The sequence below is a fragment of the Mustelus asterias genome (genome assembly GCF_964213995.1).
Source record: "Mustelus asterias chromosome 26 unlocalized genomic scaffold, sMusAst1.hap1.1 SUPER_26_unloc_2, whole genome shotgun sequence".
Taxonomy (NCBI): domain Eukaryota; kingdom Metazoa; phylum Chordata; class Chondrichthyes; order Carcharhiniformes; family Triakidae; genus Mustelus; species Mustelus asterias.
The window spans coordinates 580,918-1,157,633 of record NW_027590087.1 but is presented as its reverse complement, the minus strand read 5'-3'; the positions used below and the strand labels follow the sequence as shown (position 1 = coordinate 1,157,633).

Sequence of the window (576,716 nt, the reverse complement as noted above, 5' to 3'; positions counted from 1 at the left end):
CAAATTCCCTCCAACTCGATTTACAAGTTTCCTGATAACACAACCGAATGGGGTCAGATGTCAGACAATGATGAGACGGACTGCAGGAAGGCGACATAGAATCTGGTGAACTGGTGGAACGACAATAATCGCTTCCTCAATGTCAGTAAAACAAAGAAGATTGGCATCGATGTCTGGAAGCTCATTGGAGGAAATGCCCTGCCTACATCAAAGGGGATGAAGTGGAAATGGTCGAGAGCTTCATGTTTCTAGGTCAGCAGTTCACCAGCAACTTGACCTCACCCCTCCACGGCGACGCTATAGTTAAAAAAGTCCACCAACGCCTCTACTTTCTCTGGAGTGGAAGGAAATTTGGCATGTCCCCAACGACTCTCAGCAACTTTTACGGATGCATCATAAAAAGCATTATTTCTGGCTGTATCAGAGCTTGGTATGGCTGCTGCTCAGTCCAACAATGCAAAAAACTACAAGTGTCGTGAACGAAGCCCGGTCCATCCTGCAAATCAACTTCCAGTCCATTGACTCTGTCTACACTTCGCGCTGCCTCGAAACAGCAGCTGGCATAATCAAGGACCACACGCACCCCGGGCAGACTCTCTTACACTTCCTTCCGTCGGGTAAAAATGCAAAAGTGTGAGGTCAAGTCCCAACCGAGTCAAAAACAGCTTCTTCCCTGCTACCATCAGTCTTCTGAAAGGACCTAACTCATATTCAGTTGATCTTTCTCTACACCCTAGCTATGATTGTAAGACTACATTCCCTCTCGATGTTCGCAATGCTTTGACTGTATTATGCACAAGAAGCAATTCTTTTCAGTGTATGCCAATGCTTGTGTCAATAATAAGTCAAATCAAATCAATTCTTAATTGTCACTGCATGCCGATGTTTGATTAGTTCATGTATAACACGAAATCAGTCGGATATTTCCCATTGTTTTCTAATTATTTTATGTTATTCAGCAATAACGTATATTAATATTGCTAGCTAGCAACACAAAATGAAAATTCCAATCGTTTTGCAGATTTGACGTCAAAGAAAATCTGACATCAACTTCGATAAAGTCAGGTAACCAAAAGATGTTTAAAAGTATTTGTGTTATTTTTATGAACAGTCGAACGAATGTTGTGTTGACAACTATTAGCTTTTTTTCATAAGGCCAGAAGTGGTAGAAATTGAAGTGTGCTGCGAGCTGTTAGACCATAGGATTTTGCAAAAGCATTTGTGTGGACATAAGGTAATTCACTGCCGCCTCTTGAGATGCGGTCGAGAGACCTCCTCAAAGGTGGTCAATAGGCAGATGAAATTTGACTAACATTAACTTTTCAAGGTATAGATTTGGAGAGACGGACTACCAGTGAATTTGAATCACCAACAGTAACAAAAGGTAACAAAAGAAAATAAAGAGCTTTAGTGACGGTATGAACAGGTGCAGGGAAAGACACCTCGATGTCGTTCGAGCATGACAAATGACATGACAAAAGGAAAATACTGCGGATCCTGGCATCTGAAACAAGAAAAGAAGATTCTGGAAAATCTCAGCAGTTCTGACAGCACCTTTGGAGACAGAATAGAGCTAACACTTCGGGTCTCTCAGCCAGACGAATGATCATCCGGACTCGAAACATAGCTCTATTCACTCCCATAGATGCTGAGAGACATGCTGAGACTTTGCAGCATTTTCTGTTGTTGTTTCAGATTCCAGCATTTGCAGTCCACTGCGTTTGGTTGGAAATGTACACGCTCTTTCCGCAGGATGCCACTAAAAGACAACAGGTAAATACAAATCAGTTTTTGATCAGGATATCATGCTTGGAGGACACCACAAGATCCTATTGTCGAGGAAAGTGAAGATTATTGCTGATAATTCTATCATATTGATTGAATAGATTAGAGTGGAACCAAGAGCTTGCATTCCCAACCAACCTCAGTCAGTGGACAGACGTTTTGCGACAAAAGATCCATGACCAACTATATTGTAAACTGAAGAATGATACAGAAGGAGAAGGAGCAATAGTTTGTCTTTGGCACGTTCACTAAGGATTGTTTCCGTGGTTTAGTAGTGCGGTAAATATGATTCTAGTGTTTCAAATATATTGCAAGGACCTCTCAAAGGAAAGGGGAACAGACATGGAGGAAGAATCGGCACAGTATTAACTAACCGAGAAATAGGGATAAAAATCGTGTGTGATTTCAGTGGAAGTGGAATCCAGTGGGCAAGAGATTGAAGCCAACAAGCTAGCTCGAATGGGGCATGATCAAATATTGGAGAGATACTCGATATGTCAATTTCATGTTATGGTGCAGGCGAAACTGTTATTAGATTGAACACACTGACGGTGTCAAGGTAGGGGATGCCGAGGAGAATAAACTCTGAATAGTAAATCCAATGGTGTGATTTAATTTTTCTTGGATGCCAGGATAAAAGAGGCAGTTTTGGGTGATTCAGAAAGATTTTCCGTGATTGTGATGATGATTGATGCGTGTTATTTGTGTTTTTTTAGGATGCTCCTTTCATGATGGACATTGTTAGAGAAGCAGAGCATCCCCTGATGTTTTGTTTTATATGACCCACTCAGCAACCTTGTGTAAAGTTGCATTGACCCGCTATATAACCTCGGCTTCAAAATATAGCTCGAATTAAATGTACATATCTCCTGCATTGTTTTTCTAAATGTGCAGCATGTTTGGAGATAATGCGAATATTATTACAAACGTGTGATATCTCCTATCTCAATCTGTTACTAATGTTATTCCCAGCATCGGACACTCCCTTTGATAATGTGCTAAGTTGAATATCTTTCGAAATGCTATTTGCCTTTCTGAGTAGAATCCATTTCGATTTATCAAACTGAATACGCTAGTAGTACTAAGAAAGAGATTATGGGCGATGTGTAAGCCCTGCCATGACCTTTCTTAGCAAAGTTAAATGTCTGATGAATTTAGCTACTGATTAGCTAAGATGTGGCTATTGGATGGTACAAAAGACGTATAAAAACCAAATACCTCACCGAATCTTGGTCAGAAAAAACAGGACCCTATGTACGATAAACAATTTCAGATCAAAAAGTTAAGGAAACACGATAAAACCTAACCAGTCTTACTGCAGCTTGTGACCAGGGAATTTGAAAGAATTAACGTTCAGATACAGAATTGGAAAATAAAAAAATCGTTCACCCTGAAGCTAAGGACAATGCTGCTGTGTACGAACTGACAGCAAGTTAAACAAGACGGCACTTCACCGGATCCAAAGATTAATATGATTAACATTCTATGTTGTAAAAGATTGCCGCAAAGTATTACAGTCATGGAGTCATACAGTGCAAAAAAAAACCTTTGGCCCATTGAGTCTGCACCGACATTAATCAGCACTAAAGACGCGTTTATCTTATTTGCCTGTACTTGTCCCATGTTCTTGAATTTTATGACATTTCAAGTGCTCATCTAATATTTTTTGGAAAGATTGTACGTTTTCCGGCCTCTACTACATTCCGCTGCAGTGTATTACAGATTCACAACACATTTTTTTTCACTGAGATCCCATCTGAATCTCCTGCTCATATTCAAAAACTATGCCCCTTCGTGAATGACCGCTCTACCAAGGGGATCAGCTGCTCCATAATCACTCTGTCCATGCCCCTCAAAATATTATATACCTCAAATATGCCCCCACCCCTCAGTCTTCACTTATCTAAACAAAACAATCCAAGCCTATCCAGTCTCTCATTGTAGCTCAAATTCTCCATCCCAGGCAGCATGCTTTTGAACATCCTCTTTACCTGCTTTAGTGTTATCACATCCTTCCTATAATGGGTTGAACATAACTGCACACAGTACTCCATTTGGGGTTTAATCAACGTTCTGTACAGTTCCAATATTAGCGATGATCCGTCTGTTCCTACGAGCTTCCCTGCCATTCATTAAATGCGTCCTGGTGTTGTTTCTTCTGCACCTTGCACTTATCAGGGGTAAATGCCTGCTGTCACTGTTCTGTCCATCTGACCAACCCATCTGCATATTTCGATAAATTACGGTCATCTTCCTCAGTATTAACCACCCTCCCATTTGACGTCTCGTCTGCAAACTTGTTTAAAACTCCCCTCATATTCTGTCTATATCAGTTATGTATATAATACACAATAAGGACCCAGTGGTGATCTGCATGGCACACCACTAGCCCCTGGCCTCCAGTCACTCAACGGTCTTCTAAACTACCATCTGTGCGCTATTACGAGGCAGTTCCTGAGCTATCGCGCCAAGTTTTCCTGAATTCCACGTGCTTAAACCTTCACAACCTGTTTTTCAAATAGGACCATGTCAAAAGCTTTGCTAAAACCCATATCAACTACATCAATTGAACTTTCCTCATCCCCAAACTTGATTGCATTCCCAAAAGTCGGAACAAGTATGTTAGGCATGACCAGCCTTTGACACAGCCATGCTGATTATCCATAATTAACCTATGCCTATCCGAATGGATACTAATTCTCATCTCAATAATTTTCTCCAATATTTCTCTACCACTGATGTGGGACTCAGAAATATGTAATTTATTTGTTCATCTCTATCACCCTTCTTGCAAATTGGAAACATATTAGTCATCCTCTAGTCCACTGGCCCTTCCCCAGAGAGTAATTCAGAAATTCTGCAGTATCCTGCCTCGCCTCCCACAGCAGCCTGATATGCAATTCATCCGGGCAGGGGGATTCCTCCATTTTGAAGCTCGTCAGGGAAACTGCAAGTTCATCACCAGTTTCCTGAATGCTGTACCTACGTTATCCGATTGCTAAGCGAACGTTGCAATGAATTAATTTCAATTATTTCCTGATGAAATGTTTAACCCAATGTCTACTGTGTCTAAAACCTTAAATATATCATTCTGTGGTTTACTTTATGATATTTGCACGGTGCTTTATGACACTATTCCACTAAATTGGCTTCAAAATTACTATTTAATATTTGTAAAAAAATATGATCTGAAGCTGCATGGTTCATATCTGAAATTAGCACCGACTATACCAGCGCAACACCCATTGTTATATTGCTATTGTGCCAGAAATGCGTATTGCTGATAAAATCTTAACTCGGAGACATTCTTGATGTCCTGGGCCATTTTTTTCTGTATTCAGAAAACGAGCAAATTAACCCACTGGACTGAACAGCGCGAAATTTCCTCATAATTTTATAATTTCCTGTTTAGTTTTATATATTATAATTGTATCATTTTAGTTTCCTGAAGGTAGAAAGCGTTATTGACCTGAAAGGGTTATTAACCGAAAGAAAATTGAATTCTTCCACGCAAGACTACAGTTTCAGATTGAAAATCAGTCCTTCAAAACAATCACCCCCCAAAAGAAAATACTAACCACTTCGTCATACACACATGTAAGCAACCCAACTCGCAAATTGGTGCTTATTTATAATAATACAGCAATATTGCACAATACATAGCTGCTCTGAATTCAATAAAGTAGACAACACACACTCGGGACATTCGGTCTATCTAATTTAGAAGTTCAGTATTTCGGCTTATACCAACCTCACAACGTTTCAGGCTTATTTCTATGTCTGATTCATTCTGCACCATCACCCAGAGCAGAACAATTCAATTTCCAGGCTTTCTTCTTCTTCACACACATAAACACACACACACACACACACACACAGAGCCAACCCCTAACCTTTCGATAGCTAAGAGTATAGTTCAAAATTCCGAAATATGTTTAGATTGTCATCAGTATTTGACTGAAGTAAAATATACCAAAACAAAAAAAATCATATTTTCCTATTCAAACATCTGCTCAGCTTAAATAAAAGTCAGTAACCTACCTCTGCCTGCAGATGATAGCACTGTCAGCTGTAACAATCCATCACTTCACTGACATTTAAAACGTAACAACTGAAATCAACAGATCCCATGTATCTCGTAATGCAAGTTTCTAATCCTCGGCTATTTATTAAAACGCACTGGACCAGAATACTTCCTGGACAGATGTTTATCTCCTGTGCCTTTATTCGTATTTAGGAACTGTTGCAGAAAACAATTGTGTCAGTCACGCTTGCACAAACAAAGGTATTCACAGAATAACACAATTTCGACAAAAAATATCAGTTCCAACAATGCAAAACATAATGAAACTTCAATAGCGATAACTTCGCTCCAACTTTTCTATGCTTCAAATCGAACAAAACAAACCATAACTGTATTTTAACGGAAACGGCCTTTCTGTCCCACAAACTCATCTTCACAAGTCTGAGCAGTTTGACCAATATCAAGGCTCACATTTGCCTCGTTCATAAGCCATTTAAGTGCTATTTTTCGCTTTGTAGCCAGGATTACATAGATTTAACTCTCCTTCTGGCCTATATTCCATTATTCACTCTTTAAAACTTTTTCTCACATAACCCGTTGTTAACCCATTCCTGAGAAATCTACCTCAACGTCGCTGCTCTGCTTGCTCCACACAGGAAGTCCGCTCAACAAACGTCTTCAATTTTAAATTAGGATCATAGTGTTCAAGCATATCCATTTTGTACCTCACACCCACAATCATGTCACATCTCCTCAGCGTTTCCAGATCTAACCATCTCAGGTTCACTGGACCTCTGATGTCTTTTAAAAAGAAAGAAAAAGTAACAATACAGCACAGGAAAAAAGGCCCTACTAAAACTGCGCCAATACATGTTTTCTATGCCTCTGATCGCCTCCCGTTCATCTGTATACACCTTTAATGTTGCTAATTTGCCTGCTTCCACCAACTCCACTGGCAGTGTTTTCTTTTCATTTGATTTGATTTGATTTATTATAGTGATGTGTATTACACACAATGAAAAATATTGTTTCTTGCGTGCTAAACAGACAAAGCATACAGTTCAAAAGGAAGGAAACGAGAGCGTGCAGAATGTAGTGTTACATTTATGGCTAGGGTGTAGAGAAAGATCAACTTAATGCAAGGTAGGCTCATTCAAAAGTCTCATGGCAGCAGGAAAGAAGCTGTTCTTGAGTCGGTTGGTATGTGACCTCAGATTTTTGTATATTTTCCTGACGGAATAAAGTGGAAGAGAGAATGCCCGGGGTGCGCCGGGTCCTGAATTAAGCTGGCTGCTTTGCCGAGGCAGCGGGACGTGTAGACAGAGCCAATGATTGGGAGGCACCCGCCACCCTTTTTGTGCTAAACCTTCCCCGCAGGACTCCCCTAAACTTACCACCTATCAAGTTAAACCTGTGCCCTCTTGTCGTCGATCTTTCCACGCTGAGAAGAAAGCCTCTGACTATCCACGATATCTATGCCTCTTATGACGTTCTTGACTTCAATCAGGTCGCCCTGAACCTGCGTCCTGCCAGTGAAAACAATCCTGGTTCATCCAACCTTGCCTCATACCTGAAATCCTCCAGGCAAGATGTATAGAAGAGCCTTTTTTGCACACTCTCAAAAGCATCCACGTCCTTCTGGTAGTGTGATCACCATAACAGCACACATAGTTCAAATGCCGCCGAACTAAAGATTTGAACGGCTGCTCAAAGTGCTTCGAGTACTGAGTCCTAACAGAAGCTACAACGTTGTTCTGAACCCCTCGTGTATTCTGAAATGATTTCCTCCCTCACATCACCGTCTTTCATTGCGGTGTGAAACTCATAGAGCTACAAATTTAATGTTTATTCTGGCCATGTCTTTTTAGGCACTATTTCGTGTTGTGTTCTCTATTTTGTTCCTGTGTTGACCGTTGTGAGTTTTGCCTTGATTTAATCCAGCATAAAATCTGTTCACCGTGCACTTCCAGCTAGGTCACCCATCTCTACCTTCATTACCTTAACAACATGTGTTGGTGACACGATTGAAGGGAAAATAACATTACTAAATGCCTCAGCAGTTAGAATGTGTTCTTTATGTTTCTCAAGCAACGACAGTTTTATTCACCTGAGCACAGAACGCCAACGCCGAATCTGTCATCGAGAGAGGAATCCAGTAGAAATGATCTGCAGCTCCGGAGGTGTGATTCGTTTCCTTCACAATGGACATCATTCACCCACACGGGCGCATCACCCTCTCCGTACTTTGAAGAGTTATAAGTGGCTATTGCATCTCCGCATTCCAATTGTCTACAGACTACGTTGGCATCATTCAGATCCCAGAAGCTGTCCTGCACTCTGCCCCAGGAGCTGTTGTGGTAAATCTCCACTCGCCCATCGCAACTGCTTCCTCCATCCGTCAATCTCAGTGACCAGCTTTCATCTGAAAAATAGGAACAAATTATAAAGCAGAAGTTGAACTAAATAAGAAAGAAGGTTATTACAACTGGCACTTTAAGTTACTGCCATTGTTTGCTCTTTTTTGCAATAGCTGACAGAAATTTAATAAGAGCATTCAGCCATATATTTTTCACCAGTGAATACGTTTTGAAGAAATAATCCATTTGATGCAGATACCAAGCAGAGTACAATGTAGGGGAAATTAAAGGAACACATATCTGTCATACATTCGAAATTTACTTAAAACAGAATATTACGTGTCGCATTTAAGATGTCTGATGAATTATTCTCAAAGCAACAAAACTCACCTGCAATATTTCCCAGGATCACGCAGGCAAATAACCTGAAATTTATTATTTTAGAAGGTCCTCATGTTAGATAGAGGGCTCTAGAATTTTGAAGCAGACCAATGCGCCATGGCTTGTGTAAGTAGCAGGATGGATGGAACATTAACTGCTGCCATTCAATTAGATTGCTTGCCTCGGGATCATTTAAGTCCTTGAGATTTGCTTCCAAATCGATTGCAGCGAGTTTAATCCTAATTTTGACATCCACCTCATCAGTAATAAAGAGGAGTTGGGTTGTCATAGCAATCGTTGCGCAGATTTCATCAACTGACCTGTTCTGTCACCTGTGGCATTTAAGTGCGTGGTCAATGTTGATTCCCTAACCATTACTGAAAGAGATGTTACAGCAAATAACTGAAACAATAGCCAATTAATGTCAACTGAGGGGACTAGAAGTATAAGAGTACGAAAATTGAGAACAGTGCTGGTGTGGTGATTTGGGAAGGTTTTCTGGCAGAAGCTAATGTTGACAGAGCTGGAAACTTAACGCCATTGCTCGGGGAAGGAAGGCAACAGGGTATGTGCAACATGAGATCACGGTCAATGAACTCAAATGAAATTGAACGTAAAAGACAGCAAATACATATTTTGATTAACAAAGTGCGCAAGTGGAAATTGTTCCCTCTGCACTTAACCATGAGATAAACCTACGATGTATATATATTTTTAGATGTCAATGATTCAATTTTATCTGAGTGCCCACTTGGCAACTTATGTAACCGTATGGTTAATGAAGCGAACGAACAGTTAATGAAGCACTTCTGGATGAAGAGTCGTCCCATGATTGTTCTTGAGGTTTTGCACTGTTAGTGATAGGGCACAGTACTACTCATTTGACAATGAATGGTACATCAAATATGCAGAAAGGAGACCCAACTTCGAAGTAAAAAAAAACATGTATCAAATTACCCAGCAACAAATGTAATTTTCATAACTTCCTCATTGAAAAGTGATTGCGGATTATTGGTAACGTTCGATGAGGCCAGTGTCAAAACGATTTGAACTGTTAGACTGGTTTGGATATGCTTTTGTTAGTGGGAATGGCAATAATGTCATCTCCTTTGGTTTTATTCATTACAGGGATTGTTTGGTTTTTTTTCTTTGTACTCACTGGAGCAAATCACATTGACATCGTTTCTGTGTGTGCACTCGTGTTGAGTTACTGGAGAAAGAGGACAATGGAACAGACTTGTCTCATTCCCTTTACATTCCAAGCGATTCCTCCGTATGAGCCCAGTGCCCTGTCGAAAATGGACGCGTCTTGGTAGATTCACAGCGACTCCACATTGCAGCTGAGCACAGACCACATCTGCGGCATTCCAATCCCAGTGAAGATCACACACTGTTTCCCAGTGTTCAGCGTGCTGGATTTCCAATCTACCCGAGCATCGGGACTCCCCATCTGCTAGTGTAACATTTCGGCGACCTGAATAATATCAATTCACGATAGTGCAATTCACTTATCAATGACCACTTATCACATCGCTCATCAACATGATTTGTCACATTTCGTTCTGAGTTTGATTGGATTTCCGTCCAATAGCAATTGTTCAGCACCAAGACCGCCTCCCAACGCCCAATGTACCTCCACCATCACACCCGGCCAAAGCTTCTGTTTGAAATATCACTGTACGTTTGTTGGTAATATATTTTTATTCTGACGAATCCAATGCGATCAGTGTGATGTAAAAAATAAACACTATCCCCACTGAAAGCTCTGCAAGCATCTATGAAGAGAAAAATTGAGAAATCCAAGACAAATAATCTCTTTCAGAGCACGGTAGCACAGTGGTTAGCACTGCTGCTTCAGAGCTCCAGGGACCTGGGTTTGATTCCCGACTTGGGTCACTGTCTGTGTGGAGTTTGCACATTCTCCTCGTGTCTGCGTGGGTTTCCTCCGGGTGCTCCGGTGTCCTCCCACAGTCCAAAGATGTGCGGGTTAGGTTGATTGGCCATGCTAAAATTGCCCCTTAATGTTATGAGATCCGTAGGTTAGAGGGGTTAGTGGGTAAATATGTAGGGATATGGGGGTAGGGCCTGGGTGGGATTGTATTCGGTGCAGATGCGATGGGCCGAATGGCCTCCTTCTGTACTGTAGGGTTTCTATTTCAATTTCTATTTCTAAACCAATGTATTTTTTGCTCCCTTTTTATTTCTTTAATGTTTTCATTCAGAACCCAGAGAACAACATTAGGCTTCACATTTCACTTTCACTTTTACCCTGTGTTGAACGAGAGAAACTTGAGTATCTGGAATAACCATAGTCCCTATAGTCATCCTAGCCTGTAACACTGTCCACACTTGATTATATTTCAATCGAACACTTGAATCCAAAATGACGCTGAAGTGTTATTTCTGCAGCTGACATTAAGTTGCAACGATTGGTGAAACAAAAGGAAACTAGGGACAGAGTAAGTCCGTGAAACTCTACATGTTAGTGTAGTCAGAACAAGAAATGCAGTGGACAGGTACGTATAGCATTTTCGTTCAGTACGACATTCATGTCTGGTCAGCTGGACTGTAATGGGAGAACAGTTTGGCACAATAATATAAAACAGACTTAGATACCATCTGAGTCATGAGCGCAAATCAGGCCTCCAAACTGTCTTCTGAACAGAAATTGAGTTTAGCCACGCCAGGTCAATACCTCTGCCCTCACTTTGTATTCCCCCCTCTCATCCACACCCACACCCACGTTTCAAGAATTCAGTATTCGTAAATTGAAAGATAGTGGAAAGGGCAAATACCTCAGACACATTAAATGGACTGCAGTTGCTGAAGAAGACAGCATGACACCACTTTTTCTAGGGCAGTTAGGGATGGACAGGAGTGCGATAAGAACCAGAGAACCCTGAGTGAGATATTGCTTTGGAGGGTCGGTGCAGAATCGATGGGCCGAATGACCTCCTTCTGCACTGTATGAATTCTGTGATTGCCGAAATATAGAGGAAGCTCGTTATTCGGGAATGTATATGAATCACTCTGCAATTAGAGCAGAGCAGTATTCGGTTTTCTTTTCAGAAATCTCAGCGCTGTCGAAGCCAATGGCTTCTCTTCCTCAGTTATTATAAATTGTGCTGTGCCCGGCAGTGATCCAGCCATTCCCTTTTGCCTGTAGGAGGAACCTGAGCAGTGAGTCCAGAGGCGCATTAAGTCAACCTTCCTGTCGCCCAATTAAATATTGCAACAAATTTATTATTGCAAAAGTAATGTAATCAGTAATTGATTATTATAGTCATTCAAGGAATATTGTATTTGTTTTCGTCCAGAAATTGTTGCAATGTTGCAGCAAAATGGGCAGGAATGCGTCCCTGTTATTAAGTCGCGACATTATTAATAAGAGTGTACGGGAATACCAAATAGGAGCAGTGATCTGTTATTCACTTCCTCGACACTGCACCGCTATTCTATAAGACAATGTCTGGCTTATTCGTATTTAGATATATGCATTACGACCTCCACTCAATAACGTTTGATCCCTTTGTCCAATAATCATCTATCGAACTGTCTTAAAAAGAAAGCTCCGCATTTGTCCGCTGCCTTCTGAGGCAGACCGCGTATTATTTGTGGATAAGACATTAATTTCCCGAATTATCAGGGTTTGTACCTGAACAGATTACTGCAAAACCTTGCTGGTGTCCACAACCTTCTCGACCAATCACAGGCCCTGACCCTGGACCAAAGTAAGAGATAAGCGGCATCGCTGTGACAGAACCACAATCCAACAGCTGGCAAACAGCTTCCGCCTCAGGTGACGACCATGCCTCATCTTTGCAAACTGTTCCCAGTTTCCATTCCAATAAATCTCCAGCCTCCCAGCACAGGGATCGCTTCCATTCAGCAGCCTGGGCAGTGTACTTCCTGAGAAATATGTTTGGATAAACATAATTCTGAAACTATTTTCGCTGAAAAATTCGAGAAAATGTCGGCAAAACTCAACATTAATCCCACATCGCTATTGATCAACGTCACATGGCACATTTAATCGCATGAACTCTATTGTCCCCCTGTGTGGGAAAGTGCTGGAGATATCAGTTTTAACGTAGTTGCTATTATATTCATTATTTTTTACATATCACTCTATGTTGCCTTGCTTTCTTTTCAAGAATGAAAATGTCACTGAAATGCTGCAGTCTAACCATTTCTACGAAATAAAATGCGTATTGAATTACATCACAAATAATATTTGGCCAATTAATATTAATTATTTTTAATTATGCCAACGGAAGCTTGGCCTTTTATCATTCCGACTCATGCTTAATAAACTGTCCGAATTCAACATTTCAACTGTACATTCCTGTCACCTGGCTGTGTTTGTGGAACCTGATGAGATTTCAAATTAGGAAGTTATTGCAAACAAGGGAATCCCATCAAAATCAGTTTAAGAATTGGCCATCTCTATTCTGTGGGACAATTGGTCATTCTGTTCACACCGCGAGAATATGCAGTCGAGAGAAATTGGAAGGATTTGGATGGGACATTCGGAATCTGCCAAATCAACGCGAAATCGGATAGGTACCTGAAGACATTCAGTTGGGACAATGGAAGCTGGCTGTGCAAAAGATTTATGGATTGTCAGCTTCGGTTAATTTGGCTATGTGCTTAAAGAGAGACTTACGAATGTTCGTAAACATTTCACTGGAAATATATTCGTAAAATGCACAAGCAGTTGATCAGCAAACGTCATTTCCGTTTACGTAGGAACAACCCACTTGTTATACATTTTGTAAATCGCCAATGAATCAACTGTGAGTGAGACCGGGAGAGCAATGTGGGTCAGGGACACTGATGAATTATGATTTCTTTCTCAACCTGTCACAGGGACGTGTCTGTGTTTCTTATGACCAATCTGTGTTTCCATCTCTGAGAGCACGGCATAAATATTCAAATGCGAATCAATATATCATGAAATATGCATCTTACTATGTCTCTTCATTCTCAGCTACCGATACCAACTGCTGACCCATTGGAGCTCAGAAACTTCCTTGGCCTACTTCACCTTCATGTACCCGACCAGACGCACCACAAACGGCCAATGCAACCAAGAGCCTTTTGGTTGATCAATGCCTGGTAGCGGCTGCTGGCTTTGCGAATGGGAATTTAAACTGTGATTGTGACATTCCCCGCAATCTAGATCAGTGGCTGTGGCTTTCGGAAAAACTTCACTGGACGATGTGATGAGCGGTAAAGGGCAAATATTCATGTACTGCTTATAGAGGGGTCTGTACATTGTAATATGAATGCAACATGAGTATGCACTGACAAATTGGACAAGGACTTTCATTCCATTTCTGGTGACGGGCAGTTTCAGGTTAGTTCCCTCGTCGTCGGGACAAAAAAGATAGAGATAGCAGAAAAATAAATACCTGAGCAGATGACAGAGGCATCATCGGAATGTGACCAGGGATATCGCGACCATCTACCTGACTTACATTCCCGCAGGGCGTTTTCGTTCCCTCTGCACTGAATATTATAGGTCACAATGTATCCGGATCCTTTGCCAAAGTAAGCCCCACGGGGTGCAGAGAGTGCAGTCATACAGCCCAGCTCTCGACACACAACAGCAGCATCTTCCAGGTCCCAGTAAGAATCATGCACTGTCCCCCATTGCCTGTTATGGCGAATCTCCACTCTCCCAGCGCACTCATTGTTCCCGTCTACCAGTCACAGGTTTTCTGTACAGTAGAGAAATTATAACAACTTGCAAAATCAATTGAACCCCCAGTCTCCCAGCACAGGCACGAAACATTCACGATTACAATGAAGAATGAATCTGCCAGTTGCACTCCCTCATGCACCCATTAAACAAGCCGATTAATTGGAAATATGAAACAAGACAAAGATAAACATATGGAAACCCATGTGAGCGAGCAGGGACCAGGAGTCACACGGAAGATTCCGCCAAGGCAACTGTTCAAAAATGATCTTGGTCGCTGCGGGCCCGGAATTTAATCCACATTCCAGGAAAGGTGTAAGGGGGAATGGATGGGCAGGCGAGGAGACAGCGCCTTTATCCACCTTGATTAGCAGTAATTGATGGTGCACCGTTATCTGAGTCCCGGGAATGCTTGGTGTATGCTGAAATACAATTGAGTCCGACAGTCAATAAGAAAAACTCATGCGTTCCTCTCGTCTCTATGCCAATGTTGTTGAGATGCAAAACACAGCCATTTTGTCAGAGACAGCCGTATGATTGAAGAGGATCCTTCAACCTCTGCACTGAAGGGAACGACATTAATTGTCATTATGCATTAACACAACAGCAGTCTCTCAACTGTAATGACACACCTTTAGGTAATGCCTGGTGAGCCACTCTACTTGTGATTGCTAAACGGCAGAGGGGCTATTCACTGATAAGAAATGCACTGAGATTCTCAGCCAGTCTCCGCATGTAATGATATACATTGGAGCAGATAAAATCAGATAGTGTGTAAATAAAGGGCAATTACCTCGGCGCTGACTGTGTCCGGGTCCGTCTGTAATGAAATGCTGAGAGTTAGAGTTTGCCCAGAATTGACATGAGCGAAGATCTCATACAAATATACCAGCCGATGGTGGAAAACAAATCCCCTCACTTTGCATAAGTAATGATATTGACATCTGTGATTTCATTAGATCCGCATTCCTTATCAAACAATACATGTAATTCTGCAGAAATCCAACATTGGTAATACGCTATAATAACACGAATTGTTTTCACAGATACACACTGACACCTGGCTATCGTCTATCCTTGCAGTTTCTGTCGTTGGGTCCCTTCTTTCCACAATGCAAATAAGATTGCGTTTGGACTGTTTCGTTGGGATGACTCGAATGAAACACCACAGTGACATTCAGTGAATCGTGCTTATTCCAGCTGCTTAAATTAGTTAATAGGTCTAAGTACGCCTATTAACCTTCTCCAATGTACTTAAAATGTCTTTTGGTGTATGAGCTTAAAAACTCCAGAGATTGTGAAATCTTGATAAGGCATACAGACAAGATATTGGAAATTATGTCAGGTGATTCAGAAAAAAACAGTACGGCCAAAATGATATGGGTCATTAACAAAGAGTCTGTGAAGACTATTAATTATTGCAAAGAACTGTACATAAAAACATATGAAATAAAACATGCCATTGAATGTTATAGTTTAGAATGTTGGAGGCCATCACTAACCAGGCATAATGTTGATGCAAGAAATGTAAGTGTAATCAGTGGTATTATTTTGAATCTTCTCGCTGCTATGATTAGTCTTAATTTTTAATAGCAATAAAGCTACTTTCTTGCATCCTCCCCTTAATACATGTCTGCAACACTTTTTTTTCCTGAATATTCTAAATTCAGTGCAAGGGATTTTAAATTAATTATTTTAATTCCTTACACCACACCAAAATTCTAGTTTGAAATTCCAGTGACATAATGTTCGCTGTGGGAAGAGTCGGCGCAGCTGCAGTTTTTCGCTCTGCATTCTGATTCAGAGCTCGCAATATTCTGTCACTGAGCATTCTCTCTTCTGATCTGTTTGTAAATCGCAAGAGGATAAATTCACCTCCAGGCTGACGGCAACAAATGTTGGAAATAAAACTGCCTATTTCAAACTGTACAGCTGGAAGTCAAATAACACTAGTTACCTATTAACTTGTGAATTTTCCTCGAAACAAACTGTTCCGATATTCGCTAAAGATGATCGTTCATCTGAATTGAATGTGCACTTTTCCTGTTCATTGATTTTGGTCAGCTGTCGCCTGGTAAAAACGATTCACGGTGCAACATGCATTTCAGTCACACGAAGGAGAAAACTGCCAAGTCCATTCTCCGTGGACACAACTCCGTGTCCATTCACCCCGCCGCTTGCTGAGTAGAATCAGTATTTTAAATGGGCATATTTCATAAAAATGAATTAGTTATTTCCTTCCGCCATGAAGTGAAAAGTGAAATTGTTTACTTGAACGGCAAAACTCATGCGTAAAACACATCTCAAAACATTCTATTCGAAATTTCAACTGCAACAAGAAATAGAATTTACCTAATTTTGTCGTAGGAAATATTTTTACATTTTAGAATTAATTGGAACTGATTAAGCAACATTCTAATTTTGCAAACGTGAATATTAGATTTTAACAAGTTAAATTCCACAGCCCATTTTTGCAGCCACTGAGACTCTTATGATTACATAGCAGACAGGAACTGCAAATCCGAGCAAATCGTGCAGAAAGCAAAGCTGTTAAAACCACAAGACTGGGAGAAAATTAAGTCTCTTAGTGCAGAACATCACCCAAACCAGGGCATGCTGCCGACTGAACTCGCACGGTTATTTTTCCCATCTATATCTCAATAAAACTGGATTCCGAACCCGTGCAAAATAATCTATGGAATTCCCTTTCCCACATGAAGCATAGTTTTTTGATCCAGTTAGATAATATTCCAGGATGTACAATTCGTGAAAAGCATAAATGCTGTGACAGGGATATCGCGTCAGTTAAAGAGTATATTTAAAAATTATTGGTCGATTAATACATAGAACATAGATTAACATAGAAACCCTACAGTGCAGAAGGAGGCCATTCGGCCCATCGAGTCTGCACCGACCACAATCCCACCCAGGCCCTCCCCCCACATATTTTACCCGCTAATTCCTCTAACCTACGCATCCCAGGACTCTAAGGGACAATTTTTAACCTGGCCAATCAACCTAACCCGCACATCTTTGGACTGTGGGAGGAAACCGGAGCACCCGGAGGAAACCCACGCAGACACGAGGAGAATGTGCAAACTCCACACAGACAGTGACCCGAGCATCGAACCCGGGACCCTGGAGCTGTGAAGCAGCAGTGCTAACCACTGTGCTACCGTGCCGCCCCAAATAAATGCTATCAAACACGGTTTGGCAATAGTGAGTAAGGAAACTGAGAATTCTGCATTGCAACTCAAACAAACAGACTCGCCCTCGGAAGGAAGCCTAAAACACTGTTCAAAAACAGCATATTCATAAAATCGTTTTTGCAAATGTGCAATTCAAAATACATGCAATAATGAATACATGTACTGAACGTATCAGTTGGGTATCTCACAATTGGATCGTCACACACATTTCTGTCACTGAGCAATAAATTTTAGTTCTATGAATTTTGACAGTTGTGGCGTCTGCTCAGAAATCTCTGTGACAGAAATGTGTGCATGTGGGCCAAGTGCCCTCGCTAGCTGCTTTATCTTTTACTCCACGACATTACATTCTGCGTAATAGAATGGCGCTCCAATTCTATAACATTTGGTTCACAGTAAGTGGGTAGGATCAGTATTTTACTCTGTTGTGACTGGAAAAGAACTGCAGTGCACAAAGTCACACAATCAATGGCACTTATTGCGTTGGACTGAGTGTCAAATCTAAGACTGACTCAACTCTCATAGGGAACATAACATATATTTGTATCCAATGGAAAGCTGCCAGGAAAAGGGAAACGGCGAAAGTTGGCTCATTTTTCGCACTCTCAATTTAATGTCATTGTATCAGTCCGTTTTTAAAGTCTTGTTCAACAGACATGAGCATAATTTCTCGACAGATATCTCAGTTCAGATCGGAGAGTGTGCTGCATTGCCTGAGGTCATCACTTTCGGACAAGACCTTAATGCAAATGTCCCATTGTTCGTTCATAAGGAGAACTCGAACAAGGCAGGGGAATAACTCGGCTGGACTGTCTAATATCTGCTGCTCTAATAGCATGGCAAACCGGATTAAGGTGACCGTGCTCAAACTGTTGCACGGAGCAGCACACGGAGTTTAAACTGACTCCAAATTTTCCTACAGTACAATAGTTGATACAGGGATTTTAAATGTATCTCATGGCAGTTAACCTGGTGGAATTCCGCAAGGAAATAAATGGCGTGAAATTTAACGGGGTTTGTTTTTCTCTATCCGGCGCAGTTGATTACCTTTTAAAATGTGATAGAACTACGAAAAATACACTCCAAAATAAGTTTTTGTTTAAACAAATGAATTAAAACACTTCAGTTTCCAATTTAATCAATCATACAAAAAGCCAAATTTGACTGAGATCGAACATTTTTTTTCCTGTAAATTGAACCCAAGCACCACAACAGCCTGTTCAAAAGCGTTCAACTGTATCTCTCACTAGACTCAGCTTAAATAATTAGATTGCCAATTTCAGCCATTGAGCTGTGCTGGGGAGGCGGGTGTCCCGCACCCCGCAGATACATTCTCACACAGCAGAATATATTCTAATGTAACAGCAGTGAGCTCTTATCCTTGCAGATTGTGTTTAACTGAAACGGTTATCATCCGAATTTGAGGCCTGTCTGCCTGGAAAACTAGCGCAGGGGCCTATCACACGGAATCAGCCGTGCTAATTGTATTTGATTCGGCTTCCAATCTGATTTTGACAAACACTGAGTAATAAGAAAAAAAAAGCTTTATTTTAATCAGAGTCAAAATATTGTTAACTCACACTGCCATGAGGATATTTCAACTGAGAACTCTGCCTTCTGTTAAGCACTCTTAACTTTGTGTCAGTCTATCTTATTTTTAAATCTCATTGTAGAGACTTGAGTACAGAGTCTCAGCTGACATCCCAATTCAGTGCTGAGGATATTGTCCGAGATTTCCCCTTACTATTTAGACATTAATACGTTTTCCTGAACGTCTGCTCAGGTGGATAATTCAGACAAGGTAACGGTGTACCCCCTTGCTTTTATGGCAAAAACATATCACTGAAACCACTTACAAAACATCTTTAATTGGCAATTGCCACAGAATTGTCCGTAGCAATAGTCTGGATTTAATTAGAAAGCAGCGTTTCCTACAGTGGACTACGTGGTGTGGACATTTTAAACATATCTCATTGGCATTTTGGCATTTCACTTTCCCTGAAGACGTGAATGGAATGATCTGAAAGGGGATTTTTTTGCATGAAATAAGGCTGAATTCTTATTGAAGCGTGATAGAAATTAAAAATGAAACAAGCATTCCAAAATATACAACACTATATAAATTTTAGACCATAAGACATTGAAAAATCTGAATTAATGAGCACATAATTCTGTATATTGAAACTTGGCCCCAGAACACGCTGTTCAACAGGAATCAGATTCTATTTCTGGTAGATGCAGGGTAAATAATCAAACTGGAATGTTAACTTCATTGTCTGTGCTGTGCTGAAACTGTGGATTGATTGTGATAGACAAATATGTCATGACAGCGAATATAACTTTCCACAATTTCTTTAAAATGTAAGAAAACATCTTTCACTTTCCAAAATAAAGTAATACGTTCCATAGCAAAAACTGATTAAACATAATAATGATACTCAAATCTGAGAAAAGAACAGCGTAACAGTAGATAAACGAATATGTCCAGTAATTTACGACTCACAGTTCAAAAGCTGCAGTAGAAACAAGGCAAGGAAAGATCGCAACATTTGTTCGACTGCCAGTTACAGTGATGAGGCCTAACAAATCAGTGGATTCTTCTCGAAGATAATGAGTGGACACTGCAAACCTTCTGACAGTCCCACTGAAGGAGAGAATAGTTTGACACAGGTTTACAGAAAAGATAGTCACCCAAATCAGCAATAGACTCTGGGAAGTATTCAGCGTCAATTTCGTCTGGTGAAATGCACCAATGAGCAGCAATATGACCAGTTAAAGGTAAAATGAAGTTATGACCCAATCACCAGCCTATCCAAAGACGCAAATTGCGGTTAACAATCTGAAATGTAACTGAATCCGCAATTGAAATCTGGACCTTCGAATCACAGAATGCCATTCAATTCGGGTTGCTTTGAAGGAGATGTGGACTTTCGTCTCACAATAATATTTAGATAATAAGCTTAAAATTAAACCTCACCAATTCATGTTCAATTAACTTAGCATAGTGCCGCTGAACTCTGCATCAGGTTGTGTCTTCAACATACTGACAACCTCTGTGTGAACCTGCTCCTGGGCCTGGCGAAACGCGCCATTTACCGGTCCAGGCTGCGGGCGATCGAGGGGGCCGTCCATCCCGACTGTCTGCCCCTCTACCGCGGCTACGTTCGCGGCCAGGTGTCCCTGGAGAGGGAGCATGCGGTGCCCACGGGCACGGTTGACGCTTTCCGCGCCCGCTGGGCACCGCAGGGGTTGGGTGCATTATTGACCCTAATAATCAAATTTTAATTTGATGTTTTTAACTTTCCTTTGTACTTTGATTTCTGTTCGGGCTGTTCCCCCTCCTTTTTGGGGAGCTGCCCCTTTTACTTTGTCCTGATTTAATCTGAGTTTGTTTACTTGGTTTGGTTTGACCTAAAAAGAGGACGACCTCTGTGTGAACTGACCCTCCTTGTCAACCCGCTAGTTATGTTAATCCTATCAACTTTTATTTTACCCAATTGCGAGAAAGCAAGTTCCCTCATCTTCCTTCATCAACGACTTGTATGAAATAAACAAACTGTTGAATCTACCGACAACTTCCCTGTTCCAAAGAACATATAAAATTCATCCAATCTCTCCTGGCCTATGAGATCTTTCCTCATCTCTTTCACGGAAATCTCCTCTGCACTCTCTCCAGGATATTGACATAACAATGACTTAGTACTTCCAAGAATTATAAAAAATACACCACAAAACAAGTATTTGACATAATTTCCTGATGTTTGAATTTAGATATTTCAATATGAAATATCCCATCTGAAGTTCTATCTTGCCCTGTAATCTTCATGGAAGAAAGCATATTTAGCCCTACTTACCATTGTACATGAATCAAATCCCATAGAACAATTTATGTTTTTTTAACGCGCTTGATGCTTTATTTCACTCCACGTTATTATACCAAAGTGCATAACTTCTCACATAAGCACATGAACTTGAATCTGCGATGTGTGCACATTTCACCAATGTCTATGTCTTCCTAAATTCTGCGTCTAATATTTTCAGAATTTCCAACATGTTAAATGCTGTACGATCCACAAGAAAAGTGAAAATGTTTTCTGTGCTCAAGTCAGTCACTTGCCCATTGGTGTGGAGTAATATCTTCTCGGATAAATGTCTCTAACGGCTCTTCCAACTAACACTAATAATAAATTAGCCTTTCGTTCCAGCAATTATATTCTCCTTTTGACCGATAGAGAAGTAATATTGGAACTGATTCAGTTCTCTGTCACCAGTGCAATGTCAAAGAAGAATGTCGTCAGCGTTTCCTTGGTATATATGTTTCCCCTTTTTATGTGGAATTTTGCATGCAACTGAAAGAAACGCAAATGCCAACAAAACAGCCACATAATTTTGGGGAGACGAGATTGTGGGTCAGAGTACATTTCTGCAGTTTGTCTTCTCGATGTCAGTCTTCGGCACATGCTGCTAGTCAAATGGAAGCCACTATCATCACGGTGCCATGTTTCATTAATTAGCTAACCGGCAATACCAATATTTATATCAGCCCTTTTTCATTTATTTGCACATTTTGCAGCGACAGACATTCTCAGCTCTGCCTTGCAGAGGATGTGGTGCGTGCATTTTCATCGGGCAATTTGCCAAATACTTGAGGAATTGTGAGCAGTCTGAATATCGGAGAGAAAACAAACGCACAAACACATTTACTAGCCATCGGTAATTAAATGTTGAATCACTCGTGCAACATAACTGGAGCGAAGTAATGTCTTCCCCGTTGAAGCCCACTTATATTTTTTGAACTTTCCATAACTTTCTTGACTTGTAAAGTATGACAAAATAACTCACAGTTTGCCAAGCCTCAGACCTCTTTTTAGGTCAAACCAAGTAAACAAACTCAAAGTAAATCAGGACAAAGTAAAAGGGGCAGCTCCCCAAAAAGGAGGGGGAACAGCCCGAACAGAAATCAAAATGCAAAGGAAACTTAAAAACATCAAATTAAAATGTGATTATTAGGGTCAATAATGCACCCCAACCCCTGCCGTGCCCAGCGGGCGCGGAAAGCGTGCCAAGCCTCAGACTGTGTGGTTTGCTATTCTGTTGAACGAACAGGAAACACCTGGAACAGTGGGGGTATTTCTGCTCTTGTTTTGATGGTCATTCTGTTTCAATAGTATGATACAGCAGTTGGACAATTACCCTTGCAATTAGCATTCCAACAACATAAAATACAAAACAGTATGATATATTCAGAGAGTATATCTGTCCGATGTTACTACTTCCCGTAAATGCAGCAAAACTTATTTGACGCAAACAAACTTATCCTCATGAGAATTCTCATCTGCAACGCAGAACTAACTTAATCTATGTACGATTGATGTCAAGAAAACGCAAGTAGTCAGATAATGGAATCTGAGACCAACTCTATCATTCATGTCGGGTAGACGAAAAGCAAAAATATCTTCGGTGGTATTATAAAGGTCTATGAACAACCACGCAATGCAAATATTGTGTCACTGCATGTGTACATGCAGCCAAATGAATAAAACAATATTGTGACAAATGATGAAGAGAATGGCCATTTATGAGTGTGTTTGTATGTAACTTGTTAATGGCATGATGCGACGTACAGACCAGATTTGAAGATAGTCCCTTCTTTCCTTTCACTGTACATTGCACCTGAATGGAAAACAAAGCTCGCCTTATTTCACTCAGTATAAACGTTGACCTGGAGAATGAGATGAACGCAGCTGTTTAATACAGATAAATAAATGCTGAGCTTATAAATTAAGCACAAGTCCATCATTTCAATTGATCCATGCCTCAAATGCTACATATTACACATGAAGTCCGTCTCCAGAAATGAAAATGGCAGTAAAGCATTCCATAAAACGCATTGCCCACAGAGAGGAAAGTGTATCGAAACAGTTTCCTGGCCTTCGTAGTTCTCCCATCTACCGACTGATCCTACATTTTATCCAGACACTCTCAGTCTGCGGGAGGTGTCCTACTTTGCAGATCTCAGGTAGAAATGCAATTTGCTGAGGAACACATATGGATTTTGACAGCAAACAACAACAATTGGAGTTTAAAGCACTCACACAGAATGAAAGCCTTTAAGTTTTTGGTGGGTTAGCCCTTCGTACTTCCCAGGTATCAGTGAACCGACTCTATTTCATGGAATAAGTGGGACAGGGATTGAACCTACAGTTGGGAGCGAGGAGCAATTCGGTCGAGAAGGAAAACCAGGTCTGTCCAGAAGGCAGACAACGTTAATACTGAGTGAAATTAGGCGAGCTTTTTCCCAGAGTGGAATAGGCAATTACGAGGTGGCATAGGTTTAAGGTGCGAGCATCAAGGTTTAAAGGAGATGTAGGAGGCGTGACCTTTTACACATAGGGTGGTGGGTGTCTGGAACTCGCTGCCGGTGGAGGTAGTAGAAGCAGATACGATAGTGACACTTAAGGGGCACAATACATGAATAGGATGGGAATAGGGGATATGGTCCCTGGAAGGGTAGGGGCTTTTAGTTCACATCGGCAGCATTGTCGGTGCAGTCTTGGAGGGCTGAAGGGCGTGGTCTATGCTGTAATAACAAAGAACAAAGAACAGTACAGCACAGGAAACAGGCCCTTCGGCCCTCCAAGCCTGTGCCGCTCCTTGGTCCAACTAGACCAATCGTTTGCATCCCTCCATTCCCAGGCTGCTCATGTGACTATCCTGGTAAGTCTTAAACGATGTCAGCGTGCCTGCCTCCACCACCCTACTTGGCAGCGCATTCCAGGCCCCCACCACCTCTGTGTAAAAAACATCCCTGTAATATCTGAGTTATACTTCGCCCCTCTCACCTTGAGCCCGTGACCCCTCGTGAACGTCACTTCTGATCTGGGAAAAAGCTTCCCACCGTTCACCCTATCTACCCCCTTCATAATCTTGTACACCTCTATTAGATCTCCCCTCATTCTCCGTCTTTCCAGGGAGAACAACGCCAGTTTACCCACTCTCTCCTCATAGCTAAGACCCTCCATACCAGGCAACATCCTGGTAAACCTTCTCTGCACACTCTCTAACACCTCCACGTCCTTCTGGTAGTGCGGCGACCAAAACTGGACGCAGTACTCCAAATGTGGCCTAAGCAGCGTTCTATACAGCTGCATCATCAGACTCCAGCTTTTATACTCTATACCCCGTCCTATAAAGGCAAGCATACCATATGCCTTCTTCACCACCTTCTCCACCTGTGTTGCCACCTTCAAGGATTTGTGGACTTGCACACCTAGGTCCCTCTGTGTTTCTATACTCCTGATGACTCTGCCATTTATTGTATAACTCCTCCCTACATTAGTTCTTCCAAAATGCATCACTTCGCATTCATCCGGATTAAACGCCATCTGCCACCTCTCCACCCAATTTTCCAGCCTATGTATATCCTGCTGTATTGCCCGACAATGCTCTTCGCTATCCGCAAGTCCAGCCATCTTCGTGTCATCCGCAAACTTGCTGATTACACCAGTTACACCTTCTTCCAAATCATTTATATATATCACAAATAGCAGAGGCCCCAGTACAGAGCCCTGCGGAACACCATTGATCACAGACCTCCAGCTGGAAAAAGACCCTTCGACCACTACCCTCTGTCTCCTATGGCCAAGCCAGTTCTCCACCCATCTAGCCACTTCTCCTTGTATCCCATGAGCCTTAACCTTCTTAACCAACCTGCCATGTGGGACTTTGTCCTGTGAGTCTTGATTAAGATGCAAATATGTATGCAAAGCACAGAGAGATGTGAGAGCAATAGGATGATGAGAATAGCGCATTTAAAACTTCACCAATATTGACTGACATTGCCTTAATGTGACGTCATTAGACATGGTGGCATTTTTAAAGTGCATCCAGCAGAGATTGTTGTACCAGTGCGTAGATAGTCCGACTCGGGATGGGATAGTGCAAGACCTAATTCTCGGGAATGAAGCCGGGGACGTGTCGAAGTGTCTGTGTGAGCATTTTGGGAACAGTGACCACAGGTCTGTGAGTTTCAATGTAAAGGGATATGAATCCAGAAATCAAGTGTTTGAATTCGGTGAAGGCCGATTTCGATAATATTAGAATGGATCTGGCAAAGGTACACGGGAAGCAGCTACTTGCAGGTAAATCTACATGTGGAAAGTTGATAGTGACAGCACACTAAAAGGTTCCAGGCCCTTCAGCAGTATAAAGAATATCGGGGATGTTGAAGAAATAAATTCGGAGGACAAGGATGGGCCACGAAATTTCATTGGCAGATAACTTAATCCTGACATGCGTGAGGTGATGCATTTTGGGAAGTCTAATAAGGTAGGATACGTGTAATTAACGGTTGGGGCCTATGGCGTATTGAGGATCTAAGGGATCTTGGTGCACAAGTCCATACATCCCTGAAGGTGGCAGAACAGGTAGTTAGCGTGGTGAACAAGGCATATGGAAAACTTGACTTAATTAGCTGTGACGTAGAATATTTGATTTGATTTGATTTGATTTGATTTATTATTGTCACATGTATTAACATACAGTGAAAAGTATTGTTTCTTGCATGCTATAGAGACAAAACATACCGTTCATAGACAAGGAAACGAGAGAGTGCAGAATGTTATGTTACAGTCATGGCTAGGATGTAGAGAAAGATCAACTTAATGCAAGGTAAGTTCATTCAAAACTCTGACAGCAGCAGGGAAGAAGCCGTTCTTGAGTCGGTTGGGACGTGACCTCAGACTTTTGGATCTTTTTCCCGAAGGAAGAAGGTGGAAGACAGAATGTCCGGGGTGTGTGGGGTCCGTAATTATGCTGGCTGCCTTGCCGAGGCAACGGGAAGTGTAGACAGAGTCAATGAATGGGTCGCTGTTTTGCGTGATGGATTGGGCTACGTTCACGACCTTTTGTAGTTCCTGGGAGTCTTGGGCAGAGCAGGAGCCATACCAAGTTGTGATACAACCAGAAAGAAGCTTTCTAAGCTGCATCTGTAACAGTTGGGAAGAGTCGTAGCTGACATGCCATATTTCCTTAGTCTTCTGAGAAAGTGGAGACGTTGGTGGGCTTTCATAACTATAGTGTCCGCATGGGGGGACCAGGACATGTTGTTGGTGATCTGGACATTTAAAAACCTGAAGCTCTCGACACTTTCTACTTCGTCCCTATTCATGTAGACAGGGGTATGTTCTCCTTTACGCTCGCTGAAGTCGATGACAATCTCCTTCGTTTCCTGACATTTAGGGAGAGATTATTGTTGCCGCACCAGTTCACCAGATTCTCTATCTTATTCCTGTACTCTGTCTCGACATTGTTTGAGATCCGACGGTGGTGTCGTCAGCAAACTTGAATATCGAATTGGAGGGCAATTTCGCCACACAGTCATTGGTGTATAAGGAGTATAGTAGGGGGCCGAGAACACAGCCTTGTGGAGCACCTGTGTTGAGGATGATCGTGGAGGATGTGTTGTTGCCTATGCTTACTGATTGTGGTATGTGAGTTCGGAAGTTCAGGATCCAGTCCCAGAGGGAGGTGCCAAGGCCCAGGCTACGGAGATGAGTTTCGTGGGAATAATAGTGTTGAAGGCTGAGCTGCAGTCACTATATAGGAGTCTGACATAGGTGTCCTTGTTATGCAGGTGTTCCAGGGTTGATTGCAGGGCCAGATAAATTGCTTCTGCTGTGGACCCGTTGCAGCGGTAGGCAACAGTGGATCCAGGTAGTCCGAGAGGCTGGAATTGAATCATGCTATGGCTAACCTTTCGAAGCACTTCATAATGATGAATGTCAGAGCCACCGGCCGATAGTCATTAAGGCACGCTGCTTGGTTTTTCTTAGGTACCGGGATGATGGTTGTCTTCTTGAAGTATAAAGGGACCTCAGATTGTAGTAAAGAGAGGTTGAAGATGTCTGTGAATACATCCGCCAGCTGATCTGTGCAGAATCGGAGTGCACGTCCGGGTACCCGATCCAGACCAGTTGCTTCCCATGGGTTGCTTTCCATGGGTTGCGTTCCATGTGTTGACTTTCAAGAAAGCTGCTCTGACATTTATAATGGTGGCGCCCGATAGAGGTTCATCCAGGATTTCCAGTGTGGATGGCCTGCTCTCGCTGACCTCTTGCTCAAAACGGGCATAGAATGCATTGAACTCATCAGGGAGGGGTGGGTTGGAGCTGACGATTTTATATGCATTCGTCTTGTAGCCTGTTATGTCTTGCAGACCTTTCCATAGTCGGCGGGGGTCGGTGTGGCTAGCCTCCGATTCTAGCTTGGTCCGGTATTGCCTTTTGGAATCTTTGATGGATCTCCTTAGATCGTATCTGGCTCGTTGTCACCTGACTTGAACGCCTCAGACGTGAAACAGGGAGGACTTAGTGCAGCTTAAATAAATATTGGTTAGGCCACAGATGAGTTATTGAGTGCAGTTCTGATCGCCACACTATCATGAGGACGTGATTGCACTGGAAAGGGTGTATGGGAGTTTCAGCAGGATTTTGCCTGGAATAGAAGATTTCAGCTGTGAGGGGAGACTGAATAGGCTCGTTTTGTTTTCGAAGGAACACAGCAGGCTGAGGTGGATCTGATAGACGTACACATAATTATGAGATGCAATGATAGGTAGATCGTTAGTATACTTTCCCCATGGCGGGAGTGTCTAAGACTAGAGAACATAAGTTTAAGGAGAGAAGCAAGTTGTTTAGGGGGTTTATGAGAAACAAAAACATGCTGTGAAACATGCAGCCTGAGAGGGTGATCGGGGAAAGTACTCTCGCAGCATTTAGGAATTATTTGCACAATAACTTGAATCCCCACGGCAAAGTCGGCTATTGACCAAGTGCTACTAAATGCAATTACCATAGATTGGCATTTGATGGTCATGGTGTCTCTATGTTGTGTGACTCTATGGCTCTAAGACTTTATGTGAATGTACACTGAACTCCACCAGCCAATGACCTGACCAATCTACCAAATTTTCAAAGGCCAAATATATTGGGATTTTCAGAAAGATTTTGATAACACAAGAGGTTAGTGAATAGAATTAAAGTGAGTGGGAATCGGTAAAAATTACTGGCATAGATTGAGAACAGTTTAACGAACGACACCGAGCTTACGACAAATGGGTGATTGACAAGTTAGCGGACTGTGACTGGTTCTTTAATTTAAGCCTCCTCGTTGTTTATCATGAGGATCAGGACCCGGGATCCCAGCTACTCACATTCAGTATCAATGATGTGAAACTTTAAATGTAATATTTACGAGTTTTCAGGTGATATGGAAGTAAATGAAATTGTGGTTGTGAGGAAGAGGTAAAGACACCTCTATGTGATTTGGAATTAATGGCTGAATTAATGGCGAGAGGACACCTGAAGTGTTAGGTGCAGTTATGGTTTGCTTACCTAAGGAATGCTGTGCTTGTCAGACAGGAAGTTCAAATTGGGTACACCAGATTAACACCTGGGATGGAGGGATTGTCTTCGAGGGAGGATTAAACAAACCGCGTCTTTGTTCGATGTAATTTAGAAGAACGAGAGGTGATCCCCTGCTCTAGACTTTACAGCCAGTCTGTCCATCTTTGTCGGAATGTTATGTTTCACTTAGCTCCCCTCTCATTCTTCTAAATTTCAATGAAGACAGATACAACCGACTCTATCTTTGCGCATATGACAAGCCTGCCATCCCATGAATCAGTCTGGAGAACGTCTGGTTGCATTCCCTCTATGGTACCTATATCATTTCTTAAATATTAGGACCAAACAGCACTCATTTCTCCAGGTGTGGCCTCACCAATGCACTATACAGTAGCAGTAGGGCGTCATTGTTCCTGAACTAAGTTCCTCCTGCAATGAAGGCAAAAATGCCATTTGTCTTCCTGACTACAAGCTGTGATTGCTGGGAAAGGACCTAATAGAGAAATGGTCAGCAGTAAAATATTACATTGCGACGAAGGTAATATTCACAATGGCAATCACCAATGCAGTAATAATTCAGACAGAGTGTCAAGCAGCATTTACAGTTAATCAAACTGTGGTGCAATAAATTGAGCCAGGGCTTTGAATCGTATTATTAAAATATGGTCCATATTAATTGAAATTGAGAGGGACTAGTGTGAGGATTACTCATACATAATTGTAATAAACGAGATCGTCCAGTGATGTGTTTACACTGGAACACTCAAGAAATGGAAGCAGGAGAGGTCACCAGACACTTCAAGCCGGGCGCTCCATTCAGTAAGATAATGATTGATCTATGTTGACTTCAACTCCTTTCCGTTGTCATTTCCCCATCACTCTCTATTCCCCAATCTATCAAATATATTTCCACTTCCACTTTCATTATTTCTAATGACCCAGCCTCCACTACCCCATGGAGCAGAGAAATCCAGAGATACACCATCCTCTGCGTGAAGAAATTTCTACACAGCCCATTTTAATTGACCTGCTCTTTATCTTGTAGCTATGCCCCTTGTTCGAGACTCTCTCATTGGTGAAAACATCTTACCAGCTACCCTATCAAAACGCCTCAAATTCCGAGGAATACACAATTTAGTCTCTCTTGGCAGGACAACTCTCTGATCCAAGGAATTATCTGGGGAATCTCTGCTGGACTACAAAACCTCCCAATGTGTTAACGCTTTTGCAACAAAATGTTTTTTCCCTCATTAACAGCGTGTTAGACCTGCCTGCTAGCTTTTTGTGATTCCTGCACTAGAACACCTAGGGCCCGGTCCATTTAGTCTCTCTCTCCATTTAGATAATAATCTGCCCTTTTATTCCTCTTAATGAAGAGCATCTCCTCACACTTGCCCACATTAAACTCCATTTGCCAGGTTTTCGCCCAGACACCTACTCTATCTATCGCCCTTTTCAGAATCACAATATCCTCATCAGAACATAGCCTTGCACCTTGCACCTTTCTTCGGCAAATTTGTATAGGTTACATTCTGTTTCAGCCGATTTCAATCCATGCTCACAGACTTCCTCCAATTCCATTGTCGTTTACTTGATGCACCATCCTCCTAAGCAACACCATTGCAAATGTTCATACAATGCCCAGACTGTCATAACTGAGAGAGATCTAGTGCTGTGTTTACTCATAGATGCATTAGATTGCAATTTTGAACAGTGTTTTCTCACACAAGACCTAGATTGTAATCATTGAGAAGATCTAGTGACTATCAAATACATTCAATGACTTGGCCTTCACAGCTTTCAGTGATACATGTTTCCAGTTTCACCATCCTGAGTGAAGATATTTCCACTGATCTCAGACCTAAATGGCCTTCCCCGTATTCTGAGACTGGGACCCCTTTGTTCCAGGCTCCATGCAGCCAGTAATTCCTGCAGTAGTCTGTCCAGCCGTATCGGAATTTTACACCTTTAAATTAGATCCGCTCTCATTCTGAAAAAATCCAGTGAATACAGGGCCAGTCGAACAAATCTGTCCTCATACGACAATTTTGCCATCCCATGAATCAGACTGGTGAACCGTCTCAGCAGTCCCGCTCTGGCAGGTATGTGCTAATACTCTGTTTCTCTCCCCACAGATGCTGGCAGACCTGCTTCGTATATTCACATTTTCTATTCCCGTATCTGAGGAGCCGTGAATGGTATTGAATGTGGTGCAATCATGAGTGAACAACCCACTTCTGACCTTATGATGAAGGGAAGGTCATTGATGAAGAATCTGAAGTTGGCTGGGCCGAGGACAATAACTCTGAGGAACTCCTGCGGCAATGTCCGGGACTGAGAGAATTGCGTTTGAGATAATCAGCACATTGGCGGATCGGTTGAAAAGGGGAGGATGCTGAGTTAAGGTACATAACGACAAAACGAACATGAGGATTTTTATTTTAACATTGTGAGTGGCTAGAATCTAGAATGCACATCCCGAGATTGTGGTAGAAGCACGTTCAATCAGGAACTTCAAGAGAAATTTGAATGGGAATCTGAAGGGAAAATATTTACAGGGTTAAGGGAAGAGAAGCACATCAGACCAACCATGGCATTATCGAGGGTAGCAGCAGAATTGAAGGGCAGAATAGCCTAATACGTTTCCTATAATTTTTTGCTACCACTCTACAAGACATTGGGAAGGCCACAATTGGCGTACTGCGTAAAATTCTGGTCTCCCTGCTGTAGAAAAGATGGTAGTAAACTTGAAGATGTAGACAAGATTTACAAGAATGTTACCGGGCCTGGAAGGATTTGATTCTAAGGAGAGGCTGGATAGGCTGGGAACTTTTACACTGGAGCGTATAATGATAAAGGATGACATTATAGAGCTTTATAAAGTCATGAGGGGCATGGATAAGCTGAGCAGCCAATGCATTTTCCCCCAAGGGTGGGGCAAACCAGAACCAAAAGGCGTAGAATTAAATTAAGAGGAAGTATTTAAAAGGGGCCTGAGGGGAAACGTTTTCAGACAGAGGTGCGTGTATCGAATGAGTTAAAAGGGAAGGTGGTAGAGGTGGGTACAATCACAACATTTAAAATAAATTTGTATAGGTAGATGAATGGGAGAAATTTAGAGGTATATCAGCTACATGCAGGCAAATGGGAGTTGTTCCATTTAGCAAACTTGGTCAGCATGGACGACTTGGGCCGCAGGACCTGTTTCCTTGCTCCATATCTCTATGACTCTATTCCTTATGCTCTGCATGGTACCTTCAAGGCCATTGCCCTCAGATTTGCAGCAACAGTACCCAGCACTCGCCATCGCAATCGCTTCCTCTCTCTCTCTCTCTTCAACTCTCAAATCATTGCTATCCTCCCCCTCTCTCTTATTCTCCCTCCATTTCAAGCCTGTCTCTCTTCCTCTCTGATATTCTCTCCAGGTGGTTGGAGGAGAACAGGCAATGGGATTCGTTTGGGGATTGATACAGGTCTATGTGGAGAACGTGGGGCAGTGGGATCAGTTTTGGGATTGATAGAGGATTATTGGGAAAGGGGAGGATAGTGGGATCTGTTTCGAGCGCTCTCCACACTCATTCTCCCCATTAATTCTCTCTCCCCCTCACTCACTCTCCCCATCTTTCTTTCTCCCCTTCAATTTTTCTGCCCATCACTATCACTGGTGCAAGGGACTGAGGGGCCGACTCCCCCCTAATTCAGATGTTTGTGTGCAGGGAGGGACCTCTTCTAAGGAAAATGAAAAGAGCTGATGAAGTGCAACTTTCTTTCTGCTGTATGGGGTGTGCGGGTCTTTGGGACATTGGCTCTCAATGTTTAGTATTTTAGGCTTTTATGGGTGGAATTCAGGAACGTTTTGCCACACCAGGTGTGGTTTTGTTTTGGAAAAAGCTTCTGCAAAATGGAAATTGATGCTCAGTCAATAATTAATGCTTAAACCCGAGGCTGAGAAATTTAATTTTCACAGAGGAAAGACAGTTTAAACTAAACGGGACAATGTTAAAATCGATGCAGGAACAGAGAGGCCTGGGATTTCATGTCATTTCTTCATTTTAGAGATACATTTTGCTGCCTAGGATCTGCCAGTTGAAACTGTTTTTCACGTCCTGAAAAAAGTGTTCACAATTGATTTGGTAAATGTGCAAAGCTGAAACACTTGGATCGTGGAATTGGAGGCTATTCTCAAACAGATTTAGGCATCTTTGAATGGGAGATTCAGGGATTGGTTATTGTGGAAGCTGTGAATTTTTCACAGAGAATGAAATCAAATACCAATTTCTCGCATTTCCAAGTCTCCATACGCATGAAGTGAGGCAAAGATAGTGTAATATACAGAGCGTCAGATGCCAAAGACCAACAACATCGAAGTTGTGAGTCACTCTCCTTTTTCAGAAAGTGAATGTGTATGTTTGAAACTTTAATCCTGGGGTAATAATTGAACATGTCCAATCCAACACTTTGCTGTTGTGAATTTGAGTACTGAATTTTCTAAAATGTATTCTGTCACCATTTGAATAACACTTTAGTGTTCTGTTTCATCCGTCCAGAATGGATAAATTCACATTTATCTACATTATACTATTTTTATCTATATTACATTGCCTTTCCATTGTGTATTTGGCCACGCACACAACTTGTTTAAATCACCTTGAAGCCACACACACACACGCACACACACACACGCGCAAACACGCACACAAACGCACACACACATACACACACATTCACACATTTGTGAGGGTTGTTCAGGGGGATTTGGACAACTGTCAATAGTCAAGGATACGGCAGATGGAATATAATGTGGGTAATTGTGAAGTTTTCCACTTCGGTAAATGCAGGAAAGCAAAGTAATTATTCAGTGGTGTAAGATTGGAAAGTGTTGATGTCCAGAGAGTGTAGGGTGTCCTTGTTCATGGGACTCTAAAAGCTAGCAAGGAGGGACAGCAAGAATTTATCAAGGGTAATGGTCCGTTGGCCTTCACACAAGGGGATTTGTGTACAGCAGTAAAGATGTCTTGCTGCAATTTACAGAACCTTGGCCAGACCACACCTGGAGCAATTTGTACAGTTTTGGTCTCCTCATTTCAGTAAGGATATGCTTACATTAGAAATCTGGATTAAATTTTATTTTCTCATTGTGACATATAAAGTTTCCACTTTCAAAAGACAGAAGCTTCAGAAACATCGCAATGGGAGGGTCACTGGGATTTGAACTGGAATCCTCAGATGTGAATTCCTTCAGTTAGAACGTTCGAAATCATTAATTCACATTCAATTCAAATTATGATTTAATTTCATGAAATTATATTGTCCCCAACTGTTGTCTGTTAACTCCCCTTTCAACTCATCAATCTTTCCTTCTCCCCATCTGTTCGTCCCTTACACAGTTTCTCACTCCCTCAACCCTTTGCTCCTTCCCCCTCACACTCTCTCCCTTCACACCCTAACCACCTTCTCTCGCTCCTCATTCTCCCCCTCACTCTCTCCCCCTTTTTCTCTCTCCCCGCACACTCTGCCCCAGCTCTCTCCCGGTCAGACTCTTTCCCCCTCACCCCACTTCCCCTCGATGGATTCCCCCTAGCTCTATCCCGCCACACTCTCTCCGTCTCACTCTCTCTCCGCTCACTCTTTCCCTCTTCACTCTATTCCCGCACTATCCGTCGCCTCACAGTCGCCCCTCACTGTCCGCCCTTACTCTGTCTCCCATCACACCCACGTGTGCAGACACATGCACACACAAACGCACTGAGACAGACAAACGCACATACACACATACACACACACACATGCGCACACACACACACACACACAAACACACTGGGCACACACAGGTGTACACACAGAAACACACATTGACACAGACAGACACATACATAGACCGAAATACACATAGGTCCCCACACACACACACACACAAACACATACAAGCAAACATAAACACACACAAACACTGTCTCCGCTCACTCTTTCCCTCTTCACTCTATTCCCGCACTATCCGTCGCCTCACAGTCGCCCCTCACTGTGTCTCCTCACTCTGCCTCTCGTCACACCCACGTGTGCAGACACATGCACACACAAACGCACTGAGACAGACAAATACACATTATCAAACACACACACACACACACACACTGCGAGCACACACACACACAAACACCTATATATACACACACACACACACACATGGAACACACGCACACACACACAAATACACACACGGGGCGCACACAGGTGTACACACATAAACACACACTGACATATAGACACTGGAGCGAGCACACACACGAACACGACCATACACACAAACACACATTTCGACAATCACACACACACGCACACACACAAAGATACATGCACACAGGCAATCACACACACTGCGACACATGGACACACACACTGAGGCACACACATGGATACTGGGAAACACACACAGGCACATGCAGGTGGGCATACGCATACAGGGACACACACACATACACACACACACACACACACACATGCAGGCAGAAATACACACACCGACACTGAGACAAGCACACATGAACATATACACACTCCCACATATACACCTCAACACACAGAGCATACTGAAACACACACACTGATATTGAGCCAAACACACAGAAACAAGCTGCACGCACAAACACAGATACACAAGCACACGCAGGCATGCACAAACATATGCAGACACACACACACACAGGCACTGATACACACACACAGATACGCGCAAGCACAGACAGAGACACATACACAAACGCACATGCAAACACACTCGTTCACATACACACACACCCAGACACATTCACACAGACACAGACCGACACATACACAAAAACACACACAAGTACACATCAACACACACAGCCACATCGACAGACATGCACGCATGTACAATTGGGCACACAGAGGCACACGCATGCACGCCCACTCGCACTCACACAAACACATGTGTACCACAGAAAAACGCACACACACACTGGGTCACACACAGGCACATGCACGCACACGCACACACACTGGGGCACACATATAGACAGATAGACACACACAAATTGGGACACACACACTCACACACACATAGACAATCGCGTTAATACAGGCACATGCAAACACAAACACGCACATACGGTGACAGCCACATGCACATGCACACATGAACACATACGCAGGCACATACATCCAAACTCACGTGAACACATGTGAATAGTCAAACACACGTAGAGATACAAACATAGACACGCACGCTGGGTGACACACACGGCCACACACACTGACACACACATACATGAACACGCAGGTACGCATATACAGATACACATTCTGACACTGAGAGAGACACACAAACATGCGTACACACACACATACACACACACACACCCCTACCTCTGTGTCTGTGGGCATTTTCCCAAGTCTGGATAAGTCCCTTCAGTCCCTGAAAGGGTAAACGTCCCTCATGAAAAGCGTGATGACTTTTTAAATCAACATGCCTGCTGCACAGCAAGATCCCACAATTTACAGTCGGCAGTGTGGACTGGTTTTTAAATCTGGTCAATGTTTGTACAGAGGCAAAAAGCGAGGTGGAGAGAGGCTGAGACAGCGATATCCACAGCCCGGGGTCCTCTGAATTTAATGGAGACTCCGTTCCCCATTGAGACCCCAAATACATGACTCACAGCTTCTTTGTTTCTCTCTCTGACTCGAACCCACAATCTGCAGCCGTTTCTATCTCTGTCCCTCTAACTCACTTTTCCTGTATCCTTCAATCTGTTTCTGCAACATTACTATCATGTTGGAATCCGCACAATTGTCGTCGACACACAGTAAGATCCCAAAAGCAACAGCATGCTGAGAGCTAAAAAAAATCCCCTCGCCCTCTCTCTCAGGTTCCACCGAGAACCTGAATTTCTGCTCTGGTCAAGTATAGGAACCGTTTAAATCAATACATTCAGGAGACTTTCTTTCTGATCTCTTTATGCTGGGTTATGTCACGTTCACGTTTTGTCCTTCGCTGCCTTCTCCTCGCCCTTTTTGACCTACTCTGACCAGTATAGCACTAGTTCTCCCGCTTTTTGCCTGAGCCGTTCACGTCTTCCTGAGGCAGTTCAGTCCTGCAAACAATTTCTTTTCACTTCCTCCCGTGGTCACATCTTGCTCCTCATTACCTGGATATTTGTCATGTTGCTTTTCACTGGGCCACCTTATCCTTGTTCCTTATGCACTGGAAAGTTGGGTTACTTTAAACTGTTGTTTTAATCAATGTACTGAGCAATCGATACAAACGGATATATCAACATTTTCTTTAACTCTGCTCTGAAGTTGGGCTGAGTCGCCATATAAATAAAGGTATTTGTGCAACAGCTTAAATTCCGAAGCATATAGGCGACTGCCTCAAAGATATCATAGTTGTTAGCATGGAAAATGTGTTCTGGCACATCAAGCGTATACAAAAGATAGAATGACCGCAAAATGAAGAAGTTGCTGTCTCTGGCGAAGAGTAAAATAATAGGCATCTTTCTACTCTCCATCTCTGGGTCACAGTGTTTGTCTCCAATACTATGACCCTTCAACAACTTGCGAGCTCGGCTGGCCATTAAAATGGGTCGGAAAATCAGAACGTTAAGGATCAGAATTACAGCGATTGGAATCTTTGGCGTTAATGTTGTTGAAAACTTTGTGAACCCCTGCAATCTAGGGTGAGTATAGTAGATTATCTTAATGGAAAAGAGCCACGATACATTGTTGACTATTTTACTCGGTTCATATCTAAAGTCCCTGGGGATCTTTTTCGACAGAGCAGAATGGTTGTTGTTGCAATCATAACAGCCACAGTTTTATTGGTACAATATTTAGCTTTCAGCTTCTGGGAATCAATGGCGACAAAGCGATCAAAACTGAACATGATGGTGAACCAGACAGAACAGTCTATGGCTGCACAGAGAAGGCAATCGACAGCACTGCACACAGAGGTCAAGTCCAGGAAATACCCTGGGTAATAAGAGAAATTGAAGCGCCTCTGTATGATCTCAGTGATAATGACAATCACTGATCCCCGGCTGCCATGGCATCAGGTAGCGAGTGATGTAGCTGGAGAGACACACTTTCCCCGTAAATTAACTGCAGAAACGGAAGGGAACAGAGGATGGAAATGGCACAGCAACTATTGTTAACATATTATGGCGTAGGCGGGCCCTTGATAAGACCAGCGCGTATTGTGAAATTTCAGTTGCCCGTGAGAAGGTGATTCGCCTTCTTGAACTGAGAGTGAGGTGGGTGAGGGTGGGACGGGGGGAGGGGGGATTAACATATAAGACTTCAAACGGAGGATGCAGGGGTCCTGTAAGTGGATTATTTGTTTAGTATTGGTTACTTGAGAATTACAGTCTCCGCTACTATAAGTGAATGTTAACACTTCATTTGATGATACATATGACCTATATCGCCAAGCATAAATCATCCCCCACCATGAGCCCCATTCTTCCTCTTACTACTTGTAATTCAATCTGTGAAATTCTCTCATAGCAAGAAGCCAACATGTTATCCTCCTCCCTCGTTGCTTCTCTTATTTGATTTGTTTATAAGTTCTCTTGTCTTTGTATAGTGAGTCTGCTCCTTAGTCGTGTTAACTTCCTGGATCCTTTCTTTTTCTTATTAAATTTAATCGCTGTCATTTTCGATATTCAATGAGCTCTCTAATTGTTCTCTCTGCCTTTGCTTGGAATGTACATTGACTGTGGCCAAATTATCTCTGAGATGATGATGGCCCATTCCTGAGGTGCTGCTTCCATTGTCTACAGTCCAACTCGAAAGAATGCAGAAAAGATTTACTTGGATGTTACCGGGACTTGATGGTTTGAGTTATAAGAAGAGGCTGGATAGGCTGAGACTTCTTTCTCTGGAGCGCAGGAGGCTCAGGGGTGAACTTGTACAAGTCTATAAAATAATGAGGGGCATATATCTGCGAGATAGTCAATATATATTCCCAAAGGTAGGGGAGTCTAAAACTAGAGGGCATAGATTTAAGGTGAACGGGGAAAGATCCAAGAGGATCCAGAGGGGCATTTTCTTTCACACAACGGATGGCGAGTGTCTGAAACAAGCTGCTAGAGGTAGTAATAGAGGCAGGTCCAAGTTTACCTTTCAAGAAGCGTTTAGACAGTTCTCTGGGTAAGATGGGTACAGAGGGATATGGGCCAAACGTGGGCAATCGGGACTAGCTTAGCGGTTAAAAAAAGAGGCGGCATAGACAAGTTGAGCCGAAGGGCCTGTTTCCTGCTGTAAACCTATTTGATTGTATGACTCTATGTGCTCATCTTCGGCAGGAGTGAAAAGGCAGACCTGCGAGGGATACTCGAGGGCAAATGAGGGGTCGAAAGGCATCGAACCGTACTGTATCGAGGCAAATCAGAGTGGATAAATCCCCAGGACCGGACAGGGTAATCCCACGGACCTTGAGGGAAGCTAGTGTTGAACTTGCAGGTGCCCTGGCAGACATATTTAAAATGTCAGTATTCACGGGGGAGGTGCCGGATGATTGGAGGGTGGCTCATGTTGTTCCGTTGTTTAAAAAAGGTTCCAAAAGAAATCCGGGAAATTATTGGCCAGTAAGTTTGACGTCGGTGGTGGGCAATTTATTGGAAGGTGTGATAAGGGATAGGATCTACAAATATTTGGATAGACAGGGACTTATTAGGGAGAGTCAACATGGCGTTGTGCGTGGTAGGTCATGTTTGACCAATCTATTAGAGTTTTTCGAGGAGGTAACCAGGAAAGTGGATGAAGGGAAGGCGATGGATGTTGTCTACCTGGATTTCAGCAAGGCCTTTGACAAGGTCCCTCACGGGAGTTTAGTTAGGAAGGTTCAGTCGCTGGGTATACATGGGGAGGTAGTAAATTGGATAAGACACTGGCTCAATGGAAGAAGCCAGAGAGTGGTTGTGGAGGATTGCTTCTCTGAGTGGAGGCCTGTGACTAGTGGTGTGCCGCAGGGATCGGTGTTGGGTCCATTGTTGTTTGTCATCTATATCAATGATCTGGATGATAATGTGGTAAATTGGATCAGCAAGTTTGCTGATGATACAAAACTTGGAGGTGTAGTGGACAGTGAGGAAGGTTTTCAAAGCTTGCAGAGGGATTTGGACCAACTAGAAAAATGGGCTGAAAAATGGCAAATGGAATTTAACGCAGACAAGTGTGAGATATTGCACTTTGGAAGGACAAACCAAAGAAGAACGTACAGGGTAAATGGTAGGACTCTGAAGAGTGCAGTTGAACAGAGGGATCTGGGAATACAGGTTCAGAGTTCCCTAAAAGTGACGTCACAGGTGGATAGGGTCGTAAAGAGTGCCTTTGGTACATTGGCCTTTATAAATCGGAGTATCGAGTATAAAAGTTGGAGTGTTATGGTAAGGTTATATAAGGCATTGCTGAGGCCGAGTTTGGAGTATTGTGTACAGTTTTGGTCACCTAGTTACAGGAAGGATGTAAATAAGATTGAAAGAGTGCAGAGAAGGTTCACAAGGATGCTGCCGGGACTTGAGAAGCTGAGTTACAGAGAGAGATTGAATAGGTTGGGACTTTATTCCCTGGAGCGTAGAAGATTGAGGGGAGATTTGATAGAGGTGTATAAGATTTTGATGGGTATAGATAGACTGAATGCAAGCAGGCTTTTTCCGCTGAGGCGAGGGGAGAAAAAAACCAGAGGGCATGGGTTAAGGGTGAAAGGAGAAAAGTTTAAAGGGAATATTAGGGGGGGCTTCTTCACGCAGAGAGTGGTGGGAGTGTGGAATGAGCTGCCGGAAAACTTGGACGGGTTCATGAATGAGAGGGGTGTGGAGGGATATGGTCCCAGTGCAGGTCAGTGGGACTAGGCATAAAATGGTTCGGCACTGAAAAGAAGGGCCAAAAGGCCTGTTTCTGAGCTGTAATTTTCTATGGTTCTATGGTTCTATGGTCACAGCCAGCAGGTAAGTGGTTGACTGTGAACGGTAAGAAATTTTTCTTTTTTTTGACATTGTAGTGTTGCTGTTTTACACTAAAATAGTGTCTCCCTGTAATTTTGTTAGTTTCTTAAGATTATTTTCAGTCGTAACAAGTATCAATAAGGAAGAGTCCGAGAGAATTGGATATAATCTGAAACACAACATCATTCAAATTTTTAATTTAAATGGTGAGACATGGCAGGAGTGCTCCCAGCTGTGGTTTGCTCCTCTTGCTCCCTGTGGCAGGCTGGGGGCAGTTCCAGTCCGCTTGGTCAGCACGTGTGCAGGACGTGACTCCAGCTACAATTCCTGGAAGCTCGAGTTTCAGAGCTGGAGCGGCGGCTGGAGACACTGTGGAGCATCCGCAATGCAGAGAGTATCGTGGATCGCACAAATAGAGAGGTGGTCACACTGCAGGTTCAGACTCCGCAGGCAGGAAGGAATGGGTGTCCAACAGTACAAGAGAGATAGGCAGGTATTGCACGAATCTCCTGCGGCCACTCCCCTGCAGACAGTTATACCGTTTTGGATAGTGTTGAGGGGAATGACCTCTCAGAGGAAAGCAGCAGCAGCCAAACTCGTTGGACCACGATTGGTTCTTCTGCAGATGGTAGGGGTAAAAAGCCTGTCAGTGCAAAAATTATAGGGCACTCAATTGTAAGGGCGTTCCAGTGGCCGCAAACGAGACTCCAGGATGGTGTGTTGCCTGCCTGGTGCCAGGGTCAAGGATGTCTCGAAGCAGGTGCAGGATATTCTGGGGGGTGGGGGTGGGTGGGGGGATGAACAGCCAGTGGTCGTGGTACATATCGTACAAACGGCATTGGCTAAAAAAGGTATGAGGTCCTAAAGGCAGAATACAGGGAGATAGGAAGAAAGTTAAGAAATTGGACCTCAACAGTAGTGATCTCAGGATTACTACCGGTGCCACATGCTAGTCAGAATCGTAATGACAGGATATATCGGATGAATACATGGCTGAAAATATGCTGTCAAGTGGAGGTTTTCAGATTCCTGGGGCATTGGGACCGGTTCTGGGAGAGGTGGGACCTGTACAAATTGGATGGGTTACACCTGGGCATAATTGGGACTGATGTCCTCGGGGAACTGTTTTCGAGAATGGTTGAGGAGGGTTTACACTTAAATGCCTGGGCGGTGGGAATCTATAGAAGCAGTCAGAGGAGGGGGCAAGAACAAAAACAAAAGGTAGAAAAGGGAATACGAAAAGTGATAGCCAGATAAACAAAGGGCAAAATTGAAACTGGGATATTGAGAAAAATATTGGAGCCGAGACTAACGGTGTTAAAAAATACAAACTTAAAGGCTCTGTGCCTTAATACGGGGAACATTTACAATACGGTGGATCAACTAAATATGCAGAAAGATGAAAAACAGCACGATATGATTGGAATTACAGAGACGTGGCTGCAGGGTGACCAGTGGTGGGAACTGAATGTCCCACTGTATTCAATATTTAGGAAGGACAGGCAGAAAGGAAACGGTGGTGGAGTGGCACTGCTCGAAAGAGGAAGTTAACACAATAGTGAGGGAGGATATTAGCTGACAATGTGGAGCCTGTATTGTTAGAAGTGAGAAATACCAAAGGGCAAAAAGCATTATTGGGTGTCATATATAGACCCCAAACTGCAGTGGCGATGTTGGGAATGGCATTAAGCAGGAAATTAGAGATGAATGATGAGGGAATATCGGTGATCATGGGTGATTTTAATCTACATTTGGATTGGGCAAATCAAATTAGCTACAATTCCGAAGAGGACGCATTCCTGGAGTACACAAATGGTTTTCTTGACCAATATGTTGAGGAACCAACTTGAGAGCAGGCCATCTTAGACAGGATACTGTGTAATGAGAAGGGAATCTTGCTGTGCGAGACCCCTTGGGGATGTGCGACCATAGCATTATAGAATTTATTGTCAAGGTGGAGACTGAAGTAGTTGATTCGCTGACGAGAGTGCCGAACCTTCACAAAGGAAACTATGAAGATATGAGGCGTGAGTTGGCCTTGATAGATTGGGGAGAGTTGCTTAAACGGATGAAAGTGGATAGGCAATGGCAAACATTCAAGGAACACATGGGGGAACTGCAGCAGCTGTTTATTACAGTCTGGCAGAAAAGCAAAATGGATAAGAGGGCCAATCCATGGTTTACAAAGGGAACTAGAGATAGTATCTGGTCCAACGAAGAAGCATACATATTGGCGAAGAAAAATAATAGGATTGAGAACAGGTTAGAATTCAGCAAAGAAAGATCAAGGGATTGATTAAGAAGGGGAAAATAAAGCACGGAAGTAAGCTTGCAGGGAACATAAAGACTGACACTAACAGTTCATATAGATACGTGAAAAGAATGAGGTTGGTGAAGGCAAAGGTACAGAGGGAAACGGGGGAATGTATATCACGGGGCAAAGAAACGGCTGAGCAATTCAATACATATTTTGGTTTTGCCTCCGCAAAAGAGGACTCAAATCTGACACCAGAAATGTTGGAGAATGCAAGATTCAGTGAGACGGAAGAACTGAGGGTGACCAATATCAGTAAAGAAATGGTGCTGGGAAAATTGGTGGGATTGAAGGCGGATAAATCCCAGGGCCTGATATTATACATCCAAGGGTGCTTCAGGAAGTGGCTCCAGAAAGAGTAGGTGCATTGGTGATCAACTTCCAGCATTCTATAGTTTCTGGAACAGTCCCTGCAGATTGGAGGGTAGCTAATGTTACTCCAATATATAAAAAGGGAGGTAGAGAGAAAACAGTGAATGAGTGACCAGTAAGCTTAACATCGATCGTGGGGCAAATCATAGAATCCATTATCAAGGACTTTATAGCGGAGCACGTAGAACACAGTGGCAGGATCAGACAGAGTCAGCATGGAACTATGATCTGTTGGAATTCTTTGAAGATGTAACTAGTGGAGATAACAAGGGGAGCCAGTTGATATGGCATATTTGGACTTTCAGAAAGCGTTTAACAAAGTCCCACATAAGAGATTATTGTGGAAGGTTAAAGCATATGGAATTGCGGGAAGTGTATTGAGATGGATAAAAAACCTGTTGGCAGAGAAGAAACAAAGAGTAGGAATTCATGAGTATTTTCAAATTTGCAAGCAGTAACCAGTGGGGTACCACAGGGTTCGGTGCTGGGACCACAGTTATTCAAAATATATGCTAATGATTTGGATGAGGAAACAAAATGTAAAATTTGAAAGTTTGCAGACGATACTAAGTTCGGTGGGATGGGGAACTGTGACGAGGATGCATAGCTCCTTCTACATGATCTGGACACGTTGGGTGAGTGGGCAAACCAATGGCAGATGCACTATGATTTGGATAAATGTGAAGTTTTTCATTTCGGAAACAAAAACAAGAAGGGAGACCACTACCTGATTGGCTGAAAATTGGGATCGTGGAGTGTGCAGCGGGACCTGGGCGTCCTTGTGCACCAGTCACTGAAGGTAAGCATGCAGGTGCAGCAGGTGGTAAAGAAGGCAAATGGTATGTTGATCTTCATTGCAAGAGATTTTGAGTACAGGAGAGGGATGTGTTGTTGCAATTATACAGGGCCTTGGTGAGGCCACACCGAGAGTATTGGTTGCAGTTTTAGTCTACTTTTCTGAGGAAGGACGTTCTTGCCCTCGAGGGAGTGCAGCGAACGTTCACCAGGCTGATTTCGGGGATGGTGGGACTGATGCATGATGAGAGATTGACTAGGTTAGAATTGTTTTCGCTGAAGTTCAGTCGAATGAGGGGGGATGTCATAGAGATTTATAAATTCTAACAGGACTAGACAGGGTTGATGCAGGGAGGAATTTCCGATGGTGGGGGAATCCAGAACCAGGAGTCACAGACTGAGGATTCGGGATGGATCATTTTGGACGGAGATGAGGAGACATTTCTTCACCAAAAACCAATGGCCAGCACGATTAAGGAAAAGTCACGAAATTAGCATTGGCCAGCACGATTAAGGAAAATCCCAAGGATTTTTATACATATATAAAGAGCAAGAGCGTAGTCAGGGAGAGGGTTGGCCCACCCAAGGACAAGAGAGGGAATCTGTGCGTGGAGCCAGAGGAAATAAGTGAGGTATTAAATGAGTATTTTGCGTCAGTATTCACTAAAGAGAAGGACTTGGTGGATGATGAGTCTGGGAAAGCCTGTGAGTCTGTGTATATAGTCTGAGTCATGTTGCGATCAAAAAGGAGGAGGTGTTGTGGTTGTTGAGAAACATTAAGGTCGACATGTCCCCAGGGCCTGATGGGATATACTCAAGAATACTGACAGAGGCAAGGGAGGAAATTGCTGGGGCCTTGAAATAAATCTTTGCAACCCCATTGGCTGCAGGGGAGGTCCCAGAAGATTGGCGAATAACCAATGCTGTTCCTTTGTTAAGAAGGGTAGCAACAAAAATTCAGGTAATTACAGGGCGGTGAGCCTTACGTCAGTGTAGGGAAATTATTGGAGCGGATTCCTCGAGACAGGATTTAATCCCACTTGGAAATAAGTGGACGTATTGGCGAGAGGCAACATGGTTTTGTGAAGGGGAGGTCGTGTCTCACTAACTTTATCGAGTTTTTGGAGGAAGTGACGAAGATGATTGATAAGAGTAGGGCAGCAGATAGTGTGTACATTGACGTCAGGAAGGCCATTGACATGGTCGCTCATGGCAAACTGGTGCAGAAGGTGAAGTCGCATGGGATAACAAGTGAGCTGGCAAGGTGGATACAGAACTGGCTCTGTCATAGAAGACAGAGGGTAGAAGTGGAAGGGTGCGTTTCTGAATGGAGGACTGTGACAAGTGGCGTTCCTCAGGGATCAGTGCTGGGATTTTGCTGTTTGTAAGATATATAAATGATTTGGAGGGAAATGTAACTTGTTTGAATAGTAAATTGTAACTGGAGTGATTAGGAAGTTTGCAGAGAACACAAAGTTTGGTGGATTTGCGGATAGCGATGAGCACCATCGGAGGTTACAGCAGGATGTAGATCGGTTGGAGACTTGGGCGGAGAGATGACGGATGGAGATTAATCCGGACAAATGTGAGGAAATGCATTTTGGAAGGTCTAATACAGAGAGAAATATACTGTAAATGGCAGAAACCATTAGAGTATTGATCGGCAGAGGTATCTGGGTGTACAGGTACACAAGTCATTGAAAGTGGCAACGTAGATGAAGAAGGTAGTCAAGAAGGCATACGGTATGCTTGCCTTCATTGGCTGGGGCATTGAGTTTAGAAATTGGCAAGTCATGTTGCAGCTTTATAGAACCTTAGTTAGGGCTCACTTGGAATATAGTGTTCAATTCTGGTCACCACACTACCAAAAGGATGTGGAGGCTTTGGAGAGGATACAGAAAATATTTACCAGGATGCTGCATGGTATGGAAGGCATTAGCTATGAGGAGTGACATTGGTGAAAATGATGTAGGTAGGAAGAGCAGGGGGGTCATATGAGAGAAATTCAGGGAGTTAGGTGCTAGGCTGAAAAGTAAGGCCTCCAGGGTAGCAATCTCTGGACTGCTCCCGGTGTCGAGTGCAAGTGAGGCTCGGAACAGGGAGATTCTACAGTTGAACGCGTGGCTAAAGGACTGGTGCAAGAGGGAGGGTTTTAAATTCATAGATAACTGGGAAATCTTCAAGTCAGGATGGCAACTGTACAGAAAGGATGGGTTACACCTTAACTGGAAGGGAGAAAAAATCCTGGCTGGGAGTTTTGCTAGAGTGTTTCGGCAGGATTTATACTAGTGTGGCAGGGGGTGGGGAACAAAACAGTAGGTCAGTAAATACTGAGGCTGGGGTTGAGCTGGGGGCCAGGGCAAGGCTAGCTAAGAAGAGGAGCACTCTGGAGGAGGATGACCTGAGTGGGCCTGGAGGTCTTGAGTGCATCTGCTCCAATGCGATGAGCGTAACGGGTAAAACAGACGAACTTAGGGCCTTAATGCTTACGCGGAATTTGGATGTGGTTGCGGTGACGGAAACTTGGTTGAAAGAAGGACAGGACTGGCAGCTGAATATTCCGGGGTATACGTGTTTTAGGTGAGACAGAGGAGGGGCTAAAAAAGGTGGGGGAGTAGCGATATTAGTTAAGGAGCATATCACCGCGGTGCAGAGGGTAGACAACTTAGAGGGGTCATGTACTGAGTCGCTGTGGGTGGAACTCAGAAACAGGAAGAGCGTAGTCACTATGCTGGGGGTGTACTACAGACCACCCAACCGCCCACGGGAAGTGGAGGAAAGGATATGTCCGGAGATTCTAGATAGGTGCAGAAAAAATAGGGTTGTTGTAGTGGGGGACTTTAATTTCCCTGGCACAGACTGGAAAGTGCTTAGAGCTGGGGGTCCGGACGGGGAGGAATTTGTAAAATGCGTACTGGAAGGTTCTTTGGAACAGTATGTAGATAGCCCGACTAGAGAGGGGGCTACACTGAACCTCGTTCTGGGAATGAGCCCGGTCAGGTCGTCAAAGTCTCGGTATGGGAACATGTGGCAAATAGTGACCACAACTCTGTTAACTTTAGGATAGTAATGGACAAGGATGAGTGCTGTCCTACGGGCAGGGTGCTAAATTGGGGGAAGGCTAACTATAGCCGGATTAGGCAGGAATTGGTGGATGTTGATTGGGAGAGGATGTTCGAGGGTAAGTCCGCATCTGGCATGTGGGAGTCTTTTAAGGAACTATTGATAAGGCTGCAGGATAAGCATGTGCCTGTAAAAAGGAAAGATAGGAAAGGTAGGATTCGAGAGCCGTGGATAACCAGGGAAATTAAGGATCTGATTAAAATGAAAAGGGAGGCGTACGTTAAGTCCAGGCAACAGAAAACAGATGGAGCTCTGGAGGAATACAGAGAGAGTAGGAAAGAACTCAAACGGGGAGTTAGAAGGGCAAAAAGAGGTCACGAGATGTTCTTGGCAGGCAGGATTAAGGAGAATCCTAAAGCATTCTATGCACAGGTTAGGAACAAAAGAGTTGTCAGGGAGAAAATCGGACCTCTCAGGGACAAAGGAGGGGAATTATGCTTAGAACACAAGGGAATAGGGGAGATCCTAAATGAATACTTTGCATCGGTATTCACAAAGGAGAGGGGCGTGTTAAGCGGGAAGGTCTCGGCCGGAGGTGTTGACCCGTTAGAGAAAATCTCCATTACGAGAGAGGAAGTGTTAAATTTTTTAGGGAACATTAAAACTGACAAAGCCCCAGGGCCTGGTGGCATCTATCTTCGATTGCTCAGGGAGACGAGAGATGAAATTGCTGGGCCTCTGACGGAAATCTTTGTCGCTTCTTTGGACACGGGTGAGGTCCCTGAGGATTGGAGGATAGCGAATGTGGTCCCGTTGTTTAAGAAGGGTAGCAGGGATAACCCAGGAAATTAGAGGCATCCGTGGTAGGGAAGTTGTTGGAGAGGATTCTTAGAGACAGGATGTATGTGCATTTAGAAAGGAACAATCTCATTAGTGACAAACAGCATGGTTTTGTAAGAGGAAGGTCGTGCCTTACAAATTTGGTCGAGTTTTTTGAGGAAGTGACAAAAACGGTTGATGAAGGAAGGGCCGTGGATGTCGTCTATATGGATTTCAGTAAGGCATTTGACAAAGTCCCACATGGCAGGTTGGTTAAGAAGGTTAAGGCTCATGGGATACAAGGAGATGTGGCTAGATGGGTGGAGAACTGGCTTGGCCATAGGAGACAGAGGGTAGTGATCGAAGGTCTTTTTCCGACTGGAGGTCTGTGACCAGTGGTGTTCCGCAGGGCTCTGTACTGGGACCTCTGCTATTTGTGATATATATAAATGATTTGGAAGAAGGTGTAACTGGTGTAATCAGTAAGTTTGCGGATGACACGAAGATGGCTGGACTTGCGGATAGCGAAGAGCATTGTCGGGCAATACAGCAGGATATACATAGGCTGGAAAATTGGGCGGAGAGGTGGCAGATGGAGTTTAATCTGGATCAATGCGAAGTGATGCATTTTGGAAGAAATAATGTAGGGAGGAGTTATACAATAAATGGCAAAGTCATCAGGAGTATAGAAACACAGAGGGACCCAGGTGTGCAAGTCCACAAATCCTTGAAGGTGGCAACACAGGTGGAGAAGGTGGTGAAGAAGGCATATGGTATGCTTGCCTTTATAGGACGGGGTATAGAGTATAAAAGCTGGAGTCTGATGATGCAGCTGTATAGAACGCTGCTTAGGCCACATTTGGAGTACATGCGTCCAGTTCTGGTCGCCACACTACCAGAAGGACGTGGAGGCGTTAGAGAGAGTGCAGAGAAGGTTTACCAAGATGTTGCCTGGTATGGAGGGTCTTAGCTATGAGGATGGATTGGGTAAACTGGGGTTGTTCTCCCTGGAAAGACGGAGAATGAGGGGAGATCTAATAGAGGTGTACAAGATTATGAAGGGGATAGATAGGGTGAACGGTGGGAAGCTTTTTCCCAGATCAGAAGTGACGTTCACGATGGGTCACGGGCTCAAGGTGAGAGGGCGAAGTATAACTCAGATATTGGAGGGATGTTTTTTACACAGAGGGTGGTGGGGGCCTGGAATGCGCTGCCAAGTAGGGTGGTGGAGGCAGGCACGCTGACATCGTTTAAGACTTACCTGGATAGTCACATGAGCAGCCTGGGAATGGAGGGATACAAACGATTGGTCTAGTTGGACCAAGGAGCGGCACAGGCTTGGAGGGCCGAAGGGCCTGTTTCCTGTGCTGTACTGTTCTTTGTTCTTTGTTCTTTGAGATGTTGAAGAAATTTGATTTGTTCTCACTGGAACGACGAAGGTTGAGGGGAGACCTTATAGAAGTTTATAAGATTATGAGGGGCATGGAAAGACTGGATAATCAGTAGCTTTTTCCCAGGGTGGGAGAGTCAGTTACTCGGGCGAATAGGTTTAAGATGTGAGGAGCAAGGTTTAAAGGAGATGTACGAGGCAGGTGTTGTACACAGAGGCTGGTGGGTGCCTGGAACTTGCTGCCGTGGAAACAGATACGATAGTGACTTTTAAGAGGCGTCTTTACAAGTACATGAATAGGATGGGAATAGAGGGATCTGGTCCCCGGAAGGGGCGGGGGTTTTTGTCGAGTCAGGCAGCATGGTCGGTGCAGGCTTGGAGGGCTGAAGGGCCTGTTCCTTTGCTGCATTTTTCTTTCTTTTTTGTTCTTTGTTCAAAGACTGCTGAGCATGTGGGATTCATTGCCACAGAAAGTAGTTGATGCCCAATGATTGAATGTATTCAAGAGGCAGCTAGATATAGCACTCGGGGCAAAAGGGATCAAAGTGTATGGGGAGAAAGCAGGATGAGGCTACTGAGGTGGACAATCAGCCAAGATCTTGACGAATGGTGGAAAAGTCTGGAAGGGCCAAATGGCCCCTCCTGCTCTTATCTTATATGTTTCCATGACAACGATTAGGTAACAATGAATGTCATCTGAGAGGACAGGTCCCACCCAGTGAAATGGTAATCGGAGGTATTCCAGCATGATTGTGCAGTCAATTGTGTTAAGGACGCAGAAAGGAAGAACAGGCCGGGATATACTAGCTCGAATTAACAGCAAAATGGTAAAATAACTTCGAAGGATAAGACTTTCGTCATTGGTTCAGAGGTATGTATGACCTTTCGTTTGCTCCAATAAAACAACAACTTCTGTCACGTGATTTATTTACTGATGACTATGTTAAACCAAACATTCAGAAAACTTCTTTACAAAGGATAAATCTGTTTAAGATCCGTGAAAATCTGCAACAAATGAGACAATGTCATATCTTCCAAATATTGCATTGAATTTATAAGCAGAGAAAGTGAGAATTGCCGAGCTTTAAAAACTGTGAAGAAATGAATCAAGACATATGGCCATGGAACTTTTTTTGCTATTTGTTAATGAACAGCAGTACAGAGAGCGTTTGGAGAAGTTAATTTGTCTCCCTCCTGTAAAATATAATCCGAGATTTGAACGTGAGCTGCCAGATCATTGGGCTTGTGAGTTTTATGTTTTTTCCATGTTGCCAATCGTTTTTTACGTTCAAAAATCTTTCTTTCCAAAATCTTAAGGACAATAATCAAATTTCCCGAGTGCAGCATCTATCTGAGAATAAATGCGAGTGAAATACTGAAAGAGTTGGTAGCATTGTCTTACTGCAACGGGCCTTTCAATGGGGCAGATTTCCCAGCCTGGAATCAAATATTTGTGTTTTGCAAATCCTGTTACTGTGACAAAAGTGGCGCCACGGTGGCACAATAGTTAGCGCTGCTGCCTCACAGGATAGGCGACCCGGGTTCAATTCCAGCCTCGGGTCGCTGTCTGTGTGGAATCTGTACGTTCTCCCGATACCTGCGTGGGTTTCCTCTGAGTGCTCCGGTTTCCTCCCACAACCCAAAGATGTGCAGATTAGATGCATTGACCATGCTCAATTGACTCGAGCGTCAGGGGGATTAGCAGGGTAAATTATGGTTGTGGAAATAAGGCGGGGGTGGGATTGTGGTCGGTGCAGACTCGATGGGCCGAATGGCCTCCTTCTGCAATGTTCGGATTCTAAGATGACAGGCTTCAGTGAAACGTGTGGACATTTCTGAGTAATAAATGCGATCCTTCCTCCCAACTGCAGTGTGCAGGCTATAGAATTGTACAAGCAATATAACTGTTGCAGCTGGTTACACTATCATAAGGAACGTCTGTCAATCTGCCGCTCCAGCCAGCTCAATCATTCAACAGGTCATGACAGATCACATTAGCTCCACTTCCCAGGCTGTTTCCCAAAACCTTTAATTCTCTTGTCAATCAGGTCCCAGCCAGCCAATAAAACTCTGAATTATTTTCCTCAAATTCTTTCAACATTCCCTTCAGAAATCCTTCCATTTTCTACCACTATGTGATACCCCCACCATTTGTTCCTGACGCACTGAAACATCTTGAAGATCACATTTATTTCGGTCACAATCCCACCATCCTGCCCTCTCCAAAATATTAATCTCCTCCCGAACCAATTCCTTCTCTCCCCCCACCCATCGCATCACCTCTTCGAACTCTTCTACTTTCATTTCTGCATCTCCCATTTCACACAGTCTTCGCTCACTCTGTCCAGCTCTATGTGACCAGCCTATCGCTTGCAAACATCTCCAACAACTCTGCTCCTGGCTGCTTAACACCAAAGACTCAAATTGCCACCTCTTCACCCGCCCCCCGCCCACTTCCAGACCAGTACCACTGACCCCCCTCCCCCAACTCCACTTCAGGACTTCCTAAATCACCCTGATACCCCTGTCTGAACCTGCACCCTGCTTCTCCAATGCATTTTCACTCGCTTCACTAGCAGTTCTGTTCTTCCATCTCCAATAACCCATCCTGTCAGCAGCCATTATTCACATCTCCATACGGCCATAAACACCCAGACATTCCCCAATGCAATCTCTTAATTTGCAGCAAGCAACCATACCAAAGCCCTCCCAATTCTGGACCCCTTCTGTCACACCGTTTCCCTCCGACAAGCTGCATTTCGATCTCCCCCCATCAAGCTGTATACCAACCCACTCCCACTTACATCTTCATGCAGTGTATGTAATATTCCCTGTGATCGTCATGCCACAACTAAATCTCTTCAATCAATTTCAGTTCATATCCTTAACTGCAACCTTCCCGTCCACCTGATAGTTCATCACCTGCCCCACCTCGTGGGCCACGTCGTTTTGTGTACCGCCACAGCCGATGATATGTTTAATCCCTTCCCGCTAACAAATCCTCGAATCCTATACATTCCTCCATCGTGGAGATCCCAATTCAATGGCTTCATTACATTATTTCTTCACCTGTGCAACCAGCTCCATGGCCACCTCCACACCGCCACTGTCATTCCTCCACTCATCAGCCAACATCCTTCCGAGTTTCATCTCTCTGAGATATCCTTCCTCAATGTCTACTAAAAACAGCTCTTCTTACTCTCCAACATTTGCTAATCATGTATCTCTCCGGAAATCTCCACTCCTTCTGATAAACTTCCACCAGTGCACCTCAACAGCTTGTGCCTACATGTTTATTACTTTCGCTCATTACAAATGACAATCTTCACTGCTTGCCATGTCGGAGTTCAGCACTGTTTCTGATTTCCACATGCTTCACCCTTTCATCCTCCAGCCATGATCTATTTATTTTGCTATCTTCTACGGCAACGTTTCTAGCCAAATAGACCTCACTCTTTTCTGTCTCTTGTGGCATTTCTACTCATATCTAAAATAGAGTCAAGTGAACTGGAGAATGTCAGTTTAATCTGCTCCTTTGAAATTTCTACTTCTGCAATTCAACTCTGATATTTGAGTGACGTCTTGGTTCCATAATTAATCAATTGTTTTGAACACTCTTGGAAAACAAAATCTGTTGAAAGTGGAAGCATGCTCTCATTGGTATTGACTTAATAAATATCAGGATGAACGTGGATTTGGCATTTTTAACTTATCATCGGCAGATTGTAGCAGGAATGTGTTAATGAATAGGATTAATAAACACGCTGCTGTAAACTGGGTAAAATTATTCGACAGGTTTCGTGGATATACATATACTATTTCTAACTGAATGCCAACTTGGACGCTTGTATTTGGGTCAGTGTTTGAAGCTCTTTTGAAAAATGTAAGTTTGAATTACTATAGTTCATCATTCTTTAGCATGCACTTTCACCTATTGGATTGCAGATGTTGGAAAATTTATGCCGGATTAACAATTTAACATCAAATATATTTAAAATGTGAATTTGTAATATTTAGATCCCCTGATTTGGTAACATTAAGTGATGCTTTTGAAATGCTTGAATTATGTAGACATGAATGGGAGTTCAGAATTCACTGAAGTTTCCCCCCAGATTTCATGAATCTCCCAATCAAAGTAAAGGGATAATTGATCGTTTTGAGCAGCAGGTTTCTGAATTTTCCCTGAGTTATTGTGTAAATGGCTGTGTTGGTGCAGGAACTCAGAAGTTGCAGCATAATGCCAGCCTCTTCGAAAATGGGGGTGCTGCTCAATGTAACTCTGCGTTTGAACGACGTTGTAATACTGTAATATAAGAAATACATTAATGTTGTCATCCAGAACAGGATAAAACTACTGGATATTGCAAATAGTAACATAATGGATCTTCTGCGGCTCATCAGCTCAGGGTCCTTTTCACTCCTGTTAGTGTTGCTCTGCCTCAGGGTCCTTCTGGCCCGATTCGCTCTTAAAATTCGCTTGATGGTGACAATGTTAAAGAATAAAATCAGGAAGAATGGAATCACTGGGGTTAACAGCTGCTCAATCCAAGAAAATGCTATCCAATAGGGCAAAATATAAAAAAAGATTGATAATCTGCAACCCAACTCTATATTGTTGTAATAAGAGGAATACAGGAATGGCCAGGGAATGTTCTTTAAACAGAATAGCGAGCTCACAATGCTGATAACCACAGCAGCAGTTTTCTCAGTGCAGTACTTTGTTTTCAGCTTCTGACAACAAATGGCCACAAGGCGATCAAAAGTAAAAGCGACCGTTAACCAAACAGAAATGTCAATGGCAGCCGGAGACATGTAGAGAATGAATCTGCACACGGAAGTATGGAACAGGAAAGTGCCATACCAATACAGTGTAACGATGCGATGTAATATTACATTACAGACAATAACCATAAAATCTGCTGCCGCCATTGCCACCAGGTAACGGGTGGTGCACTTAGAGACGCCACAATTTTTGAAAGACAGGATTGCAATTGTTACGATGTTCACTGTGAGAAATGAAATAGAAAACAGTAACAAAACCAAACGATGATTATGCTGATAGAACAATGTAATAACTAATCAATCTTAAAGTAGAGGATCTGCTGGACACACGATAATTTGATGTCAAATATATTGAAAATCTCACTGTCCAGCGCTCTGCATTACTCTCCTGAATATCCAGTGTACGGTGCTGGTTTATGATGTGGTGTCCCATCTTGCAGCTGCAATGCTGTGTTTTTGCCTTTAGATAGCGATATTTAGCTACTTTAAAAGGTAAAATTAAAACTGAAGAGAAGTGCAGGCAAGAGAGGAGAGAATGTCCATTGTGAACGGGCTGAGGGAGCAGACAATACCAATGATAAACGGAAGACCAGATAACGAGACAAAAATGGCATAAACAGCAGGAAAGAAGACGATAACCGGTCTAAACAGTTCTGGAACAGCGATTAGAAACTGGTGTCAAGGGAGCAGAACACCACATTACATTTAAAAAGCAGCATATCGTTAAAATGAAGCAGGTGCCTGGGAAGAAAATGTCAAGTGAAGAGGAAATTATGTTTAAGAAAATCTAAAACAATAAATATTCAGACGAAAATGTTAATATCAAAATGCAAAACATGTAAGGAACAGAGACAACTCAGTCAGGGAGAAAACAGCAGAACGACAAATGTCGCAATAAAAAATAATCTACAAGGCCAAGTCATTCTAGACCAGGTGGTTATGCCTATATTCAATTCAACATCGTTAAAGAACAACGCCACAGTTCACTCAGATTTGGAGGCCAATGTAATTTGGCTGGTACAGAAAATAAAACAGAAATAATTTCAAAAGTTGAAGACATCAAAGCACCTTACCAGGTACTCCGATTGCTGCGAGAATCGGATAGTACACAACTGCTGTCTGGGTGATTAAAGTCCAACGCATTCTCTGTGTTTTAATGAAACCTGCTGCTGCTGGAGAAGATCTGTCCCGCTGAACACTGAGACAGTAACGAGAATTGAGGGTTTATTTATATTAAAGTAGATGCTTAGTGATGCTGAATACACACATCTGCAATGATAGTACTTAAAGGTTCGTTAACAAACACGCTGCTGACACCAGCTGTTCTCTCACTCCAGACCTCATTAGGGATTGTAGCAAAACATATAAGCCTTTTGGGATCAGGATAAATGCTCACTCTGTATTAACTCCACAATGATGTCCATTTCAAAAACCAGCCTATCAACATTGACACTGCTTTTCGTGTTCCTCGATCATCTGCTCTCTTACAATCTCGCTTGCGAAGTCCATATTCTTAGTAAAGTTCTCTAATCTCGATTTCTTTCGCTTTCTTCAATTACTGATCTCCTTTCATTCTCCACCTTTGCTTTCCGAATTGTTTTCCCTCTTTTTCGGTCTCCTTTTCACGATTAAGAAATTTACAGCTGACGCGAAGATTGGCCGAGAAGTGGATGGTGCAGAGGATAGCTTTAACCTGAAACAAAATAGATGGGTTGGTGAAGTGGGCAATAAATTGGCAGGTGAATGTTAACACACAAGTGTGAGATTATGCATTTAGGGAGGTTTCAAACAGTTACAGAATGTAAAAAATATAAAGGATATAAAGGGGTAATTTATATTCTATAATTTAAGAGGGGTAGATATAGAACATAGAACAGTACAGCACAGAACAGGCCCTTCGGCCCACGATGTTGTGCCGAGCTTTATCTGAAACCAAGATCAAGCTATCCCACTCCCTATCATCCTGGTGTGCTCCATGTGCCTATCCAATAACCGCTTAAATGTTCCGAAAGTGTCTGACTCCACTATCACTGCAGGCAGTCCATTCCACACCCCAACCACTCTCTGCGTAAAGAACCTACCTCTGATATCCTTCCTAATTCTCCCACCATGAACCCTATAGTTATGCCCCCTTGTAATAGCTCCATCCACCCGAGGTAATGGTCTTTGAACGTTCACTCTCTCTATCCCCTTCATCGTTTGAAGTGAGAGATATTGGTGTACAAGCATACAGGTCCCTCAAGCAGCAGTTCAAGTGGACAAGGCATTTGGAATGCACTGCTTCATTGGAAAAGGAATAGCATTCAAGAATAAGGAAATAACGTTGGAATTGTGTTAAACACTGCTGAGGCCACAAGTGGAACATTGTGTACAGCTCCAGTCAACGCAATATAGGAAGGATGTTTTTGTTCTGTAGAGAATACGTACGTTGCCAGGGATAGAAAAGGCTAGCTCCGAGGAAAGCTTGGGCAGGTTGTGGTTATTTTCCTTCGAACTAAGAAAGCTGAGGGTTGACTTGATGGACGTGTACAAAATTATACGGGGAAGAGATAAAGTTGACAGCATAAAATAGTTTCCCTTGGTGGAGAGTTCTCTTCCCAGGGAACAGAGGTTTAAGATAAGCGGCAGTAGATTTTGAAGGAATATGAGGAATAATTTGTGTTACAGAGAGAGTCGTGGGTGCCTGGAATTCACTGCCCGAGTTGGTGGTGGAAGCAGAGATCCGAAACTATTTTAAAAAGTAACTGCATCTTCATCTTAATTGCTGGAAACTTCGGGGCTATGGGCCGAGTACAGAAATGTGGGACTAGAAATGGCCGTTGTTGATGTGGGGCTGACAAGAAAAGGTGGGCCGAACTGCTACATTTTGTTATCTCACTTTTTATCCTAATTTTCCACAAGAAACGATCTTCATCTTCCCGTCTCTTAAAACTATTTCCATTCTTTATGTGTTTATGATTCGTCTGAGGGTCTGATTTTCCATATCCCTTCTCTGCACTTCTGCAAACTGCAAAATATTTGGGAAGTGAAGTGGTGAAGATGGAGCAAAGAGTTTACAACGGGATATGGACAGGATAAGTGAGTGGGTCAAAAGTTGCAGTTGGAATATAATGGAGGAAAATCTGATGTTATGCACTTTGGTGAGAAGAATAGAGAAGTTGGATATTATTAAAATGGAGAAGCTGCAGGAACCTGCAGCACAGAAAGATTCAGGGTACTCATGCTCGAATCGCATAAAGCTAGCATGCAAGTTCAGCAAGTAAAAGAGAAGACAGATGTTGATCTTTATTTCTCAATGATTTGATTATAAAAAGGACGTCTGCCTAAAGATATAGACATCACGATGTAGAGCACACCAGGAATACTGGTCTAGCTGATGGCACTGGATGAAGTGAAGTGCTAGGTCGAGCAAGACCGTAAAGAGACCAAAATACACATGTTGGAATGTTACTGTGGTGATTCAGCCGCACGCCAGTTTCCTGCCATTAACATCCTTTATTGTGCACCAAAGGAAAAGGCCGCTCCTGTGGTTAAAATCAGGTAATCTTCATCCCGGGCCTACAATCCAGTCCAAGTAAATTTATACGTTTAACAACGCTCGCTGACTGCTTCCCGTTGGGCGAACTTCCATGAAGCCTACGGATAGATCTATTGATGTTCTTCGTGGCTTTTGTAGTTGTTATAACAGCCCCCTCCCCTTAGGTCCGTGTCGGTCCCAGCACCCCCACTTGCGAGGTGGGACTTTCACTTGCTTGGAGCTCGGCTGGAGGTCCGTTGAAGGCGGGGCTGGGTGTAAACCAAAGAGGGTAACATTTTGTTTTGGCGGGAGCGGCGCCGATTTACCAGAGGAGGTTCTTCCTCAGGTTCCAATTGAGTCTCAGAGTCTGTACCCTCTATATATCGGGAATCACCACTGCAGATCAGCTTCAAGCTGAGGCCTGGCACTGGCAGCGGCTATCTCCATGTCCGGTGGGTGGGGCGGCTCGGGCAGTGGCTCCCTGGTCCATTACGTCTCTTGGGTTTTACCCTGACTCTGGCCTTGTAAGATATCGGTCCTGTTTTCGGGTCCCACCTGCGACCATCCCCGAAGTTCCTTACATGAATCACATCGTCCATGCAGCAGTTATTTCTACCCTTGCAGAATCAACGTATAGATTTGCATTTCCTGTCGGGATTCCACCCTCTCCAAGAAGTCTCGGTATAGCGAGCTCTGTCAAGGACAAAGGTATCGTCCCATTCATAGTTCCGCTGGGTCTTGTGGTCTGCAATGTGCAGACTTGTGGTCTGCAATGTGGCCCTGTAATCAAACAGAAATCGTGCCAATTCAGTCTCCATGGATGCTGCTGGTTGTTTCTTATTATCATTGTTGAAGGATTGAACAGCCCATTCTGCCAGTCCATTTGAGATGGGTGATATGGTGCAATGTGGATGTGTGAGATACCATTCGAGAGCACAAAGTTCAGAGAAATTACCGCGAGAGAAGGCTATGCCATTATCAGAAACCAGACAACCAGTATTCCGTGCGATGAAAGTATAGAATCCATAAAGAGACTTGTGAAATCAACCTGGACCCGCATCCATGGCCTTCCAGGCAACTCTTATTGGTATAGGAAGGCTGAAAGCGGAAGTTTTTAATTTCCATGGCACAGGTCACATCTCGTCCCCAAGCCTGTGATAACACAGTAAAGACTGAGTCACCAAACCGAACATCTGACCATTTGATCATTAACACACTGGATTGGTCATTATGTTGTTGTGTTCATAGCAGATGTTGGATGGATGTTGAATGGATTATCAATTGACAAGGCTATCTGAACGCTTATTTGAAGTCAAAATTGGATTTGGCCAATCGTATCTTGTGGGTTGGTTGAATCATTTATGCCACATGCCAATCTGTCTCGCAACGTTTCATTAAGAACTGCTCCAAATCTGCAATGTTCAGCTGGTTTCTATAACACGTCAAGAGTTCAGTGATAGCTTTGCCGGGAGATGCCCCGAAACATGATGAAGTGATATCTCTGGAGAATTATTGGGGTTTCGGACCATTGTATTTTAAACAGAAATACATCATGAGTGAATGAAATTGAGAGGGATGACAGAATTTGGGGCTACAGATCTATCCAGATGTTCTCATGCATAAATCAGTTAGAGATAATTTTCAGATGTAACAACTGATTAGAAAAACACACGTAATGCGGTCTTGTATTACAAGGGGAATGGCCTATAAATGTCGGAAGAATCCACAGCAATTCAAACAGAAGAACATCTATCTCTGCCAGACCCCTTAGATCATACACTATTTTAAAAAAAAATGCTTTCAAGGGCACTACAGGCCCTTTGTCGTAATAATTTATTGTATTTTCTAAAACCTATAGAATGGTATTTTGGGAGATGTGCATTCCCGGATAGATTCAGATTATGGAGGGTGTGCCTGGGAAAAGATCATTGTACTTAATTGCAAATGCTATTTTCTGCTGTTAATTGTAAATATGTTACTTCATTGTTCATTGGAAATGGTGTTCTTTACTGTTAAATGTAAGTGTTCATCTTTATTGTTAATAATAAACGTTATTTACTGTTAATTGTAAATGTTGTTCTTATCATGGTATAATCAGACAAAGTCACCATGCACATACAATGGGAAAATCTTGCTCGACGATTGTATTGGGATTATTTGAGGGCGTAACTAGTAGAGTTGATCAAAGAAAACTGGGGGATATGGTTTATTTAGACGTTCAGAAGGCTTTCGACAAGGTCTCACATTGCTGGCTACGATGCAAATTGAAGGCACATGGGATTACGGACCATGTCCTGAGATTGATTGAAAGCTGTTTGGCAGATATGAAGCAAAACGTTGGCATGAATAGGACTTTTTACCGATTGGAGGGTGGAAAAGCAAAGTAAACGTATTATCTCAAAATTTGTTGATGACACAAATTTGGCTGGAAGAGTGAGCGGTGAGGAGGATGCAGAGATGTTTCAGATGCTCCAATTGTACAGGGCTTCGAAAAGGCGGCACGGTGGCACAGTGGTTAGCACTGCTGTATCACAGAGCCAGGGACCCGGGTTCGATTCCCGGCTCATGTCACCATCCGTGTAGAGCTTGCACATTCTCCCCGTGTCTGCGTGGTTTCCTCTGGGTGCTCCGGTTTCTTCCCACAATCCAAATATGTGCAGGATAGGTGAATTGGCCATGCTTAATGTTCGCATGGCGTCAGCAGGATGAGGCGGGTAAATATTTGGAGTTATGGGGATAAGGCCTGGGTGGGACTGTGGTCGATGCAGACTCGATGGGCCGAATGGTCTCCTTCTGCACTGTAGGGATTCTATGAGTATTGTATGTGGTTTTCGTGCCCTTCTCTGAGGAGGGAAGTCAGCGCTATTGAGGGAGTACAGCAACGGTTTACTAGGTTTTTTCTTTACCAAGTTGACATTTGTTCCAATTAACCTTAATTCCAAGTTTCTCCTATGTAGTTTGGGATGTCTTCGCATTAAACATCAGCCGGCTCACCACAGTACCGTTAAACTAATGGGCAAAATGTGAATCAAATATAGGAACCATATCAATACAATAGTTTTGAGAGCAGGTAGGAGACCCAGAGTCCTGCTGCGAGGCACACCTCCAGATCCCCAACTCTGTCTACAAACTACCAGGCACAATTCAGGAGTGTTATTGAATACTCTCCAGTTGTCTGGATGGGTGCAGGCACAGCAACACTCAAGAAGTTTGACACCATCCAGAACAAAGCAGCCCGTGTCATTGGTATTGCTTAATAAACATTCACTCTCCCCAATACCGAAGAACAGTGAAAGCCATAATAAATACGGAAGAGTCAGACTGCCGGAACACAGCAAGTCTCCAGGGGCAGCGCCTTCCAAATTCATGCCCACTGCAAACCAGACCGCGAAAGCAGCAGCTCCTTGGGAACACCAACAGCCGGGCATTCCACTTCTCCCTTCCCATCAATCATCATTCTGACTAGAAAATATATCACCTTTAATGTCGATGGGTCAAAATCCGGGAATTCCCTCCCTAACAGCGCTTTCGATGGACCGACACCACATGGATTGCAGCGGTTCAAGAGGCCAGCTTATCTCCACGGACACACGGGGATTGAGCGTTGGGGATTTAATGCTGCATGAGCCAGCCCGATCTTGTAAATTAATAAAAATAAAAAAGCATAATACTGGGAATGCTAAAAAATCAAAAGACAGTTTGGAAAAATAAGCAGATATTTTCCATACTCCGATTTCTTTTGAATTTCTCAACAGAACCTACCCTCACCACACCCTTGGGCCGTGAGATCCAGATTCATATCATCTGCCTGTCTAAATTACCTTTTTTTTTACATGGACTCCATTTCCATTTTTACTCCTTTCACTAATTGTCTTAAATTTATGCTCCCATGCTCGCAATTCCAGCCTTGGGTGACGGTATGGAGTCTGCACGTTCTTCCCGTGCCTGTGTAGGTTTCCTCCCACAGTCCAAAGATGCCCAGGATACGTGTATTGGCCCTTAGTGTCTCACGATGTGTACGTCAGGGGGATTAGCGGGTTAAAGATGTGGGGTTATGGGCTAGGCACTGAGTAAGATTATCTGCCAGAGAGTATGTGCAGACTCGGTGGGCCGAGTGGCCTCATCCTGTACTATACGGATTGAGTTATTCTATGACCCTTCTGCAAATATAAACAATTATGGTTTCTCCCTTTCTGCTATTTACAGATGATGATGATTTTACACATTCCTCTAGACCTGTCTTCTACACCTCTTTTTTTTCCCCTCAAGAGAACGATTCACGCTCTACCAGGCTACATTTCCTACCAAAATTGCTCATCACTGTATCCATCCTTGTGAATATGTGTGGTTTAGATCCTAATAACACCAATTTTCCGAGGTCTGGAGGATAGCACAGTGAATAATATTCGATTTTAACCCAAAATAGTGTGGCATAATGTTATACACCAGGAATTACAGTGTCGTTTCTTTAATAATCCATGCCCTTCTTTATCGAGCCCAGGAAACCATGTGCCATATCAAACCGTGAGGCTACCTTGCAAAATTGTTTTCACTGATAAACCTCAAGTTAATGTCCCGCGTACATCCCCAGTTTATTTTGCTGCTGCACCTTCTGCAGTCTTTTAACCTGTATCGTGTATTGTCTCTCTATGTTCTTCACACCATAATGAATCACTTCCCACTTTTCTGCAGTAAATTCCTTGTCAGTTGTCCACCGATTCCCAACGACTTTCTATGTCCATTTGAATTCTCCAAAATATTTCTGATAGTTTGCAATACTTCTATGTTTCATGACGATGTAAATATTGAAGTTGTGTCCTGTACACTCGGAACTAATTCTTCATCGGGTCTCCAAGATGTTATTTTCCCCTTTATTCCACAGGCTATTATGTTGTAGCTGCTTTGATATGATCGACAACACACAGAGTAAGGCGAGAAGCCATTATAAATCACGTCATGATATGCAAACCCGCAGGAGATTCAAGCTAAATTTCCTTGGCAATTTTCAGAGGGCGGCACGGTGGCACAGTGGTTCGCACTACTGCCTCACGGCGTCAGCGACTGGGTTCGATTCCCGGCTTTTATCACTGTCTATACGTTGCACGTTGTCCCCATCTCTGCATGGGCTCCTTCCAGTTGTTCCATTTCCTCCCACAGTCCAAAAGGTGCATTGGCCATGCTAAATCCTCCCTCTATGTATCCAAAAAGGTGCCCTGTTAATGTAAGCCAACTTATGACAAATAAACTTTAATTTTTGTGAATTTCGACATGCGAAGCAATGCACAATGAATCAAAGTGTGTTGATTGCCAAGTTAGGTTTTGCAAACAATTAACCGGCAAATAACGCCGGTTATGAAATTGGAGACGGCAACAGAAATGCAGGGAATAATGTTACTCTTTCACAGGAAGGATAGTGACAGTTTAAAGAATGTTCAAAAGGCTGATTCCTGGGATAAAGCTCCATCAGTCTGAATCTATACCAAGTGGATTCTGGAAGCATTGGAAGTAATTTCCTTGAAATATAGAAACTCCTTCAGCGATTTGACATCGTCGATGCTGGGATCTTTCCCATTGAAGCGGACTCTGTGCTGAAAACAGAAATAACCGCAAATTATATGAGAAGACGCTTGTATTCATTCATAAGTGCGTGTTCGTCACACCAATAAGGCGTGAGAGAATTGGTTAGTTACATGGAGTACAATGTGGAAAATTGTGAGGTTATGCATCTTGGAATGATGAATGGAGTGCACACTATTTTCCAAATAGGTAAATGCTTCGGAAAACAGAAACACAAAGGGTTTGGGAGTCATTGTTCAAGATTATCTTCAGGTTAACGTGCAGGTTCAGTCGGCAGTTAGGAAGGCAAATGCAATGTTAGCATTCATGTCGATAGGGCTAGAATACAAGAGCAGGGATGTACTTCTGAGGGTGTAAAGGGCTCTGGTCATACGCCATTTGGAGTATTGTGAGCAGTTTTGGACCCCATATCCAAGGAACGATGTGCTGGCCTTGTAAAGGGTCCAGAGAAGGTTCATAAGAATGATCCCTGGAATGAACAGTTTGTCGGATGAGGAATGGTTGAGGACTCTGAGTCTGCACTCGTTGGAGTTTAGAAGGGTGAGGGGGGATCTCATTGAAACTTACAGAATACTGCGAGGCCTGGATAGAGTGGACATGGAGAGGATGCTTCCGCTGATAGGAAAAACTAGAACCAGAGGACACAAACTCAGGTTAAAGGGACAATCTTTTAAAACAGAGGTGAGGAGGAATTTCTTCAGCCAGAGAGTGGTGAATCTGTGGAACTCTTTGGCGCAGAAGGCTGTGGAGGCCGGGTCATTGAGCGTCTTTAAGACAGAGCAAGATAGGTTCTTGATGAATAAGGATGTCTGGGGTTATGGGAAAAAGGCAGGAGAATGGGGATGAGAGAAACATCAGCCATGATTGAATGGCGGAGCAGACTCGATGGGTCGAGTGGCCTAATTCTGCTCCCATGTCTGATGGTCTTATGGTCTTATAGTAATCACCTAATATTCAACCTGTGTCTCAAAAATCTTCACAAATTTAGCAGTCAGCACCTGGGCTTCACAGGAAGATACCGGGACCATAGAGTGATCAGCAGCAAAATTGGTTGCAATAACTAGGTTAAAATTGGATTAATTCTTGGCCCACAGGAATTGAATGTTGCAGCTGCGATGTCCGGCTCCTCACCGTTCAGTCAGCCGGAAATGGTTCTTTGTGTTGTTTGTACTCAGCCGCAAGCAAACAGATATCAGTGCTTTGGGCTTTAAGTGATTATTACCAAATATCTTCCGCCGGCACCAAAAATATCACCTAGTTGTAACCGATTAGATTAATTAAACTAAGGATCTGTTGCATTTTCTGGAATGATCAATCACGAGTTTCAAAATTGTGCTGATTCTTTCCATTCGGCCTCGCGACCCGCACTGAGTAGAATTTTACAATTCTACAGGAGCAGATATCCTCAGTGAAACCCGGCCAGTTGTGTCACGCGTTGCACTCCCAAATGTAATCCACAGCCCGTCCGATTCCACAATAACAGATACACCAACGGATACATTTCCTTGGAGACTCGGCCATTTTGTAATCTGATTCGAAAGAGGACAACATTTCAATCAACTGTTTATTTATAATTATTAACTAAATACTGCAGAAAATCTTCGAGTATATTACTGAACTGCAATTGATAAACTATAAAGGGTTATACATTTGCAGCGACTTGTATTCGGTTTGATATCCAGCACACAGGAAAATAATACAAAAGATTGTTGTTACCGTCAGCATTACAACTGCTGCAGTCATCAAATACTAGGATTAATTGTTTAATTTGCTTTGATAATAACTGCACACTGAAATTAAGTTGTTGTTAATTACAGATGGGCATTTTAAACAAACAAGCTTACATAAATGCAGCTAAATATTAAATTGTGCGTGATCAATGTAGTTATTAGTTAACTAAAAATGCTGATGGCAATTTAAACACGATGCTTTCTTCAATTGGAAATGACATTTCAACAGGAGGCTAAACTTAACTGAGAGCAAAAATAGTACATAACCCAATGCACACTTCTAATATAGTGATGATTAATTATTCAGTTGTGTATAGGAATGCAATTGATCTTAAAATTAGTTAACATGTCAAAACGACAAAAAACAGCAAGTGACGGACAGAGCTAAGCGATCCCATAACCAACGGACCAGATCGAGGCTCCGCAGTCCTTTGACATCAATAAGTATTGATATATCCACAGCATAATGATTGGGGACAAGGAGGAAGGCAGAATCCCTGTACACATCACAAGCACAGGCAGCTGCTAAACCATCTCACGAAATGAAGAAGGAGGATTAACCTTCGCTGAAACTGGAGACACCTTTACCAAACATGGCCACACAGTTTGTGTGATGTAACCATTTCTCGGATTTAGCTCACAGCTTCATATATTATTCGAAGTCGTTGCGGAACAAGTGGCGACTGAGACTACAGAACTCGCAGATATTTGTGATCTAATTAGCAATTTCATGTCACATCTGTTTACATAGCCATCAGAGAACTTGTGTTTTGTAGTGTATTGCAGTCTCTCTTGCTTCTGTTTTTTTAATTTAATAAATATTCTTTATTAATTATTCACACAACGGCTGAACAATCGCCTCCTGGGTTCACATATTTTTCTCACAGTATACCAATTTGAGATTTTAAACCATTAAGGAACGATGTTCCCAGTTAGCCATATGAATTCGTGATACTTTTGCCTTTGTGGGGGTTTTAACGCCAGGTTTAATTTAATTTTGTAGGCCCCGAGATATCTGGCCCCTGTTGCACTGCCACCTGAGTCACTTGAATAAAACTGGCTGCATTCCTCACGTCCCATTCCTCTCTCAGGTCGCTATGTCGCCATATTGAAAATGACCTGGCAATACGGGGCAAAATAATTAAAATGAATGTTTGTTGCTCCACAATAGTCAATGGTCAGAACACTGCGTAGCACAACAGATACCTGCTTGTCAAGTTTCAGAATAATGAGCCTTTGCCTCCAGTATTTTTACATTTTCATATAGCGATTCAGCTGCTCAAAATGGTTCACTGGCATCGCTCCAAATCTTCTGTCTCTATCTCTGCCACCTCCCCCAAACACCTTATCACTCTGCGTTGCAGACCTTCGATAAAATCTTCGACTCCCAAAACCTCGATTAATTCATCTTCTCATGAGAAATGGCCTGAATTCCAGATTTCTGGTCCCTGGCCCGAATATCAGATGGCAGATTAAATTTTACCATCGAATGGACGAGCAATTTCTGATATACATAAACTAATTTTCAGCAGCTTCTATAGTGGGATCTGAAATTATTTACTCAGAGCTCAACCAAGTTTTCAGCACCATGGCGGGGGCGGGGGGGGGGGGGGCGGGGGGGGGGGGGGGTGATCAGCACCACAACATTATCTGCCTGAATCAGCTTGTTGAATAAAGTAGTGTTAAAGCTGTTCTTCAGAATTGTAGTTCGAACTTCCTGCCATAATTGGGTTCTGCGGATGAGCATGGAATCAGGCATTTTGTGCTGAGTTCAGAAAAAAACTTGAGCAAAATGGAGGATAGACAACTCAGCCAAATCAACAGACAGCGCGAAATCAATTTTGAACAATTGAAAGGAGAATGTCCATCAGTAGCTAAAATCAGATTAATATATATTTGGTGAAAATGAACTCATAATAACATTGCACAGACAAGTCCTCGGCTGTGGTACTGCTAATTGCGAAGAGAAAAAAAAGGTTTAAAATCATAATTTTGGTAGATAGTCAAACATTAGTTTCTTTCAGTGTAAATTTGAACAAGATGCTGTCAACAAAGGGATGAAGGGATAATTTTAGCAACATTTTATTGGAAAAATTCTGTTAGTTTCGTCATGTAATAAATGGATGAAAACTGGTTACCCAAGCGGCGGCCGTCATCAACAGAGAATTATATTCAAGGATGATTTGGAAAAACATAGCGAGATGATTCGGCAACCAAAAGGTATAAAACCGGCATTAATGAACACATTATGTAAGGACCAGGCACACTGGCGATTTGGAAAACTGAGCTCCCAAACTGAAGCTTCAAGAAACAGACACAGTCCTGTGAATCAACTTGTGAGAGACAGAATTGTCTAACCCAACAACGATAAACTCACAGCAAATCTCTGCAATCTGGTCACATTTTGTGGCAGTGTCAAAAAAAATGTAAACAGAGGAGGGCGTGCCAAAAATATCTTGAGTTTGAATGAGGAAAAGTGTTTGAAGCCATTGAAAATACAGAAGGCAACATATGCAACATCCTCAGCCAGAAGTATCGAATTTATGATCCATCCTGACGTCCCCTGATTCATTGATCGCAATGTTAAGGCCACTCGATTCCCTCCAACTGCAAGTTCTGGATATAACATTTCAGCAGTTGTGCGGGTGACCCATGCCGCGTGAAAAGACAAACAATGAAGCACATTTTGTTCTCATTCATGAATGCAAACTGCTCACAACATGCTAAAAGTTTAGTTTATTTCATAACTCCTCAAAGCCTTTGTCGTCTTTAGATAATGATTTACACGAGTTGAAAGGATTAATCGTTTGATTATCAACTTTTATTTCTGAACCACATCCTGAGTTGGACAGTTTGGCGACTCGTGCCAGGGCAGTTCCGCTTCAGGTGTAAATATTTAACAAACAGCATTAAATTTAACCATCTGGGCTTTGGGAGAAGGTGAGGTGATACAGACACGGAGAGATAGCATGAAAGAAAACGGGAAAGGAGAGCGAGGAAATATTGAAAACCTGAGGAGTTGTATGCAAAAAGCTTGGCTCTGATAAGATGGGGAAACTGGGCCTTACACGGCGAATGTCCAGAATACGGAATGAACTGCCTGAGAGTCTGTTGTGGGCTGGTTCAATCCTGCTTTTCCAAAAGAGACATTGCAATTTATTTGAAGAAAGTGAAGAAGCCGGGTGGCGGTGAAAATGCAGCTGCAAAACTCGCTGAGTTATTACGGCATGGAGACGGTACAGATATGAGGAGAACATTTACCTCAGGTTCCAATGCAATCGTTATTTTTCCAGTATAAAAGGAAAAACAAACTTGAGAAGAGGCAGAGAGGGAAAGAGAGAGAGAGACAGAGACAGTGACAGAGAGACAGAGAGAGAGGGAGAGAAAGAGAGGGAGAGAGTGACAGAGAGAGAGAGAGACAGAGAGAGAGACAGAGAGACAGAGAGAGGGAGAGAAAGAGAGTGAGAGAGAGACAGACAGAGAGAGACAGAGAGAGAGACAGAGAGAGAGAGACAGAGAGACAGAGACAGAGACAGAGAGGGAGAGAAAGAGAGAGACAGAGACAGAGAGACAGAGACAGAGAGAGAGGGGGAGAGAGAGAGAGAGCACCTCTGAGAGATGTCACGAGAGATTATTAACAGGGGCACAAACTGAGTGATCCATATGTGTGTGTGTGTTGGCGGGGGCGGGGGGGGGGGGGGGGTTCGTCGAGGAGAACCCATGATTGATCGAGGTTTTGAAAATAGGAGAAATAAAGCAGCCAAGCAGAGAATTCTAGTCAGCGAAACAAAAATAAATGGAGTAGAAAGAGTGAGAAAGAGGCAGAGCGAGAGTGAGGTAGGGAAGTTAAATATGTGATGTAGAGAGACTTAAATGGATAAGTGGATAAGTGTAACCAAAAAGTAAATGCTGTAAAATCTCAACAGATCTGGGAGCATCTGTAAGGAGAGAAAAGAGCTGATGTTTCGAGTCCAGATTTCAGATTCCAGCATCCGCAGTAATTTACTGTGAGACAGATGAATGCCCCCTTACAGAGATAGAAATATAGATGCAGGAAGAAAGCTGATTGTGGCTAAGATAAAAAAACAAAGTTTGAGCAAAGGTAAAGGAAATGGCCCGCTAATAAAATAAACATAGAAATGTTTCTCAAACACTTCGCGCAGCCTCAGATGGTTGAAATCAATCTCAGTGACATAATGTTGAAGCGCTGGAATTCTACAACGTTGGGCACATGGAAAGCACATTTCTTATAGCAGTTCGAACCGGTCACAATAGGACAACTTGTTATCGTAGTACTGTCGAATGATTTAAATATTGGCCAGGGGCATCAGAATTTTAAAATTTTCTTTCATAGAACATAGAACAGCACAGTACAGGCCCTTCAGCCCTCGATGTTGTGCTGAGCTTTGTCCGAAACCAAGATCAAGCTATCCTACTCCCCACTATTCTGGTGTGCTCCATGTGCCTATATAATAACTGCTTGAAAGTTCCTAAAGTGTCAGACTCCACTATCACTGCAGGCAGTCCATTCCACACCCCAACCACTCTCTGAGTAAAGAACCTACCTCGGACATCCCTCCTATATCTTCCACCATGAACGTTATGTCTCCTAGTAACAGCTACATCCACCCGAGGAAATAGTCTCTGAACGTCCACTCTTTCTATCCCCCTCATCATCTTCTAAACCTCTATTAAGTTGTCTCTCATCCTCCTCCGCTCGAGAGAAAGAGAAAAGCCCTAGCTCCCTCAACCTTTCCTCATAAGACCTACACTCCAAACCAGGCAGCATCCTGGTAAATCTCCTCTGCACTCTCTCCGATGCTTCCACATCCTTCTTATAGTGAGGTGACTAGAACTGCACACAATATTCCAAATGTGGTCTCACCAAGGTCCTGTACAGTTGCAGCATAACTCCACGGCTCTTAAACTCAAACCCCCTGTTAATAAACGCTAACACACTGTAGGCCTTCTTCACGGCTCTATCCACTTGAGTGGCAACCTTCAGAGATCTGTGGATATGTACCCCAAGATCTCTCTGTTCCCCCACATTCCTCAGAACCCTGCTGTTGACCCTGTAATCCGCATTCAAATTTGTCCTCCCAAAATGAATCAACTCGCACTTATCAGGGTTAAACTCCATCTGCCATTTTTCGGCCCAGCTCTGCATCCTACCAATGTCTCTTTGCAGCCTACAACAGCCCTCCACCTCATCCACTACTCCACCAGTCTTGGTGTCATCAGCAAATTTAGTGACCCACCCTTCAGCCCCCTCCTCCAAGTCATTGATAAAAATCACAAATAGCAGAGGACCAAGCACTGATCCCTGTGGTACACCGCTGGTAATTGGTCTACAGTCTGAAAATTTTCCATCCACCACTACCCTCTGTCTTATATGAGATAGCCAGTTACTTATCCAATCGGCCAAATTTCCCTCTATCCCACACCTCCTTACCTTCTTCATGAGCCGACCGTGGGGAACCTTATCAAATGCCTTACCAAAATCCATGTATATGACATCAACTGCTCTACCTTCATCGACACACTTAGTTACCTCCTCAAAGAATTCAATCAAATTTGGGAGGCAAGACTTCCCCTTCACGAATCCGTGTTAACTATCCCAGATTATTTCCAAATGGTCGTAAATCCTATCCCTCAGTACCTTTTTCATTAACTTACCGACCACCGAAGTCAGACTAACCGGCCTATAATTACCAGGGTCATTCCTACTTCCTTTCTTGAACAGAGGAACAACATTCGCCACTCTCCAGTCATAGAAATCATAGAAATCATAGAAACCCTACAGTGCAGAAGGAGACCATTCGGCCCATCGAGTCTGCACCGACCACAATCCCACCCAGGCCCTATCCCCACATATTTACCCGCTAATCCCTCTAACCTACGCATCCCAGGAATCTTAGGGGCAATTTTAACCTGGCCAATCAACCTAACCCGCACACCTTTGGACTGTGGGAGGAAACCGGAGCACCCGGAGGAAACCCACGCAGACACGAGGAGAATGTACAAACTCCACACAGACAGTGACCCGAGCCGGGAATCGAACCCGGGACCCTGGAGCTGAAAGGTCCTCTGGCACCATCCCCGTGGACAGTGAGGACCCAAAGATCAAAGCCAAATGCTCTGCAATCTCATCACTGGCCTCCCAAAGAATCCTAGGATATATCCTATCTGGCCCAGGGGACTTATCGACCGTCAGGTTTTTCAAAATTGCGAATACATCTTCCCTCAGAACATCTACCTCCTCCAGCCTATCAGCCTGTATCACATGCTCATCCTCAATAACATGGCCCCTCTCCTTGGTGAACACTGAAGAAAAGAAGAAAATCAAGTCTTAAAGGTACAGGCAATGTGAGTGGAGAGAGGGTGAAGCACAGGTTAAAGAGGTGTGGGATTGTGTACAGAGAGTGTGAGTGGAGAGAGGGTGAAGCACAGGTTAAAGAGGTGTGGGATTGTGTACAGTGTGAGTGGAGAGTGGGTGAAGCACAGGTTAAAGAGGTGTGGGGTTGTCTCCAGACAATGTGAGTGGAGAGAGGGTGAAGCACAGGTTAAAGAGGTGTGGGATTGTCTCCAGACAATGTGAGTGGAGAGAGGGTGAAGCACAGGGTAAAGAGTTGTGGGATTGTGTACAGACAATGTGAGTGGAGAGAGGGTGAAGCACAGGTTAAAGAGGTGTGGGATTGTGTAGAGAGAATGTGAGTGGAGAGAGGGTGAAGCACAGGTTAAAGAGGTGTGGGATTGTGTACAGTGTGAGTGGAGAGAGGGTGAAGCACAGGTTAAAGAGGTGTGGGATTGTGTACAGTGTGAGTGGAGAGAGGGTGAAGCACAGGTTAAAGAGGTGTGGGATTGTGTACAGTGTGAGCGGAGAGAGGGTGAAGCACAGGGTAAAGAGGTGTGGGATTGTGTACAGACAATGTGAGTGGAGAGAGGGTGAAGCACAGGTTAAAGAGGTGTGGGATTGTGTACAGAGAGTGTGAGTGGAGAGAGGGTGAAGCACAGGTTAAAGAGGTGTGGGATTGTGTACAGTGTGAGTGGAGAGTGGGTGAAGCACAGGTTAAAGAGGTGTGGGGTTGTCTCCAGACAATGTGAGTGGAGAGAGGGTGAAGCACAGGTTAAAGAGGTGTGGGATTGTCTCCAGACAATGTGAGTGGAGAGAGGGTGAAGCACAGGTAAAGAGTTGTGGGATTGTGTACAGACAATGTGAGTGGAGAGAGGGTGAAGCACAGGTTAAAGAGGTGTGGGATTGTGTAGAGAGAATGTGAGTGGAGAGAGGGTGAAGCACAGGTTAAAGAGGTGTGGGATTGTGTACAGTGTGAGTGGAGAGAGGGTGAAGCACAGGTTAAAGAGGTGTGGGATTGTGTACAGTGTGAGTGGAGAGAGGGTGAAGCACAGGTTAAAGAGGTGTGGGATTGTGTACAGTGTGAGCGGAGAGAGGGTGAAGCACAGGGTAAAGAGGTGTGGGATTGTGTACAGACAATGTGAGTGGAGAGAGGGTGAAGCACAGGTTAAAGAGGTGTGGGATTGTGTACAGAGAGTGTGAGTGGAGAGAGGGTGAAGCACAGGTTAAAGAGGTGTGGGATTGTGCACAGTGTGAGTGGAGAGTGGGTGAAGCACAGGTTAAAGAGGTGTGGGGTTGTCTCCAGACAATGTGAGTGGAGAGAGGGTGAAGCACAGGTTAAAGAGGTGTGGGATTGTCTCCAGACAATGTGAGTGGAGAGAGGGTGAAGCACAGGGTAAAGAGTTGTGGGATTGTGTACAGACAATGTGAGTGGAGAGAGGGTGAAGCACAGGTTAAAGAGGTGTGGGATTGTGTAGAGAGAATGTGAGTGGAGAGAGGGTGAAGCACAGGTTAAAGAGGTGTGGGATTGTGTACAGTGTGAGTGGAGAGAGGGTGAAGCACAGGTTAAAGAGGTGTGGGATTGTGTACAGTGTGAGTGGAGAGAGGGTGAAGCACAGGTTAAAGAGGTGTGGGATTGTGTACAGTGTGAGCGGAGAGAGGGTGAAGCACAGGGTAAAGAGGTGTGGGATTGTGTACAGACAATGTGAGTGGAGAGAGGGTGAAGCACAGGTTAAAGTGGTGTGGGATTGTCTCCAGAAAATGTGAGTGGAGAGAGGGTGGTGCACAGGTTAAAGAGGTGTGGGATTGTGTACAGACAGTGTGAGTGGAGAGAGGGTGAAGCACAGGTTAAAGAGGTGTGGGATTGTGTACAGTGTGAGTGGAGAGAGGGTGAAGCACAGGGTAAAGAGGTGTGGGATTGTGTACAGTGTGAGTGGAGAGAGGGTGAAGCACAGGTTAAAGTGGTGTGGGATTGTGTACAGTGTGAGTGGAGGGAGGGTGAAGCACAGGTTAAAGAGGTGTGGGATTGTGTACAGACAGTGTGAGTGGAGAGAGGGTGAAGCACAGGTTAAAGAGGTGTGGGATTGTGTACAGACAGTGTGAGTGGAGAGAGGGTGAAGCACAGGTTAAAGAGGTGTGGGATTGTGTACAGACAGTGTGAGTGGAGAGAGGGTGAAGCACAGGTTAAAGAGGTGTGGGATTGTGGAGAGACAGTGTGAGTGGAGAGAGGGTGAAGCACAGGTTAAAGAGGTGTGGGATTGTGTCCAGTGTGAGTGGAGAGAGGGTGAAGCACAGGTTAAAGAGGTGTGGGATTGTGTACAGACAGTGTGAGTGGATGGAGGGTGAAGCACAGCTTAAAGAGGTGTGGGATTGTGTACAGACAGTGTGAATGGAGGGAGGGTGAAGCACAGGGTAAAGAGGTGTGGGATTGTGTACAGTGTGAGTGGAGAGAGGGTGAAGCACAGGTTGAAGAGGTGTGGGATTGTGTACAGACAGTGTGAGTGGAGCGAGGGTGAAGCACAGGTTAAAGAGATGTGGGATTGTCTCCAGCCGGGACAGTGACTCATCACAATCTGCCCGACTCCACCCACACCAACTGCCAATCATTCTGCTGGAGCGGCTTCCTATTGGTTGTCTTCATCTGAGGGACAGCAGAATGCACCAATGGAGAATGAGGGTGCAGTGAGGTCCCGCCCACTCAGTGAAAGCGGCTCGCGGTCACGTGGGAACGGCCGTTAACGGTGTCTGCGCGAGGTTGGAGAGGGGGGTCTGAAGTCACTGCCCGCTCACAGCACGTGACCGGGAGCTGACCAATCCGCGCGAACTTCACTCCGGGAGGGTGCGGCCCGTTCCTACTGTGCGCAGGCGCACTGCCGTTTGTGGCTGCGTATCCGGGTATTTCCGGGTCCGGGTTTGTGAATCACGGTGAGGAATTAACGGCCCAGAAAAAGCTTCAACTTCAACAACATTCAGCTTGAGGATTAAAATGGCGGTTTCCTGTGTAAATACAGCCTGTCTTTGTATCATATTAACAGAGCGGGGACGGTCAGTTACATTGTGGGCGGCGCGTTAGCTCAGCGGTTGGTGCTGCGGTCTCACAGCGCCAGGGAGCCGGCTTCAATTCCCGGCCTTGGCTCACTGTCTGTGTGGAGTCTGCACATTCTCCCCGTGTCTGCGGCCCATTCCTCACACTCTCCAAACATCAGCAGCAGAGGGGCACTGGCCATGCTAAGTTGCTGCTCAGTGTCAGGGGATTAGCAGGGTCAACACGGGGATAGGGTCTGGGTTGGATTGTGGGCGGTACAGACTGGATGGACTGAATGGCCTCCTCCTGCACTGCAGCAATTGGATGATTCTATGTTTCATAGAAATATCTGTTATTACACGGCATGGGCGGCACGGTAGCACAGTGGTTAGCACTGCTGCTTTACAGCTCCAGGGACCTGGGTTCGATTCCCGGCTTGGGTCACTGTCTGTGTGGAGTTTGCACATTCTCCTCGTGTCTGCGTGGGTTTCCTCCGGGTGCTCTGGTTTCCTCCCACAGTCCAAAGATGTGCGGGTTAGGTTGATTAGCCATGCTAAAATTGCCCCTTCGTGTCCTGAGATGAGTAGATGAGAGGGATTAGTGGGTAAAATATGGAGGGATATAGGTGTAGGGCCTGGGTGGGATTGTGGTTGGTGCAGACTCAATGGGCCGAGTGGCCTCTTTCTGCACTGTAGGGTTCGTTCTATCTATCTATATCTATCTATCCAATCTAGGCCTTGTCTGTGTAAACACCATCTAAATTGTACGAGCAAACACAGCACCGGATCTCTCTGTTATTTCAGTCTCGGCCCTGTATGAGCATTTGCAGAACATGAAACTAAATTGCTTTTACGGCCGCACATTGAGCAAATGCAAGGAAACTGACTGAGAGCTTGATTGAATACGAGGATATGTGCACATTCTCAGTGCAACACATGTATTGCCACAGCAGTCCCAAATCTCTATCTGTAGAGAGAGAGAGAGAAGAACTGGTACCCGCAATGTTTGTGCCTCATGGAAATCCCCTCCCCACCCTTTTGCCTGTCTGGGCTTCAGCTGTGCAACTTTCACCTCCTTGCCATTGTCCACAGTCCGGACACACCCTGGCATACCTTGTTACCGTCTGGCGGCTCTGGTCCCCAGTGGATGGCCTTTCATGCGTGAGTCCTTCCCCTTATCATCACGACCTAGGGTGGAGGGTTTTGCATGCAGCAACGCCATACAGTCACAGGTTGAGTTGGTTCATAGACCAAAAATACGTCTGTAAACTTTTGCAACCTTTTGGAGTGCATAGACCACATATATGCAAGTTGCCAAAGGCTGCACTTCATTTTCAGTTTCCTGAGAAATGTGTAACTTTCTTTTTTGGTGGGACTTCCGCCCCAAGCACCGATCTTTGGGCACCCGTTATGGAGGGGGACGGGAATGGGGGAGAAGCTCCTCGTGTGCCTGCTCCTGGGCTTGGCCAAGCTGGCCATTAATAGGTCCAAGCTGAGTGGGTCGTCTGTCCCAACTGTTTTCCCATCTACCGCAGCTTTGTTCACTGCCAGGTGAAAGGGAGCATGCGATCTCTGCTGGCAACATAGAGGTTTTCCTTACGTGGTGGGCATTGCGGGAACTGGAGTATGTTTTTAACCCCTTTCATCATATTTTTCTTTGTAGTTTAAGTTTCCTTTGAGATTCTGTTCATTTTTATGATGCGGCATTTTAATTGATTCCCTCAATTTGTTGATTTGGTTTATTTTGATAAGATGCTGACTGCAAGATGTAGAATTTCACTGGCATCTCAATCTCTGGACTTTTCCTCGGATGCCAACAGTCCACAGTCAGTCACCTTGCAGAAATGTCCCCCCTCATTTTAGCAAAGAGTAGAGGGCTTTCCTGTGTCAGCAGCTGCTGCATCCCTGGTAGGGATAAGGGATGGAGGGAGAAAGCACGGCGTTGGGGGTGGGGGAAGAACAAGGGGGCGGTCGAGATGGAGTGAGAGGTGGAGGGGGAACCAATTGTAGGTTGCAGTGGTTAGAAAAAACATTTGTACAAATTTATGATTTCTGAAATTTGTAATTTTGAGCAAACTGAGCAGTGGATGTTTGGTGAATTGTCAATCTGGTAGATTGTGTTCAGTAACAGATGAACAATAATCTAATTGAATGAAAGTGCAAACACTCGGGAGTGTTCACTTACTCCTGTCCTTGTAAGTTTGTAAATACTTGCTGTTTTTCCTTGATGGGATGAGGTTCCTCAATTAACTCCTGCTGATGTTGGAACAGAGTCTGATCAATGAAAAATACTCTTGTCCCACGCATTGGTCAGAGCAGTGGAGAATAGGAAAACTGAATGGGGAAGATTGAAGAAATAGGGAGGGAGTCTGTCACAAGGTGTTTGGAAGGAAGGGAAGAACTCTCTCTCTCTCTCTCCCTGAACCATGCCCTCTGTTTCTTTTGCTCTGTGTTTTTCTCCAGTATTTCCTGGATTTAATTCAGTGTCCATCAATGAGCATTATTCGAACTGGGCCTCATTGAATAAAGGAGGATAATTGACATCTAGATCCACCAATGAGGAGATGGAAAGCATCGAAGCGCCAGCCTTAGTGACGCAGAACGTCTGTGCACAGAACGTCACAGTCGGCAATGTGCATGCGCCAGTCTGCTGACTACGCGTGAGAGAGAACCGTTGGCGAACAACGGTGTTAGAAAAGAAACAGCATCAACAGTGAGTATATCTGTGTGATTCTACACTGAATTGAAACAGCATTATAACACTGAGTATATCTGGGTGATTCTAGGCTGAATGCAGACCATCAACACTGAATATATCGTTGAATCATAGATTTTCTGCATTGCAGAAGGAGGCCATTCGGCCCATTGAGTCTGCACCGAGCACAATTCCATCCAGGCCCTATTACCTGTAACCCCACATATTTGCCTTGCTAATCTCCCTTACACTAGGGTCAATTTAGCATGGCCAATCAACCTAACCCTCACATCTTTGGACTGTGTGAGGATATCGGAGCACCCGGAGGAAACTCACGCAGAGACGGGGAGAATGTACAAACTCGAAACAGACAGTGACCCAAGGCTGGTAATTGAACCCGGGTCCCTGGCACTGTGCCACCGTGCCGTCCATAAATCTGGATGATCAAGCCTGAATACAGAGACAACATTATAACACTGAGTGTATCTGAGTGATTCTAGGCTGAATAGAGAGAATTACCAGAGGGTTAACCTTCTCTCCACTCACATTGTCTGTCTGTACCTTTAAGACTTGATTACCTGAAAAGACTCGCATTCCAACCATTACTTTGTAAATTGAGTTTGTGTCTTTATATGCCCTGTTAGTGAACAGAATTCCCACTCACCTGAAGAAGGGGCTTGGGGCTCCGGAAGCTTGTGTGGCTTTTGCTACCAAATAAATCTGTTGGACTTGTTACTGTGAACACTACCAGCTACAGGTCACCATTCTGAAAACAATACCCTTTCCCTGCTGCTCTCTGGAGCGAAGTTTCCCGTTCCACCCACCATGGGAATCGGAAAGCCGAGGGGTGGACCATGGAAAGGCCCGTTGACCTCGGGTTGGATTTTACGGTTTTGGGACGAGCGCAGCCGTAACATCCTGCCCTCTGTCTTCTATCACCAAGCCAGTTCTGTTTCCATCGAGCCAGCCCACCCGATTCCTTGTGATTTCAGTTGTTGTACCAGTCTGCCATGTGGGATCTTGTCAAACGCCTGACTACAGTCCATATAAACTACATCCACAGCCCTTCCCTCATCAATTATCTTTGTCACTTCTTCAAAAACCTCAATCAAGTTGGTGAGACATGACTTCCCCCGACAAAACCATGCTGCCTGACACAAGCTAGTCAATTTCTTCCAAATGTGCACAAATCCTCACCAAAAGTTTCTCCACCACAGACGTTAGGCTCACCAACCCCTGATTTCCTGGATTATGCCTGCTTTCTTTCTGAAACAAGGGATCAACAATGGCTATTCTCCAGTCCTCTGGAACCTCGCCTGTGGTGAAAGAGGATGTGAAGATATCTTTTTACTCCCCTGTTTCTTTCCTCCCACACTAAATTGGGGTCGATCCCATCTGGCCCCAGGGACTTGTCTACCTTAATGTAATTTAGGATACCTACCACTTCCTTCTTCGATATATTGACATTCCCTCGAGTGTTCACACACATATTCTTGGCCTTAACATCCTTCACGCCCATCTCCTTGATGAATATGGATACAAAGTTCTCATTAAGGATCTCACCGCCTTCCTGTGGCTCCATGCATAACTTCCCTCTATTGCCCATGAGTGGGCCTATTCTTTCTTGGGCTAGCCTCTTGCTCCGAATACATGCCTAAAAGACCTGGGATTCTCCTTCTCCCTGTTTGCTAAAAATGTTTTATGGCCTCTTTTAGCCCTCCTAATTCCTTCCTATTTTCTCTCTACTCCTCAGGGGCTTTGTCAGTTTTTTAGTTGCCTCGACCTATTGTATCTTTTCTTTTTGACTATGCTTACAATTTTCCTTGTCATCCATGGTTCCCGAATTCTGGCATTTCCATCCTTCATTTTTCCGGGTCAGGCATTTCCTGCATTTCAATCAATTGGCCTTTAAAAGCTTCCCACATGCCAGACGTGGATTTGCCCTCAAAGAGCCGCTCCCAGTCCGCATTCCCCTGTTCCTGTCTAATTTGGATATATTTGGCCCTCGTCCAATAGAACCGAGGGTCACTCCTGTCCTTATCCATTACTACCCGAAGTCTTATGGAATTAGATGGACTTTGCTCCCGTATCTGCTCTGAGCTTTCCAGGTGATGTGTAGCTGACTGATGCTTTTTCAAATTTGAATTCCCTTGCTCTGCCATCGACTTGCTCTGCCTTCGACTTGCTCTTAGCATCTTTGCAGTTCTTCGTTAAACGCCCCTTTTTTGTTGCAGTGGTGACAAACAGCATCAAAACATTTGCAATGATTCACATAGTGTGTCCCTCGACACCTGACACATTGCATTGCTTTCACCTTTCTTCTTGCTGCCTCTTTCTTTACTTGATGCAGTGCACCCTCCTGCGCACCACCATTGGTCTTCTGAATATCTTTTGCATTGCAGCCATTTCCATGCACTGAGAAATTTCTGGGGTCCTCTTGAAAGTCAATGTGGCTTCACCCAATAACTGATGCTTGCTCGGTGTGGGTGAGGCCGGGTCATTGGAGTTGATGAGGAATAAATCCGGATCTGTTCAGATGACCAGGTGTGTATTACAGAGCCTCGCTAGAATGATATTGTAAATTTACTGTTAAATTGAGGAGACCCATCAGGGAGAATGAATTTGTGCTTTGGGATATTGTTTTCACAAAATCAGACACAATGGAAATCTGAGTTGTTGCATGAGATTAAGAGTGAAACGGGTAACTGCATTTTACATTGCTGGTTTTAAACCTTGGTTGTAAATTATTGCTGTTGAATAACTTCCAATTCTAATTTGAAGAAATTAAATGTCTGAATCACTTTTCCATTTCCATATTGGAGAAAGGAGAGGACAATAGCTGAGTTTGATTATTTGTCAAGGTATAGGGACACAGACACTGACACATCCACACGAGTGGAGAATATGGAGCCACATGCATTTGTATAGCAGCTTTAATGTGGCAACACATCCCAAAACACTCAACAAGAGAAAAATTCAGTGGGAAAACAAATACATAAAACATTCGAAGGGGTCGCTGGGCAGGTGACTAATTTTTGTCAGATTGTTAATCTTTTTGAGGTGAATCTGAGAAGAGGGAAACGTAAAGCAGCCGAGAGGCTTCGGGAGGGAATTCTGGAGTTCAGGACTTGGCCTGGATTGTGGACAAATTATCCTCAAGATACACAACTTGTCAGATTGGGCACGGTAGAGATGTCGCTGGCTTCTCGGGCTGCTGTAGGCTGCATGAATAGGAAGAGAGGGGCCATGGAGAGATTGAAAAGCTAGTTTGAGCATTTTAAAATTGTGTTGTCAGGCTGTGAGATAGTGAGAGTTGGTGAACATAGGTGAATGAACTGAGACGTGGTGTGAGTTAGTCAGGATTCAGGAAGCAGAGTTTCAGAGCAGTGAGAATGTAGAGCTGGATATCAGCAGTTTGCATGTTGAACCTGCTGCCAGGTTACCGAGGGGCAGCATGTTGATGAGGAATAGAAGAGGGCCAATGATAGTGATAATGATGTGGGAGTGGCAAGAGAAAGCAATGTCACTGATTCCCTGGATGGAAAGGAATAGATAAGAATTGAACCAGGGGCCTTTGATGCATTTCCACTCAGCTGCACGACAAGAGGCAGGAGTTGGAGAAGGATAACATGGTCAAGCACGTTAAAGGTTGCAGACGGGTGAATGAAGATATTTCATTGACTTTTGTCAGAGTCGGCCAGGATAGTATTTGTGATTTTAACAGCAGAGGCAGGGTGCAAACTTAACTGTATGGAGCTCCTGCAAAAATGGTGCCGGATTTGGGAGGTAACAACATGTTCAATGACTTTGGAGAGGGAAGTGGGAACTGGAATTGGGGCAGAGGATTGCATGGATAAAGGATGGATTTTTCAAGGGACCCGATGAGGGTGACTGGTATTTTGTGAAATAGCTGCCACTAATATCGTGGTAACATGTGCAATTGTAATATTCTGAAATATATTTTACATATCAGTGAAGATCTCAACGCTCTGCTTCTGATTTTAATATTTACATCTGATCCTGACATTGATATTATCCTCATTACAGAGTCTCAGAATCAGGGAACGTCTGTCAATATCATGGCTGAAGGTTCAAACAGGGGAGAATGTTCAACATCTTCAAAAAGAATGAGCATGGACACAGGTAGGATCACAAAATAATACAAATATAATTCCTGTCTTGTCTGCTGCTCACACAGGAAGAGGGAACAGGACAGGGACTGAGTAGAAAGTGGGAGTGAGGCACCATCTCGAGCGGGTTTATCCAAAGTTCAGCCCAGGGGCCGGGTGTGACTTGTGAAGCTCCTCTGCGCGGCCCTGGAGGCAGTTTTCAAATTGTTGCCAAACAGCTGAGTTTGAATTCAATATTCTGCTTGGAGTTGCTCCTCTAATCAGAGGTTGTTTCTCTCTCTCGTTGCTGCTGATTGGCTGACTAGCGAGTGTGAATAGGAGAAACAATCCATGATTGGTGACGCAGTGAACAGCGTGCTGAAGGCTGGTGTGAAAAAGGAGCAAAGGTATCTCTGGGTGGGGCAAAGTGCAGTGAGGCTGCAGCCCGGTGGGAGGGAACAGGCGTGGCAGGGCTGGGGTGGATGAAGTCTCGTCGGGTAAAATCGAATCGGGGCTTAAGACAGAATGTTTGTCATTTTCGTGAGAACAGTGACTAAAGGGATGTGTGAATGAATGAGGGTGCGTGGGAGAAAGAGTGACCATGTATCTGTGTGGGGTGGTGAGAGTGAGAGAGAAAATTGAGACTGAGCGTATGTACTCACACTCGTCCCCACTGTCTCAGACAAAAAAATCAGGACCTTTCTCCCGTTATCTCTCCAAGATTTGGCCTCTTGAGTGATTAAAAATGTATATATGTCCTCAAGTTGTAAAGGTGAACAAGCCTGATCGAGAGTGAGATCACATTTACAGGTGGAGGGAGCCCTGACGTACCCAGACTGTCCAATCGACAACTGGAAGTGGGCATTGTAAGGTTGACTCAAGCAAAGTGTTCCTGAGCAACAGTGTGACGTGGGCCACAGAAATAAGAGTGATAGTGGCTGGAGATTCTGTTGTCAGGGGAATAGACAGATTCTTCTACAGCCCTGGCACATCACAAATGGTAAATTAGCTCCCTCGTACCAGAGGAAAGAACATCCTGGAACTGATGGGATCGTCTTTGAGAAGGAGGAAAGACCAGAAAAGATCCATGTTTTGAAGTAGTGACACAGATGGAAAGATGTTCATAGAGGAGCTGTTAAAACTGACGCACTGGAGTGAAAAACAAAGCATGAGTGAGTGATATCTGGATTGTTCTGTGCTGGGTCAGGTCAGGAGGGAAATAAGAGGCTGGTCAATGTGAAACTGCAAGGCTGGAACAGGAGTGGGGTTTCTCATCCTCGGCTTCAGAAGACTGGGCCCTAACGTCTGTACCATGAACCTATCAAGGACAATAGAAAGGTAAGTGGAAAAGTGAAAACAAATAATTGATACGAACATATGGAATAGGAGCAGAAGTCGGCCATTCGGCCCCTTCAGCGCTTCTGCCATTCAATCGGATTAACACTGATCTATTTGTGTTTCGAAATCAACAGCCCTCTGAAAGAAGAAAAACATCTCATCATCTCTGACCTCAGAAGACAACTTTGTTTTAAAATAGTGTCCCCTAGTTCTGGACTTACCCACAAGGGGAAACATCCTTTCCATGTCCTCGGTGTCAATAGCGGATTTTATAGGCTTCAATCAAGTCGCTGCTCACTTTTCTAGACTCTGGGGAAAACAAGCCCAGTCTGTCTAGTGTTTCCTCATAAGACAACCCGCTTCTTCGGGGTATCAGTCCAGTTAACTTCCTCTCAATAGCATCTAATGCACTAATATCTTTGTTACATAATGAGCTCATTAACTGGGCACAATATTCATAGAGTCATAGCGGTTTACAGTATGGAAAGTGGCCCTTCTGCCCAACTTGTCCATGCCACCATTTTTTGTTAACCAGTAAGCTGGCCCCAATTGCCTGCGTTTGGCCCATATCCCTCCATACACATCTTACCCATGTAACTTCTAAATGCTTTTTAAAAGACACAATTGTATCTGACTCCACTCCCATCTCTGGCATCTTGTTCGAGACACTTACTACTCTCTGTGGAAAAAATTGTATCTCTCCCCTCTCACCCTAAACCTATGCCCTCTAGTTTTAGAACCCCCCCCCCCACCCCACTACATTTGGGAAAAGTTGTTTCTCATTAATTTCTCATTAAAGTTGCCCCTCATGAATTTACAGACTCTATAAGATGTCCCCTAAGCCTCCTACGCTCCTGGGAAAAAAGTCCCAGTATATCCAGCCTCGCCTTATAACTCAAACCATCAAGTCCCAGTAGCATCCTAGTAGATAATATTTTTTGCACTCTTTCTTGTTTAATAATATCCTTTCTATAATAGGGTGACCAGAACTGTACACAGTATTCCAAGTGTCGCCTCACCAATGTCTTGTACAACTTCAACAAGACGTCCCAACTCCTGTATTCAATGTTCTGACCAATGAAACCAAACATGCCGAATGCCTTCTTCACCACTCTGTCCACCTGTGACTCCACTTTCAAAAAGCTATGAACCTGTTCCCCAAGATCTCTTTGTTCTGTCACTCTCACCAACGCCCTACCATTAACTGAGTAAGTCCTGCCCTGGTTCGATCTACCAAAATGCATCACCTCGTATTTATCTAAATTAAACTCCATCCGCTGTTCATCAGCCATTTGAGATGTGGTCTTCCTAATTCCCTGTAAAACTGATGCATAATATCCTTTTATCTTCAAGTCCCCTCAAAATCAACGACGATATTCCATTAGCCTTTTAATGACTTGCTATACCTGCAAATTATTTTTTTCTGACTCATGCACGAGAACACCCAAATCCAAATGCATCCGAATCCTGCAGCCATTCTCCTGTTTAGTAATACTGTTTCTTTTATCCTCCCTGCCAAAGCAAACAGATTCACATTCTCCCACATAATACTCCATCTGTCAGTTTTACTTACTCACCCATGCTCAACCTCCTTATATCCTCTTCACAAGACCCTTTTCTACCGATGTTTGTATCATTTGTAAATTTAACCTTGATGCCTTCGCTTCTCTCGTCTATTTCATTCATAAAAATTGTAACAAGTTGATGCCGCAGCATAGACGCTTGCAGCTTTCCACTGGTCCCAGCCTGCCAATCGGATAAAGCACCCATTCATCAATACTCTGTTTTCTACCAGCCAGCCAATCTTCTATCAATACTATTATGTTACTCCCTGCACTGTCATCTTTTATTTTCCACAAAACTTTGATGTGGCACCTCCTCAAATGGCCTCTGGAATCCAAGTGCAGCATGTCTACAGGCTCCTCTTTATCCACGGTGTCACTGATCCTTCAAAGAACTCCAGTAAATTAATTCAGCACGATTTCCCTTTTCATGCTGACTCTTCCAGATTTTCTTGAGTTTCTCTGAGTGTCCAGGTATAACCTCCTTAATGATAGATTTGAATGCTTTACCTGTAACAGAAGTCAAAGTAACTGGCCTATAGTATCTTTTTTAACCTCCATCCCTTATTGAATACACGGGTTAAATTTATCTGGTTTTCAGCCTGATGGAACCGTTTCACAAACGAGGGAACTTTAGAAAATTAACACCAATGTGTCCAGTACCTCATGAGCCACATCTTTGTGATCCAAGGATGAATGCCATCTCGATCTGGAGATCTGTCAGCCTCAGCTCTAGCAGTTTGCTCAGCACCAATCCTTCTCGTGATTGCAACTTCATCAAGTTCCTCTCCTAATAGCTGTCCTACAGCTTTTACTGAATGCTTCTGTAGCCGCTAGAGATGTTCCCTTCATCCGCCAGTTCATTATTATCTGCTAGTCTCTCCACATTGTCACTCTCCACAGGACCAGCACCAACTGTATCGGCTCTCTTCTTGTTTGAATACTTGTAAAAACTCCTACTATCAACGTTTGCCATTTTTACCTGCTACCTGTTTATTTAAGTGAAGAACACACGTCTTAGACCCATTCTTCTGTCTCAACCTTTTTTTCACTCTTGCTCTTTACTGCAGTGAACAGTGTCAATCCCCCTCACTGTATTCTTTTGGAACAAAGTGTCCAGCTATTTCTCTCTCTGCCTGATGTTGCACACTGTCTTTTGTTCAGCTTCCAGATCAGTATTCCTAATCTGGATTTCCTCGAGCTGCTTACACTTTCTGCAGACGTGTTTGTCAGGAATCGCCTTGGTGTCCAAAAGCTCCCACATTTCCACAGCTGCAACATAGCACCAATGCTGCCATTGGTCCTTATGTTATTTAGTTAGTTAAATTGGTCATTTAATTAACTTAAAATCATTCCTATGTGTACAACACCTCTTTCCCCCAAGCACTGAAATCCCACTTGAAGCAAATTTGCTGCTCTCAGTCTCTGTCTTACTCCGGCGTAGTTACCTGTTCCTCACACCCCTTTTACACAATACAAAATTAGTATTGATACTGCTACCTTGAAAGAACAGCAAAGAGTGAAAACACATATTTTCGGAGCATCGAAGGAAACTTGCAAGTGATATTAAATCAAAACATTTTTTTCAGTTACATTTGGGTGGTTAGTAATAACGTACACCCTGTGAAAATTGATAATAGTGATATTGTCAGTGAAAATATGGAAATAGGGATATGTCAAATACTTACTTTGCATCAGAATTTACAGTAAATTAGAGAACAACATGCCAGATATCTCCAGGAAACTAATGCTGAATCAGGGATAGGGTTCATTGCAGCATTTTAAGGTGCTGGTGAGGCCACACCTGGAGTACTGTGTACAGTTTTGGTCTCCTTACTTGAGAAAGGAAAAACTGGCACTGGCGAGGATGCAGAGGAGATTCACTCGTTTGATTCTGGAGTTGAGAGGGTTGGCTTATGAGGAGAGACTGCGTAGACTGTGCCTATATTAATTAGAATTCAAAGGAATGAGGGGAGATCTTATAGAAACATATAAGATGATGAAGGGAATAGATAAGATAGAAGCAGGGGAGTTGTTTCCGCTGGCAGGTGAAACTAGAACTATGGGGCATGGCCTCAAAATAAGGGCTAAGTTCGTTACAGGGTTAAGGTCAAATATGCTTTCACTGAATGTTTCTGTGTTAAACACAGTAAGAAGTCTCACAACACCAGGTGTTGGCATCATGTTTCTGTGTTCCCAGACGGTTTGTTGGCAGGGGCCTCGGTTGCTTCTTGTAATGTGAAGTGTAACAACATGGATAGAAACTCATTGACATGTTTATTTTTCTCCATTTGTGTTCACAGATCCAAACTCCACAATCCCTCAGTTCCTGACAAATTGTGATGATTACCAGTTGTTCCAATGGACACAATTCAACCGGGACAGTCTAGTGCGGGCGATGGAAGGAGGAGTGGATGGAGTCAGCTTATCGTTAACATACGAGAAGATTTTCACTGGACAAGAACATGGAGTAAGTGGGAGGAATACAGAATTAGTTTGCATTATTTCAATCAGTACACACCTTTCAGGATATATTGACAAATGATGGTAAAAGAGCAGGTTCTGTCCAGATAATCTTCTAGCAGACAAGGAATCACACCCTGCACTGATAATGGAGTTATGGACCAATAATATTCCTGTCTTTAAGTCTATACCTGACCCAGGTATGAGGAGAGGGAAACCTCAGAGTTTGGAAATTTTGGGATCTGGCGATCCTTTTGGATACTTCACAGCTCGACTGTACTCACCACGCACGGGGACAGCAGCCTGGCTGCACTCACCACGCAGCTTATTGGGATATTTCTGAGTCCACTCAGGTGCTTGTGTAAACCAGTGTTAAAGGCGCCCTTGTAAGATCGGAGCATTGAAACACCATGAAACATGCTTTGATCTCACTGTGGCAGTTTGTATATTTCGTCAAAACCAATTTGTTTCACTAAGGACCTTTATAGAGTCATAGAGATTTACAGCATGCCAACAGGCCCTTCGGCCCAACTTGTCCATGCAGCCCCATTTTTTAACCCCTAAGCTCGTTCCAATTGCGCCTTTTTGTCCCATATCCCTCTTTACCCATCTCATGTAACTCTCTAAATGCTTTTTAAAAGACAAACTTGTACCCGCCTCTACTACTACGTCTGGCAGCTTGTCCCGGAAACTTAACACCCTCTGTGTGAAAAAACTGCTCCTCTGGACCCTTTTGTATCTCTCCCCTCTCACCTTAAACCTATGCCCTCTAGTTTAGTCTCCTCTACCTTTGGGAAAATATATTGACGATCTAGCTGATCTGTGCACCTCTATTTTATAGACCTCTATAAGATCACCCCTCAGCCTTCTACGCTCCAGAGAAAAAAGTCCCAGTCTATCCAGCCTCTCCTTACAACTCAAACCATCAAGTCCCGGTGGCATCCTAGTAAATCTTTTCTACATTCTTTCTAGTTTAATATACTTTCTATAATAGGGTGACTAGAACTGTACACAGCATTCCAAATGTGGCCGTACCAATGTCTTGTACAACTTGAAGACATCCCAACTCCTGTATTCAATGTTCTGACTAATGAAACCAAGCATGCCGAATGCCTTCTTCACCACCCTGTCCACTTTTTCAAGGAGCTATGAACTTGTGCCCCTAGATCTCTTTGTTCTGTAACTCTCACCAACGCCCTACCATTAACTGAGTAAGTCTTGCCCTGGTTCGATCTACGAAAATGCATCACCTTGCATTTATTTAAATTAAACTCCATCTGCCATTCGTCAGTCCACTGGCCCAATTGATCAAGATCCCGTTGCAATGCTAGATAACTGTCTTCACTATCCTCTATGCCACCAATCTTGGTGTCATCTGCAAACTTACTAACCATGCCTACGAAATTCTTATTCAAATCATTAATATGAATGACAAATAACAGTAGACCAAGAACGGATCCCTGAGGCACACCACTAGTCACAGGCTTCCAGTTTGAAAAACAACCCTATACAACCACCCTCTGTCTTCTGTCATCATGCCAATTGTGTCTCCATTTAGCTACCTCACCCTGGATCCCATGAGATTTAACCGTATGCAACAACATACCACGTGGTACCTTGTCAAAGACCTTGCTAAAGTCCATATCGACAACATCAACTGCACTCCCCTCATCTACCTTCTTGGTTACCCCTTCAAAAAACGCAATCAAATTTGAGAGACCTGATTTTCCACTCTCAAAACCACGCTGACAGTCCCCTGTCAGTCATTGCATCTCTAAATGCCTGTAGATCCTATCTCTCAAAATACCTTCTAACAATTTACCCACCACAGATGTGAGGCTCACCGGTCTGTAGTTCCCAGGCTTTTCCCTGCAACTCTTCTTAAACAAACGCACAACATTTGCCACCCTTCAATCTTCAGGCATCTTACCTGTGACTTTAGCTGAGGAAACCTGCTGTCCTGACTCAAGCTGGCCTGTATGTGGATCCAGACACACAGAAATGTGGTTGACTACTCACTGTCCTCTGAAATGGTCCAGAAAAAGAGGCAAACGTTCCCAATCAAGAATGTATTGGCAGCACGATTACTGACTGAACTTTCCAGGCTGAACTTGTGGCAGATTCACTTTTTCATGACAGTGTTGGTAAGACTCAGCGCACAGTCTGTGTTGGAGATGAAGTACCTTCTTTAAACTGAGGAGTGGGTGTGGTGTTGTGCGATGCTCTGCCCTTGTGAAATGTGATAGATTTATCAGGTGCAGCATTGCTTATCACCTCAATCTATTCAATAATAGCATGACGCATCCATCACTCCACCATTATAATCAAACCAGAGGCCTAGCCCTGGTTCAATGAGTTGTGTAGACGAGTGTTATGACAGCCATAAAGGACATGGGAGATGGTCATTAAATCTCCTGTCAGTTTATTGAAGTTCAAAGTTCCTGCTTGAGCAGAGGCTTTAGTCGGACTGCTGGTCCTGGGATACAGACTTGCTTGCTGTAAGTCGTGATTGCGGCTCTTCCTTTTGATTTTCAGTAAACGGTTTCTGGTGATGGGAAAGTGGATTTGGAGGCTGACTGCATTGGCGATGAGGAGTGAATAAAAAAACATTTTTTTCCCCTCTGTGAACAACCGCCATTTGTCAAGTAGCTTCTTCAGTAATGAAAAGCAAATATGTTTCTTCTTGGGCAACCTGAGCCCTATAATAACAGTGTACAGAGTGCATGCATCACTACTTGTCAGGCAGGGAGGAGGCAGACGTGTGAGGGAACCGTGGTTTACTAAGGAGGTTGAATCTCTTGTGAAGAGGAAGAAGGAGACTTATGTTAATATGAGACGTGAAGGCTCAGTTAGGGCGCTTGAGAGTTACAAGTTAGCCAGGAAGGACCTAAAGAAAGAGTTAAGAAGAGCCAGGAGGGGACATGAGAAGTCTTTGGCAGGTAGGATCAAGGAAAACCCTAAAGCTTTCTATAGGTATGTCAGGAGTGAAAGAATGACCAGGGTAAGATTAGGGCCAGTCAAGGACAGTAGTGGGAAGTTGTGCGTGGAATCTGAAGAGATAGGAGAGCCACTAAATGAATATTTTTCGTCGGTATTCACACTGGAGAGGGATAGTGTTGTTGAGGGGAGTACTGAGATGCAGGCTGTTGGACTGAATGGGATTGATGTTCATAAGGAGGAGGTATTAGCAATTTCTGGAAAGGGTAAAAATAAATAAGTCCCCTGGACCAGATGAGATTTATCCTCGGATTCTCTGGGAGGCTAGAGAGGAGATTGCAGAGCCTTTGGCTTTGATCTTTGTGTTGTCATTGTCTACAGGAACAATGCCAGAAGACTGGAGGATAGCAAATGTTGTCCCCTTGTTCAAGAAGGGGAGTAGGGACTACCCTGGTAATTATAGACCGGTAAGCCTTACTTCTGTTGTGGGCAAAGTATTGGAAAGGATTATAAGAGATAGGATGTATAATCACCTCGAAAGGAATAATTTGATTAGGGATAGTCAGCACTGTTTTGTGAAGGGTAGGTTGTGCCTCACAAACCTTATTGAATTCTTTGAGAAGGTGACTAAAGAGGTGGATGAGGGGAAAGCGGTTCATGTGGTGTATATGGATTTCAGCAAAGCGTTTGATAAGGTTCCCCATGGTAAGCTTTTGCAGAAAATACGTACACATGTGATTGAGGGTGATTTAGTGGTTTAGATCAGGAATTGGCTTGCTGTAAGAAAACAGAGGGTGGTGGTTGATGGGAAATATTCATCCTGGAGTTCAGTTCCTAGTGGTGTACCGCAGGGATTTGTTTTGGGGCCACTGCTGTTTGTCATTTTTAGTAATGACCTGGATGAGGGCGTGGAAGGATGGATTAGTAAATGTGCGGATGACACTAAAGTCGGTGGAGTTGTAGACAGTGTGGAGGGAAGTGGCAGGTTACAGAGGGATATAGATAGGCTGCAGAGCTGGTCTGAGAGGTGGCAAATGGAGTTTAATGCGGAAATGTGTGAGGGGTGATTCACTTTGGAAGGAGTAACAGGAATACAGAGTACTGGGCTAATGGTAAGATACTTGGTAGTGTGGATGAACAGAGGGATCTGGGTGTCCATGTGCATAGATCCCTGAAAGTTGGCACCCAGGTAGATAGGGTTGTTAAGAAGGCGTATGGTGTGTTAGCTTTTATTGGTAGAGGGATTGAGTTTCGGAGCCAGGAGGTCATGCTGCAACTGTACAAAACTCTGGTGCGGCCACATTTGGAGTATTGCGTACACTTCTGGTCGCCATATTATAGGAAAGATTTGGAAGTGTTGGAAAGGGTGCAGAGGGGATTTACCAGGATGTTGCCTGGTATGGTGGGAAAATCGTATGAGGAAAGGCTGAGGGGCTTGAGGTTGTTTTTGTTAGAGAGAAGAAGGTTAACAGGTGACTTAATAGAAGCATACAAGATGATCAGAGGATTAGATAGGGTGGATAGTGAGAGCCTTTTTCCTCGGATGGTGTTGGCTAGCACGAGGGGACATAGCTTTAAATTGAGGGGTGAGAGATATAGGACAGATGTTAGAGGTAGGTTCTTTACTCAGAGAGTAGTAAGGGCGTGGAATGCCCTGCTTGCAGCAGTAGTGGACTCGTCAACATTAAGAGCGTTCAAATGGTTACTGGATAAACATATGGATGATATTGGAATAGTGTTGATTAGAGGAACTTTAGATTGGTTCCACTGGTCGGCGCAACATCGAGGGCCGAAGGGCCTGTACTGCACTGTAATGTTCTATGTTCCACTTTCATGTTCGCAACATTGAAGGAGATGAAAAACAAATGTAATATTGTTGACAGCATGCGAGGCCCTGACATTCAATGTGATTTTAAAAGTTTGACTTTGCTGCATGTCCCTGACTTAAACTTTTGATGAAGTACTAGACGTGGGGAAAAACCACCGTGACCCGAATCCTTCTGTTATACTCCAGATATACCACTTCAATGTGGCCAAGAAACCTGTAGGGAACCTGTCACCCAATTCTTGTCCGGATTATGAAAATTAGCAGAACATTTGTGAAGTCATGCTGCCTCTGGATGAATTGTGGTGATATAGATTGGTATGCAGCATCAATAACCTAACGACCCAAAATAAGCTGTTGGCATGACTCAGTCTGGATTTACAACAAATAATTCCAAGAACCTCATGTCAGAAGAATGCAGACGAGGTGCTCAGGAGCTACAAGGGTCGTCAGGCAGCAAAGTTATCCAACTGGGGAGAGTGTCATTGTGTAAACAGTCTTCAATAGAGAGTGCTTGTGTAAACCAGGTGTTAAAGGACCCCTTGCGAGATCGGAACTTTAAAACACCATGAAACATTCAACGAAAGGCAATAATGACCCGAAGAGTGTGAGGGAACATAGGCCAGAGAGTTGCGGATGCCAGACAATAAATTATTACAAGTACTGCCAAAGGATACAGCCAAGGTGAAATTTTAGGAATAGGCAAAATGTGTGCTGCCCAGTGAAGAAACCATGGCCAATACCTGACCGTACCATGCAGCTATTCCTTCTTCCAGAGTCAGAGATATACAACGGAATCACATCACCACAACAAAGGCTGCCCTCATAATTGCAGAATTACTGGTAAATGGCTAACCCCAAAGAACAAAGAAACAGGAACAGGCCCTTCGGCCCTCCAAGCCTGCACTGACCATGCTGCCCGACTTAACTAAAACCCCCTACCCTTCCAGGGACGATATCCCTCCATTCCCATCCTATTCATGTATTTGTCAAGATGCTTAAAGTCACTATCGTATCTACTTCCACTACGTCCCCCGGCAGCGAGTTCCAGGCACCCACCACCCTCGCTGTAAAAAATCTGCCTCGTACATCTCCTTTAAACCTTGCCCCTCGCACCTTAAACCTGTGCCCCCTCGTAATTGACTCTTCCACCCTGGAGGAAAAACTTCTGACTATCCACTCTGTCCATGCCCCTCATAATCTTGTCGACTTCTATCAGGTCGCCCCTCAACCTCTGTCGTTCCAGTGAGAACAAGCCAAGTTTCTCCAACCTCTCCTCATAGCTAATGCCCTCCATACCAGGCAACATCCTGGTAAATCTTTTCTGTAACCTCCACAAAGCCTCCACATCCTTCTGGTAGTGTGGCGACCAGAATTGAACACTATATTCCAAGTACGGCCTAACTAAGGTTCGATAAAGCTGCAACATGGCTTGCCAATTTTTAAACTCAGTGCTCCGGCCGATGAAGGCAAGTATGCCGTATGGCTTCTTGACTACCTTCTCCACCTGCATTGCCACGTTCAGTGACCTGTGTACCTGTGCACACAGATCCCTTTGTCTATCAATACTCTTAAGGGTTCTGCCATTTACTGTATATTTCCTTTCTGTATTAGACCTCCAAAATGCATTACCTCACATTTGTCCCGATTTAAACTCTGCCACCTCTCCACCCAAGTCTCCAACCGATCTATATCCTGCTGTATCCTCTGATGGTCCTCATCGCTATCTGCAAATCCACCAACCTTTGTATCGTCCGCAAACTTACCAATCAAACCAGTTACATTTTCCTCCAAATCATTGTAATATATATATATATATATATATATATATATATAAAACAGCAATGGTCCCAGCACTGATCTTTGAGGAACGCCACTTGTCACAGCTCTCCATTCAGTAACGCACCCTTCCACTGCTACTCTCTGTCTTCTTTGACTGAGCCATTTTTGAATCCACCTTGCCAGCTCAGCTCTGATCCCATGCGACTTCACCTTCTGCACCAGTCTGCCATGCGGGACCTTGTCAAAGGCCTTACTGAAGTCCATGTAGACAACATCCACTGCCCTACCCTCACCAATCATCTTCGTCACTTCCTCGAAAAACTTGACCAAGTTCGTGAGACACGACCTCCGCTTCATAAAACCATGTTGCCTCTCTCTAATTTCCAAGTGGGAATAAATCCTGTCTCGAAGAATCCTCTCCAATAATTTCCCTACACTAATGGACGTCATAATGGATACCCATAATGGGCATTTGGTACATCCTTAGCTGGTCTCTGTTCTAGGAGAACAGACACACAAACACCTCCAACCTGGCATCCAACTCCTAAGTTTGGAAGACACAAAGGCCAGGCTCGCCACCCGCACATGGGAATCTTTATAAGTAAAAATCACCACCGTGGTCTCAGTGACTTCAAGGCAGCAAACAACTCGCCTCACACAAAAGGATCAAGTTTCATGGGACGAGATTGGCTCCTGAAGACCCGGCTGATGCGGTTGGAGATCTTTCGGCTCGGCGTTGGGTGACTGTACAAAGTCCAGTCGATGCCCTGGAAGTTTCCAAGAAAGTCTTGAAAAAAATAAAAGGGGCCAATGCCAAGATCTACATCGACCCCGATGCTAAACCTAGGGCAAGACCAGTTCCTTACTCCATGCTGGAGAAGTTGGAAACTGAACTGGGGTGTCTTGAAAGTGGAGATAGAATAAGGCCTGTGCAATTTGCAGAATGGGCGGTGCCTGTAGTGGCTGTTTTTTAAGTCCAGCAAATCAGTTTGTCATCGGGATTATAAACAGCCAGCTGGTTTTTCAAACTCGATAGGCACTCCTGTTCAGAATCAAAGATCTCTATGCTAACGCAACAGGTGGCAGATGTTCACCAATTTGGACATGTGCCACGTCTATCTTCGGCTTGTATTGGATGAGTCCTCCTAGAAATATGTGATAAATGCGAACAAGGGACAGTATAAGTAAACTCGCTTGCCCTTCGATCTCATCAGCGTGCCATTTTCCAATGAGTCACGGAGAACATTCTTCAAGGGCAACCCAAGTAGCTTCGTAACAGGGACACCTAGCATACTTTAAAAAAGGTCTTGCAGAGTTTTTCAAAAACGGGCGAGTGCTTGATGAGGGAGAAATGCATCTTCCAAGCAGCTGAAGTAACCTACTTAGGCTACCAGATAGATGGCAACGGGTTAGACCCAGTGGAGGATAAGCTAAAAACAATCAAGGAGGCATCAACTCCAAAGAACTCCACAGGGGTTGAAATATTTTCTGGGATTGGTTACTTATTATGGAAAAATTATCCTGAATTTGCCTTCCATGCTGGTCCCCTTGCACGCCTTACTATGAAAATACAGAGATGGTCCTGGGAAGCTCCACAGGCAGAGACTTTTGCCAAAGTCAAATGTTAGCTATTGTAATCTAACTTATTGGCCCATTTTGATGCCGACAAATAACTTGTGCTGACACGCAACATTTCCCTGTACAGGGATAGGCCGGTGCTTTTACAGCACTCGAAAGATGGGACGGAGAAGCCCACCGTGCGTGCATCCAGGACCTTTCTGGATGTAGAGTGAAGGTATTCTCAGATTGAGGAAGAAGGGTTGGCGATGTATTTGGGGTGGAAAAATTCCATCAGTATGTCTATGGTAGACGTTTCACAATCATTACCAATCACAAATTCTTATTGGGACATTTCAACCAGGACAGGGCATCCCGTTATTGTCTCCATCCAGATACAGCATTGGGCCATTTTACTGGCTGCCTACAAATATCGTGCAGAGCACCAGTCTGGAATCCAGATTGCCAATACACTGAGTCGCCTCGCATTGCCCACAAGCCTATCTCCTTTACCAGCATTGCATCAGGTCGTGATGACACTAAATCATTTGGAGAGTTTGCCAGTCTCCGCAAGGCAGATTAGAGCCTGGACATAGAAAGATCAATCTACAGCATTTGATCCTACATGGAGGTTTCCAATGATGACCCTGCGAAGAAATGCAACCTTAACTAGCTAAGAAAGACTAGCAGTGTTGAGGATGGGATCATTGAGGGTCTCGAGTGTCGTTCTACCCCCAGGATGACATCCAATATTCATGGAACTACTTAATGGCCATCTTGGAGTATCAGAGATGAAAATGCTGGCCAGGAGTTACGTCTGCTGTCCCGGCCTCGACTCAGTCACTACGGACTTGGATAAGCAGTGTGACATGTGCTACGAAAATCAAAAGCTTCCTCCCTCAGTCTCTCTGCACCCATAGGAATAATGTGGCAGGCCATGGGTACAAGTACATGTGGACTTTGCAGGGCTCTTTATGGGTTCCATGTTTTTAATCATGGTACATACACACTTCAAATGGTTGAAGATGTACTGCATGAGTTCCATGACTTATCACAGTGTCAGAGAGGAGGTTTGATGAGGACTTATCTGTTGAGGTAGTATGGGCGGAGATTAGAAATAGGAGAGGAGAGGTCACCCTGTTGGGAGTCTTTTATAGACCTCCTAAAAGTTCTAGAGAGGTTGAGGAAAGGATTGCGGAGTCAATCCTGCTTAGGAGTGAAAGTAATAGGGCAATTGTTATGGGGGATTTTAACTTGACTAATATTGACTGGAATTGTTATAGCTCTAGCTCGTTAGAGGGGTCAGTTTTTGTTCAAAGCGTGCAGGAAGGTTTTTTGACTCAGTATGTAGACAGGCCAACTAGAGGTGAGGCTATATTGGATCTGGTGCTGGGAAATGAGCCAGACCAGGTGCTAGACTTGGAAGTTGGTGTGCATTTTGGTGATAGTGACCACAATTCGGTTACGTTCACCTTAGTGATGGAAAGGGATAGGCATGAACCTCGGGCCAGTGGTTTTAGCTGGGGGAAGGGTAATTATGAGGCTATTAGGAGAGAATTAGGAAACATAGGTTGGACTAGGAGATTACAGGGACTGGGAACGTCCGACATGTGGAGTTTTTTCAAGGAGCAGCTACTGCGAGTCTGTGATAGGTATGTCCCTGTCAGGCAAGGAGGAATTGGTAGGGCTAGGGAACCGTGGTGCACCAAAAAAGTTTCTTTGTTGGTTAAAAAGAAAAAGGAGGCTTATGTTCGGATGAGACGTGAGCACTCGGGTAGTGCACTAGAAAGCTTTAGATTGGCTAAGAGGGAGTTGAAGAGCGAGCTTAGAAGGGCTAAAAGGGGACATGAGAAGACTTTGGCGGATAGGGTTAAAGAGAATCCTAAGGCGTTCTATAGGTATGTCAAGAACAGAAGGTTGGTTAGGGCAAGTTTAGGGCCAGTTATAGATGGCAGAGGGAAGTTATGTGTGGAACCGGAGGAGATTGGTGAAGCATTGAACCAATATTTCTCTTCGGTGTTCACGCAAGGGGACATGAATATAGCTGAGGAGGACACTGGGTTGCAAGGGAGTAGAATAGACAGTATTACAGTTGATAAGGAGGATGTGCAGGATATTCTGGAGGGTCTGAAAATAGATAAATCCCCTGGTCCGGATGGGATTTATCCAAGGATTCTCTGGGAGGCAAGAGAAGTGATTGCAGAGCCTCTGGCTCTGATCTTCAGGTCGTCGTTGGCCTCTGGTATAGTACCAGAAGATTGGAGGTTAGCGAATGTTGTCCCATTGTTTAAGAAGGGGAACAGAGACTTCCCCGGGAATTATAGACCGGTGAGTCTCACTTCTGTTGTCGGCAAGATGTTGGAAAAAATTATAAGGGATAGGATTTATAGTTATTTGGAGAGTAATGAATTGATAGGTGATAGTCAGCATGGTTTTGTGGCAGGTAGGTCGTGCCTTACTAACCTTATTGAGTTTTTTGAGAAAGTGACCAAGGAGGTGGATGGGGGCAAGGCAGTGGACGTGGTATATATGGATTTTAGTAAGGCGTTTGATATGGTTCACCATGGTAGGCTTCTGGGATTGGGGGTGATCTAGGAAATTGGATCAGGAATTGGCTAGCGGATAGGAAACAGAGGGTGGTGGTTGATAGTAAATATTCATCATGGAGTGCGGTTACAAGTGGTGTACCTCAGGGATCTGTTTTGGGGCCACTGCTGTTTGTAATATTTATTAATGATCTGGATGAGGGTATAGTTGGGTGGATTAGCAAATTTGCTGATGACACCAAAGTCGGTGGTGTGGTAGACAGTGAGGAAGGGTGTCGTAGTTTGCAGGAAGACTTAGACAGGTTGCAAAGTTGGGCCGAGAGGTGGCGGATGGAGTTTAATGCGGAGAAGTGTGAGGTAATTCACTTTGGTAGGAATAACAGATGTGTTGAGTATAGGGCTAACGGGAGGACTTTGAATAGTGTGGAGGAGCAGAGGGATCTAGGTGTATGTGTGCATAGATCCCTGAAAGTTGGGAATCAAGTAGATAGGGTTGTTAAGAAGGCATATGGTGTCTTGGCGTTTATTGGTAGGGGGATTGAATTTAGGAGTCGTAGCGTTATGTTGCAACTGTACACAACTCTGGTGCGGCCGCACTTGGAGTACTGTGTGCAGTTCTGGTCCCCACATTACAGGAAGGATGTGGAGGCTTTGGAGAGGGTGCAGAGGAGGTTTACCAGGATGTTGCCTGGTATGGAGGGGAGATCCTATGAGGAGAGGCTGAGGGATTTGGGATTGTTTTCGCTGGAAAGGCGGCGGCTAAGAGGGGATCTTATTGAAACATATAAGATGATTAGAGGTTTAGATAGGGTGGATAGTGATAGCCTTTTTCCTCTGATGGAGAAATCCAGCACGAGGGGGCATGGCTTTAAATTGAGGGGGGGGTAGTTATAGAACCGATGTCAGGGGTAGGTTCTTTACCCAGAGGGTGGTGAGGGATTGGAATGCCCTGCCAGCATCAGTAGTAAATGCGCCTAGTTTGGGGGCGTTTAAGAGATCCGTAGATAGGTTCATGGACGAAAAGAAATTGGTTTAGGTTGGAGGGTCACAGTTTTTTTTTAACTGGTCGGTGCAACATCGTGGGCCGAAGGGCCTGTTCTGCGCTGTAATGTTCTATGTTCTATGTTCTATCCCAGGCTGCGATCAATAAATTGCGATAAAGCTGTTGTACGCATGGGACAGCAGAAGCCCTGGTTTCCAATAGTGTTATGGCCATTACCTGCAGTGATTTTCAGAATGTCGGCTCTGTGTCCAAATCACCCGACCCAGCACCTACCAGCCCGTCGTCAAACAGATTGGCGGAACAGGCGGTGCAAACCTTCAGAAATGGCATGAGCAAAACAACTGATGGCAACCATGGAGAGCAAACTGGCATGATATTTGTTTGACTATCGGACCACACCATATATAACAAACGGAGTTGCCTCTGTGGAACTGTTACTGGGATGGCAGCTTCATACAAGACAGAGACTACTGTTTCCAAACCTGGCAGGGAGGGTGGGGACCCAACGAGAAAATCAGAAGAAAAATCAAGATTCTACAAGGACAGAAAGAACATTTGAAACCGGTCACCTGATTCACACAATCAACTTCAGCGATGGTCCCAGCTGGGACCCTGTGCTTGTTATGGAGAAAACGGGGCCTGTATCTGAAGCTTAAATCTTTAAAGAAACAGCTGGAGCATCTCAGACGCAGGTTGTCCACTTCTGAACAGGTCTCACTACCCATGGAGACAGCTGCTTCCAATGTTGGCCCTCAACGCAAAGCTGAGTCCGCATTAGCCTCTCCAGATAAAGAAGGCATGGACTCGGAGATGAAAGCTGAGGAAGCGGGTGTCCAGGCTACAAAAAAAACCCACGGAGGAGACCGCATCAGTGAACCTACGATGCTCCCTCGAAACAGAGATCCCTATTCACTTCACTGCCTGACCCAGGCCGGCCTTCAATGCACAGCAGACCAAACGCTAAGTGACAGAAAGTATCTCCTCATGGTGGGTGTTTTGGGGGAGAAACGGACTCGAGGTGGGGGGAGGGGTGGGGCGTGTGTTATGAAGGACACGGGGGATCGTTGATAGATCTGCCCAGGGGTTTTGTGGAGTACAAAGTCACTTATTAAGCAAAGGGAGCCTTGCCCAATGGTAAGATAGCGATTGGAGTTTAAAACCTGTTGCTTTAAGCCACACTGTTATTGCAGGTCCCAGGTTTACAGACTTGTTTACTCCAACGGACGCAACTCATCTTGTTAGTCCCATTAAAGGGTTTCTAGAGAGAGGAAACTGGCTTTTTCTGAATTACTACAGAGGGCACTGCAGGAACAGCAGCAGGGATACATAAAAATGATATGCCAACCTGCTGAATCTACAACCCCTCACCATGCTATAGGTAGACAGGCAAGTTGAGCCACAACTGACACAGCATAAAGCTTTTCTATCCTGCCACGCCAGGCATATGATGTTGGATAATTAAACAGCAAACGTGTGGAGGGGATTTCGCAAAGTTCCACGTCAAAAACATCAGAATCCAGCTCACGAGTGCAAAAGACACGGCTGAAGCATTCGCAATAATATTCAGCCAGACATGATACTGAGTTATTCATTTCAGCCTCTTCATGGGATCCCCATCATCACACAAAAACCAATTCAATTCCCTCCACATGATCTAAAGGAATAACTTAGTGCTTGGTGTGCAGGGACACTGACAACATCCTGGCTGTGATACTGAAGCTTTGTGCTCCAGCACAGGCTGCACTGTGAGCCAAGCTGTTGAGTGCAGCTACAACACTGGCATCTACCCGACAATATGCACAAATTGCCAGCAACAGCCTGTCCATGATAAACAGGACAAACCCACTCCAGGAATTACCATTCTATTAGTCTGTTCACAGTCATCAAAATGATGGAAGGGATCATCAACAGTTCTTGCAGTGGGACTTGCTCAGCATTAACCTGCTCACAGATACTTAGTTTGCGTTCTGCCAGGACCACTCTGCTGCAGAGCTCCTTTGGTTCAGACATGGCTAAAAGAATTACATGGGAGAGGTGAAAGGGTCTGTCATTCACACCAAGACAGCATTTTCACTCAATTAGCATCAAAACCTTCCGACAAAACTGGAGTCAATGGAAATCCGTAATCATATTGCCTCTGAAACTTGTTTTCAGTGAAGACAGATCCACTTTCCACAATGGGTCCTCGTCCAACCACACAATCATCTCAACCATTCCAGTTGTTTTCAGAAGCTGCAATAATTTTGTTGCACTGAGGGAACCACAACTGGATACAATATTCTAAATGTAGTCTCATCAATGATTTTCAGAATGAGCTGGATTATCTCACTTTGACTCAATATTGCTCTCATAATACACCACAACGCTTAGTTTACTGCAACTGACACTGACTCGTATCAATTTTCGATCCTTATCGTCTCAGAATCTTACAGAACAGAAGCTGGAATCGTGTTAAAAAGAATGCTGCCCCTATTTTTTTCATTGTGGAAAGTCAGTCTTCACGGGGGAATATAACATAATTGAATTCATTCACTTTGTGATTTTCTGCCCCTGTGCTCTGGGAAAGTAATTTACTCCCTCTCTTAAACATTGAAAAAAATAACTCCATTGTCTGCTACCCCCGACACAAACTCCATCTTCTCACCACCTGATTGTATTCCATTCCCAGCCGCTGACTGAGACCTGGCCAGACTATCTATGACTTCAGTGTTCAGAATCAAGCTGAACTCCATTTCCTGCATAATTGTCAGTGCAGAAATATCCTTATTCTCTGAATGTAACACTGCAAATTTCTACTCCCACCTCAGCACAGCTCCTGCTGAATCCAAATCTATATTTTTGTTCCCCCCAGATTCGTCTGTTCCAATGTTCTCCTGTTGGGCCTCCCACATTGCCCTTTATCTTCAGCTACTCAGATTCTGCTGCCTTTACTGTGTTCCCCGTCAGACTCCAGATATCACTTTGTGCTCACAATGGCCCCCCAGTCCTCAGATGTGTTCAATTTAAAATTCCCATTCTTCTAGTTTAGGAGTCAATGAGTTTGAACCATTCCTGTAAACTCCAGTCTGAAGTTCTCCATTAGCATGTCTCTGACATCTTGCGCAGCCCCTCCTTCACACCCCACTTGTAACTGTGTTACTATCTCTCGAATCCGATCTAACTCCCCTCTCTTCTTTACCCAGATTTCATACCAGTAAGTTGAAAACGAAAAATGTTTTGTTTCTGGAATTTGAGTTACTGAGCGGTAAAGTTTACATTAGATTTTTCACCATTGTCAATGGCTCATTCTCCTGACCTAAATTCGCAGTCGGTATTTGGATTAGTCAATGGCAATTTGTCAGTCAAATTTAATTTTAACATTGCTTCCATTTAAATAACTGGAGAGCAGGAATCCCTACAGTTCATAAGGAGGCCCATCATTCTGCACCAACTCTTTGAAAGAGCAACTTACCCAGGCCCATCTTCAGACAATGCAGGAAACCGACACAGACATGGGAAGAATGTGCCAACTCCACACAGACAGTCACCCAACACCGGGATCAAACCTGTGCGACTGCAATGGTAACCACTGTGCGGCTAGGAGTAGGCCGTTCAGCCCCTCGAGTCTGCCCCGCTCTTGAATAACATCATGTCTGATTTGATTGTAGTCTCCAATCTGCCGACTGCCTATCCACGATACCCATAACTCCTTGCTTACCAAGAGGCCATCCACCTCTCCGTTCCTACCACCGTTTCAGGGAGAGCGTTTCAAAGACGCACTACCCTTTCGGAGAAAAAGAAATCATAGCTACATCTCATCAGGATTTCCTGGTAAATCACAGCGTGAGGAAAAAGTGCATCATGTTGTCAATCAGTAATCGAATGTCATAGAATCATAGAAACCCTACAGTGCAGAAAGAGGCCATCTGGCCCATCGAGTCTGCACCGACCACAATCCCACCCAGACCCTACCCCCTTATCCCTAAACATTTACCTGCTAATCCCTTTAACCTATGCATCTCAGGACACTAAGGGGCAATTTTAGCATGACCAATCCACCTAACCCGCACATCTTTAGACTGTGGGAGGAAACCGGAGCACCCGGAAGAATCCCACGCAGACACGAGGAGAATGTGCCAACTCCACACAGGCAGTGACCCAAGCCGGGAATCGAACCCAGGTCCCTGGAGCTGTGAAGCAGCAGTGCTAACCACTGTGCTACCGTGCCGCCCGGGAATCGAACCCAGGTCCCTGGAGCTGTGAAGCAGCAGTGCTAACCACTGTGCAATCGTGCCGCCCCATCATATTGGACACTGAAGGACGACAACTAATCACATAAAAATATTGCAGATTCTCAGTGATTCCTCACACGAGTTGAAATGTGTTTTTGATTTCTAGTTCAGTTGATTCACATTTGTTTATTGTTAGTGATTGGAACGAGATTTCAAGAGAATTTTCAGTCCGTGTTTATTATGGATCAGGACCCGGCCCAGTGACTGATTTCTGAGCTGAAAACAACTGGGAAATCCCATCACTGAGCAGATCCTTTCCATCTCATTCTCAGTGTTTATCTTTCACTCTGCGTCTCATTATTCTTCATCACTATTCTTCATAGAAAGTCACTGAGCTCGTGGATAAGGGAAACCGGGCGGACAGTTCCAAACTTCTCCTCAATCTGGTGATGGAAAAAGGATCTCGGGCTCGAAGGGTGATGTGCGAATCCTTTGTGAGAATGCGTCACGGAGTCCCAAAGCTGGATAAAATACTGAAAGAAACAAAGGAGCTTGGTACGGCAAAATCACAGTGAATTCAATTTCCCATTTAAACATTGTCGATATCAATGTAATATTACACTGAGCTGATTTCATGGAAGTTCATTTATTTAAACAGGTGCTGATTCGTTTGATTATATCAACATCGCACATGGTTTATCTGAATTACCCACTAACCTGAAAGGTAAGAGAGGAAATGGAGATTATGAACTATTTCACTTCTGAGAATCTGAATGATTGGTTGGAGCCTTTGTTTTAGAGATTGTGAAGATCTGGGGTACTGAAAATTCAAGACTGTGGAAATTGGTTAGAGCATGATTCGGTTTTGTCATGAATGCTCGACCATACATAGCTTCAAATTACAATTCATATGATCTGTCTCTTTTTTCCAAAAATGTGTGACCATTGCATCTTTTCACTTAACATAGCTGTTAATTGCTATTACTTCTGAAGTCTTATACACACCTGTCTGAAACCCGGTACCGTGTGAATTCAGTGCAGAACTCCTGCGTGCCTAGGTGTTGTAACAGAAAGCAAAGAGAAGGGTAAATGGTTGTTTTGGTTGGCGATCAGTGACTAGTGGTGTGCCTCAGGGATCAGTGTTGGGACCGCAATTGTTTTTGATTTACACAGATGAGTTGGAGACCAAGTGTAGTGTGTCAAAATTAGCAGATGACACTAAGATGAGTGGCAGAGCAAAGTGTGCAGAGGACGCTGAAAGCCTACAAAGGGATGTAGATAGTCTGTGAGTGGGCGAGGGTCTGGCAGATGGAGTACAATGTTGGTAAATGTGAGGTCAAGCATTTTGGTACGAGTAACAGCAAAATGGACTATTACTTAAATGGCAAAAAATTGCAGCATGCTGCTGTGCAGAGAAACCTGGGTGTCCTTGTGCAAGAATCACAAGGTGTTTGTAGGTGGAGCAGGGAATTAAGAAGGTAAATTGAATTTTGTCCTTCATTGATAGACGGATGGAGTTTAAAAACAGCGAGGTTATGTTGCAGCTGTAACGGGTGCTGGTCAGGCCACACCTGGAGTACTGTGTACAGTTTTGGTTTCCTTACTTGAGAAAGGATATACTGGCATTGGAGGGGGTGCAGAGGAGATTTGCTCGGTTGATTCCGGAGTTGAGAGGGTTGACTTTTGAGGAGAGACTGAATGGACTGTGAAGATACTTATTGGAATTCAGAAGAATGAGGGGAGATCTTATAGAGACATGTAAGATTATGAAGGGAATAGATAAGATAGAAGCAGGGAAGTTGTTTCCACTGACAGGTGAAATTAGAACTTGGGGGCATGGCCTCAAAATAAGAGGGAGCATATTTAGGACCGGGTTGAGGAGGAACTTCTTCAACCAAAGCGTTGTGAATCTGTGGAATTCCCTGCCGAGTGAAGCAGTTGAGGCTACCTCATTGAATGTTTTTAAAGCAAGGATAGATACATTTTTGAACAGTAAAGGAATTAAGTGTTATGGTGAGCAGGTGGGTAAGTGGAGCTGAGTCCACAAAAAAATCAGCCATGATCTTATTGAATGGTAGAGCAGGCTTGTGGGGCCACTACGCATGCGCCGATCTCTGCACTGACAGATCACCGCACGCACAGTGGCCGCTCAGCGCGATGCTGCCGGCCCCTCCAGCTGGAATAGGCCCCACCCACTGATTTTCAACCTGATTCACACTCGTGCAATCTGCTCTGCAGAGATTTTGGAGATTCATTTTGAAACTCCCGTTGAAAAGTCCAGCATGATCTACTCCAGTTTTTACACAAATTCGACACCGAGATTCCTTTTCGGGGGAATCGCCCCCAACATGTGATAGAAATATTGGAATTAAGTGACGACCTGAAACTTTAAGTGGAAATTAATCATTGTCAATTGAGGTTTTCAATAACTCAATTTTATATCCTACTCAAACCTTGACTGACACTGTAAAATAAATCTCTCAAATCAGCAAAGACCGTGTCTTAATGCAACTAACATTTTCTCTCTGTTCTAATTGAAGATCTCCAACGGAAACACAAGGAGACACTCCGGGTACAAACTGAAACACTGAGAGTGAACACTATCATCATAAAGGAGAAGGTTAAGATTTTCCAGCTGGCTGATCGATACGCTGAGCTCACGGTTATTTCTACTGTTCGAGATCGGACACTTGTCGAACATGAACTGCTCGCAAGAGGCCGAGACCATGAAGAATGGAGAGAGAAACATCTCCGGAGAGAACTGGAAAAAATCCGAACTGATCAATTGTTTCACAGCAGCTTTTCCCAGAGAAAATTCAAATCTGGGAATTCAGCAGCAGTGAGCGGAGTGCCGGGAATTGGAAAAACAACAATGGTACAAAAGATTGTTTATGACTGGGCCACTGGGAAAATATACCCACACTTTCAATTTGTTTTCAGTTTTAAATTCCGGGATTTGAACACTATTAACTGTAGAATAAACCTGAGGAATCTGATATTGGATCAGTATCCCTACTTTGGGAATATTCTGGGAGAGCTCTGGGGGAACCCAGAGGGATTGCTGTTTATATTCGATGGTTTGGATGAATTCAAGGACAGGATTGATTTTGCCGACAATCGGAGAAATACAGAACCTCAGTCCATGTGCACAGATCCTGAATGCTGGTGTGAAGTGTCTGACATTGTGTACAGTTTAATACAGCACAAGCTGCTCCCAGGATGTTCAGTGCTAGTGACCAGTCGCCCCACTGCATCACATTTATTGGAAAAGGCTGACGTCAGTGTCTGGGCTGAAATCCTGGGATTTGTTGGCGATGAACGGAAGGAATATTTCAACAAGTTTTTTGAAGATCAGACGGTGGCAGCAGCTGTTTTCAAACACGTGGAGGAGAACGAGATCCTGTACACCATGTGTTACAACCCTTCCGACTGCTGGATTCTCGGTCTGTCACTGGGTCCCTTCTTTCCACAAAGAAACAGGAAACAGCAGCAAGTTCCCAAGACCATCACCCAACTATATTCCTACTATATTTACAACATTCTGAAAAACCATGGCCGAGAGATTGAAAACCCCCGTGATGTGTTACTGAAGCTTGGCGAGATGGCCTACACGGGAGTCTCCAAGAAGAAGATTGTGTTTAGAAATGGAGATTTGATTGAGTACAATCTACAACCTTCCCAGTTCCTGCCTGGGTTCCTGATGGAGCTTTTAGAGAGAGATGAATCTGCTCAGAGTGTGGTTTACACATTCCCACACCTCACCATCCAAGAGTTTGCAGCTGCACTCACACAATTCCTGACTCCCGATCCCAGGGAGATCGGGAAACTCCTCAGTGAAGCCCACAGCAAGGAAGATGGGCGATTTGAGATATTTCTCAGTTTTGTTGCTGGTCTGTCCTCATCACAGTCAGCTCGACCCCTGGTGGAGTTTCTGGGTCAATTTCTTCATCAAACAACCTGCCGAGTGATTGACTGGGTGAAGGAGAAGGTTGAAGGGCAGATTGGAGAGACACAGACTGAAACTGGGAAGAGGAAGCTCCTGAATACATTCCACTACCTGTTTGAGTCTCAGAATAAAGCACTGGCTCGGAACACAGTGGGATCTATGGAAATACTTTCATTTCACGGATTGCGACTGACCCCGATTGACTGTGCGGTCCTGTCTCATGTCATTGGACTCTGTGATACAATAAAACACCTCGATCTATGGCGATGCGACATTCTGTGTGAAGGGCTCCAGCGGCTGGGACCCATTCTGCACAAATGTCAGGAGTTGAGGTAACTGTTTTGTCTCATAGCGGATATTTTCATTGAGAAGCCATTTCCTTTGTTCTAATAAAACAGAGGCATGTTCATTCGAGGACGTCAAGAGAGAAACAATGTCCAATGGTCACAAAGTGTGGGAGAATGGCACAAAGTAATAATGCTCATTTGAGAGCAGATGCAGATATGATGGGCCGATTGGCCTCCTTCTGAACCTGTAATAAGTCTATGATTCTTTGATAAAACTATATCGTTTCAAGAAGGCAGATTCTCGTGGAATAGGCGTGGGCAATAAATGTTGGCATAACCAGCGATGCCCACATTCCATGAATGAATAAAAACATTATTGGGATGAATTTTAAATAATTATTGCTGTAAAGGCCTCCCTCCAAAATCTGAAAAAGGATCATTCCGTCTCCCAACATAAACCATCTGATTCTGTACGATGCTATACAGAAATTAGTTTCTCTTGTTCGGTACAGCTTACAGTTTGTGGTTAATTATTATCAGGATTATTTTACTGCGCTCTACCTCTGTTATGTATTACAGTCGGTGTGTGTTATATTGGGACAATGTCCCTTTATAAGTCACGTGATCACTGGTGACATCATCAGTTCGGGTTGCTTTCTGAATGCCTGCGTTGCGCTGCCTCTACTGGCAGCCTCTGTGAACTACGTCTTGCTTCTTGGATTAACTGGTTGTAACTGAAACTCAGTGATTCTATCATTCATTGTGGGCCTCTGAATAGAAGCAACCATTTTTTTAAACCTTCATAACTCTTACAACGTCGTAAACCTTAAATTAAAATGCAGGGACAGTTGAAACTGAAACCAAAAACCCGCAGGCAGGCAGCTTTGTTTAACATGAAGTGAAATTAAAGTTTTGGCCCTTTCTGAGCTCACAAGCACAGAAACACAAATTAAACTTAAACTCATGAATTACTGTGTAATGCCCACAAACACAAATTATTACATAACAGTGAAGCCCAAGATGCTGTATTCTTTATTAATTGCGACCTACACTTGCCCTGCCAATGGCAATGATCGGTCCCTCTGCTCCTGCAATCCGTTAACAATTCTACCGATTATTTTATATTGCTTTCTCATGCGCATGTTTCCTGAAAGTATCACCTCACCCGCCTCTGCATTGAACTTAATCTGCCTCCTGTCTGTACACTCCCCCATGGTCTGTCTTTCAGTCCCAAGCTCTTCTCACAGTTTACAATGCCTCAAACCTTGAAATTTTTCTCGAGACAGCAAACCATAGAAACCCGACAGTGCAGGAAGAGGCCATTCGGCCCATCGAGTCTGCACCGACCACAATCCTCACCCCAGGCCCTACCCTCATATCCCTACATATTTTACCCTCTAATCCCTCAAACCTACACATCTCAGGACACTAAGGAGCAATTTTAGGATGGCCAATCAACCTTATCCGCACGTCTTAGGACTGTGGGAGGAAACCGGAGGAAAGCCACGCAGACATGAGGAGAATGTGCAAACTCCACACAGACAGTGACCCGAGCCGGGAATCGAACCCAGGTCCCTGGAGCTGTGAAGCAGCAGTTCTAACCACTGTGCTACCGTGCTGCCCATTTCTCATTTCCATTGACTTCAGTTTTTCTCTGGCTCCTTTTTGCCACATGTAGCCATATGCTGCCTTGATGTCAAGGACAGACACTCTCCCCTCTCATCCTGAGTTCAGCTCTGTTGTCCATGTTTGCATCAAGGCTGTAATGAGGTAGGGGGCTGAGTGACCCTGAGTAAGCACAAGTTTCACGTCAGATAGCAGGTCATTGCTAATTAAGTGTCACCTGTTAGTCTCGTTAGCCTTCCATTACTCTGCTGATGATCGAGAGTAGACTGATGGGGTGGTAAATGGACAGATTGGATTTGTTCTCTCCTTTTTGTTTACGGTCATATCTGGACAATTTCCCACTATTTTGGGTAAACATCAGTGTTGTAGCTCTACTGGAACAGCTTGGCGAGGAACAGAGCAACTTCTGATGCAGTAATCTTCAGTACAGTTACTGGAATATTGTCAAGATCTGAGGTCTTTGCAGTATCCATTATCTTTAACTATTTCTTGACATCATGTGGGGTGAATGGAATGAGCTGATATTTGTGATGTTGGGGCCCTCTGGATGGTTCAGCCACTGAAGTTAGTTACTAATATTTGAGCCATATCTTTTGTACTGATGTGCGAGTCTCCTCCGTCATGAGGATGGGATATTTGTGGAGCCTCCTCCTTCTGTTGTTACATCGTCCACTATCATTCACAGCTAAATGTGGCAGGACTGCAAAACTTGCATCTGAGCCGAGGAAACCAGAATATCCTGAATGAGGAAACCTGCTGCTGGAAAATCTCCAGTCAAACTGTCAGTGATATGAAACAGGGTTTTCGGATAATCCTTTTCCTATGTGAGGATCTACCGGGAAGAGGGAACTCCCGGTATTTCCCGGAGATAGAACACGAGCCATACCTGCAGAAAATGTAGAGCCTGTTTACTGTGGAATGTAGCGGGAGACACCCCTCCCCTATAAACTAATCAAACAGAAATATTTCAACTTTCTAATGGGATAATAATCTTTCCTGGTTGTATCAAATCTAGGGGATGGATCTTAAAGCAACAGTTTGCACAGTTTCACACTTTAACTCACCCTGAGATATTACACAGATGTTACAATGTCAATAGTTAAGAAGTACAGGGAATTCCGAGGGATCCACTCTCACAGCTTTATCATTTAACCCTCAGTAAAATGTACAATTCTCATAAAATGCTGGATTTATGTAACAGCAGAAATTATTTGAATTTTTGGAAACTTAGCAGGGTCAGTGAGATTCAGGAGGGTAATTCTGATGATCAGGACATGAGACCAGAATGTGGGATATGTTTAAAAATGACTTGCTTGTTCACAGGATGTGGGCATCACCTCCTCTGGGGGCCATTAGCAGTGGGAACTAAATGCTGGTCTAGCCAGCGACACCCATATCCCATGGACAATTAAACAAAATATACATTTTGGGAGGTGTAAAAGTGGTTTCCCCCAGTAGGCAAACCAGTGGGAGTTAATTGTTCAATTGTTTCAATGCTGACTATTGCCTTTTCCATTCAACAGAAAGGATTTGATATTATTTGATTTATTGTTGTCACATTTATTTCTGCCAAAGCATAACATACATAGGGAAGGAAAGGAAAGAGTCCAGAATGTAGTGTTACAGTCACAGCTGGGGTGTAGAGAAAGATCAACTTGGATGAGATATAATATCGTAACTTGAATCAGTTCACTACTCGTGCTAAGTTTCTGACACAAAAATAGATCCAGCTATTTTTCCTGCTGAACATTAATCTGAATTTAACGTGTTTCTCACTTTCTCCATTTAGTCTGGATCGCAATGAAGTGGGAGATTCAGGAGTGAAACTGTTGTCTGTGGCTCTGAGGAATCCAGAATGTAAAATACAGAAACTGGAGTAAGTATCAAACTGTGTGAGATTGTGTTAATAATCAGTGGATGTCTGACACTGTAAATTATTATCGGTGTCAGTAATCGTGTCATTAATAACCATTCCATGTCATTCCCGTCAGTATTCGTGTTAAACACCACAGATTCACTCTGATTCCTGAAATCTTTCTCTCTCTGATCTCCAGTTTGGAGAGTAACAGCCTCGGATATTCTAACCTCTGCTCTGAGTACAAACCAGTCAGTGATGTATCTGAACCTGCGTTACAATAAACTGCGAGATTCAGGAGTGAAAGAATTAACTAATCATTTATAATTATGCTCAAAACCATTCATGAGAATAACAATGATGGACAAAACAATTAAATGTTTATAGAATTACCAGATATGGCTGGTCACATGTTGAATTTAGTTTAATTTGTCATTCAGATTATAGATGTTTATGTCTGTCGGCTTCTCAGTTTGATTAAACATAGAAAACTGCTGTATATCGGTAAGGCAGATTACAAACTACATTGAATTCTGATGAGTTTTATCCCGAGGGATCCACTCTCAAATTTACGTTAAATGGAGCTTAAGGAGCATCTGAAAAGAGAATGCAGAGAAGGAGGTGGGGAGGGTTATGAAGAGAATTCCAGAGCTTACAGCCCAGCAGTTCAAGGCACAGCTCAGCTGGCAATGGCAGTAATCACAGTGCAGAATAGTCTGAATGATGTCCCTGTTAATAATGGACATTGCTTTTAAGAACACAAATAATGATACTAAATATACCATTGCTGTCAGTATTTGTGTTATTAAAAACACTGTCCGCTATTAGAAGACACATAATAAGCTTGGGAGCAAAGTTGGAGACCATGAAATAAAAGAGGCAAAGGCAGCCTGGATATGAAGTTATCTGAGTGACAGGAAACAGGCAGGAGAGGTGAACTGTACCTTTTCATTTATAGGAAGCTGACAGTGGCTTTCCCCAGCAACCAGTACTGTGTTACTACGACTAATTATCGTTACATATCCTACCAAATGAGACTTGAGTTTATCTAAAGATGAGATGTGAAGCTCCAGCACACGGCCACCAGACCACAGAGCGGACGCAGCATATGATAGACCGAGCTCAATCACACCAAAACCAATGGATCAGATCAGAGATCTGCTGTCTTGCCATATCCAGTCATAAATAGTGTTAGACATGCCACAAAATATTGGACATGCCGGTTACATTAGGCGACAAGGTGGCACAGTGGTTAGCACTGCTGCCTCACAGCGCCAGGGATCAGGGTTCAATTCCGGCCTTGGGTGACTTTATGTGTAGAGTTTGCACATTCTCCCCGTGTCTGTGTGGGTTTCCGCTGGGTGCTCCAATTTTCTCCCACAGTCCAAAGATGAGCAGGTTCGGTTAATTGGCTATACTAAGTTGTCCCTTGGTGTCTCAGGGTGTGTAGGTTACGGGGATTAGTGGGCCATATATGTGGAGTTACAGAGATAGGGCCTGGATATGATATTCTTTCAAAGAATTGGTGAAGACTCGATGGGCCAAAGGGCCTCCTTCTACACTGTGGGAATTCTATGATTCTATAAACATGCCACAAGAATTCCATCATTACTGATGAGGGAGGCCAGAGCATCAGTGCCATCTTCAGCCAGAAGTGCTGAGTAGAATGATTAATCTCAGCCTCCTCCTGAGGTCCCCAACATTCCAGATGACAATTTGATTCACTGCGTGTGAGGTAAAGAAATGACTGAAGGCACTGCATACTGCAAACTCTGTCAGCCTAGCAGTACCCCAGCAATGGTACTGAAGAATTGTGCTCCGTAACTAACCATTCCCCTGGTCAAGCTGTTCCAGTACAGCTACAACACTGGATCTACCGGACAATGTGGAAAACAACAGGGCAAATCCAATCTGATGAATTGCTGCTCCATCAGTCTGCTCTTGATCATCAGAAAAGTGTCATCCTTCAAGTGCCTCATGAATATCACTGCAGGAGTTCCTCAGGATGATGTCCAAATCCCAACCACCTTCAACTGCTTCATCAATGTCCTTCCTTCCATTATAATGTCAGAAGTGAGGATGCTCACTAATGATTGCACAATGCTCAGTACTGATCACAATTCCTCAGAGACTGAAGCAGTCCATGTCCATAAACAGCAAGACCTGAACAAAACAGAAAATGGTGGAAAGGCTCAGCATGTCTGACAGCTTCTGCAAACGTTGCGAATCTGGATGACTCTTCAACAGAGCTAGCGTCTTATGGTCTGAGGAACATTTGCTCCGGTCGATGAAGACAAGCATGTTGTCTGCCTTCTTGACCACCTCATCCACCTGTGTTGCCACTTTCAGGGATCTGTAGACTTGTACACACAGATCCCTCTGTAGGTCAATGCTCCTGTGGCTTCTTCCATTTAATGTGTAAATCGCTCAGATTGTCAAAAGTTGAATAGAAGATTCGTTCACAGAATCTATTCAAGCAATTTCTTGGAGAAGCGCGTTCCAGTTCCAAACACAAAACAAGCTGTTTTAGACATGGTGATGTGCAAATGTGTGGCGTTTCCAACAAAAATAGATTCCTTTCATTTGAAAAACAGCAGCAGAAGTGGTCCAGCCGTTGCTAATTCAAGGAGTGTATTAGAATAAGCGAAGATGTGGCACCGGGGTTGGCACTGCTGCCGCACAGCGTCAGATTCCCGGATTCATTCCAGCTTTGGACGACTGTCTGTGGAGTTTTCACATTCTCCCCGTTTCTGTGTGGGTTTCCTTCGGCTGCGCCTGTTTCCTCCCATAGTCCAAAAAGATTGTGCAGGTTGGGTGGATTGGCCATGCTAAATTGCCCGTTCGTGTCCAAGATGTGTAGGTTAGGAGGATTAGCGGCGTAAATATGTGGGGTTACGGGAAACCAGGCAACTGCAGATCTATTAGTCTGACATTGATGCTATGGAAATCCTATAATAATCTATAATAAAGGAAGAGATAACAGAACACTTCGAAATTAATGGCAGGATTAGACGGGGCCAACAAGGATTTATGAAAGGCTGGCACGGTGACACAGTGGTTAACATTGTTGCATCACAGCCAAGGGCCCAGGTTCAATTCCAGCCTTGGGTGACTGTGTGGAGTTTCCACATTCTCCCCGTGTCTGCGTGTGTTCCCTCTGGGGGCTCCGGTTTCCTCCCACACTCCAAAGATATGCATGGTCGATAGATTGGCCATGGTAAAATTGCCCTTCATGTCCCAAGATATGTAGGTTAGGTGGATTAGCCCCAGTAAATTTGTGAGGTTATGGGGAGCGGACCTTGGTAAGTTACTCTGTCAGTGTGTCTCGATGGGCCGAATGACGATTCCTACACTAGGGATTCTATTGTTGCATGATTCACACTCAAGAGGTTATTAAATAAAATTGGAGCACGTGGGATTGGGAGGAATATACCAGCATGGATTGAGAACTGATCAATGGACAGAAACAAGGAGTTGGAATAAATGGGTTACTTTTGGGTTGACAGCCTCTAACTAGTGGAGTACGGCAGGGATCAGTGCTTGGGTCTCAGTTATTCAGAATCTATATCAATGATATAGATGTGGGGATTAAATATAATATTTCCAAATTTGCGAATAATGGAAAACAAGGTGAAAATCTGAATTGTGAGGAGGATGCAAAGATGTTTCAAGGGGCTGTGGAGAGGCTCAGGGAGTGGTGAAAGGATTGCCTGCTGGACGACAAGGTGGAAAAATGTGAGGTTATCTACTTTTGTAGAAAAAACAGACATTAAGATAGTTCCAAAGATATTTTGATGTCCTTGTTCATGAGGCACTGAAAGCTAAGATGAGAGCAGTTAAGATAACAAATGGTATGTTAGCCATTATTCTAAGAGGATTTGATTTGAGGAAAAAGATGTCTTTCGGCAATTATATGCAGCCTTGCTGAGACCAACCTGGAGTATTGTGTACAGTTTTGGTCTCCTGCCCGAAGCAAAGATGTACTTGGGATGTAAAGAAGGTTCACTAAAATAGGTCCAGGGACAGATGGGTTGTCCTATGAGGAACAAAAATACTTTATTCTCAGGCCTTTAGAAGAATGATAGCTGAACTTATTCAAACCTACACTATTTTACGGAGTTCAATAGGCCAGATGTAGAAAGGATGTTTCCCTCTGCTGGAGGGACTGAAACCTGGGACACAGTCTGAGAATAGCGGCAGTTATTTAGGCTGAGATGAGGGGTATTTGTTTCCCATTAGAATGCTGGTGAATCAAGGAATGCAGGGATAATGCTGGAAATGGTGTTGAAGCAGAGGATCAGCCATGGTCACATTGAATGATGGAGTGGATTTGAAGGACAGAATGGATGACTCCTGCTCCTGTTTCTTAACGTTCTTATTGCAATAGGAATGGAAGGTAAGAGTAAGAAGGTTTTGCTGCAGCTTTAGACGACCTTCATTAGATCACAACTTGAGTAATGTGTACAGTGTTGAGCTCTTTACTTAAAAAAGGATAGAATTGTATTAGTACCAGTTCAGAGAAAGTTCACGCGGCTGATTCCTGGGATGGAGAGGTTTATTTTATGAGGAAAATGTGAGCAGATTGGAGCAATATCTATGAAAGTTCAGAAGATTTAAAGGTGATCGCATTGAGGGGATGAGACAGGGTGGTTGCTGAGAGGCTGTTTCTTCTTGTAAGAGAGACCAGAGCAAGGGGAAAGATTTTAAAATGTAATTGTCAGTCCCTTAAGACTGAGATGAGGAGAAATTTATTTTTTAGATGGTGACTGGTCAGTGGAATTCTCTTCCCTGGAGACTAGTGGCGGCAGAGTCATTGAATATATTCAAGGCTGGGTTCAGAATGATTTTGGATTGAGAAGCGAATCAAGGGTTACGGGGAAAAGAGTTGAGACTATAATTAGATCAGCTGTGATGGAGTATGCTCGAGGGGCTGAATGGCCTTCTGCGGTTCCTAGTTATTTTGTTCCTATTCCAATACTTCCTTCAGACTGCTCTCTCTGACCAGTGATGGATAAACAAGCTCTGTGTTATGTCTTCACCAGACGCTCTCCTGTGCCCATTCATTAGGCCACCCACTCAACCCATCTCACCAGCAGTAATTACCCATTCTGCCCCCAGGCCTTCCTGATCCAGCACATCATCTTACATTGGTGTAAGGTTGGCAAGACCTGGATGTCTCCACTCTTCTTCACTCATTCTCTGATGATGTTTCCTCTCTTTCCAAACACATAAACTATTACTCAAACATCAAACACATGCAGTAGCCCAGGGTTGTCCAACGTGTGGACCAAGGGGGGAATGTGACCCTGGAAGCCCCTCAATGCGTCCCCCGGAGCGAGTTTCCAGAATCTCAGTCACACAGTTCAGTTTGAATGGAAGAATCTGCATGGAGCTGCTCCTCCAATCACATCCCGTTTCTTTCCCATGTTTGCTGCTGATAGGTTTTTGAGCCAATCTGCAGCAAATGTGGGAGAGAAACAATTTGTGATTGATGAGGATTAAACTCTAATAATCATCTTCATTCGTTACTCATTATTGTGCTCAGCAAGTTGTTTCTTTTCATATCTCAGTTTAGTTTTTAATTGAAATTTCTGCTGTGCCAAACTTTATCATTCTGAAATTTACTCATCGGCCGCTTGAGTGAGAAAAGCATTGACGTCTGTTTGCCCAGTGAATATGTTGGTCAACCCTGCTCGAGCCTATGCTGGTGCCAGCCGAACGGACATGACTCTGACAGTCAATGCTGCTACCTTTGCATTGCCAGTGTCTGGGTGGAGATGTTATTTCCACAATTTCCCTCTCATCCTTATTCACATATCAGGCTGTGCTGCACTCACCGTGCCGGAACACATCAGGACATTGATCCTTTTCCACTCTGTAACCACGTGTCTCAAACCTGCTCACCTCCCAGCAATCTCCATCCAGACTGGCTTGTACCGATGAGATCATCTTCTCCCATCCTGAGGGAACAGGACCACCCTCTGAGCCTGAGCAGCCGGGAGGAGCCCCTCCAGGGAGAGAGAGGGGGGGGGTGCTGCGGGGGCGCAACCCTTGCTCTGCTTTCTGACATTTCAGTCCTTCATTCAATAAGCAGAGCTCCCTCGCTGCTCCCTCCAGAGCTGCTGTTTGAAAGTCCTGCTGCCTTTGGAGATGGTGCCAGCATTGCCTGAACTGGGACTGCCCCCTGCCCAGGCTGCCTCAGTGGGTAGCTCCCCCTGCCTCCCAGCCGTTAATTGTCCGCCTCTGACAATATCACCTTCATAAGTCTGCCTATCCTGCCCACACGGACACACCACCCATTTCCAATCCCCATGCTGGGACTTCAGAGCTTCAGGTAAAATCACAGCCATTATCTTCAACCTCACCACAAACTGCATTCCCAAACCACTGACCATCCCATGTCCCACCCGAGCCACTCCGAGTAAGGACATGGGGATCCTGTGATTATGGTCCTGTCCCATCATCACTTTTATCATTTAATCACTCCTGTATTTCCAGTTTGTCCTTTCTTTGTTTCTTCCCCAGCCACCCACCTCTGTCACTTCAAACCTGTCAATTCACTGCCCGTTCCCAGTTCCAATGGAAGCTCAAACTTTACCCCTGTTTCTCTATTCACAAATATTTAGCTAACCTGCTGAGCATTTCCCGTTAATTATATTTATATTTCATTTTCAGCGTTAAGAATATTTCCTCATTCTACTGGAATGCAAGTTGTGTTTTTGGAATGTCTGATACAATACATTATTATTGTTATTAACAGTATTATTTAAAACACTGGGGATTGAGCCTGATTCCAGTTATTCCTCTCTCTGGTCTCCAGTCTGGAAGAAAACGCTCTCACAGATTCTTGTGCTGAGGATCTCGCCTCCGCTCTCTGTACAAACCATTCTCTGAGGATTCTGGACCTGGAATCAAACTCCTTCACAGAACAATCTGTCCCTGCTCTCTGCCGCCTCATACTGACCTGCAGGAGTCTGGAGTGGATGCGGTGAGAGTTTATGTTAATTTTTAGTGTAATCATGAAAATGTAAATGGATTTAAAATATAAATGGGCCTGAATTTTCCAAGCAGCAGCAATGGTAAGCAGATTGCCTGTATGTGTGAAAATTCCCCCAACCTGAAACTGCTGCATATTTCTTCTGGGATCTTCAGGACGCTGACCTCAGGGAGCTCCACCAGAGTAGATCTGGGGAAGAGAGAGCACACACCCTATTTACAGCACAGTGACCCGTGGAGCTCCATCAGAGCAGAGTAGAGTCGGGGAAGAGTGAACGCACACCCTATTTACAGCACAGTGATCCTGGGGAGCTCCATCCGAGCAGATTCTGGGAGGAGAGAGCACACACCCTAATTACAGCACAGTGACCCCGGGGAGCTCCATCAGAGCAGAGTAGAGTCGGGGAAGAGAGAGCACATACCCTATTTACAGCACAATGACCACAGAGCGCTCCATAAGAGTACAGTCTATGCCAAACGCAGGAAATTGGGACTAGCTTAGGGGTTGAAAAAGGGCGGCATGGACACAGATTGCCGAAGGGTCTGTTTCCATGTTGTAAACCTCGATGACTCTATCAATGACTACGAGTCGGGGAAGAGAGAGCACACACCCCATTTACAGCCCAGTGACCCCGGGGAGCTCCACCAGAGTAGAGAAGAGTTGGGGAAGAGAGAGCACGCACCCTATTTACAGCACAGTGACCCCGGGGAGCTTCATCAGAGCAGAGTGGAGTCAGGGTAGAGAGAGCATACACCCTATTTACAGCACAGTAACCCCGGGGAACTCCATAAGTATTAGTTGATGGGGGAGTGAATGGGTTGGTTTGTCGCTGGATGAGCAGTCAGTCAGGGATCTGGGGGGAGGTTGGATGATTAGTTCTGGATGTCAGGGAAGTGGACGAGTTGTATTGTGTTGGGTTGGAGGGTTAATCCGGAGTTTAGATGGTGGCTGGGAGTTGGTCATGTTGTTGGAGTCTAAACAGATGTGATAGTGTGGTGGGGGTTTGGGGTTGGTTAACAGCTTTGAAGAGGGTAGTGGGTTGGGGTTGGTTCTGGGGTAATGAGTTTAAGTCAGGGGCTTGGTCAAGAATGTATTCAAGAGGCGGCTGGATATAGCACTTGGGGCGAACGGGATCAAAGGTTATGGGGAGAAAGCAGGATTAGGCTATTGAGTTGGACGATCAGCCATGATTCTGATGGATGGTGGATTAGGCTTAAAGGGGAAAATGGCCGCCTCCTGCTCCTATCTTCCATGTCAGGAGAGTTTGGGTTAGGATGAGGCCAAGTCGGGAGGTTTAGTCAGATTTGTTCAAGGGCTAGTGGGAGGTAGTCGGGCTGGAGGGGAGGTAGGGATGAGTTGGGGGGAGTGGGTCTAGTCAGATTGTGGGAGGTGTAGTATGGGGATCAGTGGGAAGTGATTAGGGGACTCGGTTGTGCTGTTCAGGTATTCGCCGAGGTAGTGAGCTGTCTAACATTACCTGAGTAACTATCCAGGTAAATTTTGTGGATCTGTCCCAAGTATCTGACTCCAACTGCAGCAGGGGAGTTCCCCAATAGTAGTTAATACCTCTGGGACAATTCCCAGATAGATCAGTGCGTCAGGACATCCACAGGGTCCCGATGTTCATCTTCGGATGTGTGTCTGGTCTCTGGCAATCCAGAGACCAGAAGATTTGTCCCATTAACTCCAGTCTCCTGTTATTTACTCTGTTTTTCAATCTGTTTATTTCCTGTTTCATCTTTAATCTGTTTCAGGCTGCGGCAAAATCAGTTCAGTCCAAGTGGAGAGACACACCTGGAGTCGCTGCGGGGATCCAGACCGGGACTGAGAGTGACATTGTGAACATTTCAATCTATAAACATTGCTGCTCCACCGGTTACAGTGAAATCCTGAATTGTGAAGATCTTCGACAGCTCCTTCCAAACCCTTCATTCCTGCCCCTCTCCCTCCCTATTCCATCAGCCCCTCCAGCCTGGCAGTGATTTCCCTGCTTACCTGGTTTCCCAGCTGGAAAACTGTTGTAGTTTTAGTCTCCACATTGAAGGAAAGATTGCTGCAAACCATTATTTAAGCAGCAATGTGATGTCAGTGTTCTCAGCAACAGAGTATTCAACCTCCTTTCAAAACGGAGCAGCAGAGATCGTTCTCCAGAGAGAGAACAGAGTGTGTGTGATTCTGACAGTACCCAGCAGAGGGCAGAATGGTCAATCTTGTCAGAGTTTCCTCTCTGTCTCTGTGAATGAATTAAAGGCTCCACCAGCCTCTCCTCAAAACCTCTTTCACTATCTGGTGATTAAAGTGATTCAATGCCACCATCTGCTGGCGGCTCACAGCTACTGCAGGCGCTGCTCGCTGTGAGCCTCAGACAAGTTCAGTAAGTCCCATGTCTGCATCTGGGAACCGGTTACTGCAGTGTGAATATTGAACAATATTGACAGGGATTGAAGTTTGCAGCAGGTACCTTGGCTGGAGAATTAACCCTTTTATCGCCAGACACTGTACATGAGACTGTATGAGACTTCTGGATGAGTACATGGGACTGAATAGGATTGAGGGTTATAGGCAAGCCTATGTATAAGCCGAGGTAGGTAGCGACATGACCGGCGCAACTTGTGGGCCGAAGGGCCTGTTTGTGCTGTATTCTTCTCTGTTCTATGTTCTATGAACTCTGTTCCCTCATTTCCCATGGGAGATATTGTCTGGAGCTTGTGGTTGGGGATGACCGCAGACTAATGTGCACATTTGGTGCAGTTCTCAGACACTAATTCCATTCAGAATCAGAGTGGGTAAACTGTGCTGCACTTTGTAATTCCGAGGGGAGGGGGGAGGGAGGGAGGGGGGAGGGATGAGGGGGGAGGGATGGGGGAAGGAGGGGGGAGGGAGGAAGGGGGGGGGAGGAAGGGGGATGGGGGAGGGGGGAGGAAGGTGGGGGGTAGGGGGGAGGTGGGGGTAGGGGGGAAGTGGGGGAAAGGGGGGCAGGGGAGGAGGGGGGAAAGGGGGGCAGGGCGGAGGGGAGGGGAGGTCGGGGGGCAGGGGAGGGGGCAGGGAAGGGCGGGAGATGGGTGTGGAGGGGGGCTGAAGGGGAGAAAGGGAGGGATTGATGGGGAAGGGAGGGGGTTGAGGGGGGGCAACAGAGAGGAGTGACTATGCTCGAAGTGGAACGTTCCATGTTCATGCCAAATATAGGGACAGCACCAAACCTGTAGTGACTTGTCATTATTTTAATTGGGGAGGGGTGGAAGGAAGCGGGGTGGAGGGAGGGAGAGTGACGGAGAGGTGTGGCCCCTCATTGCCCACTCGCTTTACCGAAATCCATACTTAAATATCACATTGTATCTGGACATGTTCAGACTCTGTGTGTGTGTGGGGGGGATCTTGCTGTGCACTCATGCTCTGTGTCTCCTCCCCGCCCCATATTCCTCACACTACAACAGTGTCCACATTTTAAACATAAAAGATTGAGGGAAGGTAGGGTGGGATACAGCGAGGAACAGGGTGAAACAGAGCTGCAGAGAGGATGTTTCGATCGAGTTCTCACAAGGGCCTGGAATGAAAAAGGCTGCGATTGGGACCCGGTTTAATTGGCCAATTGGACAGTGCCTGTGCTTTACTCTCAGTAATGTCACGGTGGTGTGTGAGAGCCCAGGGCAGCGCTTCAATCTACTTTTACTGAGTTTCTCTTTGTAACATTCTCAGTCTCCCTCTCACTGCGAAGTACTTGGGAGGGAGAGGGAGCTCCAATTCACATTCCTGAGCCTGGGGAAAGGCCTGTTCTCCATCCCAGAGTCCTGCTTGTGTTTTCAGACAGGGCGCTGGGATTTGTGGATGGAAAGGATTGTTGAGTTTCACCAGGAGTGGGGGAGGGTGTGGGGCGGGGGGGAAGAGGGATTTGTTCTTTGTACCTGAGGTATAATGCAGCCTTTCTGACTCGGCCACAATTCAAGGCCTGTGTGTCTAGGCCTCAATTCAAGTCGGATCTATTTTCCCAAAACACAGATCCTTTACGGGAGAACCAAACAAATAGAAACAAAAACAGGGAGAAAATCAGTCTGCTTCTTAGCTTGCAGATAAACTGTTTCCAAAAACATAACTGAAAGCCCAAAGGAAACAAACCCTATCACCTGACTGCCACAGCTTAGCTGCAGCCCCCCAATGACATAGCTGAAGCTGTAAGCTGCATGGCATTTACATTGCTTTAATGTACGCTCACATGACAATGTCCAAGCAGAGAGTTCCCATTAGATGCAATTGTACTGTTCTAAAAGTGTTTGTGATTTGCAGTGATTGAAGGGGGAGGGGTCTGGAATGGGGGCGATTCGGTGAGACTGCAATTCATGTTGCTGCAACTGAAAGAGACCTTTATACTGACAAAGATGCTGAAACTAATGGGGGCCCTGAATCTATTGGACACAAAATCTAACATAGACTCTGAAATATTGTTAACGCATACTAACATAAGCAGATCCTCCAATTCTAGCTGAAAACTGCCACACCACATCGCTGCAACTAAAGAGATATCCCACAGCTGCACGTTTCACCACAATGGCAGAACAATTTGCATTGTGTTACTAAGAGATTAACATCATTCCAAACGTGCCCCAATACAGATAGTCATCAACATGTTACCATAGTGACAGGTCCCAGCCCTACTCTCTGAAAACACATAGCGGTCTGACCCATGCTCTGCCAGCACAGTGCTGGCACCTTCCATGCTTTGTTTGATTAGCGGCAATCCTCCGCCCTGCTCTGCTACCATCATTTTGCCTGCATTCCATCTCTATTGCAATAGAGATATTCTGTTACCACAATGACAGGCTCTGCACCCCACTCCCCCCGCACCCCCCGCTCTGTCATTCACCTACCATCCGCCCCCCGCCCCCCCCCCCCCCCCCAGCCAACCTTTCCTATTATAGATTAAGATGCACCACATGTTCTATTAGTTCAGGGACAGTTGGTGCACATGGACAGTGACATAAACCAACCACACGCTGTCTCCAACTTAAAAGAATTGGTCTATTTACAAGTAAAATTAGATCTTGACTTCATTGGAAATTTCAATTAATCATCTAGTCGAATCATTGGATACATTTCACAATTCTACTGAAGGGGTATTTTAGCATAGTTTTCACCTGCTGCCTGAACTTTGTCTGTGTTATTGCACAGATGCAATTGTTTGTGCACAACTAAGAAGTTGAAGCATGGTCCCCAATTGCATGATAAAATAGCCCACAGCAATATCCGTAATCTGGAGAAATGTCATGCGTGTCTGTATAGAAGAAAACACCAACAATGCCCATAACAGAATACAATTCGCTGATATAGCAAACAGTAAATTGATAGATTTCCTCCTATTCTCCATTTCTGGGTCTAGGTGAGTCTTCTCAATGCTCTGAGCCCGGAGTCTCCTGCGGGCTCTGCTGGTCACTAAAATGTTTCTGACGGTGAAGGTATTGAGCATTATAATCAGGCCAAGTGGAATACAAGGTGTTAAAATATATTGCAGCAATTCGATTGATGCCCACAAACTAGATGTAGGGGAGCTTATAAAGCCGCCTGTAAGTCTACAAAGCCATAGTCTTTTTATAAATGCATATGAACCTGTGAACGTAAAACACCAGAACATTTTTTTTTGAACAGCTCAACCCAGTTACTGTTCCCAGAGTCACCGCTGCGGATTTCACGGTGCAGTATTTACTTCTCAGCTTTCTGCAACATCTGGCTACAAATCTATCAAAGGTGAAAGTCACGGTGAACTAGACAGAACAGCCCGTGGCTGTATGAAGAATTGTACTGTGGATATTGCACACTTTGAGAGAGTGCAGCAAATAATAAAAAATGTAAAAGGTAAACATGCGGAATCTGCTTCATTATCACGTCGAAAATAATGACAAATAGTTCTGCTGTGCCATGGCCACTAACTGGCAGGTGACACATTTGGAGAGACCACATGTTCCACGTGTTAGTATCAAACCAGTAAATAGGTTAGTTGCAAGAAAGTGAAATACACAGTCACATAGACACTGGACATAGAACAAAGTAAACACTTTAATTAAAAAGCTATTTTAATGTTCAGCGTTACTGCTCCATTCACAGTTGCCTGGGAATATTGCATCTGAACAAAAGAAAATAAACTCTGCCGTGTGCGTGCATGTGTGTGTGTGTGTTGTGTCAGAAAGACCAGAGACAGGACATGTGCGAGTGTGGGTTAGAGATTGTGGGAATGTGAAAATGAGTGTGATTGTACGTGTGAGAGAAAAGTGTGCAAGAGAGAAATGTGTGTGTGTGTCTGTGAGCGTGGGAAAAGACAAAGACAGTGTTTGTGTGTGTTTGTGAATGTTGGCTTGCATGTGAAATTGGGAGTGCATGCATGAGTGTGAGAGGGATATAGACTTGCTGTTTTGTCTGTGCTTGTTAGAGTGTATCTATGTAAGTGAGTGAGGTGGTTAGTCTCTATTTGTGTGTGGGAATGAGAGATTCGGTTTGTGGTTGTGTTGCATTGAGGAAGTGAGTGTGTTGCAGAGAAAGCTTGAGTGTGACTGTAACTGGAAGAGAGAGTGAGACTCTAGATTGTTCGTGTGCATCTGTCTGAGTCAGACAGTGAGTGATTACGTGTGGGGTAAGAGAGCGACTGAGTTTGTGAGCGGGTGAGTGTGAATTTGATGGGGGAGTTGGAGAGTGTACATTTATACTGTAGTGAGGGTGTGAGTGTTGCTGTGTGTGGGAGTGAGGGAGCGAATGTGTGAGCGGATGAGTGTGCATTTTGAGGGGGAGTTGGAGAGTGTAAATTTATACTGTAGTGAGGGTGTGAGCGTTGCTGTGTGTGGGAGTGAGGGAGAGAGTGCGTGAACGGGTAAGTTTGTATTTGGTGGGGAGGGGGCGGTTGGAGAGTGTAAGTTTATACTGTAGTGGGTGTGTGAGTGTTACAGTGTGTGGGAATGAGGGAGTGAGTGTGTGTGCGGCAGCGGAGTCACAGAGTATACATTAGTCAGAACACTGAATACAGGAGTTGGGGCGAATTGCTGAAGTTGGACAAGACATTGGTGAGGCCACACTTGGAACACTGTGTACAGGTCTGGTCACCCAAATCTAGAAAGTATATTATTAAACTGGAAAGAGTGCAGAAAAGCCTCACTAGGATGCGACGGGACTAGATGTTTCAGTTATAAGAAAAGGCTGGATAGACTGGGACTTCTCTCCTGGAGCGTAGGAGGCTTGGAGGAGATCTAATAGAAGTATATAACATAATGAGGGGCATAGATCAGCTGGATAGTCAATATCTTTTCCCAAAGGTAGGGGAGTCTAAAACTAGAGGGCATTGGTTTAAGGTGAGAGGGGATAGATGATGCAAAAGGGCCTAGATGGACTTTTGTTTGACACAGAGGGTGGTGAGTGTCTGGAATAAGCTGCCCGAGTTAGTAGTAGAGGCAGGTACAACTTTGTCTTTTAAAAAGCGTTCAGGAAGTTACATGGCTAAGATGGGTACAGAGGGATATGGGCCAAATGTGGGCAATTGGGACTAGCTTAGGGGTTTAAGAAATGGCGGCATGGACAATTTGGGCCCAAGGGCCTGTCTCGATTCTGTAAACCTCTACGGCTCTATGACAGGTCTGCCATATGACGAGAGATTAAGCCGGTGAGGATTAGATTCCCTTGAATTTAAAAGAGTGCGAGGGGATCTCAGAGAAATTTATAAAATTCAAATAGCGTTAGACAGGGTTGATTCCGAAAGAATCTCTGTAATGGGGGGAGGTCCAGAACTAGGGTCATAGTTTGTGGATACGGGTTAAACCTTTCAGAGCTAAGGTGAGGAGAGTTTTCTTCACCCAGAAGGTGGTGAGCATGTGGAGTTCAGTACAACCGATTGTAATTGAGACCAAAACTTTGTCTGATTTCAAGAAGAAATGAGATGCAGCTCTTGCGGCGGAAGGGGACAAGGTATATTGATGGGGCGGGGGGGGGGGGGGGGGTGGGGGTGGTAGGTCGGGAGGGGGGAGGAGGGAGGGCGGGGTGGGGGTTCATGATATTGAATTTGATGATCAGCCATTATCGAAATGAATGGCGGAGCAGGCTCAAGCGGCCGAATGGCGAACTCCTACTTTTGGTTTCGATATTTCTCTGTTTAGCGCTTTTGCCTGAAATTTGCCTTGTAAGAAACCGGTCATGTTTTTTTCTTTCATAACAATGCCATGGACTCATCGGAACCATCCCCTAAATTCCTTACATGTACCAGATCATACATTGCAAAAAAATATTTCTGTCCTTGCAGAATCGAAGTTTCACATTTGATTTTCCTTTTGGGAAGCCATTCACCCGGTTATTCTCGAGGAATTAAGGGCTATGGGGAGAGAGCGGGTAAATGGAGTTGAAATCAACCATGATTGAATGGTGGAGTGGACTCGATGGGCCGAATGGCCTTACTTCCGCTCCTATGTCTTATGGTCTTATGGTTACGTTTGGGATTTGCAGTCTCACAGGGGCGGCACGGTGGCACAGTGGATAACACTGCTGCCTCACACCGCCGGGGGCCCGTGTTCAATATCGGCTTCGGGTGACTGTCTGTATGGAGTCTGTACAATCTCCCCATGTCTGCGTGGGTTACCTCCGGGGGCTCCGGTTTCCTCCCACGTGCCAGAGATGCGCGAGTTAGGATGATTGGCCATGCTCAATTGCCACTTAATATCAGAGGGACTCGCAGGGTAGTCATATGGAGTTACAGGGATAGGGCCTTGGTGGGATTGAATATCATTGAATTTCACTTCAATGTATCTCGAAGCAATTGACTCTGCTTTTTTTGTTAATTATTTGAACTCTCATCAGTTATCTTCCTTAAGGATGCTGGACTAAATTGGTCTCAATTCACCTCAAATTGACACTCCAACGTTTTGCCATTCGACCCCAGAATTAATCGCCCCTCTCATATTCCTCCACGTCGAACATTTCCGCTAGTTTGTGTTAATGCCCATGCATTTTCAGTCTCTGTCATCTTACTTCCACTCTATCAACTCACTTACACTCGGACCCCCCTCCAAAAGAAACCCCACACCCCATTTTTAGGTGACCTTTGTGAATAGATGTCTGGATTGAGGTTTGCGACAAACCAGGCACAGAGATTCAGCCTGAGTGGCGACATACAATAGGGCAAGGGGAAAGTGAATGGTAATTTTTCTTGGGAGGGGAGGGGGGTGGGTGGCGGAGGGGGGGGGGACTGGGAGGGGACGTTGAGGGGTGGGGGGCACATGATGGTGGGTAGAGTCGATGATGCAAATATGCTGATCCTGAATGCGGTTGGCTGTCCAATCTGTCTCAGGGAATATACCGTTTTGATGTCAAATATCAAAGTGGTGACACATGATGTGCCTGGAGAATGCAGGAAAAAAAAGTGTGCATTCCTTGCCACTCTCTCGGTGCTCCTCTCGGATCAGTGATCAGCTGTCAACTGTCGATTTGTCTCGGCAATGCAGATAATTTGCTGCAGCCAAACTGTTTGCTATCAATAACTATATTAAATAATGTTAAACTAGTCACCGACAGTCAACTGACCATTGTTGTTTTGGAAGCCCTGGAATCCAAAAATCAAAACGGGTTAACGTAACCTGTTTGTTTAGTGACAGAAATTAATTTCATTCTCCATGGATTCGTGACAATTATGCCTCACGGGAGAGCTTCATTGTTTCATTAATAAGGGAGTCACCTCGATAAGTTATGAACTGGTAACAGCAGCAACAGGAAATGGTGGCTCAAGTGAGAGTTATGGGAGGGATTGGAACTGTAGTTTGAAAGATGACAACAATTGATCTATTTCTGACAGCAATAATTTGGAACGGTTCAGCAATGGATGAGAATCTGAGAACAATAGTTTGGGATGAAACAGCAATGGATCAGGATCTCAGAACAATAGATTCGAAAGTTACAACATTGGAAAGGGGTTTATCAGTGTGGCTTCATCCTGCCACTACAGCCAGATGGATGAATACACGGATCGAATACGCACTTTCTGTTATTCAGTACTTTTATTATCCTGTTCTCGGTCTGATTGGTGCTCCTTGTGATTTTCTCCATCCACTTTTTAATGGTATACGTAACGATGATCTGTGCTGCAGTTCCTATATCTGTAAGTTGGACGAAGGAACGATATCTATCAATTATAAATTTGCTAATGATATTAAGGTAGGCAGGGAAGTAACTGTGAGGACACTAATGAGGAGTGTGAACATATTGTATGTTTGAACTTTAATCCTGGGTTTATAATTGAACATGTCCAATCCAACACTTTGTTGTGAATTTGATTTCTGAATTTTCTAAAATTTATTATGTCACCATTTAAAGAATACTATACAATTCTGTTTCTCTATCCAAAATGGATAAATTCACATTTAATTACATTATACCATTTTTATCTACGTTACATTGCATTCCCTATGTATTTGCCCACTTAATCAACTTGTTTAAATCACCTTGAAGCCACACAAACACACACCCACCCACCCACGCACACACACACTTGTGATGGCTCTTCAGCGGGATTTGGACAGGCTGTGTAAATGGGCAAGGACAGGGCAGATGGAATATAACGGGAATAAGTGTCTAGTTCTCCAATTTTGGTAGAAAATACAGAGAAACAAGGTAATTATGCAATGGTGCAAAATTGGAAATAGATGATGTCCAGAAAGTTCTGGGTTTCCTTGTTCATGGGACTCTAAAAGCTAGCATACAGGGACCGCAATCATTTAGCAAGGTTAATGGTCCGTTGGCCTTCATCGCAAGGGGATTTGTGTAAAGCAGTAAAGATGTCTTGCTGCAATTGCACAGAACCTTGGCCAGACCAGACCTGGAACATTGTGTACAGTTTTATTCTTCTTAACTCAATTAGGATTTGCTTGCTCTAGAAATCTGCATTAAATTTAATTTTCTCATTGTGAGATATAATATTTCCACTTACTAAATACAGCATCTTCAGCAACATCACAGTGGGAGGGTCACTGGGATTTTTAACTGGACTCCTCAGATGTGAATTCCTTCAGATAGAAAGTTAGAATTCATGAATTGAGATTAAATTCAAACTGGCCAGTATATTCTGCTTTCTGTTAGCTCCCCTCTCACCTCAACAATCTCTCTCCCATCTGCTCGTCCCTTACCCAGTATCTCACTCCCTCAACTCCTTTATTCCCTCCCCATCTTACTCTGTCCTATCACACTGTTCCTTCGCACCCTAAAACCCTTCTCCCACTCACTCACTCTCCCCCTCACTTTCTCTTCCCTCACATTCTCCACAACTCTTTTCCCGTTACACTCTTTACCCGTCGCTCTATCCTCCTCTTGCGCTATTCCGCCTTGATCTCTCCATCTCACTCTCTCCCCCTCACTCTTTTTCCCTTCGCATTATTCCCGCACTGTGCGATGCCTCAAAGTCGCCCCTCACTGTCTTCCCTCACTCTGTCTCCCGTCACACCCACATGCAGACAAGCATGCACACACAAACGCACTGAGACAAACTAACACACATACATACACATATATATATATATAGGCACACACAAGAAGACACATACACACAAACACACGGAACACATAAAGCTGTACACACAGAAACATAAACTGAGACATAGACACACACGCATGCACACACACAAACACATGAACACAGACACAAAATACACACCTAGAAAAACGCACACACTCACACACAGTCACACGCATAGAGATGCACTCACAGAGACACACGCACACAGACAAGCACACAGACAAACACAAACACTGAGACACACGCACTGAGACGCAAACAGACACACATGGAGACACAACACTGAGGCACACACACAGATACTGGGACACATACACAGGCGGGCTCACACGCACACACAGGTGCGCACACACACACACACCAACACACGCAAGTACAATCGCACAGTGATGCATACACTGACACTGAGACAAACACACAGCAACGTGCAGCACGCACAAACATAGACACATGCACACAAACAGACACACAAACACTGTCACACGCAGACACACGCACATACATTAAAACACACCAAGACACACGGCCTGAAAAACAGACAAGCACACACACACACACACACACACACACCTCTGTATCAGTGGGCATTTTCTCAAGTCTGGATATATCCCTTCAGTCCCTCAAAGGGTAAACGTCCGTCATGAAAAGCATGATGGCTTTTTTAAAGTGAAGCCCCTGGTGGTGAGCAAGATCCCACAAGATGCAATCAACAGTGTGGAGTGCATTTTAAATGTGGTCAATTAGTATACAGAGGAACAGAGTGAGGCAGAGTGAGGCTGTGACAGTGAAATCCCGGGACCCTCAGAATTAAATGGAGACCCTGTCCCCCATTTAGGCCCCCCACACCTCACTCGAGGCTTTCACCGCTCCCTCTGCCTCTAACACACAACATCCAGCCGTTTCTATCTCTCTCCCTGATTCTTTTTCTTTATCTTTCCCTCTCTCCCTTTATCTGTTTCTGCAACATTACTGTCATGTAGAAAGCCACTCACTTGTCCTCTTCACAGAACAGAATCGCAGAAACGGGAACATGCTGACAGCTAAAAAGCCCCCTCGGTCCAGGGGATACCCTGAAATGAGAAATTAACAACCTCCCTTTCCGCAGTTGTCAAGTTTAGGAACTGTTTAAATCAATAAATTCAGGAGAGACGTTGTTTCTGATCTCTTTATTCTGGGTTATGTCAAGTTCACCTCTTGTCCTTCGCGGCTTCTCCTCGCCTTGTCTGACCTCCTTGTAGAAGTAGAGCTCTGGTTCTTCCGCTCTCTCTCTCTCTCTCTCTCCCTGCGCCGCGCACATCCCTCTAATGCAGTTCATTCCTGCAGACACTTTACGTCACCTCCTCCCCAGTTTCATCTTGCTCTTCTTGAGCTGGATATCTGTCATATCTCTGCTCACAGGGCCACCATGTTCCTGTCCCTTACATGATGGATTTTTTAAAACTGTTGTTTCAATCAATGTACTGAGCAATCGTTACAAACGGATATTTCAGCATTTTATTTAACTCTGTTCTGAATTTGGGCTGAGTGGCCACATAAATAAAGGTGTTTGTGCAGCAGCTTAAAATCTGCAGCATATAGGCGATGCCCTGAAAGATATCAAAACCACTGTCATCTAAAAATAGTTCTGGCACACCAAGCATATATAAAACATAGAATAACCACAGAATTATGAAGTTGCTGGATATGGCAAAGAGTAAAATAATAGACTTCTTTCTACTCTCCATCTCTGGGTCACTGTGTTTGTCTCCCTTGCTCTGATCCTTCAGTGACGTGCGAGCTCGGCTGGCCATTAAAATGCGTCGGAAAATCAGAGCGTTAAGGATCAGAATTACTGCGAATGGGATCATTGGAGTTAATGCTGTTGAAAAGTTAGTGAACCCCCGCCATCTAGGATCAGTGTAAAAGATTCTCTTATTTTTACAGTACCACGATATATTGTTGATTACTTTACTGGGTTCAAATCTTAAGTAATGAGGCACATTTATTAGACAGAGTAGAATGGTTGTTGTTGCAAGAACCACAGCCGCAGTTTTCTCCGTGCAATATTTAACTTTCAGCTTCTGGGAACAAATGGCGATAAATCGATCAAAGGTGAACATGACGGTGAACCAGACAGAACAGTCTATTGCTGCACGGCGAATGACACTGACAACGCTGCACACGGGGGTCAAGTCCAGCAAACACCGTGGGTAATAATAGAAACGGAACCGCCGCAGTATGATCTCAATGATAATAACCATCAGATCCCCGGCTGCCATGGCGACCAGTTAGCGAGTGGTGCAGCTGGAGAGGTCACACTTCCCCCGGAGCAGGACCAGAATCGCCATTAAATTAACTGTAGACAGACAAGGGAACAGAACATGGAAATGACACAGCAACTCTTATTAACATATTATTTCATGGCGGAGGCACGCCTCTGATAAGACCAACACTTTTCGTGAAAGCCCATGTTGCCTTTGAGAAGGTGATCGGCCTTCTTGAACTGACAGTGAGGTGGGTGATGGTGGAGGGGAAGAGTTACAGATAAGAATCTAAACTGAGGTTGCATGAGTCCCATAGGTGGATGGCTTGGTTGGTATTGGGTACTTGAGATTTTCAGTCTCCCCTCTTAAAAGTGAATGTTAACTCTTCATTTGATGGTAACTATGACCTCTATCGCCAATCATAAATCATCCCCCGCCCCACCATTCGTCCCAATCGTCCTCTTACTATCTGTTATTCAAACTAAAACTGTGATATTATCTTACAGCAAGAAGCCATTATTTTATCCCGCTTTCTCTTTGCTTCTCTTATTTGAGTTGTTTGTAAGTTCTCTTCGCTTTGACAGTGAATCTGGTCCTTCGTCATGTTAACATAGAACATAGAACAGTACAGCACAGAACAGGCCCTTCGGCCCACGATGTTGTGCCGAGCTTTCTCTGAAACCAAGATCAGGCTATCCCACTCCCTATCATCCTGGTGTGCTCGATGTGCCGATTCCAATAACCGCTTAAATGTTCCTAAAGTGTCTGACTCCACTACCACTGCAGGCAGTCCACTCCACACCCCATTCTCGATATTTTCTTACTTTTTCTTATTGAACTTAATCCCTGTCTTTTTCGGTACACAGTGAGCTCTGTAACTGTTCTCTCTGCCTCTCCCTTTGCTGGGAATAAACGTTGACTGTGGCCGAATTATCTCTGAGATGATGATGGCCCATTCCAGAGATGCTGCTTCTGCTGTTTACTGTTCATTGCAGTTGATCACTTGAACACTGCTGATAGTAAACATAATTGCGCAATATACAATTTTCAATGCCATTATTCCTTTCTACGTTAATAAAAGCAACTGATTCAACAAACCACACCATCATTAATAAACCACAACTCTTACAAATATTGATAAATTCTAAAAATATTAATAAACCTCATCAACATTGAAACATATTGCCAAATAAATAGCCTGACTTCTTGCATTGATAATGTTAGAAATATGAAGAATTGACTTCCCTATTGTAATTAGTTTCAGTAGGATTAATAAAACTTCAAATAACACGGAAGTCTCACCATCTGTCCTGGCCCAATCTCTAAGTAAACTCCATCACCAACCATTTAACTTCGAACTTTCCTGCGATGACAGGAATTGTTTTAATTTCAAAATCCCCAAAACTTCCCTGGATCCCTCTTCCTACTCTTTCCAGGTAAGCGAGTGGCCCTGAACCAGGATCTAGACCTATATTGTCTCTGATAGATCCTTGCATGGCTCTTATTCCCGCCTCCATTCCCCACTCTCCACAAGTCGTGGAAAACCGCATTCCTGAATCTGCTTTTCTCTTCTCCCTGGTAGGTCTCCTGTTGTGCTCAGCAAACTCATCTCATTACACTCCCACAAACAATGGGATAATGTGCCATCGCTGCCAGACTGGTTGAGATGTTTCCACATTTGCTGTTTCAATGCCTGTTTTTCAGCATCAGCGGTATTTTACTTTAATGTTTTTGAGATCTTGAGGGCTCGTGAAAGGATGGGTACCAAGTGGGAGTCTCCTCGTAGAAGGGAGACTACAAATGGAGGTCCCAAGTCAAAAGAAGAGGTCTCACTTGGTTTTGGGATGTTTAGAGATTATTTCTATCAATCACAGAAAGTGATTTGTCTGCCGAGTCTGTTTCTCAGAAAGCCGTAGCTGTTGTGAAATTCAATATATTCAATGCTGATTTCAGTAGATTTATTTGATAAATAAACGACTAAAGTGTTAGTGCCAGACGGGAGGAAATTCGAATTGAGAAAAATTCATGTCACTCGTGATCTTATTGAATAGTGGGGAAGGTATGAATGCAATACTCCTGTTCCATTCTCACATGTTCTGATAGTCACAATCAGCACAATTTCCCCGTGACTCAGAGCCCAGATTTTGCATGGTCAGTGTCCCCTCCAGTTAGTGCCAATCTTACACACAATCACAGATACCTGTATTGTAACTTGCCCTCAGAAACTTTCCGTGTTCTGATATCTAATTCAACAGTACCCACTGTGGGGCTCAAGAAATAATCGCTTTATAATTGATCGGAATTGTGGCCAGTTTGATTTTCCGTGCAGGAACCAGAATTAAATCATGCAAGCGATTGGGAAAATATCACAGATATCTGCACAATGGTCAGCATCAGATCAGCGTATAACACATTAAACAGCAATTGGCACATTGAACAGATTAAAAACAGGCACAGACTCACACATAGATTCACACAATTTCAATGGATGTGTGATTTACCAGGAACACCAAAGACAGCAATGACCGTATAGAATATTTTCATGACCCAATCTATTGGACGATGCATTGCATTCCGTGTAGAAGTCTATCTCGCTGTAGACTGGTGGAAATCTGCCTCAGATAAACTTTGAGTAGTTTTCAGGAAGCCTTTAACTTATACTCTGCGGAATGTCCACTGGGTATAGAAATTACATCATTATTCAGTGTTTTTTGAAATTTTGAACAAACAGATGACGCCACCTGTGTTAAGTCCCTGTTGTTCTAACCTATTTTTTAGCTCTGTTTTTAAGTTAGAAATAAAGTTCCACGCCATTTCTCATGAGTGCTAAGTTGAAGCTGCATTCACTCAAAGATGGTCATTTTCCAATGAGCAACATGACGCACATCTGTCGTTGTTTGGGGTGAATTCTCGCAGCCACCATATCTAATTCAGCACACACTGGTCAGCCTGCACCACATCAGAGTGTGTTTATCCCCCTTACTGTTCTTGCCTCTATTGACATTTGTAATTCGTCATCATTGGTAAATTGACATTCGGACTCCATACTTTTATCCACACAGAATCTGAAGTTTTCTCATGTTATTTTGGAACGGTTTCCCGTAATTCTTGGTTGTCCCATGAATGACAATATCCTATGATATTGAAAAGGTCAGAATATGACATTTGTCCGTAAGATTCGTTCTCTTTCCTCTAAATTCCCATTGGTATGGGCTCAAATTACTCAGTTTATTACTGTAAATACGAGAAATTGTCCGCAACAACTCTGGATGCGGCCTCACCAATGCACTGGCCTGTTGTAGCAGGAGTTCCCTCGATGTGAGCTGCAGTCCTTTTTGAGTAAAGGTCAACATTCAATTTTTTGCTGTATATGTAAGATGACATTTCCTGATCCATGTATGAAAAAAACAAGCTCTTCTCCACTGTAATTTTCTGTAGTCCCTCTACATTTAAACAACAGCCCGTGTTTCTGTTCTTCTGACAAAGTTTATGATCTACAATTGTCCCAGATTGTACTCAATATGACATTTCCTGCACATTCCCTGACACTTTTAATTTCCCATCTGCCCTCCTCACATTTCCCTTAGTCACTGTGTTAGTGTGAACACAACTGTGTGCAATGCACACGGCCTCATCATCTAAAACATAGGTCATATATCGACCTTCTGAATACTTAGGGAAACTTTATTTGATCACAGCGGCAAAACAATAGTTTTATCGTCCTAATTGGAGAGCAGTTATCCGGATTTCCCGTTTCCGGGTAGATGTTTTATCCTCTCTCGCTGCTAATGTATGACCACCAGTCTTGTGAGCAAACAGCTGGCATGTTTTTTAATGGCATGGGTTTATGAACTATGTACAATAGTTGAGTGATTCTCCTTTAGTCCACGTTGATCCTTACAGCCTCTGAGAGCATCAAGACATTTCTCAATCCTATTTTCCGCATCACAAAGTGATGCTGCCTCTGTTACCTTTTTTCGTAAGTATCCTGTTCGTCCTTATATTATAATGGAAATATTCAGTTTTGCAATCACATGATTGATTCCAGCATTCTGTCCGAGGTCTGTGCTGGCACGTTACATTTTTCCATCTTATATGGATGTTTGAATTAAAAACTTAGAAACTTAGAAACCCTACAGCACAGAAAGAGGCCATTCAACCCATCGAGTCTGCACCGACCACAATCCCACCCAGGCCCTACCCCCATATCCCGACATATTTACCACTAATCCCTCTAACCTACACATCCCCGGACACTAAGGGCAATTTTAGCATGACCAATCAACCTAACCCGCACATCTTTGGACTGTGGGAGGAAACCGGAGCACCCGGAAGAAACCCACGCAGGCACGAGGAGAATGTGCAAACTCCACACAGACAGTGACCCAAGCCGGGAATCGAACCCAGGTCCCTGGAGCTGTGAAGCAGCAGTGCTAACCACTGTGCTACCGTGCCGCACAATGGACATTGTGCTACCATGCCGCACAATGGACATTGTGCTACCGTGCCGCACAATTGAGGACAGTGAAGATCGGAGGTCCAGATTCGCATTTAACACAAAGTTTTGGAAGATAATATATCGTGAGGGGGGCATGAGGAGATTGAATATGGATCGAGAAGAGTTGTGTGAGGATTGCGGAGTCAATCCTGCTTAGAAGTGAAAGTAATAGGGCAATTGTTATGGGGGATTTTAACTTGACTAATATTGACTGGAATTGTTATAGCTCTAGCTCGTTAGAGGGGTCAGTTTTTGTTCAAAGCGTGCAGGAAGGTTTTTTGACTCAGTATGTAGACAGGCCAACTAGAGGTGAGGCTATATTGGATCTGGTGCTGGGAAATGAGCCAGACCAGGTGCTAGACTTGGAAGTTGGTGTGCATTTTGGTGATAGTGACCACAATTCGGTTACGTTCACCTTAGTGATGGAAAGGGATAGGCATGAACCTCGGGCCAGTGGTTTTAGCTGGGGGGAAGGGTAATTATGAGGCTATTAGGAGAGAATTAGGAAACATAGGTTGGACTAGGAGATTACAGGGACTGGGAACGTCCGACATGTGGAGTTTTTTCAAGGAGCAGCTACTGCGAGTCTGTGATAGGTATGTCCCTGTCAGGCAAGGAGGAATTGGTAGGGCTAGGGAACCGTGGTGCACCAAAAAAGTTTCTTTGTTGGTTAAAAAGAAAAAGGAGGCTTATGTTCGGATGAGACGTGAGCACTCGGGTAGTGCACTAGAAAGCTTTAGATTGGCTAAGAGGGAGTTGAAGAGCGAGCTTAGAAGGGCTAAAAGGGGACATGAGAAGACTTTGGCGGATAGGGTTAAAGAGAATCCTAAGGCGTTCTATAGGTATGTCAAGAACAGAAGGTTGGTTAGGGCAAGTTTAGGGCCAGTTACAGATGGCAGAGGGAAGTTATGTGTGGAACCGGAGGAGATTGGTGAAGCATTGAACCAATATTTCTCTTCGGTGTTCACGCAAGGGGACATGAATATAGCTGAGGAGGACACTGGGTTGCAAGGGAGTAGAATAGACAGTATTACAGTTGATAAGGAGGATGTGCAGGATATTCTGGAGGGTCTGAAAATAGATAAATCCCCTGGTCCGGATGGGATTTATCCAAGGATTCTCTGGGAGGCAAGAGAAGTGATTGCAGAGCCTCTGGCTCTGATCTTCAGGTCGTCGTTGGCCTCTGGTATAGTACCAGAAGATTGGAGGTTAGCGAATGTTGTCCCATTGTTTAAGAAGGGGAACAGAGACTTCCCCGGGAATTATAGACCGGTGAGTCTCACTTCTGTTGTCGGCAAGATGTTGGAAAAAATTATAAGGGATAGGATTTATAGTTATTTGGAGAGTAATGAATTGATAGGTGATAGTCAGCATGGTTTTGTGGCAGGTAGGTCGTGCCTTACTAACCTTATTGAGTTTTTTGAGAAAGTGACCAAGGAGGTGGATGGGGGCAAGGCAGTGGACGTGGTATATATGGATTTTAGTAAGGCGTTTGATAAGGTTCACCATGGTAGGCATCTGCAGAAAATGCAGATGTATGGGATTGGGGGTGATCTAGGAAATTGGATCAGGAATTGGCTAGCGGATAGGAAACAGAGGGTGGTGGTTGATAGTAAATATTCATCATGGAGTGCGGTTACAAGTGGTGTACCTCAGGGATCTGTTTTGGGGCCACTGCTGTTTGTAATATTTATTAATGATCTGGATGAGGGTATAGTTGGGTGGATTAGCAAATTTGCTGATGACACCAAAGTCGGTGGTGTGGTAGACAGTGAGGAAGGGTGTCGTAGTTTGCAGGAAGACTTAGACAGGTTGCAAAGTTGGGCCGAGAGGTGGCGGATGGAGTTTAATGCGGAGAAGTGTGAGGTAATTCACTTTGGTAGGAATAACAGATGTGTTGAGTATAGGGCTAACGGGAGGAATTTGAATAGTGTGGAGGAGCAGAGGGATCTAGGTGTATGTGTGCATAGATCCCTGAAAGTTGGGAATCAAGTAGATAAGGTTGTTAAGAAGGCATATGGTGTCTTGGCGTTTATTGGTAGGGGGATTGAATTTAGGAGTCGTAGCGTTATGTTGCAACTGTACACAACTCTGGTGCGGCCGCACTTGGAGTACTGTGTGCAGTTCTGGTCCCCACATTACAGGAAGGATGTGGAGGCTTTGGAGAGGGTGCAGAGGAGGTTTACCAGGATGTTGCCTGGTATGGAGGGGAGATCCTATGAGGAGAGGCTGAGGGATTTGGGATTGTTTTCGCTGCAAAGGCGGCGGCTAAGAGGGGATCTTATTGAAACATATAAGATGATTAGAGGTTTAGATAGGGTGGATAGTGATAGCCTTTTTCCTCTGATGGAGAAATCCAGCACGAGGGGGCATGGCTTTAAATTGAGGGGGGGTAGTTATAGAACCGATGTCAGGGGTAGGTTCTTTACCCAGAGGGTGGTGAGGGATTGGAATGCCCTGCCAGCATCAGTAGTAAATGCGCCTAGTTTGGGGGCGTTTAAGAGATCCGTAGATAGGTTCATGGACGAAAAGAAATTGGTTTAGGTTGGAGGGTCACAGTTTTTTTTTAACTGGTCGGTGCAACATCGTGGGCCGAAGGGCCTGTTCTGCGCTGTAATGTTCTATGTTCTATGTTCTATGTGTGTGTGTGCACAATCTGGAGGTGGAGAGTGAGGTCGGAACGTGTGGAGTTCTTCACTCTGGAAGGAAAAATCAAAAAGGGAATATTACTGAGACGAAGAACAGTTGCAGAATCCCAAGTTGTACAGGGATCTAGGTCTTCCATTGCATAAGTTGCAAGCCGTTTGCACACAGGCTCAGAACGTGAGTAAAAAGGCTAATGGAGAGATATGTTTAATTATCAGAGGAACTTAACATCGAATAAGGATGTTATGCCTTAATTATACAGTGATTGGTGAGACCTCATCCCTAATTTTGTCGGCCTTACAGCATCAGGGTCCCAGTTTCGATTATGGGGTTGGGTGACTGTGTGGAATTTGTAAGTGTGGGTTTCCTTCAGCTTTCTGGTATGTGGCAGTCTTTTAAGGAACAGTTGTTAGGGCTACAGGACAAGCATGTGCCTGTAAAAAAGAAGGATAGGAAGGGTAGGATTAGAGAACCGTGGATAACCAAGGAAATTGAGGGACTGGTCAACAAGAAAAGAGAGGCGTATGTTAGGTCCAAGCAGCTAAAAACGGAGGGAGCTCTGGAGGAGTACAAAGAAAGTAGGAAAGTACTCAAACGGGGAATTAGAAGAGCAAAAAGGGGTCACGAAATGTTCTTGGCAGAGAGGATTAAGGAGAATCCCAAGGCATTTTATTCATACGTTAGGAACAAAAGGGTTGTTAGGGAAAAAATCGGACCTCTCAGGGACAAAAGTGGGGACTTATGCTTGGAGCCCAAAGAAGTAGGGGAGATCCTAAATGAATACTTTGCGTCGGTATTCACAAAGGAGAGGGATGTGTTGACTGGGAGTGTCTCGGAGGGGAGTGTTGAACCGTTGGAGAAAATCTCCATTACAATGGAGGAAGTGTTAGGTTTGTTAGAGAATATAAAGACTGACAAATCCCCAGGGCCTGATGCAATCTATCCAAGGCTGCTCAGGGAGACGAGAGGTGAAATCGTTGGGCCTCTGACGCAAATCTTTGTCTCGTCACTGGACGCAGGTGAGGTCCCAGAGGATTGGAGGATAGCTAATGTGGTCGCGTTATTTAAGACGGGTAGGAAGGATAACCCGGGTAATTATAGTCCGGTGAGCTTGACGTCCGTGGTGGGGAAGTTGTTGGAGAAGATTCTTAGAGATAGGATGTATGCGCATTTAGAAAGGAATAAACTAATTAACGATAGTCAGCATGGTTTTGTGAGAGGGAGGACATGCCTCACTTACCTGGTGGTGTTTTTTGAAGAAGTGACCAGAATGGTTGACGAAGGAAGGGCCGTGGATGTTGTCTATATGGACTTTAGTAAAGCGTTTGACAAAGTCCCTCATGGTAGGCTAGTGAAAAAGGTTGGATCTCATGGGATAAAGGGGGAGGTGGCTAGATGGGTGGAGAACTGGCTTGGTCATAGAAGACAGAGGGTGGTAGTGGAAGGGTCTTTTTCCGGCTGGAGACCTGTGACTAGTGGTGTTCCGCAGGGCTCTGTATTGGGACCTCTGCTGTTTGTGATTTATATAAATGATCTGGAAGAAGGAGTAACTGGGGTGATCAGTAAGTTCGCGGACGGCACAAAACTGGCAGGACTTGCAGATAGTGAGGAACATTGTCAGAGGCTGCAGAAGGATATAGATAGGCTGGAAATTTGGGCAAAGAAATGGCAGATGGAGTTCAATCCTGATAAATGCGAAGTGATGCATTTTGGTGGGAACAATGTAGGGAGGAGCTACACGATAAATGGAAGAACCATAATGGGTGTAGAGACACAGAAGGACCTGGGTGTGCAAGTCTACAGATCTTTGAAGGTGACGTCACAGGTGGAGAAGTTGGTGAAGAAGGCATATGGCATGGTGCCTTTATAGTACGGGGCATAGAGTATAAAAGTTGGGGTCTGATGTTGCAGATGTATAGAGCTTTGGTTCGGCCGCATTTGGAATACTGCGTCCAGTTCTGGTCGCCACACTACCAGAAGGACGTGGAGGCTTTGGAGAGAGTACAGAGGAGGTTTACCAGGATGTTGCCTGGTATGGAGGGGCTTGGTTATGAGGAGAGATTGGGGAAACTGTGGTTGTTCTCCTTGGAAAGACGGAGGATGAGGGGAGACTTAATAGAGGTGTATAAAATTATGAAAGGCATAGATAGGGTGAACGGTGGGAAGCTTTTCCCCGGGTCGGTGGTGACGTTCACGAGGGGTCATAGGTTCAAGGTGAAGAGGGGGAGGTTTAACACAGATATCAGAAGGACATATTTTACACAGAGGGTCGTGGGGGCCTGGAAATGTGTTGCCGGCCAAGGTGGTGGAGGCGGACACTCTGGGAACGTTTAAGACTTATCTAGACAGCTATATGAACGGAGTGGGAATGGAGGGATACAAAAGAGTGGTCTAGTTTGGACCAGGGAGCGGTTCGGGCTAATTGTTCTTTGTTTCTCGTTTCAAGGCTTCATTCTATGATCATCTTGCTGGTGCCAGTACAGAGCGAGATTGCGGATAGTTGGGAACCTGTCTCGGCGGCAGGGAATTCAGATGGTGTTCGTAAAGCAGAAGTGGAAATGAATAGGGTTGGGAAGCATTTTCTGATCAGGGCCAGTGTGATCTCCTGGACTCGTTTCGATCGCCACAGGGGGTCGGAGAGGAATTTCCCAGATTTTTGTTTCCCCATATTGGCCCTGGGGTTTTCACTCTGGGTTTTCGCCTCTCCCTGGAGATCACATGGTCTGGAATGGGGGGTGGTGGGGGTGAGTTAATAGGTTGTGATGAACAAATCATCGTAGCTGTGAGGGACAGCTCGGTGGATAGGATATTAAGATGTAGATAGGCTGGAAAATTGGGCGGGGATCCTGGATTCCGGATTCAATCCTGGACCGGGGAGCGGCGCGGGCTTGGAGGGCCGAAGGGCCTGTTCCTGTGCTGTATTGTTCTTTGTTCTTTGTTCTTGTTCTTTCCCCCAGAGTCCAAATATGAACAGGTTAGGTGAATTGGCCATTCTATATTGTCCCTTAGTGTCTGTTCCAAGGTGTGTGTATTACAGAGATATTGGGGTAAATACGTGAGTCTAAAGGGGATAGGGCCTTGGCGGATTCTCTGCTGGAACAGATTTATGTTTTACCTGCGCATATGAATCACCTATTATCACTTTGCAAAATTGCAACCTCACATTGCTCAGGATCACGGGTCAGGTCTAGATTGTTGAAACAACTACTCAGAGGCCGCTGTCCCTTCACCAGATTCCCTTTATTTACAATCTTAGTTCCACTCTTAAAAGTGTTTCAGGTACAAAGTCAGAATCCAGATCGTCAGTAGCCCTGACACTCCCCAACATATATACAGGCAAGGCTCCCTGATTGAGTGGACAATCATCAACCCAATCAGAGAGCTGTGACACCAAGAGCCAAACCTCATGTGCCTCGTTGAGGTCGTTACACCCCTCCCACCTTAAGTCCAAAGATCCTCAGTGCTTCACGCTCCGCATGCCTCCCTTGTGATGTTTCGGCGCCGTTCTGGTTCCGCCGACAGAGTGTCCGACATGGGTGGCGTACTTCGAACAGTCACTCCTCTCTGATGAAGCGAGTGCCAGAGTGCTGGTTCACTCCATTCCTCAGGAAGCAATGGAGTAGCCGCAGCTTCATGTGCGTATTCATTTCCGGCTGCAAAATCCTAAATACAAATGATGGAGAGCCCGGTCCGGGGTGCTCGCCGGCTGGGCATAGCTGGCTTCGGCATGAACTGGGCTTTGGAGGCCTACACCTGGTCCAGACGTTTCTTACTGGATGGCCTCACCCACGCATATTTTATTGGATGCCGGACCCCCTTAGTCACAACTGTACCCTGCGGGACACTTGGCGTAATTTTTCAGCCAGTACTTTCTCACCTGCCTCCAATTGCCTCCCATGGCTGCTGGTGCCATGGCCTCCGCTTTGAGATTCTTGCTGTGTTTCCATTCTTCTACCACTAGTTTCAGGAAGATCAAAGGTGGAGTCGTCTGCCCATGAGCAATTCCGCAGGCACTATTCCCATCATGGTATGAAGGTTTTCTCCGATATCAAGTAACATTTGGGAGAGTTTGTTGTCTATTAAGGCTGCGGGATGCTTTCTTTACAGCTACTTTTAAAGTCTGGACCATTCTTTCCACTGGGCTGTTCGACAATGGATGGTGTGGTGCCATTCTGATATGTTGAATCTCATTCAACTGCTTGAACCTGGTGAACCCCTGGCTGGAAAAAGGATGTCCCGTTGTCAGAGATCAGCATCTCTGGGATCTTATGCTAGGAAAAGGAGGTGTGAAGTTTTGAGAGGACCCAGTTTTTGCATGCAAAGTTCTGTTACGTGCAGCCACTGGGCGGATAGCCAGAAAATTCATGGTCATTACCGTAACATCTATTGTGGTACCATCAGTGGTGCGTCCGCTAAAGCAGGCTACTCATGGCCTCTGCATTTGCTACGTGGCCTCTCAGCCGGTGTTCCAACTGATAGTTGTAGTTGGACAATAACATATCCCTCGGTTGAACACAGGCTCATGCTACCGGTAGCACCGCTTTGTCCTCTCTGAATAGTCGCAATATCTGCTCGTGATCGGTGAGAATCACAAATGTCCACTAATAAATGTATTGATAGATTTTATTTTGCTCCAAATATCACCACCAACCTTTCTTTATCAATATGGGCGTGTGTTCTTTCTGCTCTGGTGAATGTCCTGGAGGCATTTTTAATTGGATGTTCCTTTCCATTTAGCTATCTATGTGCTAATACCACCCCAATGCCTACAGAGATGCTTCACAGGTTAGCTCAAACACTTTTCCAGGGTTGGAGTGTTTCATGACACTCGATGATGACACCAGTTCCTTTATTTTTTTTCAAAACCAGGTCCTGACAGGGTGATCATTCCCAAGCTTGACTGCTTTTTAACAGGTGATATCGTAGAGCAAAGATAGATTTCCACAGCATCTCAGTAGCCCTGACACTCCTATCAGTCTCTCTCTCTCTCTCTTTCTCTCTCGATCATTACCGTTGTGACTTCCCTGGGAACAAGGTAGCAACACTTTGCCACCTGTATTGTCAACATGGAGAAATGACCAGTAAAGTTGTATGGAACAATTGCCGGTTATATTGAAGTAGTAAGTGTCGATTAGTGTCACCATGAGTAAATTTAGATTGGAAGCAAGGCCAGTAATGAGTTCATCGTTTATACTTTTAGGGTTGGGTCTGTGATCTCTGGTGGATTATTTCTCGGTGGAGTCTTCAGGTACATTGAAGATGAAAGTCTTACCGCGTCTGATAAACAAATGTAACTCATGTGGAATGCTGTGTAGGCCGATATTCTCATCATGGCACCTTGTATCCTACATCCAGAAAGGACTTACATGTCTAAGATCCAGAGCTTTATTCCGTATAACCCCTTGCTCTACCTGTCCTGGGAGTGATTAATGGGATATTGTAGAGCGAGCCATACCCTCTAACTTACCCCATGCTGTACCAGTATTGGGGATGTGTGGTAGAGACAGTGTACAAGCGATCTCTATTCTCATTATGACCACACTCTAATCACCTGAGGTAACCGGCCACCGACGACTGCAGTACAAAAGACGAGCAGCAGATTTTCATATTCAGTGCTGCACTAAGTGGACAATTCTACTTTATTGCTGACCCATCGCACAATTTTGGTAATTTCAGCCCTCCTGGATTTGCAAATTCAAAGCTTCAGCTTTTCAGCCTGCTGTGAGGAATGTTTTTCTCCAGAGCGTTCTGAATGTTTCCATCTTCATAAACCTGCTCAGCAACAGCTGCGTTTTTCTTTGTCGCAATGATCAATATATTCTGCACAAAGCAAATCTCAAGCTGCAAGTTTCCTCATCATTGGCAATCTGATGCGATCCCATGTAAAAACATTTACTGTCATATGGTTTGGGTACATTTCACATCACCTGTATGATATGCTCACCCCAATTCCATTTGAAATTATTTTTCAACTAAAAAAGCAAGATTTGTTCAGACCTTTCAGTCAAAATATTTTAAAATGTCACTCCTTCCCAGCTTTAATATGTTGGATTTTGAGGAACATTTTCACCATTTGCAGGTCAGGCGCTCAGTATTCCAAACTCATGGCCGGTGTTTCAGCGCAGAATTACCCGGAGCCTGTTGAATTTTAAATTTCGGGCTCTGGTTCTGGGAGTTGCAACTTCAGTGAACTGAAATATATTCCTGAGTGGCCGTCAACCTAGATCTGTTTACCGGTTAGAGCAAGTCATAAATTATTGAAATAAAAAAAGAAAGTGGAACTCGCTTTGTGATTGATGGAATTCCCTCTGTAACAGTCATAGCGGATCCCCATTTCACGGCCTCGGGTTACACTCGGATGAACGCAGTTGTATTTACCTTGCGTTTCCTCTCTGGAAGCAAATTTTGTGACAACATTCTCCCAGTGATTTGGAATGAACAAAAGTTGTCGGAGAAAATTTTATCTTTGCCGCCACGGTGATTATAGAGTCAGAGTGTCAGAGAGGTTTACAGCATGGAATCAGGCCCTTCGGCTCAATTTGTCCATGCCGCCCTTTTTTTTTAAACCCCGAAGCAAATCCCAATTGTCTGCATTTGGCCCATATCCCTCAATACCCATCGTACTCATGTAACTATCTAAATGCTTTTTAAAAGACAAAATTGTACCCGCCTCTACCACTACCTCTGGCAGCTTATTCCAGACACTCACCACCCTCTGTGTGAAAAACCTTGTCCCTCTGGACACTTTTGTACCTCTCCCCTCTCACCTTAAACCTATGCCCTCTAGTTTTAGACTCCCCTACCTTTGGGAAAATATATTGGCTATCTAGCTGATCTGTGCCCCTCATTATTTTATAGACGTCTAAAAGATCACCCCTCAGCCTCCGACGCTCCAGAGAAAAAAGTCTCAGTCTATCCAACCTCTCCTTATAAATCAATCCATCAAGTCCCGGTTGCATTAAAGTAAATATTTTCTGCACTCTTCCTAGTTTAATAATATAATTTCTATAATAGGGTGACCAGAGTTGCACACAGTATTCCAAGTGTGGCCTCACCAATGTCTTGTACAACTTCAACAAGACATTCCAACTCCTGTATTCAATGTTCTGACCAATGAAACCAAGCATGCCGAATGCCTACTTCACCACTCTGTCCAACTGTGACTTCACGTTCAAGGAGCTATGAACATCTACCCCAAGATCTCTTTGTTCTGTAACTCTCCCCAACGCCCTACCATTAACTGAGTCCTGCCCTGGTTCAATCTATCAAAATGCATCGCCTTGCATTTATCTAAATTAAACTCTATCTGCCATTCGTCAGCCCACTGGCCCAGTTGATCAAGATCCCGTTGCAACTGGAGTTATCCTCTCAGTAGCTGCTCAATGAAGGGAAGTCCGTCCTTTAGGAATTTTGATTTTCTTCCCAAACGAGTTTCACTGGAACCAGCAACACACCGGAGACCGTCCTGCCACATTTTTAAAGGACATTTGTAGCAGCTACTACGTTTGGTCTCGCCAGCAGCTCCCTGCCACTCTGGATTTTCCTGATGATTCGTGAAAGGTGCAGTATTTGTGTCAATTGTTTGTGAAGCCAGTTATTAATTTGTGCCGAGCGCCGTTGATGGATTGAAACCAGATGAAAGAGAGGAATGGGCACAGCTCAAATCGAGGTGACTGCTCCGCTATATAAGAACACAAGAACATAAGAACAGGGAGCAGGTGAAGGCCATCTGGCCCCTCGAGCCTGATCGTTTTGTGGACTCAGCTTCACTTACCCGCCCGCTCAACATAACCCTTAATTGGTTTAATGTTCAACAATTTATCTATCCTTGCCTGAAACACATTCAATGAGGTCGCCTCAACTGCTTCAGTGGGCATGGAGTTCCACAGATTCACGACCCTTTGTGTGAAGAAGCCCCCCCTCAACTCAGTCCTAAATCTGCTTCCCCTGATTTTGAGGCTATGCCCCCTAGTTCTAGTTTCACCCGCCAGTGGAAACAATTTCCCTGCTTCTATCTTAACTATTCCCTTCAGAATCTTATATGTTTCTACATGACTTCCCCTCATTCTTCTGAATTCCAATGAGTGTAGCCCCAGTCTACTCACTCTCTCCTCATAAGCCAACCCTCTTAACTCTGGAATCAACCTAGTGAATCTCATCTGCACCCCCTCCAGTGCCAGTATATCCTTTCTCAGGTAAGGAGACCAAAACTGTACACAGCACTCCAGGTGTGGCCTCACCAGCACCTTATACAGCTGCAACATAACCTCGCTGCTTTTAAAATCCATCCCTCCAGCAATGAAGACAAAATTCAATTTGCCTTCTTAATTACCTGCTGCACCTGTAAACCAACTCCTTGAGTTTCCTGCACAAGGACACTCAGGTTCCTCTTCACAGCAGCATGCTGCAATTTTTTACCATTTCAGTAACAGTCCATTTTGCCGTTATTCCTACCAAAATTGATGACCTCACATTCACCAACAATGTACTCCATCTGCCAGACCCTCGCCCACTCACTTATCCCTTTGCAGACTTTCAGCGTTCTCTGCACACTTTGCTCTGCCACCCATCTTATGTCATCTGCGAACTTTGACACACTACACGTGGTCACCAACTCCAAAACATCTCTGTAAATCATAAACAATTGCGGTCCCAACAATGATCCCTGAGGCACACCACTGGTCACTGATCGTCAACTAGAAAACCATCAATTTACCCACACTCTTTGCTTTTTGTTACTTAACCAATCCTCTATCCATGCTAATACATTACCCTTAACACCGTGCACCTTTATCTTATGTAGCAGTCTTTGGTGTGGCACCTTGTCAAATGCCTTCTGGAAATACAGATACACCACATGCACAGGTTCCCCATTGTCCACTGCACATGTAATGTTCTCAAAGAATTCCACCAAATAAGTAAAACATGTCCCTCCCTTAATGAACCCAAGGTGTGACTTACCAATGGGACAATTTATATCCAGATGTCTCGCGATTTCTTCCTTGATGATAGATTCAAGCATTTTCCCTACTACAGAAGTTAAGCTAACCGGCGTATAGTTACCTGCCTTTTGTCTACCTACTTTTTTAAACAGTGGCATCAGATTTGCTGTTTTCCAATCTGCGGGAACCATACCGGAGACCAGCGAATTTTGGTACATTACCACTAGTGCATTTGCTATTTCTCCCGTCATCCCTTTTAGTACCCGAGGATGCAGTCCATCAGGACCAGGAGATTTGTCTACCTTTAGCCCCATTAACTTGCCCAACACTACCTCTTTCGTGATAATAATAGTTTCTAGGTTCTCACCTGCCATCGCCATCCTGTCATCAATTTTTGGCATGTTATTTGTGTCTTCTACTGTGAAGACCGACACAAAATACCCGTTCAATGCCGCAGCCAATTTCTCATTTCCAGTTATGACATCCCCCTTCTCATCCTGTAAAGGACCAATGTTTACTTTAGCCACTCTTCTTCGTTTTATGCATTTGTAGAAACGTTTGCTATCGGCTTTCATATTCTGAGCTAACTTACTCTCATAATCCATCTTACTTTTCTTTATAGCTTTTTTCGTGGCTTTTTGCGGACCTTTAAAGATTCCTCAATCCTCTCGGCTCCCACTAATCTTTGCCACTTTGTATGCATTTTCTTTCAATTTGATACCCTCCTTTATTTCCTGAGATATCCATGGCTGATTATCTCTTTTTTCCACAGCCCTTCCTTGTCACTGGTATATACTTTCGCTGAGCACTGTGAAAGATCGCTTTGAAAGTCCTCCACTATTCCTCAATTGTCCCACCATAACGTTTTTGCTCCCATTCTACCTTAGCCAGCTCCTCCCTCATCACTTTGTCGTCTCCTTTGTGTAAGCACAAGACACTGGTATTGGATTTTACCTTCTCACGCTCCATCTATATTTTAAATTCAACCATACTGTGATCGCTTCTTCCAAGAGGATCCCTAATTGCAAGATTATTAATTATTTCCGTCTGATTACACAGGGCCACATCCAGGATAGCTTGCTCCCTTGTTGGTTCCATTGCATACTGTTCAAGAAAGCTATCGCAGATACATTCTATGAACTCCTCCTCAAGGCTGTCTTGACCGACCTGGTTTGACCAATTGATGTGTAGATTAAAATCCCCCAGGATAATTGCTGTACCATTTTTACATTCATCAGTTATTTCTTTTTTTTATTTCTCACCCCACCATGATGTCATTATTTTGTGGCTTATGGACTATGCCTATCAGTGACTTTTTCTCCTTACTCTTTCTAATTTCCACCCAAATGGATTCAACCTTTTTTTTCAATAGAACCGATGTCATCTCTCAATACTGCCCTGATATCACCCTTAAATATCAGAGCTACACCACCTCCCTTACCATATGTGTACCGCTGTAGAGTGGCGAAAGTTTGATCAAATGTTATTGACAGCTTTACGGCAAGAACTGTTCAAATATGGACAACTTGTCGAAATGGGAGGCTGAAACTTTCCGAGATAGAAGAGTTAAAACTCCAGAGCCTGCAATGCAACTGGAGTGAGATGTCTTGTTCAAAACTGTCCCGCACTGTGATGGTTTCCATGCATTTGAGTAAAAATATAAGAGTGCATGATTAAGAATTTACCTGATCCTGTTTGAAACAGCATTTCCTTCATCAATTAATTATCCTCTCCGCTTGCACTTTAAGTGGCAAACACTGATATTCACCTCACTGAAGCAGCGAGTGACCTTCTTGTATCTGTCAGTATGGAGATGATGAGGTCGGGTCACTTTGGATTACTCACCCTGCATCATGATACCAGTAGAACATTCCCTGAGTTTTTGACCAATTTTCATTATTGTGTGTGAGCTTCAATCGTAAGGCCGACACTTATTTTCAACCCTCCCTGTCCTTGAGAAGGTTGTTGTAAACCACTCCTTAAACTGATAGTCCTGTGGCGAGGGAAGGGTGTGAGCATTGTTTGTGGGTTCTGGCGGGATGGATCTCTTTGATGCAACAATATTCGCTGCTCCCAGAGTGGTCTCACATGGGGGAGACTAAGCACAAATTAGGTGTCCACATTGTGGCAGACGTTTGCTCAGTCGGCAAGCATAACCGTGACCCTCCCGTTGCTGTCATTGCAAATCAGCACTTTGCTCCCACGTCCACATGACTGTTCTTCGGCTGTTGCAATGTCCCCGTGAAGCCCCACGCAAACTGGAAGAACAGCATCTCACCTTCCGATTCAGTAGGTTACATCCTTGTGAACTCAACATTGATATCAATACCTTCACACTGTGACATTTCTCTTCCACCTTTACCCCGTTTTCATTCTTTATTTGCCACAGCAGAATTCCAGCCCAGGTTTGACAGGAGGAGGATGTGGAATATTTCGACAGAATTTCCATCTCCAGGAACAGTGGTTCGCATTGGCACATGTCAGAGCGGGAGGATGGCAGCTTCTGTCTGTATCAGATTGTTAATGCAAGAAATGGATTTTGAGGTGGGATTAGTGGCATCAAGATTCTAATTTTTTCAGACAAATACAAGTACCTAGTTGGCCAGAAGTGACCATGTCGTGCACATAGTTATCACTGCAGATTCCAATAAAGCTCCAGTGACAGATCATCACCATCCATGCCCATGTAATCAGTACTGAGAAGGTGCTCCAGTTTACTTTAGTTTGACAATTGTTCTGTTGGAAATTAGTTTGAGTGGTAACAGCTTTCAGGTAAGAATGGAAAACTAAATCGCAGAATCACAGAATTGTTACCTTGCAGAAGGAGACCATTCGGTGCACCGACTCTCGAAATGAGCATTAGAACGTCGTGTCATTCCCCTGCCTTTCCCCGCAACCCCTGCATGTTGTTTCTCCTCAAATCAACATCTAATGCTCCTTTGAATGCCTCGATTGAAACAACCTCCAACATATTTCCAGGCAGTACATTCCAGACTGAACCCCTGGCTGTGTGAAAAAGTCCACAAATCGCATTTGTTTCTTTTCCAAACCACAGCTCAGTTGAGCTGATTTAACTCAAACCGGAAAGATCTCCAACAATTCACGGTTCTGACAAAAGGTGGTGAACACACTCTGTGAACTCCTTAAATCCTGCTGATTTTAACAATCTCTGACACCGCCTGTCAAGCGGCCTGAGTACATCAGTCCCATGCCTCATCATTCGTTTCTAGGATTTTGGAGTTGCTGATTCCAGACAGAAAGTTATCCAGACAAACAATCCTCTGGAACTGGTGCTCGCAGACTTTGGAAATGACACAAGCTAATATAATACATATATATGTTTCTTTTTATTGATATTATCCATAGTTGTAAAACCTCCGCATTTATTGTGAATACGTGTGAGGTTGTAAAGAAAAAATACGCCCACCCCCCGAGGACTGAGTTCGGCGGAGATTAGTCTTTCCAGTGAAGAGAGTTTGCTGTGTGGTACTTACAGCATCCCAAGCCCTTTCTCTTCCCTTCCGCGATGATGGACGGCGATAGTTACTCACAGGTTGGTGAAGAAACAAGCTGCTGACACCTGCTTTCTCTCACTGTAGATCTCATTCGGGATTGTAGCAAAACAGATGAACTTTTGGGATTAATTTAGAAACTAGAATATTCTGATTTTAATTTATCTATAGGATGTTGGACATTTCAAAAACTTTCCTTAAAACGCCGATTTTTCATTTGTAAACCGGACGCTGCTTTGGATTCCCTCGCATCATCCCCTCTCTTACAAACTCCCTTTCTCAGTGCTTACGCTTCTTAAAGTTCTCTCGTCTTGATTTCTCCCAATTGCCCAATTACTCTTTCTCCTTTCCCACTCCATTTCTGTTTTCCAAATTATTTTCTCTTTTCCGTTTGATATAAAATCAATGTAATTGAGTCAGAGAGGTCTACATCACAGGAAATGCCCTTCGGCCCATCTCTTCTAGGCTGGTCAAAAACAACCACCCAACTATTCTGAACCCATTCGCCAGCACTTGGCTCACAGCTTTATAAGCAATGGCATTTCAAGGCTACATATCAATACTTCTTAAAAGTAGCGAGGTTTTGCGCCACCACCACAGCGAGTACTGAGTCCCAGCTCCTGCTATGTGCAATGGACTTTCCTCACGTCCGTTCCAATCCTCCTGTCCCTTACCTTAAATCCATTGCCCCAGATCATTTATCCACTCCACCAAGGGGAAAGGTTCCTTCCTGTCTAATCTGTCCATGTCACTCATAATTATTTACATCTCAACCATGCAACCCTCTGCTTCAACTGAAACAATACCATTCTACCAAATCTCACTCTCTCATGACGAATACTCCTCAGACAACGCAACACCTGGGTAAATTTCCTTTAAACCCTTTCCAATGCTATCACACCCATCAATAATGTGGATTCCAGAACTGCATACAATACTCTAGCTATGGCCTCGCCAAGGTTTTATACAGTTCCAGTATAACAATCTTGCTCTTAAACTCTGTGCATCGGCTAAAAAATAAAAAGCTACCACATGCCGTTTTATTCACATCATCAACCTGCCCTGCTACCTTAAATGACCTCTGTGCATGCACACCGAGGACCCTCTGATCCTTGGTAGTCACTGCCTTTCATTATCTGTTTCCTTGCCTTGTTTGTCCTGCCCAAGTTCGTCACCTGAGATGTCGTGGAGCCCATCCGATGCACCTGTTGCGACTTGGAGTGTGCTGCCATCATTATTATAAGCAGAGACGCCTCAAAAAGACGAGCAAAGTCCACATGCAACCACACACATGCCAGGCACCTCCCTTGGATTTAGGGACGCTTGAGGTGGCAGCTTTTGATTTTGCTGCCAGAAGTCTGCGATTTCAGAATCAACACTGGGCCACCAGGCGAATCTCCGCCAGCATTTTCATTTTTATACTCCCGGGCGGCCATTAAGTTGTTCCATTAATATTTGGCTTTGATCTCGGGTTACAAGATTTTCCTGGGACCCCCAACGAATGATCCCATTCTCAACACTAAGCTTGGCTTCCTTAATGAGCTCGGGTTTCATTTCTTCGGAGGTTCCAAGCTGGAATTCAGTGTGTAATATTGCGTGCCTTATTTTGGATAAGGCTGGGTGCTTTTGAGTCGGGGCTTTAATCTGCTTTGCTGACACTAGCAAGGTCTCCAAAAGGTTCAGTGTCATCACAACATCTTCGAGTGTTGCTAAAGGAGTCAGGCGTGTGACTCGAACTGTCCACATTCGCTGCCCTGATTTTCCATGGAGGTATTCCAGAATCTGTTCATAGTCAGTCAATATCAATGTGCAGCATTGTATCCGAGTGGTGGTGATTGGGGGATTTGCTTTGCCCTCTTTGATGAAGCGCAGTATGGGATGGGCAACTATTTAAAAAATCAATAACAGTAGATGTATTGCTGAAACTTATCCACACCAAATGTGGCCGCCAAACCTCCCTTCTGAATTTGAAAGTGTCATCGCTCTGCATCCTGAAGGATCTGGGAGGTATACATGACGGGATTCTCCATCCCGTCTTGCCAGCAATGTGATAGCACTGCACGCACCCCGGACGAGGAAGAATCACGAGTTAAAATAAGGTCTTTCTCAGAGTCGGAATGAGCCATTGCATTAGTGAGAGTAATTGACGATTTACTATGGAAATATCCTCTTTCTGCGTCACTCCCTAGGAAAATCGGAAGCATTTGCATACTAGTGTATATAAGGGGGCAGCATGGAAGCTACATTCAGAATAAATTTTCTGTTATAACAAATTAACTCCATAAGGATTTTAACTCTGTGGCGTTCCTTGGGGTTCGCGCTTCCTTGATGACTTTTTCTTCATCCACAGCTCATGTAATCACTTATCATCATGTCAAATGTGGAGAACGTCTTGCGACCTGTTATCTTGTTTACACATTTTGATCCAGGTCCTGGGGTATTTATAGTGTTTGGAGACCCAGTTGACTGTCGGTTTATTGTCACCACACGGACAGGTTGAGTTTTCAGGCGGAAGAACAGGGACAATGGGCACAATCCATTCTGCACATTGCACAGGACTGATTGTACCAACCTTTCTAGATTTCGTAGTTCCCTTTCCACCTTCTCCAGGTTTGGCTCTGAAATAGCTATATGTAGCATTCGGGTTCACGCTGATCTTGGCCTTGGCCCCTTTTATAATTACCTCGATGTTCCTGAAACTAACTCCAGGGTATCTTCTGAAAACATTGTATCCCACTCCGAACCTGAAGACTTCCAGTTTAGCCGAATGTGCTTGAGCAAGTCTTTCCCCATCCTGCTTGGTCCATGCCCCATACAACAGCGAGCTGAATGCTGTCTAAACGTGACTGCAGCCACTGTGATTTGTTGGTTGAATTCTCATTGAGAAATATAATGTTGGATATCTTCCCGTACCTTGCAGTCAGGAAGTCCAGATCGGAATATGTCGCTGTGTTAACAGTAAATCTCCTCAGTTGGTTTTCCTGTGAATTATTTTCAGCGTGTTTCAACTTCATTTTCATTATTTCATAGAACGTGTGCGTGGCTGAAGGAGCCAGCATTTGGTGCCTAACAATGACCCTGATCTGAAAGACTGGCTTGGCCAATTCAGGGAGAGTTTGAGAGTCAACCAGGTTGACCAGTGTCCGGAATCGCATGAAAGCCTGCTTTGCAAAGTGGACAGGAGTCAAGCCATTAAATGCATTAATAAACCAGGTTGTTTTTTTGGACTCCAAAGATATGTTCATGGTCCGCATTACTGAGAATAACTTTCAGTTGAGGGTTGTATTCATTGGATTTAAATACACCAACCACGATGGATTTTAAATCACATCTGGGAGCACCAGCCGAGATCTCTGGAAAGCGAATACACTGAAACTCCCAAAACAGTGCCGACGAACCAATACCTGGTTAGCAGAGTTATAACCGAATATCCCACGTTCCAACTTTCCTGAACCTAGTGCAAAGAAGATTTTGAGCGCTTTCCCTCGAGGGAATATTGCTCCCTCCCTGTAGCAACATTCGTCCACCGACCAATGTCGTTGAAAGTGATTCGCCGGTCAGTCTGCAATTGATGTTTGTGGGAGTCTATAATTTTAGCTGGAATACAATACGATATGAGCATATGTACGCGGGGGCAAGGGATCGGGGGCTGGATGGAGGGGGGGGGGCGTTTTTGCCGGGGGGGGGGGGGTTTGGAGGGGGATAAGAATGTCATTCGCTATGTTTAGCCGATAGATCCCTCCATTTCATTTTTTCATTCCTGAATCTGTCTCTGTTCCTGGCCCTGTCATTGTTTGTCTCACCCGTGTCTGCCTAACCCTTTCTCTCTCACTCTCCTTCATCTATCTACCTATTCCATCTATCCCTTTTTCCCTGTCTCTTGTTTCAGTTGTGCAGGATATTTAATTTTGTTTCAAAACGTTTGGGTTAATCGATTTTGCATATGTAACGATTTGTTTATAGAAACATAGAAAAAACTACAGCACAAAACAGGCCCTTCTGCCCCACAAGTTGTGCCGAACATATCCCTACCTTTTAGGCCTACCGATAACCCTCCATCCTATTAAGTCCCATGTACTCATCCAGGAGTCTCTTCAAAGACCCTATTGAGTTTGCCTCCACCACCACTGACGGCAGCCGATTCCACTCGCCCACCACCCTCTGTGTGAAAAACTTCCCCCGATCATTTCCCCTGTACCTACCCCCTAGCACATTAAACCTGTGTCCTCTCATAGCAGTCATTTCCACCCTGGGAAAAAGCCTCTGAGAATCCACCCGATCTATGCCTCTCAACATCTTATATACCTCTAGTACGTCTCCTTTCATCCTACGTCTCTCCAAGGAGAAAAGACCGAACTCCCTCAGCCTATCCTCATAAGGCATGCCATTCAATCCAGTCAACATCCTTGTAAATCTCCTCTGCACCTTTTCAATCTTTTCCACATCCTTCCTGTAATGAGGCGACCAGAACTGAGCACAGTACTCCAAGTGGTGCCTGACGAGGGTCTTATATAGCTGCATCATTATCCCCGGACTCCGAAACTCAATCCCTCGATTGATAAAGGCCAGCACACCATACGCCTTCTTAACCACCTCCTCCACCTGCGGGGCCGATTTTAGAGTCCTATGGACCCGGACCCCAAGGTCCTTCTGATCCTCTACAGTACTAAGAGTCTTTCCCTTAATATTGTACTCCTTCATCCCATTTGACCTGCCAAAATGGAACACCACGCATTTATCTGGATTGTAGTCCATCTGCCACTTCTCCGCCCAGTCTTGCATCCTATCTATGTCCCTCTGTGACTTCTGACATCCCTCCAGACTATCCACAACCACACCAACCTTCGTGTCGTCGGCAAACTTACCAACCCATCCCTCCACTTCCTCATCCAGGTCATTTATGAAAATGGCAAACAGCAAGGGTCCCAGAACAGATCCCTGGGCACACCACTGGTGACCGACCTCCATTTAGAAAAATACCGATCTATACCCACTCTCTGCCTCCTTTGGGCAAGCCAGTTCTGGATCCACAGGGCAGCAGCCCCTTGGATCCCATGCCCTCTCACTTTCTCTAGAAGCCTTGAATGGGGGACCGAATCGAACGCCTTGCTAAAATCCAGATCAGCCACATCTCCCGCTTTCCCTTCGTCAATGTGTTTAGTCACATTTTCGAGGAACTCCACCAGGCTCGTCAGGCAGGATCTGCCTTTGACAAAGCCATGCTGAGTATTCTTGTGCATACTAACCCTCTCTAAATGCTCATAAATCCTGTTACTCAGGATCTTCTCCATCAGCTTACCAACCACTGAGGTTAGACTCACCGTCGGTAATTTCCTGGGCTATCCCTATTCCCCTCCTTGAAAACAGGAACCACATCCGCAATCCATTTTTTTTCTTTAATTTTTTAAAGTATTGGCGGCCTTGCCGAGCGGCCGGGGGACAACCCCAACCGCCGCCATTTTGTGTCCATCACTCCTCGGTGATGGCGGCGCCCCTCATAATGGCCTCAAAACACCGTGTGAGGGGAAGATTGTCTCCAAAATCGGAACAGATAACATTTATACATTATAGTCAGTGACAACAATAAATAAACCCCCTCAATTTAAACATGGTTTTCCTCATGAAGATGCTCCGAGCCGACGTTCGCCCTGACTAACAGACGCCCACCCGCCATTGTGATTGACAGGCGAGCCGCCCAATCAGCTTGCCGCATGCCGCATAATAACTGACGGTGGTTTATTTTATTTTTATTCTTCCATGCGTTCTGGCTGAGCCAGCATTCATTGTCCATGCCTGACAGTATTTTAGAGTCAACCAAATTGCTGTGGTTCTGGAGTCACGTGTAGCCAAGGCAGGTAATGATGGTAGATTTCCTGCCCTGTCGGGCGTCAGTGAACCAGATGGGTTTTTATGAAGATCGATAATGGTTGCATGGTCATCAGCAGACTTTCAATTGCATATTTTTATTGAATTGAAATTTCTTCAGGTGCCAAAGTGGGATTCGAACCTCGAGTCCGAGAAAATTACTCCGGTTCTCTGGATTATTAATCTGGCGACAATACCACGACGCCACAGCCTCGCAATTGGTCAATCGCAAATAAAGGCTTAGATTTTCTCAGTGAGAGGTTGGTGCCAGGTATAAAATGTTGCAGGCAATTGCCTCAGATTTTAAGTTCACAATATGGAGACGTAAATTCGACTGAGACTAAGAAATCTGTTACCCATATCGAATTGGAAAAATGTATTATAATCTGACACTTAGTTCCCAGTAGATTAGGCCTTTCTGTTCAGAGGACGCTGATGCACGTTTGAACTTCCATGCAAAAGATGATGTGACTCCCATGGTGGTTGAGGAAATGACATGGACCAAAGAGAAAGGTAGAAATCTGAAGCTAATGATTCCCTCAACTATCCTGTAGCTTTGAGTAGCAGAGATTTTTCAGCTGATGGAGGGTGGTAGGTGGGAATCAGCAGAAGATGTCCTTCCCTGTCTTTGCACGAATGCCGTGAGAAATCATAATTTTTGGAGTCACTATTGGGGATTTCCCACCAGAATGCATCCAGAATGTGTGCCAGACAGCTGTCAGCTCTGCTGGATCTGCAATGCCAGTGGGACTGGACATAACAGGGATGGTGACGACGAATGACCCTGACACATTGCTCACGAGTCAGATTCAGCGTGCGATTGAATTGCAGGTAGAACATGCCAAAGAAACCTTGACTTGTTCTGGCGTCTGCTCTCTCCCTGCTATTATCGTGACAAAACAAACCGAATGATAGTCGAGGTGCGGTTAAAATGTAACCCCGTTGCAGCATGAACAGAATCAGATGTCGATTAGACTGGAAAAACCCTGCAGATATCATTCCCCAAAGCACATTATTAAAGCAACTGGATCTTTATCAGAATACACGTGTTTTGTATTCATAAACACCGATGCTAGTTCTTGATAGCAAAAGGTAATCCACAACAGCAGAGTAAAATCTAACAGGTTTATTTGGAATCACGAGCTTTCGGTGCGCTGCTCCTTCATCAGGTGACTCACCTCATGAAAGAGCAGCGCTCCTGATGAAGGAGCAGCGCTCCGAAAGCTTGTGATTCCAAATAGACCTGTTGGACTTTAACCAGCTGTTGTGAGAATTCTTACTAGGCCCACTCTAGTTCAACGCCGGCATCTCCACATCACAGCTTTTTTATAAATAAGGGACAGTATTTCCAGTCTCTAACATCCCAGATTGAATGTGGAGGCACGGCTCTAGAATGAACAATGCACTATTCTGACCGATGTTTATTTTACCAAAAGAGAAGCTGCAGTCAGTCTTGGACTAGTCGCTATCTCATTTAAAGAATAAACTAGATTTAGTACTTGGAGCTAAAGGGATCAAGGGATATGGGGGAAATGGGGAATTAGGATATTGAACTTGAAGATCAGCCATGATTATAAAGAATGGCGGAGCAGGCTCAAAGTGTGAAATGGCCTACTGTTGAGTCTCGTGTTTAAGTCACTATGGACACTGCAGATTCAGGTAGACATTCGAGCGATGTCCAATATCAACAATCGTGAGGTAAACCATTTTGTCCTTCTTCTGATACGGCTGCTGCCGTTGCATTTCTTGATATCACACGCTCTGTCCATTACAACCGAGACCTAAAGGACGTCCAGTAAGATCTCAGTGAACAATATATCCATTCCTCCAGGTGAATCATCGAAGCTTTCGGCAGAACATCACTTACACTTGATCAATGATAGGCTTCTGAAATAGTGGATTCAGCCTCACGAGAGCAATTGCATTCGTTACCTGAAAAGGAAAAATATTGCGGGATCTGAGCAGAAGGTGGGCTAATGACACTGGGTGCATTTTTCATTCAGAGGCCTGAACACGCATAATAAGAATAAACTCATTCCGTGTCTTCAAAGTTTTGTGGTCCTGCGAATCTCTGATAGGAAGGAGGACCAAGATCCGGCCAGACCAATAAGTGTTAAGGTGCATCTTAAAGGGGTAACGGGTGGCAGAGAGCGTTAGGAAAAAGAAGAGTTAGGCCTAAGCAGCTACTGACATTTCTGCAATGTTGAATGGATGATTCTCATGCATGCTCAAGAGGCCAGTTTTGGAGCAATGCAGATAAGTTATAGGATTTAAAGGAAGTTACAGACATATGGATGTCTATGGAGGACCAGTGTGTCTGTCGCTCCCTGTGTCTGTGTCTCTGTCTCTGTCTCTGTCTGTCTGCCTGTCTCTCTCTCTCTCTCCCCCCCTCTCTCTCAGACTTAGTTACATGACCTGATTTGTTTCCTCTGATGTGAGGAGAGAGAAGCACCCATCTTATCTGCGGCACGGTAGCACAGGGGTTATCCATGCTGCTTCACAGCTCCAGGGTCCTGGGTTCGATTCCCGGCTTGGGTCACTGTCTGTGTAGAGTTTGCACATTCCCCTCGTGTCTCCGTGGGCTTCCTCCGGGTGCTCCGGCTTCCTCCCACAGTCCGCACATGTGTGGGTTCGGTTGATTGGCCATGCTAAAATTGCCTCTTAGTGTCCTGCGATGCGCACATTGGAGGGATTAGCGGGTAAATGTATGTATGGGGGTAGGGCCTGGGTGGGATTGTGATCGGTGCAGACTCGATGGGCGAAATGGCCTCTTTCTGCAATGTAGGTTTTCTATGATTATCTCGTCTCCCTCACTTAGCTGAGACTCCTCCCGGTATTTTTTAGTAAATCTCCTCTTCACCCTCCTCAAACTATCTGCATCTTCCGAATATTCAATGCCAGTGTTACTCACAATATCTCAATTGACACGCACTCGATGAGAGATATCACATTGTAATAAGAAAGGTATTTTGGCATTCTAAGCCTCTTATATTAAATCCACATTGGACATGAATTTAGCAAAGGATATGTCAGGAGATTCTGGATAGGTGCAGAAAAAATAGGATTGTTGTAGTGGGGGACATTAATTTCCCTGGCACAGACTGGAAAGTGCTGAGAGCTGGGGGTCCGGACGGGGAGGAATTTGTAAAATGCGTACTCGAAGGTTCTTTGGAACAGTATGTAGATAGCCCGACTAGAGAGGGGGCTATACTGGACCTAGTTCTGGGAAATGAGTCCGGTCAGGTCGTCAAAGTTTCGGTAGGGGAACATGTGGCAAATAGTGACCACAACTCTGTTAACTTTAGGATAGTAATGGACAAGGATGAGTGCTGTCCTACGGGCAGGGTGCTAAATTGGCGGAAGGCTAACTATAACCGGATTAGGCAGGAATTGGTGGATGTTGATTGGGAGAGGATGTTCGAGGGTAAGTCCGCGTCTGGCATGTGGGAGTCTTTTAAGGAACAATTGATACGGCTGCAGGATAGGGATGTGCCTGTAAAAAGGAAAGATAGGAAAGGTAGGATTCGAGAGCAATGGATAACCACGGAAATTGAGGATCTGATTAAAATGAAACAGGAGGCTTAGGTTAAGTCCAGGCAACAGAAAACAGATGGAGCTCTGGAGGAATACAGAGAGAGAGTAGGAAAGAACTCAAACGGGGAGTTAGAAGGGCAAAAAGAGGTCACGAGATGTTCTTGGCAGGCAGGATTAAGGAGAATCCTAAGGCATTCAATTCATACGTTAGGAACAAAAGAGTTGTCAGGGAGAGAATCGGACCTGTCAGGGACAAAGGAGGGGAATTATGCTTAGAGCCCAAGGGAATAGGGGAGATCCTAAATGCATCGGTATTCACGAAGGAGAGTGGCGTGTTAACCGGGATTGTCTCGGAGGGAGGTGTTGAACCGTTAGAGAAAATCTCCATTACAAGAGAGGAAGTGTTAGGTTTTTTAGGGAACATTAAAACTGACAAAGCCCCAGGGCCTGATGGCATCTATCCTCGACTGCTCAGGGAGAAGAGAGATGAAATTGCTGGGCCTCTGACGGAAATCTTTGTCGCTTCTTTGGACACGGGTGAGGTCCCTGAGGATTGGAGGATAGCGAATGTAGTCCCGTTGTTTAAGAAGGGTAGCAGGGATAACACAGGAAATTATAGGCCGGTGAGCTTGATGTCCGTAGTAGGGAAGTTGTTGGAGAGGATTCTTAGAGACAGGAGGTATGTGCATTTAGAACGGAACAATCTCATTCGTGACAGACAACATGGTTTTGTAAGAGGGAGGTCGTGCCTTACAAATTTGGTAGAGTTTTTTGAGGAAGTGACAAAAACGGTTGATGAAGGAAGGGCCGTGGATGTCGTCTATATGGATTTCAGTAAGGCATTTGACAAAGTCCCACATGGCATGTTGGTTAAGACGGTTAAGGCTCATGGGATACAAGGAGAAGTGGCTAGATGGGTGGAGAACTGGCTTGGCCATAGGAGACAGAGGGTAGTGGTCGAAGGGTCTTTTTCCGGCTGGAGGTCTGTGACCAGTGGTGTTCCGCAGGGCTCTGTACTGGGACCTCTGCTATTTGTGATATATATATAAATGATTTGGAAGAAGGTGTAACTGGTGTAATCAGCAAGTTTGCGGATGACACGAAGATGGCTGGACTTGCGGATAGCGAAGAGCATTGTCAGGCAAAACAGCAGGATATAGATAGGCTGGAAAATTGGGCGGAGAGGTGGCAGATGGAGTTTAATCCGGATAAATGCGAAGTGATAAATTTTGGAAGAAATAATGCAGGGAGGAGTTATACAATAAATGGCAGAGTCATCAGGAGTATAGAAACACAGAGGGACCTAGGTGTGCAAGTCCACAAATCCTTGAAGGTGGCAACACAGGTGGAGAAGGTGGTGAAGAAGGCATATGGTATGCTTGCCTTTACAGGACGGGGTATAGAGTATAAAAGCTGGAGTCTGATGATGCAGCTGTATAGAACGCTGGTTAGGCCACATTTGGAGTACTGCTTCCAGTTCTGGTCGCCGCACTACCAGAAGGACGTGGAGGCATTAGAGAGAGTGCAGAGAAGGTTTACCAGGATGTTGCCTGGTATGGAGGGTCTTAGCTATGAGGAGAGATTGGGTAAACTGGGGTTGTTCTCCCTGGAAAGACGGAGAATGAGGGGAGATCTAATAGAGGTGTACAAGATTATGAAGGGTATGGATAGGGTGAACAGTGGGAAGCTTTTTCCCAGGTCGGAGGTGACGATCACGAGGGGTCACGGGCTCAAGGTGAGAAGGGCGAAGAATAACTCAGATGTCAGAGGGACGTTTTTTACACAGAGGGTGGTGGGGGCCTGGAATGCGCTGCCAAGTAGGGTGGTGGAGGCAGGCACGCTGACATCGTTTAAGACTTACCTGGATAATCACATGAGCAGCCTGGGAATGGAGGGATACAAACGATTGGTCTAGTTGCACCAAGGAGCGGCACGGGCTTGGAGGGCCGAAGGGCCTGTTTCCTGTGCTGTACTGTTCTTTGTTCTTTATTGTCAAAATTATCCAGAGGATAGGGTTGAAGGAATTCCATTTAATTTCTTTGCAATTCGGGATGCACATAATGACTCAACTTCATTCTACCCATTTGAATTAGGTTTTGGTCATGAGCTAAAATGACAATTGAAAATGATTCAGCAGCAATTAGTCAATCAACGTTCTGAGAGCACATTCTTAGGCTATGAACCAAATTTTCAGGAAAGTTTGCAGAGAGCAGGAGAATTGGCTGGACACCATTTAAAAGTGGCACAGCATGTGATGAAACCGGAAGAGCATAATAACTCAAAATTTTGTAGTTTTGTTAGTGTGGATAATGTTTGACAATTGCAACCAGTGGTAGGTGAAACGTTAAAAGCATTTTTTAGTGGGCACTGTCAAATTGAAAGAAAATTGAGTGTGGTGAATTGTTTGATAAGAACGCCAGATGGATGGAAAAGTAACAGAGGGCGTCATGTGAATATGCTTAAAATATATTTTTATAGGGAAGGAAAGCAGTGGTCGGATTTTTCAATGATTACAACTAAGAGTGAATAATCAAATCGAAATGGATCGGAACTTTACATTCCTCAAATTACTGACCAATTACTGAGACTGAATAACTTGCCAGGCTAACTCAGGTGGTTTTTAAGCATCAACCACAAGAGCTGCTGCCTTTACGTGGGGCACGCACACTATTCACGATTTCAGTTTCCATTCATGCACAGCTGCACAGTGTGATCCTGCAACACACTCACTGTATTGTTATCCATTCATGTACAGCTGCACAGTGCGATCCTGCAGCACACTCACTGTATTGTTATCCATTCATGTACAGCTGCACAGTGTGATCCTGCAGCACACTCACTGTATTGTTATCCATTCATGCACAGCTGCACAGTGTGATCCTGCAACACACTCACTGTATTGTTATCCATTCATGTACAGCTGCACAGTGCGATCCTGCAGCACACTCACTGTATTGTTATCCATTCATGCACAGCTGCACAATGTGATCCTGCAGCACACTCACTGTATTGTTCTCCATTCATGTACAGCTACACAATGTGATCCTGCAACACACTCACTGTATTGTTATCCATTCATGTACAGCTGCACAATGTGATCCTGCATCACACTCACTGTATTGTTATCCATTCATGCACAGCTGTACAATGTGATCCTGCAACACACTCACTGTATTGTTATCCATTCATGCACAGCTGCACAGTGTGACCCTGCAACACACTCACTGTATTGTTATCCATTCATGCACAGCTGCACAGTGTGATCCTGCAGCACACTCAGTGTATTGTTATCAATTCATTTTCTTAAAACGTGAACTGGAAAAAAAAGCAACAGAATTTGTAATTTCTACCTCATCGACAAAACGCCGCCGGCTAATTCTATGACCGATTCCTGACTCTTCTCTTCCATTCTCAGCATTTCGAGGTGCACTCGAGTCATTGGTTTGTCGAACAATATCTCCAGGATGATCAACAATTCCCACGGTGCCTTTGATTATTTTCGCAGGCGCATCATGTTTATTTTGAATACCGTCTTAATTTAATCAATATCATCCCATTTGTTCAATTTTTCCTTGCGATGCCACCTTCATAATCTGTGCTCCTGAAATTCTATTTCTTTTTAAACGGGGAGAGGGAATCTCTTGTTCGGCAACAAAGTCAAGAAGCTGCCGTGCCCGATCGAAGTGCACTAGAATGCCAGTTGGACCACAATCTATGAAACATCCTGACAGATGTGCATTAATTGGGCTCCTGCTAAAAACAACAGGACTGACCATATGAACGTCGAATGCTCCGTTAGTAGCCCGACATCTTTATGAGGAACACATCTCTGAAGTAGTTTGAATGGTAATCAATATCACAAATATCTCAAGCCACGGCTTCACTGTGTAATGCTATTAAATGACTTACTGAAAACTATGGTGTTGATCCTAACTGGAATTAAGAAACAGTGTAGTGGTCACAGGTAGAAGCGCAAGTTCAGTGGATTAGCAATGATAAATTGTCCCGAAGTGTGAAAGAATGTGTAGGTTATATGGATTAACGGGGAACATGTATACGGTTACTGGAAGATGTCAGGCAGGGAGCATGGGTAAGGTGCTCTGTCAGAGTTTCAGTGCAGGATGGATGGGCCAATTGACCTGCTTCCGCGTTGTCTCGATGATGTGACTATAATAGATGAACCTGCATGGAGATGGAATTTAGGAACATTACAAGGATGCAGATTTCCTTCATTGGTCACAACGGTAATTCTGCACCCTATCATCACAATGAAAAGATTAACTTGTACTCATCTTTCACTTTCCATTTTCTAACAATTTCCTAAAACCGATAGAGATGGATCACTTGTGCCTTTATTCCATTGTTCTGTCGGTACAAAACCCATACGTGCCTTTTGAGAGCAGTTTTCTGATCGACAACTTTTCTGATCTTCAATCCAAGGAGAAAGCAACCTGCATTTTGTGCGCTATTACCTCTCACCGAGTTGCAAATAATCCTTTACTTCCTGCTAAAATCCAGCACTTAGTCTCAGGGTCAAATGTGGTGACTTATTAATAAGTCATTTTCAGTACGTTTTCGCTTCTTTCACTGACAGTTAATTTAATGGTAAATGGAATCCTGTCTCAGAAAAGTGTGCTCTCCAGTTGCACCAGCCCCGACATCCTGGCCATGTCGGCTGCCGAACTATTATTCATCATCACGGCTATCATATTGTATTGGATAAATAATTATAATTTTGCTAGACCCTATCTGAACATCGCACTCATATTGTAATGCCATTTTTCTGCAGCCACCGAGTACTTCCTCCGATTGACTGTCGTTTTTTCTTCGATCGATTTGAAGTTATATTGACAGAATGCGAAGTCAAAATATTGCACTTAGGAAACTGTGGCCGTGATTATAGCCAAAACATGCATTCTGCTCTGTTTGAAAAATGCCTCCGTCTAATTTGCAGTTGAACCCAGATAAATAATTGATAATTTACCGTGGTTCTTTGCTGTGAAACCAGTCGATGCTTCTCAGCCAGTCTGGATGGTATTTGGCTGATTTGAGATAATTGCAACACGGCTGTTGGATTTTAATTGATTGTATTGCTTAATGCTCTGACAGTGAGACCCATTTTAGGCACATTCGACTCTGTAAATTCCGAAGAGGTCAATGCAAGGTAGAACAATACAGTGACCCAGAGATGGATAGCATACACCTGCTGCAACATTACACTGCGCCATATCAGGCAACTTCATCCAATGAGTCGCGATTGGTTATTGAGTTCTTAGATTATAATGTTACTGGAAAAATATGGTGAAGCGTCATGCTTCTGAGCATATCTTTCAAAGCTTCCCGTATATGTTGGCCAACTTACTTTGCTGCAAAAATGCCTTCACTTATGGGGTGAAACAGTCCAAGTGCAGAGAGCAGATTAAGGATGGGGAGGGGGGGGGGGGGCGGGTAATATCCGATTCGTTTAATTAAATGAGTCATTAATAATGTCGGAGAAAAGAAATACCACCGTGTGAAAGCTGGTCCCATCATTACCACTCGAAAGATTAATGTAAATTATTGATATCCATCTTTGTTATTACACCAGAAATATATAGGAGTTGACGATAACTTCCTGAACAATGTGTGCTCTTGTGGGCCAAGGCAGTAATATGGAATTGACCCCGCTTGCTGGATAATAAGGGAATAAAAATACCTCCAGTTTCTCGACTCACAGATCTTCGCATGATCTCTGAAATCAACACCATTTCTTCCAAAATCCACACTGCTGCAGATTCTATGAATATTATTCCATGGTTCCCATTGCATTCGATTTAACGCCAGCTTGATCTTTCATAATAGACTGCTCCAGGGTCCGTCCTCTTCCTCGTGTTATCTAACATTTTGAGAGGCTATTTCTCCTCAATTGTGTTGACATAATTTCATTTTAATTAGCACCACATTCCAAATATAATCAACATTAGTGCCTCTATACTTTCAACTGCCACATTTCCAAGTTCCCTTGGCACTGCCAAGAGTCGAATATACTGTTATCTGAACAGTTAGGTCTTCTATTCCAAGGACTTCTACGCTCTTTCTAACAGTGGTTTACACATTCTGGGAGGGTTCAAACGTTAACAAATACAACGTTTATGCTCTTTGTAACCCCATGTTGTACTGGCCCTGTTTACTTTTCGATGCAACCAAACTGAGTGACTTTTACTCCCTACCTGACGTTTGAAACACGAGTGCAGAGTGAAGGTACGCTTTAACTAACACCACATTTGACTGGTCCTTGGAATGATCGGTGGGAGAATGTAATATCTCATCTATTACACAAACTCTGCATCACAAACAACAACACACAAAGACAAAGGCACGGACAGATATCAACTCGCTCACGACAATATAACTGGCAATCCAGATTCGCTTGTGTAAAGCATCACCATTATCTAAAATATCCTGTATTTGAGTTTTTTGTTCCAGATTTGGGGATTATATGGGCTTAGAGCTTGATATTTTTCAAACTACCACAACAGAGGTTGAAGCATAGTGTTATGCAGTGAGGCGAGCACGCCTCTGCGAGCTCTCAGCAGTGGCTTGGATTGCCTTGAAGGCTTATGATATAAGCTGAAAGATGGAGAGGAAATGCCCACTGGCGCACATTCGATTCACAGACTTAAGCATCCAAGGCACTTCCACAGTAGGTTGTAAAGCAATGATCTCCAATTGCTAGATAGAGAGGGAAGAGAGATGAATCGGGAGACAGGAAAACAAGTGGCCCTTCCCTTAACATCTTGATAGAATTGTAACATAATTACCTCAATGTTGCGCAGTCAGGATTTTGAAACTGCTTCTACAACACAGTGCAGAGGTGATTACAAAACATCGACTGCTGAACCGAAATAAGCAGCTTTATCACCACCCGCTCAAGTGTTTCATGCCTGACCCGTCATTTAATGTAATCAAGGATGGTCAATATCTTACCTTTATCATTTCCCCATCTCCCTCTATTCACCAATCTATCAAATGTTTGCGCAGTTCCACCTTAAATACTGCTAATGATCCGGTCTCCACTATATGTTGGGGCAGAGAATTCCAGAAATTCGCCAATCTCTGTGCGAAGAAATGTTTATGTTACTCAGTTTTAAATGACCAACCATTTATCTTGTCGTCATATCCCCTTATTCGAGGTCTCCCACCATTGACGGTATCGCACCATCTACTCTGTCAATCACCCTCAGAATGTTATGTGATTGAATAATGTCACCCTTCAGTCTTCCAATCTCCAAGGAATACAGGCACACTATTAATTCGCTCTTGAAAGGGAACAGTCTTATCCCAGGAAATAGCATAGTTAAATCCATTAGACTGCTTCCAATATGACTGTATCATTTTTAGTGTACGCGGACCAAAGCTGTATGCAGTTCCAGATGAGGTCTCATCAGCACCCTGTACAATTTCAACAATATCACCCTTTGTTTAATCTTCAACCATTTTCCAATGAAGGCCTAAATACCTCTCAGCTTGCATTCTTAACTAGTTTTTGGAACTGCCTGCTAGTTTATTTTTATAATTCATGCACTAGATTGCCAAGACACCTTTGCACTTCACTCACCTGCAGCCCCTCTCCATTTAGATACAACTCTGCCTTTTGATTCCCCCCTGCCAATATGCCAATATACATGACATTATCCCTCCCCACATTAAACTCCATTTGCCAGGATTTCACTCATCACTCAATCTACCGATATCCCGTTGCTAAATCACAATATCCTCATCAAAACCTAGATATTGACACAGATGGGTATAGGCTTTGGATGAAGTCGTATTCAACCTTGACATTGAGCACTGAATATGTATACAGTTATGATTTTTTTTTCTGAAAAAAATGTTGGTTAATAAAATAACAAACTGCGAAGAATGCGTCATGGCTCAACGAGACATCAAATCCTTTGACATGAATGTGGAGAAAGTTATGTATAGATGTTCGGAGCAATAGGGCGAATGTAATGGTAAGGGAGGGAAGCAGTAAATCCAACTGTTAAATTATTCTATCTGCTTCTGACACGAAGATAAAGAGTATGAAACATCCTCAGGCTGTGTGGGACTAATGGGGGGCAGGTGTGGTGTTCGTGGGCGGCACGCTGTCTTTTCAGAAAACTGTCGTACAAAAGGGAATCCGGGGTTATCATAGCATTCCTGGATGAACATTGTATAGTAAGCAGTTTCAAGCAGCACTGAGTGTGGCTTAATTGTGCAGCGAGTGGTGCTCGCTGAACCTATCCTGTTTCAACCACTCAACAGCCATACACATTAACATCTGCATCACTTGGAGTGAATGAGCTGGAGATGGGGTTGCCTCTGGGGAGAACAAGTTGTCTGAAAGTAAACACTATGTATTGTAGGATGCTGTTCACCCCTCATATCATTTCAAATCAGTGTCTGTATTTCATTGTCAGGCTGATCGATTTTCCATTCCTCAGGGCCACAAATGATAACGGAATCGGATTTTGTGGAACCATCAAATTAGATCTGATCATGGGCATAATTTGAAATTTTTTGATTAATTCCCTTCAATTACACACCATTCCTGGCATACTTAGGGACCCCGATCATTGTTTACAATGATCATATTCTGTCGTTGGTGTATAATTTGTTACTTCAATCTCCCGAACTCACTGCTTCGTCTAAATTGTGTCTTTTTTAAAACCAAAAGTGGCACAGATTTGTTACAAACTTCAGACAATGCCATCGCCACGAAAGTACGCACTGTTAAATAAAGTAAGTGTGCTAGAATAAAGCAAATTTCATGCAGCTTCTGAGAATCTGAATATAAGTGTAATTTATACACTGGTAATAGATTTCCCATATTTCACTAAAACTTTCAAGGTCGTAATCGAGTGACTTGGCTGTTGCTGTGGGTGTGTCCTTTTGGAGGGAGATGAATCAGGCACAGAGAGGACGTTTGGTTTGCTCTTTATAAATTAAAGCGTCAGAACATATTTTGACATAGAAAAAGGATACACATGGATTGTTGGCAGGGTTTGAATAGTTTGAGGTATAAAGCATAGAATCAAAGAATCAAGACAGTGCAGGAAACTTTGTGTAAACAGAAACTCAAATCCTTGTGTGATTCATGAATACACACTCTCATTTATTTCATGAATTTGTGAATGGACTTATCAGTGGAGCTTCTCAATGTGACATCTTGGGAAAATATATGTTATGCAATTGTTAAATGAGCTTTTGAATGTGAAATATAATAATAGTAACCCGTGGTCTCCAAGTGACTGAAGCCTTCATGTGTCCTTGGTTTTGATGTTTCTCAAATAAGCCGTGTTGGCTGCCACGTAAAAATGCTGAAACAATAATGTTTGTTTAATGTACTGTAATGATGTAGCGAATTACACAACTATTTATCCCTCTGGAATTATTACTAGTGTATAAGTAACGGGTCGTCTTTTAATAAAATGATGTGGTGTTCTGCCAGAGAGCAAACGCACACAGGAGGGACATCAAATGGAGGAAGCAATAATTCTGAGGATTAAAGGTGTTTTTTACTGTATCGTCGCGGCTTTATGTATACCCGGTAAGCTGTGAAATTGTTTTCAGTCAGTGTTAAACTCTGTTGATACATCTTTGCTTTATTCTATTGATAAAACATAAATCCTTCCTTCTGCGAGTTCGGTACAGATAATGCATTCATTTCCATCACTCTGGCTGTAAATTTGAACTCTTCCAGTATTCTGCTGCCCGTGTATTGACTTCACCAATGGTTGTTGTGTTCTCCGATCTGCATTGCATCCGTTGCTGTAATATATCTGTTTTCAAATTCTCTGATCACGCAAATCCCTCGCTTGCTCCCAGTAAATTCGTCTCCACCAAGAACCATCCGAGCTCGCTTTTTTCCTCCAATTATGTCTTCTTAGTGACAGGAAAACACAGCAGATGCTGGAAATCTGAAATAAGATGAATAGTTAATGCAGGATAAATTCAGCAAAACGAGGAGCATCTGTCAGAGAAAAATGGTTATCAGCCAAATAAAATGCAATGGTTGCATTTATGCAGACATCCTGCAGACTGAACATTAATACATTAACATGCATTTATTTTATTGAGATAGTTGGAAGATAACCTCTCTGAAACCCACACAGATACGTGGAGAAGGTGCAGGCTTCACATGGACACTCACCGAACGTCAGTTTTGGACCTGTGCCTTTGGCGCTGTGAGGCAGCAGTGGTAATAATTGTGCGATCCAAATGTGACTTCATTCTGATATTTTTCTGACCCATTTTCTCTGATATTGTTTACAACGTGATGCTTGACTGATTTATTTTATTCGTGCATCAAATATGGCCGTCGCCTGTTGGGCCAGTAATTGATCGCCCATCCCTGAAGGCAATGCTGCAGACCAGATACAGGACACACCAAATAAGGACTCCAAATGTCCTTCCCTGAAATACATTAGTGAACCCGTTATAGAACATTAATAGGATTCAAACTTACTCACCAAGAGCAATTTAACGTTGGCAAAGGGTCATGTGGACCCGAAACATTAGCTCTTTTCTCTCTTTGCAGATGCTGCAAGACCTGCTGAGTTTTACAGCATTTTATCTTTTTGCCCTCAGAGCATCACCCGGGGTCTCTGGATTACTAGTCCATTGACAACAATACGATGCCACTGACTCCCCATGTAATGAGACATAATTGTCCGCAGTCCATTTTAACACACAATACTGTAGTGTGTTGATTTCATTTATCAATTTTACAGCAATATGATAGTTTGAAAGCAGTCAATGTTCAGTTACACACTATTTTAGTCTGGTGTCGATGTGGACTTTGTTCACATCCGCTGTTGGATTAGTCCCTCTTGTAGCATTTTGTTGCATAACGCCATGAACAAGAAAAAAACATGATTGAAATACTCAGAAAATGTGGCTGGATCTGTGAAGATTGTTCAGACTGAACGATTCAGCTCAAAGCCTTTTTTATTCAGAAATTCAAGAAGAGAGATTGATGGTGGACGTTGTGCAAGAGGACGTGAGGAGGGCAGTAAAAATCGGACAGCGCGTGTGGAGGTAGGGGAGATTAAATGGCAACACGTTTCATGGTGCAAAATACAAATGGAAGGGTAAACGTTACAATAAATAAGTAAGTGATTTACCGAGTGTGGGTATGAATCGTTGAAGAATGAAAGCAGTGTCGGAAGGCAGGAAAATAGAAAAAGGAAAAAAGCAGGCAAATCGGCATAAACAAAATTATGCAGGCAGTGCGTTATAAACTATGGTTTGAAATAGTTGAAATGAATATTGAGTTCAGACATCTATCACGTTGTAATATTAAAATATGCTGCTCTACCGCAGCCTTGCACTCAGCCTCAATCGAACAAAGGTGTTGCCCATGGATAGTACAGTGAGAAGACTCACAACACCAGGTTCAAGTCCAACAGGTTTATTTGGTAGCACGAGCTGTCGGAGTCTCGCTCCTTCTTCAGGTGAGTGAAGCTGAAGAAGGAGCGAGACTCCGAAAGGTTGCCGACCAAATAAACCGATTGGACTTTAACTTGGTGTTGTGAGACTTCTTATTATGCTTACCCCAGTCCAACGCTGGCATTTCCGCATCATGCCCATGGAAAGTGACGTTAGTGTGACTGCCAGGTACAGAATTAACCAGCTGGTAACTGGAGATATGGGTCGGTCTTGATTAATTGGAGTATTCTCAAAGCACTTAAACAATCTGGTCCTTACACCCCCAGAGTAAGGAGTATCAGATTTTGAGCAGCAAATATGATGTACGGACCTGCATAATGTAAACATAGAAATTTATTTCAGCTGTTACATTGTTCCTGCCAGTTTGGCATTCGCCAACTGCTTCTGTCCTCTCCTTCGCACAATACCAACAAATGATTCTGCATTTTTCCCGCAGCACTTCCACGCTTCATCTAAAACGCATCACAAACACATACGGTTTGAGTGTGCCACAAGGCAAACATGCTGTCCAAAATTGGAATCAAACACTAAATCTATTGATTATCTTCAGGAAACAATAGCGCGGTAATATCCTCGAATGCATGGCAGCCATTTCGCATACATCTAACTGAGTCGTAAATGTGTCTCTCCTCATGGCCTGAACTGGGTCAGGAAGTTTGGTCATATCTAACTTTAAGAACACCCAGTGAATGGGGGTATGATAGTGGATATTGCCGGCGATATCATAACTGTGGTGAAAACCAGGAATGAAATAATATGAGCCGTCTACAAAACTCAGATAATGTCCAATTATGCAGAAATAATGATGCTACAATACGAGGAACAGAGTAGAGGAGCGCTATTCTGTCCCTCCACGTTAATCAATCACTTCATTCATAATCCGACTGTGATGTTCATTCTACTATCCTGCTCTACACCATAAATATTCGCTTAGTGCAGATCCAAATATTAATCTAACTTAGTCCTGAATGTATCAAATGACACTGTCGCTACTGCTCCCTTGGGAAGATAACTCTACAGACTAATGGCGCTCTGAGTGAATATACAATTGTGCATACATATCATAAATGGGAAACAGCATATGTACAACTGAATATCTTACATGTGGTCTCCCAGACTAGACCATAATACTATACGAAATATGAACAGGTGCAGGCTGTCCGACCCCGAGAGCCTGCTGCATCATGAAACTAGATCGTGGCTTATCCGATTCCACAGGTCCAGTTTCCTGTCTTTTTCCGATTATCTTTGATTCCCTTTTTGATGAAAAGTCGATCCATCTCAGCCTTACGCACGGTCTCACAGTGGTTCTCACCACTGTTCCACAGCGCCAGGGACCCTGGTTCGTTCCCGGCTTGGGTCACCGTCTGTGTGGAGTTTACACGTTCTCCTCGTGACTGCATTGGTTTCCTCCGGGTGCTCCGGTTTCCGCCCACATTCTGAAAGGCGTGCTGGTTAAGTGCATTGACCCGAACAGGCGCCGGACTGTGGCGACGAGGGGAATTTCACAGGAACGTCATTCCAGTTTTAATGTAAGCCCTACTTGTGACTAATAAATAAATACACTTTGTAATCTTAAATTTGCACAAGGACTCTGCCCCTACAGCTCTCTGGGCAGGGAATTGTAAGGAATCACAATCCTCCAAGAGAAGTAATTTATCCTCCTCTCATTCTTAAATGGGTTCCCCTTTGTGCCGGAACAATCTCCTGTAGCATTAGACTCTCTCATGAGGTCGATCATCCTCTCAGCATCTACCCTGTCAAGCTCCTTATAAATCCTCTACATTTCATTGAGATCACCTCTCATTCGTCTAAATTCCAATGAGTAGAGTCCCAACCTGTTTAACCTTTCCTCATAAGACACTCGCTCTAGGCAGTGAAGCATTGTAGTTAACCTTACCATAAATGCCTGCATTAAAGTAACATATTTCTTTAAGTAAATGTAATATGGTACATGTATCCACTTTGCATTTGGACTGAAAAGCTCCCGCCAGAATATTAAACGTTTGCAACTGTTTCATCTCTCACAATTCAGAACTCTAATTTTTATAGCCCCCACATGTCGAACGTTGCCTCGTAAGTCAAAAGCTCGCAATTGCTATCACTGAGTGCTTCCAAAAATGCAAGTATTCCCAACCTTGTGTCAGAAGCGCAAAGCTCCACACAGAATTCTCGGGGGTGTCACAAAACTTATTTTCAACGCTGAACACGAGTTCCACAATTCTACACTCGGCCCCTTTGAAATGAATGCTAACATTCTCCGTGTCTTCCTCCTAATGCCCTGGAACTGCACGCGAGCATGTAACATTCGCTTTGTCACTTCCAATCTCTTCCATGGCCATGCCCTCCAGTGCACCGTTAATTTAATACAACATCACGACCATCTTTCATATTTGCAGTCTTCCAAATCTAGGCGCTGGAGAATCCTTGATTTCTTGTCTGCATTCTGTGCTCCATTTGTTTAGCTGCCAAGACATCCAGATATCCAGCTGTGGATATCTATCACTAAAGATCTCACCTTGCTGTCATGTCGGACATTTTACAAAACATCTGATTGGAGAAGAGAAACGTGGCAGCGAGTTACAGGCGTAAGTTAGATAGACGATAGAAACCGGAACGTTGAAGCATGGATTCCAGTAAAATTGAAGGAGAATTGCTGTACTGCAGAGTGTTTGACGTTTTCAGGGTGGGGGCTATTATGAACATATAACAGTGTTAAAATAAATATTGCATTTGAGCCAATGGACATTGGCTTCACATTATCGAACTCACTCTAAGTCATGTAGCTCTTTTGTCTAACCTCTCTTAATTGTTGTTTATTGCAGCCAACTTAATCACGATGCTAACACTCCAACTCAGAGACTGCGGTCTGTGCAAGAGCACTACTATCTACCTGGTCGCCATGATCACGGCAGACGTCCTGGTCCTCTCATTTCTTGTTCTGGTAAACCATATATTGGTTCCCAATTTCCCACAGGTGCTTTACCTTAACAGCGTAGCCTATGGCCTCAACTCCATCATGAGTACCGCTGTGATTGACTGCTCAGTATGGCTAACCGTGTCCTTCACCTTTGACCGTTTCGTGGCAATCTGCTGCCAGAAGTTCAGAGGAACTTACTGTACTCCGAAATCTGCAGCTCTGGTAGTTGTGGTGATTTATCTTGCGACATATTTCAGAAGAATCCCAAATTATTTCACAAATATACATTACTATGATCATAAAAACCTGCAAAACGAACATAGAGACGGTCTCAGCATTGAATCTAAGCAGGCCTGGAGAGCATTTGACTGGATGAACATTATTTTAAATCCCTTAGTTCCTTACTTCGCTGTGGTGCTGCTCAACCTGTTGACAGTCAGGCACGTCCTGGCGGCCAGTCGTGTCCGGCGGGGATTCCGGGGAGATGCTCACAGTTCTGGGGACCCCGAGATGCAGAATCGGAGGAAAGCCCTGGTGTTGCTCTTTGCCGCCTCGGCGAGTTTCATCTTGTTGTGGATGCCGACAATCGGCCTCTTCCTTTTCTCACGGCTCACTGAAAGCTACAGTTTCCCCGACTTCAACCACCCTGTTGCTGTGATTCATGAAAGCGCTGACATGCTCAGTACACTGAACTGTTGTACCAGCACGTGTATGTACGCTCTAACCCAATCCAAATTCAGGGCAGAGCTGAGAAGGACGCTGCGATGTGGGAAAAATCGAATTACTAAAACGACTGCTGCACGTGACTGAATATTCAGGCAATGGCGCGAATGTACGATCCCACAGACAAATTATAATTGATGCAATTAATTCACAACAATATTTGTTTCCAAACGATTTTCAATTAGAAGTTCATTTTGAAGTTGTAAACTAGTAAAATAAATCAACACAACTGGGTTAAGCAGAAATTACAATTACTTTTCCATCACAAGTGGAATTATAATTGTAATTTCACAGTGAAATAATTACAATTTATAGCGTATTGATATCGATCGAAAGTTGAAGTACATTTATGGACCTGCAATAAAATTGTGATAATTATTGGAGTCTGCAAGCTCATCAATTATTTTAGGTAGTCGGCAGTTTTTAGATAACATGTGGGGACAGAAATGGATGAGCCACTTTTGGTGAAACGGACCGCCACTTCTCTGCTTTCGCTTGTTTATTTTTCCATCACAGGTGGAATGATTTCAGAATGCCAGTGCGCTGGGAATGCTGTACACTCGGTGCTGCAGCTGCTATGTCGGATAATCTCTTTTGAAGGTCGTGCTGTATAGAGTGTCCGTACTTATGGAAGGTGCCATTATGTTTGATGCGATCATTTGGATGAAATATGAACAGGCGAGCTTCACTTGAGCACTCAGATGGATTTAAAACACTCGTGTTCGTATGACTAATGTCCTAAATTACGGAAACGAAAGCAGATTAAACATTAATACATGTCTATTTGACACTATGTCTCTTTATGACGTCAGGAGATGTAGAAAGCGCAAGATCAATACAAGTTATCACTTTAACATGAAAAGTGTTCAAATTTTAAGCAACATTGGAGAAAGCAGTTGGAATCATGGAATCTGCAGTGCAGAAGGGGGCCATTTCGCCCATTGAACCTGCACCGACAACTATCCCACTCAGGTCCCATCCCCATAACCCCTCATATTTACATTCCTATTTCCCCGACACAAAGGAGCAATTCATCAAGGCCAATCAACCGAATCCGCACATTTTTGGACAGTGGGAGGAAACCGGAGCACCCGGAGGAAATCCTTGCAAGACACGGGGAGAATGTGTTACCTCCACACAGACAGTCACCCGAGGCTGGAATTCAACCCGGGTCCCTGGCGCTGTGAGGCCGTACTGCTAACCTCTGTGCCACTGTGCTGCCCGAAATACATAGTTTATATTTTGCCTTCACAAGTTTATCAGATTAGATTTTCAATTGATAATTGTTGCTCAACAGCACTGGAATAACCTAGTTCTCCCTTTATTGTCCCCACTTCGATCAAAGGTAATAGAAGAAAATCCTTATCTCTCGTTCTCTCTGGAAACGCTTCAGCAGGTGATGAATATTGCCTCCATTTCTATGTTTCCTTCTCTCACATTTGCAGCAGTGGCAGTTCGTTTTTTTTCGGTTTTAATTGTAATTGGCTCGGAATAATGATTAATTATTCTCTGTTCTCGACCGAAATTTCCCCGTATGCCAACTGTGACCTCTTACTTTTCCTTCTCGTTTTTATTTCCTCTTAGCTCGGCTTTCTACAGTTTTTTTTATATGTCCCCGGTAAATATGCTTCCTGTAGCCGGGAGATCCCCCCTTATTCGGCCTTCTGCCACAAAATGCCGTCCCTGAGCCCACTTACTGCCCAATATATCTGCAGAGCAACCGCTGTCTCCCTTATTCCCAAGTTTCTACACTCACATTTCGTTCTCGTTATTCAGAATTACACGACCCCCAGTTTTAGTTCCTGAAATATCCTATGCAGACTGAAACTATGTATTTCAGATACCATAGAACAAGAGCATCATACAAGACGAACATTTTTATTAACCCTGTATATGCAAACTCGTTTGCTAACACATGCAGGTTAATGCTCTGCTCGATGCATCGGCACATAGTCTTTTTTTTTCTCTCCGGAGCAAATGTATTTATTGAGTCTTCGTTTACAGCAGTGTGTGGTCCAAAAAATTAAGTTTCTGAAAGCATGAAATAGATCGGAAACCTCCCGCCACACGGTCAGAAAAACTGCAACAATTCAGCGGAGTAAATTATTTCCCAAGTGAATCAGTAGCTTACTGCCTGACCATGTGAACTATACAGTGAACTGCGGAGGGTTCCTATCTCAACAATGTAAAAGAAAATGAAAAAAATGGTTCCCTTTCACAGAAAATGTCCGAGCTGAGATTGAGAATCTCATTCTTCCACATCCCCATTGTGCATGTGAGCGATTAGTGTAGAGATTAAGGTGCATGCAACAGATTTGTTTGATGCAAAGAATGTAATCACTGGACTCGCTTTGTTAGTTCTGGATCTGGCTCTTGCAAACTTGTCGTTTGGGGAATCATATTTGCATGTTTTCTCCATCAAGTTGCTGATATAACATTTTGGAATAATAAAACTTGACACCACAATATACTGAACTTCAATATATTGTTCAGGCTTTATGAACATTATTTTGAAATGCTGAGAGAAATGAAAATAATGTCACTTCATTAACTTGAAAAGTTGAAGCGAAAATTTAGCAAAAATTACCAAGCGAAGGTTTCCGCATTTATGTGATCCTCCAGTCTCAAGCTGTTCACTAACTCATCTTCAGTCACTGCGCGTTGGTTCTTGTGTATATCTTGGAGGGGAAAGTTGAGAGTAATGGAGAGTAGTGGGACTGAGAGTAAGGTACAGTCACTCTAACTCACTCATTTCCTCAATGCTGCAGATGTACACCCACTCTCAGTGACACACAGGCCAACACTCAATGTTACAGAAACATGCCGTCACTGCCATTGACTCTCACTGATTCTTACTGCTGCGCGCACAAAATCGCTCAATTTGACTTCAACGTCCGCACACTTAGTCACGCGCACTCATTGACATCACACACAGCAACTCACTCTGACTGCCAAACCACTCACTCTGTCTACCACACACACACACACAATCACTGCCACACACGATCTCACGCACTGTGGCGCAGGAATTCACAAAAAACAACTCTCACTGCGCAAAAACTCTCACTGCCGTATCGTGACCAGATCACAATGCCTGCACCCAACGAAACATTTCTCTTTCTGGGTCCGCCATCACTTCACATATCCCAATTCCCCCGTGACTCACACATCCCAAGCCAGCTGTGACTTTCACATCCCAGGCCAGCTATGGCTTCACACATCTCAGCCGCTCCGCGACTTCCCCTGTTCCCGGTCCAGTCCCGCATTAACTTTCTGAGGAACCGCACTGGTGATTTGACCACACCCCTCTCCCAATACAGGAACAAATTAAATTAGACGCTGCCTCGGGCCTCAGGAAGCGCGGTCTAATCAAATCAAATCATGATGTGGAGATGCCGGCGTTGGACTGCGGTGAACACCGTAAGAAGTCTCACAACACCAGGTTAAAGTCCAACAGGTTTATTTGGTAGCAAATACCATAAGCTTTCGGAGCGCTGCTCCTTCGTGAGATGGAGTGGAAATGTGCTCTCAAACAGTGCACAGAGACACAAAATCAAGTTACAGAATACTGATTAGAATGCGAAATCCTACAGCCAGCCAGATCTTAAAGATACAGACAATGTGGGTGGAGGGAGCATTAATCACAGGTTAAAGAGATGTGTATTGTCTCCAGACTGGACAGCCTGCAAGTCCAGGAGGCAATCTGTGGGGGTTACTGATAATGTGACATAAATCCAACATCCCGGTTTAGGCCATCCTCATGTGTGCGGAACTTGACTATCAGTTTCTGCTCAGCGACTCTGCGCTGTCGTGTGTCATGAAGGCCGCCTTGGAGAACGCTTACCTGAAGATACGCTTACCTGAAGATCTTCAGGTAAGCGTTCTCCAAGGCAGACTTCACGCCACACGACAGTGCAGAGTCGCTGAGCAGAAACTGATAGCCAAGTTCCGCACACATGAGGACGGCCTAAACCGGGATGTTGGATTTATGTCACATTATCAGTAACCCCCACAGCTTGCCTCCTGGACTTGCTGGCTGTCCTGTCTGGAGACAATACACATCTCTTTAACCTGTGTTTAATGTTCCCCCCACCCACATTGTCTGTATCTTTAAGGCCTGGCTGGCTGTAGGGATTCCCATTCTAATCAGTATTCTGTAACTTGATTTTGTGTCTCTGTGCACTGTTTGAGAGCACATTTCCACTCCATCTGACGAAGGAGCAGCGCTCCGAAAGCTTATGTTATTTGCTACCAAATAAACCTGTTGGAATTTAACCTGGTGTTGTGAGACTTCTTACTGAAATCAAATCATTCCAGCCGCCGGGATTCTGCAGCTGCTCCAGGCTGCACTGACCTGTCACTCATTCCTCCCAAAATTGGAATCAAAAATAACTAACCTGGGACTGACTTTGTGCTGCTGGTTCAAACATAGGCTTCGTCCTCCCTACATTGGCTGCTGATAGGCTTAGCAGTGAGCCTAAAAAAAGCCAAGCAATAAAGAGTCCAGTATGTTATTGGATGACCACAGTTGACATTTTAAAAAGCCTGCACATGAAGATTTCAACGGCTAAGTTCGATGCCGGGGCGATTCGGATCCAAATGTCTGCGGGCCGCAGTCTGCAGCAGCCGGGAGCAGCGGTTTCATTTCCTGTCATTTTTGTGGGCAACGCAACGTTTTAACCAAATGGTAAGCAGCTGAAAAGCGGTATTATTCAAACACAAATATCTAGGGTGGCAACTCTGCTTTCAGCTGTATGACAGAAAACATCGCCATCAAAATACCAAACATACCGCTATCTCAACGCTATGTTTTCTTTCCATGATGTGAGCACAACTCGCAAGGCCTTGAGAGAAGAATGAATGAACTAATTCAGCTGGATTTGTGACATGAATTTTGCATGGCCACGTTTATGTGGGCATTCCACTGGGCTCCAAAAAATACCTGAGATCGAGTTCCAAATTTACAGAGATATCAGACAGATATGTAAACTATGCAAAAATATATATAGAGTGACGAGTGTTAAAACCCATTTATTTACCAGTCAGATGGTTAGTTTTGGAATAAAGCATAGGAATGAGAAAGTTTTCCGAAATGTTTTCAGGATAATACTTCGATTTCCATGCTCGCTGTCCAACTGGAATGGAGACATTTCATGATGTGACTGTGGGACATGAGCTGCATCAAGTGGACAAACAATCCACGGGGAATACATCAGCAAAACAATTCTCACATCACGTTAGGACAAATAGGTGACCTGGGAGGCGGTGGCGGAGCGGGATTCTCTCTGGATAATATTCCAGAGATCCTGCGTTAAAATCTCCAAATCCAGTTTAAACTCCAGGCGGATTGAAATATTTGCACTCAATAAAAATCTGAAATTATATATCCAATAGTGAACGTTAAAACCATTGCCGACTGTCGCAAAATCCCATCTAGTTCAGTCGGGTCTTTTAAGAAGGATAACGTTCTCGCCTGGACTGCCCTGCGTCCAACTCAATCCAGAGCAATCTGATTGATTCTTCAATAATCTGAGATCACCCATCAAGCCATTCCGTTCAAAGCCAATTAGGGATGGGCAAATCCCCCAAATGATTCAATAAAAACTGAATAATGCTGAAAAACAAGGAAAATTAAAATGAGAACCTGGAAAATATGTAAGCAGGGTCACTTATTAATAGCACTACATACTATAGAAAACAATATGTACTGCACCAGTTAAAATCAATCTATTACTAGTCCAAACTGCAGTATAGTTTATAATCACACTTTACAAAGAGAGTGAAGGGATGACAGAAAGTGCAATCAAGGCGCAATGGAACTGCTTCCAGGCATTATGGACTTCAGTTCTGTTGATATCTTGTGGAAGTTGGGAAAATGCTACTTGTCGAATCAAAGATTATCATTCGAATTGTGTACTTTCCAGATTCTGAAAAGCTGAGTTGAGAAACTGTTACCGAATTAGTTTCGAGATTTGTTTTGGAGTGATCTAGTTGTTAATCGGGGTGATGTTGCTCTAGAATCAATGTCGAGGTAACCACAGGGTCAGACAGTTCTGCCTTGGTATTCCATGACATTTTTCCCAGCTGCAAAAAGCAAAAACAGCGCAACAGCTCTCACCCAACAGACGTCCATGCCAACTCATGCCGCATCTTGCAGTTATGCCATGATCTGTCATATATTCCATGCGAACTGGTGAAATTCTAGCCAGCCCAATGCCTTTCATATAAAAACAAAACACTATTGTTGTTCTATCTAATTGATTGTGTTGGTGAGAAATTGACACTCTATCGCTGATATTCTGTGCATTGGCCCCAAAGACTGGCATTGAGCATTGTTTCATATTCAGGGATAGCTCATTCCTCGCACTTGGGAGGAAATGTCAGACTGGATGGCAAGTGTTGACAGGCAAATTCCACTTCGGCGACAAGTGTTTAACGATACGTTCGTGTATTGAAATTCCAATTAATGAACCAACTTGGCAGCTGGATAGTGCAGGGTGAGGGGGCACCTGAGAGGAAGACGACGAAGGTGAGGGAAGGGTAAGCAGTCACAAATAAAGAAAGCGAGGAAGGGACGAGATGGGGCAACAGAACGTAGTCGGGGGAAATATAAAATCAGAACGGGGAATTCAAGGATCTGAGAGAAAGGAGGAAACCATGAGAGGGGATGTTATTGGAGAGATGTAAATACCAGATATAGATCGGAAGTGAGAGAGCGAGATTGATTTTCCCAGAGCAGAGAAATACTTGGCAGTGAGAATTGGGAGTATTGTTCTGAACGGTCTGGGGAAAAGCTCACAGGTAGAGGCTGTCCACATTTCTATGTTAAAAATTGTTGATCTTGAGCTGCCTTCAGTGCTTCCAGGCCAATAATCATAAAGGAGATAATAACTGGATATTCAGTTTCAGCGACAAAATGGCGATTCAGCGAGAGAGTAAGGACAGCTGTACTGGTAGACGTTGGGACATATCTAGAGATTGGGACTGACAGAGAAACTGAGACGCAGAGAGAAAGGGAGAGTGAGAGTGAAATGTAAGAATGGTGGAAGGGTGGGTGGGGCACATAAAGAGCATGAAGAGAGAGATTAATTTCAGGCAACACTGTAAATGAAAAGAAGGATTTTGCACGAACAACACAGAATGTCTCAGAGCTCTGTACATATATTAAGTCGCTACTGAGTTGTTATCACAGTTCAAATGGTGGAAAGAAATTAATTTTCCGTAACACCATCGCTCAATCAGAGTTGACATAATGTCTGCACAGCAAGCTTTCAAAATAATGGTCTATGGGTGAATATTGGGCAAAGGACACTGGGAAGAACTGTGGAGTTCTATTTCTTGGAGTGACAGTGGGATATGTACATGGGAGGGAAACCTGAAACTCATCAGAACAAAAATGAGGAAAACTGAGCAAAACTCTCAATGGCTCTTCATTAGAATCCTTTTCCACACAAGGAGATGTCAAGATCAGGTGTCAGCCGCCCGAACGAAAAATGGAAATAGATTCAATAGCAAATTTTGAAAAGGAGCTTTCAGAAGTATTTCAAAGTGAATAAAAAAGAATCGTTATGAGTAAAGAGCATATGTTGAATAGCTACAATACGGTGGCTCTTTCAAAGAGCCAACATGGGGACGATGGGCTAAATGGCAGCCTGCTGAAAGAATTATCATTACTTCAGGCACGTTGAAAATTTCATTTTAAAATTCACCGAATCAATCATCAGACACAAATGATTTTGATTATCACCAAAATGACACATAAATCTTGGAGAATGATTTATTCTTTGATTCCAGTCACCGGTCCTCTCAATTAATGATCCACTCATTTAACATGCTAATGTTAGGCCCCAAATGTCCCTGTGATCATTACCCATGAACGACAGGGCAACAGTATATAAACAACATCCCTGATCCACTCGTCAAACTGTGACACTGTGGTGGAAAATGAGGAAAACTCTTCTGTCATAATTTGCGTTCCGACTGCTGCTGCATCGATCAATGTTGATAAACGAATGGACTCAAGGGATCGGCTTGCAGGTCAGTACGTTTCTCAGTAAACGATCTACTGAAACTTCACGAGGAACATTTGTAGGCCTTTCTGTACTTTCAGCCTGCATTCTCATTCCAACAAAGTATGGCTGATATTTGCCTAAAAGTAATCAGCCCCGCTTGGCTGGACAACCGAGAATGGCCTGCTTAAATGGAAATGTAACCATGTCATTTTTAAACTTTGAACAAAAAAATCGATGTTTTAACGTGTGTTAGTTATGCAGCCTCGGGTATGTTAGTTGCCCATGTTTCCCCTCAGTGATATGGTGGTTTTACTATCTAGCACAGTTGAAAACCTCCGTAGCCACTCTCTTCACTGTGTCTGGAAGATACTCCAACATGAAAAACATCCTTCATTTTAATCAATTCTCTTCTCATCCTTCAAACCATTTTTCAAAACGAAAATCTTCCAACAAGATTGTATCCACATTTAACAGAAATTTGTTTTTGTGATTTGCTGGTAGTTTTCTTTCCAACATCTTCCTGGCAGGCAGACTGGGGCGTTGTTTTCTCAGCGCTAAAAACGTGATAAGTTGTTTCACGATTCAACTCTGGTCTGCACATGCATTTGTGAGACAACGCTGGGAACGCAGTACATAGTTTCAGCCTGGCCCTAACATGGGCACTCCTCACTTCGGCTACTTTGCACAAATACAGTAACTTCTATTCTTTGGTTAGCTCACGCAGGGAACTGCTCGAAAAATATTTATCAAATGATAATTTGGCGACGATCTTTAAATAGTAGAAGAGAAGAGGATAGGCTGACAGAGGACATTCCACAGCTTTGTTCACAGCAACCTGTCGGCAAGGCTGCTAATGGCGTATTGCGAACACAAATGCCAAGCAATGTTGACCAGCACACAAAGTGCATTGCTCGCTTGGAGTGTGCAAGTAATTCGGATAAGCAGTGCAAGGAGAAGCAATTGCTTACCGAGTCATAATTTTCTTAGGCGAGGACCCTTGAGATTCTTGGGCATTGGAATTAATTGATCCTTTTGGATTTGTTTGGTAAGATGTGAAGAAAATGAAGGAGTCTATGGAGCTGACCAGCTTCAAGAAGAGGAAAACAAAATTCCCGCATAATGTTCAGAGACTTTAAGGTGCTACAATTTTCGTTCTGTTAGAGAAGCTTATTTTCTACCGAATCGGGATTCAATGCCGGTGGATAAGATTGAGGACAATGTTAATTCCTGTTATTTGGATCTCTGAATGACTTTGTCTGTGCAATGACCCACTGACACTATGCTTATCATTTGAATAAAACTCACTGCATGTATCACGACTACCCCTGTCTCACTTCTCACTCTGGTCATTCTGTCAGCATATTAACAGTGAGGGTGGGATAGGTATTCAAAGGCAGGGTCGCACTGGTATCGTGTAGCTCCAAAATTGTCGTCCTCAAAGGATTGTACCTTGCATGGAATGTCCCAGTTTCACCCACCAGGTGCGAACCACTAGAGTCACACTTTGTGGAGAGGTTCAAGCTGGGAATTTCTCAGCATGAACACCAAACTATATGATGCATTATGGCATCAGGGAAAATATTGGAAATGAATGCTTCCGTTATGAGCACTGATAATCCATCCTCAGGTTTTGAGTGTGTATCGCTATATGTTAACCTCCCCGTGGAAGGCATACCGAGGCCAGTGATGGCACCGATTGGAAGCGCAGGGTAAAGTCATTGATCAAAAAAGTAGTTAAGTAAATAAAGTAACATAGATTCCGTCAGAGTAAATAAAATGATGTCACATTCGCAGGACGAATAGGATATACACGTGGCAGATACGGCATATTGGCGAAATGTGCAAGATATGCAAGGTGACGGAGAGATGTTAACATCCTCGCTTCAGGTGAGATAACGTAGAATGAGTTCAAGAAATGAAACAGGGAGTGATCATGGCAGTGGAAAATACTCGGAAATACTTTCGAAAGAAATGCTGAACTTTGGAAAGAGATCGTATCGCAGCAGCAAGAAGAGGGAGGGTAGGATGAGTTCGTACTGTGACAATGACAATGACAATATTACAGGCTAGGAATGAGAAGTAGAAGCCCTTATGATGGAGATATTTTCGTGACTACTAAATATTAGCTGAGAGTTGAAACTGGATGCAAACTAAAACGAATTGGAAAGTTGGACATGATGTGATGGATACACCGAAGTGCCAGAGCGCGAATGGCAACGATATCACACAACTTGACATGCACAGTAACAAACGTACTTCTGAAGGCACAAGTAAGTCTAAACCTAGAGCAGGACCATAGGTTCTGAAGAAAGACTTGATGATCGAGATATCAGAGTACTCCCAGAGTACTCCCACAACAGAAAATTTACAATGAAGTTCGCCTTCGCTCTTTAGCCGCTGACAGTATGAAACAATTGACATTCAATCTCCATTGGTACAGCGTGATAAATGTCAATCGATAGTTTGCTTTGAAACCAATTGAAGAAGTTAATGATAAAAAAGCTAAACGTTGGAAATAAACAAGTGTTTTATTACGTTAGTGATTAGTTAAGGTTGTGGTAGGTCTGAGTTAGGGCCGTCCTGCTGGAAACTGGTTGCATTCAATGAAATGCAGACGCAACAATGTCCTATTATGTCGGAAGGATAAAGAAGCCATTTCGATATGATGCATGATGATGATTTTGTGTGAGGAGGTGCTACAGAATTTGAACAATGAGTGATAGATAAGATAAGAAATAAGCATAATATTGCACGTGGATGTTTCGGAACGATAGGCATATACATTATCATACCCCATCAGGACTGACCGTGAGTCAACAGTCTTAGTTCGAAGATGTCAATCGCATCACCAAAAATTGTGCCAGGTCCTCAATGATCAGTCATTGAAATTGAATAGAGCAATGAAGAGATATAACGATACAATTGCTCTGTTTGTGTTCTTGAACTTGATTTGGTGCGAAATATGACATATTGGATTTAAGAAGGAATAATTAACGATAAAATCCATTAAATTCACAGGGACATACAGACTCACAAATGCACGCATAACACACACATGCGCACACATGTGCACACATGCGAACACACACGTGCACACAACACACACAAACACACAGCGCGTGTGCACATACACGAAAACACACGATCATTGCAGAGCATCACAATTCAAGTGGAGCACTGATCTTTCATGAAACACATTACGGAGTTATGTCTGAGGACACAACTATCAGGCCTTTCGTCAAAGGCAACTGGCAACTTCCATTCTGGTTCCAACTTGCGAGAATATTATTTTCTTCGCATCTTTGTTTTCATTGAGGATCTGTAAATTCTCTGGTGCCAATTCAATCCTTCGAGCGGAATATATTCACCAAAAAAGTTGTTGTTGGAATGGTCTCTATCTCTCCATGGTATTAAAAAGAGGAACTTTCTTCCCACTCAAGGAATCAAGAACTAGATGACACAGACTTTTACTGACTTGTAACGGAAGGAAGTACATTTTTTGTATTTAACGTATCTGACAAAACGAGTGTTCCAGATCCGAAATGCAATGCCTCCAGGTCTGCTGTGGGCGTGTTCAAACCAGGATTTCAATTGGGCAATAGGATATTATTAGAATGTGATACACTGATAAATGGATGCATAGTTGTGCTGTCAAGGAAGAACCCCGGACACCATGGCACTCCTCCTTAGAATTACCCATTCAACTCTCGTGAGAGAATCGTTTTGTATTTACATCACGTAATTTTATTTAGCATATCACATTCAGCCATACAGTCTAAGAACATCTATGTGTTACATTCTAAACTACAGTTCACAAGAACTCATCTAGATACAATGTAGAAGAAGAATTGCTTGTTTTATTGGACTCTATTTTTCACAATGGCACGTCCCTCTTGATAGTATTATAACTTAGTTTCAAATTCCGATTTGATGTTCACATTAACATATCTAGTGTACTGTCGTCAAATAATTATGTGTTGCATTGTGCTCTCTGTTGTTGAAAAACTACTGCAAAAAATATATATGTGTTCCATCCACTACAAAATCCATCTTAATGCAACCGGCTGTGCATGAGAGAAACATATCGGTTCCAGTGCACGCCACTATTCTGGACAAGGGAAGTTCTTTGAACCACTGCTGTTGTTTGTTCCAATTACACTTCCAGCTCTGCTGAAGAATTTATATTTGACTCATTCCACTGTATTGTTCGTCGAGACAATGACATATTTTCTTTATGTCATTCCACGTCGTTTTTCATGGGAACCCATCCAGTTGTACTGTCAAAGATCATCTCTATGTTCCATCATATACTAATGTTCAGAAAACAAAATGCATTCCTCTGGAAAACTGAAGCGCTTTTCTGTATTACATTCGACTCAATTGGTCACAATAACCATTCCAGCTCAGCCGAAGAAGAGCACCTTTGTGTTCCTGCCACCTGTTCTGCAGCAGAAAATATCTATCCCATATGACATTACAATGCTCAGAATATGACATCTAGTTGTACTGTAAGCTTGCACAAATACCTCAATTCCAAGCCGTTGGTCAAAATAACATATCCAGCTTTAAGTCCGAAGACCATCTCTATGCAGGATCCCACTCTAATCTTCACACTGTCACATCCAGTTGTACAGCAGAAGAATATTCCACATTTCCAGCCCACGCTCGTGTTCACATGAACATATTCAGCTGTATTGGAGAACAATAGCTCTGTGATAATTTTCATTCCATAGTTCACATTAACGCACCCAGTTGCGCTATAGAGGAGCATTTATTTGTACGATGAAACTCTGTTTCGTTTTCACATCCAGCTGCGGTACGTATTAAGAACTATGTTTTTCAATCCATTAGACTGAACGGAATACACATTTCACTGTGTATAGAACTATTCTGTGTTACACTGTAGTTCACTGCCAATAGTAGCACATCAAACAGTATTGAAAATGATCAATTACACGTTGCATTCCATTTGACTATGCAGAATAAGACATCCAGCTGTACTGCCATCTGAAATAACTCTGGGTAGTAGTAAACAATATTGTTCAGAATAGCATTTCCGTTGGTGCTGCAGAAGAACTGTTCCAAGTAAAATAGTTTACAATATAGTTTACAATAGCATATCCAGCTCCAATGAAGAACACCCTTTGTCGTATCGGCCTGTTTCACAAAGACACACCCTGTAGCACTGTAGAAGAGCCTTTCCAATACATTCCTATTATTTGGTCATAATAACAGATCCAACTGTACCCCGGAGCTACACCACTGCCTTCACTTTCAGCCTGACAAATACAATTCCATCAGTATCCGAGAAGAACAAAGAACAATACAGCACAGGAACAGGCCCTTCGGCCCTCCAAGCCCGTGCCGCTCCCTGGTCCAAACTAGACCATTCATTTGTATCCCTCCATTCCCTCTCCGTTCATATGGCTATCTAGATAAGTCTTAAACGTTCCCAGTGTGTCCGCCTCCACCACCTTGCCTGGCAGCGCATTCCAGGCCCCCACCACCCTCTGTGTAAAATATGTCCTTCTGATATCTGTGTTAAACCTCCCCCCCTTCACCTTGAACCTATGACCCCTCGTGAACGTCACCACCGACCTGGGGAAAAGCTTCCAACCGTTCACCCTATCTATGCCTTTCATAATTTTATACACCTCTATTAAGTCTCCCCTCATCCTCCGTCTTTCCAGGGAGAACAACCCCAGTTTACCCAATCTCTCCTCATAACGAAGCCCCTCCATACCAGGCAACATCCTGGTAAACCTCCTCTGTACTCTCTCCAAAGCCTCCACGTCCTTCTGGTAGAGTGGCGACCAGAACTGGACGCAGTATTCCAAATGCGGCGAACCAACGTTCTATACATCTGCAACATCAGACCCCAACTTTTATACTCTATGCCCCGTCCTATAAAAGCAAGCATGCCATATGCCTTCTTCACCACCTTCTCCACCTGTGACGTCACCTTCGAGGATCTGTGGACTTGCACACCCAGGTCCCTCTGCCTATCTACACCCTTTATGGTTCTGCCATTTATCGCACAGTGAACTAAACTATCGTATAGAACGTCTGTGTTGCAAAACAATGTTCAGACTGAGGCCTCGAACTGCTCTGTGGAAGGACATCTAATTTTTTATTCCTGTCCATTGTTCAAAATAACATATCCAGCTGCACTCACGAAGATATCTGCACTGCATTCCAGTTTTCTTCACAATGTGGGAACAAGCATTGCTGCAAAGCAATATCTCGTTTCCATGACAACTTCTTGTTCACGTGAATCAACCGGCTTTTCCATAGGAGACAATGCGTCTGTGAATTTTTTCTCTGCTTCTCACAGGAACACAATCTGTTGTAATGCAGATGTCACACTGCCAGGTATCAGTTTAAGATTTCGGCTTTTGTGACTGTCTTTGTGGAGTTTGCGAGTTCTCCCTGTGTTTGCATGAGTTTCCTTGGAGTGGCCTGGGTTCCTCACACAGCCCAAATATGTGCAGTTTCGATGGAATAACCATGCTAAGTTATCCCTTGAATGTCCAAAGATGTTTAGGTTTGGTGAAGTAGACCTGGTGAATACGCAGGTTTACGGGGTTACAGTAGGAAGTTGGCCTGAGGAAGTTGATATTTTGGAGAGTCGTCGCAGTCTTATTGGGCCGAATAACCTCCTTCCTTACTGCAGGAAATCTATGATCCTATCCTTCTATAAATGTTTTCTTCGTTTTATATCAGTTTATTGGTCAGAGTTACACATTAATCTATATGATAGTATTTTCTGTTCTCCATTCCACTCCATTTTACACAATTACACGTGTGTGTGTGTGCTTGTTTTTTGTGTGTGTGTGCGCACGTGTGCGTGTGTGTGATTATTGTGTTGCTAGGTTGTTCTCTTCACAGACGCTGCGAGTCCTGCAGAGAACATCAAGCATTTCTTTATTTCTGGTTTCCACCATCTGCAGTATTTTGCATTCACTCCACTTCCTCTGCGCTAATGAAAATAGTAAGACGTCTCACAACGCCAGGTTAAAGTCCAACAGGTTTATTTGGTAGCAAATACCATAAGCTTTCGGAGCGCTGCTCCTTCGTCAGATGGAGTGGCCTCTGTTCTCCAACAGTGCACAGCTTCTCCAGTCTCTGCCTGTGTTTGAAGTCCATCTTCTGACTCCTAAGAAAACAACGCCTGTTAATCTTGGGCCCTGACCGTCTTACAAAAATGGGGCGGGCAGAATTAGTCTCAATGTGCCAGTGGGGGATAAATCAGAAATTTCAAGATAAACATTAAAGCAAACATCTTGCGTTTGATTTGGAATTCTATGCTTCCATAATTGGAGACATGTATTGTGTACCTTTCACGAGTCATTAACGTTCGTTATTCCATCTCTAAAACTTTCAAACATGCAAGTATAATTTTCGTTCACCGCATTTAATAAAAATTCCCAAGTACCAATATCACAATCCATAGCTTGAGATTTCATTTGCGAAGTGTGTGCCCATTTCACCAATCCACTGTACCTTGCCAAGAATTAATATTATCCATTACGTTGGCTACATTTCAGCAATGTATATAGTTCCTCCTCTTCCCTTCAATGTTTACGATTTTTCATCAATCTATCTTTGTACTCTCTAATTCCGTTGAGCTCCTCATTGTCTACTACAGTACTCCCCCTCTGTCCTTCAATATGGTGTTGTTATCTCCTGATTGTTTCCTATTTGTCACCAATCTATCTTTTTGTCCTCTCAAATCATGCGTTTTCCTCACTATTAAGGCCTTTTCACCAACCTACCTCTCTCCTCCCAAATCCTCTGCTATCCTAAATGGTTACCACATTTCATCGGTATAACGGTGGCCCCCCCAAATGTTCCTGATATCTTCCTCATAGTTTATTGCACTCAGCGATGTGTCTGTGCCCTCAAAAACATACCGCAATCACACTGGTCTGCATGTCAGCAACATGACCCTACTCCCTCAAATAGTTACGCTACCCTCAGCAGAGCTTGTGACATTTCACCTATCTATATCTATCCTCCAAAATCATCAACGTTTGCTACATGTCAATAGTATGTTTCTATCCTCCAAAAGCTCTCCTACTCAGTACATATCCGACAGCAGGCAGAGTGACATGATTGCAATACAGACTTTTGTTTTCCATTCAGTACAACGTATATAAAAGAAGATCAGTGATTGGAATAGCGATCCCTGTGAATTGTCATTTCTAGCAACCTACAGGTAGAAATAACGAACGGTCAGCATGCAGTTCGACATTATGTCTTAGTCCACACTCTCTGTGTCCCTTTAATCCAGTTTTACATCCTGCTTTTAGCAAACCAGGTCAAGAGAACTTGTTTCCACGCGTTTTCAATAGCCATACGTATGACTGTGACGTTCTCCATTACTACATTAATTAACTGCATCAGATTATGGGACATCAGTTCCCATTGTCACAACTGTGCTGCTTTTCATTTATAAACCAATGGTTCATCCAGGACAGGAACATATCTTCTCTAATATTGAAAGAATCTCAACGTAATCTTATATTTCACTGTCACTAAGCTGAATCACCTGTGGTTCCAGGTTTTCTCCCTCTTTTATAATGATCAATTTTGAAAAAAATACAATACTCCAGTCCTTTGGCATCCGTTTCATATTCAAACATGATTGAAAGTTTAGGGTCATGGCCTCCCGTATTCCCTATTCCCTCCATCACCGACCCTCACTCAACACATCTAGACCGGGTAAAAAAACTTTGGATTGTAACAGGTTAACTGAATCTGTTTGTTTGGTGACTGTAATTAATGTCATTACCCATGGCACTTAACGGTGCCACTGGAAGCTTTCCTTCTTCTCTTAATAAGGCATTCATTTCAATGTATTCTCCCATCGTGTCAGCGGATCGAGCAGTTCAGGTACGAACAAGGACCAAGTGTTCCAAATAGAGGGAGAAGGGAGATCATAATCTGAAAATAATGGATTGTAATCTTTCAACAACGTACCAGAAACTGACAACACACGACTGCAATGTTACAGCAATGGATCAGAATGTGAGAACACACGATTGGAATGTTGCAAGAAACGGCAAGAGTTTATCGTCTTACCTTTGGTATTTTTCTACATATTACGATGTGTTATTATTAAAGCATCGGATTGAATATGTACTTTACATTATTCAGTACGTGTACTATCCCTTCCTTGCTATTGTTGGGGTACCTGGTAAGTCTAAATATCAAGTTACTTGCTCTCTGCGCACTTTTCAGCTCTGCTACATTGTTATTTATTCTGTCCCCGTGCTGCTTTTCCCCGCCTCTGCTAAGTGGAAGTTTCCAATTGTTCTTAGTTCGAGGTGGTACAGTGGCAAAGTGCTTAGCACTGCTGTCTCACAGCGCCAGGGACACGGGTTTGACTCCTGGATTTGGTCACTGTCTGTGCGGTGTCTGCCCGTTCCCCCCATGTCTGAGTGGGTTTTCTCCGGGTGCTCTGGTTTCATCCTCCAGTCTGAAAGACTTTTTGTTAGGTGCATTGGCTATGCTAAATTCCCCCTCACCATACCCGAACAGGCGCCGGAGTGTGGTAACTCGGGTATTTTCACAGTACATTCATTGCAGTGTTAATGTAAACCTACCTGTGAATAATAAATAGAACTTTAATTTTTAAAAGCATGTTTATTGCAAGCTCACTTGTTTTTTTTCGTTCAGAAGGCACGTCTGTTACCTCTCACTATCCAACAGTAAAATCTGCAAAATAAGATTCGGCACATTACTGTTCTTGTCATTTAAACATTCAGAATGTCAACTGTAACCTCTTCACTTGGGAAATTGCACCAAAGTACTCCATTACTGTCTCTAGCCTGGAGCGCACTTTCAACTCGACTGCTCACAAGATCAAAAATTCCATTTACCCTGAGCTGAATACAAGTTCCTACAACTTGTATCACCCAGCGCTCCCTTCTAACACCTCCCTACCATTATACTCTACCTCGAAAAAAAACACTTCTTTAAATCATCATCTGTATTTTCTTGTGAAAATATTTGCTGTCCAGCATCCCAGCAAAAACAGAAGAGCATTAAATATAAAATTCTGATTCTCAAATTACAATTTTCAAAGAATAATGTTCAAATATTACTACAATTCAATATATATATATATATATATATTATATCGTGGTTTCTGGTCCAGTAATATATCCATTCTTGTCATCTCATTCTCGTTATTCTACGGTCGCGCCCTCACAATTAGTCGCAGACCCCTATCCATTTCCCATATTCAAGCATCTACTGCTTCAAGACGTGACCAATTATCTCAGTAATTGAGAGAGTCACTCTTCCTCTGTTCTTTCCCTAACATTGCTCTCCGCATTTGCAGAGTCAGTGGAGCCAATGTTACAACGCTCACAAACAATACAAGTCTTCATGACATCTATCCAGGCCTTTCTCCCATGGTAATTCCTGATATATTCGGCCTAATGTTCCAATGTACGCATGGCTTTCTCAGGAGAAGGGTGGTGAGAAGACAGATAATGTTTTTTTTTCTTGAATGCATTCACATCAAACACCCTGTCAGAGGGAGCCTGTACAGTATCTGTTTCTGGTCGGACAACTATCCTTTCCCATTATTTGTCCCTGATTTTCCACTATTGCATCCACTTGAGGCATCCTATCACTCTTCGTACTGATCACCATTCGATAATATAATCCAACAACTAAATATTCTCATTATCATTTCTGTACAACTGCACAGCCCATTATATGAACAAAGCTGAAATATTCAGCATGAAACATTATATTATTTCCTATATAATGGGTTTCTTCAACTTGCATGGTGTTCCTGCACAGCGCTGCCCCAGTGACTGCAGTTTGGCTGGTGTAGGCTGCTGACTTGTAGAGGCTGAGATGGCCTGCAGCATTGATGGACACCCTCGCCCCTCGAGTACTTGGGCGCTCATATTCGAACTTCACCGACACGATGTGTGCAGCAACAAAGTTCGCTGACAGAATACTCCCATCGCTACAAAGTGCCGAGTGTCTGCAACGGGAGAGCAAACGCTGGCATCTTAGGGAATGCAGTCGAAGTACAACGGGTCCACTGCAACTCAAAATGGGTGGAATATCTATAATCTTAGTGATGTGCTGCAGGAGGAATTTCCTGACAGCTGAAATAATTGGCATGACATTTTTGGAAGTGATGTCCACAAACATGGTGACAGCAGTCTGAAACTACACAGCAGCAAACATGGACTCCATGACTGCGGTCTCAGCTCCCACTGCAGCACTGTGATGGTGCCAGCCTGTCCCGTGCTGCATTAGATGCTGTGACAATGAACCACGGAAAGTAAATCACAGCTGGGTCTGCTAACATTCAATATAATCTCCTGATCACACCTACAGGCCGCAGCAAAATGTTCATCACCGTCCCGTGCACCACAAGATATGCATCATCTGAACTACCAGTGAGCTGGCACGCAAGCAATCATTCACTGACTTCTGATTCACGCACTGCAGACTTTAAGCGTGAGGGCTTGCTTATTAATGTTGTGAGGCTTCTCTATACATCCCACTCTCTCTCTCCGTCTCTTCTCTGGATCCCCCCCCCCTCCCCTCCCAGCACCGCCCCCCCCCCCCCCCCCCGCCCTCGCGACCGCACCAACCGTGCTTCATCATATATTTCAGTATCTCTTTCCTAAAGCTGTTGTGACTAATAATCTGGCAGCTTTTGTTCATCAATGAACTGTATAAAATGGGATGCGAATTTTTGGATGAGAGCCGAACAGTTGGAATTACATGGAGAATTTCCGAAAACTTTCTGAATCATCGGAAGTTGCAAGAGTGTGAGGTGAAGAATGTTGATGTTATTTCTGAATCATGGCCTGTAGGCACTTTTGAGAATTTTGTGATCGACGTTATGCTTTGATTCATGTTGGAGTTAGTTGGTGTTGTAAATAGGAGGTGTTATGTTGAGATGAATTTTCTGACATGTACACAGCACAGCTGGACCACAACATCACAACACGTAGCACCAAAGTAGACCATTCGGCCCATCTAGTTTATCTGTCATCCAATGAGATTATTCCTGATCTAATATGGCAAACCTTTGCTTCATTGTCACAACTTATTCGCATAGCCCTTGAATTCTTACTGTTTAAAAATGTGAATATCTCAGCATTGAAACAAAAAACATGATGTGGAGATGCTGGGTTGGGCACAGTAAGCAGTCTCACAGGTTAAAGTCCAATACGTTGACTTGGAATCACGAGCATTCGAAGCGCTGTTCATTCATCAGATGAGTGGGACAAACATGGCAACCCGACCTCTACAGCCCTCAACGCGAAAGAGTTCCATATTCACTCCTTCTTCGGACGTTGAGCACTTCTGGCACAGATACCAAGCAGTCGAGGCAGTATTCTTTCGCAGAGCTGCCAAACCACCTGTTGCCATTCCCTTCTCTGGCCTTTATTTGATGTTTTCCAGCCCCCTCCGACCCACAGATTATCACATCTTCACTCCTCTCAACCATCAGGACAAATCCATCACTGAGCACTTTATCAGCCCAGGCATTCAATTTACATTATCTCCAACTGAACACTCCCACTCAGCAGAAACAGGCTTCGGTTATCCAGTACAGGTCCCATTAAGGAGACACTGTGGAAAATCTGGAAGCGTTGTCTTCAGTTTTGAAAACTCAGAGTGTGCTCTTCAAGGGATAGGTTGGGGAGATCGAGGAGACCGTTCCCGCCTTCCATAACCAGCAATGTTGCCAACAACAGAGTTTCACTGCACCTTTAAAGGATGCAGCATTCAGAAATTAATTTAAAATACTTGTTTCGTCATGTGTGTGGCAAAAAGGATCCTGCACCCTTAAGTCTCAAGAGATTCAGCATTGTTAGCATAAAGAGCACCGTGGTCGAAGACGACGGGTCCATAGGTGAGAGGAAGTTCAACTCCGAGTGAGTCTAAGAATAAGCGCTTGGAGATTGACGTATAACACACGTGTAAATTCGAAAGACAGTATGAGCACTTACCTTGACATGAGGGACGGACAATGCATGAATCACTGTCGTGATTTTCCAGACAGTTGGGGTCTGATCTGTGTGTCGTTCTCTGTAAAGGCATGATGCCAAGTTCCCGAGAGAGGGAGGCAATTACAGTGAAATAGTAATATAGGAAGTTGTGAGCAGGAGCAGGACCTTCAGTCCGTCGAGCTATCACCATCTATGCTCATTTGCATACGTAAATTTTCTATTTTCAAATCAATTAACGAATTTGTGCCCACTATCCAGTCACACAATGCTTTCGAAAAGCAATTCACTCTGCTTACCAAGAAAAAAAAGATCTTCCTCACGTTACATTTACCAATCACAGTGCCTTTGCATTCGCTTGTTATCTAAACTCATGTTGTGAAGATGCCGGCGTTGGACTGGGGTAAGCACAGTCAGAAGTCTCAGAACACGAGGTTAAAGTCCAACAGGTTTATTTGGTCGCACAATCCACAAGCTTTCGGAGTGCTGTCCCTTCATCAGGTGAGTGCGAGTTCTGTTCACAAACAGGGCATATAAAGACACAAACACAATTTACAAAATAATGTTTGGAATGCATGTCTTTACAGGTAATCAAGTCTTAAAGATACAGACAATGTGAGTGGAGAGAGCATTAAGCACAGGTTAAAGAGATGTGTATTGTCTCCAGCCAGGACAGTTAGTGAAGTTTGCAAGCCCAGGCAAGTCGTGGGTGTTACAGATAGTGTGACATGAACCCAAGATCCAGGTTTAGGCCGTCCTCATGTGTGCGGGACTTGGCTATCAGTCTCTGCTCAGCGACTCTGCGCTGTCGTGTGTCGTGAAGGCTGCCTTGGAGAACGCTTACCCGAATATCAGAGGGCGAATGCCCGTGACCACTGAAGTGTTCCCCAACCGGAAGAGAACACTCTTGCCTGGTGATTGTTGAGCGGTGTTCATTCATCCATTGTCGTAGCGTCTGCATGGTCTCCCCAATGTACCATGCCTCGGGACATCCTTTCCTGCAGTGTATCAGGTAGACAACGTTGGCCGAGTTGCAGGAGTATATACCTGTGCCGAGTGGATGGTGTTCTCACGTGAGATGGTGGCATCCGTGTGGATGATCCGGCACGGCTTGCAGAGGATGCTGTGGCAGGGTTGTGTGGTGTCGTGGTCACTGTTCTCCTGAAGGCTGGGTAGTTTGCTGCCGACAATGGTCTGCTTGAGGTTGTGCGGTTGTTTGAAGGCAATAAGTGGGGGTGTGGGGATGGCATTGGCGAGATGCTCATCTTCATCGATGACATGTTGAAGGCTCTGGAGAAGATGTCGGAGCTTCTCCGCTCCGGGGAAGTACTGGACGACAAAGGGTACTCTGTCTGCCGTGTCCCGTGTTTGTCTTCTGTGGAGTTTGGTGCGGTTTTTCGCTGTGGCGCGTCGGAACTTTCGATCGAAGAATCGAGCGCCATATCCTGTTCTTATGAGGGCATCTTTGAATGTCTGGAGTGTTTGATCTGAACCTCCTCAAGAACCGCACCGACCTCCTCACAAGGCAAGTGTCGGTGTGTGTGTGTCGGTGTGTGTGTGTGTGGTGTATGTGTCTTTGTGTGTGTGCTCCTAGATCTGAAGTTTGCTTTTCATGTCTTCCCTGTGCCCTAGTGGGTTTTCAGTGGCTGCCCTGGTTTCCTTCCACTGTCCAAAGCCGTGAAGGCGAGACTGATTGTCCACGGTAAATCATCATACACAAATACCCGAGGCTGAAATCGAACTTGGAGCTGTGAGGCAGCAGTGCTTGCCCTTGAGCTAACATGCTGCCATTCATATATTCACCAACACACACAGGACAAACTGCCTCACAAATTGCAAGACTTACAAATCGACAATATATACACATAAACAGACAAACACTGAGCGTTTCGTTTGTTTGTCGGAGTTTGTGTCCGTGAGAGTGCTTTTCATTTGCGAGTAATTCCTGTCCCTCAGAATCCTGTCCAGTAATTTTCCTCCAATTTGTGTAAGGCTCGCCAGCCTGTAATTTCAGAGAATACCCTTATTGCCCTCCTTATTCAAAGGAACAACACTGGCTAGTAGCCTGTCCTCTGCGACCTCTCCTATGAATATAAAGGATATAAAGATTCCGAACAAGGCCCCAGCAATCTTCTCCCTCTCCTTCCTCAGTATCCTGGGATGAATCCCAGCATGTCCTGGGGACTTGCCTACCTGAATGCTTTTCAAAGAACCCAGCATTTTATCATTCTTTATATCAGCATGCTCCCCTCTCGACCCACCACCCAACATGCCCTCCTTTGTGAATATGAATGCGAAGTATTCGGTAAGACCTCACTCACTTTCTGAAGATGAACCCAGGCATTTTCTCCTTTAGCCTTGAGTGGGCCTACATTTTCCGTAGCTGCCCACTTGCATGCATGCCCACTTATATACATATAAAACGCCTTGGGATTTTCCTTAACCATGTTTGTCAAGGACATTTCATAGTCCTCTTCAGACCGAAATACTCCTTGATTCAATTATTTCCTCATTTGTTGATATTCTCGGCGGGTTCTGTCTGCCTCCCGTTTACTAAATCGTACTTATGCCGCCTTTTTCTTTTTGACTTACCTCACTATATGTCTTGTCACCCAAGTCTCCCAAAACTTGCTATCGTTTTCCTTCATTTCGCAGACATGTTGGTCATGAATTATAATCCACTGCCCTTTTAAACGTTTCCACATACCCTCAAACAGTGGCCCCTGATTTAAATTCCCCAGTTTCTGCCGAATACTGTTGTAGTTAGCCTTTACCCATTTTAGTAACTCCATCAGATGGCTACACTTATACTTATCCATAAGTTACTTATAGCTTACAGAATTATGTCTATTGTTTCCAAAATGCTCCACACTGAAATTTCGATCACCTGACCGAGTTCATTCCCCAATACCAGGCCGAGCATGGCCCCCTCCCTAGTTAGACTAATTACATGATGCATAAAGAATGTCTCCTGAACGCACCTTACAAATTCCCCACCACTTTATCCAAGCCTTTGACACTAAGGGAGTCCCAGTTAATATAGGGGAAGTTAAAATCACCCGCTACAACAACCCTGTAGTTTTTACGTGATTCCAAAATCTGTCCATATACCTGTTCCGCTGTCTCTCCCTGGCTGTTGGGAGGCCCAGTACAACCACACCAATGTGATTGCGACCTTCCTATTCCTGAACTCTACACTTATGGGTTCGCTGGATGAGACCCCCTCCAAGGTGTCTTTCCTCAGTGCAGCTGAGATATTCCACCTAAGCCGGAATGCAACTACACCCACCTCTTTTACATCCCTCTCTATCACGCCTGAAATATCCAAATTCTGCAACGATAAGCTCCCAGTCCCGCCCCTCTCTCAACCAAGTCTCTGTAATACCTGCACCATCACAGTTATTTGTACTAATCCAAGCTTCAAGTTGATCTGTATGAGCTGTCATACTCTTAAAGTTAGCACAAAGAAATTTCAGACCGCCATCCCTGCCTTGCTGATTAACCTCTCTCTGACGGGCCTTCCCCTGAGCCTTATTGCTTTTAAACTCTAAGTCCTCGTCGGTCATTTCACTTGCTGATCTGTTGCTCTGATTGCCATCCTGCTGCCACAGTAGTTTTGAATTGAAAAACAATTCCCCTCAGGCCATGGAACATTCTCCCTCACTTGGCCTTTCAGTATCAAGCTGTAACTATTTTGCGCCAGTGCTTGTGTCCATGTCATGTAAAGTTTCAAAGCAGATTTGTTTCTCTCCCTCCTGCCTCACCCATCACTCCCCTGCCTCCCTGTCCCTATACTCTGACTCCTACTACAGGCACAAAATAATACAGTGGAAATGTTGTGGTGAGTGGAGCAGAGCATCAGAGAATTTTCAGAATGGGGATGTTTATGTGTTGGCATCAGATATTCCTCATCATGTCACATCACAGGGAAGCAGTTTATTCTGTAACAAAACATGTTGTACTTGATGTTGTATGAGGTCATTATTGAAACATTTAAAACAGGATTTTTTCCCAGTGCGGGAGTCATTTAATCGAAAAAAGAAGTCGCTGATGAACGAGATCATGTTCCAGCAAAAAAAACAGATTAGAAAAGCCTGGCAGTCAGCAGCGTTAATACATCCATTGTCATGGAATCGAGTTTCGTTTCTACAGGCGCCCGAACACATATTTGAGTGAAAGCGAACAAATTGCAACCTCCATTTTGCTTCAAGACACGGGAAACGAATCTTTCAGGCCTCGAACAATTTCATGCATTATATTACAGACTGGAAATAAGTGACTTTTTTATGTTCAGCCCTTCTGATAATCTAAATGCATGTTAAATTTCTGGATATGGCTTGATCAAATGTAATTTTGAGAAAAACCTTTCGTTACGTTTTTTTTCTGGATTTGCAATGAGCAAATTGTAAAGCTTGCGTTTCATGTCTAAGTTCACATGGACGCCTGTTTTGTGACTGTTCTGCAATTATACCACTGGAAGGATTTAACATTCTTTCCGAGAAATACAACGGATTGCTGGTGTTAGTGAAGTTGGAAAAAAATGTTTTGTGCAACAGGCGTCCCTTGGCGGTAATACAACCATAACATCTGGTCACTCACCGAAGGTACAGCTTTCCCCGATTCCTTCCATCAACACATCTTGATCACACTGTTATGAATAGATCTCATTTTGCTCCTGGGTTCCCCATGGCCTGTGGAAACCCTTACTTGTGGAATCCTCCCTACTGTGTTCCAACTTTCGTTACCGAATCTTTGCTTTCTTCTGCAGCATTGCAGATCTTTCGGTTTGTTCTCTAACATTTTAATGTATTTCAATATTTCGCAGCACATGCAATAACATTTGAATCAAACTGTTAACTATTTTCCAGGCTCAAAGCTTAATTTTCTTGTTTGGTTCCATTCCTTATAGTGAACATTGTCACGATGGTGGTCCTGAAATTCAGAAAATGTGGTCTCTCAAAATGTGTCACTTCTTACCTGGTGGCCATGGCAGCAGCGGATCTACTGGTCATTATCCTCGATCTGATATTGAGACACATTCCAATTGTTTATTGGGAACACTTTCTTTTCCTGCAGTATATTCCCGTGTGCAATGTCCACGCGGTTCTGCTTTACGCAGCTACTGACTGTTCTGTCTGGTTCACTGTTACTTTCACCTTTGATCGATTTGTGGCCATCTGTTCCCAAAAACTGAAAAGTAAATATTGCAGTGAGAAAACGGCAGCTGTCGTGCTGGGAACAGCGACTGTGATGAGCTGTTTAAAGAACATTTTCTGGTCCCTTATGCTGAAGGGTGCATATAGGTTGAGGAACATCCCTTGGTTTTGCCAGTACCCGAATTATGTTTTGTTCTCTCCAGTCTGGGGGACTGTTGTGTTCTTGCACAACCTTTTGAACCCATGTGTCCCATTTATCGTCATTTTGGTGCTCAATGTTTTCACCGTCAGGCACATTGTAGTAAGGAGCAGAGCCCGCAAGAGACTCCGCAAGAACAAGAGTCACGAAAGCCCCAGAGACCTTGAGATGGAGAGCCGAAGGAAATCCATCATTTTATTGTTTGTTATATCGGCAAATTTCATCCTTTTATGGGCAATGTTAATGGTTTACTCTATATGGTGGCGGATGTATTACTTCGGATATAGGCACATATGGTTAGATGCATTTGTTCAGGAATTGGGATTGATGCTGCAACTCCTGAGCTGCTGCACGAACACTGCTATTTATGCCGTTACACAGACAATGTTCAGAGAGCAGCTAAAGAATGTGCTCAAGTATCCCTTAACTCCAATTCTTCAATTATTTCAACGATGAAAATAATTGACGCATTGGGAATTAGTCAATCATTTTCATTTGTTCCGAAGGTTCCAGGATTGAGAACACACAATTGTGCTTCTCTTGTCTCCCGGTAGCTGACCTGAATGTTCACATTCCCTCTTCCTCACATGGCTCACATGGATCAACCAAAACAGTACGTTTCTCTCGTCCAGTAAACCTGTACACGAGTCTGATGCTGCACACTTAATGGGCAGAATCACAGTATCTTAGGATTGTTGCAGAACAGAAAGAGGTCTGGTGGCCCGCCATGTCTCTTCCGTCTCCACATCTGAGTATTCTTCCAACCACAACACATCACCTCACACTTCACCGTATTGAATTTCACCTGTCATCTATCAGCTCTCTCCACCTGCTTGTCCATGTATTCTTTATCGTTATCGTCTCTCAGGGTACAATGCCTCCTGTGTCAAAGTAGAAACAAATATCAAATTTACTACTGTACACCAATATCGTAGTCAGTACACAACATCAAACTCAGTGGTCGCAATATCGATCTCTGGGGAATTCAAATGCAAACCTTTCTCCACCCTTAAAACTATTCTTTGACGATTACCCTTAGTTGGCTGTGATTTTGCCCATTGTGTATCAACGATTCGGCTGACCCTTTTATCCCTTGCCACACGGGTCTGTGCTTAGCACTCTGTATAATCCGTTTTGAAAGACCATTGTACACCACAAGAACAGCATTACACCAGCTATTGCGACAGGTGCGATGCTGCATCAATAAAATTTGAGCACACTTTAAAAAAATATATACTTGTTAGATTAACCAGAACAACTATTTTTCGTTTATGTATTCATCTCGGATGTTACAATACAATGATAATTTTTCCTTAATGTTTATCCATTAACCTGCATGACCCATCTCATCCGACCTTGCACTGTTTGTCCTTATACACCCTTTAAACTACCAATGACACCGCCTACAGTTATGCTATGAAAGTCACGCAGTATGACGCATGTACAATGTTTTTATCTTTGTGTAATTTTCCTGCAGATTTATTTATCTGCATCACTCTCACGAGCTGGTGGTCTCTCGAAGATATTTAACAACTTATTTGCAATTCTTTTGTTCCATAGCACGAGCAAAATTGATTATGTTATTGATCCCCATGGGACGTAGTCTTCAACCAGCATTGCAATGCTCTCTTTAATCAATGTCGTGCTATTTTCTCCTTTCCTCCTATTCCAACATTTCCAACATAAACGGAATGACTTGGAGCCAAGAATATTTAACGCCCAGCCCTGACCTTCCTTGAGCAACAACTCTGTTATCGCTCCAACATCACATTTGTTCGAGACAATCAGCATCTGGAATGCACTAATTACATGTGTCAAATTCAATGCAATCACATACATGCAGATTAATCCTGGCTTGACCTCAGTACATTCTCCTTTCCTCCAATTGCACCTTTTTAACTTGCTCGACTGTATACTCGTTCTTATTACCGATTGGTGTCATTTCTCTATCATATTGATGCTGTTTAATATTTCCTCACAGATCCCACCCTGATCGAGTTATTTTAAAGCCCTCGCAACAGCAGAAACACAGTGCCCTGTCTATTTTGGTGCGACGCTCCATATGTCAGAATGGTGCTTACACCAAAGAAAGGCCCAGCGTCCAATTAGTCTCAAGGCCTCCTTCCTGCACCATTCTTCCAGCCAAGAATCCTTCTGTCTTATTGTCCTACTCTTTATTGGCTTGCACGTGACACTTGTTCTGCTTGCTCATGTTCTTCATAGCTCCCGCAATTGTAAAAGAGGGGGCCTATCCTTCTGAGTCATTAGTATCAATATATTCCGCAGATTTCAGCTGTTTATCCACTCCTCCCGCCTTCCCAGAAGAATGCCCTACATCTGCTCTGTGACATATTTGATCTTAACACCATGGAGGCAATACAAAATGCAAGAATCAAGCTTTCTGTGTGGAGCTTTGCTGTCTGCGTGGAGTTTGCACATTCTCCTCGTGCCTGCGTGGGTTTCCTCTGGGTGCTCCGGTTTCCTCCCACAGTCCAAAGATGTGCTGGTTCGGTTGATTGGCCATGCTAAAAATTGCCCCTTAGTGTCCTGGGATGCGTAGATTAGAGGGATTAGTGGGTGGGGCCTGGGTGAGATTGTGGTCGGTGCAGACTCGATGGGCCGAATGGCCTCTTTCTGTACTGTAGGGTTTCTATGATTTCTTTCCAACAACGTAAGCCTTTATATCACGAAACAATCACTTCAATATCACTATTCATCTTCAATTCTTCGACCCTTCCTTCCTCTCCTGTCGTTTCACAGGCCTTGCTCTAAATTCACTGCCAAGAGGAAACAGCATCTAAAATTACATATAAATTGCTGAGCAGGAACATTGTGACCCACGCACTATCTGCTTGCATTCATTTGAAGCTGAGTATTGACCAGTTCCCCCTTCGTCGATGCATTTAATTTAAGGTGTTACCACCTCTCTGAATTTACAATCCACATTGATCTCAGCCACGTTGTCTTCACCTGCCTCTCAATTTGTCACACCCGGATTTCAGATTGCTGCAGTGGTCAGCACCTTCAGCACATATGGTCACCAACGATAATGTAAAGTCCATGACTGTGCATATATTACTGGACACACATTCCACTGAGCTGCACTGCCATCTTCCTACTTACTTCTCTTACCTTGCATTTTAAGACTTGGGATTAATTTTATTAACTGACTACATAGGCTCAAATGTTGCCTTTTCCTGAAGTTGTTCTTCAAAACAATAACACCGAGTATTTAATCTGCTCGTAAGTTTCGTGTGACGACTTAATTGTTCTTCGTTTTCTATTGCTGCCTCATGTCAGCTGAAATGGTCACCAATAAGTCACAGGGGATAAGAACTTTCGCCGATGGCATATAACGCCCGAAAACAAACATGTAAATAACACTTCTCTCCCCTAATCACCAAGTTGCTACCTTGAACCAAATTCACAAATGTGTTTGCCTGGTCCCAATCTCACTCAGGCTGAGCTCTCCCTTACAGGTTCTGCACCTCTTACCGGTTAACAACTATGAAATCTCTCTATATTGAATGAATGTTTGAAGTGTGATTCTCTCGTTCAATCTCCTGCTGCTGTAAACTAAGTAAGAAGTTTAACAACACCAGGTTAAAGTCCAACAGGTTTATTTGGTAGTAAAAGCCACACAAGCTTTCGGAGCTCCAAGCCCCTTCTTCAGGTGAGTGGAAATTCTGTTCACAAACAGAGCCTTTGTGAACAGAATTTCCACTCACCTGAAGAAGGGGCTTGGAGCTCCGAAAGCTTGTGTGGCTTTTACTACCAAATAAACCTGTTGGACTTTAACCTGGTGTTGTTAAACTTCTTACTGTGTTTACCCCAGTCCAACGCCGGCATCTCCACATCATAGCTGTAAACTAATTCAGGTCCCATGAGAAGCGCAATCCAGCGATTGGAAATGATTTGTAATTCAGTCACATATCTCACTAAATCGTCTACTTAAAAAACAAAGAACAAAGAAAATTGCAGCACAGAAATAGGCCCTTCGGCCCTCAAGCCAGCACCGACCATGCTGCCTGACTTAACTAAAACTCCCTCCCCTTCCGGGGACCATATCCCTCTATTCCCATCCTATTCATGTATTTGTCAAGACGCTCCTTAAAAGTCACTACCGTATCCGCTTCCACTACCTCCCCCGGCAACGAGTTCCAGTCACCCACTACTCTCTGTGTAAAATATCTGCCTCGTACGTCTCCTTTAAACCTTGCCCCTCGCACCTTAAACCTTTGCCCCCTAGTAAGTGACTCTTCCACCCTGGGGAAAAAGCTTCTGACTATCCACTCTGTCCATGTCTGTCATAAACTTGTACACTTCTAGCAGGTCCGCCCCTCAACCTCCGTTGTTCCACTGAGAACAAACCAAGTTTCTCCAACCTCTCCTCATAGCTAATGTCCTCCATACCAGGCAACATCCTGGTAAATCTTTTCTGTACCCTCTCCAAAGCCTCCACATCCTTCTGGTAGTGGCGACCAGAATTGAATAGTATATTCCAAGTGTGGCCTAACTAAGGTTTTATTAACCTGCAACCATGACTTGCCAATTTTTAAACTCAATGTCCCGGCCGATGAAGGCAAGCATGCCCGTATGCTTTCTTGACTACCTTCTCCACCTGATATTGCCACTTTCAGTGACCTGTGTACCTGTATACTCAGATCCCTTTGCCTATCAATACCAATAAGGGTTCTGCCATTTACTGTATATTTCCTATCTGTATTAGACTTTCCAAACTGCCTTACCTTTAAGTTGGAAAGTGAAATCCCACTCCAGTTGCCAAATTCCCAATGCATCATTTAGTTCTCAGTTTCACTAACATCTCGTGGTCCTCTTCTATGATTTTGAATGGTAACGTGTGCTGAACAGATACATGATAACTCACAGAATAAGTGCAAATTAGTTTTGAATGAAAGAGTGGATCGTAACACAGAATTGTTCTTTTTACTTGGAACTGGATGTTACTTATGAACAAAATAACGGAATGCACCAAATTTATTTTATTTTGCAGAAAAAAAATGAATGCGTAATTAGAACGGAAGGTATAGCGCAGGAAATGGCCCTTCGGCCCTCCAATTGGCCCGTGCCGATCATAATGCCCTAACTAAACTAAAATAAACCTTCTGTCCTTACTCGGACCGTATCGCTATATTGCATCTCTATCCATGAATCCATGCAGATGCCTTTTAGATATTGCTGATGCGTCTGCTTCCACCGCCTTCTCTGGCAGCGCTTTCTAAGCACCCATCACTCGCTTTCTGAAAAACATGCACTACACAGCTACCTTAAACTTTCCCCCTCTCATCTTAAGTTTGTGCACCCTTGTAACTGGGTGTCCACTTCCACCCTGGTGAAAAAGCCTATGAGTATCGACTATCGACGCTGCCTCTATTTCTCATAATTTTGCAGACCTTTATCACATCTCCCCTCAGCTTCCGTCTTTTCCGTGAAAACAATGCTAGTTTTATCAACCTCTCCTCATAGTCAGCACCCTTGAGACCCCGCAACATCCGACTGAACAACATTTGCACTCTTTCCAAAGCTTCCCCGTCCTTCTTGTACAGTGGCCATCAGAACTGCATGCAATACTCCAAAAGCGGCCTAACGAAGGTTTTTAAATCTGCATCAGGATTTGCCAATGTACTCAATGTCCCGGCCGACAAAGGCATTCATACCATATGCTTTAATTTCACCTTGGCCACCTGTGTTGCCACTTTTAGGGAACAGTGCACCTGCACTCCCAGACCACTCAGTATGCTAGTTTTCCTAATGGTTCTGTCATTTGCAGTATAATTTACACGACATTTTATCCTCCAAAATGCAGCACATCACGTTTGACCAGATCATAAGAACATAAGAACATAAGAAATAGAAGCAGGAGTAGGCCATCTGGCCCTTCGAGCCTGCCCCGCCATTCAACAAGATCATGGCTGATCTGAAGCGAATCAGTTCCACTTACCCGCCTGCTCCCCATATCCCCTAATTCCCTTATCGATCAGAAACGTATCTACCCGTGATTTAAACATATTCAACGAGGAAGCCTCCACCACTTCAATGGGCAGAGAATTCCAGAGATTCACGACCCACTGAGAGAAGAAGTTCCCCCTCAACTCTGTTCTGAACCGGCCCCCCCTTATTTTGAGGCTGTACCCTCTAGTTCTGGTTTCCCTTCTAAGTGGAAAGAATCTCTCCACCTCTACCCTATCCGGCCCCTTCATTATCTTATATGTCTCTATAAGATCACCCCTCATCCTTCTAAACTCCAACGAGTACAGACCCAATCTGTTTAATCTCTCCTCATAAGCTGCACCCCTCATCTCCGGTATCAACCTGGTGAACCTTCTCTGCACTCCCTCCATGGCCAATATATCGTTTCGCAAATAAGGGGACCAAAACTGCACACAGTACTCCAGTTGCGGCCTCACCAGTGCCTTGTACAGTTGCAGCAAGACCTCCCTGCTTTTATAGTCTATCCCCCTCGCGATAAAGGCCAACAGTCCATTCGCCTTCTTGATCACCTGCTGCACCTGCAGACTGGGTTTTTGCGATTCGTGCACAAGGACCCCCAGGTCCCTCTGCACAGTCGCACGATGTAATTTTTCTCCATTTAAATAATATTCCAATTTACTATTATTTCTTCCAAAGTGGATAACCTCACATTTGCTAACGTTATATTCCATCTGCCAGATCCTCGCCCACTCGCTCAGCCTATCCATATCTCTCTGCAGACTTTCTGTGTCCTCCACGCAATTCGCTTTCCCACTCACCTTCGTGTCATCAGCAAACTTGAATACCCTACATTCAGTCCCCTCCTCCAGATCATCTATGTAAATGGTAAACAATTGAGGCCCCAGCACCGATCCCTGCGGCACGCCACTAGTCACCAACTGCCAACCAGAAAAGCACCCATTTATCCCAACTCTCTGCTTCCTGTTAGATAGCCAATCCCAAATCCACGCCAACACCTTTCCCCTAACTCCGTGTACCCCAATCTTCTGCAGCAACCTTTTGTGAGGCACCTTATTGAACGCCTTCTGGAAATCTAAAAGCACCACATCCACCGGTTCTCCTCTGTCAACCGCACTAGTGACATCTTCATAAAAGTCCAGTAGATTCGTCAAACACGACTTTCCCTTCATGAATCCATGCTGCGTCTGCTTGATCGAACCATTCTTATTCAGGTGCTCTGTTACTTCCTCTTTAATAATGGACTCTTGCATCTTCCCAACTACGGACGTTAAGCTAACCGGCCTGTAGTTACCCGCCTTTTGTCTACTTCCTTTTTTAAACAGCGGCGTAACAGTAGCTGTTTTCCAGTCAGCCGGCACTACCCCAGAGTCCAGCGAATTTTGATAAATTACTACTAACACATCTGCTATTACCTCAGCCATTTCTTTCAGTACCCTGGGATGCATTCCATCCGGGCCCGGGGACTTGTCTACCTTCAGTCCTATTAGTCTACCAAGCACAACCTCCTTAGTAACAGTAATTGTATTAAGGACCTCCCCTCCCACCAACTCTCGATCTCTAATATTCGGCAAACTATTTGTGTCTTCCACCGTGAAGACCGACACAAAGAACTTATTTAAAGTCTCAGCCATTTCCTCGTTTTCCACTATTAAATCCCCCCTCTCATCTTCCAAGGGTCCAACATTCACTCTCGCCACTCTGTTCCTTTTTATATACTTGTAAAAACTTTTACTAACATTTTTTATTGATGAGCTAGTTTAGTTTCATAATCTATCTTTCCTTTCTTAATCGCTTTCTTAGTCGTTCTTTGTTTTTCTTTAAAGCTTTCCCAATCCACTAATTCTCCACTATTTTTGGCCACTCTGTACGCATTTGATTTTATTTTAATACTCTCTTTTATTTCCTTCGTTATCCACGTCCGGTTATCCTTTTTCTTACAGTCCTTCTTTATCACCGGAATATATTTTTGCTGAGTACTTAAAAAAATCTCCTTAAAAATCCTCCACTGTTCCTCAGCTGTCCTACCTCCCAGTCTGCTAGCCCAGTCTAGATTAGCCTATTCCACCCTCATCCTATCGTACTCCCCTCTGTTCAAGCAGAGGACACTGGTTTGGGACCCTACTTTCTCACCCTCCATCTGTATCAGAAATTCCACCATATTATGATCACTCATCCCAAGAGGATCCTTCACAAGAAGATTCTTAATCCTACCTGTCTCATTGCACAGAACCAGATCCAAGATTGCTCGCTCTCTCGTAGGTTCTGTAACACACTGTTCAATGAAACAATCCCGACAGCATTCCAAGAACTCTTCGTCAAGCCCTTACACGTCCAATTTGAGTCGACCAATCAATATGTAGGTTAAAATCCCCCATGATTATTGCCGTTCCACTTTTGCACGCATCCATTATTTGCTCGTTTATAGCCCTCCCCACCTCTAAGTTATTATTTGGGGGCCTATAGACCACGCCTACCAGTGTCTTTCTCCCCCTACTATTCCTTATCTCCACCCACAACGATTCCACGTTTTGCTCCTTGGAGCCTATGTCGTCTCTCACTACCGTCCTGATATTATCCTTTATTAACAAAGCTACCCCACCTCCTTTTTCTACCTGTCTATCCTTCCTAAATGCCTGATAACCCTGTATATTCAGTTCCCAGTCCCGGTCACCCTGCAACCACGTTTCTGTGATGGACACTAGATCATATTCATTTGTATGGATTTGTGCCATGAACTCATTTACTTTGTTTCGAATGCTTCGTGCATTCAGGCAAACTGTCTTTATGCCAGCCTTTATCTGGACCCGGTTTGTTGAAGCGCTACTAACATCTCCCAAGCCCTCTCCTCCTTTAGCTAGTTGTTTATTCACTATACTCCTGGCATTCGAGTAGACACATCTCAAACCTATGGTCTGACCTCTCCCCTTCTCTGTTCCCAGTCCACCTGCCCTCTTGCACTGCCTATAACCCTTCTCTGTTTGCGAACTACCTTCCTCACTCTCAGTCACGTCACTTTGATCCCCTCCCCCCAACCTATCTAGTTTAAACTCTCCCCAGTAGCCTTAGCCAACCTTCCTGCCAGGATATTGGTCCCCCTGGGATTCAAGTGCCACCCGTTTTTAGTATACAGGTCACACCTGCCCCTAAAGAGGTCCCAATGGTCCAGGAACCTGAATCCCTGCCCCGTGCACCATTCCCTCAGCGACACATTCATCCTCCACCTCACTCCATTCCTTTCCTCACCTTCCCGTGGCACAGGCAGCAATCCCGAGATTACTACCTTTGCTTTCCTCCTTCTGAGCTGTCTCCCGAATTCCCTATACTCTTTTTTCATGTTCCCTTCCCCCTTCTTACCCACATCAGCGGTACCAATATGTACCGCTACCTCCGGCTCCTCTCCCTCCCACCTCAGGATTTCTGGGACTCGCCCAGCGACATCCTGGATCCCAGCCCCAGGGAGGCAGACCACCATGCGAGACTCCCGCCTGCCTCCGCAAAATCGCCTGTCCGTCCCCCTGACTGTCGAGTCCCCGATTAATACCGCCTTCCTCCTCCTTTCCTTTGCCCTCTGAGTTACACGGCCGGGCTCCACCCCGGAGACACGGCCACTGCTGCTTCCCCCAGATGGGCTGTCCCCCCCAACAGTACTCAGACAGGAGTACTTGTTATGTAGGGGCACTTCCACCGGGGTGCTCTCAATCGCCCGTGTTTTATCCTTCCTGGCTGTCACCCACTTGGCCTCCTCCCGTGGCCTTGGTGTGACCACCTGATGATAGCTCTTGTCTATCACCTCCTCATTCTCCCTCACCTGCCGAAGATCGTCAAGCTGCAGTTCCAGCTCCCTAACACGGTCCCTCAGGAACCGCAGCTCGACACACCCCTCACAGATGTGGATGTCCGGGAGGCCAGGTGCCTCCAGGACCTCCCACATACTGCACTGCGATCAACACACTGGCTTAACACTCATATTTCACCCTTTCCTCCAAGGTACACAGAGATAAGTAAATTATAAATAAAAAAAATAAGAAACTCACCCCTGCTCGCCCTTTCTGCCTGAACCCGATGAGCCAAAGCCCCTCAGTTCTCACTCAGCTCCCTCTCACTCCGCTGCCCGCTCCCAACGCTGCACGTTAGATAGTGGGGCGTGCCTTTTAAACCTCCGGTGCACTAAAAAAAAGTCAAAAGACCCTTCCCAGTAAACCCCGCTGCCACTGCCGGATTCGCGCCAAAATGTAAAAACAATTAAATAAATAAATAACACCCGCGAAAAAGTACTTTAACTTAAATCTTACCCCAAAAATCCTGTCACCAGTCACACCTCTGCCTTTCTCTAAAGCAGTAAGAAGTTTAACAACACCAGGTTAAAGTCCAACAGGTTTATTTGGTAGCAAAAGCCACACAAGCTTTCGAGGCTCTGAGCCCCTTCTTCAGGTGAGTGGGAATTCTGTTCACAAACAGAACTTATAAGACACAGACTCAATTTACATGAATAATGGTTGGAATGCGAATACTTACAACTAATCCAGTCTTTAAGAAACAAAACAATGGGAGTGGGGAGAGCATCAAGACAGGCTAAAAACATGTGTATTGTCTCCAGACAAGACAGCCAGTGAAACTCTGCAGGTCCACGCAACTGTGGGAGTTACAAATAGTGTGACATAAATTCTGATTCTAGGATCGCATGATAAAGACTCAGGAGGAAAAAAGCAGAAATATTTATGTGAAATAGTGTGACATAAACCCAATATCCCGGTTGAGGCCGTCCTTGTGTGTGCGGAACCTGGCTATCAGTTTCTGCTCCGCGACTCTGCGCTGTCGTGTGTCGCGAAGGCCGCCTTGGAGAACGCTTACCCGAATATCAGAGGCCGAATGCCCGTGACCGCTGAAGTGCTCCCCAGCAGGAAGAGAACAGTCTTGCCTGGTGATTGTCGAGCGGTGTTCATTCATCCGTTGTCGCAGCGTCTCCATAGTTTCCCCAATGTACCATGCCTCGGGACATCCTTTCTTGCAGCGTATCAGGTAGACAACGTTGGCCGAGTTGCAAGAGTATGTACCGTGTACCTGGTGGATGGTGTTCTCACGTGAGATGATGGCATCTGTGTCGATGATCCGGCACGTCTTGCAGAGGTTGCTGTGGCAGGGTTGTGTGGTGTCTTGGTCACTGTTCTCCTGAAGGCTGGGTAGTTTGCTGCGGACAATGGTCTGTTTGAGGTTGTGCGGTTGTTTGAAGGCAAGAAGTGGGGGTGTGGGGATGGCCTTGGCGAGATGTTCGTCTTCATCAATGACATGTTGAAGGCTCCGGAGGAGATGCCGTAGCTTCTCCGCTCCGGGGAAGTACTGGACAACGAAGGGTACTCTGTCCACTGTGTCCCGTGTTTGTCTTCTGAGGAGGTCGGTGCGGTTTTTCGCTGTGGCGCGTTGGAACTGTTGATCAATGAGTCTAGCGCCATATCCTGTTCTTATGAGGGCATCTTTCAGCGTCTGGAGGTGTCTGTTGCGATCCTCCTCATCCGAGCAGATCCTGTGTATACGGAGGGCTTGTCCGTAGGGGATGGCTTCTTTAACGTGTTTAGGGTGGAAGCTGGAGAAGTGGAGCATCGTGAGGTTATCCGTGGGCTTGCGGTACAGTGAGGTGCTGAGGTGACCGTCCTTAATGGAGATGCGCGTGTCCAAGAATGCAACCGATTCCGGAGAGTAGTCTATGGTGAGCCTGATGGTGGGATGGAACTTGTTGATGTCATCATAGAGTTGTTTCAGTGATTGTTCACCATGAGTCCAAAGGAAGAAAATGTCATCGATGTATCTAGTGTATAGCACCGGTTGAAGGTCCCGTGCGGTGAAGAAGTCTTGTTCGAACCTGTGCATGAAGATGTTGGCATATTGAGGTGCAAATTTGGTCCCCATGGCTGTTCCGTGTCTCTGGATGAAGAACTGGTTGTTGAAGGTGAAGATATTGTGGTCCAGGATGAAGCGGATGAGATGTAAAATTGCATCTGGAAACTGGCAGTTGTTGGCGCTGAGCACTGAGGCCGTTGCAGCAATGCCATCGTCATGGGGGATGCTGGTGTAGAGTGCTGAGACATCCATTGTGACGAGGAGCGCTCCTGGTTCAACTGCTCCATGTGTGCCGAGTTTCTGTAGGAAGTCCGTCGTGTCGCGACAAAAGCTGGGGGTTCTTTGTACAATGGGTTTCAGGATGCCCTCGACATAGCCGGAGAGGTTCTCGCACAGGGTCCCATTGCCCGATACGATGGGACGGCCGGGTGTGTTTGCCTTGTGTATCTTCGGGAGGCAGTAGAGATCTCCAACGCGGGGAGTACGTGGGATGAGAGCACGGAGGGTGTTCTGAAGGTCCGGATCAAAGGTCTTGATCAGAGTGTTGAGTTGACGGGTGTGTTCTTTGGTCGGATCTGCAGGTAACTCTCTGTAGTGTTCCTCGTTGTTGAGTTGTCGGTACACTTCTTTGCAGTAATCCGTTCTGTTCAGTATGACGATGGCCCCTCCTTTGTCTGCTGGTTTGATGACAATGTTGCGGTTGGTCTTGAGAGCGTGGATGGCGTTACGTTGTGCTTGGGTGATGTTCGGGGCTGTCTTGTGAGTGCGGCTGATGAATTTGGTGTTGACGCACCTCCTGACGGCTTGGGCATACATGTCAAGTCGAGGGCAGCGGCCTTCCGGAGGAGTCCAATTCGACTCTTTCCTCTTCGGATGCACTGCGGATCTCTCTGTCGGCTGTTCCAGTTCATTGGCTGTCTCATTGTGTTCTCCAAGGCGGCCTTCGCGACACACGACAGCGCAGAGTCGCGGAGCAGAAACTGATAGCCAGGTTCCGCACACACAAGGACGGCCTCAACCGGGATATTGGGTTTATGTCACACTATTTCACATAAATATTTCTGCTTTTTTCCTCCTGAGTCTTTATCATGCGATCCTAGAATCAGAATTTATGTCACACTATTTGTAACTCCCACAGTTGCGTGGACCTGCAGAGTTTCACTGGCTGTCTTGTCTGGAGACAATACACATCTTTTTAGCCTGTCTTGATGCTCTCCCCACTCCCATTGTTTTGTTTCTTAAAGACTGGATTAGTTGTAAGTATTCGCATTCCAACCATTATTCATGTAAATTGAGTCTGTGTCTTATAAGTTCTGTTTGTGAACAGAATTCCCACTCACCTGAAGAAGGGGCTCAGAGCCTCGAAAGCTTGTGTGGCTTTTGCTACCAAATAAACCTGTTGGACTTTAACCTGGTGTTGTTAAACTTCTTACTGTGTTTACCCCAGTCCAACGCCGGCATCTCCACATCATTTCTCTAAAACAACAAAGAGGACTATCCCCCCAACTAACTGACTTTTATACAACTTTTGACCCTCCCAGTAAACCCCGCGGCCACTGCCGGTTTCGCGCCAAAATTTAAAAATAATTAAATAAATAAATAACACCCGCCAAAAAGTACTTTAAATTAAATCTTACCCCAAAAATCCTGTCACCAGATCACACTCCGTCTGCTATTTCCGTGCCCATGTCTCCAATCTATCTATATGCTGTTGCATCTCTGACAATTCCCGGCGCAAACCTACTGACCAGACCACCCACATTTTACTCCAGATCCTTTATATATTTTGAAAACAACAGAGGTCCTCGCACTGAAACTTGCGGAACACAACTAGCTGCAGATCTCCATTTTGAATAAAAACCCTTCCACCACTACTCTCTGTCTTCTATGTCTAAGCCAGTTCTGTATCCATCTCGCCAGTCCATGAGATTTCTTGCACTAGACTGTCATGTGGGGCCTTGGCTAACACAAATTCTGAAACATAAGACAGATTTGGCAGATATCTTCCTTCACAATAGACTTGAATGCATTGCTATGAACAATAGATTGAAATGTATCATCCATGTACTCCTGCAGTAGATTTTGATGTGTCACTATGAAAAAAATGATTTGCATAGAAAACAGAAATGTTCCTCTGCAGTAGAATTGTATGCGTTATTATGGATAACATCTAAACATGGAACACAGAGATCTTCTTCCAAAGGACAAAGGAATTTTATATTGTGAAAAAAATCTTCTGAATATAACACCTGCAGGCCCTTCTCAAATGCAGCTAAGAATGCAATTGTGGACAATAATGTAGATGGATGCATAAATACATATCCAACTGTGCTCCAGATGGTCGTGTAATTGTGAACAATAAACTGCAATGGAAGGCGCACATGTTCTCATACACGTTGTTATGGAGAAAAAAGTACCGAAGATGTTCTTCGTTCGTATGGCTGGTTGCTTTATTGTGAACAATGGAGAGGAATTTAAAAACGCACCAATTTTCAGTTGTTCCAATGCATCTTATTCTGAACAATATAATGTAATATGACACGGAACGATTTTGCATATTAAAGCTGGAGGTGAAACGATGAGAAAAATAAAGTAGAGAATGGAAACGGAAAGCTTATTCTATACTACTGACAGATCTCTTATTCTGAACAATCAGTGCTTCGAAGGTAATGTAACATTAAGGCCGTGTCGATGATCCGGCACGTCTTGCAGAGGTTGCTGTGGCAGGGTTGTGTGGTGTCGTGTCGTGGACAACCACGCAACCTCAAACAGACCATTGTCCGCAGCAAACTACCCAGCCTTCAGGAGAACAGTGACCACGGCACCACTCAACCCTGCCACAGCAACCTCTGCAAGACGTGCCGGATCATCGACACGGATGCCATCATCTCACGGGAGAACACCATCTACCAGGTACACGGTACAAACTTTTGCAACTCGGCCAACGTTGTCTACCTGATACGCTGCAAGAAAGGATGTCCCGAGGCATGGTACATTGGGGAAACCATGCAGACGCTACGACAATGGATGAATGAACACCGCTCGACAATCACCAGGCAAGACTGTTCTCTTCCTGTGGGGGAGCACTTCAGCAGTCACGGGCATTCAGCCTTGGATCTTCAGGTAAGCGTTCTCCAAGGCGGCCTTCACGACACACGACAGCGCAGAGTCGCTGAGCAGAAACTGATAGCCAAGTTCCGCACACATGAGGATGGCCTAAACCGGGATGTTGGATTTATGTCACATTATCAGTAACCCCCACAGCTTGCCTCCTGGACTTGCAGAATTTCACAAGCTGTTCTGTCTGGAGACAATACACATCTCTTCAACCTGTGTTGAATGCTCCCTCCACCCACATTGTCTGTACATTTAAGACCTGGCTGGCTGTAGAGATTTGCATTCTAATCAGTATTCTGTAATTTGATTTCTGTGTCTGTGCCCTGTTTGAGAACAGATATCCACTCCATCTGACGAAGGAGCTCTGCTCCGAAAGCTTATGGCATTTGCTACCAAATAAACCTTTTGGACTTTAACCTGGTGTTGTGAGACTTCTTACTATTTCAATCAGCCCATCACATTCAAACATGAAGTTGAAGCTTCGAATACTGTCTGTGTCAGTGTTTGTGGATTCAGTCCTTCTGTCGCTTTTTCACTTGTCTGAAGAATTTGAATTATAGACATTGTTTCATCATTCCTTTCTCTCAGCACATGTAACTTGTGAAACTTCAAGGGTCACAATCTAATGTCAGTAACAAAGAACTGTATCTTTATTCATCCATCATTTCCAATCTCTGAATAGATCACACACATTTCCAGAATGCAGGAAGCGCTCAATGGAAACTACTTCCAATTATTCCCCAATACAATTGTTCACACTTTACTGTGAACTACATTCCACTGACACTCCCAAAACAGCCATGGAAAAGTGACTGGTTGTTTTAAACATTGAAACTGAACTATATTAATTTCCGAATCCCTCACATTAGACAGAAATGGTGACCCTGTTTTGATGAGAGTGATCAGATTAACATTGAACCATGAAAGCAGCCTCCGTACTGAGATTAACCACATTTGCAGCAATTCCAGAGTATCAGAGACATTGCTCTGTGTATTGTGTGAATCCAGCTGTGAAATATCGGAACATTTTGAGATTCCACATTTCATCATTTATTAAAGTACATTGTTCCATCCCTTTTCAATCTAAGTTGTGTCAGTTTACATTTCCCTGAACTGAAACCTCTCAGTTTTGTCCATTTACAAAATATGAATAAATTTGCAATTTGATGTTTCCAGCGATGCTGCTGACAATGATGGATAATTGTTTGTGTCATTGGCCAGGATGTTTCGCATTCTGTCACATTAAATGCTTCAAAAAATATGACAAAACTGCAGATACCTTTCTGTGGCTGGGTGGGGAGGGAGGGGGGAGGGGGGTGACAGCATGCGTCTGTATCAATATATTTAAATCTCAAATATGTGTAGTTGTCGGCCATTTAACCCATCAAGCCTGCTCCACCACTCAGACACACACTCACAGAGACATAAACACACAGAGACAGACACTCACATACACAGAGACACACACTCAGAAACACAGACACACACAGACGCACACTCAGACACACATTCACAGATAGACACACTCTCAGAGACACAAACACACGTAGACACACACACAACAGAGACACACACTCAGAAACACAGACACACACACACACTCACAGAGACATAAACACACAGAGACAGACACTCACATACACAGAGACACACACTCAGAAACACAGACACACACTCAGACACATATTCACAGACAGAGACACTCTCAGAGAAACAAACACACGTAGACACACACACAACAGAGACACACGCTCAGACACACAGACACACATTCACAGACGCACACACACTCAGAGACACAAACACACGTAGACACACACACAACAGAGACACACACAGACACTCAGACATACACACACACACACACACACACATTCACAGAGACACAGACACACATACACAGACACACATACACGCAGTCACACATTCACAGACACACATTCACAGATGCACACTCACGGACACACACACACTCATTCACAGAGACACCCACAGTCATAAACACACACACTCACAATCACATACATTCACTCACACACAGGCACACATTCACACACACGTGCACACAGAAATACACACACAAATGCAGACACACACAGAAACACATTGAAATACACACACGCTTAAACACACACAAACACATGCACACAGTTGGAAATACTCTCACACACACACACAGAAATACAGAAACATAAGCGCACCGACGCTCACACACACTCATTCCGTTTTTTTTTTAAACTCCTCAATGCTCCAACTAAAAAGTAATGGGATCTGACCTCGAGATGGGGGTGGCACGTTCGCACAATGGTTATCACTGCTGCCTCACAGCGCCAGGGTTCGATGGAGAGATCCAAACTCACACCACCCCCTGATGTGGCAAAGGGGACACCAGGCCGAGCTACAGAGTGGATGCAAAGAACAGCGGCGTGTGTTTGATTCTGGTGATGCACACACTCCGAGCCGGTATTGAATAATTCTGAGGCAGAGATACATCAGATTGAGACTATATGACACATTGGGCCTTTAAATCTCCCATAACAATCCCTCCTCTCTTTCTCTAATATGATCTCCCTGTGTGTGAAGAGAGGGATCTTGGAGTGAGTGTCCACTGATTCCTGAGGGTAGCAGGAGAGCTCGATAAGGTGGTTTCGACCGGCAGACAGAATACTTTCCTTTACTGGCTGACGTATGGAATACCAGAGCAGGGCAGGTTCTGCTTGAGCTATATAAAACACTATTTAGACCACAGTTAGGATCGTGTATGCAGCTCTGGTCGGAACTGGAGAGGGTCCAGAGAGAATTATCCCCGTGTCTGAGTGGGTTTACTCCGGGTGCTCAGGTTTCCTCCCACAGTCCAAAGATGTGCAGGTTAGGTTGATTCGCCATGGTAAATTACCCCTTAGTGTCAGGGGGATTAGCAGGGTAAATATGTCGGGTTACAGGAATAGTGCCTGGGTGGGATTGTTGTCGGTGCAGGCACAATGGGCCGAATGGCCTCCTTCAGCACTGTAGGGTTTCTAAATTTACAGAGGAAGTTATCAATTGTGCTGCTGTGCAGAGGGACCTGGGGGCCCTTGTGCATGAGACGCAAAAACCCAGTCTGCAGGTGCAACAGGTGATCAAGAAGACAAATGGGATGTTGGCCTATATCGCAAGGGGGATAGAATATAAAAGCAGGGATGTCTTGCTGCATCTGTACAGGGCATTGGTGAGGCCGCAGCTGGAATACTGTGTGCAGTATTGATCCCCTTATTTGTGGAAGGATATATTGGCCTTGGAGGGAGTGCAGAGAAGGTTCACCAGGTTGATACCAGAGATGAGGGATGTTGATGATGAGGAGAGATTGAGCAGATTGGGTTTGTATTCGTTGGAATTTAGAAGGCTGAGGGGGGATCTTATAGAGACCTATAAGATAATGAAGGGGCTGGATAGGCTAGAGATGGAGAGATTCTTTCCACTTAGAAAGGAAACTAGAACTAGAGGGCACAGCCTCAAAATAAAGGGGGGTCAGTTTAGGACAGAGTTGAGGAGGAACTTCTTCTCTCAGAGGGTGGTGAATCTCTGGAATTCTCTGCCCACTGAAGTGGTGGAGGCTACCTCATTGAATATGTTTAAATCACGGATAGATGGATTCCTGATCGGTAAGGGAATTAGGGGTTATAGCGATCAGGCGGGTAAGTGGAACTGATCCACTTCAGATCAGCCATGATCTTATTGAATGGCGGGGCAGGCTCGAGGGGCTAGATGGACTACTCCTGCTCCTATTTCTTATGTTCTTATGTTCATATGTACAGATTTCAAAAGCAGAGAAGCCATTTCAGGGAAGTTATTACCATTACTTCAGTTTTATCAACATCAACTTTGTAACCTGAGTAATAGCCAAACTTTATAATATTCTCATTTCAGAAAGAATATGGAAGTTGTAGGATCTGATAACTATCGCAGGATGTCACCAGAATATGTCAATTTGTGCTGTTGTTCTCCAGCTAGAACACCTGACTGTCTGTCACCATTTGTGCTCAGGATTCTATGCATATAGTGAACAGAAGGGGGGACAGAGGACAATCCTGTCCTGTCCTCCTCTTGAGTCCAAAGACTTCAGAAATATGACCATTCCCTCTGACAGAGGCCTGTGGATTTGAATAAAGGATCTGGACCCATCTTACAAAGTTGGGTTCAAAACCCAGGCCGTCTGAAGTCTGAAATAGGTACACCCATGATTCCTGGTCAAAGGCCTTTTCAGCGTCGGAAGATAAGACCATGGCCTCAACTCCACGACCTTGGGCATGAGTCATGATGTTAAGGAGCCTGTGGAGATTGTCCCCAGAGTAATGCCCTGTTCTACTAGTTTAGTCTGGGTTTATGATCTCAGTTATTATCCTATAGATAATATAGATATGATTATCTACATAGATAACATAGTGCAGATATTAGATATTGAAAATTGAGTACAGTGACACAAGAAGCAGCACTCAGCAGCTTTTGATGGACTTCCTCACAATGGCCTCTGAGTTGTTCTGAAAGCAAACTATCAAGAGCTCTACGCGCCGTTGTGAGGGAGTCCATCAGAAGCTGACGAGTGCTGCTTTTTGTGTGGTTGTACTAAACTTTCAATTTAATTCAATCCATTTTAAATTATTTTTCTTCCTTTTGGAACAGCAAATTAGATGATACAACCTCATAAACACACCATCACTCAGCTCAGTAATGACAGGGGTGAGGGATCTCTTGCTGCATTGAGTTGTTGATAGTGTTGAGATTGTTGAAGGGTCCAGTGCCTGGAGCTGGGAGCGGACACAAACTCCCCGTCTATTCAAACTGGCCACTGCAGCCGCTTGGGGACACCACTGCAGGCCGCCGTGTGATTGGCTGCTGGCTGCTTTGTGATGTCACCTGGAGACAGGTCATCACCCCTGGTTATTTAGCTTTTTGTTTTATTTTTAAATTGTTTTTGATACAAAAATGGAAATAAATGAATATAATCTGAACCATTTTATGCTGCAGGGTGATATAGATTGGGACCGGAATATTGAAGGGTACAAGATGTTTGGGAAGGACAGGCAGTGAGGAAAAGGTGGAGGAGGTCGAGCTCTATTAATTAATGATGGTGTTAACACAATAGAGAGGGATGGACTAAGCTCAGGAAACCTGGATGGAGAAATGGTTTAGGAAGAAATTTATGAGAAACGATAAAGGGAAGAAGTCTCTTGTGGGATTGACAGGCCCCTAAACAGTAACCACACAGGAGGAACAAGGTATAAAGGAGTTCGTCAGAAAGAGATGGCAATTATCATTCCGGATTTTAATCTAGATAAAGACAAAAATCAGAAGGACAAAGGTAGCCTAGGTGAGGAATTGATAAATATTTTCAGGATAGTCGATTAGAACAACATGTTTTGCCACCTATGAGAGAGCAGACTATACTCGACCTGGGAAAGTATACAAATAAGGATTAATTAATGACCTGATAGTGGAGGCACCCTGAGATAACAGCCATCATAATGTGATGGAATTTAGCATTCATTTTGAGGGAGGATCTGAGTCTAATATTCTAAACTGAAATAAGCTTAATATTTCACAATCCACAGACTAGATATATTCAAACAAGAATGAAAAATTCCCAGGGAGGGCCCACGAGGGCCCACCCTCTGTGGTTAGTTAGAACAGATAAACACAGTATCAAAGTTAAAGATAAAACATATTTGAGTGATAGATCAGAAGATTTGGCAGAATATCAAAAAGAGTAAAGAATGACTGAAAGATGAATAGGGAGGGGAGGTTATTTCCAAATTTGCGAATAATGGAAAACTAGGTGAAAATCTGAATTGTGAGGAGGATGCAAAGATGTTTCAAGGGGATGTGGAGAGGCTCAGGGAGCGGCCAAAGAATTGCCAGCTGGACGACAAGGCGGGAAAATGTGAGGTTATCTAATTTTGTAGAAAAAGCAGAAATTAAGTTAATTCCAAAGATATTTTGATGTCTTTGTTGATGAGGCACTGAAAGCGAACGTGAGAGCAGTTAAGATAACACATGGTATGTTAGACATTATTCTAAGAGGATTTGAGTTGAGGAAAAAGGTGTCTTCCTGCAATTATATGCAGCCTTGCTGAGACCAACCTGGAGTATTGTGTACAGTTTTGGTCTCCTGCCCGAAGCAAAGATGTACGTGGCATGTAAAGAAGGTTCACTAAAATAGGTCCAGGGACAGATGGGTTGTCCGATGAGGAACAAAAATACTTTATTCTCAGGTCTTTAGAAGAATAATAGCTGAACTTATTCAAACCTACACTATTTTACGGGGTTCAATAGGCCAGATGTAGAAAGGATGTTTCCCCTTGCTGGAGGGTCTGAAATCTGGGACACAGTCTGAGAATAAGGGGCAGTTATTTAGGCTGAGATGAGGGGTATTTGTTTTCCATTAGAATGCTGGTGAATCAAGGAATGCAGGGATAATGCTGGAAATGGTGTTGAAGCAGAGGATCAGCCATGGTCACATTGAATGATGGAGTGGATTTGAAGGACAGAATGGATGACTCCTGCTACTGTTTCTTAACGTTCTTATTGCAATAGGAATGGAAGGTAAGAGTAAGAAGGTTTTGCTGCAGTTTTACACGACCTTCATTAGATCACAACTGGAGTAATGTGTATAATGTTGAGCTATTTACATAAGAAAGGATAGAATTGTATTAGAACCGTTCAGACAAAGTTCACTCGGCTGATTCCTGGGATGGAGAGGTTTATTTTACGAGGAAAATTTGAGCAGATTGGAGCAATATCTATGAAAGTGCAGAAGATTAAAAGGTGATCGCATTGAGGGGATGAGACAGGGTGGTTGCTGAAAGGCTGTTTCTTCTTGTAAGAGAGACCAGAACAAGGGAACAGATTTTAAAATGTAATTGTCAGTCCCTTAAGACTGAGATGAGGAAAAATTTATTTTTTAGATGGTGGCTGGTCAGTGGAATTCTCTTCCCTGGAGACTCGTGGCGGCAGAATCATTGAATATATTCAAGACTGAGTTAAGGATGCTTTTGATTGAGAAGCGAATCAAGGGTTACGGGGAAAATAGTTGAGACTATAATTAGATCAGCTGTGATGGAGTATGCTCGAGGGGCTGAATGGCCTTCTGCTGCTCCTAGGTATTTTGTTCTTATCCCAATACGTCCTTCACACTGCTCTCTGTGACCAGTGATGGATAAACAAGCTCTATGTTTTGTCCTCACCAGAGGCTCCCCTGTGCCCATTCATTAGGCCACCCACTCAACCCATCTCACCAGCAGTAATTACCCACTCTGCCCCCAGGCCTTCCTGATCCAGCACTTCATCTTCCATTGGTGCAAGGATGGCAAGACCTGGATGTTTCCACTCTTCTTCACTCATTCCCTGATGATGTTTGCTCTCTTTCCAAACACATAAATTGTTACTCACTCATTAGACACATGCAGTAGCCCAGGGTTGTCCAACGTGTGGACCAAGGGGCGAATGTGACCCTCGAAGCCCCTCAATGCCGCCCCCGGAGCGAGTTTCCAGAAGCTCAGTCACACATTTCAGTTTGAATGGAAGAATCTGCATGGAGCTGCTCCTCCAATCACATCCCGTTTCTTTCCCATGTTTGCTGCTGATCGGTTTTTGAGCCGATCTGCAGCAAATGTGGGAGAGAACCAATTTGTGATTGATGAGGATTAAACTCTAATAATCATCTTTATTTATTACTCATTATTGTGCTCAGCAAGTTGCTTCTTTTCATATCTCAGTTTAGTTTTTAATTGAAATTTCTGCTGTGCAAAACTTTATCATTCTGAAATTTACTCATCGGCCACTTGAGTGAGAAAAACATTGACGAGTGTTTGCCCAGTGAATATGTTGGTCAACCCTGCTCTAGCTATGCTGGTGCCAGCCTAACGGACATGTCTCTGACAGTCAATGCTGCTGCCTTTGCATTGTAAGAGTTTCAACAACACCAGGTTAAAGTCCAACAGGTTTATTTGGTAGCAAATACCATTAGCTTTCGGAGCGCTGCTCCTTCGTCAGATGGAGTGGAAATCTGCTCTCAAACAGGACACAGAGACACAAAATCAAGTTACAGAATTCTGATTAGAATGCGAATCCCTACAGCCAACCAGGTCTTCAAGAGACAGATAATGTGAGAGAAGGCAGCATTAAGCACAGGTTACAGAGATGTGTATTGTCTCCAGACAAGACAGCCAGTGAGATTCTGCAAGTCCTTTGCATTGCCAGTGTCTGGGTGGAGATGTTCTTTCCACAATTTCCCTCTCATCCTTCTTCACATATCAGGCTGTGCTGCACTCACGGTGGCAGAATACATCAGGACATTGATCCTTTTCCACTCTGTAACCACGTGTCTGAAACCTGCTCATCTCCCAGCAATCTCCATCCAGACTGGCTTGTACCGATGGGATAATCTCCTCCCCTCTTGAGGGAACAGGACCTCCCTCTGAGCCTGAGCAGCCCATTGCCTGAACCGGGACTGCCCCCTGCCCAGGCTGCCTCAGTGGGCAGCTCCCCCTGCCTGCCAACCGTTAATTGTCCGCCTCTGACAATATCACCTTCATAACTCTGCCTAACCTGCACACACGGACACACCACCCATTTCCAATCCCCATGCTGGGACTTCAGAGCTTCTGCTAAAATCACAGCCATTATCTTCAACCTCGCCACAAACTGCATTCCCGGGCGGCATTCCCAGGCGGCACGGTAACACAGTGGTTAGGGCGGCACGGTAGCACAGTGGTTAGCACTGCTGCTTCACAGCTCCAGGGTCCCGGGTTCGATTCCCGGCTCGGGTCACTGTCTGTGTGGAGTTTGCACATTCTCCTCGTGTCTGCGTGGGTTTCCTCCGGGTGCTCCGGTTTCCTCCCACAGTCCAAAGATGTGCGGGTTAGGTTGATTGGCCAGGGTAAAAATTGTCCCTTAGAGTCCTGGGATGTGTAGGTTAGAGGGATTAGCGGGTAAAATATGTGGGGGTAGGGCCTGGGTGGGATTGTGGTCGGTGCAGACTCGATGGGCCGAATGGCCTCCTTCTGCACTGTACGGTTTCTATGTTTCTATGTTATTCCCAAACCACTGACCATCCCATGTCCCTCCCGTGCCACTCCGAGTAAGGACATGGGGATCCTGTGATTATGGTCCTGTCCCATCATCACTTTTATCATTTAATCATTCCTGTAATTCCAGTTTGTCCTTTCTTTGTTTCTTCCCCAGCCACCCACCGCTGTCACTTCAAACCTGTCAATTCACTGCCCGTTCTCAGTCCCAATGGAAGCTCAAACCTTACCCCTGTTTCTCTCTTCACATGTATTTCGCGAACCTGCTGAGCATTTCCAGTTTATTTATATTTCATTTTCAGCATTGAGTATTTCCTCATTCTACAGAAATGCAAGTTGTGTTTTTGGAATGTCTGATACAATACATTATTATTGTTATTAACAGTATTATTTAAAACACTGGGGATTGAGCCTGATTCCTGTTATTCCTCTCTCTGGTCTCCAGTCTGTATACGAACGCTCTCACAGATTCTTGTGCTGAGGATCTCGCCTCCGCTCTCAGTACAAACCAGTCACTGAGGTTTCTGGACCTGGGATCAAACTCCTTCACAGATCAATCTGTCCCTGCTCTCTGCCGCCTCATAGTGACCTGCAGGAGTCTGAAATGGATCTCGTGAGTGTTAAGTTTTAGTGTAACAATTAAAATTCAAATAGATTTCAAGTATAAATGGGCCTGAATCTTCCAAGCAGCAGCAATGGTAAGCAGATTGTCGGTATGTGTGGTCGGTATGTGTGAAAATTCCCCCAACCTGAAACTGCTGCATATTTCTCCCAGAATCTTCAGCACTGCGACCCTGGGAGCTCCATCAGAGCAGACTCGAGTCGAGGAAGAGCGAGCACAGGCCCTATTTACAGCACAGTGACTCCAAGGTGATCCATCAGAGCAGAGTTGGGGAAGAGAGAGCACACACCTTATTTACAGCACAGTGACCCCGGGGAGCTCCAGCAGAGCAGAGTTGGGGAAGAGAGAGCACACACCCTATTTTCAGAACAATTACCCCAGGGAGCTCCATCAGACTGTTTTTTTACTGTTCAGAAAAGCATGGATGTTAGGGAACTTGGGGAAATAAATATTGATGTCTTGAGGAGTATACATATTACAGAGAAGGAGGTGCTGGAAGTTTCAAAGCGCATCAACGTCGATAAATCTGTGGGACCTGATTAGGTATATCCCAGGACGGTGTGAAGGCTAGGGAGGAAATTGCAGGTCCCCTAGACGAGATATTTAAATCATCGATAGTCACGGGTGAGCTGCCTGAAGATTGGAGAATGGCAAATGTTGTGCCTTTGTTTAAAAAGGGCTGCAGGGAAAAGCCTGGAAACTACAGGCCAGTGAGCATCACATCTCTGATGGGTAAATTGTTGGAAGGCATTTTGTGGGACAGGATCTACAGGCATTTAGAGATGCAAGAACTGATTCGGGAAGGTCAGCATGGCTTTGTGAGTGGAAAATCATGTTCACAAATCTGATTGAGTTTTTTGAAGGGGTAAGCAAGAAGGTAGATGAGGGCAGTGCAGTTGATGTGTCCATGGACACTGATTAGATGCTCTGACTGTGACTGTTAATGTATGAAATGAGAGGGGAGAGATACAAAATGGTACACTTGGAATACTGTGTGTGCAATTCTGGTCACCCTATTATAGAAAGGATATTATTAAACTAGAAAGAGTGCAGAAAAGATTTACTAGGATGCTATTGGCACTTGATGGGTTGAGTTACAAGGAGAGGCTGAGTAGACTGGGACTTTTTTCCTTGGAGCGTAGGAGGCTGAGGGGTGACCTTTTGAGGTCTATAAAATAATGAGGGGCTTAGATCAGCTAGTTGGTTGATATCTTTTCCCAAAGATAGGGGAGTCTAAAACTAGAGGGCAAATTTTTAAGATGAGAGGGGAGAGATACAAAAGTGTCCAGAGGGGTAATTCTTTCACACACAGGGTAGTGAGTGTCTGGAACAAGCTGCCAGAGGCAGGAGCAGAGGCGGGTACAATTTTATCTTTCAAAAAGCATTTAGATAGTTACATGGGTACTATGGTTATAGAGGGATATGGGCCAAATGCGGGTAATTGGGATTAGTTTCAGGGTTTTTTAAAAAAAGGGTGGCATGGACAAGTTGGGCCAAAGGGCCTGTTTCCATGCTGTAAACCTCTGTGACTCTATGATTGGGTCCAGTCAGACTGTGGGAGGTGGAGTATGGGGATCAGTGGGAAGTGATTGGGGACTCGGTTGTGCTATTCAGGTATTAGCCCAGGTGGTGAGCTGTCTACCATTACCTGAGTAACTATCCAGGTAAACTTTGTGGATCTGTCCCAAGTATCTGACTCTAACTGCAGCAGGGGAGTTCCCCAATAGTAGTTAATACCCCTGGGACAATTCCCAGGTAGATCAGTGCATCAGCACATCCACAGGGTCCCGATGCTCATCTTCGGATCTGTGGCTGGTCTCTGGCAATCCAGAGACCAGAAGATTTGTCCCATTAACTCCAGTCTCCTGTTATTTACTCTGTTGTTCATTCTGTTTATTTCCTGTTTCATCTTTAATCTGTTTCAGGCTGTTTGGCAATCAGTTCAGTCCAAATGGGAAGAGACAGGTGGAGTCGCTGCAGGGATCCAGACGGGGACTGAGAGTGACAGTGTGGACATTTCAATCTATAAACATTGCTGCTCCACCGGTTACAGTGAATTCCTGAATTGTGGAGTTCTTCGACAGCTCCTTCCAAACCCTTCATTCCTGCCCCTCTCCCTCCCTATTCCATCAGCCCCCCCAGTCTGGCAGTGACTTCCCTGCTTACCTCGTTTCCCAGCTAGAAAACTGTTGTAGTTTTAGTCTCCACATTGAAGGAAAGATTGCTGCAAACCATTGTTTAAGCAGCAATGTGTTGTCAGTGGTCTCAGCAACAGAGTCTTCAACCTCCTTTCACAAGGGAGCAGCAGAGATCATTCTCCAGAGAGACAACAGTGTGTGTGTGATTCTGACAGTACCCAGCAGGGGCAGATTGGTCAATCTTGTCAGAGTTTCCTCTCTGTCTCTGTGAATGAATTAAAGGCTCCACCAGCCTCTCCTCAAAACCTCTTTCACTATCTGGTTATTAAAGTGATACAATGCCACCATCTGCTGGTGGCTCCCAGCTACTGCAGGGGCTGTTCTTCGTGAGCCTCAGACAAGTTCAGTAGGTCCCATGTCTGCATCTGGGACCCGCTTTCTGCAGCGTGAATATTGAACAATATTGACAGGGATTGAAGTTTGCAGCAGGAACCCCGGCTGGTGAATTAACCCTTTTATCACCAGTCACTGTACATGGACTCTATTCCCTTATTCCCTATGGGAGATATTGTCTGGAAATTGTAGTTGGGGATGATCTCAGACTGTAATGTGTACATTTGGTGCAGTTATCAGACACTAATTCCATTCAGAATGGGAGTGGGTAAACTCTGCTGCACTCTGTAATTCCTGTGTCAGACATTGTCAGTTTTAATCTTACACAGTGGATCAGTTTTTTTTTAATGTTTCCAAGATAATTCTCTCAATCTCACAGACTGATACTTTGAAAATTGGAAATACAAACATTTTCAGACACAATTACAACCTTGAATCACATTTTGCCGTGTTCGAAAAGAAAATAATTTCCAAACAAACTATTCCCCTTTTGCAACTCTTGCTTTCCAATTTCACAGGTTTCGGTGAGACAGAGAGCAGCTCAGTTGGAATCCAAATGCTCTCATTCCACTCTCGCCCCCCTCCCGTTTACCCTGCCAATTATCAACCTCAACAAAAGTTCCCACATATTTATCTGGGACAGTTTCAGTGTTGAAGTAGGGTGACCATTCCTTAACCCACAACACATTCACACGGTAAATGTTGCTTGAATTATTTCTGGAACTGTTCACATCTCAAATGCATAGGTTGATTGACGTGATTCCGTTCCAAAGATGGAATGCGTTTCTGTTTTATAATCTCAATCTCTCACAGGCACTGACATCCCCACGTAAAAACACACAATCACAAGCATAATCTCACACAGACACTCGCACAGAGACACAATCATGGAAACTGTCTCACACGGACATTCACATGCACACATCTGCACATCCTACACACATCCCTCCAGATGCACACACTGACACCCACACACTCATTCACACACTGACAAACTTATACATATGCTCACAGGGACAGAAAAACACACCCTCTCGAACACTCACATACAAATCCACATACTGACACACAGAGAGACTTAGAGAGAAAAACACAGAATCTCTGTTAAATACACACAACACGCAGCCATACACCCACAGAAACACATCACAAACCCATGCATTACAGCGGTTAATGAATTCTCAGCACCCCATCACCAAATGAAATTGAAGTTGGACGACAGTGATAACATTTCCTCTGAAACCGACATCCCTAGAATGAAAGCAACACAGCAACACTGGCGCAGCATTGCACAGGATCGGAGCCTCGGAAATGCAGTTTGCTCTTTCCTTATTCCTTATATCTCACTGAGCAGATGCAGAGCGAGAGCATAGAAAGATAGAATTCACAATTTCACTCTGTCCCCGCACACTCACCTCAGCTTTATTTAATTTCTGAATGTATGATTTATTTTGGATTATCCCAAAGATCTCAGGACAGTTGCATGATGTCAGATATTACCATTATTTTTCAAACTGTTTATTTTACCATGACAAATGTTGCTGCTCTGTAATTGTAATGGATATTCCTAATTTTATCATCTGTATAACTGTAGTTATTTACAATTAAATACATACTGGTTATTTAGTTAAATGCTAATTGTGAATCATTGGAATGCTGAAACTAATACGTACACAAGCTAATAAAGAGCGGGGGACTAGTGCAAAGATTGTAGCTAACAGTGAGCGTAAAACTGAAAGGACCATAAGATACAGGAGCAGAATTCAGCTATTCTGCTCATCGAGTCTACTCCACCATTTAATCACAGCTGATAAGTTTCCAAACCCATTCTCCCGCCTTTCCCCCATAACATTTGATCCCCTGACCAATCAAGAAAGTGACTACCTCTGTCTTAAATGCACTGAATGAGAGAGAGAGAGAGCGAGGGGGAGGGTAGGTGAAGAGCGAGTGAGGGAGGAGAGAGGGGGAAGAGTGTGTAATGGGGGAGCACGATGGGAGATAGTGTGAGGGGGGAATAGGTGAAGAGCGAGTGAGGGAGAGAGATAGTGAGAGGAGAGAGAATGATGGGGAGGATGAGAGGACAGAAAGTAAGGGGAGGGTGTGACGGGGCGAGAGCGACCTGGAGTGAGAGTGAGGGGGAAGAGAATGAGGTGTAGGGAGTGAGGGGGAAATTGAGGAGGAGGGAGTGACGGGGAAGAAATTGAGGGGGAGATTGAGTGGGAAGAAAGTGAGGGAGCACCTGATGGGGAGTAAGTGAGGGGATGAGAGGCTGAGGGAGAAGAGAATGAGAGGTAGAGGGTGAGGGAGAAAAAGGTGAGGGTGAAGTCAGTGAGGGGGAGACAGCGCGAGGGTGCAGGGGAGAGAGTGCAGGGGAGGGTAGGTGAAGAGCGAGTGAGGCCGGAGTGAGGGAGAGGGGGGGGGGGCTGGGGGGGGAGAGTGTGAGGGCAGAGCATGATGGCAGATAGCGTGACGGGAGAGGGAGTGAGAGGGGAATAGGTGAAGACCGAGTGAGGGAGAGAGATAGTGAGAGGAGAGAGACGGAGAGAGAGTGATGGGGAGAGTGAGAGGAGAGAGAGTAAGGGAACAGGATGTGAGGGGTGAGAGCGTGACGGGGAGAGAGTGAGCTGGAGTGAGAGTGAGGGGGAGAGAGAATGAGGGGGAAGACAGTTCGGAATAAAGTGATGGGGAGGGAGTGAGGGGGATGAGGGGCTGAGGGAGAAGAGAATGAGAGGTAGACTGAGAGGGAGAGAGGGTGAGGGAGAAAGAGTGAGGGGGAGGCAGTGAGAGGGAAGAGATTTTGGGGAATAGAGTGAGATGCAGAGATTGAACGGGAGATATTGTGAGGGGTAAAGAGGGTAAGGAGGCGTGATTGTGAGGGGGAGAAAGTGAGGGCAGATAGAGTGAGCTAGAGTAGGTGAAGAGTGAGTGAGGGGACAGCGCGATGGGAAATCGATAGATTGAAGAGAGGGGGAAGGGGGAGTGAGGGGAGAAGGTGAGGAATGAATGAGGGAGAGAGCGTCAGAGGAGGGAGAGTGACAGGGAGAGTGTAAGGGGAGAGAGTCTGACGGAGAGAGGGTGACAGGAGATAGAGTGAGGGGGGAGAATAAGAGGAGAGAGAGTGACGGGCAGAGAGAGAGTGAGGGGAAGCGAGAGAGTGACGAGAGAGATTGAGGGAGTGAGATTGAGAGGAAGGGGGAGAGAGTGAGGAGAGTAAGTGAGGGGAACAGTGAAGGGAGACAGCGTGAGCAGGAGAGAGGCTGAGGGGATAGTAAAAGAGAGTGAGGTGGGATAGTGTGATAGCAGACTGAGGGGAAAGACGGTGAGGGGGAGAGAATCGGGGGAGTGAGTGAAGGCGAAGAAAGTGACGGGGAGAAAGTGAGGGGGAGATAATGGGGGGAGAGAGAGAGACTAAGGGAGAGACACTAATGGGAAGAGTTTGAGGGCAGAGACTGAGGGGGAGAGAGTGAAGGAGAAGGGATTGAGAGAATGAGGGGCAAGAAATTAAGGGGGAGAATGAGGGGGACGAAAGTGATGTGGAGAGAAGCTGAAGGGAGAGAAAGAGGGGAGATTGAAGGGGAGAGAGTGAGGAGGAAGAAAGTAAGGAGGAGATAGGGCAAAGAGTGAGGGGGAGGGAGTGTGGAAAAAATGAGGGGGAGGAAAGTGAGGGAGAAAAGGGGGAGGGAGTGAGGAGACGAGAGGCTGAGGGAGACGAGAATGAGGGGGAGAGAGGGTGGGGGAGAGAGAGTGAGGATGAACAGAGTGAGGCAGGTTCAGTGAGAGAGTGAGGGGAAAGATTTAGGGGAATAGAGTGCGGTGGAAGAGATTGACCGGTAGAGAGGGTGAGGGGGGAGTGATTGTGAGGGGGGAGAAAGTGAGGGTAGATAGAGTGAGGGTAGAGGTCGTGAGGGGGAAAGTAGGTGAAGAGTGAGTGAGGGGGGAGATAGGGAGGGGAGAGAGTGAGGGGAGACCACGATGGGAGTTCGAGTGAGGGAAGTAAGGGGAGAGGGACTAACAGGGAGAGAATGTGAGGAGTGAATGAGGGAGAGAGAGTCAGAGGAGTGAAAGTGACGGGGAGAGAGTAAGGGGAGAGGGACTGACAGGGAGAGAGTGAGAGGAGCTAGAGAGAGGCGCAGATTAAGTGAAGAGCGAGTGAGGGAGAGAGTGTGAGTGAGGGTTGTGAGCAAAGGGAGATGGAGTGAGGGGAGAGAGATGGGCAGAGTGAGTGAGGGGACAGCGGAGGGCGAGTGAGGGGGAAAGGGTGAGGGGAGACAGTGACAGGGAGATAGATTGAGGAGAAGAGAGAGGGAGATGGCGAGAGAGTGAGGGGAGTGAGTGGGAGAGGCTGAGGGGATGGAAAGTAAAGGAGAGTGTCTGAGGCGGGATAGTGTGATGGGAAAGACTGAGTGGCAAGACAGTGAGGGGGAGAGAATAAGGGGAAAGTGTGAGGGGAGAGAGACTAAGATGGAAAGTAAAGGGGGGAGTGTGAGTGCAGAGACTGAGGGGGAAGAGTGAAGGGGAAGGGATTGAGGGGGAGAGAATGAAGGGCAGTGAGTGAGGGTTAGAGAGAGGGTGAGGGGGAATTAAGTGGGGAGGAGACTGAGGGAGAGCCTGTGTGCGGGGGCATGAAGCGGAAGAAAGTGAGGGGGAGGGAGTGAGGAGGAGAGAGGGTAAGTGGGAGGGAGAGAGGTTGAGGGGAGAGAGAGTGAGTGGGAGAGTGAAAGGGGAAGAGTGGGGAAGTGATTGAGGGGGATAGAGTGAGTGGAATGGTGAAGTGGAGAGTGTGAGGTGATGGGGGAGATAGAATAAGGAGTTGAGATTGAACGGATGATATTGTGAAGGAGAGATAGTGTGAGGGGGAGTGAGTCTGAGGGGAGAGAGTGAGGTTAGGGAGGGTGAAGGGTGAGAGAGTACGAGGGGGAGAATAGGTGAAGAGCGAGTAAGGGGGAGAGAGTGAGAGGAAGAGAGGAGAGTGAGTGAGGGGGAGAGAGCATGAGGTGGGAGAGAGTGAAGGGGAGAGAAAGTGAGGGGGGAGAGAGTGAAGGGGGAGAGAGTGAGGGGGGAGCCGGTGAAGATGAGTGAGGGGGAGTGAGGGGAGAGATTGTCAGGGAAAGAGTGACGGGGAGAGAGAGGGGAGAGTGAGTGAGGGGGAAGTAAGTGAAGAGTGAGTGAGGGGAGAGTGAGTGAGGGGAGAGTGAGTGAGGGGGAGAAGAGAGAAAGGGTGAAGTGGGAGGGGGTGAGAAGGGGAGAGAGGGTGCGTGGAAGAGGGTAAGGGGACAGAGGATAAGGGAGAGAGATTGAAGGGGAGAGAGGGAGTGAAGGGGAGACAATGAGGTGGAGGAGGAGGGAGGGGGGAGAGAGAGGGAGAAAGGGAGGAGGGGAGTGAGCACGATGAAGAGAGGGTGAGGGGGAAGGAAAGCTGTGGGTCACTTTTCCACGCACTTTCCTGCAGTCCTTCCCCGCTGCTCCATTTGCTTCGATGTTGCATCTTGTATAAATGTCAGAGAAAATCCCAATGTGATTTGTTGTTTTAATGGTGGGGGGAGGGTGGAAGGGGCAGGGTCTGGAGATCACTGGCTCCCTTTACCCCCTCACTCCTTCCAGTCGTGTCTGGGACAGTTGTGGGGCTGGAGAGTTCTGGTTCACTGGGGGAGGGGGGGAGAAGACTGTTCTCTGTCCCCGAGGTTTATGATGTGGAGATGCCCCTTCAGGGGCAGCGCTCCGAAAGCTTATGGAATTTGCTACCAAATAAACCTGTTGGACTTTAACCTGGTGTTGTGAGACTTCTTCCCGAGGTTTAATGCAGCCTCTGTGAGTAGGCCTCAATTCAAGGCCTAATCTCAGAGGGCCCTCAGAATGTCTTTTGTATTTGGTTCATTCCCGAACAGTGTCAGTGCTGAAGTGGGAGACCTCGATGGTTAAAAACAAAATAATTCATTTAATTCAGGATGTGATTGTGGGTGTTCCTGCTCTCTCTCTCTCTCTCTCTCTCTCTCCCATCGTTCTCCTTTGCTTGTGAGTTATCAGTGAGAGAAATGGGAAATGGAGGGTAACAGTGAGAGAGGGGGGAACTGGAGGGTAACAGTGAGGGAGGGGGGAACTGGAGGGTAACAGTGAGGGGGTGGGGGGATGGGGGGAACGGGAGGGTAACAGAGCAGTTTGCTTGTGGGATCTTGCTGTGTGTATTTTCCCTGCAGCCTATGCTGCTGGGAGACCGTGGTTCCGCTCCCCAAATTCAGTGTACTGACAACTGACTGTGATTGCTTCCATCTCCCACCACTGCCCCCAGCCTCATTTCTCAATGTGAATCAGTGATCAACACAAACAGTGGTCACAGGGTGACATGATTTAAAATGGTCAGACAGAAACCTTTCAGAGAGCATTTCAATCCAGATTCATCGTCAGAGAGAGAGAGATTATCCAGAGCAGGCGAGAGAGAGAGAGGAGGGTGATGGGTACGTACAGAGATAGGGGGAGATAAACCGGCAGAGAGAGAGAAAACAGAGATAGATCATCAAGTGCAGTAGAGAGAGAGGGGAGGGGGGTGGATAGGGGCAGAAGTGGTGGGGGTAAGAGAGAGGGGGAATTAGAGAGAGAGAAACAGAGAGGAGTGACTGTGCTGGAAGTGGAAGGTTCCCTGTTCATATCAAATGTACAAACAGCACCAAACCTGGAATGATGTCCCTTTATTTAAACTGGGGAGGGGTGGAAGGAAGAGGCGGGGAGGGGGAGAGAGGGAGAGCTGTGGCTCCCTCATTGCCCACTCACTTTACCCCAATCTCCCTTAAATATCACATTGTACCTGGCCATGTTCAGACTCTGTGTCTGTGTGGGATCTTGCTGTTCACTCATGCTCTGTGCCTCCTCCCTGCCCCATATTCCTCACACTCCAACAGTGTCCACATTTTAAATATAAAAGATTGAGTGAAAGGAGGGTGTGATATCGAGAGGAACAGGGTAAGGCAGAGCTGCAGAGAGGATGTTCGATCGAGTTCTCACAGGTTCTTGGAATGAAAAAGGCTGCGATTGGGACCTGGTTTAATTGGCCAGTTGGACAGTGCCTGTGTTTTACTCTCAGTAATGTCACGGTGCTGTGTGAGAGCTCAGGGCAGCGCTTCAATTTACTTTTACTGAGTTTCTGTTTGTAACATTCTCAGTCTCCCTCTCTCACTGCGAAGCACTCGGGAGGGAGAGGGAGCTGAAATTCACATTCCTGAGCCTGGGGAAAGGCGTGTTCTCCATCCTAGAGTCCTACATGTGTTTTTAGACAGGGTGGTGGGATTTGTGGATGGAAAGGGTTGTTCAGTTTCACTAGGGGTGGGGGAGGGGATGCGGTGGGAGAGGGACTTGTTCTTTGTACCTGAGGTAGGCCTCAATTCGAAGCCTGTAAGACTAGGCCTCAATTCAAGGCCTCTGTGACTGGAACTCAATTCAAGGCCTGTGTGACAAGCCCTCAATTCAAGTTCTGTGTGACGAGGCCTCAATTCAAGGTCAGTGTGACTCGGCCTCAATTCAAGTTCTGTGTGACTAGACCTCAATACAAAACCTGCAGACAAGGCTCAGTTTAAGGCCTGTATGACTCGGCTTCAATTCAAGTTGTGTGTTACTAGACCTCAATTGAAGGCCTTTGTGATGAAGGCTCAATTCAAGGCCTATGTGACTCGGCCTCATTTCAAATCCTGTGATCCATTGTGATCCATTGTGCCATCCACTGTGATCATGGCTGATCATGCTTTCCTCTGGGTGCTCCGGTTCCCTCCCAAAGTCAAAAGATGTGAGGGTTAGGTGAATTGGCCATGACAAATTGACCCTAATTTTGGGGGGATTAGCAGGGTAAGTGTGAGGTGTTACGGGATATGATGGGACTGTTGTCGGTGCAGGCTCGATGGGCTGAATGGTCTCCTCCTGTTCCTATTTGCCACGTTTTCCTTGTGATGAAACTCAGAAGAGGTTGTAGTCGGATCTATTTTCCCAAAACACAGATCCTTTAAGGCAGAACCAAACAAAGAGAAAAAAAAAACATCGAGAAAATCAGTCTGCTTCTTAGCTTGCAGGTAAAGTGCTTCCAAAAAACGTAGCTGAAAGCCTAAAGGAAAAGAACCCTATCACCTGACTGCGACAGCTTAGCTGCAGCCCCCCAATGACATCACTCAAGCTGTAAGCTGCATGGCATTTACATTGCTTTAATGTACACTCACATGACAATGTCCAAACAGAGAGTTCCCATTAGATGCAATTGTACTGTTCTAAAAGTGTTTGTGATTTGCAGTGATTGAAGGGGGAGGGGTCTGGAATGGGGTTGCTTCGGTGAGACTGCAATTAATGTTGCTGCAACTGAAAGATACCTTTATACTGACAAAGACCCTGAAACTAATGGGGGCCCTGAATCTAATAGGCACAAAATCTAACATAGACACTGAAATATTGTTAACGCATCCTAACATAAACAGATCCTCCAATTCTAGCTGAAAACTGCCACACCACATCGCTGCACTAAAGAGATATCCCCAGATTAACATCATTCCAAACGTGCCCCAATATAGATACTCATCAAGATGTTACCATAGTGACAGGTCCCAGCCCTACTCTCTGAAAACACATAGCGCTCTGACCCATGCTCTGCCAGCACAGTGCTGGCACCTTCCATGCTTTGTTTGATTAGCGGCAATCCTCCGCCCTGCTCTGCTACCATCATTTTGCCTGCATTCCATCTCTATTGCAATAGAGATATTCTTCAGCCAGTTCTGTTACCATTATGACAGGCTCTGCACCCCAATCCCCCCCCACCCCCCACTCTGTAATTCCCCTACCATTCCCCCCCCCCCCCGCCCCAACCTTTCCTATCATAGATTAAAATGCACCACATGTTCTATTAGTTCAGGGACAGTTGGTGCACATGGACAGTGACATGAACCAAACACACGCTGTCTACAACTTAAAAGAATTGGTCCATTTACAAGTAAAATCAGATCTTGACTTCATGGGAAATTTCAATTATTCATCTATTTGAATCATTGGATAGATTTCACAATTCTACTGACGGGATATATTAGCATAGTTTTCACCTGCTGCCTGAACTTTGTCTGTGTTATTGCATAGATGCAAGTGTTTGTGCAGCAACTAAGAAGTTGAAGCATGGTGCCCAATTTTATGATAAAATAGCCCACAGCAATATCCGTAATCTGGAGAAATGTCATGCGTGTCTGTATCGAAGAAAACACCAACAATGCCCATAACAGAATACAATTCGCTGATGTAGCAAACAGTAAAATGATGGATTTCCTCCTATTCTCCATTTTTGGGTCGAGGTGAGTCTTCTCAATGCTCTGAGCACGGAGTCTCTGACGGTGAAGGTATTGAGCATTATAATCAGGATAAATGGAATACAAGGTGTTAAAATATATTGCAGCAATTCGATTGATGCCCATATAGGGGAGCTTATCAAGCCGCCTGTAAGTCTACAAAGCCATAGTCTTTTTATAAATGCATATGAACCTGTGAACGTAAAACACCAGAACATGTTTTTTAAACAGCTCAACCCAGTTACTGTTCCCAGAGTCACCGCTGCGGATTTCACGGTACAGTGTTTACTTCTCAGCTTTCCGCAACATCTGGCCACAAATCTATCAAAGGTGACAGTCACAGTGAACCAGACAGAACAGTCCGTGGCTGTGTGAACAATTGTACATTGGATATTGCACACTTTGAGAGAGTGCAGCAAATAATAAAAAAATGTAAAAGGTAAACATGCGGAATCTGCTTCATTTTCACGTCAAAAATAATGACAAATAGTTCTGCTGTTGCCATGGCCACTAGCTAGCAGGTGACACATTTGGAGAGACCACATGTTCCACGTGTTAGTATCAAACCAATAAATAGGTTAGTTGCAAGAAAGTGAAATACACAGTCACATAGACAATGGACATAGAACAAAGTAAACACTTTATTTAAAAAGTTATTTTAATGTTCAGCGTTACTGCTCCATTCACTGTTGCCTCGGAATATTGCACCTGAACAAAAGAAAATAAACTCTGCCGTGTGCGTGCATGTGTGTGTGTGTGTGCGTGTGTGTGTATGTGTTGTGTCGGAAAGACCAGAGACAGGACATGTGCGAGTGTGGGTGAGAGATTGTGGGGATGTGAAAATGAGTGTGATTGTACGTGTGAGAGAAAGGTGTGCAAGAGAGAAATGTGTGTGTGTCTGTGAGCGTGGGAAAAGACAAAGAGAGTGTTTGTGTGTGTTTGTGAATCTTGGCTTGCATGTGAAATTGGGAGTGCATGCATGAGTGTGAGAGGGATATAGACTTGGTGTTTTGTCTGTGCTTGTTTGAGTGTATCTCTGTAAGTGAGTGAGGTGGTTAGTCTGTATTTGTGTGTGGGAATGAGAGATTCGGTTTGTGGTTGTGTTGCATTGAGGGAGTGAGTGTGTTGCAGAGAAAGCTTGAGTGTGGCTGTAACTGGAACAGAGAGTGAGTCTCTAGATTGTTCGTGTGCATCTGTCTGAGTCAGACAGTGAGTGATTACGTGTGGGGTAAGAGAGCGACTGGGCTGGTGAGCGGGTGAGTGTGAATTTGATGGGGGAGTTGGAGAGTGTAAATTTATACTGTAGTGAGAGTGTGAGTGTTGCTGTGTGTGGGAGTGAGGGAGCGAATGTGTGAGCGGATGAGTGTGCATTTTGAGGGGGAGTTGGAGAGTGTAAATTTATACTCTAGTGAGGGTGTGAGTGTTGCTGTGTGTGGGAGTGAGGGAGAGAGTGCGTGAACGGGTAAGTTTGTATTTGGTGGGGGCGGGCGGTTGGAGAGTGTATGTTTATACTGTAGTGGGTGTGTGAGTGTTACATTGTGTGGGAATGAGGGAGTGAGTGTGTGTGTGGCAGCGGAGTCACAGAGTATGCATTAGTCAGAACACTGAATACAGGAGTTGGGGCTAATTGTTGAAGTTGGACAAGACATTGGTAAGACCACACTTGGAACACTGTGTACAGGTCTGGTCACCCGAATCTGGAAAGTATATTATTAAACTGGAAAGAGTGCAGAAAAGCCTCACTAGGATGCGACGGGACTTGATGTTTCCAGTTATAAGAAAAGGCTGGATAGACTGGGACTTCTCTCTCTGGAGCGTAGGAGGCTTAGAGGAGATCTAATAGAAGTCTATAACATAATGAGGGGCATCGATCAGCTGGATAGTCGATATCTTTTCCCAAAGGTAGGGGAGTCTAAAACTAGAGGGCACAGGTTGAAGGTGAGAGGAGAGAGATGCAAAAGGGCCCGGATGGACATTTTTTTGACACAGAGGGTGGTGAGTGTCTGGAATAAGCTGCCTGAGTTAGTAGTAGAGGCAGGTACAACTTTGTCTTTTAAAAAGCGTTTAGGAAGTTACATGGCTAAGATGGGTACAGAGGGATATGGGCCAAATATGGGCAACTGGGACTCGCTTCGGGGTTTAAGAAATGGCGGCATAGACAATTTGGGCCCAAGGGCCTGTCTCGATTCTGTAAACCTCTATGGCTCTATGACAGGTGTGCCATATGACGAGAGAATAAGCCGGTGAGGATTAGATTCCCTTGAATTTAAAAGAGTGAGAGGGGATCTCAGAGAAATTTATAAAATTCAAATAGCGTTAGACAGGGTTGATTCCGAAAGAATCTCTGTAATGGCGGGGGGAGTCCAGAACTAGGGTCATAGTTTGTGGTACGGGTTAAACCTTTCAGAGCTAAGGTGAGGAGACATTTCTTCACCCAGAAGGTGGTGAGCATGTGGAGTTCAGTACAACCGATTGTAATTGAGACCAAAACGTTGTCTGATTTCAGGAAGAAATGAGATGCAGCTCTTGCGGCTGAAGGGGACAAGGTATGTTGATGGGGCGGGGGGTGGTAGGTGGGGAGGGGGGAGGAGGGAGGGGGGAGTAGGGAGGAGGGAGATGGGGAGGGGGGGGATCATGATATTGAATTTGATGATCAGCCATGATCGAAATGAATGGCGGAGCAGGCTCAAGGGGCCGAATGGCGAACTCCTCCTTTTGGTTTCGATATTTCTCTGTTTAGCGCTTTTGCCTGAAATTTACCTTGTAAGAATCTGGTCATGTTTTTTTCTTTCATAACAATGCCATGGACTCATCGGAACGATCCCCTAAGTTCCTTACATGTGCCAGATCATACATTGCAAAAAATTATTTCTGTCCTTGCAGAATCGAAGTTTCACATTTGGTTTTCCTTTTGGGAAGCCATTCACCCGGTTAAGTTTGGGATTTGCAGCCTCACAGGGGCGGCACGGTGGCACAGTGGATAACACTGCGGCCTCACAGCGCCAGGGACCCGTGTTCAATATCGGCTTCGGGTGACTGTCTGTATGGAGTCTGTGCATTCTCCCCATGTCTGCGTGGGTTACCTCCGGGTGCTCCGGTTTCCTCCCACATGACAAAGATGTGCGAGTTAGGATGATTGGCCATGCTCAATTGCCACTTAATATCAGAGGGACTAGCAGGGTAAACATATGGGGTTACAGGGATAGGGCCTTGGTGGGATTGAATATCATTGAATTTCACTTCAATGTATCTCGAAGCAATTGACTCTGTTTTTTTGTTAATTATTTGAACTCTCATCAGTTATCTTGCTTCAGGATCCTGGTCTCAATTGGTCTCAATTCACCTCAAATTGACGCTCCAACGTTTTGCCATTCGGCCCCAGAATTAATCGCCCCTCTCATATTCCTCCACGTCGAACATTTCCGCTAGTTTGTGTTAATGCCAATGCATTTTCAGACTCTGTCATCTTACTTCCACTCTCTCAACTCACTTACACTCGGACCCCCCTCCAAAAGAAACCCCACACCCCATTTTTAGGTGACCTTGGTGAATGGATGTCTGGATTGAGGTTTGCGACAAAACAGGCTTAGAGATTTAGCCTGAGTGGCGACATACGATAGGGCAAGGGGAAAGTGAATGGTAATTTTTCTTGGGGGGGGGAGGGGGGTGGGTGGCGGGGGGGGGGGGGAGTGGGAGGGGACGTTGGGGGGTGGGGGGCACTTGATGGTGGGTGGAGTCGATGATTCAAATATGCTGATCCCGAATGCGGTTGGCTGTCCAATCTGTCTCAGGGAATATACCGTTTTGATGTCAAATACAAAATGGTGACACATGATGTGCCTGGAGAATGCAGGAAAAAAAGTGTGCATTCCTTGCCACTCTCTCGGTGCTCCTCTCGGATCAGTGATCAGCTGTCAACTGTCGATTTGTCTCGGCAATGCAGATAATTTGCTGCAGCCAAACTGTTTGTTATCAATAACTATATTAAATATTGTTAAACTAGTCACGGGCCAGTCAACTGATCATTGTTGTTTTGGAAGCCCCAGAATCCAAAAATCAAAACGGGTTAACGTATCCTGTTTGTTTAGTGACAGAAATTAATTTCATTCTCCATGGATTCGTGACAATTATGCCTCACGGGAGGGCGTCATTGTTTCATTAATAAGGGAGTCACCTCGATAAGTTATGAACTGGTAACAGCAGCAACAGGAAACGGTGGCTCAAGTGAGAGTTATGGGAGGGATTGGAACTGTAGTTTGAAAGATGACAACAATTGATCCAATTCTGACAGCAATAATTTGGAACGGTTCAGCAATGGATGAGAATCTGAGAACAATAGTTTGGGATGAAACAGCAATGGATCAGGATCTCAGAACAATAGATTCGAATGTTACAACATTGGAAAGGGGTTTATCACTGTGGCTTCACATTGCCGCTACAGCCAGGTGGATGAATACACGGATCGAATACGCACTTTATGTTATTCAGTATTTTTATTTTCCTGTTCTCGCTCTGATTGGTGCTCCTTGTGATTTTCTCTGTCCACTTTTTAATGGTATACGTAACGATGATCTGTGCTGCTGTTCCTTTATCTGTAAGTTGGATGAAGGAACGATATCTATCAATTATAAATTTGCTAATGATATTAAAGTAGGCAGTGAAGTAACTGTGAGGACACTAATGAAGAGTGTGAGCATATTGTACGTCTGAAATTTAATCCTGGGTTTATAATTGAACATGTCGAATCCAACACTTTGTTGTGAATTTGATTTCTGAATTTTCTAAAATTTATTATGTCACCATTTAAAGAATACTATACCATTCCGTTTCTCCATCCAAAATGGATAAATTCACATTTAATTACATTATACTATTTTTATCTATGTTACATTGCATTCCCTATGTATTTGCCCACTTAATCAACTTGTTTAAATCACCTTGAAGCCACACAAACACACGCCCACCCACATACACACCCACCCACACACACACTTGTGATGGTTCTTCAGCGGGATTTGGACAGGCTGTGTAAATGGGCAAGGACATGGCTGATGGAATATAACGTGGATAAGTATCCAGTTCTCCAATTGTGGTAGAAAATACAGAGAAACAAGGTAATTATGCAATGGTGCAAAATTGGGAATAGATGATGTCCAGAAAGTTCTGGGTGTCCTTGTTCATGGCACTCTAAAAGCGAGCATGCAGGGACTGCAATCATTTAGCAAGGTTAATGGTCCGTTGGCCTTCATCGCAAGGGGATTTGTGTAAAGCAGTAAAGATGTCTTGCTGCAATTGCACAGAACCTTGGCCAGACCAGACCTGGAGCATTGTGTACAGTTTTGTTCTTCTTAACTCAATTAGGATTTGCTTGCTCTAGAAATCTGCATTAAATTTTATTTTCTCATTGTGAGATATAATATTTCCACTTATTAAATACAGCATCTTCAGCAACGTCACAGTGGGGGAGTCCCTGGGATTTTTAACTGGACTCCTCAGATGTGAATTCCTTCAGATAGAAAGTTAGAATTCATGAATTGAGATTAAATTGAAACTGGCCAGTATATTCTGCTTTCTGTTAGCTCCCCTCTCACCTCATCAATCTCTCTCTCTCACCCCATCTGCTCGTCCCTTACCCAGTATCTCACTCCCTCAACTCCTTTATTTCTTCCCCCTCTTACTCTGTCCTATCACACTATTCCTTCGCACCCTAAAACCCTTCTCCCACTCACTCACTCTCCCCCTCACTTTCTGTTCCCTCACATTCTCCCCAACTCTCTTCCCGTTACACTCTTTATCCGTCGCTCTATCCTCCTCTTGCGCTATTCCGCCTTGCTCTCTCCATCTCACTCTCTCCCCCTCACTCTTTTTCCCTTCGCATTATTCCCGCACTGTGCGATGCCTCAAAGTCGCCCCTCACAGTCTTCCCTCACTCTGTCTCCCGTCATACCCACATGCACACATGCATGCACACACAAACGCACTGAGACAAACAAACACACATACACTCACGCTCACACACATACAAACACATATATTGGCACACACAAGAAGACACATACACACAAACACACACGGGACACACAGAGCTGCACACACAAGCACAAACTGAGACAGAGACACACACGCATGCACACACACAATCACATGAACACAGACACAAACACAAACACACACCGAGAAAAACACACACACCCAGGCACACGCACAGAGATACACTCATAGAGACAGACACACGCACACAGACAAACACAAACACTCAGACACACGCACTGAGGCACACACAAACACACATGGACACACAACACTGAGGAACACACACAGATACTGGGACATACACGCAGGCGGGCACACACGCACACAAGCACAAACGCACACAGATGCATACACTGACACTGGGGCAAACACACAGCAACGTGCAGCACGCACAAACATCGACATGTGCACACACACAGGCACACAAACACTCTCACACACAGACACACACACATACATAAAAACACACCAAGACACGCGGCCAGACAAACACAGACGCATAAACATACACACGCACACACAAACATACACACACAAACATACACACATGCGCGCGCACACACACACACACACACCCCTGTGTCAGTGGGCATTTTCTGAAGTGTGAATATATCCCTTCTGTCCCTGAAAGGGTCAGCGTCCCTCATGAAAAGCATGATGTTTTTTTAAAAAAGGAAGCCCCTGATCTTGCTGAGCAAGATCGCACAAGATGCACTCAAAATTGTAGAGTGCGTTTGAAATGTGGGGAATTTGTATACAGAGGTACAGAGTGAGGCAGAGTGAGGCTGGGGCAGTGAAATCCGCATCCAGTTAGCCTCAGAATTAAATGGAGACCCTGTCCCCCATTTAGGCCCCCCGCACCTCAATAGCAGCTTGTACCTCTCCCTCTGCCTCTAACACACTACATCCAGCCGCTTTTATCTCTCTCCCTGATTATTTTTCTCTGTCTTTCCCGCTCTCCCTCCATCTGTTTCTGCAATATTGCTGTCATGTAGAAAGCCACACACTTGTCCTCTTCACACAGCAACATCCCAGAAACGGCAACATGCTGACAGCAAACAACCCTCCTCGGTCCAATAGATACCCCGAAATGTTAAATTAATAACCTCCCTATCCGCTGTTTTCAAGTTTAGGAACTGTTTAAATCAATACATTCAGGCGATACTTTGTTTCTGATATCTTTATGCTGGGTTAGGTCAAGTTCAGCTCTTGTCCTTCGCAGCCTTCCCCTCGCCCTGTCTGACCTCCTTGGAGAAGTCAAGCTCTGGTTCTTCTGCTCTCTCTCTCTCCCTGCGCCGCGCACATCCCTCCAATGACGTTCATTCCTGCAGACAATTCCCTTCACCTCCTCCCCCCATGTCACATCTTGCTCTTCTTGAGCTGGATATCTGTCATATCTCTGCTCACAGGCCACCATGTTCCTGTCCCTATGGATTTTTTTAAACTGTTGTTTCAATCAATGTACTGAGCAATCGATACAAACGGATATTTCAGCATTTTCTTTAACTCTGTTCTGAATTTGGGCTGAGCGGCCACATAAATAAAGGTGTTTGTGCAGCAGCTTAAAATCTGCAGCATATAGGCGACTGCCTCAAAGATATCATAACCACTGCCATCTAAAAAGAGTTCTGGCACATCAAGCATATATAAAACATAGAATAACCACAGAATTATGAAGTTGCTGGATATGGCAAAGAGTAAAATAATAGACTTCTTTCTACTCTCCATCTCTGGGTCACTGTGTTTGTCTCCCGCGCTCTGACCCTTCAGTGACTTGCGAGCTCGGCTGGCCATTAGAATGCGTCGGAAAATCAGAGCGTTAAGGATCAGAATTACTGCGAATGGGATCATTGGAGTTAATGCTGTTGAAAAGTTAGCGAACCCCTGCCACCTAGGATCAGTGAAATAGATTCTCTTATTTTTACAGTACCACGATACATTGTTGATTACTTTACTGGGTTCAAATCTTAAGTAATGAGGCACATTTTTTAGACAGAGTAGAATGGTTGTTGTAGCAAGAACCGCAGCCGCCGTTTTTTCGGTGCAATATTTAGCTTTCAGCTTCTGGGAACCAATGGCGATAAATCGATCAAAGGTGAACATGACGGTGAACCAGACAGAACAGTCTATTGCTGCACGGCGAAGGACACTGACAACGCTGCACACGGGGGTCAAGTCCAGGAAACACCGTGGGTAATAATAGAAAGGGAACCGCCGCAGTATGATCTCAATCATAATAACCATCAGATCCCCGGCTGCCATGGCCACCAGGTAGCGAGTGGTGCAGCTGGAGAGGCCACACTTCCCCCGGAGCAGGACCAGAATCGCCATTAAATTAACTGTAGACAGAGAAGGGAACAGAACATGGAAATGACACAGCAACTCTGATCAACATATTATTTCATGGCGTAGGCACGCCTCTGATAAGGCCAACACTTTGTGTGAAAGCCCAGTTGTCTTTGAGAAGGTGATCGGCCTTCTTGAACTGACAGTGAGGTGGGTGATGGAGGAGGGGAAGAGTTACAGATAAGAATTCAAACTGAGGATGCATGAGTCCCATAGGTGGATTGCTTGGTTGGTATTGGGTACTTGAGACTTGCAGTCTCCCCTCTTAAAAGTGAATGTTAACTCTTCATTTGATGGTAACTATGACGTATATCGCCAATCATAAATCATCCAACCCCCCCCCCCCCCACCATTCGTCCCAATCGTCCTCTTACTATCTGTTATTCAAACTAAAACTGTGATATTCTCTTACAGCAGGAAGCCATTATTTTATCCTGCTCTGTCTTTGCTTCTCTTATTTGAGTTGTTTGTAAGTTCTCTTCCCTTTCTACAGTTAATCTGGTCCTTCGTCATGTTAACATCCTCGATCTGTTCTTACGTTTCCTTACTGAACTTAATCCCTGTCTTTTTCAGTATACAGTGAGCTCTGTAATTGTTCTCTCTGCCTCTCCCTTTGCTGGGAATAAACATTGACTGTGGCCGAATTATCTCTGAGATGATGATGGCCCATTCCAGAGATGCTGCTTCTGCTATTCACTGTTCATTGCAGCTGATCACTTGGACACTGCTGATAGTAAACATAATTGCGCAATATACAATTTTCAATGCCATTATTCCTTTCTACTTTAATAAAAGCAACTGTTTCAACAAACCACACCATCATTAATAAACCACAACTCTTGCAAATATTGATACACTCTGAAAATATTAATAAACCTTATCAACATTGAAACATATTGCCAAATAAATAGCCTGACTTCTTGCATTGATAATGTTAGAAAGATGAAGAATTGACTTACCTATTGTAATTAGTTTCAGTAGGATTAATAAAACTTTAAATGACACGGAAGTCTCGCCATCTGTTCTGGCCCCATCTATAAGTAAACTCCATCACCAACCATTTAACTTCGAACTTTCCTGCGATGACAGGAATTGTTTCAATTTCAAACTCCCCAAAACTTCCCTGGATTCCTCTTCCTGCTCTTTCCAGGTAAGCGAGTGGCCCTGAACCAGGGTCTGGATCAATATTGTCCCTGATAGATCCTCGCACGGCTCTTATTCCCGCTTCCATTCCTCACTCTCCACAAGTCGTGGAAAACCACATTCTTGAATCTGCTTTTCTCTAGTCCCCGGTAGGTCTCCTGTTGTGCTGAGCAAACTCATCTCATTACACTCCCACAAACAATGTGATAATGTGCCATCGCTGCCAGACTGGTTGAGATGTTTCCACATTTGCTGTTTCAATGCCTGTTTTTCAGCATCAGCGGTATTTTACTTTAATGTTTTTGAGATCTTGAGGGCTCTTGAAAGGATGGGTACCAAGTGGGAGTCTCCTCTTGTAATGGAGACTACAAATGGAGGTCCCAAGTCAAAAGAAGAGTTCTCTCTTAGTTTTGGGATGTTTAGAGATTATTTCTATCAATCACAGAAAGTGAGTTGTCTGTCAACTCTTGTCCTCAGAAAGCCGTAGCTGTTGTGACACTCAATATATTGAATGCTGATTTCAGTAGATTTATTTGATAAATGAACGACTAAAGTGTTAGTGCCAGACGGGAGGAAATTCGAATTGAGAAAAAGTCATGTCACTCGTGATCTTATTGAATAGTGGGGAAGGTATGAATGCACTTCTCCTGTTCCATTCTCACATGCTCTGATAGTCACAATCAGCACAATTTCCCGGTGACTCAGAGCCCAAATTTTGCATGGTCAGTGTCCCCTCCAGTTAGTGCCAATCTAACACACAATCACAGATACCTGTATTATAACTTTCCCTCAGAAACTTTCCGTGGTCTGATATCGAGTTCAACAGTCCCACTGTGGGACTCAAGAAATAATCGCTTTATAATTCATCGGAATTGTGGCCACAGATTGATTTTCCGGGCAGGAACCAGAATTAAATCATGCAAGCGATTGGGAAAATATCACAGATATCTGCACAATGGTCAGCATCAGATCAGCGTATAACACATTAAACAGCATATGGCACATTGAACAGATTAAAAACAGGCACAGACTCACACATAGATTCACACAATTTCAATGGATGTGTGATTTACCAGGAACACCAACGACAGCAATGACCGTATAGAATATTTTCTCGACCCATTGCATTGGAAGATGCATTGTATTCCGTATAGAGGTCAATTTCTCTGTATACTGGTGGAAATCTGCCTCAGATAAACTTTGAGTTGTTTTCAGGAAGCCTTTAACTTATACTCTGCGGAATGTCCACTGGGTATAGAAATTACATCATTATTCAGTGTTTTTTTGAAATTTTGAACAAACAGATGACGCCACCTGTGTTAAGTCCCTGTTGTTCTGTCCTATTTTTGCTCTGTTTTTAAGTTGGAAATAAAGTCCCACGTCATTTCTCATGAGTACTAATTTGAAGCTGCATTCACTCAAAGTTGGTCATTTTCCAATGAGCAACATGACGCACATCTGTCGTTATTTGGGGTGAATTCTCGCAGCCACCGTATCCAATTCAGCACACACTGGTCAGACTGCACCACATCAGAGTGTGTTTATCCCCCTTACTGTCCTTTCCTCGATTAACATTTGTTATTCGTCATAATTGGTAAATTGACATTCAGACTCTATACTTTTATCCACACAGAATCTGAAGTTTTCTCATGTTATGTTGGAACGGTTTCCCGTCATTCTTGGTTGTCCCATGAATGACAATATCCGATTACATTGAAAGGGTCAAAGTATGACATGTGTCTGTAAGATTCGTTCTCTTTCCTCTAAACTCCCACTGGAATGGGCGCAAATTATTCAGTTTATTCTCAGACGACAACTCCGTCATTCCTGGAAACAGCCGAGTAAATTCTATGAACTGCCTGCAATGCAAGTTTATTACTAGATAAATATGATAAATTGTCCGCAACAACTCTGGATGCGGCCTCACCAATGCACTGGCTTGTTGTAGCAGGAGTTCCCGAGATGTGAGCTGCAGTCCTATTTGAGTAAAGGTCAGCATTCAATTTTTTGCTGTATATGTAAGATGACATTTCCTGATCCATGAATGAAAAAAACAAGCTCTTCTCCACTGCAATCTTCTGTAGTCCCTCTGCATTTAAACAACAGCCCGTGTTTCTGTTCTTCTGACAAAGTGTATGACTTACAATTGTCCCAGTTTGTCCTCAATATGACATTTCCTGCACATTCCCTGACACTTTTAATATCCCATCTGCCCTCCTCACATCTCCCTTAGTCACTTTGTGAGTGTGAGCACAACTATGTGCAATGCACACGGCCTCATCATCTAAAACATACGTCATATATCGAACTTCTGAATACTTAGGGAAACTTTATTTGATCACAGCGGCAAAACAATAGTTTTATCGTCCTAATTGGAGAGCAGTTATCCGGATTTTTATGTTTGATCCTCTCTCGCTGCTAATGTATTACCACCAGTCTTGTGAGCAAACAGCTGGCATGTTTTTTAATGGCATGGGTTTATGAACTATGTACAATAGTTGAGTGATTCTCCTTTAGTCCACGTTGATTCTTACAGCCTCTGTGAGCATCAAGACATTTCTTAATCCTATTTTCCGCATCACAAAGTAATGCTGCCTCTGTTACCTTTTTTCGTAAGTATCTTGTTCGTCCTTATATTATAATGGAAATATTCAGTTTTTCAATCGCATGATTGATTCCACCATTCTGTCCGAGGTCTGTGCTGGCACGTTACATTTTTCCAACTTATATGGGTGATTGAATTGAGGACAGTGAAGATAGGAGGTCGAGATTCGCACTTAACACAAAGGTATGGAAGATAATATATCGTGAGGGGGGCATGAGGAGATCGAATATAGATCTAGAAGGGTTGTGTGTGTGCACAATCTGGAGGTGGAGAGTGAGGGAGGAAAGTGTGAAGTTCTTCTCTCTGGAAGGAAAAATCAAAAAGGGAATATTACTTAGAGGAAGAACAGCTGCTGAATCGCAAGTTGTAGAGGGATTTGGGTCTTCCAGTGCATAAGTTGCAAGACCTTAGCACACAGGCTCAGAAAGTGGGTAAAAAGGCTGATAGAGAGATATGTTTAATTATCAGAGGAACTTAACATCGAATAAGGGTGTTATGCCTTAATTATACAGTGATTGGTGAGACCTCATCCCTAATATTGTTGGCCTGACAGCATCAGGGTCTCAGTTTCGAATATGGGGTTGGGTGACTGTGGGGAATTTGTAAGTGTGGGTTTCCTGCAGCTTTCCCCCAGAGTCCAAATATGAGCAGGTTAGGTGAATTGGCCATTCTATATTGTCCCTTAGTGTCTGTTCCAAGGTGTGTGTATTACAGAGATATCGGGGTAAATACGTGAGTCTAAAGGGGATAGGCCCTCGGCGGATTCTCTGCTGGAACAGATTTATGTTTTACCTGCGCATATGAATCACCGAGTATCACTTTGCAAAATTGCAACCTCACATTGCTCAGGATCACGGGTCAGGTCTGATTGTTGAAATAATTACTCAGAGGCCGCTGTCCCTTCACCAGATTCCCTTTATTTACAATCTTAGTTGCACTCTTAAAAGTGCTTCAGGTACAAAGTCAGAATCCAGATGGTCAGTAGCCCTGACACTCCTCAACATAGAGACAGGCAAGGTTCCCTGATTGAGCGGACAATCATCAACTCAATCAGGGAGCTGAGACATCAAGAGACAAACCTCATGTGCCTCGTTGAGGTCGGTACACCCCTCCCACCTTAAGTCCAAAGAACCTCAGTGCTTCACGCCCCGCATGCCTCCCTTGTCGTGTTTCGGCACCGGTCTGGTTCCGCCGACAGTGTCTGACATGGGTGGCGCACATCGAACAGTCACTCCTCTCTGATGAAGCGAGTGCCAGAGTGCTGGTTCACTCCATTCCTCAGGAAGCAATGGAGTATCCGTGGCTTCATGTGTCGTGTTCATTTCCGGCTGCAAAATCCTAAATACGAATGATGGAGAGCCCGGTCCGGGATGGTGGCCGGCTGGCCATAGCTGGCTTCGGCATGAACTGGGCTTTGGAGGCCTCCACCTGGTCCAGACGATTTTTACTGGATGGCCTCACCCACGCATATTTTATTGGATGCCGGACCCCCTTAGACACAACTGTACCCTGCGGGAACCTTGGCGTAATTTTTCAGCCAGTACTTTTTCACCTGCCTCCAATTGTCTCCCATGGCTGCTGGTGCCATGGCCTCCGCTTTGAGCTTCTTGCTGCGTTTCCATTCTTCTACCACCAGTTTCAGGAAGATCAAAGTTGGAGTCGTCTGCCCATGAGCAAATCCACAGGCACTATTCCCATCATGGTATGAGGGTTTTCTCCGATATCAAGTAACATTTGGGAGAGCTTGTTGTCTATTAAGGCTGCGGGATGCTTTCTTTACAGCAACTTTTAAAGTCTGGACCGCTCTCTCCACTCGGCTGTTCGACAATGGATGGTGTGGTGCCATTCTGATATGTTGAATCTCATTCAACTTCATGAACCTGGTGAAGCCCTGGCTGGAAACGTGATGTCCCGTTGTCAGAGATCAGCACCTCCGGGATCCTATGCTTGGAAAAGGAGGTGTGAAGTTTCTCTCCAGTTACCGTTGTGGTCGCCGGGTGCACCCTATGGATGTCCACGAACTTGGGATCGGTCGCCAACATGACTAGAGACATTGAACCGATGAATGGGCTGCATGATCCATGCACAGCGGAGTCCATGGCCAAATCATTTGCACGGGTGTAGGCGAGCTGCTGGTGGCAACACTTGCCCTAGCTGGCATTGTTGGCAACAACATACAAGCGCCACAATGTCCGTGTCCACTCCCAACCACTCAGCATAGTTCCTGGCCAGCATCTTCATTCTGAACACTCCTGTGATTTAGTTCAGCCAGTATGGAACAGTGGTCCTGACACGGAGAAACCAATTGTGCCACACAGAGCAGTATTCCATTTCCTACAGTGAGCTGCTCTCTTCTCCTCCGATCAGGGTGGAATTGGTGTTGCACTGGTCTTTCCATTTCTCCCATTAGCACTAACTGTTTCACTTTTGAGAGGACACAGGCTTTTGCATCCAAAGTTCTATGTCATGTGCAGCCACAGGACGGATATCCAGAAAATTCATGGTCATTCCTGTATCTTCTATTTGTGGCACCATCAGTGGTGTGTCTGCTAAAGCAGGCGACACATGACCACTGCGTTTGCTACGTGGCCTCCCAGCCGGTGGTCCAACGGATAGTTGTCGTTGGACAACAATATATCCCTCGCTGTACACGGGCTCATGCTACCGGTAGCACGGCTTTGTCCTCTCAGAATAGTCGCAATATCGGCTCGTGATCGGTGACAATCACAAATGTCCACCAAAAGATGTATTGATGGATTTTATTTTGCTCCAAATATTAACACCAACCCTTCTTTATCAATATGGGCGTGCGTTCGTTCTGCTCTGGCGAAGGTCCTGGAGGCATTTTTAATTGGATGTTCCTTTCCACTGATCTATCTATGTGCTATTACCACCCCAAAGCCATACAGGGATGCTTCACAGGTTAGCCCAAACTCTTTTCTAGGATTGGAGTGTTGCATGACACTCGACGATGACACCTGTTGCTTTATTTTTTTAAAAGCCAGGTCCTGACGGGGTGATCATTCCCAAGCTTGACTCCTTTTTAACAGGTGACAGATAGATTGCTGGTTTGGTATAAATTTGCACAGCATCTCAGTAGCCGTGACAGTCCTCAATATATTACCTCAATCGGGGAGTTCATAGTCTAGGAGGCCAAACGCATGTGCATCATCGAGATCATTACCGTTGTGATTTCCCTGGGAAGAAGGTAGCAACACTTTACCACCTGTATTGTCAACATGGAGAAATGACCAGTAATGTTGTATGGAACAATTGCCGGTTAGATTGAAGTCGTAAGTATCGATTAGTGTCACCATGAGTAAATTTAGATTGGAAGCAAGGCCAATAATGATTTCATCATTTATACTTTTAGGGTTCGGTCTGTGATCTCTGGTGGATTATTTCAAGGTGTCTTCAGGTACACTGAAGATGAAAGTCCAACCGCGTCTGATAAGCAAATGTAACTCATATGGAATGCTGTGTAGGCTGATTTTCTCATCATAGCATCTCTTATCCCATATCCAGAAAGGACTTACACATCTAAGATCCAGAGCTTTATTCTGTATAACCCCGTGCTGTACCTGCCCTGGGAATGATTGATGAGGACGGTGTCGATGGAGATTTACTCCGTATCCACCGCCGTTCTGTACCTGTCCTGGGAGTGATTAATGGGACATTGCAGAGCGAGCTTTACCCTCTATCTAACCCCATGCTGTACCAGTATTGGGGATGTTTGGTAGGGACAGTGCACAGGGAGATCTCTACTCTTATTATGACCACACTCTAATCACCTGAGGTAACTGGCCACCGACGACTGCAGTTCTTAAGACGAGCAGCAGATTTTCATATTCAGTGCAGCACGAAGTGGATAATTCTACTTTATTGCTGACGGATCGCACAGTTTTGGTAATTTCAGACCTCCTGGATTTGCAAATTCAAAGCTTCAGCTTTTCAGCATGCTGTAAGGATTGTTTTTCTCCAGAGCGTTCTCAATGTTTCCATCTTCATAAACCTGCTCAGCAACAGCTGCGTTTTTCTTTGTCGCAATGATGAATATATTCTGCACAAAGCAAATCTCAAACTGCAAATTTCCTCATGATCGGAAATCTGATGCAATCCCATGTAAAAACATTTACTGTCATGTCGTTTGGGTACATTTCCATCACCTGTATGATATATTCACCCCAATTCCATTGGAAAGTATTTTTCTGCTTAAAAAGCAAGATTTGTTCAGACCTTTCAGTCAAAATATTTTAAAATGTCACTCCTTCCCAGCTTTAATGTGTTGAAGTTTGAGGAACATTTTCACCATTTACAGGCCAGGCGCTCAGTATTCCAAACTCATGGCCGGTGTTTCAGCGCGGAATTACCCGGAGCCTGTTGAATTTTAAATGTGGGGCTCTGCTTCTGGCAGTTGCAACTTCAGTGAACTAAAATATATTCCTGAATGGCCGTCAATCTAGATCTGTTTAACCGGTGAGAGCAAGTCATAAATTATCGAAAGAAAAAAATCACAGTCGAACTCGCTTTGTGATTGATGCATTTGCCTCTGTAACAGCCATAGAGGAGCCCCATTTCACAGGCTTCGGTGAACTCAGTTGTATTTACCTTGCGTTTCCTCTCTGTAAGCAGGTTTTGTGACATCATTCTCCCAATGATTTGGAATGAGCAAAAGTTGTCGGAAAAAGTCTTGCCTTTGCAGTCACGGCCATTATAGTTATCCTCTCAGTAGCTACTCAATGAAGGACAGTCCGTCCTTTCGGAGTTTTCTTTTTCTTCCCAGACGTGTTTCACTGTAATCAGCAACACATTAGAGACCGTCCTGCCACATTGTTAAATGACATTTATAGCAGCTACGATGTTTCTTCTGGCCGGCAGCCACCTGCCACTCTGGAATTTTCTTGATGAATAGCTGTTTTCCTGAAAAGTGCAGTATTTGCGTCAATTGTTTGCGAAGCCAGTTATTAATTTGCGCAGAGAGCTGTTGATGGACTGAAAGCAGATGAAAGAGAGGAATGGGCACAGCTGAAATCGAGGTGTCTGCTCCTCTGTATAAGAACACAAGAACATAAGAACTAGGAGCAGGAGTAGGCCATCTGGCCCCTCGAGCCTGCTCCGCCATTCAATAAGATCATGGCTGATCTTTTTGTGGACTCAGCTTCACTTACCCGCCCGGTCATCATAACCCTTAATTCCTTTACTGTTCAAAAATGTATCTATCCTTGCCTTAAAAACATCCAACGAGGTAGCCTCAACTGCTTCACTGGGCAGGAAATTCCACAGATTCACAACCATTTGTGTGGAGAAGCTGCTCCTCAACTCAGTCCTAAATCTGCTCCTCCTTATTTTGAGGCTATGCCCCCTAGTTCTAGTTTCACCCGCCAGTGGAAACAACATCTCGCTTCGATCTTATCTATTCCCTTCATAATCTTATATGTTTCTATAAGATCGCCCCTCATTCTCCTGAATACCAATCAGCATATCCCCAGTCTACTCAGTCTCTCCTCGTACGCCAACCCTCTCAACTCTGGAATTAACCGAGTGAATCTCCTCTGCACCCACCCCCCACCCCCCCCAGTGCCAGTATATATTTTCTCAAGTAGGGAGACCAAAACTGTACACAGTACTCCGGGTGGAGCCTCACCAGAACCTTATACAGCGACAACATAACCTCGCTGTTTTTAAACTCCATCCCCCGAGCAATAAAGGACAACATTCCATTTGTCCTATTGATTACCTGCTGCAGCTGCAAACCAACTCCTTGAGAATACTTGACAACGCCACCCAGGTCCCTCTGCACAGCAGCATGCTGCATTTTTACCATTTAAATAATAGTCCATTTTGCTGTTATTCCTACCAAAATGGATGACCTCACATTTACCAACATTGTACTCCATCTGCCAGACCCTCGCCCACCCACTTAGACTACCTATATCCCTTTGCAGACTTTCAGCGTCCTGTGCACACTTGGCTCTTCCACCCATCTTAGTCTCATCTGTGAATTTTGACACACTACACTTGGTCCCCAACTTCAAATCATCGATATAAGTCATAAACAATTGCGGTCCCAACACTGATCCCTGAGGCACACAACTAGTCACTGATCGCCAACCAGAAAAGCATCAATTTACCCCCACTCTTTGCTTTCTGTTATTTAATCAATCCTCTATCCATGCTAATACATTACCCGTAACACCATGCACTTTTATCTGCTGTAGCAGCCTTTGGTGCGGCACCTTGTCAAATGCATTCTGGAAATCCAGATACACCACATTCACAGGTTCCCCATTGTCCACTGCACATGTAATGTTCTCAAAGAATCCACCAAATTAGCCAAACATGTCCTTCCCTTCATTAACCCTTGCTGCGACTGACCAATGGGGAAATGTATATCCAGATGACTCGCTATTTCTTCCTTGCTGATAGAACAAAGAACAAAGAACAATGCAGCACAGGAACAGGCCCTTCGGCCCTCCAAGCCCGTGCCGCTCCCTGGTCCAAACGAGACCATTCGTTTGTATCCCTCCATTCCCACTCCGTTCATGTGGCTATCCAGATAAGTGTTAAACGTTCCCAGTGTGTCCACCTCCACCACCTTGCCTGGTAGCGCATTCCAGGCCCCCACCACGCTCTGTGTAAAATATGTCCTTCTGATATCTGTGTTAAACCTCCCCCCTTCACCGTGAACCTATGACCCCTCGTGAACGTCACCACCGACCTGGGGAAAAGCTTCCCACCGTTCACCCAATCTATGCCTTTCATAATTTTATGCACCTCTATTAAGTCTCCCCTCATTCTCCGTCTTTCCAGGGAGAACAATCCCAGTTTACCCAATCTCTCCTCATAACTAAGCCCCTCCATACCAGGCAACATCCTGGTAAACCTCCTCTGTACTCTCTCCTAAGCCTCCACGTCCTTCTGGTTGTGCGGCGACCAGAACTGGACGCAGTATTCCAAATGCGGCCGAACCAACGTTCTATACATCTGCAACATCAGACCCCAACTTTTATACTCTCTGCCCCATCCTATCAAGGCAGGCATGCCATATGCCTTCTTCACCACGTTCTCAACCTGTGCCGTCACCTTCAAGGATCTGTGGACTTGCACACCCAGTTCCCTCTGCGTATCTACACCCTTTATGGTTCTTCCATTTATCGTATAGCTCCTCCTTGCATTATTTCTACCAAAATGCATCACTTCGCATTCATCAGGATTGAACTCCATCTGCCATTTCTTTGCCCAAATTTCCATCCTATCTATATCCTTCTGTAGACTCTGACAATGCTCCTCACTATCTGCAAGTCCTGCCAATTTTGTGTCGTCCGCAAACTTACTGATCACCCCAGTTACACCTTCTTCTGGATCGTTTATATAAATCACAAACAGCAGAGGTCCCAATACAGAGCCCTGCGGAACACCACTAGTCACAGGCCTCCAGCTGGAAAAAGACCCGTCCACTACCACCCTCTGTCTTCTGTGACCAAGCCAGTTCTCCACCCATCTAGCCACCTCCCTCTTTATCCCATGAGATCCAACCTTTTTCACCAGCCTACCATGGGGGACTTTGTCAAACGCTTTCGTAAAGTCCATATAGACGACATCCACGGCCCTTCCCTCGTCAACCATTCTAGTCACTTCTTCAAAAAACTCCGCCAGATTAGTGAGGGATGACCTCCCTCTCACAAAACCATGCTGACTATCGTTAATGAGTTTATTCCGTTCTAAATGCGCATACATCCTATCTCTAAGAATCTTCTCCAACAACTTCCCCACCACGGACGTCAAGCTCACCGGCCTATAATTACCCGGGTTATCCTTCCTACCCTTCTTAAATAACGGGACCACATTAGCTATCCTCCAATCCTCTGGGACCTCACCTGTGTCTAGTGACGAGACAAGGATTTGCGTCAGAGGCCCAGCGATTTCATCTCTCATCTCCCTGAGCAGCCTTGGATAGATTCCATCAGGCCCTGGGGATTTGGCAGTCTTTATATTCTCTAACAAACCTAACACTTCCTCCCTTGTAATGGAGATTTTCGCCAACGTTCAACACTCCCCTCCCCTCCGAGACACTCCCAGTCAACACATCCCTCTCCTTTGTGAATACCGACGCAAAGTATTCATTTAGGATCTCCACTACTTCTTTGGGCTCCAAGCATAATTCCCCACTTTTGTCCCTGAGAGGTCCGATTTTTTCCCTGACATCCCTTTTGTTCCTAACGTATGAATAAAATGCCTTGGGATTATCCTTAATCCTGTCTGCAAGGCCATTTCGTGACCCCTTTTTGCCCTTCTAATTCCCCGTTTGAATTCTTTCCTACTTTCTTTGTACTCCTCCAGAGCTCCCTCCGTTTTTAGCTGCCTGGACCTAACATACGCCTCTCTTTTCTTTTTGACCAGTCCCTCAATTTCCCTGGTTATCCACGGTTCTCGAATCCTACGCTTCCTATCCTTCTTTTTTACAGGCACATGCCTGTCCTGTAGCCCTAACAACTGTTCCTTAAAAGACTCCCACATGCCAGAACTGGATTTACCCTCAAAAAGCCTCTCCCAATCAACAGCTGCCAATTTCTGCCTAATCCCACTAAAGGTAGCCTTCCCCCAATCCAACACCTTACCCTTGGGACACCACTCATCCGTTTCCATCACCATCCTAAAGCTAACAGAATTGTGGTCACGATTTGCCACATGTTCCCCTACCGAAACTTTGAAGACCTGACCGGGCTCATTCCCCAGTATTAGATCCAGTATAGCCCCCTCTCTAGTCGGGCTATCGACATATTGTTCCAAAGAACCCTCCTTTAGTCATTTTACAAATTCCTCGCCATTCAGAATCCCAGCTCTCAGCGATTTCCAGTCTATACCAGGGAAATTAAGGTCTCCCACTACAACAACCCTATTTTCCCTGCACCTATCCAGTATCTCCTGACACGTCTTTTCTTCCACTTCCCTTGGGCTGTTGGGGGGCCTGTAGTATACCCCCAACATAGTGACTGCGCCCTTCCTGTTTCTAAGCTCCACCCAGAGTGACTGGTTACACGACCCCTCTGAATTGTCCTCCCTCTGCACCGCTGTAATATGCTCTCCAACTAATACTGCTGCTCCCCCACCTCTTTTGGCCCCTCCTCTGCCTCGCCTAAAACATTTGTACCCCGGAATATTCAGCTGCCAGTCCTGTCCCTCTTTCAACCAAGTCTCTGTCACCGCAACCACATCCAAATTCCCCGTGAGCATTAGGCCCTAAGTTCATCTGTCTTACCTGCTCCGCTCCTTGCATTGAAGTATAAGCACTCCAGACCTCCAGGCCCAGTGAGGCCATCCTCCCCCAGAGTGCTCTTCTTCTTTGCCAGCCTTGTCCCAGCCCCAAGCTCATCCCCAGCCTCTACATTTGTAGACCTAATATTTTGATCCCCACCCCCCTGCCATACTAGTTTAAACCTCCCCCCCCTCCGAACTGCACTAGCAAAACTCCCAGCCAGGATATTCATGCCCTTCCAACATAGTTGTGACCCGTCCTTCTTGTACAGGTGCCATCCTCTCCTGAAAACTTCCCATTGATCTCGGAAAATGATTCAAAATGAAAATACATTCAAGCATTTTCCCTACTACAGAAGTTAAACTAACCGGTCGAAAGTTACCTGCCTTTTGTCTGCCTCCTTTTTGAAACAATGGCGTCACATTTGCTGTTTTTCCATCTGCGGGAATCACCCCAGAGACCAGCGAATTTTGGTAAATAACCACTAGTGGATTTGTTATTTCTCCCGACATGTCTTTTCGTACGCCGGGATGCATTCCATCAGGACCAGGACACCTGTCTACCTTTAGCCCCATTAACTTGCCCAACGTGGCCTCTTTCGTGATAATGATAGTTCCCAGGTTCTCACCTGCCATAGCCATCCTGTCATTAATTTTTGGCATGTTATTCGTGTCTTCCACGGTTAAGACTGATGCAAAATACCTGTTCTATGCCTCAGCCATTTTCTCATTTCCAGTTATTACATCCCCCTTCTCATCCTCCAAAGGACAAGTGTTTACTTTAGCCACTCTTTTTCGTTTTATGCATTTGTAGAAACTTTTGCTGTCTGTTTTCATATTCTGAGCTAATTTATTCTCATAATCCATCTTACTTTTCTTTATAGCTTTTTTCGTGGCTTTCTGGTGACCTTGAAATATTTCCCAATCCTCTCGGTTCCCACTAATCTTTGCCACTTTGTATGCATTTTCTATCAATTTGATACTCTTCTTTATTTCCTCAGCTATCCATGGCTGATTATCTCTTTTTCTATAGTCCTTCCTTATTACTGGTATGTACTTTTTCTGAGCACTGTGAAAGATCGCTTTGAAAGTCATCCACTTTCCTCAATTGTCCCACCATAATGTTTTTGCGCCCAGTCTATTTTAGCCAATTCCTCCCTCATCCCTTTGTAGTCTCCTTTGTGTAAGCACAAGACACTGGTACTGTATTTCAACTTATCACGCTCCATCTCTTTTTTAAATTCAACCATACTGTGATAGCTTCTTCCAAGAGGATCCCTAACTGCAAGATCATTAATTATTCCCATCTCATTACACAAGACCAGATCTAGGATAGCTTGCTCCCTTGTCGGTTCCATTACATACTTTTCAAGGAAGCTATCATGGATACACTCGATGAACTCCTCCTCAAGGCTGCCTTGACGGACCTGGTTTGACTAATTGATGTATAGATTAAAATTCCCCATGATAATTACTGTACCATTTTTACATTCATCAGGTTTTTTTAAATTTCTCGCCCCACCAAGAAATCATTATTTGGTGGCCTATGGACTACGCCTATCAGTGACTTTTTCTCCTTAGTATTTCTAATTTCCACCCAAATGGATTCAACTTCTTTTTCCATAGAACCTATATAGGATACAGATAGGCTGGAAATTTGGGCAAAGAAATGGCAGATGGAGTTCAATCCAGATGAATGTGAAGTGATACATTTTGATAGAACTAACGTCGGGAGGAGCTATACGATAAATGGCAGAACCATAAAGGGTGTAGATACGCAGAGGGAACTGGGTGTGCAAGTCCACAGATCCTTGAAAGTGACGTCACAGGTGGAGAAGGTAGTGAATAAGGCATATGGCATGATGGCCTTTATAGGACGGGGCATAGAGTATAAAAGTTGGGGTCTGATGTTGCAGTTGTATAGAACGTTGGTTCGGCTGCATTTGGAATACTGCGTCCAGTTCTGGTCGCCACACTACCAGAAGGACGTGGAGGCTTTAGAGAGAGTGCAGAGGAGGTTTACCAGGATGTTGCCTGGTAAGGAGGGGCTTAGTTATGAGGAGAGATTGGGTAAACTGGGGTTGTTCTCCCTGGAAAGACGGAGGATGAGGGGTGACCTAATAGAGGTGCATAAAATTATGAAAAGCATAGATAGGGTGAACGGTGGGAAGCTTTTTCCCAGATCGGTGGTGACGTTCACGAGGGGTCATAGGTTCAAGGTGAGGGGGCGGGGGCGGGGGACGTTTAACACGGATATCAGAAGGACGTATTTTACACAGAGGGTGGTGGGGGCCTGGAATCCGCTGCCAGGCAAGGTGGTGGAGGCGGAAACACTGGGAACGTTTAAAACTCTTCTAGATAGCCACATGAACGGAGTGGGAATGGAGGGATACAAAAGAATGGTCAAGTTTGGACCAGGGAGCGGCGCGGGCTTGGAGGGCCGAAGGGCCTGTTCCTGTGCTGTTTTGTTCTTTTTTCTTTGTATATCATCTCTCATTACTGCCCTGATGTCATCCTTAAATATCAGAGCCACACCACCTCCCTAACCATGTGTGTACCGCTGTAGAGCGATGAAGATTTGTAGAGAAAAGATCTATACACATTTAGAACTGAATAATCTCATTAGCGATAGACAACATGGTTTTGTACGAGGAAGGTCATGCCTCACAAATCTGGTTGAGTTTTTTGAGGAGGTGACAAAAATGATTGACGAGGGAAGGGCCGTGGATGTCGTCCACATGGATTTTAGTAAAGCATTTGACAAGGTCCGTCATGGCAGGCTGGTGCAAAAGGTTAAAGCTCACGGGATCAAAGGTGAACTTGCTAGATGGGTACAGAACTGGCTTAGCCAGAGAAGACAGAGGGTAGCAGTGTAGGGGTCTTGTTCTGATTGGAGGCCTGTGACTAGTGGTGTTCCGCAGGGCTCTGTACCGGGATCTCTGCTATTGGTGATATATATAAATGATTTGCAAGTAGATGTAGCTGGACTGATTAGTAAGTTTGCGGACGACACAAAGATTGCTGGAGTTGCAAAAGTGATGAACATTGTCAGAGAAAACAGCAGGATATAGATAGGCCAGAAAATTGGGCAGAGAAATGGCAGATGGAATTTAATCCAGATAAATGCGAAGTGATGCATTTTGGTAGATCCAATGCAGGGGGGGTGCTGTACAATAAATGGCAGAACCATCAGGAGTATAGACACACAGAGGGATCTGGGTCTGCAAGTCCACAGATCCTTAACGGTGGCAGCACAGGAGGAAAAGGTGGTGAAGAAGGCATATGGCATGCTTGCCTTCATTGGACGGGGCATAGAGTATAAAAGTTGGCGTATGATGTTGCAGTTATATAGAACGTTGGTTCGGCCACATTTGGAATACTGCGTCTAGTTTTGGTCGCCAAACTACCAGAAGGACGTGGAGGCTTTGGAGAGAGCGAAGAAAAGATTTTCCAGGATCTTGCCTGGTTTGGAAGGTATTAGCTATGAGATGAGATTGAGTAAACTCGGGTTGTTCTCCCTGGAAAGACGGAGGTTAAGGGGCGACCTATTCGAAGTTTATAAAATTATGAAGGGCATAGATAGGGTGAACAGTTGGAAGCTTCTTCCCAGGTCAGAAATGACAAACACAAGGGGTCACAAGTTCAAGGACTGGGGGGAGGGGGGGGGGGGGGGGGCAAGGTTCAATACAGATATGCGGGGGACGTATTTTACACAGAGGGTGGTGGGGGCCTGGCATGCACTACCAAGCAAGGTGGTTGAGGCAGACACGCTAGGATCATTTAAGACTTATCGAGATAGCCACATGAACAGAATGGGAATAGAGGGATACAAACGGATGGTCGAGTTAGGAACACATGATCGGTGCAGGCTTGGAGGGCCGAAGGGCCCATTTACTGTGCTGCATTGTTCTTTGTTCTTCGTTCTTTGAAGGTTTGATCAAATGTTATTGACAGCTTTGTCGCACAGAACTGTTCAAAGATAGACAACTTGTCGAAATGGGAGGCTGAAATTTTCCGAGATAGAAGAGTTGAAACTCCAGAGCCTGCAATGCAAATGCAGTGGGATGTCTTATTCAAAACTGTCCCGCACTGTGATGGTTTCAATGGATTTGAGTAAAACAATAAGAGTGCATGACGGTATTCTCTCCCCCGTCTTGCCAGCAATGTGATAGCACTGCGCGAAGAATCATCAGTTAAAATAAGGTATTTTTCAGAGTCAAAACGGGCCACTAAGTTGGTGACAGTAACTGACGGTTTTCTTTAGAAATATTCTCTTTCTGCGTCGCTCCCGAGGAAAATCTGATGCCTTTTCATATTCGAGTATATAACGTGGCAGCATGGAAGCTAAATTTTCTGTTATAACTAATTAGCTCCAGAAGGATTTTAACTCTGTGCCGTTCCTTGGGGTTCGCGCTTCTTTGATGACCTTTTCTTCATCCACAGCTCTCTCATTGGTCCTTCAGAGGATGAGGAAGGATCCAAAGACGGTCTCCCCTCCCTCTCATTACCAGCCATCTTGAGTGCATATGCCCACGCCTGACTTTATGGTGCACGGAATGTCATTGAAGAGTGTATTGGTGAAGCTGACTACATTAAAAAGAACTGCTGCTATGATCGACCAGGAGTTAGAGCGTTCCCTCAAAATACCTACGAACCCATTCCAAGAAGTAAAGAGGGCCTTTGAATAGCTCTCCATTACTTCTGTGAACCCATCACATCTCTCCCCCACTCCTCACCCCACCATTTACTGAACCCATTTCCATTTTGGGCGGCAGAGATGGCAGAGTGATTAGCACTCCTGACTCACAGTGCCAGGGACGCAGGCCCAATTCCGGCCTTGGGTGACTGTGTACATTTCTGTGTCCACGTTCGCCCTGTGTCTGCCGAGGATTCCACTGGGTGCTGTAGTCTCCTCCCACACTCCAAAGGTTTATATGGTAGTTGAATTGCCATGCTTAATTATCTCTTAGTGTCCAAATATGTGCAGTTTAGGTGCATTAGCCATGCTAAATTGTCCCTTTGTCTCCAAGTGTGCAGGTTAGTTGAATGAGCCGTGAGAAACGTGTGGCGTTAGGGCATGGGATTGGGCTCGTTTGGGCAGCCGGTGCAGACTCAATATGCACGGTGGCACAGTGATTAACACTGCTGCCTCACAGCGCCAGGACCTCGGGTTCAATTCCTGTGTCGAGTTGGCACATTCTTCCTGTGTCTGCGTGGGTTTCCTGCGGGTGCTCCAATTTCCTCTCACACTCCAAAGATGTGTCAGTTAGGTTGATTGGCCATGCTAAATTGACCCTAGTGTCAGGGGGATTAGCAGGATAAACATGTGAGCCTGGGGGTGATTGTGGTCACCGCAGATTGGATGGGCCGAATGGCCTCCTTCTGCAATGTCGGCACTCTATGGATTACTGCCACATGTATTGGGGTAGAGCGATAAGCAATGTTTCTTGCGCACTGCACAGACAATGCCAACAGCTCAGAGAATCCATAGAGGAGAAGGAAATGACAGCGTGTAGAATACCATGTTACATTCATAGCTAGAGTGCAGCGAAAGATTAGCTTAATAGAGATAGTCAATTAAAATGTCTGATGGCAGGAGGAAAAACGCTGCTCTTGAATTGTTCGGGGCGTGTTCTCAGACTTTTGTATTTTTTTCCCGACATTATAAGCTGGAAGGTAGTATGCCTGGTATGTGTGGGGTCCTTGGTTATGCAGGCTGCTTTTCCCGAGGCATCAGCAAGTTTTGACGGAGTTAATGGATTGGAGACTGGCTTGTGTGATGGACTGGGCTACGTTCAGATCCCTTTGTTGTTTCTTGCGATATTGGTCAGAGCAGGAGCCATACCAAACTGTGATATATCGGGAAAGGATGCTTTCTTTGGTTAATCTGTAAAACGTTCTTGAGAGTCATGCCGGATGTGCCGAATTTCCTCAATGTCTTGAGAAAGTAGAAGCGTTGGTCAGCTTTCTTAACTGCGTGGAGTGACGAGGAGAGGTTGTTTTTGATCTGGACACGTAGGAACGTGAAGCTGTCGACCATTTCCATTTCATCCCCGTTGATATAGAGAGGGGCATATCATCCACTACGCTTCCAGAAGTCAATGACTATCTCCTTCATTATACTGATATGGAGCGAAAGATTATTGTCGTTACACAAGTTAACCAGATTCTCGACATCTTTCCTGTACTCCGCCTCATCCTTTTTTGAGATCTGACCCACTACACTGGTATCATCAGCAAACCGGAAAATGGACTTGGAGCAAAATGAAATTGAAGGTTCCGTGACACTGTGTGACGCAGGGCGGAACGGTGGCACAGTCGTTAGCACTGCTGCCTCACAGTGCCAGACACGTGGGTTCGGTTCCGAGCTTGGGTCTTGTCTGTGCATCGTTTGCACGTTCTCCCTGTGTCTGCGTGGATTTCCTCTGGGTGCTCTGGTTTCCTCCCACAACCGAAAGATGAACAGATCAAGTGCATTTGCCATCCTAAATTACCCCTTAGTGTACTCGAACAGGCGCCGTAGTGTGGCAACTAGGGGATTTTGAGAGTCACTTCATTACAGTGTGAATGTAAGCCTACAAGAATGTAAGACTAATAAGTAAACTTTAACTTTTAGTTCAGCTCTACCCTCGTCAATATGTTGTCGATCTCTCACTCAGTCCCAGAGTTGGCAATCACTGACCCATGTGAGGACCACACAGTCCTGGCGGAACCCTGGAGGGGTACATAAGGTCAAGACTCCGAGTGCTCCGACCAGAAGTGTGACACCAATCTTAACCATGGATGGTACCGATTTAAAAGGAAATATAAAGGGAGAATTGCAGAAACGTCATTAAATAAACGAGGATCATAAGACCATAGAATATAAAAGCAGAATTTGGCCATTCGGCCCATCGAGTCTGCTCCACCATTCGATCATGGCTGACGTATTTCTCAACTCCATTCTCCCGCCGTTTCCCCATAACTTTTGATCCCCTTACCAATCCAGAACCTATTGATCTCTGTCTTAAATACACTCGATGACCTGGCATCCACAGCCTTCTGTGGCAATGAATTTCACAGATCCACGACCCTCTGATTGAATTTCCTGCTCATCTCGGTTCTAAAGATTCCATTTATTCTGAGGCCGTACCCTCAGATCCTAGTCAGACCCATTAATGGAAATATCTTCCCTACATCCACTCGATCCAGGCCATTCCGTCATTCTGCAAGTTTAAATGAGCTCATCCTTCATCCTAAACTCGATGAAGTAGAAATCCAAACGGGTTTACTTACTCTTGAAATGATCAATTCATATAGGAACATGGGAACAGGAGTCGGCCATTCAGCCCATCGACCCTGCTCGGACATTCAGTCAGATTATGGCTGAGATGTGGCCTAGCCCCATGTAGAATCTATACAGTGCATAAGGTGGCAATTCGGCCCATTTTGTCTGCAGCGACTCTGCGGAAGTGTATCCCTCCCAGACCCTGTCCCCGTAACCCTATGTATATACCTCACTAATCACTCATACTACACATCTTTGGACACCAGGGGACATGGCCAATCCACGTAACCTGCATATATTTGAGTGTGCGAGGAAACAGGAGCAACTGGACGATAACCACGCTGACACGGGGAGAACGTGCAAACTGCACACGGACAGTGACCCAAGCTGGGAATCGAACCAGGATCCCTGGCGCTGTGAGGCGGTAGAACGAAATATTGTGTCACTGTGCATTTCATTACCTGCTCTCAGACCATAGCCCTTGATATCCCTGCTCATTATAAGAAAAATCTCAGACTTAAACCGAACAATTGAACCAGCATCCACTGGGGTTTGAAGAATTCCAAACCTCCACCATTCTCTGCTTGTAGAAATGCTTTCTAACATCTCTCCTGAAAGGCTTGAGCCTTCTTTTTTATATTATGGCCCTTATTTCTTGATCCTTCAGCTCGTGGAAACAGTTTATTCTCAACCACCCGGCACTTCCATGTAAATATTCAATAGACTTATTTCAGTTCACCCCTCAACCTTTTGAATTTGGGAAAAATAAGGCTTAATTTGTCTAATTCCTCCTCGTACCTTAACCCCTGAAGTCCAGGTACCATTCTTGCAAACCTGCATTGAACTAGCTCCAGGACCAAAACATTCTGCCTAAAATGGAGTGCCGTACCTGCTGCAGTACTCTAAGTGGGTCTAACTAGGTTATTGTACAACTACAGCATAACATCTGTATCCCTATGCTCCAGCCCTTTCAGGCAAAGACAGCATTGAATTCAAACAAACTTCCCTGAGAATGTCGTCGTGAGCTGCCCCCTTGTTTCGATGCAGTTTTTCTGAAGTGGTCTGTTACCGTGTGGCTCACCAGTTCAGTTCATTGGACACGGAAGAGGTCACCAGTTGGCTGTGAGTCTGGAGGCACGTGTAGGTCAAACCTCGTCAGGGCAGTAGACTTCCTTCCCTGAAATACATTAACGAACCAAAGATGCATTGGTTAGATAGATAGGCCATTGCAAATTAGTGTTCAAAATGTGCAGGTTAGGCAGACTGGTGATGCCATGCTGCACCTTAGTGCCCATAGATGGGCAGGTTAGGTGGATTAGCCATGGTGAACGTATTGAGTTACAGGTACGGTAGAGGAAAGGGTTTGGGTAATATACTCTGCCAGCCACGGTGCAGACACGATGGGCTGAATGGCCTCTTCCACTCTGTGGGGATTCCCTGATGCTTCCATCATCAAACCATGTGTGTTTTAAACCAGTTGGCATGGCGAATGTGGCTAAATTCCATTTCCACTCATATTAATTAGTTGCATTTAGATTTCCCCAGCTGATGTCCTGGATTGGAAGCAGTGTGGCCTGAGTGTTAACCAGGATCCTGATATTGACAGTCCAGTAAAATGGCGGATGCCACAATCACCCCACTATTTACCTTCCGCTGGTCTCACCGTTGTTGTCTGAATACCTGCACTATCCGATCTCCAGCACGGTGGCACAATAGTTTGTACTGCCGCCTCACAGCGTCAGGGACCCGGATTCGATTCTTGGCTTGGATCACTCTCTGTGCGGAGACTGCACGGTGGAGACTGCATGTTCTCCCCGTGTCTGTGTTGGTTTTCTCCGGGTGCTCCGGTTTTCGCCCACAGTCCGAAAGACATGTTGGTTAGATGCATTGGCCATGATAAATTCTCCCTCAGTGCACACGAACAGACATCAGAATTTGGCGATAAGATTATTATCACAATGACTTCATTGCGGCGTTAATGTAAGCCAACTTGTGAAAATGATTAATAAACCAAATGAAAAAATAATTATTATAAAATTATAGTAAATATCTGATTGTTGTTTCAGTTCTGGTGGATGGAAGATTGCCGAAACTGCAGTTCCAGAGGGCCGCTGCTCTTCGGGCGGACAAACCTGGTTAAATGGTAATCTCAGAGCTGATGAGATCAGCTTTGTATTCACTGTCCAGGGGCTGTTCACATCGACAACATTCTTTATGATTTATCAATCTGATTTCAGACACCCATCCCACCGTGGGAGAAGGAGAAGTCAAGAGGACAGCCTGCATCAACTGGAAGATAGAGAATTGCCACCGAGCCCATGAGATAAAGATCAGAAACTGTAGCACTTACTTTGTCTATGAGTTGAAGAAATTATATAATTGCTTTGTCGATTGCACAGGTACACTGACCATTTTCAAATGCCGGGAAGATTGACCGTGTGGTGTTGAGCCTGAACAATATGAATAATATTCATTTATTGTTGACTTTAAAAAAGTAAAAAATGAAGAATATTTTTCTCCATGAAAGCAGAGCGGAAAAAAAAACAACAGCGCTCCAGAATATACATTTGTTGATGAACATGTTGACTCAATCTACCTGATGAACGAAGGATACAAAACCAGAACACTGACTGATCTCGTTTTGAGCTGATGTTGCGCTCTGATCTGTCATTATGCTTGCCATATCAAATTAGTTTCCCCAATGTACCATGCCTCGGGACATCCTTTCTTGCAGCGTATCAGGTAGACATAGAAACTATGCAGACGCTGCGACAACGGATGAATGAACACCGCTCGACAATCACCAGGCAAGACTGTTCTCTTCCTGTTGGGGAGCACTTCAGCGGTCACGGGTATTCGGCCTCTAATATTCGGGTAAGCGTTCTCCAAGGCGGCCTTCGCGACACACGACAGCGCAGAGTCGCTGAGCAGAAACTAATAGCCAAGTTCCGCACACACGAGGACGGCCTCAACCGGGATATTGGGTTCATGTCACACTATGTGTAACTCCCACAGTTGCGTGGACCTGCAGAGTTTCACTGGCTGTCTTGTCTGGAGACAATACACATCTTTTTAGCCTGTCTTGATGCTCTCTCCACTCACATTGTTTTGGTTTCTTAAAGACTTGATTAGTTGTAAGTATTCGCATTCCAAGCATTAGTCATGTAAATTGAGTCTGTGTCTTTATAAGCTCTGTTTGTGAACAGAATTCCCACTCACCTGAAGAAGGGGCTTAGAGCTCCGAAAGCTTGTGTGGCTTTTGCTACCAAATAAACCTGTTGGACTTTAACCTGGTGTTGTTAAACTTCTTACTGTGTTCACCCCAGTCCAACGCCGGCATCTCCACATCATGACTTCCAATGTAGCCAGGGAGGATACAAAGATTTCTCTCAAGGCCGCAGCAATTTCCTCCCTTGCCTCTCTGTGTTCTGGGGTATATCCCATCAGGCCCTGGGGACTTGTCTACCTTAATGTTTCTCAAGAACCCCAATATCTCCTCCTTTTTAATCTCAACATGAGAAAAACTATCTACAAACCTTTTCCCAGACTCATCATCCACCAAGTCTTCTTTGGTGAATATTGACGCAAAGTACTAATTTAATAGCTCTCCCATTTCCTCTGGCTCCACGTATAGATTCCCTCCCTTGTCCTTGAGTGGGCCAACTCTCTCCCTGGCTATCCTCTTGCTCTTTATATATGCATAAAAAACCTTGGGATTTTCCTTAATCCTGCTGGCCAATGCTTTTTTGTGACCACTTTTAGCCCTCCTTACACCTTGCTTAAGTTTATTTCTACTTCCTTGTATTACACACTTGCTTCGTGTGTTCCCAGCCTCCTAGCTTTGAGAAATGCTTCCTTTTTCTCTTTGACTAGGGTCACAATATCTCTCGTTATCCAAGGTACCCATAATTTACCACACTTATCCTTCATCCTTACAGGAATGTGCCGGTCCTGAATCCCTATCAACTTCCACTTGAAAGCCTCCCACATGCCAGATGTTGATTTGCCGTCAAATATCTGCCTCCAATCTACATTCTTCAATTCCTGCCTAATATTATTGTAATTGGCCTTCCCACAATTTAGCACCTTAACTTGAGGAGTACACTTATCTTTGTCCATCAGTACCTTAAAGCTTACTGAATTGTGGTCACTGTTCCCAAACTACTCCCCGATTGAAACATCGATCACCTGGCCGGGCTCAATCCCCAATACCAGGTCCAGTATGGCCCCTTCCCTAGTTGGACTATCTACATACTGTTTCAAGAAACCTTCCTGGATGTTCCTTACAAACACTTCCCCATTCACGCCCCGAGCTCTAAGTGAGTCCCAGTCAATATAGGGGAAGTTAAAATTTCCCACGACAACAACGCTGTTACTTTTACACCTTGCCAAAATCTGCTTACATGTCCGTTCCTCTATCTCCCGCTGACAGCTGCGGGTCTATAGTAAACCCCCAACATTGTGACTACACGCTTCCTATTCCTGAACTCTATCCATATTGCCCCACTGTATGAGCCCTCCGAGATGTCCTCCTGCAGTACAGCTGTGATATTCTACTTAACCAGTAGTGCAATTCCCCACTCCTTTTTGATCCCCCTCTATCCTGCCTGAAACATCTGTATCTGAGAATGTTAAGCTGCCAATCCTGTCCTTCCCTTAACCAAGTCTCTGTGAGGGCAACAACAGCATAGTTCCTAATACTAATCCAAGCTCTAAATTCATCTGCCTTACCTGTTACACTTCTCGCCTTGAAACAAATGCACTTCAGTGCACCAAACCCTCTCTGATTATCAACCACACCCTGCCTGCTCTTTATCTGAGTCTTAATGGCCCTACTCTCTGGCTCCTCTTCGGCTAATTCACTTTTGCTTTGGTTCCCACCGCCTGCCAAACTAGTTTAAATCCTCCCGTGTGACACTCGCATAGCTCCCGGCCAGAATAGTTATGCCCTTCCCGTTTAGATGCAACCTGTCCTTCTTGTGCAGGTCGGACCTGCCCTGGAAGAGACCGCAATGGCCCAGATATCTGAAACACTCCCTCCTACACCAGCTGTTTAGCCACGTGTTGAGCTGCACTATCTTCCTATTCCTAGCCTCACTCGCACGTAGCACAAGGAGTAATCCTGAGATGAAAACCCCAGAGGTCCTGCTTTTTAACTTTCTCCCTAACTCCCTAAACTGCTGCTGCAGGACCTCATCTTTCTTCCTACCTATTTCGTTATTACCAATATGTACCATGACTTTTGATTGTCCACCTTCTCTCTTCAGAATGTTTTCTGCCCGTTCAGAGACATCCTGGACCCTGGCACCAGGGAGGCAACATACCATCATGGCGTCTCTTTCACGTTCACAGAAGCGCCTATCTGCACCCCTAACTATTGAGTCCCCTATTACTTTTGTTCAAGTCCTCTTTTTCCCTCCCTTCATCACAACAGAGCCAGCCGTGATGCCACTGCTCCTGCTGTTATCCCCTGATAGGTCATCTCCCCCAACAGTATCCAAAAACGGTATACTTGATAGAGAGGGGGATAGTCAAAGATGTTCCCAGCACTGACTGCCTGACCCTTCTAGCGGTCATCCATCTATCTGCCTGCACCTTGGTTGTGTCTGCAGTGACTGAGGGGAGTGGGGTGCAGTGTCTGAGGGGAGTGGGATGTATTGACTGAGGGGAGTGGGATGTACTGACTGAGGGGAGTGGGATGTAATAACCGAGGGTAGTGGGATGTACTTACTGAGGGGAGTGGGATTTAGTTACTGAGGTGAGTGGGATGCAGTGACTGAGGGGAGAGGGATGTAGTGACTGAGGGGTGTGGGATTTAGTGACTGAGGAGAGTAGGTTGAGATGATTGAGGGGAGTGCGATGTAATGGATGTGGGGAGTGAGATGTAGTGACTGAGGGGAGTAGGATGTAGCTTCTGAGGGGAGTAGGATGTAGTTTCTAAGGAGAGTGGGATGCATTGAACTAATTTAACCAACAGCTTAGCGATTGGCATGGTTTCAACTTTGTGATCTCCCATTTCTCCTCCCTTGTCACAGATCCCAGCACAACAACAACTCTGGGACTCAATAAGGCCTCAGTCCCAAAATCCACTGACCCAGGTTCACCAATCCCAACAGAATCTCCAACCGCATGTATCAATCTGCTGCTAGTTTATTTTTTTCTCGGTTCAATTTCCACAAAATATAATGCTGCAATTCCGGACTCGGCTGAGTGGATGTGGTGGCGAAAGGCTGTGGTTTACTACTGCCATCAGTTGCTTCATTCCTCCGCCCTGAGTCACAAAGTAAAGAATGGCCATGATTGGAGTCTGACATTGTCACAAGAGGCGGATATTTAAAGTGTTAACATTGGCGATACGGCAACTGTGTGAGAAAAGCGGAGATGAAAAACGAAGAAAATAGAACGTGAATTGACTGGGAGGAATAGTTTTTGATAGATATTACATCGTACACTAAACTCTTGATGTTTACAGCTTATTGATTTGGGTTGTGTTGGGTTTAAATACTGAGTACCAGATGATAAATGTGGAGGTAACTTCGATGACAGAACTCGACGAAGAAATAGCGAAGAGTGTGACTATGTACAAGGTGAGACTGCAATGCAATGAGGGCCAACACGAGAGAGATCACATCCTTCCTCTGACAGTCTGCATTCCATGATCACTATGTGCATCTCAGAATTATTAAACATTCCCGTAGTCCTCCTCTCTCCATTCCCACTCGCGCCACTTAACAAGCTGAAGGCAGACTGAATGGCCTCCTACTGATGAGCTGAATGCTTTGCCGAAAGACGGACAGAGCTGGAACTGGACAGAAATGATCCCTCTCTCTCTCTCTCTCTAACTGTCTCTCTCGCGCTGTCTGTCATTCTCTCTCCCTCTGTCTTTCTACTTTCTTCTCTGTCTCTCTGTGTGTTTCTCGATCTGTATATTTCCTGTCTATCTCTTTCACCATATCGCTTCCCATTTCTCTCTGTTTCTGTTTCCGTTTCTCTCTCTCTCTCCCTCTCTCTCTTTGTCTGCCTCTCTGCTAATTTCTCTCTCCCTTTCTCCCTCTCTCTATTCCCCCTCTCCCTTCTCTCTATCTGTCTGCCTCACCCTCTCTATATCTCTCTCTGTGTCTCTATCAATCTTATTCCCTTGGTATGTCTATCTTTATCTCTCTTTCTCATTCTCCCTCTCCGCTTCACTCTTTATCGCTCTGTCCATCTTTCGGTCTTTGTCCATCTCTCCCTTGCTGTCTCGCTGCCTCCATTTCTCTCTCTCTCTCTCCCTCGCTCTCCCTCTTTCTCCCTCTCTCTCACTCTTTCTCTCTCTCCCTCCTTTCTCTGCTCTCACACTCATGCTTTCTTTTCTCTCCTTTCCATGTGAAGCGGATGTCCAAGGATCAACGTGCAAAGGAGCCGATCGATTGGAATCGAGTGGATGTTCAGTTCTCGGATTTGGATGTGCCTGATTCCTGAGGGAGATCCACCTTCTGAGTCAGGACCCGCATCCGATGATCTCGGTGGGATTTCAAGACTCGTTTCACAATGATTCAACCTTAACTTCAGCTTGTTTCATACAAGCAGAGGGTCCACCTTCAATTATAAGCGTGTTAACCTTAAACCCATATTGATTCAATTTTTACTGCAGGGAGCGGGAGCTTTAAATATTTGTTTCTTAACTGTTTGAATAGGGAATTAAAATCCAATTTTTAAATAATGCTTTCTGGTCAGTTGAAAGCAAACTGGCACGACATTTCTGTCCAGTTCCAGTGATCTATTGCTTACTGAGGGAAGCTGATGTAAGATCTCCGCTTGTCTGGAGGCCTTTGTGATTCAGAGAGTTGTCAGCCCTCAGAAAAGGGAGAAGGACAACAGATAGTCCTTGTGGTAGGATAACTTTTCCTTAAATGTCATCACTTGAATGAAGGTTTCTGCAGAATGGGGACATTATTTGACAAAGAAATTTACAGAAGGATCACATTTATTGATGTGTGACGAGATGCCAAAGACTAACAGCATTTTTGTGCAATTAAACCATTGCATTCTGTTGCTGACAGATCTTGTTTGAAATCGGTGCTCAATAAAGCTATGTACACGGTGGTTGAATGTATCCAACAGTTTCTCAATTTGAGTGGAATGTTTGTAGACCCTGGTCGTGAGAAATGGTGCGACATGCACAGGATGCTGTCTGGGCTGCAGAGCTTTAGCTATGAAGAGAGAATGAATAGACTGGGGTTGCTTTCCTCGGAACAGAGGAGACTGAGGGTAGACATGATTGAGATGTGTACAATTCTCAGGGGCAAAGATCGAGTAGACAGGAAAAAATATCTTCCCCTTGTTGAAGGGATGAGAGAGAGTGTGGGGGCGGGGTGGGGTGTTGCAGTGTTGGGAGGGGAGAGACTTAGATTGTTGGCATTTGGAAACGGGCAAAGCTGAATGATCAAATAAGCTAATGGAAGGACATCCATGTTTGTTCGATCAACAGATCAGGGGATTTTTAGGCTATTTTAACAATTGAATAAATGAGGAGGAATTGGTGTTCGTCAGAGGATGTTCGTTGAGTGAGAACAATGGGCTGTTCACATCACATCAGAAACGCAGAGTAAAAACACATTCATTAACACATGCAAACAAGGCAGGAGGAAGAGTAAGGAATAGGACTGTTTATTTCCTGTTCAAAATTATGATCATTGTGAGATGGCAAGGGCCTAAATACTAACTGCAGTTCACCGATTTAGATAGCAAAACAACTACGGAACTCTCTGTGCTTACTGTTAAAGTCAAGCATCACTGGTGAACAGAAATTTGATAAGCATCAGGTGGGGATAGCCTTGCCTGATACTGACACTGCAATGTTATGCGCGTGATATAATCTATTAATACTCTGTCATACTCAGACTTCCCGATTTTTAAATATTCAATGCGGAAACATTACTGACACAATTGGGACTTGTCACTGAGATGGTGCTTTGCTAATTCGAAATTATATTCTCAGAACATCATTGCAGTGCGGAGGGGCGAGTGGGTGCTGTTTGTGTGTATGTGTTTCTTGCTGTGTGTGTGTGTTTGTTTGTGTCTGTATGTATCGTGTATCTCTGTTTCTTTGTGTGTATGAAAATGTGTGTGTTTTGGTGACTGTGTGTGTGTTTGTGTGTGTACGTGTGCATCTGTGTGTGTGTGAATGTGTGTATGTGTGTGAGCCTGTGTGTGTGCTTGTGCGTGTGTTTGGGTGTGTATATGTGTATCTCTGTGTGTGTATGTGTGTTTGACTGTGTGTATGTGAGTGAGTCTTTTTTGTGCTTGTTTCTCTGTGTGTGAGCCTGTGTGATTGAATCTGTGTGTGTAAGTGAGGATATGTGTTTCTATACGTTTGTGCCAGAGAGACAGTCTGTGTGTGAGTGAATGTGTGAATGAGTGAGTGAGTCAGTGTGCGTCTATGAGTGAGTTTCTGCATGTTTCTGTGAGTGAGCGTGTGTGTATGTGTGTGGTTGCAGGGTGGTGCTGGGCATTGTATGGACACTTGATTGTATCAGTGGATGTGCGTTCAATGCAATACAAGGATTGTAATACTGCAGCAAGCATTCTTCTCGCGTGATCTGCTCGAAGGCAGGTCTCACCCACATCACCAGGCGCAGGTCGCAATCCACCCCACGCCAAACTGGGATTGGACCCGGTGCTGTTGACAGCAATGGTTTCCACACGGTCCATCCAACCAACTGGCAAACCAGATGCACACGGAGTCTGGTCTTGTTGCGGCATGATCGACATCGACAGGCTTGTTGTTGCCTGGACCTATGGACAGTGGTTAGCACTGCTGCCTCACAGCGCCAGGTACGCGGGTTCAATTCCGGGTCAGTGTCTGTGTGGAGTTTGCACATTGTCCCTGTGTTTGCGTGGGTTTCTTCCAGGTGCTGTGGTTTCCACCCAAAGTCCAAAGAGGTGCAGCTTGGGTGGATTGGCCATACTAAATTGCCCCTTATTTTCTGGTGGGGTAGCTCGGGGAAATATATGGTGTTATGGGTATAGGGCCTGGGTTGGATTGTGGTCGATGCAGACTCAATGGGCCGATTGGCCTCCTTCTGCACTGTGGGGTTCTATGATCATGTGACTGACCACAAAACATTCCAACTCTTACCTCCTACCACTGGTGGATGTTGGAAAGATTCATAAGTTGTTACTCCGTCAGTTTGTCCGTGCTCTGAAAGCACATTTCTTGGCCATCAGGTTCTGCAGTGAGACTTGTATCTTAGAATCTTAGAAACCCTAGAGTACAGAAAGAGGCCATTCGGCCCATCGAGTCTGCACCGACCACAATCCCACCCAGGCCCTACCCCCATATCCCTACATATTTACACACTAATCCCTCTAACCTACGCATCCCAGGACACTAAGGGCAATTTTACTATGGCCAATCAATCTAACCCGCACACCTTTGGACTTGTACTTGTAGATTCTGGCTTAAAGATGGGGACGCTGCACATTGCATCACAGGTTCCTCATACAGCAAAAAATTGTTCTCCATCAATTAATTCTAAAGCCCTGGGCCTCAATGACAAGGCCACCATCTAATGATCGAAATGGCGGTTTTGTAGGGCCGCCAAGTCAGTGCTAAATGAGGAAGTGAAGTTAACACTGCACTCATTCAGACAAGTGGAGCATATTCCACCCTATTCTTTCCTTGTGACTTGTAGATTGTGAAAATTAAGTGTGCAATGGGGAGGCAAGTTACTCACACGCAATATCCGATCTCAGACCTGACCTTGTTGCATGTGGCTATAGACTCCTTCACTGTCAGAAGAATTCCGATTGGAGATTAACACACTCTAATTATGAGCAAATATCTCCACGCCTGTAGAAAAGCAACTTACTGATGATGCAGATATACTTAACTAAAAAAAAAACGTAAGGATGGGCGGCACGGTGCCACAGAAGTTAGTTAGCACTGCTGCCTCACAGTGCCAGGAATCCGCATTTCATTCCTGGCCTCGGGTTGCTCTCTCTGTGGAGTTTGCGAATTTTCCCTGTGTCTGCGTGGGTTTCCTCTGCTTGCTCTGGTTACCTCCCACAGGAGTCATGATATGGAGACGCCGGCATTCGACTGGGGTAAACACAATAAGAAGTTTACCACCACCAGGTTAAAGTCCAACAGGTTTATTTGGTAGCAAAAGCCACACGTTTTCGGAGCACTGCTCCTTCGTCAGGTGAGCGGAAATTATGTTCAGGAACAGGGCACATAAAGACACAAACTCAATTTACAGAATAATGGTTGGAATGCGAATACTTACAGCTAATCAAGTCTTAAAGGTACAAACAATATGAGTGGAAAGAGCACCAAGACAGGACAAAGAGATGTGTATTGTCTCCAGACAGGACAGCCAGCGAAATACCGCAAGTCCAGGCAAGCTGTGAGGATTACAGATAGTGTGACATGAACCAATATCCCGGTTGAGGCCGTCCTCATGTATGCGGAACTTGGCTATTTTTTTTTTCTGCTCAGCGACTCTGCGCCATCCTGTATCGTGGAGGCCGCCTTGGAGAATTTATTGGTGGACAGAGTACCCTTCGTCATCCAGTACGTCCCCGGAACGGAGAAGCTACGGCATCTCCTCCGGAGCCTTTAACATGTCATTGATGAAGACGAACATCTCGCCAAGGCCATCCCCACACCCCATTGTGCTGTTCTGTATGCAATTAATTACTTGAATTCAAATCGCACTGTGCTAGGTCCTGAACTTCATTCTGTCTGAAATAAAAAACATGGAAATGAGAAGCAGGAGGAGGCCATTCTTGCCTTCGAGCATACTCCTTCATTTATTATGATCGTGGCTGATCATCAAATTCAATATCCTGATTCTCCCCGTTCCCCCATATCCCTTGAAACATTTAACACCACCAGCCATATTTTTAATTTCTTCTTGAAATCAAACAACGTTTTGGCCTCAAATACTTTCTGTTGCAGTGAACTTTACAGATGTCCGAGTCTCTGGATGAAGAAATTTCTCTTCACCTCAGTCATGAAAGTTCTGCACCTTATCCTCAAACTATGACCCCCTAGTTATTGAGTCCCCACCACTGGGGCCATTCTTTCTGAATCCACCCTGTCTAACACTGTTAGATTCTGTAAGTTTCTCTGAGATCCCCTGCCGCACTTCGAAACTCCAATGAATATCATCTTAACCATCTTTTTCTCTCTGCATATTACGTAAATATGCATGATCAGTGCAGAAAAATGACCATTATGTTCGCGTACCCAATATGGAATTTCAGAGTCAGTATAATGAGGAAGCATCCCCCTCCAGTCATAGAAATCATAGAAACCCTACAGTGCAGAAGGAGGCCATTCGGCCCATCGAGTCTGCACCGACCACAATCCCGCCCAGGCCCTACCCCCACATATTTTACCCGCTAATCCCTCTAACCTACGCATCTCAGGACTCTAAGGGACAATTTTTAACCTGGCCAATCAACCTAACCCGCACATCTTTGGACTGTGGGAGGAAACCGGAGGAACCCCACGCAGACACGAGGAGAATGTGCAAACTCCACACAGACAGTGACCCGAGCCGGGAATCGAACCCGGGACCCTGGAGCTGTGAAGCAGCAGTGCTAACCACTGTGCTACCGTGCCGCCCTGCTTGCACATTCTCCCTGTGTTTGCATGGATTTCCTCCAGGTGCTCCGGTTTCCTCCCACCGTCCAAAGATGTGTGGGTTAGGTGAATTGACCATTCTAAATTGCCCCTTAGTGCCCCGGAATGCATAGTTTAGAGGGATTGGTGGGGTAATATGTGGGGTGACGGGGATTGGGCCTGGGTGGGACTGTTGTCGGTGCAGACTTCCACACTTTAGGGATTCTATGATTCAATGATTCATTTCAGAAGGATTTAGATATTGACTTCTCTGCTATAAATCACAGGGCTATGGAAGAAGTCTTGGAAAATGGGATTAATGCCCTCAGATATTTGTTGAAGGGCATGGGCACGATGGGCTGAATGATCTCCTTCTATGCTGTCAAAGACTATGAATCTATGAATCTAATTATAACCTTTTGAGGCTGGCGTAATTCTGATGATAACGTCTTGCATGTTGCCACAGGCTAATGCATCTATTCTGAGTTGCAGCTTCCACAATTGAATGTAAACATTCACGCACAATCTTCTTCATACAAAAAAAGTAGTTGGTCCGTCCTCTCACACACCTCCACCTTTCACCTCACGCCACACCATCCTCCATCCATCCCCCCCCCCACCCCCCACACACACACACCCCTAAATTGAAAAAGAAATGTATTTCTGTTACAAATGTCAAATATTTCTGTTCCGAGAAATCTGAAGTGAAGCAGAAATTGCTGAAACAACTCAACAGGTCAGCCAGCATCTGTATAGAGAAAAAACGGTGTTCAGGTTTCAGCTCCTAACCCTTCATCAGATGGAATATTTGCTTCTGTCAGGACAGAAACAAGTACTGGCTGTCCTGCTGAAAACTGCCAGCAATTTCTGTTTTTATCTTATTTTAGTACAGCTACTCGACCTCTATCTGCATGATGGTCCTTTTGCACAAGGCAAAATAGTAGTGGTTGTTGGAGGGTTTCACTTTAGTCCCAGGAGAGGCACGGGTGAAGGAGAGGGGGAGACCGAGAGAGGGGAATGATGGTGCAGGGGAGAAAGGCCTTGATCAAAGAAGGAGAAACAGAACAGGGAGACTTAAGAGAGAAGGAGATATAAAGGAAGTAGCAGAATGATTGAACAGGAGATCATGTTGAGTTGGAGTAAGTATAAGCCATGAGGCACAATGTGCCTGTTCGGTCAATCAACAAGTTCAAAGCGGATGTAGTGGTGACCTCAAATCTACTCCTTGTCTGCTCCCCAGCGCGTCCATATCCCTTCCTCCGATGTTGATGGAAACTCTATGTTACAGAATGTTGAATAAAAATAATTGGTTCTGGACCCCACTGGATCTGGAGGACTTGGCATTCAAATACTAACGAACCTCTGAGCAGAATGATTGAAGAAACTGGGTTTGGGTACCTGAGCGTGGTGACGTTGGTGCTTGAGTAGAGTTGGATATGGTGATTGGCCGAAGCTGGAGGTTGTGTCCGGCTTGGGCATGCAGTGAGTTGAACCTGTTTGAAACCATGGAGAAGAACAGTGACTGTGGGGATCCGGAGGAGGTGACTAAGGGGAGTGGGATGTAATGAATGAGGGGGCAGGCTGTGGTAACTGAGGAGGTTGGGATGTAATGACTCAGGGGAGAGGGGTGTAGTCACTCAGGGGAGTGGGATGAAGTGACTGATGGGAGAGGGATGTAGTAACTGAGGGGAGTGGGAAGTAGTGACTGAGTGGAGTGGGACGTAGTGACTGAGGGGAGTGGGATGTAGTGACAGAGTGGAGTGGTATGCAGTGATTGAAGGACGCAGGATGCATTGACTGAGGCAATGAGATGTTGGAACTGACGTGAGTGATATGTAGTAACTGAGGGGAGTGGGGAATAGTGACTGAGAGGAGTGGGATGCAGTAACTGATGCGAGTGGATTGCTGTCACTAAGGGGAGCTAAATGAGTGACTGAGGGGGATGAGATGCAGTGGCTGACAGGAGTGGGATGCAGTGACTGAGGGCAGTGGGATTCAGTGACTGAGGGGAGTGGGATGCAGTGATTGAGGGGAGTGGGATTCAGTGACTGAGGGGAGTGGGATGCAGTGACTGAGGGGAGTGGGATGCAGTGATTGAGGGGAGTGGGATACAGTTACTCACGGTTGTGAGATGCAGTGACAGAGGGGAATGGGTTTTTTATTGAAGTGAATGGGATGTCATGACTCAGGACAGTGGGCTTTAATAACTGAGGGTCGTGAGATGTAGTGACAGAGGGTAGTGTGATATTTTTGCTGAGGGGAGTGCGGTGTGGTGACTGATGGGAGTGGGACGTCGTGAATGTGTGGAGTGGGATGCAGTCACTAAGGAGAGTGGGATACAGAGACTGAGGAGAGTGGGATGCAGTGACTGAGGGGAGTGCGATACAGTGACTGATGAGATTGGGATGGAGTGACTGCGTGGGGCGGGATGTAATTGCTGAAGGTGGTGGGATGTTTTGACTGAGGTGATTGGGATGTATTGACTGTTGTATTTAGCTGAGGGCGTGTGTGCTGATATTCATATAATCAGCCTGTTATGGAGTTATTTAAACTGAGTGCAGTGATGGATATTGGCGGCAGCATGTTGCAATGAAGGGAATTTCGGATTGATGGAGATTAAGGTCAGTGGAATTGTCTCTATAACAGAAAGCACAGCATTACAGAATGTCACGTTCAGTGAGAGGGTTACGAAGCTGGGTCTGAAACCAATGAGTTCAATTGAAGTAAAAACAAGCACAATTTTAATAATGACAGTTAAAGTTAAAATGGAATAGCAACACATTTTGACCGGTGAGCTCGTAGAGGTGAAGATGCATGTGGTTGAAGTTATTAAAAACTTCAGAAGAACAGGGTCATTTGAGAAAGAAATAAAATGTGAGGAAAAATCACCTGAAAGAATCCTGGGATGACAGTGTTGTCGTTTGAGGAGAGGTTGGTTCGACTGAGCCCTGTATTCACTGGAATGTTCAAAATGACAGTGGGTATGATTGAAACGTGTGAAATTGTGACAGTGCTGGGCAGACTGGATGCAGTTTCCTCTGGCCGGGCTTCTGGAACAAAGGTTCACCGTCTCAGTATACGGGGGCGGCTGGATAGGACAGAGACAAGAGAATACTTTCTCAGAGTGTGGTGAACCTGTGGAATTGTCTGCTATAGGAAGTTGTGGAGGCCAAGTCACCGAATATGTTTAAGAATTGGATTCATTAATTCCACAGATATCTAAGAGTACACAAAAACTGTGGGAACGTGGCATTTAGAGACAGTCTCAAACATGATCATATTGAATAGTGGAGTGGGCTCGAAGGACCGAATGGCCGACAAATGCTTAAGTTTTCAATTGTCCTATTCTGAGATCTCACGAAAACAATATTTTGTCTTCAATTTTCCGAGTTAAGGTGTCACACTGAATAAAGTTAATTCAGGGACAGCCTGACCAAAACTTTGTACAGGTTAGCACCGAGTATAACCAGTTATTTCTTTCTCTACTGCATAAAAAACATATTTTCTGATACTTGAATGGATGCACAACATTGAATTGACTGGAAAAGATATAGTTCGAGTACTTGACAGAGGTCAGTTTTTGTCCAATGTGTGCAGGAGGGTTTCCTAACACAGTATGTAGATAGGCCAACAAGAGGCGAGGCCACATTGGATATGGTACTGGGTAATGAACCAGACCACGTGTTAGATTTGGAGGTAGGCGAGCACTTTGGTGATAGTGACCACAATTCGGTTACATTTACTTTTGCGATGGAAATGCATAGGTATATACCGAAGAGCAAGATTTAAAGCTGGGGGAAAGGAAATTATGATGCGATTAGGCGAGATTTAGGATGCATAGGTTGGGCAAGGAGACTGCAGGGAATGGGCACAATTGAAATGTGGCGCTTGTTCAAGGAACAGCTGCTGCGTGTCCTTGATAAGTATGTACCTATCAGGCAGGGAGGAAGTGTTCGAGCGAGGGAACCGTGATTTACAAAAGACGTTGAATCTCTTGTGAAGAGGAAGAAGGAGATTTATGTAAAGATGAGACATCAAGGCTCAGTTAGGGCGCCTGAGAGTTACAAGTTAGCCAGGAAGGGCCTAAACAGAGATTGAAGAAAAGCCTGAAGGGGACATGAGAAGTCTTTGGCAGGTAGGATCAAGGAAAACCCTAAAGCTTTCTATAAGTATGTCAGGAGTAAAAGAATGACTCGGGTAAGATTATGGCCAGTCAAGGACAGTAGTGGGAAGTTGTGCGTGGCGCCTGAAGAGATAGGAGAGGCGCTAAATGAATATTTTTCGTCAGTATTCACGCTGGAAAAAGACAATGTTGTCCAGGAGAATACTGAGATACAGGCTATTGGACGAGACGGGATTGAGGTTAATAAGAAGGAGCTGTTAACAATTCTGGAAAGTGTGAAAATAGATAGGTCCCCTGGGCCGGATGGGATTTATCCTTGGATTCTCTGGGAGGCGAGGGACGAGATTGCAGTGCCTTTGGCTTTGACCTTTATGTCGTCATTGCCTACCTGAATAGTGCCAGAAGAGTGGAGGATCGCAAATTTTGTCCCCTTGTTCAAGAAGGGGAGTCGAGGCGAATCTGGTAATTATAGACCAGTGAGCCTTACTTCTGTTGTGGGCAAAGTTTTAGAAAGTATTATAAGAGATAGGATTTACAATCATCGAGAAAGGAATATTTTGATTAGGGATAGTGAACACGGTTTTGTGAAGGGTAGGTCGTGCCTCACAAACCTCGTTGAGTTCTTTGAGAAGTCGACCAAAGAGGTGGATGAGGGCAAAGCATTTGATGTGATGTATATGGATTTCAGTAAAGCGTTTGATAGGTTCCCCACGGTAAGCTATTGCAGAAGATACGGAGGCATGGGATTGAGGGTATTTTAGCAGTTTGGATCAGGAATTGGCTAGCTGTAAGAAGACAGAGGGTGGTGGTTGATGGGAAATGTTCATCCTGGAGTTCAGTTACTCGTGGTGTAGCGCAAGAATCTGTTTTGGGGCCGCTGCTGTTTGTCATTTTTATAAATGACTTGGATGAGGGCGTAGAAGAATGGGTTAGTAAATTTGCAGATGACACTAAATTCGGTGGAGTTGTCGACAGTGCTGAAGGTTGCTACAGGTTGCAGAGGGACATAGGTAAGCTGCAGAGCTAGACTGGGAGGTGGCAAATGGAGTTCAGTGCGGAAAGTCTGAGGTGATTCACATTGGAAGGAGTAGCAGGATTACAGAGTACTGGGTTAATGGTAAGATACTTGGTAGTGTGGATGAACAGAGAGATCTCGGTGTGCATGTGCAGAGATCCCTGTGAAGTTGGCACCCAGGTTGATCAGGTTGTTAAGACGGCGTACAGAGTGTTAGCTTTTATTGGCAGAGGGATAGAGTTTCAGAGCCTGGAGGTCATGTTGCAGCTGTACAAAACTCTGGTGCGGCCGCACTTGGAGTATTGCATACAGTTCTCGTCGCCGCATTATACAAAGGATGTGGAAGCATTGGAAAGGGTGCAGATTAGATTTACCAGGATGTTGCTTGGTATGGTGGGAACGTCTTCTGAGGAAAGGCTGAGGGACTTGAGGTTGTTTTCGTTAGAGAGAAGATGGTTAAGAGGTGACTTAGTAGAGGCATACAAGATTATCAGAGGATGAGACAGGGTGGATAGTGAAACCCTTTGTCCTCGCATGGTGATAGCTCGCACGAGAGGACATACTTTAAATTGAGGGCTGATAGATCTAGGACAGATGTCAGAGGAAGGTTCTTCACTCAGAGAGTAGTAAGGGCCTGGAATACCCTGTCTGCAGCAGTAGTGGACTCGCCAACATTAAGGGCATTTAATTGGTCATTGGATAAACATATGGATGATATTGGAATAGTGTAGGGCTTTAGATTGGTTTCACTGGTTGGCGCAACTTTGAGTGCCGAAGGGCGTGTACAGCACTGTAATGTTCTGTGTTCTATGTTCTATGCAGATATATATAATCCCAGCTCCTTCCTCCCAACTCTCTCTCTCTCTCTCTCTCGCCCTCATTCTCTCGCTTTCTCTTTGCCTTTCTCTTATTCAAATGATTTTGTGAAGTAATGATTGTATCTATGGCTTTGGTATGAAAGGTCTAGTATTATCACTCTCTCGTCAACAAAAACACCCCCATATTTTGTTTACTATTTCGCATTTCCTTCACCAAGAGACAGGAAGCAACATGCAAATATTTCCGCACAGGGAAGTAATTATTTATCAAACCACGGAGTCATGCACGTACACAAGATTTATATTGCTTCCAAAGCCCCACAATCATTTGCGTGGAGCCAATAAATGGGTCCCTTAATCCAACAGGGTTATTGGCTCCAACTATTATTTTACAGACATCTGGTAGAAGTTCCCGTTTATTTGCACTTTATTCGACTACTTATAAAGCCCAGCATATTGCTCATTCGAACTTTTCAAATCTTTAAGCATTTCCAATGTAATTTCTCTCTCTCTTTCTTCTCGTTATACCAGCTGATAAATCAAACGCAATTCAAACGTCACATGAGGTGAAAATAGCCCTGCTCCCCCCGCCCACCTGTACACAATTGTTCACTAATGGCCAACTGTCTGCCAGTTGCACTCTATTACTGATAATCTACGTTTTTTTATCCTACAAGCTTATCTTTGGCATTTCTTGACATTAATCTGATTTAAGATGTCACCACCTGCCCCAATATTAGCAGGTGATTAATAGTCAATGTTGGGATAGTAATTTCTGTTCACTAGCTTCACAACGGTCTGTGTGCTGTAGATTCAAACATTCTCTCAGTTAGAGTTTCATGTTGTTTGCATCTGATTCTCAATATGTTTGTGCGCTATTTCGGAATGCTGGCCTATATGTCTGACATTAAGCATCGATTCCAGCTATGTTACCACCAGCAGCTGAAATGTTCAGTCCCCCTACCATTGTTCATCCTGAGAGAGGCAAGGAGGAGCGATTTGCTACAGGACTGCTGGGGAAAGAGATCGACATTTAAATCACTTTTTCGCGGGCTTGGTTTATGAATTTATTTATTTTTAAACTTTTAAAGTATAGACTGGAAGTAGGCCGCGCGCATGGTGTTGTGGGAAGGATTTTTGAATTTTCTTTTAGCGCGCGGGAGGTTTAAGGGGGAGGCCGCAATATTCAGCGGGCAGCGTTGCAGCGGACAGCAGAGTGAGCAGGGAGCAGAGTGAGAGCTAAAGGGCTTTGGGTCATCAGACTTCGGCGGAAACAGGCACAGGCAGCGTAGGTTTAGATAGTTTTTCCTGTGTGATTGGAAGAAAGGGGGAATTATGAGTGTGAGGCCAGCTTGTTGTTCTCACTGTCGGATGTGGGAGGTCCTGGAGTCAGCTAGCCTCCCGGACGTCCATATCTGCGCCAGGTGCGTCGAGCTGCAGCTCCTAAGGGACAACGTTAGGGAACTGGAACTGCAGCTCGATGACCTTCGTCTGGTTCGGGAGAATGAGGAGGTGATAGATAGGAGTTACAGGCAGGTGGTCACACCGGGGCCACGAGAGACAGACAAGTGGGTCACGGTTAGGAATGGCAAGGGGAGGGGTCAGGTACTAGAGAGTACCCCAGTGGTTGTGCCCCTTAAAAATAAGTACTCCTGTTTGAGTGCTGTTGGGGGGAGCAGCCTACCTGAGGGAAGCAACAGGGACCGTGTCTCCGGCGCAGAGTCCGGCCCGGCAGCTCAGAACGGTAGGGAAAGGGAGGATGAGCAAACTGACCACAGCACCAGGGTACAGGGAGCCGTTCAAGTGGGGGGAGAAACAAGAAATGTAGCAGAAATTGGGGATAGTACACTTCTGGATGCTGTTGGGGAGGACGACGTCGCAGGGGTAAGCCATAGTGTACAGGTCACTGGTTCAAAGTCTCTCCTTGTGGCTCAGAAGGGAAGGGGGGAGAGGAGTAGAGGATTAGTCATTGGGGACTCCATAGTTAAAGGGACGGATAGGAGATTCTGGGGGAATGCGAGAGAGACTCGCGGTTGGTGTGTTGCCTCCCAGGAGCCAGAGTCCATGATGTCTCGGATCATGTTTTCGAAATCCTTAAGGGGGAGGGGGACCAGCCCCAAGTTGTGGTTCAGATAGGCACTCAAGACATAGGTAGGAAAAGGGATGGGGAGGTAAGGCAGAAATTCAGGGAGTTAGGGTGGAAGCTTCGGGCAAGAACAAACAAAGTTGTGATCTCTGGTTTGTTACCCTGCCACGTGATAGTGAGGAGAGGAAGAGGGAGAGGGAGCAGTTGAACACGTGGTTACAGGGATGTTGCAGGAGGGAGGGTTTCAGATACCTGGACAATTGGGGCTCTTTTTGGGGTAGGTGGGACCTCTACAAACAGGATGGTCTGCACCTGAACCAGAGGGGTACCAATATCTTGTGGGGGGGAGGGTGATTTGCTAATGCTCTTTGGGTGGGTTTAAACTAATTCAGCAGGGGGGTGGGTCCCTGAATTGTAGCTCCGGTGTACAGGAGGTTGAGAGTAGTGAGATCATGGATGAGGTTTCAGGGTCGCAGGAGTGTACTGGCAGGCAGTAAGGTGGTTTGAAGTGTGTATACCTCAACGCCAGCAGCATCCGGAATAAGGTGGGTGAACTTGCAGCATGGGTTGTTACCTGGGATTTCGAAGTTGTGGCCATCTCGGAGACATGGATAGAGCAGGAACAGGAATGGTTGTTGCAGGTTCCATGGTTTAGATGTTTCAGTAAGCGCAGGGAAGGTGGTGAAAGCGGTGGAGGTGTGGCATTGTTAGTCAAGGACAGTATTACGGTGGCAGAAAGGACATTTGATGAGGACTCGTCTACTGAGCTCGTTTGGGCTGAGGTTAGAAACAGGAAAGGAGAAGTCACCCTGTTGGGCGTTTTTTATAGACCTCCGAAAAGTTCCAGAGATATAGAGGAAAAGATTGCAAAGATGCTTCTGGATAGGAGCGAAAGTAACAGGGTAGTTCTTCTGGGGGACTTTGACTTTACAAATATTGAGTGGAAAAGCTAGATTTCGAGTACTTTAGAGGGGTCAGTTTTTGTCCAATGTGTACAGGAAGGCTTCCTGACACAGTATGTAGATAGACCAGCAAGAGGCGAGGCCACATTGGATTTGGTACTGGGTAATGAACCAGGCCAGGTGTTAGATTTGGAGGTAGGTGAGCACTTTGGTAACAGTGACCACAATTCGATTACGTTTACCATAGCAATGGGAAGGAATAGGTATATACCGAAGGGCAAGAGTTATAGCTGGGGGAAAGGAAATTATGATGCGATTAGGTGAGATTTAGGTGGCATAGGTTGGGGAAGGAAACTGCAGTGGATGGGCACAATTGTAATGTGGAACTTGCTCAAGGAACAGCTACTACACGTCCTCGATAAATATGTACCTGTCAGGCAGGGAGGAAGCAGTCGTGTGAGGGAATCGTGGTTTACTAAAGAGGTTGAATTTCTTGTGAAGAGGAAGAAGGAGACTTATGTTAAGCTGAGACGTGAAGGCTCAGTTAGGGCACTTGAGAGTTACAAGTTAGCCAGAAAGGACCTAAAGAAAGAGTTAAGAAGAGCCAGGAGGGGGCATGAGAAGACTTTGACAGGTAGGACCAAGGAAAACCCTAAAGCTTTCAATCGGTATGTCAGGAGTAAAAGAATGACTCGGCTAAGATTAAGGACAGTAGTGGGAAGTTGTGCGTGGAGTCTGAAGAGATAGGAGAGGCACTAAATGAATATTTTCCGTCGGTATTCACACAGGAGAGGGACAGTGTTGTCGAGGGGAGTACTGAGATGCAGGCTGTTGACCTGGACGGGATTGAGGTTCATCAGGAGGAGGTGTTAACTATTCTGGAAAGGGTAAAAATAGATATGTGCCCTGGGCCGGATGGGATTTATCCTAGGATTCTCTGGGAGGCTAGAGGGAAGATTGCAGAGCCTTTGGCTTTGATCTTTGTGTCGTCATTGTCTCCAGGAACAGTGCCAGAAGACTGGAGGATAGCAAATGTTGTCCCCTTGTTCAAGAAGGGGAGTAGGGACAACCCTGGTAATTATAGACCGGTGAGCCTTACTTCCGTTGTGGGCAAAGTTTTGGAAAGGATTAAAAGAGATAGGATTTATAATCACCTAGAAAGGAATAATTTGATTAGGGATAGTCAGCATGGTTTTGTGAAGGGTAGGTCGTGCCTCACAAACCTCATTGAGTTCTTTGAGAAGGTGACAAAAGAGGTGGATGAGGGTAACGCGGTTGATGTGGTGTATATGGATTTCAGCAAAGCGTTTGATAAGGTAAGCTTGGTAAGCTTTTGCAGAAAATACGGACACATAGAATTGAGGGTGATTTGGTGGTTTGGATCAGGAATTGGCTAGCTGTAAAAAAACAGAGGGTGGTGGTAGATGGGAAATATTCATCCTGGAGTTCAGTTACTAGTGGTGTACCGCAAGGATCTGTTTTGGGGCCATTGCTGTTTGTCATTTTTATTAATGACCTGGATGAGGGCGTAGAATGATGGATTTGTAAATTTACGGATGACACTAAATTCGGTGGAGTTGTAGACAGTGCGGAGGGAAGTGGTAGGTTACAGAGGGACATAGATAAGCTGCAGATCTGGGCTGAGAGGTGGCAAATGGAGTTTAATGCGGAAAGGAGTGAGCTGATTCACTTTGGAAGGAGAAACAGGAATACTTAGTACTGGGCTAATGGTCAGATACTTGGTCGTGTGGACGAACAGAGGGATCTGGGTCTCCATGTGCATAGATCCCTGAAAGTTGGCACCCAGGTTGATAGGGTTGTTAAGAAGGTGAACGGTGTGTTAGCTTTTATTGGTAGAGGGATTGAGTTTCGGAGCCAGGAAGTCATGCTGCAACTGTACAAAACTCTGGTGCGGCCGCACTTGGATTATTGCGTACAGTTCTGATCGCCGCATTATAGGAAAGATGTGCAAGTGTTGGAAAGGGTGCAGAGGAGATTTACCAGGATGTTGCCTGGTATGGTGGGAAAATCGTATGAGGAAAGGCTGAGGGACTTGAGGTTATTTTCGTTAGAGAGAAGAAGCTTAAGAGGTGACTTAATAGAGGCATACAAGATGATCAGAAGATTGGATAGGGTAGATAGTCAGAGCCTTTTTCCTCTGATGGTGATGGCTAACACGAGGGGACATCGCTTTAAATTGAGGGGTGAGAGATATAGGACAGATGTTTGAGGTAGGTTCTTTACTCAGAGAGCAGTAAGGGCATCGAATGCCCTGCCTGCAGCAGTAGTGGACTCGTCAACATTAAGAGCATTTAAATGGTTATTGGATAAACATATGGATGATATTGGAATAGTGTAGACTAGAGGGGCTGTAGATTGGTTTCACTGGTCGGTGCAACATCGAGGGCCGAAGGGCCTGTACTGCGCCGTAATGTTCTATGTTCTATTGTAGGAGGAAATCTAACCACATGTGTTTGAGCTGAGCAAACAGAAATGGGCGTTCTATCATTTTCCTTGCTGGATTATTCTGCTCCTGTCGATTTCTCTATTCCATCAATATCATTCCGTCAGCAAATTGAAATTATTCATTGTATTTGTCCCCTTTTTAAAGTCACTGTTTATTCCAGCATTTATTGCCCATTCCCCATTACCCTCAAGAATGTGGCGGTGGCGAGTTGCCTTCTTGAACCCACTGCCGTCTGTGTCTTTGTGGCGTAGGTACACCCACAGTGCTGTGAGAGAGGCAGTTCTAGGATTTGACTCCGAGGTGGTGAGGGATCAGCCAAAATTATTCCAAATTAAAATGGTGAATGATTTGGAGGGGAGCCTTGTTGGACATGTTGCTATATGCCTGCTGCCTTTGTCCTCCGAGATGATGGTGGTCATGTGTTTGGGAGGTGCTGCATAAGGAACCTTGTTGATTTATTTTGTGCATTTTGTAGATGGTACTTAGTCCTGCCACTATTCGTCGGTGGTGGATGGACTGAATATTGGTGGGAGGGGTAGCAATCAAGCCGGTATTGCTTTGTCCTGAATGGTGTTGAGCTTCTTGAGTGTTTTTGGAGACACACTCATCCAGGCAAGTGGAGAGTATTCCGTCACATTCCTAACTTGTGTCATTTAGATGGTTGACAGTCTTTTGGGGAGATAGGAGATGAGGTTCTTGCCGCAGACTGCATAGAACCTGACCTGCACTGGTAGCCATATTATCCATATGGCAATCCAGTTTAGCGTTTGGTCACTGCTAACCTCCAGGGTGCTGGTGATCGGGGATTCACAGATGGTAATGTAATTCAATGTCATGGGGCGATGATTCGACTATCTCTTGCTGAAGATGGTCATTGCGTGGGCACCTGTGTGGTGCGAATGTTACTTGCAACATGTCAGACTAAGCGGGTACATTGCCCAGATCTTGTTGCATTTCGACCTGGATTGCATCAGTACCAGAGGACCAATGCTACCAGTCCCACGTGATTAACAGGTAGTGGAGGCGTCGTTCCGGTTGGAGTGACAACCCTCATAGCATGTTGTACCTGTCATTGTGGAGGAAGCACTTGGACTGAACTCACTGTACCTCACACAGCGAGACAGCCTCAGGAGGTCCGGGTAAGCAAGTGGGTATAAAATGAACCTTCATAACAAGCTGACCAGTTTGTTGGTCCTCAGTATTTTCTCAAGTGTGTGTACTGTTGGTCAAGTATCGGTAGCGTTTAGTAAAGGAGATGTGTTGGAACGTGAGAACGGTTTCTCTGAAGGGAGTAATGAGAGGGGTATGGAGTACAGCGAGACGAACTCAGTAAGACCCACTGCTTATCCAGTAGGGGCTTGAAATGAACCGAAAAACAGGGAAGCATTGGGGTCAAGAAATCCCTGTTTGTAAATCAGAAAGGAGATACTGGGAGCAATGTTTTTTGCTGTCACAGTGAAGTTGAAATCGTGGATGCACTGCGTCTTGAGGCAGCTGCGGGGGTTCGAGGTCGAGATAATATCTACCTGAGGTATTTCAGTGAGGGAATGGTGTCAAGCTGACTTGTTGGAAATGCATTTACTTGTTGCGTCCCTCTCCACGTTTTTATATATTTGATTGGTCTCCCATCCCCTTCACTCTCCAATAGTAATACTGCTTCCTCATTTTTAGAATATCCCCCAGTGAGATGAGGACTCTACTGCTGCTTCTGAGTCACCTGAGTGAGTCACGTCAATGATGCAAAATGTTCATTTTTCCACTTTAAGAATGCACGTTCTATCTTTATTTTTGATAAGAGAATGCCTCACAAGAACTTATACATAAATCTGTTCAGAATAAAATAATGTATTGACAGGAAACGACAGGGGATGATTTGAGCAGCAAACAGACGTTAGTTGGAGAATTTTAAAATATCACAGAATTGTAGAATGTTCGAATCATATAGTGCAGAAGAAGCCATCCAGTCCATTGAGTCTGCACCAATACGCGAGAAACACCTCGACTCCCACTTAATCCCATTGGCCAGCTCTTGGCCCACAGACCTGAATATTATGACGTGTCAAGTACTTATCCAGATACTTCTTGAAGGATATGGGGCAACCCGCATCTACCACCCTCCCAGGTAGCGCAATCCAGACCATCACTACCCTCTGAGTAAAAAGGCTTTCCTCACATCCTGCTTAAACTTGCTGCCACTTACCTTGAAACTATGTCCCCTCCTACTGATCATTCAACGAAGGGGAACATCTTCTCCCTATCCACTCCGTCCATGTCCCTCATGATCTTGTGCACCTCAACCACATCGTCCCCCTGTGTTCTGTGACCCAACAAGAATAACCCAAGCCGATCCAACTCTCTTCATTACTTAAATGTTCCATCCAAGGCAGCAGCCTGGCAAATCTCGTCTGCCACCCTCCAGTGCAATCACATCCTTCCTACAGTGTGGCGACCAGAACTGCACGCAGTACTCTAGCTGTGGGCCCTTCAAATTCCAGTACAACTCCACTAGAATGATAGGGAGTGGGATAGCTTGATCTTAGTTTCGGAAAAGGTTCGGCACAACATCGTGGGCCGAAGGGCCTGTACTATGCTGTACTATTCTATGTTCTATGCCTTCCCAGCTTTGAAACCAATGCCTCGATTGATAAAGACAAGTGTACCACATGCCATTTTCACCACCCTACAACAGGTCCTTTCGTCTTCAGAGATCTGTGGACAAACATGTGAAGTGATTCAGGGAGTCCTGGTTAATAAACGCACTACAGCTAATACTTAGATAAAGGGAGTACAGGCCAAATGTTTAGGATTTGCAAAATGATTTCTCACATATGGGAGATGTGAGGATTGAAACAAAATCTCCCCTGGGATTTGATCATTCTCGCAATGTCATCATTCCTGACATCTCGTGATATGCCCTTGTGGAGGTGGCAATGAGTCGAAGTAATTTATGCACGATCATGATAGTAGGACATTAAGCCTGTGTAGCCATTGTGAATCAACATCCCTCACTCACCGGGGTGGTGATACCCAGAGACAACTGGGTACAAGGAAAAATACAGTCAATATAAAGCTGGTGACTCAGGGTTAAGGAGTGTAATATATAAAGGCTAATCTGGATAACTGTGGTAGATGTAAGGTAACACAGAGGATGCGTTGGACAAAGTGAGAGAAAAGCTGGATTACAGAAGTGGCATCAGACCGTCTTTATGATGCTGAGGATATGGATACTGAAAATAACCTTCGTTTCCGCATGGCAACATGTTGGCGAGAAATATTAAGAATCTAAGATAAATCCTGCACAATCTTCAGCGTCAGCAGAGCGACAGTGTATACAGAAGTCTCTGCAGGGGATATCCTGAGTGGGAACAGAAAAGGGTCCTCCACGGAAACTGCACAAGAGTGGAGAGGTGTTGGATTAGGCTCGTGCAGTGAAGCCTGTCAAAGGCTCCAGCCTTTATAAAAGATTCATTCGGAATCTCACAACATACATGCAGGATATAAGGTAACAATAGTTCAGCATTTATATCGTCTGTAACAAATGGAGGAAAGGGGCTTGGAAAGTTTCAAAATGGAATCCATACTTTAATGCTGCAATTACTTCTGTTTATAGCTTACCAATCAACAGGACTTAAAATGCATTTGATAGGTAAATGTTTTTTGTGTCTCATATCATTGAGGATCACATTAAATATCCTCCCTCTTATGCGTTGTTCTCAAACCAAGAAATTTGGAGAATTGGTCTATCACAGTGGGGCCGATAAATCAATGTTCTTTATTGGAACAAGTGCAATAATATTACTGTCAGTGCCCATTTGCAATTATACATTCCTCATCAATATCTTGCTGTTACATGTGCTGTTTTGGGTTAGTATTGATTTTTTTTTATACGTGTGTATTTGCATGTTGTTTTAATTTATTTATATACTTTTGTTTAGCATGATGATATCATTAAGATCCAATTAACATGGTCTGTCTCCCGGATATTTATATTTATATTATGATTTAATAGGGTAGCACGGGCCTGATTCCGGCTTGGGTCACTGTTTGCGTGGAGGTTGCACATTCTCCCCGTGTCTGCGTGGCTTTCCTCTGGGGTGCTCCGGTTTCCCCCCACAGTTGAAAGATGTGCAGGTCAGTTGGATTGCACATACTAAATTGTCCCTTAGTGTCAGGGGGACTAACTGGAGCAAATGCATGGGATTATGCGGATAGGGCCTGGGTGGGGATGGTGGTCGATGCAGACTCGACGAGCCGAATGGGCACTGTAGGATTCTATGAATATTTGGATTCTCAGTCAAAAATATTCCATACTTCTTAATTTATTACTTAACTGGGTATGGGTGCGGCTCGCAACCCCAGCATGAGTTCTTCATCACTTCGTTGTCCGTTATTGAGTGGCTTCTTGAGGTATTGCAAAGGCTAATTGTTTTGCAGTTTGGTTGACATGTATGTTAGAATAGTTACAGATGGCAGTTTCCGACCCTGAGGGGAATCAGGCAACAAGTTTGATTTTGATGACAAACAGCGACAGCTTCTTGGTCACACTGATTAAAGTAGATTTTAATTCCTGGTTCATTAATTGAAATTACATCTCAGTTACTGTCAGAGTGTGACTTGTACTCATGTTCCAGAGAAATAGCCTAAGTTTCCATATTAAAAATCCAAATAAATTGTCGCTATGCCACTGTGACTCCAAACAAAACGATATTATCAATGAATTACCATTAGTATAAATTGTTTATTCATAGAATCCCTACAGTGCAGAAAGAGGCCATCGAGTTTGCACCGACAGCAACCCGACCGAGACCCTATTCTCGTAACGCAAACATTTACCCCGCCAATCTACGAACCTAGGACAATTTGGCATGACCAATGCACCTAAACGGCACATCATTGGATTGTGGGAGGAAACCGAAGCACCCGGAGGAAACTCAAGCATACACAGTGAGAATGCGTAAACTCCACACAGCCAGTGACCCAACCTTGAAATTGAACTTGAGTTTGAGGTGGAGTGAGGTAAGAGTGCTAACCATTGTGCCACAATGCCACTTAGAACGTAGAACATAGAACATAGAACAGTACAGCACAGAACAGGCCCTTCGGCCCTCCATGTTGTGGCGAGGTTTGTCCGAAACCAAGATCAAGCTATCCCACTCCCTATCATTCTGGTGTGCTCCATGTGCCTATCCAATAATCGATTGACAGTTCCTAAATTGTCTGACTCCACTATCACAGCGGGCAGTCCATTCCACACCCCAACCACTCACTGCGTAAAGAACCTAACTCGGACATCCCTCCTATATCTTCCACCATGAATCTTATAGTTATGTCCTCTAGTAACAGCTACATCCACCCGAGTAAATATTCTGAGAACGTTCACTCTATCCGCTCTAAAGGGAAAAGCCCTAGCTCCCTCAACCTTTCCTCATAAGACCTACCCTCCAAACCAGGCAGCATCCTGGTAAATCTCCTCTGCACTCTTTCCAGCGCTTCCACATCCTTCTTATAGTGAGGTGACCAGAACTGCACACAATATTCCAAATGTGGTCTCACCAAGGTCCTGTACAGCTGCAGCATTACCCCACGGCTCTTAAACTCCAACCCCCTGTTAATAAAAGCTAACACACTATAGGCCTTCTTCACAGCTCTATCCAATTGAGTGGCAACCTTCAGAGATCTGTGGATATTGTGAGAAACGAAGATCACTTTGCAAATAATTTACTCCAAGTCAAATTCTGAAGTCGCAAACACTTTTATTTAAACGTTCTTGCAAGAGCGGGTGACCAGTAAATAGGCACACCCTGGAGTAAATCTCATATACTTTATACAATTTCTTTGTGTCTCTCAATCCCTGCCCTTCCCCACAATTGTTGGTTTTGTTATCGGATACCACCCATCATAAACCCTAGGTTACTCTGCCTTTGTTTATTGCCCTTGCTACTCAGCCTTGCAGTTCCCGTTCATATTTACTTTGTCCCTTATTTGGCTGTTCCCTCCCATCCTTAACTGCCATTTTCGCGCCACTTTCTGTGTGAACGCCCACAGTGTACGTGACAAGCTGCAGCAGTGACAAGCTGTAGCACTCGGTTCAGGAAGTTTAACCCTGTCCATACCTTATCAGTCGTCTTGTGATTCTCCTGCAGAAGCAACATTCTTATCTGTTTTTCACAGTCCCCCCTTTTTCTTTTCTGGTTAACACTTGTTGCCTTCTGCATACAAGGGGGAGGGTATCACAGGCTGCCTCAAACTTCTCAAGCATTATCCCGGCAGCCTCATTCAATTTTGTAATTTCATCTCTGCCATCTAACAAGTACACATCTTCCCCTTTATCATTCTATCGGGACATTTGTTTTGTCAGAGCTGTCCCGATTAGTCGCTGAATCAGCCGTCTTACCCAGGGTATAATACAGCATCCCACCGTTATCAGCAGTCCAGCCACCACTATAAGGAAGGTGAAAATTGAGGCCACTATGTTTTTCCATTTCTCGAACCACGTGTCCAACCACCCAGTTATTGATGTGTCTACTACTGAATTTTCGGCCATTTCTTCCGCAAGGGTAGTTAATCCCCGCAAAGCCCGAGTGATTGTCCCATCAGGGGCCGTGTTGTTCGGGATAAAAGTGCAACAATTTCCTCCCAGCATCACACACACAGCTCATTTCTCAGCCAATATCATATCTAAAGCCATTCTATTCTTCCAAGCCATCCTGCTGGTGGCATCTAGTTGTTCGGCTATGCCTTTTACTGCATCGCTAGTATAATTAATAAACCTCTGCTGGTTATAGTAAATATAGTTTATCCAATCTACATTTTTGTTGATCGTAACCCACCAAAAGAGAGAGGATTCGAAGCCCGCCGCAATCTGGTTGCGAGCCTTAAATTCATCAGGTACTCCCCTTGGTATACCCAAAGAATTTAGATATATACGATCATCAAAAGAGGTCTCTATTATTTCCCTTTTATTCCTCCCTTCTATTACCTTCCCTTTTTCAAACGCCAGGGTAAATGGGATGGCCAATTGTACAATGGCACACGTCCCCCTCCACTTTGGGGGTAAGGTAGGTCTTAATAACTTTCCTCCGCAGTACCACCATAAGTCTGCTCTAGGAACGTTCAACGATGAATAGTTCCCTCCCTTGTCCGTTCCAGTCACATTCTCGATTTCCGTGCAGGATTTCAGTTCCCCCAAGTCTCGAATTAGACTTGCACTCTGCCGGCTCACACATGATGTGTGGTTTCCAACTGCAATAGAAAATACAGGAGGACACTTTAAATCTTTCTCTCTCAAGGGAGGGAACATTAATGACAAGGACGTGCAGCTGCTATTATCCCAGGCAGTCTCGTCCTGATATAGCGCGATCATACACTCCATACCCTTCCGGTCACGTTCCCATCCAAGGCGTTCTATCGGTATGTCAAGAACAGAAGTTTGGTTAGGGCAAGTTTAGGGCCAGTTATAGATGGCAGAGGGAAGTTATGTGTGGAACCGGAGGAGATTGGTGAAGCATTGAACCAATATTTCTCTTCGGTGTTCACGCAAGGGGACATGAATATAGCTGAGGAGGACACTGGGTTGCAAGGGAGTAGAATAGACAGTATTACAGTTGATAAGGAGGATGTGCAGGATATTCTGGAGGGTCTGAAAATAGATAAATCCCCTGGTCCGGATGGGATTTATCCAAGGATTCTCTGGGAGGCAAGAGAAGTGATTGCAGAGCCTCTGGCTCTGATCTTCAGGTCGTCGTTGGCCTCTGGTATAGTACCAGAAGATTGGAGGTTAGCGAATGTTGTCCCATTGTTTAAGAAGGGGAACAGAGACTTCCCCGGGAATTATAGACCGGTGAGTCTCACTTCTGTTGTCGGCAAGATGTTGGAAAAAATTATAAGGGATAGGATTTATAGTTATTTGGAGAGTAATGAATTGATAGGTGATAGTCAGCATGGTTTTGTGGCAGGTAGGTCGTGCCTTACTAACCTTATTGAGTTTTTTGAGAAAGTGACCAAGGAGGTGGATGGGGGCAAGGCAGTGGACGTGGTATATATGGATTTTAGTAAGGCGTTTGATAAGGTTCACCATGGTAGGCTTCTGCAGAAAATGCAGATGTATGGGATTGGGGGTGATCTAGGAAATTGGATCAGGAATTGGCTAGCGGATAGGAAACAGAGGGTGGTGGTTGATAGTAAATATTCATCATGGAGTGCGGTTACAAGTGGTGTACCTCAGGGATCTGTTTTGGGGCCACTGCTGTTTGTAATATTTATTAATGATCTGGATGAGGGTATAGTTGGGTGGATTAGCAAATTTGCTGATGACACCAAAGTCGGTGGTGTGGTAGACAGTGAGGAAGGGTGTCGTAGTTTGCAGGAAGACTTAGACAGGTTGCAAAGTTGGGCCGAGAGGTGGCGGATGGAGTTTAATGCGGAGAAGTGTGAGGTAATTCACTTTGGTAGGAATAACAGATGTGTTGAGTATAGGGCTAACGGGAGGACTTTGAATAGTGTGGAGGAGCAGAGGGATCTAGGTGTATGTGTGCATAGATCCCTGAAAGTTGGGAATCAAGTAGATAAGGTTGTTAAGAAGGCATATGGTGTCTTGGCGTTTATTGGTAGGGGGATTGAATTTAGGAGTCGTAGCGTTATGTTGCAACTGTACACAACTCTGGTGCGGCCGCACTTGGAGTACTGTGTGCAGTTCTGGTCCCCACATTACAGGAAGGATGTGGAGGCTTTGGAGAGGGTGCAGAGGAGGTTTACCAGGATGTTGCCTGGTATGGAGGGGAGATCCTATGAGGAGAGGCTGAGGGATTTGGGATTGTTTTCGCTGGAAAGGCGGCGGCTAAGAGGGGATCTTATTGAAACATATAAGATGATTAGAGGTTTAGATAGGGTGGATAGTGATAGCCTTTTTCCTCTGATGGAGAAATCCAGCACGAGGGGGCATGGCTTTAAATTGAGGGGGGGTAGTTATAGAACCGATGTCAGGGGTAGGTTCTTTACCCAGAGGGTGGTGAGGGATTGGAATGCCCTGCCAGCATCAGTAGTAAATGCGCCTAGTTTGGGGGCGTTTAAGAGATCCGTAGATAGGTTCATGGACGAAAAGAAATTGGTTTAGGTTGGAGGGTCACAGTTTTTTTTTTTTAAACTGGTCGGTGCAACATCGTGGGCCGAAGGGCCTGTTCTGCGCTGTAATGTTCTATGTTCTATGTTCTATGAAAGGGTACTATTTGAGCTACCGGCCTGCCAGAGGCGCAAGCATAGCAATTGCTTTTGTTCAGGCTTTTTACAGTATACTTTATCCATTCAACCCAGGCGTTTGTATCCCCATATCCGGTTTCTATCTCGGTGGTTTGTGCTAGGTCTTTAACCTCCATTACCCTCACTACCTCAGGGTCATTGGGAGGAACGAAGGGTCGTATTAGTGGCATTCGGGTAGCGCTACCGCCTGTTTTATTGGCTGATCCGCCCCTTTCTACCTTTATTCGGAAACAACACCCTTGGAAATCTTGCCCATCCGTTTATATCCCTATTCCAAACACCTTGTTGTTCATTGCCGTTAGTATACCACTCCAACAGTTATTTTTCTAACCCCCTCTTTGGTTTTCCAGACTTTCCTTTTTTTTTCAAACACCTCTGGCCATTTTGTACATTTGATTGCTGGATATATCGGGTTACATCTCTTATCAGGACAAGACAGACCCTGTCGAATGGGGCTTCGGAGAATTGTAATTTTTTTTCATTTCTGATGAGTCACTCCTCACCCAGGCTCCAACTTCAGTTTTTACCCAGGTGCCTCCTTCCCAAGTGAGTTACTTTTCTGAGGCACTATATTCCCTCTGACTTTCTACATCTCCGCAGTCTACCAGGCTACAAGCATCTGTCTCTATCACCTACGGGTTGGAGCTTTCAGGGATCTTTACCGTGAATGTCTTAGATTCTTCCCATTCCTGATCAATAGGGGTGTAGTCCCACCCCATTACCAAGGAAATCGACATCGCATACCACAACCCCCACTTCATTCTAACCTGGTCCTAGTTTGTTAAAGAGAAAGAGAGAGAGAGACCCAATATACAAACTTTTACAGACTATTTTTCCCGCGCTTGCGCCGCCACCGTATAAGCAGTAACTCAAAGTCTGTTTAGTTTCAGCTTCAAAGGTTCCTCCGTCGATTCGGCTGTCCAAGTTCCTGCTGCGACCGGCGGGTTTCAAGGGTCCCTTGATTCTTGTGTAGTGAGTCCAACCTCTTTCCACCGTTCTTATGGCCGTCTCAGTGGTCAGGAGAGTCTGGTATGGTCCCTCCCAATCCGGTTGTAGTTTGGTCTCCTTCCACGATTTTACCAGGACCCAGTCTCCTGACTGGATTCGATGGACAGCAAATTCGAGAGGTGGGGTCTGTGTCAATAGCCCCTGTCTCCCAAGGAAGGACAAAGAGGAGGACAGGCCCAGTATATACTTCTTTAAAAACAGAATCATTAGCCTCGAGGACAGGTAAATCCCCCTGCGTTCCCAAATACGGCAGTCCGGACAACATTTCATAAGGGGACAGTCCCAGATCATTTCGTGGTGCCGTCCGCACTCTTAGCAGGGATATTGGTAGACACCGAGTCCAGGGCAATTTGGTTTCTACCACTAATTTGGACAGCTGCCTTTTTAGGGTCTGATTCATTCGTTCGACCCTCCCAGAGGAGGGAGGGTGCCAGGGGGTGTGAAACTCCCAAGAGATTTCCAGTCCTTTCATTATTCCTTGTAAGACTTTAGAGGTGAAATGGCTTCCTTGGTCTGAATCTATGCACTCCACCATTCCATATCGGGGAATTATGTGGTCAAGCACTATCTTGGACACCCCGCCTGCTGTTGCTGTAGCGAGAGGATATGCCTCCACCCAAACAGTTAAATGGTCTACTATAACTAACAGGTACTTCAATCTTCCCACCTGAGGCATTTCGGTATAGTCTACTTGCAGACTCTGGAATGGTCTTAAACCAGGTTTCCTTCCTCCCGGCACTTGTCCCCTCAACACCTTTTTGTGAACTTTTCTGCATGTTATACACTCCTCACATATTTGTTTAGCTGCGGTGTATATGCCCTTGCATCCGTACTTTCTCAAAACCAGGTCACACATTGCTTGTCCGCCCCAATGACTCCCCTGATAAAACATCTCCCTCATCAGCATTTTGTTTAGCATTTCTCGGCCATCAGGTAACATCCATCGCCCTTCGGTCGTCTTCCTTGCCCCCCCCCTCCCACAGGATAGGATCTATTCCTTTCTCTTGTTCTTCCGTTAGCACAGCCACTTGTATTCCTACCTTTTGATCGTGTACTCCAATTCCCAGTCCCAACATTATTATTAAGTCTCTCTCCAGTAGGTTACTCACTATGTCTGGAATGTACAAAAATTGTCCCCTGACTTCTCCTCCATCGTATCTAATTGTCATCATCTCAAACAGAGGCACTGCTAACGCTTCTCCCTTTACTCCAGACACTGTTAATTTCCGTTGTGTAAATCGTACTCCCCGGGGTATAAAATTTAAAGACAATCTAGATGCCCCCGTGCCAACTAAGAAAACTGCATCTTCCATATCTGGTCCCACCTCTAAATTTATCAAGGGTTCCCGATGGGTTCCCGGGGGCAGGAACCCCTGACCCCCCTAGACTTCTTCAAAACGCATGAGCAGCACTGCCTGCTTTACCCTCCTTAGGTCGGGACACTCCCACTTAAAATGTCCCATTCTCCCACGGTAATAACATCCCGCTTGTTGGGGTCCCCATTCCTGTCCTTGTCCCTGTCTATAGAACCCCTTTCGAGGTCGTCCCCTTCCTCTTCCCCTATTATTGACATGCTGCCACTCTCTGTTCTGGCCCTTGGTGGTCGGTTCCACCCTTTTCTTCACTATTGAGTCTACAGTAGCCACCATCATTTTTGCCTTCTGCTTCTCTTTTTCATCCTCTCTCCTTACAAACACTTTCTGTGCCTCTCTTAATAACTCGTCAAGCGCTTTCTCACTCCACCCCTCTATCCTCTGAATTTTCTTTTGAATATCCGGCCATGCATTGGTGACAAAGTGTACTTTTAGAATTCCCTGCGCTAACCGGGTCGTCAGGATTCATTCCTGAATATTTCCTCATGGTGTCCCGTAACTTTTGTAAAAAGGCTGAGGGAGCCTCATCTTTTTCCTGGTGAACTTCAAAAGCTTTCGCTAGATTCTGTGACTTGGGGACCGCCTCCCTAATGCCCTTCACTATCAGGTCCCTTAAGTCTTTCAAAGAACAAAGAACAAAGAACAGTACAGCACAGGAATCAGTCCCTTCGGCCCTCCAAGCCTGTGCCGCTCCTTGGTCCAACTAGACCAATCGTTTGTATCCCTTCATTCCCAGGCTGCTCATGTGACTATCCAGGTAAGTCTTAAACAATGTCAGCGTGCCTGCCTCCACCACACTACTTGGCAGCGCATTCCTGGCCCCCACCACCCTCTGTGTAAAAAACGTCCCTCTGATATCTGAGTTATACTTCGCCCCTCTCAGCTTGAGCCCGTGACCCCTCGTGATCGTCACCTCCGACCTGGGAAAAAGCTTCCCAAAGTTCACCCTATCGATACCCTTCATAATCTTGTACACCTCTATTAGATCTCCCCTCATTCTCCGTCTTTCCAAGGAGAACAACCCCAGTCTACCCAATCTCTCCTCATAGCTAAGACCCTCCATACCAGGCAACATCCTGGTAAACCTTCTCTGCACTCTCTCTAACGCCTCCACGTCCTTCTGGTAGTGCGGCGACCAGAACTGGACGCAGTACTCCAAATGTGGCCTAACCAGCGTTCTATACAGCTGCATCATCAGACTCCAGCTTTTATACTCTATACCCCGTCCTATAAAGGCAAGCATACCATATGCCTTCTTCACCACCTTCTCCACCTGTGTTGCCACCTTCAAGGATTTGTGGACTTGCACACCTCGGTCCCTCTGTGTTTCTCTTCTCCTGATGACTCTGCCATTTATTGTATAACTCCTCCCTACATTATTTCTTCCAAAATGCATCACTTCGCATTTATCCGGATTAAACTCCATCTGCCATCTCTCCGCCCAATTTTCCATATAATCGTTCCCGTCGTTATTATAACATCCCAAGAGGGTGGCGGGGCAGAGAACTGCTTCTCGCCCTCTTTTTCCCTCACTGTATTCATGGGGTATAATCTGTATCCATCGGGTCTCCAACAGGAGGCGTATTCAGATTCTTCTTGGTTATATGGTTGTTTTTGGTTGACATAAATATTTAAAATCTGACAAACCCAACCCTCGTCCGATCCGTATTTTGGCCAGAAAACGGACAGAGCACGGATAGTTTCCTTTGTCCACGTAAAGCAACAATATCTTTGTTTTTAGTAGTTGCATTGTTTTCCCAATCACTCAACATCCGTCCCAACGGACTTTCTGGAGGGATGTTTCCCGGGGCCCGAGTCATCTTCTCCTTGTTCCCGGGGGACTCACTCTTAGCCGCCCCCCCCACCCCGCGCCCCACTATTGCGGCTACTAGGTTAGTCTTGTTTACACAATCCCTACAACAAGTAAACCACCCCAGTCACCAAGGCACTACTTAAAAGTTAATTTTCTTACCTTGGTCCGTGCACGGATTTACCTGACTGCAGCTGTGCCTACTGTCCTTCACTTGCTCGTTCAGAATGACTTCCCTAAGATCTCTGTCAGTCAGCCAGGAGGGGTGTTCATCGACGAGAAACACGAGACCGTTCTGAAGGAACGGGACGCGTCTTCCCGGTCGTCGACGGTGACCACTCCGCCGGAGATGACTCGATCCCGGACGAGCCCCCAATTGTGAGAAACGAAGATCACTTTGCAAATAATTTACTCCAAGTCAAATTCTGAAGTAGCAAACACTTTTATTTGAACGTTCTTGCAAGAGCGGGTGACCAGCAAATACGCACACCCTGGAGTATATCTCATATATTTTATACAATTTCTTTGTGTCTCTCAATCCCTCCCCATCCCCACAATTGGTGTTTTTGTTATCGGTTACTCAGCCTTTGTTTACTGCCCTTGCTACTCAGCCTTGCAGTCCCCGTTCATATTTACTTTGTCCCTTATTTGGCTGTTCCTTCCCATCCTTATCTCCCATTTTCGCGCCACTTTCTGTGTGAACGCCCACAGTGTACGTGACAAGCTGCAGCAGTGACAAGCTGTAGCACTCGGTTCAGCAAGTTTAACCCTGTCCATACCTTATCAGTCGTCTTGTGATTCTCCTGCAGAAACAACATTCTTATCTGTTTTTCACAATATGGATCCCAAGATCTCTCTGTTCCTCCACAGTCTTCAGAACCCTACCTTTGACCCTGTAATCCACATTTAAATTAGTCCTACCACAATGATTCACCTCACATTTATCAGTGTTAAATTCCATTTGCCATTTTTCAGCCCAGCTTTGCATCCTATCTATGTCTCTTTGCAGCCTACAACAGCCCTCCACCTCATCCACTACTCCACTAATCTTGGTGTCATCAGCAAATTTACTGATCCACCCTTCAGCCCCCTCCTCTAAGTCATTAATAAAAATCACAAAGAGCAGAGGACCAAGCACTGATCCCTGTGGCACTCCGCTAGCAACATGCCTCCATTCCGAAAATTTTCCATCCACCACCACCATCTGTCTTCGATCAGATAGCCAGTTACCTATTCAATCGGCCAAATTTCCCGCTATCCCACACCTCCTTACTTTCATCATAAGCGGACCCTGGGGGACCTTATCAAACGCCTTACTAAAATCCATGTATATGACATCAACTGCCCGCCCTTCATCAACACACTTAGTTACCTCCTCAAAAAATTCAATTTAATTAAGCTGCATCTTTCCAAATGGTCATTAATCCTATCCCGCAGGACCTTTTCCATTAACTTACCGACCACCGAAGTAAAACTAACTGGCCTATAATTACCAGGGTCAGTCCTATTTCCTTTCTTGAACAGAGGAACAACATTCGCCACTCTCCAGTCCTCTGGCACTATCGCCGTGGACAGTGAGGACCCAAAGATCAAAGCCATAGGCTCCGCAGCCTCATCCGTTACCTCCCAAAGAATCCGAGGATATATCCCATCTGGCCCAGGGGACATATTGACCCTCAGACTTTTCAAAATTGCTAATGCATCTTCCCTCAGAAAATCTACCTGCTCCAGCCTTTCAGTCTGTATCATACTCTCATCCTCAAAAACATGGCCGCTCTCCTTGGTGAACACTGAAGAAAAGTATTCATTCATCGCCTCTCCTGTCTCTTCTGACTCCATGCACAAGTTCCCACTGCTATCCTTGAGAGGCCCTAACCTCACCCTGGGCATTCTTTTAATTCTCACATAAGAGTAAAAAGCCTTGGGGTTTTCCTTGATCCGACCCGTCAAGGACTTCTCATGTCCCCTCCTAGCTCTCCTGAGCCCTTTTCTTTAGCTCATTCCTTGCTACCTTGTGACCCTCAAGCGACCCAACTGAACCGTGTTTTCTCATCCTTACATACGCTTCCTTTTTCCTCTTGACAAGACATGCAATCTCTTTCGTGAACCATGGTTCCCTCACTCGGCCATTTCCTCCCTGCGTGACAGGGACATATCTACCATGGACACGCAGTATTTTTTCCTTGAACAAGCTCCACTTTTCATTTGCGCCTTTCCCTCACAGTTTCTGTTCCCATCTTATGCTCCCTAATTCTTGCCTTATCGCATCATAATTACCCCTCCCCCAATTATGAGCCTTTCCCTGCCGTATGGCCCCATCCCTCTCCATTGCAAGAACGAAAGACACCGAATTATGGTTAGTATCTCCAAAGTGCTCTCCCACGAACATATCCAACACTTGGCCCGGTTCATTACCCAGTACCTAGTCCAATGTGGCCCCACCTCTTGTCGGCCTATCCACATATTGGGTCAGGAAACCCTCCTGCACACAATGTACAAAAACTGCCCCATCCGAACTATTCGACCTATAAAGGTTCCAATCTATATTTGGAAAGTTAAAGTCACCCATGACAACTACCCTGTGACCTCCACACCTATCCATAATCTGCTTTGCAGTTTCTTCCTCCACATCTCTATTACTATTTGGGGGCCTATAGAAAACTAACAACGTGACCGCTCATTTCCTATTTCTAGCTTCAGCCCATATTACCTCAGTAGGCAGATCCCCCTCGAACTGCCTTTCTGCAACCGTTAAACTATCCCTGATTAACACCTCTTTTACCACCTTCCCTACTCTTACTGAAACATCTATACCCCGGAACTTCCAGGAACCATTTATGTCCCTGTTCTAACCATGTCGCCGACATGGCAAAAACATCGTAGTCCCAAATACCAATCCACGCTCCAATTTCACCTACCTTATTCCAGATGTTCCTTGCATTGAAGTAGACACACTTCAACCCCCCTTCCTGTCTGCCGGTACACTCCTGCGACCTTGATACACTCCTCAGTACCTCCCTACACTCAACACTGGCTTCTGGACTTTAGCTCGTTTTCCCATTCCCCTGACTTCATCTGCTTTCATTTGGGACTGAGGCCACAGAAACATGGAATCCTGCAATAAGTCAGGAGTCCATTCGGCCCATCATTAAAAGTCTACAGACAACATAACTATTCCCAATACATCATGCTCTTTTTATTTTCATGCATTTATCAAATTTTGCGTTGGATATTCGCTTTATGATGCAGGACATACTGTTCCGTTTTCCCCTAATCTTAACACTGTTTGCTCTGCTTGACAAGTCCAAGGATAAACAGCCGTATTTCCAAGGATAGATGTGAGAGGTTGAGTCTGTTTTCCTTGGAGAAGGGTACACTGAGATGAGACTGAAGTGCAACATTCAGGACTCTGAATGGTATAGACGGAGTGAATAGTGAGAAACCGTTTCTGCTGAACAGTACATCCGGATCTGGAATCTGCAGATTCAAAGTACTGGCTGTATGGAAGGAAATTGAAGGGTTTATTTTCACCCATATGGTAACTGGGTGTCTATTGCAATCTTCCTGAATGAATGGTGTAAATAGGTTATAACGGGGTACTCAGAAGGGGTTACAATCTGAAAAGAAAGAGTGTGCAAGATTACCGTGAGAAGTAAGTGGACTCGAACTGTCAAATACCTGTGCTCAAACAACACGAGGCACTATAGTCGACTTGGGTACACAAGACTAGGCACTAAGAGTTCTCTGACTTCCAAACTTTAATTATTTGGGGACAAATTGGGTCCATTGTTATTTGTCATTTATATTAATGATTTGGATGAAAATATAGGAGGCATGGTTAATAAGTTTGCAGATGACACCAAGATTGGTGGCATAGTGGACAGTGAAAAACGTTATTTTCGATTGCAACGGGATCTTGATCAATTGGGCCAGTGGGCTGACGAATGGCAGATGGAGTTTAATTTAGACAAATGTGAGGTGATGCATTTTGGTAGATTCATCCAGGGTAGGACTTACACAGTTAATGGTCGGGCGTTGGGTCGAGTTACAGAACAAAGAGATCGAGGGGTACATGTTCATAGATCCTTGAAAGTGGAGTCACAGGAAGACAGAGTGGTGAAGAATGCATTCGACTTAATTCATTTTATCGGTCAGAACATTGAATACAGGAATTGGGATGTCTTGTTGAAGTTGTACAAGACATTGGTTAGGCCACACTTGGAATTCTGTGCGCAGTTCTGGTCACCCTATTATAGAAAGGATATTATTAAACTAGAAAGAGTGCAGAAAAGATTTACTAGGATGCTACCGGGACTTGATGGTTTTGGTTATAAGGAGAGGCTGGATATTCTGGGACTTTTTTTCTCTGGAGGGTAGAAGGCCGAGGGTTGATCTTATAGAGATTTATAAAATAATGTGGGGCACATTCAGCTAGATAGTCAATATATTTTCCCAAAAGTAGGGGAGTCTAAATCTCGAGGGCTTAGATTTAAGGTGAGAGGGGAGAGTTAAAAAAGTGTCCAGAGGGACAATGTTTTCGCACAGAGTGTGGTGAGTGCCTGGTACAGGCAGGTACAGTGTTGTCTTTTTAAAAAGCATTTAGATAGTTACATGGGTAAGATGGGTATCGAGGGATATGGGCCAAATGCAGGCAATTGGGATTAGCTTAGAGGGGTTAAAAAAGGGGGCATGGACAAGTTGGGCCGAAAGGCCTGTTTCCATGCTGTAAACCTCTATGACTCTATGACTAAATGAGAACACAGTACAGCGCAAAGTAGTGCAGGGTGTTCTGTTGATTCATACAGAAAATGTAACAGTTATAGTTCACCATATTGGAATTTTGTGATTGAAAACGGCCTTATTTCCATCCTGAGGACAAGGCTAGATGCAGTGTTTATGGAACCAACACAAGGTTTAGATGCATTCGCTTATCCTGAGGACGTCAGCCCTGGCCTCACTGAAGGCCTTACTGAAGGACTTCTTTGGCTAATAATCATTTTCCATTACTTAACAGAGTTGTTTGCCATGATTTAATTTCCACAATTTTTGTAACTTAAATTTCCCATGCCAGCATCTGCTTTTTCACGGCTTTTGATAACCTTGTCACTATATATATATTGCATTAGTTGAAATGAGCATCCTTGTTCTTGTACATCAAACTGAAGTAAATATTTGACCCAAGCTGGAATTACAACTTAATTTCTGCAGAACCACGAGAGTGCCCTTACAGAGAGACAGCGAGGACTCGATAGGCCAAAAAGGCACATTCTGCACTGTCAATATTTGTGATTCTTTAATTCTGCTGTGGAAACGATTTATCCTTCAAAGGCTCTGTCTAAACCTCTCATGAATTCGGCAAAATTACCATACTTAACAAGCAATTCCAACTTCCATGTTCCAAACCAGCCTCTGAAACTCTCCAGCTAGCTAAAAAAAAATCCTTGGACCACTGACCGTCATTCTGAATCAATATATGGATGCCTTTATTAAACGAAGCTAATCGGATCTGGTCAGAAGATTTCGGTTGAGGCCTTCGCAGTCACTGACAGTTTGAAAACATCTTTCTGCAATGATGATTACACCATGATACTTTACTTCTCTCGGCGCTATCAGTTGACCCATCTTCTAAAAATGCTGTAAACTGCTGGTGGAATTTAGATTCCATTCATTAATCTGGAATTAAAATTCAGACACAGAAATAGTAATAAGACATGATCTGACTCACCCATGACGTTTAGGATTGGAATTCGCCATGCTTGCCTGCTCTTGCCTACATGTGAGTCCAGATCGACACAAGGTACTTTAGAACATAGAATATAGAACAGTACAGCACAGAACAGGCCCTTCGGCCCACGATGTTGTGCCGAGCTTTATGTGAAACCAAACTTTAATTTAAGGCCTGCTTACTAACATCTGGGGAATGGTGCCCAAAGCGTAAGATTTGTCCCACAGACGAGACAGGTAACGGCCTGACATAATCACACTGTCAGCATCATGACACACAAACAATGTCGCAGGAACCACCAGTACCATTCCTGGGTATGTCCTGCCCCATTGACCTGGCCAGCATCTATCAAGCGCAAGTTAGGACATTGATGCAATCCTCTCCACTTCTCTCATTAATGACGCTCCGAAAACTCTCAACAATCTGGCCACAATTCAGGCTTCTTTAAGATCTGATCACATGATTGGGCCATTATGTCATTCGCGTGCGTGCTCAATCGGCTGCATTCCCTTTAGTTTTGCATTCTGCAGCACAGAGAAAACTCTTCATTAAACCGGCTGCATGTTATTTTAAATCTACGTGTGGAAACATAGTTTTTTTCTTTCTGTTTGAACACCAAACCACAAACATTGTTACAATGTGACACACTGAAAAACTAATCATCAGGTCAAGAAGTTGAAATGGAGAAAGGAAAGTTGATAAAGCACTGCTGAGGGTACTTTATAAGCCGGCTGATCTGAGCTACATAGCAGGGACAAATTATGTTACCTGCCAAAGCAGAATGCATGTGATTGGTACCACAGTGCAAGCCTTGTACCAAGGATGCACTGATGCAGTAGAGTGCACTCTCTACAGCCACTGGCCAAATCTCCTTCGATAATGTCTTCGAGACCCGCGACTTATTCATCCTGTAAGGACAAGGGCAGAAGAGACATAAGACCAGAAAATCTATCAGAAGTTGCTCAAGACACAGACGGTCCTGAATTCGAATAATATCGCAGTTCCCTCGCTGTTACTTGGTCAAGCCAATTGCAAAAACTTCAACAACCACAAGCATCTTCCTCTTTTCCGAACATGAGTCTAAACATATGGCATACTCCTGAACTTCTTCCTGCTTTAAAGTTATCTGATGCTATTTCTGCTTTGCTCAGCAGGGCGCAAGGTCTGAAAAAGATTGCTGCTGGCAAAAGATTGCTGATGAGGATGCGGGAGGAATTTGTGGGTGGACGATGTGGGGAAGAGTAGCGAAGAGAAAGAGGGGAACTCATTCAGAATAAGTACAGCTACTGAAGTGTTAAGACCCAGGCCAGAAACTACACGCAGTTAGCCGAAACCCTAAGTTTTACATTTGATTTTGGCATGGGTGAGCATAATGTGTTTCAGTCCAGGTAGGATTCAAATGACCCATGGGATGCTTTATATCAACAAATTTTATTTAATAACACAGTTAAAATACGACAAAAAGAAATTAGCATGACTTTTACCAATTACAACATTTTAAAATAACACAGTATATGCGTAACAATGAGAACAGCTGGAACAGTTGTTCCAAATTAATCACCATCCTTTACACACACCCATCTTTGGAACTGGGACAGAAACAAGTAGGCCCACGGATTCTAACTCTTTCATGAATTTGGGAACAGCATATTGGACACGTCTGCACAACAGAACATTCTTTACACGTGACTACATGACCACAGGGGACGAAGGCAATGCAAACATCTCGATCCCAGCAAATTTTGCAACACTTCTCTTCCTTCAGTTTTTTCAACTGGATTTTCAGCTTTTGACATGTGTTGTGAATTTGTTCGTTGAATGTTGGTCGAAATCGCTGAGGCTTCCCAGTTCTAGAACTATCAGCAAACTTTCTGAGAGAGATAGACAGAGACGAACAGAGCGAGGCATTGCCTTCTTCCACTAGCTTCCAGCAGCAACTGAGAAATGAAACTAAAACTGTTTTTTTCTCTGAACAATAGTTGTCCCGAACCACATAACATAAACTACCAATCAGCTGCAAATCAAGCTTCACTCAGCAATCCCCGAAGTTCCAGTAAATCGCAGAACATGACTTTAGTCCAGATTAAAATCAGCATGATATAAATCATGCTACCTCAGCAGCAATGAGGGACACGCATTACAGACAACACTGTGCCGACAACATCCTGCAAAGAAACACGGTTAAAATATATTTGTTAAAGGCTCAGTATCGTCACACATTTTGAAAGTGGCACAGCAGTTAGCACTGCTGCCTCGCAGCTCCAGAGATCCCCGTTCAAATCCCAGCTTGGGTCATTGTGAGGAGACTCTCCGTGCCTGCGTGGGGTTCTCCAGGTGCTCTGGTTCCCTCCCACAGTCCAAAAGACATGCTGGTTAGGTGCATTGACCATGATGAATTCTCCCTCAGTATGCCCGAATGGGGTCCGGAGTGTGGCAAATAGGGGATTTTCACAGTAACTCCATTGCAGTGTTAATTTAAATCCAGTTGGGATGCTAATAAATAAACTTAAAAAAACTAAAACTTAACTTGCATGGATTTCTCTGGGCGCTGTGTGGTATGAACTGGTCATGCAATAATTCTTTCTGTCACATCCGTCTCAGGCTCAGCCTTCACTGACCCTTGTGCAAATCACACCGTCCTGGAACAGCCCTGGAGAAGCATTGATTGTTACTGGACAACATGCGCTGGCCAATGGAAATGTGACGACCATCTCGAAAAGAGGTGGTACAGATTTAACAGGTAATATGAGTGAAAACACAATAAGGAATAATACTTAATAATTCGAGAAAATCAGAAGTGTGCCAGCGTCTGCAATTATCAGAATGTCGATCAGTTGGTTAAATTCCTGGGATTCAGACGATAATTTAATGATTCTTGTTTCAGTTCTGGGGGGTCGAGAATTCCAGAGACGGTCGTCCCAGATCATCACTGCACGGCAAACTACCCAGGCTGGTTGGATGGTAATGTTGAAACTTGATATTGATATTGTGGCACCCCTTATCCTGAAATACTCACAACAGTTTAAGACTTCATTTTTCATTAATCTGATTTCAGGTGTTCACCCAACGGTGGGCCAGGGCGAAGTGACGAGAACAGTCTGTTTTAACTCGTATACTAATCGCTGCCAATGGAACCAGGAGATAAAGATCAAAAATTGTTCCAGTTACTTCGTTTATGAGCTGACTCCCACGCCCAATTGTGACACTGTTTATTGCACAGGTACAATGGATGGATGAGCTGACATCTTAGGCTGAATCATTAATGTGCGGAATCACTGATAGTAATCAGAGTGCTGCACATGTATATCATTCCTGTTCGGGCCACACTGAACATAAAATTCACAATTCAGTCATTGAGAGAAATGTTTTGTGAGTCTGCAGAGAGGAGTGCAGTGAATGGGAGGAGTGGGATGCATTGACTGATGTCATTGTGATGAAGATTATGAGGGGAGCATCATGCTGTGACTGAAGGGATCGGAGTGCAGTAAGTGATGGAGAAAATGCAATGACTGAGGGGAGTGGGATTTAGTGAGAAGGGCGGAGTGGAATGCAGTCAATAAGGGGCGTGGTATGTATTTACTGAGGGAAGTGGTATGCCATAACAATGGGAGTGCAAAGTTGTGACGGAGGGAGGTGGGATGTAGTGACTGAGGGACGTGGGGCATCGTGACATAGAGGAGTGGGATGTAGTGACTGATGGGGGGCCAGATGTAGTGACTGTGGGGAGTAGAATGTAGTGACTGAGTGAAGTTGGATGTAGTGACTGAGCAAATGGGGATGTAGTGACGAGGGGGTTGGGTTGTACTGAGTGAGGCGAGTCGGGTGTAGTCAGTAGGGGTAGGAGGCACATTGAGGGGAATTGGAAGTGGTGATTGAGGGGTGTGGGCTTCACAGACTGAGGGGATTAGGATGTCGTGAATGAAGGAGTGGAATATAGTGACTGAAGGGAATTGTTTTTGTCACTGAGGGGACTGGGGCGTAGTGAGTGATAGGAGTGTGTCGGGGTGACTATGGAAATTGGGATATAGTGACTAAGGGGAGTGTAATGTAGTGACTGAGGGGAGTGGGATACAGTGACTGAGGGGATTTGAATGCAGTGGCTGAGGAGATTTGGATTTAGCGACTGAAGGGAGTGCGTTGGAGTGACTGAGGAAGTCGGATATGGTGACTGAATGTGAGTGGGATCTAGTGACTGAGGGGAATCGTAGGTAGTGACTGACGTGAGTGATATGCAGTGACTGAGGGGAGTGGGATGTAGTGACGAGGGGAGTGGGATGTAGTGGCTGAGGGGAGTGGGATATAGTGACTGAGGGGAGTGGGATGTAGTGGCTGACGGGTGTGGGATGTAGTGGTTGAGGGGAGTGGGATGTAGTGGCTGAGGGGAGTGGGATGTAGTGACAAGGGGAGTGGGATGTAGTGACGAGGGGAGTGGGATGTAGTGGCTGAGGGGAGTGGGATGTAGTGACTGAGGGGAGTGGGATGTAGTGGCTGACGGGTGTGGGATGTAGTGGCTGAGGGGAGTGGGATGTAGTGGCTGAAGGGAGGGGATATAGTGGCTGAGGGGAGTGGGATATAGTGGCTGAAGGGAGCGGGAGGTAGTGCCTGAGGGGCGTGGGATATAATGGCTGAAGAGAGCGGGATGTAATGGCTGAGGGGAGTCGGATGTAGTGGCTGAGGGGAGTTGATGTAGTGGCTAAGGGGATTGGAATGTGGTGGCTGAGGGGAGTGGGATATAGTGACTGAGGGGAGGGGATGAGTGGCTTTGGAAGAACAAACCAAAGAATAACGTACAGGGTAAATGGTAGGACTCTGAAGAGTGCAGTTGAACAGAGGGATCTGGGAATACAGGTACAGAATTCCCTAAAAGTGACGTCACAGGTGGATAGTGTCGTAAAGAGTGCCTTTGGTACATTGGCCTTTATAAATCGGAGTATCAAGTATAAAAGTTGGAGTGTTATGGTAAGGTTATATAAGGCATTGGTGAGGCCGAGTTTGGAGTATTGTGTACAGTTTTGGTCACCTAGTTACAGGAAGGATGTAAATAAGATTGAAAGAGTGCAGAGAAGGTTCACAAGGATGTTGCCGGGACTTGAGAAGCTGAGTTACAGAGAGAGATTGAATAGATTGGGACTTTATTCCCTGGAGCGCAGAAGATTGAGGGGATATTTGATAGAGGTGTATAAGATTTTGATGGGTATAGATAGAGTGAATGCAAGCAGGCTTTTTCCACTGAGGCTCGGGGAGAAAAAAAACCAGAGGGCATGGGTTAAGGGTGAAAGGGGAAAAGTTTAAAGGGAATATTAGGGGGGGGGGCTTCTTCACGCAGAGAGTGGTGGGAGTGTGGAATGAGCTGCCGGATAAAGTGGTAAATGCCACCATATCCCACTCCCCTCAGCCACTATATCCCCTCCCTTCAGCCACTACATCCCACTCCCCTCAGCCACTACATCCCACACCCGTCAGCCACTACATCCCACTCCCCTCAGTCACTACATCCCACTCCCCTCAGCCACTACATCCCACTCCCCTTGTCACTTTTAACATTTAAGAAAAACTTGGACGGGTTCATGGATGAGAGGGGTGTGGAGGGATATGGTCCAAGTGCAGGTCAGTGGGACTAGGCATAAAATGGTTCGGCACAGACAAGAAGGGCCAAAAGGCCTGTTTCTGAGCTGTAATTTTCTATGGTTCTATGGGAGTGGAATGTGGTGGCTGAACGGAGCGGGATGAAGTGGCTGAGGGGGGTGCGGTGTAGCATCTTGGTAGACTAGGATTTTGTACTGGTGGTAATGTGATATTTTGCATTGAAGAGGAATTGGAAGTATCCACTGCGAGTCTTTTATTGCCAATACTGAGTTGAGTGCTCTTTCGTGATATGTATTAACTGTGCAGGCGAAGCTGTTTCTCGTCCTGTGGAATTCTTTATACCCCTGGACTGAATATAATGATAATGACTGGGCGTTGATCAGACTCAATGAATATCTGCAGACCGATATTTTTGCGGCATTTGTTGTATCCAGTTCATTCAATGTTCGTCAGTTGCTCAGGAAGGATTCAAAGACGCCCCACTCTCTGCCATTACCAGCCATCTTGAGCCGATATGCCCACACCTGACTTCAGGATGCACGGAATGTCATTGAAGAGGCAGTTGAAGGGGTATTTGTGCAGTAGACTATATTCAAAAGAACTCCTGCTGTGATCGACCAGGACTTAGAATATTTCCTCAAAATTCGATTGAACTCATTCCAAGAAGTCAAAAGAGCCATTGAATAGCTCTCCATTACTTCCCTGAACCCATCACATCTCCCCCACATCCCTCACCCCACAATTAATAAACGCATTTCCATTATGGGCAGCACAGATGGTATAGTGGTTAGCACTCCTGATTCACAATGCCAGGGTCGTAGGTCCAATTCCGGCCTTGGACTACGATGTGTGTTTGCACATTCCAAACGTGTCTGCCTAGGTTTCCACTGGGTGCTGCTGTTTCCTCCCACACTCCAAATGTATGCATGGCAGTAGATTCCCATGTTAATTTATCCCTTAGTGTCCAAACATGTGCTGTTCAGCTGTATTATCAATGTAACATTTTCGCTTTGTCTCCGGGATGGACAGATTAGATGGATAAACCATCAGCTTTCTGCGCCATTAGGACGTGGGATTAGGCTCTTTTGGACGGTCGGTGCAGACTCAACAGTGATAAGCACTGCTGCCTCGCAGCGCCAGGGATCCGGGTTCAATTCCGGCATCGGGTCACTGCCTGTGTGGAATGTGCACCTTCTCCCTGAGTGCATGGGTTTCCTCCGTGTCCTCCAGTTTCCTCCCATACTCGAAAGATGTGTGAGTTAGGTTGACTGGCCATGCTCAATTAACCTGAGTGTCAGGGGTATTAGCAGGGTAAATGTGTGGGTTTACGGGAATTGGGCCTGGATGGGATTATGGTCGGTGCCGATTGGATGGGCCGAATGGCCCCCTTCTGCAATGTAGTCATTCTATGAACTGTTGCCACATGTATTGGGATAGAGTGACAAGCAATGTTTCTTGGGCACTGCACAGACAATACCTCGAACACATAGAGGAGAGGGAAATGAGACCATGTTACATTCATAGCTGAGGTGAAGAGAAAGATCAGCTTGATAGAGGTAGTCGATTCAAATGTCTGATGGCAGGAGGGAAAACGCTGTTCTTCAATTGGTTGGGCCGTGCTCTCAGACTTTTGTATTTTTTTCTCGACAGTACAAGGTAGAAGAATGTATGCCTGGGATGTGGGGTCCTTGGTTATGCAGGCTGCTTTTCCCAAGGCATCAGCAACTGTAGACGGAGTCAATGGATGGGAGGGTGGCTTGCGTGATGGACTGGGTTACTTTTGCATTCCTTTGTTGTTTTGTGCGCTCTTGGTCAGAGCAGGAGTCATACAAAGCTGTGATTCATCTGGAAAGAATGCTTTCGCTGGTGTATCTGTAAAATCTCGGTGAGAGTTTTCGCAGACATGTTGAATTTCCTTGATCTCCAAAGAAAGTAGAAGCGTTGGTCAGCTTTCGTAACTGCGTGGAGCAACCAGGAGAGGTCATTTTTTGATCTGGACAACTAGAAATTTTAACCTGTTGTTGCCCCCGTTGATATCGACAAAAGCATATCCTCCATAAATTCCTGAAGCCAATGACTATCTCCTTCATTACACTGACATTGAGGGAGAGTTTATTGTCGTCTCACAAGTTAAGCAAACTCTCTGTATCTTCCCTATACTCCGCCTCGTCATTGTTTGAGATCTGACCCACTATAGAGGTGTCATCAGCAAACCTGAAAATGGACATGGAGAAAATGGAACTGGAGGTTCTGTAGCACTGTGTGACACAGGGCGGCACGGTGGCACAGTGGTTAGCACTACTGCCTCAAAGCAGCAGGGACCTGGGATCAACTCCCGGCTTGGGTCACTGTTGGTGTGGAGTTTGCACGTTCTCTCTGTGTCTGCATGGGTTTCCTCTGGATGCTCCGATTTCCTCCCACAGTCCAAGCATGTGCAGGTGAGGTGCATTGGCCATGCTAAATTACCCCTCAGTGTAGCCGAACAGGCGCCAGGGTGTGGCGACTTGGGGACTTTCACAGTAACTTCATTACAGTGTGAATGTAAGCCTACTCGTGACTAATAAGTAAACTTTAACTTTTAGTTGAGCTCTACTCTCGTTAATATGTTGTCTATCTCTCACTCAGTCCCAGAGTTGGCAATCACTGACCCATGTGAGGACCACACAGTCCTGGAGGAACCCTGGAGGAGTACAGAATGTCAAGACTCCGAGTGCTCCGATCAGAAGTGTGATGATGACCTTAATCATGGATGGTACCGGTTTAAAAGGTAATACAAAGGAATAATTGCAGAAACTTCATAAAATAAACGAGGATCATGTGACCATAAGACCATAGGATATAGAAGCAGAATTCGGCCATTCGGCAAATCATGTTTGTTTCACCATTCGATCATGGCTGATGTATTTCTCAGCTCCATTCTCCCGCCGCTTCCCCATATTCTTTGATCCCCTTACTAATCCAGAACCGATCTAACTCTGTCTTAAATGCACTCAACGACCTGGCCTCCACACCCTTCTGTGGCAATGAGTTCCATAGATTCGCCACCCTCTCGCTTCTAAAAGGTCGTCCCTTTAGTCTGAGGCCCTCGGATCTTCGTCTCTCCGACTAATGAAAACATCTTCCCCTCGTCCACTCGATGCAGGCCATTAAATCATTCTGCAAGTATAAATGAGATCACCCCTCATCCTCCTAAACTCCATAGAGTCGAGACCCAAAAGGGTTTATTTAATCTTGAAATGATCGATTCATATAGGAACATCGGAGCATGAGTAGCCCATCGATCATGCTCGGCCATTCAGTAGGATTATCGCTGATACACGGCCCAACCCTGTTTGGAGTCTATACAGGCCACAAGGAGGCAATTCGGCCCGTCGTGTCTGCATGATTCTGCAGCAGTGTATCCCACCCGGGCCCTGTCCCTATAACCCTATGTATACCCCACTCATCACTCAGACGACAAATTTTTGGACACCAAGGGACATGGCCAATCCACGTAACCTGCACATCGTTGGGTTGTGAGGAATCCGGAGCACCTGGAGAAACCCCACGCAGACACGGGGAGAACGTGCAAACTTCACCCAGACAGTGACGCAAGCCGGGAATCGAAACAGGTCCCTAGTGCTGTGAGGAAGTAGAGCGAGAATGTACCATCCATAACGTGCTCTCGGCCCATAGTCCTTGATTCCCCTACTCAATATCAGAAAAAATGCCTGTCTCAGACTTAAACTGAACTGCTGTGTGAGAGAGTTCCAAACCCCCACCGCTTTCTGCTTGTAGAAGTGTTTTCTAACATCTCTCCTGAAAGGGGTTTTAAAAAGAAATATGGCCCCTGTTCCTCGAGCCTTCAGCGAGTGGAAACAGTTCATTCCCATCCACCAGCCCTTCCAAGAAAATATTTTACAGACTTCTTCTTTCTGATCACCCCTCAACCTTTTGAATTTGTGTGAGAAAAGGATTAATTTGTCTCATCTCGATTCGTAATTTAACCCCTGAAGTCCAGGTATCATTCTTGCAAACCTGCATTGAATTATCTCCAGGGCCTAAACATCCTTGCTAAAGTGCGGTGCCCGACCTGCGACAGAACTCTAAGCGGGGTCGAACTAGGTCAGTGTAAAACTGCAGCAAATCATCTGTATCCCAATTCTCCAGCTCTTTCAAGAGGTGTCGGCTCCGATGGTAAAGCAGCATTGAATTCCACCTTGAGAATATCGTGGTGAGCTGCCTCCTTGATTCGATGCAGTTTTTCTGAAGTAGTCTGATACTGTGTGGCTGACCAGTCCAGTTCATTGGACACATAAGAGGTCACCACTTTGGCTGTGGGTCTGGAGACGCGTGTAGGTCACACCTAGTCAGGACAGTAGACTCTCTTCCCTGAAAGGCATTACTGAACCAAAGATGTATTGGTTAGATGGATTGGCCATTGTAAATTGCTCCTTTGTGTCCAAAATGTGCAGGTGAGGCAGACTGGCGATGCTAAATTGCAACTTAGCGCCCAAAGTTGTATGGTTAGGGGAATTGGCGGTGGTAACTTGCCCCTCCAAAGGTGGGTAACTTGCCCCTCCCTCAGTCTCCAAAGATGTGCAAGTTAAGTGGCTTGGCGAACCTAAATTGACCTTTCGAGTCCGAAGATGTGTAGGTTTGGCGGATTAGCCATGGTAGATGTGTGGAGTTACAGGTAAGATGGGGGAGGGCTTGGGTAAGATACTCTGTCAGACGCCGTGCAGACACGATGGGCTGAATTAACTCATCTGCTCTGTGGGGATTCGATGATACTGCTATCATTCAAACCACGTGTGGATTAAACCAATTGGCACGACGTCTGTGGCTAAATTCCATTTCCACTCATATTAATTAGCTGCATTTAGATTTCCCCAGCTGGTGTTCTGGTGCTGGGAGCCGTGTGGCCTGAGTGATAACCAGGATCCTGGTGTTGACAGTCCAGTGAAATGGCCGATGCCACCATCTCTCAACACTTTACCTTCCACTGGTCTCACCTGTGTTGTCGGAATACCTGCACTATCCGATCTTGAATAATAAATGTCTGATTGTTGTTTCAGCTCTGGTGGATGGAAGATTGCCGAAACTGCAGTTCCAGAGGGTAATCTCAGAGCTGATGATATCAGCTTTGTATTCACTGTCCAGCGGCTGTTCTCATCGACAACATTCTTTATGACTTATCAATCTGATTTCAGGTACCCATCCCACCGTGGGAGAAGGAGAAGTCAAGAGGACAGCCTGCATCAACTGGAGGATACAGAATTGCCACCGAGCTCATGAGATAAAGATCAGAAACTGCAGCACTTACTTTGTCTATGAGTTGAAGAAATTATATAATTGCTATGTCTATTGCACAGGTACACTGACCATTTTCAAATGCCCTGAAGATTGACCGTGTGGTGTTAAGAACATAAGAACATAAGAAAGAGTAGCAGGAGTAGGCCATCTAGCCCCTCGAGCCTGCCCCGCCATTCAATAAGATCATGGCTGATCTGAAGTGGATCAGTTCCACTTACCCGGCTGATCCCCATAACCCCGAATTCCCTTACCGATCAGGAATCCATCTATCCGTGATTTAAACATATTCAACGAGGAAGCCTCCACCACTTCCGTGAGCAGAGAATTCCAGAGATTCACCACGCTCTGAGAGAAGACGTTCCTCCTCACCTCTCTCCTAAACTGACCCCCCTTTATTTTGAGGCTGTGCCCTCTAGTTCTAGCTTCCTTTCTCAGTGGAAAGAATCTCTCCACCTCTACTCTATCCAGCCCCTTCATTATCTTGCAGGTCTCTATAAGATCCTCCCTCAGCCTTCTAAATTCCAACGAGTACAAACCCAATCTGCTCAGTCTCTCCTCATAATCAACACCCCTCATCTTTGGTATCAACCTGGTGAACCTTCTCTGCACTCCCTCCAAGGCCAATATATCCTTGAGCCTGAACAATATGTATAATATTCACTCATTGGTGACTTTAAAAAAAGGGAAAAATAAAGAATATCTTTCTCCGTGAAAACATAGCGGAAAAAAGCAACTGCGCTCCAGAATATACATTTCTTATTGAAAATGTTCACTCAATCTGCCTGATGAACTATGGATACAAGAACCAGAAAACTGACTGATCTCGGTTTGAGCTGATGTTGCGCTCTGATCTATCATTCTGTTTGGCAAATCAAATTAACTAAATCAAACACACGGTGGGATATAATAAATGCGGCAACCCCTTACAGGGCGGGATGGTTGGGGGGCGGGGGGGGGCGGGGGGGGGGGCGGTCGGGGCTTGGTGGAGAGAATGTGGCGACGGAACACAAAGATAATGCATAAAGGAAACCTAAAACATCAACTTAAAATGTGATTTAATGTGGTCAATAATACACCCCTGCCCCTGTGGTGCCCAATGGGCATGGAAGTCCTCGCCAGGAACAACTGGCCATGAATGTAGCCGGGGCAGTGGGGCAGACAGTAAGATGGGACGAGGATCCTGATCTATTTGGGTCAGTTGATCACTTCCTGCTTCGATTGAAGGAACCTCACTGATCTCCCTCTGTCCCCCCGTAGCAATAAACATAAAGTCCCAGTTAGCAGATTTGCCATACAATTAAAGAAGCACTGGGTCATAGCACAATAGGGTAGTGGTCGTGGATGTGCAGATAGAGTGTGCTGGGCGCTGGGATGTAGGGAAGGGCGCACAACAGGTGTGTGTGGGTTGGAAAATGTGAACACTTAGGAACTAGATGTAAATGACAGAGTGAGACAATGGAGAAAGACAGGGCGTGGTAAGATCACATGGCTACGATGCAAGAGGTGGGGTGTGGAAAATGAGCTCGAAAGAGAAGAGAGGAGATGTTGGAAAGGGAGAGGGTGTGGCGGAGAAAAGCGTTGACAGAGGTGCAATAATGTCGGGCAAGAAGTAGGGAGATACAGTGACTGAGGAAGAGACGGATGGAGTGACTGCAGTGAGTGAATGCAATGACTGTGGAGTAGGATGTAGTGACTGAGGGCAGTGGGATGTAGTGACTGAGGGGAGTGGGGTGTATTAACTGAGGGGATAGGCGTTTAGCGATTGAGGAGAGTAGGATCAAGTGAATGAGGGGATTGGAATGTAGTGACTGAGGGGAGTGAGATGCAGTCAGTGAAGGGAATGGGATGTAGTGAGTGAGGCGACTGGGAAGCTACTGCTGAGGGGAGTGTGAAATAGTGACTAGTTGCAATGGGATGCAGTGACTGAGGGTACTGGGATGAAGGGGTTGATGGGGGTGGGCTGCACCGAGTGATGGGAGTGGAATGTAGTGATTGAGGGATGTTGGATTTAGGGACTGAGGGACGTGGGGTATAGTGAACGATGGGAGTGTGATGTAGTGACTGAGGGGAGTGTGGTGTAGTGATTGAGGTGAGTGGTTTGTAGTGACTGAAGGTATTGGGATGCAGTGACTGAGAGAGTGGCGTGTAGTGACTGAGGGGATTGAGATATGGAGACACATGGCTCTCAGTGTCCTGATTGATGGGAAGGATGTATGCAATCAGTTGTCAAATTGAAACTGCATCTTTCATTACTGGATTGAATTCTTCAACGGCATACCAACATCTCTGATGACGAGTACGTCCTCTATCATCCTCAGTCTGGATTTGCCCATTTGTTCTTGCAGATCCAGGGACAGCACCAACTCAGGAACAAGAGGAACATTTGAATCGTGCATCCACTGAGCCAACCTCATCTTCCCCAACAGGAGCTGAAACTTCAGGTATCTGGTGCCGTTTACGGCACTTAGAATGTCATCATCCAGGAACTGTAGTGCTTAACTGATGGCTTTGCTAAGCTCTGACTGGCACGAATGAGAAAATTGTGATTGCTGCTAGGAGGGTAGGTGAGTGAATATTGTTGTAATGACTGAGGGGAGTGAGATGTAGTGACTGAGGGGAGCGGTCTGTAGTGAGTGAGGGGAGTTGGATGTAGTGAATGACGGGAGTGGGATGTGGTGACTGAGGGAAGTGAATGTGCTGACTGAGGGCAGTGGGATGTAGTGACTGAGGCGAGAGGGATCAAAAGACTGAGGTGCGTGGGATACAGAGGCTGAGGGGAGTGGGATATAGTGACTGAGGGGAGTCGAATGAAATGACTGAGGGGAGTTGAATCTAGAGAATGGGGGGAGAGGGAATCATTGACTCGGCGGAGTGGGATGTAGTGTCTGAGGGGAGTGTTATTTAGTGACTGAGGGGAGAGGGATATAGGGACTGAAGGGCGTGGGATGCAGAGGCTAAGGGGAGTGGGATGTTGTGACTGAGGGGTAGTGGGGTGTAGTGACTGAGGTGAGTGGGATATAGCAACTGAGTGCAGTGGGATGAAGTGACAGAGAGGAATGGGATTTAGTGACTGAGGGGTGAGGGATTTCGTGACCGAGGAGAGTGGGATTTAGTGACTGAGAGGAGTGGGTTCTAGTGACTGAGGGGAATGTGATTTAGTGACTGAGGGGAGTGGGATGTAGTGACCGAGGGGATTGGGATGTAGTGAATTTGGGGAGTGGGATGCAGTGACGTAGGCGAGTTGGATGCAATGTCTGAGAGGTAGGATGTATTGACTGCGGAGAGTGGGATGTAGTGACAGAGGTGAGTGGGAGATAGTGACAAAGGGGATTGTGGTGTAGTTACTGAGGTGAGTGTGATGCCGTGAGTGAGCTGCTTGGGATGTAGTGACTGTGAGATGTGGAATGTAGTGACTGAGTGGAGTGAAATTTAATGACTGAGGGGAATGTGATGTAGTAACCGAGGGAAGTATGATGTAGTGACTGAAGAGAGTGGGATGTAGTGACTGAGGGGAGTTGGTGTAGTGACTGAGCGGAGAGGGTGTTATGACAGAAGAGTGGGATGTCGTGACTGGGGGGAGTGGGATGTTGTTACTGAGCGGAGTGGGCTCCAGTGACTGAGCGGAGTGGGATGTTGTGACTGATGGGAATGCGATACAGTGACTGAGGGGAGTGGGATAAAAGTGACTGAGGGGAGTGGGATGTTATGGCAAGTGAAATGGGATGTAGTGACTGAGGGGTGTGGGATGTCGTGACTCACGTGATTGGAATATCGTGACTCAGTCGAGTGGGAAACAGTGACTTTGGGGAGGAGGATGTAGTCACTGAGGGGAGTTGTATCTGGTGACTGAGGGGAGTGGGATATAGTGACTGAAATGAGTGGGATGTAGTGACTGAGGGAATTGGATGTAGTGACTGCAGGGAGTGAGTATAGTTACTGAGGGGCGTGGGATGTCGTGACTGAGGGCAGTGGAATGTAGTGATTGAGGGGATTGTGATGTAGTGACTGAGGGGAATGGAATGTAGTGATTGAGGGGAGTGGAATGTAGTGACTGAGGGGTGCGTGATGTAGTGAGTGAGAGGAGTGCAATTTAGTGACTGAGGGGAGTGGAATGTAATGACTGAGTGCAGTGCGATGCAGTGACTGAGCGGAGTGCGGTTTAGTGACTGAGGGGAGCATGATGTTGTGACTGGGGGGGGGGGGAGTGGGTTGTTGTGACTGAGCGGGTGTGATGTAGTGACTGAGGTGAGTGGGATGCAGTGTCTGAGAGGAGTGGGATATATTGACTGAGGAGAGTGGAATGTAGTGACTGATGGGAATGCCGTGCAGTGACTGAAGATAGTGGGATGTAATGACTAAGAGGACTGGGAATCAGTGGCTGAGGGGAGAGGGATACAGTGACTGAGGGGAGTGTGATATAATCACTGAGGCGACTGGGATGTAGTGAGTAAGGGGAATTGGATGCATTGACTGAGTGGATTGATATGTAGTGAATGAGGGGAGTGGGAGTTCGTGATTCAGGGGAGTGAGATGTAGTGACTGAGGTGAGTGGGATGTATTGAATGAGGGGAGTGGGAGTTGGTGATTCAGGGGAGTGAGATGTAGTGACTGAGGTGAGTGGGATGTATTGAATGAGGAGCCTGGGAGTTTGTGATTAGGGGGAGTGGGGTGTTTTCAGAGCAGTGGGATATAACGTCTGAGATGCATAGGCTGTATTAACAGAGTTTTGCGGAACGTTGTGAAATGCTATGTTGGAGTGAGGGGAGTGTCTGATTGTGCCTCCGGGGCGTTGGATGTTCTGACTAATTTAGTTTAAAACACACGTTATATGGTTAGAGTATAACGTGTGATTCAAAGTAAATTAGTCAGAACATCCAGCTCCCCAAAGGTACAATCACACACTCCCCTCACTCTAACATACAGGCCTTGTTTCAACTGGAGTTTAGAAGTGTCTGGATGGTTTGGTTGAAGTATATTTGATTCTGATCAGTATTGCCAATATTGAAGTTGCAAGGTATTTCCTCCTTTGCGTCAGTGAAAAATAGTGGCAGCGTTTTAAAACTTTGCACATCGACCTCCGATGACAGTGGACAAGTGGAGTGTGCGTGATGGGGCGGGGCGGGGGGGAGGGGCATGGAATATTACTGTTAAGACAAAGCTAGATGGATGCAAACTCTGAGGTCACGTACCAACCAACTCAAGAACAGCTTCTAGTCTGTCGCAATCAGACTTATGAATGGACCGACCTTGCATTATGCTTCATCTGTATAGCATGCAAGAAACAATACTTTTCACTGTGTGCTAATATATGTGACAATAATAAATCAAATCAAAGATGGATATGTGTTAAAGGCGGGAGACAGATGTTTTGGTGACGAGACCGGACTGTGTAACTGGAAACACAAACAGATCACTCATGATCTTGTCAAATCTTGGAAAAGCTCCAAATGGCCGAATAGGTGACTTCTGCACCTATTTCCCAGTTTGAGAGTGATCGTCAAAATTAATGATTGGTAACAGGAGGGAGATTAAATTGATCAAAAATAGCTGTCAAAAATGTCCTTCATCAACTCAGCATCCATCCCATTGGTCAGAGAGCACGTATATCTTCTGTCACTTCATTCAGTCACTGCAGTGACTGTCCTGATACAGCACATCCCACTCTCGACAGTCAAAGCAACCCCCTTCATTCCGTACAAAATCGGGTTCCCTCTGTTTAACATATTACACTCCCCCAAATCCGTGTTGTTTTTGTTTTATCCTCCCAGACTCAGTATCATCCACCACCCCAGAGGATTGTTCAAAAACTCAGACTGAATCTGAGAAAGGTAAGCGCATTGGCTGTCCTCATCAGGACCGGTAAGCAATATAATTCATTTTGTCTCAGTCTGGTACAAATCGACCAGAGCAGTGTCAGGATACGAGTGTATTATTCATGATTGCAGGCTAACCCATTGCTCTCAGACTCTCCATTTTCTCTGCCTGAGCTGTCAGGACAGACGTTACTGTCACTTACATTCACTGTGTGCAAAATCACTAAGGATTCACAACGTGAAATATTTCCTTTCTTCCTCGTTGCGTTCTCTACCTCTGCTCCCTCTCTCCTTCACACTGAAGATTTTATCTCTCCGTCCCTATGTCTCACTGTTTCTCCATCTGTCTCTCTTTCTCACTGTCATGTTCACAAACAATTTTCTGCCTCTTAGTCTTTCCCTCACTTTCAACTACTCTCTTTCTGTTTTATTCTTTGCCGTTCTGTCTTTCTCTCCCTCTTACTTCTTTCTACCTCATGGATCTCTTCCATCCCAGCTCTGTTTCACGAGTTCCAGTTCTCGTTTCATTCAGCGTGTTATTCTCTCTCTCTTCGCCACTCCGTTTTTTGTTCTTCTCTGCATGTTAATCGGTCTTCATTTCCTCAATGTGTCCATGTATCCCTTTCTCCAGCTGCCCAGTACCCATATTTCCCAAAGACAGCGATGGAGCTTGAGAAAGAAACGAAAGAGGAGTGTGAATGGAGAGAGAATGAAATGAAAATATTTAGGAGGACAGAGCAAAGATGGAACTGGAAGAGAATATAGGGTAAATAATGATAGTCGGGATGGGGATTTGGAATGAAAATAATTGGTGGTGAGGTAAATGGATAATAAGAAATACAGAAAGAGAAAAAACACAATGGGGGATGGAAAACAGGAGGAAAGAGGAAGAACATGAATTAACTGAGATGGATATGTCGAGATAGATCCTGTACCCCACAGTAACCTCTGAATATGTTTAACATGCTAATATTGTTTGTGTTATGTTTAGACACTGAGTACCAGACGATTAATGTGGAGGTTACTTCAATGACAGAACTCGGTGATGAAACAGCGAAGAGGGTGGTTTTGAAGAAGGTGAGACAGAATTGCAATGAGGACCAAATGGCAGACACCAGACCCATTTGCCCTGTTTGGATTCAGTGATAGGTGACTCCCGCCTCGACTTACATGTATTTCAAGTTCCTCCTGTCACCCTCGTGTTTCACAGACCACATGATACTCTGGGCAGATACATCGACTCTCCAACGAGCTGCATTGGCTGTGATTGTTCGGTTGAAGAGAAATGTAAAGAGGTTGAATGCCCTCATCACAGAACTGCTTTGAGGATGGTGGAAGGGCATCCAACCTTTCCTGTATGATAGGATCCAGATGTTCTGCCTGACCTTACTCTGTTTTCTCGCTCCCTTTCCACTCAGTTTCTCCATGTCTTGACCACTTGACCACCCAGACGTCCTCGCTCTGTTTTCTTTTCAACATCTTTCAGTTTCCCTCTCTCCTTGCCTGGCCCACCTTTATCTTCCTCATTGTGTTTCCCTTTCTTTCACTTTTTCGCATTCACAATCTCACTGACCCTGCATATTACAACTTCTCTCCCTGTGTATGACCGCCAGTGCATCTTTTCCACACGCCCTCGCCCCCACTCTTTTTATCTCTCTCTCTCTCTTTTCCTAGAGCATTATCATAACACTGTCTCCCTCTCTGTATCTCTATCTCACTCTCTTTATTACTCTCTCGAGCTTTCTCTCTTTCTTTCTCACATCATTTCATCATTCCTCAGTTTCACTTCCTCTCAGTCTATCCTCACGACCTCTTTCCCTGACTCTCTTTGTTTCTGTCTGTCTCTCTCTGTCTCGTTCACATACATTCTCGCTCTGCCACACTGTCTTATAATCTTTCTCCCTTTCTGTCTATCACTCTCACTCTATCTCATCCCCATTTTCTCTCTCGCTCTGTCTGACTCTATCTCTATCGAATTAGTTGTGTCTCTCGAGTTCTCTCTGTTCGCCCCCCCTCACCCACACCCCTCCCCCCATCCCAAGCCCCCCTCCCTCCCCGCGCCTCCCTCCCTTCTCTGCACTCATCCTCATGTTTTCTCCTCTCTCCTTTCTAGGTACAGGAAATGTTCAAGGATCAATGTCCAAAGGAGTCGATCGATTGGAATCGGGTGGAGGTTCAGTGCTCAGATGTGGATGAGCTGGATCCCTGAGGGAGATACACTGTGAGCGAGCACTCGGAACACCCGGATCATATGATTTCCACACTCACTCCATGATGATTCAACCTTCATTTCTCATTCTTTCACTCATGCAGAGGGTTCAACTTCAATTTGAAGTGTGTTAACTTTAAAGCGAACATAGTTTCCACTTTATTTTGCAGAGCTGGGAGCTTTAAGCATTTTTTTCTTCCAGCAGGGAATTAAAATCCCATTTTTAATAATGCCTGCCGGTCAGTTGAAACCAGACTGACCCTAGAGCTGCGTTCAGTTTCAGGATGAAGTGATCTGCTACTTATTGGGGGAAGTTAATGCTTGATCTCCCATTCTGTACAGCTCTTTGAGATTGAGTGAGCTCTCAGCACTGATGACAGGGGTGTGGACAACAGATAGCCCTTGTGGAAGGAGAACATCTCATTATATAGCATCATTTGAATCAGGTTTCTGTGGAATGGGAAATTTATTTGTCATTGAAATTTACAGAATCAGCAATAGCTTTTTAATCAGCACATTTTAAATGGTAGAATGGTAATTATGTTTAACATGAGTGAAATGCTTGACAATGTTACAAATAAAGTGAATTACAATGAAGTATGAGTCAAATGCTGACAGCACTCTGCTCTATCCCACCACCAATTTATGTTCTTCTGTACTGTGTCTGAGCTCTCACGCTCTAACGTCCAACATTGGTTCAACATGCAATATACAAAATTTGGAGATGACACAAAAATAAGTGGGACAGTAAGTTGCGGTGAGGACAGAAGAACTTACAAATGGATATCGATAGGTTAGGAGAGTGGGCCAAGATGCGGTAGATGAAGCTTAACGTGGATAAGTGTAAAGTCATGCATTTTGGGTGGAGAAATGGGATGGCGATGAATGATTTAAATGAGGAGAAGCTTCACGGTGCTCCGATGCAGAGGGATCTAGTTGTCCTAATTCATGGGGCGGCACGGTAGCCGGGGCGGCACGGTAGCACAGTGGTTAGCACTGCTGCTTCACAGCTCCAGGGTCCTGGGTTCGATTCCCGGCTCGGCTCACTGTCTGTGTGGAGTTTGCACATTCTCCTCGTGTCTGCGTGGGTTTCCTCCGGGTGCTCCGGTTTCCTCCCACAGTCCAAAGATGTGCGGGTTAGGTTGATTGGCCAGGTTAAAAATTGCCCCTTAGAGTCCTGAGATGCATAGGTTCGAGGGATTAGCGGGTAAAATATGTGGGGGTAGGGCCTGGGTGGGATTGTGGTCGGTGCAGACTCGATGGGCCGAATGGCCTCCTTCTGCACTGCAGGGTTTCTATGATTGTCTATGAGTCACAGAAAACTAGCATGCAGACGCAATGGGCCGAATGTCCTAATTCTGCTCCTATATGTAATGGACTTCTGAACTTATGAATTCATAACTGCTAACTATGTCTGTTAATTCCATTTCAAGAAATATTCCTCACAGACTCACTCACTAACACAGCTAGAAAACAGCAGGTTTCTGCGATTTGTACTTAGCACCAGCCCTACAGCTTTTGAAAACCCCTAGTTTGAGGTATAAAGAGATATGTGCCTTTGGACTCTCAGACAGCAGCCTCCACAGAGAGAGAGAAAGAGAGAGAGAGAGAGAGCGAGCTCTTGTTTCCTGCTGACACAAGCAGAATTTGCCTGCACGTCCACGTCAGCTTCGCTCGTTGCATTATCACATGACTCATTCTCTTGTCAATCAGCCCAATTAAACCCTTCTCTGAAATCCCAGGGAAGATCCTAAAATAGACAGAAATGTATTAGCTCAGGTTTAAATGTACATCCCATGTCATAAGAACATAAGAACATAAGAAATAGGAGCAGGAGTAGGCCATCTGGCCCTTCGAGCCTGCCCCGCCATTCAACAAGATCATGGCTGATCTGAAGTGAATCAGTTCCACTTACCCGCCTGCTCCCCATAACCCCTAATTCCCTTATCGATCAGAAAGCTATCTACCCGTGATTTAAACATATTCAATGAGGAAGCCTCCACCACTTCAATGGGCAGAGAATTCCAGAGATTCACTACCCTCTGAGAGAAGAAGTTCCCCCTCAACTCTGTCCTGTCTTCTACACTCTTGGCACGTGGGCCGCCTGGAGCAGACAAATTGGCATCGATGAAAACAGAGCTGTCTCTGAAACATTCCCTGCACAAGAACCATGAAAATATAGAGATTTGAAATGCACAATATTTCCACAATCTGAATGAGAATTTCGAAATTGAGGAGATGTCTGAGTCAATAAAGTGTAGGAAGTACAGAGGGCATGGGTGAACAAAAGTTGTTATCAGATTAGGTCAGGGCAAAAAATGCAATGATCAAATGCAAGATCATCTGCTGTGAAAGATGTTAGGCCGACCTGGAAACGATGAGAACAGTGTACTCTGAGGATGACTAAGTCATGGATGAGAGTTTCTGATCAGCTGACAGGGTTACATTCGAGTGATATTCTGGAGGTGATAGGGGCTATTTCAGTGCTGCCAGGGATAAACGGAGGGAAATTCTCCTCCAGGTCAAACTCAAACCAGAATTACACACCATCTTGATCCGAATGGTTCCGCTGACAGAGAAAGAAGCCGTAGTCAGGTAATAGAGTTTATGACAGAGAACAAATTCAATTGATAGAACTTTCCCATATTCGGCCCATTGAGTCTGCTCTGCTAGTCAATCATGGCTGATATGCTCCTCATCCCAATTTCCCTGTCTTCTCCACGTAATCCTTTAACGCATTGACAATTAAAAATCTACCAAACTCCTCCATAATTTTACTCACTGCCCCAGCATCCACCGCACCTTCGGGTAGTGAAGTCCACAGATTCACAAGCCTTTGGGAAATGTAACTTCTCCTCAACCCTGTTTTAAATATGCAACGCCTTATACTAAGTGTATGATCTCTCATCCTCGAATGCCCCACAAGGGGAAGCATCCGCTCCATGTCTACTTTATCCACACCTTTTATTATAATTTATACCTCAATTTTGCCTCCCCTCATTCTTCTCAATTCCAGAGAGTGTCGGCCGAAACTGTTCAATCTAACTTCATACGCCAAACCCCTCATCTCTGGAATCAATCTAGTGAACCTCCTCTGAACAGCTTCTAATGCCACTACATCTTTCCTCAAAAAAGGGGACTAAAACTGTGCACAATACTCCAGGTTGCGGTCTCACCAATGCCTTGCATCGTTGCAACAATCTTCCTTACCTTTCTATTCTATTCCTTTAGCTATAAATGCCAGCATTCCATTCGCTTTCCTTATTATCTGCTAAACCTGCACGCTCGTTTTCTGTGACTCGTGAACGAGGACACGCAGATCCCTCTGCATCGGAGCACCCTGAAGTTTATCCCCATTTAAATAATTCGTCGCATTCCCATTTTTCCACCCAAAATGCATGACCTCACACTTGTCGACGTCAAGCTCCATTTACCACATTTTGCCCCAATCTCCTAACCTATCGATATTTATTTATAAAGTTATTCTTTCCTCTTCGCAACTTATTGCCCCATTTATTTTTGATTCATCTGCAAATTTTGGATATTGTCATCTTTAATTGTCTCGTTATTGAAAGGTAAGCTCATTCATTCGCTGTGTGTAAACTGTATCGTTTAAATATAGTTTTCTTTAATAAAAGCTTGCTAGCCTGCTAACAAAATCACTCCTATCGTGAAACGTCTTATTTTAACACTGATGCCGAAATAAAAATAAAAAGTTGGCGTCTAGTTGTGCTTAATTAAATACTTTCGGTTTTCCGACCTGCTCCCAAATAATAGGTTCAAAACGCTCCCTCGCCGTCATTGTCGATGCAACATCCTCCAGTTTAAGAAGTTTTTGAGATCTCTGTGTTATTCCAATTCTAACATATTGTGCTCCTCAGAGTTTAATCATTCCACCCTTGGCAGCCGTGTCCTCAGCTGGGCCCTATTTATTTGCACAAATTACTCCTGAACCTCTCCAACTAATTCCCCATTTAAAGATTACCTGAAAATATGCCTCTTTGATCAGAACCAGCTTTCGGTTACTGGTCCTGAATTCACTTTCTGAGGATAAATATCAATGGCATCATCATTGTTTGTCATCTATATCAATGATCTGGATGATAATGTGGTCAATTGGATCAGCACGTTTGCTGATGATACAAAGATTGGAGGTGTAGTGGACAGTGAGGAATGTTTTCAAAGCTTGCAGAGGGATTTGGACCAACTAGAAAAATGGGCTGAAAACGGCAAATGGAATTTAACGCAGACAAGTGTGAGATATTGCACTTTGGAAGGACAAATCAAAGTAGAACGTACAGGGTAAATGATAGGACTCTGAAGAGTGCAGTTGAACAGACATGAAAAACACCGAACTCTGACGAAAACATGAACTCTGCAGTGTTCTCAACAAAATCACAGAGTTCGGGTCTTAATGCTTAAGTGTGACAAAGTTCATTAACCCATTCCCGACTTCACTCCCCCCTTCTGGTCGGATGCCAGGTCCAAACATGGCACCTATGACCAACTCAGAACCACATGTTATCGGGGAATGGGCCTAGCTCCTTAGTTGGGAGGTCTTCCCCCTCCACCTGTACACTTGTGACTGTCATAATTCGCGCTGTTACTGTTTTGCGACAGCCATTCAATAATGCCATACAAACACAGCAAGTAATTACAATTACAATTAATACAATCAATCCATGCATCAGGTATGAACACCACGACCCGAACCATTGCCCCAGCCAGCCCGGAGGGTTATAATCACGATATTGGTTTCCTTCTTCCTGTATTGCTTTTGCTACTTGTTTAAGATGATCTGCTAAGCGAGTTATATTCTCCGAAGCTTCGGGAATATACGTACAGCATTCGAAGCACATGTTCCACCTTGGGAGGCTAGTACATAATCGAGTTCCAATCAGTTCTGTAACGCCACAGTCCGAATAGCTACGACCTCTGTTGACATTTCAGAGATGGCCGTGCTCACCTCCTCGAACCCATCCTTAGTCTTATTTGCAACTTTCTCTAGGGTTGAGGCCATCCGTATAAGTTCCTGTGCTGCCTTTGCCGTCCCAAAAAATGGGTAGGCTATCATGAAGAATCGTTCTGTCTCACTAATGGCTCGCTTAGCCCTCAGCAGGTGTATCTCGGGGTGGTCCTGTAAGTCAGTATAATGGTGAATATCAGGCACCACATATGCCAAATAACACGATCCTGTCCAATTCCAGGGAAGCCACGGATAGGCATTGTTTCCACAGACAAAATAGGTACCATTATATGCAGTCATCGCGCTTCCATAAGCGGAGGAGAGGCTAACCGGGACGGTGGCTATGGGGCACTGGATTGTGACCTGTATCATGGCCTCAGCGTCACCAGTGATATCAACCTGCTGTATACAGTAGCTACGGCCAACAGGTATGGTTCCATTTCTTGTCAGGCAGATAACTCCCCTTTGTTGAATTTTCACAATGAAGTAGGGTGGGGAATCTGATCTGTCGTAGCTGGGCTGGTAATTCTTCTTAAAGGACGATAAAGTGCACCCTCCGCCCCCTAGCCTTGAAACAACATCACTGTTGCTGATACCCTACATAGTGGTACCCGATGGGGTTTTAAATTTCAGTTGCCTTGTCCCTTTCTGGGTTCCATTCCTTATTTAAAACCCATTCAATTACTTCTGGAGCTGATAAAGGGATAGGAAATAAGGGAATTCCTCCCTTTCCTCCGTGCATGGGAATGTGTGAACACACCCAGCACTTGCTAAAATTCGACTGTGATTCATACAGATAAGACATATACACAAGTGTGTTCATACAATAGACAGAGTCATCATTAGAGAGATGATCACTGTGCTTCATCCCTAACTCCTCATAATTCAATTTATACTTTCCCGCTATGGCTAACAGGGCCAGGGTCGTGAGTATCAGCATGAGAAGCGTCTTATCACCTACTAATATCCCGCGCGACCGTTATACAATGGTCCAAAGGCTATATCGCCCACACACAAAGTTTCCGCGCGCCCGTTCAGCTTGCTTGGAGGTCAGTCGTTGTTTGTTTATATCTGCAATTGGAGTATATCACATATTTTTCCATTAATTTCAGCATATTCAACTGAGTATATACAGGCACGGATATCCCCACTAATTATAACTTTATACAGCTCATTTCATTTTTGTACAAGCCCTGATTTGTTAGGTAATATTTTTACTGGGACATCCCACTGTTGGGACTGTCAGGGAGCATTTCAAGCTCGCTCTGCATCTCTCATTTCTTGATTCTCTTTTACCGATTTATGCATCCCTTTTCGTTGGGTGCTTAGTTCCAAAACATATCTCCTGATTTTATCTTTTAGTGGACCTATATCGTTCCCACCTGTTATGATGCTTTTTGGTAATTGCATCGTCCGTCCTGTCATTAGCTCATAAGGGGTTAATCCGGTTGTTTGGTTTGTAGCAACCCTTAATCTCATTTAGTATTGTGGGCAATACCTTCATCCACGTTTTTTTTCCTGTTGTCTGTATGGCCAGTGCAAAGTATTTTTGCCCAATGTAATTAATTGTGCTATGCTTTATGTTAATCGAAGCTAATTTGGCCTCATCATCTTGGAATCCTGAGTCCAACTTAGAAACTTAGCTGCATTCTCTGAAGGTACAATGTAAGGTAAACAAACTTTCTCATGGCCAAGTTGTTGATGTAGCTGGAGACTGCTTGTATGTAATAATAATATCGAATTTAGTTATGCTTTAGAAACAGATGTTTTGTTTTGTTCAATCTCAGCGCTGGTTTTTGGCTGCTCTCTCTCTCCCCTTCTTTCTCTAAAGTAACCGTTATTTCGAAAGTAATGCTTAAAGAAAGGCATATTTACTTCAGTTCAGTCGAGTTTATTCTGAAGAAATAAACAGACCCTTCAGTTGGCTTGGTGCTAATCAAACAACACTTTGCACTGGCTGCAGCTGGCTAATTCTATCAAAAGACATCGCTTTTCTCATTTAAATCACATACCATACAACTCTGATCTTTGTATGATGTATTCTTACATTATATCTAATTTGATAATTTGTTTGTCCACATTTGAAAGTGCAATGTTTAAGCAGAAATGATGCTTCTATAGACAGATTGTCTCATAAGGTCTCACAGATGTCAATAGTTTATGCTGCCAGACACCTCTTTAAAAACACAGATAACCGAAATGATGCAAGATTTCTGAGTCTGGCTGCAAAGCCAGTCTCCAACTCTTTTTCTGTCTCTCTCTCAAGGAATCCGGTTTCACTTCTTGTCATGTTAATGTTAATTGTGCAAGCTATTACAAATTATGGCAAAGAATGGTTGCATGTTTGGAATAACTAGCCTTTTTTCACAGACTTATGTTTTTATCAATACACAATATATTTTATAAAATTGGTTAAGGCTCTTCAGGATTTGATTTTTCTCGGATATCTCAAATTTAATTTAAGCCATTTTCATTTTTAGACTGAGCTCCAGATCAGAATTCCTTCATTTGCAGAATGATAACAAGCACAATATATATAACAATAACAATAGTTAATTGATTAGAAATGTTTTGGTTTGCTTCCTAGCTGGCGAGGTTTTAAGCTTTGCAGTGTTCTTAGATTTGGAAAACCTTGAACAATAGATGGTACAATTCCAACGGCAGTATGTAGTTTTAACTAGTTACACTATCAGAACTATCATCAATGTTAGATGATTTAAATGATGCAATTTGTTGCATGTTATCGGAACATCACACAAGTCTTGAATTTCATATCGGTAACTAACTGGCAACACAAGTTCCAATAATTCATGGTGTTCAATGGTTGGCATCAAATGCAAATTAAAAATACTCAAGGACAACATCTTTATTTGTATTAACAACTGAGGTTTTAATTGATTAATCTCCTGCTGTAAACTGGGGTAATCAGAACTACGATTCATTGATTTGATGAGACTTTAAACTGACTCATAGACAGTATATTCACCTTATTCATTTGTTCCTGCTTTTCTGTTTTTCACAAAATTACTTATTATTTTTTAACTTCTGAACTACACTCTAATAATTTCAACTTCAAGACAAGGAAAGAGCACATGGTCCTTCCAAGGTTTAACTCCTTTCTCAACATTAAAACGAACAACAACAAAACATTCACGCATCACGTTGTTAAACACACAGATACACATGGAAGCTTCCAACATTTATCCAGGCTTAACATCTTAAACTGGGATGGAAGTGAAACATTGAAGAATACAGACCGTTGATTAACAGTCGCTTTTATTCTGCTGCCTTCCAAGCTGTAATTCAACTCAAAACAGAAGTAAATTCAAGAAATCTTATCACTTTAATCTTTAACCGTTTGTAATAAATACTTTCCCAGCTTTTTCTTATCTCATTTATTCCACTGAATTATTTCCCTCATCTCTAATTATATTGATTTGTCACTTTGGTATTATAGGCGGGCACTCCCTTTTAGCCCGTCTGTCATTTAATAGTTTCATGGTAGATCCATGTAACACATTTTAATTAGAATGCGTTATGGCAGTATAATAATTCCCAGTATGACACACGCACTCCCATTCTACCTGATGTAACTCCCTTCTCTGTTAAATTTTGACTATATCTTAAAATTACTGCAAGTCTTATAACTCAGAGGAAAATAAACAAGTGATTAATCATCATTTCAAATACGCAGGAATAATTCTTTCTATTTATCTTTTCAACTTCAATTCTATCAAGAATACATTTTCAAATTTAACAAAAGCCTGATCCAAATAATCCATTTATTTTATCACCTTTAAATATCCCTACTAAATTAATTATTTTTACACAGGCAGATGCAAGATCGAATCTACTGTGGGCTTAAATGGTTAACTCTCCTTACGACTCTTCAGATGTAATCTAATCCTATTATTCCCACATTCCCCAAATCTCTGTCCGATGCCCCTATCGTAACATTTACTGGGGAACATAATGTATGAAACTCGCATTGATCTGCTATACCCCATTCCACCACATGAGGCTCTCGATCGCAATTACATCTTACATCTCTCTCCCTCAAGTGAGAGAGAAATTTATAGCCTGCTTGTTTTCTTTTAACCCTTTACTCCCCTTTTTAGTCTTATCACGCTTCAAACTAACCAAGTTAGCCTGATTTGAGTAGTCCCTTCTGTCTTTGCAGCGGCCCTGGCGCTGGTGTCTGTCTTATTCATTGGGGCAATGGCAGCTACCTTCGATGTCTGGTGATGATCGACACTGGGTCAATTCCCCCACTCCTGTTTATTCGTATCGGGATTTTGGAGCAACATTGGCAAGCCACATACCTCTTTATCTTTCCTTTGATTCTCGCATTCACTGATCCCTCTTCTTAATTGTTTTATTGAGGTATTTCTGCTCCAATAAGTGGGAGCATTCCCTAATGCTCTCTGAATCTCTGTTTTACACTGGGTGACGGGTTTATAATTTTGCTTTTGGCCGCGCACCAGTTCCCCTCCGGGTTACTGGTGCTGAGTTGTATTCTAGGACTTCCCACTCCTCTGGAGGAGCGGTTGGTCCCTGTGTGGACTCATTAGGAGGTAGAGGAACAGTTTCCCCTCTCCATTGTTTTTCTTCGAAGACTTGGTTTCGTTTCTCCAATTCTGTTATTCTGAATTCTAGTTCTCTAATCTTTTCTTTGTCTTGCTCAAATAGTCCAGCTAACTGATGCATTAACAATACTCCTATCTTCTTTGCCTCGTTTCTCTTTTCTTTATATATCCACGTGTTCTGCTACTCTAAGGTCTGAGACGTATCCCAGCCATCCTTTTTCATCCTCTTTCTTAATGCTTTTTTCTTTGATAAGTACACGTCAATGAGAGGACCTGCAGATCCCCTCATCCTTCATTATCTGCCATTTCGCAGACTTCACTAACCCCCTTTGGAGCCCTACAGTGCCTGACAAAGTGACCCAATTTCCCACAATTATGGCACGCACCCCTTGGTTTAGCTCCTCCACTGTTTGCACTAACGTTTTCCTGTTTTTTTTGTAGGTATGGTTTCTCATCTGGTCCATCTCTAATTCCAGATGCCCATTCCACTAATTCATCATAAGTCTGGGTATTGAGAACTCCCATTTTAAGGATTTTTTGGTGAGCTGGCGACAGCCCATCTTTAAATGCTTTTAAAAAGGCTCTATCTATTCGGGCAGTTTCGGGTACTCCTCAACATTCTTGGTATATTCTAAAGAGTCGCTCCCCAAATTCAAAGACTCTTTCACCCCTTTGTTGTTTCACAATTTAATTTTTTCTTTGACATCAGCCCATTTCTTACCCGAGGCTGAAACCTGTTCAATTAATCCGGCCAATGGATGAACTAAGAGAACTCCAATTTTCTTAGTTTTGTTTTTCCTTTCCTTTTCCAACCATTTTCGTTGTTGGTCTAGTGGATAGTCTAAATCCCATCCCCCTTTTATCATCTGTTTTATGAGTCTGTCCCTCTTAATCATAAATTCATTTATTAGGGACCCAGGGGGTCTCCACTGACTTTGTCCCGCCATAACACTGATAAGTTTATACTCACCACCTGGAGTGACTTATTCTCCTTTCTCGCTCTCCCCCTCCCAGGTCACTCTTATCGGAGTCCGGTGATACCTGTAAGGGTTGATCAGATCCCTCCGTACCACCGCTTATACTATATATTTGTTTAAGCCGGCTTCTCCTCAGAAGGCTTTTCCTTCTAACTCTTACACATGAAGGCTTTTCCTTCAAACTCCGGCGATCACTCGGACAGTCTCTATCTCACTCACGTCTGAACATCACACACTCTTATCACAGATGATTACCCACTGCATTTTGATCCACTCTATTTAAAGTTCAGTAATCTATTCCGGTGTCTCGGTTGTGGACATTCGACCGGACCGTAAACAGATTATCCCGGACGAGCCTCCAATTGTTGTAGGTAAGAAACTTCTGACACTATTAGTGGATCAAAGTGCAGGTTTATTTTCACAATTGTGGGAGAAGTGAGGTTCCTAACAGTGGACCCCCAGCCTTCTCTTCGAACACAAGAACAGTGTTTATATATGCCCCTGTTCCCGCCCTCATTACATTGCAATTCTCTAAGATGTCTGTCATTGTTCATGGTGAGATTCTTGTTGCATCAGCAGTATCTTCCGCTGCGTAGTTTGTTCAATCTCCGAGGCCACGATTGTTTGTCATTTGTAGCCTTGAAACAACATCACAGGTTTTGCACAAACACGTTAGTCTGATATACATTCAGGAGACAACGGTTTTCCGTTATCTGGTCCGAATGTAAGAAACAATGAATTCTAACCAAAACAATGAATTCTACAGCACTTCTCATACAAGCTCTAAATATCACAGAGGTCACTTTGACACTTTGAGTTTTGAAGTTTATTAACCCATTCCCGACTTCAGTGAACTCGCTGGTGTCTCAGTAGGTTGGATAAACCGCTCAGCATCGTCTTCACAATTCACTCTTCTTTCAAGCTGAGCATCATCTGCAAATTTAGAGATTGTGCCCTCAACATCCATCTCTAAGTTGTTTATATAAATCAGAAAAAGCATCATGTAAAGCATTCGAAACAAAGTGAATGAGTTGACGGCACAAATCAATACAAATGGGTATGATCTAGTGGCCATTACAGAAACGTGGTTGCAGGGTGACCAGGACTGGGAACTAAATATCCAGGGGTATCAGACAATTCGAAAGGATAGACAGGAAGGAAAAGGAGGTGGGGTAGCTGTGTTAACTAAGGATAACATCAGGGCGGTAGTGAGAGACGATATAGGCTCTAAGGAGCAAAATGTGGAATCAATGTGGGTGGAGATAAGGAATAATAAGGGGACAAAGTCACTGGTGGGCATAGTCTATAGGCCCCCAAATAATAACTTCAAGGTGGGGCGGGCTATAAACAAACAAATAACAGATGCATGTAAAAATGGAACAGCAACAATCGTGGAGAATTTTAACCTCCATATTGATTGGGCAACTCAAGTCGGACGCGGTGGACTTGAGGAAGAGTTCTGAGAATGCTGTCGCAATAGTTTCCTCGAACAGTATGTTACAGAACCTACGAGGGAGCAAGCTATCTTGGATCTGGTCCTGTGTAATGAGACAGGTAAAATTAATGATCTCCTTGTGAGGGATCCTCTGAGAATGAGTGATCACAAAATAGTTGAATTTCTAATACAGATGGAGGGTGAGGAAGTAGGGTCCCAAACAAGTGTCCTCTGCTTGAACAAGGGGGATTGCAGTAGGATGAGGGCGGAGTTGGTTAATGTAGACTGGAAACACAGACTAATTGTTGGGACAGTTGAGGGACAGTGGAGGATTATTAAGGAGATTTTTCTCAGTACTCAGCAAAAATATATTCCAGTGAAAAAGAAGGAATGTAAGAAAAGGGATAACCAGCCATGGATAACTAAGGAAATAAAGAAGAGTATCAAATTAAAAACCAATGCGTACAGAGTGGCCAAAATTAGTGGGGAACGAGAAGATTGGGAAGGCTTTAAAAAACAACAAAGAACTACTAAGAAAGCAATAAAGAAAGGAAAGATACATTATGAAAGTAAACTCGCACAAAATATAAAAACTGATAGAGCATAGAACATAGAACAGTACAGCACAGAACAGGCCCTTCGGCCCACGATGTTGTGCCGCGCTTTATCTGAAACCAAGATCAAGCTATCCCACTCCCTATCATCCTGGTGCGCTCCATGTGCCTATCCAATAACCGCTCAAATGTTCCTAAAGTGTCTGACTCCACGATCACTGCAGGCAGTCCATTCCACACCCCAACCACTCTCTGCGTAAAGAACCTACCTCTAATATCCTTCCTAAATCCCCCACCATGAACCCTATAGTTATGCCCCCTTGTAATAGCTCCATCCACCCAAGGAAATAGTCTTTGAACGTTCACTCTATCTATCCCCTTCATCATTTTATAAACCTCTATTAAGTCTCCTCTCAGCCTCCTCCGCTCCAGAGAGAACAGCCCGAGCTCCCTCAACCTTTCCTCATAAGACCTACCCTCCAAATCAGGCAGCATCCTGGTAAATCTCCTCTGCACTCTTTCCAGTGCTTCCACATCCTTCTTATAGTGAGGTGACCAGAAGTGCACACAATATTCCAAATGTGGTCTCACCAAGGTCCTGTACAATTGCAGCATAACCCCAAGGCTCTTAAACTCCAACCCCCTGTTAATAAAAGCTAACAGACTATAGGCCTTCTTCACAGCTCTATCCACTTGAGAGGCAACCTTTAGAGATCTGTGGATATGGACCCCAAGATCTCTCTGTTCCTCCACAGTCTTCAGAACCCTACATTTGACCCTGTCATCCACATTTAAATTAGTCCTACCAAAATGAATCATCTCACATTTATCAGGGTTAAACTCCAGTTGCCATTTTTCAGCCCAGCTTTGCATCCTATCTATGTCTCTTTGCAGCCTACAACAGCCCTCCACCTCATCCACTACTCCACCAATCTTGGTGTCATCAGCAAATTTACTGATCCACCCTTCAGCCCCTCCTCTAAGTCATTAATACAAATCACAAAGATCAGAGGACCAAGCACTGATCCCTGTGGCACTCTGCTAGCAACCTGCCTCCAATCAGAAAATTTTCCATCCACCACCACCCTCTGTCTTCGATCAGACAGACAGTTACCTATCCAATCGGCCAACTTTCCCTCTATCCCACACCTCCTCGCTTTCATCATAAGCCGACCATGGGGGACCTTATCAAACGTCTTACTAAAATCCATGTATATGACATCAACTGCCCTACCTTCATCAACACACTTAGTTATCTCCTCAAAAAAGTCAATCAAATTTGTGAGGCACGACTTGCCCTTCACGAGTCCGTGCTGACTATCCCAGATTAATCCGCATCTTCCTAAATAGTCGTAATTCCCATCCCGAAGGACCTTTTCCATCAATTTACCAACCACCGAAGTAAGACTAATCGGTCTATAATTACCAGGGTCATTTCTATTCCCTTTCTTAAACAGAGGAACAACATTCGCCAGTCTCCAGTCCTATGGCACCATCCCCGTGGACAGTGAGGACCCAAAGATCAAAGCCAAATGCTCTGCAATCTCAGCCCTTGCCTCCCAAAGAATGCTCGGATATATTTAATCAGGCCCAGGGGACTTATCGACCTTCAGTTTATTCAAAACTGCCAGGATATCCTCCCTCCGAGCACCTATTTCCTCCAGCCTATTAGCCTGTAACACCTTCTCTTCCGCAAAAACATGGCCCCTCTCCTTGGTGAACACTGAAGAAAAGTATTCATTCATCACCTTGCCTATCTCTACTGACTCCATACACAAGTTCCTACTACTGTCCTTGACCTGCCCTAACCTCACCCTTGTCATTCTTTATTCCTCACATACTCTGGCGTCCTTTTCGATCACTAACCAATTCTTCCACCTCCTTTGTCAGTTCTTGATTTAACAACCTCTGTGTTCAATAAAAAATATAACTCCTAAATTTGATGATGCCCCAATCTGGTAAATGTACTTCAGTGAAATCCAGCAGAACTGGTACCAATTCATGCTAAATATTGTCACATAAAACCTTGTTCACATTTGGTGTGGTTATACCATTTTAGGTTCAGAGTTATGCACGAGACAATAATAAATAATTGATAGATGAAAGAGGAAAATAATATTAAAATTTTGACTTTCGATGTTCATGTACCAAAGGTACTGAAGAGGTGGGTTTAACTATCGAATGTACTTGGTATTTAAAGGTGATGCAACAAACACATTTTGCACAAGTACTCTTTTAAATTTAATCTTCCACATTCACAGCTCAAAACTATCCCCCACGAGCATAGACGTGCCATATTCTTTCATGATTCATTTAACCTAATGTACCCAAGTACAAGCAAGAAGTAATTCAAATGATTTTCTCCCAGTTTCACAACTTTTCGAGGAAAATTCTTCCATAATTTCATCCAATTTTACCAAAATGTATTTACGAATAACATGATTTGCACAAATGGTTTATTTGTTCCATTTCTAAGCATTTTCGACTCCGACCACCCCAGATAACTAAATCATAGGAAAATTCTGTCATCCGTAGTAACGTCATTGGCACTATCCACGTTTAACAGAAAATCAACTCTCAACTTATCAGCACTTAGGTACATTGAATCTGGCAGACTTTACATGTTCATATGTACATTATCTTAGATAACACTCATTCAATATAGGAAACACACAGAACAAACAAATATTACTTTGTAAAATTATCCCGGATTCAAATGGTAACATCATTAAGAATACTTTTCACTGCATACTTATACATGTGAAAAAAATAAATCAAATCAAACTGAGAATATGTTCCAATGGAGCTGTCTCCAACAACAACATAAATGTTTATTTCCTTGAAACGCAAAACCAAACAGACTGTCTCTCAATTACCCTTTATTTGTCAAAAAAAATAAAACTTACTTAACCCTTCAGAATTTCGGTAACTCCAATTTATATGACTTGGGTACTTAGTGTATTCAATCTATTCGATCAAATAAATATCAGAAACGGTAACGCTTCAGTATTACCAATCACTTTAATTCAAAAGGTAACAGCGAGAAAATAAAAATGAGCCAAACTCTTCAGGTCTCAATTATCACTAGGTTGCTGTAAACAATCTTGAGCATCTTTTTCGAAGGTCAACCCCGGAAAGCGACTGGCCCGGATGGGGTACCCAGACGAGCACTCGGATCGTGTGTGGATTAGCTGTCGGGGATTTTCGCAGATACCTTCAAACACTTTACAACAATCTGAGGTCCCTATCTGCTTCAAGAAGAGGGCCATCATCCCGTTAACAAAGAAAATCCAAGCAGCGTGCCTTAATCACTATCGTCACGTGGCTCTGGCACCCATCATGATGAAGCCCTTCCAAAGCGTAGTCATGACACGAATCAATTCCAACTTCCCGGACTGCCTGGATCCAATACAGTTTGCCGACCGCCCCAACAGGTCCACGGCAGGCGCCATCTCCCTAGCTCTGCACTCAACCCTGCAACACCTAGGTAACAAAGCCACCTATGTTGGGCTCCTATTTATTGAATACAACTCAGCCTTCAAAACTATTAATCCAAGGAAAATCATCTCCAAACCTCGTGGCCTGGGCCTCGACTCCTCCCACTGCGACTGGATCCCGAACTTCCTAATCCACAGAATACATTCAGTAAGGATAGGCAACCATACCTCATTCACGATCATACTCAATACCGGTGCCCCACAAGGCCGTGTTCCCCTCTCCCTGCTATAATTCTTATATACCTATGACTGTGTGGCAAAATTCCCTCTGCATTCCCGATGCAGGGGGCACGCAATAAGCACTCTGTACGGTGTGGCATGTAAATAAAGGAACTCTGGTGACGGGACTTTCGCCTCCGTGAACTTATTACACCCATACAAGAAAGGACTGTTTCTGGACTGAGGAGGAGGTTGCAAGGCAGAAATCTATGTATGTTTTATCATTTTCTGAAGCTTATTACGGTTGTGTTAGAAGAATGTGGTTGACTTGATAAACAAATTGGATCTCAAGTGCATATCGATGTATCGTGGTGGAAAAAAAAGTGTTTTTTCAGAGCATAGAGTCACAGTATCCCGACAGTGCAGGGGAGTTCGAGTCTCCACATGACAACAATGGCATTCAGGCCCTATTCCTGTAACCCCACGTATTCCATCTAACACGAAGGGGCAACCACACCCAGACCTGTTCCCTGTAACCCCAAGTACTTTGCTAACGCCTAACCCACACATCATGGAACACTAAGGGACAATTTAGCAGCCACCAATCCAACTAATCTGCACATCTTTGGAGTGTGGGCGGAAACAGAGCACCCGGGGGATGCCCATGCAGACACGGGGAGAATGTGAACACTGCACACAGATAGTCATGCTCGGGAAGAATTGAACACAAGTCACTGACGCTGTGGGACAGCAGTGCTAATCACTTTGCCACCGTGCCACTGTTGCATGCAATATTTTCAACTGTAATGTGGAGCCAAAACCCACACAGATCACCTACTGTCAAGACAGAAACGTTATGCTGAATAATGAAACGTGTTGTAACTCAGTGACAATGCAGAAGAGTGTGCAATTATGATCAACGGAGTTCAATGGAGCATAGCGCAGATCTACCATGGTGGGGTTGCTTGCGTTATTGAGAAACAAAGTGGAATTGAAATAAAATAAGTCTATGTTCTAATGCAGTCGAGCGGGATATGTATTTTCAAGCAACAGGGTGAAAATAAACACAGGCCCGTTTGTCTTGAGTAGAGTTGGATGTGCTGTCAGTGACATTCGCTTGTATTGAATCCTGCAAGTAGTTTCCATTGGAAAAAATGAAGGTGGTTTGTGAACAATCGGAAAGAATTGCACACAACTATCAGCAAGAGAAAAGCTAGAGGTGGTGCTCTGGACAACAAAGTGCCCAGATATTTTCCGGCGTATTGCAGCTGTATCTGCTGCTGTGAAAAACAAAGTGGACAGAACATCTAGGGTTTATTCATTATTAATTCATGGGACATGGGCGTCGCTGGTTGGCCCGTATTTCGGTCCTATCCCTAATTGCTATTAGCCAGACAGCAGTTGAGAGTCAACAACATTGCTTTGGCTCTGGAGTCACTTGTCGGCCAAACAAGGTAAGGTCGGCAAATTTCCTACCCTAAAGGACAACAGTGAACCAAATGATTATTTCCGAAATCGACGATAGTTTCATGGTCATCACCTACTGAGTTTAGTGCCAGGTTTTCTCTTTATTGAACGCAGTTTCCACCAGCTGCCATGGCGTTGTCCGAACCCACGGCTCCAGAATATTTGCTTTGTTTCTGAATTGACAACCAGGCCATAGCCTAGAATTGTTCAAGTAACGATGATATGTTTGAAAGGGAAACATATCAATACTTGTACAATGCAGCAGGATCTCTCCTTGCAGATAACGGTACAGAATTACTGTCAGTGATGTGCCTTTGGCGAGTAGGGGAGACAGTGGCGTCGTGGATTGGCGCGAGACTAACAACCAAAACACCCCGAATAGTGGTCAGTGGACTGGCGTTCGAATCACATCACAGAATCTGGTAAAATGTGAATTAAATGTTTATGGATGACCGTAAAACGATTGTCAAAATCTGCCATCCTTATGTGGTCTGACAGACATCTGACTTCACAGTCACAGCAATGTGGCTGACTCTTAATTGTCCTCAGGGATGTGCGATAAATGCCGGGACAGTCAGCGACGCTCCCCTCTCATGAACGAATAAAAAAATTGTATGCACTTTTTTTTTAAGAAAATAGAGTGTACTAAAGAGATTTTGGATTTTAGCTGCCCCACAGCTGGTGAATATGCTGTGATGAATAACACATTGTCAGACAACACACGGATGTAAGTCGACCATACAGTTGGATGTGTGATGAAAGAGATGTTTGAAGAAGCACATAGATGTTCTACCACAGTTCAGCTGGATTTATAATTGTGAACAATGCAGTGGCATGCAACACAGATATTTTAGATTGATATGTTGTCATTGAACAAATTTTTTGATATTTTAGATTGATATGTTGATTTACAGATTGATATGTTGTCATTGAACAAATAATATAAAATAGCACATAGATATGTGTCATTGGATGAACATTTTCATGGGAATAGTGCAGCGCAGCGTAACACAGCGCCTTTTTCAGCAATACAGCTGCATGTTTTGCTAAGAACATAATCACAGGATGGCTAGAATCAATGTGTGGTTAAACTTGACAAAGTGCCATGTGTTTCTATTTGAAACGTAAAGACAAATATGATACAGGTAAGTTTTAAAATAGAGAGGGATCTCATATTCCGAACAATAGAATAGATTGCAACACATTTCTTCTTCCACATGATTACTGAGTTTATTAACGTGATCAGCAGAGTGGAATGGACCACAGAGCTATCCTCCTGTACAGCTGGTTGTGCAGTAACGCTCAATACGTGGAAATATAACAGAGAGATGTTCCGCGGCAATTGTGGCCAATTATGTGGAATATAACACAGATGTTCATCAAGAGACACCCATTGCATAATCACTGAAAATCAATATGCAAATAAAAGCAGAGTTTTTCTTTAACACTCGAGTGTAATGAACAATAGTTAAAATGACTGATTTATGTTGATTGCAAGTACTCTCTTGTCGCTGTGGGTTTCCTACGGTGGCTCTGGTTTCATCCTACACTCCAAAGATGTTCAAATAAGGATTGCCAGCCATGCTAAATTTTCCCTTACTGTGCCAAGATGTGTAAGTCAGGGTTACTAGTGGGGTAAATTCATGGGTTAACGGGGATAGGCCCTGGGTATGATGCTGTCAGAATTGGTGCAGACGAGATGGGCCAAATGGCTTCCGTTTGCACTGTAGACTTTCTATGATTTTGGAAAGCATTGTTGATTGGCAAGTTTTAGCCCAATCAAAGATGTCCTTGTGCTTGCAATTTTTCCAAAGTATGTTTTTATCCACTTCCCTATTGTCATGTTCATCCATCTCCGTGAAATTCCCCACTCTCACCGTTATGCCAGGCTGGCAGCCCTCTCACTAAGAAAGTTTGAGTTGGTGGGCTGTTGAATCAGAAGTCGTTTACTGTGAGAAAGAGTAGTGTAAACGTTTACAGTGGAGGAATAGATACTTGCACGAAAATTATGTTTCTTGACTGAAGGAAGCTGAAGATGAAGGAGGAAATTGTGAACAAATTGAGAGCTGCTTCACTCGTTATTTGGCATTGTTTCTCTATGCCTTCTGTGAATCAATGAACTCGATACGATGAACTGCAGGATCAAAAGGGAGGGTTTTCCCTCTGCAAAAGTAGAAAGTTACCGTGCTTGAATTCGATGCAAACTTATATTTCGAGAGAATATTAATAAACTTTCGGAAACATCACAAATTGATTATTAAATTGTCTTATCCCAAGAGAAAATGTGCAAAAAATGTGCTTTGTCAGGGTTTGGTTAGGAATGCCTTTGGCTGCATATCAGAATTTAAAAAAACAACACAGAGTGAATTCAGCCTTCTCAGTGGTTCTGCCTCAGAACGCCAGGAAGCAACACTGTTATCCAGCTTTGCATGTGCAAATTTTGCATGTTTTCCCTTTGTCTGTGTTGGTTTCCTGCGGGAGCTCCTTTTCCCTCCCACAGTCCAACAATGTGCGGGTTAGATGGATAGTAAATAGATCCTAAATTGCACCTTCATGCCCATTGAAGTTCAGATCTGTGATCTGGCCACGACAAATAGTCCCTTATTGTCGAAAGATAAATAGGTTCGGCGGAAATTGCCCACTTAGCGCCCAAACGTGTGTGGTTTAGGAGGGCTGGCCAGGCTAATTATCTATTAGTATCCAAATATGTGTCGGTTAGCTGATTAGGCCATGCCACATGTCCATTACTGTCCAAAAATGTGCAGGTTAGGTGATTTGACCATGCTAAATTGCTCCTTAGTGCCAAAGATGTGCAGGTTAGGTGATTTGACCATGCAAATTGCTTCTCAGTGCCCAGAAATGCTACATTGACCATTACTTCCCAAAGGTCAGCAGGTTAGGCGATTTCTCCATGCTAATTAGTGCATTAGTGACTTAAGATATATTGGTTAAGTGAATTGACCATGCTAAATTGTCCATTAGTGTCCATAACTATGTAAGTGATGAAGACTAGGGTCGAAATGCATGGGGTTACGGAGTTCGGGTAGGGGTTGGACCTGCGCAGGACGCATTGTCAGGGACTCGGTGCATACTGAATGGGCCAAAGGATCCCCTTTAGCACTGTAGGGTATTCACGAATCTATTCTACTCTAACAACATTTCTACGTTTCAATGCAAATAGGGAAATAGATTCTTGAACTTCGATCCACATCAAAAAATACATTGGGCAGATTATTCATAGAAATCCTAAAGTGCAGAAGGAGGCCATTCGGCCCATCGAGTCTGCACCGACCACAATCCCACCCCACATATTTACCCTCTAATCCACGCATCCCAGGACTCTAAGGGGCAATTTTTAACCTGGCCAATCAATCTAACCCACACATCTTTGGACTGTGGGAGGAAACCGGAGCACCCGAAGGAAACACACGCAGACACGAGAAGAATGTGCAAACTCCACACAGACAGTGACCCGAGCCGGGAATCGAACCCGGGACCCTAAAGCTGTGGAGCAGCAGTGCTAACCACTGTGCTACCGTGCCGCCCTACTATTAATAGGAATCAGGAAGTGAGAACAAGAGGACGAGCAGTAAAGGCGATGACAATGTGGAAGAGAAATCAAAAGCAACTGAAATGATTGATAATGATGGTGAGCAGAACTGGAGCGGTGATAGAGGCAATTTGATATGTGAATGAGCAGAATGAGAATGAGGGAGTGAAAAATTGTGAGTGGAAATGTGAGAGGGGTAGAGCGGATTGAGGAGAATGAAGGGGAGGGCAAGTAGCATGAGGAGGGGCATATGGGCAGAGAAATTGGGAAAGTGTGAATTGACAGAGGAAGTCAGCTTGGGTTTCCATTGGGTGTTCCTGTTTCCCCCCACAGTCCAAATATGTGCAGATTAGGTGGATTGGCAATGTTCAATTGCCCTTTATTATCCAATGATGTGTATGTTAGGCGATTTATATGGTAAATGTGTGATATAAATATTTGAAGGAAAATGTAACTGGTCTGATTAGTAAATTTGCAGATAACAAGAAGTTTGGTGGAATTACAAATAGTGACGAGGACCGTCAGAGGATACAGCCACATATAGATTGGTTGGAGACTTGGGCGGTGAGATGGTAGATGGAATTTAATCCGGACAAATGTGAGGTTATGCATTTTAGAAGGTCTGAGTTGGAAAATATCCAGTAAGTGGCAGAACCCTTAAGAGCATTGATAGGTAGAGGGATCAGGGTGTACAGTTACACAGGTCACTGACAGTGGTAACGCAGGTGGAGAAGGGAGTCAAGAAAGTATATGGCATGCTTGCTTTCATCGGCCGGGCATTAAGTTTAAAAATTAGCAAGTCATGTTGCAGCTTAATAGAATGTTAGTTTGGCCGCACTTAGAATATAGTGTTCAATTCTGGTCGCTACACTACCAGAAGAATGTGGAGGCTTTAGAGAGGGGACACAAAAGATTTCCCAGGATATTGCCGGGTATGGAGGGCATTAGCTATGAAGAAAGGTTGGATATTTTTTTTTGGTTCTCACTGGAACGACGGAAGTTGAGAGGCGATCTGATAGAAGTCTCCAAGATTATGTGCGATATGGACAGGGTAGATAGTCAAAAGGTATTTCCCAGGGTTGAAGAGCCAATTACTAGGGCTCATAGTTTTAACACGTGAGGGGTAAGGTTCAAAGGAGATCTACGAGGCAAATTTCTTTTTACACAGAGGGTGGTGGGTGCCTGGAGCTCGCTGCCGGGGGAGATATTGGAACCAGATATGATAGTGATTTTTAAGGGGCATCTGGACAAATGCAAGAATAGGATGGCAATAGAGGGCTATGGTCCGCGGAAGGGTAGAAGGTTTTAGTTCACGGGCAGGGTCTGGATAGGGTCTGGTGCAAAGCATGTTGTAGACCCGATGGCCCGAGTGCCCTGCACTCATTGTAGGGATTTGATGACAAATAATCTTCGCTCACCATGCCTCTTCTGCATTTGGTACATTAGCAGAGATCATATGGTATTTCCTTTTTCCTTTAATCTTTCAGATATCAGTTTCCAGAATAATTCCATAGATAAGCCTTGATCACACATTGCTTTCAACTTCGAATTGCAAAACTTTAGCCATAGTATCACCAACAACTCTCTCCATTACCACACCAAAGGATTACATTAGATTTATCAGACATGATTTTTCTATTAAATTTGTGGTGCTCGTGTGTTTATTGGTAATTGTATGGAATTTCAATCGAAACAAATGTTTTCTCCATCAATATATAATTTAATTGGTCGCTCAGTTGTTCTCTCTTACATTGTGCAGACTGCTATCCAGTTCCAGTACATATCCCTCTTTTATTTCATAATAGGGTGGTAGACTAACAACGATCTAATCATCTGGATCTTCCCTTTCCGCATGAATAATGTTCATTATCTTTACTGTATCCAGTGTCACTCCATTTACGTTCCCTCACACATTCCACACTGACCGACCAAAATTCTCTGCAGAGCTGACTGAAAAGGTTATGTATTGAAAGGGGTTAATCTAACCTGTTTGTTTATTGGCTGGAATTAATGTCAGCCTCCATGGATCCATCTTGTGTCACTGGAGGATTTTCATTTTCTTTTAGAAAGGAATCCTTTTCAATAGATTGTGCCATTGTGACAGCAGCATCTTTAGTCCCGACACACAAATTAATTTGTGTCTTCAGAGAGGGGAAAATCCTCGTTCGGAATTTCAGAGGAACAGATTTCAAAGTTGCAACAATGGACCACGCACTGGGCACAGCAGATTGGAATGTCACTACAATAGATCAGAATCTGAGATCAATGGTATTCACCGGGACAATGACGGACAGCGGCTTATCCTATTGGATTTACTGGCTTTCTCAGGATCTGTGGTGGATATCATATGCTGATCGAATCAGATACGCGCTTCATGTGATTCAATGCTTTTACTACCCTGCCCTAGCTATTTTTGGTGTTCCTAGTAAGTGCCTCTTTCCAACACTTCTTTCTAAAAACCATGATTAAATATATAATCGTTGCGTTCATTGACTCTGTTCGGTTTGCTGTTGTTGTTGTTTATTTTGAAATCTCGATGCATCTATGCACTTGATAATACTACATACTGTTTCAGTGGTTTTGATGAACCATATTGCCCCCTTGGTCCTTTTGGGATTCCTCATAAGTCTCGATATCTGCAAACTGCATTGGTGTACCACAGTTCATCGTACCCCTATCATTGTTGTTTAAATATTGGACACATCAGGCCATTATTCTCAGTTCCGCTCAGAAATAAAACATGTTCCCGATCCAGTAATCCCATTCCTGTACCAAATCAATGCCTGAGGCTGAATTAAATGGTTCACAACTTCCATCAGACATTTGACCCTGAGCCACAGCCTGAACTCACCTCACCTCAATCCCCAATGCTGCTGACTCCCTTATCCTGGATGACGTCCTCTGGAACAGTAGAGTTGTGATTGGGAATTTCATGTCACTTCTTACAATGCGTTGCTGTTCGCCGTCACAGTTGCTGTCCTGACGAAAATGAAATTATTTAAACCACTGTTTTCTAAATGTGAGACCACAGGAAATACTTTTCACCTAATATTTATCATTTCTGACCTATCATTGTAAATCTTCGGTCAATACCTTAACGTTAATACTCTCACCTATGTGATCAAATCACCCCTTCCGATTACACCGCCCCTAATTCCCCATAATTCTGCTACTTGATCATGTTTAAAATTACCCCCCACTGCAAAATCCCTATTTTACACACGATTCTCCCGACTGCACCATCGTTGTTGCTGTTGCGATTGACATTTGGGGTCCAAACCTGTTTGACCAGTTTGGTCTATCCCATCTCCCATGTTGGGCACATATTTTGTCTGGGTGCAAGCTGCTGGGCTAGTGCTGAGGGGCTTTCAGACACTATCTGAATGTGTGGTCAAATAGCAGTTACAAACTAAGCCGCTGAATAGCGGAGCTTACCTGGAACTTGAACAATAGCCTTGATTTTAAAATTAACTTTTTTGGGCTTGAATGCTCCATGCCGCTTCCAGTTTATTACATACCCCTTTCCCGTATGTCGGCAGATTTTCCAGTATAGGTATTTGTATGATTTTCCGTGTGAAGTTGATTTCTTCACCTCTGTATATTTCACTGACTTTAATTTCAGTCTTAATAAATTCACTGATCAATCAGATTTAAAATGATGGAATATCCATGTCATCACTATTGCTGTGTTATTTCCGCTGCTGTTCCTCGGTGTGCAGTTTGAAAACATTTATTTTAGAATTATTCTGTGCCAGTCCACCAGCAGAAATGTTTCCAGCAGCACGAGCTTCAATTGTTGCTTCAATTGATCAGATGCCCAACCTTTAGATTCAATCTATTGAACTTATTACTGTGATTTGAAAATTGATGGACGTCGGTTTACTGGGTTTGTGAGCTAATGCATATGTTACGGGGGACAGAGGATTTGTTGTCACAATGCTGGGTGGAATATGTGGATTGTAGTTACAGCTCTTCTGGGTCAGCAACATGACAAAGAAATAGGGCAGAATATGCAGCGAGCAGAATGAATCGAGGTGGAGCTCCTTATTGATGGAAGGTTAATGGGTTCTTCCTTATCTGCCCCCGGTTCAACCAGCAGGCAGAGCGTGAGGCGACCATGACTCAGCAATGATATGGTCATAGAGCTGTGGTCTCTCCTTCAACAGACCAGGGCGAGGGCGATGTTATCCGTGGCCTTTAATATCACTTTCAGTTTTCAAAGAAACAGTTCTGGGGATATCCATGTAGTATTCGCAGATATATCCAATATCTCGATATATATTGCCCGTCAATGTCTATCAAGCGATGATAGAGACCACCCATACTGGATGAAGCATATATCTTCACTCCCTCTGCACAGTGAGAAGTAGGACGAGAGATCCCATGGTTTGCCCACCACAGCGAAATTTCATTTTGACGTGACACTTCCAGGTCGCCAAGTCAATGGACAGAGCTTCAGGGACGGGAAAAAATCACAATCAGTTCATTCTCTGACATTCCGCACTGTTTGAGCTCCTTGCTCGAATATTGTAGATTTATTTAAGTTTTCTAGCTGCAGACTCGATGAGACGAAGGGCCGCCTCTGAATTGTCTGACGCTTTGAATCTATGACTCACCAGGCTTCTTGAAAAATGTTGTCAGGTTATTCGTTGCAGGCTCGAAACATTGACCTCCACGGCCATTCGCGCCTAATCTCTTTCTTAAGTGGCTCCCATTTAATAGGGACTGGATGTGTCTGAGACACTCAGGCTGGCTTAAAGACATGTCAGTCTCTGACACAGTCAGAACACTGTTGAGCAAGGCTCGTTTTTGATTTGAATTGATTTATTATTGTCACATGTATCAACATAAAGTGAAAAGTATTGTTTGTTGCGCGCTATACAGACAAAACATTACTTGCACAGGTAAGGAAATGTGAGAGTGCAGAACGTACTGTTGCATTCATAGCTTGGGTGTAGAGAAAGTTTTGGGTAGCAGCTTAAATTCATCAACGTTGCCAGGCCTTATGCGGCCTCAAGAGTGAGCCTAGAGGCTTATGAGAAATCGTGCCACAGACACCAGAAAAGTCGCCACAAGAACATCATTGTTTCATATTGTCCACATTCATGTCCCCCATTTACTACACGCCACCTACCTCAAATCTTCTCCTGTTAACAGGCTTCATAGTGAAATCAAAGATGGATGAAGCACAGAACATGGCTCCAAGGGCCATTTTCCAGCGCCAACTCTTTCTCTCAACCTGGTTCTCCTTTCTTCCCAGATACTCGAAGAAAGTCTGGCATCAGCAGGACTTGAAGTTTTAATGTCTGCAACATAAATGCGAGCTCACAGTTTCTTCGTAGTGTGAAGAGCGTCGGGAGAGTTTTTTGTTATATCTCTGCACGGATATGGACAGATGACGGGATGCATTAATATTGCCAAAGCGAGATCCATTTTCACTCCCTCTCCCACAGTAAATTGATCTGCCATGAGAGTAACAGAAATAATCTCAGTGTCCACATACTTTTCCAGCAGATCGCAAACATTTCTGGGTGGATCCTCCACAACTTCTATAACCTCCCTCTAAGTTTTCACTTTTGCAAAATGTATAAGTCAGCAATTACGGCAAGCACCCTTAACTTGTGCCAGGAAATTGTGGGAGCGGGGTCTGGAGGGGTGCTGTGCTGATCGACGGATCAGTTGAGGACATGCAGAGCTGCATAAATAGCAAGGACATCGAAGGCCAGCAACATGATACCACAAGTGCATTATACATTTCTACAGACAGATAATCCTTTACAATTGTCTCTTTGGTCCTGGGCCTGGCATCAGACTCCTCCAATTATAGAGGCTCAGGCGCATCAGCAGAATGTTCGTTAACATCGTGTGCCAGATCGGCAGGTATATAAGTGGCAGGAATTTCAGAGTCGAGGAACTAAATGAATTCACATTCAGAAATATAGGGTACAATGTTGTGCAGAAGCAGTTACAATATATGAATTCTAGCTGTTGCATATTGTGGAGGAAGGTGTCTAAATGTATTTTAATCTTAAACAGGCTTGCTTCCATAGCAACTAAACAGAATGAAAGTGCTATGCACTTACATCTTCATTTGAATGTTATTTTTTCCTCATTTATATCACTTTTGACAAAACGTCTCATCGGGTTAACACATAAACACACTATTGGAGGGGTACCCGAGGTGACCAGTACTGTCAGAGTATCTCAGACAATATAAGACTCACACAGCCAGTGTTTCTGAAACAAAGACGTAACTTTATTTAGCCAGCAGTTGCTCGGAGATCATGAGTGTCGAGTCAGCTCACAGATGGAGCAGCCAGACAACTGTGATCAGATCTGATGTTTACAATTCAAAACAGATCAATTGTAGGTTTTCTAATCAATCATTCCTGCCTTAACGTCCCTCATCTTTAGTATAAACACATCAACAGTAATCTCTGTCATACACTTCAGCCAATTGCGTTTTACCATCCAGCATAATGAGATCTCAATCATCGGTTAAATCCGAACACTAGCTCCCATCTTGGCGAAAGTCACTTCCCCGTTGCCAGGCTACCCTAGATGCTCACGACAGAGGTCAAGGTGAATATTGCCAAAGATCAATGACAAACTGGAGAGACATGTGATCCCGCGTTGGAGCAGATTTCCACCTGAGCCGAGACAATGAATACACCAATCCATGAAATTACAATATAAGTTCCAGCATAAGACAATTTCTGACGTGAAATTTGCCTGCTTTACGTTTCCCAGGGTTTTTCCTCTGAAATATTAGTCTTCCCACCACACCTTCTGGTAAATTACATTTGGCTGAAGTCAACAATGATTCATATAATGCTTAAAATATATCCAAAATATCAGCATATGTATTTTACATCGTAATTACGTATCTAAAATCTCTTACCACATCGACATGTGTGTAAACTATTCTCTTGTTAGCTTATAGTCTTGTTTTATGAATTATTTAACTATTTGCCAGTAGTTCTGTCAGCGCCTTAATAGCGAGTGTTTAAACATGTAATTAATTTATTGGGAGTACCCCACATCACACTTGGATGTGTGATTACAACGTGTGATCACAACGTGTGATTGCTCACTTAAAGTAGTCACGAAAAAACAAACTAAAAACAAAACGTATTCACAATGGCAAATTAAAATATCGCTTCACGATAAATGAACTCCAGTAACTCCTGTGGTCCTTTACCTTAATATATATATTAAGGATACAATGGACACAGTGTATTTCACACATCTATTTCTGTTAATGGGTCTATAAGGAGATCGTCCTTCCTTGTTAACCTCCTGTGCAACTCGTGTGTCCCCTTATAAATTCAGTACAATAAACGAACCCAACATATTAACAAGTGAAAAATAACAACAAATGATTGACAACAGAACGGTTTACCTCAATCAAGGCGGCAAGCAGCACGTTCTGACAAAATGCATGTGTGTTTCAGCATGTGTTGGTGTCAGCATGTGGAGGTCCGTGTGTGCATGTGTGTGGATGGGGGGGGGGGGAGGCGGAGGAGAGGGGGGGTGGGGGGGGGGGCTTCTGTGTATATATGCCTGTGTCTGTGTGTTTCTGTGTTCACATATCTAGTGTGGTCGAATACCTCTGAGCGTGAATGTGAGTGTTTCTGCATGCGTTCATGTGTGTGTGCGACCGTGCATGTGTGTGCTTTTGTGTGTGTGTGTGTGTGTGTGTGTGTGAGGTTGTCTTTCCCGCACCATGGGAGCAGTCATCATCCCTGTCTCTTTCCTGGAAATGTTCAAACACAGCGAGAGGAGAGACAGAGCTGGAAACGAATCCCATAGTGCAGCAATCACACACACACACACACATACACACACACAAATGAAAACACACACCCACACCTCAAGGCACACACACAAGCACACACACACACATCGCACACCCACACACACACACCCATTTACACAAACAACATATACACACACTCACTCACGCACACATTTACACACACACACACACAGATACACTCACACGCACTCACATTTATATCCATACACAACACACACGCACACATCCACCAGCATGCACACACAGACGCACACACAAACACACACACACTCTCACACACACACACAGAAACACACCGACACACACACCCACACTCACATAGACACATACACAAAAACACACACGCATTGACGCACAAATACATTCTAACGCACACACACAGACATGCATGCCTGAATATTCGTGTATTCATCATATTCGTGTGGAACGGTAGCCCCACTCCCGCTGCACTCCTCCGTTTCAGCGTTTCGCCTCCACTGTCCCGACATAATTCTTCAAAAGAGATTTGAGACTTTTGTTCGTGATGGAAATATGAACGAGTGCACATTAGAAATCCGATTCCAAGTTCACAGAGGGGAAGGCAGCGAATGTTCTCAACAAATAGCCTGTCACTGATATGTTTCAGGAAGAAGTCTCACAACACCAGATTAAAGTCCAACAGGTTTATTTGGTAGCAAATGCCGCTAGCTTTCGGAACGCTATTCTTTCGTCAGGTGGGTGGGAGTTCTGAACTCTTACTGTGTTTACCCCAGTCCAACGCCGACATCTCCACGTCATGACTGATATGTTCCAATAGACATTTGTTGAAACATTTTATTACTGTATTCTTAATGCCCAGACTTCATTATTTGAAGAAAAGGGGACGGCCCACAAGAAATGATTACAGTCCATCAACATCACCGACTGAATTCAGCTTATGCATCGACATGTTTATTTCTAACCCCCGTTACCCCACAACAAACAAGGAGAGAACCTTTCAGGCCGCCAAGCTTTTCAACAATCATCCTCATCAGTGGGAGGAAGTGTCTGATTTACTTTCTACATTGTTAAGAGCGAAAGTTGATGTCACAGTCTATAAATAACCTATTCTTATGTCGCTGCTTGAGACGTCATTGGTAATTACTTTATTTTCAATTTCTGGTTCTAAAGCACAAAATGTTCAGGATTTTAATGTATTTTAACTTGACACGAAAACCTATTTTGAGGCTGTTGCTTATATTAGCTAAGCGGTGAGGATGAAGGAACACATCATTAGCTGTATTGCTGTTGCCTCTACATAATGAGGAAGCTGAGAAATGAATGGTATGTCTCACTTATGTCTGTGGCATATGCCTCATCTCTGATTTGCACATTCATCCTCACTTTAATCATCTCTTATCAGCAACCCCTATCCTATTATGCCAGCTCGTCTCACCTCCCTGCCCCCACTATCACAGTATAAACAGATTGAGTTGTATAATCCTTTCTTGCTTCCTCACCCTCATAGACGCTCCAGTTTGTGTCAAGTTGTTCTTTATTTAAATATAAAACAGGACACGTCAAAATTTCGCAAAGTAGCAAAAATTCACTGTTAAACAGACAACGTCTTATCTAACCTGATGTATAATTCAATCATCTCTCTAGTTTCATTCATTGCAGTTAACATAATCACAATTGTAATCCTGAAGTGCAAAGACTGTGGTCTCTCCAAATGTGTTACCTTTTACCTGGTGTCCATGGCAGTGGCGGATCTACTGGTCATTCTCTTCGACGTTGTTTTGAGACACATTCCGATAGTTTTCAAAGAAAAATTCATGTTTCTTCGTTCTATCCGTGTGTGTAATATCCACCTTGCCATAATTTGCGCAGCTACTGACTGTTCTGTTTGGTTCACCGTCAGTTTCACCTTTGACCGATTTGTGGCCATTTGTTGTCCGAATCTGAAAATTAAGTATTGCAGCGAGAAAACTGCTGCTGTGGTTCTTGGGACAGTGGCTGTGTTAAGCTGCTTGAAGGATATCACCTGGTATTTTATGTTCACAAGTTTTTATGGGCTGCAGAACCAGACCTGGTTCTGTCGGAGCTCAAGCATTTTGCACTGGTCTCCTATCTGGACAGCAATCGAATTCATTCACAACCTTCTGACGCCTTGTGTCCCATTTGTCCTAATTTTGCTGCTCAACATTTTCACAGTCAATCACATTTTAGTGTTCAGCAGATCCCGCAGGAGACTCAGAGCTAACAGCAGTGGGATGATAAGCAGAGACACAGAGATGGAGAGTCGAAGGAATTCTATTATTTTACTCTTTGTTATATCAGCCAATTTCATTTTGCTATGGTCAACATTCATGTTGTTTTCTATATGGAACCGATTGTGGAACTATGGCATTCAGACCACCTATATATATCCCTACGTTAAGGAATTAGGATCCATGCTGCAACTCCTGAGTTGCTGCACAAACACTGTGATTTACGCTGTGACCCAAACAAAGTTCAGACAGCAGTTCAAGAATTTCCTGGCAAGCTGCCTTACAACATTTTCTACATTAATGAATTAATAAGAGCAATCGAGTCACTGCATGTTTCTCGAGCTGCACAGTTTGAAACACAACATGAAATGCCCAGCACCGCCACCCAAATCCTGACGACTATCTTATGAAACATTGTTTCAAATGTCCATCATTAAAATCCCAGACAATGATTGGACTGAACATCGGCGACTTCACACCTGTTTCCTTCCATTGCCGGCCCAACTGTGCGAATTGTCAGAGTATTGAGAGACAGAGGTCAGATGGAGTGATATCAGACATTGGAAATTAACAAATAACACTCCTGTGAGGACGCAGAGGAACGAATACGCATGTGCAAATTTGCAATGGGCCAACTCCTCCTCAAAGTATGGTTTCAATATTCAGGATCGATGGTGTTTCACGTTTGTATTTGTGTGCGTGCGTATGTGTGTGCGTGTGTCTGTGTGTGTGTGTGCACGTAAGTGTATGTGTGTGCGTGTGTCTGTGTGTGTGTGCACGTATGTGTATGTGTGAGTGTGCGTGTGCCTGTGTGTGTGTGAGTGTGTGTGCATGTGAGTGTGTGTGCGTGTGAGTGTGTGTTTGTAAGAGTGTGTGTCTGTGAGTGAGTATGTGAGTGTGTGTGTGTGTGTGAGAGAGAGAGAGAGAGAGAGTGAGTGTGTGTGTGTGGCTGTGTGTGTGAGTGTATGTGTGTGAGTGTGTTTGTGTGAGTGTGTGGTGTGCGAGTGTGTGTGTGTGTGTGTGTGTGAGTGTGTGTGTGAGAGAGAGGATGTGTGTGTGTGTGTGTGTGTGTGTGTGTGGAGACATATGAAATAGAGTTAGAGGAGGCCATCCAGCCCTTCAAACCTGCTCCATCATTGATTATTGTCATGGATCGTGATTTTGTGTCTGCAGATGAAAAAAAAACATCACTGTCTGCAGCCTTGTTAAAATGTTTTCTTGGAAGGCTAATGGTAGAGCATTTGACATTGCTAATTTAAGGGCCACCATAAAACATCACCAAGATGTAATACCAGGGTTGATAAGTTGGCGAAGCAAGGGGTTCGTTCAGGAGATTTTTGACAGCCTCTAGTTGTGCATCAGATTGATGCCATTGCAGTCAGCCAGACTATTAATGAAGATTTAAAGTTTGCTCAGAGTGGATATGCTGATTTTAAACAAATGCAGCAGGACTACATCCTCCTCCCTGTGACAGCTGGAAGGAGCAAATGCAAGTGAAGGATGGGATGATTCTAAAAGAGCGCAGTACGTCAAATTATTTATCAATGCCTCACTGGACATGATCATCAAGGAATAGATACCGCAGTAGAACGGATTAAAGATTATGTTGAAAACAGTTCGATTTGTGCACAGAAAAATCCCAATAGTTATGCACAAAATGAGATATTACGACATAGTCGGCCTGTAGAGGGACTTTTAATTAATCTTCAAATGGATTACATTGGTCTACGACCACCATGAAACGGGAAGGCTACACGTATGCTCTGGTTATCATTGACACGTTTACAGAATGGGTTGAGGCAGTACTTGTGCGACCTAATAGCACTAAAGCCACTGCTGAAAGTTTGGTACAACAGGTATTTTACAAGATGGGGTATACTGCGGTCGATAGAATCAGACTAGGGCACACATTTTCCTGGGAAGGTAATGTAAACTGTTCTGAAAATGTTTGGAATCATTCAGAAATTCCACATTGCATAGCATCCTCCGTCTAGTGGGATAGAATGAACAGTACCTCAAAGAGTATAATTAAAAAGATGATGCACCAAAGCAATTATACCTGGACATAGTATTGTCAATTGTTCCAACGATAATACGAAACACTGTTTCTAGCTCCACTGGGTTTGCACTTCACATGCTAATGTCTGTGCGTCCAATGAGAGGTGTTGAATATCTGGTACGGTGTTAAATGTATCAGAACCAGTACTCACGGCACATGAAAAAGTCATGAAGAGGGTCGTGCAGCAATTGTTAGAGGCTGTACAGGTGGCACATATGACAGCGGCTGTCAAGATGGGAGAACAGAAACAACAGTACAAAGCCTATTTTGATAGAAAGGTAAGTCCAGTTGAGTGTGATGCAGGGGAGAAGGTCATGCCTCATCTTTATCATCCTGATAGATCTTTACCTCCGAGTTTTTCATGTTCTCATATCATATTTGACAAACCTAATCCATCCGTGTAGAAAGTGTTATTCGACACAGGGAAAACTGAATTGCTACACAGTTAAACTGGTGAAATTATTTGGCACACAAACTAATAATCAGTTCCTCATGATGTTGGAAGCCTATGACACTGCTGAATATTCCACGAGCGACACAGGCTCCAAAGGCATTCTGAGTCCACTTATTTTTCAATCTAGTTCAAAGGAACCTCCTTTAGCTTCTTGTGTAAGAAACGAGGTGACACCAAATATATCTCCAGATATTTCAGAGGGATTACGAGCATTGAGCACATCGGGCCGCACATAATTAGTAAACAATTCTGATCATGAGGGTTACATTTTTTTTGGCAACTAAAATTCTTGTATCTCAAAGTGAGAAGATCCAAACTCAGATGTGGCAGCTAATAATCTGGGCTCAGTGATCAGCCAGTGTAAGGGTTGACACAGGAATGAACAGCAACGATTAGTGAGAAAGAATGTTCCTGATCAAAATGCTGTTCAAACTAGTGATAAACTATAAAGTGAGCATCTAGGTAGACCAGATGAAGGCGAAATTAATTAAATGTGTGCCCCCAGATAAACCTAGTAAGCTTCGTGTGCCTAAACGAGTTCTCAAAGAATGAAATGAATGTTGATTGCAATGGTTAACAAGACTGACGTTTCCGAGTGTCATTACATTTTAACTATCTGAACTAAATCGGACACAGTTCACGTTGACACTCTGTGTTGGTTATGTCAGCCAGGTTTTCTCTAAATCTTCTTGGATGGGTCTTCTCCAGTGTTGTCTTATCAGTTGTTTCCCATTGCTTCTTCTCACCAGGATTGGTTCCTAAATTTCATTTTCATTATGGGCTGTTTTGTTATAATCCTATAAATGTGGCTCTTTGTAAATGCTCCAAGTAGTAAAACACGTCATCTGAAGTAGTTATCAATTTTCCAATGTAAAGTGTAAGGTTGTTTTCGATTTAAACCAAATTTGTTCCAACAGGAAGATGAATCCATAACTATGTGAACGTTAGTTTCTAAGTAAAAAACAGCGGCTAATATAAACTATACATAACAGCGGGTACTATCTTTATCTGGTGCAAAGGAAATGTTTTTTTCCCGTGTGAATTGTTCTTCTGATTTTGCTGAATGATGTGGGGGTCATCACAATCGGTATGTCACAACAGACATAATGACGGACAACTAGAAAATATATTGTTTACTCCTCGGAGTGCAGCACAGTGTGACGATGGAGATTTGTGGTGCATCGAGAGGCGCCTGTTATGTTTGGGTGTCGAAACATGTTTAAATTTGAGCTTCCTATACAATGGTGTAATCAAACCCATTGTGCCATGTTTTGGTTTAGAAGAGGTTTCATTATGTCACAGATTGTAACATCTTTTAGTGACACTGTGTATGATTTACAATGTCATGTGGAACCCATATATCCTGAGATGAGATTGGTGGAATTCGAATTCCAATACAAATTCTTAATAAGTATGAACAGAGTGTTTGCAAAGAGACTCATTATGCAGTTACAGATCATTTTAAATATCAAGCACTTTGGAGAGTTAAACCGACGTCTTTAGTACCTTATTTGGTAATTGTTTACATGAATTTGAAACTGAATTTTACTCGACTACCTCATCTCCACCAATGGTATATTATTGTCCTCTAAACACTCTTTGTCCTCTACATTAGTTAGCAATAACAGATACAAACAGAATACTGTATGACAATATTCGTTTTGAATTTGAAACAGTTGTACTGGATTTCATCTAACTACATTGGTGTCCCTCAAAACATTGGGTTTTTGATTCCGTACAGAGGTTGCTAAGTCAAGAAGTGACAAATGAAGAGCATGAATGGTTTAATGATTCAAAAGGAGGAGGAAGAAGCCAGAGGAAGGAGCTAATTAACGAGTTGGCAATTGCTTATAGTGAAGTAGTGTCCACGGTTAACACTCTTGAGTTAGCAAATTTGCACATTAAACTGCAAACATTTGGCAGGTTAAGCAAGTAATAGCTGAAGTAATAACAATAATCAAAATTCTGCATTAGGATCGTTATTCTTACAACGTGCTGATGAATATATGGTGACTGTGTTAAAAGGACATGCTAAAACGATTAATCAAATTATTAAAGGCAAGACAATTTATATTGGGAAACAGCTGAATAGAGCCTTATGTAGTGTTTATGGGAACTGGACGTTAGAGAAACTTAGAGAGAATTTGCAACAATTCAATCAGGAGAAGGTTCCTTCCTGGATTAGTTATTTGCAGTTAGATTGTCTAAGTCATGGAAGAGACATCCAAATGTTTCCCAATGTCAATTTTGACAATTGACTAAGGTTTGGTCTGAGGGTAATTGTGGTAGAATGTTACATAAAGCTTCATGATTACTCGTACGGATGCCAATGATTCCAATGGATGCAGTGGGATGGAAAGAGCCAGACGTTCAGAACATTGGTATGATTATGGATGGCATGTGGATGGGAGATGATAATGTTTCACCTTATGTCGTAAAAAGTGAGGAAAATTTGTTGAGTACTACTTCAAGGGAATGCCAACAATCAGAAAGAGTAAATGTTTGCAATATCCCATAGATTCAAACAAATAGACTTCGTGTGAGTTTAAAGTTAATGACAATCTAAATTGCACAATGGAAGCAAGGCGTCTAGATATAGACATTACTAAATTAGCTGAAAGAGGAAGAAGTGAATATTGCATTACTTACCATGATCAATATGGAATAATGGTTTGTAATATCGCGCACGGTAGTCTTTCTGTTCCTGCACAAATTTCAACAAGAATAGGCTATATTGAATTGTTTGAGATGAACCAAAGACAAGAATCATTATGAAATGAAACAGATGGACCACAGGACACTTTAGATGACTACATTGGTCAATATGATGCTAATGTCAACTTACTGCCTGAAAATTTGAAGTACATTGGAACACGTTTTGCTAATGCTTATCAAATTTTCTTTCAAGTGAAACAAACTTCTGAAGCTATTGTCCAGGATATTAAGAACATAATGGAAACGAGTTAGTGGGGTGACTTCTGCAACAGGTGTTCCGACATACAGATTCATCCTTGGGTCCAATTAATCTCTCATGCTGCAGTAGTATTTACCTTGTACTTTGTTGTATTTAATTGTGTTAACAATAAGTTTTATCAAGTGGGAGATAGAAATAACCAAACTGTTGAATGAGGAACTATGGTAGCATAAGAAAGAATAGTGTGCGTAATATATTAAGTGATATATGTAATGTAACATTGATCGTGTGTAACTTGTTTTAATTTAGTTGATTGGCTTGAGGTTTGAATTCCACTTGATTATGGATTTGGTCATGAGAACGCGGTAAATTTTCCTTGTGGCTTTCAGGATCAAGAGGAGGAACTGTGGCTCAATGGTGTGCCGAGATTTAACTTTTAAAATGCAGAAAGGTCTTCAATCAAGCAAACCTGATTTTTGGTTAAAGTTGTTTCTCCATTGTACTGGGATTTCTTGTGACAGAGCTGGCCTGGAACATTTCAAAGGGCACAAGGTGCAAGGTGTCACATCTAAAAGCTTGTCATTGGCAGGGAGGAGTTCTTTACAGAACTTTGGAGACATTGTTCCTTATTTGGGCATTGGAATGTAAACAAGATGCAGTGAAGGGGCCCAGACATTATGGGGTCGAAAGTGACCACTATCTCTATTTGGCTCTAATTTAATGGCCTAATCAGAACACGAAATTGGGTTTTCTGATTAATTCATTGGCTGGTTACCACGGAACATTTGGTGTTTAATTCTGCTGACAAAAAGAGCTTGTCCAGAAAGGCAGTGCGAAGAACTTGGGGATCAAGATCACAATGAGAGATAACATCTGGAAGAAGACAACAAAGAGCTGATTTAATGTGGCACCAAATCCTTTAAGTGAGTATAAAGTTTATGCATTACTAGTATTTAGTGGTGTTTAAGTCGCTCCAGAATAAAGAAAATAGTGTTTAATTATTTAATGTCGGCTTTGTGTCTTTATTCGCTGCAGAGGTTAACACCGAAAAGTTTGTGCAATAATGGATATTTCAATTGGGAATAATTTTCGGGGCGTTATAAATCGGGCTATGAAGATAGAATCAAATCTCCAGGAAAAAAAACCCAAAATGACTCCCCGACAAATTGATTAGCGACAGTCCAGAATTCTTAGCACGTGCTTTGTGTTCGGAAAGAATGAAAATATTGCTCAAGATTGCCGAGCCAGATCCCCTGAAAATAATCTGAGTTTCCAAAGACAATGCAGCAATGGTCAAAAGATAGGCTATGATATGAAAAATGTTGGGCGGAAAGGGGGGTGCTGAGGGTTGGGGTGGGGGGGGGGTGGAAGACAAGACATATTCGGCAATCGAAGTTCAAACCCCAAACCCGTTGGAACTCAACAAGCACCACAGAGAATATTGCCGATGACAGCTGCTATGATACAGAAATTCTTAGGTCAGAAATGACAATTAGCGGCTCTAAACACTGCAGGTAGAGATCCCCGAATGTACGTAGAAGCACTCGTAAGTGGCCAAAACTGCTTTATGTTGATAGACACCGGGGTACCAGTATAGCAGATATAAATTTGCAGACAACTGATCAGACCATATGGTTCCAAGGAGTAACTGGAGGGAGTCAGACTGTGTTGCTAAGTTAACTGATCATATTGGAGATTGAGGGTAAAGAGGAACCGGTCCAGATTTGAATATGTTCAACAGAGGAAGAGAGTATTTTAGGAATTGCCCAATTAGAACAATTGGGAGCTATAATCGACACCAAGGCAGGTAACATAAGATGGCGCTGGTCACAAAAACAAAACCGATGGGGTGAGAAGAAAGGTTACAATATCTGCAGAATAGCGAACTCCAACTGAATTGGGCATGTGGAATGATTTGGGCAAATTTAGCTGCACATTACCCTCAGGTTTGGGTCGCACACAAACAGGATTGTGGGAATGTAGATGTTCTCCTCGTAACAATTACCAGAAATGTTGAACCTCCACAAAGTCAATATCCACTCAAACCAAAAGCGATGGAGGCAGTTTAAAATATTGCATATTTAGAAAAGCAACAAATATAAGCCGATATTTTTTCTGAGACTAATTCACCTGTTAGGATAAGAAGGAAATCAAATTGCAATTTTTGATCAACTATTGATTACTCAGCTTTGAATTGCTACGTGAGTCTAAATGACCCCATTGTGGCGAATCCTGCCAGCATCGTGAACACAATTGGAATAGAGCAGGTGATATTTACAATGTTAGACGTAGCTAATGGATTTTGGTAAAACTCCTGTCGCTGAGGAACACCATTACAAGTTTGCATTTACAGTTGGGAATCAGAAGAACTCTTGGACAGATCTGCTACAGGGATTCCATAACAATCCAGCGAGCGATTTTTCACAAATACATGGCACAGACAATAGAACCTTTAAGATGTGTAGGAACAATCACTTTGCAATATGTCGACGACATTCTGATAGCATCAGATAGTGCAATAACACATTGCTTAACTCTGCATAGCGTGATTCAAACAATTCAGAAAGCACGTCAGAAACTCAGTTGCAGCAAAGCTCAGTTAGCAAAAGATCAGGTGACATCACTGGGACACGTTATATCCCAAGGGAAAAAAAAGAGATCCCAAAAGATCGAAAGAAAGCTATGCTGTGTGTGAAACGACCACGTACTGTAAAATGAGTGAGGGGGTGTGACTAATTTTTAACTGTCTTAGGAATTTTGTGGAAGATTATGTCATGTTTACAAAATCCTGAAAGGATTGGATTGAAGGAGGAAGGCCAAGCTGCAAGAGAATAGAATGGGGAGAGAAAGAATCACAGGCATTTTCCGATTTAAAGCAAGCCATGGTAAAAGCTCTTGCATTAAGATTATCAGATCTTCCTAACCGTTTCGCATTTTTTGTCAGGAAAATGATGGAATGGAAGCCACAGTGGTAACTCAACAACACGGAGACAGGCTCATATCAGTGGACTACTCCGCCCAGGTAGATTCGGTTGCCAGGGGTATCCATCGGTGTGTGAGAGTACTGGCCTCTGCCCCATGGGCAGTAAGTGTTTCAGAGCCAATCATTCTAATACGAAAAATAATTATCCACAGTCCACACACAGTTGTCCAGCTTTTAGAAGCAGGGCGATTAAAATGCCTTTCTGATGGAAGGCGTTCAGAATGGGAAGCAAATCTTATGCAAGGAGACAACAATATAGACATCAGCAGCCATGCAAGGGGAAATCCTGCAGGAGGAGTGACAGTGCAAGGAACAGAATATGATTGTGCAACAGAAGTGAATGGAGGAGTAAGTGAACGTTTAGTGGAAGAACGAGTCACAGGTGAAGGGTAATTAACCTATAAGTAGATGGCGCTAGAAAATATGTGAATGGTGAACCAAGTACTTCATGGACAGTCGTAAATGATAAAGGAACAGTGATTGTAGGAGAACAAATCCCAGGGGCTAATTCAGCACAAGAAGCAGAGTTGATAGCTTTGACTAAAACATGAGAATCGGCACAAGAAAACGAGATAGCATTGACGGAGATAGTTGTCCTGATTTTGGGTTAATTCATGGCGGCACGGTGCACAGTGGTTAGCACTACTACCTTACAGCGCCATGGATCCTGGTTCGATTCCCGGCTTGGGTCACTGTGTATGTGGAGTCTGCACATTTTCCCCGTGTCTGTATGGATTTCTTCCCGGTTCTCCAGTTTCCTCTCACATTCCAAAGATGTGCAGGTGGATTCGTGGGAACAAGACATATCGTTGGCTACCTACTTGATGGAAAGTGCCTCGTTACCTTGGCTATGTGGCCTCATATATGTATCATTCTTATCGGCTTCCATCTGGGAGAGATCAACTTGCCCACGTGGGAAAAGACAGTTTCCTTGGTATAATGATGATTGCAATGCGCACTGTTGTGCGACGGAATCAAATGGAAGTCAACATCATTTTGGCAGCTAAGGGTGGAGCATGTGCTTTGATTGGAGCAAAGTGGTGCACATACAAATCTGACACTTCACAGAGCATAACCAATTTGGTCACACACTTTCGAAATTAGGTCGCAAAACTGAAACAACCAACATCCTTTTCCTTGTAGAACTGTGCAACTGGCTGGACGTGTTCTTTGGGAAAACATAATGCAAGGAATAGTGTTTTTCCTCCATTGCTATCTTAATGCTCCTTGAAATTATGCAAATTATTAAATGCTGCTGTTATTTAGCAGCAAAATCCATAGGGGGGCGCAGCAGCAGTGGTTTCGATCCAGGTGGGCAAGGAAATGTCCTTATTAACAATCGCTCCTCCAGCATATGAGAATATGTGTTGTCAGACATCTATCTAAAGGCCTACATGAGACAATATTACTTTTTCTTGTGAATTTTAGCATTAGAGCGAATTATGATTGAAATGAACTGATATACAACTGACATAGTATTAGTAATGAATATCATATTTAAGAAGGAAGAAACCAAGAACCAATTATTTCTTTAAAATTAAGCTTTTTGTTTTCTGGCCTTGTATTGGGCTCGCCAGTTGCTAGCAGGGGGAATGGATTTGGTGTGTTCCCCAGAAGTTGATAAGATGTTTAAATATTGGACATTACCGTACTGACAGAACAACCAGCAAAGTGTTAAATGATTGTTAATACAAGGTTATAAGCTAACAAGAGAACAGTATCACAAGCATATAAATGCAGTAAGAGATTTCAGTAAATAATTATGAATTAAAATATGTATGCTGATATTTCAAATGTATTTTAAGTAGTGTATGAGTCATACTTCACATTAGCCAAAGACACGTTACCGCAAAGTATGCTAGTAAAGGTGAATAGTTCAGAACCAAAACCCAAAGAACGTTAGAGTTAGCAACATTCACATCAGAATGTTTTCTTTTAATCTGTAATGCAGATTGCAACTTCACAAATTGGTGCATTCATTGTCCAGGCCCAGGATGGAAGCGTGCTCGGATGCGGGAGCACGTGTCTATCCAGTTTGTCAATGATCCAGTGGGAACATTCACTTTGACACCTATAGTTAGCTTCTTGAGTAACCGAGCAATGGGGAAGTGATTTCAGCCAAGATGTGAGTTAGCGTCGGGATTTAATGGATGAATGAGATCCCATTACTTTGGGATTGTAAAAGGCAATTGTCCGAGGTGCATATCAGGGATTCTTAATGACATTTCTATGCGAAAAATGATTAATTTTACGCTAATATCAGGCGTGAATGATTGGTAAGAAAGCCTACAATTGATCAGATTGAAATTGAAAACGTCAGAACTATTCACAGTGGGCCGGCTGCTCCATCTGAGAGCTGACTCGAGCGTCTGATGATCTCCTAGGAGCTGCTGGATAAACAACGTAACCTCTTTGGTTCGGCAACACTGGCTTTGTGAATCTTATGTTGTCCGAGATTTCCTGGCAGTACTGGTCACCTCGGGTACCCCATCAACAGGCCCTCAAGAGGGGTTTAGGCTCTGAGTTCAATTAATCAAAATCCTTCAGGAAAATGTTATATAGTTATTTTAACTGTATAAAGATGTTCAGTGTTTTAAATGGCTTCTACTGTCTAAGATTTTCTGAAAGTACCTGGCATCTCGGTAACCTCACCAACAATCTTTCTGGAGAGGAACACGGGATGGAGTCACAGGGCTCTGACGGTGGGACGTGCCTCCTGAGCTTGAGTATTTTTACATTACCACCCGGATTAATTAGAGGGAGAATAACGTCAAGTCGCCGGACTATAAACTGACCTGCCCACACACATATTTGGGATCACGAAGGCAGTGTAGCTGAGTAAAGAAAACGTGCTGAAAGCGGAGGGGGTGATAACAGAATTTCACTACCTGTCTGTGAGCGGATCTGAGAGAGAGCCACGAGGTAGGGGGAAGACGTAAATTTGCTGGTTGCACTTAATCCGACAGGCCAGGGACGGTAGTTTTCACCAGCAGACCCAAAGGCCATGCACTAGTAATGCAAGAGGCTTGAACCAGTTAGAGCGGGCGATGGTTAGCTCGGCATCCGAGCGAAGTATTTTTAAGTCATGGAGTGAATAACTTGGTGGGGAGTCCCTAGTGGAGGAGAGTTGAAGAAAAAGGTGCCAATGATGTGGGAAGGAAGAGTGAGGAGGTCCTAAAGAGTGAGTACAAAGAGCTTGGAAGGAAGTTATAAAGCAGGACCCCGAGGGTAGTAATCTCAGGATTGCTACCTGAGCCACATGCCAGTGAGGGCAGGAGTAGGATGCTTGGGCGGATAAACACGTGGCTGAGGAACTGGTGCAGGGGGCAGGGTTTCCAATTCTTGGATCAGTGGGACCTCTTCTGGGGCAGGTGGGACCTGTACAAGAGAGACGGGTTACACCTAAACTACAAGGGGACCAATATACTTGCAGGGAGATTTGCTAGTGTTATTGGGGAGCGTTTAAACTAGATTTGCAGGGGGGTGGGAACCAGAGTGCCAGAGCAGATAGTGGAGCAGGGGTAAAAAGACAGGTTAGTTCAAGCAAAATCACAAATGGAAGGGTAGAGTGTGGTGGAAATAATTTTTTGAGGTGTGTCTATTTCAATGCCAGGAGTATTGTAGGGAAGGCAGATGAGCTGAAGGCGTGGATAGACACGTGGAAATATGATATTATAGCCATTAGTGAAACTTGGCTACAGGAGGGGCAGGACTGGCAGCTCAATGTTCCAGGGTTCCAATGTTTCAGGCGGGATAGAGGCAGAGGGATAAAAGGTGGGGGGGTGGCATTGTTGGTCAGGGGAAATGTTACAGTGGTACTCAGGCAGGATAGATTAGGGAGCTTGTCTACAGAGGCCCTATGGGTGGAGCTGAGAAACAGGAAAGGTATGACCACATTAATGGGCTTGTATTATAGACCACCCAATAGTCAGCGAGAACTGGAGGAGCAAATCAGCGGAGAGATAGGTGACAACTGCAAGAAACACACAGTTGTGATAGTAGGGGATTTTAATTTTCCACATATAGATTGGGACTCGCATACTGTTAAAGGTTTAGACGGCGTAGAGTTTGTAAAATGTGTTCAGGAGAATTTTCTACATCAGTATATAGAGGTGCCAACTAGAGAGGATGCGATATTCGATCTCCTACTGGGAAATGAGTTAGGGCAGGTGATGGATGTGAGTGTGAGGGAACACTTTGGATCCAGTGATCATAATGCCATTAGTTTCAACCTGATCGTGGATAAGGATAGATCTGGTCCTCGGGTTGAAGATCTGAACTGGAAAAAGGCCAAATTTGATGAAATGAGAAGGGATCTGGGAAGTGTGGATTGGCACACGCTGTTCTCTGGTGAGGATGTAAATGGAAAGTGGGAGGCCTTCAAAGGAGAAATTTTGAGAGTGCAGAGTTTGTATGTTCCTGTCAGGATGAAAGGCAAAGTAAATAGGAATAAGGAACCTTGGTTCTCGAGGGAGATTGTAACACTGATTAAGAGGAAGAGAGAGTTGTATGAAATGTACAGGCAGCAAGGAACACATCAGATGCTCGAGGAGTATAAAAAGTGCAAGAAGCTACTTAAGAGGGAAATCAGGAGGGCTAAAAGAAGACATGAGGTTGCTTTGGCAGACAGAGTGAAGAAAAATCCAAAGGGCTTCTATAGGTATGTTAGGAGCAAAAGGATAGTGAGGGATAAAATTGGTCCTCTTGAAGACCAGAGTGGTAGACTGTGTATGGAACCAAAAGAGATGGGGGAGATACTAAATGGTTTTTTTGCATCCGTATTTACTGAGGAAACGGGCATGGAGTCTACGGAAATAGAGCAAACTGGTAGGGAGGCCTTTACAGATTAAAGGGGAGGAGGTGCTCGCTGCCTTGAGGCAAATCAGAGTGGATAAATCCCCAGGACCGAACAGGGTATTCCCACGGACCTTGAGGGAAGCTAGTGTTGAACTTGCAGGGGCCCTGGCAGACATATTTAAAATCTCAGTATTCATGGGGGAGGTGCCGGATGATTGGAGGGTGGCTCATGTTGTTCCGTTGTTTAAAAAAGGTTCCAAAAGAAATCCGGGAAATTATCGGCCAGTAAGGTTGACGTCGGTGGTGGGCAAGTTATTGGAAGGTGTGATAAGCGATATGATCTACAAATATTTGGATAGACAGGGACTTATTAGGGAGAGTCAACATGGCTTTGTGCGTGGTAGGTCATGTTTGACCAATCTATTAGAGTTTTTCGAGGAGGTGACCAGGAAAGTGGATGAAGGGAAGGCGGTGGATGTTGTCTGCCTGGATTTCAGCAAGGCCTTTGACAAGGTCCCTCATGGGAGGTTAGTTAGGAAGGTTCAGTCGCTGGGTATACATGGGGAGGTAGTAAATTGGATTAGACACTGGCTCAATGGAAGAAGCCAGAGAGTGATTGTGGAGGATTGCTTCTCTGAGTGGAGGCCTGTGACTAGTGGTGTGCCGCAGGGATCGGTGTTGGGTCCATTGTTGTTTGTCATCTATATCAATGATCTGGATGATAATGTGGTAAATTGGATCAGCAAGTTTGCTGATGATACAAAGATTGGAGGTGTAGTGGACAGTGAGGAAGGTTTTCAAAGCTTGCAGAGGGATTTGGACCAACTAGAAAAATGGGCTGAAAAATGGCAAATGGAATTTAACGCAGACAAGTGTGAGATATTGCACTTTGGAAGGACAAACCAAAGAAGAACGTACAGGGTAAATGGTAGGACTCTGAAGAGTGCAGTTGAACAGAGGGATCTGGGAATACAGGTACAGAGTTCCCTAAAAGTGACGTCACAGGTGGATAGGGTCGTAAAGAGTGCCTTTGGTACATTGGCCTTTATAAATCGGAGTATCGAGTAGAAAAGTTGGAGTGTTATGGTAAGGTTATATAAGGCATTGGTGAGGCCGAATTTGGAGTATTGTGTACAGTTTTGGTCACCTAGTTACAGGAAGGATGTAAATAAGATTGAAAGAGTGCAGAGAATGTTCACAAGGATGTTGCCGGGACTTGAGAAGCTGAGTTACAGAGAGAGATTGAATAGGTTGGGACTTTATTCCCTGGAGCGTAGAAGATTGAGGGGAGGTCTGATAGAGGTGTATAAGATTTTGATGGGTATAGATAGAGTGAATGCAAGCAGGCTTTTTCCGCTGAGGCTAGGGGAGAAAAAAACGAGAGGGCATGGGTTAAGGGTGAAAGGAGAGAAGTTTAAAGGGAATATTAGGGGGGGCTTCTTCACGCAGAGAGTGGTGGGAGTGTGAAATGAGCTGCCGGATAAAGTGGTAAATGCGGGGTCACTTTTAACATTTAAGAAAAACTTGGACGGGTTCATGGATGAGGGGGGTATGGAGGGATATGGTCCAAGTGCAGGTCAGTGGGACTAGGCACAAAATGGTTCGGCACAGACAAGAAGGGCCAAAAGGCCTGTTTCTGAGCTGTAATTTTCTACGGTTCCATGGTTCTATAATTGTTGTTCTCAGCAGGAGCTGAGGTCTCCAATTTCGAGAAATTCCCAGAAAGAAGGCTGGGAATAGAAAAGAAAAAGGAATAGAAATCAGACAGAGAGACTGACCGAGAACTGGAAGCTTTTCCACAGGAAGAGAGAGTGTGATTGTACTGCATAGAGCGCCCTCATGTGGTCTTGCAGAGTATGGCTGATCATGTAGATCTGACCTCGGGAAGAAACGATTCATTAATGCGAACGATAGTAACGGAGCACGGTAAATTAGTCAGAAAAATAACAGAGAGAGGGTATGATCCAGACACTTCCAAGCCTGAGCAGAATTCTTGGTGGAAGGGCCAGAGTCAGCAAAATATCAGACATGACTGCACTAATTCTCGCCGCCATGATGAGGAATCGCCTTCGAAAAGAGACAATTAACAAGCAGTTAGCCACCCCTGAAACTGTTCAGAAGAACTCAAAAGGGTCCCACTGAAAGGGTGGTAACAAATTCATTGTATCCCCAATCTCAGAGGATTCGACTGAGGGGAATGTAGCCAAGGAAGTAAACCAAGAGAAGGCCTAAAGTAACCAAGACCTCTTCTGAGACTAATTCACCTGTTTGGCCAGTAAGGAAACCTGATGACAGTTATCGATTAACTATCGATTACACAGCTCTCAATCGCTACGTGACTCGAGAGCACACCCCACGCCCCCCCCCCCCCTCCCCCCGCCCCCCGTGGCGAGTCTAACCAGCATCCTGAACACAGTTGGATACAGCAGGCGATATTTACAGTTCTCGTCATAGCTCGTGGATTTTGGTCAATTCCTGTAGCTGAAGAACAGTAGTCCAGGTTTGCATTTACAATTGGGAACTAGCAGTACCATTGGACCCATCTGCCACAGGGATTCCGGAACGGTCCAGCAATTTTTCACAAATGCATGACACAGGAAATAGAAACCTTAGAATGAGTGGGAACCACCATAGAAAGCATAGAAACTCTACAGTGCAGAAGGAGGCCATTCGGCCCATCGAGTCTGCACCGACCATTTTTCAATATGTGGACATTTGCAAGATTTAGTGAAAGGAGGAAGGGCAAGCTGTGAGAAAATAGAACGGTGAGGGAAAGAAGCCCAGGCGTTTTCCAATTTGAAGAAAACCATGGTAAAATCACGTGTATAAGGATAACCAGATCTTTCAAAACCGATTCACACTTTTTGTCAGCAAAATGACGGAATCCAAGCGGCAGTGGTAACTCAACAACATGGAGACAGGTTAAGAACAGTGGGGTACTTCTCCGCCCCAATATATTCGGTGCCAGGGGCATGCATCGACATATTCGAGCATTCACGTTTGCCTTATTGGTAGCAAGTATTCCACGACCCACTCACCTTGATGGGAAATTAATTCTCCACAGTCCTCACACAATCGTCCAAATTTTAGAGCAGGAGATTAAAATGATTTCCTGGTGGAAGACGTTGAAAATGGGAAGCAAACCTTTTGACAGGAGACAAACATCTAGAAATCAGCAGAGATATAAGGAAAATTCCTGTAGGAGGATTGACAGTGCAAGGAAGAGAGCATGAATGTGTAACAGATGTGTTGGAAGAAATAACTGAAGATTTAGCGGAAGAACCATTCACAGGTGAAGGGATAATGGACCTATATTTCGATGGGGCTAGACCATATGTCAGTGGTGAACCCCGTACAGCATGGGCATTGACAAATTATAAATGAACAGTGATTGCAGCAGAACGATCCCAGGGATTAATTCAGCACAAGTGGCAGAGTTGATAACTTTAACTCAAGCTTTAGAATTGGGCACAAGTAAACATGTTAACATCTAAACAGACAGTCGACATGCTTTGGGGGTAATTCATGACGATATGACAACCTGGGACAGGCGAGGTTTCATGAACTGATGTGGCGGACTAATACAGCATGAGAATTTGATTAGAGATCTAACCCAAGCAGTTTGCAGTCCCTTAGAAGCAACTGTAAGCAAAGTGCAGGCACACAAGAAAATTAAGAGTTCAGCCCAAAATTGAAGCAGGGAACCTGAGAAGGCCATGAAAATTTGTTACAAGAGAAGGGAAGGGCCATAAAGAGCAGAACTGGTAGCATGACAAGTTAGTGACATCACAGCTATTGATGTGAAGCAGAGTAAGCATCAGAGGAAGAGAAACAGAAGTGGGAAAAACAAGGGGGACAAAAAAGTCAAGATGGCATATGCAGAAGAGAAAGGAAAATAATAGCAACAGAAGCAATACTGCAAACCTTGTTGAAAATACCCCATGGATTTGCTCATACAAGCAGAGATAAAAATGATCAATTAGACACGAAATTGTTGCAAAGGCAAGGGGGAAATGACAACAGAATTCTGTCAAAGATATCTGCATGTGTCCAAGTGGAACCAAGCGATTACTGCAGGGTTACGATGGGGAATCAGCCAAGACAGAAAGGACCATGCGAATATTGGCAGATGTATTTCAAAGGGCCACCACGTCGAGCAAAAGGGACGAACTATTGTTTAGTAATCATTGATCAGTTTACTCGATGACTTCAAACATTTCCATGTAAAGATGCCGCAGCGAAAACTGCAGCTTTGATATTCGCAAATGAGATAATATCTAGGTGGGGAATGCCTCTTCAGTTAGATTCTGATCAGGGAACTTACTTCACTGGAAGAGTTTCAATTACAGGTCTCCTGAATGTTAGCGTTGAGACAAAGGTTTCACATATCTTCCCACCCACGAGCTCATTAACTCTAGCCAAGGCCTTTTAGAAGAAGGAAAAAATTGGGTACAGGTTTCACTGGCAACATTGCTACGACAAAGAGGAACATGATTAACTCATTTTGAGCTGATAACTGCTCGGGCGATGCGCCGCCCAGAGGATTTGAAAAGGGGGGAGGGGAACTTGAAGCTGGCAGAGAAGCAGTGTTCCAGTGTATGAGAAATGTAGTGAACCGTTTACGTTCTCTCAAAAAGCAGCTGATCCCTGAACAGTAACGTAGAGATTGTTTGAAATTGCCAGAGGAAGACACTCCTAAATTACCTAATCCAGCGGACAAGGTAATGGCGAACGTCATAACAGACAAAAAGGGCCAGGGGTCTGTTGGGCGTGGCCTTATGTTGTGAATGCCACTCGACAAACATGTGCCTCAGTTGATGAGAAGTAGAGCCCAAGATGGAGACACTGGACACAACTGAAACCATATCTTAATGAGCAATCCAATAATAACTAAAATGTACAGATGGGTGACGATCCAGTCGAACAGGGGATCATGATAGCTCTGGCAGCTGCATTACTGATGAGAGGGATAGTTTGGATTTTCAGGTAAAATTATTATATTTGATCAAATTACGACAGCCAGAAATTAGAGTAATATTAGAATAATTAGGAACAATTCATTAACTGCGATATTAATTTAAGGGCCTTAGGGACACTCTGTTTCTACTTACAAAATATTGTGCGCATGAAGATTTCAAGATAGTTTCAACAGAACATTGACTGTCAGATATCAAATCCCAAAGCGGATTGTCAAGCTTCAGACTTGAAATTAAAGGCGATATATTTGTGACACGGTCCTGTAATTGATTTTTGATCTTTTTTTAAATATTGGCCAGTAACAGGGAGATATAAAGGAGGATATTACGGCTGTTAATTGATAATGATCATATTGATTGCAAAATTTTCTATTCCTTTGTTGTTACATGTAATAACAAAGAACAAAGAAAATTACAGCACAGGAGAAGGACATGAGTGGATGTACTGTAGGCTTGCGATGAACTGAAAAGATTGAGTATGTGGACTTTAACAAAGAGATTGTGCTGGAATCTTTGAATGGCATCAAGATAGATAAGTCGCCGGTTCCGGTTGGGATGTACCCCAGGTTACTGTGGGAGGCGAGGGAAGAGATTGCAGAGCCTCTGGCGATGATCTTTGCGTCGTCGATGGAGACGGGAGAGGTGCCGGAGGACTGGAGGATTGCGGATGTCGTGCCTATTTTCAAGAAGGGCAATAGGGATAGCCCAGGAAATTACCGACCGGTGAGTCTAACCTCAGTGGTTGGTAAGCTGATGGAGAAGATCCTGAGGGATAAGATTTATGAGAATTTATAGAGGTTTAGTACGCTCAGGAATACTCAGCATGGCTTTGTCAAAGGCACATCGTGCCTTACGAGCCTGGTGGAGTTCTTCGAAAATGTGACTAAACATATTGACGAAGGGAAAGCCGTAGATGTGGTTTATATGGATTTTAGCAAGGCGTTCGATAAGATCCCCCATGCAAGGCTTCTAGAAAAAGTGAGAGGGCATGGGATCCAAGGGGCTGCTGCCCTGTGGATCCAGAACTGGCTTGCCCAAAGGAGGCAGAGAGTGTGTATAGATGGGTCTTTTTCTGATTAGAGGTCCGTCACCAAAGGTGTGCCCCAGCGATCTGTTCTGGGACCCTTGCTGTTAGTCATTTTCATAAATGACCTGGATGAGGAAGTGGAGGGCCGGGTTGGGAAGTTTACCGATGACAGGAAGGTTGGTGGGGTTGTGGATAGTCTAGAGGGATGGCAGAAGTTACAGAGGGACATAGATAGGATGCAAGACTGGGCGGACTTCAACCCAGATAAATGCGTAGTGGTCCATTTTGGCAGGTCAAATGGGATGAAGGAGTACAATATAAAGGGAAAGAGTCTTAGTACGGTAGAGGATCAGAAGGACCTTGGGGTCCGGTTCCATAGGACTCTAAAATCGGCCCCGCAGGTGGAGGAGGTGGTTAAGAAGGCGTATGGTCTGCTGGCCTTTATCAATCAAGGGATTGAGTTTAGGAGTCCGGGAATAATGATGCAGCTATATAAGACCCTCGTCAGACCCCACTTGGAGTACTGTGCTCAGTTCTGGTCGCCTCATTACAGGAAGGGTGTGGAAAAGATTGAAAGGGTGCAGAGGAGATTTACAAGGATGTTGCCTGTATTGAGTGGCATGCCTTATGAGGATAGGCTGAGGGAGCTCGGTCCTTTCTCCTTGAAGAGATGTAGGATGAGAGGAGACCTAATAGAGGTATATAAGATGTTGAGAGGCATAGATCGGGTGAACTCTCAGAGGCTTTTTCCCAGGGTGGAAATGGCTGCTACGAGATGTCACAGGTTTAAGGTGCTGTGGGGTAGGTACAGGGGAAATGTTAGGGGGAAGTTTTTCACACAGAGGGTGGTGGGTGAGTGGAATCGGCTGCCGTCAGTGGTGGTGGAGGAAAACTCAAAAGAGTATTTTAAGAGACTCCTGGATGAGTACATGAGACTTAATAGGATGGAGGGTTATAGGCAGGCCTAAAAGGTAGGGATATGTTCGGCACAACTTGTAGGGCCGAAGGGCCTATGCTGCAACTGTACAGGACCTTGGTGAGACCACATTTGGAATGTTGCGTGCAGTTCTGGTCACCTCACTCCAAGAAGGATGTGGAGACACTGGAAAGAGTGCAAAGGAGATTTACCAGGATGCTGACTGGTTTGGAGGGTAGGTCTTATGAGGAAAGGTTGAGGGAACTTGGGCTTTTCTCTTTGGATCGGAGGAGGTTGAGAGGACACTTGATAGAGGTTTATAAGATGATGAGGGGGATAGATAGAGTGAACGTTCAAAGACTATTTCCTCGGGTGAATGGAGCGGTAACTAGGGGGCATAACTATAGGGTTCATGGTGGGAGATATAGGAAGGATGTCCGAGGTAGGTTTTTTACTCAGAGAGTGGCTGGGGTGTGGAATGGACTGCCTGCAGGGCTAGTGGAGTCAGAAACTTTAGGAACATTTAAGAAGCTATTGGATAGGCACATGGAGTACTTCGGGATGATAGGGAGATAATAGCTTGATCTGGGTTTCAGACAAACCTCGGCACAACATCGTGGGCCGAAGGGCCTGTTCTGTGCTCTACTGTTCTATGTTCTATGTATAGAGTATTCCATGTTTCATAACTACCTTATGCTTTTCTATTCCAATGACCAAAGTAAGTAAATTCGATTCTGCAACTCATTGGAATCGTTCTGCAATCCCGTTGGCCACTTATTTCTTCTGCCATATTTCACTGATGTCTCTCTTTGTCTTCCCAATAGTAAATTACCGCCCTTTTATTAAAATGAAACGTTGAGGCATGAGTGTTGATGTTCGAATTCATAATATGCATTATGAATTGCTACAGCCCCATCACAGGTCCTTGCAGCTGTCATTATTCAATACCTGCCAAATGAAACAATCTTCCATCTTCAGACTCCCTCCAATCGATCGCTTAACTAGTATATTGTACTTGCTAAATATTACCACATATCTGGTACATGTACGTGCAATCCCCTACCTATCCTACCCTTATGAATGATCGTTCCGTTACGGTTTACAGGTCCATCCTGTGCAAAATCTTCCATTTATGAACTGTCGGCACCCATCCACATAAATGGTTAAATGTGGGTTTTCCAGGGATTCATCCCATACTCCCTCTATCGCTTCTTGACCTAATTCTACCTGACATTGGTGTGAATCCCCCACATCATTAAACAACTCACTGGAGAAAGAGGCTCCACAACTAGCACCATCCTCAATGATGGAGGAGCGCACCACATCAGCGCAAAAGATAAGGCTGAAGTATTTGCAGCAATCTTCAGGCAGAAGTGCTGAGTGGATGATCCATCTCGGACTCCTCCAGTGGTGTCCAGCATCTCAAAGGCCAGTCTCCAGCCAATTCGATTCACTCCACGTTATATCAAGAAATGGTTGGAGGCACTGGATACTGCAAAGGCAATGGGCCCTGATAACATTCCGGCAAAAGGAATGAAGACTTTATCTCCAGAACTTGCCGCTCCCTAACCAAGTTCTTCCCGTAGAGTTACAACACTGACATGTACCCGGCAATGTGCAAAATTGTGCAGGTATGTCGTGCACACAGAAAGCAGGACAAATCCAATCCAGCAACTAACCGCCCGATCAGTCTGCATTGATCACAAGCAAAGTGATGGAAGGCGTCATTGACAGTGCTGTCAAGCACCACCTGCTCAGCAATAACCTGCTCATGAAGCTCTGTGTGGGTTTCGTAAATCAGCTCTTGACCGCATTAGAGCCTTGGTTCAAACATGGACAAAAGAGCTGAATTCCAGAGTGAGAGGAGACTGAAGTCCCTTGAAATCAAGGCCGCATTCGATCGAGTGTGGCATCGTGGAGCCCGAGCACAACTGGAATCAATGGGTATCAGGCGGCAAACACTCTGCTTGTTGGAATCATACCTGGAAAATAGGAAGACCGTTGTGGTTGTGGAGGGCCAGTCATCTCAGCTCCAGCTCATTTCTGCTGGAATCTGTCAGAGGCCCACCGATCTGCAACTGCTTCATCAATGACCTCCCTTCGTCACAAGGTCGGAAGTGGGGATGACCGCCAATGATTGCCAATGTTCAGCAACATTCGCGACTCTTCAGATACTGAAGCAGTCCATGTTCAAATGCGACATGATCTGGACAATATCCTGGCTTGCGCTGAGAAGTGGCAAGTAATACTCGTGCCACACTGATGCCTGGCAATTACCATCATTAATGAGCGACAATCTAACCACCACCATCTGATATTCCCTGGTGATACAATCACTGAATCCCCCACTGTCTACATCCTTGGGGTAGCCATTGGCCAGAAATTCAACTGGACTCGCCACATCAACACAATGGCCACAAGAGCAGGTTGCAGGCCAGGAATACTGCGCAAATATCTCACCTGCTAACTTCCCAAAGCTTGACCACCATTTACAAGGCTCAAGTCAGAACTCTGATGGAATACTCCTCATTTGCCTGAATGGATTCAGCTCCAACGACGCTCATGAAGCTTGACACCATTCAGGACAAAGCAGCTCGCTTGATTGGCACGACATCCGTAGACATCCATTACCTCCACCACAGACGCTAACCAGCAGTAGTGTGTACTATCAAAAAGAAGCAATGCAACAATTCATCAGATATCCTCAGAGAGCACCTGCTAAACCCACGACTACTTCCATCTCGGAGAACAGGGGCAACAGATACACGTGAATACCATCACCTGCATGATCCACCTCAAACCACTGATCATCCTGACTTGGAAACATGTTGCCATTCGTTTGTGGTCGGTAGGCCAAAATCCTGGAATTCCTCCCTGACGGCATTGGGGTTAATCCACAGTACGTGGACTTTATCAATTTAAGAAGGCAACTCAGTACCCCCTTACCAAGTGCAACTAGGGCTGGGCAATAAATGCCAGCCACGTCCATGTTTCACGAATCAATAAAAACATCATAAATTACAGGTTAATTCGAGGCTGTTCAACAAATCGTCAACTTCTGCTTTTTGATTCTAGTCATGGAGACTTCCTTAATAATATGCATAAGTTAAAATATCTTCAGTAATTTCATCAAAGATTGTGAATATCACATTGTCTGTTAAAATTGCGTCAGTAATTGAGATAACAGTTATTTTCCTGGTCAGGTACATCTCTTAATTACAAAAGGGAAAACAAAACCCAAGTTTCTTCCATCAATTACTTCATTCACACACCATGATGGAGAGTTCACGGGAGACATTACCTGACAGTAACATTGACACGAGGACTGTCTTCCAGATTATCTGAGTTTGAAAGTAAGATGCAGAATTATCCCTCAACAATTTCCGCTTGTATTCTCTCACTGCTTCCAAAGCATGTAAAAAATTTAAGACAGAACACAATTTATTAAAAGTAAAACTTCTCCAGTAATATCAATCCCTTATCTTTATCTTTTCAGAGATGATACTCGAGGTGTCTTTTTGAATAACACTCGTCTAAGTCTCTGAGTCTCTAGTCCAAGCCTCAACAGACAACATCGGTTGAAAGCATTTCCATCTCGTCAACTTGACTACTGCTCATGCCTACTTTTATTTTGCTCAGCTTTTTGTTTATTCTTTCATTCGATCTGAGCTTCGCGAGCAAGGCCAGCGTTTGTTTCCAAAACGTGGTTGTCCTTCGATTGAGAAGTGACAGTCAAAGTTCAAATTAATGTCCAACCCATTGTGACCAAGAATTCATGAAATTCTTACCAGTTGTGATTGATTTGTGTTCACAGGATTATAAATTTAATACCTCACTCGGTGTGGCCGCATTATGAAAGCTGCTTCCTTGACTATCAAGTGTGGCAGTAAGATCTGAATACGATGCTTCTCGTTCAATGGAATGGAGAACAGCTACTGCGCCCAGTGTTCGCATCCTGAAACTAATTCAGGGCCTGAAGCTAATAGAGGCTCTGAATTGAATAAAGACAATGAAACGATAAAAGACTCTGAAACTAATGGACTCACTGACCCCAAAGCGTGCAACAAAATGAATAAACAGGCCAATTGAGCGAACTTTCTGATGTTTCTTCTTTTTTTACTCGTTCATGGGATGTGGGCATCACTGGTTGGGCCAGGGCCCATCCCTGACGACATTTAAGAGTCAACCTGGAGCCACATGGATCTGGAGTCACATGTAGGCCAGACCAGGTAAGGATGACAGATTTCCTTCCTTAAAGGACATTCGTGAACCAGATGGGTTTTATGACAATCGACAATCAACTTTTAATTCCATTTTTGTTGTGGAATTCAAATTTCACCATCTGCCACTAATAATAATAATAATGATGCTCAATGGGCTAATCCACCTGTCATAACATGAAGCTGGAACATGAACCTGAAACATAACTTGAAAACAACATGGGTTTGGAAAATGATACGCTTACCGAGAATAAACAAAGAAACCAAAACAAATGGAAAATCTAAAATAACTCATGGCTGCAAACAGAACGTGAACAAATACAGACCCTGAAAAATAACAAACACTGAAATTGAATCATAAAAGAATCCCTAATGTGCAGAAGGAGGCCAGTCGACCCTTCGAGTCTGCACCGTTCAAGATCCCACCTTGGGCGCTGGCCCCATAAATTCACATATTTATCCTCGAACCGACGCATCCCGGCACATTGAGGGGCAATTTAGCAAGGTCAATCAACCTGCACATTGTTGGACTGTGGGAGGAAACCGTTGCACTCAGAGGAAACCCACACAGACAGGGGGAGAACATGCAAACTGCACACAGACGGTGACCCAAGCAATGAATCGGACTCAGATCCCTGGAGTTGTGGGCCAGCAATGCTAACCACCGTGTCACCGTGCCGCCCTATAAAGAGTTTGGATGCTGAAACTAATATCGACTCTCCCAGCATACAGACCATAAAATTGTGCACATCGGAAAACCCGTGCAGATCACGGATTCTGTGCAACATGAACAAAATAAATTGTACTGTGCCAGACACCTGCCATAATAGGGAAGGTGCTCTGGTTTGCTCTGTGTCTAGTTGCTGACGACGGTTCAATCTTTTATAATTACCCCCTTCCCCAATTTAACTGTTACATTTCTTCACTCTCGCAGAAATCTGGTATATAACGCCCTGTGCAATGTTTTTGATGTTATATTTCAATATTTCATCGATTGTACCGAGTGCAACTCGTACAATTCCTCCTTATGTTTGTGTAGATTTGCAGGTGTCCCATGTACTGGGCATATATGTGCATTCCTCCGAGTTCAGCATGTATATTGCGTGCTCACTCGGTGTCCTTCATAAGACATACACTGCACAGTATATGCAGTATATTTCTCTGCCTGCAGTATCGTACCGGGTACATCAAATCCCTCCCATATTGCTTGACAATGTAGTACCTCAGACCTTGTGGGCTGAGTGCATTACCTCACATTCAGCGCCTTGTTAATAAGCCCTCTCGACGACGATATGGTAATTGCCATGACTCCCCACGTTACTATGCTACATTAAGCATCTCGAACACTCAACCTTCTGTAGCAGCTCTTCCACCTTTGTAAGTTGCAATTAGTTTCCAACGCACCTTGTGTAGTGACCCACTGGAATTACATGTTGTATGCCTGGACACACCCCTGCTGCAAATGGCCCGAGACTCCTCCCTTTCCACCTGAGACTCCTCCCTTTCCACCTGAGCGAGGTATAAAGGTGATGGTTCTTCCTCCTCGCCTCAGTCTGGGCCAGGTTAGCTACAAGTGTGTGCTCCAGTTTTGCGATTAAAAGCCTGTTATTTCACTCACTCGCTGGAGTCCTCGTATCGTAATTGATGATGCATAAATTTTAATCGCATAGAAAAAAACCCAGAATGGACCAAATTCTAAAGCCCGATAAATTAAACCTGTGTCCGCAAGCTGTGGGAGCTGCCAACAGCTTCGATCACGAGCTGAAGTGTTTTGAAGCCTTCCTCGAAGCCTCCGCTGCAGTGCAGTCTGATTCAAACAAGCTGCACGTGTTCCACGCCCGAGTAAGCGACGTACTTTATGCCACCATCAGTGACGCAGAGACGTACAGGGAGACGCTAGAGCTCCTAAAGAGCCAGTACAGTAAACGGACAAATGAAGTCTACGCCAGGCACCTTCTGGCTACTCGAAGACAGTGGCAAGGACAATCAAGCGCACAGTTTCTCCGTGAACTACGGGTACGAGGCAGGGTCTATAACTGCAAGGTTGTATCTGCCACGCAGTACATGGAGGACTTAATCCGCGATGCCTCCATTACCGGCATCGCATCCAACTACATTCGGCAGCGCCTGCTAGATCAAGGTGGGCTAGATCTACCAAAAACTGTGACAGTCGCTGAATCCCTCGAAGTGGCCTCCCGTAAACTCGAGGCGTATGCACCCGAACACGCGGTGACATCGTGGGCCTCACGGCCAGTACCACCCCAGTATCTAGGAGGGCCACAGACTTATGCCACACAGCGCCCCACCAACGACTCAACTTCTGCGGCTATTGCAGGTCCAAAGTGCTATTTTTGCGGTCGGGGGAAGCACCCCCGACAACGCTGCCCTGCAAGGGAAGTGTTCTGCGCTGGGTGCGGAAAGAAAGGCCACTACGCTAAAGTCTGCAGGGCAAAGTCGTCCTCGAACCCAAACAGCGCAGCGTGCAACCCGAGGGAACCCAAAATCCGGACGCCATCAGCCGCGTGTGAGTCAAGGGAGCCACCATGTTGGACGCCATCGGCCACGTGTGAATCAAGGGAGCCGCCATTTTGGACGCCGTCGGCCGCGTGTGAGACACGGGAGCCGCCATTTTGGACGCCGGTCGATCATTCTCCCGGATCCACCAGGTGGCAGCGGTCCAGCGAGACCAGTCTCGTCAACATCAACTCGCCAGGTCCAGGATGGACATCCAGGTAAATGGCCACATGGGAAATTGCTTGTTTGACTGCGGGAGCACGGAGAATTTCATCCACCCCTACATAGTGTGCCACTATGCCCTTTCCGTGCAGCCAGTCAAGCAAACTACTTCCTTGGCCTCAAAGTCCCGTTCCGTGGATGTCCTCGGGTATTGTGTGGTGACCCTTACACCGAGTACGAAAATTTTAAGTTCCTGGTGCTGCCACACCTCTGCGCTCCCGTACTCCTAGGGCTCGATTTTCTGACCCATCTTAGGAGTGTCACGTTGCAGTACAACGGGCCTCTTCCCCCGATCTCCGTCTGTAACCCACAGTTCCTAGACTGCCCACCACGCACCACTTGCAGCCTTTCAACCCTTCAAGTCACCCCTCCTTCGCTATTCGAACCTCTCACCCCCGAGTCTAAGCCCATTGCCACCAAGAGCAGACGGTACAGTGCGGGGCCAGGACCTTCATTAGGTCCGAGGTCCAGCGGCTCCTGAAGGAAGAGATCATTGAGGCTCGCACCAGCCCTTGGAGAGCGCAGGTGGTGGTGGTCAAAACTGGGGAGAAACACCGGATGGTCATCGATTACAGTCAGACCATCAACCGGTACATGCAGCTGGATGAGTATGCCCTTCCGCGCATACCCGACATGGTTAATTGGATTGCGCAATACCGGGTGATCTCCACAATTGATCAAATCGGCCTACCACCAGCTCCCCATCCGCCCGGAGGACCGCAAATATACGGCTTTCGAGGCGGATGGCCGCCTCCACCACTTTCTTAGGGATTTGTTCGAAGTGGTGCAGGACAGAGGGAGAGATTCTCAGCAGGAGTACTGAGGGTGAGTAAAGTGCTGTGAATTATTTATTTATTTAATCCGTTTTTTTCGTGGGCTTTTTTCAAGGGTTTGAACTCTGAGGAAGTGGGAGTAGGCTGCAGGGGATTCTGGGAGATTGTGTTTTTTAGTATAAAAGTCACTCTATACAGCGGGCAGCGTCGGGAGCGGGCAGTGGAGTGAGTGGGAAGCTGAGTGAAAGCTGTCAGGGCTTTGGCTCACAGGGCTTAGGCGGTAAGGGCGAGGCAGGGTAAGTTATTTTTATCCAAACCTATATAGGATAAGGGTAACTATGGATGATAGACCAGTTCGGTGCTTCCGGTGTGGGATGTGGGAGTTCCTGGAACCGCCTAGCCTCCCGGAGGTTCACATTTGCACCAGGTGCGTGGAACTGCAGCTCCTGAGGGATCGTGTCACGGAACTGGAGCTGCAGATTGCTGACCTTGGTCTAGTCAGGGAGAATGAGAGAATAATTGACATGAGTTATAGGGAACTAGTTACACCGGGGCATCGGGAGGAAGACACGTGGGTCACAGTTAGGAGGAGTAAAGGTCAGGAGGGTAACGTACCAGCGAGTATTACAGTGGCTGTCTCTCATAATAGGAAGGGCTCAGCGACAGGTGCGAGAGGGGAGGGGAGTGACCAATTAGTGGAGGGGTCACCTGTGGTTGTCCCACTCCAAAACAAGTATATTATTTTGGATAGTGTGGAGGAGGATGACTCTCCAGGGGTAAGCCACAGTGACCAGGTCACTGGCACAGAGTCAGGCTCTGTGGCCCGGAAGGGAAAGCGAGGGGTTAGGAGAGCAATAGTGGTGGGGGATGCGTCAGTTAGAGGCACAGACAGGCGATTCTGTGGGTGCGAACGGGACTCCAGGATGGCAGTCTGCCTACCTGGTGCTGGGGTAATGTATGTCTCCAAGCGGATAGGAGGTATCTTCAAAGGGGAAGATAAAGAAACGGATGTCATTGCACACATTGGTGTAAATGACGTAGATAGGAAGAGTAGGGGGATCCTACGAGAGCAATTCAGGGAGTTGGGAAATATTTCTAAAAAGTATGGCCTCCAGGGTGGCCATCTCTGGGCTGCTCCCAATGCCTCCTGCCAGTGACGCTAAGAATAGAGAGTTAGTACAGTTGAATGCTTGGCTAAAGGACTGATCCAGGAGGGAGGGCTTCATTTTCCTAGGTCAATGGGAAGTTTTCAGGAGAGGATGGCACCTGTACAAGAAGGACGGGTCACAACTAAGTTGGAAGGGCACGAATATCCTGGCTGGGAGTTTTGCTAGTGCAGTTCGGGGGGGTTTAACCTAGTATGGCAGGGGGGTGGGAATCAAAATATTAGGTCTACAAGTGTAGAGGCTGGAGACGAGCTTGGGGCTGGGACAAGGCTGGCAAAGAAGAAGAGCACTCTGGGGGAGGATGACCTCCCTGGGCCTGGAGGTTTGGAGTGCTTATACTTCAATGCAAGGAGCGTAGCACGTAAGACAGATTAACTTAGGGCCTTAATGCTCATGAGGAATTTGGATGTGGTTGCGGTGACAGAGACTTGGTTGAAAGCGGGACAGGACTGGCAGCTGAATATTCCGGGGTACAAGTGTTTTAGGCGAGACAGAGGAGGGGCAAAAAGAGGTGGGGGAGTAGCAGTATTAGTTGGAGAGCAGATTACAGCGGTGCAGAAGGAGGACAATTCAGAGGGGTCGTGTAACGAGGCACTCTGGGTGGAGCTTAGAAACAAGAAGGGCGCAGTCACTATGTTGGGGGTATACGACAGGCCCCCCAACAGCCCAAGGGAAGTGGAAGAATGGATATGTCAGGAGATACTGGATAGGTGCAGGAAAAATAGGGTTGTTGTAGTGGGAGACTTCAATTTCCCTCGTATGGACTGGAAATCGCTGAGAGCTGGGAGTCTGAATGGGGAGGAATTCGTAAAATGCGTACAGGAGGGTTCTTTGGAACAATATGCAGATAGCCCGACTAGAGAGGGGGCTATACTGGACCTAGTACTGGGGAATGAGCCCGGTCAGTTCTTCAAAGTTTCGGTAGGGGAACATGTGGCAAATAGTGCCCCCAATTCTGTCAGCTTTAGGATAGTGATGGATAAAGATGAGTGGTGTCCCAAGGGTAAGGTGTTAGATTGGGGGAAGGCTAACCTTAGTGGGATTAGGCAGAAATTGGCAGCTCTTGATTGGGAGAGGCTGTTTGAGGGTAAATCCACATCTGGCATGTGGGAGTCTTTTAAGGAGCAGTTGTTAGGGCGACAGGACAGGCATGTAAAAAAGAAGGATAGGAAGGGTAGGATTCGAGAACCGTGGATAACCAGGGAAATTCAGGGACTGGTCAAAAAGAAAAGAGAGGTCCAGGCAGCTAAAAATGGAGGCAGCTCTGGAGGAGTACAAAGAAAGTAGGAAAGAACTCAAACGGGGAATTAGAAGGGCAAAAAGGGGTCACAAAATGTCCTTGGCAGACAGGATTAAGGAGAATCCCAAGGCATTTCATTCATACGTTAGGAACAAAAGGATTGTCAGGGAAAAACTCGGACCTCTCAGGGATAAAAGTGGGGAATTATGCTTGGAGCCCAAAGAAGTAGGGGATACCCTAAATGAATACTTTGCCTCGGTATTCATAAAGGAGAACATAGAACATAGAACATAGAACATTACAGCGCAGAACAGGCCCTTCGGCCCACGATGTTGCACCGACCAGTTAAAAAAAAACTGTGACCCTCCAACCTAAACCAATTTCTTTTCGTCCATGAACCTATCTACGGATCTCTTAAACGCCCCCAAACTAGGCGCATTTACTACTGATGCTGGCAGGGCATTCCAATCCCTCACCACCCTCTGGGTAAAGAACCTACCCCTGACATCGGTTCTATAACTACCCCCCCTCAATTTAAAGCCATGCCCCCTCGTGCTGGATTTCTCCATCAGAGGAAAAAGGCTATCACTATCCACCCTATCTAAACCTCTAATCATCTTATATGTTTCAATAAGATCCCCTCTTAGCCGCCGCCTTTCCAGCGAAAACAATCCCAAATCCCTCAGCCTCTCCTCATAGGATCTCCCCTCCATACCAGGCAACATCCTGGTAAACCTCCTCTGCACCCTCTCCAAAGCCTCCACATCCTTCCTGTAATGTGGGGACCAGAACTGCACACAGTACTCCAAGTGCGGCCGCACCAGAGTTGTGTACAGTTGCAACATAACGCTACGACTCCTAAATTCAATCCCCCTACCAATAAACGCCAAGACACCATATGCCTTCTTAACAACCTTATCTACTTGATTCCCAACTTTCAGGGATCTATGCACACATACACCTAGATCCCTCTGCTCCTCCACACTATTCAAAGTCCTCCCGTTAGCCCTATACTCAACACAACTGTTATTCCTACCAAAGTGAATTACCTCACACTTCTCCGCATTAAACTCAATCCGCCACCTCTCGGCCCAACTTTGCAACCTGTCTAAGTCTTCCTGCAGACTACGACACCCTTCCTCACTGTCTACCACACCACCGACTTTGGTGTCATCAGCAAATTTGCTAATCCACCCAACTAGACCCTCATCCAGATCATTAATAAATATTACAAACAGCAGTGGCCCCAAAACAGATCCCTGAGGTACACCACTTGTAACCGCACTCCATGATGAATATTTACTATCAACCACCACCCTCTGTTTCCTATCCGCTAGCCAATTCCTGATCCAATTTCCTAGATCACCCCCAATCCCATACATCTGCATTTTCTGTGTTGACTGGGGGTGTCTCGGAGGGGAGTGTTGAACCGTTGGAGAAAATCTCCATTACAAGGGAAGAAGTGTTAGGTTTGTTAGAGAATATAAAGACTGACAAATCCCCAGGGCCTGATGGAATCGATCCAAGGCTGCTCAGGGAGACGAGAGATGAAATTGCTGGGCCTCTGACGCAAATCTTTGTCTCGTCACTGGATACAGGTGAGGACCCAGAGGATTGGAGGATAGCAAATGTGGTCCCGTTATTTAAGAAGGGTAGGAAGGATAACCCGGGTAATTATAGGCCGGTGAGCTTGACGTCCATGGTGGGGAAGTTGTTGGAGAAGATTCTTAGAGATAGGATATATGCGCATTTAGAAAGGAATAAACTCATTTACGATAATCAGCATGGTTTTGTGAGAGGGAGGTCATGCCTCACTAACCTGGTGGAATTTTTTGAAGAAGTGACCAGAATGGTTGACGAGGGAAGGGCCATGGATGTCGTCCATATGGACTTTAGTAAAGCGTTTGACAAAGTCCCTCATGTTAGGCTGGTGAAAAAGGTTGGCTCTCATGGGATAAAGGGGGAGGTGGGAAGATGGGTGGAGAACTGGCTTGGTCACAGAAGACAGAGGGTTTTAGTGGAAGGGTCTTTTTCCGGCTGGAGGCCTGTGACTAGTGGTGTTCCGCAGGGCTCTGTATTGGGACCTCTGCTGTTTGTGATTTATATAAACGATCTGGAAGAAGGTGTAACTGGGGTGATCAGTAAGTTTGCGGACGACACAAAATTGGCTGGACTTGCAGATAGTGAGGAGAATTGTCAGAGGCTACAGAAGGATATAGATTGGCTGGAAATTTGGGCAAAGAAATGGCAGATGGAGTTCAATTCTGATGAATGCGAAGTGATGCATTTTGGTAGAAATAATGTAGGCAGGAGCTATACGATAAATGGCAGAACCATAAAGGGTGTAGATACGCAGAGGGACTCGGGTGTGCAATTCCACAGATCCTTGAAGGTGACGTCACAGGTGGAGATGGTTGTGAAGAAGGCATATGGCATGCTTGCCTTTATAGGACGGGGCATAGAATATCAAAGTTGGGGTCTGATGTTGCAGATGTATAGAACGTTGGTTCGGCCGCATTTGGAATACTGCGTCCAGTCCTGGTCGCCATACTACGAGTAGGACGTGGAGGCTTTGGAGAGAGTACAGAGGAGGATAACTAGGATGTTGCCTGGTATGGAGGGGCTTAGTTATGAGGGGAGATTGGGTAAACTGGGGTTGTTCTCCCTGGAAAGATGGAGGACGAAGGGAGGCTTAATAGAGGTGTATAAAATTATGAAAGGCATAGATAGGGTGAACGGTGGAAAGCTTTTCCCCAGGTCGGTGGTGACGTTCACGAGGGGTCATAGGTTGAAGGTGAAGGGGGGAGGTTTAGCACAGATATCAGAAGGACATATTTTACACAGAGGGTGGTGGGGGCCTGGAATGCGCTGCCAGGCAAGGTGATGGAGGCGGACACACTGGGAACGTTTAAGACTTATCTAGATAGCCATATGAACGGAATGGGATTGGAGGGATACAAAAGAATGGTCGAGTTTGGACCAGGGAGCGGCACGGGCTCGGAGAGCCGAAGGGCCTGTTGCTGTGCTGTATTGTTCTTTGTTCTTTGTTTGTTCTTTGTTCCCTTCGGCGTCACCAATGGGGTCTCGGTCTTCCAGCGTGAAATAGACCGAATGGTGGACCAGAACAGGCTGCGGGCCACCTTCTCGTACCTGGATAACGTCACCATTTGCGGCCATGATCAGCAGGACCACGACGCAAACCTCAATAAATTCCTTCGCACGGCCGCCCTCCTAAATCTGACCTACAATAAGGAGAAGTGTGTCTTCAGCACTCACCGCCTCGCCATCCTGGGGTATGTAGTGGAGAACGGGGTCATCGGCACCGATCCTGACCACATGCGGCCCCTCATGGAACTTCCCCTTCCCACCAATCTTAAAGCACTGAGGAGATGCCTGGGCTTCTTCTCATACCACGCCCAGTTGATCCCTAATTATGCGGATAAGGCCCATCCGCTTATCAAATCCACCCTTTTTTCCCTGTCAGGAGAGGCCCGCTTGGCCTTCGACCGCATCAAAGCGGACATCGCGAAGGCCACGATGCATGCTGTGGACGGGTCAATTCCCTCCCAGGTGGAGAGTGATGCTTCTGACTTCACCCTGGCCGCCATGCTTAACCAGACGGGCAGACACGTTGCCTTCTTCTCACGAACCCTCCAAGGCTCTGAAATTCGACACTCCTCTGTCAAGAAGGAGGCTCAGGCCATCGTCGAAGCAGTGTGACACTGGCGCCACTACCTAGCTGGCCGACGGTTCATCTTGCTCACGGACCAACGTTCGGTGGCTTTTATTTCAACAACGCGCAGAGGGGCAAGATTAAGAATGATAAGATACTGAGGTGGAGGATTGCGCTCTCCACTTACAATTATGATATCGTATACCGGCCCGGGAAGCTCAACGAGCCTCCGTACGCTCTGTCTTGCGGAACATGTGCCAGCGCACAGGTGAACCAACTACAGACTCTCCACAATGACCTCTGTCACCCGGGAGTCACCAGGCTCTACCACTTTATTAAGGCCCGTAACCTGCCTTATTCTGTTCAGGACGTCCAATCTATAACCAGATACTGCCTGGCCTGCGCAGAGTGTAAGCCGCACTTCTATCGGCCGGACAGGGCACACCTCATAAAAGCCACCCGTCCCTTTGAACGCCTCAGCATTGATTTCAAAGGGCCGCTTCCCTCTTCTGACCGCAACATCTATTTCCTCAATGTTATAGATGAGTACTCCAGATTCCCTTTTGCCATTCCCTGCTCGGATGTGACTTCAACCACGGTCGTCAAGGCCCTGCACGGCCTCTTCACCCTGTTGGGTTACCCTAACTACATCCACAGTGACCAGGGATCCTCCTTCATGAGTGAGGAGCTGCGTCAGTACCTGCTCTCTAAGGGCATAGCCTCGAGTAGGACTACCAGCTATAACACCAGGGGAAACGGCAGGTAGAGAGGGAGAACGGGACAGTCTGGAAGGCCGTTTTACTAGTGCTACGGTCCAAAGGCCTTCCAGTCACCAGCTGGCAAGAAGTCCTCCCCGATGCACTGCACTCGATAAGGGCCCTCCTGTGTACGGCTACCAATGCCACCCCCATGAGTGGATGTTTGCTTTCCCTCGGACGACCTCCTCGGGAATCTCACTACCATCGTGTCTGGCGTACCCAGGCATCGTTCTGCTCCGGAGGCATGTACAACCCCATAGGTCGGACCCCCTGGTCGAAAAGGTCCAGCTCCTCCATGCCAACCCCCAATATGCCCACGTGGCATACCACGATGGGCGGGAGGACATGGTCTCTATCCGGGACCTGGCGCCTGCGGGTGCCCCGGAGCCCATTATGACCCCCTATCCCACATCCCTAGACCCCTCTGTTCAGGTAGCACTAGGTCCACTTACGTCTTTGTCCCCTGTATGCAGCTCGCCGGTGCCCCCAGAGTCAGCACGCAGGACCCGACCAGAAGGGACGACAGCGGACTCGAGTGGTTCCACCCTGCCATCGGAGACAACACCTCAAACGGTACTACGGTGGTCGCAGCGACTGATCAAGCTGCCCGACAGGCTGAACCTGTGAGGGGACGGCGCCTTACTTCAGTTTCGTGACTCTTGTATATATATCTTCATGCCTCTGTATATATTATTCCTCCACCTCACCCCCGCCGCACTCTTTCTTTCAAGAGGGGGTGAATGTGGTGACCCACTGTAATTACATGTTGTATGCCTGGACACGCCCCTGCTGCACCTGGCCCGAGACTCCTCCCTTTCCACCTGAGACTCCTCCCTTTCCACCTGAGCGAGGTATAAAGCTGATGGTTCCTCCTCCTTGTCTCAGTCTGGGCCAGGTTAGCTACAAGGGTGTGCTCCAGTCCTTTGCGAATAAAAGCCTGTTATGTCACTCACTCGCTGGAGTCCTCGTATCGTAATTGATGGTGCATCACCTTGCATGTGACCAATTCCTCCTTGCCATATCTTATGCCTCATATCTGCTCAGTGTTTCACCAAACAACAACCGTTGCACATGGTATATGAAGAAATTGCCCAATTTACAGTAGCATACCTCACCTTGCCTCGTGTATTATATATTCCGCTCTGCTTCTCAGAATGTACCTGGTGTATCTTCCCCTTCCCTAGCAGACCGGGCAGATTTTCCCTCCAGTGTATGCGGTTTAAATTAACCTTCCAGCACGATGGTTTACCTGGGATATCTCATGTCATCCTGGTGACCCAAGCAATTTAGCAACATTTTATTTATTCATTTGTTGGGCATGAGTGCATCGTTGGCTGACCAGCATTTGTTGGCCATCCCGAGTAGCAAGTGAAACTGAATGACTTACTGGGCAATTTCAGAGAGGACTTGAGAGTCAGCCACGTTGGTCTGGCACTGGAGTCACATGCAGGCCAGACCAGGTAAGGACGGCAGATTTCAATCCCAAAAGGATATTAGTGAATCCATTTCCCCCGCGCCCCCAACACCCCCCCCAACCCCCCCCACCCCCACCCCCACCCAACCCCCCCCCACCCCCACCCCCCCCCACTCCCCCTCCCTCCCCCCCCCCACCCCCCCCCCACTCCCCCCTCCCCCCCCCTGCAATTGGTAATGTTTCATGGTCATCAGTAGATACTTAATTCCAGATTTTAAAAAATTGTGTTCAAATTCCACCATCTACCGTGGCGGGTTTTGAATCAGGGTCCACACAACATGAGCTGAGTTTTTGGAGTAATACCAGTAGGCCATTCTACAGTACACTTGAAATGAATTTCCAACTCTGTAATTCACTGTAATGGTGAGCAATGGAACGTGGACCAATGGATAATATTTCTTCCTCACTTACTTTCTAATTTGTGAGTGCAGGCGATAAATGGAGTTGTTGCAATTATTGGCAATTGGTCCTGCTGCATTCAGCTAAAAACATGACAGACTCGCTCTGCCTCTATAGAAAGAAAACTCTGCCTGCCTTGCTACCATACTGAGAATGTCCAGCCGCCCCTCTGCCATCATAGCGACAGAGAACGTCCTTATTTTCATCATAGCGCGATTTATTGCCATTCCTTACCATTATATGCATACATACCGTGTCATTGTGATTACCAAAGCAAAGCCAGCACCTTGTCTGTCTGCATTGCAACAATTTCACATTCTCTAATGATAGTCGCAGTGTCTGCCATTCTCCCTGTCCTCAGAGTGAGAAGTACACAGCAGTCTGTTGTTGCAGTGACAGACTGGTCCACATTTTGTTTAACCATGTGGGAAGCTCACTTCCTGCTCTGTCGCGATCGTGGCAGCTTGTGACCCCATTAGAAAAAAACATATCATGACAAAATTGTCGATTGATCAGTGATTAATTTCTTTATATCTTTGAATGCATTGAACAACAGAAATAAACGGATATTTGAGCACAATTTTCAATTGTTCCCTGAACATAGCCTGGGTCACAGCATAAATGCAAGTGTTTGTGCAGCAACCCAAGAGCTGCAACATGAAGCCCATTTCCTGCACAAAATCACTTATCAGTAGGTAATTATCCAATAGGTAAAACATCCGCCTGCATATAGAAAACACCATTATAGCAGCCCACAACACAATGAAATTCAAAGAGATAACAAACAGTAAGATTATAGATTTCCGTCGACTCTCTATCTCTGGGTCTTTGGAACGATCCCCACTGTTCCCAGCTCGAAGTCTTCTACGGGCTCTGCTATTCACGACAATGTGCCTGATGGTGACAACATTGAGCAAGAAAATCAGGGCAAATGGTAAGCATGGGGTTAGAATGTGATGTAGAAACTCGACAATTATCCAGGCTGGAGACACCTGAACACTGAATGTTACCAAACAGAACCATGGTTTGTTCCTCATCAAGTATCTGCCCGACAACATAAAATACCAGAAGATGTTCTTGAAACAGCTCAGCACAGCAACAGTTGCCAGAACCCCAGCAGCCATTGTTTCTGTACAATACTTATTTTTTTGCTTCTGGAAACAAATAGCAACACATCGATCAAAGGTGAAAGTCACAGTAAACCAAACAGAACAGTCAGTGGCTGCATACAGGAGAACTGCATGGATATTACACACACGCATGGACTGCAGAAAGTAAAAATCTTCCCAGTAAACAATTGGAATGTGTCTTAATATCAAATCGATAATAACAAGGAGTAGATCTGCTGTTGCCATGGCCAGCAGGTAGCGTGTGACACATTTGGAGAGACCACATTTTCGAAAGGCTAAGATCGCAATCGTGGCTAAGTTAGCTGCAGGAGACAGAAAAAAAACAGGGAAATTATGCGTCAGGATGGGAAGAACATTAGTTTTAGTGAAGACTTATCCACTGTCGTCAAATATGTTACTTAATGCAGAAACATATTGAAGCGCTTTTACTTTGAATAAACTACAAAGTCAGTTATGTGGCAGAATTCAGGAGGGATTGAGTGGCAAAGCAGAAGGTGCTGAAGCTGTTGAAGTGGATCTTAACTTTTATCGTCCATTCTGTTCCTTCCTCGTCTTCTCCCTTCCTTCTCTTAAATCGGTTCCCTCCCGGAACTCGAGTCCCAATTGCTGAATGCTTGTGCCTTGATCGACCACTATTAGGCAGTGAACATTTCATGAAGCGAATCACACTGCCCCCTTGGTTACAGCAGTATCTTCCTCCACCCATTGCAGCAAGCTTCTATTTGGAACGTGATAGGCGAGGCTACATCCGCATTTAATGTTTGGAGCTGAATGCAGATCCCTTGAATGTGTGCATCATGCCAAGTACAGGTAAGTTTTTTCTTGATTCTCTACAATGTGCAATTTCATTCATTTTCAATGAAAATCATTGACCTTTGATATTTCCACAACACTTCTCATGCAGATGCTTTACCAGTTTACCGCATCTGGCCGGCTCAAAGTGACACATCCAATGGCCTCATACTCTCAATACAGGTTTTGTTTTTTTCTCGTTCCCTCGATGCTTCATATCCCAACTCGCCACCTGTATACCATGCAAACTGGCAATAGCGACAGCACTGAGAAACAGTGGGTACGGGTTTGTTGGTCGATTGCGAAGTTGTCGACGGAGGCAGCGTTTCCTCTGGAGCTTCTCTCTGAGGCAGGTTGAAGAGTGACGAAGGCTGAGACAGGAGTGGGCGACGGAGCACTGGTATACACATGAGGTGGTGTTTGATTTCCTGGGGTGAGTCGGTCGGAGAGAGAAAGAGCCTTTTGTGGTGGTGTCAAATGAACAGTGAACGAGTCGGTGTTCAATGAGTCCAGGATGGCTGCTACAGCGGTGACAGCAAGTGACAGAGAGGTGAATATTGTGGTTGGGAACGAAGCATAGGAGTCTGTGGCTGAGAAGCCTGGGATGGCGGGCGCAGAAGGCATGTGATGAGACGTGTGGAACCCTAGATGCTGCAGCCGATCAGGAGTTGCAGTTTGATGAGGACTGCCTGTTGGAGGTGGCGTGTTGTGTAGGAAGTGAGTGGAGAACTCTTGGTGTGATGCTGCTATGACACCGCTGTAGGGTGCATGCCGGAACAGATTCTCATGACCAGGAATCTAAGTAGTGCAGGGATTACATAAGTGGCCATGCTGCTGACGAGTTAAAGCAGCCAAAATGGCAGTCACATTGTGTGCCCTTTGTGGAGGTAACCATGGATTAAGAGTGTGGTGAACCACAGATGGTTACCACTATGGGTACTGAACCATAGATGGTTATCACTATGTGTACTTGTACATATGTTACTTTTGTTACTGTTGGGGTTAGGGTTGGGGTGTTCCACCTGTTGGTATTGTTCTGTGGTACACTCCGGTTGGCTCCGCCTACCTGTAGGAGTATAAGCGTCACTGCACTGCCTAGTGACCCTTTAGTCTGGGATTGTATTGTTAAGCAGTATGCTCCATTCTTGTTGCTAATAAAAGCCTTTATTTCCCGGATACGATCCAGCCTCCCGAGTGAATTAATCGCGCATCAAAGAGTAACCCCACAATATGTTCTGCCGATTGGTAAGTCCTGCTGCTTGATCAAAGATGTGGCTGAAGCAGCCTTTGAAGCCACGACGGCACGCTCGCATTCAGCAATGCAAAACGTGTGTTCATCTTGGCATCCATTCCAATTTGCCGTCAGACAAATCCCAATGCAACCAATAGCATGGAATTAAGAGCACTGCAATTTCCAGAAGTTTACTATGTTGGTCACCGGAAGATCTCGTGATGCACGTTTCAGCCCTCCAACTTCACATAGTCCTTCAGTAATAGGCCACAACAACTCAGGCCTGAACGCTGTTTATCTCCTCACGGTTCTGGCAGACAAATTAGAATTTTCAAAAGACCCTATATTAATATGGCAATATTAACACAATGCAATGTCCAGAAAAACATCATAGAAACAGATAAACTAGAAGCAGGAGGAGGCCAGTCAACTCGTTGTGTCTTCTCCGCCATTTGTTATGCTCATGGTGGATCATTAACTCAAGAGCCTGATCCCTCCTCCCCACCTCCGCCACCCCCCACCCCTCCCCCCACCCCACCTGCTCCAGCCCACCCATGTTTGGGTCATCTCGGAATACAATCTGTTTATTCGTATTCTTTTTTTCTAGTCTGCCATCGAGGTCCTACCCATCCCAATGCCCTACCATCAATCGCATGTGCTTTAACTTAACATGCTAATCTCGTGTGTAGTACTTCGCCGAAAGACTTCCGTAAGTCAAAACAAATGACATCCACTGGCTCCTGTTAATCAAGTCTGTAAGTTCCATCCTCCAAAATTTCTCGTAGATTTGCCGAGCACGATTTCCCTTCTTTAGTTTGAATGCAAATTGTACATCATGTTCGATGCACATATGGGGTATAATCACTTCGGTATGGGCATGTCAGATGGAAGTTTCGGTGGGAACAATTCAGTATCTGGGGCTTTGCTGCTTTGAGCAATAGTGATGAGTAGAGAGTAACATTTTCCAGAATTGAAATTAAACGAAGAATAAATGTTGGCAATGGCCGAAATGGCGGATTTGGAATGCAATTACCGATCGGTTCCAGGAATCAGTTCCGTTGGTCGATTCTAATTTTGCATTGTTAAAACATTTGAAGATTAAAAAATGCAGAGATATACGGGAGAGCCAAACGGTGAAGAACCTGATAATATTCGGTGCTAACCTATTATCTGATTACATGATACTTGCTTTCATATAACTTTCCAATGTTCCTGTCTTGCTAAAAGTTACATGATTAAGTACAAGTCAAAATAATTGCTGCCAATGTAAATAAAGATGTGAGTAAATATCGATTGCATCATGGCTCAAAACTTGTTCTTGCAACAAAAAAGAGCAAAGACAGGATTGGCTGTTTTGTTTTATTTTCATTTGATCGTTTCGGTTACTGTTGGTTACACTAATATTCTGGTGCATTGTGATTGCTTTGTGTAACTTTGAAGTTTTCAGATTGCAGGGAAGGCAAATACATCAGCATTGGAACTTTGAGTTACATGTTCAGAAGTGTTCGCCATTGTGTTATCCTTTACAGTAGAAGCCGTGAGGACCATCGAGTCTGCATCGACAGGACAACACTAACTCTGCACTAATGTCACATTCCAGCACTCGGCCCAAAGCCTTGGATGTAATGCCATGTCAAGTGCTCACTTTTGTACTTATTCACGGTTGTGGGATTGCCCACCTCTGTGAGTCTCCCAGGCATTGCAATCGAGACCCTCTGGGTTATAACATATTTATTCAAATCACCTCTAAACCTGGCCCACAGTTTGAAATGATGTCCCTTCATTACGGACATTTCAGCTGAGGGGAAAGCAGCTTCATACCCATCTTATCTTGTGCACTTCAATGAGGTTACCTTCAGCCTTCCCTCCTCTAAAGAAAATACAATGAGCCTATTCAACCTCTCTTCATTGCCCAAATGCTCCATCCCGAATACATGCTTGCAAATATCATGAACACCCTCTCCGGTGCGTTCAAATCCTTCTGGTAGTGAAGTAACCCGAACTTCACATGGTACTCCATTTGTGGCCTAACCAAAGTATGGACATCTCCAACAATAACCCTGCTATTCCTATAATTTATGCCACTATCCACTACAGACCGTCTATCGCCACAAAATGCCCACATAGAAGCCATCCCCAGGACCTGCTCCCCACGCTGGAACACCTGGATAGCAAGGGCATTTATGGCAGACTCCTATTTATGAAAAACATCTCAACCTTTCAGACCATTGTTCCTCCTGAACTCATCTCCAAACTCCGTGGACTGGGGTTTAGCTCCTCCATCTGTGACAGGATCGTAGTTGTTCTAACACAGAGACCATAATCAGGAGGGAAAGGCAACAATACCTCCTCCAAGATTTTCCTCAATATTGATGTCCCTCAAGGCGGTGCCCTCAGCCCCTTACTAAACTCATTATAAACCAACGAGCATCTCGCCAATTTACCCTCCAACTCGATTTTCAAGTTTGCTGGTAACTCAATAGATCTCAGGCAATATCAGATGGAGTGCATGAAAGAGATAGACCATGTGGTGAAATGGTACGGCGACAATAATCCCTCACTCGATATGAACAAAACGAAAGAGATAGTCATCGACTTCACGAAGCATATTGGAGGACATGCCCCTGTCTGCATCAACCGGGAAGAAGTGGAAGTGGCCGAGTTTCAGGTTTCTAGGTGTCCACATCACCAACAACCTGTCCTGGTCCCTCCACACAGCCGGTACAGTTAGGAAAGCCCACCATCACCTCTACTTTCTCAGAAGACTAAGGAAACTCGTCACGTCCGCTACAGCTCTTACCAGCCTTCACAGAAGCACCCTAGAAAGCAATTTTTCTGGTCACATCACAGCTTGGTCTGGCTCCTGCTCTGCCCAAGACAACAAGAAATTACAAAGTGCTGTGAACGTAGCCCAGTGCATCACCCAATCCCGTCTCCCATCCATTGACTCTGTCTACCCTTCCCGCTACTTCGGAAAAGCAGCCAGCACAATTAAGGACCTCATGCACCCGGACATTCTCTCTTCCAACTACTTCTTACATCTAGAAAAAAGACAAACACTCCGTGATGCGCGATATAACTCAGGAGGCTAGAGATGCTCGAGGAAATAAAGGCTTTTCTTGACTACTACAATAGAGCTACCATATAGAAAACACGATCCCAGACTGAAGGGTCCCAGACAGAGCAGTGACCTTTATACCTCTCCCAGGAGGCGGAGCCCGACTGGGATGTACCATAATAACTATATTACAGGTAGAACAGCCCAACCCTAACCCCAACAGTAACATGTAGAACAGCCCAACCCTATCCCCAACAGTAACATATATACAGACTCATAGTACTGGCCAGACCCTGGCTCAGTACTACCTGGTGGGAACCAACGATGGTTCACCACACTCCGGACATCCCTCTTTTTTTCTCAGTGTTGAGTGCCCTGTAATTCAATGCATACAAGCTTATCGTGCTGTTACTTCCAAAGTGAATCACATGTAATTTTCAATTTTAAATTCCAACTGCCCATCATCTGCCTGTATGTCCAACCAATCTATATCTTTTGGCAATGCAAAATCTCCTTCTCCACTTTTCCAAAATGTTTCTGTCATCTGCTCAACCCACCCCAAAAGACATTCTGGTCTGCATTGTTTACTTATGTCATGACCAGTATGCGACACAGCACTGATTCCAGTGATATGCCACTGGCCACCGGCCTCTGGTCACGCGAAAAGATTTCTAACAGCACACTTTCGGCGGAATTTTAGGAAACAAATTGAGCAAGGCTCAGCCCAGCCCCCTGCACCACCCAAAATAATCGCGTGGCCCGCAACTGAACACAAGAACAAACATTGCCAGTAAATAGTGCGCCCGCCCGGCAACATCCATGGCCCAGATCGATCACCACCCTCGACCGATCACATTTAGAGAGGCAGTGGGGCCCCCTCCCCGGGGCCCCCGCCCTTCCCTCACCAATCACAGCTGCAGAGCGTCAGCGGGCACCGCGCTCGCCCACACCAATCACAATGCCCCCTCACTGCCTGATCAGGCCGCTCCAGCATGGCAGCTCCGCTATTATCCCAAACTATCCAGACCCAGCCCTCATAGACCCATCTTCAGACACAGCCCCTGGCACGACCCGACGAGCATTGCAATGCGCCTTGTGGGTATTTCCAATGTTCCATGATGGCCAGGCCAAGGAGTTCTCTCCCCTTACCCTCGGCTTCCCCAGGGGACATCAATGATCTCCGGTTCTACCGGCGAGGGCAACGTGACTGTTTCCTGTTCATGTGAAGCAAGCATTTTCCTCGCCCGAGAGAAAATCTCCTTGCAAGGCCACAAAGGCAACCAAGCTGACAGAAAGGAAAAGTTGTGGTGTTCCATTGTTCATTAAATATGCTATTGATACGACTTTGATGAAATATATGAGCATCGATGATGTGGAACCTAAATGCGTTGAGGTACAAAAAAAACAAGGGGTGAAGACATTGATGGGCGTGATATACAGACCATCAAACGGCAGTGGCAATATTGGGAAAAGCATGAGACAGGAAATCCAAAATGCAAATATTAAAGGAGCTTCTGTGATATGGGAGAATTTAGTCTGCATATCGAGTGGGAGAATCAAATTAGACACAGTAAACTAGCAGAGGCATTTCTGGAGTGCATACGGGATGGTTTTCTGGAGCAATGTGTTGAGGAACCAAGAAGGGATCAGGCCTTATTGGACTGGGTGTTGAGCAGTGATAAATGATTAGTTTGCAATCTAGTTGTGAGAGAACCATTGGGGATGAGTGACCATCATATGGTAGAAATCATTGTCAGAGAGGATAGTGATGTTGTTGATTCTGAGATCAGGGTCCTGAATCTCAATAATGGTAACTAAGCTGGTATGAGGCATGAATTGGCCATGATGGATTGGGAAACATTCATGAAATCAAAGATAGTACACAGGCAATGGCCAACGTTGAATTAACGAATCGATGAACTCAAGAATTTGTTTAATCCTGTTTGGTGTAACAGTGGTAAAGGAATTGTGGCCAAACATGGCATAGAAGGGAAATAAGTAATGTATCAGATTCAAAGAAGATGGATACAAATTGGCAAGAAAAAGCAATAGGTCTGAGGATTGGGAGCAGTTTAAAATTCAGCAATGGAGGACCAATGGATTGATTGAGAAGGGGAAAATAGTGTATGAAAGTAAGTTGGCGGTTGGTGGCGTGTGGATAGTCCGGAGGGATGTCAGCAGTTACAGAGGGACACAGATAGGATGCAAGACTGAGCGGAGAAGTGGCAGATGGACTTCAATCCAGATAAATGCGTAGTGGTCCATTTTGGCAGGTCAAATGTGATGAAGGAGTACAATATAAAGGGAAAGACTCTTAGTGCTGCAGAGGATCAGAAGAACCTTGGGGTCCGGGTCCATCGGACTCGAAAATCGGCCCCGCAGGTGGAGGAGGTGGTCAAGAATGCGAATGGTGTGCTGGCCTTTATCAATCGAGGGATTGAGTTTAGGAGTCCGGGGATAATGACCCTCGTCAGACCCCACTTGGAGTACTGTGCTCAGTTCTGGTCGCCTCATTACAGGAAGGATGTGGAAAACATTGCAAGGGTGCAGAGGAGATTTACAAGGATGTTGCCTGGATTGAGTGGCATTCCTGATGAGGATAGGCTGAGGGAGCTTGGTCTTTTCTCCTTGAAGAGATGTAGGATGAGAGGAGACCTAATAGAGGTACATAGGATGTTGAGAGGCATAGATCAGGTGGACTCTCAGAGGCTTTTTCCCAGGGTGGTAATGGCTGCTACGAGAGGACACAGGTTTAACGTGCTGGGGTGTAGGTACAGGGGAAATGTTCGGGGGAAGTTTTTCACACATTGGGTGGTGGGCGAGTGGAATCGGCTGCCGTCAGTGGTGGTGGAGGCAAACTCAATAGGGTATTTTAAGAGACTCCTGGATGAGTACATGGGACTTAATAGGATGGAGGGTAGTCTGAGAAGGTAGGGATATGTTCGGCACAACTTGTGGGGCCGAAGGGCCTTTTTTGTGCTGTAGTTTTCTATGTTTGTTTCTATGTAACATAAAAAACACTCTGTAAAATCTTCTATCGGCATGCAAAGAAAAAAAGACTGACAAAAAAATAATGTCGGCACCTTACCATCAGAAATGAGAGAATTCATAACGGGAAATGAAGAAATGGCTGAGCAATTAACTTCGTAATTTGCTTCAGTTTTCACAAAGGCATACACGAATAATGTACCAGAATTTCTGAGAGAAGCATGTTGTGGTGAGGAGCTGAAGGAAATCACCATTAGTAGATAAATCGTTTTGGGGAAATTGATAGGATTGAAGGTGGGTAAATCTCCAGGTCCTGATAATCTTCATCACGGACTGCTTAAGAAAGTGGCTCCGGAAATAGGGAAATTGTAGATCCAATGCTGGTTACTTTTCAAAATGCTTTGGACTCTGCAATAACGCCTACAGATTGGTGGGCAGCTAATGTAAGCCCACTTTTCAAAAAGGGAGGTAGAGAGACAACACGGAACTTTAGGCCAACGCAGCTAACATCGGTATTGGGGAAGTTGCCAGCGTCTGTTCTCAAGGATTTCATAAATCAGCATTTGGAAGGTAGTGGTATAATAAGGTACATTCAGCATGGATTTATCAAAGGGAAATCATTCTTGCAAATCTATTGTAATTCTATGATGAATTAACAACTGGATGTGAATGAGGAGAACCAGTGGATGTTGTTTATTTAGTCTTCCAGGTTTTCGAGGAAGTCTTACATAAAAGATGGCAATGTAACTTTAAAAGCACACTGCATTGCTGGCAATGTCTTGAAATGGATAGAAAGCTGGTTTGCAGAGAGGAAGCAAAGAGTTGGCATAAATGAGTCTTTTTCTGATTGATAGTCAGTGACTTATGGGGTTCTGCAGGCATTTGTGCTGGGACGTCAACTTTTCACATAATATGTTATTGATTTGGAAGAGGATTCTAAATGCCTTGTCACCACATTTGTTGGTGATACAATTTTGGGCGAGAGGGTGAGCTCTGAGAATGTTTCAGAAATGCTTCATCGTGATTTGATCAGGCTGAGTGTGCATGGCAGATGCAGAATAATGTGAATACATGTGAGGTCATCCGCTTTGGTTTCACCAGAAGACCAATTATTCCTTGAATGGCTATAAATTGAATACAAAAGGAGACCTTTTCAGTCACTGAAAGTAATTACGCAGGCACAGCAGACAGTAAACAACGCAAATGCTTTGTTGGCCTTCATAGCGAGAGGTTTTGAGTACAGGAATAGAGACGCTATACAGCAATAGCAATGCGCTTTGGTGAGGCCAAACCTGGAGTGCAGTTTTGCTGTCCTTATCTGACGAAGGATGTCCTTGCTAGTGACGGAGTAAAGTCAAGGTTCAGCAGGCTAATTTCTGGGATGACAGGCCGTCATCCAAGGTGAGATTAAGTCGGTTAGGTTTATATTGACTGGAGGTTACAAGAGTGAAAGGGGATCTCACAGAATCTTATAAAATTCGAACAGGATTAGACAGGATAGATTCAGAAAGAATATTCCCAATGGTGGGAGAGTCCAAAACTAGAGGTTACAATTTGAGGATACGGGGTAAACCTTTTAGAACTGAGGTGAGGAGAAATTTCTTCACCCGGAGTGTTGTAAATATGTAGAATTCATTACCACATAATGTAGGCGAAGACAAAATATTGTTTGAAATCTAGATGGAATTAGATATTGCTCTTGGGGCTGAAGGGATCAAGGGATTTGCGGGGTAGTGGGGATCAGGATATTGAATACGATGAGAAGCCATGATCAAGATGAATGGCATTGCAGGATCGAAGGACCGAATGGCCTACTCCTGCTAATGGTTTCTTTGCTTCTATGAGCCCAGACGGTTGAGCACCAGGTTCACTAAGAACATGCAAATAAGCATTATAATAAATATAAATAAATCAGTCTTTCACTGGAAATGTGCGAGAGGCTGGCCGCACAGAAAATCCAATGCGGGGAAGATCGGAAAAGTCGAGAAAACGACACGATGGCACTGTCGTTAAAACTGCTGCCTCACAGTGCCTGGGACTCGGGTTCAATTCCGGCCTTGGGTCACTGTCTCTGTGCAATTTGCACTTTCTCTCTGTGTCTGTGTGGGTTTCCTCCGGGAGCACTGGTTTCCTCCCGCAGTCCAAAGATGTGCAGATTAGGTTGATTGGTCATGCTAAATTGACCCTTTTGTCAGGGGGATAAGCAGGGTAAATATGTGGGGCGATGGGAATAGGCCTTGTGTGGAATTCTGGTTGGTACAGACTCAGTTGGCCGAAAGACTTCTTCCTGAACTGCAGAAATTCTATTCTTTGAAATCGGGCATGAAGATGAGTTCTTGCCTCTCACATGATTTTACCGGCTCGCCCATTGATGGACGGACCGAGCCAGTTAAATTGTGGCCTTTGTCTCCCAGCACTAATCATGTTTTTTGGATTCATCTTGCCAACCGATCGTGCATTACATGTGGAACTTACTAAATGCTTTTCTGAAATCCATATGAATTAAATTAATCACAGAACCTGCATCTACACACCAAATCACCTCGTTGAAATATTCAATCATATTCGTTTGGCTTAATCTCCCTCCAGAAGGGCCATGAGACTTTCCCTGATCATAACTTCCCTCTGCAAGTGCAGATTAATCTTCTGATACAGAATTTTCTCAATAGTTCTCCTATCATGACGTGAGGACCACACACTTTAATTCAATCGGATATATTTACTACCTTGCTTAAAGGTGGAACCACATTCGCTGCCGCCTGACCCTCTGGCACCTCCCCTCTCACCTGAAGAAGGAGCAACGCTCCGAAAGCTTGTGCTACCAAATAAACCAGTTGGACTTGAACCAGGCGTTGTGAGACTTCGTCCTGTGCTTACGCCAGTCCAATGCCTGTATTCTGACATCATGACCAGCCCTGTGGTCAGTGAAGAATAAATAATTTGGGTCAGCGCCGCTGCTATTTCATCCCTTCCCTCCCACAGGCGCCTGGGACACAGCTTACCGGAGCTTGGAATTTGTGGACGTTTACGCTCGCCAAACATCCAATACCTCGTCATTCCTTCAGTCACGTTGTTAAGAAGGCTACATAATCTATTTTCGAATTTACTACTTTTATCCTCCTTCTTCAGAGTGAAGGTAGATGCGACACACTCATTTACACCTTATCAATGTTCTCTTGCTCCACTTGCAAAATAATAATTCGTCACTAATGGACTGCACTGTTGCCCAGGTTATGTTCTCCCTCCAATAATACTGTCCTCAAAAGAGTGGCATGGTACCTAATAGTGATGAAGAATGCCTTAAGGTGCAGTCAGGGGAGGGTCTGATGAAATGGGAAGGTGGGAAGCCACTTGTCAAATGAAATTTATGGCAGGCAAGGGTTAAATGACAATTTTTTATGCTGTGCGCAGGAACACAATGCAAACACTTTAAAGTAAGACCATAAGACCATAAGACATAGGAGCGGAAGTAAGGCCATTCGGCCCATCGAGTCCACTCCACCATTCAATCATGGTTGATTTCAACTCCATTTACCCGCTCTCTCCCCATAGCCCTTAATTCCTCGAGAAATCAAGAATTTATCAATTTCTGTCTTGAAGACGCTCAACGTCTCGGCCTCCACAGCCCTCTGTGGCAATGAATTCCACAGACCCACCACTCTCTGGCTGAAGAAATTTCTCCTCATCTCTGTTCTAAAGTGACTCCCTTTTATTCTAAGGCTGTGCCCCCGCGTCCTAGTCTCCCCTGTTAATGGAAACAACTTCCCTACGTCCATCCTATCTAAGCCGTTCATTATCTTGTAAGTTTCTATCAGATCTCCCCTCAACCTCCTAAACTCCAATGAATATAATCCCACGATCCTCAGACGTTCATCGTATGTCAGGCCTACCATTCCTGGGATCATCCGTGTGAATCTCCGCTGGACCCGCTCCAGTGCCAGTATGTCCTTCCTGAGGTGTGGGGCCCAAAATTGCTCACAGTACTCCAAATGGGGCCTAACCAGTGCTTTATAAAGCCTCAGAAGTACATCCCTGCTTTTGTATTCCAAGCCTCTTGAGATAAATGACAACATTACATTTGCTTTCTTAATTACGGACTCAACCTGCAAGTTTAACTTTAGAGAATCCTGGACTAGGACTCCCAAGTCCCTTTGCACTTTAGCATTATGAATTTTGTCACCGTTTAGAAAATAGTCCATGCCTCTATTCTTTTTTCCAAAGTGTACAACCTCGCACTTGCCCACGTTGAATTTCATCAGCCACTTCTTGGACCACTCTCCTAAACTGTCTAAATCTTTCTGCAGCCTCCCCACCTCCTCAATACTACCTGCCCCTCCACCTATCTTTGTATCATCGGCAAGGTGCTGAGCCTCGGAGCCCGGGACTTAAATGCTCAGATCATTGGTTATTAAATGTCTCCTTGACAAAAAAAGTATTGCTTCTTGCGTGCTTTATGGAGAAAACATATTCATCGAGTATATAGAGTACATAGGGAGGAGGAGAGGGTGCAAAATATACTGTTACAGTCATAGCTCGGGTGAAGAGAAAGATCAGCTTAACGAAGGTAGGCTAATTCGAAAGTCCTTTGGCAGCAGGCAAAATTGTTAGAGTCCAGATTTAATTGCATAGAATGAGAGTAAAAGATAGAATTAAAGCGGAGGCTGCAGATAGCACTCAAGATGCCGCCACACTTCGGCCACCATTTTGAATTATAATTAATGAAAATTTCATACAATATAGTTTTCTGTTTCGGAACCGAGATATATACTGATCAGAGTTAAATCTTAGTTAACTGGCAAAAAAGAAACAGATCATTGTTTTAACAAAGTTGAAAGGGTGTGAAATGCGGTATCAAAGCTTCGTAAAACTGATTCAATAATACCTTCTGAGCACGGAGTTGACAAAATTATGAAAATAAAGATCACAATGCAGATTTCTAGAAGATCAGGAACTTAATAAATAAGAGCAGCATTTGGCCGTTCTGCCACACAAGCCTGCATTCATATTGAATGAGATCATGGCTGATCTGAATGTGTTTGGAATTCCATGTCCCAGCTACCTCCGTTAACCATTGATCCGCTTGACTAACACAAAACCATCAAGTTTCACGAAAACAATGTCGCCGACACGGAAGGGGGAGGGGGTGGGGGGTGTGGGGGAATGCGGTGAGGGGGTGGTACCTGGATTGCGCTGTCTTAATCATATTCGACGGTGACTTTCATGAAGGGATTCACAAAATGCGAGAATTGAAGTTTTTTTTAATAGTGTCACAAGTCGGCTTCCATTTACACTCCAATGAAATTGCTGTGAAAATCGTCACACTCGTGCCTGTTCAGCTAACTGAGGGAGACTTTAGCATGGCCAATGCATTTAACTAGCACGTCTTTCGGACTGTGGGACGAAACCGTGGCATCCGAGGGAACCTACACAGACACAGAGAGGAAGTACAGACTCCACACAAATTGTGGCCCAAGGTGGGAATTGAACCCGAGTCCCTGGCACTGTGAGGCAGCAGTGCTAACCACTGTGCCACAGTGCCGTATTGAAAGCAAAACACAGACGTCTTGGGATTGAATAGTCGACAGGAATTCATTGCATTACTTTCCAAAGAGATTAGATTGGCACCCAGGACTACAGAAAATCATTATGTGCTGCAAGGCAGAAACAGCCACAAGAAAAAAAAAACATTCACAACACCTCTTCTAACTATCCAGCTGGGTTTGCAGCTCATAAATTGCCTCAATTGCAGACTAATATGTTAAAATTACGGTGCAATGTTTCCCGAAGCTACAGAGCACGACTTAAGATGACAGCGACAAACACATGGGTTGAGTAAACATTGACAGACGGATTTGAAATTGGTTGAAATTTGTGCTTAAAATAAGACTGGGACCACTGCTTGCTTTCTTATACAGATCCCTGCTCATGCTGGCGAAGCATTGATGATGCAGCCAGAGTAATGCATTGTCCTGCAGGGGGATGTGCCGAAGACGAACGGGACAACAATGCAGCTTGCAACGCTGTAAACCATAATTCCGTCACACCTTCTCCAGTGATGAGAGAGAGTGTGGAAATTGTACGCAAGGACAGATGCAGATTTAAGTCATTTTTTAAAGGGCATAATATCAATATTCTTGGAAATGTTTTGGAGAAATAAGGAAACTACTTAACTTAACGAGCAGCTGGCATGGACGGCTGTCTATATCATTCTGCATCAGGACAGTGACTGAACTGGTTTGCTGTGATTTCCACGACAGAGAGTCGCTTTCGGGATGGACTGTGGGTTATGAAGGCTTGCAACGGCCAGATGACTTTCGAATCATCGAGTCATTTTGTAATGAAAGAACAAAGGAGGATCTGTGCAGCATTCCCTTAAGGCAGAGTTGGGGCATGGTCCTTGTTTGATAATGTAGAAAAAGGTGGATTCTGGATACAACCCAACTTCAAATCAATTTTGGAGGTTGTGAACATTCTTTTTCTTGAGGTTCAGGCATTGGGCAGTTCGGGGGAAAGGACATTGGTGGGTAGGACACCGTTTTCGTGACCGGAACTTTTAAAAAATGCATCTGGTCTTCCCAAATAAAATGACAGGATCATTAAAAATATGCTATAATTAATGGAGGGATAAACCCACTTACCAGGGACGCCAACAATAGCCAGGATGGGATAGTAACCTGCCTGAATAATCAGTAATGCAAAATAGATCCGGGTGTTTAATGACATCCAGGAATAATATGTAGAAAGTTGGTAAAGAGCTCCAGATAAACTCCTGCTCATCGATGGAACATTCAAATCTCTAATTTTCCAATTATGATCCATTGGTGTACAATTCCAATCTGTTGTGCTCATATTGGGGGTCATTGTTGAAACATTCAAATCCATTGTCCTCAGATTATGAGCCACTGTTTTAACATTCCAGTCTGTCAATCACAGATTGCGATCTCTCATCGCCCTCCGTCTCCAGGCGCTGATTCCAGATATACCCAGGGGTCTCTGACAGCCACTATGAGAGAAGGCATTGAAAGGAGTCTCGTTTTAAAGAAGATGGAATCCCTCAAGGGAAACAATTAGGATCTTTTTTTCATTCTCTGAAAAAACAGATTGAGTTAACCCCTTCCGATGAGACAAGTTTTGCATCACACACTGACTTCAATCTGTTAATCATTCTTGGATTTTGAAGTGACGCGAGGGGATTTGAGGAATGAACATATTAGGGTATGACTGAAAGGGAGGCAAGGTGATAAGCACTGTACTGGCTTTGCAATGACACCGTGCTCTGTTTCCAGACATCATAATTAAGGATAAAATTATTCGTTTCTTCGAAAATATAAAATAATAAATGGCAAGCAGTATGGCTTCATTCATGGAAAAGTCATTTCTGACGACCCTAAAGGACATCCGATGAACTAATGGAAAGGGTTAATGGCCATCGTGTTGTTGTGTTAGGCATGTGGACTCAGAAATGGCGTGTTATCAGCTGGAATTCAATAGTTGTGGTCGGCAAACTGAAACCCACACATTACAGAGCAGATGCGGTGTGGAAGTGAGACTGATAAGATCAGAAATCAGAGAAGTGGCGGTTTGTTGCTAATCACTCAGGCCAAATGTATACAGTGGTTTCACTGGGATATTAAAGCACTGGATAAAAGCAATTTACTATGGAGGCTGGAGTCTGAAACCAGAAGAGAAAATGTTGGAAAATCTCAGCAGGGTCTGGCAGCATCTGCAAGGAGAGAAAAGCTGACGTTTTGAGTCCAGACGACAAAGGTTCTTTGACAAAGAGTCGTCTAGACTCGAAACGTCAGCTCTTTACCCGCCTTACAGATGCTGCCAGACCTGCTGAGGTTTTCCAGCTTATTTTCTCTTTTGGTATTAAAAACATTGCATTTCATTCAATAAATTGTACATTCTTTTGCATGAAGAAAATAATTGCAAAACATGCGAAGGAGGCGCCTGTCAACGCGCTAAAAAAAAATACAGCGAGGGCGAAGTTGAAGGCCGTTGGTGAATTTAAACCGGATGTTAAAGTCAAAAGACACATGCAGCTTAAATTGCAATATCGTCTAAATGGAACAAATTGGTTAGATGTAATGATGCTCCTGGGAAATGAGTCGTATGTATGCTGGTGTTCCAAGTTGTAAAGTATGCTTCCTACTTTCTTCAAAACGTAAAAAGGCAAAGAGAGCAATGAAGACGAATTAAATAAACAAATCTGCAAACTTTATTAGTCATGAGACAGGCCGTCGCTAATTTCTTCGCAAACTCTGACAATGCACATGGACCAAGTGTCAGCATCTTGGAGAAGGTGCAGAAAAGTACTCTAAAATGGTCCAGGTAAATAAGAGCTGTAAGCAAGGGTGTAAGTACGTCTCCCATTCTTACATACTGCACAATTGGAGTGGCTCATGCTTTATTGGTCATCACCTTCGCACAAATCTGTGGTCGCCCTTTTGTTTGTGTAAGTCTTTGAATTATCGTTTTTTTCGACATAAGTAGGCGAAGATTTACTCACTTGGATAGGTCAGAAGAACCAGCATGAAACACAAGTTTCGCGAAGGCAAGCGACGTCACACACACGCGGAAGCTTTCTTTCTGTTCTTTCTTTCTCCTGCACGTCTCACCACTTTATTCATTCTCTGCTGAAGGAATTCATTTTGCTCTCTTCGCAACTCAATCCATTGCATCAGCAATTCATTCTACTATAACGAACTCTGTCCCAGCAGCTCATTCTGCTGCACCGAACTCTCATGATGCTGCCTCAGCAGCTCATTTGCTATTTAGAGCTATGGGGAGAAATCACTCAGGGCTACAGCTTTCCTCCTTCCAGTTTCAGCACAACCTTCAGTCAACACCGTTACAACCTCATACAGTTTATTAATGACTACTTCCTCACTGTCATTGACAGTAAGACATTGGGGTTCAGGGGCTGCAGAATCTTCCTCTGCCAAGGCTCCTCAGCTCTTGATAGTTCTGGTTGTTCTTCCTCCATTACAGCAGCCGTGTCATCACTGGCCTCCCCCTTCTAAACACTTGATCATCCTGAACATCAGTATCAATGTCAAAAAACTCAGCAGGATACAAGGTTTCTCGCTCATTTGCCACAGATTCCGTGCTGTAATGCTGTGATGTACCGGCTTCCGTTACATCACCAGCAGATAGGATGGCCTGATTCTCAACCATGTTTCGCTGTTCTGTCACCATGGAATCTGTGAGAGTTAAAGAAAGCACAATTAATTTCCATTATAATAACTATCGTGCGTGTCTATATAATCAATTGGCTTTTCGTCCTACCTGATCAAACCCAATATCCCCACCATCACATATTCTGGCCGTTGGCGAACCCAGCAGTCCCAAGCATGTTCCTCCTGTGGAGTAATCTCCTTTATACACGCCAGTCTTCCTCCGGTTACCAAACGTTCCTATGCATTATGTCCAGGGTGATCAATTATTTGTGGTATTAAAGGTTGTCGTCTATATGGATTTCAGTAAGACATTTGACAAAGTCCCACATGGCATGTTGGTTAAGAAGGTTAAGGCTCATGGGATACAAGGAGTAGTGGCTAGATGGGTGGAGAACTGGCTTGGCCATAGGAGACAGAGGGTAGTGGTCGAAGGGTCTTTTTCTGGCTGGAGGTCTGTGACCAGTGGTGTTCCGCAGGGCTCTGTACTGGGACCTCTGCTATTTGTGATATATATATAAATGATTTGGAAGAAGGTGTAACTGGTGTAATCAGCAAGTTTGCGGATGACACGAAGATGGCTGGAATTGCGGATAGGGAAGAGCATTGTCGGGCAATACAGCAGGATATAGATAGGCTAGAAAATTGGGCGGAGAGGTGGCAGATGGAATTTAATCCGGATTAATGCGAAGTGATGCATTTTGGAAGAAATAATGTCGGGAGGAGTTATACAATAAATGGCAGAGTCATCAGGAGTATAGAAACACAGAGGGACCTAGGTGTGCAAGTCCACAAATCCTTGAAGGTGGCAACACAGGTGGAGAAGGTGGTGAAGAAGGCATATGGTATGCTTGCCTTTATAGGACGGGGTATAGAGTATAAAAGCTGGAGTCTGATGATACAGCTGTATAGAACGCTGGTTAGGCCGCATTTGGAGTACTGCGTCCAGTTCTGGTCGCCGCACTACCAGAAGGACGTGGAGGCATTGGAGAGAGTGCAGAGAAGGTTTACCAGGATGTTGCCTGGTATGGAGGGTCTTAGCTATGAGGAGAGATTGGGTAGACTGGGGTTGTTCTCCTTGGAAAGACGGAGAATGAGGGCAGATCTAATAGAGGTATACAAGATTATGAAGGGTATAGATAGGGTGAACAGTGGGAAGCTTTTTCCCAGGTCGGAGGTGACGATCACGAGGGATCACGGGCTCAAGCTGAGAGGGGCGAAGTATAACTCAGACATCAGAGGGACGTTTTTTACACAGAGGGTGGTGGGGGCCTGGAATGCGCTGCCAAGTAGGGTGGTGGAGGCGAGCACGCTGACATCGTTTAAGACTTAACTGGATAGTCACATGAGCAGCCTGGGAATGGAGGGATACAAACGATTGGTCTAGTTGGACCAAGGAGCGGCACAGGCTTGGAGGGTCGAAGGGCCTGTTTCCTGTGCTGTACTGTTCTTTGTTCTTTGTTGTTTGTTCTTTGTATACAAAATATTTTATTGCAAGCAATTTGAAAAGTGAGGTAGTTATGTTCAGATAAATGTGAACATATTTATTTTTTTCTAATTACAAATATATTTTTGTCGTTGGGCTAAAATGTTCTTTTCCATTGAACTTAGCACAATTATACATTTTTAAAGAAAACGTCAAACAGCAAAGAGGGTGCAGAGGAGGTTTACCAGGATGTTGCCTGGTATGGAGGGGAGATCCTATGAGGAGAGGCTGAGGGATTTGGGATTGTTTTCGCTGGAAAGGCGGCGGCTAAGAGGGGATCTTATTGAAACATATAAGATGATTAGAGGTTTAGATAGGGTGGATAGTGATAGCCTTTTTCCTCTGATGGAGAAATCCAGCACGAGGGGGCATGGCTTTAAATTGAGGGGGGGTAGTTATAGAACCGATGTCAGGGGTAGGTTCTTTACCCAGAGGGTGGTGAGGGATTGGAATGCCCTGCCAGCATCAGTAGTAAATGCGCCTAGTTTGGGGGCGTTTAAGAGATCCGTAGATAGGTTCATGGACGAAAAGAAATTGGTTTAGGTTGGAGGGTCACAGTTTTTTTTTTAACTGGTCGGTGCAACATCGTGGGCCGAAGGGCCTGTTCTGCGCTGTAATGTTCTATGTTCTATGTTCTAAAACGAAATATTCAAATATGAGAATAGTAATTGGATAATTCAAATAAAAAAGGTAGAAAGATTAACCATAACTGAATCAAAATAAGCAATTAAAAACGCAACATACATAAAAGGAAAAGTTGTTGAGGTGGAGGTGGATGTGTTGGAGGGAGAGGGTCGGGACACTAAATATTCTTGCGTTATCCATGGGGACTTCCCCGTCCACATGCCCGATCTTCCTGCATCCCAATTGGAACAGTATGTTGCCCAGCAACAACAGTCTATGCAAAAGGGTGGCTGCTGGACAGAGAGTGCAGCAACAGATCCTGTTGGCTATCCGACAGGCAGCAGAGAGTCGGAATAAATGGGTGCTTTTCTGGTTGGCAGATGGTAACTAGTGGCGTGCCGCAGGGATCGGTACTGGGGCCTCAAATATTTACCATTTATATAGACGAACTGCAGGAGGGGACTGAGTGTAGGGTAACAAAGTTTGCAGACGACACAAAGATAAGTGGAAAAGTGAATCGTGTGGAGGGCGTAGAAGGTCTGCAGATAGATTTGGATAGGCTGAGTGAGTGGGCGAGGATCTGGCAGATGGAGTATAACGTTAACAAATGCGAGGTTCTTCACTTTGGAAGAAATAATAGCAAATTGGATTATTATCTAAATGGAATGAAATTACAACATGCTGCTGTGCAGAGGGGCCTGGGGGTCCTTGTGCATGAGACGCAAAAACCCAGTCTGCAGGTGCAACAGGTGATCAAGAAGGCAAATGGGACGTTGGCCTATATCACAAGGGGGATAGAACATAAAAGCTGAGATGTCTTGCTGCATCTGTATAGGGCATTGGTGAGGCCGCGGCTGGAATACTGTATGCAGTATTGGTCCCCTTATTTGCAGAAGGATATATTGGCCTTGGAGGGAGTGCAGAGAAGGTTCACCAGGTTGATACCAGAGATGAGGGGTGTTGACAATGAGGAGGGGCTGAGCAGATTGGGTTGGTATTCGTTGGAATTTAGAAGGCTGAGGGGGGATCTTATAGAGACCTATAAGATAATGAAGGGGCTGATAGGGTAGAGATGGAGAGATTCTTTCCACTTAGAAAGGAAACTAGAACTAGAGGGCACAGCCTCAAAATAAAGGGGGGTCAGTTTAGGACAGAGTTGAGAAGGAACTTCTTCTCTCAGAGGGTGGTGAATCTCTGGAATTCTCTGCCCACTGAAGTGGTGGAGGCTACCTCGTTGAATATGTTTAAATCACGGATAGATGGATTCCTGATCTGTAAGGGAATTAGGGGTTATAGGGATCAGGCGGGTAAGTGGAACTGATCCACTTCAGATCAGCCATGATCTTATTGAATGGCAGGGCAGGCTCGAGGGGCTCGATGGCCTACTCCTGCTCCTATTTCTTATGTTCTTAGATGTCACCTCTTTATTCATTATTTTCTGCTGAAGGACCTCGTTTTCCTGTCTCGGCTGCTCATTTCACTGCAGCGAACTCTCACGATGCTGTCTCAGCAGCTCATTTGCCATTTGGGGCTACTGGGGGACACCATTCCGAGCTGCATCTTGGCTCATTTCACTTGCGTCGGAAATCATCCTTGTTATTGAATTTTACAACACCTTCTGCAAAGCTGCAAGGTGACAGAACTATTAATGCAAAGCATACTGAAATCTTTACTTTGAAAGTGATTTTGTTCGTTTTGATTTTTCATCCAAAACGTTACATACCCATCTGAAAGCATCAAATCATTACTTTGTTGCGACAGTGATCTGCAGTCCTTGCCACTTCACTATCTGCAGACACCAATGTTTCAATTTCGTTCCAAGCCATAGCTTGTATTTTCCTTGCTGGCTTTGATTTACCATTGCACGAGGTTTGAACTGTGTTCTACTTCATGCAAGAAATTTTCGAAATCATGGTCAAAGACATTCTGAGATCTCTTTTCTTCCAGCAAACTTTTCACTAACTATATTCTGACTTTAAACACAAAATGTACTTATAGTAATACCACGCATATTAGAAAGGTACATAACAGTAATATGATGCAGATTTAGGGCGACACATTGGCACTGCTACCTCACAGTGCCAGGGGCCCACGTTCAATGTTGTCCTTGATTTGCTGTCGGTGTGCAGTTTGCACGTCCTACCCATGTCGGCATGAGTTTCCTCTGGGTGCTCCGATTTCCTCGCACAGTCCAAGGAGCTGCGAGTTAGGTTGGTTGGCCATGCTAAACTGCCCCTTAGTGTCAGGGGTATGAGCAACGTAAATTCATGTGTTTACGGGCATAGAGTCTGGGTGGAAATGCTGTTGGTGCAGGCTTGATGGCCCGAATAGCTTCCTTCTTCACCGTCGAGATTCTATGTGTGAGATTTTCTGGCTGTGTTCACCCCGAAATTGAAAATCCCGCCTGAGGTCAACGGACCTTTCCATGGTCGCTACGATTCACGTGGAGGGTGGAATGGGGAAACTCGCCCCTCCAAATCAATTACTTTAAATAATGTGTTCACGACTTTAAAACAATTATGACATTTATTTATACATGTGAAATAATACTCGTGGTCAATCATTAGAATTGGTTTAAGAATTAGAATTCTCGTGAACCAATAACAGTCTATTAACTACTTCAAAGTTGTAGGAAAATAACTCAAGTGCAAGTACAAACACATTCCTTCCATAAGAGCAGGGGACTCCGTTTTCAATGTCAAACTGTCTTTTTAAATCTGGACCTCAATGGACGTTTCTGGGTTGCTGTGTCATAAGGGGTCCTGGGTTGGAATATTTTGCGATGTGCTGGGGCCTGTTGCGATGGCTGCGCTGAGGGTCCCAGTCGGCTTCACACATCGGGAGTTTCGTTCGAGCTGCTCAGGAAACGTCAATATTCAATTTTCTTTCAATTTTAGGCGGACCGTCGGCGATCAGAGGTTATGGGGCAATATTGAAATGCGAGATAATTATAACTGAATAGCAACATTTAAGGAAACAAAGCCAAAACATACTGATGATAAATCCCATATTAAAAAGATACCGCTTCAGCAGCTTATTTATTGCATCAGACCAGTGCCATGCTGCACAGTGCAATTAGAGCAAGAGCATGAACATGATAATGTTGAAGTACAGGGTGCAGTGTTGGAGGGAGAGAGGGTCCCTCATGGCGGCCAGTGACCCGTGCCGGTTCATGTGCCTCCTGCATTCCTGATGGCGCTGCATCTGGTCCAGCAGCAATTGTCTCTGTACGTGGCAGCTCCTGGCCAGATGATGCAGTATGAAGTGCCACCATATTCTTGATAACCTGATGATGGCGCACACTGTGCTGTTTCAGCGGCTCAATTTGCTGTAATGGAATGTCATTATGCTGTCTCACCAACTTGCTTCAAAACCTGTATGTGGTGAGTATTGACGTCAGCAACGCTTTTCAGCTGCTGGGAGACATGTCTTAATGTTTCTTCTTGGATCCTTGCTGTGGCCTAATAATTTTCAGGCCATTTACCAACCTCAAAAAACTGAGGATAACGGAATTATTCAGTGACCAGTATGAATGTGACATTAAGGAGGTGTGGGCTCTTCCACTGAAAACGCTGAAGGCTCCTCCCCGCTGAAGGCTCTGAGCCTTCCTTCAACACAGCAGCCATGTCAATGCAATTGTTGCAGTCCTTAACCGTTGCATTTCCTGTATATCAATATGGAAATCAGAAATATCATCCTGCTGCACGGCTCCCCCCTGGTCTGCTGCAGCTTCAGTGCTGCACTGCTGCGGTATGCTCGCTTCATATACTCTCTCTCACATTCTTCAGTCGGGAAAAAGATGCATAAGTCTAAGGACACATGCCAACCGACTCAAGAACAGCTTCTTCCATGCTGCCATCTGACAACTGAATGGATTTACATCGCATTAAGTTGATCTTTCTCTACACACTGGCTATGGCTGTATCACTACATTTTGCCCTATATCCTTGCCTTCTGCATGAACGGTATGCTGGGCAAAAAGCAATATTTTTCACTGCATGCCAATACATGTGACAATAACAAACCAAATCAAAATTAAAGTTTGTTGCTATAGAGGAGGAGAGGCATAGAGGCTCATAACTGCAGGAGGTTGTTGAGCGCCTCATCATTCCTCTCGCTCTTCGAACAACTTCAGAATTTACTGCAATCCGCGACATATCAGCGGATGACTGTAGAAAGGCAGTAGTCGTTTGGCATTGACTCTAGGAGGCTCTCGTTGGAATGGAAGGGGAAGAGTTTCTGCGAATACTCCACCAGTCATGCAGCTAGGTCTCTGACTGCTACACGCCTGAGCTCGCATATGGCGGGAGGAAGATGATTAAATGCCACTGCTCTGTTTGACTCGGGCTTAGTTAGTGAGTAAGAATATGTTTTGTTTAGCTAGTGAGGGATGAACATATTTTTTGGAGAATTTGTTGTGCTGAGCTCTTTTGCTTATCAGACTGCTCCGGGAAGGATGATTTGGGCACCTGGATTGCTGTGATGTGGTGGGCTTGATGCAGTGACCTTCAGTGTTGTGTAATAAGTGAGTCCATGGATTTTTGTTATGCAGGAATGCTTAATTCTGCTGAGGGTATTGGTGGGCTTCCAGTTTTATGTAAAGCATCTGTTGTGGTGCATTTTCTGTTTTAATAGAGAGATTTGAGGGTTTATCGTGCTGACTCTGTTGCCAAATTAAACGGTATTTGTGGTCATGTGCATGTGCACTGCGGTTGTTTATATGACTGAACCAGTGGCTTCCTTTATCATTGAGGAGGACTGATTTACTTTAAGTAATTAGAATTAACTGAATTTTTCCTTTATCGCTGGGATTTCAAATCAGTACCAGTGCTAATAGGCTGACCGTCCCTAAAGTTGCCATAAAATGGGGCATCTGCAGGACAAAAAAGTGCATCTCAGAATGAAGTTTTGCGCTTGACAGGTCAATGCCTTTCAAATCGCTGTCGACAACACCAAAATCAAAATTTTTGGATGGAACAAAGATAAAGTTTGTCCCAGTTGGACGAGTGTTTTTTCTCGATCAAATGAACTTATTGTGAGAAAAGCCAGACACTATTGGACCCCAGACATTACGTTTTCACTGTCCCTTTGGGTTCAAGTCTGTGCATTTGAGAAGTTATGGGCAGGATTGCATCTCCGAAAACTATGGCCAGGATAAGCTGTGAGAAAGAAGATGAAAGAGTGCAACATTTTGGCCTGGCAGCAGCAAGGCAAGATCTGTGCTCTGTGGCATAAACTGAAGAGTAAATCGTGCAAGTCGACCCTGATATATCATGAGCGAAACATAATTGGTATCTACTTGGTTGTTTTCCACGAAACCGGAGTAACAACATCATCATCTATATATTAGGTTATGTATACATTATTCTGCCAGAGGAATAACAGAGAAAACGATCATTAGGTTAATGTAAGCTTTGCAGAATAAACCAGCTGACACAGTCCATCGAACCAACAGCAGCAACGTCGGTGTACCACACCTGATATGGGGTCAGAAAAAAAGAATACCAGAAGCTTCTCCACACAAATTTTCTTCTGCATTGTCAAATATGAAGAACATTTTAATGACATGTGGAAGAAATGATCTCTCCACCAAGTGATCATGCAAAGACATACATTTGAAATGTTCATACACAAGGGCCCACATTGCATCAACAGATCTTGAGGAACGTTGAAAGCCACTGAATTCAATCATCCATGAAGCAAGAGGAACATTATTTGGCATCCGAACATAAAAGTTGGATTTCGGCATTGTCTGCTAAGATAACATAATTCATTATTCCAAAAAAGAAAGCCATGATGACCAACATACACTAAACATCTGAAGCACTGCATGACCTTCAGGCAAGCAGAACAGCCATGCCAGAAACGGAGATGCTATCCTGGGCAAAGGCAGATCAATTTATGTAAAAAAAAATCACTGCTTACAATGAAGAACGACAAGTTCAGTCAGACTGGTCCCAAAGCCCTGGCAACAACAAAGATTAGTTTCGGAGTCTAGCAGATGCTGAAGTACTCAGTGAAGAAAATAAACCAATTTCCCACAATGCTTCTAAGATTGATGCCACTGAGTCCGGGCTTGACACTCGCTTACAAATTCCTACCCCGACTGATTTACATCGAATCTTATAATCATCGGATCCCACAGTGCAGAATGAGATCATGACAATCTGCCTCATTGAACTCATAATGGGAAGCGGCCACCCAGAGAACAGTTGTAAACATGGAAAAGAAAGAATATTTGCTGAACTGCTCAAAAAAAGAAAGCGCCAGCCAGCGCAAGAATATTCAACGTGTTTACTTCTCTGCTGGAAGATAGGCTCTCATCCACAGCGTGTACGTTAGGCAAAGTCACCTAACGACACACAATCAACGATGACAGAGCAAGCTGCATAAACACAACGTCGTTCTATTCTGAGCACCAGGAACATGTAATTTTATGCGAATTAGCAGAAGAGTCTCCATGTACCAGTGGAACAATGACACTCATGCGAACAGATGTGCTGTGGCTATGATCTAATCCATATACGAATTATTTATTTACTTTATCATATCTCAATTTGGTATTCAATGCTTTTAAAGAAGATGGTGCCTACACAATTGTGAGTACATTTTCTTTTCACACAAGCTGTTCAGCTTCATCCCGTCCTTCTATAACAACATACAATGCATTCCATAATTTCAATTCTCCCATTCCACTCAGACTAAGAATGAAAAATGAGGTGAAATATGGCCTCTGTTCCAGGCAGTTGTGTCATTTCTTTGCCTATGATTCCAATCTGTAGGTACGAAAGGCATTCACTTACTGACTCGGCCAGACTGTAAGCTCTGCCATCTGAAAAGACGTTCAGTGAAGGCAAAAAAGACATAATTTGACATCCTGAACAAATCAGTCATCAAGGCTGAAAATGTTGTAGTAGTCATGGAAACGTTGTGAAAAGTGCTCAGTGAGTCTCTGTCAGATAAATTGAACTGTTTCTTCCTAACTAAACTTGCAATTCAAGCAGTGATGGTGAGGCTAGTTTTCTGTTTGTGTTTGTGCCCCTGATTAAACTAAATGAAAATCCACAGGAAGAGGATAGCCAATGCAACTAAATTGGGTTCAGGGTGAAATACATCACTACCCTTGAAGCAGAGCCCAAAGCACGGATAGGAAAAGTAGCCAATATCTTCGAACAAATCAAAACACGTGCGCAGGATAACATGGAGCTGACACTTAGGAACAATCTGCTGGTTCGTAACGTTTGCATTCCCAGCGCCAAATGCAATGGTTATGGAAAGTTGGCGGTACATAGCGGCCTAGAATTTAATTTCGCCTCCTTTCATTGGCTGGCTCACCACAGGTCTGCGCCGATTGAAAACCAATCACGAATTCAGAACTCTAACAAAGGGAGAACTCAGAAGTTTTGCGGGAATTATCATATAGAGACAACTTTGGAGGATCACGCACGGCCACTGGATGGAAGAATGTTTCAGACATGTGGCCTCCTATAGGGAGAGATAGCCACAACAGACGTCAAAGCTACGGCTGAAGAATGCTGGAAAGAGGTTAAGGCTCTAAACGTCGACTAATGCGGAGTAAAGTCAGAGAAAGAGGGAAATAGTGACACTTCATATGAGCTAGCATCCATCAGGACAATTGACAGTGACTGTGGGATCTTGGGAAAAGGCGCCGAGGTCCAACATTACTACCAGCCATGTCACTTGACAGCATCAGTATTGCAGTTTGTGGCAGGATCTGCCTCTCAAACATTTGTCTTGACAAACGCCAGGAAAGATGCAATTACTGACGAGAGGTCAACTAAAGGTATTGCTTCTTCCCTGTATCTTATCTCTCGGAGACAGAAAGAAGTATTTGTGGCCAGCAAATACATTGTAAATTGTTGCGTCCAGAATGAGACACATCATTCCAGCTGAGACCTAACAAGTCATCAGTAATATTTTAATCTGATATTTTTTACCATATATCTCCCCTTACCTCCAACGTACGTTCTTTTTCGTTTCTCTCCTCCTTATGAACATTTCCAACTGCCACGATCCTGTTTCACCAATCTTTATCCTCAACATCCTGCATCCAACCCACTCACTGTTTATCACTTATGCAAAAAATGAAGTCATATGAAAAACGGCCCTTCCCCATTCACCTGTGATTCCTGTTTTATTGGAAGAAATAACATCTATGCGGATACTGCCCGTGCATCGATACATTGCAGTTTCCATGACAATTCCGTTACATTGCTCTTGATTGCACAACCTTTCGAAGACCATGCACATGACACGGACATATCTATCTCCTTCAGCCATTTCAGGAAATACAGCAATGACTTGACTAAGTTCATCAGACAAAATTTTCCATTCACATATTTGCGACCATTTCCATTTATTAACGCATTTTCCTTACAAGCAAATAATCCTGCTGTATTTAATTGTGCCCTCTCGGAATTCCATCATCAGTAACATCAGACCAACGGCTAAATTTAGAAGATTCATAACCTTTAATCTCACCATTTAGAAAAAAATCATTCACATCCTGAAAATTAACCTGAATAACTCGCATATACTACCACGAAGGACAGATTTGCCAGTGCATCCAGTATTTCCATCTTGTTTCCCTCAGCAATCCTGTTCTCCCACCATTCGTTGTTCCAAGTTATTTTGGTACAAAATGAATTGGAAGGGGATAACTGAACCAGTTTGTTCAGTAACTGGACTGTAATTCATGTCATTCTCAATAGAACCCAACTGTGCCTCTGGAGTGATAACCACGTCTATTAACAGGTCGAAGAATGAGGTGTGGCTCAGAATCTGAGGGCAACCGACTCGTATTTTACAACATCGGCTGAGAATCTGAGAATAGTCGATCGAACGGTTCAACAGCGGATCAGAATCTTCTTCACTGTCCACCATGCCACAAATCTTGGTGTCATCGGCAAACTTACTAACCTTGCCTCCTAAATTCTCATCCAAATCATTAATATAAATGACAAATAACAGTGGACCCAGCACCGATCCCTGAGGCACCCCGCTGGTCACAGGCCTCCAGTTTGACAAAGAAACAACCCTCTACAGCCACCCTCTGTCTTCTGTCATCAAGCCTATTTTGTATCCATTTGGCTACCTCACCCTGGATCCCGTGAGATCTAACCCAATCCTGTCTGCTTTTGTTTTTAATTTTTTACATTTTTAAACACTGAAACCTCTTGCCCTTGTTGGGAATATCAGTGCGGTTTGAGAAAAGCAAACACTGATCCCACACTCAACACTGGACTGAGCAGAGTTTCTTGTAGAGTACATAGTGGTGGAGGAGAGGAAAGGGTGCAGAATATAGTGTTGCAGTTCCCGATAGGGTGTAGAGAAAGATCAGCTTAATATATGGTAGGTCCATTGAAAAGTTGCCATTCTCCCCAACACTAAAGCTTTCCACAAAGCAAGGCTCACAAATTCAACACCAGTTTCCTTTGTCCCCTCTCCCATCATGCTGTGCGCGGAGTCTCTGATCGATGCTCAGGGCCTAGTATTTGAGGATCTGAGCTGAACCCACAATCTGTCTGATTCTGAGGAAGATTACTGCCCACTCAGTTACAGCTGGCTGCAGTATCCCCTTGAAATATATCTGTTGTGTAAAGAACTGCATGTTTTCCCCCTGTGTCCCTTAAAGAGCTATTGAATAATCTTTAAACATCTGCATTAATTATCACAGAACGGGGCCAACATGGGGGAATCTAGTATCAGGGAGGGCACAGTTTAAAATTCAGGGAGCTCCCATTAAAGATGGAGATGAGGAGGAATAATTTATTCTCTCAGGGTGTGGTTAGTGTTTAGAATTCCCTTCCCCAGAGAGCAGTGGGCGTTGGGACATTGAATGTATTCAATGGAAACAAGTTAAAATGTGCTGCAAAAGGGAGACCTTCTACACCTCCTCTCTCAATCTGTCTTTCTCTCTCTTTCTCACTCTCTATGCCTGTGTCTTCTGTCCCTCTCTCCATCTCGCTCAGTTTCTGCCTCAATTTAATTTGTTTTTTTCATGATCATTTTAAAACATGACTGCTGTGACAATGTTAAAGATCTGTCCTGTGTCCAGTTTTAATGCCGCTTCTTGTAAACCATTTAAACATATGTTTGTTGTGTCTGCTCAACTGTTCTTCTGTCCTTTTATGGACAATTGAATGAGAGTTTGCTGTGTTAAGCTGTGACGATAAACAGCATGATCATTTTCAGAGTTGTTAGTTCTGTTCAGTTTTAGAGATATTTGCTTTGTACAACTGAAGTGATGTGTGCTGTGACAATTCTAAATGACATTTGTGGTGCACATTTCAAACAATATCTGTTGTGTATATTTTAATTGATAAGAACACTTTATTTTAAATGCTATTTAATTTTAAAATTTCTGACTGTTACTTTTCTGACGTTATTAATTTGTACTTGCATTCCCCATTTAGAATTCAATTTGTGTCCATGTTGTTATGAAGTTGCACATATACGGTTAAAAATGTGGTGTTTGACAGATGTACACATTGAAAAGAAATGCTGAAACCAAAAGAAGAAATCACACAGCATTGTCTCTTTTAAAAGCCTGTGTCTTTGTGCTGGGGGTTTAAACTGCAGAAAGCAGGCTGCAGAAGACAACATTGCAACATTTGTATCCAGAGCAGCATCCAGAGTCCCAGCAGAGCAAAACAGCTTCTGAATTTGGAGCAAGAAGCACTCAGAGACACGGAACCAATTGAATTCAAATCTGAGTGTTGTTGACAGCCTCAAGCCTATCTCACTGTATTTCTCTGTGTATCTGCGTGTTTATACATACAGAGACACAGGCAGATACAGTGCAAAATACAGAGAGACAGGCAGATACACAGAGAAATACAGTGAACACGCAGATACACAGAGAAATACATAGAGACTGGAAGATACACAGAGAAATACGGAGAGACAGGCAGATACACAGAGAAATACGGTGAACAGACAGATACACAGAGAACTACAGAGAGACTGGAGGATACACAGCTTACCCAAATCAGTGATGTATTTTGTGAAGAGCTGGGATCCAAGAACTGACCCCTACGGGACCCCAAAAGTCACTGGCTGCCACTTAGAAAAAAGATTAATTAATTCCAACTCACTGTTTCCAGCCTGCTAACCAATTCTCAATCTGTGCAATTATACTACCCCCAATACTATGGACTTTAAGTTAGCGCACTAATCTCCTATGTGGCATTGGTCCATCCATTAGTGTGCAGTGTAGATTTATCAGAATGATAGCAGGATAGCAAGGGTTAAATAACAAGGTGGTGAAATAACACATCGAGGATTTTAGTCCCCGGACAGAGAGTTAACTTCAACGCTGAGCAATGTGATGCATTTTGGATAATAAGATGAGGAGAGAAAATATAAACAAAATGGGAACAAGTTAAAATGTGCAGCAAAAGGGAGACCTTCTATACCTCTCTCAATCTGTGTCTCGCTCTTTTTCTCACTCTCTGTGTCTGTGTCTTCTGTCCCTCTCTCCATCTCGCTCTCCCTCTCTGGGAATCTGAAAAATATCCACAAACATCAGTCAGCCATTTGGCGTTTCTTCACAGTGGCCATTTTATGTGAACGCAGCACTGACATATTTCTGACAGAGTTGTCTCCTCACTAAGGTAACGTTAGGACGTTAAATGTGACAGAGAAGCAGCTTTAGAGACAAAAACGAGGGTTATGTATCTCTCTGTGTGTGTGTGTGACAATGTATGTGTGTGTATCTCTGTCTAAGTCTGTATGTGTGTGTGTCTCTGTGCATGGTGTATCCATGTGTCTGTGTAAGTGCCTTTGTCTCTCTGTGCATGTGTGTGTGTGTGTGTGTGTGTGTGTCTTTGTGTGTCTCTGTGTGTGTGTGTCTCTGTGTATCTCCGTGTGTGTGTGTTACTTTGTGTCGCTGTGTCTGTGTGTGTGTCCATATTTGTGCATGTCTCCGTTGTGTGACTGTGTGTGTGCGTGTGTGAGACTGTGTGTGTGTGTGCGTGTGTGAGACTGTGTGTGTGTCTCTGTGTCTGCCCATTTAGTGCGTCATTCTAACTAATTTTTTTGTGGGGTGTTTTACTTGCAATCTTGTCTTCATTTGAATTCAGATTATCTGTGAGAGTTGCTGTGGCCGTTTAAGGCAATGTGCTCTGTGGTCATTTTCGATAATGTTTGCTGTGTTAGTTTTATCTGAAAATGTAATTTTATTTTTCCCGTCGAAGTCATAAGATGTGATCATTAATCATATTTTCTGTGTTCATATTAATGGATATTTTGGTGGATTTCTGCATATTTTCTTTTTTGCCGTTTTGAATAATCGTGTACACCTCGATCAGGTCGCCCCCTCAGTCTTCCCTGCTCCAACGAAAACAACCCAAGTCTATCCAACCTCTCTTCATAACTGAAATGCTCCATCCCAGGCAGCATCCTGGTGAATCTCCTCTGCACCACCTCCACTGCAATCACATCCTTCCGATAATGTGGCGACCAGAACGGCACACAGTACTCCAGCTGTGACCTCGCCAAAGTTCTGTATAACTCCAACATGACCTCCCTGCTTTTCAAATCTCTGCCACAATTGATAACTTCCTCTGTAAATTTAGAAACCCGACAGTGCTGAAGGAGGCCATTCGGGCCATTGTGCCTGCACCGACAACAATCCCACGCAGGCCCTATTTCTGTCACCCCACATATTTACCCTGCTAATCCCCCTGACACTAAGGGGCAATTTACCATGGCGACTCAATCTAAACTGCACATCTTTGGACTGTGGGAGGAAACCGGAGCACCCGGAGTAAACTCATTCAGACACGGGGATAATTCTCTCTGGACACTCACCAGTGGTGACCACAGCTGTATACTTGATCCTAACTGTGGTCTACACTTTATATGTCCTGTTTTTATATGTGTCTCTATATGCCCTGTTTGTGAACTGAAATCCCACTCACCTGATGAAGGAGCAGCGCTCCGAAAGCTAGTGGCTTTTGCTACCAAATAAATCTGTTGGACTTTAACCTGGTGTTGTGAGACCTCTTAATGCATTCTATACATCGGCCAGTAAAGGAAAGTATTCCATCTGCCGGTCGAAACCACTTTATCGAGCTGTCCTGCTACCTTCAGGAATCAGTGGACACTCACTCAAAGATCCCTCTATTCACACACACAGGGAGATATTATTAGAGAGAGGGGGGATTATTATGGGAGATTAAAAGGCCCAATGTGTCATATGGTCTCAATCTGATGTCTCTCTGCCTCAGAATTATTCAATACTGGCTCGGAGTGTGTGCATCACCAGAATCAAACACATGCCGCTGTTCTTCACATCCAACTCTGTAGCTCGGCCTTTTGTCCCCTTTGCCACATCAGGGTGTGGTGTGAGTTTGGATCTCTCCATCACATTGGAAGTCACCGGCAATGTCCAATTTCAGAATAAACTTCAACTTTGTTCCAATGATGTTTAACCTTGGACTGAGGCATTGTTTTAATGTGGACCTGGTCACCGACCATCACTGAGATTGACCTGAACCTGTCAATAAATGTTCCATTGTTTTGTAAATAAAGATTGCGACATTTGCAGCGTCTGTGCCTCTGGTTTGTGTCTCTGTTGGTTGGTCACAGTTGGCGATGGGGCAATGTTAAATGGACAGTTTAATGGGATTGGATCACCATTTGGATTTATAAAAGTGTTGCCCCGGGGCTGGGGAATGGCGGCGATGGGGAAAGATTGGATTGGCCAGGGTTGTGTTGCTGGGAACACAGGAGGCTGAGGGGTGAGTGAACTGAGGTGTCCAGAATGGTGAGGGTGGGAGACAGGGTGGAGAGGAAAGGGCAGTTTCCCCCGAGCAGAGAGAGGTGACTTACCCGGGAGGGGGGGGGGCAGTGGGGGGGCTGCCACAGATTGAAGGGGATTGCTGGCAGCATTAGAGGGGACATTAGGAAGAAGCTTTTCACTCAGAGGCTGCTGCCTGTCTGCAATTCGCTGCCTAAACTGGAGCTTCAGACACAAAGCCCTGGGCTTCACTCCATCAGCAGCCGCACCTGGAGCTGAAATGCTCCCGGCTGGAAACAGGGGGCTGGGGGCTGCCTGACTGGAAGCTGCGGTTACAATGGGCGGCTAGTTTCCATTCCCCGAGCTGCTGCCGCTCTGATGGGCTGAATGGCCTCTTTCTGCGCCGGGGGCCCGGCTTCCAATCCCGGTTTGCGGCTGCGCCACCAGCACTCACCGCCGGCGGCCATCTTGCGGTTGCCAGGGGAGACGGAAGGCGGCCATCTTGCGGTTGCCAGGGGAGACGGCTTCAATGCGGCGGCGGCAGCGTCCCGCGCGCGGCCCTCTGGGAGAATTGCCCTCCCGCACTTGCGCACCGGTAGGTAGATGTTAATTATTACTAAATGTTGTTGGTTTTTATTTCTAATCCGCTCCCGGCAGAATTTCGGTTCCGATTCGGGATCGTCGCTTTTTTTAAAATTGTGTGTTTAAAAATCTGACCCGCGCGGTGCAGTCTGGGAGAACACACCGCGCATGCGCGGTCCCGCCCCGGCCTCTGGCCATAAATATGGATTTGATTTAATTTTGATTGGTTTCCTGGCGGGGTTTCCGGCTGGGAATTTCTCGCAGTTTCCCCATTGCTGAACACTCACTTCTTCCTTTTTATTTAAAAATAAACGGCGGCGAGGGAGGGGCTCGCCGTGACATCGGGTCAACATGGCGGCGGTCCCGCCCCTCCACAGGCCCCGGATGTTCCGCCAACGAGCAGCGGCTCGGCCGGTTACGGCAGGAGGTGACACTGGGAGGAGCGGCAGCAGCAGCAGCCGGGAGTGTTACAGCGACCCCTGGTGGCTAGGGAGGGAAACAGCAACAGCACAGTCTCTGCCCCAAAGGCTTCCCCAATTCAGCTGCTCAGAGGCACTGGGAACCTCTTCAAATGTAAACTGCAGCTTCTCAAATTCTCCATCCATCTATCTCACCCTCCCTGCATCCATCTCATCCTCCCTGCATCCATCTCACCCTCCCTGCATCCATCTCACCCTCCCTGCATCCATCGCACCCTTCCTGCATCCATCTCACCCTCCCTGCATCCACCTCACCCTCCCTGCATCCATCTCACCCTCCCTGCATCCATCTCACCCTCCCTCTATCCACGTAACCCTCCCTGCATCCATCTCACCCACCCTGCATCCATCTCACCCTCCCTGCATCCATCTCACCCACCCTGCATCCATCTCACCCTCCCTGCATCCATCTCACCCACCCTGCATCCATCTCACCCTCCCTCTATCCATCTCACCCTCCTTTCCTCTCTCCATCCATCCCTCTCCTACAACAAGAACCATTCATTCAGCACAACATCTTCCCACTCATTCCCCCAGTCTGTATTCCAGCCTTTATCAAATCCACTCTGCTCCCAGATACTTTAAACCATTAGATATTACAATTCAAACATTATCATCTCTCCAATTTAATATTTGTCCAAGGCGATCACAGACAAAGGAAATTTGGCATGCCCACTACGACTCTCAGCAACTTTTACAAATGCACCACGGAAAGCATTCTTTCTGGTTGTCTCATTTTTTTATGGCTCCTGCTCTACGTCTGAGGTCGCGTTCCAACCGACTCAAGAACAGCTTCTTCCCAGCTGCCGTCAGACTTTTGAATGGACCTATCTTGCATTAGTACACCCTCGTGCATTGCTACACCCGAGCTATCACTGTAACACTACATTTTGCACTCTCTCCTTTCCTTCTCTATGAATGTTATGCTCTGCCTGTCTTGCGTGCAAGAAACAATACTTTACACTCTATGTTAATACATGTGACAACAATAAATCAAATCAAAAGATAAATCATCCTTTAAAATCCCAGCAGATGAGAAAGCGACTGGAAGCTGCATCTGAATCTCCTGTTGTTCGGTCAACCATGACAGACAAATCTGGGACATTGACATGTAATAAATGACTTCATCAGCTGAGTTTTATTTGTTAACTTCAAGGTCTGTACCACATTTAGAAATTAAAATATTTTGTGCCACCAAAACCAGGGATGTACTGCTGAAGCTTTATAAGGCTCTGATCAGACTACCTTTGGAGTATTGTGAGCAAATTTGGACCTGTATTAAAGAATGTGCTGGCCCTGGAGAAAGTCCAGAAGAGGTTCACAAGAATGATCGCGGGAATGAAAAGCTGTACATTGGAGGAGCGTTTGAGGACTCTGGGTCTGTTCTCAGAGTTTAGAAAGATGAGCGGGTCCTCATTGAAACGTACAGAATACTGAAAGGCCTGGATAGAGTGGACATGAGGAAGATGCTTCCATTTGTAGGAGAGACGATGATCCGAGGGCACAGCCTCAAAATAAAAGGATGACCCTTTTGCACCAAAATGAGGAAGACTTTCTTCAGCCAGAGGGTCGTGAATCTGTGCAATTCATTGCCATAGAAGGCTGTGCATGGCCAGTTCATTGAGTGTATTTAAGACAGAGATAAATATGTTCTTGATTGGTAAGGGGATCAAATGTTATGGGGAAAAGACGGGAGAGTGGGGTTGAGAAACTTATCGGCCATGATTAAATGACGGAGTAGACTCAATGAGCAGAATACCTTAAATTCGGCTCCTATATCATATGGCCTTTTTAGTTTCACGCTCACTGTTAGCTACAGTATTTACACTAGTCCCCCACTCTTTATTAGCTTCAGTGTATGCTTTAGTTTCAGCATTCCAACCGAGCAGTATTCAGTTCAAACTAGCACAGACCAGACAACACAATAAAGTCAGTTTAAATTGACATAATAGATGATATGAATAGTTTGTTCTGAAGAAATGATACTAATTTGAAAGTGATTAATTCATAGTCTTTGAAGAATTTCCCCGATTCAATGTGATGCTTTTAATGATGTAGAATATCTACCACTTTTCAGCGCCGGCATCTGCAACTGTAGATGGATGAAAAACAACAATCCGACAAACACCAGGTAATATCTGTCATGGTAAAACAAACAGTTTTATAAATAATGGCAATATCTGACATGATGCATCTGTCCTGAGATTTTTGGGATAATCCAAAATAAATCATACATTCAGAAATTAAATAAAGCTGGGGCGAGTGTGCAGGAACAGAGTGAAATTGTGAATTCTACCTTTCTATGGTATAGCTCTGCATCTGCTCAGTGAGATATGAGAAACAAGGAAAGAGGGAATCGCATTTCCAAAGCTCCGATCCTGTGCAATGCTGCGCCAGTGTTGCTGTGTTGCTTTCGTTCTAGGGATGTCTGTTTCAGAGGAACTGCTATTACTTTTGTCCAACTTAACTTTAATTTGGATACGGGGCGCTGAGAAGTCAGTAACCGCTGTCGTGCATGAGTTTGTTGCTTGTAGTTTGTGATCTGTGCGTGTTGTGTGTATTTAAGAGAGATTCTGTGTTTCTCTCTGTAAGTCTCCCTGTCTATCAGTACACGGGTAAGAGTGTGGAAGTGTCTGGGTGTGTGTGTTTGTGATAGTGTGTTTCTCTGTGCCTGTGAGTATGTGTGTGTGTGTGTTTGTGAGTATGTGGGTGTCAGTTTGTGCCTGTGTGTCTGGAAATAGGTGCAGATGTGTTATCTTGGAAACAGGAATTCCAGAGTGCAGCAGAGTTTACCCACTCCCATTCTGAATGGGATTAGTGTCTGATAACTGCACCAAATGTACACATTACAGTCTGAGATCATCCCCAACTACAATCTCCAGACCATATCTCCCATAGGGAATGAGGGAACAGAGTTCATGTACAGTGTCTGGTGATAAAAGGGTTAATTCACCAGCCGGGGTTCCTGCTGCAAACTTCAATCCCTGTCAATATTGTTCAATATTCACGCTGCAGGAACCGGTTCCCTGATGCAGACATGGGACTTACTGAACTTGTCTGAGGCTCACAGAGAGCAGCCCCTGCAGTAGCTGTGAGCCACCAGCAGATAGTGGCATTGTATCACTTTAATCACCAGAAAGTGAAAGAGGTTTTGAGGAGAGGCTGGTGGAGCCTTTAATTCATTCACAGAGACAGAGAGGAAACTCTGACAAGATAGACCAATCTGCCCTCTGCTGGGTACTGTCAGAATCACACACACTGTTCTCTCTCTGGAGAATGATCTCTGCTGCTCCATTTTGAAAGGAGGGTGAAGTCTCTGTTGCTGAGAACACTGACAACACATTGCTGCTTAAACAATGGTTTGCAGCAATCTTTCCTTCAATGTGGAGACTAAAACTACAACAGTTTCCCAGCTGGGAAACCAGGTAAGCAGGGAAATCACTGCCAGGCTGGAGGAGCTGATGGAATAGGGAGGGAGAGGGGCAGGAATGAAGGGTTTGGAAGGAGCTGTCGAAGATCTTCACAATTCAGGATTTCACTGTAACCGGTGGAGCAGCAATGTTTATAGATTGAAATGTTCACAATGTCACTCTCAGTCCCCGTCTGGATCCTTGCAGCGACTCCAGATGTCTCTTCCCATTTGGACTGAACTGATTACCAAACAGCCTGAAACAGAGTAAAGAAGAAACAGGAAATAAACAGATTGAACAACAGATTAAATAACAGGAGACTGTAGTTAATGGGACAAATCTTCTGGTCTCTGGATCGCCAGAGGCCAGACACACATCCGAAGATGAGCATCGGGACCCTGTGGATGTCCTGACGCACTGATCTACCTGGGAATTGTCCCAGAGATATTAACTACAATTGGGGAATTCCCCTGCTGCAGTTAGAGTCAGATACTTGGGACAGATCCACAAAGTTTACCTGGATAGTTAATCAGGTAATGTTAGACAGCTCACCTCCTGGGCTAATACCTGAATAGCACACTCCAGTCCCCCAATCACTTCTCACTGATCCCCATACTACACCTCCCACAATCCGACTAGACCAACTCATAGAGTCTCAGAGGTTTACAGCATGGAAACAGGCCCAACTTGTCCATGCCACCCTTTTTATAAAAAACCCTGAAACTAATCCCAATTACCCGCATTTGGCCCATATCCCTCTATACCCATCGTACCCATGTAACTAGCTAAATGCTTTTTGAAAGATAAAATTGTACCCGCCTCTACTACTGCCTCTGGCAGCTTGTTCCAGACACTCACCACCCTGTGTGTGAAAGAATTGCCTCTCTGGACACTTTTGTATCTCTCCGCTCTCACCTTAAACCTTTGCCCTCTAGTTTTAGACTCCCCTACCTTTGGGAAAAGATATCAACCAACTAGCTGATCTAAGCCCCTCATTATTTTATAGACCTCTATAAGGTCACCCCTCAGCCCCCTACCCTCCAAGGAAAAAAGTCCCAATCTATTAGCCTCTCCTTATAACTCAATCCATCAAGTCCCAGTAGCATCCTAGTAAATCTTTTCTGCATTCTTTCTAGTTTAATAATATCCTTTCTATAATAGGGTGACCAGAATTGCACACAGTATTCCAAGTTCGGCCGTGCCAATATCTTGTACAACTTTAACAAGACGTCCCAACTCCTGTATTCAATGTTCTGACCGATTAAACCAAGCATGCTGAATGCCTTCTTCACCACTCTATCCACCAGTGACTCCACTTTCAAGGAGCTATGAATGTGTACGCCGAGATCTCTTTGTTCTGTAACTCTCAACAACGCCCTACCATTAACTGAGTAAGTCCTGCCCTGGTTCAATCTACAAAAATGCATTACCTCGCATTTGTCTAAATTAAACTCCATCTGCCATTCGTCAGCCCACTGGCCCAATTGATCAAGATCCCGCTGCAATTGGAGATAACCTTCCTCACCGTCCACCATGCCACCAATCTTGGTGTCATCTGCAAACTTACTAACCATGCCCCCTATATTCTGATCCAAATCATTAATATAAATGACAAATAACAGTGGACCTAGCACCGATCCCTGAGGCACACCACTGGTTACAGGCCTCCAGTTTGAAAAACAACCCTCTACAACCACCCTCTGGCTTATTCTGCCAAGGAGCCAATTTTGTATCCATTTAGCTACCTCACCCTGGATCCCGTGAGATTTAACCTCATGCAACAACCTACCATGTGGTACCTTGTCAAAGGCCTTGCTAAAGTCCATGTAGACATCAACTGCACTGCCCTCATCTACCTTCTTGGTTACCCCTTCAAAAAGCTCAATTAAATTTGAGACATGATTTTCCACTCACAAAGCCATGCTGACTGTCCCTAATCAGTCATTGTGTCTCTAAATGCCTGGAGATCCTGTCCCTCAAAATAATCTTCCAATAATTTACCCACCACAGACCAGTGAGGGCCTGTAGTTTCCAGGCTTTTCCCTGCAGCCTTTTCTGAACAAAGGCACAACATTTGCCACTCTCCAATCTTCAGGCAGCTCACCCGTGACTATCGATGATTCAAATAACTCGACTAGGGGAACCGCAATTTCCTCCCTAGCCTCGCACAAGGTCCTGGGATATATCTCATCAGGTCCCGCAGATTTATCAACCTCGATGCGCTTTAAGGCTTCCAGCACCTCCTTCTCTGTAATATGTACACTCCTCAAGACATCAATATTTATTTCCCCAAGTTCCCGAACATCCATGCTTTTCTCAAAAGTAAATACTGATGAGAAATATTCATTTAGGATCTCAACCATCTCTTGTGGATCCGCACATAGATGACCTTGTTGATCCTTAAGAGGGCCTACTCTCTCCCTTGTTACTCTTTTGCCCTTTATGTATTTGGAGAAGCTCTTTGGATTCTCCTTTGCCTTATTTGCCAAGACAATTTTGTGTCCCCTTTTTGCCCTCCTGATTTCTCTCTTAACTCTACTCCTCCACCCCCTATACTCTTCAAGAGATTCACTTGATCCCAGCTGTTTATGCACATCATGTGCTTCTTTCTTCTTCTTGACCAGGGCCTCAATATCCCGAGTCATCCAGGGTTCCCTACTTCTACCAGCCTTGCCCTTCACTCTGAGAGGAATGTGTTTACCCTGAACCCTGGTTAACACACTTTTGAAAGCATGCCACTTACCAGGCGTCGCTCTTCCTTCCCACAGACTCCCCCAATTAACTTTTGAAAGTTCCTGCCTGATACCATCAAAATTGGCCTTGTCCCAATTTAGAATATTAACTTTTGGGACAGACCTATCATTCTCCATAGCTATCTTAAAACTAATAGAATTATGGCCACTGGTCCCAAAGTGATCCCGCACAAACACTTCTGTCACCTGCCGTTCCTTATTTCCCAAGAGGAGGTCAAGTTTTGCCCCCTCTCTAGTCGGGCCATCCACATACTGAATGAGAAATCCCTCCTGAATACACTCAACAAATTTCTCACCATCCAACCCTCTAATACTATGGCTGTCCCAGTCAATGTTGGGAAAATTAAAATCTCCGACTATTACCGCCCTATTTTTCTTGGAGCTATCTGTCATCTCCTTACATACTTGCTCCTCAATTTCCCGCTGACTATTTGGGGGCCTATAGTACAACCCTATCAAAGTGATTTCCCCCTTCTTATTTCTCAGTTCTACCCATATAGACTCAGTGGCCGAACCCTCGGATATATCCCCTCTCAGTACGGCCGTGATGCTTTCCCTGATCAAAAGTGCAACTCCCCCTCCTCTCTTACCTCCTGTTCTATCTTTCCTATAGCACCTGTACCCTGGAACATTAAGCTGCCAGTCCTGTCCCTCCCTTAGCCATGTTTCAGTAATTGCTATAATATCCCAGTCCCACATACCCATCAATGCCCTGAGTTCACCTGCCTTGCCCGTCAGGCCTCTTGCATTGAAATAAATGCAGTTTAATCTGGACTTCCCTTGCTCTCTGTCTTGCTTCTGTCTTATGTGTCTGGTACTAGGATTACTGACACTGCCTTTACTAATTAATGTGCTCTCTTTAACTTCCGTGCTGTCCTCAAACTTCTCTTTTGTCTCCCTACTGCTTTGGATCCCACCCCTCTGCCAAACTAGTTTAAACACTCCCGAGCTGCTTGAGCAAATCTCCCCGCCAGGATGTTAGTCCCCTTCCAGTTCAAATGTAACCCATCCCTCTTGAACAGATCAGCCCTTCTCCAGGAAAACTCCCAATGATCCAAACATCTAAATCCCTGCCCCCTGCACCAGCTCTCAAGCCAGTCATTCATCTGTCTAATCCTACTATTCCTACGCTCACTAGCACGTGGTACTGGTAGTAGTCCTGAAATTACTACCTTCGAGGTCCTACACGTTAGCCTTCTGCCTAACTCTCTATATTCACATTTCAGGACCTCATCCCTTTTCCTACCTATGTCGTTGGTACCAATATGTACAACGACCTCTGGCTGCTCACCCTCCCCCTTAAGAATGTCCTGCAATCGCTCAGAGACGTCCTTGACCCTGGCACCAGGGAGGCAACACACCATTCTGAAGTCTCGATTGCGGCCACAGAAACGCCTGTCTGTGCCTCTAACTAGCGAGTCCCCTATTACTACTGCTCGTTTGCTCTTTGCCCGACCCTGTCCCACAGCAGAACCAGCTGTGGTGTCACAGGCCTGGCTACTGCTGGTATCTCCCCCTGACAGGCTATCACTCCCGTAAATCATCTCTCCCTCCCCTCCAGCCCGACTACCTCCCACTAGCCCTTGAACAAATCTGACTAAACCTCCCAACTTGGCCTCATCCTTCCAAACCTCTCCTGAACTGACATAGAAACATGGAAGATAGGAGCAGGAGGCGGCCATTTGGCCCTTTAAGCCTACTCCACCATCCATCACAATCATGGCTGATCGTCCAACTCAATAGCCTAATCCTGCTTTCTCCCCATAACCTTTGATCCTGTTCGCCCCAAGTGCGATATCCAGCCGCCTCTTGAATACATTCTTGGCTATATCTCTGACTTAAACTGATGACTCAAGAAGCAACCCCAACCCACTACTCTCCAAAGCTATTAACCAATCCCAACCTCCGACCACGCAACCAAATCTAACGAGACACCCAACAACATGACCAACTCCCAGCCACCATCCAAACTGCTGATTAACCCTCCAAACCAACACAATACAACTCGACCACCCTCCCGACACCCAGAACTAATCCTTGAACCTCTCCTCAGTTCCCTGTCTAACCATTCATCTAGCGACACACCAACCCATTCACTGCCACAATCAACTAACACTTATGCAGCTCCCCGGGGTCACTGTGCTGTAAATAAGGTGTGCTCGCTCTACCGCGACTCCACTCTGCTCTGATGGAGATCGCCGGGGTCACTGCTGTAAATAGGGTGTGTGCGCTCTCTTCCCCGACTCTACTCTGATGGAGCTCCCTGGGGTCACTGTGCTGTAAATAGGATGTGTGCTCTCTCTTCCCCGACTCTACTCTGCTCTGATGGAGCTCCCCGGGGTCACTGTGCTATGAATAGGGCCTGTGCTCTCTCTTCCTCGACACTGTGCTATGAATAGGGTGTGTGCGCTCTCTTCCCCGACTCTACTCTGATGGAGCTCCCTGGGGACACTGTGCTGTAAATAGGGTGTGTGCTCTCTCTTCCCCGACTCTACTCTGATGGAGCTCCCCGGGGTCACTGTGCTGTAAATAGGGTGTGTGCTTTCTCTTCCCCGACTCTTGCCTGCTCTGATGAAGCTCCCAGGGTCGCAGTGCTGAGGATTCTGGGAGAAATATGCAGCAGTTTCAGGTTGGGGGAATTTTTAAACATACCGGCAATCTGCTTACCATTGTTGCTGCTTGGAAGATTCAGGCCCATTTATATTTTAAATCCATTTATATTTTAATTGTTACACTAAAAATTAACACAAACACTCACCAGATCTCCTCCAGACTCCTGCAGGTCAGTATGAGGCGGCGGAGAGCAGGGACAGATTGATCTGTGAAAGAGTTTAATCCCAGGTTCAGAATCCTCAGTGTCTGGTTTGTACAGAGAGCGGAGGTGAGATCCTCAGCACAAGAATCTGTCAGAGCGTTCTTATCCAGACTGGAGACCAGAGAGAGGAATAACAGGAATCAGGCTCAATCCCCGGTGTGTTAAATAATAATGTTAATAACAATAATAATGTATATCAGACATTCCAAAAACACAACTTGCATTTCAGTAGAATGAGGAAATACTCAATGCTGAAAATGAAATATAAATAAATTGGAAATGCTCAGCAGGTTAGGGAAATATTTGTGAAGAGAGAAACAGGGGTAAAGTTTGAGCTTCCATTGGAACTGGGAACGGGCAGTAAATTGACAGGTTTGAAGTGACAGCGGTGGGTGGCTCGGGAAGAAACAAAGAAAGGACAAACTGGAATTACAGGAGTGATTAAATGATAAAAGTGATGATGGGACAGGACCATAATCACAGGATCCCCATGTCCTTACTCGGAGTGGCTCGGGAGGGACATGGGATGGTCAGTGGTTTGGGAATGCAGTTTGTGGTGAGGTTGAAGATAATGGCTGTGATTTTATCAGAAGCTCTGAAATCCCAACATGGGGATTGGAAATGGGTGGTGTGTCCGTGTGGGCAGGATAGGCAGACTTATGAAGGTGATATTGTCAGAGGCGGACAATTAACGGCTGGAAGGCAGGGGGAGGTGCCCACTGAGGCAGCCTGAGCAGGGGGCAGTCCCGGTTCAGGCAATGCTGGCACCATCTCCAAAGGCAGCCAGCAGGACTTTCAAACACAGCAGCTGTGGAGGGAGCAGCGAGGGAGCTCTGCTTATTGAATGAGGGGCTGAAATGACAGAAAGCAGAGCAAGGGTTGCTCCCCAATCACTAATTCCTCCCTGGAGGGGCTCCTCCCGGCTGCTCGGGTTCAGAGGGAGATCCTGTCCCCTGAGGATGGAAGGAGAAGATTATCCCATCGGTACAAACAAGTCTGGATGGAAATTGCTGGGAGGTGAGCAGGTTTCAGACACGTGGTTACAGAGTGGAAAAGGATGAATGTCCTGATGTGTTCTGCCACGGTGAGTGCAGCACAGCCTGATATGTGAATAAGGATGAGAGGGAAATTGTAGATAGAACATCTCCACTCAGACACTGGCAATGCAAAGGCAGCAGCATTGACTGTCAGAGACATGTCCGTTAGGCTGGCACAAGCATAGGCTCGAGCAGGGTTGACCAACATATTCACTGGGCAAACACACGTCAATGTTTTTCTCACTCAAGGGGCCGATGAGTAAATTTCAGAATGATAAAGTTTGGCACAGCAGAAATTTCAATTAAAAACTAAACTGAGATATGAAAAGAACCAACCTGCTGAGCACAATAATGAGTAATAAATAAAGATGATTATTAGAGTTTAATCCTCATCAATCACAAATTGTTTCTCTCCCACATTTGCTGCAGATTGGCTCAAAAACCTATCAGCAGCAAACATGGGAAATGAATGGGATGTGATTGGAGGAGTAGCTCCATGCAGATTCTTCCATTCAAACTGAACTGTGTGACTGAGATTCTTGAAACTCGCTCCGGGGGCCGCATTGAGGGGCTTCGAGGGTCACATTCGCCCCTTGGTCCACACGTTGGACAACCCTGGGCTACTGCATGTGTTTGGTGAGTGAGTAACAGTTTATGTGTTTGGAAAGAGAGCAAACATCATCAGGGAATGAGTGAAGACGAGTGGAGACATCCAGGTCTTGCCATCCTTACGCCAATGGAAGATGAGGTGCTGGATCAGGAAGGCCTGGGGACAGAGTGGGTAATTACTGCTGGTGAGATGGGTTGAGTGGGTGGCCTAATGAATGGGCACAGGAGAGCGTCTGGTGAGGACAAACCATAGAGATTGTGTATCTATCACAGGTCAGAGAGAGCAGTCTGAAGGACGTACTGGGATAAGAACAAAATAACTAGGAGCAGCAGAAGGCCATTCAGCCCCTCGAGCATACTCCATCCCGGCTGTTCTAATTGCAGTCACAATTATTTTCCCGCTCACTCCTCTGTAACCCTTGATTCGCTTCTCAATCCAAAGTCATTGCTAACTCAGCTTTGAATATATTCAATGACTCTGTCTGCACTAGTCTCGAGGGAATAGAGTTCCACTCTCCCGCGACCATCTAAGAAATAAATTTCTCCTCATCTCAGTCTTAAGGGACTGACAATTACATTTTAAAATCTGTCCCTTGTTCTGGTCTCTCTTACAAGAAGAAACAGCCTCTCAGCAACCACCCTGTCTCATCCCCTCAATGCGATCACTCCCTGAGCCTCTCCACATCCCCTTGAAATATTTTTGCATCCTCCTCACAATGGTGCGAGGGGCAAGGTTTAAAGGAGATGCACGAGGCAGATTTTTTACACAGAGAGTAGTGGGTGCCTGAAACTCGCTGCCGGGGGAGGTAGTGAAAGCGGATATGGTGGTGACTCTTGACAAGTACATGTACATGACAAGTACATGAATAGGATGGGAATAGAGGGATATGGTCCCCGGAAGGGTACGGGGTATTAGTTAAGTCGGGCAGCATGGTCGGTGCAGTCTTGAAGGGCCGAAGGGCCTGTTCCTGTGCTGTAATTTTCTTTGTTCCTTGAATTTCTCTCCAATGGAGAGAGACAATTTGTTACATGTAGCTTCAGGAACAAAACTTAACAAACGTGCGGCAACGGGAGGAGATGGGATTCCATGAACCCCACAGCCGGTAAGAGGACCAAGCCCTCAGATTTAGCATCATTCTCCATCACACTCTAAACACCAAACCAAATGAACTAACCAACTCCACATATAACCAAACAGGCACATTAATATCTGACAGGTGAGGGGAATCCGTCCACTCAGGCAGCACAGGCAGAATCACTGAATTGTTACAGAGCAGGAGGACGCCATTCGGCCCATTGTGTCTGCACTGACTCTCCGAATGAGCAACTCACTAAGTGTCATCCCCCTACCTTCCCCCCAAAACCCTGTGCATTCCAGAGCTTAACCACTGGCTGCAGGGGAAGACCCCATTCAGGCAATGCTGGCATCAGATGTAAAGGCAGCCAGCAGCACTTTCAAAGGCTCTGAAGGGAGCAGTGAGGGAGCCCTGGTTAATGAACAAAGAGCTGAAATGGCAGAAGGCAGATTAAACCCAATTCGCTGACACTTACCTGGAAATTCTCAAGGCTGTATCGGTTTGGAGGGAGGTTCTGTTCCCTCAGGAGTGGAGGAGGAGTCCTGTCACATCAACCCAAGCAAGTCCAGATGGAAACTGCCGAGGGCCAGAGCAGGCAGCACGTGGCTGCAGTGAGGCAAAAGGATCAATAACCTGATATGTTCTGACAAGGTGAGCGTTAAACTTACAGGCTGATATGTGAATAAGGATGAAAGAGAAATTGTGGAAAGAACATCTCCACCCAGACACTGGCAATGTCCAGACAGCAGCATCAATCTTCAGGAACATGTCAGCCTCTCTATGATGGGTTCCAATCAGTCAGAGATGACTGCTGCACTGCCGACACTGAGTGACCATCCTGGTGGTTCCATGATGGGCAGTCTGGCAGCATCATAGGCTTGTGTGTGTCTTTGTTGGGTGAGTAACAATGGAAATTTATGTGCTCGTAGAAGAGGGCACACAGCCTCAGAGAAGGAGCCAAGAGTGACAGTGTCTGGATTGTGTCATCCTTATGCCAATTGAAGATGCAGTGCTGGAGCTGGGAGACCTGGAGGCTGGGTGGGCAATCGCTGATGGTGAGATGGGTTGTGGATCCAGAGAGAGTGAGTGAGTGAATGGATGGGCACAGGACAGACTCTGCTGCTCGAGTCCATAATTTGGCAATTGTGTGTTCACCATTGGTCACATGGAGCTCTCCATTAGGAAGTCTGCAGGACATGTTGGAATGTGCATTACCCTCTAACATTCTTCACTCTCTCACATAAAACAACAGCTGCTGTGAGCGGGAGACGGGCGTGCAGCTCTGAAGATGAGGAGGGGTCGCCAGAGGATGGATTGTCATATTATTCCCCATAACGTCTGCCAGAGCAGATACTGCCTCACACGAATAGCAAAGGGGTTACAATCTGGCAGCACAGGACAGCACACACAAATCCGAGCAGCTTATGGAGGCAGCAATAGCTGAGTTCACTCACACTCTTGAGGGGAGAGGGAAGAGCCAGCTTGTGGAAGGTGAAATGTGACTGGAGTCTTTAACAAGGCAGCAGATACTGGAGCTGCAGCGCAAGGTATTCTAACATCGGGTGGAATTTCCAAAGGCTCTGTGTATCCATACACAAAGGATGGAGGAGTCAATCCAGGCCAGCAGTGTTACCATGTCTCAGGTATGAGCACAAATAACATCCTCCACAGAGAGATTGGTGACCTTCATGGAGAGTCACATTCAGCCTATCACCCACAGGAAATACAAATGAACCTGCATGTTCTCAACACCTCCATGAGCTCTGTGGAACACGGGCTGCGGGAGGGGTGGGAAAATGTGTCTGGAGTAACTGTCAGAACTTCCCCGCTGAGCAGGGAGGGTCCAGTTTGCCCTGAATGGATAGAGGTGCGGCTGCCTGCAGCATTTGGGAGCTCCTCTCAGGATGCCCCTGGTGTGGACAGTGCGTCCTCTTCTGCTCCGACTGTGACACAAGCACCTCACGAAGCTATGATGACAGAGACAACTCCAACATCTGTGCAGAGGACCCGCAGTTGGCCGGATCCTTCCAGGACTCAGGAAATCCGAAGACAAAGGCCACGGTCATCGAAATTCTCAGAGGAGAGGTAAAGATCCTACCTGCAGCTCAGCGGAAAGTGCGGGGATGGGGGTGGTTGTCATGGTGGGGTTGCTTCCTTGGGTTTCACAGGGTGAACACAGTAAGATGTTTAACACCACCAGGTTAATACACACAGGGTTATACTTTGTTGTTACTGGTCACTTTGTTATCCACGTATTTTCAGTAAATTCAGAGATGGAGCACCACTAAAAAAATCCTTCACCATATTACTGGGTGTTTAACAGTTCACTGGGAATGTGAGATGGGAAATACAGCACTGAATGAGGTCAATACAATTCCAATACCTTTGTTTCATGTCGTGACGGCTCCAGGGAAATTATGGAACATTCAAAGAAACAGCAACAGTGCTGGAGATGGTGAAGATTTATGACACCGAATGGCTGTGTGAATTCAGGTTCTTGGAAAACATGTCTGTATCACTGAATCTCGATCCTTCCTGACACATATCCCATGTCCCTGGCCTGTGGTCCATGGGGTTCCTCATCATGAAGCACCTGGTCAACATTGTGTTGCATCACACTTTGTTCAAAGCTTCGCCACTCTAACTCCACGTTGTATCGCACACAGCACAACACCAGGACATTTGAGACCCTCGCTGAGTATATTGAATAGTTCCACCAGATCTATCTTTAGAATTCCTCTGGCCTGCGCAATGGTCACACAATTTGTCCTGTCGCAGCTGTTTTTTCTCTCTTCTGTGACTGTGTTTGGGTTACACACAGGCACAATTACCCATCCCTACAGTGGGTAACGCTTGTCTTTATTAATTCTTTCAAGGGTTGATGGTACCACTGGCAATGCAAACACTTGCAGCCCATCCCCTATTGCCCTTGAGAAGGAGGTGGTGAGCCAGCTTCTTAAATTCTGCAGAGCATCTGGTACAAAACCGCTAGGAAGGGGCATCCGGGACTATGATCCCGCATCAGTGATGGAAAAGCACTTTATTCCAAGTCAGAATGGTGTGTGGTTTGGAAAGAAATCTGAAGCTGGTTGGTGTTCCATCCTTCTGATCTCCGTGCCCATCTCGGTGATGGATAGTGCCTGTTTGGATGATGCTGACTCAGGAACCTTGGTGAGCTGCTACATTCCACCTTGTATGTGGTAAAATACTGCCACTGTGCGTCAGTGGTAGAGACAGTCAATGTTTAATTTGGTGAATGGCCAGCTGATCCAGTGGGCTCCTTTTTCATGGATGAGCTTCTTCAGTGTTTTTGAAGCTGCAGTCAATCCAGCAAGATGAGCGGATTCCAACACACTGCTGACTTGTGCCTTGGAGATGGTGGCAAAAATTTGGGAGACAGGAGGCGAGTTCCTTCTCTCCAAATTCCCAGACTGTCATCCACCCTTGGAGCCATAGTGTTTACAGTTCAGTGTCTGTTCAATGGTCCCAGTGCGCCCCCACCACTCAGGATGTTGATGGTCGAGGATTCAGCGATGGTGCTGCCATTCAACGTAAAGGGAATATGGTTAGATTCCCGTCTGTTGGAGATGGTCCTTGCCTGGCATTTGTGTAGTGAAACATTACTTGACATTTATCAGGTTCAGCCTGAATGTTCTTCAGACCTTAAGACGCTATCTCTGTCGAAGAGTCATCAAGATTCGACGGATTAGTTGTTCTCTCTCCACAGAAGCTGTCAGACATGCTGAACCTTTCCAGCATTTTCAGTTTTGTTCAGGTCTTGCTATTTATGGACATGGACTGCTTCAGTCTCTGAGGAATTGTGAACAGTACTGAGCATTGTGCAATCATTAGTGAGCATCCTCACTTCTGACATTATAATGGAAGGCAGGGCATTGATAAAGCAATTGAAGGTTGTTGGCTTTGGACATCACCCTCAGGAACTCCTGCAGTGATGTTCATGAGGCGCTGGAAGGATGACACTTTTCTGACGTTCAAGAGCAGACTGATGGAGCAGCAATTCATCAGATTGGATTTGCCCTGCTTTGTTCCACATTGTCCGGTAGATCCAGTGTTGTAGCTGCACTGGAACAGCTTGGCGAGGGGAATGGCTAGTTTGGAGCACAATTCTTCAGTACCATTGCTGGGGTACTGCCAGGCTGACAGAGTTTGCAGTATGCAGCGCCTTCAGTCATTTCTTTACATCACATGCAGTGAATCAAATTGTGATCCGTAATGCTGGGGACCTCAGGAGGAGGCCGAGATTAATCATTCTACTCAGCACTTCTGGCACTGATGCTCTGGCCTCCCTCATCAGTAATGATGGAATTCTTGTGGCATGTTTATAGAATCATAGAATTCCCGCAGTGTACAAGGAGTACCTTTGGCCCACATAGTCTTCACCAATTCTTTGAAAGAATATTATACCCAGGCCCTATCTCTGTAACTCCACATACTGCATTCATCGTGGACCCAAATGTAAGGATTTCATTTTTGATGAGACTTTGTAGAAATGGAATTGTTACACAACCTACACACCCTGAGACACCGAAGGACAACTGAGTATAGCCAATCAACCGAACCTACACATCTTTGGACTGTGGGAGAAAATTGGAGTATCCAGATAAAACCCACACAGACACTGGGAGAACGTGCAAACTCTACACATAAAGTCACCCAAGGCCAGAATTGACCCTGGGTCCCTGGCGCTGTGAGGCAGCAGTGCTAACCACTGTGCCACCTTGTCGCCTAATTTAACCGGCATGTCCAACATTTTGCGGCAGGTCTAACACTCGTTATGACTGTATATGGCAAGACAGCAGATCTCTGATCTGATCCATTGGTTTTGGTGTGATTGAGCTCGGTCTATCATATGCTGCGTCCACTCTGTGGTCTGGTGGCCGTGTGCTGGAGCTTCACATCTCATCTTTAGATAAACTCAAGTCTCATTTGGTAGTACATGTAAAGAAAATTAGTCGTAGTAACACAGTACTGGTTGCTGGGGAAAGCCACTGTCAGCTTCCTATAAATGAAAAGGTACAGTTCACCTCTCCTGCCTGTTTCCTGTCACTCAGATAACTTCATATCCAGGCTGCCTTTGCCTCTTTTATTTCATGGTCTCCAACTTTGCTGCCAAGCTTATTTTGTGTCGACTAATAGCGGACAGTGTTTTTAATAACACGAATACTGATAGCAATGGTATATTTAGCATCATTATTTGTGTTCTTGAAAACAATGTCCATTATTAATAGGGACATCATTCAGACTATTCTGCACTGTGATTATTGCCATTGCCAGCTGAGCTGTGCCTTGAACTGCTGGGTTGTAAGCTCTGGAATTATCTTCATAACCCTCCCCACCTCGATCTCTGTATTCTCTTTTGAGATGCTCCTTAAGCTCCGTTTAACGTAAATTTGAGAGTGGATCCATTGGAGTAAAACTCATCAGAATTCAATGTAGTTTGTAATCTGCCTTGGCGTTTGCTACCAAATAAACCTGTTGGACTTTAACCTGGTATTGATAGACTCCTTACTGTACCAATATACAGCAGTTTTCTATGTTTAATCAAATTGAGAAGCCGACAGACATAAACATCTATAATCTGAATGACAAATTAAACTAAATTGAATATGTGACCAGCCATACCTGCGAATTCTATAAACATTTAGTTGTTTTGTCCATCTTTTTTATTCTCATGAATGGTTTTGAGAATAATTATAAGTGATTAGTTAAATCTTTCACTCCTGAATCTTGCAGTTTATTGTAACTCAGGTTCAGATACATCACTGACTGGTTTGTACTGAGAGCAGAGGTGAGAATATCTGAGGCTGTTACTCTCCAAACTGGAGATCAGAGAGAGAAAGATTTCAGGAATCAGAGTGAATCCGTGGTGCTTAACACGCACACTGACAGGAATAATGTGGAATGGTTACTAATGACACTATTACTGACACTGATAATAATTTACAGTGTGAGACATCCACTGATCATTAACACAATCTCACACAGTCTGATACTTACTCCAGTTTCTGTATTTTACATTCTGGATTCCTCAGAGCCACAGACAATAGTTTCACTCCTGAATCTCCCACTTTATTGCCACCCAGACCAAATGGAGAAAGTGAGAAACACATTAAATTTAGATTAATGTTCAGCAGAAAAAATAGCTGAATCTATTTTTGTGTCAGAAACTTAGCACCAGTGGTGAACTGATTCAAGTTACGATACGATACCTCACCCAAGTTGATCTTTCTCTACACCCTAGCTGTGAAGGTAACACTACATTCTGGACCCTTTCCTTCCCTATGTACGGTATGCTTTGGCACTCACAAATGTGACAATATTAAATCAGATAATATCAAACCCTTTCTGTTGAATGGAAAAGGCAATAATTGAAAAGGCAGCATTGAAAAATGATGATCAATTCACTCTCATTGGTTTCCCTACTGGGGGCAACCACTTTTACACCTCTCAAAATGTATATTTTGTTTAATTGTCCATGGGATATGGGTGTTGCTGGCTGGATCAGCATTTATTTCCCACTGCTAAAGGCCCCATGAGTAGGTGATGCACACATCCTGTGAACAAGCAAGTAATTTTTAAACATGTCCCACATTCTGGTTTTGTTTCCTGATCCTCAGAATTACCCTCCTGAATCTCACTGAACCTGCTAAGTTTCCGGAAATTCTAATCATTTCTGCTGTTACATAAATCCAGGATTTTCTGAGAATTGTACATTTTACTGAGAGCTAAATGATAAAGCTGTGAGAGTGGATCGCTCGGGATACCCTGTGCTTCTTAACTATTGAGATTATAACATCTGTATAATGTCTCAGGGTGAGTTAAACTGTGAAACTGTGCTAACTGTTGCTTTAAGATCCATCCCCTACATTTGATACACGGAAATATTATTCTCCCATTAGAAAGTTGAAATATATCTGTTTGATTAGTTTATAGGGGAGGGGTGTCTCCCGCTACATTCCACAGTAAACGGGCTCTACTTTTTCTGCAGGTATGACTCGTGTTCTATCTCCGGGAATTACCGGGAGTTCCCTCTTCCCGGTAGATCCTCACATAGAAAAAGGATTATCCGAAAATCCTGTTTCATATCAATGACAGTCTGACTGGAGAATTTCCAGCAGCAGGTTTCCTCATGCAGGAAATTCTGGTTTCCTCGGCTCAGATGCAAGCTCTGCAGTCCTGCCACATTTAGTTGTGAATGGTAGTGGACGATGAAACAACAGAAGGAGGAGGCTCCACAAATATCCCATCCTCATGACGGAGGAGACTGGCACATCAGTGCAAAAGATATGGTTCAAATATTAGTAACTAACTTCAGTGGCTGAACCATCCAGAGGTCCCCAACATCAGAGATATCAGCTCATTCCATTCACTCCACATGATGTCAAGAAATAGCTCAAGATAATGGATGCTGCAAAGACCACTGATCTTGACAATATTCCAGTAACTGTACTGAAGATTACTGCTCCAGAATTTGCTCTGTTCCTCGCCAAGCTGTTCCAGTGAAGCTACAACACTGATGTTTACCCAAAATAGTGGGAAATTGCCCAGATATGACCGTAAACAAAAAGGAGAGAACAAATCCAATCTGTCCATTTACCACCCCATCAGTCTACTCTCAATCATCAGCAGAGTAATGGAAGGCGTCATCGAGACTATCAAGTAGCACTTAATTAGCAATGACCTGCTATCTGACTGTGAGCTTGTGCTTCCTCAGGGTCACTCAGCCTCCTACCTCATTACAGCCTTGATGCAAACACGGACAACAGAGCTGAACTCAGGATGTGAGATGAGAGTGTCTGCCCTTGACATCAATTCAACGTATGACCAGATGTAGCAAAAAGGAGCCCGAGAAAAACTGAAGTCAATGGAAATGGGGGGGACAAAAAACTCTCTACCGGTTGGAGGAAGACCAGCACAAAGGAAGATAGTTCTGGTTGTTGAACCATCTATAAGATGCAGTGCAACAGGCACCATGGCCCGTTACACAGCACCTTCCAAACTGGCGATTTCTATCCCAAGAAGGACAAGGGCAGCAGATGAATGGAAACATCACCACCTGGAAGTTTCCTTCCAAGGTACACACCATCCTGACTTGGACAAATATCACCGTTCCTTCACAGTGATTGGGTCAAAATCCTGGAACTCTCTTTCTTACAGCACAGTGGGTGCACCTACACCACAGGAGTCCCTAAATGCAATGCTGGTGATATAATTGCGAGCATAGTTGCTCTCCAAGCATTTGATACAGGTTTAATTCCCTGCTTTCCCAGTTTATTGGAGTGTGTGAACAGAGGGTCATCTCATCTCCAGGAAATCACAGCAGGAATTTCTCAGGGGAGTGCCCTCGGCCCAACCATCTTCAGCTGCTTCATCAATTACATTTCCTCCATCATCAGGTCAGAAGTGGAGATGTTTGCTGATGTCTGCACAACGTTCAGCACCATTCCTATCTTCTCAAGACAGTGATGCAGAACATTTCCATGTTTAGCAAGGCTTGAACAAGGGAAGGGCTGACAAGTGCCAGGCGATGACTATCTTCACCAAGAGAGAATACAGTAATTTCCCTTTACATTCAATGGGAGTATAATCCCCATGAATCCCCAACTGTCAACATCTTGGGTGTTTGTTACCATTGATCAGAAACAGATTAGCCACCGAATACTGCAGCTATAAGTGAAGAATAAAGGCAAAGATTTCTGCACAGAATAACTCACCTCCTCACTTCCCAAAATATTTCCACCATCTACAAGACACATGTGAGGAATTTAATTGAACATCATCCACTTGTCTAAATGAGTGCAGCTCAAAATTCAGGAAGCTCGCCACGATCCAGGATAACTCTGCTTGTTGACTGGTTCTCCACCCATCACCTTCAACATTCATTTCATCCACCACAGAGGTACAGAGCTAGCAGTGTGTACCATCTACAAGATGCAGTGCAACAATTCACCATGGCTCGTTACACACCACCTTCCAAACTTGCGATTTCTATCCCTAAGGACAAGGGCAGCAGCTGAATGGAAACATCACCACCTGGAAGTTTCCTTCCATGGTACACACCATCCTGGCTTGGAAATATATCACCGTTCCTTCACAGTGACTGGGTCAGAATTCTGGAACTCTCTTTCTCACAGCTCTGTAGGTGCACCTACATCACAGGAGTCACTAAATGCAATGACAGTGATATAATAGTGAGCATAGTTGCTTTCCAAGCAGTTGATACAGGTTTAATTCCCAGCTATCTCAGTTTGTTGGAGTGGATGAAGAGAGGGCCAGGAGGTAGTAACCACAACTGAAAAGAGTGGGTCAATCCAATTTAGTCAAGTCTGCGGCTCCAGCCTTGAGAAGTAGTGTGAAACTTAGCTGAGGGTCTGAGGGTCAGTTGATCATTCAGCTACTCTGAGCCGGCCCACGCTGAGTTCAAAAAGGAAATGGTGAATCTAATAGTGACACAGAGGAAACGAAATTCATTGGTTGTTTAAAAAAATGCAGTTTTTGACTGGCTTTATATTGCTGTGAATTGGAGGAAGCAACAGAAAGGTTCAATGATGGTTCTGCTGTTGATGTGGTGTACATGGATATTAAAAAATCATCTGATGCAGTGACACAACAGACTTGTGGTATAAGCTCATAAAATAAATGGGAAAGTAGCAACGTGGATAAAAAATTGGATGAACAATGAGTAATGGATATTTTTAAGGCTGGAGGATGTCGGTAATGGAGAACCCTAGAGGTCAGTATTGGGATCTTTGCTTTTCCCTGATATATATGAATGATCTGGGTATTTGCAGTGTAGAGGAACATTTCAAAGTTTGTTGATCACAGAAACCTTTGAGGCATCGTAAACTGTGAGGAGAGCTTGGACTGAAAAACGGACGATGGTGGAGGGTACAGATTAAGTTCAATGCAGACACGTTGTGAGGTGATACTTTCAGGAAACATGCACACGAGTAAGCAATATAAAATAATCGGTAGAATTGTTAACGGATTGCAGGAACAGAGAGACTGGATGTATATGTGCATCGATCATTGCTGTTCGCAGGGCAATTGTAGGGAGCACTTAATAAAGAATACAGCATCTTCGGCTTTACTGTTATGAAATAATTTACGTTTGTGGGCATTAGAAAATAAATCATGAGTTTAAGTTTAATTTGTGTTTCTGTGCTTGTGAGCTCAGAAATGGCTAAAACTTTAATTTCACTTCATGTTAAACAAATCTGCCTGCCTGCAGGTTTTTGGTTTCACTTTAAACTGTCCCTGCATTTTAATTTAAGGTTTACGATGTTGTAAGAGTTATGGAGGTTTAAAGAAATGGTTGCTTCTATTCAGAGACCCACAATGAATGATAGAAGCACTGAGTTTCAGTTACAACCAGTTAATCCAGGAAGCAAGATGGAGTTCACAGAGGCTGCCAGTAGAGGCAGCGCAATGCAGGGATTCAGAAAGCAGGTCCCAAAAGATAAGTCGCCGTCAGATACCAAGGAGGAAAAGAGGAGTGCCAGGAAGACAGAAGTCAAAGTGTCAAAAAAACCTGAATCTGAACAAGCTACTGCTCCCGAAGTTAAACAGAGGAGCAGAGAGAAGCTCCCAGTTAAAGACAGAGCTGCTCGGTGCAGACATGTTAAAGGTTGCTCACGAGAACCCAGACATCTGATATAATCCTAAAGTTGATGACACCTTAATACAGACAATGAAACACTGGTGTCTGCTGGCATGGCTGAATATGAAGGAATAATGAAAGGAAACTTTGAATACTGAAGGGGGGTCCTTGGTGAAGACATCTGAGAGAAAGCATTGTTTGTGAAAAGATTCCAAAAGCTGTTTTTTTTCTAGAGTGAAGCTTAGAGACACTCGTGTGAAAGCAAGAGTCCCAGTGAGACGAGATTTCTCACAGTGTGACAAACCTTGGGAGGATTTGAAGAAGAATCCACTGAAGTTACTTTGGGTGGCATTTGTCCATTAGCTTCACAGTGTGGTGTTTCTGACCACACGTGGCTTGTTGGTTTTCATTGACTGTGTACTTGCTGAGAACATTAAAGCATAAGATCTATTTGTTAACTTGTGACATCCTTACAGATCTGCAGACATCTATGAAGTTACATGGGGTGAAGTAGTGGTGCATTATAGTTATTTTTTAACAAAGATTTTAGTCTTTTGTGAAAAGTTAATCGACTACCTTGTTATTCTGTTCATCTACATTTTTAAATAATAAAACAATAAATAAAAGTTATGATCTACTGAGCCAGCTCTTAGCCCTGACTGTCCAGTAGTCAGATGGGATCGTAACATTGTCAATAGGGGCATAGAGCAAAGAGTCTGTGCTGAACCTGCAAAATACATCAGTTAGATCCCTGTTCAGCGCGTCATATTTTAGGAAGTCTGAGAACACATCGGAGAGGGTGCTGAAGAGGTTTACAAGATTGGTTCAGGGATATGAAACTTCAGTCATAGGATCGATTGGAGAGGTTGTTCTCCTTGGAAGGAAGAACGCGAAGAGGAGATTTGATAGAAATGTCCAAAATAGGGATGGTGCTGAACAGAACAGGTAGCAAATAAAAAAGTTGCTGCTCAGACAAGGATCAAGAAAAGATTTAAAGTGATTTGCAAAAGATGCAAATAGTGTGAAAAAAGCAATTCTTTTGAACACAGTGAGTGGTTCAGGTCTGGAATGCACTGCCTGGAATTGAGGTGGAGGCTATTTTCTTCTGGGCCTTTTATGAGACTGCAGTCAGAACCATGGAACAGAAAACTCGTGGGCTGCTGTAACCTAACAGGGAGATTTATTTTCATAACTGCACACTGTAAAGTTTAATACAAGACTGAACTGCCACTGCGACCCTGACTGATGTCACCAGTGATCACATGACTTATAAAGGAACACTGTCCCGATATAACACACACCAACTATAATAGATAACAGAGGCAGCGTGCAGGAAAATAATCCTGACAATAATTAGCCACAAACTGTAAGCTATACTGAACACAAGAGAAACAAATTTCTTTCCAGCATCATACATAATCAGATGGTTTCTGTTGGGAGAGTGAAATATCCTTTTTTTTAAATTTTGCAGGGAGGCCTTTGCACCTCTAATTATTTAAAATTTATGCCAATAATGCTTTTATTCACTCAAGGAATGTGTCATCGCTGGTTATGCCAACATTTATTGCCCATGCTGATTTGCCCACGAGAATCTGCCTTCTTGAACCGCTGTAGTTTTATCAGAGAATCAGATTTATTACAGGTTCAGAAGGAGGCCAATCGGCCCATCATGTCTGCAGCTGCCCTCAAATGAGCTTTATGACTTTGCGCCATTCTCCCGCACTTTCTCTGTGACCATTCGACACTGTTTCCCTCTTGATTTCCTCAACTGAACATGTCTCTGCTTTATTTAGAACAAAGGAAATAGCTTCTCAATGAAAATATCAGGGACGAGACCAAACAAACAGTTACCTCAACTCCTGACACTTGTGCAGAACACGTCCCAGCTGCTGGAGGCCTTCACACTGAATGTTGCAGTTCTGTAGATCGAGGTGTTTTATTGTATCACAGAGTCCAATGACATGAGACAGGACCGCACAGTCAATCGGGGTCAGTCCGAATCCGGCAAATGAAAGTTTTTCCATAGATCCCACTGTGTTCCGAGCCAGTGCTTTATTCTGAGACTCAAACAGGTAGTGGAATGTGTTCAGGAGCTTCCTCTTCCCAATTCTAAATCTTCGGTTTTCATTCTGTCCTTCAACTTTCTCCTTCACCCAGGCAATCACTCGGCAGGTTGTTTGATGAAGAAATGGACCCAGAAACTTCTCCAGGGGTCGAGCTGACTGTGGGGAGGATAGACCAGCAACAAAACGGAGAAATATCTCAAATCGCCCATCTTCCATCCTGTCGGCTTCATTGAGGAATTTCCCGATCTCCCCAGGATCTGGAGTCAGGAATTGTGTGAGTGCAGCTGCAAACTCTTGGATGGTGAGGTGTGGGAATGTGTAAACCACACTCTGGGCAGAAACATCTCTCTCTAAAAGTTCCATCAGAAATCCAGACAGGAACTGGGAAGGGTGTAGATTGTACTCAATCAAATCTCCATTTCTAAACACAATCTTCTTCTCGGAGACTCCTGTGTAGGCCATCTCACCAAGCTTCAGTAACACATCACGGGGGTTTTCAATCTCTCGGCCATGGTTTTTCAGAATGTTGTAAATATAGTAGGAATATAGTTGGGTGATGGTCTTGGGAACTTGTTGCTGTTTCCTGTCTCTTTGTGTAAAGAAGGGACCCAGTGACAGACCGAGGATCCAGCAGTAGGAAGGGTTGTAACACATGGTGTACAGGATCTCGTTCTCCTCCACGTGTTTGAAAACAGCTGCTGCCACCGTCTGATCTTCAAAAAACTTGTTGAAATATTCCTTCCATTCATCACCAGCAAATCCCAGGATTTCAGCCCAGACACTGACGTCAGCCTTTTCCAATAAATGTAATGCAGTGGGGCGGCTGGTCACTAGCACTGAACATCCTGGGAGCAGCTTGTGCTGTATTAAACTGTACACAATGTCAGACACTTCACACCAGCATTCAGGATCTGTGCACATGAACTGAGGTTCTGTATTTCTCCGATTGTCGGCAAAATCAATCCTGTCCTTGAATTCATCCAAACCATCGAATATAAACAGCAATCCCTCTTGGTTCCTCCAGAGCTCTCCCAGAATATTCCCAAAGTAGGGATACTGATCCAATATCAGATTCCTCAGGTTTATTCTACAGTTAATAGTGTTTAAATCCCGGAATTTAAAACTGAAAACAAATTGAAAGTGTGGGTATATTTTCCCAGTGGCCCAGTCATAAACAATCTTTTGTACCATTGTTGTTTTTCCAATTCCCGGCACTCCGCTCACTGCTGCTGAATTCCCAGATTTGGATTTTCTCTGGGAAAAGCTGCTCTGAAACAATTGATCAGTTCGGATTTTTTCCAGTTCTCTCCGGAGATGTTTCTCTCTCCACTCTTCATGGTCTCGGCCTCGTGCCAGCAGTTCATGTTCGACAAGTGTCCGATCTCGAACAATAGAAATAACCGTTAGCTCAGCGTATCGATCAACCAGCTGGAAAATCTTAACCTTCTCCTTTATGAGGATAGTGTTCACTGTCAGTGTTCCAGCTTGTACCCGGAGTGTCTCCTTGTGTTTCTGTTGGAGATCTTCAATTAGAACAGAGAGAAAATGTTAGTTGCATTAAAATACCATCTTTGCTGAATTGTTAGACTTACTTTACAGTGTCAGTCAAGGTTTGTGCAGGAATTGAAATTAAGTTATTGGAAACCTCGCTTCCCAAGCACCAATTTTCAATTAATGTTTCAGATCGTGACTTAACTCTAATATTTCCATAACTTGTCCATTTTATGAAGGTGATGTTTCCTCTCTGATGGTTAATGCTTTCCAGCCTGCCCTTAATACAGACACCTCACTGGGAGTCTGCAAGGATCATGGTTACATGTTAGACGATTTTTTAGTCCATTAGTCTGTGAACTAGTCGGTGTTCCCAATCTGCTGCAGAAATGGTAAATGGGATATTGGATATGAATGGGAGATGGAGAGATTGTAATTGTTCAGGAGTCTCACTGTGACTGCATCCCTCCTTCAACAGGTTCCCTTTCATACTGTGTGAGCATTGGAATTCCAACAGTTTTGAACATGGAAAGTTCTCCTTTTCTATCAGGCTGTAACCTGGTCACCCATGTTACTGGGGAGCCGGTTGGCTCAGTTGGTCAGATTGTGGGCCATATTGTGTCAGCAGCATGGGGTCCGATCCCCGTTGTATCTGGGGCAAATTCCGGACCTCACTCCTTGCCTTATCCGTGCCAGAGATCATTCAGCCGTGGTTCAAACCTGCCTTCAGACAGAGAACTCAAAGAATACCCACCCCTTTGATGTAGTGTATTTCAGTAATCAATAACTATGTTTCAACAGTTGTACATGTAGATACATTAACTGTGTTTTGATAACCATTCTGCCATGATGGCAACAAGAAAAAGAACAAGGAGCTACTTTACTGAGTGTAATATGAAACCAGGAAACATTCACAGTTCATTTGAACTATTTAACAATAATTATAATTCATGGTTAATTATGTTACTTGTTTCCTATCACCTCGTTTTGGGAAATGGAAAATGTATTTATCTTCGTTCATACATTGGGTTTGAAGGAAAACCCTGAATTAAGGGATTATCCTTTCAGTAGAGTAATGTGCTCTCTTTAACTACCATTAGGAAACTAACCAGTAATTTTGTAATAAGCCTAAATATTCCCTTTTCCTCAGAGACATTCTTCAGATTAATGTTCAATTGTGTGAACACCTGTAGTATCATCATTTTTATCAAAGGTTGTCTGACCTCTCAATCTGTTCTGTGATATGGGAAAGATTATTGGGGGCGATTCTCCCATCCCAACGCTCTAAATTTTTAGTGCGGCGGGCCGGAAGAATCGCTTGTGGGCCGATTTGTGGGATTCAAGCATGCATTCCCGACGCGCACGCATCTCCGAGTGCCGGATATCCAGCACGGTGGGGACCACGCTGAAAACCAGTGGGAACAACTGGTACGAGATTTTAATCTATTTTAACCTTATTTTAAAGTTATTAGCGGGCCCAGGACTGAAGCCTCCGAACCCGCAACATCTCCCACTCTCGTCAGTGCAATTTCACTCCGGCGCCGTTCAGATTCGCTCCCCAGTTTCAGGGAACTAACAGGAGACCCCGCTGGAGTGAAGGGAGGGGTGCAACTGGGGCCCCTCAGGGGGTTGGGTGGCTTCAGGTTGTTCCCCCCTGGGTATGGGCACTGTGGCAGGGCCAGACTATGCTCCCGGCACTGCCTAATGGGCAAAGTGCCCATGCCCATGGGGCACCTTGGCACTAAGAACCAGGCATGGGGCAGTGCCAAGGGGGCAGGGCCTAGGTGGCCTCCATGGGCGGGGTGTCTGCTTTCTTTGGTGGTGGGGGGCATCTGCTGGGCGGGACTAGGGTGTCTGCCTCCCATTGGTGGGAGGGGGGGGGGTAAGAGAGAGAGAGAGAGATCCGGAGAAGATCGCGGTGCTCCGGGACGGGAGAGGGTCGGGGCTGGCCTGGGAAGTTGGCGGGGCCGTTAGGGGCGGTGGACCCAAGGGGCAGCACTACGAGGGTCCCGTGGCGGGCCAGCAAACTGCAGGCTGACAGCTCGGGGGCACTGCGCATGCGCAGAGGTCAGGCACTGTCAGCCTCTGGTGTGAATCGGCCCCACCCCCTAAACCTTTAATGAGATTCACGCTTTTGACCTCTGCATTGCACACTGTGTGGGAGATTAGAGTTTGAACTCCCACTGAAAAAACAATCGTCATTTATACCAGTTTCCCGCCAATTCAGCACATAGAACCCTTTTGGGAGAATCGCCCCCAATGTTCCTCATTTCTTTACCATTTTCCCTACAGTTCAAAATGGAACAAATCAGAGCCCCGGAAGTACAGGCCTCTCAGCCTGACCACTGTTATTGGGAAGATACTGGAAGTGATAATAAGAGATATTCTTTCTGAAACATTAGAAATTCACAATAAACTTCCACATTTAGCCCTAACGTGGGGAAAATCAGAGCTAGGGAACTGCAAGTCGACCAGCCAGACGTCCGTTACCAAGTGGACATTGCAAGTGATAATATAAAGTTTTCCTTATGATCACTGGGAAAGGGAAGAGACCATTAGAAATTCACAGAAGAACTGAAAAAAGTCCAACTTGCTGGAGTTTGAGGAAGTGAGTAGAATCATAAATGATGGAAATACGGTGGACATTGTCTCCCTAGACTTTTAGAAAGCCGTTGATAGGTTTCCTCACCAAAGAATGTTGTTATATCAGTGGAAATTTGAAACTCTGCTTCAGGAATCGTCTTCAATATTGCAACTAAAACTTAGTGGACCAGATGTAGTTTGGCTTGAAGACATGTCACAAATGATCTGAACAGAAAATATTGGGTAAGATCAGCATCCATGGAGACAGTAATTATCATTTTTATTCCATATGGCGGTACCTCAGAACTCAGTCACATTGGGCTCAAAATGTTAACTATCGTTCTTTCTCCAGGTACTGCCAAAACTAAGTCTATCACACTTTTTTTTTGTTTTTACAGATTTCCACATCCATAGTTTTATTAAAAATGTTAGCCCGGGACTCTCTACTCCTCACAGTCTGATATTCAAGAGCTGAACAAGGTTTAACATATGAACTAGGGGCTTGCAGCATTAACGTGATGTCTACAGTAAGTTTGCAGATGCCAACAATACAATGGTTTACATGGTAGAAGGCAGTGAGATAAAGAAAAGTTTAGATCTGTGATAGCAGTGGGCACACATTGTTCATAAGTTAATAACATATAGGAGTAGAATTGGCCATTCGGCCCATCTAGTCTGCCTCGCCATTCGATCATGGCTGAAATGCTCCTTATCTCAATTTTCCAGCCTTCTCCCCATTACCAATTAAAAATATGTCTCATTCCTCCTTAAATTTACTCACTGCCCCAGCACCTCAGGGTCGCCAATTCCACAGATTCGCAAAACAATGTATTAAGATAGATGTATCTCATACATAGTGGTCGAGCCAATATTGAACAGACGGATTCTTTGCGCGAAAGATATTGAGACACAGAGACAGAAATAGATCTCAGTGCCAGCATACACATATCACTGGAGGTCTGTGATCAATGTTGAGAATCTGTAGCTAAAGGTAACACGACATTGGGTTACATTCACAGAACCAATCAATATTAGATATAGAAGCAGTAGCTATAGGAGAGTGAGAGCAGAGGACACCGGGACAGACATTCAATAGCCCTTAGGGGAGAGAGAGTGAGAAGAGAACACTGGGATACTGAGACAGACAACAGAACCTAGAGGAGAGCGTTAGAGGACGACACTGGCACAGACATTCAACAGCACCGAGAGGAGAGTGAGAGGGGAGAACACTGGAATACTGGGACAGTCAGCAGCACCTAAAGAAGAGGGAGAGAGTAGGACACTGGGACAGACAGTCAGCAGCACCTCGAGGAGAGTGCGAGAGGAAGACACTGGGTCACTCAGACAGACAGTCAGCAGCATCAAGAGAAGATTAAATATCCAGCAAAGAGTGCAGTGAGAAATTTGAACACTAGCTTGGAGTTTGGAGATGCTGTGTTGACATCAGGATTCAAAAATGGTGCGGGGCCAGGGGAAGCAGCTGATTGGGTAAGTATGATCGGGTAAGTTTTTATTGGTTTTATCACTTATGGTTTTTAAAGTATTTATTTTGTGGTTTCTTGTTTGTCCGTGCCATTATGCAGGAACAAGGAACCGGGAAGAAGCGACGTAGAGTATTTGATATTATTTAATTTTAGATATCTTTCAAAAGGTAGAGGGCTAGGTCATGGCAGGAGATCTCAAAGCTGTGGTGTGCTCCTCGTGTTCCATGTCGGAAGCCCACGTGTGCAGCAAGTGTCTCCAGCTGCAGCTGCTGGAAGCCCATGTTTTTGAGCTGGAGGTCGGCTGGGACACTATGGAGCATCCACAAGTATTGAGGATTACACTTATGGACAGGTGGTGACACCGCAAGTTAAGTCTCAACAGGCAGGAAGGGAATGGGTGACGACCAGGCAGATCAGGAGGACTAGGCAGGCAGTGCAGGAATCTCCTGTAGCCACTCCCCTGCAAATCAGGTATACCGCTTTGGAAATGACCTCTTAGGGGAAAGCAGCAACAGACAAATCTGTTGCACCAGGGTTGGCCCTGCTGCGTAGAGGATGAGAAAAAAGTATGGGAATGCAATTGTTATCGGGGATTTAATTGTAAGAGAAATAGACAGGCCCTTCTGTGGTCACAGACAAAATTCCTGGATGATACGTTGCCTCCCACGTTCTAGAGTCAAACATTTTTCATGGACTAGTTAAAAAAAGACAGTAAGGGAGATTAAGAAAAGTGATAGGCAGATAAATCAAGGGCCAAAATCAAACAGTGCCAAAATGAACACACAGTGGGAATGGGACAATTGACAAAAAGACTTTGTGCTTTAGCGCACAGAAAATTTGAAATAAAGTGGATGAATTAATCGTGCAAATAGATGCAAACAGGTGTGATGTCGTCGGGAATGACTGCAGATTGACAAGCGATGGGACATCCAGTGCTGTTCACTATCTAGGAAGGAGAGTCAAAAAGGAAAAGATGATAGAGCTGGTTGCTGGTTAAAGAGGAAATTAGGTAAATAATGAGGTAGGATATTAGCTCTGATGATGTGTAATCCGCATGGGTCGTGCTGAAAAGGCTCAGAGGTTACAAAAGTTTAACTTGGATAAGTGTGAGGTCATGCATTTTGGTCACAAAAATAGGAAGGCGACTTATTATTTAAATGGAGAGAGACTTCGGGGTGCTCTGGTGCAGAGGGATCTGAGTCACAGAAAACTACAATGCAGGTAGAACAGATAATAAAGAAAGCGAATGAGATGTTGGCATTTATACCGTAAGAAGTTTAACAACACCAGGTTAAAGTCCAACAGGTTTATTTGGTAGCAAAAGCCACACAAGCTTTCGGAGCTCCAAGCCCCTTCTTCAGGTGAGTGGGAATTCTCTTCACAAACAAAGCATATAAAGACACAAACTCAATTTACATGAATAATGGTTGGAATGCGAATACTTACAACTAATCAAGTCTTTAAGAAACAAAACAACGTGAGTGGAGAGAGCATCAAGACAGGCTAAAAAGATGTGTATTGTCTCCAGACAAGACAGCCAGTGAAACTCTGTGGGGGTTACAAATAGTGTGACATGAACCCAATATCCCGGTTGAGGCCGTCCTCGTGTGTGCGGAACTTGGCCTTCAACAACCAGTTCTTCATCCAGACACACGGAACAACCATGGGGACCAAATTCGCACCTCAATATGCCAACATCTTCATGCACAGGTTCGAACAAGACTTCTTCACCGCACGGGACCTTCAACCGATGCTATACACTAGATACATCGATGACATTTTCTTCCTTTGGACTCATGGTGTACAAGCACTGAAACAACTCTATGATGACATCAACAAGTTCCATCCCACCATCAGACTCACCATGGACTACTCTCCGGAATCGGTTGCATTCTTGGACACACGCATCTCCATTAAGGACGGTCACCTCAGCACCTCACTGTACCGCAAGCCCACGGATAACCTCACGATGCTCCACTTCTCCAGCTTCCACCCTAAACACGTTAAAGAAGCCATCCCCATACGGACAAGCCCTCCGTTGACACAGGATCTGCTCGGATGAGGAGGATCGCAACAGGCACCTCCAGACGCTGAAAGATGCCCTCATAAGAACAGGATATGGCGCTCGACTCATTGATCAACAGTTCCAACGCGCCACAGCGAAAAACCGCACCGACCTCCTCAGAAGACAAACACGGGACACAGTGGACAGAGTACCCTTCGTTGTGCAGTACTTCCCCGGAGCGGCGAAGCTACGGCATCTCCTCCGGAGCCTTCAACATGTCATTGATGAAGACGAACATCTCGCCAAGGCCATCCCCACACCCCCACTTCTCGCATTCAAACAACTGCAGAACCTCAAACAGACCATTGTCCGCAGCAAACTATCCAGCCTTCAGGAGAACAGTGACCAAGACACCACACAACCCTGCCACAGCAACCTCTGCAAGACGTGCCGGATCATCGACACAGATGCCATCATCTCACGTGAGAACACCATCCACCAGGTACACGGTACATACTCTTGCAACTCGGCCAAAGTTGTCTACCTGACACGCTGCAAGAAAGGATGTCCCGACGCATGGTACATTGGGGAAACTATGCAGACGCTGCAACAACGGATGAATGAACACCGCTCGACAATCACCAGGCAAGACTGTTCTCTTCCTGTTGGGGAGCACTTCAGCGGTCATGGGCATTCGGCCTCTGATATTCGGATAAGCGTTCTCCAAGGCGGCCTTCGCGACACATGATGGCGCAGAGTCGCTGAGCAGAAACTGATAGCCAAGTTCCGCACACACGAGGACGGCCTCAACCGGGATATTGGGTTCATGTCACACTATTTATAACCCCCACAGAGTTTCACTGGCTGTCTTGTCTGGAGACAATACACATCTATTTAGCCTGTCTTGATGCTCTCTCCACTCACGTTGTTTTGTTTCTTAAAGACTTGATTAGTTGTATGTATTCACATTCCAACCATTATTCATGTAAATTGAGTTTGTGTCTTTATATGCTCTGTTTGTGAAGAGAATTCCCACTCACCTGATGAAGGGGCTTAGAGCTCCGAAAGCTTGTGTGGCTTTTGCTACCAAATAAACCTGTTGGACTTTAACCTGGTGTTGTTAAACTTCTTACTGTTTTTACCCCAGTCCAACGCCGGGATCTCCACATCATGACTACCATCGGCATTTATATCTACAGGAATAGAATATAAAGGTAAGGAAGTCGTTGCAATTATGCACGGCATTGGTGTCGCCGCACCTGGAGTATTGTGCATAGTTTTGGTCCCCTTATTTGAGGAAAGATGTCGTGACATTGAGGCAGTTCAGAGGAGATTCATGAGATTAATTCCAGAGATGAGGGGTTTGTTGTATGAAGAGAGATTTAAAATAGATTCAGCTATACTCTCTGGAATTTATAAGAATGAGGGGAGATCAAATTGAAGCTGTTTAAGATGATAAAAGGTATTGATAAAGTCGGCATGGAGCGGATGCTTCCGCTGGTGGGGCATTCTAGGATGAGAGGTCATAGTCTTAGGATAAGGGGTAGCAAATTTAACACAAAGTTGAGGAGAAACTACTTCTCCCAAAGGGTTGTGAATCTGTGGAATTCACTGCCCGAAAGTGCGGTGGACGCTGGGACAGTGAGTACATTTAAGGAGTTAGACAGATTTTGAATTGGTAAGGGAGTGAAGGATTATGGGAAGGAGGCACGAAAATGAGGATAAGGAGCATATCAGTCATGATGGAACGTTAGAGTCTACTGGATGGGCGGAATGGCCTAACTCTGCTCCTATATCTTATGAACTTATGAAAACTTTAATGGGGGTTGTAGATAGACCCACAAACTGTAGTGGTGAGGTTGGGGATGGTATTTAAAAGGAAATTAGTGACGCATGTGCTGAAGGAACATCAGTAATTGTGGGTGATTTTAATCTCCATATAGACTGGCCAAGTGAAATCAAACACAATAACGTCGAGTAGGAGTTCCTGGATTGTATACGGAATAGTTTTCTGGAACATTCTATTGGTAGTGGGGAAAATGCTATAGTTCATTAATAGCACTTGAAGACAGTGGCAGGATTGGACAGTCAGCATGGATATATGAAATGGAAGTCTTGCTCGACAAATCTACTTGAATTTTTTCCAGGAAGCAACTAGCAGAGGTGACGAAGGTGAGTAAATGTTTGTGATTTATTTGGACTTTCAGAAGGCTTTTGACACGGTCCCAGGTAAGAGATGAGCCTGTAAAACTCAATACATTGATTTGGGAGCAGTGTATTACGATGGACAGGAAATAAGCTGGCAGGCAGGAAACAGAGTAGCAATAACTGGTTCTTTTTCCAAATAGCAGACTGTGACTATTGGGATACCGCACGGATCGGTGCTGGGAGACCAATGAAATGGTTAATGTCACCCAAGCTGCGATGAAAAAAAAGTTCTTATAAAAGTTTTCACAGATAAGCACCAAGACGAGTAGCTTAAGGGGACTGTGATTGGTTTTAATATCTGAATGATATGAGCTCAATCAATAACTGAGCGGACTGAGGTAACTCCTAAAATGTGATTGGTGTATGCTAATTACCTGCAATTGAATTTGAGGCTATAATTGCTTCTGTATTTAGGAATTCTGTATTCTGGCTCGTTACAGACTGTGACCTGTGACTTTCCAGAGACTTCACTACGTCGATGATTAAAACAGTTGTTTAAGAGAACTCCGTAACTTGGTCTAGTTCCTTGAAAGATAAAGTTGTGATCAATTAAAAGGCTGATACCAATTACTACAACATCACTTTTTCATGATATATATTAATGATTTAGATGAGGGAACTAAATCTAATATCTCCAAATGTGCAGACTACACAAAACTGGGCGGGTGGGTGAGCTGTGTGAAGGATGCAGAGATGCTTCCATGTAATATGGAGAAGCTGATTAAGTAGGGAAATGCATGGTAGATGCGGTGTGAACTTAGCCACTTTGGTCGCAAAAAACTGGAAGGCTGATTACTTTCTGAATGGCTATAGATTAAGGGAGATGTGCAACGAGACCCGGCTGTCATCGCACACCAGTCACAGAAGGTAAACATGCTGGTGCAGAAGGCAGTAAAAAAGGCAAGTGGTGTGTTGGGCTTCATGCCAAGAGGATTCGAGTACAGGAGCAGCGATGTCTTGTTGCAACTACAGGGACTTTGTGAGATTACACCTGGATATTACATGCAATTTTGGACTCCTTATCTGAGGAAGGTTGTTCTTGCTATAATGGGGGTGCAGAGAAGGTATACCAGGCTGATTCCTGGGAGTTCCCCACGCCCGCTGCCCCGGCCCCGCCCCCACCGACCGCCGCCCATCCCAGGGTACAGAGAAGGTATACCAGGCTGATTCCTGGGATGGCAGGACTGATGTATGAAGAAAGATTGAGTCAATCAGGATTATATTCACTGGAGTTCAGAAGAATAAGGGGGGGGATTTCATAGCAACCTAAATTCTAACAGGGCTAGACAGGATGGATGTAGGTAGTATGTACCCGATGGCGGGGAATTCCAGAAATGGGATCGCAGTCTGAGGTCACAGGGTACACTATTTTGGACTGAAATGCAGAGAAATGCAAAGAGTCATGACCGTATGAAATTGGCTACTACAAAAAACAATTGAAGCTAAAACATTGTATGTTTTCAAGAAGGACTTAGCTGTACCTCCAGGAGCTAAAGGGCTCAAACAATTTGCAGGGATAAGGCTAATGAGTTGAATGTTCAACCATGATCATAATGAATGGTAAAGAACATAAGAACATAAGAACATAAGAAATAGGAGCAGGAGTAGGCCATCAAGCCCCTCGAGCCTGCCCCACCATTCAATAAGATCATGGCTGATCAGAAGTGGATCAGTTCCACTTACCCACCTGATCCCTATAACCCCTAATTCCCTTACCGATCAGGAATCCATCTATCCGTGATTTAAACATATTCAACGAGGTAGCCTCCACCACTTCAGTGGGCAGAGAATTCCAGAGATTCACCACCCTCTGAGCGAAGAAGTTCCTCCTCAACTCTTTCCTAAACTGACCCCCCCTTTATTTTGAGGCAGTGCCCTCTAGTTCTAGTTTCCTTTCTAAGTGGAAAGAATCTCTCCATCTCTACCCTATCCAGCCCCTTCATTATCTTATAGGTCTCTATAAGAACCCCCTCAGCCTTCTAATTTCTAATGAATACAAACCCCATCTGCTGAGTCTCTCCTCATAATCAACACCCCTCATCTCTGGTATCAACCTGGTGAACCTTCTCTGCACTCCCTCCATGGCCAATATATCCTTCCGCAAATAAGGGGACCAATACTGCACACAGTATTCCAGCTGCGGCCTCACCAATGGCCTGTACAGATGCAGCAAGACATCTCTGCTTTTATATTCTATCCCCCTTGCGATATAGGCCAACATCCCATTTGCCTTCTCGATCACCTGTTGTACCTGCAGACTGGGTTTTTGCGTCTCATGCACAAGGACCCCCAGGTCCCTCTGCACAGCAGCATGTTGTAATTTCTTTCCATTTAGATAATAATCCGAATTGCTATTATTTCTTCCAAATTGAATAACCTCGCATTTGTTAACATTATACTCCATCTGCCAGATCCTCGCCCACTCACTCAGCCTGTCCAAATCTCTCTGCAGACCTTCTACGCCCTCCACATGATTCAATTTTCCACTTATCTTTGTGTCGTCTGCAAACCTTGTTACCCTACACTCAGTCCCCTCCTCCAGATCGTCTATATAAGCAGGTTCGAAGGGCCGAATGATCTACTCCTGCTCCTACTTTCGATATTTCTACGACATGATTTTGCCTGCACACTTTCCTGCTCACATCACAACTGGATAGTGTGCACAGCTGTAGTTACCCCCCAACATAGAGTCAAAAACTCACAGAAGCAAGCTACAAAAATGATTAACAGCTTTGAGAAGCTCAGCGACATGGAAAACATCAAGGACCATGGTTTATTTATTTTGAAGTACTGATACAAACTCTAATTGAAAGAGGTCGAGTCAATATCTGAGTGCGTGCAGAATTACTATTGATAGATGATTCCAGTCATCAAATTGTGTGGGATCAGATAGCACATGTTTGAATTATGTAAATGCAGGAATAGAGTGGATGTTCAGCGTTTCATTATCTCCAGAGAACTATGAGCCTCTGTAAGGTGTTTCGAGTTGCTGTGGCGACTCTAAAGAGGGAGCCAGTCGAATCCTCTCTGGCACAGAGACTGCATCATGTGGAAGAGAAGTGCACATGAGGAACAATGGGGCAACGTGATCTACACGATTGGATACAGTCAGCTGAGGGATTCGAGGGGAATATTAAACACAGCATTTTTCCATTTAAACTCGAGGCGTTTCTATTTTTGCTGCTACAAGAAGATTGCATGGTTATTGTTCGTGGCAGAATTTGGACTGGGAGGCACCAGTGGAAGATATCATTCGCCATGATGCCTGAACCCTTGTTATCTTTGTTTGATTGACCTTCTGGGATTTTCTTGCTCAGTATTTTGGTTTGTGTTTGTTTCGAATGATTTCCATGGAACCATAGAATCCCATCAGTGCAGAATTCGGCCGATCAAGTCTGCACCGACTCTCCAATAATGCATCTTACCAAGGCCTACGTATCCCTCCCTCCCTATCCCCGGAACGCGACACATTAACTACGGCCAATCCACCTAACCTGCGCATCTGTGGACTGAGAGAGAAAACCGGAGGACCCAAAGGTGTTCGACACAGACACGTGGAGAACGTGTAAACTCCACACAGACTGTCGCCCGAGGCCGGAATTGAACCCAGGTCCCTGGCACTCTGAGGCAGCAGAGCTAACCACTTTGTCACCGTGCCACCCCAGTGTAGACAAACCTTAACTTCTGGAGCAAGGCTCTACTCTTCACTGCCATCCAGACCGTTCATGCACACACATAGGTTTGTATGAGATTCATATTGTAGCAGGATTCTGTGAAGTGTATAAGACATCAGAAATACTAGAAATGAGCAGCTGATTAAGTGAAAAGATGCAATGGCAACACATTAACAGAATGCAAGAAAAATGCTATGAATTGTAATTTGAATCTCTGCATAGTTGAGGATCAATGACAAACCCCAATCATGTTCAGCCCTGTTACCCCAGCCTTTATCTTTCTGATTCTCAGGTTTTTGACTACCTCCTAAAGAAAGGCGGTAATTAATCATTCTGATTCTCAGAAGTGAAATGGTTTACAATCTCAATTTCCTCTCTTACCTTTCAGGTGACTGGGCAATTCAGATAAATCTTGTGCAAAGTTCATCTCATCGAATGCATCAGAACCTGTTTAAATAATTCATGAAATCAAATCAATGATATCGGCAGTGTTTAAATGTGAATATGAATTCACTGTGATTTTACCGTACCAAGCTCCTGTATTTCTTTCAGTATTTTATCCAGCTTTGGGACTCCGTGACGCATTCTGACAAAGGATTCCCACATCACCCTTCGAGCCCGAGATCCTTTTTCCATCACCAGATTGAGAAGAAGTTTGGAACTGTCCGCCCGGTTTCCCTTATCCACGAGCTCAGTGACTTTCTATGAAGAATAGTGATGAAGAATAATGAGACGCAGAGTGAAAGGTAAACACTGAGAATGAGATGGAATCTGCTCAGTGATGGGATTTCCCAGTTGTTTTCAGCTCAGAAATCAGTCACTGGGCCGGGTCCTGATCCACAATAAACATGGTCTGAAAATTCTCTTCACATCTCATTCCAGTCATTAACGATTAAGAAATGAGAATCAACTAAACTCGAATCAAAAATATATTTCAAGGAGAGTGAGGGATCACTGAGAATCTGCAGTATTTTAATGTAATTAGTTGTCTGCCCTTCAGAGTCCAACATGACATCTGGTTGGTTTCTGATTGACAATATGATCCATTTCTTTCTCTCAATTCCTGCTGCATCACTTTGTGATTTACTCCGAAATCCGGAGGTGATGAGGTAGTTTGTTTCTCTGAGGAGGTCATAAGTCTTTGGAACTCTCTTCCTGAAAAGGCCATGGACTAATTCTAAGACGGAGGTAGATGGACACTTGGTAAACAAGGGGGTGATAGTTTATAAGGGATCGGCAAGATGCAGATTTGAACTCACTATGAAATCGGCCACAATGATGTTAAACAGAGGAGTGGAACAGCCCACTCCTGTTCTCTGTATGTAAATAAAACAGTGGCGAGTAAGAACTCAGGGAGCAAGGATAGGATGCTTCTGATTATTACGTTATTTAAATAGAAGAATGGAAATCCTAAAATGAAAATTAGCTAATGAATAAACTTTTGACTAACCCAAACACCGACTCTTGATTTATGTCAGGAGAATGAAGCAATAATAATGGTGAAAAATCTAATCATTTAATCATTTCTACTCTTTAACTCAAGTGTCAGAAACAGAATGTTCTTTGTCAATTTATTTCTGGCATAAAAGCTCAGTAAGGAGGATTGGTGAGTTAGATAGTTGAGAGATAAACATGTTCAGCTGCAAGTGGGAATCTGAAGATGTGGCTGTGCAGAGTCAGAGCAATGGAGAATTTCAGACTGGAGTTTACAAAGGAAAGTTTCAAATTCATTAACTCATTTAAAATAGAATATTGCTGCTGCCTCACAGCGCCAGGGAGCCAGGTTCGATTCTGGCCTGGGTCACTGTCTGTGTGGAGTTTTCACTTCGTCCCTGTGTCTGCGTGGGTTTCCTCCGGGTGCTCCAGTTTCCTCCCACAGTCCAACGTTGTGCGGGTTAGGTTGATTGGCCATGCTAAAATTGACCCGAGTGTCAGGGGGAATAGCAAAGTAAACATATGGGGTTACGGGAATAAGGCCTGGGTGGGATTGTGGTCGGTCCAGACTCAATAGGCCGATTGGCCTCCTTCTGTATTGCAGGGATTCTATAAATCATTCTATGAATATAGACCGGTTGGAGACTTGGGTGGAGAAATGGCAGATGGAGTTTATTCCGGACAAATATGAGGTAATGCATTTTGGAAGATACAGCATGTAGGAAATATTTAGTAAATGGTAGAATCCTTAGGAGTATTGACAGGGAGAGAGATCTGGGCGAACATGTCCACCGATCACTTAAAGTGGCAACGTAGTCAAGAAGCATACGGCATGCTTGCCTTCATCAGTCAGGGCATTGAGTTTAGAAATTGACAGGTCATGCTGCAGCTGTACAGAACCTCAGTTAGGCCTCATTTAGAATATTGTGTATAATTCTGATCACCAAAGTACCAGAAGGATGTGGATGTGTTGGAGAGGGTAGAGAAGAGGTTTACCAGGATGTTGCCTGGTCTGGAGGGTATTAGCTATGAACCCGGTTTGCTCTCATTGGCATGACAGAGGTTGACGAGTGACCTGATCGAAGTTTACAAGATTATGAGTGGCATTGACAGAGTGTATAGTCAGATGCTCTTTCCTCAGGTCGAAAAGTCAAGTACTTGGGACACCGGATTAAGGTGTATAGGGAGATGTTCAGAGTAGATGTGCGAGGGAAGTTTTTTTTTACACAGATGGTGGTGAATGTCTGGAACGTGCTGCCCAGGGGGTGGGGCGGTGATGGGAGGAGGTACGAAAGCGGCATTTAAAGGCCATCTGGATGAAAACATGAATTGGATGGGAATGGAAGGATACGGACTCTGTAAGTGCATATGGTTTTAGTTTAGGCAGGCATCATGGTCTGCGCAGGCTTGGAGGGCCGAAGGGTCTATTCCTGTGCTGTACTGTTCTTTGTTCTATCCTGGGTCCCTCCCTCTTACCCGATGCTCCTGTCCAGTGAAAATCCTCTCATACGTTAACGATAAGCTGACTCCATCCACTCCTCCTTCCATTGCCTGTTCTAGTCTGTCCCGGTAGAATTTTGTCAATTTGAACAGTTGATAATCATCACACTTTGTCAGGAACTGAGGAATTGTGGAGTTTGGATCTGTAAACACAAATGGAGTAAAATAAACACATTTCTGTCAATGAATTCCTGTTAATGTTGTTACACTTCCCTTTACAGAGAGCAACTAAAGCCTCCTGTGAGCCACATTATCAAACACCTTCTGGGAACACAAACATTCAGTGAAAGCATATTTGACCTGACTATAATCACCTTTGTCCTAAATCCATTCTCACCCTTGGTTAACAAGAGTCCATCAATTTCAAATATAAAATCAACATTTTTTACATTGGTCAGTGGGTGTGAGGGTTCCAGGCAAGGCCGGGATTTGTTGTGAATCCTTAATTGTTATTAGAAAGCTGCTGAGACACCATTCTGAACTGCTGCAATTTGCATGGTGCGTATACACTCAGTACTGCTGGGAAGGGAACACCAAGACTTCTATACAGGAAAAGTGAAGCAGCAATATTGTTCAAGTAAGAATGGTGTGTGGATTAAAGGGCAACTTACAGATGATGGTATCCCCATGTATCTGCTGCCCTTGGCCTTCTAGGGTGGCAGAGGTCTCGGGTTTGGAAAGTGTTGTTGAAAGAGCCTTGGTAAGGTGCTGAAATGCATCCTGTAAATGATGCATATTGCTATCACTTTCATCGGTGGCAAAGAGAATGAGGTGGTGGATGGGTGGTGTCAATCAATTGAGCTACTTTGTCCTGGGTGATGTAGAGCTTTGAGTGTTCATGGAACCACAGTAGACAAATTGCAAATTTTCCATTTGTGCCTTGTACATTGTAGACATTGGGGAGACAGGAGATGACTTACTCTCCAAAGAATGCCTCGCATCTGACGTGCTCCTGTATTGACATGGCTAATCCAGTTCTGTTTCAGGTCAAAGTCACGGTGAACAACTGTTAGGTAAGGAAATACCTCTGGCATTGGAATGGGCAGGTGAGCGGCTACCAAGCATGTAACTGCTGGGGCAGAGGAGTTTGCAGCAGGTTGCTTCGTGACGGGTCAGAGCCAGAAAGGCTGTGCCTTTGCGAATACACACAGCGCATGTGCAGAATTGGAAACACAAAATTTCAGGACAACAAGCATCCTGGCAGGAGACAACCCAGAGATCCAGGGCTCAAAAATAGGACAGTGCAGAAAATCTGGATGTTTGATTACCCTGGTCAAAAACAATCTCCAGAATGTCAGGAATGGCCAATTCAGTGATGGTAATGCTGAACTGACTGTCAGCCGCAGATGGTTAGATTCTCTCTTGTTAGAAATCATCATTCCTTGGCATTGTATAGCACAAATGCTGCATGCTATTTGATCAGCTGGATAACTCAGAGCCAGGACATCCTTCTTGATGGCAGCTTAAGTCTTGCCCTAACCCACTTTATGGTCCTGTGACCCTTACATTGTTCAGAAAATTCCCTGTCACATGAAGGCAGACACTTAAATTTTCAGCCTACACCGCCTTAATGTAGGATTCCGCCTCGATTTAGGCTCGAGTACGAGGCGGCATAGTTAAAATAAGGCGCCCTTGCACAACATGAAAACCCACAAGAAATGAAAGCATGAGTAGGCCACCAGTTCCTTCAAGCCTGCCCCGCCATTCAGTACAATCATCGCGAATCGATGCCGGCCTCAACTCCTTTCCTGTGCCATTTCCCCATTGCCCTGCATTCATCCATCGATCAAATATTTATCTACCTCTGCTTTAAATATTTCGCATGATCCAGTCTCCATCCACCTTTGGAGCAGAGAATTCCAGAGATTGACTTTCAAGAGTGAAATTAGGAGAAGATTTCCCACACAGGAACTCTCTTCTGTAAGTTATGCGAGATGTGAGCTGATCTAACTGTCTTTGACATCACGGGAATATTTGACCAATTGTGACATTAGGGAGTCCGGGTAGAACTGAAATCAGTGGGAATCAGGGAAATCTTTCCACCGGCTGGAGTCACACCTAACAACAATTGTTGTGGTGGTTGGGCGCCAACCATCTCAGCTCCAAGAGTTCTTCAGTGATGTGCGAGGCCCAAACATTTTCATTTGCTTCATTAAAGACTTCCTTTCATCAGAAGGCCAGAAGTGGGGATGCTGACTGATTGCACAATGTTCATTTGATCTCATAACTATTCCAATACTGAAGCAGTCCTTCCCCATATAATACAAAGAAGACTATACGCATTCATGGGATGCTAAGTGGTAAGCACCCACCAGTCCCTCTCACCCACAGCACCACCCATCCAGCCCCACCCACCCTGCCCACTCCCACAGCACCACCCACCCAGCCCCATGCCCCAGTCCCACCCCGCAATCCCAAACACCCACGCAGCCACCCCTTGCAGTTCCACCCAACCAGACCCTGACCCTCCCCCCACCCACAGTCCCACACACGCAGCACCCGCCACTGCACTCCCACCCACCAAGCCTCTGATCCCCACCCCACATCCCACTCGCACAGCCCTCCCACTGCAGTCCCAACTGTCAGGCCCTCTCCCTGCAGTCCCACCCACCGAGCCCCAAGTGCCCCTCACCCATGGACACACCCAAGCCCCTTACTGCCTCGCCCACGCACCCCCACACATCCCCCCCTCAGTCGCTCACTCCCACACATCCCCCACCCCACACCCCTCCACTCAGTGCCTCACTCCCACTCACTAATCGCTCTATTCGCAGCGAATGTTGGGGAGATCCAGCCCCACTGCAGTTTGTCCCACCCAGAGATGCTTTTGCTTTTCTCACACCAGCCTTCAGCACAGTGTTCACTGTGCCCCCAATCGTGGTTTGTTTCTCTCATTCACAGTCAATAGTCGACAAATCAGCAGCAATGGGAGAGAGAAATTACCTCTGATTGGAGGATCAGCTCCAAGCAGAATCCTGAATTGAAACTCAGCTGTTTTACAACAATTTAGAAACTGTCTCCGGTGCCGCGTAGAGGAGCTTTGCGGGTCACACCCGGCCCCCTCGGTCCGAAGCTTGGATAATCCTACTCTAAATGGTCACTCTCCCCCACTTTCCACTCAGTCCCTGTCCTGTTCCCTCTTCCTGTTTGAGCTGTAGACAGGATAGAAATTATATTTGTAGTTTTGTGATCCTACCTGTGTCCATTCTCATTTTTGATGAAGCTGCTGTATATTCTCTCCTGTTTGAACCTTCAGCCATGATATTGACAGGCCTTGCCTGATTCTGAGACTCTGTAATGAGGATAATATCAATGTCAGGATCAGATGTAAGTATTGAAATCAGAAGCAGGGCGTTGAGATCTTGACTAATATGCAAGATATATTTCAGAATATTACAGTCTCAGATATGTTACTGTGATATTAGTAACAGTTGTTTCACAAAGTATCAGTTGCCATCATCACGTCCGTTGAAAAATCCTTTTCCCTTTCAATCCGATACCCAATTTCCAGTTTCCACTTTGCTCTCCAAAGTCATTGAAAATGTTGTTACCTCCCAAATCCATGACCATTTTTGCAGGAGCACCTTGCAGCCAAGTTTGAACCTGCCACTGCTCTTGAAATCACAAATACTATCCTATCCGACTCTGACAAAAGTCAGTGAAGTATCTTCATTCACCCATCTGCAACCTTTAACGTGCTTGACCATGTTATCCTTGTCCAACTCCTCCCTCTTGTCGTGCAGCTGAGTGGAAATGCATCAAAGGCCCCTGGTTCAATTCTGATCTATTACTTTACATCCAGAGAATCAGTGACATTGCTTTCTCTTGCCACTCCCACACCATTATCTCTATCATTGGCCCTCTTGTATTTCTCATCAACATGCTGCCCCTCGGTAACCTGGCAGCAGGTTCAACATGCAAACTGCTGATATCCAGCTCTACATTCTCACTGCTCTGAAACTCTGCTTCCTGAATCCTGGCTAACTCACACCACGTCTCAGTTCATTCACCTGTGTTCACCAACTCTCACTGTCTCACAGCCTGACAACAGCTCAATTTTAAAATGCTCAAACTAGCTTTTCAATCTCTCCATGGCCCCTCTCTTCCTATTCATGCAGCCTACAGCAGCCCCAGAAGCCAGCGACATCTCTACCTTGCCCAGTCTGACACGTTGTGTATCTTGAGGATAATTTGTCCACAATCCAGACCAATTACTGAGCTCCGGAATTCCCTCCCGAAGCCTCTCGGCTGCTTTACTTTTCCCTCTTCTCAGATTCACCTGAAAAGGATTAACAATCTGACAAAAATTAGTCACCTGCCCAGCTATCCCTTCGAATGTTTTATGTATTTGTTTTCCCACTGAATTGTTCTCTTGTTGAGTGTCTTGGGATGTTTTGCTACGTTAAAGGTGCTATACAAATGCACGTGGCTCCATATTCCCCACTCGTGTGGATGTGTCAGTGTCTGAGTCCCTATACCTGTACACCTAATCAAACTCAGCTATTGTCCTCTCCTTTCTCCGATATGGAAATGGAAAAGTGATTCAGACATTTAATTTCTTCAAATTAGAATTGGAAGTTATTCAACAGCAATAATTTACAACCAAGGTTTAAAACCAGCAATGTAAAATGCAGTTACCCGTTTCACTCTTAATCTCGTAGAACAACTCAGATTTCCAGTGTGTCTGATTTTGTTAAAAAAAAAAATCCCAAAGCACAAATTCATTCTCCCTGATGGGTCGCTTCAATTTAACACTAAATTTACAATATCATTCTAGCGAGGCTCTGTAATACACATCTGGTCATCTGAACAGATCCGGAGTTATTCCTCATCAACCCCAATGACCCGGCCTCACCCACACCGAGCCAGCATCAGTTATTGGGTGAAGCCACGTTGACTTTCAAGAGGACCCCAGAAATTTATCAGTGCCTCGAAATGGCTGCAATGCAAAAGATATCCAGAAGACTAATGGTGGGGCGCAGGAGGGGACACTGCATCAAGTAAAGAAAGAGGCAGCAAGAAGAAAGGCGAAAGCAATAGAATGTGTCAGTTGTTGAGGGACACATTACGTGGATCATTGCAAATGCTTTGATGCTGTTTGTCGCCACTGCAACAAAAATGGGGGTTTAGCCACGAACTGCAAAGATGCTAAGAGCAAGTCGAAGGTGGAGCAAGGAAATTCAAATTTAAAAATGCATGAGTCAGCTACACATCAACTGGAAAAATCAGAACAGACACAGAAGCAAAGGATTCCATATAATTCCATAGGATTTCGGGGAGCAATGGAGAAGGACAAGAGTGGCCCTTGGTTCAGGACGAGAGCCAAATACATACAAGTTAGAGAGGATCAGGGGAATTTGGTTGGGGAGCGGAAATCAGACGGCAAGTCCAGGTCTGGCATGTGGGCAGCTTTTAAAGGCCGGTTAACGGAATTGCAGAACATGCATGACCCATAAAAATGAAGGCTACTAATAGCAGAAGTCGGGAACAATGGGCGACAAGGAAAATTGTAACCTTAGTCAAAAAGAAAGCATACAATAGGTCGAGGCAACTAAAAAACTGACAAAGGCCCTGAGGAGTATGGAGAATATAGCAAGGAATTAAAACGCCTAATTAGGAGGGCTAAAAGAGACCATGAAATGTTGTTCGCAAACAGGGAGATGGAGAATGCCAAGGCTTTTATGCATGTATTCGGAGCAAGAGGGTATGCCTCCACCACCCTACTTGGCAGCGCATTCCAGGCCCCCACCACCCTCTGTGTAAAAAACATCCCTCTAATATCTGAGTTAAACTTCGCCCCTCGCACCTTGATCCGGTGACCCCTCGTGAACGTCACTTCTGACCTGGGAAAAAGCTTCCCACCGTTCACCCTATCTATCCCCTTCATAATCTTGGACACCTCTATTAGATCTCCCCTCATTCTCCGTCTTTCCAGGGAGAACAACCCCAGTTTACCCAATCTCTCCTCATAGCTAAGACCCTCCATAGCAGGCAACATCCTGGTAAACCTTCTCTGCACTCTCTCTAATGCCTCCACGTCCTTCAGGTAGTGCGGCGAACAGAATTGGATGCAGTACTCCAAATGTGGCCGAACCAGCATTCTATTCAGCTGCATCATCAGACTCCAGCTTTCATACTCTATACCCCATCCTTTAAAGGCAAGCATACCATATGCCTTTTTCACCACCTTCTCCACCTGTGTTGCCACCTTCAAGGATTTTTGGACTTGCACACCTAGGTCCCTCTGTGTTTCTATACTCCTGATGACTCTGCCATTTATTGCATAACTCCTCCCTACATTATTTCTTCCAAAATGCATCAGTTCGCATTTATCCGGATTAAACTCCATCTGCCACCTCTCCGCCCAATTTTCCAGCCTATCTATATCCTGCTGTATTGCCCGACAATGCTCTTCGCTATCCGCAAGTCCAGCCATCTTCGTGTCATCCGCAAACTTGCTGCTTACACCAGTTACACCTTCTTCCAAATCATTTATATATATCACAAATAGCAGAGGTCCCAGTACAGAGCCCTGCGGAACACCACTGGTCACAGACCTCCAGCTGGAAAAAGACCCTTCGACCACTACCCTCTGTCTCCGAGGCCAAGCCAGTTCTCCACCCATCTAGCCACTTCTCCTTGTATCCCATGAGCCTTAACCTTCTTAACCAACCTACGATGTGGGACTTTGTCAAAAGACTTACTGAAATCCATATAGACGACATCCACGGCCCTTCCTTCATCAACCGTTTTTGTCACTTCCTCAAAAAACTCCACCAAATTTGTAAGGTACGACATCCCTCTTACAAAACCATGCTGTCTGTCACTAATGAGATTGTTCCGTTCTAAATGCACATACATCCTGTCTCTAAGAATGCTCTCCAACAACTTCCCTACCACGGACGTCAAGCTCACCGTTCTATAATTTCCTTGGTTATCCCTGCTCCCCTTCTTAAACAACGGGACCACATTCAATGTCCTCCAATCCTCAGGGACCTCACCCGTGTCCAAAGAAGCGACAAAGTTTTCCGTCAGAGGCCCAGCAATTTCATCTCTCGTCTCCCTGAGCAGTCGAGGATAGATGCCATCAGGCTCTGGGGCTTTGTCAGTTTTAATGTTCCCTAAAAAACCTCACACTTCCTCTCTTGTAATGGAGATTTTCTCCAGCGGGTGAACACCTCCCTCCGAGACACTCCCGGTTAACACGCCCCTCTCCTTCGTGAATACCGATGCAAAGTATTCATTTAGGATCTCCCCTATTCCCTTGGGTTCTAAGCATAATGTGTTGGCCATTTGGCAGAACAGGTAACAATTAGACACTGCAAATTTAGTCTTTTGTGCTGTTGTATCACACCTTGAAATGAAGCAGGAGACATAAATGATCAACATTGAGGGAAATCGTTTCTGCATTCATCCTTGGTAATTAAATCAACGCTGCATTCAAGTATAACACAATTATATCGTTCTTTCCTGCGAAACTATGAAATAGAGAATTACATATTTAATTTCAAAATCTCAATCAAACCCGTAGCTTTATTTTGGAACTGACATTGTTCTCGCCATCAATGCTTCGACAGAACATGTATTGACGATTGTGATCCTTTCTGGAAGAAAGTGTGGCCTCTCCAAGTGCGTAACAACCTACCTGGTGGCCATGGCAGCGGCGGATCTACTGGTGGTAATATTCGATCTGATATTCAGACAAACACCAATTGTTTTTGAAGAAGAATTTCACTTGTGATGCATATCCCTCTTTGTAACATCCACGCTGCCGTACTTTATGCCACGACTGATTGTTCTGTTTGGTTGACTGTCTCTTTCACCTTTGATCGATTCGTGGCCATTTGTCCTCCAAAGCTTAAAATTAAATATTGCACCGAGAAAATAGCAGCTGCTGTGTTGGGAATATTAAGCAGTCTGAGTTGCTTAAGGAAAGTTTTCTGGTATTTAATGCTTACAGGTCACCAGCAACTGAGGAACTCTCATTTGTTTTGTTTCTCAGAATTACATGTCCTGTTCTCTGCTACTTTTCCTGATTGTGCTCCTCAGCATTTTCACTGTCCGACATATTTTAACATCCAGCAGAGCCCGCAGAAGACTCTAAGGGGACAGTCCCAGAGACCCAGAGATTGAAAGTCGAAGAACATCCATCGTTCTACTATTTGCCATCTGGGAAAATTTCATTATTTCAAGGCCAACGTTAACGTTTTATTCTATATAGTGCAGAATGAGCTATTTGGGGTACTATTCCATGAATCTACATCTTTTTGTGAAATAATTAGTTTTCATGCTGCAGCTCCTGGGTTGCTGCACAAACACTTGTATTTGTGCCGTAACACAGACTAAATTCAGAAAGCAATTGAAGAATATGCTGATGTATCCTTTTACTTCAATTGTTCAATTGTTTCAACTATCGGAATAACGGGATCGCTGGCTGTGTCCAGAATTACATTGTTTTCTTCCCCTTCTGGCTTTCTCGTTAGACAGTGGTGATGTCACTGTCATGATAGAGCAGACCTTAATATGCATTTCACATTTATGTGGGATCAATGAATGTTGGTGTTGATCAGTATGTCAATTGGTGGTGTCCCGTTCTGTAGTCACAGAGCAGAGGTGATGTTGTCTATTTTGGGACTGTTTGAAATGGCTTTAATTGCAGCAGTTAGACCAAACGCAAGATCTGTAGCTAACGGTTGAGAGTGGATTCAAGATCAGTGTTTATGACCAAAGGGTTGAAATGAGATGCGTCCACGTAGGGACAGAACAAAGTGAGTGGCTCTACGTAGTGGCATTGATTTAGGTAGGATGTAGGTATGATGTATGTACGAAGAGCAGGGGGGGCGGTCATACGAGAGCAATTCAGCGAGATGGGTGCGAGGCTAAAAAGTAAGGCCTCCAGGGTAGTAATCTCTGGACTGCTCCCGGTCTCGAGTGCAAGTGAGGCGAGGAACAGGGAGATTCTACAGTTGAACGCATGGTTAAAGGACTGGTGCAAGAGGGAGGGTTTTAAATTCATAGATAACTGGGAAGTCCTCAAGTCAGGATGGCAACTGTACAGAATGGATGGATTACACCTTAACTGGAAGGGAGCAACTATCCTGGCTGGAAGTTTTGCTGGAGTATTTCGGCAGGATTTAAACTAGTGTGGCAGGGGGGTGGGGAACAAATCAGTAGGTGAGTAAGTACTGAGGCTGGGGTTGAGCTGGGGGCCAGGGCAAGGCTAGCTAAGAAGAGGAGCACTCTGGAAGAGGATGATCTCAGTGAGCCTGGAGTTGTCGAGTGCATCTGCTTCAATGCGAGGAGCATAACGAGTAATCAGACGAACTTAGGGCCTTAATGCTTACGCGGAATTTGAATGTGGTTGCGGTGACGGAGACTTGGTTAAAAGAAGGACAGGACTGGCAGCTGAATGTTCCGGGATATAAGTGTTTTAGGCAAGACAGAGGATGGGCTAAAAAAGGTGGGGGAGCAGCGATATTAGTTAAGGAGCATATTACCGCGGTGCAGAGTGTAGACATCTTAGAGGGGTCATGTACTGAGTCACTGTAGGTGGAACTCAGAAACAGGAAGGGTGCAGTCACTATGCTGGGGGTGTACGACAGACCACCCAACAGCCCACGGAAACTGGAGGAAAGGATATGTCAGGAGATTCTGGATAGGTGCAGAAAAAATAGGGTTGTTGTAGTGGGGGACTTTAATTTCCCTGGAATAGACTGGAAAGTGCTGAGAGCTGGGGTTCCGGACGGGGAGGAATTTGTAAAATGCATACTGGAAGGTTATTTGGAACAGTATGTAGATAGCCCGACTAGAGAGGGGGCTATACTGGACCTAGATCTGTGAAATGAGCCCGGTCAGGTCGTCAAAGTTTCGGTAGGGGAACATGTGGCAAATAGTGACCACAACTCTGTTAACTTTAGGATAGTAATGGACAAGGATGAGTGCTGTCCTACGGGCAGCGTGCTAAATTGGGGGAAGGCTAACGGTAGCCGGATTAGGCAGGAATTGGTGGACGTTGAATGGGAGAGGATGTTCAAAAGTAAGTCCACGTCTGGCATATGGGAGTCTTTTAAGGAACAATTGATAAGGCTGCAGGATAGGCATGTGCCTGTAAAAAGGAAAGATCGGAAATGTGGGATTCGAGAGCCATGGATAACCAGGGAAATTGATGATCTGATTAAAATGAAAAGGGAGGCGTACGTTAAGTCCAGGCAACTGAAAGCAGATGGAGCTCTGGAGGAATACAGAGAGAGTAGGAAATAACTCAAACGGGGAGTTAGAAGGGCAAAAAGAGGTCACGAGATGTTCTTGGCAGACAGGATTAAGGAGAATTCTAAGGCATTCCATTCATACGTTGGGAACAAAAGAGTTGTCAGGGAGAAAATCGGACCTCTCAGGGACAAAGGAGGTGAATTATGCTTCGAACCCAAGGGAATAGGGGACTTTCACGAAGGAGAGGGACGTGTTAACCGGGAGTGTCTCGGAGGGAGTTGTTGACCCGTTAGAGAAAATCTGCATTACAAGGGAGGAAATGTTCGGTTTTTCAGGGAACATTAAAACTGACAAAGCCCCAGGGCCTGATGGCATCTATCCTCGACTGCTCAGGGAGATAAGAGATGAAATTGCTGGGCCTCTGACGGAAATCTTTGTTGCTTCGTTGGACACAGGTGAGGTCCCTGAGGATTGGAGGACAGCGAATGTGGTCCCGTTGTTTAAGAAGGGTAGCAGAGAAAACCCGGGAAATTATAGGCCGGTGCGCTTGACGTCCATGGTAGGGAAGTTTTTCGAGAGGATTCTTAGAGACAGGATGTATGTGCATTTAGAACGGAACAACCTCATTCATGACAGACAGCATGGTTTTGTAAGAGGGAGGTCGTGCCTTCCAAATTTGTTGGAGTGTTTTGAGGAAAGGACAAAAACGGTTGACGAAGGAAGGACCGTGGATGTCATCTGTATGGATTTCAGTAAGGCACTTGACAAAGTCCCACATGGCAGGTTGGTTAAAAAGGTTAAGGCTCATGGGATACAAGGAGAAGTGGCGAGATAGGTTGAGAACTGCCTTGGCCATAGGAGGCAGAGGGTAGCAGTCGAAGGGTCTTTTTCCGGCTGGAGGTCCGTGACCAGTGATGTTCCACAGAGCTCTGTACTGGGACCTCTGCTATTTGTGATATATATAAATGATTTGGAAGAAGGTGTAACTGGTGTTATCAGCAAGTTTGCGGATGACACGAAGATGGCTGGACTTGCGGATTGTGATGAGCATTGTCGGGCAATACAGCAGGATATAGATAGGCTGGAAAATTGGGTGGAGAGGTGGCAGATGGAATTTAATCCAGATGAATGCGAACTGATGCATTTTGGAAGAAATAATGTAGGGAGGAGTTATACAATAAATGGCAGAGCCATCAAGAGTATAGAAACACATAGGGACCAAGGTGTGCAATTCGACAAATCCTTGAAGATGGCAACGCAGGTGGAGAATGTGGTGAAGAAGGCATATGGCATGCTTGCCTTTATAGGACGGGTATAGAGTATAAAAGCTGGAGTCTGATGATGCAGCTGTATAGCACGCTGGTTAGGCCACATTTGGAGTACTGCATCCAGTTCTGGTTGCCGCACTACCAGAAGGACGTGGAGGCGTTAGAGAGAGTGCAGAGAAGGTTTACCAGGATGTTGCCTGTTATGGAGGGTCTTAGCTATGAGGAGAGATTGGGTAAACTGGGGTTGTTCTCCCTGGAAAGACGGAGAATGAGGGGACATCTAATAGAGGTGTCCAAGATTATGAAGGGGATAGATAGGGTGAACGGTCGGAAGCTTTTTCCCAGATCAGAAGTGACGATCACGAGGGTCACGGGCTTAAGGTGAGAGGGGCGAGGTATAACTCAGATATTAGGGGGATGTTTTTTACACAGAGGGTGGTTGGGGCCTGGAATGCGCTGCCAAGTAGGGTGGTGGAGGCAGATTTGCTGACATCGTTTAAGACTTACGTGTATGGTCACAAGAGCAGCCTGGGAATGGAGGGATACAAACGATTGGTTTAGTTGGACCAAGGAGCGGCACAGGCTTGGAGGGCCGAAGGGCCTGTTTCCTGTACTGTACTGTTCTTTGTTCGTTGTTCTTTGTTCTTTGATTTGAATCAGGGCTGCCAGCAGAGTAACTAAGCAAGGAAGATATTTGTGGCTCTGCTAACAGGGAGCAAACCCGTTGACATGTCACTTACATATGGCTCAATATCTACTTCAATAAAAAGTCATAGGATATATAATTCACTTTACAACATGTGCTTGCAAGTTTACCGACATTGCCTGCATGTTCAAGTCGGTTTAGCATTTCAGCTTGAAAATGGAGGGAGGATATAATGGTAACATTGAATCGGCACTCCACTTAGTCCTGATAACATGACACACATTTCTTCACCAAGAATCTATCCAGCTCTGCCTGAAAAAAACAAAATCTCCACTTCCAAAGGCTTTAATAACGAGATATACAGTGGCACTGTGGAGTGGAGTAACAGAAGAACAAGAAAATGGCCTCAGCTGAGGAGGTGAAGATATTGAAAATGTTTGGGCTGATATAAAAGAACAGCTGCAGTAGATTGCGGAGCCATTAACAGTAGCGAAACATTTGGAAACTCCTCGCAGTTGCAAATAATTGAGCCTGCTACATATTTACTGCAATAATTATGGAAACCATTAACTTTCAGACAAATTGAATGAATCGAATTGTAACTTGAATTTTAGAGGAGGCGATCCAGGAATATATTTGATGTTGATACTCGGAAAAATTCGCTCTGGAACTCCACAGAAATCAGGCGATTTTAGGCCAACTGATGTGCAACGAGTCGGCGTTAATTACTTACGTCACAATAAATATTTTTGGAGAGTACATCATGCTGGAATATCATTTGCAGTTTGGGAACGAGAATTGTGAATCTATAACAAATGCTTCACACTTAAAATACTTTGCAACATTATGAAGGCACAACCTGAGGTTAACTCTATCAAGTTAGTCAGAAATGCTGCGTTTTTAAATGCTTCATGCTTTTGTTAAAAACGTGGCATTGCTATCAGGCACCGTCAGAAAGGGAAAGGGCTATTCCTGACTCTTACCAGCGATTTAATGCATTGAAGAAAACCGTATAGAAAATGTACCAGTCTTTTATGTCAAGGAAACATATGGACGACATCATGATGAAGTAAAAGGCGCAGATATTTGAGAAGCTTGGTTTCAAGAAACATGGTCGGGGAACATTCTGAAAATAGCACATAATGCAGAAATGAAGGAAATTTGGAATCCAACATGATGCTATCAACGAATAGCAAAACTGAGAGTAAAGCCTCTCGTCAAGTTATGTAAACATGCAACTAAGAGGAGATATAATTATCTCGTGTCCCTCTTTCAAGAAGAGAAGGACAGAGTGCAGATATTTACGACAGAAGATAATCCAAAAAAGAAATCCAATAGTGAAAGCAGAGGTGGAAAAGTTGTATGAATAATATGAAACAATTATAGACAATAAGATGAAAGGGACAAAGCAAAATCAGCGAACAAACTGCTGAGATGTCTGCTCGCATATTGGTGTGCTCGGTTCTTAAATAGTCTGCTGAACATATAGTTGAAATATTGCTGGTAAGTTACAAAATCTTCTCTATTCTTGAAAGATCCATGAGGATAGCAATACTACAATTGAAACAACACCTTTTAAGAAGTGGGGGAGATGGGGGTGGGTGACTGGGGCATGGTGGAATAGAAAACTTATGGCAAGTTAGACCAACTGCTGTCAAAGGAGAAGTGCACTCACATTCATTATTGGAGAGGTGACCGGGACAGTTAAAACATTCGGGGACAATGGGCATTAAGAAAGGGACCTGCGACAGCACTGCCGATGTATGTTCACCACCGAAAATGTTTTTACTCGGGAAAGCAGCACAATATCACATTCAGAAGGACATGTGGAATGTATAATAAATGCTGGAATAGCCAGATACTTTGAGCGTTGTTATTTTTTAATGTTTTCAGCAATAGAGAAATGTGGAGTTAGGGCCATTGAATGAAGCAAGTCAGCCTAGACGAACAAAGAAGGCAGTGATCTGAGTTCCGGCAGGAATTTGAATGTAATGTCAGGTCAACAATTAACGGGCTGAACTGCCTCAAGGGACAGCGTGAAAAATTCCTGCCTCCAAATGATTAGGTTTCCTATCGTGGAAAAAAAGCACCAGTTGAGCATTACACATTGTGAATCACTTTGCGATCAGGTATAACATTTTACAATCCAAAAGCACATTTTACAAATGTGCATACATCTCTAAAATCCCATGCATGCATTTCTAAGAGGTTAAACTCCTTCATTACCATCTAATCATTTTATAAAACTGTATCACCATGTTTCACGATATACAAAGTGATGCTTTATAATTATTCTTGAATATGTTTAACGCTTTTAAAATGAAAAAAAACTCTCTAATTTTATTTGCAACAGTTCCAGATAATTTATGATTCTTGAACATGCTTGAGTCATAACCATGGAAAATGTTTTGCTGTCGTTCAAAAAGTTCCAAACAATTTTAAGCCAATTGGAAAACTTAGCAAAAATATTCAGTGGAACTACGGACGTGGGAGATTGTGACTGCCCCTCATATTATGGCTGAATTTGGCTGATCAAGGAGCATGGACAATCCAGCAATAGTTGGGATTCAGTGGGAAAATTCACCGCTGGTTGCGCCCTGCATCGCTCCAAGGAGCATGGTTTTGGTCCTTGGAGGTCAATCATGTCAGCTCGATGGCATCAATTCGGGATGCCCACGCGGGAGTTTACTGGGCCCAATCATCCTTATCTGCTCCATCAATACTCATTATTAAATCATAAGTTCTGCCGATATAACTCATCAATTCCCAGGCTGGTGATGTGCGATAGGTTACTAAACCCTGTGTTCAAGCCATAAATCATAGGCATGTTATTAATCATGTTATGTTTAGATTATTTGGTTTTCTGCACAGCCACACATTGTTTTATGGTCCATGAGTATTGACACCTGCAGTGTTTCTGTCTGTGAACTAGCAGTGTACATTTTTATCCCTATGGGTATTGACTCAGAAATAGCAGTCTCTATAATTAGTTCCTCTCTACTGCATAGTTTATCCCTTTTAGTGATATTCGTATGGCTAGTAGTTCCCTTCACTATTGCAGATCTTCATTTATTTTGTTCTCCAATTTTCAGAATGAAACATTAGAACACTACTCCAGAAGAATATGTGGGTGTTTTGTTACATTCTGGAGTTCGCAATAGCACGTTAAGTTGCACTTTTGAAGAACAACTCAGTGCTCTGTTCTACTCTATTAAACAAAATACATCATTCAGCGTTAATGTAGATGAAAACTTTGTGTTGCATTTAACTGATTTTTTCATAAGAAGACACCCATCTTTTTTAACGATTACATGTGTTTCAATTCATTAACTTGTTCAAAATAGCTGATGCAATGTAAAGCAGAAGGGTATCAATGTTAAGTTCCACGCTCTTGTTCACAATAACACATCTCGCTAGAAAGTGAATGTCTCTTTTACTTAATGTTCCATGCCCAAAATTATACAATAACCTGCTCTGCAGAAGGAGCTATTTTCATTCCATACTGGTTTATTGTCCATAATATACATCCAGCTGACCTGTGGTGTTCCAACACTCTCTATTCTTCAAAACGATCTTCAAACTGTCCTGGAGAAAAACATTTCTGTCTTCAGTTCCACTCTACTCTTTCTAATAACACTGTCAGTTGTTGTATAAATTAGCATCACCATGTGCAATGTTTCTCTTCTCCAGATGAACTGATCTTACGTCAGTTGTATGGAAATTATTGGAGAGGATTATTCGAGACAGGATTTACTCCCACTTGGAAATAAGTAAACGTATGAGAGAGAGGCAACATGGTTTTCTGAAGGGGAGGTTTTGTCTCACTAATTTGACCGAGTTTTTCGAGGAAGTGGCGAACGTGATTGACATGGGTTGGTAGGGAAGTGGATGTTGTCCAAATGGACTTCTAAGGCCTTTGACAAGGTCCTTCATGACAGACTGATACATAATGTGTAGTCTCACGGATCAGAGGTGAGCTGGCAAGGTGGATACAGATCTGGCTGGCTCATAGAAGACACAGAGTAACAATGGAACGGTGTGATTCAGAATGGAGGGCTGTGACAAGTGGTGTTGCTCGGGGATCAGCGCTGGGACCTTTGCTGTTTGCAATATATATAAATGGTTTGGAGGAAAATGTAAATGTTTGATTAGTAAGTTTACAGACGACACAAAGGTTTGTGGATTGGCGGGTAGCAAGGAGGACCGTCAAAGGATGCAACAGGTTATTGCTCGACTGGAGACTTCGATGGAGAGATGGTCGATGGAGTTTAATACGGGCAATTGTGAGTCAATGCATTTTGGATGGTCTAATACACATCGGAAATATACAGTAAATGACAGAACACTTAAGGGTACTGATAGGCAGATGGATCTGGGTGTACAGTTATGAAGGTCACTGAAAGTGGCAACACAGGTGGAGAATGTCGTCAAGAAGGCATGCAGCATGCTTGCCTTCATCGGCGGGGGTATTGAGTTTACAAATTGGCAATCATGCTGCAGCTTTATAGACCTTAGATAGGCCCCACTTGGAACATAATGTTCAATTCTGGCCTCCATACATCCAGAAGGATGTGTAGGCTTTGGACAGGCTACAGACAAGATTTACCAGGATGATGCCTGGTATGGAGGACATAGCTATGTGGACAGTTTCGAGAAACATCGTTTGTTCTCACTGGAACGACGGAGGTGCAGGGGCGACCGGATGGAAGTCGACAAGACTTATTGCCCGTTGTGGAAAAGTCAATTACGAGGGGGCAGAGGTTTAATGTGCGAGGGATAACGTTTAAAGGAGATCTATGAGGCCCGTTTTTGACATAGAGTGTGGTAGGTGACTCGGACTCGCTCCTGGGGCATTTAGTGAAAGCAGATTCAATAGTGACTTTTAAAGGGCGTCTTGACAAACACATGATTAGGATGGGAATAGAGGGATATGGTCCCCGGAAGGGTAGCGGGTTTCAGTTCAGACGGGCAGCAAGCTTGGAGATCTTTATTGTTTGTTTGTATCAAAGCATGAGGCTATACCATAGAAGAGCAGGACTTTGTTTCATTAAACACTCCACTTTTAACTGCAAAATCCGGTTTGTGGTAGAAGATCATTTATTTGTCCCAATGTATTCCATTTTTCACAATTACACATCAAACTCTACTTCAGAAGAGCGTTCAAATCCGGTTGTACTGTGGAAGATAATTTAATTGTTAAAATCCATTGGTTTTCACAATTGCACAGGCAACTGAATTATAGAGAGCATTTATATCCGGCTGTATTATAGAAATTTTTTTGAAAATTCCAGTTCATTCCATTTTGCACAATCACACTTCCAACTCGACTGTAGAAGAGCATTCGTTTGTTGTATTCAACGAGATTCTTCACAGTAACATGTCAGGTTTCTTCACAGAAAATAACTGTTTTATTCAAATCCATTTTTTTTCTGAATAACGCAGCGAGGTGCGCTGTAGAGGAAACAATATTTGGTAAGTTGCTCTCTATGTTGTACCGTAGAATAGCAATCACACCTTATGATAATGCTAAAAAAAAAGTACATCCTTCCCTGCCATTTATCGCATTCAAACTTTTTTCTCATGAAAGCTTATTCAGCTCCGTGTAGTAGAGCACACCACTGTTCTTCATCATTCTAATTTACTCAGGTCAATCAACACTATGAAAGAATGTGTTTATGTTACATTGCACATTCTCAAACCAAGGCGGAAATATTCTGGAACATCGCAGCAGGTCTGAACAGCATCTGTCGAGAGAGATTCGAGGCAACGTTTGGAGTCTCGATGATCCTTCGTCAGAGCTGATGAAGTGCCATTTAGACTCGAAACGTCAGTTCTATTCTCGCTCCACGGATGCTACCAGATCTGCTGAGATTTTCCAGCATTTTACAGCATTTGTTTCCGGTTCTAGGATTTGCAGTGTTTTGCCTTAATGTTACATTACCTTCTAAGCCCTGATTGTTCAGAATAAGAGATCTGTCAGTCGTATAGAATAAGCTTTCCGTTTCCATTCTATACTTTATTTTTCTCATAGTTTCACCTCCAGCTTTAATATGCAAAATCGTTCCGTGTCATATTACATTATATTGTTCAGAATAAGATGCATTGGAACAACTGAAAATTGGTGCGTTTTTAAATTCCTCTCCATTGTTCACAATAAAGCAACCAGCCATACGAACGAAAAACATCTTCGGTACTTTTTCCTCCATAACACCGTGTATGAGAACATGTGCGCCTTCCATTGCAGTTTATTGTTCACAATTACACGACCATCTGGAGCACAGTTGGATATATATTTATGCAACCGTCTACATTATTGTCCACAATTGCATTCTTAGCTGCATTTTAGAAGGGCCTGCAGGTGTTATATTCAGAAGATTTTTTTTCACAATATAACACTTCTTTGTCCTTTGGAAGAAGATCTCTGTGTTCCATGTTTAGATGTTATCCATAATAACGCATACAATTCTACAGCAGAGGAGCATTTCTGTTTTCTATGCAAATCGTTTTTTTCATCGTGACACATCAAAATCTACTGCAGGAGTACATGGATGATACATTTCAATCTATTGTTCATAGCAATGCATTCAAATCTATTGTGAAGGAAGATATCTGCCAAATATGTCCTATGGTTCACAATTTGTGTTAGCCAAGGCCCCACATGACAGTCTAGTGCAAATAAATCTCATTCGATTGGGGATGGACTGTCGAGATGGATACAGAAGACAGAGAGGAGTGGTGGAAGGGTTTTTATTCAAAATGGAGATCTGCAGCTAGTTGTGTTCCGCAGTTTTCAGTGCGAGGACCTCTGTTGTTTTCAATATATATAAAGGATCTGGAGTAAAATGTGGGTGGTCTGGTCAGTAAGTTTGCGCCGGGAATTGTAAGAGATGCAACAGCATATAGATAGATTGGAGACATGGGCACGGAAATAGCAGACGGAGTGTGATCTGGACAAACGTGCTGCATTTTGGAGGATAAAATGTAGTGTAAATTATACTGCAAATGGCAGAAGCATTAGGAAAATTAGCATATTGAGTGGCCTGGGAGTGCAGGTGCACTGTTACCGAAAAGTGGCAACACAGGTGGCCAAGGTGAAATTAAAGCATATGGCATGAATGCCTTTGTCGGCCGGGACATTGAGTAGATTGACAAATCCTGATGCAGATTTAAAAACCTTCGTTAGGCCGCTTTTGGAGTATTGCATGCAGTTCTGGTGGCCACTGTACCAGAAGGACGGGGAAGCTTTGGAAAGAGTGCAAATGCTGTTCAGTAGCATGTTGCGGGGTCTCAAGGGTGCTGACTATGAGGAGAGGTTGATAAAACTGGCATCGTTTTCACGGGAAAGACGGAGGCTGAGGGGAGATGTGATAAAGGTCTACAAAATTATGAGAAATAGAGGCAGCGTCGATAGTCGATACTCAGAGGCTTTTTAGCCAGGGTGGAAGTGGACACCCAGTTACAAGGGTGCACAAACTCAAGATGAGAGGGGGAAAGTTTAAGGTAGCTGTGTAGTGCATGTTTTTCAGAAAGCGAGTGATGGGTGCTTAGAAAGCGCTGTCAGAGAAGGTGTTGGAAGCAGACGCATCAGCAATATCTAAAAGGCATCTGCATGGATTCATGGATAGAGATGCAATATAGCGATACGGTCCGAGTATGGACAGAAGCTTTATTTTCGTTTAGTTAGGGCATTATGATCGGCACGGGCCAATTGGAGGGCCGAAGGGCCATTTCCTGTGCTATACTTTCCTCTTTGTTCGAATTACGCATTCATTTTTTTCAGCAAAAGAAAATAACTTTGGTGCATTCCGTTATTTTGTTCATAAGTAACATCCTGTTCCAAGTAAAAAGAACAATTCTGTGTTACGATCCACTCTTTCATTCAAAACTAATTTGTACTTATTCTGTGAGTTATCATCTATCTGTTCAGCACACGTTACCATTCAAAATCATAGAAGAGGACCACGAGATGTTAGTGAAACTGAGAACTAAATGATGCATTGGGAATTTGGCAACTGGAGTGGGATTTCACTTTCCAACTTAAAGGTAAGGCAGTTTGGAAAGTCTAATACAGATAGGAAATATACAGGAAATGGCAGAACCCTTATTGGTATTGATAGGCAAAGGGATCTGAGTATACAGGTACACAGGCCACTGAAAGTGGCAATATCAGGTGGAGAAGGTAGTCAAGAAAGCATACGGGCATGCTTGCCTTCATCGGCCGGGGCATTGTGTTTAAAAATTGGCAAGTCATGGTTACAGCTTTATAAAACCTTCGTTAGGCCACACTTGGAATATACTGTTCAATTCTGGTCGCCACACTACCAGAAGGATGTGGAGGCTTTGGAGAGGGTACAGAAAAGATTTACCAGGATGTTGCCTGGTATGGAGGACATTAGCTATGAGGAGAGGTTGGAGAAACTTGGTTTGTTCTCACTGGAACAACGGAGGTTGAGGGACGGACCTGATAGAAGTGTACAAGTTTATGACAGGCATGGACAGAGTGGATAGTCAGAAGCTTTTTCCCAGGGTGGAAGAGTCACTTACTAGGGGGTAAAGGTTTAAGGGGCAAGGTTTAAAGGAGACGTACGAGGCAGATTTTTTATACAGAGAGTAGTGGGTGACTGGAACTCGTTGCTGGGGGAGGTAGTGGAAGCGGATACGGTAGTGACTTTTAAGGAGCGTCTTGACAAATACATGAATAGGATGGGAATAGAGGGATCTGGTTCCCAGAAGGGGAGGGAGTTTTAGTTAAGTCAGGCAGCATGGTCGGTGCTGGCTTGAGGGCCGAAGGGACTGTTCCTGTGCTGAAATTTTCTTTGTTCTTTAAGTAGACGATTTAGAGAGATATGTGACTGAAATACAAATCATTTTCAATCGCTGGATTGCGCTTCTCATGGGACCTGAATTAGTTTACAGCAGCAGGAGATTGAACGAGAGAATCACACTTCAAACATTCATTCAATATAGAGATATTTCATAGCTGTTAACCGGTAAGAGGTGCAGAACCTGTAAGGGAGAGCTCAGCCTGAGTGAGATTGGGACCAGGCAAACACATTTGTGAATTTGGTTCAAGGTAGCAATTTGGTGAGAAGTGTTATTTACATGTTTGTTTTCGGGCGTTATATGCCATCAGCGAAAGTTCTTATCCCCTGTGACTTATTGGTGACTATTTCAGCTGACATGAGGCAGCAATAGAAAAAGAAGAACAACGAAGTCGTCACAGGAAACTTACGAGCAGATTAAATACTCGGTGTTATTGTTTTGAAGGACAACTTCAGGAAAAGGCAACATTTAAGCCTATGTAGTCAGTTAATAAAATTAATCCCAAGTCGTAACATTCAAGGTAAGAGAAGTAAGTAGGAAGATGGCAGTGCAGCCCAGTGGAATGTGTGTCCAGTAACATATGCACAGTCATGGACTTTACATTATCCTTGGTGACCATATGTGCTGAAGGTGCTGACCGCTGCAGCAATCTGAAATCCGGGTGTGACAAATTGAGAGGCAGGTGAAGACAACGTGGCTGAGATCAATGTGGATTGTAAATTCAGAGAGGTGGTAACAGCTTAAATTAAATGCATCGACGAAGGGGGAACTGGTCAATACTCAGCTTCAAATGAATGCAAGTAGATAGTGCGTGGGTCACAATGTTCCTGCTCAGTAATTTATATGTAATTTCAGATGCTGTTTCCTCTTGGCAGTGAATTTAGAACAAGGTCTGTGAAACGACAGGAGAGGAAGGAAGTGTAGAAGAATTGAAGATGAATAGTGATATTGAAGTGATTGTTTCGTGATATAAAGGCTTACGTTGTTGGAAAGAAATCATAGAAACCCTACAGTACAGAAAGAGGCCATTCGGCCCATCGAGTCTGCACCGACCACAATCTCACCCAGGCCCCACCCACTAATCCCTCTAATCTACGCATCCCAGGACACTAAGGGGCAAATTTTAGCATTACCAATCAACCGAACCCACACATCTTTGGACTGTGGGAGGAAACCGGAGCACCCAGAGGAAACCCACGCAGGCACGAGGAGAATGTGCAAACTCCACACAGACAGCAAAGCTCCACACAGAAAGCTTGATTCTTGCAATTTATATTGCCTCCATGGTGTTAAGATCAAATATGTCACAGAGCAGATGTAGGGCATTCTTCTGGGAAGGCGGGAGGAGTGGATAAACAGCTGAAATCTGCGGAATATATTGATACTAATGACTCAGAAGGATAGGCCCCCTCCTTTACAATTGCGGGAGCTATGTAGAACATGAGCAAGCAGAACAAGTGTCACGTGCAAGCTAATAAAGAGTAGGACAATAAGACAGAAGGATTCTTGGCTGGAAGAATGGTGCAGGAAGGAGGCCTTGAGACTAATTGGACGCTGGGCCTTTCTTTGGTGTCAGCACCATTTTGACATATGGAGCGTTGCACCAAAATAGACAGGGCACTGTGTTTCTGCTGTTGCGAGGGCTTTAAAATAACTCGATCAGGGTGGGATCTGTGAGGAAATATTAAACAGCATCAATATGATAGAGAAATGACACCAATCGGTAATAAGAACGAGTATACAGACGAGCAAGTTAAAAAGGTGCAATTGGAGGAAAGGAGAATGTACTGAGGTCAAGCCGGGATTAATCTGCATGTATGTGATTGCATTGAATTTGACACATGTAATTAGTGCATTCCAGATGCATATTGTCTCGAACAAATGTGATGTTGGAGCGATAACAGAGTTGTTGCTCAAGGAAGGTCAGGGCTGGGCGTTAAATATTCTTGGCTCCAAGTCATTCCGTTTATGTTGGAAATGTTGGAATAGGAGGAAAGGAGAAAATAGCACGACATTGATTAAAGAGAGCATTGCAATGCTGGTTGAAGACTACGCCCCACGGGGATCAATAACATAATCAATTTTGCTCGTGCTATGGAACAATAGAATTGCAAATAAGTTGTTCAATATCTTCGAGAGACCACCAGCTCGTGAGAGTGATGCAGATAAATAAATCTGCAGGAAAATTACACAAAGATAAAAACATTATACATGCGTCAGACTGCGTGACTTTCATAGCATAACTGTAGGTGGTGGCATTGGTAGTTTAAAGGGTGTATAAGGACAAACAGTGCAAGGTCGGATGAGATGGGTCATGCAGGTTAATGGATAAACATTCAGGAAAAATTATCATTGTATTGTAACATCCGAGATGAATACATAAACGAAAAATAATTGTTCTGGTTAATCTAACAAGTGTATATTTTTTAAAGTGTGCTCAAATTTTATTGATGCAGCATCGCACCTGTCGCAATAGCTGGTGTAATGCTGTTCTTGTGGTGTACAATGGTCTTTCAAAACTGATTATACAGAGTGCTAAGCACAGACCCGTGTGGCAAGGGATAAAAGGGTCAGCCGAATCGTTGATACACAATGGGCAAAATCACAGCCAACTGAGAGGAATCGTCAAATAATAGTTTTAGGGGTGGAGAAAGGTTTGCATTTGAATCCCCCAGAGATCGATATTACGACCACTGAGTTTCTTGATGTTGTGTACTGACTACGATATTGGTGTACAGTGGTAAATTTGATATTTGTTTCTACTTTGACACAGGAGGCATTGTACTCTGAGAGACGATAACGATAAAGAATACATGGACAAGCAGGTGGAGAGAGCTGATAGATGACAGGTGAAATTCAATGCGGTGAAGTGTGAGGTGATGTGTTGTGGTTGGAAGAATACTCAGATGCGGAGACGGAACAGACATGGCGGGCCACCAGACCTCTTTCTGTTCTGCAACAATTCTAAGATACTGTGATTCTGCCCATTAAGTGTGCAGCATCAGACTCGTGTACAGGTTTACTGGACGAGAGAAACGTACTGTTTTGGTTGATCCATGTGACGAAGAGGGAATGTGAACATTCAGGTCAGCTACCTGGAGACAAGAGAAGCACAATTGTGTATTCTCAATCCTGGAACCTTCGGAACAAATGAAAATGATTGACTCATTCCCAATGCGTCAATTATTTTCATCGTTGAAATAATTGAAGAATTGGAGTTAAGGGATACTTGAGCACATTCTTTAGCTGCTCTCTGAACATTGTCTGTGTAACGGCATAAATAGCAGTGTTCGTGCAGCAACTCAGGAGTTGCAGCATCAATCCCAATTCCTGAATATATGCATCTAACCATATGTGCCGATATCCGAAGTAATACATCCGCCACCATATAGAGTAAACCATTAACATTGCCCATAATAGGATGAAATTTGCCGATATAACAAACAATAAAATGATGGATTTCCTTCGGCTCTCCATCTCAAGGTCTCTGGGGCTTTCGTGACTCTTGTTCTTGCGGAGTCTCTTGCGGGCTCTGCTCCTTACTACAATGTGCCTGACGGTGAAAACATTGAGCACCAAAATGACGATAAATGGGACACATGGGTTCAAAAGGTTGTGCAAGAACACAACAGTCCCCCAGACTGGAGAGAACAAAACATAATTCGGGTACTGGCAAAACCAAGGGATATTCCTCAACCTATATGCACCCTTCAGCATAAGGGACCAGAAAATGTTCTTCAAACAGCTCATCACAGTCGCTGTTCCCAGCACGACAGCTGCCGTTTTCTCACTGCAATATTTACTTTTCAGTTTTTGGGAACAGATGGCCACAAATCGATCAAAGGTGAAAGTAACAGTGAACCAGACAGAACAGTCAGTAGCTGCATAAAGCAGAACCGCGTGGACATTGCACACGGGAATATACTGCAGGAAAAGAAAGTGTTCCCAATAAACAATTGGAATGTGTCTCAATATCAGATCGAGGATAATGACCAGTAGATCCGCTGCTGCCATGGCCACGAGGTAAGAAGTGACACATTTTGAGAGACCACATTTTCTGAATTTCAGGACCACCATCGTGACAATGTTCACTGTAAGGAATGGAACCAAACAAGAAAATTAAGCTTTGAGCCTGGAAAATAGTTAACAGTTTGATTCAAATGTTATTGCATGTGCTGCGAAATATTGAAATACATTAAAATGTTAGAGAACAAACCGAAAGATCTGCAATGCTGCGGAAGAAAGCAAAGATTCGGTAACGAAAGTTGGAACACAGTAGGGAGGATACCACAAGTTAGGGTTTCCACAGGCCATGGGGAACCCAGGAGCAACATGAGATCTATTCATAACAGTGTGATCAAGATGTGTTGATGGAAGGAATCGGGGAAAGCTGTACCTTCGGTGAGTGACCAGATGTTATGGTTGTATTACTGACAAGGACGCCTGTTGCACAAAACATTTTTTTCCAACTTCACTAACACTAGCAATACGTTGTATTTCTCGGAAAGAATGTTAAACCCTTCCAGTGGTATAATTGCAGAACAGTCACAAAACAGGCGTCCATGTGAACTTAGACATGAAACGCAAGCTTTACAATTTGCTCATTGCAAATCCAGAACAAAAAACGTAACGAAAGGTTTTTCTCAAAATTACATTTGATCAAGCCATATCCAGAAATTTAACATGCATTTAGATTATCAGAAGGGCTGAACATAAAAAAGTCACTTATTTCCAGTCTGCAATAGAATGCATGAAATTGTTGGAGGCCTGAAAGATTCGTTTCCCCTGTCTTGAAGCAAAATGGAGGTTGCAATTTGTTCGCTTTCACTCAAACATGTGTTCGGGCGCCTGTAGAAACGAAACTCGATTCCATGACAATGGATGTATTAACGCAGCTTACTGCCAGGCTTTTCAATTCTGTTTTTTTTGCTGGAACATGATCTCTTTCATCAGCGTCTCCTTTTTTCGATTAAATGACTCCCACACTGGGAAGAAATCCTGTTTTAAATGTTTCAATAATGACCTCATACAACATCAAGTACAACATGTTTTGTTACAGAATAAACTGCTTCCCTGTGATGTGACATGATGAGGAATATCTGATGCCAACACATAAACATCCCCATTCTCTAATGCTCTGCTCCACTCACCACAACATTTCCACTGCATTATTTTGTGGCTGTAGTAGGAGTCAGAGTATAGGGACAGGGAGGCAGGGGAGTGATGGGTGAGGCAGGAGGGAGAGAAACAAATCTGCTTTGAAACTTTACATGACATGGACACAAGCACTGGCGCAAAATAGTTACAGCCTGATACTGAAAGGCCAATTGAGGGAGAATGTTCCATGGCCTGAGGGGAATTGTTTTTCAATTCAAAACTACTGTGGCAGCAGGATGGCAATCAGAGCAACAGATCAGCAAGTGAAATGACCGACGAGGACTTAGAGTTTAAAAGCAATAAGGCTCAGGGGAAGGCCCGTCAGAGAGAGGTTAATCAGCAAGGCAGGGATGGCGGTCTGAAATTTCTTTGTGCTAACTTTAAGAGTATGACAGCTCATACAGATCAACTTGAAGCTTGGATTAGTACAAATAACTGTGATGGTGCAGGTATTACAGAGACTTGGTTGAGAGAGGGGCGGGACTGGGAGCTTATCGTTGCAGAATTTGGATATTTCAGGCGTGATAGAGAGGGATGTAAAAGAGGTGGGTGTAGTTGCATTCCGGCTTAGGTGGAATATCTCAGCTGCACTGAGGAAAGACACCTTGGAGGGGGTCTCATCCAGCGAACCCATAAGTGTAGAGTTCAGGAATAGGAAGGTCGCAATCACATTGGTGTGGTTGTACTGGGCCTCCCAACAGCCAGGGAGAGACAGCGGAACAGGTATATGGACAGATTTTGGAATCACGTAAAAACTACAGGGTTGTTGTAGCGGGTGATTTTAACTTCCCCTATATTAACTGGGACTCCCTTAGTGTCAAAGGCTTGGATAAAGTGGTGGGGAATTTGTAAGGTGCGTTCAGGAGACATTCTTTATGAATCATGTAATTAGTCTAACTAGGGAGGGGGCCATGCTCGGCCTGGTATTGGGGAATGAACTCGGTCAGGTGATCGAAATTTCAGTGTGGAGCATTTTGGAAACAATAGACATAATTCTGTAAGCTATAAGTAACTTATGGATAAGTATAAGTGTAGCCATCTGATGGAGTTACTAAAATGGGTAAAGGCTAACTACAACAGTATTCGGCAGAAACTGGGGAATTTAAATCAGGGGCCACTGTTTGAGGGTATGTGGAAACGTTTAAAAGGGCAGTGGATTATAATTCATGACCAACATGTCTGCGAAATGAAGGAAAACGATAGCAAGTTTTGGGAGACTTGGGTGACAAGACATATAGTGAGGTAAGTCAAAAAGAAAAAGGCGGCATAAGTACGATTTAGTAAACGGGAGGCAGACAGAACCCGCCGAGAATATCAACAAATGAGGAAATAATTGAATCAAGGAGTATTTCGGTCTGAAGAGGACTATGAAATGTCCTTGACAAACATGGTTAAGGAAAATCCCAAGGCGTTTTATATGTATATAAGTGGGCATGCATGCAAGTGGGCAGCTACGGAAAATGTAGGCCCACTCAAGGCTAAAGGAGAAAATGCCTGGGTTCATCTTCAGAAAGTGAGTGAGGTCTTACCGAATACTTCGCATTCATATTCACAAAGGAGGGCATGTTGGGTGGTGGGTCGAGAGGGGAGCATGCTGATATAAAGAATGATAAAATGCTGGGTTCTTTGAAAAGCATTCAGGTAGGCAAGTCCCCAGGACATGCTGGGATTCATCCCAGGATACTGAGGAAGGAGAGGGAGAAGATTGCTGGGGCCTTGTTCGGAATCTTTATATCCTTTATATTCATCGGAGAGGTCGCAGAGGACAGGCTACTAGCCAGTGTTGTTCCTCAGAATAAGGAGGGCAATAAGGGTATTCTCTGAAATTACAGGCTGGCGAGCCTTACACAAATTGGAGGAAAATTACTGGACAGGATTCTGAGGGACAGGAATTACTCGCAAATGAAAAGCACTCTCACGGACACAAACTCCGACAAACAAACGAAACGCTCAGTGTTTGTCTGTTTATGTGTATATATTGTCGATTTGTAAGTCTTGCAATTTGTGAGGCAGTTTGTCCTGTGTGTGTTGGTGAATATATGAATGGCAGCATGTTAGCTCAAGGGCAAGCACTGCTGCCTCACAGCTCCAAGTTCGATTTCAGCCTCGGGTATTTGTGTATGATGATTTACCGTGGACAATCAGTCTCGCCTTCACGGCTTTGGACAGTGGAAGGAAACCAGGGCAGCCACTGAAAACCCACTAGGGCACAGGGAAGACATGAAAAGCAAACTTCAGATCTAGGAGCACACACACAAAGACACATACACCACACACACACACACCGACACACACACACCGACACTTGCCTTGTGAGGAGGTCGGTGCGGTTCTTGAGGAGGTTCAGATCAAACACTCCAGACATTCAAAGATGCCCTCATAAGAACAGGATATGGCGCTCGATTCTTCGATCGAAAGTTCCGACGCGCCACAGCGAAAAACCGCACCAAACTCCACAGAAGACAAACACGGGACACGGCAGACAGAGTACCCTTTGTCGTCCAGTACTTCCCCGGAGCGGAGAAGCTCCGACATCTTCTCCAGAGCCTTCAACATGTCATCGATGAAGATGAGCATCTCGCCAATGCCATCCCCACACCCCCACTTATTGCCTTCAAACAACCGCACAACCTCAAGCAGACCATTGTCGGCAGCAAACTACCCAGCCTTCAGGAGAACAGTGACCACGACACCACACAACCCTGCCACAGCATCCTCTGCAAGCCGTGCCGGATCATCCACACGGATGCCACCATCTCACGTGAGAACACCATCCACTCGGCACAGGTATATACTCCTGCAACTCGGCCAACGTTGTCTACCTGATACACTGCAGGAAAGGATGTCCCGAGGCATGGTACATTGGGGAGACCATGCAGACGCTACGACAATGGATGAATGAACACCGCTCAACAATCACCAGGCAAGAGTGTTCTCTTCCGGTTGGGGAACACTTCAGTGGTCACGGGCATTCGCCCTCTGATATTCGGGTAAGCGTTCTCCAAGGCAGCCTTCACGACACACGACAGCGCAGAGTCGCTGAGCAGAGACTGATAGCCAAGTCCCGCACACATGAGGACGGCCGAAACCTGGATCTTGGGTTCATGTCACACTATCTGTAACACCCACGACTTGCCTGGGCTTGCAAACTTCACTAACTGTCCTGGCTGGAGACAATACACATCTCTTTAACCTGTGCTTAATGCTCTCTCCACTCACATTGTCTGTATCTTTAAGACTTGATTACCTGTAAAGACATGCATTCCAAACATTATTTTGTAAATTGTGTTTGTGTCTTTATATGCCCTGTTTGTGAACAGAACTCGCACTCACCTGATGAAGGGACAGCACTCCGAAAGCTTGTGGATTGTGCGACCAAATAAACCTGTTGGACTTTAACCTCGTGTTCTGAGACTTCTGACTGTGCTTACCCCAGTCCAACGCCGGCATCTTCACAACATGAGTTTAGATAACAAGCGAATGCAAAGGCACTGTGATTGGTAAATGTAACGTGAGGAAGATCTTTTTTTTCTTGGTAAGCAGAGTGAATTGCTTTTCGAAAGCATTGTGTGACTGGATAGTGGGCACAAATTCGTTAATTGATTTGAAAATAGAAAATTTACGTATGCAAATGAGCATAGATGGTGATAGCTCGACGGACTGAAGGTCCTGCTCCTGCTCACAACTTCCTATATTACTATTTCACTGTAATTGCCTCCCTCTCTCGGGAACTTGGCATCATGCCTTTACAGAGAACGACACACAGATCAGACCCCAACTGTCTGGAAAATCACGACAGTGATTCATGCATTGTCCGTCCCTCATGTCAAGGTAAGTGCTCATACTGTCTTTCGAATTTACACGTGTGTTATACGTCAATCTCCAAGCGCTTATTCTTAGACTCACTCGGAGTTGAACTTCCTCTCACCTATGGACCCGTCGTCTTCGACCACGGTGCTCTTTATGCTAACAATGCTGAATCTCCTGAGACTTAAGGGTGCAGGATCCTTTTTGCCACACACATGACGAAACCAGTATTTTAAATTAATTTCTGAATGCTGCATCCTTTAAAGGTGCAGTGAAACTCTGTTGTTGGCAACATTGCTGGTTAAGGAAGGCGGGAACGGTCTCCTCGATCTCCCCAACCTATCCCTTGAAGAGCACACTCTGAGTTTTCAAAACTGAAGACAACGCTTCCAGATTTTCCACAGTGTCTCCTTAATGGGACCTGTACTGGATAACCGAAGCCTGTTTCTGCTGAGTGGGAGTGTTCAGTTGGAGATAATGTAAATTGAATGCCTGGGCTGATAAAGTGCTCAGTGATGGATTTGTCCTGATGGTTGAGAGGAGTGAAGATGTGATAATCTGTGGGTCGGAGGGGGCTGGAAAACATCAAATAAAGGCCAGAGAAGGGAATGGCAACAGGTGGTTTGGCAGCTCTGCGAAAGAATACTGCCTCGACTGCTTGGTATCTGTGCCAGAAGTGCTCAACGTCCGAAGAAGGAGTGAATATGGAACTCTTTCGCGTTGAGGGCTGTAGAGGTCGGGTTGCCATGTTTGTCCCACTCATCTGATGAATGAACAGCGCTTCGAATGCTCGTGATTCCAAGTCAACGTATTGGACTTTAACCTGTGAGACTGCTTACTGTGCCCAACCCAGCATCTCCACATCATGTTTTTTGTTTCAATGCTGAGATATTCACATTTTTAAACAGTAAGAATTCAAGGGCTATGCGAATAAGTTGTGACAATGAAGCAAAGGTTTGCCATATTAGATCAGGAATAATCTCATTGGATGACAGATAAACTAGATGGGCCGAATGGTCTACTTTGGTGCTACGTGTTGTGATGTTGTGGTCCAGCTGTGATGTGTACATGTCAGAAAATTCATCTCAACATAACACCTCCTATTTACAACACCAACTAACTCCAACATGAATCAAAGCATAACGTCGATCACAAAATTCTCAAAAGTGCCTACAGGCCATGATTCAGAAATAACATCAACATTCTTCACTTCACACTCTTGCAACTTCCGATGATTCAGAAAGTTTTCGGAAATTCTCCATGTAATTGCAACTGTTCGGCTCTGATCCAAAAATTCGCATCCCATTTTATACAGTTCATTGATGAACAAAAGCTGCCAGATTATTAGTCACAACAGCTTTAGGAAAGAGATACTGAAATATATGATGAAGCACGGTTGGTGCGGTCGCGAGGGCGGGGGGGGGGGGGGGGGGGCGGGGCTGGGAGGGGAGGGGGGGGGGAATCCAGAGAAGAGACGGAGAGAGAGAGTGGGATGTATAGAGAAGCCTCACAACATTAATAAGCAAGCCCTCACGCTTAAAGTCTGCAGTGCGTGAATCAGAAGTCAGTGAATGATTGCTTGCGTGCCAGCTCACTGGTAGTTCAGATGATGCATATCTTGTGGTGCACGGGACGGTGATGAACATTTTGCTGCGGCCTGTAGGTGTGATCAGGAGATTATATTGAATGTTAGCAGACCCAGCTGTGATTTACTTTCCGTGGTTCATTGTCACAGCATCTAATGCAGCACGGGACAGGCTGGCACCATCACAGTGCTGCAGTGGGAGCTGAGACCGCAGTCATGGAGTCCATGTTTGCTGCTGTGTAGTTTCAGACTGCTGTCACCATGTTTGTGGACATCACTTCCAAAAATGTCATGCCAATTATTTCAGCTGTCAGGAAATTCCTCCTGCAGCACATCACTAAGATTATAGATATTCCACCCATTTAGAGTTGCAGTGGACCCGTTGTACTTCGACTGCATTCCCTAAGATGCCAGCGTTTGCTCTCCCGTTGCAGACACTCGGCACTTTGTAGCGATGGGAGTATTCTGTCAGCGAACTTTGTTGCTGCACACATCGTGTCGGTGAAGTTCGAATATGAGCGCCCAAGTACTCGAGGGGCGAGGGTGTCCATCAATGCTGCAGGCCATCTCAGCCTCTACAAGTCAGCAGCCTACACCAGCCAAACTGCAGTCACTGGGGCAGCGCTGTGCAGGAACACCATGCAAGTTGAAGAAACCCATTATATAGGAAATAATATAATGTTTCATGCTGAATATTTCAGCTTTGTTCATATAATGGGCTGTGCAGTTGTACAGAAATGATAATGAGAATATTTAGTTGTTGGATTATATTATCGAATGGTGATCAGTACGAAGAGTGATAGGATGCCTCAAGTGGATGCAATAGTGGAAAATCAGGGACAAATAATGGGAAAGGATAGTTGTCCGACCAGAAACAGATACTGTACAGGCTCCCTCTGACAGGGTGTTTGATGTGAATGCATTCAAGAAAAAAAAACATTATCTGTCTTCTCACCACCCTTCTCCTGAGAAAGCCATGCGTACATTGGAACATTAGGCCGAATATATCAGGAATTACCATGGGAGAAAGGCCTGGATAGATGTCATGAAGACTTGTATTGTTTGTGAGCGTTGTAACATTGGCTCCACTGACTCTGCAAATGCGGAGAGCAATGTTAGGGAAAGAACAGAGGAAGAGTGACTCTCTCAATTACTGAGATAATTGGTCACGTCTTGAAGCAGTAGATGCTTGAATATGGGAAATGGATAGGGGTCTGCGACTAATTGTGAGGGCGCGACCGTAGAATAACGAGAATGAGATGACAAGAATGGATATATTACTGGACCAGAAACCACGATATAATATATATATATATATATATATATTGAATTGTAGTAATATTTGAACATTATTCTTTGAAAATTGTAATTTGAGAATCAGAATTTTATATTTAATGCTCTTCTGTTTTTGCTGGGATGCTGGACAGCAAATATTTTCACAAGAAAATACAGATGATGATTTAAAGAAGTGTTTTTTTTCGAGGTAGAGTATAATGGTAGGGAGGTGTTAGAAGGGAGCGCTGGGTGATACAAGTTGTAGGAACTTGTATTCAGCTCAGGGTAAATGGAATTTTTGATCTTGTGAGCAGTCGAGTTGAAAGTGCGCTCCAGGCTAGAGACAGTAATGGAGTACTTTGGTGCAATTTCCCAAGTGAAGAGGTTACAGTTGACATTCTGAATGTTTAAATGACAAGAACAGTAATGTGCCGAATCTTATTTTGCAGATTTTACTGTTGGATAGTGAGAGGTAACAGACGTGCCTTCTGAACGAAAAAAAACAAGTGAGCTTGCAATAAACATGCTTTTAAAAATTAAAGTTCTATTTATTATTCACAGGTAGGTTTACATTAACACTGCAATGAATGTACTGTGAAAATACCCGAGTTACCACACTCCGGCGCCTGTTCGGGTATGGTGAGGGGGAATTTAGCATAGCCAATGCACCTAACAAAAAGTCTGTCAGACTGGAGGATGAAACCAGAGCACCCGGAGAAAACCCACTCAGACATGGGGGGAACGGGCAGACACCGCACAGACAGTGACCAAATCCAGGAGTCAAACCCGTGTCCCTGGCGCTGTGAGACAGCAGTGCTAAGCACTTTGCCACTGTACCACCTCGAACTAAGAACAATTGGAAACTTCCACTTAGCAGAGGCGGGGAAAAGCAGCACGGGGACAGAATAAATAACAATGTAGCAGAGCTGAAAAGTGCGCAGAGAGCAAGTAACTTGATATTTAGACTTACCAGGTACCCCAACAATAGCAAGGAAGGGATAGTACACGTACTGAATAATGTAAAGTACATATTCAATCCGATGCTTTAATAATAACACATCGTAATATGTAGAAAAATACCAAAGGTAAGACGATAAACTCTTGCCGTTTCTTGCAACATTCCAATCGTGTGTTCTCACATTCTGATCCATTGCTGTAACATTGCAGTCGTGTGTTGTCAGTTTCTGGTACGTTGTTGAAAGATTACAATCCATTATTTTCAGATTATGATCTCCCTTCTCCCTCTATTTGGAACACTTGGTCCTTGTTCGTACCTGAACTGCTCGATCCGCTGACACGATGGGAGAATACATTGAAATGAATGCCTTATTAAGAGAAGAAGGAAAGCTTCCAGTGGCACCGTTAAGTGCCATGGGTAATGACATTAATTACAGTCACCAAACAAACAGATTCAGTTAACCTGTTACAATCCAAAGTTTTTTTACCCGGTCTAGATGTGTTGAGTGAGGGTCGGTGATGGAGGGAATAGGGAATAGGGGAGGCCATGACCCTAAACTTTCAATCATGTTTGAATATGAAACGGATCCCAAAGGACTGGAGTATTGTATTTTTTTCAAAATTGATCATTATAAAAGAGGGAGAAAACCTGGAACCACAGGTGATTCAGCTTAGTGACAGTGAAATATAAGATTACGTTGAGATTCTTTCAATATTAGAGAAGATATGTTCCTGTCCTGGATGAACCATTGGTTTATAAATGAAAAGCAGCACAGTTGTGACAATGGGAACTGATGTCCCATAATCTGATGCAGTTAATTAATGTAGTAATGGAGAACGTCACAGTCATACGTATGGCTATTGAAAACGCGTGGAAACAAGTTCTCTTGACCTGGTTTGCTAAAAGCAGGATGTAAAACTGGATTAAAGGGACACAGAGAGTGTGGACTAAGACATAATGTCGAACTGCATGCTGACCGTTCGTTATTTCTACCTGTAGGTTGCTAGAAATGACAATTCACAGGGATCGCTATTCCAATCACTGATCTTCTTTTATATACGTTGTACTGAATGGAAAACAAAAGTCTGTATTGCAATCATGTCACTCTGCCTGCTGTCGGATATGTACTGAGTAGGAGAGCTTTTGGAGGATAGAAACATACTATTGACATGTAGCAAACGTTGATGATTTTGGAGGATAGATATAGATAGGTGAAATGTCACAAGCTCTGCTGAGGGTAGCGTAACTATTTGAGGGAGTAGGGTCATGTTGCTGACCATAAGACCATAAGACATAGGAGCGGAAGTAAGGCCATTCGGCCCATCGAGTCCACTCCACCATTCAATCATGGTTGATTTCAACTCCATTTACCCGCTCTCTCCCCATAGCCCTTAATTCCTCGAGAAATCAAGAATTTATCAATTTCTGTCTTGAAGACGCTCAACGTCTCGGCCTCCACAGCCCTCTGTGGCAATGAATTCCACAGACCCACCACTCTCTGGCTGAAGAAATTTCTCCTCATCTCTGTTCTAAAGTGACTCCCTTTTATTCTAAGGCTGTGCCCCCGCGTCCTAGTCTCCCCTGTTAATGGAAACAACTTCCCTACGTCCATCCTACCTAAGCCGTTCATTATCTTGTAAGTTTCTATCAGATCTCCCCTCAACCTCCTAAACTCCAATGAATATAATCCCACGATCCTCAGGCGTTCATCGTATGTCAGGCCTACCATTCCTGGGATCATCCGTGTGAATCTCCGCTGGACCCGCTCCAGTGCCAGTATGTCCTTCCTGAGGTGTGGGGCCCAAAATTGCTCACAGTACTCCAAATGGGGCCTAACCAGTGCTTTATAAAGCCTCAGAAGTACATCCCTGCTTTTGTATTCCAAGCCTCTTGAGATAAATGACAACATTACATTTGCTTTCTTAATTACGGACTCAACCTGCAAGTTTACCTTTAGAGAATCCTGGACTAGGACTCCCAAGTCCCTTTGCACTTTAGCATTATGAATTTTGTCACCGTTTAGAAAATAGTCCATGCCTCTATTCTTTTTTCCAAAGTGTACGACCTCGCACTTGCCCACGTTGAATTTCATCAGCCACTTCTTGGACCACTCTCCTAAACTGTCTAAATCTTTCTGCAGCCTCCCCACCTCCTCAATACTACCTGCCCCTCCACCTATCTTTGTATCATCGGCAAACTTGGCCAGAATGCTCCCAGTCCCGTCATCTAGATCGTTAATATATAAAGAGAACAGCTGTGGCCCCAACACTGAACCCTGCGGGACACCACTTGTCACCGGTTGCCATTCTGAGAAAGAACCTTTTATCCCAACTCTCTGCCTTCTGTCTGACAGCCAATCGTCAATCCATGTTAGTACCTTGCCTCGAATACCATGGGCCCTTATTTTACTCAGCAGTCTCCCGTGAGGCACCTTGTCAAAGGCCTTTTGGAAGTCAAGATAGATAACATCCATTGGCTCTCCTTGGTCTAACCTATTTGTTATCTCTTCAAAGAACTCTAACAGGTTTGTCAGGCACGACCTCCCCTTACTAAATCCATGCTGACTTGTCTTAATCCGACCCTGCACTTCCAAGAATTTAGAAATCTCATCCTTAACGATGGATTCTAGAATTTTGCCAACAACTGAGGTTAGGCTAATTGGCCTATAATTTTCCATCTTTTTTCTTGTTCCCTTCTTGAACAGTGGGGTTACAACAGCGATTTTCCAATCCTCTGGGACTTTCCCTGACTCCAGTGACTTTTGAAAGATCATAACTAACGCCTCCACTATTTCTTCAGCTATCTCCTTTAGAACTCTAGGATGTAGCCCATCTGGGCCCGGAGACCAGTGTGATTGCGGTATGTTTTTGAGGGCACAGACACATCGCTGAGTGCAATAAACTATGAGGAAGATATCAGGAACATTTGGGGGGGCCACCGTTATACCGATGAAATGTGGTAACCATTTAGGATAGCAGAGGATTTGGGAGGAGAGAGGTAGGTTGGTGAAAAGGCCTTAATAGTGAGGAAAACGCATGATTTGAGAGGACAAAAAGATAGATTGGTGACAAATAGGAAACAATCAGGAGATAACAACACCATATTGAAGGACAGAGGGGGAGTACTGTAGTAGACAATGAGGAGCTCAACGGAATTAGAGAGTACAAAGATAGATTGATGAAAAATCGTAAACATTGAAGGGAAGAGGAGGAACTATATACATTGCTGAAATGTAGCCAACATAATGGATAATATTAATTCTTGGCAAGGTACAGTGGATTGGTGAAATGGGCACACACTTCGCAAATGAAATCTCAAGCTATGGATTGTGATATTGGTACTTGGGAATTTTTATTAAATGCGGTGAACGAAAATTATACTTGCATGTTTGAAAGTTTTAGAGATGGAATAACGAACGTTAATGACTCGTGAAAGGTACACAATACATGTCTCCACTTATGGAAGCATAGAATTGCAAATCAAACGCAAGATGTTTGCTTTAATGTTAATCTTGAAATTTCTGATTTATCCCCCACTGGCACATTGAGACTAATTCTGCCCGCCCCATTTTTGTAAGACGGTCAGGGCCCAAGATTAACAGGCGTTGTTTTCTTAGGAGTCAGAAGATGGACTTCAAACACAGGCAGAGACTGGAGAAGCTGTGCACTGTTGGAGAACAGAGGCCACTCCATCTGACGAAGGAGCAGCGCTCCGAAAGCTTATGGTATTTGCTACCAAATAAACCTGTTGGACTTTAACCTGGCGTTGTGAGACGTCTTACTATTTTCATTAGCGCAGAGGAAGTGGAGTGAATGCAAAATACTGCAGATGGTGGAAACCAGAAATAAAGAAATGCTTGATGTTCTCTGCAGGACTCGCAGCGTCTGTGAAGAGAACAACCTAGCAACACAATAAACACACACACGCACACGTGCGCACACACACACAAAAAACAAGCACACACACACACGTGTAATTCTGTAAAATGGAGTGGAATGGAGAACAGAAAATACTATCATATAGATTAATGTGTAACTCTGACCAATAAACTGATATAAAACGAAGAAAACATTTATAGAAGGATAGGATCATAGATTTCCTGCAGTAAGGAAGGAGGTTATTCGGCCCAATAAGACTGCGACGACTCTCCAAAATATCAACTTACTCAGGCCAACTTCCTACTGTAAGCCCGTAAACCTGCGTATTCACCAGGTCTACTTCACCAAACCTAAACATCTTTGGACATTCAAGGGATAACTTAGCATGGTTATTCCATCGAAACTGCACATATTTGGGCTGTGTGAGGAACCCAGGCCACTCCAAGGAAACTCATGCAAACACAGGGAGAACTCGCAAACTCCACAAAGACAGTCACAAAAGCCGAAATCTTAAACTGATACCTGGCAGTGTGACATCTGCATTACAACAGATTGTGTTCCTGTGAGAAGCAGAGAAAAAATTCACAGACGCATTGTCTCCTATGGAAAAGCCGGTTGATTCACGTGAACAAGAAGTTGTCATGGAAACGAGATATTGCTTTGCAGCAATGCTTGTTCCCACATTGTGAAGAAAACTGGAATGCAGTGCAGATATCTTCGTGAGTGCAGCTGGATATGTTATTTTGAACAATGGACAGGAATAAAAAATTAGATGTCCTTCCACAGAGCAGTTCGAGGCCTCAGTCTGAACATTGTTTTGCAACACAGACGTTCCATACGATAGTTTAGTTCACTGTGCGATAAATGGCAGAACCATAAAGGGTGTAGATAGGCAGAGGGACCTGGGTGTGCAAGTCCACAGATCCTCGAAGGTGACGTCACAGGTGGAGAAGGTGGTGAAGAAGGCATATGGCATGCTTGCTTTTATAGGACGGGGCATAGAGTATAAAAGTTGGGGTCTGATGTTGCAGATGTATAGAACGTTGGTTCGGCCGCATTTGGAATACTGCGTCCAGTTCTGGTCGCCACTCTACCAGAAGGACGTGGAGGCTTTGGAGAGAGTACAGAGGAGGTTTACCAGGATGTTGCCTGGTATGGAGGGGCTTCGTTATGAGGAGAGATTGGGTAAACTGGGGTTGTTCTCCCTGGAAAGACGGAGGATGAGGGGAGACTTAATAGAGGTGTATAAAATTATGAAAGGCATAGATAGGATGAACGGTTGGAAGCTTTTCCCCAGGTCGGTGGTGACGTTCACGAGGGGTCATAGGTTCAAGGTGAAGGGGGGGAGGTTTAACACAGATATCAGAAGGACATATTTTACACAGAGGGTGGTGGGGGCCTGGAATGCGCTGCCAGGCAAGGTGGTGGAGGCGGACACACTGTGAACGTTTAAGACTTATCTAGATAGCCATATGAACGGAGAGGGAATGGAGGGATACAAATGAATGGTCTAGTTTGGACCAGGGAGCGGCACGGGCTTGGAGGGCCGAAGGGCCTGTTCCTGTGCTGTAATGTTCTTTGTTCTTCTCGGATACTGATGGAATTGTATTTGTCAGGCTGAAAGTGAAGGCAGTGGTGTAGCTCCGGGGTACAGTTGGATCTGTTATTATGACCAAATAATAGGAATGTATTGGAAAGGCTCTTCTACAGTGCTACAGGGTGTGTCTTTGTGAAACAGGCCGATACGACAAAGGGTGTTCTTCATTGGAGCTGGATATGCTATTGTAAACTATATTGTAAACTATTTTACTTGGAACAGTTCTTCTGCAGCACCAACGGATATGCTATTCTGAACAATATTGTTTACTACTACCCAGAGTTATTTCAGATGGCAGTACAGCTGGATGTCTTATTCTGCATAGTCAAATGGAATGCAACGTGTAATTGATCATTTTCAATACTGTTTGATGTGCTACTATTGGCAGTGAACTACAGTGTAACACAGAATAGTTCTATACACAGTGAAATGTGTATTCCGTTCAGTCTAATGGATTGAAAAACATAGTTCTTAATACGTACCGCAGCTGGATGTGAAAACGAAACAGAGTTTCATCGTACAAATAAATGCTCCTCTATAGCGCAACTGGGTGCGTTAATGTGAACTATGGAATGAAAATTATCACAGAGCTATTGTTCTCCAATACAGCTGAATATGTCCATGTGAACACGAGCGTGGGCTGGAAATGTGGAATATTCTTCTGCTGTACAACTGGATGTGACAGTGTGAAGATTAGAGTGGGATCCTGCATAGAGATGGTCTTCGGACTTAAAGCTGGATATGTTATTTTGACCAACGGCTTGGAATTGAGGTATTTGTGCAAGCTTACAGTACAACTAGATGTCATATTCTGAGCATTGTAATGTCATATGGGATAGATATTTTCTGCTGCAGAACAGGTGGCAGGAACACAAAGGTGCTCTTCTTCGGCTGAGCTGGAATGGTTATTGTGACCAATTGAGTCGAATGTAATACAGAAAAGCGCTTCAGTTTTCCAGAGGAATGCATTTTGTTTTCTGAACATTAGTATATGATGGAACATAGAGATGATCTTTGACAGTACAACTGGATGGGTTCCCATGAAAAACGACGTGGAATGACATAAAGAAAATATGTCATTGTCTCGACGAACAATACAGTGGAATGAGTCAAATGTAAATTCTTCAGCAGAGCTGGAAGTGTAATTGGAACAAACAACAGCAGTGGTTCAAAGAACTTCCCTTGTCCAGAATAGTGGCGTGCACTGGAACCGATATGTTTCTCTCATGCACAGCCGGTTGCATTAAGATGGATTTTGTAGTGGATGGAACACATATATATTTTTTGCAGTAGTTTTTCAACAACAGAGAGCACAATGCAACACATAATTATTTGACGACAGTACACTAGATATGTTAATGTGAACATCAAATCGGAATTTGAAACTAAGTTATAATACTATCAAGAGGGACGTGCCATTGTGAAAAATAGAGTCCAATAAAACAAGCAATTCTTCTTCTACATTGTATCTAGATGAGTTCTTGTGAACTGTAGTTTAGAATGTAACACATAGATGTTCTTAGACTGTATGGCTGAATGTGATATGCTAAATAAAATTACGTGATGTAAATACAAAACGATTCTCTCACGAGAGTTGAATGGGTAATTCTAAGGAGGAGTGCCATGGTGTCCGGGGTTCTTCCTTGACAGCACAGCTATGCATCCATTTATCAGTGTATCACATTCTAATAATATCCTATTGCCCAATTGAAATCCTGGTTTGAACACGCCCACAGCAGACCTGGAGGCATTGCATTTCGGATCTGGAACACTCGTTTTGTCAGATACGTTAAATACAAAAAATGTACTTCCTTCCGTTACAAGTCAGTAAAAGTCTGTGTCATCTAGTTCTTGATTCCTTGAGTGGGAAGAAAGTTCCTCTTTTTAATACCATGGAGAGATAGAGACCATTCCAACAACAACTTTTTTGGTGAATATATTCCGCTCGAAGGATTGAATTGGCACCAGAGAATTTACAGATCCTCAATGAAAACAAAGATGCGAAGAAAATAATATTCTCGCAAGTTGGAACCAGAATGGAAGTTGCCAGTTGCCTTTGACGAAAGGCCTGATAGTTGTGTCCTCAGACATAACTCCGTAATGTGTTTCATGAAAGATCAGTGCTCCACTTGAATTGTGATGCTCTGCAATGATCGTGTGTTTTCGTGTATGTGCACACGCGCTGTGTGTTTGTGTGTGTTGTGTGCACGTGTGTGTTCGCATGTGTGCACATGTGTGCGCATGTGTGTGTTATGCGTGCATTTGTGAGTCTGTATGTCCCTGTGAATTTAATGGATTTTATCGTTAATTATTCCTTCTTAAATCCAATATGTCATATTTCGCACCAAATCAAGTTCAAGAACACAAACAGAGCAATTGTATCGTTATATCTCTTGATTGCTCTATTCAATTTCAATGACTGATCATTGAGGACCTGGCACAATTTTTGGTGATGCGATTGACATCTTCGAACTAAGACTGTTGACTCACGGTCAGTCCTGATGGGGTATGATAATGTATATGCCTATCGTTCCGAAACATCCACGTGCAATATTATGCTTATTTCTTATCTTATCTATCACTCATTGTTCAAATTCTGTAGCACCTCCTCACACAAAATCATCATCATGCATCATATCGAAATGGCTTCTTTATCCTTCCGACATAATAGGACATTGTTGCGTCTGCATTTCATTGAATGCAACCAGTTTCCAGCAGGACGGCCCTAACTCAGACCTACCACAACCTTAACTAATCACGAACGTAATAAAACACTTGTTTATTTCCAACGTTTAGCTTTTTTATCATTAACTTCTTCAATTGGTTTCAAAGCAAACTATCGATTGACATTTATCACGCTGTACCAATGGAGATTGAATGTCAATTGTTTCATACTGTCAGCGGCTAAAGAGCGAAGGCGAACTTCATTGTAAATTTTCTGTTGTGGGAGTACTCTGGGAGTACTCTGATATCTCGATCATCAAGTCTTTCTTCAGAACCTATGGTCCTGCTCTAGGTTTAGACTTACTTGTGCCTTCAGAAGTACGTTTGTTACTGTGCATGTCAAGTTGTGTGATATCGTTGCCATTCGCGCTCTGGCACTTCGGTGTATCCATCACATCATGTCCAACTTTCCAATTCGTTTTAGTTTGCATCCAGTTTCAACTCTCAGCTAATATTTAGTAGTCACGAAAATATCTCCATCATAAGGGCTTCTACTTCTCATTCCTAGCCTGTAATATTGTCATTGTCATTGTCACAGTACGAACTCATCCTACCCTCCCTCTTCTTGCTGCTGCGATACGATCTCTTTCCAAAGTTCAGCATTTCTTTCGAAAGTATTTCCGAGTATTTTCCACTGCCATGATCACTCCCTGTTTCATTTCCTGAACTCATTCTACGTTATCTCACCTGACGCGAGGATGTTAACATCTCTCCGTCACCTTGCATATCTTGCACATTTCGCCAATATGCCGTATCTGCCACGTGTATATCCTATTCGTCCTGCGAATGTGACATCATTTTATTTACTCTGACGGAATCTATGTTACTTTATTTACTTAACTACTTTTTTGATCAATGACTTTACCCTGCGCTTCCAATCGGTGCCATCACTGGCCTCGGTATGCCTTCCACGGGGAGGTTAACATATAGCGATACACACTCAAAACCTGAGGATGGATTATCAGTGCTCATAACGGAAGCATTCATTTCCAATATTTTCCCTGATGCCATAATGCATCATATAGTTTGGTGTTCATGCTGAGAAATTCCCAGCTTGAACCTCTCCACAAAGTGTGACTCTAGTGGTTCGCACCTGGTGGGTGAAACTGGGACATTCCATGCAAGGTACAATCCTTTGAGGACGACAATTTTGGAGCTACACGATACCAGTGCGACCCTGCCTTTGAATACCTATCCCACCCTCACTGTTAATATGCTGACAGAATGACCAGAGTGAGAAGTGAGACAGGGGTAGTCGTGATACATGCAGTGAGTTTTATTCAAATGATAAGCATAGTGTCAGTGGGTCATTGCACAGACAAAATCATCCAGAGATCCAAATAACAGGAATTAACATTGTCCTCAATCTTATTCACCGGCATTGAATCCCGATTCGGTAGAAAATAAGCTTCTCTAACAGAACGAAAATTGTAGCACCTTAAAGTCTCTGAACATTATGCGGGAATTTTGTTTTCCTCTTCTTGAAGCTGGTCAGCTCCATAGACTCCTTCATTTTCTTCACATCTTACCAAACAAATCCAAAAGGATCAATTAATTCCAATGCCCAAGAATCTCAAGGGTCCTCGCCTAAGAAAATTATGACTCGGTAAGCAATTGCTTCTCCTTGCACTGCTTATCCGAATTACTTGCACACTCCAAGCGAGCAATGCACTTTGTGTGCTGGTCAACATTGCTTGGCATTTGTGTTCGCAATACGCCATTAGCAGCCTTGCCGACAGGTTGCTGTGAACAAAGCTGTGGAATGTCCTCTGTCAGCCTATCCTCTTCTCTTCTACTATTTAAAGATCGTCGCCAAATTATCATTTGATAAATATTTTTCGAGCAGTTCCCTGCGTGAGCTAACCAAAGAATAGAAGTTACTCTATTTGTGCAAAGTAGCCGAAGTGAGGAGTGCCCATGTTAGGGCCAGGCTGAAACTATGTACTGCGTTCCCAGCGTTGTCTCACAAATGCATGTGCAGACCAGAGTTGAATCGTGAAACAACTTATCACGTTTTTAGCGCTGAGAAAACAACGCCCCAGTCTGCCTGCCAGGAAGATGTTGGAAAGAAAACTACCAGCAAATCACAAAAACAAATTTCTGTTAAATGTGGATACAATCTTGTTGGAAGATTTTCGTTTTGAAAAATGGTTTGAGGGATGAGAAGAGAATTGATTAAAATGAAGGATGTTTTTCATGTTGGAGTATCTTCCAGACACAGTGAAGAGAGTGGCTACGGAGGTTTTCAACTGTGCTAGATAGTAAAACCACCATATCACTGAGGGGAAACATGGGCAACTAACATGCCCGAGGCTGCATAACTAACACACGTTAAAACATCGATTTTTTTGTTCAAAGTTTAAAAATGACATGGTTACATTTCCATTTAAGCAGGCCATTCTCGGTTGTCCAGCCAAGCGGGGCTGATTACTTTTAGGCAAATATCAGCCATACTTTGTTGGAATGAGAATGCAGGCTGAAAGTACAGAAAGGCCTACAAATGTTCCTCGTGAAGTTTCAGTAGATCGTTTACTGAGAAACGTACTGACCTGCAAGCCGATCCCTTGAGTCCATTCGTTTATCAACATTGATCGATGCAGCAGCAGTCGGAACGCAAATTATGACAGAAGAGTTTTCCTCATTTTCCACCACAGTGTCACAGTTTGACGAGTGGATCAGGGATGTTGTTTATATACTGTTGCCCTGTCGTTCATGGGTAATGATCACAGGGACATTTGGGGCCTAACATTAGCATGTTAAATGAGTGGATCATTAATTGAGAGGACCGGTGACTGGAATCAAAGAATAAATCATTCTCCAAGATTTATGTGTCATTTTGGTGATAATCAAAATCATTTGTGTCTGATGATTGATTCGGTGAATTTTAAAATGAAATTTTCAACGTGCCTGAAGTAATGATAATTCTTTCAGCAGGCTGCCATTTAGCCCATCGTCCCCATGTTGGCTCTTTGAAAGAGCCACCGTATTGTAGCTATTCAACATATGCTCTTTACTCATAACGATTCTTTTTTATTCACTTTGAAATACTTCTGAAAGCTCCTTTTCAAAATTTGCTATTGAATCTATTTCCATTTTTCGTTCGGGCGGCTGACACCTGATCTTGACATCTCCTTGTGTGGAAAAGGATTCTAATGAAGAGCCATTGAGAGTTTTGCTCAGTTTTCCTCATTTTTGTTCTGATGAGATTCAGGTTTCCCTCCCATGTACATATCCCACTGTCACTCCAAGAAATAGAACTCCACAGTTCTTCCCAGTGTCCTTTGCCCAATATTCACCCATAGACCATTATTTTGAAAGCTTGCTGTGCAGACATTATGTCAACTCTGATTGAGCGATGGTGTTACGGAAAATTAATTTCTTTCCACCATTTGAACTGTGATAACAACTCAGTAGCGACTTAATATATGTACAGAGCTCTGAGACATTCTGTGTTGTTCGTGCAAAATCCTTCTTTTCATTTACAGTGTTGCCTGAAATTAATCTCTCTCTTCATGCTCTTTATGTGCCCCACCCACCCTTCCACCATTCTTACATTTCACTCTCACTCTCCCTTTCTCTCTGCGTCTCAGTTTCTCTGTCAGTCCCAATCTCTAGATATGTCCCAACGTCTACCAGTACAGCTGTCCTTACTCTCTCGCTGAATCGCCATTTTGTCGCTGAAACTGAATATCCAGTTATTATCTCCTTTATGATTATTGGCCTGGAAGCACTGAAGGCAGCTCAAGATCAACAATTTTTAACATAGAAATGTGGACAGCCTCTACCTGTGAGCTTTTCCCCAGACCGTTCAGAACAATACTCCCAATTCTCACTGCCAAGTATTTCTCTGCTCTGGGAAAATCAATCTCGCTCTCTCACTTCCGATCTATATCTGGTATTTACATCTCTCCAATAACATCCCCTCTCATGGTTTCCTCCTTTCTCTCAGATCCTTGAATTCCCCGTTCTGATTTTATATTTCCCCCGACTACGTTCTGTTGCCCCATCTCGTCCCTTCCTCGCTTTCTTTATTTGTGACTGCTTACCCTTCCCTCACCTTCGTCGTCTTCCTCTCAGGTGCCCCCTCACCCTGCACTATCCAGCTGCCAAGTTGGTTCATTAACTGGAGTTTCAATACACGAACGTATCGTTAAATACTTGTCTCCGAAGTGGAATTTGCCTGTCAACACTTGCCATCCAGTCTGACATTTCCTCCCAAGTGCGAGGAATGAGCTATCCCTGAATATGAAACAATGCTCAATGCCAGTCTATGGGGCCAATGCACAGAATATCAGCGATAGAGTGTCAATTTCTCACAAACACAATCAATTAGATAGAACAACAATAGTGTTTTGTTTTTATATGAAAGGCATTGGGCTGGCTAGAATTTCACCAGTTCGCATGGAATATATGACAGATCATGGCATAACTGCAAGATGCGGCATGAGTTGGCATGGACGTCTGTTGGGTGAGAGCTGTTGCGCTGTTTTTGCTTTTTGCAGCTGGGAAAAATGTCATGGAATACCAAGGCAGAACTGTCTGACCCTGTGGTTACCTCGACATTGATTCTAGAGCAGCATCACTCCGATTAACAACGAGATCACTCCAAAACAAATCTCGAAACTAATTCGGTAACAGTTTCTCAACTCAGCTTTTCAGAATCTGGAAAGTACACAATTCGAATGATAATCTTTGATTCGACAAGTAGCATTTTCCCAACTTCCACAAGATATCAACAGAACTGAAGTCCATAATGCCTGGAAGCAGTTCCATTGCGCCTTGATTGCACTTTCTGTCATCCCTTCACTCTCTTTGTAAAGTGTGATTATAAACTATACTGCAGTTTGGACCAGTAATAGATTGATTTTAACTGGTGCAGTACATGTTGTTTTCTATAGTATGTAGTGCTATTAATAAGTGACCCTGCTTACATATTTTCCAGGTTCTCATTTTAATTTTCCTTGTTTTTCAGCATTATTCAGTTTTTATTGATTCATTTGGGGGATTTGCCCATCCCTAATTGGCTTTGAACGGAATGGCTTGATGGGTGATCTCAGATTATTGAAGAATCAATCAGATTGCTCTGGATTGAGTTGGACGCAGGGCAGTCCAGGCGAGAACGTTATCCTTCTTAAAAGACCCGACTGAACTAGATGGGATTTTGCGACAGTCGGCAATGGTTTTAACGTTCACTATTGGATATATAATTTCAGATTTTTATTGAGTGCAAATATTTCAATCCGCCTGGAGTTTAAACTGGATTTGGAGATTTTAACGCAGGATCTCTGGAATATTATCCAGAGAGAATCCCGCTCCGCCACCGCCTCCCAGGTCACCTATTTGTCCTAACGTGATGTGAGAATTGTTTTGCTGATGTATTCCCCGTGGATTGTTTGTCCACTTGATACAGCTCATGTCCCACAGTCACATCATGAAATGTCCCCATTCCAGTTGGACAGCGAGCATAGAAATCGAAGTATTATCCTGAAAACATTTCGGAAAACTTTCTCATTCCTATGCTTTATTCCAAAACTAACCATCTGACTGGTAAATAAATGGGTTTTAACACTCGTCACTCTATATATATTTTTGCATAGTTTACATATCTGTCTGATATCTCTGTAAATTTGGAACTCGACCTCAGGTATTTTTTGGAGCCCAGTGGAATGCCCACATAAACGTGGCCATGCAAAATTCATGTCACAAATCCAGCTGAATTAGTTCATTCATTCTTCTCTCAAGGTCTTGCGAGTTGTGCTCACATCAGGGAAATAAAACATAGCGTTGAGATAGCGGTATGTTTGGTATTTTGATGGCGATGTTTTCTGTCATACAGCTGAAAGCAGAGTTGCCACCCTAGATATTTGTGTTTGAATAATACCGCTTTTCAGCTGCTTACCATTTGGTTAAAACGTTGCGTTGCCCACAAAAATGACAGGAAATGAAACCGCTGCTCCCGGCTGCTGCAGACTGCGGCCCGCAGACATTTGGATCCGAATCGCCCCGTCATCGAACTTAGCCGTTGAAATCTTCATGTGCAGGTTTTTTAAAATTTCAAATGTGGTCATCCAATAACATATTGGACTCTTTATTGCTTGGCTCTTTTAGGCCCACTGCTAAGCCTATCAGCAGCCAATGTCGGGAGGACGGAGCCTATGTTTGAACCAGCAGCACGCAGTCAGTCCCAGGTTAGTTATTTTTTTATTCCAATTTTGGGAAGAATGAGTGACAGGTCAGTGCAGCCTGGAGCAGCTGCAGAATCCCGGCGGCTGGAATGATTTGATTCGATCAGGCCGCACTTCCTGAGGCCCGAGGGAGCGTCTAATTTAATTTGTTCCGGTCTTGGGAGAGGGGTGTGGACAAATCGCCAGTGCGGTTCTTCAGAAAGTTAATGCGGGACTGGAGGGAGATATGTCGTGATGGACCGGGAACAGGGGAAGTCGCGGAGCGGCTGAGATGTGTGAAGCCATAGCTGGAATGGGATGTGAAAGTCACAGCTGGCTTGGGATGTGTGAGTCACGGGAGAATTGGGATGTGTGAAGTGATGGCGGACCCAGAGAGAGAAAAGATTCGTTGAATGCAGGCATTGTGATCTGGTCACGATACGGCATTGAGAGTTTTTAGCGCAGTGAGTTTTTTTAGTGAATTCCTGCGCCACAGTGAGTGAGACCGTGTGTGGCAGTGATTGTGTGTGTGGCGTTCAGAGTGTGTAGCTGTGTGTGATGTCAGTCAGTGTGCATGACTGTGAGTTTGCGAACGTTGAAGTGAAATTGAGTGATTTTGTGTGCGCAGCCGTAAGAATCAATGAGAGTCAATGGCAGTGACAGCATGTTTCTGTAACATTGATAGTGTTGGCCTGTGTGTCACTGAGACTGGGTGTACATCTGCAGCATTGAGGAAATGAGTGAGGGAGAGTGACTGTACCTTACTCTCAGTCCCACGACTCTCCATTACTCTCAACTTTCTCCACCAAGAGATACACAAGAACCAACGCGCAGTGACTGAGGATGAGTTAGTGAACAGCTTGAGACTGGAAGGATCACATAATTGCTGAAACCTTCGCTTGGTAATTTTTGCTAAATTTTCGCTTCAACTTTTCAAGTTAATGAAGTGACATTATTTTCATTTCTCTCAGCATTTCAAAATAATGTTCATAAAACCTGAACAATATATTGAAGTTCAGTATATTGTGGTGTCAAGCTTTATCATTCCAAAATGTTCTATCAGCCACTGGATGGAGATGGAGATGGAGAAAGCATGCAAATATGATTCCCCGAACGACAAGTTTGCAAGAGCCAGATCCAGCACTAATAAAGCGACTCCAGTGATCACGGTCTTTGCACCAAGGAAATCTGTTGCATGCACCTTAATCTCTGCACGAATCGCTCACATGCACAAATGGGTATGTAGAAGAATGAGATTCTCAATTTCAGCTCGCAAATTTTCTGGGAAAGGAAACAATTTGTTAATTTTCTTTTACATTGTTGAGATAGGCACCCTCCGCAGTTCAGTGTATAGTTCACATGGTCAGGCAGTGAGCTACTGATCCACTTGGGAAATAATTTACTCCGCTGAATAGTTGCAGTTTTTCTGACCGTGTGGCGGGAGGTTTCCGATCTATTTCATGCATGTGTCAGCAAACTAGTTGGCATATACAGGGTTAATAACAATGTTCGTCTTGTATGATGCTCTTGTTCTGTGGTAACTGAAATACATAGTTTCAGTCTGCATAGGGTATTTCAGGAACTAAAACTGGGGGTCGTTTAACTCTGAATAACGAGAACGAAATGTGAGTGTAGAAACTTGGGAATAAGGGCCACAGCGGTTGCCCTGCAGATAGATTGGGTAGTACGTGGGCTCAGAGGCGGCATTTTGGGGCAAAAGGCCGAATAAAGAGGGATAAGAACATAAGAACATAAGAAATAGGGGCAGGAGTAGGCCATCTAGCCCCTCGAGCCTGGCCCACCATTCAATAAGATCGTGGCTGATCTGAAGTGGATCAGGTCAACTTACCCACCTGATCCCCATAACCCCTAATTCCCTTACCGATCAGGAATCCATCTATCCGTGATTTGAACATATTCAACGAGGTAGCCTCCACCACTTCAGTGGGCAGAGAATTCCAGAGATTCACCACTCTCTGAGAGAAGAAGTTCCTCCTCAACTCTGTCCTAAACTGACCCCCCTTTATTTTGAGTCTGTGCCCTCGAGTTCTAGTTTCCTTTCTAAGTGGAAAGAACCTCTCCACCTCTACCCTATCCAGCCCCTTCATAGCAGTTCTTTGCTAATTCTTTCGGAGAATATTCGAATTGCCCGAATCCGATATGTGTCTGGGACGAAACGTTTGTGAAGTTGGAAGTCATTGGTAGCATTGTGACACTGCTCCGGGACTGACAATAGGACAGACTTCCCAATATGGCATGAAATGTTTGTATAAGCAAAGTCCTCTTACTGTGACAAGATGACCAGCTGCAGTGTGTTCGGTATAGAATTGAACAAACAATATAACTGTTGTAGTTGGTAACACTCATGAGGAATATAAGCAGGAGTCTGTCAATCTGCCGGTCCAGCCAGCTCAATCATTCGACCATATCATGACTGACCAGATTGTGACGTTAGCTCCACTTCCCTGCCTGTTCCACAGAACTCCCTTGTCAATCAATTCTCAGTCAGCCAGTTGAAACACTGAATGGTTTTCCTCAAGTACTGTCAACATTCCTTTCAGAATTCCCTTCCATTTTCCATCATTATGTGATACTCGCCGCAACATATTCCTGACCCTTGAATCAGCTGGAAGATCGCATAGATTCCCGTCACATTTCCATCAGCCAGCCCCTCAACAATATCTCAATCAATTCCCTCATCAATTCCCTCTTTCCGCACACCCATCACATCACGTCTTCAAACACTTCACCATTAATTTCTGCATTTCCCACTTCACCCAGACTTCCGTCACTCTCTGTCTCGCTCCGTGTCTTGAGCCTATCTCTTCCAAACATTCCCAACACCTCTGCTCCTGCCTCCTTAACTCCAGCATCGCAGTCTATTATGTCTATTCTTCCAGCTCCAATACTTCCATGCCGTCCATTGCCTTTATCACCATCTCCATACTTTCACTGTCACCCAGATATTCCTCAGGACAATTTCATCAATTAGTCCCAACACCCCTCTATACCAAAGCCCTCCCATTTCTGGACATCTTGAGTCAAACCGCTTCCCACTATCAGGGAACCTATCTGCCAACTGAACATCAATCACCCCCTGTGAGCCTCCATAACTTCGACTCCCAGTGTTTTCTAATTTCAAGGAGACAATTAACTCCTCCATGTGATCGGAAATCAACTCCACAAAGCTCTTAACCATATGCTGCCCATGTCCTTAACTGTAATATTTCACGCCACTAGTTCTATTCTCACCATGTCCATATTTCTTAGTGCATATCCTCAACTCACCACACATTTAATCCACTCCCTGCTCATTACTTGATTCTCGAAACATTTTCCATTATATCAGTGCCAATTCAATGGCTTCATTATCCTGTTATTGTGTATTGGGCGGCACGGTGGCACAGTGGTAAGCACTACTGGCTCACAGCGCCAGGAACCCAGGTTCAATTCCAACCTCGGGTCACTGTGTGTTTTGAGTTTACACGTTCTCCCCGTATCTGCCTGGGTTTCCTCTGGGTGCACCTGTTAACACCCCCAGTCCAAAGATGTGCAGGTTAGTTTCATTGGTCATGCTAAATTAACCCTAGCCTCAGGGGGATTTTCAGGGTAAATATGAAGGGTTACAGTAATAGGTCCTGCGTGGCATTGGTGTCGGTGCAGACTCGATGGGCCGACTGGCCTCTCTCTGCACTGTCAGGATTCTATGATTCCATGATTCTATTCTATGATTCTACGCTCTTTCTCCATCTCTGCAAACAGCTCCATGGCCACCTCCACGCCTCCGCTGCCATTCATAGAAATATACCGACATAGAAGGTAGGAACAGTAGGAGGCCATTAATCCCGTCGAGCCTGCTTCGCCATTGATCACCATTAATGGTTGTTCATCCAACTCAATAGACTAATCCTGCTTTCTCGCCATAACCTTTGATCCCATTCGCCCCAAATGCTTTATCCAGCCGCCTCTTGAATACATTCATTGTTTCGGTATCAACTATTTCCTGTGGTAATGAATCCCACAGGCTCCCCAAGCTTTGGGTGAAGAAATGTGTTCTCACCTCCGTCCTAAATGGTGTAACATTTATCGACAGACTGTGACCTCTGGTTCTGGACAGCCGCTCTTTCGGGAATATTCTTCCTGTAAATACGCAGTCTAGTTCTGTTAGAATTTTATCAGTCTCTATGAGATCCCCCCAGCACCCCCCCCCCCCGCCCCCTCATGCAAAGAACAAAGAACAAAGAACAATACAGCACAGGAACAGGCCCTTCGGCCCTCCAAGCCCGCGCCGCTCCCCGGTCCAGGATTGAATCCTGAATCCAGGATCCCCGCCCAATTTTCCAGCCCATCTACATCCTAATATCCTATCCACCGAGCTGTCCCTCACAGCTACGATGCTTTGTTCATCACAACCTATTAACTCACCCCCACCCCCCCATTCCAGACCATGTGATCTCCAGGGAGAGGCGAAAACCCAGAGTGAAAACCCCAGGGCCAATATGGGGAAACAAAATCTGGGAAATGCCTCTCCGACCCCCTGAGGCGATCGAAACGAGTCCAGGAGATCACACTGGCCCTGATCAGAAAATGCTTCCCAACCCTATTCATTTCCACTTCTGCTTTACGAACACCATCTGAATTCCCTGCCCCCGAGACAGGTTCCCAACTATCCGCAGTCTCGCTCTGTACTGGCACCAGCAAGATGATCATAGAATGAAGCCTTGAAACGAGAAACAAAGAACAATTAGCCCGCGCCGCTCCCTGGTCCAAACTAGACCACTCTATTGTATCCCTCCATTCCCACTCCGTTCATATAGCTGTCTAGATAAGTCTTAAACGTTCCCAGTGTGTCCGCCTCCACCACCTTGCCCGGCAACACATTCCAGGCCCCCACGACCCTCTGTGTAAAATATGTCCTTCTGATATCTGTGTTAAACCTCCCCCCCTTCACCTTGAACCCATGACCCCTCGTGAACGTCACCACCGACCCGGGGAAAAGCTTCCCACCGTTCACCCTATCTATGCCTTTCATAATTTTATACACCTCTATTAAGTCTCCCCTCATCCTCCGTCTTTCCAAGGAGAACAACCCCAGTTTCCCCAATCTCTCCTCATAACGAAGCCCCTCCATACCAGGCAACATCCTGGTAAACCTCCTCTGTACTCTCTCCAAAGCCTCGTCGTCCTTCTGGTAGTGTGGCGACCAGAACTGGACGCAAAAATGCGGCCGAACCAACGTTCTATACATCTGCAACATCAGACCCCAACTTTTATACTCTATGCCCCGTCCTATAAATGCCATATGCCTTCTTCACCACCTTCTCCACCTGTGACGTCACCTTCAAAGATCTGTGGACTTGCACACGCAGGTCCCTCTGCGTCTCTACACCCTTTATGGTTCTTCCATTTATCGTGTAGCTCCTCCCTACATTATTCCCACCAAAATGCATCACTTCGCATTCATCAGGATTGAACTCCATCTGCCATTTCTTTGCCCAAATTTCCAGCCTATCTATAGCCTTCTGTAGCCTCTGACAATGTTCCTCATTATCTGCAAGTCCTGCCAGTTTTGTGTCGTCCGCAATCTTACTGATCACCCCAGTTACTCCTTCTTCCAGATCATTTATATAAATCACAAACAGCAGAGGTCCCAATACAGAGCCCTGCGGAACACCACTAGTCACAGGCCTCCAGCCGGAAAAAGACCCTTCCACTACCACCCTCTGTCTTCTATGACCAAGCCAGTTCTCCACCCATCTAGCCACCTCCCCCTTTATCCCATGAGATCCAACCTTTTTCACTAGCCTAACATGAGGGACTTTGTCAAACGCTTTACTAAAGTCCATATAGACAACATCCACGGCCCTTCCTTCGTCAACCATTCTGGTCACTTCTTCAAAAAACACCACCAGGTTAGTGAGGCATGACCCCCCTCTCACAAAACCATGCTGACTATCGTTAATGAGTTTATTCCTTTCTAAATGCGCATACATCCTATCTCTAAGAATCTTCTCCAACAACTTCCCCACCACGGACGTCAAGCTCACCGGCCTATAATTACCCGGGTTATCCTTCCTACCCTTCTTAAATAACGGGGCCACATTACCTATCCTCCAATCCTCTGGGACCTCACCTGCGTCCAGTGACGAGAGAAAGATTTGCGTCAGAGGCCCAACGATTCGTCTGAACTCCAGAGGAAACAATCCTAATTTAGTAAATCTTTTCTCTTACATCAGTCCCACCATCCCTGCAATCAGCCTGGTAAACCTTCGTTGCACTCCCAAGAGAACAAGAACATCCTTCCTCAAAACTGCACACAATGTTCTCGGTATGGCCTCATCAATGCCCTGGATAATTGCAACAACACATCCCTGCTCCTGTATTCTAAACATTTCGCAGTGAAGGCCAACATGCCATTTGCCTTCTTTAGTGCCTGCTGCACCTGCATGCTTACCATCAGCGACTGGTGCACAAGGACAATCACTTCCCGCTGCATACTCCTCTCTCCCAATTTACAGCCATTCAGATAATAATCTGCCTGCTTGTTTTTGCTTCCAAAGTGAATAAACTCATATATATCCAAATTATACGGCATCTGCCATTGAATTGCCCTCTCACCCAACCTGTCCAGATCATGCTGAAGAATCTCTGCATCCTCGTCACAGTTTACCGTCCCACCCAGCTTGGTATCACCTGCGAACTTGGAAATATTACATTTTCAAAATATGATTCCAATTATGATTATTGTTTTCCAAATCCGAGAGAATATTGTTTTGAAAGTGGAACCATTTTCTAACTGTTATTGACATAATCCATTTCATGAATAATGTGGATAAACGAAAGTTATTTTTCACAGGCAGAGGAATGTATCAATGAATTTCAGATTCAAGGGAAGAAAATTCAGCACCGAAGTTATGGGAACTGGGCTAAATTATTAGACTGGTGCAAATAAACATCCAATCTGTAACTGACAGCGTCGATGAACACTTACATATTCGGATTAAATACTTTTATAACATGTATTCCTTAGCCATTCAATTGCATGTGGTGGTGAATTAAATTTTCAACTAACTTTTCACAACAGCTCGATTTATAACTGATTTTTTCAGCGCCACTGTTGGTTGGATTCGGTAAAATCTGGTGACGATTTTGATCTGGTTAAATTGTGTGAGTGAGAATGTGAGTTCCTCTTCACTGAAGATCCCCCTCACATTTCACTAATTTCCCAATCAGTGTAAGGGGATATTTGATCACACTGATAAATAGATTTCTGAACTGTCTCTGGGTTATTGTGTAAATAGCTGTGTTTGTACAGGAGCTCAGAAGCTGCAGCATAATTCCAGCTTCTCCAAAAGCGGGGAAGCCGCTAAATATAAATCTGCGATTGAAGGCTCCTGTAATTCTATAGTGTAAGAAATGTATAACCGTTGTCATCCAGAGCAAGATAAAACTATTGGATATTGCAAAGAGTAACACAATGGATTTTCTGCGATTCATCAGCTCAGGATCCTTTTCATTCCCGGCAATGTTGCGATGCCGGAGGCTAATTCTTCCGCGATTGGCTCTTAAAATGCATCTGACCGTGACTATGTTAAAGAATAAAATCATAAAGAATGGAATCACTGGGGTTAGCAGCTGCTCAATCCAGGAAAATGCAATCCAAGTAGGTGAAATGTAAAAATTTGTTGATAGCAAGCAACCCAAATCTCCATAGCTGTTATAGGCGAATGGCCAGGGAATGTTCTTTAAACAGAACAGCGAGCTCACTATACTGATAACCACAGCAGCAGTTTTCTCGGTGCAGTATTTTGTTTTCAGTTTCTGACAGCAAATTGCCACAAGGCGATCAAAGGTAAAACTGACCGTCAACCAAACAGAAATGTCAATGGCAGCCGGAGACATGTAGAGAATGAATCTGCACACGGGAGTGTAGAACAGGAACGTGTCTTGACAATAAATTGCAGCAATGCGATGTAAGATAACATTACAGACAATAACCACGAGATCCGCTGTCGCCATAGCCACCAGGTAACGGGCGATGTATTTGCTCAGGCCACAATTTTTGGAATACAGAATTACAATTGTTACGATGTTCACTGTGTGGAATAGAATGGAAAAAACAAGTAATATAACCTGCCGTTGATTATGCTGGAAGAACAGTTCAATAGCTGGCCAAAAATAAAAATAGACGATCTGCTGGAAACATGGCCATTTGAAGTTAAACACACTGAAACCCCAATCCCAGGCTTCTGCATTCCTCTCTGAATATCCAGTGCAAGGAATATGGGATCATTGTGGTGTATAATACTGCAACAGTAATGCGGTGTTCATTAGCTTTTAGATAGCAATCGTTAGCTACTTAAAATGATTGTGTTAAAACTGAGCACAAAGCCGATTCGAAGCGGGGGGGGGGGGGTGGCGGAGCGGGGATGTCCAGGATTAACGGGCTGAGGAAGCAGACAATACGAATGATGAGCGGAGAACCAAACAATATTGATAACAGCAGAAGGGTATTTGTAAGAGGGAGGTCGTGCCTTACAAATTTGGTGGAGTTTTTTGAGGAAGTGACAAAAACGGTTGATGAAGGAAGGGCCGTGGATGTCGTCTATATGGATTTCAGTAAAGCATTTGACAAAGTCTCACATGGCAGGTTGGTTAAGAAGGTTAAGGCTCATGGGATACAAGGAGAAGTGGCTAGATGGGTGGAGAACTGGCTTGGCCATAGGAGACAGAGGGTAGTGGTCGAAGGGTCTTTTTCCGGCTGGAGGTCTGTGACCAGTGGTGTTCTGCAGGGCTCTGTACTGGGACCTCTGCTATTTGTGATATATATAAATGATTTGGAAGAAGGTGTAACTGGTGTAATCAGCAAGTTTGCGGATGACACGAAGATGGCTGGAATTGCGGATAGCGAAGAGCATTGTCGGGCAATACAACAGGATATAGATAGGCTGGAAAATTGGGCGGAGAGGTGGCAGATGGAATTTAATCCGGATAAATGCGAAATGATGCATTTTGGAAGAAATAATGTAGGGAGGAGTTATACAATAAATGGCAGAGTCATCAGGAGTATAGAAACACAGAGGGACCTAGGTGTGCAAGTCCACAAATCCTTGAAGGTGGCAACACAGGTGGAGAAGGTGGTGAAGAAGGCATATGGCATGCTTGCCTTTATAGGACGGGGTTTCGAGTATAAAAGCTGGAGTCTGATGATGCAGCTGTATAGAACGCTGGTTAGGCCACATTTGGAGTACTGCGTCCAGTTCTGGTCGCCGCACTACCAGAAGGACGTGGAGGCATTGGAGAGAGTGCAGAGAAGGTTTACCAGGATGTTGCCTGGTATGGAGGGTCTTAGCTATGAGGAGAGATTGGGTAGACTGGGATTGTTCTCCTTGGAAAGACGGAGAATGAGGGGAGATCTAATAGAGGTATACAAGATTATGAGGGGTATAGATAGGGTGAACAGTGGGAAGCTTTTTCCCAGGTCGGAGGTGACGATCACGAGGGGTCACGGGCTCAAGCTGAGAGGGGCGAAGTATAACTCAGACATCAGAGGGACGTTTTTTACACAGAGGGTGGTGGGGGCCTGGAATGCGCTGCCAAGTAGGGTGGTGGAGGCAGGCACGCTGACATCGTTTAAGACTTACCTGGATAGTCACATGAGCAGTCTGGGAATGGAGGGATACAAACGATTGGTCTAGTTGGACCAAGGAGCGGCACAGGCTTGGAGGGCCGAAGGGCCTGTTTCCTGTGCTGTACTGTTCTTTGTTCTTTGTTCTTTAAGGGAAGAAGGCAACAACCAGGATAAAGGGCTCAGGAGAACAGATACGCGACTGAGGTAAAAAGAACAGAACGTAAACCCGACACTACATTATAAAGACAGTACATCATCAACATGAAGTTGGCGTGAGACAGACAACTCTCAAGTGAGGAGGAAAGGGTGCTTCAGAAAATATAAATAATTAGAATAATCAGAAGAAAACTTCAATATCAAAATGTTTCAGTGTAAAGGACGGTAGCAAAATCAAAACGATAACGCAGTAATAATCTACAGGATTGGATTAAAGTCGAGAGCAGATAGTTATCCTGATATTCAGTTGGAAGCCTCACAACACCAGGTAAAAGTCCAACAGGTTTATTTGGTTGCAAATACAATTAGCTTTCGGAGCACTGCTCGTTCGTCAGATGGAGTGGAAATGTGCTCTCAAACAGTGCACAGAGACACAAAATCAAGTTACAGAATACTGATTAGAATGCGAATCCCTACAACCAGCCAGGTCTTAAAGATACAATGTGGGTGGAGGGAGCATTAAGCACAGGTTAAAGAGATATGTATTGTCTCTATATTCAGTTGAACATGGGTGAAGAACAACGCACACTTCACTCAAAATTGGAAGCCAATATAATTCATTTAACCAGTGCAGAGGATAAAGCAGAAACAAGTTCAAAAGTTCAATACATCAAAGTAACTTGCCAGGTCCTCCGACTGCTGCCAGTATAGGATAGTACACAGCTGCTGTCTCTGGAATTGCTGACCAGCGCATTTTCTGTGATTAAGGAACCGCGCTGGCTTTGGAGAACAACTTTAATCAGTGGACTCTGAGAGAGTAAAGAAAAATGAGTATTTATTTATATTGAAGTAGCTGCTTAGTGACGTTAAATATACACATACCCAATGACATTACTTATAGGCTGTGTAACAAACAACCTGCCGACAGCAGGTGTTCTCTCACTATAGAACTCATTAGGGATTGCAGCAAAATAGATTAACCGTTGGGGATCAGGGTGAATGCTGACTCTGTTATCTGTGCAATGTTGGCCATTTCAATGCCCAGCCGATCAACAGAATTTTTTTATGTGAAAACTGGCCACTGTTTTTCCAAGCCTTCGCATTATCTCGTCGCTGACAATTTCCCTTTGACTGTCGTTATTAAGTTTCCTCATCTCAATTTGTTTCATTTTCCCACGTTCTCTTTCTCTGGTGCCTCTCAGTCCTTGCCTGCTGGATTATTTGGTTCCCTTGTCCTCTTCCCATTTCGCGAATTGGGAATTTAGAAAAAACCCATTAAGATTGGCTGTGTAGTGGGTATTTTAGATGATCGCTATATTCTCCCAAAGCTTCCCATGGTTTGGTGGAGTGGGCGATAAAGTGGCAGCTGGATTTTAACACAGACGTTTGAGGTCACGCATTTAGGGAGGTCAAAATCAATTATACGGAATGCACAATAAGTGGCATTACACTAAGAAGGGTTAATGAAGAGAGTGATATTGTCGTTGAAGTGCACAGGTCCCTAAGTGCAGCAGTTCAACAGACAAGGTTCTAAAGAACGCCTATGAAATGTTCTCCTTGGCAGAGGCATAGAATACAAAATAAGGATATAATGTTGGAATTACATAAAGCACTGCTGAGGCCACAACTGGAGTGTTGTGTGCTGTTATGGTCACTACATTACAGGAAGAACGGAATTGCTGTAAAGTGAATGCAGATGAAGTTTACAGGAATGTTGCCAGGCATAAAATAGTGAAGCAATGAGGAGAGATTTGATGTGCTGAGGTGTCTTCCTTGGAGCAAGAGTTGAGGAGTGACTTAAATGATGTGTCGAAGTTATGAGGGAAAGATATAGAGTGGTCAGGATTTTTCTTTTTCACTTGGTAGAGAATTCTAGAACCAGGAGATATAGACTCAAGATAAGCAGTGGAACGTGCAGCGGTGACATGCGGAATGAAAGATTGGTGCAAAGAATCGTGGATGCCTGTAAATCGCTGCCTGAGTTGGTGGTGAAGCCAGCAGCCCTTAACTGCTTTAAAAAGTACTTGGATTCGCATCTCAATTGGCTGGAAGGATCAGAGCTATGAATCAGTTACAGGAAGTTGGGACTATAAGGGACTATTTTACCTCGTTTTGGCAAGGAAAAGTGGCCCCAATGGTCTCATTCTGTGCTCTATTTTTTTCTATGTTTTCATATTTCCACATGAAACCAACACTATCTTCCCTTGTCTTCAGTTTACCTCCATTCTTTGCGTCTTTAAAATTCGTCTATGGGTCTGATTCCCTTCATCTCTTATCTGTTCTGGCCTCTCACTGCAACATAGCTGTGAAGCCAAGTGGTGAGAATGGCACAAAAACTTTACAGGGGGATAAAGATAGGCTGACTGTGTCGATAAAATGTTGGCAATTTGAATATCATTTGGAAAATCTGATGTTATACATTTTGGTAGGAAGAATCGCGCAGCTGAATATTATTAAAATGCAAAAGTCGTCAGAAACCTGCAGCACAGAGTGATTTAGGGTACTCATGCATGCATCACATTAACCTAGCATGCTAGTTCAACAAGTTATAGGGTCGGCATATGTTGACCTTTATTTCACTTTGAATGGATTATAAAAAGAAGGAAGTCTTCCGATAAATATAAACGGCACCAGTTAGAGAACACCAGGAATGCTTACCGTGGGTGATGACACTGAATGAATTGGAACAAGGCCAACAAGAGATGGGTATTTTGCTGTAATAATTCAGTCGCACGACAGTTTCCCATCGCCAGCCCCCTTATTGTACATCAAAGAAAAAGGCCGCTCCTGTGGACTAAAACAAGATAGCCCTCACCTCGGGATCTATAGCTCTGGTCCAGGTAAAGATGCAGGTTTAACAACGCCCGCTGGCTGCTTCTCATTGGGCTCCCTGAATCCAAGGATAGATCTATTGACGTTCCTCGTGGCTGACCTGTTCGTTATAACATCCCTCCCCCCTGAGGTCCGTGTCAGTCCCAGCGCCCCCACCGAGGTGGTCCTTCCCATCGCTTGATGCTGCCATGAGGTCTGTTGAAGGCCGCGCTGGGTCAGGTGGTGTAAACCAAAGAAGGGAGCATTCTGTTTTGGAGGGAGCAGCGCACATATACCAAAGCAGGTTCTTCCTCAGTTTCCAATTTAGTCTCAGAAATTGTTACTGCAATATCGGGAAGGGCCAATGCCGATCAGCTTCAAGCTGAGGCCGGGCACTGGCAGAGGCTATCTCCATGGACAGTGGGTGGGAAGGCAGAGACTCCCGAGTTCTCAGACTGTCCAATAGGTAGTTGAGGTTTTCCCTGCACTTTGACCTTGCAAGGTATTGGTCCTGTTCTCGCACTAACGGGACCCAGCGGTGAGGATCCCTTAAGCTCCCGACATGAATCAAATCACCCGTTGCATTTTTCTGCCCTGGCACAATGGAAATATATTTTTTGAATTTCCTGTTGGGACTCAACCCTCTCGACCATCTTTGGGAATAGTAGCTTCAGTCAGGTCTAAAGCTATGGTCCCATTGACATTTCTGCTGGATCCACACTTGTTGTGGTGTGCAGTGTGGTCCTGTAATCAAAGATAAATCGTACCAGTGTGGTCACCATGAATGCTGCTGGTTGTTTCTTAAAACCATCGTTGAATGTTTGAACTGCCCGTTCTGACAGACCATTAGAGATGAGTGATAAGATGAAGTCTAGACTTGTCACAATCAGAGCGCAAGAATTTCTGAAGATCACCACTAGAAAAAGGCTGTGTCATTATCGGAAACCAAGAATTGCGGTATTCCGTGCGATGAGAAAAATATAACGGTGTAAAAGGACCTACAACATCCATCTCTACACGGACCCATGTCCTGTTAGGCGACTCTCATGGGTGTCGGAAGGCTGAACATGGGATATTTTCCTGGGACAGATCACATCGCGTCACCAAGCCTCTGATATCAGAGTCGCAACCCGACCAACAAACATACAAAATGGCGAGCATCGTCATTGCTGATATTCCGAGGTGGCCAAACATACAAAATGGCGAGCATCGTCATTGCTGATATTCCGAGGTGGCCATTATGTATTTGCTTTCTTACTGGACCTTGCTCTGGGGGTGGAAGAGTTACTCTGGACTTACTCTAATGCAGAGAACGATTCCATCCTCAGCACGAAGTTCGTCTTTCCTAATGAATGTCGTCCTTGGAATACACCGTTTTGGCTCATGTCCCTTATTTTGGACAAGGCTGAGTCGCTTGGGAGGGGCAGGTAGTATTGAGGAGGTGGGGAGCCTGCAGAAAGATTTAGACAGTTTAGGAGAGTGGTCCAAGAAGTGGCTGATGAAATTCAACGTGGGCAAGTGCGAGGTCGTACACTTTGGAAAAAAGAATAGAGGCATGGACTATTTTCTAAACGGTGACAAAATTCATAATGCTAAAGTGCAAAGGGACTTGGGAGTCCTAGTCCAGGATTATCTAAAGGTAAACTTGCAGGTTGAGTCCGTAATTAAGAAAGCAAATGTAATGTTGTCATTTATCTCAAGAGGCTTGGAATACAAAAGCAGGGATGTACTTCTGAGGCTTTATAAAGCACTGGTTAGGCCCCATTTGGAGTATTGTGAGCAATTTTGTGCCCCACACCTCAGGAAGGACATACTGGCACTGGAGCGGGTCCAGCGGAGATTCACACGGATGATCCCAGGAATGGTAGGCCTGGCATACGATGAACGTCTGAGGATCGTGGGATTATATTCATTCGAGTTTAGGAGGTTGAGGGGAGATCTGATCGAAACTTACAAGATAATGAACGGCTTAGATAGGATGGACTAGGGAAGTTGTTTCCATTAACAGGGGAGACTAGGACGCGGGGGCACAGCCTTAGAATAAAAGTGAGTCACTTTAGAACAGAGATGAGGAGAAATTTCTTCAGCCAGAGAGTGGTGGGTCTGTGGAATTCATTGCCACAGAGGGCTGTGGAGGCCGAGACGTTGAGCGTCTTCAAGACAGAAATTGATAAATTCTTGATTTCTCAAGGAATTAAGGGCTATGGGGAGAGAGCGGGTAAATGGAGTTGAAATCAACCATGATTGAATGGTGGAGTGGACTCGATGGGCCGAATGGCCTTACTTCCGCTCCTATGCCTTATGGTCTTATGGTCTTATGGATCCATGCTTTAAGCTACTTGACTGACACTGGCAAGGTCGCCAAAAGGCCCAGAGTCATCACAACCTCTCCCAATGCTGGTACAGGGGCCAGGCTTGTGGAGAACGGGAGGTGACTCAATGTATCTGCAGTAGCTTCGTGGGTGCCAGGGTGGTGTAAGTTTCAGAATATATCTATTGGCTATATCAAGGTGGTGAAGAAGGCATATGCTATGCTTGCCTTTATAGGACGGGGCATAGAGTATAAAAGCTGGAGTCTGATGATGCAGCTGCATAGAACGCTAGTTAGGCCACATTTGGAGTACTGCGTCCAGTTCTGGTCGCCACACTACCAGAAGGACGTGGAGGCATTAGAGAGAGTGCAGAAAAGGTTTATCAGGATGTTGCCTGGTATGGAGGATCTTAGCTATGAAGAGAGATTGGGTAAACTGGGCTTGTTCTCCCTCGAAAGACGGAGAATGAGGAGAGATCTAATAGAGGTGTACAAGATTATGAAGGGGATAGATAGGGTGAACGGTGGGAAGCTGTTTCCCAGACCAGAAGTGACGATCACGAGGAGTCACGGGCTCAAGGTGAGAGAGGAGAAGTATACCTCAGATATTAGAGGGATGTTTTTTACACAGAAGGTGGTGGGGGCGTGGAATGCGCTGCCAAGTAGAGTGGTGGAGGCAGACACGCTGACATCGTTTAAGACTTACCTGGATAGTCACATGAGCAGCCTGGGAATGGAGGGATACAAACGATTGGTCTTGTTGGACCAAGGAGCGGCACAGGCTTGGAGGGCCAAAGGGCCTGTTTCCTGTGCTGTACTATTCTTTATTCTTTGTTCTTTTCTACCAATACAACGGCTCAGCGATGTACTTGAGCGGAGGCGATTGTGGAAATTGCTTTTTTTCCTAATTTGAAGAAGCCCAGTAAGTGTTTATTGTCGGTAACTATAGGAAATCCACATACTATAGTCGCAATGATGAAACTTCTTCACGGCAAATCCAACCGTCAAACTTTCCTTCTCAATTTGAGAATATAATTTATGTGCCTCGCAAATGGTCCTGGAGGCATATGCGCTGAGAATCTCCATTCTGTCTTTCCAACGATGTGAGAGCAGTGCACCTATCCCATATAGGAAAACACCACAAGTTGAAACAAATGATTTATTCATGTGGAAAAGGGCCAGAAGGTTATTGCCAGTATCTGATGTTTATCTTTAGAAAAACCTTCAACGTCTAAGCTTCTCAGGACCACCTTAAGTTTTTTTTTGTAGTCGCGTATGAAAGGGGGTCAGCATGGAAATCAACTTCGGGATAAATTTTCCATAATATGTGGCTAACCCCAGGAAGGATTTTCACTCCGTAGTGGTCCTTGGAGTCCGTGCTTCCTTGATGGCTTTTATTTTATCCTCGACTGGATGAACCCACTTGCCATCGACTTGGTAGCCTAAATAACTTACTTTGTCCCATTGCAAAACGCATGACTCCGTCTTCAAGTGAACTCCCGCTCTGGGAAATCTCTGTTAAACTGCATCTATTTTGGCCAGGCGATCCTGTTCTGAAGACCCCGTGAGCAAGACGTCATTTAAGTATACCGCTACTTTGGTAATCCTTGAAAGATTTTCTCCATAAATCGTCGGAAAATAGCACACGCTGACGAGACTCATGGCACACACTGAGGTGAACCAAAATGACAGATGGATATACTCGTATGGTCCCTTACGTGTGCGGATTATCTCATATATTCCATGAGGACTTGTCCAATTAGAGTCATAGAGTCATAGAGTCATAGATGTTTACAGCATGGAAACACGCTCTTCAGCCCAGCTTGTCCATGCCGCTCTTCTTATTTAAATCCCTAAGCAAATCCCAATTGCCCGCATTTGGCCCATATCCCTCTTTACCCATCTTAACCATGCAACTTTCTAAATGCTTTTTAAAAGACAAAATTTTACCCGCCCCTACTATTACCTCTGGCAGCTTGTTCCAGACACTCACCACCCTCTGTGTGCAAAAGTTGCCCCTCTGGGCACTTTTGTACCTCTCCTCTCTCACCTTAAAACTATGCCCTCTAGTTTTAGACTCCCCTACCTTTGGGAAAATATATTGACTATCTACCTCATCTATGCCCCTTTTTATTTTATAGAACTCTATAAGGTTTTCCCTCAGCTCCTACGCACCAGAGAAAAAAGTCCCAGTCTATCCAGCCTCTCCTTATAACTCAAACCATCAAGTCCCACTAGCATTCTAGTAAATCTTTTCTGCACTCTTTCTAGTTTAATAGTATCCTTTCTATAATAGGGTGACCAGACCTGCACACAGTATACCAAGTGTGGCCTTACTAATGTCTTGTACAACTCCAACAAGGCGTCCCAACTTCTGTAATCAATGTTTTGACCAACGAAACCAAGCATGTCGAATGCCTTCTTCACAACTCTGTCCACCTGTGACTCCACTTTCAAGGAGCTATGAACATGTACCCCTAGATCTTTTTGTTCTGTAACTCTCCCCAACGCCCAACAATTAACTGAGTAAGTCCTGCCCTGGTTCAATCTACCAAAATTCATCACCTCGCATTTGTCTGAATGAAACTCCATCTGCCATTCGTCAGCCCACTGGCGCAATTGATCAAGATCCCGTTGCAATCGGAGATAACTTTCTTCACTGTCCACAATGCCACCAATCCTGTTGTCATCTGCAAACTTACCAACCATGCCTACTATATTCACATCCAAATCATTCAAGTTGAATATAGGTGGGACTCATCACCAAGTTGGAGGAAGGTTTGACGCTTGTTCACTTAGCGTAGAAATCTCCAATCGTGGACATTGGCAACTATCGAGTTTGAATATCTGGTTGACTGTCAGTTTATAGTCCTCACAAGGACAAACTGTGTTATCCATGTGTAATAACAGGGACTAAAGGAGCGGCCGATTCTGCAAATCGCACATGCCTTAGCGTACCCAAGTTTTCAATGTGCCCTCATTCAATTTCCACGGACTCCAGGATGGAGTAAGGGACTGGTCTGGCTCTGATGTACCCAGATGTCACATCAGAATTAACTTAGATCTGGACCTTGGCTCCTCCAACTTTCCCCAAGTCTTCGTGGAAAACTTCAGCTTATCTGTTGATAAACTTGCAGGCTCCCCAGGCCTAATCTGAAGATCTCGAAGCCGTTTAGTCAGTGCTGATGGTGCCAGTCCATAAGGCTTGTTCCTTGTCCGTGTACATCAATGAGTGGGAGACGAGTTAATTGCTGCCTCAAAGTCACGAGGGCAGTCCAGTGCCTTTGACTTGTAAAGGTTCCCCGTGTATGTGGCTAGTCTGACCGTCGTATCTTCCAACGTCAGGAGTTGTATGCGTGATTGAAGGTGTTTATAGGGCTGTTTTCCGATAACGGAGACTGTGGCTCCCGTGTCCACCTCTATCTTCATGGAATGGCCATTTCCTACTATTTCCGCTATTATCAGAGCAACATTATTTGTTAGAATGCAATTCAGTTGTAGTGTCCCTCTTTTTATTGTAGAGGGGGTATCTGTATTGCAAAGTGAGGTATTAACCTAGTCTTTCTCCCTCGACAGCATGCATTTGCCGATTCCTGAATAATTGTTCTGACAGTGCTTTGACAGTGCTTACAATGATCTATCATCAGGCAACTATACTTATCTGGAAAACGTTCTTTAATGATGCGGGAGTCTGCACGGCCGTTCCTTCACTGTCTGGTGATGATATTACGGTTTGTATATCGAACGAGGCCCTTTAACACCTGATTGACACAACCACTCTGTATCAAGGACTGGTTGCATGATGGGCCCCTCCCTAGTTGGAATACTTCGCAATGTCATGCCGCTTGTAGCTCCTCAACACCTTTTCCTGCGCTCTCTACTGACAAGACGACTTGAAGTCATCATTGGATTCTTCCAACAGCATTTTGTCGATTGTTAAGTCTTCTATGCCGGATGCCAATTGGTCCCCCAACATTTAATTAAGTGATGACACAAATCCGCAGTGTTCAGCTAGTTTCTTCAAAAAGCCAAGAGCTCAGTGATAGCTTTCCCAGGGGATTCCCCCGAACACGTTGGAGTGTTATCCTTGGGGAATTATTGGGGCTTTTGTCACTGCCTTTTAAACAGAAATACATCATTTATGAATGAAATTGAGAGAGATTATGGACGTCGGAGATACAGACGGATCTGGATGTCCTCACACATTAATCAGTTAAAGGTAATTTGCACATACAACAACTGATTACGAAAGCACATAATATGCAGTCTTGTATTACAACGACAATGGACTATAAATGTCAGGATGATTCAGAGCAAAGCAAACAGAAGAAAATATGTCTCGGTCAAACCCCATCGGTCATATACTAAGTTAACAGACGCTTCCAAAGAGCTCTACAGAGACTTTTCTTATAAGAATTAATTGCATTTGTTGAAACATATATGACGGTGGTTTGGATACGTGCATCCTCGGCGTTTCACATAGCAAGTAGATTCAGATCGCAAAGGGTGTGCAATATTTTAATATACTCTCTGGGTAAACATTATTGTACTTAATTGCAAATGCTATTCTCTGCTGTTAAATGTAAGTGTTGTTCTTTATTGTTAATTATAAATGTTCTTGACTGTTAACTGTTAACGTTGTTTTTATAATGGCATAATCAGACAAAGTCAGCATACACTAATATGTTTGACGAATCTGTTGGAATTATTTGAGAACGTAACTAGTGGAGTTGACCAAGGAGGTTTTGATTTTTATTTGATTTATTATTGCCACATGTATTAACGTAAAGTGAAAAGTATTGTTTCTTGCACGCTATACAGGCATAAAATACCGTTCATAGAGAGGAAACGAGAGAGTGCAGAATGTACTGTTATAGTCATAGCCAGGCTGTAGAGACAGATCAACTTAATGCAAGGCAAGTCCATTCAAAAGTCTGACAGCAGAAGGGAAGAAGCTGTTCTTGAATTGGTTGGTACGTGACCTCACATTTTTGTATCCTTTTTCCTGAAGAAGAAGGTGGAAGAGAGAATGTCTGGGCTGCGTGGGGTCCTCAATTATGCTGGCTGCTTTGCTGAGGCAGACAGAGTCAATGGATGGGAGGCTGGAGGCTGTGGCTTACTCAGACTTACAGAAGGCTTTAGACAAGATCTGGCATAGCAGGCTACCATGTAAAGTCAAAACACATGGAATTGCGGGTCGTGTCCTCAGATGGATAGAAAGCTGGTAAGCAGATATGAAAAAAAATGTTGGCAGCAATGGGACGTTTTATCGATTGGAAGGTGGAAGATGAAACTGAAGGTATTATCTCCAAATTTGTAGATGATGCAAAGTTGGGTGGAAGCGTGAGTGGTGAGGAGCATGCAGATAAGCCACAGATGCTTCAATTGCACAGGGCTTTGAGGAGGCCACAACTGTAGTACTATGTGCAGGTTTGGTGTATTTTTCTGAGGAAGGATATTCTTGCTATTGAGGGAGCACAGCGAAGGTGTATCAGGCTGATTCCTGAGGTGTCAGGTCTCACATATAAGGGGAGTCTAGAGAGGGGACCTCACCGAAACTTATAAAATTCTGACAGGGTTAGACCAGTTAGATTCAGAAACAATTTTGCCGATGGTGGGGCCGTCCAGAACCATGAATAATTGATTGAGGTTAAGGAGTATTTTTGTAGGGCTGAGGTAAGGAGAAATTTCTTCACCCAGGTGATGGTGAATGTCTGTAAGTCAGTAGCACAGAAAGTAGTTGAAATCAAAACGTTGTACGATGTCAAGAAAAAAGTAGATTTCACCTCTTGCGGCTAAAGGGATCAAGGCATATATGGGAAAGGGGGGATCAGTATATTGAATTTGATGATCAGCTATGATAAAAATAAATGGTGGAACAGGCTCAAAGGGCCCTAACGAAATTCCCACCCAGGCTCTATATCCATAACTTATTTACCTCATTAACTCCCGCGACACTGAGTCAAGAATTACCTTGGTCTATGCACGTAACTCCTGCATCTTGAAGTTGTGAAGAGGAAACCCATGCAGACACGGCGATAAGGTGTAAACTCCAAACAGGTAGTCCACCGAGACCTGAATTTCAACCTGGCCCTTGCACTGCGACGTATCAATGTTAACTATTCTGTCACTTTGCCACTCTTTATTGACAATTGTCAATGTTAGCTACTGTTAATTGTAAATATTCTTCTTTACTGTTGTCGTTCTTGGTGTTTGTTTCAAAATTCTATAATCGTTGGGTTATTTGCATCATTTAAAACATATCTGATCACTTGTCTTCACCGAGTTGATGTGCTTCCATATGTGTTACAATTAAATATAATAAACATTTTGAGATGTGCTCGCATTGAATATCAGCCGGTTCGTAACAGTATGTTTGAAGTCATGGGAAAAATGTTAATCAAATATGGGAATCATATAAATAGAATGGTTCTGAGGACAAAACAATGGTCCTGCTGCAAAGTACAAACCTCCTGATCCCCAACTCTGTCTACAATCAACAATGCACAATTTAGGAGTGTGATAGAATACTCTCCAATTGCCTAGATGGGCTCAACTCCAATAACACTCAAGAAGTTTGACACCATCCAGGACAAGTAGCCAGTGTCATTGGTTCTCCCTCGCAGACATTCGCTCTCTCCAGTACCGAAGAACAGTGAAAGCCGTGATAAATACTAAGGAGTCAGACTGCCGGAACACACCGAGGCTCCAGGGGCAGCACCTACCAAATTCATGACCACTACAATCTAGAAGGACAAAGCAGCAGTCACATGGGAACACCTCTAGCTGGACGTTGCACTTCGCCCTCTCCATCAATCATCGTTCTGACTTGGAAATATGTCACCTTTACTGTCGATGGGTCTGAAGCCTGGAATTCCCTCCCTAACAGCACTGTGGATGTACCTACATCACATGGATTGCAGCGGTTCAAGTAAATTGATTAAAATAACAATGCACAATACTGGGAATGTAAACTAATAACAACAAAGATTTGAAAAATTAAGCAGATCTTTTGCATACTCCAATTCCTTTCCAATTCCTTTTGAATAAATGTGATCACATTTTGCACATAATGTTATCGCTCCTTTCACTAGTTGCTATACATTTGTGCTGCCATGTTCTGAATTCCAACCATGAGTGATGATGTTGACACTGAACGTTCTCGCCGTTTCTGTGTCGGTTTCCTCTCAGAATCCAAAGATGCCCAGGTTAGGTGCATTGGCCCTTAACATCCCACCATATGCACATTAGGGGGATTAATGGGGTAATTATGTGGGGTTACGGTGATAGGACGTGGGTAAAATTTTCTGTCAGAGAGTAGGTACAGACTCGATGGGCGGAGTGGCTTCATACTGCACGATACAGATTGAATGATTCTATTATCATTCAACCAATGTTAACAGTTACAGTTGCCCCCTCTCTGCTATTTACAGACAATGATGATTTTCCATATTCCTCTCGACATGTCCTCTCTGCATCTTTTTCTGTCAGTGGAACAGTTCCAGTTGTTACTGAAATTCTTCCTGTCTGGATACATCCACGTGAATGTGTATGGTTTACATCCTAATAACATCATATTTGTGAGAGGTCTGATGGACAGCACAGTTTAATATTCGAGCTTAACTCAAAATAGTGTGACATAGTGTTACAGGCCAGGAATTAGCGTGTCCCTGCTTTTATACTCCATGTCGCTCTTTATAAAGCCCAGGTGTGTCATATCAACTGGTTGACACACAAACCATGTGTTATATCAACCCGTGAGGCTACTTTGTGACATACCTTTCGCTCATAAACCTCAGGTTAATATTCTGTGTACATCCCCAGTTTATTTTTGCTCCGTCACCTCCTGCAGTATTTTAACCTGTAACATGTTTCGTCTCTCTGCGTTCATAACAGCACAATGAATCATTTCCCACAGTTCTGCAGGAAATTCCTTAGAAATCATCATAGAAATCTTAGAAACCCTACAGTGCAGAAGGAGGCCATTCGGCCCATCGAGTCTGCACCGACCACAATCCCACCCAGGGCCTACCCCCACATATTTTACCCGCTAATCCCTCTAACCTACACATCCCAGGACTCTAAAGTGCAATTTTTTAACATGGCCAATCAACCTAACCCGCACATCTTTGGACATCACATTCTTGTCAAATTATCCTTGTCAAATATTCACCCATTCCCAACAATTATCTTTCCATTTGAATTCTCCAACATCCTTCTAATAGTTTGCAATATTTCCATGTCTTGTGACGATGGCAAATGTTAAAATTTTATCCTATACACCCAGACCTCATTCTTAATCTCGTCTTCAATATCTTACTTTCCCGTTCATTCCACAGGCTATTATGTTGGAGAGTTGGAGAGAGTTATAGAACAAGAGATCGAGGGGTACAGTTTCATAGCTCCTTGAAAGTGGAATCACAGGTGGCTACAGTGGTGAAGAAGGCATTCGGTATGCATGGTTTCATTGGTCAGAACATTGAATACACGAGTTGGGACGGGTTGCTGTTAGCGAACTTGGGGAAATAAATAGTGATGTCTTGAGGAGTGTACATATTACAGAGAAAAAGATGCTGGAAGTCCTAAAGCGCATCAAGGGAGATAAATCCCCGGGAGCTGATGAAGTGTGGGAGGAGCTGATGATGGAAATTGTGGGAGGCTGGGGAGAAAATTGCGGGTCCCCGAGCCGAGATATTTGAATCATCGATAGTCCCGGTGAGGTGCCTGAAGATTGGAGAGGGGCAAATGTTGTGCCTTTGTTTAACAAGGGCTGCAGGGAAAAGCCTGGGAACTACAGGCCAGTGAGCCTCACATCTGTGATGGGTAAGTTGTTGGAAGGTATTTTAAGAGACAGGATCTGCAGGCATTTAGAGACGCAAGGACATATTAGGAACAGTCAGCATGGCTTTCTGAGTGGAAAATCATGTCTCACAAATTTGATTGAGTTTTTTGAAGGGGTAACCAAGAAGGTAGATGAGGGCAGTGCAGTTGATGTTGTCTACATGGACTTTAGCAAGGTTTTTGACAAAGTACCACATGGTAGGTTGTTGTAAAGGTTAAATCTCACGGGATCCACGGTGAGGTATCTAAATGGATACAAAATTGGCTTCTTGGCAGAAGCCAGAGGGTCATTGTAGGGAGTTGTTTTTCAAAAGATTTACTAGGATGCTACTGGGACTTGATGGTTTGAGTTATAAGGAGAGGCTGGATAGACTGGTACTTTTTTCTCTCGAGCGTAGGAGGCTGAGGGGTGATTTTGTAGCGGCCTATAAAATAATGAGGGGCACAGATCACCGAGATAGTCAATATCTTTTCCCAAAGGTAGGGGAGTCTAAAACTAGAGGGCACAGGTTTAAGGTGAGAGGGGAGAAATATAAAACTGTCCAGAGGGGATTTTTGTTTCCCACAGAGGGTGGTGAGTGTCTGGAACCAGCTGCCAGAGGTCGTTGTAGAGGCGGGTACAATTTTGGCTTTTAAAAAACATTTAGACAGTTACATGAGAAACATGGCCCAAATGGGAGCAATTGGGATTAGCTTAGGGGTTAAAAAAGGGCGGCCAGGACAAGTTGGGCCGAAGGGCCTGTTTCCATGCATGAAACCTCCATGACTCTCGAGGGCAGAGGTTTAAGATGATTCGAGAGAGATACAAAAGAGTCCAGAGAGAGAACTGTTTTTCACACAGATGGCGCTGAGTGTCGAGAACAAGCTGTCAGAGGTTGTAGTAGAAGCGGGTAAAAGTTTGTCTTTTAGAAAGCATTTGGACGCTTACATGAGTAACATAGGTATAGAGGGACATGTTCCAAATGCCGGTAATTGGGAATAAATAGTGGTTAAAAAGGGCGACATGGACAAGTTGGGCCGACGACTTGTTTCCAGGTTGTAAACTTCTATGACTCTCTGACTCTGTCACCTGTATTCCCAAAGTTAGTACAGCAAATACCAGCAATAAATCTGTACTACTAACAGATTGTTCATTTGCCTTCCAAAGAATAACACAAGCATACACAAGAAGCGTAGCAAATTCGAGCGGAAAACAGTGACCTTTAGCAGTATGCCAAGAACAAATTGGAATTTTCAGTCCAAGAGCGTTCAGCACAACGATGGGGGTAGTGTTATCCATCCACAAGACCTACCACAGGCGCTCGTCCATGCGCTAGGCACATCTGTTTCCAAACTCAAATTTGAACAACCTTGGCAGGGATGAACAAAAGAATCATGGGAGTAGCACCACTTACTTGCCAACCTGCAAGACACTCATCACCTTGATTGGAATGCATCTCGCAGGCTCTTCACTGCCTGTGCGTGAAACTTTCTGCACTTTTATTCCACATTGCAGGTTTGATTTACCTGAATTTCATGGACTTCATGGACTTTCATGAGCTTCAAGAGGCGGTTGATCCAAACGGCTCCGCAATAACTCGCTTAATGTGGTAACAGCCTGATAGAATAGCAGAACTTTCCATGTTCAAAACTGTTGCTTTTCCAATGCACACAATATGACAGAGAACCTACTGAATTTTACGCACAGTAACAGTGAGACTCCTGAACAATTACAGTCTCTCCCGCTCCTACGCAGCGTCTAATATCCCACTTACCATTTCTGCAGCAGATTGGGAGCTCTGACCAGTTCACAAACTATGTGGACTGCTATATAATCAAGATCTACCAATGAGATGTCTATAATAAGGGCAGGGAGGAAAGTATTAACCATCAGAGTTAAAACATCACCTTTGTAAAATCAATGGGGGCGATTCTCCCAGGCCGGCTGTGCTGCTTTGGTAGTGCAGCAGACCAGGAGACTGGTGCAGAGCCGTTTCACAGGCTTCCCGCTGGGGGCCATAGCCTGCCTGCGTCTCCGGCAGCTGGATTTCGGGCGCCGTCAGCTCCGTGCCAGAGATCCGCGCGGAGCTGTATAAATTATTACAATGCACATTTGAATCTGCTTAAAAGTCATTAGCGGGCCCAGCACTGAAATTTCCGGGCCCACGAGCCTCTCGCCCCGCCACCCCCTCACGTCAGGAGTGGTTCACTCCAACGGGGTTTTGTACAACTTCCCATTTGCAGGGAGCTGGCGACCAGACCCCGCTGGAGTGAAGGGGATGTCATCGAGGCAGCCAGGAGGTTGGAGGTGGCTGGGGTACCCTGGGCATTGCCAGCCTGGGCCCCTGGAACTTCCAAAGGGGCAAAGTGCTAATGTCCAGGACACCTTGGCACTGCCTACTGGGCATTGAGCAGTGCCAAGAGTACAGGACCTAATGGGGATCAGGCCTGTGGGGGTGAGCAGTGGGGGTGGGGAGTCCCGCTTCCACTCTGCATTCGGGCTGACTGACGGAGGGAGGGAGGACAGCGATTGGGGCTGGCCATCAGGGTGGGTAGAGGGGATCAGCCTTCTGGGGGGAGTGTCAAGATTACGGCGGGGTCAGTCCGTTGGGGTGGGGGGGAGGGGGCGTTGGGACTGTGTAGGAGGGGGAGAAGTGTTGGCCGCCGGCATTGTGGGGCCACTACGCATGCGCCGATCTCTGCACTGACAGATCATCGCACGCACAGTGGCCGCTCAGTGCAATGCTGCCGGCCCCTCCAGCCGGAATAGGCCCCACCCACTGATTTTCAACCTGATTCACGCTCGTGCAATCTGCTCTGCAGAGATTGTGGGAGATTCATTTTGAAACTCCTGCTGAAAAGTACAGCATGATTTACTCCAGTTTTTACACAATTTCGACACCGCGATTCCTTTTCGGGAGAATCGCCCCCAACATGTGATGGAAATATTGGAAGTAAGTGACGACCTGAAACTTTAAGTGGAAATTAATCATTGTCAAATGAGGTTTTCAATAATTAAATTTTATATCCTACTCAAACCTTGACTGACACTGTAAAATAAATCTCTCAAATCAGCAAAGACAGGGTCTTAATGCAACTAACATTTTCTCTCTGTTCTAATTGAAGATCTCCAACAGAAACACAAGGAGACACTCCGGGTACAAACTGAAACACTGAGAGTGAACACTATCCTCATAAAGGAGAACGTTAAGATTTTCCAGCTGGCTGATCGATACGCTGAGCTAACGATTATTTCCGCTGTTCGAGATCGGACACTTGTCGAACATGAACTGCTGGCAAGAGGCCGAGACCATGAAGAATGGAGAGAGGAACATCTCCGGAGAGAACTGGAAAAAATCCGAACTGATCAATTGTTTCAGAGCAGCTTTTCCCAGAGAAAATCCATATCTGGGAATTCAGCAGCAGTGAGCGGAGTGCCGGGAATTGGAAAAACAACAATGGTACAAAAGATTGTTTATGACTGGGCCACTGGGAAAATATACCCACACTTTCAATTTGTTTTCAATTTTAAATTCCGAGAAATGAACACTATTAACTGTAGAATAAACCTGAAGAATCTGATATTGGATCAATATCCCTACTTAGGGAATATTCTGAGAGAGCTCTGGAAGAACCCAGAAGGATTGCTGTTTATATTCGATGGTTTGGATTAATTCAAGGACAGTATTGATTTTGCCGACAATCGGAGAAATATAGAACCTCAGTCCATGTGCACAGATCCTGAATGCTGGTGTGAAGTGTCTGACATTGTGTACAGTTTAATACAGCACAAGCTGCTCCCAGGATGTTCAGTGTTAGTGACCAGCCGCCCCATTGCATTACATTTATTGGAAAACGCTGACATCAGTGTCCGGGCTGAAATCCTGGGATTTGTTGGTGATGAACGGAAGGAATATTTCAACAACTTTTTTGGAGATCAGACGGTGGCAGCAGCTCTTTTCAAACACGTGGAGGAGAACGAGATCCTGTACACCATGTGTTACAACCCTTCCTACTGCTGGATCCTCGGTCTGTCACTGGGTCCCTTCTTTACACAAAGAGACAGGAAACGGCAGCAAGTTCCCAAGACTATCACCCAACTATATTCCTACTATATTTACAACATTCTGAAAAACCATGGCCGAGAGATTGAAAACCCCCGTGATGTGTTACTGAAGCTTGGTGAGATGGCCTTCACAGGAGTCTCCAAGAAGAAGATTGTGTTTAGAAATGGAGATTTGATTGAGTACAATCTACAACCTTCCCAGTTCCTGTCTGGGTTCCTGATGGAACTTTTGGAGAAAGATGATTCTGCCCAGAGTGTGGTTTACACATTCCCACACCTCACCATCCAAGAGTTTGCAGCTGCACTCACACAATTCCTGACTCCAGATCCCGGGGAGATCGGGAAACTCCTCAGTGAAGCCCACAGCAAGGAAGATGGGCGATTTGAGATATTTCTCCGTTTTGTTGCTGGTCTGTCCTCCCCACAGTCAGCTCGACCCCTGGTGGAGTTTCTGGGTCCATTTCTTCATCAAACAACCTGCCGAGTGATTGACTGGGTGAAGGAGAAGGTTGAAGGGCAGATTGGAGACGCAGAGACTAAAACTGGGAGGAGGAAGCTCCTGAACACATTCCACTACCTGTTTGAGTCTCAGAATAGAGCACTGGCTCAGAACACAGTGGGATCTGAGAAAACACTTTCATTTTGCGGATTGCGACTGACCCCGATTGACTGTGCGGTCCTGTCTCATGTCATTGGACACTGTGATACAATAAAACACCTCGATCTATGGGGATGCGACATTCTGTGTGAAGGGTTCCAGCGGCTGGGACCCATTCTGCACAAGTGTCAGGAGTTGAGGTAACTGTTTGGTCTCATAGCGAATATTTTCATTGTTGAGAAGCCATTTCCTTTGTTCTAATAAAACAGAGGCATGTTCGTTCGAGGACGTCAAGAGAGAAACAATGTCCCATGGTCACAAATTGTGGGAGAATGGCACAAAGTAATAATGCTTATTTGAGAGCAGATGCAGATATGATGGGCCGATTGGCCTCCGTCTGAACCTGTAATAGATCTAGATTCTCTGATAAAACTTCATCATTTCAAGAAGGCAGATTCTCGTGGAATAGGCGTGGGCAATAAATGTTGGCATAACCAGCGATGCCCACATTCCTTGAATGAATAAAAACATTATTGGGATGAATTTTAAATGATTATTGCTGTAAAGGCGTCCCTCCAAAATCTGAAAAAGGATCATTCCCTCTCCCAACAGAAACCATCTGATTCTGTACGATGCTATACAGAAATTAGTTTCTCTTGTTCGGTACAGCTTACAGTTTGTGTTTAATTATGATCAGGATTATTTTACTGCGCTCTACCTCTGTTATGTATTACAGTAGGTGTGTGTTATATTGGGACAATGTCCCTTTATAAGTCACGTGATCACTGGTGACATCATCAGTTCGGGTTGATTTCTGAATGCCTGCGTTGCGCTGCCTCTACTGGCAGCCTCTGTGAACTCCGTCTTGCTTCTTGGATTAACTGGTTGTAACTGAAACTCAGTGCTTCTATCATTCATTGTGGGCCTCTGAATAGAAGCAACCATTCTTTTAAACCTCCATAACTCTTACAACGTCGTAAACCTTAAATTAAAATGTAGGGACAGTTTAAATTGAAACCAAAAACCCGCAGGCGGGTAGCTTTGTTTAACATGAAGTGAAATTAAAGTTTTGGCCCTTTCTGAGCTCACAAGCACAGAAACACAAATTAAACTTAAACTCATGAATTACTGTGTAATGCCCACAAACACAAATTATTATATAACAGTGAAGCCCAAGATGCTGCATTCTTTATTAATTGCTACCTACACTTGCCCTGCCAACGGCAATGATCGATGCACATGGGTGTTCAGTCCCTCTGATCCTGCAATCCGTTAACAATTCTACCGATTATTTTATATTGCTTCCTCATGTGCATGTTTCCTGAAAGTATCACCTCACCCGTCTCTGCATTGAACTTAATCTGCCCCTGTCTGTACACTCCACCATGGTCTGTTTATCAGTCCCAAGCTCTTCTCGCAGTTTACAATGCCTCAAACTTTGAAATGTTCCTCGAGACAGCAAACCATAGAAACCTTACAGTGCAGGAAGAGGCCATTCGGCCCATCGAGTCTGCACCGACCACAATCCCACCTCAGGCCCTACCCCCATATCCCTACATATTTTACCCTCTAATCCCTCAAACCTACACATCTCCGGACACTAACGAGCAATTTTAGCATGGCCAATCAACCTAACCTGCACATCTTTAGACTGGGAGGAAACCGGAGCACCCGGAGGAAATCCACGCAGACACGAGGAGAATGTGCAAACTCCACACAGTGACACAAGCCGGGGGTCGAACCCAGGCCCCTGGAGCTGTGAAGCAGCAGTGCTAACCACTGTGCTACCGTGCCGCCCAAACACCTAGATCATTCATATATATCAGGGAAAAGCAAGGATCCCAATACCAACTGCTAGGGTTCTCCATTACCGACATCCTCCAGCCTTAAAAATATCCATTACTCTTTGTTCATCCAATTTTGTATCCACGTTGCTACTTTCCCATTTATTTTATGAGCTTATGCCACAAGTCTGTTGTGTCACTGCATCAGATGATTTTTGAATATCCATGTACACCACATCAACAGCAGAACCATCACTGACCCTTTCTGTTGCTTCCTCCAAATCACAGCAATATAAAGCCAGTCGCAAACGGCATTTTTTTAACCAACCAATGAATTTAGTTTCCTCCGTGTCACTATTAGATTCACCATTTCCCTTTTGAACTCAGCGTGGGCCGGCTCAGAGTAGCTGAATGATCAACTGACCCTCCAACCCTCAGCTAAGTTTAACACTACTGCTCCAGGCTGGAGCCGCAGACTTGACTCAATTGGATTGACCCACTCTTTTCGGTTGTGGTTATTGCCTCCTGGCCCCCTCTTCATCCACTCCAACAAACTGAGATAGCTGGGAATTAAACCTGTATCAACTGCTTGGAAAGCAACTATGCTCACTATTATATCACTACCATTACATTTCGGGACTCCTGTGGTGTAGGTGCACCCACAGAGCTGTGAGAAAGAGAGTTCCAGGATTTTGACCCAGTCACTGTGAAGGAACGATGATATATTTCCAAGTCAGGATGGTGTGTATCTTGGAAGGGAACTTCCAGGTGGTGATGTTTCCATTCATCTGCTGCCCTTGTCCTTCCAGGGATAGAAATCACAAGACTGGACAGTGCTGAGCAACGAGCCATGGTGAGTTGTTGCACTGCATCTTGTAGATGGTCCAACAACCATAACTAACTTTGTTTGTGCTGGTATTACTCCAATCGGCAGATAGTTTTCATGGAAAGAAATCATAGGAACCTACAGTGCAGAAAGAGGCCACTCGGCCCATCGAGTCTGCACTGACCACAATCCCACCCAGACCCTACCTCCATATCCCTACATATTTTACCCACTAATCCCTCTAATCTACGCATCTTGAGACACTAAGGGGCAATTTTTTTAGCAGAGCCAATCAAACGAACCCGCACATCTTCGGACTGTGGGAGGAAACCGGAGTACCCGTAGGAAACCCACGCAGACACGAGGAGAATGTGCAAATTACACAGAGACAGTGACCCGAGCCGGGAATCGAACCCAGGTCCTTGGAGCTGTTAAGCAGCGGTGCTAACCACTGTGCTACCGTGCTGCCCATTTCTCATTTCCATTGACTTCAGTTTTTCTCTGGCTCCTTTTTGCTACATGTAGCCATATGCTGCCTTGATGTCAAGGGCAGACACTCTCCCCTCTCATCCTGAGTTCAGCTCTGCTGTCCGTGTTTGCATCAAGGCTGTAATGAGGTAGGGGGCTGAGTGTCCCTGAGTAAACACAAGCTTCAAGTCAGATAGCAGGTCATTGCTAATTAAGTGTCACTTGTTAGTCTCGTTAGCCTTCCATTACTCTGCTGATGATCGAGAGTAGACTGATGGGGTGGGAAATGGACAGATTGGATTTGTTCTCTCCTTTTTGTTTACGGTCATATCTGGACAATTTCCCACTATTTTGGGTAAACATCAGTGTTGTAGCTTCACTGGAACTGCTTGGCGAGGAACAGAGCAACTTCTGGAGCAGTAATCTTCAGTACAGTTACTGGAATATTGTCAAGATCTGTGGTCTTTGCCGTATCCATTATCTTTAACTATTTCTTGACATCATGTGGAGTGAATGGAATGAGCTGATATCTGTGATGTTGGGGCCCTCTGGATGGTTCAGCCACTGAAGTTAGTTACTAATATTTGAGCCATACCTTTTGCACTGATGTGCTAGTCTCCTCCGTCATGAGGATGGGATATTTGTGGAGCCTCCTCCTTCTGTTGTTTCATCGTCCACTATCATTCACAGCTAAATGTGGCAGGACTGCAGAACTTACATCTGAGCCGAGGAAACCAGAATTTCCTGAATGAGGAAACCTGCTGCTGGAAAATCTCCAGTCAAACCGTCAGTGATATGAAACAGGGTTTTTGGATAATCCTTTTCCTATGTGAGGATCTACCGGGAAGAGGGAACTCCCGGCAATTCCCGGAGATAGAACACTAGCCATACCTGCAGAAAATGTAGAGCCTGTTTACTGTGGAATGTAGCGGGAGACACCCCTCCCCTATAAACTAGTCAAACAGAAGTATTTCAACTTTCTAATGGGAGAATAATCTTTCCTGGTTGTGTCAAATCTAGGGGATGGATCTTAAAGCAACAGTTAGCACAGTTTCACACTTTAACTCGCCCTGAGATACTATACAGATGATACAATGTCAATAGTTAAGAAGCACAGGGAATCCCGAGGGATCCACTCTCACAGCTTTATCATTTAACCCTCAGTAAAATGTACAATTCTCATAAAATCCTGGATTTATGTAACAGCAGAAATGATTTGAATTTCCGGAAACGTAGCAGGGTCAGTGAGATTCAGGAGGGTAATTCTGATGATCAGGACATGAGACCAGAATGTGGGACATGTTTAAAAATTACTTGCTTGTTCACAGGATGTGGGCATCACCTCCTCTAGGGACCATTAGCAGCAGGAAATAAATGCTGGTCGAGCCAGCGACACCCATATCCCAAGAACAATTAAACAAAATATACATTTTGAGAGGTGTAAAAGTGATTTCCCCCAGTAGGCAAACCAGTGAGAGTGAATTGTTCATCATTTTTCAATGCTGACGATTGCCTTTTCCATTCAACAGAAAGGGTTTGATATCTGATTTAATATTGTCACATTTATTAGTGCCAAAGCATACCGTACATAGGGAAGGAAAGGAAAGAGTCCAGAACACAGTGTTACAGTCACAGGGTGTAGAGAAAGATCAACTTGGATGAGATATAATATCGTAACTTGAATCAGTTCACCACTGGTGCTAAGTTTCTGACACAAAAACAGATCCAGCTATTTTTCCTGCTGAACATTAATCTGAATTTAATGTGTTTCTCACTTCCTCCATTTAGTCTGGGTGACAATGAAGTGGGAGATTCAGGAGTGAAACTATTGTCTGCGGCTCTGAGGAATCCAGAATGTAAAATACAGAAACTGGAGTAAGTATCAGACTGTGTGAGATTGTGTTAATAATCAGTGGATGTCTGACACTGTAAATTATTATCAGTGTCAGTAATAGTGTCATTAATAATCATTCCTGTCAGTCTTCGTGTTAAACACCACGGATTCGCTCTGATTCCTGAAGTCTTTCTCTCTCTGATCTCCAGTTTGGAGAGTAACAGCCTCAGATATTCTCACCTCTGCTCTCAGTACAAACCAGTCAGTGATGTGTCTGAACCTGAGTTACAATAAACTGCGAGATTCAGGAGTGAAAGATTTAACTAATCATTTATGATTATTCTCAAATCCATTCATGAGAATAAAAAAGATGGACAAAACAATTAAATGTTTATAGAATTCCCAGATATGGCTGGTCACATGTTCAATTTAGTTTATTTTGTCATTCAGATTATAGATGTTTATGTCTGTCGGCTTCTCAGTTTGATTAAACATAGAAAACTGCTGTATATTGGTAAGGCAGATTACAAACTACATTGGATTCTGATGAGTTTTATCCCGAGGGATCCACTCTCAAATTTATGTTAAACGGAGCTTAAGGAGCATCTGAAAAGAGAATGCAGAGATGGAGGTGGGGAGGGTTATGAAGAGAATTCCAGAGCTCGCAGCCCAGCAGTTCAAGGCACAGCTCAGCAGGCAATGGCAATAATCACAGTGCAGAATAGTCTGAATGATGTCCCTATTAATAATGGACATTGTTTTTAAGAACACAAATAATGATACTAAATATACCATTGCTGTCAGTATTTGTTATTAAAAACACTGTCCGCTATTAGTAGACACAAAATAAGCTTGGGAGCAAAGATGAAGACCATGAAATAAAAGAGGCAAAGGCAGCCTGGTTATGAAGTTATCTGAGTGACAGGAAACAGGCAGGAGAGGTGAACTGTACCTTTTCATTTATAGGAAGCTGACAGTGGCTTTCCCCAGCAGCCAGTACTGTGTTACTACGACTAATTTTCTTTATATGTACGACCAAATGAGACTTGGGTTTATCTAAAGATGAGATGTGAAGCTCCAGCACACGACCATCAGACCACAGAGTGGACGCAGCATATGATAGACCGAGCTCAATCACACCAAAACCAATGGATCAGATCAGAGATCTGCTGTCTTGCCATATCCAGTCATAAATAGTGTTAGACATGCCACAAAATGTTGGACATGCCGGTTACATTAGGCGACAAGGTGGCACAATGGTTAGCACTGCTGCCTCACAGCGCCAGGGACCAGGGTTCAATTCCGGCCTTGGGTGACTTTATGTGTAGAGTTTGCACGTTCTCCCAGTGTCTGTGTGGGTTTCCTCTGGGTACTCCAATTTTCTCCCACAGTCCAAAGATGTGCAGGTTCGGTTGATTGGCTATGCGAAGTTGTCCCTAGGTGTCTCAGGGTGTGTAGGTTACGGGGATTAGTGGGCCATATATGTGGAGTTACAGAGATAGGGCCTGGATATGATATTCTTTCAAAGAATTGGTGAAGACTCGATGGGCCAAAGGGCCTCCTTCTGCACTGTGGGAATTCTATGATTCTATAAACATGCCACAAGAATTCCATCATTACTGATGAGGGAACCCAGAGCATCAGTGCCATCTTCAGCCAGAAGTGCTGAGTAGAATGATTAATCTCGGCCTCCTCCTGAGGTCCCCAACATTACAGATGACAGTTTGATTCACTGCATGTGAGGTAAAGAAATGACTGAAGGCACTGTGTACTGCAAACTCTGTCAGCCTGGCTGTGCCCCAGCAATGGTACTGAAGAATTGTGCTCCATAACTAACCATTCCCCAAGCCAAGCTGTTCCAGTACAGCTACAACACTGGATCTACCGGACAATGTGGAATAAAACAGGGCAAATCCAATCTGATGAATTGCTGCTCCATCAGTCTGCTCTTGATGGTCAGAAAAGTGTCATCCTTCCAGTGCCTCATGAACATCACTGCAGGAGTTCCTGAGGGTGATGTCCAAAGCCCAACCACCTTCAATTGCTTTATCAATGTCCTGCCTTCCATTATAATGTCAGAAATGAGGATGTTCACTAATGATTGCACAATGCTCAGTACTGTTCACAATTCCTCAGAGACTGAAGCAGTCCATGCCCATAAACAGCAAGACCTGAACAAAACAGAAAATGCTGGAAAGGCTCAGCATGTCTGACAGCTTCTGTGGAGAGAAACAGCTCACCCTTCGAATCTGGATGACTCTTCGACAGAGCTAGCGTCTGAAGGTCTGAAGAACGTTCAGGCTTAACCTGATAAATGGCAAGTAATGTTTCACTGCACAAAGGCCAGGCAAGGACCATCTCCAACAGACGGGAATCTAACCATATTCCCTTTACATTGAATGGCAGCACCATCGCTGAATCCTCGACCATCAACATCCTGAGTGGTGGGGGCGCACTGGGACCATTGAACAGACACTGAACTGTAAACACTATGGCTCCAAGGGTAGATAATAGTCTGGGAATTCGGAGATGAGGAACTCGCCTCCTGTCTCCCAAATTTTTCCCACCATCTCCAAGGCACAAGTCAGCAGTGTGATGGAATCCGCTCATCTTGCTGGATTGTCTGCAGCTTCAAAAACACTGAAGAAGCTCATCCATGGAAAAGGAGCCCACTGGATCAGCTGGCCATTCACCAAACTAAACATTGGCTGTCTCTACCACTGACGCACAGTGGCAGTATTTTACCACATACAAGGTGGAATGTAGCAGCTCACCAAGGTTCCTGAGCCAGCATCATCCAAACAGGCACTATCCATCACCGAGATGGCCAAGGATATGAGAAGGATGGGACACCAACCAGCTTCAGATTTCTTTCCAAACCACTCACCATTCTGACTTGGAATATATTGCTTTTCCATCACTGATGCAGGATCATAATACCGGATGACCACGAGGATGGCCACACAGTGTCGGCAGTGCAGCAGTCATCTCTGACTGACCGGAACCCTTCACAGAGAGACTGACATGTTCCTGAAGATTGATGCTGCTGTCTGGACATTCACCACTAACCTCGTGGAGTTGTATCAAATTAAGAGGGACATACATCGGTTCATAGAAAGGAACCTTTCTCCTTCATTTTAGGGGTCAATAGCCAGGGGCATATTTAAAGCGATAGGCAGGAGTTTCAGAGGAGAATTGATGATGGCACAGTGGTTAGCATTGCTGCCTCACAACGTTCGGGACCTTTGTTCAATTCCAGCCTCGGGTGACTGCCTGTGGAGTTTGCATGTTCCCCCCGTGTGTGCGGGTTTCTGTCAGGTAATCTGGTTTCCTCCCACAGCCCAAAAATGTGTAGGTTAGGTGGATCGATAATGCTAAATTGTCACTTAGTGTCCCAAGATGTGTAGTGTCGTTGGATTTGCCATGGTAAATGTCCAGGTAGGGATTCCATGGAAACGCTTTTTCGCCCAGAGGGTGATGGGAATCTGGATCTCACTGTCTGAAAGGGTGGTGGAGTCAGGAACACTCGCAACATTTAAGAAGCATTCAGACAAGCGCTTGAAATGCCGCAGCAGACAAGGCTATGGAGCAAGTGCTGGTAATGGATTAAATAGATTGCTGCTTGATGGCTGACACACACGATGGGCCGAAGGGCCTCTTTCTGTGCTGAAAAACTCTATAAAGGCCCAGGGGTTGGAAGTTATGAACCAGAACCTGAATTTTAACTGATTCCTGTGATTTCTCTCTCTCTGATCCCAATGCAGTGGAATGTCAATCACATTGATTTTTGTGCCCTGGGTGTAGGGGAATAATGTGACGGTGACTCTATGAGGACCCGTTCACATGCTTACAGGGGACACACGTCACCCAGTCACGCAGCCCTTGATTTGTGAGGAAGAGGAAAGAGTGAATGGATGCATTCGGGTGGATGGAGCTATTACAAGGGGGCATAACTATAGGGTTCATGGTGGGAGATACAGGAAGGATATCAGAGGTAGGTTCTTTACGCAGAGAGTGGTTGGGGTGTGGAATGGACTGCCTGCAGTGATAGTGGAGTCAGACACTTTAGGAACATTTAAGCGGTTATTGGATAGGCACATGGAGTACACCAAGATGATAGGGAGTGGGATAGCGTGATCTTGGTTTCAGATAAAGCTCGGCACAACATCGTGGGCTGAAGGGCCTGTTCGGTGCTGTACTGTTCTATGTTCTATACAATTGTTAAGATGCAGACCAGAAACTCCAAGGTGTTTTGTGAAGTTAGCCTGGACCCTTGGTTTTACATTTGATTTTGGCATTGATGAGCATGAGGTGTTTCACTCCAGGTATGAATCAAGTGACCCACTAGGATGCTTTTATGAAACACAGTTTATTTAAGAATGCAGTTAGAATATAAGAACAATAATTAGCATAACCTTTACCAATTGCAAGACTTAGACATGACACACTATAACTCTTAACAGCTAGCTATCTCTGTTGTTCCAATACAAAGCAATACCCACAGACATTCACCCTTCTCCAACATTAGTTAGCACAAAAACAATTATGCTCACGTGATGCCGATTTCCAGCTTTTTAACACTTCCGGGCAGCCAACAATCAATTGTTTTCAGAGAAGGATGTCGCCTCCGAACAGCCCAACCACAGAGAGGTAACCCCAGTCTCTGACAGCTTTCAACACAGCAACACTTAAACAGCAAATACTCCAACTTCAGAGAGGGAAACAGCAGTGCTGTTTGTCTGAAGTTCAAGCAGCTTCTGAAAGAAGAATTGAAACTAGAATGTTCTGTGAAAAATAGCTGTCCCTCAGTCACATGACATAACCTGTCAATCACCCGCAATCAAGCTCTACTCTGCCATCCCAGGGGAAATACTGAAACAACAGAACACTGCATTAGTTCAGATTAAAATCAACATGATGTCAATTATACTGCTTCAGTAACAATAAAGGAAACCGGCTACAGATAGCACAGTGCCGACAACATAACCTGCATAGAAACATGATTAAAATAGAAACTAGAAGCAGGAGTTGGCCATTCGGCCCTTCGAGCCTGATCCACCATTCATTTTGTTCATGGCTGATCATCGAATTCAATATCCTTCAATGTTCAGTATATTTCTTCAAGGCATAGTTTGTAACAAAATGTACATTCCAACACGTCCTTCAGCTGGTTCCATGTGACCGGTGATGTGCACACGAGCCCTGTATGTTACAGGTGCTAGAGAGTCTCCTGTGTCCATCCATTCAACCGCACACTCTCAGCTCCACAACCAATGTCACAATCAGCGATTTCCCACACTATCTGCTGTTCTCCCAACTGCAGAGCTGCTAATTCTAGGTGTGAGGAGTACAAGATCTGGACGCTATCACGATTTTTAGTTCATTTCCTGACGTTTCGTGCTCTCTTCTACAGGCACATAAAGTTCCATTGTTACTCTCCCATCAAAGACACAAGCCTATGCTGGTGAGAACCTGACTGACCATCATGTCTACATAGGGAAAGCCTCTTGCCAGTGACCATCCCATTCTCACAGTGCTGGAATTATCTGACTGACCAGAACCTGTTTGGGAGCAGATATCCACTCCATCTGACAAAGGAGCAGCACTCCGAAAGCTAATGGCATTTGCTACCAAATAAACGTGTTGGACATTGGCCTGGTGTTGTTAGAACCAGAACCCTGCAGCGAGAGGATCACATGTCTCTGACATGTTGATGCTGCTCTCTGGGCATTGCCTGTGTCTGTGTGGGAATTACCTTTCGACCATTTCACTTTCATTCTCATTCGACCCCATATGCCTCAGGTTATATGCGATCAAATGCTTCACCACCTTGTCAGAACTTGGGAAGTTATTCATCCTTTTGCCTCACTGCAACCATATAACCTACGCCTGCTCAGGTCTCCAGTAATCTCCATCCCGATATACTTGGATTGATGTGGCAGATACTGTCCAGTCCTGAGAGAACAGAAATTTGTTCCAAACTCAGGTAGCCTTGGGGAAGAGTACCAAGTGTTGCCAAGTGCATCATTGAATTGAGTTTAACCTTTCTCCTCCCATTGCAGCCCTGTGTTCAGTAACCAGGTCTTCCTCACTGGTCTCTCCAGAGCTGCTGCCTATCAAAGTGCTGCCCGTGCCAGCATTGCCTGAACCGGGACTTCCCCTGCAGCGAGTGGTTAAGGGCTGGAGTTCACTGTCTGGGAGTGTGGTGGAGACACGTTCAGTTGAACATTTCCAAAGGGAATTGGATTATTATCTGAAAAGGAAGGATGTGCAGAGTTACTGGGAATATTTGGGGGAATGACACTTAGTAAATTGCTCATTCAGAGATTCAGTGCGGACAGCATGGACCGAATGGTCTCCTTCTGCTCTGTAACAATTCTGTGATTCTACCTGAGAGAGATACCAATGGCCCTTTGTGGACACTGGCTAAATTACCTCACCCTGTTGACACTGCAACATCACCAGCTTCCAGTGAAAATCTCCATACATTTCCAACCATTATCTTCACAGAATTATTGCGGAACACCACGAGGCGAAATGTGTCTGCACCGGCTCACCAAACTAGGATTAGGAATTTGTATCATTCGACTGCCTTCTCCTCGTATCTTTGCACATTGTTTCATTCGATTGTTCATCGACTGCCCTCTGTTATACCTCGAATCAGCCTGCCTCCACCACACTTCCAGACTGTACATTCCAGACCCGGACCACTGGCATCGTGAAAAAGGTTTTTCTCTCATCATCTTCAACCCCACCACACACTCCATTCCTGAGCCACTGACCATCCCATGTCCCTCCCTGTGACTCAGGGTAAGGACATGGGAATCCTGTGCTCTTCCCTTTCACCATCATCCTTTTTCTCATTTAATCACTCCGGCACTTCCATTTTGTTATTTCCTTGTCACTCGCCCATCCCCAGCTCGCTGTCACTTAAAACAATTTAATTCACTGCTACTCATAAGTTTTAATTTTAGCTAATTGAACTGAAACTAAATATGTTTCTCTCTTCACAGATGCTGCCTGTCCTGCTGAGATTTTAACATATTTTATTCATATTTCAGATTTACAGCATCAATATAATTTTGCCTTCTGTATCAACTGAAGTTGTGTTTCTTGAATGTCCCGCGCTGTACATTATTATTGTTAATGATCTTATTCTTAAAAACACTATGGATTTTTGCCCTGATTCATGTTATTTTTCTCTCTGATCTCCAGTCTCCATGATAATGATCTCTCAGATTCTTGTGCCGAGGACCTGGCCTCTGCTCTCAGTACAAACCGCTCACTGATAGATCTGAATCTGGGTTTCAATAAACTGGGAGATTCAGGAGTGAAACTGCTGTCTGTGGCTCTGAGGAATCCGGACTGTAAAATACAGGAACTGTGGTAAGTAGCAGACTGTGTGAGATTGTGTTTATAATAACTGAATATTCAACAATATAATTTCACCACTGGTATTTGTATAAAAAACACTGCCCATTACTATTGGCGTCAGTTATGAATAAGGAAAACTGCTTTTCCTCTGACTCCTGTTGCTTCTCTCTCTGATCCCTGAACAATGGGATGTCAGTCCCACAAACCCTTGTGTTGAGGGAATGGGGGAATAATGTTATGTTTCACCCTCTGAGGTTCTCTCCTCCTCCTCAGATGTGCACAGCTCTCCCGGGACACAGCATCCATTGAAGTGTGAAAAGGGGGAGAGTGAGTGGATGACAGTAAATGGAGGACAGGACATGGCGGTGGAGTCTCACTGTTAGGAACAGATGTCAGTACAGCAGCGAGAAGTGAACTTAGTTCAAGATGCAGAATCAGTTTGGATAGAGATAAGATTTAACAAAGTTTGGGAATCATTTATCGTCTCCGAACAACAGTCACAATCTCCAACACAATACACAAGAAAAATAATGGGGCCTTGTAAAAACATATTGCAATAACCACGGGTGACTTTAATCTACATATACAAAGAAGAACAAAGAACCGCACAGCTGAAAAGCTGGGCTGAAAAATGGCAAATGGAGTTTATGTAGGGATGAGGAAACAAGGTTCAGATGGCTCGATTGAGGGTTACAAGTTAGCAAGGAATGAGCTGAAAAAGGGGCTGAGGAGAGCTAGGAGGGGACATGAGAAGTCCTTGGCGGGTCGGATCAAGGAAAACCCCAAGGCTTTTTACTCTTCTGTGAGGAATAAAAGAATGACCAGGGTGAGGTTAGGGCCGGTCAAGGACAGTGGTGGGAACTTGTGTATGGAATCAGTAGAGATAGGCGAGGTGATGAATGAATACTTTTCTTTAGTGTTCACCAAGGAGAGGGGCCATGTTTTTCAGGAAGAGAAGGTGTTACAGGCTAATAGGCTGGAGGAAATAGATGTTCGGAGGGAGGATGTATTGGCAGTTTTGAATAAACTGAAGGTCGATAAGTCCCCTGGGCCTGATGAAATGTATCCTAGGATTCTTTGGGAGGCGAGGGATGAGATTGCAGAGCCTTTGGCTTTGATCTTTGGGTCCTCGCTGTCCACGGGGATGGTGCCAGAGGACTGGAGAGTGGCAAATGTTGTTCCTCTGTTTAAGAAAGGGAATAGAAATGACCCTGGTAATTATAGACCGGTTAGTCTGACTTCGGTGGTTGGTAAATTGATGGAAAAGGTCCTTAGGGATGGGATTTACGACCATTTAGAAAGATGCGGATTAATCCGGGATAGTCAGCACGGATTTGTGAAGGGCAAATCGTGCCTCACAAATTTGATAGAATTTTTTGAGGAGGTAACTAGGTGTGTTGATGAAGGTAGGGCGGTTGATGTCATATACATGGATTTTAGTAAGGCGTTTGATAAGGTCCCCCATGGTCGGCTTATGATGAAAGTAAGGAGGTGTGGGATAGAGGGAAAGTTGGCCGATTGGATAGGTAACTGGCTATCTGATCGAAGACAGAGGGTGGTGGTGGATGGGAAATTTTCGGACTGGAGGCAGGTTGCTAGCGGAGTGCCGCAGGAATCGGTGCTTGGTCCTCTGCTCTTTGTGATTTTTATTAATGACTTAGAGGAGGGGGCTGAAGGGTGGATCAGTAAATTTGCTGATGACACCAAGATTGGTGGAGTAGTGGATGAGGTGGAGGGCTGTTGTAGGCTGCAAAGAGACATAGATAGGATGCAAAGCTGGGCTGAAAAATGGCAAATGGAGTTTAACCCTGATAAATGTGAGGTGATTCATTTTGGTAGGACTAATTTAAATGTGGATTACAGGGTCAAAGGTAGGGTTCTGAAGACTGTGGAGGAACAGAGAGATCTTGGGGTCCATATCCACAGATCTCTAAAGGTTGCCACTCAATTGGATAGAGCTGTGAAGAAGGCATACAGTGTGTTAGCTTTTATTAACAGGGGGTTGGAGTTTAAGAGCCGTGGGGTTATGCTGCAACTGTACAGGACCTTGGTGAGACCGCATTTGGAATATTGCGTGCAGTTCTGGTCACCTCACTATAAGAAGGATGTGGAAGCGCTGGAAAGCGTGCAGAGGAGATTTACCAGGATGCTGCCTGGTTTGGAGTGTCGGTCTTATGAGGAAAGGTTGAGGGAGCTGGGGCTGTTCTCTCTGGAGCGGAGGAGATTGAGGGGAGACTTAATAGAGGTTTATAAAATGATGAAGGGGATAGATCGAGTGAACGTTCAAAGACTATTTCCTCGGGTGGATGGAGCTATTACAAGGGGGCATAACTATAGGGTTCATGGTGGGAGATATAGGAAGGATATCAGAGGGAGGTTCTTCACGCAGAGAGTGGTTGGGGTGTGGAATGGACTGCCTGCAGTGATAGTGGTGTCAGACACTTTAGGAACATTTAAGCGGTTATTGGATAGGCACATGGAGCACACCAGGATGGTAGGGAGTGGCATAGCTTGATCTTGGTTTCAGATGAAGGTCGGCACAACATCGTGGGCCGAAGGGCCTGTTCTGTGCTGTACTGTTCTATGTTCTATGTTCACAGTAACAGGCCCTTCAGCTCACCAAGCCTGTGGCGCCTCCTAACGCTTATTCAGACCCAGAACCTACTGCCAATTTGCGGTTTCTATTCCTCTGTTTGTCTCTTGTTCATGTGTCTACCAAGATGCACCTTGGACATTGGAAACGTGCCTGCTTCTGCCACCTCCATTGGCAGTGCCTTCCAGGCACCCACCACCCTCTGGGTGAAAACTTACCCCACACACCACCCTCGAAACTTTGCTCCTCTCACCTTCAACCTGTGCCCTCTTGTAGTTGACCATTCCACCCTGGAGAAAAGTCTCTGACTATCCACCATATTGATGCTTCTCATAATTGTGGACACCTCCATCCGGTCACCCCTCAGCCTCCCTTTTTGTAGTGAAAGAATCTGTGTTGATACAACATCTCCTCATAACCTAACGTCCTTGACCAGGCAACATTCTGGTAAACCTTCCTTGCACCCTCTCCAAAGCATCCACATCATTCTGGGAGTGTCGCGAACGGAACTGCAAGCAATATTCAAATGTGGCCAACTGAAGTTTCATACAGCTGTAACATAACTTGACAACTTTTATACTCGATGCCCCGGTCGATGAAGACAAGCATGCTGTCTTCCTTCTTGACCACCTCACCCACCTGTGTTGCCACTTTCAGGGATCTGTAGACTTGTACACACAGATCCCTCTGGAGGTCAATGCTCCTGTGGCTTCTTCCATTTACTGTATAAATCACTCAGATTGTCAAAAGTTGAATAGAAGATTCGTTCACAGAATGTATTCAAGCAATTTCTTGGAGAAGCACGTTCCAGTGCCAAACACAAAACAAGCTGCTTTAGACATGGTGATGTGCAAATGTGTGGCGTTTCCAACAAAAATAGATTCCTTTTATTTGGAGAAGAGCAGCAGAAGTGTTCCAGCCGTTGCTTATTCAAGGAGTGTATTAGATTAAGCGAAGATGTGGCACTGGGGTTGGCACTGCTGCCTCACAGCGTCAGATTCCCGGATTCATTCCAGGTTTGGGCGACTGTGGAGTTTTCACGTTCTCCCAGTGTCTGTGTGGGTTTCCTTCGGCTGCGCCTGTTTCCTCCCATAGTCCAAAAAAACTGTGTAGGTTAGGTGGATTGGCCATGCTAAATTGCCCGTTAGTGTCCAAGATGTGTAGTTTAGGTGGATTAGCGGCGAAAATATGTGGGTTACGGGAAACCGGGCAACTGCAGATCTATTAGTCTGACATTAATGGTATGGAAATCCTATAGTAATCTGTAATGAAGGAAGAGATAACAGAACACTTAGAAATTAATGGCAGGATTAGACAGGGCTAACATGGATTCATGAAAGGCTGGCACGGTGACACATTGGTTAACATTGTTGCATCCCAGCCAGGGGCCCGGGTTCAATTCCAGCCTTGGGTGACTGTGTGGAGTTTCTACATTCTCCCCGTGTCTGCGTGTGTTTCCTCTGGGTGCTCCGGTTTCCTCCCACACTCCCAAAGATATGCATGGTAGATGGAGTGGCCATGGTAAAATGGCCCTTAGTGTCCCAACATGTGTAGCTTAGGTGGATTAGCCCGAGTAAATTTGTGAGGTTATGGGGAACGGACCTTGGTAAGTTACTCTGTCAGTGTGTCTCGATGGGCCGAATGACGATTCCTACACTAGGGATTCTATAGTTGCATGATTCACAAACAAGAGGTTATGAAAGAAAATTGGAGCACATGAGATTGGGAGGAATATACCAGCATGGATTCAGAACGGGTTAGTGGACAGAAACAGGGAGTTGGAATAAATGGATTATTTTTGGGTTGACAGCCTCTAACTAGTGGAGTACGGCAGGGATCAGTGTTTGGATTTCAGCTATTCAGAATCTACATGAATGACATGGATGTGGGGATCAAATATAATATTTCCAAATTTGCGAATAATGGAAAACTAGGTGAAAATCTGAATTGTGAGGAGGATGCAAAGATGTTTCAAGGGGATGTGGAGAGGCTCAGGGAGGCTCCACAACTGGAGTAATGTGTACAGTGTTGAGCTCTTTACTTAAAAAAGGATAGAATTGTATTGGAACCAGTTCAGAGAAAGTTCACTCGGCTGATTCCTGGGATGGAGAGGTTTATTTTACGAGGAAAATTTGAGCAGATTGGAGCAATATCTATGAAAGTTCAGAAGATTAAAAGGTGATCGCATTGAGGGGATGAGACAGGGTGGTTGCTGAGAGGCTGTTTCTTCTTGTAAGAGAGACCAGAGCAAGGGGACAGCTTTTAAAATGTAATTGTCAGTCCCTTAAGACTGAGATGAGGAGAAATTTATTTTTTTAGATGGTGGCTGGTCAGTGGAATTCTCTTCCCTGGAGACTAGTGGCGGCAGAGTCATTGAATATATTCAAGGCTGAGTTAAGAATGATTTTGGATTGAGAAGCGAATCAAGGGTTACGGGGAAAAGAGTTGAGACTATAATTAGATCAGCTGTGATGGAGTATGCTCGAGGGGCTGAATGACCTTCTGCTGCTCCGAGGTATTTTGTTCTTATCCCAATACGTCCTTCAGACTGCTCTCTGTGACCAGTGAAGGATAAACAAGCTCTATGCTTTGTCCTCACCAGACGCTCTCCTGTGCCCATTCATTAGGCCACCCACTCAACCCATCTCACCAGCAGTAATTACCCACTCTGCCCCCAGGCCTTCCTGATCCAGCACTTCATCTTCCATTGGCGTAAGGATGGCAAGACCTGGATGTCTCCACTCTTCTTCACTCATTCCCTGATGATGTTTGCTCTCTTTCCAAACACAGAAATTGTTACTCATCAAACACATGCAGTATCCCAGGGTTGTCCAACGTGTGGACCAAGGGGCGAATGTGACCCTCGAAGCCCCTCAATGCGGCCCCCGGAGCGAGTTTCCAGAATCTCAGTCACACAGTTCAGTTTGAATGGAAGAATCTGCATGGATCTGCTCCTCCAATCACATCCCGTTTCTTTCCCATGTTTGCTGCTGATAGGTTTTCGAGCCAATCTGCAGCAAATGTGGGAGAGAAACAATTACTGATTGATGAGGATTAAACACTAATAATCATCTTTAATTATTACTCATTATTGTGCTCAGCAAGTTTTTCTTTTCATTTCTCAGTTCAGTTTTTCATTGAAATTTCTGCTGTGCCAAACTGTATCATTCTGAAATTTACTCACCGGCCCCTTGAGTGAGAAAAACATTGCCATGTGTTTGCCCAGTGAATATGTTGGTCAGCCCTGCTCGAGCCTATGCTGGTGCCAGCCTAACGGACATGTATCTGACAGTCAATGCTGCTGCCTTTGCATTGTAAGAGTTTTAACACCAGGTTAAAGTCCAACAGGTTTATTTGGTAGCAAATACCATTAGCTTTCGGAGCGCTGCTCCTTCGTCAGATGGAGTGGAAATCTGCTCTCAAACAGGACACAGAGACACAAAATCAAGTTACAGAATACTGATTAGAATGCGAATCCCTCCAGCCAACCAGGTCTTCAAGAGACAGATAATGTGAGAGAAGGCAGCATTAAGCACAGGTTACAGAGATGTGTATTGTCTCCAGACAGCACGGCCAGTGAGATTCTGCAAGTCCTTTGCATTGCCAGTGTCTGGGTGGAGATGTTCTTTCCACAATTTCCCCCTCATCCTTATTCACATATCAGGCTGTGCTGCACTCACCGTGACAGAACACATCAGGACATTGATCCTTTTCCACTCTCTAACCACGGGTCTGAAACCTGCTCACCTCCCAGCAATCTCCATCCAGACTGGCTTGTACCGATGGGATAATCTCCTCCCATCCTGAGGGAACAGGACCTCCCTCTGAGCCTGAGCAGCCGGGTGGAGCCCCTCCAGGGAGGGGAAGGGGTCGGGGGGCAAGCCTTGTTCTGCTTTCTGACATTTCAGCCCCTCATTCAATAAGCAGAGCTCCCTCGCTGCTCCCTCCAGAGCTGCAGTGTTTGAACGTCCTGTTGGCTGCCTTTGGAGATGGTGCCAGCATTGCCTGAACCGGGACTGCCCCCTGCCCAGGCTGCCTCAGTGGGCAGCTCCCCCTGCCTGCCAGCCGTTAATTGTCCGCCTCTGACAATATCACCTTCATAACTCTGCCTATCCTGCCCACACGGACACACCACCCATTTCCAATCCCCATGCTGGGACTTCAGAGCTTCTGGTAAAATCACAGCCATTATCTTCAACCTCACCACAAACTGCATTCCCAAACCACTGACCATCCCATGTCCCTACTGAGCCACTCCGAGTAAGGACATGGGGATCCTGTGATTTATGGTCCTGTCCCATCATCATTTTTATCATTTAATCACTCCTGTAATTCCAGTTTGTCCTTTCTTTGTTTCTTCCCCAGCCACCCACCGCTGTCACTTCAAACCTGTCAATTCACTGCCCTTTCCCAGTTCCAATGGAAGCTCAAACTTTACCCCTGTTTCTCTCTTCACAAATACTTAGCTAACCTGCTGAGCATTTCCAGTTTATTTATATTTCATTTTCAGCATTGAGTATTTCCTCATTCTACAGAAATGCAAGTTGTGTTTTTGGAATGTCTCATACAATACATTATTATTGTTATTAACAGTATTATTTAAAACACTGGGGATTGAGCCTGATTCCTGTTATTCCTCTCTCTGGTCTCCAGTCTGCATAAGAACACTCTCACAGATTCTTGTGCTGAGGATCTCGCCTCCGCTCTCAGTACAAACCAGACACTGAGGATTCTGAACCTGGAATCAAACTCCTTCACAGATCAATCTGTCCCTGCTCTCCGCCGCCTCATACTGACCTGCAGGAGTCTGGAGTGGATCTCGTGAGTGTTTTTGTTCATTTTTAGTGTAACAATTAAAATATAAATGGATTTAAAATATAAATGGGCCTGAACCTTCCAAGCAGCGGCAGTGGTATGCAGATTAGCGCTATGTGTGAAAATCCTCCCAACCTGAAACTGCTGCATATTTCTCCCAGAATCTTCAGCACTGCGACCCCAGGGAGCTCCATCAGAGTAGAGTCAGGGAAGAGAGAGCACAAACCCTATTTACAGCACAGTGACCCCGGGGAGCTCCATCAGAGCAGAGTCAGGGAAGAGAGAGCACAAACCCTATTTACAGCACAGTGACCCCAGGGAGCTCCATCAGAGCAGAGTCAGGGAAGAGAGAGCACAAACCCTATTTACAGCACAGTGACTCCGGGGAGCTCCATCAGAGCAGAGTCAGGGAAGAGAGAGCACAAACCCTATTTACAGCACAGTGACCCCGGGGAGCTCCATCAGAGTAGAGTCAGGGAAGAGAGAGCACACACCCTATTTACAGCAGTGACCCCGGCGATCTCCATCAGAGCAGAGTGGACTCACGGTAGAGCGAGCACACGTTATTTACAGCACAGTGACCCCGGGGAGCTCCATCAGAGCAGAGTGGAGTCACGGTAGAGCGAGCACACCCTATTTACAGCACAGTGACCCTGGGGAGCTCCATAAGTGTTAGTTGATTGTGGGAGTGAATGGGTTGGTGTGTCGCTGGATGAATGGTTCATCAGGGAGCTGAGGAGAGGTTCAAGGATTAGTTCTGGGTGTCGGGAAGGTGGTCGAGTTGTATTGTGTTGGGTTGGAGGGTTAATCAGCAGTTTGGATGGAGGCTGGGAGTTGGTAATGTTGTTGGGTGCCTAGTTAGATTTGGTTGCGTGGTCGGGGGTTGGGATTGGTTTATAGCTTTGGAGAGTAGTGGGTTGGGGTTGCTTCTTGAGTAATCAGTTTAAGTCAGAGATATAGTCAAGAATGTATTCAAGAGGCGGCTGCATATAGCACTTGGGGCGAACAGGATCAGAGATTATGGGGAGAAAGCAGGATTCAGCTTTTGAGTTGGACGATCAGCCATGATTGTGATGGATGGTGAAGTAGGCTTAAAGGGCCAAATGGCCTCCTCCTGCTCCTATCTTCCATGTTTCTATGTCAGGTCAGGGGAGGGTGGGACGGATGAGGCCAAGTTGGGAGGTTTAGTCAGAGTTGTTCAAGTGCTGGAGCGGAGGTAGAGATGATTTACGGGAGTGATAGCCTGTCAGGGGGAGATACCAGCAGTAGCCAGGCCTGTGACACCACAGCTGGTTCTGCTGTGGGACAGGGTCGGGCAAAGAGCAAGCGACATAAATAGGAAAAGGGATGAGATCCTGAAATGTGAATATAGAGAGTTAGGCAGAAGGCTGACGTGTAGGACCTCGAAGGTAGTAATTTCAGGACTACTATCGGTACCACGTGCTAGTGAGAGTAGGAATAGGAGGATTAGACAGATGAATGACTGGCTTGAGAGCTGGTGCAGGGGGCAGGGATTTAGATTTTTGGATCATTGGGATCTTTTCTGGGGAAGGGCTGATCTGTTCAAGAGGGATGGGTTACATTTGAACTGGAGGGGGACTAACATCCTGGCGAGGAGATTTGCTCGAGCAGCTCGGGAGCGTTTAAACTAGTTTGGCAGAGGGGTGGGATCCAAAGCAGGAGGGAGACAGAAGAGAAGTTTGAGGACAGCACGGAAGTTAAAGAGAGCACGTAAATTAGTAAAGGCAGTGTCAGTAATCCTAGTACCAGACACATCAGACAGAAGCAAAGCAGACAGCAAGGGAAGTCCAGATTAAACTGCATTTATTTCAATGCAAGAGGCCTGATGGGTAAGGCAGATGAACTCAGTGCATTGATGGGTACGTGGGACTGGGATATTATAGCAATTACTGAAACATGGCTAAGGGAGGGACAGGACTGGCAGCTCAATGTTCCAGGGTACAGATGCTATAGGAAAGATAGAACAGGAGGTAACAGAGGAGAGAGAGTTGCACTTTTGATGAGGGAAAGCATCACGGCCGTACTGAGAAGGGAAATATCCAAGGGTTCGGCCACTGAGTCTATATGGGTAGAACTGAGAAATAAGAAGGGGGAAATCACTTTGATAGGATTGTACTATAGGCCCCCAAATAGTCAGCGGGAAATTGAGGAGCAAATTTGTAAGGAGTTTGCAGATAGCTCCAAGAAAAATAGGGTTGTAATAGTCGGAGATTTTAATTTTCCCAACATTGACTGGGACAGCCATAGTATTAGAGGGTTGGATGGAGAGAAATTAGTTGAGTGTCTTCAGGAGGAATTTCTCATTCAATATGTGGATGGCCCGACTAGAGAGGGGGCAAAACTTGACCTCCTCTTGGGAAATAAGGAAGGGCAGGTGACAGAAGTGTGAGTGAGGGATCACTTTGGGACCAGTGACCATAATTCTATTAGTTTTAAGATAGCTATGGAGAATGATAGGTCTGTCCCAAAAGTTAATATTCTAAATTGGGGCAAGGGCAATTTTGATGGTATCAGGCAGGAACTTTCAAAAGCTAACTGGGGGTGTCTGTGGGAAGGAAAAGGGACGTCTGGTAAGTGGCACGCTTTCAAAAGTGTGTTAACCAGGGTTCAGGGTAAACACATTCCTCTTAGAGTGAAGGGCAAGGCTGGCAGAAGTCGGGAACCCTGGATGACTCGGGATATTGAGGCCCTGCTCAAGAGGAATAAAGAGGCACATGACGTGCATAGGCAGCTGGGATCAAGTGAATCTCTTGAAGAGTATAGGGGGTGTAGGAGTAGAGTTCAGAGAGAAATCAGGAAGGCAAAAAGGGGACACAAGATTGTTTTGGCAGATAAGGCAAAGGAGAATCCAAACAGCTTCTACAAATACATAAAGGGCAAAAGAGTAACAAGGGAGAGAGTAGGGGCTCTTTAGGATCAACAAGGCAATCTATGTGTGGATCCACAAGAGATGGGTGAGATCCTAAATGAATATTTCTCATCAGTATTTACTGTTGAGAAAAGCATGGATGTTAGGGAACTTAGGGAAATAAATATTGATGTCTTGAGGAGTGTACATATTACAGAGGAGGTGGTGCTGGAAGTTTCAAAGCGCATCAAAGTCGATAAATCCCCGGGACCTGATGAGGTGTATCCCAGGACGTTGTGGGAGGTTAGGGAGGAAATTGCGGGTCCCCTAGCCGAGATATTTAAATCATCGATAGTCACGGTTGAACTGCCTGAAGATTGGAGAGTGGCAAATGTTGTGCCTTTGTTTAAAAAGGGCTGCAGGGAAAAGCCTCGAAACTAAAGGCCAGTGAGCCTCACATCTGTGGTGGGTAAATTGTTGGAAGGCATTTTGAGGGACAGGATCTACAGGCATTTAGAGATGCAAGAACTGATTCGGGACTGTCAGCGTGGCTTTGTGAGTGGAAAATCATGTTCACAAATCTGATTGAGTTTTTTGAAGGGGTAACCAAGAAGGTAGATGAGGGCAGTGCAGTTGATGTGTCCATGGACACTGATTAGATGCTCTGACTGTGACTGTTAATGTATGAAATGAGAGGGGAGAGATACAAAATGGTGCACTTGGAATACTGTGTGTGCAATTCTGGTCACCCTATTATAGAAAGGATATTATTAAACTAGAAAGAGTGCAGAAAAGATTTACTAGGATGCTATTGGGACTTGATGGGTTGAGTTACAAGGAGAGGCTAATAGATTGGGAGTTTTTTCCTTGGAGCGTAGGAGGCTGAGGGGTGACCTTTTCAGGTCTATAAAATAATGAGGGGCTTAGATCAGCTAGTTGGTTGATATCTTTTCCCAAAGGTGGGGGAGTCTAAAACTAGAGGGCATAGTTTTAAGTTGAGAGGGGAGAGATACAAAAGTGTCCAGAGGGACAATTCTTTCACAAACAGGGTGGTGAGTGTCTGGAATAAGCTGCCAGAGGCAGTAGTAGAGGCGGGCACAATTTTATCTTTCAAAAAGCATTTAGACAGTTACATGGGCACTATGGGTCCAGAGGGATATGGGCCAAATGCGGGTAATTGGGATTAGTTTCAGGGTTTTTTAAAAAGCGGGTGGCATGGACAAGTTGGGCCTGTTTCCATGCTGTAAACCTCTGTGACTCTATGAGTGGGTCTAGTCAGATTGTGGGAGGTGGACTATGGGGATCAGTGGGAAGTGATTGGGGGACTCGCTCGTGCTATTCAGGTATTAGCCCAGGTGGTGAGCTGTCTAACATTACCTGAGTAACTATCCAGGTAAACTTTGTGGATCTGTCCCAAGTATCTGACTCTAACTGCAGCAGGGGAGTTCCCCAGTAGTAGTTAATACCTCTGGGACAATTCCCAGGTAGATCAGTGCGTCAGGACATCCACAGGGTCCCGATGCTCATCTTCGGATGTGTGTCTGGTCTCTGGCGATCCAGAGACCAGAAGATTTGTCCCATTAACTCCAGTCTCCTGTTGTTTACTCTGTTGTTCAATCTGTTTATTTCCTGTTTCATCTTTAATCTGTTTCAGGCTGTTTGGTAATCAGTTCAGTCCAAATGGAGAGAGACAGCTGGAGTCGCTGCGGGAATCCAGACGGGGACTGAGAGTGACAGTGTGGACATTTCAATCTATAAACATTGCTGCTCCACCGGTTACAGTGAAATCCTGAATTGTGAAGATCTTCGACAGCTCCTTCCAAACCCTTCATTCCTGCCCCTCTCCCTCCCTATTCCATCAGCCCCTCCAGCCTGGCACTGATTTCCCTGCTTACCTGGTTTCCCAGCTGGAAAACTGTTGTAGTTTTAGTCTCCACATTGGAGGAAAGATTGCTGCAAACCATTGTTTAAGCAGCAATGTGTTGTCAGTGTTCTCAGCAACAGAGTCTTCAACCTTGTGGTGGACCTCAGTTGTGCCTTTGTCCTATATGGACCACCATTGTGTGTGTTTGTCATACCTGGACACATCCCCTTCCAGTTTGGTTCCTCCCCTCAGCACCTAGTATAAAGGTGGCTGTCTCCTCCCCCTTGTTCAGTCCAGGTCGGTTAATTGTTGGGATCTGCTCCTGATTCTGTTGTGAATAAAAGCCTACACTTATATTGGCATATCGGTAGTCTTTCGCCTTATTGATAGTGCATCAATTTTATTCACAACAGTTACTAGTATGGAGCAGTTTCTAAAACCCGACAAGTTAGCTTTAGACCCTCAAGAGGTTGGAGCCTCTGATAAATTTGATCATTGGTTGGACTGCTTCGAAGCATTCGTCGACACCGCTACGGCCATCGACACCGACGCTGCTAAACTCCACGTGCTCCGCGCCCGGGTAAGCGAAACTGTCTATGGAATCTTCCGGGACGCTGCTACTTACGCGGACGCTATCGAACTCCTAAAAGGGCAGTTCCGAAAGAGCCCTAACGTGGTTTACGCCAGACACCTCCTAACTACCCGCAAACAGCAGCCAGGAGAATCGTGCGCCCAATTTCTGCGCGCCCTGCGAGTCCTCGCCCGAGCATGCGACTGTAAGGCTGTTTCAGCAGCTCAGAACACGGAGGATCTGATCCGCGACGCCTACGTTGCGGGCATTGAGTCTACATACATCCAGCAGCGTCTGCTGGAACAAGATGACCAAGACCTCCGGAAAACGGCCACGATGGCTGAAACGTTAGAAGCAGCCTCCCATAATCTCGGGTCTTACCTTGGATCCCGTTCCACCGACGGCTCCACTGCGACGGCTGCTCCAGCAGGGCCCAAATGTTACTTTTGTGGCCTCCCTAAGCACCCTCGGCGTCACTGCCCGGCAAAGGACGCGATTTGCTCCGGATGCGGTAAGCTAGGCCACTTTGTCAAAGTCTGCAGAGCAAAGCCGCTTCTGAAGACTCGTGGAGCCATGTGTGCTCCGAGGGCGCGGCCATCTTTGATGCAGGCGGCGGCTGCGCGCGAATCGCCATCTTGGATGCGGTCACCGGAAGTGCGGGAATCGCCATCTTTGATGCGGTCACCGGAAGTGCGGGAGTCGCCATCTTTGAGACTGGCATCAAGGCAAGCTGAGCAGGAAGCTTCATCCGTGACGTCATCAGACGGCGACGAAGATGGATTCTTCTTTAATTCAACAGTGGCATCGATTTGCCTGGACCAGTCGCAGCCACATCAACTCTCCAAGTCCATAATGGAGATCAAGGTAAATGGTTATGCAGAAAACTGCCTGTTTGACTGTGGGAGCACGGAAAGTTTTATACACCCTCGCACAGTGCGTCAATATGCCCTTCCCGTGCGACCCTGGAGCCAGACCATCTCCATGGCCTCGAATTCTCACTCAGTGGAGGTCCTCGGGTGCTGCTTGGTGACGCTGACGGTACAGGGCACAGTCTACGAGCGTTTTCGGCTCCTCGTGCTGCCGCGACTCTGCGCAGCTGTACTGCTGGGGTTAGATTTCCTCAGCCATCATAGGAGCGTCACCCTGCAGTATGATGGCCCTTATCCCCCGCTCTCCGTCTGCAAGGCGCCGTCACGGCAGCGCCCCTCGCGCACCACCTGCAGTCTCTCGACCCTCAAGATCACCCCCCCCCCGTTATTTGATAACCTCACCCCGGATTGTAGGCCTATAGCCACCAAGAGTAGGCGCTATAGTGCGGATGACCGGGCCTTCATTCGGTCCGAGGTACAACGTTTGCTCCAGGAAGGGATTATCCAGGCCAGCACCAGCCCCTGGAGGGCGCAAGTGGTCGTAGTTAAATCGGGGGAGAAACACCGCATGGTGATTGACTACAGCCAGACCATAAACAGGTATACCCAACTAGATGCATATCCTCTTCCCCGTATCGCGGACATAGTCAACCACATCGCGCACTATAGGGTTTTTTCAACGATCGATTTGAAATCGGCTTACCACCAGCTCCCTATCCGCTCGGAGGATCGCCCATACACTGCCTTTGAGGCGGATGGCCGCCTCTACCAGTTCCTCCGAGTCCCCTTTGGTGTCACCAATGGGGTCTCAGTCTTCCAACGGGCCATGGATCAAATGGTGGACCAGCACGGACTACGGGCCACTTTCCCGTATCTGGATAACGTCACCATCTGCGGCCATGACCTGCAGGACCATGATGCCAACCTACAAAAATTCCTTCGTACGGCCACTCTCCTGAACCTCACATACAATGAGGCGAAGTGTGTTTTCCGGACACGCCGCCTCGCCATCCTTGGGTACGTGATAGAAAATGGTGTCCTTGGCCCCGACCCAGCCCGTATGCGTCCCCTTATGCAGCTTCCCCTCCCTACTACCCTCAAAGCACTGAGGAGATGCCTGGGCTTCTTCTCCTATTATGCCCAGTGGGTTCCCCGTTACGCAGATAAAGCCCGTCCGCTCCTAAAATCGACCTCTTTTCCCCTGGCTGAGGAGGCCTGTCGGGCCTTCGATGACATCAAAGCGGACATCGCGAAGGCCGCGATGCACGCTGTGGACGAATCCATCCCATTCCAAGTGGAAAGTGATGCGTCTGACTTTGCCCTAGCTGCCACCCTTAACCAGAGGGGCCGTCCGGTGGCCTTCTTTTCCCGGACCTTACAAGGCCCTGAGATTCGACACTCCTCCGTCGAGAAGGAGGCCCAGGCCATCGTGGAAGCCGTCCGGCACTGGCGCCATTATCTCGCGGGCCAACGATTCACCTTAATTACGGACCAGCGGTCAGTTGCCTTCCTGTTTAACACCAGGCAAAAGGGCAAGATTAAGAATGACAAGATCTTGCGGTGGAGGATTGAGCTCTCCACCTACAGATATGACATCATGTACCGGCCTGGGAAGCTCAATGAGCCCCCAGACGCCCTGTCCCGTGGATCATGTGCCAGTGCCCAACTAGACCAGCTACAGTCCCTCCATAACGACCTCTGTCACCCGGGTATCACCAGATTTTTCCATTTTGTCAAGTCCCGTAACCTGCCC

At 44.5% G+C, this 576,716-nt stretch overlaps 2 protein-coding genes across 2 annotated transcripts; one reads left to right on the top strand and one right to left on the bottom strand.

The window, feature by feature from the left end:
- The first annotated feature begins 104,873 nt into the window (after positions 1-104,873).
- LOC144482119 (NACHT, LRR and PYD domains-containing protein 3-like) lies at positions 104,874-561,398 on the top strand. The gene is made up of 5 exons (XM_078201350.1): positions 104,874-104,941; positions 105,307-106,330; positions 106,664-106,869; positions 553,963-554,049; positions 561,224-561,398. Exons 1-5 carry the CDS (start codon positions 104,874-104,876, stop codon positions 561,396-561,398), a joined length of 1,560 nt encoding a protein of 519 aa, XP_078057476.1.
- Positions 454,504-515,211, bottom strand: LOC144482118 (NACHT, LRR and PYD domains-containing protein 3-like). The gene is made up of 9 exons (XM_078201349.1): positions 515,094-515,211; positions 496,991-497,199; positions 496,600-496,653; positions 476,766-476,891; positions 472,589-472,789; positions 470,209-470,380; positions 470,060-470,125; positions 456,019-457,756; positions 454,504-454,591 (listed from the first exon to the last, which is right to left on the bottom strand). The coding sequence occupies exons 1-9, from the start codon at positions 515,209-515,211 to the stop codon at positions 454,504-454,506; spliced, it is 2,772 nt and encodes a 923-aa protein (XP_078057475.1).
- Positions 561,399-576,716: the final 15,318 nt, after the last annotated feature.

Excerpts from the sequence above, each read along its gene's own strand:
- LOC144482119 (XM_078201350.1), top strand. The coding sequence starts at position 104,874 with ATGATCTACTCCAGTTTTTACACAAATTCGACACCGAGATTCCTTTTC. Across the intron at positions 104,942-105,306 it reads GGGGGAATCGCCCCCAACAT|AGGCCGAGACCATGAAGAAT; the intron begins GTGATAGAAATA and ends ACTGCTCGCAAG. Across the intron at positions 106,331-106,663 it reads ATGAATCTGCTCAGAGTGTG|AATAAAGCACTGGCTCGGAA; the intron begins GTTTACACATTC and ends TTTGAGTCTCAG.
- LOC144482118 (XM_078201349.1), bottom strand. The coding sequence starts at position 515,211 with ATGAGTTCAGGAAATGAAACAGGGAGTGATCATGGCAGTGGAAAATAC. Across the intron at positions 476,892-496,599 it reads CACATGGATCAACCAAAACA|GTGAATCTGAGAAGAGGGAA; the intron begins GTACGTTTCTCT and ends AATCCTTTTCAG. Across the intron at positions 470,381-472,588 it reads TCACTGGACAGGAGCATCGG|AAAGTCACTGAGCTCGTGGA; the intron begins GTAAGAGGGAGG and ends TATTCTTCATAG.